Source organism: Orcinus orca, chromosome 12 (assembly GCF_937001465.1).
Source record: "Orcinus orca chromosome 12, mOrcOrc1.1, whole genome shotgun sequence".
Lineage (NCBI taxonomy): Eukaryota > Metazoa > Chordata > Mammalia > Artiodactyla > Delphinidae > Orcinus > Orcinus orca.
Window position 1 is genome coordinate 37,553,200 of NC_064570.1, and position 545,919 is coordinate 38,099,118.

At 36.2% G+C, this 545,919-nt stretch overlaps 1 protein-coding gene and 1 pseudogene across 16 annotated transcripts; one reads left to right on the forward strand and one right to left on the reverse strand.

Annotated features, from left to right (window-relative positions):
• Positions 1-32,726: 32,726 nt before the first annotated feature.
• On the reverse strand, positions 32,727-62,842 carry LOC101288958 (ubiquitin-conjugating enzyme E2 R1-like; annotated as a pseudogene).
• A 40,613-nt stretch (positions 62,843-103,455) lies between these two features.
• On the forward strand, positions 103,456-484,126 carry TRDN (triadin). 16 transcript variants are annotated; one of them, XM_049695250.1, is made up of 42 exons: positions 103,485-103,791; positions 160,820-161,029; positions 186,466-186,627; positions 187,672-187,704; positions 204,316-204,375; positions 214,166-214,219; positions 217,640-217,699; positions 226,005-226,187; positions 232,114-232,173; positions 270,065-270,142; positions 287,994-288,053; positions 289,176-289,235; positions 331,220-331,273; positions 340,066-340,095; positions 349,531-349,560; positions 350,285-350,302; positions 353,504-353,536; positions 353,655-353,681; positions 358,491-358,517; positions 367,597-367,644; positions 380,475-380,522; positions 386,661-386,693; positions 396,373-396,423; positions 401,970-402,020; positions 412,987-413,025; positions 434,721-434,747; positions 435,179-435,208; positions 436,781-436,810; positions 438,195-438,221; positions 438,606-438,638; positions 440,362-440,409; positions 441,662-441,679; positions 443,707-443,751; positions 445,461-445,481; positions 447,610-447,636; positions 448,379-448,417; positions 449,031-449,066; positions 449,804-449,848; positions 452,607-452,630; positions 476,529-476,570; positions 478,357-478,395; positions 481,189-484,126. In XM_049695250.1, exons 1-42 carry the CDS (start codon positions 103,770-103,772, stop codon positions 481,326-481,328), a joined length of 2,202 nt encoding a protein of 733 aa, XP_049551207.1. In that variant the 5' UTR covers positions 103,485-103,769; the 3' UTR covers positions 481,329-484,126. The 16 variants fall into 16 exon arrangements, with proteins under 16 accessions (XP_049551215.1, XP_049551218.1, XP_049551212.1 ...); XM_049695252.1 differs by having other exon boundaries at positions 478,360-478,395; XM_049695251.1 differs by having other exon boundaries at positions 452,610-452,630.
• Positions 484,127-545,919: the final 61,793 nt, after the last annotated feature.

The window sequence follows — 545,919 nt, forward strand, 5'->3', positions numbered from 1 at the left end:
GAGCCCAAAGACATTTGACTTCAGCAGCCAGGAGAATGAATGACAATGCCTTTTGCAAAGATAAGGTAGACTGGATAGGCAGAATTTTTTTTTCAGGAGTGGAGGGGAAACACAGAGAAGGGGAATGAAGAGTTTAATTTTGATTATTTTGAATTTGAGATGTCTTTTAAATATTCAAGTGGAGATGTTGAAAAGGCAGTTGGATATTTCAGGCTGCGACTTAGGGGGAAATTCCCCAAAAGAATTTAAAAATGTGAGAGTTATCAAATTACTGATGGTATTTAATTCCACACAATTAGAGGAGATCATCTGGAAATTGAGTATAAAGTGCTTTGAGAGGGAACGCTAGGGCTTTCCAATGTTTAGAGGTCAGAATGATGAGAAAGAATAGACAAAAGAGACTGACAGGAAATGAACACTAAACTAGGAGACACTTGAGAAAGAGTGTCCTGGAGGCCAAGTGAGGAAAATTTTTCAAGAAGAAGGGAGGCGCCTGGGTGTGTTAGATGGTGCCAAGAGACTGAGTAAAATGAGAACTAAGAACTGACCAATGGATTTGGCAATATGCAGCTCATTGGTGACTGTGATACGAAGAGCACAGGGACAAAAGGCTGGCAATGGTGAGTACCATGAGGGAAAATATAGGGAGAGGAATGGACTCAGGAGAGAAAACTTATGAAGAATCAGAAGACTTCCACATGAGTGAAGTTTTCAGTAGTCAAGTAGTCTGGAGCATTCTGAGATATCACTTTCAAAGTGAAGATCAAAGTATGGCATCTTGCAACTCCTACCAATAAGAAGGAGGCGCAATGCCTGGTGGGAAGTAGCATATTCCTCATTTGGGAATTCTTCTCTAGCCTTATTACCAAGTGACAATGAAACGTTGGCAGCTTTGAGTGGGGCCCAGACCAGGAAAATTCTTAATAGTAGATCTAGGCAATAGTATGACCAGACCTGCCATTTAAGCCCTAGGACACAGCAGTATCTATCATTTTAGAGGTAACTGTGATGGGAAAAGATGCCAGGTGGAGGTTAGCTCCAGTGAAAGAATTACAATGTAAACACATAGAGTTCTGAAGCAAAGCCATGTTATCTACAGAAAAGAATTATATGACATTAAAAAAGAGCCCCTGGTTTGCTACTAGGGACTACGATGGAGCACCTGACCGTGGAATATCAAGTGACTATTCTGCACCGCCTGCCCATCTTGAGCTGGAAGTTGTCAGATGCATCAAGGCATGTTAGGCTAGCCCAGCAGCAATCCACTATAAAAAAGAAATGGTACATCTAGGATCAGGCATGAGCAGGGCCCAAAGGCAAAGTAAGTTGCAAAAACAGGCGGACCAGACTCCCATGTCACTTACCATTGTCACACTGGCACCACTCCCTTGGCTAACATCTATGGCCATATGGCAGGGGCAGGGGTCTCACAGGATCAAATGACAGGAGGAAAATGAGCACTTTTAGGGATGAAGAGGCTTGCTATATGTCTACGAGCTGAAAATGAACACTAGCTATAGTCCAGTTCTGCTCAAGGGAGGGCCAGAAAGACGGCAGTGAAGGAAATGCTCCCCAGTAGGCACTTCTTTGGATGATATACTTGGTCATCCCCTTTGCAATGAAAGAGAAGTAGTCTGAGGTTAGAATATATGGAACAATGGCCATTTGAAGATAGTTTGTTGGAAAGGAGAAACATTTGGAGATCAGGGCCAAGGAGGTCTAGGGAAGGGATATGTGGATGAATGGATGGGAGTGGACCTGAAGTATTTTGTATCACATATTCAAGCCCTCTAGAGAGTACCCCACCAGAAAATATATTAAATAACCAATGTGACAAAATAATTCAGCCAGGTGACATCAACTAGCCTTTGTCATCAGCCACCTCAGTGCTGGCACAATGGGCACAGGAAAGTTGTACCCATGGTGGTAGGAATGGAGGCTCTGACTGGGCCTTACAGCATGGGCTCCCTTCTTACCAAAGATGATCTAGCTGCTGTCAAACATCCAATTTTCCAGTGACAGAAGCTAATGCTGAGCCCCCAATACGATGCCATTCTCTCAAAAGAGCCACTATACAATTGGGGTTAATCTGGTTACTTTCAACCCTTTTCTGTCAGTAGGGCCTCAGCCAGCACCACTATTCCAGGCTTAGAGAATGTTTGACCCTCTTAAATGAAGTTCTTTATATAATCATATCAACTGAAGAACACAACTGAGTGCAAATTGGGTGAGGTTGTGGACACATGACCACAGGATCCACTGGTCCTACCACATACTGCACCTCCCAGAAGCTGTCAGTCTGACAGAGTGATGGAAAGGCCTCTGAAGTCATAGCTGAGGTGCCACCTTGGATATTATATCCTGCAAGGATGGGGCATCATTCTCCAGGATGTAGTATACAGTGGTTCCCCCCTTATTCACGGTTTTGCTTTCCTCAGTTTCAGTTACCCATGGTCAAATGCAGTCCAAAAATATTAAATGGAAAATTTCTGAAATAATCAATTCATAACTTTTAAACTGCATGCCATTATGAGTAGTCTGGCAAAATCTCACACCAACCCATACCATCCCACTCTGTCCTGCCCGTATAGTGAATCATCCCTTCATCCAACATATCCTGCCTATTAGTCACTTAGTAGCCATCTCAGCGGTCAGATTGACTGTCGCGGTACTGCAGTGCTTGTGTTCAAGAAACCCTTATTTCACTTAATTATGGCCACAACATGCAAAAGTAGTGATGCTGAAAACTCACATATGCCAAAGAGAAGCTGTAAAGTGCTTCTTTTAAGTGGAAATATGAAAGTTCTCCACTTAATAAGGAAAGAAAAAAAATCGTATGCTAACTTGCTAAGACCTATGGTAAGAACGAATCTTTTATCCATGAAATTGTAAAGAAGGAAAAAGAAATTTGTGCTAGTTTTGCTGTTGCACCTCAAACTGCAAAAGTTACAGCCACAGTGAATGATTAGGTGCTTAACTGAGATAGAAAAGGAATTAAATTTTTACAATAAGATATTTTGAGAGGGGGAGAGACCACATTCACATAACTTTTACTATGGTATATTGTTATAATTGTTCTGTTTTATTATTAGTTATTGTTTTTCATTTCTTACTGTGCCTAATTTATAAATTAAACTTTACCCTAGGTAAGTATGTATGTATGTGTAAGAAAAAGCATAGTGTATGTAGGATTTGGTACTGTCTGCAGTTTCAGGCATCCACTGGGGTCTTATAATGTATCCCCTGTGGATAATGGGGGGCTGGTACTGTACACACTAAATTAACAACCCTTATATGGTTCTGTGACCCTAGTAGGTAGAATATTTGTGTCTGGGTCTGGGAGCCCAGGGAAGAAAGTAGGAGTAGCCCTGCTTACTGTCACTCCCAGAGAGTCACTTGGTGAATGTGTCTTCCCTCGCCTGCAAGTCTAGGTTCTGCAGGTCTAGATGTGTTGGTCCCACCAGGGAACATAGCAAATGTCCAGTTAAACTCTGAACTGTGGCTGCAGCTTGGTGATTTGGGCACCATTTGCAAGGAGACGAAGGAACCGGGTCACCATTCTCATAGGTGGAATTAACCCTGACACTCAGGAGAAGGTAGGCTTCTTGTTATGTAAAGGAATCAGGAAGAAAGTCTTTAGCATTCATGCGATCCACTGGCATATCTCTTAGAACTTTTTTGCCTGATTGTGAGAGATACTTGACAAATGCAGCAGCCGTAGCCTGATAAGGGTATGGTGATCAGGAGCAAAGATACCTCAAGAAGAAGATCAGGTTACCCTACCAGGTAAGCACCCAGACCCATGGAGGTTACTAGGCAGAGGAAATCCAGAATGGACAGAAGAGGAGAAAAAATATGAGTATCAGGCCTGGCCTCAAAACTAGCTATAGCAGTAGGAACTATAGTTTATCTTACTAATCTTCTTCTTGCAAATCTCCCAGGGAAAAGAGACCAAGCAGAAGCCTGAAGAAACTTTTCCTAGATAGACTGAACTTACACAGAGCAAGTGGATGCAAGCAGCTCAATGTGCTCTATGTGTCACTCAGGTTTCCCCCCTTAGCCCCCCACCCCCACCCCCTAGCAAGTCCACCACCCCAGATGCCCAGATCATTGCCTGCTGACAACTCAGAGCTGAGTTCCTCCCACTAATGGCCCTAAGATGAAAGGAGCTGCCTGGTCCAAGGTTATGCCCCCCTCTACCAGTCGGCACTCACCTAATGACTGGACCATGTTGAGGGTACAAAGGCCTGGCTCTTGCCTCGATTTGAGATAATCTGGCACAACTCTGAAGGTATACTGTAAAAATTAATAAACAAAAACCTCAATTAAATAGAGTCAGGAGGCGGGCAGTGGGAGTTCTCACATCCTGTGACAATAACAGAGCCCAACAGGAAGAGGTAAGACTCCTCTTCTTTTTTGACAAGGACTCAGCCAACGAAAAGCCATGGACTCTTTGTTTTCTACAGCCTTCCCAACTTCTTTTCCCCTCTATAAAAGAGTTCCCCTTCCCTCGGCATGGCATGCAGGGACTTGCATATCGCTTGCCAAGGTTACAGACCTTGTACTACAATTCTCTGCTGATGCCAAATAAACTTTTTTTTTTTTTTTTCTGCTGAAGAAATAATTGGCAGTCTATTTGCTTTAGGTCGATAATACTCTAGATCCAGAGCTCCCTGTGGGATTGGCTGAGCCCTCTGTTGTGCCTGCATCTCAGTCAAACTCTCCCTCTGCCCAATCTTGCTGCCCTCACTCCTTTAGAAGTGTTTTTGTGGAGTGCCCTCCCCGATAAACCTCCTTCACACAAACCTCAGTGTCAGAGTCTGTTTTCTCCGGGACACAACGTGAGACAGTAATCTTTTATGGTATTTTCTCAATTGCTTGATTTTTCATTGTAAAATAAATTAACAGTATTTTTAAAGAATTGATTTCAAATGCAAAAAAATGTAGAGACAGAGTTGGCAAAATAATTCCCAAACAATGCAAACAAACTCTCATAGCAAAGCATAGAATTTACTGTGTTACTTTTGGTTTTGGTTCCCCTTCTGATGCCACAAGGAAGCTACTTCCCACCAGCCAACTTCCTTTCTTTCCAGGTGGAGTTCCTTGTGAGACTTAGTTTTTCTGCTTTTTTCTTTTCTAATTTAGATTTTACCCCAAAATGCAAGCTACATAAAAAGGTATTAACACAATAGAAGGAGGAAAAAAGAAAACTTTTGTTTATTTCTAAATACCCTATAGGAAGTTGTAAAAAGATTCATGCATAACAATAGGATGTAAATTTAGGTAATGATTTGGATCTTCTCCAATTGCAGCTTCAGCCTGGCAAACAACAGATTTCCTTAGAAATTCATTGTAGCTCAAACATAAAATTCTTGTTTCACCATGGCTAATTGACATCGCATAAGCATATGTAATGAGTTTTTCAATAAAGAAATAAATACCTTTTGTGTAGAGGGAGAAAAAAGGCCAATATGGAAGAATATTTTAAGTCTTTTCATTTATATTTGCATTTATATCACTGATCTGAAAAATTTCCAAATGAAAAAGTTGCAGCACTCTGTGACAGAGGCATTGTAGAGTAATTATAAGGGGGGAAAAAACCCCACAAGGTCCCCATGTTTAATTATTATAAAAACATTAGCCTTGCGAATTTACATAGCTTCATTTCTTCTTTTGCTTTTTTGACCCAAGGATATGGGGAAAATAATAACTAACATATAATATACAGATAGGATGAGTTCAAAACCACTGCTTTCTTAGCCCATGTGATTTACTCAGCTTGCTATTTTTGAACCATTTTTTGAAAATCTGCTAGCTTCTAGAAAAGATTTAACATGGCTTTAAAAACTAAAGCAAACAAAATAAGAGGGTAGGTAAGAGAGTAAATGGATATGAAGAGAGAGCAAAATGAGAGTGGAGTTAATATACTAGGAATGAGATTAGCAAACAACAACTTCCTTATGCTGGGCAGTACATTTAATGGAGGATTGCTAATTTGGCCTAAACTTTCTAGCAGCCATCAAAAAGAGTAATGATGATAGGGATTCGACTGACAAGCTCTACGATGCAAGGAAAAGCAACAGATTAAAATAAGTATAATGTTCCTTGTTGCTGAGACCTTTTTCCTGAGACTTACCAAAGGTGCCACCATATTGTAATTTTAAAAACTTCAATTACATTTTGTATGAAAATGGTTAAGAAGCAAAAGTTTTCAGGGGAAACCTCCTGCTTCTTTAGCAATTTGTTTTCATAATGTCCCTCAATTTAAGCCAAAGACACAATACTGAAAAGCAAAGTCAGCAAATAAAATTTAAATAAAGTTTACCCCAGATATTGTTAAAGAGAAAATTATTCTAACACTTGTTAAAATGGTCAGGAAGACTTTATTCAAGACTATTGCAATGGGGTATTGTAATAGGGAAAGAGATCAGGCTGAAGTCCAAATACAATTAGGCCAAATGGGAATTTACAGGCAAGGTGCAGGGTGATGGGGATCAGTGGATAGAAACTTAGTGAGAGGAAACATCAAGGGTAGGAAGATTCTTGCTAAATTGCCTTTATAGAGTTCTTGCTAAAGGCAGGTCAAGGACTTATAAAAGGAGGTTAGGGGATGTGGAACTTGATCAGATATTAAGAGTGGGGGAATTCTTGACAAACTGACTTAGCAGAATTCTTGCTAAGACTGGGCAATGCAGGTCTGGCAAACAAAGGATGGACACAGAAGCCCACCTGTGAGACCTAGTCAAGAAGAGAGCTCAAAGGAGACTAGAGTTTGGTCAAGGATAGAGTCTTAGTCAATATCTACCATAAGCTAACATTGAAGACTACCAAGATCTGTTCAAAAAGAAGTTTAGCAAATACTTATACTTTTGGTTAGGACATCTGCATCTAAAACAATAGCCTGCAATGAAGCAAATACCCCTGTTTAATACCTCAGGCTGAGAAAAAGGAACAAAGGATAGTTATTTCCCACTCCTTATGCTCCCAAATGGAGGCTCTTTCATTAGAGCAATGGTTCTCAAATGTTTTACCTCAGGATAAAATTAATTTAATTTATTTATTTTTGGCTGCGTTGGGTCTTCGTTGCTGCACACAGGCTTTCTCTAGTTGCCGTGAGTGGGGGCTACTCTTCCTTGTGCTGTGTGTGGTTCTCATTGTGGTGGCTTCTCTTATTGTGGAGCATGGGCTCTAGGCGCGCAGGCTTCAGTAGTTGTGGCACACGCTCAGTAGTTGTGGCTTGCGGGCTCTAGAGCGCAGGCTCAGTAGTTGCGGTGCACGGGCTTAGTTGCTCCGCGGCATGTGGGATCTTCCAAGACATGGGATCTTCCAAGACCAGAGATCAAACCTGTGTCCCCTGCATTGGCAGGAGGATTCTTAACCACTGCACCACCAGGGAAGTCCCAACTTTTTACTTTTAAATACTACTGAGGACACCAAAAAACTTTTGTTTACATGAGTTATATTTTCTATATAAGGGACTGAGAAGTTTTTAAAAATTTAGTTATTAATTCATTTAAAATAGCAATAATAAACTTTTTATATGTTAATATAAATAACATAGTTTCATAAAGTAACTATTTTTCAAACCAAAAAAAATTAGTGAGGTGAGATGCATTTTACATTTTTTGCAAATCTCTTTAATGTCTGAACTTAATAGAAGATAGCTGGGTCTTCAGATTTGCTTCTCATTCCCTTGGATGCAATATATTGTTTTGGTTGAAGTACATGAAAAGGATCCAGTCTCACACAGACTTGTAGTTGAAAAGGACCTAGTAGCTGCAGACCTCTAAAAGAAAGTCCTCAGGGATCTTCTGACCACACTTTAAGAAACACTCTTAGTCTTTGTATGCCCACTTATTCCCCTCCAGGGAGGAGCTGTGAATTTCCTGATAGATTACATAGAAAAGAAAGTGGGCTGCTTTCTATGTCATAACCAGGAGTGGTTTGGGATTGTCTAGTGCAACTTCTAGGTCTGCTGAATTCTGGGGTACCACTGTCCATTTTGTACAGAGTTAAAGACACATTTTTCAAATGAGCATTTATCAGAGAAATAAAAAGTTAAATATTTATCTCCATCTGTCTGACTGCTGTGCTGATCTCTCAACCAGTTTTGAACACAAGAGAAGAAGACATTAGTGTTATTTATTGACCCCCTTAAATGCCAGCAAATGGAAGGACATATGCTGGGCTGTCCAAAGCCATACTGCCTTGAAAATACAATGTCAGATATAACAAGGGAGTAAATTTTAAAGGTTCCTCATTTGGGATGTTAAGTAAGACTTAACTTTTAGGAATATGTGTAATTATATATATCAATAATCTAGAATATGCATAAAAATTAGAAGAAACTGGAAAGAAGGCATATACCCAAGCAAACAATTTTGAATAGTTTTGATTTATAAACTATAGGAATATAGTTAGTGAAAAGAACACCTGTTCCTTAAATACATAACTCTTCTACACAGATTATGTACATAGGTAGAGCAGAAGCTCAGAATGAGAATCATAAAAGTATCAAATCTGCTGATCCAAGTTTGACTTGTAATATAGCTGTTAAACACCAAAGTATATTCTAGTGAAATACAGGTAAGCAAAATGAAATTAAACCATTCAAAATACTGTTAAAAGGACCTCAGCAAAAAAAGTTTGTACTCTGAGGCTTTATGAAATGCAAAATCACGTGCTAAGGAAAAATGCATATGTACAATTACTGTGTTTTGTGCACCAAAGAAATAATCAAGCACCTACCTCTGTCGTAAGATGGAATTTTATTGACATGACTCAAAATTAATAATAAAATGACACTGAATTATAGCCTTCCACCCAAACTTAGTGTAAGTGCTAATTAATTTACACTATAAATCAGTCCTTTTTCTGACTTGAGACTATGCTGTAACTTGAGGTTTTTCAACTCATGGAAGTATGATTTCTTACCTACAAAGTGTGGGAGCAAAATACATTCAATTAGACCACAGGATTCCTTAGAAAAAGAATTGTGTCATAAAGTAAATATGGAGGTTTTAAAATGCAAGTTAGTGTTTTGAACACTTAAAATGTTTTCTGCTTGAATGAACAAATGAATGTTCCTTTAATTTATGCTTTCCTGTTAGCTATATCATCACTATTTACAGCTCTTTTCTAAGGACTGTCTGCACTTAACATACTTCCTAAATTGTCATGAGTAGTCCCAGCCCCATTGTCTCCACTATTAATCATAATTGTCAGACCAGATGCCCTTGCCTTTAGACTAAGATCAGTGTGAAAGCGAGGCCATAATGGCAGTCAATTCAGGTGCAAATTTTAAAGGGGTGTCCAAAACTCAGTAATCAACGTAAGTGATATTTTAATGTACCATTTTAAAAGTCATAATAAACAAAAAATCAAAATTTTAAATAAAGATAGGCTGTTTGTTTTATGACTTTGTGTTATTGTGCAACACAAATAACAATCTACCAACCAGCCGGAGTTTCCCAAGTTCCCGTCCAGGTGGGTTTGTGAGGACTGACAATGATGTGTAAACAGACAGGGAATTATGGAGCTTCACATGTAGTCATTATATTTTATTGTAAAGCTTCTATTAACTCTTAACCCTTGCTTCAAAATACGGGAGGATATTTTGCTAAGTGTACTAGGGATGCACAATTTTGCTTTTGTTTCAGACCAATACGGCTCTGCGGGGCACTGATGGACATCACAACTTAATGCCTTCTTTTCTTACATCAACTGTGTTCCTTGAGAGCAAAATTTCTCTATCTCTCCTTTTCCTCACGGTTCAACTTCTCCTATGTTGTTTTTCCTTTTTCTCCTTTTCCTCATCTCAAACTTACTCCCCAACCCACTCTTCACTTTCTACTCCATGGGAAAACTACCCACTAATGCCCTTAAATGACATTCATATTGTTAAATCCAATGGGTCCTTTTCAGTCTTCATTTTACTTCACTGCTCAGCATCTCTCAATGTTGTGGATTACTCTGTTCTTCCAGAAACAATCTTTCTGGCAGCCACCATGACACCACATTATTTGTTTTCCTTCTTCCTTTCTAGCTACTTTTTATTGCAGGTTCCTCCTCTTCTATTTACCATTAAATATTGGCACTTCTACCAATAAATTTTTTTTTAACATTGGCATTTCGAATGTCATAGTCTGTTGATATTCTATACTCACTATTTGACAATCTAATACTCTCACAGATGCCTATATACTCGTGACACTACATATATAGCTCTAACTCAGAATCAGACTCAATTGCTTTCTCTGTACATCCACTTAAATCTCTGAAAGTCATGTCACCATCAATTTATCCAAGACCAAACTGAACTTCCTGTCCCACTTAGTCCTCTTCCATTCAGCAGCTCAAATGAGAAATCAAGGAGTAATCTCTCACACATCTCTCCCTTCCCATATCATCCAGAACTCTCTCTTCCAAATCCATCCGCATTGCGCACCTCTATGGCCTCCTCTCTAATCTAATGGCTTCTGAATCATCAAGCCACTTCTAGAATATTCTAGTAACCCAAGCTAGTTTCCCCAGAAAAGTTTTGTCTCCCTTTACAAATTGTCCACACTGAAGCCAGAGTTCTTTAAATAAAATTGTTACCTTTCTTTTTCAAGAGATTAGAGGCCAAAAATACCGGTTAAGAGCATTCTGCAGTTCAAGCAAGACGTAATAAAGGGACAGAAAGGCTAATAAGTTACAGATTCAAACTGTTTTTAAGAAATAGAAGTGAGAGCGCACAGGAACTGACTGGAAGGCATTAAGAAAGGGGATAAAGAAACCCTGGCTTGTAGAATTTAAGTATCTTGCACATGATCTTATGATTTAGAAACTGGAGTCATGATTTGAGCTTAGGTGTGCCAAATTCCATAGCAGTGTGTTTTCAGTACTTCTTGCACTTTAGCATGTAAGTATAGAAGTTTTGCTCTCTTAAAATCTCTTCTTTGATCCTACATCCTCCTTCTGTTTTGGGTTTCCATCAGTTAATTCTCTAAGTCAAAATGCTTCTTCCTCCTAAGGGTTCTTGAATCTTCTCTCACTTCTCTATCCCAATTGCCAGTATCTTAGTGCAGTTGCTTATTATTTTCCATGTGCATACGGTTTCTCTCTCTCAATTAATTTTCTACATTGCTGTAAAACATAAATGTTTACAAACAGCAGCTAGCATTTAACAATTCTGTAACAGGATATATGAAGCCATCTATAATGTGATTATCTTTATCTCTCTTACTCTTCCCCCTAAGAAATTTCCGTTTCCCCAGTGCTTTCTCTCTCAGGTTCATACTTTCATAACAGATATTTTTATCTCCTTGCCTAAAATGCCTTTCCCAACCTGATCTTCTAATGGTGAACTTCCATTTGCTGTTCAAGTCTCAATTCTTACTCTACTTTCTTCTTCAGGAATCCATTCTGACAAGTTCCTCTCTTAGCTAGCTTACTCCTCCTAAATGCCTCTGTAGCACCCTATGGAATATATATTTTTATAACATACTGTCATTTTTCATTTGTCTGACTTCTCCATTAATTTGAATACCTTGAGATCAGAAACTAATAATATTATAGAATGAGGAAATATTACCTGGTCATAAAGAATGGATTCTGGATTCAGATAACCTGCACTCAAATTCCTACCCAGCCGTTTTTAATGGTTGGTTAGTTTCATCATCTGAAAAAAACGGTGAGTAATAGTAATATGTACCTAAAAAGCATTTTGTGGGCCTTAAATTAGATTAAGTATACAAAATTAGCACAGTGTTTAGTATATAGTTAATGTTCAATAAAGGTTTGTGCAATAAATGAACTTACACTTTTTTATTCCTCGTTATATAGGTCAAGCTCTCTTATAGCGCTATAAACAACATAAAGAATTCACAGAAAAATTTTATTTTAAATGAATACAGAAGTGCAGAACATGATTACTTTCATGATATATTTTTGATCATGTCTTTGTCATACATTAAATTATTATTAAACCTCAAATTAAAACAGCCCTAGATAAAAAAGCTGATCCACGGCTGGATGCTGTTTCCAAGCATACGTTAGGGAGGAGTGATTACTATCTATAGATAGGAGTGATAGGAGTGGCCTCTATCTATCATGATACACAGCATTCTAAATATGATTGATTGTTCATAATAATTTTGAATTTGTTTTTTTATCTTGTTTCTATTATTAATCCCTCCAGTTCTTTGGATCATTTTGTTTTTCTAGGATGCCAAGGGTTTTTGTTTGTTTGTTTTTTACCCTTTTAAAAATACAAATTTCCCTTGTCTCACAGCCCTGCTTACTCTCATTTGTACCTAAGTGCTATGGTGCTCTTAAAAGCCACTTGAAATTCACTCATCCTTCAAAAAACCATTGTGGTAACAAGGTCTGCTCTGAAGGTTAATTTCAGCAGGTCTGAAATAGGTTGGTGCTGGTGTGCTGAAGTCAGATAAACCAACCTGACCCCTGGTAAAGAGGCATGTACTGATTAATAGTGTTGCTTTGTACCATGGCTGTGAGGCAAGCTACACTCAAGCCCCACTGACCCTCTTTCCTATCCCTTAAACTCAGCAAGTTCAAAACCACCTCAGGCCATAGGATTTCGGAGGCCCTTCTGGAAGTCTACTGATTAAGCCACATACACACACCCAATCACTGTGTACACATTGTCTTATTCTTTCTGATAGCACTTACTATATCTGAAATTAGATTTTTTGTGTGTGCTTATTTTTTATATTCCGCACTAGAAATATAAACTCTCCATTGCAAAATTTTAAAATACACATAAACTTCCCCTCCTCTGCTTTAATGTCTATACAGGAGCAAGTGGTGACCGGCCAAAGGAGCTCTACAATGGCTGAGCTCTGTGTGGGTAGGAGGGTTGGGAAGGTTGGAAAGGGAGCAGGGCTTCCTTTCCTAAGTACTCCAAAGGTCCTTTCCTAAGTACTCCAGTGGCAAAATCACAAGAAAACTAGAATAAAATGAAGAAAAATGAAAAAAAAAAAGAAGTGAAAACAAGAAAGAAGGTTTTTCTAGGGGAAAGATTCTTCCACATGAATGAACTTGTGGCTCCTATTCCTGTAATCTTGGGGCACTATATACTGACTCATTTTGCCAGGAGTCAAGAAAATATTTATATCTTACACCTTAATAGAGCCGAGACTTCCCTCACCCACGAGGAGACCACAGGCAGCTCCAACTAGGGAAATCCCTTCCTAAACCACAGTCGGCACCAGAAGGAACAAGTGGTAACCCAAGGCCACAAGATAAACCAAGCAAACCAAAATAAAATGGTCAAGGCTTTGTCATTGGAACCACAGCCCACAAAAGTAGACCAAGACCTGCATGCTAAACCTATAGAAAAGTGTTTGCCTGAAACAATAAAAGATCTAAATAGGACCCAGAGTTTCCTAAAATAATAAAAACCCAGAATGCAAGTGAAATTCACCCATCATTCCAAAAACAAGGTAAATCACAACTTGAATTAGAAAAGAAAACAAAATGACAAACACTGAGATAAATCAGATGTTGGAATTATTTGACAAAGATTTTAAATCAATCAACATGACCATGCTTCAAGAATCAATTACAATATTATCTTAAAGCAAATGGAAAATCTCAGCAAAGAAACAGTGCAGAGATAAACATATAGATCAGTGGAACAGAACAGAGAACCCAGAAATAGAACCACATAAGTATGCACAATCAACTTTTTGCAAAGGTGCAAAATCAATTCAATGGAGAAAGGATATGCTTCCCCCAAAATGATGCTGGAACTACTGAACATCCACAGGCAAAAAGAAAAAAAAAAAAATCCTTGACCTAAACCTCACTCCTTATACAAAAACTAATTCTATGTTGATCATGGACTTAAGTGTAAAACATAAACTATAAGACTTTTAGAAGAATAAGAGAGGAGAATCTTCTGCACCTAGAACTGAGCAAAGAGTTTTTAGAATTGACATCAAATGAAAAATCCATTTAAAAAAATTGAAAAATGGAACCTCATCAAAATTAAAACTTTTGTTCTCTGTAAAGCCAGGTGAAGAGGATGAAAAGATAAACTACAGGCTGGGAGAAGATACTTTCAAGATGTATCTGATACAGGACTAGTATCTAGAATATAGAAAGAATTCTTAAAACTTAACATTATAATAAATCCAACTGGAAAATGAGCAAAGGAGATGAACAAACATGTCACCAAAAAAGATATACAGTTGACAAATGTTATAGACTGAATAACTATGTCCCCCCACATTTCATATGTTGAAACCTATTCCCCAAATGTAATTGTATTCAGAGGTGGGGCCTTTGCAAGGTAATTGGCTCATGAGGGTGGAGCCCATATAAATAGGATTAATACCCTTACAGAAGAGACCCTAGAGAGCTCCTTAACCCTTCTACCATGTGAGGATACACCAAGGAGAAGACAGCTGCTTATGAACAGGAAGTGGGCCCTCACTAGACACTGAATCTGCTAGTATCTTGATCTTGGACTTCCCAGCCTCCAGAACTATGAGAAATAAATGTTTGTTGCTTAAGCTACCCATTCTACGGTATTTTGTTATAGGAGCCCTGAATGGGCTAAGACAACAAAAAGCATATGAAAAGATATTCTCCTCCATTAGTTATCAGGGAAATGCAAATTAAAACCACAATAAGATATCACTATACATCTATCAGACAAGCTAATATTAAAAAATAGCAACAACAATAAATGCTGGTGAGGATACAAAGAAATTGGACCATTCATACATTGTTGATGGGAATGTAAAATGGTACATCCACTCTGAAAAACAGTTTGGCAGGGTCACAACAAACTAAACATGCAATTATCATATGACACAATAATTATACTCTTGAACACTTGTTCCAGATAAGTTAAAACTTACCTTTGTAAAAAATCCTATATGCAGTGTTCATAGCAGCTTTATTCATAATAGCTAAAAACAGGAAACAGGTCAGATGTCCCTCAATGGGTAGATGGTTAAACATATGGTGGTACATCCATACTACTCAGCAATAAAATAGAATGAACTCTTGATAGATGGCAGGAACTCAGATGAATCTTCAGGGAATTATGCTGAGCAAAAAAAAAAAAAAATCCAATCGCAAATGTATACATATTGTACAATTCCATTTATATAACACTTTTGAAGAGACAAAATTTTGGAAATGAACAGATTACTGATTACCAGGGGTTAGTGATGGTTATAAAAGGATCCTTGTGATGGAGCTATTCTTATCTTGGTTCTTGTGGCAGATATATAAACTCATAAAATTGTACAGAGCAAAATACACAGAGAGAGAGAGAACGATGAGTACAACAAGTAAAACCTGGGAAATCTGAACAAAATTTGTGGATTATATCGATGTCAATATCTTGGTTGTGATATTGTACTAGTTTTGCAAGACAACTGTCATGAGGAGAAATGGTAACAGGTACAGGATGTCTGTCTATTATTTTTTACAACTGCATTAGACTTTACAATTATTTCAATAAAAATTTAAATAAAAAAAGAAAGGTGAAATGTTTCCTCTAAAGGGATCTTTGGATACTTTCTTGCTTTAATGTGCAAGAAATGTTTTATATACAATGAAAGTGTTGCTGATGAGGACAACTGAGGAGCAAGAGGACTGTTCCCCATTTGCATCTTCTTTCTATCCATTCAGTATAGAGGCCCCATGACAAGGTTATCCTCTGATCTTCCTTCTCCCTTATTGATCCCTTTTTCTCAGGCTCTTCAGTGAGATCTTTTTTCTCCTCCTCTAAATTCAGGTGGTCCCTAAGGCTTTGTTCTCAGATTATTCTCATTCACGTTCATCCACTAAGATGTCTCCTACAGCTTTAAATGTCACTGATTCCTTAACGTATATCTCCAGGTCTGAACACCCCCCAGAACCCCGGACTTTTAGATATAGCTGCCTTCTTGGCATACCCATTTGGATATTTAACCATCTTCATCTCATGATGGCCATCCTCCTCTATCAAACATGCTCCTCCCCAAGTGTTCTCATAGCAGGGAACTGCATTATTAATCTCAGTTTAAAAATATTATTTTGGACTTACGTTTCTCTCTCTTTTCTCCTTTTTATATTTCTCTCGCTTAAGTTTAAGCAGCAAATCCTATTGGCTCCACCTTCAAAATGTATTCTACACCTGACCAATTTTCACAGCCTTCCCCACTACAACCCTGGTCTAAACTGCTTTTATCCCTGACTGGTCTAACCACGAAATAGTCTCCCAACTGGTTCCTTACTTTCCATTTTTGCTCCTCTAGAGCTTATTTCAATTTTTTTTTATTGTAACAGTTTATTCAAGGATATTGCTTAAAAAGTCAGACTTGTGTAGTTTAGGAATATGAACTCTAGATCTACTTTGATTCCTATCTCTGTCATTTACCACCTGTCTGGTTTTGATGAAGTAACAATGTTTCTGAGCCTCAATTTCTTCATCAATAAAACAATACTTATAAGGTTTTTGTAAGGATCATCTGTGATTATATCTAGCACATGGTATCCCTTCAATAAATGTCAACTATAATTGTTATTATTTGTGGTTAACTCATAACTTATGTCAGAGTAAGAGCTCATTCCACATAGAGTTTAGTTAGATTTTCTCTCTGCCAATAGTATTAAAAGGAATGGATAAAACTAAGATTTAAAACAAACTTGTTTTTTATGATAAATGAAAACAATGTTTTCTGAATTTTCTTTTTGCAAAAGATTAAATTATAAAATAATTTGTTCTCAAAGATTTTGCTGTTATAAGCATCATGGCACTGATCTTTCTGCTCTTTCATCTTTTTAAGCTCATTATTATTACATTTTCAGCTTATAAATCTCTTATTATCTCATAAAGTTTTCTATTTCAAAACACTGATTTTTTTTCCACTAATGTTACGCCATCATTATTGAGCTAGGTTTCAAAATACAAAAGAAATCCATGGTTAATCTTACTGCTTATGGAAATTTATTAACTTTTGATGGCATCCAGTGGTTAAACAAGTAGCAAATTCTAACCTCTATATATCAGAAAAGAAAATATTTCATACTTCCACCTCCATCCCCACAACCAGTCTTGACAAATTTTCTTGATTCTGCTGAATAAAAAATGCACCATCTTTTTAGCGGCTAACATCATCCCCAGGATCAGGAAAACCACACTCTTCATGCCCTGAGCTGTTTCCATAGATATTTATGAAGGTGACTCTGGTAAACAGTAAAGATCCTGTTTCAAGATCATCTTTGGAGTTTACAGAGTTTATGAAGAGACTCTTCATAAACTGTACTAGCTCAGCTGGGTCACTAAGAACTTGAAGAAATCATATGGAATATCAACAAATATATAAATACTTTAACTAAAATCTCATCTATATATTCTGGCTAGCTTATTTTAAAGTTAATTGCCATTCCCTTTCTCTGCTTCGTTTATTCTCTATAAGGTAGCCATTTTATTTGTTTATCTTTATTTTGTATTACCTCCCAGGAATATAAATAAGTACAAAGATAGGAATTTTAAATGTTTTTTTCACTGCAGTTTCCTCAAGACCTAAAACAGTGCCCAGTACATAGTAGACACTTAATATATTTTTGTATATTGAATGAATTTGACATCACCCTATTTTAAATGTTATAAACATAAATAACATTTTTATCTTTAATAACTAGACAATTCACTTAGACATTGCTTCAATTATGAAAAATTGGTTATTTTTTCTCCTCCTGCTAATTGGCCATCTAAAACACTTTGCCACTAGAACTCTGTATATATCAAACTTCTTGACCTACTGAAGCAATAATTGACAAAACACTTATAAAACCAGACATAAAGTTACATACATATTTTAAATTTTATAGTGGTACAAAATTGATTTCCCACCCCCCATTTCTATCAACCATGAAAATTATGTTGTTAGTGCATATATTCTTTTTTTCTTATTACTACCAATCTTGAAAATGAAGGCTTTAGGAAAGTATTTCTGAAAATAACCAAATACATTTTAACCCTTTTAGAACCAGAAAGTGCTCATTAGTCATTATTTCATAGCTCAGAAGAACATAAGTTGAAAATAGTTCAAAGAAAGAAATGACAGATATGCTGATTTCTCATGAGGGTTTACAAGAAAAATGGCAAAAGTCTTCCTGTTTGTGTGGCATTATATCAATATTTAGTATAATTTGGTGGGACACAAATTCAGATCTTCATATTTTCCTTTTCTGAAAAGCCTCTATATTGTTTAAATATCATGTTGAATTAGACTGTACAACTCTCTAAATTAGCTAAGTGGTTCTACAATAGTGCCACTGCATCTAGGCTGCCAAGCAAGTGCCAACTCAGCAGGATTTCTGAATAGTTGGTAAATGAAGCATCAAAATTCTGGAGTTTAAAATGAAAGCACTTTCTTAACAAAAAAATCATCTCAGAATTACGTGTCTGTTACAATAAAAATTTTAGGGAAAATCCTTTGATATTTGAAAGAGGGCAAATATTTCATTAATTGATGAAAAGGTAATTATCAAATTTTTTCAATTAGTGTAACACTATGCTATTTGCTATGATAACTATAAAAGAAAAATATACTGAAAAGGGATCACTTGGAGCCCTTCTTCTTAATGATGCTTTGAAAATAACCAAGTGGCATAGTTAATCAGCACAGGAGGACAGGAAAGATAAGGCTGAACTGCAACAGTCACGCACCCCTCTGGTGACAAGTCCTCTGAGGAAGTTCTAAGATTCCTTCAATCCAGAAAGGAAGTGATCTGATCAATTCCTTCATAGTATGAATTCCTCTCTGATGAGTAGTTTTATTTTGAAAAACTAGAAGAAATCATTAAATCATGAAAATGAATCTCTAGTGACAAAGGATCTGGTGCCAGGACTTGGTAGTAGAGAGTGTGTCTAACCTGTGTGCCCCAATAGGTCCAACTCATCATTCCTTCCTAGCAATCAGAAGCTACTGGTAGAGGGGGTTGGATCATGGTGGGGCAGAATCAAAATGCTTCCTGCTATCACAACTTGACATACGGAAGTTGCAGAAGGGAAAAAATGTAACTGAATCATGACAGAAAATGAAATATAATACATAAATCCACAGTGAATAATGAAATATGTCACAGTACCATGTCTTTTGTGAAAGTATAGACACACAAACCTTTCATCTAAAGAGAAACCAGAAAACAAAGATAAACTATCAGTATCTCCTCTTGAAGGGGATCTTCTACTGCCATATCAACATATACCTTTCTAATCATAATACTTCTACGTGTCATCTCTCTGTGTATCTGTGTGCACGGTGTCCAGAGTATGTGATAAATCTCACATAAATGTACTTAAATGCCACCATTCACACACTGAATCCACAGACAACACCTGATTAAGTGTCTTCTTGGACCAAATAGGGACAGGACAATTATTTGTGCTCAGTAACCTATGCCTAGCAGAGCTTCCAGTGAATGACTTAATCTGATGGACAGTGATATATTTCAGGCAATGTGCTAGGAAATACAAACATGAATATGACATTTCAGTGTTGTCTGACATTCCCAAGTTCTAGCTGAGGGTAGACACAATAAGAAAAATAATATGAAACAGATACTGAGAAATGCTAAATAAACATATTCAGACTGGAAGAAGTGGTTAATTTGTTTAGAGAAGTCAAGAACACTTAACAGAAGAGGTGATTTTTAAGAAAAATCTTATAGGAGAAATAGAACCATTTAATGTGTACTATATTTTTGTAGTAATTCAGATGCTGTTTGTTTTGAGTGTTTCATGAAAGTCTTCTTTCTGCCAACTAAATTATTTATGCTCAGAAAAGATATTTTTCTGCTGGAACTGTCTCAATTACAAACATATATTTGGCATATGACAGTTTAACACTTAGAGTTTCTATTCCTGTGAATAGTAGGCCAGTGATATGTACTCACTTGTGATCTTGATGAGGCACAGATTTGAATCACAGTTTTGTGAGATGGGTGCATGGGAATGACTCATACAGCTAATGGGTACGTCTGGAGACCTCCCACTATCCACAGTCTGACGTGGATTTGTAGTACTTTATTATCTGCGACATCAGCAGTAAGTCTTGGGCTGTGAAAAAGAATTTTGTAACTTCATCTAGATATGCTAATAATATAATGAGGCATATAGTAGTGCTTATTTTTAGTAGTGAAATTAACTTTAATAATAACATTATAGGGCTTCCCTCGTAGCGCAGTGGTTAAGAATCTGCCTGCCAGTGCAGGGTACACAGGTTCGAGCCCTGGTCTGGGAAGGTCCCACATGCCACAGAGCAACTAAGCCTGTGCGCCACAACTACTGGAAGTACCACAATGAAGAGTAGCCCCTGCTCGCCGCAACTAGAGAAAGCCCGCCTGCAGCAACAAAGACCCAACGTAGCCAACAATAAATAAAAATAAAATAAAATAAAATAATAATAATATTATAATTTCTGTCCTGTATTTATTGAATCAGTTAAACATTTGCAGTCATTGCATTAACATGTTCAATTGTATTTTAATGTGTTTTATAGGGAATATTATATATTAAGATCTCATTGGCAAATCTGAGGAGTCACAATAGTCTATATTATTTTCTCAGACAATGGTGTGTATCCCATACTTCCCAAACCATAAGGAATCGATATATTCTTGCTAAATGGGTAGGATAAAAGCAGAAACATTTTCATACTAATCACTCCTTTCTGAAGAATCTTCATAATTTAACTAATTGAAATACCATATAAGGATTCTATGGGCATAAACAACGAAAATTTTTTAAAAAAACAAAATGCTAGTTGTTAAAAGTGACAAATTGCTCATTTGGGAGTTTTAATACTTACATATCAGTGAGGACTAATTTGTAAAATGTTTCACAGACTTTGACACTTAGTAACTGGCTAGCCTATTACTTCACTAATGATAAGACAATCACAGCACTCTCCAAAGCAAAGTATTTATTATGTAAGTACTGAAAAGAGTTCCCATTTGCAATTATTTCACTGTGAAGATTAAGGATTCTGAATCTTAGTATTTGAGTTATCAAATTCACTATTATGCATGCTACTGTGATTAAATTTTTTTTTTAAAATTTTATAAATATATTTAATATCAGTAAAAAGGCATTTATTATATTTTGTTCTAATACACTAATTTTCTTCTTAAATATGGCTAAATAATTATGCTGCTAGGATACATACTAATCTAATCATGAGCACAGAGTAAACAAATACCCTTATATAAATGCGGGATAAGCCATCCCTGTAAGGAAGGCTATTTTTGTTTGTTTGTTTGTTTTTGCGGTACGCGGGCCTCTCACTGTTGTGGCCTCTCCCGTTCCAGAGCACAGGCTCCGGATGCGCAGCCTCAGCGGCCATGGCTCACGGGTCCAGCCACTCCGCGGCATGTGGGATCTTCCCGGACCGGGGCACAAACCCGCGTCCCCTGCATCGGCAGGCGGACTCTCAACCACTGAGCCACCAGGGAAGCCCAGGAAGGCTATTTTAATGGTGTTCTGTTATTTTAATGTAATGAAATATACTGCAGAATCAAAAATTATTAGTTGTGTATGATTATTATTGATTTAAACCTAAAATTTAAAACAACACGAAAATGTATTTAAAGTATTTCTATTAAATATGTCTGCTAGAGTCACAAGCCAGCTCTCAGTTCCTCTGGTTCACCTATGACCCCTATAACTGCTTTTCTTTCCCGTTAGAACCACTGTATCTTCTTGGAGTAGACCGTTCTACTAGGTTGGGATGATATATAGGCTTTTTTGGTTTGTTAGTTTTGATGTTCTAAGATTTGGACATCAGTTTCAGTTGCTCCTATTTTACACATACAGAAACACACATATACAGAAATACACACACACATACAATGCCAGACTTTTGAACCACTTCATGGGTAAGGTTACTTCTGAGGTATTTATTAGAGACCAAATTAAGGTATTCTAATATTCTTCCTTCCTCCTTCTGCTAATCACATGAAAAAGTTAATTTCTCAGCCCTCTGAAGCTATGCAATGTTACACTTTCCTTTCATTTTTTCTTAATTTTAAAAGGATTATTGTAATCAGACAGAAAATTTCTTATAACATGTAAAGGCTGACTTCCATAGGTTTCTCAATAGTGAAAAGTCATTCCTTTTACTTTCAAACAAAATTTTAAAAAAGGAAATGCTAAGTGGTGAATTAGTTGTTAATAATGGCAAGCTGCTCATTTGGGGTTTTAATCTTTATATGTTGGTGATACATAACTAATATTGTATATAATCACTGATCATATACCAGTGATCTATAACAATATAGCAGGTAACAATGGCTCCCTTTAGTCTCCTGGCACATGAATAAAAATAATATATGCTATAGTTTGTGTATTATAATATATATTTGATATTTGGAAAGGACAAATATGATAAACATATGACACAGGGGAGTCCAGTCTGAAGGCTATAACTGTTAACAAGCAGTTAGAACTAGCCTGTTTTATTTCCCGACTAGCCAGGTAGAAGACACTAATTTTACATTCACGCCGAAGAAGACCATGAGCTGTGATGGAGTGCTTCCTAGATTCAGAATCAGAAAACAAAGTCTTGCTCCATTTCTGCCATTTGATAACTATGTAACATTGGTGGTACTTGACTTCTTTGAGCCTTTAATTTTGGTTCCATAAATTGAGAATAAAAATACTTCAGATCAGCAGTATAGCATTATAGTTAAGAGTGTGGATATTAGAGTTACCAACTTTGAATTTGATTCCACCCTAACTGTGTGACACCAGCTAAATTGCTTCATTTCTCTGTGCCTTGGTTTCATCATCCATAAAATGAAGATAAGAATAATAACCTACTTCTTAGTATTACTGTGAGGACTAAATGAGTTAGTATATATATAATTGTGTTTGTGACAGAGTAAGTCCTCAATGAACATTATTATTTTTTTAATATTATTTTTATTCAGGGGTTTTTGTAAGAATTAAGAAAAAACAGATATTTTAAAATAAAAACATTTCACAGACTTGAAATGGTAGCATACAACAAAGTAAATTTGACATAGCTATTCTGCAACTATTATTAAGAATCTTTGGGGCTTCCCTGGTGGCACAGTGGTTGAGAATCTGCCTGCCAATGCAGGGGACACGGGTTCGAGCCCTGGTCTGAGAAGATCCTACATGCCACAGAGCAACTGGGCCCGTGAGCCACAACTACTGAGCCTGTGCGTCTGGAGCCTGTGCTCCGCAATAAGAGAGGCCGCGATAGTGAGAGGCCCGTGCATGGAGATGAAGAGTGGCCCCCGCTTGCCGCAACTGGAGAAAGCCCTCGCACAGAAACGAAGACCCAACATGGCTAAAAATAAATAATAAAAAAAATAAAGAATCTTTGACTGGGTTAATTTATATACTTACAATATCACATACAGATCCCTTAGCAATTTGTTACACTTTATATTTAATTTTCACTTCGCCCCAAAGAGTTAAAATAGCTTTCAAAGCACCAACTTTCTGATTTTGGCAACATTTTTCAAAACTTATTATTAATTCACAAAAGTTGGCATTAGACCATGAACTTCTTCAGAAATAATTACAAAGCAGGAGCATTCAGCTGCCTCAAAAAATAAATTCAGCTTTCTTCCTAAAGGGGTGGATTTTAAAATAAAACGCTTTCCTTTTATCTTTAAATTGACTTGGGGACGTTATAAATTCTGTTTTTTAAGAATCAATCAAACATAATCTCAATTAACTATACACAGAAATCCCAATAAATAGGGATAAGCTTTTAAAAATTACCATGTTGGTCACCACAGAAAAAGAATCTCCATAGAATTAGATAAGTCCCTGCACAATATTACAGGTTTAAATATACAACTCAGATTCTAGAGCTATTATTACGGTCTCAAAGTTGGCGACTGAAACTGAAAGATGCACTTCAGCTGCAAATATGTAGCAATTATCATGAAATGAACTTCATTCCACATTTTTGCTAATCACCATGGTAACCTGCATTCAATGGATTCTTTCTGGGAAATATTCCAGACTCTATCAGACATTTTTAGTTTGGAAGGTTAGAATATTTTTACTTACTTGGTTGCCTATATTGTTTTTATCAATATATAACGGCATTATAAAAACAGTGTTCTAGAATATTGAAACTTTGAAATAATAATAATAAAATTCTTAGGTTATAAAGGCAAGAAGAATAATTGACTACTAATATTTACTAATAATACTTCATAAATGTTAATGAATCCATGAGCTTACAATTTTATAAATTTTAAGTGACCTAAATTCAACATATATTTTGACTATTGATAAAACATACAACTCCACTTACACACTATACATTAAATATATAGGATATAACATTGAGTCCTATCAATAAAATATAAAGCATTTCCCATTCAAACACAGGAAAAATGTCCATTTTGGCAATTAAGTTGTTTGAGAAATGTATTATCCTAGGATACATATCAAAAGAATGATGAATATTGGCACTGGAACAGTATCACCATTCTCAGGCCTATGTATATGGCTTGGGAGGTAACCTATATGTCAGAATCAGAGAACAAAGATGTCAAGAGAGAAGTATAAACTGGGAATTCATGTTTCATATTTTCCATAATGTAGGTAGTAGCAGAAAATATATGCCTGTATATCAGACTGAGAATTTCTACTTTAAGTGGCTAGTCAACAAACTGATTGTGACCAGTCCATGATAGGGCAGAGGACTTGTGCGAGAATGTGCAACAACACTCTACCTCTACGTCAAGGAAGTCTTGTTACAAAAAAAAATTTCAGCTGAGCTAAACATGTGCTTAGTAGATTTATATTCTGGTACAAGCTTCTTACCCCAGACTTGGAATAGTTTATACACTGGCAATGGAAGAGGAAATGATCATCTAAGGAAAGCCCCAGAGATATTAAAGAAGATGAAGACTGATAAATGACCTCTGAATTGCAAATAAAAAGTTAATTAGGGGATTTGGTTTCTGCTTTAACATGTAAGGTGTTCAGAAATCATCAGTTCTGTCTTTATAACAAGAAAAAGCCAGATACACTGAAATTGACTTTTCTCAAACCCATCAAAGGATTGAGGTTACAGGACACTAACCCAAAATCTGGAGAGAAGGGCAAATCCAGAGAATCACAGCTGGAATCTGCTTATCTGGACAGAAGTGGCTAGAGCTATAAACATGTAGAAACCCTGAAATGGTAATGCTGACAAATTGCTTGAAGCTGAGTATGGATTAGTGTGAGAGCAAGAAACTCCTGGAGCCCCAGTCTTGGTGGCGGGGGTGGGGGGGGCTTCATATATTTGTAGACTTTTAACTCCAAAAAACACCACCAGTTATTCACAGTGGAAGTCAGAGGAATATCCCCTCTTAGTTCCAGCAGAGGTAGAGGAAGAATAACCTTTGTGAAATAGACCCATGTTTTTTTCTGTAACAGAGTTCTGCTCTCTCGGGGGAAATGATTTTTTTGGAGCCTTCCTTTTAAGGAGCCATGGGAACGGGGTGGGGTATTCCTCTCATTTCAGCCCTCTCTAGCTTTCTTGTTTCATTGAAAGAGGAGGGAGCTACATAAGAAGAAATACTTGTGATGGTCACAGACCAGAGATACAGACTCACTAAAAGACTGAGGCTTAATCAGAAGATTATAGAACACTGTTCCTCCTCCACACTTTACCACCCACCAATAGGGTCTAGTCTAGTAACAGTGGATTGCAGCTGAACAAGCTGCAAGGCACAAACTGTCTCTGGTGGTATTTAGGGAAAGCCAAAGTCAAGAGGGACGTTAAAGGCTGAATTGTGTCCTCAACCAAATGTATATGTTGAAGTCCTAACCCCAGTACCGCAGGATGTGACTGATTCAAAGTTAATATAAGCCTATGCATATCATATGAAAACTTCAGAAAACCAAAGATAAAGGCAACTTTTGAAGAAAGCCAAAGGAAAACATCTTACCTATAGAGGAATAACAATAGTAATTACAGCAGACTTTGTATCAGAAACTGTTTAAACAAGAATAAAGCACAGTGCAATATTTAAAGTGCTGAGAGAAAAAAATTCACCAACCTGGAATTTCATATCCAGTGAACTTATCCTTCAAAACTGTGAAGAAACAGTCTTTCTCACACAAACAAAAACTGAAGTAACTCATCACCAGCAGATCTGTCCTGTACAAAATGTTAAAGTTTTTCAAGCAGAAAGAAAATAATATAGGAGAAAAAATAAATCAAAAAAATATATTTATATTTCTTACTATTAATTGATCTAAAGATAACTGCTTAAATAGTAGTTGCTAAAAACAGTAGCAACTTACTTTGTGATAAAGACAGATTGATGAGTGAAATGAAAGAAAACAATATCATACAGGATGAAAGGGAGCCATTAAGTATACTCTGCAATTGAGAACCCTCTGGTATAGAGTTCTTCGAAGGTAGAATTAGATTAGTTAAACATGTATATTGTAAACTCTAGAACAACCACTATAAACTTTTTTTTAAAAAGTATAATTGATATGAAAAGAAATAAAAATAGAGTTCAGAAATAGAACCATGTAGAGATAGCCAACGGATCTTTGACAAAGGAGCAAAGGTAATTCAATGGAGAAAGGACAGTCTTTCAACAAATGGTACTAGAATAACTAGACATCTACTGCAAAAAAGAGTATCTAATTGTGATATGAATGAAGCCACTCTAAAAAAGCTACATACTGTATAATCCCAATTATATGATATTCTGGAAAAGGTAAAAAATACAGAGATCGTAAAGAGACAACTGGATGTTAGAGGTTTGGCAGAGGATAGGATGACGTCGGCAGGTAATGCCCAGAGTATTTTTAGGTGAAAAATTATTCAGCATGACACTGTAATGGTGAATACAACACATAAGACCGTAGTATTAAAATACATAGAATTTTACAACATAAAGAGCAAACTTTATGTATCAAATTTAAAAAATCATTTAGGAGGTTGGAGGATCTCTGGATGTAATGCAGAATGTGACAAAAATAATGTTAACGGTATCACAAATGAATAAATCAATCTCACTGAAGAGGCTGGGAGAATAAGGGGTTGACTTAAGAAACTTTGGAAATAAGTGGAGACTTCATGACTAAAGGCAAAATGAACTGTGATGTAAGTGTACACTACCAGATAAATTTGTTTCCCGTGGTGGGTATGAGCTAACAATTCTGAAATAATTATTTGCATATGTTGGAACTGAACAATTAAGTAAATGGGTGGCAGATAGTGGAAGCCAAGTTTCTCACTATTGGGTTGGGAGGTTACAGATAAGCAAGTGAGGAGGCTAAAATTAGCCATTTGATAATGGATTTGGGTTAGAGGTATCAGTATAAAGTCATGCTTAGCTTAATATAGATAGAGATGGTTATCTATATAAATATATATAGACATGTGTATATACACAGGTTAGTATACATACATATGTTTCATCTGAAAGGGCCTAGAAGCAACAACACCCTAACAAGCAATAAGAAAACCCAGTGCCCAGATTTTGGATTCTAATACCATGCTCCAGTTGAAGAAATTATGACTCCTTGGAGAGGTAACTGGTTCTAGGACTGGTGCAGGAAACATAAAAGATGCACCTGGGGCATCTACCGGTGTCAGAAAGTAAGGAAGTACTTGGGGAAAAAAAGCTACATTAATGGGGATATGTCTAAAAGACACAGGAGCCAACTGAAGGAGCTCCCAATGGCCACAGCTGAAAAATTGTTAGCAACAAAATAAATAAAGTATTGGATTATAACCCAAAGTATGAAATAAATATCCATAATGATATAAATAAATGAATTAATAAATGAATGGGGGAGAATAGACACATCTACCCCTACAGAAGAATTCCAATTAATTTGTGTAGACTTACTGTACTTAGCACAACTGTCCACTCCTTAAGATCTGGACTGTGCATACTGACTTACTTCTAAAGGGAGAAAGAAAAAGTAACTTAGTAGTGGAGAAACCTGACAAATATTATCAGCCACATGATCTAGGTTAACATCAACAGTGAGAAGTCATGTTGATACTCTGTGATGATAATGGCACTTTACCTCTGTGATCTTCCTCCCCAAAACCCATAATCCCAGTCTAGCCATGAGAAAAACATTATACAGACATCACGTGAAGGACATTATACAATATACCTGACCAGTAACCTTTAAAACTATCAAGTTCATTAAAATCAAAGTCCGATAAACTTTCACAACCAAGAAAAGCAAAAAGAGACATAATGACTAAATGCAACGTGGAATCCTGGATGGAAACCTAAAACAGAAAAAGGAAATTAGGGAAAAGCTGAAGAACTCTGAATAAAGGATGGGGTTTAGTTGATGGTAATGTATCAGCACTGTTTTACTATGATGAATGGACCATATTAATGTAAGATGTTTTTAATAGGCATTTGCTGATGCTAAAATATTTTAGTAGACAATTCAGCAACCAGACCAGAGAAAGTCCAGATTTTTTCAATGGGACTGAACACTGACATATCATAGGGCAGAATTTTGAATTATGAAACTGCTTGCATGAAGCTTGGTGTTTTTAGGATTGTTATATTCGTGCTACAGGAGATTGTGTTCTATTTATCTATCTACCTTTCTATCTATTTAAAATTAGAGACTGAAAATATACCTTAAGTAGACATTTTAATAAGTAAAGATCTTTACCCATGAAGAGGGAGAGGAAATTTTTTAAAAGTGTTTTTGTTTTGTTTTGTTTATAATTCTGTTATTATATATTTCAGTGAGTATTATTGGTACAACAGCTAAAGAAAATAATCAGGCAGGGTTTAATGTTGAACCACTCTAGATATTTAAACATGATGTATTATTATAAAATACAGAGATTTAAGTGCTTGCAAAATTGTTGGATGGGGTAAACCAGCAGTTCCTAGGCTGGGGCTCTTGGAATGGCTCCAAGAACAATACAAAACTGACCCACTAGGGAGCTACCATGTTTGATGTCACCATCAGTTGTACCAGTCTAGGTCTGAAGTTGTGGTCACCCTCACAACAGTCTCTAGACACAAGGGAATTAGAGAATAGACAACACCTGAACCTGGAAACTATGGATTAGAGGGTTAGGTCAAGTCACTGCTACTGTTACTGTTTCTTGAAAACGAACAATGGAATAAGGGAAAGCATGGCCTTCCTAACAGGTCATGAGAGCCAGAAATCACAGGATTACCTCCGTCTCATTTGCACTTTCCAGTTTTTGTGGAAGTGCATCTATTTAGTAGTAATTGAGTTACATGAAAGTCTGGGAAATATAACTTTTAGCTTGCCAACCTCTTCAAATAGAAGATGGCTGAAATAAAGGCTGAGAAAGCCAATCTAAGTATCTGCCATTGCAGATAAAGACATTAGAACAAATTACAAAGAATACCACAATAAATTCTCAAATATATTTTAAATCAAAGTCAACCAAAAATCTAGAGAATTTAGTTTTGATATACAGCAACTGGAATATAGTAGGAGGTCAATACACATTTCTGGAATAATTTATTTTATAAGTTGTTAGAGAACAGAGGAGCAAGATGTCATAGACTAAAAATAGCTCATTTTTACATTCAATTTTACTTTAGATGATTTTCGAAAATTCTCATGCTTCTTGAAGCACAGAAGTGAGAGGTATTTAAAAGTTTTAAGTGAATAAAGTGCTAAAGACATCATTTCAAATGAAAATAGATAAATTGTCAAAATGGCATCATAAAAATAAAGCAGAAGTTCTGATTAACTTGTGCACATCACAAATTGATGAATTTTCCTCAAGATGTTAAGGAAATGAAGACTAAAAAATAAAATTGAGAAAAATCTAAATTGAATAAAAAGAAAATAAAAACTTGATAATTTCACTGCCATTTTTGGTGTATTTCCTCACAGTCACTCTTCTATATCATAAATATTTTTCACAGAACTGAGTATACATTTTTCTCAGAGAAGTAAAATTGTTATGGGACTATAGGTAGACAGTTTAAAGCATTAGTCCTGTAGCCAACTGCTAAATTCTGTATTTGATTTTGACTTATGTCAGATAACAACTTTCTTACATCAGATAATGACCTCAAACTTTCAAATGATGAACTTACTCTCAGTTCCACCTTTGTGCTAGCATATGCAAATCATTGCCTTTTTATGTCTTTCAAATATATCTTGGAAATATGCAAATAAAAAGCTAGCCATTGCCTGTGTGTATTATATCAGCAGTTCTATCTGCTCAGTTATTTCAAGATTAAATATGATTTTATGTCAGTTACCTAAACAGTAACTACATAATCAGAACTCTTGCATAATAATTTATGATTGAGGATTTACAGCTTTACAACCATTAACTTATTAATCTTTACAACTTGCTCTGAAGGCTTAACTTGGTAACTCTAAGCATTTGTGATTTATAGATGGAGAAAATGAAATAGGCAGGTGAGATTATTTGTTTGTAATAGATATTGACTGAGCTGGGAATGAAGCCAGGACTCTGGAGTGTTCATTCTCTAGTCCTGTATCTTGGCTATAGAATCTAATGATTCATTATTTTAATTGGGTTACAATAACACAGCAAATTATCCAACAACTGACAGTCTCTCAAATGGCACACACACCTACAGTCCTAAAATCAATGCTGTTAACAGTGGTATCTCTAACATACTTTAAATTGAGGGCTTTCTGAAACTAAACTTAATCTATTAAATTAAAACACTAAATGGTAGTGTTACCATTATGTATATTTTACTTCATTATAATAATTGTAAAATTGATAAACTTAGAATACCTCATTTAAAGACTCTCAAACAGGCCTTTTTATTTATACAATACTATGATACATAAACACCATAAATCCATGTTGAATAAGAGTTAGTTGACAGTATCAGCATTTTATTCAATATGTAACTAATTAATTGTGACATAGTATAAGACCAAGGCATGGAAGGCTGTTAGATGGGGTCGATCAGAAAACGCCAGATCTAGTGGAGTTATCAGGCTGTGTCATGGGATAAATATTGGGCTGTGGCCAGTAGGTAAGTCTTGTGTCTGCAAGGTGGATATGTGACTTGCAGTATGGAGTTAAAACAACTGATTCAAAATGTAGATTGTAATTATCAATAGCTTCCGGAGGAACAGACAAATCTAGAGATAAGTATTAAACACAGGAGAACCAGAGACAATGTTCCAGATTTTATACAGTCAATGATATATCAGCAGGACAACATATTTGAACCACTTACCTAAAAACGAAGATTAGATTCTCTGCTGTCTTCTGGACTAATTGATGATTGGCAGACAAGCATTTGCAGATGTGTTCTATAAATCAGTTCTCAAGGCACTGAACTAATGAGAGAGGCTATTATTATGTTAGTTGCTTCTAGACCATATATTATTATATAAAAAAATAACTTCTGTATCAGTTTGCTCCAAGAAATAGAACCAATAATACAAAACAAGTAGAAGTAGAACCAACACACACACATACACACACACACACACACACACACACACACACACATACACATAGCGATTTATTTCAAGCATATGGCTCATATGATTGCAGGGGCAGGAAAGTTCGAAATCTGTAAGGCCAGCTCACAGGCTGGAAACTACAGTCTCGTGACAATTTCTTCTTCCTCAGGGAAATTTCAGTTTTGCTCTTATGGTCTTTCAACTGATTGGCTCAGGCCCACCCAGATTATTGAGGTTAATCTTCTTTATTTAAAGTTAACTAATTGCAGATCTTACCCACATTTACAAAATGTCTTCACAGCAACACCTAATTCAGTTTTTAACTGAATAACTGGGTACTATAGCCCAGCCAAGTTGACATGTAAAGTTAACCATCACAACTTCCGAAAATCAATTGTAAAATTTATAGTTCAAAAAATAGATGCATGGGGCTTCCCTGGTGGCGCAGTGATTGAGAGTCCGCCTGCCGATGCAGGGGACACGGGTTCGTGCCCCGGTCCGGGAAGATTCCACACGCTGCGGAATGGCTGGGCCCGTGGGCCATGGCTGCTGAGCCTGCGCGTCCGGAGCCTGTGCTCCGCAATGGGAGAGGCCACAACAGTGAGAGGCCCGCGTACCACAAAAAAAAAAAAAAAAAAAAATAGATGCATGAAAACCAGTCTGTAAACGATTTCTAAATACACGTAGTGGGCTTCCCTGGTGGTGCAGTGGTTGAGACTCTGCCTGCCAATGCAGGCGACACGGGTTCGAGCCCTGGTCTGGGAAGATCCCACATGCCGCGGAGCAACTAGGCCCGTCAGCCACAGCTACTGAGCCTGCGCGTCTGGAGCCTATGCTCCGCAACAAGAGAGGCCGCGATAGTGAGAGGCCCGCGCACCGCGATGAAGAGTGGCCGCCGCTCGCCGCAACTAGAGAAAGCCCTCACACAGAAACGAGGACCCAACACAGCCAAAAAGTAAATTAATTAAAAAAAAAAACTATTAAATACACGTAGTTTCTTGAGGATATGTGCGAAAGAACTGAGGGGTATATCCTTTTATAGGGAATATACATGTGAGAGTGGAGCCTTGCATGGGTTTAATCCAGAGGTTTTAAACCAACGACTCACAGAAACTGTTATAATCGCTAAGCAGTAGTTGATGGCCATAAGAGATTGCTCTAAGATTTCGCAACAGCATTCTGAGGCATAAATTATTTAATATGACTAAGATATTTATATTACCTTTCTTTTGAGGTAAAATTTGTAAGTCTATACGTGGGGAACGCCGTGTCAGGACCCCTCGTTGCCCGGGTCGTCCTCGTCGTGCCGGAAGCAGCTGTCGGCCTCGGCCTCGGCCTCGGCCTCGCCATACTCCCTCGTAGTCGTCGTCCGGTGCTAGAGCTCTGAGCCCTGGTGGGCGCCGGGGCCTCGGTCGTCACGCAGGACTCGGCCAGTCGCAGGACTCGGCCTGCACGCCGCGCCGCTCCGCCTCCGCCTCGGTTCCCAGAACCTGCTTGCGAGTGACGTCCGCGCGCTCGCGGTCCTGCCTTCACTCGCTTCCCGCTTCCGCTTCCTGCGCATCACGGAGGAGTCCAAGTTGGCAGGTGAGGCGCTGCGTTGGTGGAGGAGGGTGGTGGCGCTGAGGAGGGTGGTCCTGAAGTTCTGGGTGGGGTCCCACCGCGCCGAGGGCAGCTCACCGCTCCGGGTGGGGGCGGGGGTCACAAACTGAGTGACGGACCGGTCTCTAGATGTTGGGTTGCCATAGCTTGGTCAGGAACCGAAAGGCCGGCAGGGAGTAAGGAAGTCGATGGGGCTCTTGAGGCGCGCCTGGAAGTAGCCGCCTTCGTCGTAGGTGTTGGGAGGCCCGGAGATGGCCACCTCTCAGTTGTACAGGTCGCCCCCGTCCAGCAGGGCCACCTGGAAGCCCTCCACCGGCTCCTCTTGCAGTCCCTCGAGCTCCAGCAGCAGCGCCTTCTGTGGTCTTAGGCACCAGCGGCCGGGCTGTGGAGGTGGAGGCCGGGCCCGGGCCTGGGTGCGCAGGGCCGCGGGCCAGGTCGGCTGCCGGGGTGGGGCTGCCTTTCTTCTCCGCGCAGCCTGGGGCCCCAGGGTGCTCCACCTGCCTATGTTGCTGTTATAGTAGTTTGCTTCTGTGTTTATAATTCACTCATTTCTTCAGTAATTTTTGTATACTTTTGTTGTATATATGTGCAGTGGCACTGACTCTCTTTCGTGTAAACCCATGTTAAATGGTTGAGTAGAGAAAATTTGCCTTCCGTCTGCCTGCCTTCACGCTACTCCTGTGGTTCCTCGTTTGCTCAGATTCCTATTATGTTAATTTTGTTCCCAAGCCTTACAGGTCAGGTTGCCTAGAAGCAAAGCTTGATATAGGGATTCTTACACATGTGCTTATTGTGGGAACGCTCTCAGGAGAAAGTGAGGGAAGCAGGATATGGTGGGGGGAAAAGAATTGGGTCTGGAGAGTGCCTAGTGTGATATCACTGTGAAGTTTTTAGGGAAAGGTACTATAGATTTAGTCCAGCTAGAGGCAGGCAGAGCAGTCGATTGAAAGTCTTTGGCCAAGTTCTACGTCAGGGAGATGGATGGGGCTGGCCTGTAGCCTCCCAGTCAAACTGGCTTCCGTTTGGCTGAGGGAAATTCTCCAGATAGGGGAGCAGGTGTGAGTTGATATTTGCTAACACTCGCATAAGCTAGGGAATGTGTACTCCTCACCTTAAGGGGTATTTGGGCAGGGTACCAACAGCACCGCTAGCATACATTACAATCTTCTCCCTGGGCTGCTAAGATCCACTTGCTGATTACATTAAATTTTTTCTGTCCCAGGACCAGGTGGCTTCACTGGTCAAGTCTACCCAACATTTAAAGAAAAATTAACACCAGTCCTTCTCAAACTCTTCCAAAAAAATTGAAGAAGAGGGACCACTTTCAAATTCATTTCTTGAGGCCTGCATTAGCCTGATACCAAAACCAGATAAGAACACTACCAGAAACAAAAGCTGTAGGCTAATGTCCTTGATGAACACAGATGCAAAAATTCTCAACAAAACGTTAGCAAACTGAATTCGACAATAAATTAAGATACGTCCACCATGATAAGTGGTATTCATCCCTTGGGTGCAAGGATGGTTCAACAACCACTACATTAATAAAAGGAAAGATAAAAATCATACGATCATCTTAATACATGCAGAAAAAGCATTTGATGCGTAATGCCTGGGACACAAGCATGTGTAAATCTTTTAACTTCTTTCTTCTCATGATCTCATCCAAAGGGGAATTCTTTATTTAATCCCTGTTAGTCTGTCTGTCTCCATGTTGGTCCCATGAACAGACTGTCTTATTTATTTAGATATGGCTGTTTAAAAAAAGAGTTAATAGGAATCAATACTCTAGTTTCAACCATTTTCTTATTTAAAGTAGTGATCTCTTGCTACCATCTTAATATTTACTACCAAAAAGGTAATTGTTGTTGCTTACTATTTATTACCAAGAAGGACTCAAGCAATACTAACCATGTCCAGTTAAAACCTGGTAACAGGCAGACATTGCTATACCTTATTTGATCCTGAAATAGGCAAATCTGAATTTATCCAAGCTGCAATATATGGCGTGAATTTGCAGGGGCCTTTTTTTGAGGAGCAAGGGTCAAATTTAGCTTTGAAGATGCTCTCTTAGCTGCCAAAAGATGACAATATGTTATGAGTTTTTGGGTGGGGATTCTGTCAATTTCCCCCTTCTTCTTTACACTGTTCAGCGGCCTTCTAAAAGCCCACCCAATAAAGCTGGTTATTGTTCTTTTTATTCTTTTGTAATTCCCTCCACCTATATAGTACCACCTTTCTTTTGGATATCACAGATCTTCTCATTATTTAGAACCATGAATGATAACAGGTCTAGTAAATCAGGTGTGTCACCTGAATAATTTCTTGGCATCCAAGAGCATGGCTACATAAGATGCTTGAGATTGGAGAACTCCCCTTCACAGCTTCTGTCATGGCCAGTTACTAGCATTAAATTGGGTATCTCTTTTTGATCATCATATGACAACCTAAGAATACATATTCCTGTGCTTCAGAGGGAAGGTTCTATTTCTTAGTCAAGGAAAGAGTGGGACTATAAGAGTTGTGCCCTCAGAGTAAGTCTGGCAAACTCTCACCTTTACCCACTGCATCAATTTAGTTGATTTGCCATCTTGATGAGACTGCTCACAAATGTTTGCAGATAATTGGGCATCTGTGGTCAACCCAAATAATCCCTTCCATTCATCAGTATCTAGAACTAGTGATAAGACACCCTTATCTGGGCTTCCCTGGTGGCGCAGTGGTTGAGAGTCCGCCTGCGATGCAGGGGACACGGGTTCGTTCCCCAGTCCGGGAAGATCCCACATGCCGCGGACCGGCTGGGCCCGTGAGCCATGGCCGCTGAGGCTGCGCGTCCGGAGCCTGTGATCCACAACAGGAGAGGCCACAACAGTGAGAGGCCCGTGTACCGCAAAAAAAAAAAAAAAAAAAAAAGACACCCTTATTTAATCTGAGGATTTATGTAGCGGGGATCACCAGCCTCTGCAGAACTTTTCCATAAAGTGTCCTAGCTCTTTAACAAACAGACTACTCTCTGGATGTCCTGGACATCTGGTCACGGCCCTTGACTACTTTTGTAGTCTTTTCGATGATCAACGGTCATAAGCAAGTTACTTTGTGAATAAATATATATGCTCAGGTGACGACAGGAACAAGAAGAAAAGGCATTACAGTAATTTAAAAAAAGTTTGATTTCTTTCTGTTCCAATTTTCTAGTTGGCCCTTTAGAGATTTAGTTTTCGTAAATGATGCCAGTAGCAGCTTGGAATTCTCTGTCTATCCACTTAGCTACTTCCCCTAGGGATAAGTCTATTTCCTCCAAAGGCAATTGGTAAGACTTGTCCCCAGAATCTTCTATAAGGGTTTTACCACTTCTTACCAAAGATGTGTAGCAAGAGACCTAGGCCTCAATTTCCAAGTTTTCTTCCCCCTTTCTTAACAAAAACATTCTTAACACATAAGTTTGAAAGATAATCTTGCCACTGCTATCAGTCAGTGCCATAAAATGTTGAATTGTCAAAGCTGACGTATAAATGAAAAATCTTACCCAGCGCCAAACTTTTCTAATATTTAACTATACAAGCAAGCCACAAGCTGCATGTGGAGAGAGTGAGTTACTCACACATTGCTCCTTCCTTCTGCCAGGTTATTGCTCTGTTGCATCTAAGTCTGCTGCCCTTAGGTGGGCACTTCAGATCCAGAGCTAAGATGAAGTCGGCCTCTCCCAAATACCCTGTACTTGTAGCTGCCCTCTTACACTCCTTACTGTGTCCAGAGGATTCTAATTGTATTTCATGGGGATTGGCTACTTTCCTATTAAGTGGCACATGTAAATTCCCTGGTTGAAGCAACTCTTTTGTTTAGCTAGCATTGCTACAGGTGCTTTGCATCTATTTTCCTTCTTTCTTTGTTCTTTAGTATTCCTAATTCCTGACTCCTTGGAGCTTGTTTGTCAGTGTTGATGGCAGGGAATAGAAGCACTCAGTGGTTTGTTTTTTGTTTTTTGTTTTTCACTTAGTGTTTTTAAGCAGAAAGGAATTCAGTACCAGAATTCAGGTGCTTACAAAATTGTTCTGGAGTGAGAAGTTAGAGGTCAAGAAGTGCTACTGCCACCTCGTGGTCAGGAAAGTGCTGCACCACTGCCAACCTCACAGAGGCATTTCACCCACATCTATTTCAATGATGTAGACAGACAAGGAAGCTCTTGCACGTGGCACATCTGCTGCATTCTGTTTATTGACCTGCTCCACTAAATAAGGAAGAATGACCCCCACATCCTTCATTTTCTAAACTCTAATGAGGACATCTCAATGGTGGAAGCTAATCTCATCCAGAAAACTAGTTGCAAGGGCATCTGAGAAATGTAGTTTTTAGCCATACAGCCCCTGTGATTTAGGAGGTGGGGGGATTAAACAGGAAGAGAGTAGAACATTCCACAGAGGTGCCAGATGACAATACCTAACACAGATTTATTTGTTACACTTTCACAATCTCAGAAGCTATTTCAGTATCCTGAGTCCACACCTGACCTGACACATTCTTTCTGCATTTCCCTCTCATGTCTTTTCAGTAAATTCATGCATTTTAAGAAGTGGCAGCTAGCTATTTATAATTTTTTAAATTAATGATAGTAGGTTAGTATTTTCACTGCTGGTGAAATATTTGCATTGTTGTTGATGCTTTCTGGAATCCTTAATTTTGACAATGACTCTACTGAGAATTTCAGGTCCCACGGCCAGCCGACATGGGAAATGTATTCATTAGTAAGATTTTGGAGCCTCTTCCCTTAGGGCACCCATAAAACCTGCCCTCTTTGCTCAGTCCCTAGAGCTGGTCCCAATCCATTATAGCGTAATACAAATTAATTTATTATTTTGTGGTCACGAAATTATAAGCACTACTTTTCTATCCTGAAAATAATAATGTACAAAATAAAATGAAATTAATTATTCTTTTAATATTTCTGGAAGAGTGGATTATTTATAAAAATGATAATAAAACCATCCATTTCAAAAGTGATAAAAAAGTTTAAAAATTCTTTGGAGTCAGCCTCCAAAAACCTTTTGTCCTGGCCCCTTCTATGTTTTAGTCAGTAGGCACAATCTCAGAACTGCATCCCTTCCAAACTCCAAACCAATAATTGAGAAAATAGTTTAAAGTTCCATTTTTGGAACTTGCTATTTATATGCTAAGTTTGAACTATAACATGGAATAAAAGTTCTTTGAAAATGTCCCCAACATTGTATATCTCATAATAATTATGTTCTGATTTCCTGTTGTTTCTTCCCTTGCCCATTCTTTTATCCTTCTTCCTCTGACTCTCCTTGTCTCCCCTTTTCACTGTAAAGATTTAAGATGTTTATTTCTTTTCTTCAACTGATATTTTTTTGTTTAAAGGAGATTTCTCATTGCTCAAATAGTCTTTTTTTTTCCAGTAAATTAAACACTGCTACAAAGCTGATTTTTTTAATAAGAATAGAGCTTTTACTGTAATTGTACAGAATGCCATGGTAGGAACGTTATTTAAAGCAAAATATTCAAAATATTCAAGATATTGTGACAGGGCCAAAAGAGAGACCAAAGAAAAAGTATATATATATATATATATATATTTTTTTTTTTTTGCTTCTGGGGAATGAGAATTTGGTGTTACTAATGGTACTGATTTTTCACTGAGATATACTATACACTCTTTTTTAATGAATTCTTGCTAATTAATATCAGACAGTGTAAACCACAGAGGATATAAAGTGAAAAGTTTTAATCAGCCACTGAAATTAAAAAATCCCATATTTTTAATACAGAAAGTTTCAGGAAGATGAATACTTGTTTGCTTTATTAAATATCCAAAATATGAGTAACATCTAGATGCAAATTTAAACATCCATTATGAACTAGTTGAAAACTGTGCCACTTACCAAACTACAAACAATATAATGAAATGACTCTGGGGTAATGCATTTTTTGGTAACTTCTCCTGAAAAAAACAAATGCCCTCATTTCAATAATAGTATGTTCAAATGTTCAAGGATATTTTAACTTTTTGTTAAGTGGTAAGGTCTAAGTTATTTGTGTAAGCCATGGGCCACCGTGGCATGTTTATAGACTGAGTATAAAAGAGAGGCACAAGAACGCAGAGTTCAATGCTAAATGTTTTAAAGGCAACCCCTTCCTTTTCATGCTCATGCCAAGTGCTGTGTGTGACACAGATTGGCTTTTTATTGTTGTTATTGTGTGTTAAATGAAAAACTGATGCTATAATAGCAATATTAAATACAGTGTTCATTATAAATATAGCTTATCATCGGGAAAGATTTGGATAAAGATTCAATATTTATTTAGTCCTACTTTGTGTCAAGCACTAATCTCTTTTACATGCATTATTTCATTTATTTCTTTCAACAGTCTGAGTGTACATTGGAAGGAGGGAAAATTATAGCTCATTCCAAAGTGATTTTATGGCATTAGGATTCCAATTAAAAAGAAAAAGTCCGAAAGATATCACAAAAGTAATACTTGTTATCACACCAGAAATTGTTGTCTCATCTAGCAAGAAGCAATAGATTCTGACTGGGCAGATGCTGTTCCCATGCCTCCTAATGGCAGTTATATACTGTGGGCACCATCGAGGTACAAGCTGTGTTTGCTGCCTGGGCACTTTGGATTCTTTGCTCCCAGGCCCCAGAGGAAAGAAGAGGAGTCACCAGCATGGGAAACTGACACTGATCCCAGGATGAGGTAGGACTGCTCTTACAAATGGGAGTCAGCCCCACTGTAACTGTGAATGGACAAGTGCAGCAACACCAGACCAAGAGGCTAATTGTCAAGAGCTTACTGCCTTCAGAAATGAAGGTTTAGGTCATACCATGTACACAACACCATTAACTGGCAAGGTGATAGCCCGAGATGAGGGGCTTTTGAAACAAATAATGGAGGAGGAAGAGAATGGGGAACAATGGTGGCCCCCAGATCAACTGCAGAGGCTGGGGCTATCTATTCTTCTTCTCACAAACCTCCCTATTCAAAATTCAAATTATTGACATTGTTTAAAATTTTCCTGAGGAAGAGAAGCCCATGGGGACAGTGGAGGAGATTTCCTTGAATCTGTGGGGTGGAGCAAGTGTGGGCCGTGGATGCCGTGAGAGCGCACAGTCAGGCCTGGGCCGCGAGGAGCAGAGCTCACGGAGAGCCCCAGCTGCTGTGTTCTGACATCTGTTGCCCCATTTTAATGGAAGCCACACTCCCCACAGGCTGCTCCTGCCAATGAGAGAGAGTGGCAGGGACTCAAAGGCAGGTCTGTTCCTTAGAGAAGCAGGAATCCTGGGACAGCAGCCTTTGGCTCCTGAACAGCCTTGTGGAAATGAACTTTCCTTTGAACTTCAGTCTGAGATGTTTCCACCCAATTGCTTCCTTCCTGTCCTCTCTCCTCACTCAGGGTCAGATTTGAATCCTGATCTGATGGCTCTCCCAGCCTCCCTTGGATCCCTCCCCATTTTCTCTCATAGCTTGCTTCTCACAAGGCCCGGACAAACACAGACACTTACTGGATGAAAACTGCCCACTTTTTCATTGAGCAGCTTTTGCTCACGTTGTGTAACGAGCTGACAGCACAACAACCTTATCTTATAAGGCTGACAAGCCTCATATCTCCCAGAAATTAATCAACATTTCAGGCCTGTTGATAAGACCTTTATAGTTTTTGCTGCTCCTGCAGATAATTGTCTTAAATTCTGGCTCATTTCTTTGTTCAGTTCACTGTGATGTTGAGAGGAAGAAGCAGGTAACAGCATTTGGGGAGGAAAGAAGAGGTTGAATGTTGAAACTGAACACTGCTCTTTTAAATCTTTACCATTAGTTCCAGCAATAAGTTAAAGTTTGTTTGATTTTAATTCTCTTCTTGACTTACCATAACCATTTTTTACACATGCTTGTTACATGTTTTCTTTTATTTCTATTACCAAATATATGTTTATTAATATCAGTACTATTCTTCCCTAAATTTGGACTCATCTTCCCCTTTAACTTTCTGATTACCAATTATATCAGTCATTCATTTAACCACATTTATTGAAAATCAACCTCATACCAGGCAAGGAAGGGGGAAGAAGAAATGAATATCAGGTGGATTTTAATCCCAAACATTCTAGAGCTTTTTCATAGCTAGGAGAGACTTAAGGGGAATAATTCTGCCCATTTTTCAGCATGCCTCCTGTTTCTGCCTTTGTTTATCTATGCTCTGTTACCCAGGTCATGGGACCCTTCAGAGAAGGACATGCAACCACATAAGAAGTATAGAAAGCTAACAATTTTGTATATTGGATGAGAAATGAAGGACAATTTATGTAACTGCTACATAGAGCTTGCTATAGTAAGCATATTTTCCCAATCAGAACTTTTTTTTTTTGTAATCATGGAAAACTGCTTATTGTGAGCACTTATTACCCAATTGAAATGATTTCTTTTAAGGATAGAGTGTGATTTTGAGTTTTATCCAATTGGAAGCTTATCATGAAGCATGATTGCCTATCTTGATGCATTATATACAATCAGAAAATATATGTTAATTAGGAAATTTTGTTCAAGTATGTTTATGAAATGCTTGGTTTAGAAGACCTTGCATTCAAAATTGAGAAAGACATGCTCTCGGGGACAAGGTCTAAGGCAAAAAGAAAAAAAAGTAACCATCTGTCCATCAGTGTTCCTGTGAACTTCTGTCTTTGCTTTTTGATCGACTTTTATTTGCTTCAAACCCAGATTTTTATCTTGGAATCTGATTTTCACATTCATCTTATAGATAGGATAATTCTTCTTTGCCAAATTGGTACCAGACTTAAGTCTCTTTGTTGTATTTTATTGAGCTTTATTTTATGATAGCTCCCCTTAACTCCCACTCTTGACCTGGCTGGTCCCTTTTTTTTTCAAAATTAAATTATTAAAATGTGTAACGTACAGTAATATTCTCCCATTGAGATTCTACAGTTACTCTTTTACTATACTGGATTTACCACATACATGTCCCTCTACCCATACTACAATTTATCTTTTTTTGGGATGCATTTCAAAGTTAGTTGCAAACATGACACTTCAGCATGCATATCATTAACTAGAGTTCAATAATTATTGTTCTATTTAATTCTTTAGAGATAAAATTTATATACAAGGAAATGTTCAGATCATCAGTGTTTCATTTCAGGAAAATTTTGACAAATGCTTTGACCTCTGTTACCTAAATCCCTGTGGGCATATTTCTTTCTTAAACTTCTAGTAGCTAACAGCTCATAGCTCACAGACACATTGACATATGACTAAATTTAGCTGGGGCAAGAAAACACCTTATTGGGAGATAAACTTGGTTTAAAACCAGGGTCACCTTATGGCATCTTGACGACTAGCCCTAACTATATATGACTATGTCATATTGTCATTTGCCCTTCAGCATAGCAGTCAACACCTCTTACTCCAGACTGTGAGCTCAACATTGACAGAAAAAATCTCACTCATCTTTAATTCCAAACATTTAAGAGGAGATAAATAAATATTTTATACTTTAATAATAAACATAAGTTGCATATTGATCTACACAAGAAATCTGTCCAAACTGATAATGTATAAAAGTATTGTTTGCTTTCCAAATATTTTTAGTTCCTGAGATCAGATAGCAAGAGTTTTTAGGCCTCAGCATTTTATATATATAAATTTCCAAAACCTGTATGCTCCTTAGTTCCTGAATACATATTCTACCTGTCCAAATGCTTAAATTTTTTAACTATTTTGACCTCTAATATAGATCAGAGAATCAAAGTCTCACCCAGATGAGAGTATCTGCAAAATACTGGTCTAGAGTGGTTTGTCAGCCTAATAACCACAGGTAAGAGAATCTTATGAGAAAATGACTATATTCTCCCACTGAAGGATAGCAGAGCTGCTGCAGGATAAAAATGCAATTCCAAATTTCTGTGGAGTACAGTTTATTTGACAGGAAAGGATCAGATGATGGTAGAAAGAAATAGACTCTTAGTATGTCCGGGAGTTTCCGTGAGAGCCGCTTCCTTCATCCCAGCAAAGGCTTTTCTTGACATGTCCTTAGCAGAGGTGTCACTGGGGGTAACAGACACCCCCTGAGAGTCACTTCTGGATTTTCTTAAGCACATGAACTAAAATATACCATTTCATGTTTTCAGAATCACGTGTGTTGCAATTACTCAGCTCCTGAAGTGCTCTGCCTCTTCACTATACCACATGCTCACTAGTTCACAGCTTTGCACCTGCATCGTAGCATTGTATCATGCCCTCAGGTGATCCGTCACTGGCCTCTACTGGCAGTAACCTCCCTAAGCCTCCTGCAAATGTTCAGAAACATAAAACAAGGTCATGCCTAGAGACTGAAATAAAGGTGAAGGCAGATCTTGGCACTGTACACATTCATGATAAGAACCAACCAAACTTTTCTAAGGAAGAGGCAAATGAGGCTGTCAAGCCTTAAGTTGACCAAGTCTAACTTAAACCAAGTTAATAAAGCTAGTAAGGCTGAGAGCCTGGGTTACTCAGCAGGCTTATGGAAACAGACTCTCGCAAAGCCTTTTTGCAGTCTGATTCTGATGTACTGGATTCTGTTTAGTTGCCTATAGTAGTCTGTTAAGGGTCTTTCCTTCTACCTGCTGTGATATTTGACACTTACATGATCACTAATCCATCACTGAAATTCCTGGCCTCTTGCAGATTCCAGCTTCTAAGAGGAGCATGTCCTATTGTACTGATTGACTTCACATGCTCTGATATTCCAGATAACTTCTTTCTATGGTGCTTCTTTCATCTTGGTATTTTAATAGTTACCAGCCAGGATTGAAGTGAACCATAATAGATTCCTATATCCATTCAGTCATTCCAATATTTATTGAGCATCTATCACATGTTATGCCCTGAACTGAGATCTGGGACATAATATTGAATACAATTTGGCTTCTATTCAATGACATAATATGAGAGGAGAAAAATATTCAAAAAATAATTACAGTATTGTGTGATTAGTGTAAAAATGGAGATACATATTAAAGAAGAGTGGGAATTAATCTCCTTCACTTGGATAGCAGTGGAAAATGGCAGAGAAGGCCTACAGAGAAGACATATAAACTCTGTCTTTAATGATGAGAAGTTTGTACTGCTGGGAATTGTGGGTAAGATGATAAAGCACATTCCAAGAAGTTAAGTATTAAAAACATGGTATGAAATTATAGGATGGATTAGAGGAATCTTAAATAATTAGAATGTCTAGATTCATGCTACCACATGGCATTGGTGGGTGATGAGGTTGGAAAATTAGTAATAATAGCAAATATTTAAGTGGTAGTTTGTTCTATGTATATTACATGTTTTAACTCTTTACAGGAACTCTGTGAGGTAGGTATCCTGTCTTCATTGTTTTCCCTATTTTATAGATGTAGGAATGCAGGCAGAGAAAGGCTATATAAGTTGATAAAGGTTGTATAGTTAATAGGTTGTAGAGTCAGATTCAAAACCAGGCAGACAGAAATTTTCCCCTGATTTTATTTTCAAATTCAGCTTTTTTTGAGGTAAAATGTACATATTATAAAATTCAACTTTTAAGTGTTGACAGTCTAGGAATTTCAACAAATGCGTTTGATATTCATCCATATGGTGGCATATATCTGAAGTTCTTTCTTTTCTATTGCTTCAATAGCTTCCATTATGTGGGTTTCATAATCAGTTTATCTGTTCACTGGTGGGTAGACATTTTTCTTGTTGTTTTACTTTTTGATTATTATAAATAATATTATGTTAAATATTACGTCTGATAGTTCCAACATCCGGGTCATTTTAAGTCTGGTTCTTCTGATTGCTATGTCTCTTGACAATGACTATATTTTCCCCTTGCTTTTTTGTGTGTCTCATAATTATTTATTACATGATGGACATAATGTGTAAACCAGTAGAGATTCAGATAAATAACATTTAGACCTGAGAAGTGTTACATGTGAAGAAGAAATGGGCACTCTTCCCTCAGGCCATCAGTGTGGGTATTGAGTCAATCCAGTAAGAAGCTGAGCCAAATTTGGATTTTGTTTTGGCTTTGATTATTGTCAGTGTACCACAGGCTTCAATCTGCTCTAGCATTGCCTTGTGCTTAGGGTGAGGGCTAGAGTACCACAAGGTTTTATTTCCTCCCTCAGTGATTTTGTTCTACCCTCAGTTCTCTGAATGCCTGTACAACAAAGGGAGCGCACGCGCTCTCTCTCTCTGTCTCTCTCCATATGCTCTTCCCCTACTGCAGCAACAGACTTTTGTAGCCTGTTACCTGTTATAGTTTAGGCTTCCAGTAGGGATAGACATATTCTCTGTCGTTCCAGTCCAGTCTCGATCTTAAGCAGATCCTGTGTGCCTGAGCCCAGGGGAGGATTTATGCCCCTTCTCCCCACGTCAGCCAAAGTCTAACTTCTCCCCACGTCAGTCAAAGTCTAACTTGTATCTGTTAGGAGTGTTTTCTCCCCCTTTGCTAGTGGTATTACAATAGGATGCTGGGTCTCAGACTCTTTTCTGCTGCTTTCTCTAATGTAGAGGGATTTTTTTCCTTTATCCTTCCTGTAACATCAATGGGTGTTCACCTGTACCCTAAAGGTGACAGAGTTTGCTGGCCTTCCGCAGTGGCTTTAGACTTTTGCTCCATATGTGAGAAGGCTGAGGGTAGGGGTGTAGGGTTCCATACCTTTCCCTCAGTGATGGCCAATCTTCTTCATGTCTGCACTACCTTGGGGGGCTCTTTTTGGTCTCTCAATCTTTCTTACAAGCAATGAATGAAGGTCCATGGAAAAGAAACTATGATGTGTGCAAATTCCACTTGGATCTAGAACTTCCAGAGATTGTCATAGTAGTCCACACTTGATTATAGGAACTCACTGATTTTTTGTTAACCTGATTTCTTCTTATCTTCTTATATGGTAGATCATGCTTCTTCCTCCCGTGCTATTCCTCAGGTGAGAAAGTCCTTACGTTCCATCTCTTCTTGGATTTCTTCTTGCCTCTCTTTGGGATTCAGATTACATCATTGCCTCATAACCTCAGCAATCTGACGGAGTCAATAAAAGCTATGACTTTGTAGTTAATCCAGATTTTTCTAACTGTTGGGAGATAACAGTGCTCATTCTAGCTTTCTGCAACCTAGGCACACACCAGGCTCTGTTTTTAAACTATTATACAACCTATTGTTCAAAAGTAGCTGGGAATTAGATAATTTAGGGCTTACATGTATATATTATATTAAAGAGGTACAATATTATCCTGAAAGGCAGGTAGGAGACAGCAAAGGATTTTAAACAAGGGATAACATAATCAGATTTGGGATCTAGAAAACTAACCTCAACAGCAGTGTTAAAAGCACTTATTGTTAGAAGCAGAAAGATGAGTTAAGCCTGAAATAGTCTAGAGATGAGATAATCAGGACCTGAATAAGAGGAAATGGGCTTGAAAAATATCAAGAAGTTTTCCAGACTCAGTGACCAATTAGTTTAAGTAAAGGGAGGACAATTCTAGTATAACTGAACATCCTAATTGACCAGCATATTTACTGAGTTCCCATTTCATTATCAAACATATCCTAGTTCTAATGAAAAATTAAATTATATGGTCAACTTCAGCATATGGTGACTGCAAGATTTTCACCTTGGGAAACTGGATTACAGTCATTAATATGATTGAGATATGCTTTAAATGGAGCCAATATTGGAGGAAAGAGGATGTGGTCAAAGAAATATTACTGAATTCCACATCAGGTGCTGATGTTCAATAGAGAACTGGATATGTGGGTCTGGAGATGAAAGAGAGGCCTGGAGTGGAGGTATAGATTTGATGATCATTAGTGGTATTGGAATTTATTGATTTAAATGATATTGCCCACAAAATGCAAAGTCAGAAAAATCAGGACGGAGACTGATAGAGAATGGCCAGAGAAGAAAAATGGGTGTCAGTGTAAAGAACTGCCATGAAACACAAGAAAGTAAAGAGTTTTAAGTATGGAGTGGTCATTAGTGCCAGATAGTCATTGTGTGAAGTAAAAGGTGGACTTAAAATGACCCAGTGTTTTTTCTAAACCCAGACAAGAGAGGAAATGGACAACAAAGCCCCAGAAGGCATGTTAGACACACTGAGGAATTTAAAACAAGCACTTTTCCACATACATTTGCCCTACTCATCCCATATATCTGATATCTCAAGCAAAAACGTTATATTTGGAAGACAAAAACTGTATGTGCTAATGGTATATTTCTTCATTTTTTCATTTATTTCTTTTTTCTTACATTTTTAGCTTGATGAAAAATTTTTACAAAGTCACCTAACAAATGGAACTGTAACTTATGTAACACAATTTTATTCAGCTGATTTGATGCATTATTGAATTTTATTACGTTTCATACTGTTACAAATACTCTCTTTTCAAAACGTCAGACTGTGAATAAAGGGCTAAGGGTGGTGAAGAGCAGGAAAATAGAAGGTTTTTTTTTTTTTTTTTTTTTTTAAAAGGTTTTAATAGATGGGCAAAGGTGTGTGTGTGTGTGTGTGTGTGTCTGTCTGTGTGTGTACACTACTGTTTCATTGCATTAAAGAGTGTAATTAATTTAGAATTAAAAGTTCTATTCTGGGAAAGTCATCTCAAATTGACCCGTTCGGAAGAGTTGATTTTCCAGAATTGAAAAGTCAATATTTGTCCTCAGTGTCCTCTCTTATGAGTGAATTTAAAAATTAGTCAGCTTGCCTTCCTGCATAAGGCAAAATAATCCTGCATTTTTTTCCAAGAATGAGGTTGCTCTTCTGGGTTTTTTTTTTTTGCAGATTTTAAACAATATTTGTCCTTTATCTTTTTATACTTAATAATGTCCACCAGTTTAGAAATATCTCTATTGTTGAAACAAAGAATATTTGTGCAATGTCCTTTCTGCATGTCCTTCCAAAACAATAGGCACTAACCTCCCATTACTCCGGCAATGCAAACCTTTCTATTCATTTTCTCCTTTGGTTTTGTTTCTGATTATGTTTAATGTAAACCTTCTATGACCTTTTCTAGAGGCCTCTCAGGCCTAATACTATTGGCCGTGATTTTTCTTACCCTTAATTGTGCTCTTGACTTTGGTTTAGTTTGTCCCTCTCTGCTCCAAGCTTCAAGGTTTATTATTGCAAAGTATTTATCCATCTGCTGGTCACTTTTTTTCACACTTTGCATAGGCATTCATAAAAACATCTCTAGTTATGCTCTGACTTTTGTTCTTTTTCTCTCTGGGTCTTAGTCTGGAAGGAGAAATGGACTGTAATCTTCCCATTATTTTTGGAGTGGGAAGCAATAAATGTTCCTTTTACCACCTCTGTAATCCATCTAAAATACTTTACCCTCAATTGCACTTAAACTCTCCTTATTTTTAAGCTGGTATTAAGGAAGTACTGCTCATTTTCATTGATTTCTTTCTCTCTTTGCCCTGACAGCCCTTCTTTCTCTCTATTTTCTCCTCCATCAGTTATATATAATTATATCTTTTTCTTCCTTCTTTTCATTAAAGTCCCTTTCTCCCTCCATTGTTTTTAGATCTCAGAGATATATCTTTCCTTGTCATTACCTTTGCATAGGCTTCCACTGAACCTAATTTGGGAGTTCTAAGCTCTTCCTGCACATTGGAATTACCTGGGAACTTAAAAGACCATACCAATTTCTGGTACCATACCCAACCAAATAAATCTGAATCTCTGGGGGTGGATTTAAAAGCTTCACAAATGATTTTAATGTGCAGCTAAGAATGAGAGCCTTTGATATACTATTCTTAGCCAGTTTGTTTTCACTTGTTTTCCTGTTTCAAGTAAGAGAAATCATTGAGGATATCCTTTCAATGCTTTTTATTTTGCTGGTGATAAAACCAAAGAGCATTTGCAAACAGTACTGATAATCTCCACCCAAACATATATGACATTTAAGTGTTACATCATATTTTCGTCACTTAATTAAAACTAGATAAGGCAGGAAAAGCAGAGGAGAAGATAAGGTGAAAAAAGATAAGTAAGTGGTAGGAGGAGGAGTAGGCTGGGAGACACATAGAAAGTAAGAGGAGGCTGCAAGCGTGCCTGAAAGTGATAATATCACCTGGGATTGCTTGTTGCATATGTAGATTCCATCTGTTCCTAACAGACAGGATCAGCGACTCTGGGGGGCCTGGGCATCTCTACTTTAATCATTTTGAGATGATTCTATGCCTCCTGAAGTTTGAGAACAATAATAATGGTTAACAAAAGAATTGAAATGTAAATTTAAATTCTCAATCCCTCTAGAAGTTATCACTCCTACTTTTTAAACACTTTATACCATTAATAAACTGCAGACATGAAAAAATTCACTGAAGGTTGGTTTCTATACAGCAGAAATGCTGTGTATAGGTAAGTGACGGGCAGGTGAATAGGCTTGCTTGTGGTTGTACATAGTACCATATTTTGCAGTATTCCGCAAATTTGTAAGATCACAGGATTACCTGGACCACTTATTTAAAATTTAGATTTCCAAACCCCTCAATGGGCTCAAAATGAAGATTTTAGTAGGTCGGGAGTGGACTCCAGGAGTGTGTGTGTGTCCCTACAAGTTCCATCAGTGATTACTGAGATAAGGCAAATCTAGAAAACATTGATCTTGGGCAATTTCAGAAAAATTGGGAAGATCCCTTTGAGCATTAAATAGATTTAAACCTGTTTTTTAATGCCAGAAACTCTTATATAAAAGGTCATTCATTCAATAGTTAGATATAAAGTATAGATAACTGGTATCAGATTACATACAAACACTACAAAGACATGTTATGCTTTCTTTGGACTTGTGCTTGGCTAAATGGATTAGCTTCAACAGCCAGATTGATGTTCTGGGTGAGATGAAGAACTGACTATGGGCTTTGGGTAACTGGATGGGGAATATTGACAGTCCAGCTTCATTTTCAGGGGACTGTGTGGAGGAAGCAGAAAAGCTATCTCCCTGCCGTGCTTTCAGCTTGAGTCTAATATGTTTCGCTATGTGGAGGCCCAGCGTTCTGCCAGCCTCTCCTCTGCTCCTCTCCCAGCACCCACATGCCTAAGAAGCCCTCTCCAGACGGGGAGTTCACTTCCTCTAGACTGTGGGTCTGATTGTTTAGCCTGGGGATGAATGCAACTCCTAACAGCTAGGGTTTCATATGTGAGGAAGGAGAGGAAATACTGCTTGGCCTACCAGTTTTGCTGTGGATAGTGCAGTTATTAATTGCTCAGATGATTGTACTCAAAAGCCAGTTCTCTTTCCACGTGTACTCTTAACTATGAACATCTTTAAATCTGCTCTTACTGTGAACATTTCTAATGGTTTTCTCCTGAGCATCATTTAAGCTTATGGGTTCTTCTACTCTTATCAACCCAATGCCATTTAATTTTCTCTCTTCTAAGAATATTTCCTAATTTATTTGATGTTGGTTACATCCTCTATTGATTGTAAATGCTTTCTGTGATTTTAAGGGATTAGGATGAGAGGAAGGGCAGAGAAAAATAAAACCAAAATTGATCAAATACTGTATTAGTCAATAAGAGAAAGGAAACAAACCCACAGACTTCTGATTAATTTAAGCTGAAGTGAAACCTATTGAGAAGATATTAGGAAGCTTGCAGAATTGCCCTAAATCCTGCAGAACCAGTTTCAGAAATCTCCATTGCATCTTGTGCTCTAGAATCCAAAGAGGCTAAGAAAATGAAAATCGGATACTTTGAGCTTCGATAGTGGGAAGATGGCACTAAAAGCTTTTTCAAACTCTTACAGTCTATCAGTCACCTTGTAGATTTACCTTCCTCTGTGCAAACATAGACTAAGTTTCCAGGGATGCACTCGTTACCACCTTAAAAAAATCCTTGTATATTTAAACTTGCTTTGTGGCAACTGGCTGATCTTCAACGGTAAATCACTCCACTATCTGTTTTTCAGATTTTATTCCCAGGTTGCCAGACTTTGCTGGATAAACTCTCAAAATTATGCTGACTGAAAATTCATGCTAACGTAATTCTGAGTCATGAATTTGTCCATGTTTTTTCCCTTGACCTTCCTTTCTTTCTCTTCATTCTTTGTCCCCATAAGCTGTAGCGTAAATGATGGAGCAGGAAACTGGAATGGGAAGGCCTGATTTTAACTCTAGGTTCTGTTAGTTATTAGTTGTGTGATTTAGGGAAGGACTCTTCATTTCATTCTGTCCCATTTTTGTCTGTGACATGGGGATAATACTTAAATTACAGGATGCTTGTGATGATTAAAAGAGGTATTGAAATTAGCTTCCAACCTACACTGTGCTCACATATGGTAGCTATGACATGCTTAAAATGCAAAGCAATCCAAAAATCTTTATTAAAAATACTTACTTGCTGATTTTGTTCTGTGGACGTTCATTTCCAGCTCTTCCTGGACAAACAGTTTGAAATCTCCACTGACACCTCAAACTAAAATTATCTGTAACAAGTCACCTCATTTTCTACCAAAACTTCTCTTCTTCATGACTTAGGGTAATACTAGTTAGTTAAAAGAGATTCTTCAGTATTACATCACCTTGTTATTTCATTCCCATCAAACTTGTATCATGACATTTTTAAACATCTTTCCCTCCACTTCACTTTGACCAAGGGCATAATATTGTGTCCCGTCCGTTTGGTGCTACCAAGCAGAAGCTAGGAACCTTGTTTTGTGCACTAATTCACCACTCAAGATATGCTACAATCCCTGGAATAAGCAGAAAAATCTAAGTAATCCAGGCTACCTAATCACTTTATTAATTTATTTTTAATTTCAATAAATCCTACAATTCAACTCACAAGCCCATTTGATTATATTTACGTAACAAATATTTTTATATCTCGGAACAGATAATAGATCATTTTACTTGTGTTTTCTTCATATCATTATTGGAATATCCATCTTATATTGCTTCATTCTAATAACTGTATCTAAACTTCTGTGATCTTTATTATTAAAGGCTCTCTGCTCTCTGGTGCTGACATTACTGTACACTTGCAGAAGACCCCTCTACCGCTTGGGATCCTTGCTTCAGTATGCTAAATTGTATTAAATGTCTGATACTTCCTCCCTAAAATCCTCTCATTAAAATCAGAAGGAATGATTCTTATAAACCAACTATAGAAGCAGGATTTGCTTTTCTCGTGTTCATGACTGAGAGGTGAAAAATTCTGCTGCAATGTAGTGTTTAGAGTTTTCTCTTATGAGAGTGCAGATGGAAGATACAGCTGCTTTGCTTCAAATCAATTTCCTCCCATTGGTCTTCTGTTATTCCTTTTCCTGGAGAAATTTCTTGTTTTCTAACAGTGTATTTTTCCACGCAATCTAAATTATTTTTGTACAATCAATTCTTGAGTTTTAATTTTAACACTTAGTTTTCATACCTTTGACATTAGCATTTAGCCAAGAATGGAGGTAACTTGTTAGGTCAGGGACACAGAATCACTGAGATCCATCTGGTTTGTGTCACAGACTTCCGTATAACGTTTAAGAGAACATACAGTATTTTTACTTCTCCTACTAAAAGTGAGACCACCTGTATTTTAAAGTAATTATTTGGTTAAAAAATAAGTGTAAGGGCAGAAGAGATGGTAAAGGTCAGAAGGAGCCTGGGCTTCAATGATGTAATAGCACCAGCAGTGAGCGGCCATCAGTCTCAGGCTCTTGGTACCTGGGGTCAACCAGTCAGGCTACAAATATGTATTGTTTCTAGGTGTTGGAGATACAGAAATAAAACAGACTGAGCTCTCTTTCCAAGCTGCTTAACTAATTGAAGGGAACATATAGTGAACCTGAAAATAAATAAGATGATTTCAGGTACTGAAAAGTATTACGAAGAAGATAAATAATAATAGGGAATGATGCTTTAGCTAGGATGATCAGGAATGGCCTCTCCGACAAGGTACAATTAAGAGTTTGAATAATGGGAAATGGGTAGCTGCGTGAAGATCTGGGAGAGAGAAGTCCAGGTAGGAAGAACAGCAAATCCAAAAGCCCTGATCCAGGAAACAGCATGATGTGTTCCAAAGATGAGGGAAAGGGCCAGTGGCTGGAGAGAAGTAGGTAAGGAAGAGTGTGGAAGGGCATGAGGCCAGAAAAATGGCTATGAAAAGATCACAGAGGACCTGGTAGGACATGACACAGAGTTCAGATTTTTATTGAATAGGAATTGGTAGCCACTGCAGTTTAAAAAAAGGTAGTGAAATGATATAATTTATACTTTAGAAAGATCATTCAGGCTGCTGTGTGGCAGACATACTCTGGGGACAAGAATAGTCAAGAAGATCAGTAAGTGGTGCTACTGAAATCCAGGGAGAAATGATGAAGGTACGGACCAGAGAAATAGTAGCAAAGATAGTGGGAAACCACATATGTGGAATCTATTCAGAGGAAGAGCTGACAGGACATACTGATGGGTAGAAAATAGAGTGTACAAGAAAAGAATCACGACTATTCACCTCTCTTTCCTCACTTTTTTTTCAGAAGTATTATATTAAATATAGAGAAGTAGCTTTTTCTTTCCTCCTCCCTACTTTTCATTTCTTCCCTAACTGGTTCCATGACCTGTTTTCTTAGCTTTGTTTTTGGACATCACAGTACAAGAATTCAAAATTTTTTTAAAAAGCAAGTTAAAAAAAACATGCTTTTTGTACTATCAGCAAAGAAAACCATTTGTGTTTATCAACATTTTTTCTCCTTGAAAGCTTATTTTGGCTCTCCTCTTCCACAGTGAATGAATAATGAAGCTTGAGGACAGAACGGTTGCATGCGTAGCATCTCCTATCTACACTGACATTTCTAATATTAAGACTGGAGGTAGGATATTACATTCCTTTTTCAAGTGAAAGCTAATTGTTGGCTTGAGGCTAAGAAAACTACACGAGAAATAATAATGGCGATTATATTTTGTGTGCTTGCTTTGTGCCTGGCATGGTTATTCATGCTTTATGTATGTTAACTAATTTAACCCCAAACAATACTATGATGTATTTTAGAGATGAGAAACTGAGGCACTGAGGTGGAGAAACTTGCCCAAGGTCACAGAGTTAACACATGATAGAGCTGGTAATCAGTTCCAGGCAGCCAACTCTAGAGGCTGTGTACTTTAGCACTCTGTATTGACATCCCTTCTCATCTTGGTGCAGTTTTAGAAATCATGCAAGAATGGCTGCTATTTCTACACCTCTGTAATGGTAAGGAGACAAGCAGCACAGCCTCTTAATCTTTGAGACAAGAGGAAAAAACCCAAATGCTCATTGACCTCTCATGATGGATAATATAGCTAATTGTACATGCTGGCCTTCCTAGTGTCTCTAAAAAGTTTATTCTAATTCTCTAGCATAAAAAAACTCCTCAACAAATATTCTGAAAATGTAAATCTGAGTTCTGGGTGTAGGAAGTGACACTTCCTACACCCAGACTTTTGGTATGTTATCACCTTTGGTAGACTTTTGGTATGTTATCACCTTAAAATTTCACTACACATCTCATAATATAAGTAGTATTATCCTGGGGTTATGAATGGGATTCAAAAACTATGAATTTGCCTTGAGTCATCAAACAATGAACTTCAGAGTTAAAATGACTACTTTGTATACATCTAAATCCCCATGCACTTTCCAAAACAATATGCTATGTTAGTAGTTAATTATAAGAGACCAAACACTCACCCAGTTTCAAATATCATACTTAAATGATACTGTGTTTAACTGATGTAAAATAATACTTCAGTAATACTTTGAAGCCAATAATTTTGGTGTAAAAACATCTGTGAGAATAGGGTTATTACTTTGGGGTTTTTTTTCCCATTTATATTAAACCTTGTAATAAGAAACTTGAATGGTTCTTTCAAAACAAGACCACAGTAGCATAAAATGATATAAAAGCATGAAATCATTGTTCTGAAGACAGAAAACCACAGAAACAATACATGATCTACCATCTTTCATGATTCATCAATCTAGAGTTCTATTTTTACCTTTTTGTCCACTCTGATCTCTGATATGTATGTTTTCTTTCCACATGACTGATTTTTCTATATTTCATCCCATAATTTTGTTCTATGGAATTTTCTTTGATTGAGTGGCTTTTGTTTTGTGTATGTGTGTTTTCATTGCAAAGATAGAGCCCTGCAGTAATCATAAACTGATAAATCTAGTTTAATCCTACTGAAAATGGAATTTCCCAAAGACTTGGAAAATAACTTTAACCCAAAAGAATGAGTGTTCTGTATCTGAGGACAAAGAAAAATCATACAGTGGTGAAATGTGAAGCTGAACTAGAACTAGACAGAAGGCAGCTTCAGACAGGACTCTGCAAGGTGTGCTGCTTAACTGGTCTCACCATTTTGACCATTAGATTCTTAATTTCAATTGACCAGTTGGGTTAAGTACATCAGATCCAGACATCAACATAACTCAGTATTTTATAAAATAAAAATAACAATTAGAAATAAAGTAACACTTTAGATTGAAAAAGTATATATAGTTTATATATAATTTGTTTTATATATTAGTTTTATATAGGACCCCTTGTTCCAAGTTTGGAATGCTCTAGCCTGTCCCGGTTTGGCCCTAATATATAGGTAATTCAAGCTTTCTCTGCCACCACCCTGATATGTGCCTGGTGATTCCCACAGTATTTCTGAGCATCCTGGGATGTGATTGGAAAATAATGACATCTTAGACACAGAGAACCAATCAAGTGGTTACTTACTCATACTATAGCTGAGTGAAATTTCAAGGCTCTGGTAGCTCCCTGGTTCCACTGTGTGAAGGCAGCTGGGTCAAACTAGTTGTTTCCGTGTTTGGGGACGTTAAGTGGTTTCTCTGGATGCACACAGCTCCTGGGAACTTGAACACTGACTCCTCAGAGAATTCTCCTGATCTATGATCTCTGCCACTTTTTCATCCACAGACTGAATTTAGGATGGCTTTCAGAGATGGGGCCAAATTATCAGAATCCTACAATTTTTCCTGTCCTCTTTACCCAGATCTCTTCTGTATTCCTTCTCTTCCAGGTCTTCCTGGAATGTGTCCCAGCCTTCTCTGCAGAAATGGTGTTCCAATGCTTTCTCAAAGAGCCACTTTAAATTACATTACTCTCTCAATTCTGCTCTGACTTTCCAGCCCCTAACCAACTTCTCCAAAAACCCTTTTTATGCCTTAAAGAAGAAAGGAAAAAACGTCTGTAAGGTTTTCTACTTCATATACATGAACTACATATTTTAGTAGTTTTAATCTTAATTTCTAATTCTTCATTAGAAGGAGGTAAAAGATGGGCCGAGTTTTCCTAAGGACACTTTTTAATACATTTAATCTGGTAGCTCTTGTGGAATTGGCAAATAATTGTCATATAACCTGAATTTTATGGTAGAATTATCATATAATAAATGCACATATGTAAGTTATACAATTTGGTGAGTTTTGACAAATACAGGCACCCATGAATTCATTACCACAATCAAGTGAACATTTTGTCACCCTCCCCAAACTTTCCTCTACTTCCAATTCCGAGGGAACTACTGATCTAATTTCTGTCACTCTAGGTAGTTTACATCTTCTAGTATCTTATGAAAGTTAGCCATGCACTATATACTCTTTTTTGTCTAGCTTCTTTCAATGAGCATGATGATTTTGAGATTCGTCCACATTGTTGCATGTATCAATATAGCTAGTTCTTTTATTTCTGCGTAGTATTCCACTGAATGAATATACCACAATTTTTTTATCTGTTTACCTATTGATGGATATTTGGGTCATTTCCAGTTTGGGACTATTTCAAATAAAGCTTCTGTGAACATTAATGCACAAGTTTTTGTATGAACCTATATTTATACAGTAGGTTTATTTTTAACTTTTCAAGAAACTGACAGACTATTTTCCAAAGTTCCTGTGACAGTTTGCATTCTGACCACAAGTGCCTAAGAATTTCAGTCTTCACTGGCTGAATGGATACAAAAACAAGACCCGTATATATGCTGTCTACAAGAGACCCACTTCAGACCTAGGGACACATACAGACTGAAAGTGAGGGGATGGAAAAAGATATTCCATGCAAATGGAAATCAAAAGAAAGCTGGAGTAGTAATTCTCATATCAGACAAAATAGACTTTAAAATCAAGACTATTACAAGAGACAAAGAAGAACACTACATAATGATCAAGAGATCAATCCAAGAAGAAGATATAACAATTGTAAATATTTATGCACCCAATACAGGAGCACCTCAATACTTAAGTCAAATGCTGACTGCCATAAAAGGGGAAATTGGCAGTAACACAATCATAGTAGGGGACTTTAACACCCCACTTTCACCAATGGACAGATCATCCAAATTGAAAATAAATAAGGAGACTCAAGCTTTAAATGATACATTAAACAAGACGGACTTAATTATATTTAAAGGACATTCCATCCAAAAACAACAGAATATACTTTCTTCTCAAGTGCTCATGGAACATTCTCCAGGATAGATCATATCTTGGGTCACAAATCAAGCCTTGGTAAATTTAAGAAAATTGAAATTTTATCAAGTATCTTTTCTGACCACAACACTATGAGACTAGATATCAATTACAGGAAAAAATCTGTAAAAAATACAAACACATGGAGGCTAAACAATACATTACTAAATAACCAAGAGATCACTGAAGAAATCAAAGAGGAAATCAAAAAATACCTAGAAGCAAATGACAATGAAAACATGACAACCCAAGACTTATGGGATGCAGTAAAAGCAGTTCTATGAAGGAAGTTTATAGCAATACAATCCTACCTCAAGAAACAAGAAACATCTCAAATAAACAACCTAAACTTACACCTAAAACAATTAGAGAAAGAAGAACAAAAAAACCCCAAAGTTAGCAGAAGGAAGGAAATCATAAAGATCAGATCAGAAAGAAATGAAATGAGGGAAATAATAGCAAAGTTCAATAACACTAAAAGCTGGTTCTTTGAGAAGATAAACAAAATTCATAAACCATTAGCCAGACTCATCAAGAAAAAAAGTGAGAAGACTCAAATCAATAGAATTAGAAATGAAAAAGGGGAAATAACAACTGACACTGCAGAAATGCAAAGGATCATGAGAGATTACTACAAGCAACTATATGCCAATAAAATGGACAACCTAGAAGAAATGGACAAATCCTTGGAAAAGCACAACCTTCCAAGACTGAACCAGGAAGAAATAGAAAATATAAGCAGACCAATCACAAGCACTGAAACTGAAACTGTGATTAAAAATTTTCCAACAAACAAAAGCCCAGGACCAGATGGCTTCTTCTCCTGGTTAGAGACAATGAGTACAATTGATGGACAGAGACTTGATAAGAGTTAGAACATCTTGGACATCACCTTGTGGTCTGTGTTCTGAATTCCTTAGAATAAACTTTGGAGAAAAAGAGGATTGGACAAAAGTGTACAACTAGAGTTGTTGGAAACCAAGAACAGGAGCTAAATGTGCCATCAAGGAAGATTTAAGTGGGATATAGGCCCTGGGAACCAAGAAGCAGGATTAATAAGACACCACAGAAAGAGAATAAGCAGAGAACCAATCGAAAGCAAATACCTGGAATATTGATCATGGAACTGCTTTGTGTTTTTAGGGCAGTATATGGAAGGAACAGTATTTAAAGTAGCAAGATAGACACTATAACTTATAGTTATTGAGTGCTCACTCCACATGCCAGATACTGCCCTAAGCACATAAAATGTGTGGTTCTGAAGTGTTTTAATCGATAGATTTCAAGGTAACCTTCAGGCTATCTGTTGCAAGTATCACAAGCTTGTGAAACCCTCCATGCTTTGTGACTCTCACTCTTTCCTTTCTAAGAGGTCTCATAAGTTTTATGAGCACATATTTACCTTTGGCCCTTTTGACAATATTGAAGCTTGCAAATGCAAAATTCTATATTGGATTTGACCTGGGTAAGGTGTCTTTCACTATACAATAGTCACATACGTTCTTACACTTTCTCTGCATCATTCCTAAGCTGAAGACAGTTTAAAGTTTTACTATTTTAAAACTATTTTATGCTAATTTTCTAAGAAAGCTTATTTAGAACTGAAGTGATCTTCCTTAATGGAAAAATGCTGGGAAATGCTGGGAAAGAACTGCTCTGGACCTCAGTGAAATTTATGAATACATAGAGATTCAAGAAAACCTCTTCAGCAGCAGTGCAGTATCTGAATTTTCACTAAGCATGTCTACAGCTGTATTTTCTTGGTATTTAGAATTGCTTTGGTTGATGAATTGAGAACGCAAGTTGGCAATATCTTCTCTAGGGTTTAGTTCTTTGAAACTATTTACACAGAAACAAAGGAGAGTGCTAAAAAACCACACTGTTTTGGTTCCTGTTTAAATTTTTAGATATTTTCAGAAGATCCACTTCCACTCTGAGTTCTGAAGAGAGGAGAGTATTGTATCATGATTAAGAGTATGGAATTTGCAGTCAAATTTGGGACTGCATCTGCTTGAATTTTTTTTTTTTTAGCTTAGCAATTATTTTAATTGCACTAGATTTCAAAAATTTATAAAATAAATTTTGATTTTACTTACTCTTTATATGGATGGTGGTCAAATTTCATAATTTTCCCTTCTTGTAAGTAAAATGATAAAAACTATTAATAATGATAAAAACTATTAAATAACTATTAATAATAATAGTTATGATGATTAAGCTTACTTATCAATTACTATGTATATATTACTATGTATATAAAATGTATTTTCAACCTCACTACAGCAGAGTTACCTGGGCGTCACTGTGAAAGAACGAAATTAGGCTCAAGAGGAAAAGAAAAGAAAGAAAGAAACTTGCCCAGATTGATAGAGCTCATAGATGGAACCGGGACATGGAATGAAGCTGTTTGATTTCGTGTCATTTGCTATAGCATCTTCTTCATTGACTTGGGCATATAGTAAGCAGGCAGAAGTAGATTTACCAAGAAGCTAAGAAAGCTAAGCTTCAGGGCCCCTCAATTGCATGGACTGCTTTCAAAGCTCTGTCCCTAAACCTGTATTTATACCTTTGCATTTCTTTTCTTGCAAATCGTTCCACAAATCATGCAAGTTTTTGGCCTCACTAAACCTGGATCTGCCTCAGCTAGGCGTTCAATAAATGTTAACTCTTATTATTGTAAGCATTCACTTACTATTATAATAATCCCACTTACTACTTATTATAATATTCATGGAGTTTGCTTGTGCTGATGTTGTAACTTCCCAGATACTCATCTCTTTTCTGCTTCTTGTTTGCCAGCCCCATGTACCTTCTGTTGATTCTTTGTTTACCCAGTATTCTCCATAAGTCTCTCCTAGCTATACACTAACTTAAACAGAGATATATACATAAAAGGCTTTGTCAAATGTGAGTTGCAAAACATATATGAGTTTTTATTCCTGCTGTCAGTAGGCACATGCTTTTGAGAAGTGAGCAGACATTCTGGAGAAATAGGTCCTCTAGTTGCCTTTCTCATTTCACCCCTCACTGCTTCTACAGTCTACTATTTGTGATACGAAATAAAACACTTAGTGTTCTATGGATTTAACATGACCTTGAAATCTATATAATTTCCATGATAAAAACATTGAACATCATTATCATGACAGTAATTATACCAGAAAAGGATTATTGCTTCAGTCACAGGCTTAGTGTATAGCCTACATTAATGATGTTATTTGATAATTATAAAACCTTGTGAGTTTAGAATTTTATTCCCAAATTACAGCTAAGGAAAACAATGTCTTGGAGAGATTAAATGACTTGTCCAAAGTCACAAAGTAGATGGTAGAGACAAGACTGGAACTCAGATCTGTGACCCCAAAGCTCTTGATCTAACCTCTACTCTCTCTGGGTTCCATCTACCCAGCATTGCTCAGACCACTAGCACCTTGGTTCAGCTACATTAAGTATGGGTATAAGTAGTAAATTGATTCATGGGGGGGAAAAAACCTCAAAAAACTGAAATCTTTATGTCTGAAGTATTCAGACAAATCATGGAGTTAATTATATATTCTAAAATTATGCAAAGGATCTTTTTAGCTGTGAATTAATCAATGTTAATCACTTGAAAAATAGATTTTAAGTTCTTTTTTTTTCTTAGAGATGTGTCAGAGTAGTTGAAATTCTCTTAGTAGGCTTCCTTTTTAAAAATTACTCTTTTTTTTCCTGGAAGATGAAGACTACTTGAGTTATTTTGGTGTTGAGCAACAGTCACAGTAGGTGATTAAATTAGAGGCAGGTGTAAACCCCCAAGAGTTACCAGGGCTCTGTTTTCTGATCCCTGGGTTATGGATCAGCAGTAAATTTCTGACACTTCAATCCCTTTCTTTTGTGTAAGGGCAAAAGATACTAATTTGACCTGCTATTTAGAAAGAGGAGTCAATAAAGAAATAGAATGAATATTGGATGAGGAAGATATGGTTCCTCCTCTTATTTGAATTCGAAAGCAACACATTCTCAGCTGTGGGTATTTCAAGTGCACCAGTTAAGAAAAATGCAAATAGAGCAAATGAAATGGCAATCCTCTTTTCTTATCAGCAAACAGTAAACCTAGTAACTGTCTGTTCTTTTTCAAAAGACCTTAATCTAGTGATATTAAGTAAAGTTTCTGAAGGTTCTCTAGTGAATGAAGCTCGTTCCAATTTGTTATTTACCTTCTTAGTTTTCTAAAAACAACAGAACTGCAAGAATACCATTATAACATGGGGGAAACGCTCCAAACCCATCGTGAAAGGGATATTTAACTCCTGAACTACAGGACATCTCAAGTTGTTATCATTTATTTATTTTTAGGTATGGTTAGAGATGTATTTTCAATCTGCTCCATGGATATATATTTTTTCCTCCTAACTAATATATCAAAGTACTATTTGTAACCTGAAAATTCTTAAAATTTATTGCTTATAGTCATCTGATGGTTTTTGACAAGTCTATGATTTTTCCTTTTCACTTCCAAATACTGCATTAATTTGTTCTTGTAAAAGATGTTCTTAAATGTAAATCTTTGTTTCTTTTTGATGGTTTTTGCATTCTATGATTCTTAATTTCAGCAGCTTTATATGGTTTGAAAGGCAGATTGATACTCAGATATGGTGTGATTTCTCCACAGAGAAAAGGATATGTGGTGGCTTATTTAAATCCCCTGGTTTCATCTTACTTTCTTAGCTTCCCAAGTGTCTCCATCCCTGAGTTCAAACAGACTGACTAGATATGCCTCTTGCTGAACTGGCAGATACTCTGTCTCAAGCACATTGTGATTTTTGAGGTTTCACAGAATATTTGCAAGCAACGGTAGCAGACAGATCATGTGGGCTAATTTTTTTTTTTAAATGTATGATTTTGGCTAAGGAATATGTGCAGTCAAGCATACATCTCAGTAGAAAGTTACTGCCAGTCAAAAGGAACAGGTATATTGGTTCATGATTTTAGTACTTTTCTATGTATGAGAAGATGCAAGAAATCCAGGTTCATTAAATTTTTTCCTGAAATTTATTTAACTGTCTAAGGAGCCTATTTTGCCTGTTTTCCCAAAGCACAGAGTACCTTATCCTGTTCTTCATCCCGAATTCCTTTCGGGGTATACTGTAGGTCAGGGACTGCAGTGGGTAATGACTTAATCCTTGTAGAGCTAGCCAGATGGTAGGCAATATTCTTTGTCTTACAGCATTTTGCAAGGTATGTTGATTCCTTCCTCCAGTTGACTTCAACTTTGCTTCCTCTATCTGTTGTGGCAGGTGTCCTCCTCATGGTTTATATAGTTCCATAACCATTCAAAAGCCCCACTCCTAATATAGAACCCTCCTTGCTATATAAATAATTCTAGAATTTGTAGTCAAGCTATGCACTGCAATTGATTTCTCCTAGAGACAACTTGGCAGCCAGGACTTTTCAAATGTCCACATTCTTCACTCATCTCCAGGGAATCCTAGTGAGTAAACTTTTCTCAATTTCTTTACAAAATAAATAACCATCGAACATGTTGTCTTAGAAAAGTCAGTGTTTTCCAATATTTTGAATAGACCTTTTACATTGCAGAAATCCAATGATAAAGAAACAGTAAGCTAGAGACCAACAATGTGGTGTGATTTAAAATTTTAATACTTTTTCTGATTTATGTCAAAATACATTGCATGTCAAAAGACCAGCTTCTGGATTGTGTTACTTTTATCACGATGAAAAATGCCATTAAATGAGTCATTGAAAATTAAGTAATGAAATTATTTGACATACGAAAGAAAATTTTAAAACAGTAGTTTTTCTTCTAGCTGTCACAACTCATTTAGATACCAATTGTCCGCAATTCCAGATCTCTGAGTTGAAATGTCAGCAAATGGCTGCCTGTGGTGGGGAAAATGTCTCTAAGTTGAATATGAATATTAATTGCCAGAGCTGTATCAAGAAAGACTTACGATTGGTTTATTCTTTTATTAGGATTAAAACTATGCACAGACATTGGAGAACTTGGCAGAAATAAAGTCCCCAATTCAAATCATCCCCAAGAATATTTTAAGTGTGATACTACTCTGAAAAATTTTTCCTTGCCCAAATGTTACATGACATACGCTCCATAAAGTTTCCCAATACACTCCTTGAGACATCAGTATGTCAGGAAGAAGGGGGAAAAGCTAGAAGAGAATTACTCACTTCTTCAAATTGACCTGCCTTTGTCACTATGTCACAGTCTTATTATCTCAGACACAGGCTATTATGTGTTTAAAATGGTATTTTGGGGGCATAGTTTTGTAGAAGAAAACTACTGTAGTGTTTGAGAATGTGGTCTTGACACATTTTGCCAAGCTCTTTTGTAACTATTATGGGCTACTGAGATACCCAAAGGATAGGCCTTGAGACAGAGGTACTTGAATTTCTTACAATAAAAAATACTAGCTCTATTAGTTAAATAAAGATATGGAAAGTATTACACATATACACAAAAAGGGATAAATATACCTTCATAAGCTTTTTAAAAATAATAAAATAGGAAAAATATGAGATTATAGAAATAGAGGCTAAGCTAGTTTTAGAAATTTTCATATTTTATGATATAAATTAATTGAATACCTAGATGAAAATAGTTTGCTTTTATTTTCAAGCATAGAAAAGCATTTGAGATAATCATACTTATTTTTTATTGTGAAATGAGTGATTAATATATGTAAACTACATAATGTTGGATTTTCACAGTATGCATTTAAATCTTTTATCAGATGATTACAATTCCAAGCTGGCTGTCGAGGGCATTATTTCACATTGGAAAAAATATTCCCTTTTCAGAAACAAACATTTCACATTTACAAGGGAAATAGAATATTCTTTAGTACTAACGTTTCCTCCTCCTATCTTACCCTAACTCCAGAAAGCAGTAAATTTTATTAGCTACCAATAGTTCAAGATAAAAGAAAACTGTCTCTGTTGCTTTGTCTCTCTCTTTTTCTATGTAGCACCCAAGGGTCTTACACCAGACCTACCCTCCAAAACATAAGACCATTAGAGAGTTTTGCCTGAATCCTTTCTTCCTTGACACAAGGATAAATGGAGGTTCGAATATACTGGAAGGTCAGTTGGGATATGGTTGTAGTGGGTTGAAAGATGGCCCCCCATGGATGTCAGATCCTAATCACTGGAACCTGTGACTGTTTCCTTATATGGTAACGTGCTTTTGCAGATACGATTAAATTAAGGAATTTGAGATAAGTAATTATAGATTATCCAGCTAGGCCCTAAATGCAATCACATGTTTCCTAAAAGTGATGCAGGGGGAGATTGATACATACATGGAAGGAAAGGTGAAATGCAGATGGAGGCAGTGAATGGAGTGATATAACCGTAAGTCAGAGAATGTGGGCTTCCACTAGCAGCTGGAAGAGCCTCCGGAAGGGGCCTGCCCTGCCAACATTTGTTTTGGTTTAGTGGAATTGATTTGGGACTATTATCCTCCAGAATGGTGAGAGAATGAATTTATGTGGTTTCAGGTTACCAAGTTTGTGGCCATTTGTTACTGCAATCTCAGGAAACTAATATACTTGCCATCAGTCAAAATATGGTATAATAAATATATCATGAGCTCATATTTTACTAATCAAACTTCTGAAAGCAATCTACTGTTATTCAGAATTTCTTTTGAAACTCTTTGCCAGTAAGATAGAGAAATGAACAAGAAAATAGAATATTACATGATTAAAATGTACCAAAATGTGATTCCTTTAGAATGTTACATTAGCAATATGGGAATAGCCATCTCAAAATAAATAAAGTAAGGCTACTACTAGAGTCTACTATAAAATTACATAAATATCATATCATCTAGACCAATTTAACTTATCATTCATCATAAGTTCTTGGATTACATAGAAAAAAAAGCTTTATCTTTTCATAGCATAAAATATATGTATTCAAGATTGTAATTTTAGACATAATCTTCAAAACAGTAAAAAATAGTATAATTTATCTCCTCCAGTATATATTCTCAATAAGTTATCTGAAATAAACCGGATTTCCAAATAATTTTTAAAAATAACTTTATAGTTTCTTTAAAAGAGATCTGCTGGTGGCGCAGTGGTTGAGAGTCCGCCTGCCGATGCAGGGGACACGGGTTCGTGCCCCGGTCCGGGAAGATCCCACATGCCGCGGAGCGGCTGGGCCAGTGAGCCATGGCCGCTGAGCCTGCGCGTCCGGAGCCTGTGCTCCGCAACGGGAGAGGCCACAACAGTGAGAGGCCCGCGTACCGCAAAAAAAAGAGATCTGGCAGAAAGATAATGAGAATTTTATTTATAAATGTACAAATTTTAAAAACATTTATAGCGTATACATCATTTTTTGAAAGATGTTACACAAAATAATATTTGGTGAGGTAAGTTGATAATAATTATTAAAATATTTAAAGAAAAATATCAGTTACAGTAGAATTGTGAAACTGAATAAATAACACTAGAATAAAATTCCATTCAGATTTTATCAAACCTAATCTTTAATAGTTTTAAGAATTTTGGATATAAATCTTTGCTTTGGCTCAGACCATGTTTTAATATATTGAAGATTTGATTGATATGAAATGATGGGGTGAGAAAAAAAATACAAAATTCATTATCATACCAGAATATTTACTGCATTCACAAATACAGAGACTTCAAAATAAAGTACTACTAAATGGGATTAATTGGTTTATTACAAGAATAATTATACATGAACAAAATATTTTGCTAGAAATTCTCAGATGATTTCATTCTAAATGAGAAAAAAATGTTAAGAAATAAATGAAAGTTAAAAACCATAAATATACAACTTTGGGGAAAAAAGAAACAGTTAAAAAATGAAAGGAATAATCACTATAATTATTCTTCAAGAAAATATCAACTAAAACAACATCTCTTCTAATTTATCCTAGCAAGTTAGCTATAATTTTTGCCTTTTAATTGCAAAGACTCAGTGACAGCAAGTGTGTCATGAGATACTTATGGGAATATCATTTAGAACATACTCTACTTATGGGAATATCATTTAGAACAACATATTTGGAAAGTTATTTGGCAATAGTTCTTAAGAATAATAAAATATTTATATCTTTTGACCCAATAATTCTAGAAATCTCTCCTAAGAGAATAATTTAAAATGTAGATGCTTTTTGCTCAAAGACATTCATCACAGCATTATTTGAAATATTTGAACTGTGGAAATAGTTTTATGTGTTCTAAACAGGGAGATAGGTATAGTATATCACATTCTTTTTTTTTTTTTCTTTTTTTGGTAGTTGTTGGGTGTGGTGTATGAATTAAAATTTGCATTTGGTAGAACAAAATGAATAGTTGGGGTAAAGATATGGATATTACCAAAAGAGAAATCAATGTATAACAGCAGAAAGAGTCCATAAATGTACTATAGGAATTAGCTAAGAGAATAAGTCACTAAAATATGTAGTTGGTTAAAGAAAGGCCCCCTTCCTAATAGGTTCACTTCCTAATTCCCAGAACCTGTGGAAATTACCTTTATGGCAAAAGGTTCTTTGCAGATGTGATTAAGGATCTTGAGGTGGGGGGTTATCTTGGATTATGCAGAAGGACCAGTCTAATCACAGAGGTCATTATAAGAGGGATGTGAAAGGAGTCACAGAGAAGAAGATACAGGATCACAGAAAAAAATGTTTAGAATGATGTGCTTTGGAGATGGAGGAGGACCCCCAAGTCCAGGGAAAAAGCCCCTAAAAACTGATAAAGGCAAGGAAACAAATTCTCCTCTCAAAACTTCTGGAAGGAGCAGCTCTACTGACTTCTTGACTTTAACCCCTAAGAACTGATTTTGGAATTCTGTCCCCCAGAACTGTAGAAAAATAATTTTTGTTGTTTTAAGCCTCCAAGTTTGTAGTAATTTGTTATAGGAATAATAGGCAACTAATACAACATATACCCAAGCATGTCAGTGAAGTCTTAAATATGAAGATTTCTACTCTTCTAACCATCTCTCCTCTCACACAGGAATATCCTGGGATAACTGAGTATGTGTAAAATTAATATTTTTTTAAAGAATTCTTTGGGGAGATCATCAGTATTCTGTTTACAAAATATGTGTAATAATATCTTAGAAAGTCAGGAAGCAGTAGGAAGCGTGAGGGATATCTTGTATAGAAGTCTTTGGGGAACCTCTGAGAATGTGAATAAGCTAAGTCTAGTAGCATAAAGTACTCTTGTAGGCTTTCTGGATTAGGTATTGAATAAATAACTGCTTAAAATGTATAAATATTTTCATTACTTTCATGAGCCCTCAAATAGCCTAGAAAGTGCCTAGAAACTAAACAATTCATTAATTGGACTGTTTACAAATCCATGAAAAATATGATTATAAGGTAATTATATAAATCATTATTCTACTTTATTAAATCATTATTAACATTAAGTGAAAATGCAAGAGACAAAATTATATGTACAAATGATCTCAACTAAATTATAAACATGTATAGATGAAAGACTAAATGGAAAATGTAACAGTAATTCTCTCTGAGGATTGAGATTATCAGTGACCTGCTTTGCTCCCTAATTATGTACTATTTCTCACATTATCTAAAATTAGTATGAGTTTTAAGAGTCAGAAATTATGATTCAGTAAAGCATTTAAAAAATAATTTAGTTTAATTTGTGCTGCAAATTTCTATATATATACTTGCTTTACAATTAATATTTATATTGAGACTGAAGATAATTACAGAATTTATTTTATTTTATTTTATTTACTTTTTTTTTTTTAATTTTTTATTTTTTTGCGGTACGCGGGCCTCTCACTGTTGTGGCCTCTCCCGTTGCGGAGCACAGGCTCCGGACGCACAGGCTTAGTGGCCATGGCTCACAGGCCTAGTCGCTCCGTGGCATGTGGGATCTTCCCAGACTGGGGCACGAACCCGTGTCCCCTGCATCGGCAGGCGGACTCTCAACCACTGCTCCACCAGGGAAGCCCCAAAATTCATTTTATTAAACAATTTCCATGAAATCAACTTTATAGCCACAAACAATGGACATGTTAGTAGTCCATATCTAAAGAAAGTTGAGATCACAGGCATCTGAAAAGAAAGTATACAGCAAAATTTTAATAATTAAAATGTACTAAATTCCTGTGTGCCAGATGGTAGAGTTTAAGTATTTCATATAGTCACTTGTTTAATCCTTAGGACAATCCTATAACTGTCACTACCCTTATTTAGCAAATGAGGAAATTGAGGGGCAGAGAGGTTAAGTAATTTATTGAAGGTTTATACAGCACATTAATGATAGAGTCAGGATTCAAACTCTGGCAGTGTAACTGTAGAGATGCATTTTAACCGCCCGTACCTCTTAACTCTAAAATCTTTGCAAATACAATTTAGAGCAAAAATTTAGAAAAATATTTTTTTTCAATTATGAAATTTTATGATGTACATTAATTTTTGGTGCTTTTGTTTGCATATAAAGTATATAAGAATTGTACAAGAGTTGGTTTTGTTCTTGTCAGTAATAAATTATATAAATCCTATATACATATTTTATATGTACATACATACAAACATACACATAATACATTTATTTTATCTGCTTTTGGCTATTGGTCATCATTTCATAGCAAATGTCATAAAAATATTCTGCATGCACAAATATTCTGCAGAGGTAGAAATATCCTGCAAGCTCCACCTGTTTTGTGAACTAATTCTGTACATCAGTGTGTCCCTGGGGCAACTTTACCCATGCAGTGCAAATCAGTTTCTCAGCCCAATAATTTTTTTTTTTTTGAAAAAGCTTTATCTTAAAAGATGCCTTTGGACCTAGCTGAGGTCCCATAATAGATAAGACACAGAACGAGCTGGAAATGCACTTGAGGCTCTGCCCCCAGATCATCACACCTGGAGGGTGGTTCTTGGTTCTGACTCCTCTGTCTTGATGGACTGTCCAGTCTGTGTGGGCTTCATTGGCCCCTAGACAATGGGGATGCTTCACTCTGTGTCTTTGATCTTGAGAATATTCTCTGCATGGCTGAGTTGCTGGTTCTGAGCTAAGCTAAAGCAAAAGCAATCTTTTTTTTAAAATTTTTATTTATTTTTATACAACAGGTTCTTATTAGTTATCTCTTTTATAGATATTAGTGTATATATATCAATCCCAGTCTCCCAACTCATCCCACCACCTGCCCCCCGCTTTCCCCCCTTGGTGTCCATAGGTTTGTTCTCTACATCTGTGTCTCTATTTCTGCCTTGCAGACCGGTTCATCTGTACCATTTTTCTAGATTCCACATATATGCATTAATATACGATATTTGTTTTTCTCTTTCTGACTTACTTCACTCTGTATGACAGTCTCTAGGTCCATCCCACGTCTCTACAAATGACCCAATTTCATTCCTTTTTATGGCTGAATAATATTCCATTGTATATATGTACCACATCTTCTTTATCCATTCGTCTGTCGATGGACATTTAGGTTGCTTCCATGACCTTGCTATTGTAAATAGTGCTGCAGTGACCATTGGGGTGCATGTGTCTTTTTGAATTATGGTCTTCTCTGGGTATATGCCGAGTAGTGGGATTGCTGGGTCATATGGTAATTCTATTGTTAGTTTTTTAAGGAACCGCCATACTGTTCTCCTTAGTGGCTGTATCAATTTACATTCCCACCAACAGTGCAAGAGGACCTAAGAATTTGAGATTGGAACTCAGTATACATGAGAATTTAAAATCTAAGAACATGTTGGGCCTTTTGAGGCTACTGTACTTAGAAAACCAGATACCATCAATCTGCTGGCAGAGAAAGAATCAAGATGTGAGTGTGCAGAGAACCAGAGATCAGAGGCTTTTGGGAAGCAGATGGGCTGAGAGTTCTGCACTGCCAATTCCTCCAAACTTGCCCTCTCCCTCCACCTTAAACAGACCTCTGCTTTCTGCTCTAGACTCTCAGAAAGTGACTTAAAATCTTTCGGATAAATACTGCTCTTTCAAGCTGTGTGGCGTTCTCGTTGCTTGCATCTAAATGATCCCAGATTGAAACAATTATATTTTGGATAAGAAATGTTTATTTTAAAGAACTATAAAAAGAATTTGAAATAATTCTGTCTTGCCAGCAATCTTGAGAATTCTACATTCTGTTTTAAACTGTTTTAACAAAAAATTAAATAATACGTCTAAAGATACCTTAGAGGGGTTTTCTGTTGGCTAGTTCTTATTAAGGAAAGTCATAGGTATATGTTTTGTTTTTAGTACATTTTAACATGTATGTAACAGATAATGAATGGTATTTTCACAAATTTTTTTGAGAGGGGGTGGATTTAGAAGTGCTTTCATTGATGTTATTTTTGAGTGTAATGAAAGGTTTTGTGTCATAAGGGAAACCTGATTTAAAAGATAGATTTTGTTTTTTAGGCCTAAGGTTATTTGAGAAGTAGTTTAATACATTTTTATGTACTATATATAAACCTTATTATAGAGGTATAACATTTAGGAATTAAAATTGAAAGAATTTATTTGCTTTATAATGTCCTCTGTAGTTTTCACATCAGAAAATTACATTCATATAGAAAATTAGGAAAATATTAGAAATAAAATGAAAGTCATATATATCCCATTCACAGAGAGATGTGTTTATTTTAAATAATTATTATTTTAGTTATTTAATGTATTTCCCATCAGCCTTTATTCCTAAGTAAATGTGTAATCTATTTAATAAATACTGGTATTGTAGAAATTGTTTTAATCATGCTTCTTTTTCACTTAATATAATTGTGAATGCTTTCTCATATTATTATTTTTTCCTGTACCACATATGTTATTAAAACTTCTTAAAGATTCAATTCTACAAATGCATATAGTTTTGAACATTTATTTGGTCCAAAACTGGTATTAATGCTTCAATTAACATCACTATATATGAAGAACCATCAACATAAGATACTTTGCTTTTAACTGCTTCCACTGTAATTTTTGTTGTTGTTTTGGCAAGTTTTGTTTTGCTAAAGATTGGGAATGTGTATATCAGAATCCTTTGTCTTATATCATCTAATCCTAGAAAAATTCATACCTATTTTAGACCACTGTAATGTTTAATATTTTCCTGAAAATCATGCCATAATGAACATTTACAAAATTTGGCATGGGTTTCTATTTATTTTTATATTTAAAAATATGTTTATTCCCTTACCAGTAAGTGTCAAATGCTGTCATCTGGTACAATTTATGGTAGGCTTTAAGATCCTCCTGACCAGATACCCTAATGTTTGCAAAGTAAAAAGATAAGATTAACCATAGTCTACAATTAAAATGAATCTTTTATAAGTATCAGATTACTTTAAAAATAGGCTAAAACATATGGAAAATCACAACGCATCTAATCCATTCAGTTGCATTTTATATATGAAACATTGGGACTGTGTATGATAACAAAATAAACTATTGCATGTGAAAAATTAAATTGATATTAGAACCCTAGTGCCTAAGTTTGGCTTACCTCTTCCTTTTTGTTTCTTGGAAAAGATGATTCAGTCAGATAAGTTTTATTGTGTAGCTGTAAACTGAATGTCTTGAGTTTAATTGATAGTCTTATGGACTATCAAAGGGAAAGTTGCATGAGCAAAATTGGAGAGAATCTGAGAGGTGCCTGACATACCTTTATATTTTAAATAATTTAAGTAGTATTTGATGATAATAGACAATCTATAGGACATTCAATACAGGGAATGAATTAAGTTACCTATACTACCATTGAGTACTTTGATCAGGAAAGTATTCAGTGGCACTTGTTGGAAGTGCTATGGTATTGGCAAGTGATACATTTACTTTTAAACCTGGAACTCAAAAATGGAAACGAATGTTCTACTAAAACAAAGATTGTTAAATGATTTACCCATACTACTGGGTATGCTAAATTATTGATCTTAGGTTGCTCAGGCTAGAAAAAAAGAGCTGTAGCATCGCATATCCATTTTTGTTAAGAAATAAAGCAAGTACCTAGCAATTCATAATGGACTGGAAAGAAGAAAATCTTTTCATGCACTTCAATTCATAATGATCCAGTATTTAAAATAAATTTTGGTGAAAGACTATGATCTTAGCAACTGGCCTCAGAAGAGAATGATATCCAATTGCAAAACAAAAGGGAACTCAATGTTGATAATATACTGAAAATGACCAGCAAACAAAGGCAAAGAAAAAGGACTAGGAGTCCAAATTGAACCAGAGTAGCAAGCCCTGATGCACTTTGGTTAACAACTATCATCTAGTTATTAGTAAAGGAGAATAGAAGTTTATATCAGAATTCCATTAAAGAATATTTATGCTGATTTGTAGATGCATAATTTTGTAAAATATTTATATACAGAATTATATGTGTGCAAGTGTGTATACACACACATACGCAGCTCCGTAATTTACTTTGCTAAAAAACGTGGAATGTATAAAACCAGAGTTTTGTTTCACTCATTATCAAGATTTATTTGTCATTTTCATAAAAACTACAAGTTAAGGAAATATTCCAAGCCTTGTTATATCTGAGAGTTGAGCTGCTTGAAACCCACCTTAGTGAGAAAATCAAGATTCCAATGTCCAGAGCAAGCAATACTTGTTAAGCTGCAAATTGTGAAGAGTGCTATATTATGGCAATTGACTCATTAACAAGAACTGTGAGTTCCATGAGAATGGTGAACATTCATTGTTTTTGATCATGCAATGGCCTTCTCCCTTTTATCAGGAGCTGCATCCCCATATAATTTTGGGGTCTTTATTGTAAGCAGTCTGTGCCCTGTTCTTTCCAAGCATGGCAGACAACTAACCAAAGCCTGGACAAATGGCACTTGTGTTCTGTGACTTCAACTTTTGATTGGAGAGACATAAGCATATGAAAAGAAGTCAGAGCGCATTCATTCTAACCACAGTCAGAGTTCAGGAAGCTGACTTTCAATAGCACTGGCATAAAGATGTTAGGGAGTTACTGTCAGAATTATAGATTTTATATCACTCTAATACTAAGCGTGCATTCAATGCCTGACTGTTAATTAGGTAGCCTTCAGGAAAATGAACTATTCAAAGAAGAAAATAGTAACAACACAGAAAAATGGAGACATGATTAACAAATCCCTAGTTTCAAGGCATTTAAAAATGTTAAATATTTCCTGCCAATTGACATTTTAGTTCAAGAACACTGGAAAGACCCATTATGCAAGCAGATGTTCTGAGCTGGTAACTTTGTAAAAAGTTAATAGGTAAGAAGAGGAAATTTTACTCACTCAGATTACTTATTAACATTAATGGACAGATTCAAATAATTTTTGTATGATTCTTATAGTTTCAAGTGTTCCTTTTCTCTTCTAAAATAATTCCCCAACTTATCTATTATGTTAGCTAGCTATTTGTGGGATCTTTAATACTTTGAAAACATTTTTTCTGCCTATTGTGGACTATGAACAACAAAGTGGAGTCACTTATGTCAAAGGGATCAAAAATGAAGCTAGAAGGCCATTAGGGAGACGGAGCCTACACACATCCACCAGTGGATGCAATATAAACTTTTGACCTGGTCATCCTCAGGCCATCAAGGAACTCATTTTCTTTACTGCCTAGAAACTGCAGCTTAGCAACCAGTCTGCTACTGACAAGTGAGAGTATGCCTGCCAGCACCAATTGTAGTTCTGTAAATGTAACCTCCTATGTAATTTCTCCTGAATGTTTTTGTCTGTTGTCTTTATAAACCTCTGTCATTTTCTACACCCTTCAGAGCATATTTGAGGTGCTTTTTGAATGGTCCCATCTTAATTGCAATTCTTAAGACCCCAAATAAATTCTTTTTTCTTATTAGCAGTTTTCTGTATTTTTAGTTGACAATACATGGTGTCAGAAGTGGGATACAAAACAACCTGTGTAGTCTCTGCCTCCCTCCCAACCCTGCCTCCAACCTCTGACAGCTCCACGGATTCAAGTAAGGTATCTACAATAATCCATTGTTCCCTGTCATTTCCTTGGTGGCCCCAGATTGTGGAATGAACCCTCTGTCTTGGTAGAGGCTCTACTTTATTTGGGTGTCCTCTGTGCTGGCTTCTGTTTTTGGAACTTTGTTTCCCATTTTGGCCTGGTGATTAATTACTCTTGGAAAAAGGAAAGTTCACTCTCTAAGGGTAGGGCTGTGGAGCAGCCTCCTTCTGGAACTCCTGCTGGTTTTACGTATAAGCACTATGGGCCCTCGTCCTATGAGTATTTATCTCACTGTACTGTAGTATCCAGAATGATTTACAATTAAATTGGCCAAGTTAGGCCTCCTTGAAATTCCTTAATTAGTTTATCTGCATAGACAATTAGAAAAAAGTGTAAGACAAAGCAGCCTGAATGGGAAGCTTATTTCAGTTGGCATTTTGAGCCCTCAAAACAAGTTGCAATTCCAAAATTGCTTCCCTCCAGTATATTAATTCCAAATGATCTGAGGCTAATTCTGAATCGTCTCAGTGACTGACTAAACTAAAAGAAACTTCTAAATGTTCTCCTAATGCCCCCCTGCTGCTACTTTCTACTCCTGCCAGTGCTGCACCTGCCTTGCTCCTCTAAGCCCCTTCCCCCTCTGACCTTCTCTTGCCAGACTTCCCTTTTATAACTCCTATCCAGATGATTCTGAAGCCAGTCTAGACTCTCCTGCCCTAACCAAGCCAGTCTACAGCCCTAACCAGAGTCACCAACTTGTTTCTTACATTGCCTGGACTAAAGCTGAACTCCATGTAATTGTTAAGGACTTCCTAAGCCCCAAGGAAGATCCAGTGGGTTTTTGCACAGGAATTCCTTCTTACGGTTCGGACTTATGAGCCAGGATTTTCTGATCTTTATCAACTTATCCACATATTAGTAGGGAAGGTCTTGCTAAAAAATGGATTTTGTTAGGTGGTGGGGATGAACCAAATATTTTTACCTGTAAGGGACAAACTGCTATGCATGAGCCTCTAAATTAACAAAACAGCTTCATGATAAAATTTCCGAAGCCTTCTCTCAAATTATTGACTGAAAAAAAATCCAAAAGTTATCCAAAAACCTGATGAATCCGTCTTTATTATAATACAATTGAGAAAGGCTTTAAACACTATTCTGGCATAGATAAAATTAATGATAAAACCTCAACACTTTTAAATTCTGCCCTTGAATGTTTATAGGAAGATCTTGGACAACAAATTAGAAAATTATACCTTAATTGGGCCACCATGCAACCTCATGATTTAGTAAACTATGTTGAACTGCTCTGCTACACTTGATCTTAGCCGAAAGGCCAAGAAGCGATTGAACTGCTCTCCTGAGCTATTCAGAATGATACAAAAAAGAAAGCTGAAAAAGCTTGAAATGCTCAAGTTCAGGCAACCCAAATAATGCATTTACAACTACAACTTTCTGCTAAATCAAACCCTCATTGTCCCCAAAATAAATGACAAAGGAGGTTTGCAATTACTGTAGAAGTCTCAGCCAATGGAAAAAAGACTGTTTTAAACTTAAACAATTACTGGAAAATCAATACCCTAAAAATGACAGGCATTCTCACAAGTTCCTACCTGGCTGTTCTCAACAATAGGGCTTCTCCCAGGACAAGGGGGAGTTTCCCCATGCTCCTAACAAATTCTTTGGGAAAAATTGACTTAACCATTGGGAATGAGGTTACTAAGACCTTAGTAAATACAGGGGCCACCTTGTCAGTTCTTAACCCCATCAACCTGTCTGTTCCCCTTCCTTGGAATACTGAAACTGTGAAAGTGGTGGCAGTATCTAACAAACCAGTGACTGTTTTCAAGTCTCTTCCAGTCCCTTTTCAATTAGAGACTATTGAAGGGACTCATCCATTTCTCTTATTCCCTTCTGTCCCCATCCACCTATTGGAGAGAGATTTCTTAGAGGCTCATAAAGCCTACATTTCCTTCTTCCAAAAGGGGGAAATATTTTTACATATTGAAGGAGACCCCGATTCTCACAATTCTCCAGGAGACTCATCTATTAAAATTCCAGTTTTCTTAGTCTCTATGGCTGATTCTAACCCTCTCATAGATACCATCCTTGATGATCTGGTCTAAGAATTGTATTGACATTGGTTACATTTACTCTGTAACACCCATAAAGATTCAGGTAGATGAAAGAAAGCCTCTGCTAAATATTCACGAGTATCCCATGAATGCAGAAGCTATTCAAGGATTCAAACCCATGATTAAAGAATATATTAAACAAGGTTTGATCGTTCCACGTACAAGCTGTTTTACCACTCTCATCCTCTCTTAAGTTTGTTCAGGACTTAAGAGCCATTAACACAGTTATACCCCGATGCCCAGTTGTGTCAAATCCTCATATCCTACTTTCAGCCATACCTCCAAAGAGCACAACCTTTACAGTGATAGACCTCCATAGTGCCTTCTTTAGCATCCCTGTTGACCCCGAGAGTCAATACTTGTTTGCCTTTACCTGGGAAAACCAACAATTCACTTGGAATGTTATACCTCAAGGCTACACTGAAAGCCCAACTTATTTTTTGCAAATTTTAAAGGCTGATACTGCTGATGTCACCATCCCTCAAAAATCTTCCCTTTTATAATATGTGGATGATCTTCTTCTCTGCTCTCCTTCAGAGGAAGCATCCTTGGAGGATAGCCTCCATTATCTCTGAGAACTAGCAAAAAAGGACAGAAGTTGTCAAAGAAAAAACTCCACTTTTGTAAACATAAAGTCAAATATTTAGGCCATTTAATTACTGAGCAAGATCTCCTTTTAGATCCAGATATGATTCAGAGTATTTGAACTTTTCCTTGCCCCAAAACCAAAAGATAACTCAGAGTATTTTTAGGACTGGCAGGACACTGTAGAAACTGCATCTCCAATTTTTCTGCCATGGCTCAGCCCTTATACTCCCTCCTTATGGCTGATCAGACCAAACCTCTTATTTGGACAAAAGAAATTCAAGGAGCTTCTACCTTATTAAAGGCAGCCTTCATTACCCATCTGCCTTAGGTCACCCTAATTAACAACTGCCCTTTTTTCTTTTTTGTCCATGAAAGAAAAGGAAATACCCTCAGTGTACTTACTCAATGCCATGAGGACCACCATAAACCTATAGGATATTACAGTCAACAAATAAACCCAGTAGCTAAAGGTCTTCTGTCTTGCATGAGAGCCATTGTGGCCACTGCCAATTTATTGCAACATGTAGAAGAAATTGTAATGGGGTCTCCACTGACCATTTATGTACCTTATTGCATGGAAGTCTTGCTTAATTCTCACCACACTCAGCATCTTTCCACTAGCAGACTAACCTCCTGTGAATTCTTCTACTGTTTCCTTTTAATGTGACTATGCCCCACTGCAATACCCTGAATCCCACTACCCTTCTACACTCTCCAGTGGATGAAGCCCCTCATGGCTGATGCTGACTGACCAACTCCTGATGATATGCAGGAGAAGCCTCTTGAAAACACTGAACTGATCTAGTTTACTCATGGTTCCTATTTAAAAGGTAGTAGTCAAGACTATGGTACTGGGACAAAAACAGAAATATAGATCAATGGAACAAGATAGAAAGCCCGGAGATAAACCCACCCACATCTGGTCACCTTATATTTGACAAAGGAGGCAAGAATATACAATGGAGAAAGAACAGCCTCTTCAATAAGTGGTGCTGGGGCTTCCCTGGTGGCGCAGTGGTTGAGAGTCCGCCTGCCAATGCAGGGGACACAGATTCGTGCCCGGGTCCGGGAAGATCCCATGTGCCACAGAGCGGCTGGGCCCGTGAGCCATGGCCTCTGAGCCTGCGCGTCCGGAGCCTGTGCTCCACAACGGGAGAGGCCACAACAGTGAGAGGCCCGCGTACCACAAAAAAAAAAAAAAAAGTGGTGCTGGGAACACTGGACAGCTATATGTAAAAGAATGAAATTAGAACACTTCCTAACACCATACACAAAAATAAACTCAAAATGGATTAAAAACCTAAATGTAAGGCCAGACACTGTGAAACTCTTAGAGGAAAACATAGGAAGAACACTGTTTGACATAAATCACAGCAAGATCTTTTTTGACCCATTTCCTAGAGTAATGGAAATAAAAACAAAAATAAACAAATGGGACCTAATGAAACTTAAAAGCTTTTGCACAGCAAAGGAAACCATAAACAAGATGAAAAGACAACCCTCAGAATGGGAGAAAATATTTGCAAATGAAACAACAGACAAAGGACTAATCTCCAAAATATATAAACAGCTTATGCAGCTCAATATAAAAAAAAAAAAGAAACAACCCAATCAAAAAATGGACAGAAGACCTAAATAGCCATTTCTCCAAAGAAAACATACAGATGGCCAAAAGTACATGAAAAGCTGCTCAACATCACTAATTATTAGAGAAATGCAAATCAAAACTACAATGATGTATCACCTCACACTGGTTAGAATGGGCATCATCAGAAAATCTACAAACAATAAATGCTGGAGAGGGTGTGGAGAAAAGGGGACCCTCTTGCACTGTTGGTAGGAATGTAAATTGTTACAGCCACTATGGAGAACAGTATGAAGGTTCCTCAAAAAACTAAAAATAGAATTACCATATTATCCAGCAATCCCACTCCTGGGTATATATCTGGGGAAAAACATGGTTCAAAAGGATACATGCATCCCAATGTTCACTGTAGCTCTGTTTAAAATAGCCAAGACATGGAAACAACCTTAAATGTCCATCGACAGACAAATGGATAAAGAAGATGTGGCACATATATACAATGGAATATTACTCAGCCATAAAAAGGAACAAAATTGGGTCATTTGTAGAGATGTGAATGGACCTAGAGACTGTCATACAGAGTGAAGTCAGTCAGAAAGAGAAAAACAAAATCATATATTAACGCATGTATGTGGAATCTAGAAAAATGGTACAGATGAACTGGTTTGCAAGGCAGTAATAGAGACACAGATATACGGAACAAACTTATGGACACCAAGTGGGGGAAGGGGAGGAAGGATGAATTAGGAGATTGGGACTGACATATATATACACTAATATGTATAAAATAGATAACCAATGAGAACCTGCTGTATAGCACATAGGGAACTCCACTGTACAATAGAAACTAACACAACATTTTAAAACAACTGTAACCCAATTTAAAAAAAAGAAATAAATGAGAAAATATGTGTATAAATGGTTTACCAATTTGACTCCTATGAATTAAATTTCCAGTTTATTTCTTACTACTCACATCCTTTATAGGACTATCAATTCCTTTCTTCTTTGACATGACTTTGTTGAAGTTTCTTGTGCCTGTGTAACTTTTTATATAAATCAGAAAAACAGAGTTGAATTGAAAGAGACTTATCAGGAGTCAGAGATTCTCTACTTCAAATAGTGGCATGGCCTTGTGCAAATGACTTCTTATATATGGGCCTCTGAAATGACATCAGATAACAGTGCTACCTGCCTCTTTAAGACTATTTTGAAGGCCAACCTAAATAATGTGTAGAAAAGCTTTTAAAAGAATAACGTACACAAATAAAATATTTTAAAAAATAAAAGATGAGTCTGGTTGCTGCTGAGCCAGCTATTCTATAGTATTTTTAACTGAAGTCACTGAGGCTGACACCACACCAGAAGCTACTTCTTCACAACATGTAGAACCTTATGCATTAATTTGAGTTTTATTTATAGCAAAAGATAAAACTATTAATATATATACTGACAGTAGGTACACTTCTGGTGTTGCCCATGATTTTGGCACACTTTGGAAACAAAGAGGTTTCTACCTCCTGAGGACAGAAACTCACAACAGTTCTTATGTGGTAAGACTCTTAGATGCCATGCAACTGCCTAAATCCTTGGCAGTAATTAAAACTCATGGACAGTTTTAAAAATTAAAACTCAACAGACATGGAGGAAAGTAAAGGAAACCATTGGCTGATACTGCTGCCAAAATAGCATCCCTCCAAAAGTCCAAAATCATAACTTGTTTACCTGTAAATTCAGAATATGAATTAATTACTAAAATATTAGAAGCAAAACAATTCTCCATTTGGAAAGATTGAAAAAATTGGATCAAACAAGATTTTACACATGACTCCAAGAGAAACCTTTGGTTAGGACCAAATGGTAGACCTGTTCTCCATAAATGTTTGTAAAAATTTATCCTAGAATATATTCCTAATCTGATTCACTGGAACACTAATACGATGGTTCAATGGGGAAAACATTTTTTTTTCCCAGTCGAAAGAACATAGTTTTATATTTTCACAAAAAATAAAACACCTCACCTTGGTTCCCAGTACAGAGAGAGAAACCACTGTAAACCATCTCTTAAAAGGGCTTGCCACATTTACCAAAGTTGTCAAGTTTGTCCTAAACATAACCCAGGAAAACCCATCCAACTTCCATGGGTTATTTTTCCTTACCCTCCAGACCTTTTGAGGTGTGACAAATGGATTTTATCCAGTTGCCACCATCTCAGGGTTATAAATATGTATTGGTAATGATTTGTATGTTTTCTCATCGGATGGAAGATTTTCCTTGTCACAAAGCCATGGCCACAGCAGTAATTAAAGTCTTACTGGGAAAAGTTATTCCCACTTGAGGAATACCCTCTGAACTCCACAGTGAAAGAGGTTCCCATTTTACTGGACAAGTGAGTCAATCAGTTTGTAAAATTTGGCCTTCTTTACAACATTTCCATGTGCCTACCGTCTCCAGCCGTCAGGACTGGTGGAACACCCTAATGGAATTATAAAAGTTCAGTTAGCTAAATTTGTTGAGTCATTTAAGCTGTCTTGGCCTCGAGCACTGCCTTTAGTTTTACTTAACCTGAGATATATTCCCTTTGGGAAAATTAGGTTAACACCATTTGAAACCTTTACTGGCAGACCCATGAGATTAGATGAAGGTGTGTATGAATTTGTTAAAAGGAAACCTCTTACCCTACTATATGGAACTTATCAAGGCCTTAAAGTTAACTCACAGCTTATAGAGCAATCTTTCCACACTGTGCTCCTGGGAGATAAAGACATACAGCATCATGGTCTCCAACCTGGAGGCTATGTCTATTGGAAATGACATCTTCATAAAGATGCCCTCCAACCTTGTTGGAAGGGACTTTACCAGGTATTGTTAACTAACTCTTGCACCACTAAACCAAGGGACCTTGACTCATAGATTCATGTTTTTCATTTAAAGAAGGTGCCACCTCCTACTTGGACTTCACAGTCATCTAGAGGCCTGAAACTAAAATTAACCAGACAAAAGCCAGGATAATGAAGCAGATGATATCTGTTGTGGATAGCTTTCCCAAGATTTGGGACTAGGACTGTATAAGCCTTCTTTTTATTTCCCTCTTTCCACATACCAATGCTTTTGATTCGAATGTTTTTCTCCTATGGGCACAGTCATATTCGAATTTAGAAAATGAATCCAACTGTTGAATTTGTGGACAATTGCTCTTGTTCAGTACTTCTGGGCTACCTTGGTTAGTGTCTCCACTATAAGGATGCAACTGATGAGCTTTAGGATGTTTCATTTTAGAGGAAAGAAATGCCAGTGGAACTTCAGAAACTGGAGCTATCACTTTGGAACCCACATGAATGGCCCATCAACCAAACCTTAAATGACTCTGGACATCGGTATTTGTTTTCTCTTAGGGTTACCAAGGTCCAATCTCAGGGAAGAACTAAACCAGAATTGAAAAATGTCACGTTTTATATTTTAGGGGATACCATTCCCCAATATAAGGCAAGTTCATATGGTTAACTCTGGGTTATGGACATCTAAATACCAAAGCCCCTTTATGTTGGGAACAGTTTAACCATATAAAAATGAACTCATTGAATAATGCCTGACACCTTGGATGGGCACCACATGTTTCTTAATACATATTGCTGGAAAGACCAATATTATATGATGATGGTTTGGATATGAGATGTGAGAGAAAGAGAAGATTCAAAGATGACGTGCTAAGTTTTTAGTGTGAGCAACTTGGTAATTGCTGTGCTATTTATTAAATTGGAAAAACTGAAGGAGGAATGGGGTTGGTGGTAAGGATTGAGAATTTGTTTTACATGGCTTAAGTTTGAGATGCTTTTTAAACATCTAAATAGGTTCAAGTGCTGGGAGAGTGAGAATAAAATAAATTCGTGCTAAAGATGTAAATTTGGGAGCTATCAGAAAATAGGTGGTATCTAAACCCTTAAGATTTGTTGACATCACTTAAGGAATAAGAAAAGAGAAGTTTAATCATTCAGCTCTGGATGCTTCCAAAATTCTCATTCAAATAGAGGTGATAGAGTGGGAAATTGATGCTGATAAGGTAGGAGCAAATCTAAAGATGTGTGGAGTTCTGGAATGCAAGTAAAAAAAAGAATTTCGAGAAAGAGAGAATGATCAACATGTGTCAAATGCTGCAGAGGGATCAAGGAAAATGAGGACTGAGAATTATTCATTGATACTTGGCAAGGTGTAAATCATGAATGTTTTCACAGGGAAAATTTTTATGGAGTGGTGAGGATGAAACCTTATTGGAAGGAATTAAAAAGAGAGAATGAGAAGTAAGATAAGTCAGAATATTCAACTCTTTGGAATTTTGCCAGCCTGTTAACTGCCTTCTACTTTACATTAACATTTACTTTATTCCTTACTTTACTTTCAGTCCACCATATGATCACAGTTTCCAACCAGTTTTAATTAGCTTGCTATCTTGCGTTTTCATTTGAATACTCAAAAACCCCCAAATCTTGTCCAATATAACTACCATTTTTTATTTCTATATTCAGGCAGATGAGCCCTACTGAAGGAAGCCACAGACTTAACATACGCTCGTGCCTTGAAAAATTCATATCATCAATACCATCATTCTCCCTGTGTTCTTCTGGTTATTTTTCTCTCCTATTCCACACATGTATAATTTACTTGGTCTACACATATTCTTTCCTTTTATAATCCTCTCATGAGAAACAAGTGTCCCTTCTCATAATTCATCTGTCTCAGTCTTACATAGCCATTCCTTCCACCTCCTCAATAATCTTGCCCCATTAATTAGCTTTTGCCTATATCTTCAAAACCACTCTCCTCACTGGTTCTCTTCTATCAGCATTTAAATATTCTAAGTTACTTTCCAACATAAACGAAATATTTCACCATCTCTCTTTCTACTCTGATCTTTCACTTGCCTCACAACAATGGCTAAATTTCTTTAAAGTATTTTCTCCACTCATTATTTTCTCCACTCATTATGGCCGTATTTTGCCTCCCATTTCCTAGTCAGGTTTCTGGAATCACTTCCTGGAACCCACTTTCATTTTCACCACTCCATTAAAACGTTCTTGTGATTGTAACCAGCAACTTTACTAAATACCATGGGCACTTTGGAAACCTAATCTAATTTGAGATCTTCCCTACCACTTGACACTGTTGAATAGTTACTCTTAGTGAAATGTTCTCCTTCATTGACTCTTGTAATTCACACAGTTTGTTTTCTGCCTATCTTTCTGACTGCTCTAACTAGACATCATAACTGGCCCTTTCTCCTAAAAAAAAAAAATGTTTTACATATTGGTGTTTTATAGGGTTCCACCTGAGTTTGCCTTCTTTTATCCCTTTGTTTACTATTGCTATATGACCTCATCAACTCCCATGACTTTATCATTTCTAGGCCACCTCACAAATGCATCTTCCCAGACATGTACATCCAATAGCCCCCTTGGCTCCACTTGGCTGTTCCTCTGACGAATTAAGCTCAACAAGAACATTGAAACCTGCCTCTCCTCCAAGGTCCTCTGTCAGTTACTGAAGCCACCATGCATCCAAATGCTTAGTAAGGAAAATTGGGTAAAAAATACTTCCATTGTTCATTCTCACGCCTATTTAACCAAGTCCTATTGTTTCTATAACAACTTTGAATCTCCTGGTTTATCCAATTCCACCCATCCCCTGTGGATCTACCCCAGTTGAAGAATGCTGTTATCTCTCCCCTGGATTTCTTCAACAGCTCTCCAACTCAATTCCCGGCTTTCAGTCTCAACCTTTCCACTTATTTGTCATGCAAATATGATGCCATTACTCTGTGTTTCACTGTCTTTCATTTTTTTCTTGATAAATGTCAAACCTCTTTGAGCTTTATATATTCAGTTTAATTGGGGGGAGGGGCTGGGATTGGCTTTTCCCCTTCATCTCTTATTCTTCTAGAATCTGGCTATATCTTACTTATCTTTGAAATATTAGCTAAGATGTCATTATTTCCTGGGTATTTCTCACTTCTCAAAATTTGAATTTATTCCCTTTGTAGCATGTATCATAGTGAATTGCGTAACTCATATATGATGAGTTTCTTTAGGCTGTTTACAATGAAGTTACAGTAACATTAATATACATTTCTTGTTTCTGCCCAACACTTGTACCCATAGAAACTCTCCTGCTCATTCTTCTCTCATAAATGAGTCAGTGCATCAATCAGCAAATATTTTTTGGAAGACCCACTGTGAGAACAGGCAATACTTGAAGCTCTAGGAATAGAGAAGTGAAGAAAATGGAATGCCTACAGGATTATGGGACACTCAATAAGCACACAGACATGTGCATAATTTCAGGTACAGCTGAATGCTAAGAGCAGTCAAACAAGAAAATGAGAGGGTGTTATTTTAGTTTAGGGTATTGTGAATTGAAGCCTGAATGGTGAGGAGAGGGCAACCATACAATGATTTGGAGGAAGAGAATTCCAAGCCAAAAGAACACACTAGTATCTTGGCATGAGAACAAGGCAGGCATATTTGAAGGCAGAAAGGAAACTCTCATGACAGCAGCATTAGTCATAGGGGTAAAAAAGAGGTGTACAGAGAGGTATTCAGGCCCTGTCATGCAGAGACTTATAGTCAGGGAAAGAATTTGGACTTTATTCTGGTTGCAGTGAGAAACCATCAAGGGCTTTGGGCTGGACAGTGATCTAGTTTGATCCAGTTCATTAGTTTCTGTGGGGTAAGGGGAACCCCATGTTCTCACACACTAACCTCTCCCATATAGTCAATGTGTGGGTAAAACTCTAAGTCTTTGTGAGCCTTCAAAATGAAACAGCTGAAAGACTTTGAATTTCTAATCGCTTCTCAGAAACGGACTCTTTTTTTGTTGTATGTTAATGGACTCCTGCCCTCTAGGAGTGAATGTGGGGTAAAGGCACAGGGAACCTCACAGGTTTCACCAGTGTTAGTCTAGTGCTTCTTCACAGGCCCTCATCGCTTTGAAGCTGGAACTGTGACTTGTTCAACATTTTATCCCCAGGCCTAGCACAGTACCTGAATAGGACTCAACTACTCTTTGCTGAAGGAAGGAGAATCTATGGAAGTAGAATGGTGGGAAATTTTAATGTCTCTCCATAGGACTCTTGGATCTTCATGGTGGTTCATATTTGTACGCCCCAGTGACCATCACCCATTTCCTGGAAAGAGTGGTCACAGCTCATTACAGTCTCCCAACATTCAGGACAAATTACCATATCTCCTTGGAAGATTTGAGCTTTCATTTTCTGAACCAAAACTAGGTAACTACTTGCTTTTGTTTGTATGTCCTTAGATCTCATTGCAGGGAAGAAAAAAAAAAACACCAAACCTAGAACTAATTAAAATGAACTTGAAGATTGGATGTTTTTCAAGATTGGATGTTTTTTCATTTGCATTTAGAAAAGCGAGTGACAGGATCTAGTGTTATAAGATAGGATGATGATTGACAGTAATGAGTAACAATTCGGAAAAGAGAAACATATTGCTAGAGTCACAAAACCTCTTATGTCCCAAACGTTTTCCTTCTTTTAAAAATTGGCCCTTTTTGCATTATCTTTTTTTGTAAGAAGAGTTGTAGCTGCCATTCTTAGCTCAGTTTCTTTTGCATTCATGCTTATGAAAAATCAGAACTGCAAAGCACAAAAGCTCTACATTTATATGTTCAGATGGATGAAAGGCTGAAATCCCAAACACAGAAAGATATTGACAGCTCTGACAGACCCATCTCTGGCTTTAACAGTCAAAGATGGTTGCATGGAAACACTAACAGTCAAAGATAACTCCTTTTGTTACAGAAAAATAATGAGGAGGAGATGAATTAAAAGGCTCTGGGGCCCAACTGAGTATCACCAAGATTTTTCTAAAGTTTTGGACCTGACATTTTGTCTACTAATTTTCATTCTAAAATTTTTCAAAATGAGCCTCAGAGAAATTTGCTTCACAGATTGCTAATTTAAGTTTAGAATAGAAAACTGTGACTTTTTCACAATGGTACTTTAAAACATTTAATTATAATTTTTCCTGCTGTGATTGATACCCTGAGTCTTACCTTAACTCTGTCACCACCTTTCTAGATGGAGTGCAGAGAGTTTCAAATCAGCTTTTCAGTTCACTTTCTCAACTCTACTCCCATCATTGTCATAGAGAGAGTATTTCTGCAACAGAACTCTCATTTTTTTGCAGTGATACTTTATGCCATAGTTTGATTAAAACAAAGCAGGATGGCTAAAGACTTAACGGCAATTTTTAAGATTCTGGATGTAGGCTCAGAGTTATAGTTCTGTGAAACCATCAAACTGACTATTTAGAAAAGATTTTTAAAAGTGGTTATTTAATGGAATTTTTTTATGTTCTAGTGAGATATATTGGTAGCCTATAGCAAGCTTTGTTTCTCAAAAAGTTTGACTTGTTTGAAAAAAATGGACATTGTCGCAGCTTAAGGATTGAAATTCAGCAGAACTCATTTCCCCATATCTATAAATAACTGTTTATTGAAATCTACTCTCTTACAAATTCTATTTCCTTTCTACCTACAAAGCTCTGCCTGAAAAGTGCCCATCTTTCATTAATATTCATTGGAATTATTTAGTTCCCTAATTTTTTTTTCTGTTTCTTTCTCTGTTCTCAAAGCATACTGTTGCACCTTGAGGGAACTAAGAGTCATTAATTTTTGAGCTACCTTTGAAATTTAAGCTGCTTTGTACACTTTCCCCAAAGTGATTCTGTGACTTGTTTTTTATTGGCTCAAACTGAGCTTACTTCAACAGAAAACAACAGTCTAAATGATGACATTTGTTTAATGAGTTAGCATTTCAGAAGGTAAATAAAACCTGACACCACGTGCTCCCCACGCTGGCCCTCATTCTTATAAAAAAGAGCCTGAAAAATTGTACAGTTCTAAGCTGCTTTTAAAGTGTAGCAACGTACTGTGGTATAATTTTCAAATTAATTGATATAAATCTGTATTTTTAATTCAACTTTGTTTATCAGATATTAAGTTTACTTGATCTAACCCTCACAGGAGTCCTAGAGTAGCGTGAATTACAGTAGTGAGACGGAATCATTTGAGTGCGAGAACTCTAGGAGGTTTTATTGGCTGCTTGGCATATCCCACACAACAGGAATCACACTTAAGAAAAGAGAGGTTTCATGACAATTTTGTAAGGTCCCCAATTATACTGATTTCCCTAATCTCCTTCCTTTAATTATATCTGTCCTCTGAACACAATAATCACAATTATGTGGAGGGCATATGCTCAGTAGAAGGAGTCAGAGCTAATATCACCCATGGGAGATCACCGGCTGTCACGATCTGACTGCCTTCGCTTACTCTTGCAAACCGGCAGGTGGAGTGTAGTTCTGTCTCTAAGAGCATGGCTTCTGAACTGGGTTTGAACTCAGGCTTTACCATAGGTTGCCTGGATGACCTTGGGAAAATAAATACTTTCCTCTGTGCCACAGGTTCCTTCTTAGTAAAATAAGGGATAATTATAGAGTCTACCTCATAGAGTTTTTTTTTTAATTATTTTATTTACTTTTGGCTGCGTTGGGTCTTTGTTGCTGCGCGCAGGCAGCGAGCGGGGGTCTACTCTTGTTGCGGTGCACGGACTTCTCATTGCGGTGGCTTCTCTTGTTGCAGAGCACGGGCTCTAGGCACACAGGCTTCAGTAGTCGTGGCACACGGGATCAGTAGTTGTGGCTCACGGGCTCTAGAGCGCAGTCTCAGTGGTCGTGGTGCACGGGCTTAGTTCCTCCATGGCATGTGGGATCTTCCCGGACCAGGGCTCGAACCCGTGTCCCCTACATGAGCAGGCGGATTCTCAACCACTGCGCCACCAGGGAAGCCCCCTCATAGAGTTCTGTGTGGACTAAATCAGTTAATATAGGTCAAAGCACAAAACAGTGCCTGGTCTGTATTGATCCTGTCTTCATATTTGTTCTTTGTTATTGATCTTTTTTTTTTTTTTTTTTTTTTTTGCGGTACGTGGGCCTCTCACTGTTGTGGCATCTCCCTTTGCGGAGCACAGGCTCCGGACACGCAGGCTCAGCGGCCATGGCTCACGGGCCCAGCCACTCCGCGGCATGTGGGATCTTCCCGGACCGGAGCATGAACCCGTGTCCCCTGCATCGGCAGGTGGACTCTCAACCACTGCGCCACCAGGGAAGCCCTATTGATCCTTTTGATATTTCATTCATCCTGAATTTTTTGCATTGATATTACTTCTTTAATACATTAAAAGATTATTTACTTACAGTTAGTGAGTTTGCCCTCCCTTAAAGTTTGCACCTCCCTTAAAGTTTGCACCCAAGGTGAGTGCCTTGCTCATCTCATCCTAATCCTGGTCCTGTCCTTAAATCATTACCATTACTAGCTTTCTTGATGCCCCTGGTCCAGTTTGAAAATTTCTCATTTATTTTGTTTTAAATATTGTAATTATTATACAACCACTATGGAAAACAGTATGGAGTTTCCTTAAGAAACTAAAAATAGAACTACCATATGACCCAGCAATCCCACTAGTGGGCATATACCCTGAGAAAAGCATAATTCAAAAAGACACATGCACCCCAATGTTCATTGCAGCACTGTTTACAATAGCCAGGACATGGAAACAACCTAAATGTCCATCGACAGAGGAATGGGTAAAGAAGGTGTGTGGGGCTTCCCTGGTGGCTCAGTGGTTGAGAGTCCGCCTGCCGATGCAGGGGACACGGGTTCGTGCCCTGGTCCGGGAAGATCCCACATGCCGTGGAGCAGCTGGGCCCGTGAGCCATGGCCACTGAGCCTGCACGACCAGAGCCTGTGCTCTGCAATGGGAGATGCCACAACAGTGAGAGGCCCGCGTACCGCAAAAAAAAAAAAAAAAAAAAAAGTGTGTGTACATGTATACAAAGGAATATTACTCAGCCCTAAAAAGGAATGAAATTGGGTCATTTGTAGAGACGTGGATGGACCTAGTGAGTGTCATACAGAGTGAAGTAAGTCAGAAAGAAAAACAAAACATTGTATATTAATGCATATATGTGGAATCTAGAAAAATGGTATAGATGATGATGTTATTTGCAAAGCAGAAATAGAGACACAGACGTAGAGAACAAATGTATGAATACCAAGGGGGAAGGAAGGGCTGGGAGGAATTGGGAGATGGGGTTGACATATATACACTATTGATACTATGTATAAAATAGACAACTAATGAGAATATACTGTATAGCACAGGGAACTCTACTTAATGCACTGTGGAGACCTAAATGGGAAGGAAATCCAAAAGAGAGGGATATATGTATATGTATAGCTGATTCATTTTGCTATACAGTAGAAACTAACACAACATTGTAAAGCAACTATACTCCAATAAAATTAATAAAAATATTTTAATTATAAAATACATAGTACATGTAGAAAAAATATATATGTGATTTAACACAAAGCAAATAAATGCTCATGCAGTGATCACCCAGATCAAAAAATAGAGCATTTTCAGCATCTCATACCTCACCCCTCATTGTCCATAGTAATCCTTTTCTCTTTCTAAAAGATAGACTCCTTCTAAATGGCAATTGCTTCCTTGATTTATTTGATAGTTGTCCATCTAAGCATGCATTCTCAAGTGTTATAATTTACACTTGCCTATTTTTAAAATTTATACAAATAGAATGATGCCCATATGCTATGTAGTCTTTCCTGTCTGGCTTCTTTTACTCAACGTTAGGCTATGAAATTTATTCATGTTGTTGCACATAGTTGTAGTTTGTTCAGTTTCTTTACTGAACAGTAATCCAGTGTATAAATATACCACAATTTTTCCATTCTACTGTTCATGAGTATTGGGTTTGTTTTCAGTGTTTGGCTATTACTAACAATACTGCTAGGACCACTTTTATAGAACTCTCTTGTGGCACATATGGTACATGTGTTTGCATTTATATTGGGTATGTGCTTCAGAGTAGAATTAGTAATAATACTGCTTTGCCAAAGTGACTTTATAGGTTTTTAGCTATTAAACTCACTTGTTAATTCTAATAGTTTATCTGCAGATTATTGTATATTTTCTATGTGCACAATCATGTCAGTGATGATTAATGACAGCTATATTTCTTCCTTTCAAACCTTTTAACATTATATTATTTATTTCCTTATTATTTATTATATGCTCCAGTACAATATTAAATAGAAATGTCTGTGTTTTATTCCCACTTTTGCAAGGAAAACTTTCAACATTTCACAGTTAGATGAGTTGGTTGCTGTAGGTTTTGTGTAATGGTCATTTGTTAGATTAAAGAAGATTCTTATTATAAACACCCACACATACATCAAAGAATATTGTATTACATAAAATAATTTTTCTATATTTATTGAGATGGTCATATACTTTTTCTCCTTTATTTGGTTACAAATTATATCAATGATTTTCAAATGTTAAACCAAATTTATATTCCTGGAATCAATCCAAATGGGATATAGATGTATTATCCTTTTATATATTGCTGGGATGGTTTATTAATTTTTGTTTAGAATTTTCACATCTATATTTATAAAAAAATTGGCTAACTTGTAATTTTTCTTTCTTGTAATGTTCATGTCTGGTTTGATATCATGGTTATCATGAAATTTTTTATACATAAAAGTCACCTGTTAGTCTCAGCTGATGCATCTTTTAAGGTAAACTTTCTAGTCTTCTCTTGCTATATTTAAAACTATTTTTCCATTTTTATCTCTGGTTTTACTGATGTGCCTGAGAGTGGTTTATTTACTTTTTTTTCAGGAAATAACTTTTTATTTCATATTGAAGTATAGTTGATTAACAATGTGGTGTTAGTTTCAGGTGTACAGCAAAGTGATTCAGTTACATATACATGTATCTATTCTTTTTCAAATTCTTTTCCCTTTTAGGTAGTTACATAATATTGAGCAGAGTTCCCTGTGCTATACACTAGGTCCTATTACTCAGCCATTAAAGAGAGTGGTTTATTTGCAGTCATTGTGCCTGAGGTTCTTCAAGCTTCTTGAATTTATGGCTTGATGACATTCTTCAAATTTGGAAAGTTATCAGTCATTATCTTTTATAATATTATCTGTCTTTTGAGAATTCCATTTGTACACCTGATAGACATTCTCTCAATCATCATTGTCTTATACACCATCATTTATGTTTTCCAGTCTTTTCTCCAGACTTCAGCCTTTGGCTGTGCCTAATCTGCTCTAAAACCTATCAAATGAGTCCTTAGTTTCAGTTACTGTGTTTTTTCAGTTCTGTGATTTCCATTTTTATAGTTATTTGTTCTCTTTCAAAATACTCCATCTTGTCTTTTATCTCCTTGAAAATAGTAAACACAATTATCTTAAAACCAATATCTGATATCTCTAATATCAGAGGATTTTGTAGACTTTTACTGATGCCTGTTGTTTCTGCTTCTGCTGGTTCGTGCTGTCTTCTGTCTCTTTGCCTGGATATTTTTAACTGTGTCTTCCAACTATCTTTGCAAACGCTTGGTAGAAATAATCTACGCCCTAGGATATTACTTTCTTCCAGAAAGGATTTATTACTTATTATTACTTTGGCCAGGTATCTTGGGGAAATAGCTTTTCAGAATTATCTTAATATAATTTTTAGATTTAATATTATATGAGGCTGAGCTGCAGTCCCTGTGGAAGACTATTTTGGATTCACCCTTTGGTGAATTTTGGATTCACAGGTACTGCCTTTCAGTGAGGGGTGTTCATCAAGTCTATTTTCTTTCGTGAGAGCCTGTGCTCCAAATCTCCATTTTCCTAGTGCCTGAAGACTGTCAAAAGTGGAGCTCAGCCTAAGCTTCAGTTACCCCTCTGAAATAACACATAACCTCTTTCCTCAAGGAAAGAGACGCTCATAATCTGAGCCTCCATCCTCACTGTATTATACCAATCTTCATTGTTTTATTAGTTCTAAAATATAAGCTTTTAAAAATACTTCGTCCAGCTTTTCTTGTTGTCTTGGTGGGAGAATTGGTACAAATTACCTCATCTGACATTACTAGAAGTGGAATTACTTTTCATATATAAACCCATTATACCAGATAAGGAAGAAAACCACTGAAACTGCATCCAATTTCTTGAGGCATGTTTGTTTAACAGTAATATTCTAGTTCAATTAGGGAAGCCTTTTGACAAACATAAAACCATTCAAAATAATCCAAGCTTAAAAGGTTCAACTAAATATTGGGAAAGAGATGTCATTTTATATTTTTAACCCAAGTTCATTTTCAGTTCTATTTCAATCCTTATATTATTTCCATTATTACTCATATCAAGGCCCTGACACTATGCTAGATATTAGAGATACGATATGACTATGTGAGCAAGATAGACAGAGCCCTTGCTCTAATGAACCTTAGAGAAAAGTGGAGAAGACACCTAGGATAAAATGAGGTAATCTGTGAAAAGCACTCAGCACAGTTCTTGCTGTATAATACATGTTCAAATACTATTTCTATTAATACACACAGCCTTTTCCCAACAACCTGCAGTTCCTAGGCCTCTGTGGGCATCTCCTACTGGGTGGAATTTTTGGGGTAAGCAATGGTGTGCAAATAGATGAGGCAGTGGGGGCTTTATAGATAGTCCTGTTTTGTTTTTTTGTTTTTTTGTTTTTGCGGTACGCGGGCCTCTCACTGTTGTGGCCTCTCCCGTTGCGGAGCACAGGCTCTGGTCGCGCAGGCTCAGTGGCCATGGCTCATGGGCCCAGCTCCTCTGCGGCATGTGGGATCTTCCCGGACCGGGGCACGAACCCGTGTCCTCTGCGTCGGCAGGCGGACTCTCAACCACTGCACTACCAGGGAAGCCCGATAGTCCTGTTTTCTTGAGGAAGCTTACTGGGACATAAAATGATGGTAATGACAAGAAAAGGGATAGTAAAAGCATGCATTTTGGAGTAAGGAGGAGAAAACTTTTGGAAAAAATAATGAGAAGTAAGAAGGACACCCAAAACTCCTCCAGGCCTTGAGGTCCAAGAGAAGATCCTGCGCCTACTTGACAGGCTGTGTGAGAAAAGTTGTCTTCAAAGGAAAACCAATCCTTGAGAAAGCACAAAAGTAAAGGGAATACAGAGAAGAGGTTGAGGATTTTGCTAAGGAGAGACTACAATCCTAAGATGGTATGATGGCACCATTAGTGTGTTATTTTCAAGGAAAATGGAAACAACAAATTAGTCCTTCTTCCCTTCCAAAGTATGCAAGATACTCTGGACCAGGGACAAACTACGTTACTTCTTTTCATTTTAAGGAGGTTATTTTCTTCCCATCATTATATATTGAGTATAGATTATTTAAATTTATTATTTAACTTTAGACTCATAATTATTAAAAAACATATATAGACCAGGTTAAGATATTTCTCATCACCTGGAGATGAATCGAGTGACATGCTTTTTTTTGTTTAGAGGAAGAGGTGGGTGTATTTTTACTTATACATGGGATAGTTGTATTGGTATACATATCTGGGAAGAAGTATGTATGACTCGTGTATGTGTGTGTGTGTGTGTGTGTGTGTGTGTGTTTGCAGTCATAGTCATGAGCAAGAAGGGACATTTATTTTGTTCAGCTTAGTATTCCTCACTGTCTTCTGACGATAGCATCTTCCTCCTTGGGCAACTGGTCCTCTCTGTCCCCACCCCTCCCATATCCTGGAGGTTTCTGATGAGGCTGCCAATTATTGTACTGAGCCACTCCAACCACAAAAGATTGCTTTGGGGCAATCAAAGTGTCCCATTCTCCTGGTCACAAAGATTAATTGAGGATGTGATTAAGCCAGACCAATAAGAGCCCTTCCCTATAATATTTATGTACACACATTGGGAAAAGACAACTGTCTCTCTTCTGGGGTCATAATCTTGATTGACCTGAGTGAAGTGGGGACTATTTGCAGCCGTGCCCATGTGGAAAATGGCCCTTCGATCACATGAGAGTGAAGTAAATATGTATTTAAGAACAGAACTGAAAAATGGAGAAAGTATTGGTGATACTGTTACATTCCTGGATTCAAAGATATGTAAGACCATCCACCTCTTTTTTAGGATTCAGAATAGACAGAGGAAATTAGGATTTATGGTAAATGGGGCTCTAGTTCAAATCCCAAAAGGCCAGATATGGAAAAAAACCTGGATAAGGAATATGTAGGTAGCTCTGGGCTGAGAGGACAACTGGATCCTAGTTCAGGTTTTCAGTAATAAAATATGTGAATGTAAACAAGTTATTTAGTCTTTCCAACACTCAGTTCTCTCCTCTGTAAAATGATAAAATTAGCTTCAGCTATTTCTAAGATCCTTAAAACTACAAACTTGCATGTCCTACACACCACTAAACTAATCACATTTTGAAATAAGTGCCCTGCCTGTGAATAGCTGCTTAATAATTTTTTTCTTATAATAACATTTTTTTCTTTTCCCTTCCTTTGCTTTTAAGCTTTCTGTTAAAAATAAAAAGTATGATGCTACTAGATTAATCCAGTGGAATGTAAATGCAATCAGTGACTAAATCAAACGTGTCTGTAGTCCACAACATTTCCAAAGCAAAAACAAAATTATATATCCTTCTAATTTGAACCAGCTGAAGTAACTGCTGATTTTTATAGTTCCAATGAAATAGTGAATTGTCAGAATTGATTGTCTCTGCAGATTATAATGCTGAACACTTACGTACAGAAGCCCCTAAACCAAATTTAGAGGTTCTTGAAGTTTGGCATTGGAAATGCCCCTGTTTGTCCTTCCAGTGGGGTCTTAACCCTCTCGGTCCATCCCTCTGAATCCCTTGCCAAGCTCATGGCATGGCTATTAAGTTCATAAGCGGGGCCAACTAGGAGAAACTGTAGTGGCTACGTGGAATGCTGTATTGGAGAGGGTTACAAGACTGTATCCAGGCTTGTGGGAAAAGATGCTCTGATAAATAAGCAGTGCTGCAAAATGGCACAATTGTCAAAAAATGTGGCTTTTCTGACTATGATGGATATGTGTCTTCCAATTGCTAACTTGCTTTTGTATTCCAAATGTTATTTGCCTTTTAATAGAAAACTTTAAATTCAATTTTAAATGATAGGACTGAACCTTTGATTTGTATATAACAGGCTTCCCTACTGGGTGATACATTTTGGGACCAGGATACTTTCTATGTTATTCTTTTTTTTCTTTTTTTTTTTAAGAAGATGTTGGGGGTAGGAGTTTATTAATTAATTTATTTATTTTTTGCTGTGTTGGGTCTTCGTTTCTGTGCGAGGGCTTTCTCTAGTTGTGGCAAGTGGGGGCCACTCTTCATCGCGGTGTGCAGGCCTCTCACTATCGCGGCCTCTCTTGTTGTGCAGCACAGGCTCCAGACGCGCAGGCTCAATAGTTGTGGCTCATGGGCCTAGTTGCTCCGCGGCATGTGCGATCTTCCCAGACCAGGGCTCGAACCAGTGTCGCCTGCATTAGCAGGCAGATTCTCAACCACTGCGGCACCAGGGAAGCCCCTATGTTATTCTTTATATCTAGCCATATATTCAACTTACTATGCCAAGACAGCATGAATTTATACCCCCGGTGTCTTTCACAACTCCAGTTTGTTCCCAGCATGAAATACCGCTTATATTGGTTTGAAATTCTATTCTAAACTTAGAGCCCATGATTTCTGTGTGGGGTGTAAAGTTGACAAAACACGTACTTTCTTCCTAATGCAAATCCTACATGTCTTGGTTTCCAGGTAGTCAGGCTGACACTGTTGGGGGCATGTAAGACAGAAAGTAACTTCTGTTAAATAAAAGGGTATGGAGTGAAGAAAGAGGAATGGATCTATTTTGTTAAATGGAATTATTAGAGGCACAGAGCAAATGGTTCTGTTTTGTTTTGAAGGAGATTAAGAATAAAAATAAAATATTTAAAATGAGAGTGAATGCACGTTAGGTCAAGGAAAGCTGACAATCTGCTGTTTGTGACAACATTTAATAATATTCAGATTAATTATAATATTGGAAATGGAAAACTCTGACTTCAAATGAATAATGAATAGCAAAACCAGACATGGCTCTGAGGTGAAATGTGATTTTCATGAGGATGGGAACATTTAACATTTATACAGCAGTTCATATTCTCAAAGTCATATATCAGTGACAACTGTAAAATGCATCTTTAATTTGAATTGATGAAATACTCTGCAGGGGCACATTTGGATGGTAGTACTCTCCCTTCCCCAAATAAAAAGAGAGAGAGAGAGGAGAGATTCGGATAAACAAATGCTTAAAAACTGCTTATCAAAATGGAAGTCAAATGCCCTGATATACAATCTTTTGAAATGATTTAATCTTGGTAGGTATGTCTTTGTAATTCATTCACATGAATATTCATAGTATGTCACAACTCTTCATGTATTTAGCAGTTAAGGGTAATACACATTCTGAATGCAAAAAGATTGATTTATAAACATGTACTGTAATCCTTAGACACTACTTAAAATAAAAGCCTTTTCAATCATGTATTTTCTCCCAAACTGTCATCTCTGTACTGCACTCCCCATATCCTTGCCTTGGCTTAACTGTAGCTAAAATTTTCCTTAAAGGCCACACTTGCCCACAGATTTCAGTCCAACTACCTACTTCTCTGCTCCAATGGTCAACTATTGACATGGCTCCAGAGAACTCAAAAATAGTCCTGTGGTGGAGATCCAATCCAAGGAATAGGGTTTTAGAAGGATGTCATGGCCAGCCCCAGTTCTACCCCCTTGCAGTTAGGTATGACCAAGAATTAGGTTCTCACCATGGAGTAGAAGCAACAGTGCTCCATGCTACTTCCAGCCTTAACCCGTATAGCCTTGCAAGCCTTTGGCAGCTGGAGTATCAAGAACCAGAACAATTATGGAAGCCACATAAAGATGACAGAGCTGAGGCTTCCCTGGTGGCGCAGTGGTTGGGAGTCCGCCTGCCGATGCAGGGGACAAGGGTTCGTGCCCTGGACCGGGAAGATCCCACATGCCGCGGAACAGCTGGGCCCGTGAGCCATGGCCGCTGAGCCTGCGTGTCTGGAGCCTGTGCTCCGCAACAGGAGAGGCCACAACAGTGAGAGGCCCGCGTACTGCAAAAAAAAAAAAAAAAAAAAAAAAGATGACAGAGCTGCCATTATAGATGCCCCCTAACCTGGAACTGTTAACCTGAGAGGAATACGTTTTTATTTTAGAGGAGATGTATTTGGAACTCTTTTTGTTTTTCCCTTTTTGATTACACTAACTAATATAAATGGATTTGTTACTGCAAACTATGGTCTATAAACCTCGCTGGCCTCTCAGTAGAACGCTGCACTTCTTAAGAAGCTGCCTCTCTCTTTACTTCTGCAGCCTTTTGAAACCTTTAGAACTTTCTTCAAGATGTCGTTCTAACCTCTAACCCTTTGTTTCTCAGCAGATGACATTGGCTCACAGAGAAAATAATGCCATCAGGCATGAATTCCTTTCATTTTTCCCATTTCATAAGTCAAAAATTATCCATATTTGTCCCATTTTAATTATTTTTACTTTACCAAGAATTTTATTTCTTTTCAAAAGTACTGTCCACATTAGCTCTAACTTTACACTTCCATTTGCTTGAAGATTTTTCTGTATTCCTTATCTTCCCTCTCTCCTAGATCATTAATCACTCCTCCCTCATTCCTGTATTCCTTCCTTTAAAGGAAAATATGATTGAAGCTTTTTGATGTTAAAAAAACTCCTACTGTACCTAGTGTCCCCCTCTAATTCCTAATCCATTTCACTCCTTTGCTTTTTATATAAGCTTCTTTGAAGTATATTCTAGATTCTCTTTTCATTTTATGGTTTCTCATTTGCCCCACATTCTGTAATCTGGCTTCTATTTCTAAGGCTCGTTTGAAATGGTCTTAAGGAAGCTGTAATCATCACTGTTGTTGACCAGTATTTCTAAAAGGTAAATTTGATTATTTCATGTTCTTGCTTAAAATACTTCAGTGTCATACTAAATTAGAGTTAAGTCCAAAAATCTTAGTATGGCTTATAAGACACTTAAGTATCTGGCTCTTTTTTATTCTCTTGTTTTTTCTTGTGGAGCTCCCTTCTAAGTACCCTGTGAAGGGATTACTGAAGTATTTAAAGTTCATTATGTTTAAACCTTTATAATATTTTTGGAGTTGTCCCCTCTTCTTGGAAAGTATTGATATGTCCTCAATTGATCATTTATTTAAATAATTTCTTACACTTTAAGACCCAATTCTAGTATTTCTTACTCTTAAAGCCTTTCCTGTTGCATTGAAACTCCTTTTCTGTCATCCAATGCAGTGTTTACTGTACTTAGAACTTACCAGTCTGCATTATAATTTTTGGTATACCGTTTTTACTCTCCTACTAGACTGTGAGTTCCTTGAAGACAAAACCTTGTATTGCTTATCTTGATATCACTAGAACCTAGCCTAGTGCTGAGGACACAGTAAAGAGTGTGTGTGTGTGGAGAGAGAGAGAGAGAGCACAATGGAAGTACTGAGTATGTTATTTCCTTACTTATAAGTAAGCTCGCAAAGTTAGTGACTCTAGTTGGTATTCAGTTGTGATATACAGGTATAACAGATTATATCATTGATAATGCAAAACATCAAAATGTAAAGAACAAGATGATGATATTGTGAATTTTTTCAAAATTAGCTAATAGAAATATCCATTTATATTATTTTTAGAGAAAAATTTGTATCTAAGAACTGATCAGCAAATAATTTATCTTTTATAAGAAAAGTATTGATGCTTTTATAAGAAAACAAAAAAAACATAAATCATAAATTGCTTTTGAATAGCAACCAGGACCACAGAGTGGAGGTCGTGTGTGATAGACTACAGAGCAGCGAGCAGTAGTCTGAATTATGGACTCCACAGGGGCCACCTACTACGGGTTGTTGTCAGTCCTCATAAAGAGGGCAGTGGTAGTGGACAGAAGCCAGCTCTTCAGAGAAAGGAGTCTTTAAGAACAAAGGAGCATCCATTGCCTTTCTCAATTGAAGACTGGATTGACGTAGGCAAATTTATGAGAGAAATGTTTGACAGAGCCAAATGTGTGTGAAGCCTGATATTGGAGACTCAGCTATTCATGAGTCAGGGTTAAAGAGAGGAAAGTTTTTTAATTGCACTGGAAGGCCTTTTGTCATTTGAAACGAGCTGGATTACACAGTTCCTAAATAATCAGTTGGTAAAGCCAAACCTATGGAATGGCTTTCAGCCTTTGGTTAAAGCAGCGAGCACAGGCCAGTTAGAGAAAGTAATGAGGACAGAAGGAGATTTTCCATGGCACAAACAGAACACAAAACAATTTAAAATAAAGTGAACAGCAAAGCTGAGATCAAGTAAGGTTAATGAACTAATAGTTCAATTGAGGCTTTTCTTGTGATTCTGAAGACTGTTTATCAAGTGAGCTTCAGAGGAATTTCTAGGTCATGTGATGGGATTTCAAGGTCAGATGAAAGTAAATACAATCCAGTGGTCCCTAAGTTCACTTTCAATGATCCTAGTTTCTTCTATATTTGTTCATTCTAAAGTTTAATCCAGTATTTATTCTTTCCATACCTAGTTTTCGCTGTTTTTCTTCGCCTACAAAGTTAAAAGAAAGGATTTCTCTTTTGTATATTTCCCCTGTAAGGTACTTCAACCAAGGCAGTATAACAGTAGCTGCCCCCCTTTTTTCCCAAAAGCATTCTAGTTGGTTATTTATTTTTGTCTTCTATTAAAATGAACCTGAAAACTTAGACACACATAAAAGTTATACCTATCACTATTTTAAGATCCAAGGAATGAGCACTTTCTATCCTAATTAAATATCCATAAGTTTACTCCCACTCAGTTTAAACATATAATATTGTACACATTTCTTACTGTTTTATTTCTGTTTAACACCAGTTTAGGTATAGGCTTTTCAAGTATAAGCTGTTCATGTCTGTAAATTAATAAACAGAAGATCTTGAGAAGTAACCCTAAAACTTCACTTTCTTTCAAAAATCCCTAGTCCTTGAAAAACAGGTGACTGATGATAAATAGCTATTTACCTCTATTTATATCTCTCCTCACTGCTCTATAAAAAACACAAATTGGCACTGAACAAAACAATGTAGTATGGTCTTAAAATAATTTTTTTTTAATTTTGTTTTATGATTTTTTTTGGTGGAAACCAAAAATCATCAAAAAACTTCTCTCCTTGCCTCCTGAATATTTTTACATTCTGAAATTCAGTTTGGATGAAAATATCTTGTTCATAGTCAAATATAGAATATGTCTTACTGATTGTTAGTTTATGATAATAGTTGACAGAGCAGCCAGATTTTTTTTTTTAATGCTCTAAGAATGAATGTGTTTGGCTGCTAACTTGAATATTTAGAATATCTAGAGAAAATCACAAGGCGTGATGATCAGTATAATCAGGTTGGAGAAGCAGCTTGGACAAAAGGAAACATTTTCTAGGAGAACAAGCTTTCATGGTTTGCCATTGACTTATAAAGACCAGGCCAGTTAATAATGCACACAGGAACAAGTGTCCCTATATGCAAAACCAGGATAAGCCTATCTGTGCTGATCCTACAGCAGTGTGAAAGTACATCAGAAGCTATCACTGAGAAGAGAGAACCACCACTTTTAGGTCATGTTGAAAGATTCCAGTGAACTGGTGTTCCTTTAAAGTGAATACCTGTTTAAAATGAAGAAGACCAAAAAAATGAAGGAAGGCAAATGTATTATTTGTAATATTTTGTTCTTTGTCCTGAAGAATGAGATGTGTAGTCTTAGAAGAATGTCAGTTGCTTCACTTCAGAAAGCTTGTTAGAGTTCCATTTGAAACGCAAAGACAGTTTATGAATTGGGTTTCAAATAATTTGAAAGAGTTCTAGTAACTTTTCTAAATGAGAAATATACTGATTTCTTAATGTCTAAGAAAATTCATAAACTCATCCAATAAATGGGTTAAAACTTGTTATCCTATAAACATGTTTAGCTAGAATGTTTTTACTCTTCGTTTTCCTTCTAGTCTGTATGACATGAAATTAGTGTTTGGGAATTTAAGAGTAACATCAATCACTGGTCTTACTCTCTAGTCTTGTTTCAACTTTTTAATTTAAGTTCTTAATGAGTTACATAAGGAATTACTATTTCATCAGTTAACTACAGTGAAAGACTATGAAAGTGACTGCCAAATGGAGATTCAAAGCACAATGTTTTCTTCAAATTGGAAGCACTGTGGTGATATTGAATGGAGATGCCTTTGGGGGCAAAGTGAGGAGAGCTCTGCTTTTGGGGGCTCCTCTTCCCCACCTTAAAAAGTAGGTACCAACCCAGGGCTCCAGGGGGTTGCTGCTAGGAGTTTGCATCTTTCCATCCATTGGTGGACCTAATTTTTCGTGGTCCTCCCTTTGCCTACAAATGGCATTTCTGCAACAAAGTCTCACTTCTCTGGAAAGATATCAGACTTGTAGTCAAAAGCCCCAAGCCCAGCCCTAGGTGTAGAATCTTGTATAAATCATGAGAGTTACCCGGAATTATTACCTCTTTTGTGAATTAAGATTGCTTACTTCCTAACCCATTTATTCAGCTGGTATATGAGCACTTCCTATTGTAGGAATTGTGGAAGCAAATACAGAGCTGCCAACACGTAGGCAAAGGAAATAGCTGTTGTAGCGCTCTCCTGAGTCTCAAATATTAAAACAACTTGTGTGACTTTGTTTTCTGATCTCTGAAGTACCATGCAAATTCAAGAGGTTCTGACAATCAAAGCCAGAAAGTTAAGGCTAAAAGTTTAAACCACAAACATTTGTTAGGTTGAATACGAGAGTAAAATAAAAGGTAAGTGTAGTCAACCCCTGATTATTCACAGATTGGCTAGAGTGTGTGATTATCAATGCCCTTTGATATTCCTCCTTCTAACTGCCAGCTATTGAATATTTCTCTGCTCATTAACACCTGTCTAGTAGTGGGAAGGTGAAATGCTAATCAGCCAATTTGGCTAATTGTTAGCTGCTATGATCCTTTTTATTTTATTTTTTGGAAGTTGAAATAGAGAAAAGTTGAAATCTTTTACTAAAATATGAGCTGTAGGCTTCCAAACTTTATGCCACCTTCCCTTTCTTTTACTTACATAGATAAATTCAGGTACTTTGTTTTCATGAAAGTATTAAAAAGAATGAAGAATCTAGTAATTCATCAGTTCTCAAGTGTCAATATAACTTCACATTGCATATTTCTTATTAGCCAGTGTTTGGACGATCTTAATCTCCTACAGGAAAGCCTTAGGATTTAATAGTTGCCACTTTAAGTGTAGCCCAATATAAATAACTGCACTTGCCAAAGGGATTTAGACCAATAGGGAGTCAACTTGGAGAAAATGACAAGACTACCCTCCCCTTTGCCTTGGGTAGACATTACAGGATCCTCCCCACACCAAATAAGGGGATGAGGAATGTTCTGAGCTTTAAGGGCACTAAGAATAAATCTGAGCTATCACGGATAAGATTACTTTCAACTCTTTATTTCATGTTTTCTGACATAGACCCCCAAATCTGTAATTATCTTAGGGAAACTGTAGGGGCTTAGACGGTACTTTCTGGTTCCTTTGCCTTTTCTTGGCCTAGCTCTCTTTGGGGCTGGAGAGCTGGTGTGTGTGTGTTTCCCTTAGAGTGCCAAAAAAAAAAAAGTGCTGAAGAGTCCTAGGGAGATGAAGCTATTTTTGTTCGAAGCTGATACTTCTGCCTGAGCCACAAGTGCTGCTTGGAAAGGGCTCAGGTTGTTTCCAGGGGGGGAGAACTCTGCAGAGAAGAGACAAAGTTCAACAGGACAACAAAGGAGCAGCAGAAACAGCCAGGAAAAGGAAGAGCCCTCACGCTTTCACACAGAGCCCCCTATCAGAGTTCTCCAAACCTAAATTATTCTGCAAAGGGCCACTTGACCGGAACTTTTGCCTGCCTTTTCCTTTCTCCAACCACCATGACTGAGATCACGGCTGAAGGTATTGCTAGCATTTTCCAATAGTATCAACTAGGAAAACAAAAAAGAAAAAGGTGGAAATTGACAGTCCCATTGATGGTCAATATGTCCTCTTAAAATGTTGCTTTTAGATAGTTATCTTGGTGGATGATTCTATATGGGATCAAAGAAATGGGTTTGGGAGCTGAGAGGCTGTCAGATGTGTGTGTTGGGGAGTGAAAAGAAGTTTCTCTGAAATTTTGCATGTGGAAACTGCTATTTGTGATGCCAAAGGCCCAACTAGTTAACAGTTGTCACCCATACCTCTATAAATAGCTATGGTCATGCAGTGTTAGGGCTGGTATCTTACCTAGCAAAAATTACAAGGTTTGCACGCAAGGCTGGAGACCACGATGAACTTAAAATGTTGCATTTAATGTTGAAACTTAGAGAACTGATTTTGAGCATTTTGCTTTATGACATATCAAATTGGAGATCTTAAATTTGTTTTCCTTTCTAACTCGAGTATATAAATATGCACACACACACATATAAGATTTATATACCTAAAAATTTTGTATGAATGTTGGTGGGTATTCAGAGACAAGGTTTGGAATTGCACAAAATCACTTTAAATCAGTATGGTTTTAAAAATAGAGTAATTAAGCTTTTGATTCTGATTCTTTTCATGCACTCATGTCTTTTACCTCTACATGATGAATCTATATTAAATATTTTCTGTTTTCATGCTTATTCTGAAAAGCTGTATGCTTTTCTGTTTTAAAGCTTATTCTGAAAAGGTATGTACCACACCTTAAAACATTTTTATTATTCGACCATGATAGCAATCATTTTGCCCAAATATAATATATGCAAAATATATGTACATATATAATTATATATATATTTTTTGCTATCTTTAAGACAACTAAAGAGTTTTGAATACAGGCACAATCCATTTCTAGCTGGGGTAAAAATTTGGGAGGTGGATCTAAAATTTGCTTCTGACAGCTGTAAGCAAATCAGACAGGTGGTGCTCTCCACAGCTTCCAAGTCTAATGCTGAGCTGGTTTGTTTTTAATCAGACAACTGAAAAAAGAGAATGTGTGGTTTTGGCTCTTTGGGTAGACATTAGTATGGGCATATGGTCATTTCACAGTTTAAGATTTTCAGTCACTACTTACAAAGAGAATTGTCTTACTTGCATCTTCCACTAAGAAATTTAGTCTAGTACCCCCAAATTAATAGAAATAATTACTGAGAGATTTCTATGTATCAGGTATTTTGCTCAGGACTTTATGTGTGTGTACTTATTGAAACCTCACAGAATTCAATTAAGTTAGCATTATTATCTCCATTTTGCAGAAATAGAAACTGTAACTCTCTTATTTGGAGACTTGCTCAAAACCACAGTATTGCCAAGATTAGAAGCCAGCTCCCTTACATCTAGTTTGTGTTTTTTCATTTCTCTAAGAGGATATCAGGTTTCCTCTTTACCAATTTTAGTTCAGAATTTGCTAACTAAATATAAATAGCATTTTTTCTTATTCCTTAGATATGCTGCATCATGTGACCTTTAGATGGTCTTAAAGACAGCTATCTGTAAAAATGTCTCACTTAGCCCTGCACAAGTTATTAAGATACCTGTGAATATGTTCCCTGCCTCTGCATGGGGCGTGAACTGCCAGCTGATTCGGGTCACTTGGCCAAAACATTTTTCACTTGCCTGTGGGTTATGCTCTGTAGACCTTCGCACTTGATTCATAAATGTTTTTACAGGAAAATTCCAGATTATGGAATAGAACTTATGTTTCTGTCTTCTCCCCGTGGAGAGTTTAAAGGGTGCTTGGAAGACCTCTTGTTGTCACCTCTAAAAAAAAATCATTGAATTAGTAATGAATTAAAAATGTAAAAACGCCATCTAGTTCCTAGGTGATGGGCATTTCCTACTCCCTGGCCTTAACAGTTCATAGGATATTTGTCATCTGAACATCGCATTAGTTATGTACTTTTTTCCTTTTCTGGAATGATTTATTAATCATATTTCTCAAATGATAATTAGACTGACAACTCAGATGAGCTTACCTTTTAAGGTTAGTACCACAGTCATTCTCTGTGTTCATCCAAAGTTTCTTGCATGCTGCTCTACTACACACCTTTCATTTTGTCTTCGTGACTCTTACTTTTTGTGCGCCAGCTACAATAGCCTTCTTTCAGTCTTTTATAAGAGGTGTACTTGTGTGCAGAGCCTTGGTACAAGTTGTTCCATCAACCTGGAATATTCTTTCCTCTCATCTGTTATATTTCTTTTGCTGCCCCATTATTGAAATGTAAGCACTGCATCAGTAGCCTTAGACATATACTGATGATTCTTCTCATCCATTGATCACAAAGCAAGCAGACACCTTGTAGTACTTAAGACAGAGCTGGAGTAGCCCCTTAGAAAGCTTAAGTCCACTGTCCTCACCTCAATTTTTATAAAACTGAAGGTCATGGAGATTATACAACTCTCTCGTGGTCACTGATAATTGGGGGAGGTCTGAGGATAGAGTTCATGTTTCTTGTGGTGCTTACTCAACTATAATGCACGGCATATCTGTAAACCTTCCTGAGTTCCTCACATAGATTTTCAGTGCATATTCCAAGCTGGCTTACTTCATCTGACAGAAGAAAGGAAGTAATGTTAGATATGGAATTGTGTTTCAGGTACAGAGCAACAGATGAACTAAAATTAGAACAAAGTTGAACCCCAAAGGACTTTAGGGAAACAATATCTTTGATTCTAGCTATGATAAATTAATAATTATAATGATAATGATAATAACCACTGATATTTATTCAGAAGACGTTATATGTCAAATGTAACATGACCATTTAATCCTCAGGACAGCAAAATGAGATAGATACTTTTATTATTGCTATTTATGGAATAGGAAGCTGAGGCTTAGAGAGGTTAGAAATTTGCCTGAATTCACACAGCTATTTATGGTGTAGCTAGGATTCACACTCAGATCTCTGACTCCAGAGGCATGTTAAATACTTCCTTTTGCTGCGTGAGACTAATAGTCAGCCTGGTGTTAATTCAGAGGTTGGGAGGGACCTGTACTAGACCCCTGTTCTGGTTTGGCCCCTGCTACATTGGGTAGGTTAGATCAGGCCCCAGACTGGATCTGACTCAAACAGTGCTAAGGTTTAGAGTTATAAATAGCCTTCTGCCTTCTTTCCAGAGGCCCAGTTATTCCTAGACAAATGCCATAGTTAGCTTCCCCTTCTGAGGTTCATATGAACTTTCGACTACCAATTTCATCAACTATTTGACAGAATATATCACTGTGTAAAAATACTTTTTGAGTAATTTTGATGACAGTAAAGTTTAGTTAATTCTTAATAGCTTTGTGAAAAACATGGAGACTTTTTAAAAAGTTGGTAAAATAGATAATGTTTTCAAATTGCCAATTAACTAACACACAGTCAAATTATGTTTTACAATAACATTCATATAATTGTGTTCTCTGGGTCCAACTACCTCCAGAATATAGGAAAATACAAATTTTTCTGCAATAGGTTCAAGTTGGTAGAGAGCCTATATACAATTAAATTAGCATTTACTAGAATACGTAGTTAAAGGAAATTCTTTTTTTTTCAAGTTAGAGAAGTGATGTCAAACTCTCAACTTCTAAGCTGTTATACAACCTCAGGGTTCAGAAGGGTTATTGTACTATGTAAGGAATTCTTTCCTATTAGTTTAACCACATTTTACTGCTTTTGTCACAAACATTTGAGAGGGTTTGACGTTCAAAATTTAGAGCAAAAATGGTCATTTAGTTTATGCACTGCTCTGCTTTGCGTAAGAATACCCATCATTGCTCTCAAGAAAAAAAAAATTTTTAAATTCACAGCCAGAATGTTTAATAACTATGCACACAAGTTAGATAACCCAGAGCAACAGATGATGAAATTAAGACCAGGAGAAGATGCAACCTCCATATCTGTGTTTATCTTGCCAAAACCAGAAGTGGCTACTCTGGCCTAAGTGGAGATGACTTGGGGGTGGGGGAGGAGGAAGAGGATGAAGCACTAGATTCAAAGCTTAATCACTTCTGGGTTATGTTCTCCTGATCAAGAGAAGCAATGACCACAGACAGAATATCATTTTTAGTCCCAGGAACACATTTTAAATTTGGCATTGACAAGCCAGTACATTCAGAAGAGGAGAACCATGATGGTAAGAGGCACAGTGAAATGAAAAGACTTGTGCTCAGGTCCTTTAAGATTGGATTTTCTCATTATGTAGCGATAGAGGGCAATGCAAAGACCCATGGGTAAAAGTCTGGAAGCCACAAAAAGGCAAAATGTTGGTGAAATATAAGGCAAAACATAACCAACCATTGAAATGATATCTAGGGCTTCCTTGGTGGTGCAGTGGTTAAGAATCCTCTTGGCAATGCAGGGCACATGGGTTCGAGCCCTGGTCCGGGAAGATCCCACATGGCGCGGAGGAACTAAGCCCACGTGCCACAGCTACTGAAGCCTGCACTCCACAGTTACTGAAGCCCGCGCGTCTTGAGTCCATGCTCCGCAATGAAGAGTAGCCCCCTTTTGCCACCACTAGAGAAAGCCCACACACAGCAATGAAGACCCAACGCAGCCAAAAATAAAATAAATAAATTTATTTAAAAAAAAAAAGAAATGATATCTAGAACTGGCTCTTCTGACTCAAAACAAAACAGGGAAAAAAGCAAAAGAAAAATAGAAAAGAAAACCAATGAAAGAAAAATAACACCAATAGAAGGATGAGGACTGTGTTACAAATTTTCAAGCAATAGATTTTCAAGCAATAGAAGGATGAGGACTGTGTTACAAATTACACCATATTATGCAGTCAGCAAAATCCAGGCTATGGTAACCTCTACAGCACTAACAACCCAGTTCCTTCAAATAAGTTACTAGGAACATAAGGAGATGCCAAGGAATCCTGTGGATGAAAAGAAACGTAAGAACAGAGCAACCCATTACAAGGTATAGAATTGTTAGATCATGATTCAAACAAACTTTAAAAAATCTATGAAAAGGGGGCTTCCCTGGTGGCGCAGTGGTTGAGAGTCCACCTGCCGATGCAGGGGACACCGGTTTGTGCCCCGGTCCAGGAAGATCCCACATGCTGCAGAGCAGCTGGGCCCGTGAGCCATGGCTGCTGAGCCTGCACGTCCGGAGCCTGTGCTCCACAACAGGAGAGGCCACAACAGTGAGAGTCCTGCGTACCGCAAAAAACAAAAAAAATCTATGAAATAATTGGAAATTTAATAGACTCTGGATGTTAGATGATATTAATAAATTATCATATTTATGGTGGGATAATAATCTTGTGGTTATATTTTATTTTATTTTTTCAATAGTCAGAATGATTTATTATCTTTTTGAAAAATACCAACATGTTCCAAAATGAGCATATATGTTTCTAACAAGCAAACACATTTTCAGTTTATTCATATTTTGTCAAGATTTGACAAGACTTCTTATTTGGCAGAATAAGTTCAAATAATGTCAAAAGAAGGATTTTAGCCAGATTCTTATATTCTTTTTTTTTTTGAATTTTTGAATTTTATTCTATTTATTTTTTTTATACAGCAGGTTCTTATTAGTTATCCATTTTATACATACTAGTGTATATATGTGGTTATATTTTAAAACTGCTTATTATTTGGACATACACGTACTCAAATATGGATGAGATGATATGCTTGAAATTTGCTTCTACAGAGTATGCCAGAGAATAAAGTAGATGAGGTGTGGGTGGGGTAGGATTGGCCAGGAATTGATTACATTGGGACTGATGATGGGTACATGGAGTTTCATTATAATTTTCTGTCTACTTCTGCAAATATTCAAGCTTCTCCATAATAATTAGAAAGGAAAAGAACAGAGCTGATGTAGTGAAGTAAATAACTTTAAGAAAAACAATTTTTGTAATGCATGTAAGGTCAGTGACTCTACTGGCCACCAAATTTATTCATAAGTGCAAATTACCCCCTAATTGAACAGTCTGTAGTTATTGAAATGGAAACCAAAAAATGCTCATATTAGACAGAGGGGTCCAGAAATCTACATTTCTAACAACAGACCAGGAAATAATGATTTTCAAATATGTTCATTATAATGTGGGAATCTGTTGCTTAGTTTCATAACATTTCTCAATATTATTAGTGACATTAATTAGAGAAATTAGTGAGCAACAGATCATTTTTGAGATGGTCCATGTGAAAACCTGAGGAAAAATTAAAAACCTAAGGAGTCAACATGATGCAAGAAAAATAATCCTAAAAATTGCTATGGTCAGGAACATCATGTTTATTAAGTGCCAACGTCTTGCAAAAATATGTCTTTTAAATATCACAGAAATTCTGAAAGGCTGAAAGGCAGATATTACATAAAACTGATCAGACCGACTCTAAACATCATCTTCTTTACTGGTCAAGTTGAATTTAGAAAAGAGAAGAAAGTGTGAAAAACAGTGACATATAGTTAATTAAAAATCAGAGAGAAAAAGTAGTGTGGAACTGAGGGAAGTCAGCATTAAAATAATTAAAGGCAGTGTGATAAAGTAGGAAGTGTGTGGAGTTTCAAGTCAGAAATCCTGTTTAAGCACTAGCTTCACTACTTAACCATAGGTGGTCTGGGGCGGGGGGACATACACTAGTTGGCTAACCTCGGTTAATAGTGAATAATATGACCAGAGGAAATTTTCCAACTTTTATACGGTCGTGCTAATTGGCAAATTATATATATATTTTTAGCTGTTCAAAGCATCCATGATGCAAAATAGGTAGTGAAAGTGGACAGAAAGTATATCTTTGTAGTGTTAGCTCTAGTTGGGTTTCATTACGAAGCTTTTCCGTATAGCTTTTCCTTTCCTTCCTTTTGTTATTATTTGTAATATTGACTCTTTCACCCTCCCCCCAGCCCATCTCTAAGCACACAGTACCCATGGAAAATGTTCTGTTAGCTTAAATACTTCTTAATTTTTTTCCTATTTATTTTTGGTCATCACTGGGACTGTAATTTAAAAATCATTCTACTTTTACAATACAAAAATGAATTGAGGCTATTCCAGCTATTATTCTAAAGGCTTAGGAATCCTTAGAGAGTTAAAGCCTCCAATGCTGTTTGCATTTTTAATCAGTTAACAATGTTAAAGATGAGAGAAACCTAAAATGGTACAACTAAGCAATTTTAAAATCATCTACATTGACCTTTGGGTTGAATATATCAGTTTGAAAGAAAATGCATAGATAGTTTAGATTTTCCAGCTAAGTTTTTGGTTTTATATTTACAGAGTTTAAAGCATTATTATTTTCTTTTCTTCCTTCAAATAAAAAGAAACGCTTTGGGGACATGCTTAATGTATTTTAAAAATGTATGTTATCTAAAGTAACACATTTAGAAAGAGCAAATTAGGGGGAAAACTTCATCTGGTGACTATGCATTAACATCATACAATAATTCCAAGTTTATGGAGTTTAGGTTCTATTCAACTTAAAAGTTCTAGGAAGATCCATCAAAGTTAAGTTTTTTGCTCTCCCCAGTTCCTATTTTCTCTGGATAATATGAATACCATGCATAATTTCTGATAGAAAGCACTTATTTGAATGTCACATAAAAATGTATTGCCCCAAGTGAGGGTTATGCAGAAATAGATGAACTTGCTCGTCCAAAATGATAGTATTTTCCATCTTCAAAGGAAGTTGAAAAGAATATCCTTGGCAAATGTGTAATGAATAAAGTCCTGCTTCTCTTTCTACAAGTTATGCTCTCTAAAGATCAAACATCTCCACATCTCCGTGCCCGAAGTCAAGCTGTCAAAGGCTCATGGAATTTATGATTTTGAGAGATCCTTTGGGATGTAAATGAGCTGTTTCCTCATAAACCACAGAGTCTGTCTCTCTTATAAAGTAGTTGAATGTTACATTTAAATATATATTGTTTAGATAGTTTCTAACTTAGTTTCTGTGACAGGGGCTGCGGCATGTGGTCTTTCCTTAAACAACTTAAAGATACAATCTTTTAACCTAGAAGAACAAAGATAATTATTGTTTGGCAACCTGCTTTGTACAGGGGAAACTTGGTTTGTTTTTCACACAGCATGAGGCTAGAACTCACTGTGATAGACCTGTTTTATCCTTGCCACTCATTTGTTGCATCATTTCCTCTCCGTGACACAGGTTACTGAAACGTTGAAAAAAATTAAAGAAAGAAAGAGCTCTTAATATTTAAAATTTTGTTTTAAAAATGTTCGAGGGCATTAGTGAGCTTGCGGATGTGAAAGAATCAGTTTCCGCTTATTTATACTACTTTCAAAATACATTTTTAGCAAGGTTTCCTTGGAAAATTTATTGTTGCCTTTTAAAATAAAATCATCATGTGATTAAGAGAATTTTCTGTTTGTGGTAGACATTTGATACAATGTCACAACAAAAATGGCAAATATTAAGTGACACTTTGACATTCAGCGCTAGAGCTATTATTTTTGTCCGTGGTTATTCTTATTTAACTTATGTATAATTGCCTGGGGGAAAAAGAGTGTACTATAAAATCTATAAGTTACCATAGGATGGTAAAACTCCATGCTTATGAATTTAAATCTGTAGAAGTATTAGGGGTTGCATTTAGAGAAAAGCAAACAAAGTACATCCATTTGAAATATAACAAAATTTTAGACTCCGTGGTATTAACTATCAACCTATAAGTAGATGTATAAAGCAGTAGGTCATATCGAAAGCTCAGTTGTAGTTGATATTTTAGCACATATTACATACCAGGCTGAATGCCAGACAATGGGGACATGAAGAAGAATAACACAAGGTCGCTGACTCTAATATGGTAGATTAAAAAACAAGCAGGAAAGAGAAAAACTAAGAGTAGACAGATTTAAAAACATATGACTTCAGTAAGGATTTATGAATGATGAGTGTTTAATTTGGTTTAACAAAGTCATGCTATTGTTCATATATCTTATGATCAGTGAGCACACATTGAAACTTGCTGAAAATAACTTTAGAATGATAGTGTCCTGTTCTTGACTCTGATCATTTACAGTGCACATGCCGTTGTTGGGAAGGTGAAATGGCTGGCCAAGAGGTAAGGAGATCAGGAGTAGGTTTGCTCAATGTAGAGGTGAAGAAAAAAAGAAATGGGTGGTAGTTGAGAATTAGTGGTTTGCGGGATGAAACCCTGGGGTGACCAAGGTGTGGAGTTACCTGTCTAAGAAATTTGGTAAAAATCCCCTGTTTTTGTTAAGGGACCCTATTGCTATAGTATTGAAAAAGTTGGATGTCTCACGTGCCTGATTTATTTTAAACTAGTTGTTTATTTTGATCCCTGTTTTTTTGGGTTTTTTCTCACCTATTTAAGTGGTCTCCCACTGTTTGTATTTCCATTGTTGCTTTTGATCCTCAAACACTCCACTTTGAGCTTAGTTTGTATTTATGGAGCCCTATTTCCAGTTCACGAAGAAATAATGAGATAATGCTAACTGTGAGACAGGTATTCACTAAATAAGTTTCTTCAGGGTAATAATGAGAAATCAGCTGTAAAGAATTAATTCTATGATCAGTGTTGTTCTAAGTACTATAAGAACTAGTGTTAATAGGCCGGTGGTCTTGTCAAGGTGTATTATAAGGCCAATGAATTAAACACTGAAGCGAGGCAAGAGGGTTTTAAAGATGCTAGGGAAAAGCTTTTTTCAAGGAAAGGATAAAGAGACATGATCCTTAGTCCGAGGTTCAGAAGCTGTGACCAGGAATTTTTAATCTAGATATAACTAGATTGAAGCGATAAGTTCACAGAACCCTTTAGAGACTTTGTTCATAGTGACTGGAAGAGTTGTATTAGAAATAATAATATAGTTTTGAAAGTTGCCAGATCATTTCGGCTATCTCTTGAATTAGGTAGACAGGTTTAACTATTAAGTTTCTGCCCAGTCTCTCTAGATTTGAAATGTCTTGTAGGTCTTGGCTAGAATGATTCTAGCATGGGTCCCTATCTTTGAGTGACACACAGGCTGTCAGTACCCAGGTGTTTTGGAACAGGATATTTTATCTTTGTCCCATCACTCTGTTATTCAACTGTGGATGCAGAGGGGCAAAACTTCTGATATCTTGAAGGATGTTCATTCATTTAAGAAGTACTTACTTGTATATATTTGGGATATCTTTGTTAGGTCTGAGGGTGAAATGTGAAATATATATAAATCTAGTGCTCAAGGAAAGATGAAATAATTGTATAAGTAACTATATGATACAAGTTCGGAAGTTCTAAGTTGCCTAAAGGAAGTACAGATAAAATTATAAATATAAAAATTGTGAGATAGATTTTTTGGTTTCTTCTTCAAATTTAAAGTAGACAATATTTACATATATGAAACAGCTAGAGAATAAATTAATAGATAACAAATAAACAAATTAGGGTTATGAGATATGATTATCAGGGAAATCTGAGAAGCAAGAGAATAGATGGACTTGGTTGACCAGGAACTGTTAAAAAGAAGTAGAATTTAACTTAAAACTTGAAAGATCTTTCTAAATGAAAGGACAAGAACATAAAAGAAAAGCAAATAATGAAGTTTTTCACCAAAATCCCTAGATGCTAATAGCCCCAGTTTCATTTATTTAACAAACAATTATTTGATATATTTTCATTAAATAAACATCTTGCCCTCATGATCTATGCTGGGGAATCAAAGCTGGAGAAGACACACTCTACTGACATTTGGGGCAGGAAAAGCCTCTCCCAGACACTGCAGGACAATTACCATACAGTAGCACCCCTCACCATAATTTTGACTGAACAAACAATCCCAAACATTTTCCAACAGAGATGCTAAACCACACCCCAGTTAACAACAAACAAGAATCTAAGACAAAAGTGAGCAAAGGTGCTAATAGTTGTGAAGGAGCTAGCATCAGAGTACTCAATTATGAGAAATTCCTGGCTTAGTTATCTTCCAGTTTTATACAGAAGATTCTTTTTAGGTCAATATAAAGAATTTGCATTGCTAGGAATGTTTTCTTAATAGTCTTTAATCAGTTACCAACTAAGAGTTATTATATGAATATTAAAGATAGCCATCTTGTTCAATGATTAGAAAGTTATTTGGAATAGGATGAAATCCTTTCTGAAAAGGAATTATGTTTGGTTGCCTTGATTTGCTATTTGTAATTCTATAGTAGAAAGATAAAAACAGGATAATTTTAAGGAAGTGTGGGGCAAAGAGATTCACAAACTAAATGCAATAACACAATTTCCCCTTGAGAAAAATCAGTGAAAGGTGATGGCTTATTTTGTATGTCCTTGAGCTAATGAGTTGAGAAATGACAGCATAATTTGAGGAGAGGCACAGGTGGAAGCAGCTCTAATGGGTAAACTGAAAGTCAGTACTTTGCAAATTGCCTCATATAGTTTAACAGAAGCTAAATTATAAACTTGAGGGTGGATTGCATTTTTTTACCTGATAGTCACCCTATATCGTGGCATATTGAATTCTGAGTCTACTTAGGGACCTCCGATGTGTTTTTAATCCTTTGCTACACTACCAAAAGGGCAAATGTGTCTTCTAATCATGTAGGAACTCACTTAAAATTATGTTGTTACGTAACACTGATCTAGAAGCCAAAATGCACAAGAGCACTATCTACAGGTGAATAAATAATTAGGTAACTGTGGCAATTTTTTTTTTAAACACCTTTATTAGAGTATAATTGCTTTACAATGGTGTGTTAGTTTCTGCTTTATAACAAAGTGAAGCAGCTATACATATACATATATCCCCATATCTCCTCCCTCTTGCGACTCCCTCCCACCCTCCCTATCCCACCTCTCTAGGTGGTCACAAAGCACAGAGCTGATCTCCCTGTGCTATGCAGTTGTTTCCCACTAACTATCTATTTTACATTTGGTAGTGTATATTTGTCCATGCCACTCTCTCACTTCGTCCCAGCTTCCCCTTCCCCCTCCCCGTGTCCTCAAGTCCATTCTCTACATCTGCGTCTTTATTCCTGTCCTGCCCCTACATTCTTCAGAACCATTTTTTTCCTTTAGATTCCATATATATGTGTTGGCATACGGTATTTGTTTTTCTCTTTCTGACTTAATTTTTTGAAAAATATTGTTCCACTTGGTTTTCAAAAGACACGCCATCTCATCCATTCAGTGTGAAAAGAAATAACATGAGTCATCACAGTTTTTTAAATGTTTTTAATTTTTTCTTTAAAATTCTTTTGTAAAATATAGACATGGAAAGCTGCATAAATCATATATGTTTATATAACATTTACTAAACATTAATGGAGTTGACATCCACAAAACCAACACCCAGATCAGAAAACAATACTGCCATCACCTCTGAAGCATAGTCCAATCTGCCCACCAATAGACTGACTCTCACTGGCTTTGCTTCCCAGTCGAGACATCTATTTCTCCAGCCCTTCTCCCATAAGGAAAAACTATTCTTACTCTTTTAATAAAAATCTTCTTGCTTTGCTTTATAGTTTTATAACCTCCACATCTATAAACAATGCAATTTACTTCTGCCATGTTTGTTCTTTGCATAAATGAAACCCCACAGCATGTGTTATTCTGTGTCTTGCTGCCTTAATTCAACACTGTATGACTCATCTGTTTTGTTGTATGTAGCTGTACTTTATGTTATTCTTGCTGCACAGTGTTCCATTGTATGAATGTCATAATTTATTTATCCATTGGAATTTTTTAAATTTGGTGCTTTTATGAGCAATACTGCTATGATCATTTCTCTTTTTTTAGTTTTATTATGCTATGGCTCTACTGACAATGTATATTTATTTCATGGCACTATGCTCTGTGATGAAAAGGTGAATTAGGCATGAAGAAGATACCTTGTTCACTCAAATTGTGTAGCATGTGTATTATCATTTAGCTTATCAAATTCTATTATTATCTAATTGAAAAACATGGAGAAAGGATGACCTCAATGAGCATCTACTAGAAATGTCCCAGCTTGTTTTTCTGTAGAAATTGACCTAGTCCTATGAGATATATATGATGGGTATTTGGAGGAGCAGGGAGAGAATAAGTAGAATATAAGGACTTCTGAGAGATAAAGAAGTAATCCCCTAAAGATGATGTGGTACATATTTACAATGGAATACTACTCAACCATAAAAAAGAATGAAATAATTCCATCTGCAGCAACATGAATGCAACTAGAGATTATCATACAAAGTGAAGTAAGTCAGAAAGAGAAAGATAAATACCATATGATATCACTTATATGTGGAATCTAAAAGATGACACAAGTGAACCTATCTATGAAACAAATAGAATCAGGGACGTAGAGAATAGACCGGTGGTTGCCAAGGGGGAGGGGGGTGGGAGAGGGTAGGAGTGGGAGTTTGGGATTAGCAAATGCAAGCTGGTATATATAGAATGGATAAACAACAAAGTCTTACTGTATAGAACAGGGAACTATATTCAACATCCTGTGATAAGCTATAATGGAAAAGAATATGCAAAAGAATGTATATATATGTATAACTGAGTCACTTTGCTGTACAGCAGTAATTAACACAACATTGTAGTTCAACTATACTTCAATAAAAAATAAATTAAAATTTAAAAAAGAACTAATCCCCAATGTATCTGAGGCTGTATAAGCAGCAACTCAAGAATTATCATTTAGACCTGGCATAATGTGGCATAAAAAATATTCAAAAATATTTATTGAATATTATGTCTCCTCATTGCCAATCGTTGTGCTTGGAGCTGGGCCAGTAACAACAAAAAATAGTCCCTGTTTTCCCAGAGTTTATGCTGACGTAGAAAACTTATGTCTGATGACCAGAATACTCATCCTCACCAGGTTCTGCATGTTGATCTCCTTGCTGGCACTGGTGAGGATGACGAAATTCTTGCTGGTCGGGCTCCCTTTTTCTAGGATTCCTGGTACATTCCTATTCATGGACTCAAGCTTTAGTAAGTCTTTAATGACATTTATTCAGATATTGCTATTTTTCACATTCAGGCAAGACTTAAGTTTCCAGTTCTACTCTTCCTGCTTTTAGATCAGGACCTCCTGTCTTTAAAGGTAGTCTGCTTCAGAGATTTAATTTTATCCATTTCATGTTCATTTTGTCATCTGAAACTCTCAAAAATGCTTAAAAAGTGTACTGGTTGTGGCCAGGGAATTTAAGCAACTTTCAATGTTTAAGATCCCCACACAATACTTTGCTCTACTAAGCAGGCCTAAGCGACACTTTGTATTGAGAAATGCTCACAAAATGTCTACTGATAAAGAGTAGAGAGAATATTAGTTATGGTATGCAAAATAATGGCCCTCAAAGATATCCATGCCCTAATCCCCAGAACTTGTGAACGTGTATTTAACGGGGCAAAAGGGAATTTGCAGGTGTGATTAAATTAGGGACCTGGAGATAAAGAGATTATCCTGTATTAGCTGGGCAGGTCTAATCTAATCATATGAGTCCTTGAAAGTGGAGAATCTTTCCTGGTTGTGGTCAGAGGCATATGTGATGTTAAGACTTGACCAGCCACTGTTGGCTTTCAAGATGGAGGAAGAGGCCATGAGCCAAGGAATATGGTAGCCTGTAGAAGCCAGAGAGTGTAAGGAGATGAATTCTTCCTGAGAGCCTCCACAAAGGAGTGTAGCCCTGCAAACACCTGGACTTTAGCCCCTGGAGACTCATGATGGACTTCTGTGACACAAAACCCTAAGATAATAAAGTTGTGTTATTTTAAGCCACTGAGTTTATGGTCATTTATTATGGCAGCAGTAGAAACCTAATATACTGTGTTTATCTGATTACTGCAACTCTCTCTTATGCACTAAGAGACACATTTTCAGAAGGCTTATAAAAAACTGACATAGAATAACCGCAAATTTTTTCCACAAGAATTTTTTATAAAAGTCCCTTTTTAAATTAAAAAAATAGGTCTCCCTTTTGTATAAGAAACCTGAGGCTAAAAAGGAGCCCTCTTTCCAAGGTTACAGAACTCATTATTGGGACAATTAACAATTGTTAATGACTAACTGGCTTATTTCTGATAATGACTAACTGGCTTATTCTTTCTGTAGAAATGTATGCTGACTTTCCTTCCAATAAATGGAGTTTTCTAGTAAGTAATATTTTCCCTCTAATAATCAGCAAATATAGAGAGGCACTTCATTTTGGTTCATATTTTTCAGAAATGGATAATTGAAAATCTTAGGAAAGAGGGTTATAGTTTGTGCAATATTTATTTCTTCTTAAAATCTCTACAGTTAGTCTGCTTCCATTCAATTCTGTGCCATTTATGAAACACAAAATATGGCTTTTTCTATAATCAGTAGCATTTGCATGTATGTATATTTAATTACCTATACACAATATGTAAGACATATTGTCCACACTGCCTTGAAAATTATAAAGTAAACTTCTTTAAAAAGTTCTCTTGGTTCTTAAATCAGGACACTTTGCCCTTTTTGGAATGGGTATTCTTCACCTTTCCAGGTTTGCACACACTAGGAAGCTACATTTTCCACTGGATAGAAAGCTGACACTGCTGCAGTAAAAAAAGAATCAGGTCAGAGATTAATTTCATGGAACCCACAGTCATGTCAGCTAAACATGATCTGTTTGAGGTAGGTGAAAGATGTGAGATTACTCTGCTTGCTGTCCAAACTAAAATAAACATGCCTTCCTTTTATATTCGGATTTTAAAACTTTCCTTCTTTCGTTTGAGACTTCTAATGTATCCTTGCATAAAGTTTCTGCAGATTTTAAACTACTGACACAATCTTTGTGCTGAAACATCTTCCAAATAAAACCCATTAAAGAAAAAAAGGCGATCACATGGTGGGATTCAAGCAGATATTAAAAATGATGTAATTAAAGTTCTTGAAGTTGTAAAAGTTAGAAAAATAAAATTTGGAACTAAGTAAACAAAAGTTAGATTTGCATGAAAATGAAGTTTTCCTTAGTTTGACCTGAATGTCCATTAAAGGGCAGAATGCTGGTGGTTGTATCTTTGTTGATAAATATTAAAGGACAAATTTTAGAAAGTAAAGAAAGCAACAGCAAAGCAAAGTTGTGAGAAACCATAAATACATAATATTTATACAGAATTTATACAGTATAAATTCATATGAATAAATACAAAGTGTACATGTATTTATCTTATGATGCAGAGAATAAAATGTGAATTTAAAGTTTTAATTTTAATTAATATTGAGTTCCTAGTGTCTCATGAGACACTGTGCATGAAGCAGTAAGAGAAAGTATTTGGTAACTGTCATAAAAAATTATTATTTCATGATAGAGAGATGTTCTTTGATAAATGTATTTAAAACATTTATTTTAAATATAATAGTAGCTTAAGTTCAGAAGCAAGTCATAATATTTTTATTTTAGAATAATTTTGTAAATACACCTCATTTTTCTAAATTTTTCATTTATCTTTGAATTAATATTAAAAGGGTCAACTTGAGGTTATTTAAAAAAATATCTAGGTATTGTCCCATGGTAACATTCGTATGTTCTTTGAATGGTGGAGAGTTTGAAGTGATTTATACACACTTAAGCCAGTGCCTCCCAAACTTCAATGTGTGTATGAGTCACTTGAGGATCTTATTAAAAGGCTAATTCTGACTCAGTAGGGCTGGGGTGAGGCCTAAGGATATGCATTTCTAACATGCTCCAGATGATGAGGATGCTGCTTGTACATGGACCTCACTTTGCATAAGAAGATCTAGAGTATTTTAAGGGATGATTAGAGAAAAACTACGCTTTTGGTTTTAGCATCTAATTTTCAGCTGAAGTGAATAAACCAATGGATATCCTGTGAAAGAAGACCAGAAGGAGGAAGAATTTTTTTAAATTTATTTTTTCTTTGACTCTTTAAAGAGTGCATATGAATCTTTATAAGAAGAAAGGTTCATAATGCTGGGTTACTTGTGTGCCATACAACTCATATTTATTATCTGTATATAGTGCCAAATAGTTTCAAACCTGACAAATCTTAAAAAGAATTGTTTCACCCTTTAATGATATTTCTATGTTGTTAACGATGATTTAGATTTTACAAAGGGATACAAATTGCATGAACGTTTATTTAGATGCTTTTTAACACTTAAAAATTAATAATTATTACCAATTTATATTAATTGAATATCACTGGGTGTTTGGCTTTAGGTTTCACACTTTTAAAAAGATTAGACATGTATCTCTTTATAATACACTGTAAGCTGTCTCTATGCTTACCTTTTTTAAAAGAGTTTCAATCAAACTGAATAAATGAGGTTATTAAGCAGATAAAATAGTTGATTAATAATGTTGATGACATTAATTGATTAGTGCTGAAAGAGATTATGTTTTCTCTTTAAGATGATAGGTTTTGAATTCCTTATAATAATTAGGAAACATAAAACTTGCAAATATATATTTAAATACATTTATTTAAATGAATGCTAGGAAATCTCTAAGTTTATTTCGATTGGAACTAAAAATGTTCCTGATATAAATGTAGATTGGGACTTTCTTCATGTAAATTCTGGCATCACTTGCCCATCCTCAAATCATGAGTCTTTTTTCTAGGACACATGTGTTGGCACCATATGAGCCTTAGATTTGTTCAGTGTCTGACTTTTTCTAATACCTCCGTAAGTGAAGAATGATGCTGTTGCCTTTCATAGTTGTTTTAGGTCATTATTCACCAAATGTACCACTTTTCCTTGTTATTCAGTGCATCTAATTTTACCCTTATCCTGGATTCAGTTATTGATTTTATTTCTATGATGAGAAAGAAATACCATTATGATAAAATAGAATTGTAAGAAAGTAGAATTGAAACAGTTTTTAAGGTCATTTCAAGCAATTTCATGTTAAAATACAAGAGTTATTCTTGTTATAAAATTATGTGCCTGGAAACTACTTCAAGTCTTTCTCCTGTCCCTAAGCAGAAATATACTATAAGAAATGTCAAAGAAAATGAATATCTATCTTATAGTTAAATATTTTCATGCAAGGGTACTCAACATTTTCCTTAGCTATTTTTATAATAATACTTGTGTCAAGATGTCCTCACCTAAATCTCTCCTATTAAGATTTAACACAATTTCCTCTTCTATTTTTGAACTTGAAAATAGCAGGTCACCATTCTCTTTATAGTGACCCTTTGTCTTTTAGAACACTAACTTTACATTGTTCTCGGCTTTTTACTTAAGTTGGAAGAGCCAAGAAGAGAAAAAGATGTTTCTCCATATGCTGTACACTATTTTTCAGCCTTTTAGTCATATTAATTTCTAACCTGTAAATTTCAAATAAAACTATTTTTTGAGAAGGTGTAGATGTGATATTTCAAACATGTATTTACAGACAAAGCAAAGGCACTGACATAAAAATGAACACCCCAAGCCAATCAGAAGGAATGTCAGCCTTGATGATGTGTTTGTGCTTACTAACTACCAACTCTGTGTATTGAGAATGTTTGGTGAAAACACTGTATAGGATCAGAGAGTCATAGATTTAAACTCTTACTCTCCCTTGTACTCACAATGCGACTCATCTTTCTGAAGTGCAGTTTTCTTATCTTATTTATTATCTTTCTACAACAGAAAGATAATAATGACAGTTTATAGGGTGTATACAAGCATACCTCATTTTATTGAGCTTCACTTTATTGCCCTTTGCAAATTTGCATTTTTTTACAAATTGAAGGTTTCTGGCATCCCTGCATCAAGCAAGTCTATCAGCACCATTTTACCAACAGCCTTTTCTCATGTCTTGTCTCTGTGTCACATTTTGGTAACTCTCACAATATTTCAAATTTTTTCATTATTAATATATTTGTTATGGTGATCTGTGATCAATAATCTTTGACGTTACTATTGTAATTATTGTGGGGCACCACAAATAGCACCTATTTAAGATGGCAAACTTAATTGATAAATATGTGTTCAGACTGCTCCACTGATCAGCTGTGCCCCAGTCTCTGAGACATAACAATATTGAAATTATGCCAATTAATAATGCTACAGTGGCCTCTAAGTGTTCAAGTGAAAGGAATGTCTCTCACATTAAAACAAAAGCTAGAAATGATTAAGCTTAGTGAGGAAGGCATATTAAATTCCAAGACAAGTGGAAATCTAGGCCTCTTGCACCAAACAGCCAAGTTGTGAATGCAAAGGAAAAGTTCTGGAAGGAAATTAAAAGTGCTACTCCAGTGAACACATGAATGATTGGAAAGCAAAACAGCCTTACTGCTGATATGGAGAAAGTTTTAGTGGTCTGGATAGAAGATCAAACTAGCCACAACATTCTATTAAGCCAAAGCCTAGTCCAGACCAAGGCGCTAACTTTCTTCAATTCTATGAAGAGAGAGAGAGGTAAGGAAGCTGCAGAAGTCTGAAACTAGCAGAGGTTATTCATGAGGTTTAAGGGAAGAAGCCATCTCCATAACACGAAAGTGCAAGGTGAAGCAGCAAGTGTAGAAGTACTGCTGCTGTTGTCCAGAAGATCTAGTTAAGATAAATTCATGAAGGTGGCTACACTAAACAACAGATTCTCAGTGTAGACTAAACAGCCTTCTATTGGAGAAAGATGCCATCTAGAACTTTCATAGCTAGAGAGGATTAAGTTAATGCCTGGCTTCAAATCTTCAAAGGACTGGCTGACTCTCTTATTAGGGGCTAATGCAGCTGGTAACTTTAAGTTGAACCCAATGGTCATTTACCATTTTGAAAACCCTAGGTCCCTTAATAATTATGCTACCTCTACTCTACCTGTGCTCTATAAATGGAACGACAAAGCCTGGATGACAGCACATCTGTTACAACATGGTTTACTGGATATTTTAAGCCCACTGTTGAGAACTACTGCTCAGAAAAAAAAAAAAAATCCTTTCAAAATATTACTGTTCATTGACAATGCACCTGTTCACCCAAGTGTAGAGAGATGGAGGAGATTAATGTTGTTTTCATGCCTGCTGACACAACATCCGTTCTGAAGCCCATGGATCAGGGAGTCATTCTTTCAAATCTTATGATTTAAGAAATACATTTCATAAGGCTATAGGTGCCACAGATATTTATTCCTCTGATGGATCTGGGCAAACTAAACTGAAAACCTTCTGGAAGGGATGGACCATTCTAAATGCAATTAAGAGTATTTGTGATTCATGGAAATAGGTCAAAATATTAACATTAACAGGATTTTGGAAGAATTGATTCCAACCTTCATGGATGACTTTGAGGGGTTCAGGACTTGAGTGGATAAAGTAACTACAGATGTGGTGAAAATAGCAAGAGAATTGGAATTAGAAGTGGAGCCTGAAGATGGGACTGAGTTGCTGCCATCTCGTGATAAAAGTTGAATGAAAGGAGTTTCTTCTTATGGATGAGCAAAGAAAGTGGTCTTTTGAGATAGAATCTGCTCCTGGTGAAGATGCTATGAAGATTCTTGAAATGACAACACAGGATTTAGAGTGTTACACAAACTTAGTTGATAGAGCAGTGGCAGGGTTTGAGAGAATTAACTCCAATTTTGAAAGAAGTTCTGTGGGTAAATTTATCAAATAGCACTGCATGCTACAGAGAAATCATTTGTGAAAGATAGCACTAAGAGATTGGTCAAATTTCATTGTTGTGTATTTTGAGAAATTGCCACAGCCATTCCAATCTCCAGCAACTACCACCCTGATCCATCAACAGCCATCAACATTGAGCCAAGACCTTCCACCATCAAAAATATTATGACTCGCTGAAGGCTCAGATGATGGTTAACATTTTTTAGCAATAAAGTCTTTTTAAATTAAGGTATGTATGTCGTTTTTTCAGACATAATGCTGTTGCATATTTAATAGACTTAGTGTAAACATAAATTTTATAGACACTGGGAAACCAAAAAATTCGTGTGACTTGCTTTATTGCAGTGGTCTGGAACTGAACCTTCAATATCTCTGAGATATGCCTGTATGTGAAAGTGCCCAACACTGCCTGACACATACTAGGACAATATAAACATTAATTTATTTTCTCTTGTATCGATCAAGCAACTTTATGGGAGCTCCAAAGAGTCATACATCTGTGTTGGTGTATGTATGAATCATACACACATGCAATCAATAATATATAAAAATTATTTTGTTTCACTTTACTCAGATAATAAAGATTATAATATTCCTCTAACTTATACAGATTGCAGTAGGGACAGTTGTTTCATTGTTCTTTTCTTCCCCCCTCACATCTTGTGAATATAGTGTAACTTTTGTTCTTCTCAGTCTGGTTTTCTTGACAATTTTAAAATTATTGGCATTCTTTTCAGACTTAAAATTTACAGTAAAACCTACAATTATACATAAAGTTTTGACATTTCAATTTTCTTTCACATACTAATCTCATTTTCATATTTCACAAGAATTATGAAATTCCTAAAATAATTTAATTCTTCCAGCTCTAAGAACTTGTACAAATAACTAAGGTAAATTGCATCTTTCTAGGTTTAATTCAGCTTAGCAGGCCCTTGTTTTACTTTTCTGCTGCTGTGTAACAATATTACCACAATCAAAGTGGCTTAAATTATCATATATTTATTATCTCATAGTTTCTGTGTTAGGAGTCTGGGCATGATTTAGTTGGATCTTCTACTTCAAGGTCTCTCAAACATGCAATAAAAGTGTCAACAATAGCTGAGGTCTCATTTGAGGGTTAAATGGGGGAAGGATCTACTTCTAAACTCACAAGGTTATTGGCAGAATTCATTCCTTATGACTGCAGGACTGGCCTCAGTTTCTTGCTGGTTCCTGGAAGAACCTGTTGTCTGGAAGTTGCTGTCAATTCCTAGGTGCTGTTTTTATTATCCTTGCCACATAGGACTCACAACATGACCACCAGCAAGAAAGACAGTCTCCTAGGCAAGTCAGGTGTCACAATCTTATGTAAGGTAGTAATGTACACATCCCTTCACTTTGCTGCCTCCTGTTGGTTAGAAGTTAGTTCCAGGTCATGTTTACACTCCACAGGAGATTATGCAAGGGCATGACTATCTGGAGATGGATATTACACAGGCCATCTTAGAATCTGTCTGCCACAGCCTCTGCAGTTCAGGATCTGCTCTTCAGTTGAATAAGTCAGAAAGCTGTTTATTAATCAGGCTTAGTTGAAAGACTTAAATCTTATGAGGCTGAGTTAAGACGTGAAATATGCTTTTGTTTAATTATCTATAAATGGTTTTGCTTTTCCAGGGACCATAATATTTGGATTCAGTTCATTTCAGTCCCTTCCAACATTTAGGTACATGGAAAATTTAATTAAAAGAAACTTTAGTGCTAGAAACAGGACAAAGGAATTTTCACAGTTCCGAGGGATGTTTCACTCTGGAAATGTGAGATTCTCATGGATTAGGACTTGTACCACTAAAATACAGTTTCTACAGTGACCTAATTGTGAGGATTGGCCAGTTCTGTACAATTATGTAGTGCTGAATTAACTAGGAAAATTGTTTTCTTGCTCTACTTTTTCTGGTTACCACATCAAATATTTCGTGGGTCATTTCATCAACATTTTTATTTCAAAACATTTTCAAGTTGAAATCTGATTTCCTAGGTGTATTTGGACTCCAGGAGTCCCACCTGGATGGTCAGGGGAGGGTGACAGTTTTTCTTTTGTCATATACTGTGAAAAGCCTTAGGGACTAGATTTTTAACCTTGTTCCCAGAAAGTCCCCATACTTGGGCAAAAAGAAAAAGTAGGATTTTGTGTCCTTGTTATGAATTAAGTTCTACTCATCCCTCAGATTTTATCTCAGTTGTCCCTGTCTGTGATTATGTCTACATTATAGGGTCTTACAGCATTCATATATCTCCTCTGTAGCATTTATCACAGTTACAATTCTCCATTTGTATGGTTATTTAATAGATGCCTCTGTTACTCACTAGTCTTGGCCCAATGAAGGCAGAGACCGTAAGGAAATGTGCTCACTTTTTGATCCCAAGTACCTGGCAAAATGCTTGACACGTAGTGTGGCTACTGTGTGTCAATAAATCATTGCAGAGTGAGTGCATATGTGGGCATCTTGAACGACAGTTATCAGACTGAAAGCTCTCCCTATTCCACGTGAGTGATGTTATCAAGCTGCAGGAAGCAACAGAGGGGCCCTGATTTGAAGCTGAAACCTGTGTTAAGGAAAAAGAATTCACAGTGACAATGGGCTCCTGGCTATGACTTAGCTATGGTGCTCTTTGATGTGCTCATTTTCAACTCTTTCTTATTTAACATTTTAAATACCTTGGCATTTACCAAGGTGTTGTTAGAAATGGCACTTGTTAAACTTTAGTATATTTTTGGATACCTTTAATAACTATTACATGTAAGGAATCATTCTGTTAATAGACAGAATCAACTAGACAAATAAAACTTAAAGCTGTGTGTAAGAGCATTTACAGTTTTCACTTAACACTTTATTCTCCGGTTTGCAACATTAATTAATTGAATAATTGATTTTGTGACTTTAACTTATTGAAAGAAGTTTTTTTCATGATTTCTAGTATGAATTTTGCTCTTTTATTTCAAAGTTTCTTATATTTCATCTAGCCTTTGAACAATCATGTATTGAGCACCTCTTTTAAAACTAGATATTGTAGAATGTGATAGTGATAGAGATTAACGGGGAGAACAAACAGGAATTTTAATGTAGTATAATGAGAAATATGAACTTTATGTAAGAACGATTAAGATTTCTGCATATAATACCATGACAGCATATAAATGAGATACCAGCCCATAGTATAGCCAGAGACCAAAGTGGGAACATTGCCAGGAAAGGATTCCGTTTAGAGGAGATGCTTGAGGAAAATCATAAAGAACCAATTACAAGTCAGCTGGGAGAAGAACAAAGGGGGAAGTGATTGATTTCCCAATTTTGCATCATCTGTGTCTTATCAATTTTTTAATCCTCTAATGTAATTAATAAAGTGTCAAACACTTTAATTATTTTGAAATAATACTTTGACATTGGCAGGGTAAATTTCTTCTTTTTTAAATATACAAGTAATATATTTTTAGGTATAAAAGTAAGGAAATAAAGGTAATATTTTGAGTAATGTTTTGTAATTTGATTTCTTTCATAAAAATGTATTGAGCATCTTTTTCTTGCAGTAAATATTTTCATCAGCATTTGCTTGGCTGTATTGTGTTTCATTACATTGTTTATTTAGCCAGTCTTTTTATGTTGGGTATTTAAATTGCTTACATTTTTTTTCATTATTATAAACAATATGGAAATAGTAATATCTTTGCTCAGCATAATTCGTAATTAATCCCTTTGTTAATATTTAAATTACTGGTTCAAAGGTATGTGATTTTAAGCTTTTGATGTATATTGACACATTTTCCTCATTTAACCCAACTTTATTTTATTCTAATTTTTTGAGGGAAACTATTGTATTATAGATTTATTTCTTATCCCATTTTGTTCTAATATTTTCCAGGTTTTTAATTGAAGTATAGTTGATTTACAATATTCTATTAGTTTCAGGTATACAGCACAGTGATTTAGTATTTTTACAGCTCATACTCCATTAAAAGTTATTGCCAGATTATGGCTATAATTCCCTGTGCCATAAAATATATTCTTGTTGCTTATCTATTTTAAACATAGTAGTTTGTATCTCTTAATCCCATACCCCTAAGTTGCACCTCGTTCCCTCTCCCCTCTGGTAACCACTAGCTTGTTTTCTATATATGTGAGTTCATTTCTGTTTTGTTATAAATCATTTGTTTGTTTTATTTTTTAGATTTCACATATGAGTGATAACATACAGTATCTGTCTTTCTCTGTCTGACTTATTTCACTAAGCATAATGCGCTCTAGGTCCATCCTTGTTGTTGCACGTGGCAGAATTTCATTTTTTATGGCTGAGTAATATTCCATTGTGTGTGTGTGTGTATACAACATCTTCTTTATCCATTCATTTGTTGATGGGCACTTGGATTGCTTCCATGTCTTAGCTATTGTAAATAGTGCTGCTATGAACATTTGGGTGCATGTATCTTTTCAAATTAGTGTTTTCATTTTTTCCAGATATAGACCTAGGAGTGGAATTGCTAGATCATGTGGTAGTTTTATTTTTAGTTTTTTGAGGAACCACCATATTGTTTTCCATAGTGGCTGTACCAATTTACATTCCCACCAACAGTGTACAAGTGTTCCCTTTTCTCCACACCCTCTCCAGCATTTGTTATTTGTAGACTTTTTGATGATATCCATTCTGACTGGTGTGAGGTGATAACTTGTTGATTTGATTTCCATCTTTTCATTTGCCTGTTAGCCATCTGTATGTCTTCTTTGAAAAAATGTCTAACCGGGTCTTCTGCCGATTTTTTTATTGAGTTGTATGTTTTTTTGATATTGAGTTATATGAGCTGTTTATATATTTTGGATATTAACTCCTTGTTGGTCATATCATTTGCAAATATTTTCTCCCATTCCATAAGTTGTCTTTTTGTTTTGTCAATGGTTTTCTTTGCCGTGAAAGATTTTAAGTTTAATTATGTCCCATTTGTTTATTTTTGCTCATATTTCTTTTGTCTTAGGAGACAGAGCCAAGAAAATATTGCTACAGTTTATGTCAAAGAGTGTTCTGCCTATGTTCTCTTCTGGGAATTTTATGGTTTCAGGTCTTATATTTAGGTCTTTAAAAGAACAATTCTTAAAATATAATTTTTTCTCTAAGCTTTCTACCCTGGAACTTTTTCTGAGAAGTTTTCTAAAGCTTTTCAAATTTGCATGTTTTAAAGTTTTATTTTAATATAAATTTATTTATTTTATTTTTGGCTGTGTTGGGTCTTCGTTGCTGCACATGGGCTTTCTTTAGTTATAGCGAGTGGGGGCTACTCTTCCTTGGGTGCACGGGCTTCTCATTGCCATGGCTTCTCTTGCTGCAGTGCGCGGGCTGTAGGCGTGCAGGCTTCAGTAGTTGTGGCCCACCGGCTCTAGAGGACAGGCTCAGTAGTTGTGGCACACAGGCTTAGTTGCTCTGCGGCATGTGGGATCTTCCTGGACCGGGGCTCGAACCTGTGTCCCCTGCATTGGCAGGCGGATTCCCAACCACTGCGCCACCAGGGAAGCCCTCGAATTTGCATGTTTTAAAAAACATACTTTGATTCTTTATTATTCTGTGATAATCAAGTACACTAAATATAAGTTGTGTTAAGGAAGACAGAATATAAGAAATAACTCTTCACGTATTTCTGAACACCAGTCCATAGGTAATGTTTACACTAGTTAGAATTGGAAAAATATAAGTATAGGGAAATCACCATTTACTAAATGCTTGAAACATGAAAGCAATGAAGTCTTGAAGGCCTGACCTAGTGATTCACCACTGGACGATACTCTCCCATGGATTCACTGGTATTTAGTGACAATAACCTAATGGTGAAAGTATTTATATGTCACTTAAGGGCTTTCCCTGACATTTTCATATAAGGCCCTTTTTGATAGTACTTGCAATGAGCTAGTAAGATAGAATGGGTATTTTTATGTTGACTTTTTTTTACAGACAAAACTGAAGCTCAGATTAGTTAAATGTCTGATTCAGTAAATAATGATGATAATGATAATAATCCTATTTTGAGCATTTGTGATGTACATGATGCTGTGCTAACAACTTGCTAGATATTGTCTCATTTAATCCTTGTAACAGCTCCATAAGATAGCTACTATTATTGTCATGATTTACACACCAGAAGCATGAATGTTGAAGAGGTGTGATGATTTGCCTAAATGGTAAAAGCTTGTGCTCTTAAATACTACATTTATCTCAGGCCATCATTATTTTCACTTGCAGTCAGTAAATTTGGGGGTATATTTTGGCATCTTATTGGCCCTTACCTCTTTATAGTAAAAGCTATTTTGAAAGCATGGACCTGAATATGTCCCTAATGAAGTTAGATGTTTAGAACATATTGGGTTGGCCAAAAAGTTCCTCCAGGCTTTTCTGTAACATCTTACAGAAAAACTTGGACGAACTTTTTGGCCAACCCAATAATAGGCTGTGAAGTTGTCGAGCAACTTATCAGTAAACAAGAAATAGGATTCAATATTTTCTTAAAAAATAAAAATATTTTCAGGTTGTAAATCAGAATTTATGATATTGGTGTATAAACATCATTCATAAGATGTCATTTCTATATGGGAAGCATGTGATATTTTTGAGAATCTTGCTGAAACAAGACAAATATAATAGGATATTTGTGAATTCAAACACAATTCATGTAAAGAGAGATTGCAGGCTCTGTGGGAGACCACTGATGGTTGCTTGTCATAGCAGGTGGCCTTATCCTGAAACTACATTCCGTATATGTTGACATAATATTTTATAAATTAATGTAATTTGTGTGTGGAGAGCAAGAATATGATAGCAGTTTTGAGTCCTTTTTGAGGTCTTTCTGAGGTCTTTTCTCCATAGGCATATATCAACGTTGACAACCTAATTTATCTTTTACCAACAATAGGGAGTTTATATCCATCTAGCATGGATGCTCCTTTTATAAGTCCAGTTGAGTTAGTCTGTCAACCATATTTACTTTCTGATTTCCAAATTAGCAGGACTTAGAACCACATACCTTACAACAGAAGCAGAACTACATTAAAGAAAAATTCATGAGAATGAATCAGTTAAGTAATCTCTAATTAATATAATAATCCAATAGTACTATAACTGAAATAGTTTGTTTTTAAGAAGCCACTGGTGGCTGTTTCTAAAAACTTTGTGATGTTTGAAATTGTTTTATAAGAAGAGAATTCTCCAGACCCTTTCAGTGGAGGCAGAGGCAGAGCACAAGCTTATCCAGTGCTGCCTGAGGCACTCCCAGAGACCCCAGGGTTCTAGTGCATCTTGGTGTCTGGTCTAGTATTTCGCAGTATGTGGCACATGTACCACTAATGGTACACAAGATGATTTTACATTACATAAAGATTAACATGTCTATTTTAATAGTCATACACTTATTACAATACTTATTCGAACCAATGTGGCTAGTACATCTAACTCATATTTTATAGATGTGATTGGCTAGATGAAGCTATATTCTTTGAAAAATTGGGTTACGCACGTAAAAATATTTGTAAATAATATTATAGATTATACATATTACAGAGATAATATTTCAATTAAGATAAAAATATATTATTTAATACATAGTGCATGGAGCTGGTTATATATCCAGCAGAATATCAGTGAACCCTCTGTTTATATTATATGCAAGAGTAAATTTCAGAATAACTAAAGACTTAAATATAAAAAATAAAACAAAAAAGGCTTGATCGAAAACCTAGAGAAGATGGCGGAAGAGTAAGACGCGGAGATCACCTTCCTCCCCACAGATACACCAGAAATACATCTACGCGTGGAACAACTCCTACGGAGCACCTACTGAACGCTGGCAGAAGACCTCAGACCTCCCAAAAGGCAAGGAACCCCCCACGTACCTGGTTAGGGCAAAAGAAAAAACTAAACAGAGACAAAAGGATAGGGACGGGTCCTGCACCAGCAGGAGAGAGCTGTGAAGGAGGAAAACTGTCCACACACTAGGAAGCCCCTTCGCGGGTGGAGACTTCGGGAGGCGGAGTGGGGGAGCTTGGGATCCGCGGAAGAGAGCACAGCAACAGGGGTGCGGAGGGCAAAGCGGACAGATTCCAGCGCAGAGGATCGGGCCGACCGGCACTCACCAGCCGAGAGGCTTGTCTGCTCGCCCGCCGGGGCGGGCGGGACTGGGAGCTGAGGCTCCGGCTTTTGTCGGAGCGCCGGGAGAGGACTGAGGTTGGCGGCGTGAACACAGCCTGCAGGGCGTTAGTGCACCGCGGCTAGCCGGGAGGGAGTCCGGGAAAAGTCTGGACCTGCCGAAGAGGCAAGAGACTTTTGCGTCCCTCTTTGTTTCCTGGTGCACGAGGAGAGGGGATTAAGAACGCTGCTTGAGAGAGCTCCAGGGACAGGCGCGAGCCGTGGCTAAAAGTGCGGAGCCCAGAGACAGACATGAGACGCTAAGGCCGCTGCTGCCGCCACCAGGAGGCCTGTGTGCAAACACAGGTCACTAGCCACACGCCCTTCCGGGGAGCCTGTGCAGCCCGCCACTGCCAGGGTCCCGGGATCCAGGGACAACTCCCCCGGGAGAACGCACGGCGCGCCTCAGGCTGCAACGTCACGCCGGCCTCTGCCGCTGCAGGCCCGCCCCACACTCCGTGACCCTCCCTACCCCGCGGCCTGAGTGAGCCAGAGCCTCCGAATCAGCGGCTCCTTTAACCCCGTCCTGTCTGAGCAAAGAACAGACGCCCTCCGGCGACCTACACGCACAGGCGGGGCCAAATCCAAAGCTGAGCCCCTGGGAACTGTGAGAACAAAGAAGAGAAAGGGAAATCTCTCCCAGCAGCCTCAGAAGCAGCGGATTAAAGCTCCCACAATCAATTTGATATACCCTGCATCTGTGGAATACCTGAATAGACAACGAATCATCCCAAATTAAGGAGCCCTGTGGATGAAAGGCTCTTGGTGCTGCAGCCAGGAGTCAGTGCTGTGCCTCTGAGGTGGGAGAGCCAACTTCAGGACCCTGGTCCACAAGAGGCCTCCCAGCTGCACATAATATCAAACAGCAAAAATCTCCGAGAGATCTCCATCTCAACGCCAGCACCCAGCTTCACTCAACGACCAGCAAGCTACAGTGCTGGACATCCTATGCCAAACAACTAGCAAGACAGGAACACAACCCCACCCATTAGCAGAGAGGCTGCCCAAAATCATCATAAGTCTACAGACACCCCAAAACACACAACCAGACGTGGACCTGCCCACCAGAAAGACAAGATCCAGCCTCATCCACCACAACACAGGCACTAGTACCCTCCACCAGGAAGCCTACACAACCCACTGAACCAACCTTAGCCACTGGGGACAGACACAAAAAACAACAGGAACTACGAACCTTCAGCCTGCAAAAAAGGAGACCCCAAACACAGTAAGATAAGCAAAATGAAAAGACAGAAAAACACACAGCAGATGAAGGAGCAAGATAAAAACCCACCACACCTAACAAATGAAGAGGAAATAGGCAGTCTACCTGAAAAAGAATTCAGAATAATGATAGTAAGGTTGATCCGAAATCTTGGAGATAGAATGGACAATAGAATGGACAAAATGCAAGAATCAGTTAACAAGGACCTAGAAGAACTAAAGATGAAACAAGCAATGATGAACAACACAATAAATGAAATTAAAAGTACTCTAGATGGGATCAATAGCAGAATAACTGAGGCAGAAGAACGGATAAGTGACCTGGAAGATAAAATAGTGGAAATAACTACTGCAGAGCAGAATAAAGAAAAAAGAATGAAAAGAATTGAGGACAGTCTCAGAGACCTCTGGGACAACATTAAACGCACCAACATTCGAATTATAGGGGTTCCAGAAGAAGAAGAGAAAAAGAAAGGGACTGAGAAAATATTTGAAGAGATTATAGTTGAAAACTTCCCTAATATGGGAAAGGAAATAGTTAATCAAGTCCAGGAAGCACAGAGAGTCCCATACAGGATAAATCCAAGGAGAAATACGCCAAGACACATATTAATCAAACTGTCAAAAATTAAATACAAAGAAAACATATTAAAAGCAGCAAGGGAAAAACAACAAATAACACACAAGGGAATCCCCATAAGGTTAACAGCTGATCTTTCAGCAGAAACTCTGCAAGCCAGAAGGGAGTGGCAGGACATATTGAAAGTGTTGAAGGAGAAAAACCTGCAACCAAGATTACTCTACCCAGCAAGGATCTCATTCAGATTTGATGGAGAAATTAAAACCTTTACAGACAAGCAAAAGCTGAGAGAGTTCAGCACCACCAAACCAGCTCTACAACAACTGCTAAAGGAACTTCTCTAGGCAAGAAACACAAAAGAAGGAAAAGACCTACAATAACGAACCCAAAACAATTAAGAAAATGGGAATAGGAACACACATATCGATAATTACCTTAAATGTAAATGGACTAAATGCTCCCACCAAAAGACACAGATTGGCTGAATGGATACAAAAACAAGACCCATATATTTGCTGTCTACAAGAGACCCATTTCAGACCTAGAGACACATACAGACTGAAAGTAAGGGGATGGAAAAAGGTATTTCATGCAAATGGAAACCAAAAGAAAGCTGGAGTAGCAATTCTCATATCAGACAAAATAGACTTTAAAATAAAGACTATTAGAAGAGACAAAGAAAGACACTACATAATGATCAAGGGATCGATCCAAGAGGAAGATATAACAATTGTAAATATTTATGCACCCAACATAGGTGCACCTCAATACATAAGGCAAATACTGACAACCATAAAAGGGGAAATCGACAGTAACACATTCATAGTAGGGGACTTTAACACCCCACTTTCACCAATGGACAGATCATCCAAAATTAAAATAACTAAGGAAACACAAGCTTTAAATGATACATTAAACGAGATGGAGTTAATTGATATTTATAGGACATTCCATCCAAAAACAACAGAATACACATTTTTCTCAAGTGCTCATGGAACATTCTCCAGGATAGATCATATCTTGGGTCACAAATCAAGCCTTGGTAAATTTAAGAAAATTGAAATTGTATCAAGTATCTTTTCCGACCACAACGCTATGAGACTCGATATCAATTACAGGAGAAGATCTGTAAAAAATACAAACACATGGAGGCTAAACAATACACTACTTAATAACGAAGTGATCACTGAAGAAATCAAAGAGGAAATCAAAAAATACCTAGAAACAAATGACAATGGAGACACGACGACTCAAAATCTATGGGATGCAGCAAAAGCAGTTCTAAGAGGGAAGTTTATAGCAATACAATCTTACCTTAAGAAACAGGAAACATCTCGAATAAACAACCTAACCTTGCACCTAAAGCAATTAGAGAAAGAAGAACAAAAAAACCCCAAAGTTAGCAGGAGGAAAGAAATCATAAAAATCAGATCAGAAATAAATGAAAAAGAAATGAAGGAAACGATAGCAAAGATCAATAAAACTAAAAGCTGGTTCTTTGAAAGGATAAACAAAATTGATAAACCATTAGCCAGACTCATCAAGAAAAAAAGGGAGAAGACTCAAATCAATAGAATTAGAAATGAAAAAGGAGAAGTAACAACTGACACTGCAGAAATACAAAAGATCATGAGAGATTACTACAAGCAACTCTATGCCAATAAAATGGACAACCTGGAAGAAATGGACAAATTCTTAGAAAGGCACAACCTGCCAAGACTGACTCAGGAAGAAATAGAAAATATGAACAGACCAATTACAAGCTATAACAACCCTCAAGGAAGACTCCACAGCCTGGCTCTGAATTAACAGTTACTCTGGGGGAGGGAGACGCAAGAGGGAGAGGATATATGGGGATGTATGTATACATATAGCTGATTCACTTTGTTATACAGCAGAAACTAACACACCATTGTAAAGCAGTTATACTCCAATAAAGATGTTTTAAAAAAAAAAAAAAAAAAGAAAAGAAAACCTAGAAAACTATATGTAAAGCCTAGTGGTGAGGAACTTCCTAACTAAGACTGAAAATCTAAAATTTATTTTTTAAAAAGATGGACATAGTCATATTCATATATATATAAATCTATGAGACAATAAATAATACCACAAACAAAGTAAAAAGGAAAACAAAAGCAAAGAGAAAAACATACTGTATTTAATAAAAGTCTAGATTTGGTCAGATGTGTGTATGCATTTGTGTAAAACTCATGTTTATGTGTGGATGGGTTATACAATTAAATTAAAATATTTTTCAGATATATAATAAGTAGTATTTGATTATGTTTAAAATAATAAAGCTTATATTTAAATTATTAAAATATTTCTTTTTCTGTTAACACTAAATGATTTCTTTTTTAAATGTCCCCTTTTTATCTTGCTTACATTATAAATACATTCAGCAAATTGCTTATTCATGGAAAACTTGGTCATAAACTTCAGTTTGGTTACATTGACCTATGACCATGACCTTGAAAGGATCTATTTTCCGTTAATGAGCTTTTGCTGGGCTTTGTCTTTCACAGTGATAATTTGCCCATTCTCCCTGTGTCACCGAAAGTTAAAATTGAAAGTTTTACTCAATGACATTAACCATCAAAAATAAAATAGGAGGCTTAAAACATATTGTGGCATAAAAGTTTATTTAAACTAAGGTCAGAATTTACAATTACTTATTTCTTTAGAATGCAGTCTTTTTTCTTTTTTATTAAGTAGGTTTTATTTTTACTGTCAGCATTAAATGGTTTTGAAGCATATTAATAGTCTAAAGTATTATGTCAATCATTTCATGCTCTTTTCTAAAATATCAGCTTATTCCTCTCCAATATGTTCAAAGGAGTTTTGTACAGCCTTGAAAAGAGTTTATATATACATACATATTTTTTGCATGACTTTAATAGAAATAGTGATTAAAATCTTTATTTTGATAAAGGGTCTTTTAGAATGAAACTGGAATAGAAAGCAGCATACTATCTGGCTACTTGGTTACGAGTCACAGTGATGGCATCTTACTGCTCAAATTTAAAACTTTGTAAACCAGCGGTCCCCAACCTTTCTGGCGCCAGGCACCGGTTTCATGGAAGACAGTTTTTCCACGGATGGGGTGCTGGGGGGTGGGGGTAATGGTTGGTTCAGGCGGTAACGCGAGCGCTGGGGAGCGACGGGGAGCAGCAGATGAAGCTTCGCTCGCTCGCCCGCCGCTCGCCTTCTGCAGTGCGGCCCGGTTCCTAACAGGCCGCAGACTCGTAGCAGTCCGTGGACCGGGGATTGGGGACCCCTGTTGTAAACAAATCTAGTCAACAATGATATATACATTGCGTCCCCTTATACGAGCACTGAAATATATGTGTATGTGTGTAAATGTTTGGCATATTCATTAATAATTATAAAACGCTAAAAGCTAAGCTATGACCATTATTTTCTCCAAATAGTTATCAAGCTATTCTTGTGACTGTTAATGCATCATTTCCCCCAGCAAACCTGCTTCTTTTCCTCAATACTCTGTCTTGGTGACTGACACCATCTACCTACTTTCTAGAGCTAGAACTCTAATAACCAAATCATTGGCCTTCCCTCCCCTCTAATCCTCCCCTCCCCAAGACTCTAACCACCAAAGCAGTCAAATCATGCAGATACTATTTCCTGAATATTTCTGAATTCATTCCCTTTCTCTCCATTCCTCATACCATCGCCAGAGTTCAGCCTCTTTTCAAAGAAGCCTGGATTTCTACAAAATTTTTCATTCAGTTTCTGGGGCTTGCCTCAAATCCTGTGCCCTGCTAACATAAACTTTGCAAAATGCCAATATGATCAAGAGCCTTTTGTGCAAAATTCAGCTCTGACCTACAGTGTTATTTGTTATAAAGTACAGCTTCCTTATTCGGGCAGTCAGACATTGTAAATGTATTTTTTGCCTTCCTATCTCTGTCTTCTTCTCTCTTCATTTTGCTATGAGTGCCTTTGCCTCCAGCTACACGAATAGAGCTGCAGTTTCTTAAGTATAGCCTCCTTTCATCCTCTAAGCTTTACACATGCTGTCCCTTTGCCTGGCTTAGGTGTCCTTCTCACACTAAGTTCTCACAGTGGCTTGTGTTAGACACCTTCCCACAGTTAGAAAGCAGAGCTGTGATTGTGGTTCCTTGTCTGTTTTCCTCAACACTCTCTAAGCAACGGAGGACAGGACTGGGTCTTGTCTGATTTTATCTCTAACACTTGATTCTCATGGTAAATGCTCAATATACATTTATCAAAAAAATGAAAGAGGAGGAAATTATGATAACTGCTCAACAGTTAACTTTGTTTAGCAATGTTCTGAGAACTCAGCAATTTATTTCAGATAGATGCAGTGTTTACTCTTTTGATAAAAGCATTAACTCTAGTCTCATTTTCTTTAATAAGATATAGAAGAATATCAGTAGGGTGGATACACTATTGCAGTTGATGACTTTAAGAAAATTAATACCGGATACATTTGAATTGATAACTTCAGTTCATTCCCAATGTTACTTTCAGAAATGTGTGCTTCAAGGTAAACATTTCTGAAAAGATCCAAATTTTTAAACAAAGTTGCAAAGTAGATACACAAGGGAGTTTCCAGTTACCATCTCAGCAAGGAGTTCAGAATCTGTGGAATATGGACAATGGCAATAAGAAAAGTGTAAAAAATGTCAAATCTTTACAAATTAGGGAGAGCAGAGTCTAGATCCATCTTTTGTATTCTCATAACATAGAACAATGCCTGGAACAAAGTTAAGTGCTAAACAGACATTTGATGGATGAATGTACGAATGAATAAACACAATATTGGGGGAATAATTGAATGAATGAGTGAACTAAGCTCATATTATAATATTAAGCTATGAGGTAAAATAAACCAAATATAATATCAAAGTAAGACAGCTTGACAAATCATGACAGACCTTAATACAGAAAGAAACAAGTATAAAAACAAAGAAAGAAATTTTGGAAGGAGGGAAATAGCTTTAAACATAGTTTATTATACTAAAATGTTAGTAGAAGATAAGATGTGGATTGAATTTGGTCTGAAAGACAAAATCAAGTGGTTACATTTTTCCTAACGGCTTCACAGATAAGACTAAATAAGGCTGTTCATTCCTAGTTCCAGATGTGTGTCTGTGATCTTAGTTTAGATTATGTTTACAATTCATGAAAAATCAAATTTGGACAGAAACACAAGCATGCTTCTTTTCTATAATACCTTTCTAATTTCTTTTGGGCTGACTCACCATACAAGAAAAAAAAAGGTCAAAATGCATAGGATTATGGTTGTGACTGGATTTCAATAGCCCCATGAGCTATCAGTTTTGTTATACATTAGCCTTTCGAATAACAAAGATGTGAGTTCTAGATAACTGAAATTTAAATAAGAAGTGATGCTAAATTGAATAATACATCCTAAAGCCAAATTTTAATTTTGTATTGCTGTATAGTTTTATAAATTTAAATTGCATGCTTATTTTAAATATAATCACTGTCCTTTGGCTAAAGTAATAGTCTGAAGTCATTGTTATGGGAGAAATAATATAATGACTAAGTTTTGCCTTTGTTGCTGTTTTGAGACTTTTACCCTGGACTGTGGTCGCCAGTCCATAGGGCATATGGAAATCATGAGAGTCTTGTTTTGAAAGCTGCCCTTTCCAAAGTCTACCTTCATAAGTGCTGGGTGGGGGAAGTTTATAGTAAGTATTACGACTTTATGGAGCTCAGTTTCTCTTTGTTGCCAACAGCATCTTCATTCCTTTTCCTTCATTTGGCAATAGATTGACGGAGGGTAACTCCTGGAGTTAGCTGTGTTGGGGAAGGGCAATAGGTTTAGTTAAACTTGGACCTTTTCTTTTTATTCATACTGACCTTGAAAACATATTCAAATGTACTTTCACTTCACTAGAATATAGACAGCATGAGAGTAGGGACTGTATTCCCAGCCCTTAGAACCAGTGCCTGACATATAGTTACCTCAGTAGATATTTGCTATTATTGTTGATACTCTAGTTCAAGCTGATAGAACTAAGTCTAACTATCTGGGTTCTAGTCTTGACACCACTGTTTTGCAGTACTTAGCACATAATCTCTCTGAGCAACAGTTTTCTCTTCTCTCAGCTGAGAATGGGATTAGCTTCCCCGTCTCCCTCAGGAAGATCAGTTGATAATAATACATGTGAATTTGGCATTACGAATTCTGAAGTGTTGCACAAAATATGATATTGTTAGCCCAACAAACAAATAAAAACTTTTTGAATGGTTATTTATTACCTTCTGACCTACAGTTCCCCTGTCCATATTGACCAAGACTGGGACTGCCACAAGTTATGCCCGGCCGAAGAATACCAGGTCGAAGAAGCAAGAAAGGGTGTTATCAACCAAGGAACGCATAAGGCTGCAAATAAGAAAAGAGTTATTTGATAGTCTTAGGAATTGCGATTTGGGAAATACAGATCAGGTAGAACCAAGAGTGTTCTGGGGAAGAAAGAGTGAGGGGCTCATAAAGGCAAAAGCCACAAGGTTGTGAAAGTTGTCTGACAAGAATTACGATTGACTCTGATGCAAGAGAAGACATATTTGTCTTTAAGGGATAGATTATGATGAGTGATTTAGGGTAAGTGTCCATAAGTATCTGGAACACTGGGCAGATGTTCTGGATGCTTGCTTTAAGACCATAAGTGGACAAAGCTCAGATTCCATCCAGGCTGAGAAGTGCATAAGTCATACACTTCCTCAGTGGCCTCCTGGCTCCTTTTTTTTTTTTTTTTTTTTTTCCCCCGGTACGCGGGCCTCTCACTGCTGTGGCCCCTCCTGTTGCGGAGCACAGGCTCCGGACGCGCAGGCTCAGCGGCCATGGCTCACGGGCCCAGCTGCTCCTGCGGCAGGTGGGATCCTCCCGGACCGGGGCACGAACCCGCGTCCCCTGCATCGGCAGGCGGACTCCCAACCACTGCGCCACCAGGGAAGCCCCTGGCTCCTTTTTAAAGAGCTCTCTTACCAATACCAACTCCATTTGGATTTTCCTTTCACAGTATAAATCTAGCATGTTCTCTGTTCAGTGTGCCCTGAGCTCTGGTGTAGCAGTTGTGAATGCTTAGAAGGGACACTTCTATTGATTAGCACAAATGTGTCATTTAGAGTAGCTGGGGCCCTGGCCAAGACCACCATTCTTTGATTCTGTTACACTTGATTTAATGTTGAAGAAACGTAGTCCCTGTCGTGATGAAACCTGCTTTCGAAGGTACAGAAAGGGCTGCAACTTTATTCTTAAATCCTTGTGGCTAGGCATGTAGCAAGGGTGAGCAGAAGTGTCAACGATGGTGTAACAAAGCATTATGTTGTTCTTAAAGAGCTGATCAATCTTGGCCCTTAGAAGTCAGAATTGCCAATGGCAATGCATGTTTTTACTTACAAAATGAGAATTCTGTCTATGTTGTACCTCCAGGAAATATATAATTTTAGTACTAAGATCTTTATTAAAAGTCTATATGCAAATATTTAATATTCATCATCTCAAATTTGATTATGCTATACTTCAAATAGCCTTTCATAGCCAGCCTTGTATACTAATGCAAATAAACTTTTCAAGTATGGTTAGCAAAGAGAGTGAGGAAAGGATAAGGAATCAAGTGGATGTAGCACAGTTTTTAAAAAATATTTTCATATTTGGAACTTTTCAGTTGTGTTCGTTTTATTCAACTGATAAGTGCAGTACAAATAATAAATTATTTTAGTCTTAAAAAAATTTATAAAGAGCCATAAATGCATATAATAATATTCAGTAGAAAAAATTGTGCTGAACTGAAAATTCTGCTCTCCAGAGTTTGTATTTAGAAAGCAAAAAAGGGGCACTAGAGTTAGTTCTGTACTTACGAACACCTCCCAACAATACTTATAATTATCTGTGAACATGATGGTAGTTGCTCTCTTTCCTCAGCCATCTTCTTCACCACCAGACTTGTTAATATTTTTTACACAAAACTCTGAATTTTCTTCCCATCCCCATATGTATGTCTCCACCTAAACAAGACTCAGGATGCAAAAGAGCTGAGAACAGCTACCACCCTCCTATCCCCCCAATCTTTGTTTCCACCCCTCCCTCATTTTCCCATAACAAAGCCTCCTTGCCCTCTCCTTAGCCCCCACTGCTAGGACTCTCCACCCATTCACTCCATTGTTGACCCATTGTTGGCCCTCTTTGTCTGATCCTAAATCCCTTCCCTGTCCCCCTCCTCACCCCCACTGGTGCCCTTTCCAGTAAAGCACTCCACTGTTCTGGGGTCCCTCCTCCTGGAGAGCTGCAGGCAGTGGCTGAGGTTCATCTGTGTTCATCCTGCAGACCCCTTGTGGGTTCAGGGGGAAGGGAAGGCATTGTTTCTTGACGTGGCAACAAGGCTTCAGACGCTGTGATAATCTGGTGATAAAGGAGCAGATGCAAAATGTGCCCTGGGAGCAACGGCCTGGGCCTGAGAACACAAAGGGCACAGAGGGGTTCATTCTCTCACACAGCACACGAGTTTGGAGCATCTCCAACGTAAAAAGCACCGTGAGGCATTTGATATTCAGGTCGGCACATCAGTTCACTAATACTTAGTGACCAGGGCTGGTCATTGCTCTGGGCACTAGAAGTAGACAAATGAATATGAGAAGATTCAAGGAGCTTACATTTCTAGTTGGAGACTCAGAAACATAAACAGGCAACTGCAATATAACATAGGTAGGTCTTAGATAAATGTACAAAGAGGGTGATCTGAAAGCATCCAGGAGGGACATTTAAGTCACCCTGGAAGTTGATATCTAAGGCTTTCTGAAAGATCTGAGGCTTAAACTGACTAGACCCTCATGTAGGTAATATACAAACACGTTAAAAAGCATGAGGATGTCTACGGTTTTATTTGTACAACAGTTCAGCTGCATAATATTAAAAAGGTTTTGATTGGCATACTGAGACCATAACCAACCTTCATAATATTCTTTAATTAAAATGGGGAAACACATTTGTGCTCCAAATAACCACCTTATGAAAAAATCCTTTGGGACCTAATGCCTGTTTAGAATAAAGAATAGCACCAAATTATGGCAGAGATAAACAAAAACTGCAATACTGTGCTTTTTGTAATTGGTGGTGAATGCATTAAAAACATTATGGGTTTTTCATATGAATGAAAATGCATGATTTTATCCATTATGCATTCTGAACATTCATTGGAGAAATACTTTTCTGAATTGTTTACATCTCTTGGCTTTATTATAATGGTAGCTATGAATGAGTTGAACATCAGTTGTATACTTTGCAATGCAAAGTCTCTTCAAAGAAATGAACCTCTAAGCCTCCAGGGCTTACATTCTCAGTTATATAACCCCAATTACCATATACATGAAAAAGCGGTTTAATCTCAGTACTTCAGAATGCCATGTACAGAGCTAAAAGAGTGATGGAGCTGAAGTAATTTTCCTCCTAAGAGAGACATTTTAAGAAGCCATATTTTTATGGAAACATATTTATCACTATTATCAACAATACATTAAAGTAAGGAAGGTTAGTTATAGAGGGAAAAGAGTAAGCTATTGTGCCTGACACTGTGCTAAAAACTCCATTCTTCATGACAATCCTGTGAGGTAGTTTTAATGATTTTGGTTTTATAGGTGAACCCTAAAGTACAGTTGCCAGTAAAGACCAAAGCCAGGATTCAAAGCCAGTACTATTCCATCTACACCCTACTTTTATGTCACTATGTCATATGCCTCCCCTATGCCTGATTAGTATTTTTTAAATGCTAGCTTAAATTGCTTCCTGATTTTAAAACCACTTAACATATATTTTTAAGTTCTTACTTTGTCAGTTACTCTCCTCAAAGAGAGGGGATTGGCGAACTTTTTCCATAAAGGGCCAGATAATAAATATTTTAGATTTGGTGGGCCAAATGGTCTAGGGTACAACTACTCCACTCTGCTACCTTAGCAGGAAATCATAGAAATAGACAAAAGACAACACACAAACAAATGGGTGTGGTTGTGTTCCAATAAAATTGAGTCCTGCAGAGGGAGTAGGGGGTAAGGTGGACAACTGGATAAAGTCATTTCTGTCTTAGGCTGCAGACTACTCACATTCACAGAGGAAAGAACAGACACAGTGTGTCCCAGGAATCACAGAAATTTTGGGTTGGCCATAGTATATAAATTGAAGGGATGAGTGATGGGAGACAGAGTTGCCTGAGACTTGGTGTGTGCGATTCTTTGTACGCATGCTTTTTGTCATTATTAGGGTTAGGGTAGGTAACAGAGCCTCAAAGGTAGAGGTGACAGTGATATGATCTGTTGGTTTTGTGTCACCTGCATAAAAGCCCTTTTATTCCACTTAGGACTATGCTATAGGTCACATTCCCTTCATGGCACTTACTGAGCACTACAGTTAAGAGTATCACTTTTTCACTCTCAGCTGGTCTTGTTCATTGTAGGAAGGGAAGGGCGGTCCCTGATTTACATTTGCAGAGACTGCCTTGTAGACAGGTGGAGTGACACCCAAAAGGTCCCTCAGTCACCTCTGCTCCAGTGCCCAGTTCATGCTCCATCCCCAACCTTTTGCTATTGACCTGTGGTATATTCTTTATGTCTTTAAAAAGATAATAATCTGACAAGTCCTTTTCTGATTACTCTCTCCTTTCAGAAGAACAAACGCCATCTTTAAAAAAAGACAAAAAGAAAAAAAATTTAAAAAAAAAAGACAAAAAGAATACTTAAGTGCTTTTTAATTTCTCATTTAGGTTTGCAAATCTATTTATGGAAAGTCTCCTTAGCAGCTATTCAGTCTTTCATCACGATCCATTGCAGGGCAAATTGATTTTGTCCCATTCACTAATGGCTTGCTTTACAGGTCATAGAATCTGAGAAATATGTGACTATAGAAAGGGCCATATGAAAAATAATAAAATACTATTTCATAAGAGGCACCAGAATAATGAGTTTTAAAAAGACTTTTATTCATAAGGTCTGTGAGAAGTACAAATGAACAACTGAATAAATTAATAAGTGATTTCATTAAAATGTTCTGCTTTACATAATTAAGACAAACTTTATAGATTATTTACAATTTCATGAGAAACAATTTGTAGGACACCAGGAAATGTTGCTATTTTGCTATAAACATTTTGGTAGTACTATGGAGTCTATGGGTTCAAAAATTGTCATTTTTATAAATAAGGAATGGTGGTTCTCACAGACTGTGTACCTTAACACTTTCTGTATTACAGAGGCATATTCTGGGCTGGGATCATATTCTAGACTTATTTTTCTTGTTTGTTTGTTTTGGGTTTTGCAATTTTTAGGCCTTCTTGTTAGAGAATGGGATCTGATCATTTGGCAACTGAGAATTCTTCACGATTGAGTGATAAATTGAAAAGCTTTTTTTTTAATACTAAAGATATGTTGTCTAAATAATACTAAAAAAGGTTCAAATCTATTTTTTGACCTTTCACTGTATGACTTTTAAGCTGTTTATTAACCTGAAAGGATTCCCCACATTGTGAGTACTGAGGGTGGTAGATTTTGTTGAGTAAATTTTCTTAGGATCAATCAGCAAATATTACAGCCAGGATTTTATTCTGCTTAATTGCATTTATGCTTCCGGCATTTTTAAATTATTGGAGCGAATGTTTTCTTTTTCTGGGATTGGTGAAGGAAGAGGTTATTCTTTGAAGAAACATTTTTACTGTAAATATTTTAATTTAGCAATCATTAAGTTTTTTATGACATGTTATAATTAAATCATACAAAGCCCATAATCTACAAGAAAATTTTCTCTGAAAGCGTAACATTCATACATGTTGATTCTTTTGGCAAAATATAAAATGTGTAGTCTTTATTTACATTATAGTTTATGGATTAAGGCATAAAGGATAGAATTATTTAACAGTTAAATATCTGATTAAAAGGATCTAATATTTCAAGTTAGTGAAAAATGAATAATTTGGACAAGTAATTAAGTATCTGACCTAATTGCCGTTACTTTGGGTTTTGATGGTCTATCATTTCATTAAAATATGTAGATGGCATATGCTTGCCTAACCTACCATATTGTGTGTGTGTGTGTGTGTGTGTGTGTGTGCGTGCTTAGTTGTGCATACAAATTTCAAAATACATACACATACACATATTTTTTAATCTAACATTTCTATAACAGAAGAAAAACAATCAAGAGCATTACTACCAGAAGCCATCACTTGAATAATTTCACAGTGACCTTTGGAACTTTGGAACATAAGTGCTCTTTCTGAGTCACTGTGGCTTCTGAAATGACTGAGTTTTCCACAGGAAATTTTATATATAAATAAAATTATATATATACACATATATATATATACACACACACATACATATGTATATCCAGAAAATCTGGCTTGTGTGAGTGTCTTTAATTTTATCTTTATTATTCTAGACTTATTTTGATCTAGAATATCTTTAATTTCTCTGGAGCAGAGATGCTATATATGCCTAAAGCAACATAATTATGATCAGTTTTAGCACTAGGGTATTAACCTTTATAATTTTCTCCTGAAAATTGCCTTAGCAAATTTTTTTATATCTGATTCTTTTTACAATCTGTGGAGTCTTTTTAGGAGGCACACTTCCTCAGAAGTAAGATGCAGAATAGAATTGATGCCATCTTTGAAGAACCTCCTTTAATACTGAATCAAAGGGTTTAATATTCATATTTGAATATTTAATGCTTTTTGTTATAAAATTAAAGAGGAAAGTGAGTTTTTTATGCAAGAAAAATGATCCTTAAATTGTTTCTCACTTCTCTTCTACAACGGAGGGAGACATTGGATGGCAAGCATCTTGTAGAGCATAACTGTAGAGCTATGTTACTCAAGGGAAAGCTGCTTAGTAGTTTCTAAAAACGCATGCTATAGGGCAAACACAATTTTATAAAGCTTATTTTACCAAATTTGCTATGACTTGGTAATACTAATGCAGCTGTAATGCTTGAATAAACTTAGTCAAATAAAGCCTATAAAAATGCTCACTCCACCGAAATAACTGCTCTGGGTGATCTAACGTCAGAAATATGTGTCTGTCAATAGTAAAATCCTATTTGGATAAGCTTTTCAAATGATAGGTTAGGGAATTTCACTGTTCCATGTAATACTGACAGTTCCAACACCTAGAGTTGACCCTGGATTGACTCTGAGGGAAGTGGCTCCACTCTCCTAGTGATTAACACCAAAACCAAAGTCAAGTCCACCTAACAGTAAATACCAAGTAGGTTCTTAGAGGACAGTGACCTAATTTTCCATTTATTTCTTACTCCTTGAGGTGCTGAGGATATAATTTTATCTCCAGAATACTCGACAAAGTGACTGCTCTTCTGCTCAATAAAAACTGAAATGTTGATGGGTGTGAAGGGGCTAGAAGGAAAAAGTTCAACAATTCATCATTTTGTTTATCTGTTTGCTTTTTCAAATTGTTTTGTATCAGAACTTTAATTTCCCAGAGAAATTAGTTGCCAATGAGTGGCATCTTCTTCACATACAATTTAAGATCAATTTTAGGTCTATTTGGACAAACAATTCAGAGGATGAAGATGTTAGGGACTAAGCAATACATAATACTTTGAAAACTCCAATAATGAGTAGACTTCAGAAAACTGGTTCTCTTTAACTCCTCTGTTTCGGTTTCCTTTCATGTCATGTGTGCAGCTTTATCAGCTGTTTCAAAAACCCTATGTGCTCCTTAGAAGAAAGATTTGTATAAAGTATTATTTGTGTTTACCTAATTGCTTGCATTTTTGAAATATGGGCATGGATACCTTAATGTTCTTTTCAGAAATACATAAAAGAGCTTCAAGCTCATTTGGAAGTCTTTTGAAAGGCACAGGAAGCTGCTTTTTTTCCCCTATAGATTAGATGATTTAAAAAAAAAACCACACAGCAAATCTTCTCTCTCTAAATTTTCAGGCTGCATTTTCTTCATGCAGTATGTGTATTTTCTTCATGAGATATACAGACTCTGTTCAGAAAGACGAGGGTTTGAGCTAGGTTATTCTGATCTGTCTAAACCTTTCAAATAGCTTAATGAAGATTTGGGTTCAAGTTAAACAAAATATAGTAATATCCTATTATAATGGTATCCAATTCTAAGCATATATTTTTTCTCACAAAAATTCTTAAATATTTTACTTTGTTAGATATTTAAAAATTCTAGACAGAAGAATGGATAAAGAAGATGTGGTACATATATATAATGGAATATTACTCAGCTATAAAAAAAGAACAAAATAACGTCATTTGCAGCAACATGGATGGACCTAGAGATTGTCATAATGAGTGAAGTCAGACAGAGAAAGATAAATATCATGTGATATCACTTATATCTAAAAAATGGTACAAAAGAACTTATTTACAAAACAGAAATAGAGTCACAGATGTAGAGAACAAACTTATGGTTACCGGGGGGAAAGGGCAGGGAGGGAGGGATAAGTTGGGAGATTGGGATTGACACATACACACTACTATATATAAAATAGATAACTAATAAGGACCTACTGTATAGCACAGGGAACACTTCTCAATACTCTGTAATGACCTATATGGGAAAAGAATCTTAAAAAAGAGTGGATATATGTATATATATAACTGATTCACTTTGCTGTACAGCAGAAACTAACATTTTAAATCAACTATACTGCAATAAAATTTTTTTTAAAATCTATGTGTCTGGGCTTCCCTGGTGGCGCAGTGGTTGAGAGTCCGCCTGCCGATGCAGGGGACGCAGGTTCATGCCCCGGTCCGGGAAGATCCCACATGCTGTGGAGCGGCTGGGCCCATGAGCCATGGCCGCTGAGCCTGCGGGTCCGGAACCTGGGCTCCTCAACGGGAGAGGCCACAGCAGTGAGAGGCCCGCGTACTGCAAAAAAAAAAACTATGTGTCTGCTTTTAATCCAATTATGGCAATAGCATTAATTCTGGAGTGACTATAGAAAGTGTCAATTTATATTACTAATGAAAATAAAGGTATTTCATTATAAGTTTTATTTATTTTAAAAATCCCTGGGGTACTCAATGAAATCAGTTATGTCCCTACTTAATGGTTATATACTCTAAAATATCCTTGTTCATATACATGTACATATGAAAATATTACTGAATATTATGAAAACATTATTGAATTATCACTCCTTTCCATCCAATGGATACAAATTTCCTTATAACTAGAAAGCACAAGTCTAGTTTTATTTATATTTAAGTATATCAAAAATAAAGCAGGTTGATTCATGAAACAAATGCCTAAAAACTCACCCAGAGAAGTAAACTTGAAAGAAATTTAGGTCTTAGTTCTTGCGTTTCCTTAAATTTCCAGAAAGTAGCTGATACAACATGAGAAACCAATCATTTTATATGACTATAGTTTTAAGCAGAAACAATACATGAAGTCCTTATATTATTACCGAGTACATTTATATGAAAAGAGTATGAATATGCAGTGTGCTCTTTTTGGTTTGGGGGGACTGTCACACTCTCTTAATGGAAATAAAGTAGAAGCTACTGTGACACCAGAATGACAGGATTACTACCCCTTGTGGGGTAAAATCAGCAGGAGATGATTAATTCTCAAGGAAGAGTTGATTTCCATGAAAATGTCTGTAAGGAAAAGAAAGTAAAAAACACACATTAGGGCTTCCCTGGTGGCGCAGTGGTTGAGAGTCCGCTTGCCGATGCAGGGGACACGGGTTCGTGCCCCGGTCTGGGAAGATCCCACATGCCGCGGAGCGGCTGGGCCCGTGAGCCATGGCCACTGAGCCTGCGCGTCCGGAACCTGTGCTCCGCAACGGGAGGGGCCACAGCAGTGAGAAGCCCGCGTACCGCAAAAAAAAAAACAAAAAACAAAAAAAACAAAACAAAACAAAAAAGACACACATTAGAGCCAACAAATCATGGAAAGCTAATGATTTTGAAGCATTGAATTTAGAATTTCTTTCCAAATTGAAATAGCAGGTCATTACTCAGTCCTTCTCTATTTCATTGGGTTTGTAATTCAATGACAATGGGGCAATTTAGCAGGAAGACTGCTGGGGCTAGGTAAAAGCATTTCAATTATGTATATTTAGCGCAGGAAGAAAATGTGTCAACCCAAATGTAAAATACTAGAAAGTTAATTTCTCAAAAGAACTGAATATAGTTCATGGATCTTATGTCTGTCCTGTTCAAATCATATTTGCTAGGAACCAGTGTCTAACTTTTCTTTGCCTAAAACTGAATCCACAGAATTTGGGAGATTTTCTGTGAATTCCATACCCAGACTTCAAACTCAGAAAATCAGGCCCTAAAATGATTTATCTTCTTGCATGAGACTTTCTGGGTTCATGACGTCAGGATGGATTATTTTCCTAAAATGAATCTGATTGAATATGTCAAAACCATTGTCATAAAAAAAGTCACATCATGGGTCTTGTTAATTAATTTCCATCCCTAAACTATCCCACTATGTGTAGTACACACTGACATTTTGATTTGGGCTACTTGGGCATGTACTGGTAGTACGGCTCCATGGCCATGATTTCCTTTAATTTAGTATGAAAGATATAGCTCTATTAAAATAACTATGGTTATTACGCTTAAATATATTAATATTCTTTTGAGTAGTTTTTTAATAATCAGACGGAAACATGCATGCTACGGACTGAATTGTGTCCCCCCCCCAAGGTCACATGTCAAAGCCCTGTTCCTCAGTGTGATGGTATTTGGAGATGAGGTCTTTGGGAGGTAATTAGGTTTAGGTTAGGTCATGGGGGTAGAGCCCTCATTATAGAATTAGTTCCCTTATACCACGAGACAGTAGAGAGCTTGCTGTGCTCTCTCTGCCATGTGAGGACACAGTGAGAAGACAGCCATCTGCAAGTCAGGAAGAGAGTCCTCACTAGAATCTGACCATGCTGGCACCCTGACTAAGACTTCCAGCCTCCAAAACTGTGAGAAAAGAAATTTCTGTTGTTTAAGACACCCCATCTGTGGTCTGTGGTATTTTTTGACGGCAGCCCCAGCTGACTAAGAAAATGCACCGTCACATGTGTAAATTGATCCTCAGCACTTTTATTCATCTGCACATTTATTCTGCCTAATCTGGTTGTAGAAACCTCTCCCAGTTGTTGCATCTTTTGGAGATTTATCAACCTTAATAATGTTCAAGATGCTAGTTTTAATTGCCTCATTAGAAAGGAACGTCTCTGCTTAATTCTTGACATTATTTAGTAAATACATGCTTTTTTTAGTCAAAGAGATTGCACATCTTTTTCTGTGCCCCACTAGTCTTTCGTCCTCTGTGGAAGACTTAATTTTGTTGACCAGCTAAACTTCCCACTTCTTATGAGATGTACCTGAACAGATGTGTTTTTTTAACTTTAATTTTTATACAATTTTTAAAGGTTATACTCCATTTATAGTTATTACAAAATATTGCTGTATTCCCTGTGTTGAACAAAACAACCTTGAGCCTATCTTACACCCAGTAGTCTGTGCCTTCCACTCCCCTATCCCTACATTGCCCCTCTCCCCCTTCTTCCCACTGATGACCACTAGTTTCTTCTCTATATCTGCGAGTCTTCTTCTTTTATGCTATATTCACTAGTTTGTTGTATTTTTTAGATTCCACATATAAGTTATATTATACAGTATTTATCTTTCTCTGTCTGACTATTTCACTTAGCGTAATGCCCTCCAAGTCCATCCATGTTGCTGCAAATGGCAAAATTTCTGAACAGATATGCTTTTACTTCTATCAGTAAACATACATCTCAATTCAACATTTTATCATGTCATAAAAATATTTTTTCATTTGTATTTATTTTTCTGGATAGAAATCACTGCCTACCACACATCCTTCTATATGTAGAAATAGATGTTATTTAACATGACACTTTCTTTAGCTGATTCGCTTAGCAAAACTTATGAAGTTTTTCATGTTTAATAAGTGTTTGTTGGGGCCTCGCTGTATAAAAAAGTGCTGTGCTAAGTTCTATGAAAGGGTAAATGACTTACTTCCAACCTGGAGCTTTGTTGAAAACAAAAGAACTATACAAGAGTTGGGATAATTTCACCCATATCATTGTATTAATCAAAAAATGTTATAGAATCATAGGGAAGAACAGTAGTGTTCACTTCAAAAGAAGTGAGGCATTTGAGGCAATTCTTGAAAGAAAAGTTGGCTTTTAAAAGTGGAGTTTCAGTAAGACCATTTTTTTTTAAAGAAAAAAAAGGAATTCATCAGAAATCCTTGCCCAAGTTAGATTAGTAAAACCCAATGTATTTTACCTGTAATGTGTTAAGAGTTCAATACATATTGTTTCAGAAAGTAAATTCTAGTTATGCACTTACCATTGCTTTTCACCTTTAAATTCAGATTACTATTTGTAGGAAAACAATTATCCTGAATGGGGAGTAACTGCTAAGTTGAAAATGAAAAGTTCAAAAGGTAGGGGAAACCTAGGCTTACCGGAACTAATACAAGAAGAGACATCTATTACTTGGCAGTAAGGAGTACTGGGAAGTGGCTAGCAGGTCACAGCGAGGGCCCACTGCCCAGGGAGGGAGATATCCTGCCTCTCACTCAACCAGAACACAAGTGAGCTCTTCCTAGAAGGAGCACTTCAATATTAGAATCTGACCTTGAAAACCCCCAAAAAAACTCATTTCGTTTATGACCAAGACAACACAGCCACTCAAAAAATAAGAGTGAGATTTGAGATTTTCTTTCAAAAATGAAAATAATTTTTTTAAAAAAAGGAATCTGGATATTTAGATCATTCTGACTGATCACCCCTCATGACAGAGATGAAGGAAAATAATTATTTACATTCCTAGCAGAAGCAAGAGCATCAGTCAGAACTTCTGATGGCTGGTAATGCAAACACAACCAAATTAAAGGAGTTTTTATATTCTCATATAACTGGAAGTCCAGAGATAAATCTGACTGTAAACACAGCTGGCTCCGTGAACCCACACAGTGGTATCTGGACTCTACCTCTTTCTATCTTGCAGCAGATTCTTCAACTGGTGGGCTAGAGGGCTACTGGTAGACCCCACCAGCTTGGTAAACCAAGCAGAAAGAGAGTATAACTCCAGTAGTTCCAAGAAAACTGAGGAGGACTCTGATTGCCCCATCCCTTCGCAGTCTTAGGCAAGAGGGAATGTTCTAAATGGTCAGGCTTGTCTTAAAGACCCATTCCTATGGTTGGGGGTTAGGGGAGTGTTCACTTTCTAATCCCACTACTGGAAAAAGAAATTCACTTCCTGGAAGGGTAGAGGGAGCGAGTGGGTAGCAAGGAGTGCTAGATAACGCAAAATATAGGTGTATATCTCTTCATCTTTGCAGGTAGATTAGGTGGCCAAATCATCCTCTGAAATATTACAATAATCACATACCCTAAATCTGGGGAAAGAGATGGCAGTTTAGGGCTTTCATGATTGAAATTGCCAGGGGGTTTCCGGTTTAAGACAAAAGCAATTTTTACCTTGAAAGAGAGTGAACAGCTTTTCTTTAAGTGCTTAGAATCTGGATTCTTCTAAAAATTTCTCTAGGTTACTTCCTATGGTTTACCAATATTAGATACATATCAATTAGAATGTCTAGGATTATTTTGATAAAGATTGTTTTTGTGAGTTGTCATGATTTAACTTGCCTCTCAAAGTCTATTTTCATTCAGTTTATACTAGAAAAGCATAATTTAGTTGTCACAGATTTCTATGTATATGATACATAGACATTCTTTTTCTTTATTGTAGTGTAGTTGATTTACAATGTTGTGTTAGTCTCAGGTGTACAGCAAAGTGATTCAGTTATACATATACATATATCATCTTTTTAGAATCTTTTCTCATATAGGTTATCACATAATATTGAGTAGATTTCCCTGTGCTATACAGTAGATCCTCGTTGGTTATCTATCTTTTTTTATTATTTATTTTCATAAAGTTATTTATTCTTACAGAGGTTGACTTCCTAAAATCAATAGTTTAGTCGTTTAGGTTTTCTCGTACAACAAGAAAAGAGCACTTGAAAAATTCTCAAAATGAAACTAATTTTTTTAAGTCTGTAAACTACTGTTTTGCCAGCATGGATTCATCACATCTGTCAGGGGAAATACAGCAATGGCAAAAGAGTATGTGATCCTAAAATGTAGCAGAAGCATCCTATTACCTGTTTATTCTGCATAGTTCACTACAAGTAAGGATTGCATCATATCAATAGGTTCATGTCTTTCCTGTAAAATAAAAATATTTTAGTGGCTGAGATAAAAAACTGTATAAAGAAAATTTCATTCCTCACTGATAATCTTATAACTTGCTACCTATAATTTATCTGATAAAAATGGTGTAGGCAATCTAAGCAAACAGCTATTGTAACAGCTGTGCTATCTTCTCACTATCTATCTTAAATATAGTAGTGTGTGTGTGTTCATCCCAAGCTTCTGATTCATCCCTCCCTGCCACGTTTCCCCTTTGGTAACTATAAGTTTGTTTTTGCTATTGATACACAGACATTCTTCAAACACTAGGATTAATAAAATATGCAATTTAAAAGATGGATTCTTCACTTTTCAACTTTATTTGCTTTAAGATCTTTTCAGTAGAGTTTCTCCAAAATTCTTACTTATATGCCTGTTTTCTGGAACACTTAAAAATATAGCAAAGGTCATTCTTGTGACTGGGAATTACATTCTTAATATAATTTTGAAATAACTTTTTTTTTCACTGATAGTATATACTGCCCTGCTCTCCTTTGCTCTCTAATTTTTGAAGAAAAAATTTAGTGTTAGAGTATTCTACAAACCACATCGCACAGTTAACTGTGAAATTCAAATTAATGCTTTTATGAAATGAATATGCAATATTTTATTTATACCATTCTAGAATATAGGTGTCTTCCTTGAGCATCCTAGAAGAGACTGTATTGTATTATTCCCATAGGAATAATAATGGGCAAGTGGGCATGGCACTTTCCTCATCTGATTAATAAGGCATGATGAGGTTAAGTGAATTCTTTCAGGAGACTTACGATTTATTCTCCAATGCATAACCTGGCTGCGGTCTTTGGAGCTACTACATAAGCAGCCCTAATTTTACTTTATGGAGCAGAGTCTCTTGGCCCTTCAGCCAGATCCCCACTTCTTTTTTGTTTTGTTTTGTTTTGAACTATTTGTTTTTAACTTTTTATTTTATATTGGAGTATAGCCGATTAACAACGTTGTGATAGTTTCAGCTGCACAGCAAAGCGACTCAGCCATACATATGGTACATATACATACCTGCAACCATACATATGCAGGTATCCATTCTCCCCCAAACTCCCCTCTCATCCAGGCTGCCACATAACATTAAACAGAGTTCCCTGTGCTATACAGTATGTCTTTGTTGGTTATCCATGTTAAATATAGCAGTGCAGATCCCCACTTCTTTTGAAGCTGATTCTGGCTACCTGGCAATCAAAATAATTTGTATGAAATCAAAACGAATGGAATGAAAAAGTAGGCATGGAAAGTACTGTCACATATCCTCGCTGCTCTGCTCCAATTGTGAGACGCCAACTTTCAAGAAACATCACCCAGGGCTTCCCTGGTGGCGCAGTGGTTGGGAATCCGCCTGCCAATGCAGGAGACACGGGTTCGAGCCCTGGTCCCGGAAGATCCCACATGCCGTGGAGCAACTAAGCCCGTGCACCACAACTACTGAGCCTGCGCTGTAGAGCCTGCGAGCCACAACTACTGAAGCCCGTGTGCCACAACTACTGAAGCCCGCGTGCCTGGAGCCTGTGCTCTGCAACAAGAGAAGCCACCACAATGAGAAGCCTGCGCCCCGCAACGAGGAGTGGCCCCCGCTCGCTGCACCTAGAGAGGGCCTGTGTGCAGCAGCGAAGACCCAATGCAGCCAAAAATTAAATAAATGAATAAATAAATTTATAAAAGAAGAAACATCACCCATATCAAATTTCTCAGTAATATTTACCTCTCATTTTTCCACCATATCAATAACTAGCTGTTTTCATCTCCAAAGTGCTTCTCAAACATTAAATAATCTCAGATTACACACTCTATTCTTTGCATATATCTTGAGCAGCTGTCAGAGAAGGCAATTTATTTCCCCTCAATTTTATTCTTCTTGGCACTGTGTGGCTTCTATAAGTAAATCTGAATGGAAATTGAAAGTTACAACCTAGTGTGTTTCCATAACAAAGGCAACACATAATTTTCCTTAAGCAGGGTAACCTTCAGGTTACTTTCAAATTGCTTATGGTTTTGCTGTTGGATACTCAGAATGTTTTCATCACCTTGGAATCTTGATTAATTCTTAAGTGGAATTTTTGAGGATGTGAGGATGAAAAAAAAAATAGAAAAGATTAAAAAATTGTTTAGTGTTAACTTTGTCATTTTTATTTGTTTAAAATATTGTACCATAATTGTTTTGGCAGGACTGTAAGGTGAAATAAAATTTAGAATTTATATTAAAATCAGTTCTTTAAAAAATTAAAAGTCATATTTTAACTCTGAACTTGCATTACTTCCTGAATTTATATACTCTCTCAATTTCCTGATAAAAAAGGGAAAAAATGTAGAAATTCTTATAAAAATTTTTCTGTCTTTTAAAAATGGGACCAGAATTCAACTAATTTTGTATCAAATCTCAGTAAGTTTATTTATTCAGTTTCAAGATACCAAGCAGGTGTGTATGTTATTGTCTGCAGAAATACTCTCTTACACACAGTTCACTGAAGTGAATCTAAAGAGCAAAAGCAATTCTTCCCATGTTCTCTATATAGTGATAGTAGGAAGCCTTCCAGAAGTTAAAAAACTGGAGTTTAGCAACATATCAGCTTTCACGTGGGCCTCTCCTACACACTTATAATTCACTTACTGTCCTGCAAATCATTTGATTCACTTGTAGCCCCACTTGAGTCTTGAATTGCATTTCAAAGTATTTCTATCATTCATCCATTTTCAGAACTGCCATTAGAAGTGATGGGAATTTGGCACGAAATTCAGTGAGAGGATATGATATGAGTTCTTTCTAATTTTTCTTTTTTTGAGCACCACCTCAGGTACAAACTGAAATCTGTTTTTTAAAGTTATTTTTCCATCTTGGTATCATTTCAACTAAATTGAATTTTAGAGCTTGGGATATGTATTCACATAGATTTTCAGAGAAGAAAGGAGATTCATTGTTACTATTATTAATTTATACCTAAAGTTGTTTTAAAATTGTAATTAAATGATTTTACCACTGATGTTTCTCATCAGCTTTTTATTCTTAAAAATATATGCCTAGATTTACCATTGTCATCTAAAAATAGTTGTATTAGTTATGTTTGGTTATTATTAATACCTACTAATATATACACTAGAATGCATTTGATTTTCTTCTCCCTAGTCAGTCTAGAATTTTATGTCATTTATTTTATTTCTATATAGGAGAGGAAAGTACCATTTTATGGGTAAAGAAACGAAGAAAACTTTATTAACTAGAGTACTTAATTTTGCATGTGGTATTTTCATTTCTTCTGTCAACAACTAAAAATTGTCTTATGAACTGGATTTATACTTTAAGTACGCAGTGCACACATCTGTTTGAGGATTCAAACTTTATTTTTGTACTTTAAAGAATTCAGTTACATATCTGATAACATTTGTACAATAACAAAATAAGTTTATTTGTTATCAATCATTTCTCTTAATTTTGTTAATGGGGCAAAACAGGATCCATTAATATGAATAAATTACAGTATGTGTCCCTGTTTTCCTGTATTACAATAAATAAATTGATTAGGAAAGACATGGAGGAAGTCATAGCATTCTTTTTTTGGTTCCCTGAAACTGTCTTAGCCTAATGTATATGCTATTAAGTGGAAATAAATGTCTGCATTTATCGAGGAGTTAGTCCCTCAGTCTTTGTTTCTAAGGTTAATCTTGCACTTCTAGCCCTTCCTTATCATGATAGTAGTGGTTGTAGTCCTACCTGTAGAAGTAGTGGCCAAAGTAACGATGATAGTGATGATGATAATGGCGAAGATTATTCTAAGAGTAACTCCATTTAGGTGAAATTCATTTTGTAAAAAATGTCAAAGAAGTTTCCGGTTGGGAGTGGAAAAATTTGTTTTTAATTTTTAATGTCAAAGAAGTTTGACAATTTGCTTTTTAAAAAAAATTTAGGAATGTAATTTAGAGATAAAATTGAAAATATTTACTTATGTATATTAGAATATGATTAATCAAAATTTTCTCTTCCCTGATATGTAATTCTTTAATTGTTGTAGACAAAGTAGCTCATATTTAAAGTATATGAAATATATTGTTAAGCTGTAATTTTGGCAAAAATATTTGGATTGTTAGGGGTATTTTTTCTCTTTAGTACTCAGTTATTTATTCCACATCTGTGTAATTTCTGGTTGGTCTTCAATTATTCTTAAATGAAACATGATATATTTGTTCCAAATAATCTCTAAGTTTCCTCTAGAGATAACTTTCTATGAGTCAAGGCTTGTCAATATAGTCATATATGCCTGCTCTCCATTGAGGGGACGCTTTCTAGTTATGCAAAGGCAGCAACTTTACAGAAGAAAAATGAGTTACAAAATTTTTAAATGTTTACTCTATACATAAAAATATCATAAAAAGGGCTTCCCTGGTGGTGCAGTGGTTGAGAGTCCGCCTGCCGATGCAGGGGACACGGGTTCGTTCCCCGGTCCGGGAAGATCCCACATGCTGCGGAGCGGCTGGGCCCGTGAGCCCTGGCCGCTGAGCCTGCGCGAACGGAGCCTGTGCTCCACAACGGGAGAGGCCACAACAGTGAGAAGCCCACGTACCGCAAAAACAAACAAAAAAAAGTCATAAAAAGAAAAAGTAAACAGTTGAAGGAAAAAAGTGCAACATAAGTTTAGATAAAGTGGTACTATCCTATATGTGTGTGTTTATTTATAAGCATACATGTATACACACATGTATACATGTAAGTACATTTACACGTAGACACACTCATATATGTATATGCAAATATACATATACAAAATATATACATATACATAATGTATATATGTATATGTGTACACAACTTTATAAACCACCAGAAGGAGGTTTATAGAAAAATGAACAAAAAACTTCACAGGATAAGAAATATAAATGAAAAATAAACATATAAAAAAGCTTGTCTCTAGTAATCAAAGAATTGCAAATGAAGTAGAATTTTCCTCCTGTGTGATTGAACATATTTTGAATACCGGTAGTACCCAGGGTTGTCAAGGATAAGGAAACAAATTATTTTTATTTTCAAAAATAAACTAATTTTCAAATACATACATATATTCTCAAAAGATATAAAAGTGATTATATTATTTGCCCAGAAATTCTATATTTAGGAAATTCTCCTTATACAAAAATCATTAATATGTGCTGAGAAAACTTCTGCCATGTCCCAGGGTAGAAAGCTGTTCAACTAAATTATGCATAGCCATGGAATGACATGCCATGCAGCCACTTAAGTGGTATTTTATGGAATATGTACAGCAAGAAATGATGTTTATTATATATTGCCTAGTAAAAAAAACTAACGGAGAGTGTGTTGATGACTTGTCAGAAATAAATAAAACATATTTATGTATTTACTTGCATGTACAGAAAAGTAGGTATAAATAGAAAAATATGTCAACAGTTCTTTTTGCATGGTGAGAATACAAATAATTATCGATGGTAAATCTATTGTTTAATAAAAAACCCAAATAATTATCTATTTATTTATTTTGCTATTTTTTATATTTTTTGAATTTTCAGTCATGAACTGAAAGTGTAGACTTTTGTAAGCAGAAATAAAAAGTTTCTGGATATAATAAAATTTTCCAACATTAATCTCTTAGATCTTCTATGCACCTTTCACAAATAAAAATTAATGGCTTTAATAGAGGGTCAATTATGCTGTTAAACCAGAATATCCAAAAGAAATTTCATCCATTTGAACTATTTTATCACTGATTTTGTTTCTCTCCCAGAGGGGATATTTTTGCTTGTATTTAGACGACATATGAACCTAAATAAAAGAAAAAGGTTAAAAAGCAACTTGACCAAAAAAGCCATTGCCCTTGATGGTATTGGGTATATGAGGCGGTAAGGGACATGCAAAAATGATTGAAGATTATGACATAGTTTGTGGCCTGGCTGGCAGTACTTATGGAACTTGGGAGGCGAGGAATGCTGATTATGAGGGCCTATGTGTATCAGGGTGGAGGGTAAATGCTGAGAAAGTGAAATGTGGTAGCGGGCAGGGAGTTTGGCTCTACCACTAAAGAGGTGTATTCTGCCATAGAAAATGCTATAAAAGAGCTATATATACCTATACAGTCTGTGTTTTGTGGGGAAGGGGTTTTTGTCATCAATATTTGACATGAAATTCCAAATTGTAATTCTCCTTTTCCAATGTTCGATTAGGAAATGCATCTACAACCACAACTGTGATAGACAGCAAGAATGGATCTGTGCCCAAATCCCCTGGAAAAGTGATAAAGAGGACAGTCACAGAAGATATAGTGACGACATTCAGCTCCCCAGCAGCCTGGCTTCTGGTCATTGCTCTGATCATCACGTGGTCAGCTGTGGCCATTGTTATGTTTGACTTAGTGGATTACAGAAACTTTTCAGGTAAGATCCATGAAGTTTGGCTTTTCTTTTTTTTTTTTAATTAATTTTTATTGGAGTATAGCTACTTTGCAATGTTGTGTTAGTGTCTGCCGTACCGCAGAAGGTTGGCTTTTAAATGGAAAGAAACAGAGTTCTCTCCAGCTCTGGCTTTGTTTCTCTTCACCCTGCAAATAAACAAAGCATCCCACAAACATGCCTGAGGGCCACTAAGGGCTAGTTCCCATCTTCACATTTCCTTCTAATCTTTGCCTGTTCTCATAGACTTCAAATGAAACCTGATTTGAAGAGCTGAACAAAAGCTCAATGTTATAGTTTCATGAGGATAACAATTCCAAAGCTTGGTGGATATTTGGTTTGGGAATAGGGACTTTATCAATCATTAATAAAGGATAATTTGTGGATTTTACACTCGGCTATATAAAACCAAACCCAACCCAAATAAAACACTTTTGGACAAATGGAAAATTGTGTATTTTTAAGTCCCCCACTATCTGGCTCCAAGTTTCCTTCCCAGACATTCTCTTTGCTCCTCCCATTAAAACATCCTATTTCGATTTCCTAAAAATAAAGAATGTTGAAAGGAATTTCGAGGAATTACTTGTAATGCGATACTACGGCCAGCCATGTGTTCTTATAGATTCGGAGTGAAATAGGAATATCACAAGTGAGGAAATTTAGATTTTCATTATGGCCTATCCAATCTCTGAGTATATTGTTCATCTCTTTGTTCAAGGTCTTTCTGTTTTTTTAAAATTATATTTGTCTGTTTCCACATCTGACATGCTCTATTGAGCATGTGAGTTCCTTGAGGGAAGGAATCGGTCAGGTGCTCAATAATTATTAAATGAATAGATGAATGAGTTTATGCTTATGCCTTTGTATCATAAGCAAAAACATTTTATTAGCTTCTTAATGTGCTCATTCATATTTGCCCTGTGCACCCTGCAACCTACCTGTTCTTTCTTCAGTAAGAGTGGAATCGGTAGAACTCAGAAACTATAAATACTGTAAGTTTCATTCTATATACTGAGATATCCTCTACTTCCCGTTATGGCATTTTACTCATTCAACAATTATTGTCAAGTATCTACTACATATGCCAGGAAATGGCTATGTTAAAAGAAATGCAAGTATGAATAACACAAAGTCAAAAAACTGTATAGTTTGGGTTTATTGATATGGAGGTGTGACTCAGATAACTCTGCCCCCTGTACTGTTGGTAGCTGGGTTAAAGTGAGCATCATCTAACAGGTAGAGCTAAGTCTCATGATGTCAACCAAAGCAAGAGGGCTATTTATCCAGAGCCATAAACCTCTGCTTTAAGTAGGCAATAGTTTTGGTATATTGGGTAATGCAGACTTTTAAAAGAATATACGGTTGAAATGCCTATAATATAAAATATGACCTAGAATTTTAAGTGAAAAACAGTTGTTTACATTACTCCAGGAAACTTCATTTCCCTTGAGCCTATATTGACTGATATTTTTCATCTGTTCTTTTTTAGAATTTCATTCATTCAAATTTTAGAACCAAATATGGTCATATAATATAGTTCTTCAGTTTTTACAGTAGGTGTATTTTAAGAATTGTGTGTAAATCTAATATTTGTAAAGTTAATATTTTAATAAGTATACTAAATAAATTACTGATGAATTTGTTCTTAATTATTTGATAAAATGAGCAGCTACCTATAATTAAATTTTCAGATTAGATTACTTAAATGTAAGGCACATAGTCCACAGTAGAGCTTCCTTGGACCATTGTAATTAGTTACTATGGATAATGCCTATGTTCCTGGCATTTCATTTGACAGGGGAAAAATAACCTCTGTATTACTACTACTTTATTACTTCTTTCAAGAAGTGTTTGCTAAGTACATCGTCTTTGTGAAGACTCCTCCTCCAGTTCTATATATTTATTAATGACCTAACCATCTATCCATTTCCTGCAAAAAGAAACCTGCAAGTCATCTGTTAAATCTGCTGGGCACCTGATCAGTTACCACACTGTATGCCAGCCAACCCTCTCATGCCTCATAAATTTGCTCCCTCCTCTTATTACCACAGTCTCCATTACTACACTTCAGACCTTGATTCTCTTTTGAGGGGGCTAATGCAGTTTCTTCTTGTCTGCCTCATCCAGGCCTCTCCCCTTTAACATTGCCCCCAAGGTATCTTCATAAAACATAAATTTCATTGAGTATTTCTGCCAAGTACAAATTCCTTGGCATGAAATTCAAGTCCTTGGCTTAGCCCTTATTTTCATCTTGTAATTCCGCTCATGCACCCCGTTTTCCAGCCATACTTCCTGTTGCTCTCACCTGTTTTCTTTGCCTAGGAAAACATACACTCTCACTCCTCCTGCCTCTGCTCATACCATCCTTCCCTCATTCCCTGATCCAGTATAGCAGAAAGTGTAAAAAAGTAGTTAAGAATGTGAACTCTGGTGCTGCATTTCCTTGCTATTAAATACAGATCTTGCAACTTTATAGCCCTTGTGGTATCAGAAAAGTCACTTACTCTCTCTTTGCTTCAGTTTCATCATCTATACAATAGTACATATGTAATAAGATTAAGAGAATTATACAAATGAATATATTTGGAGTGTTTAGGACAGAACCTGGTTTATCACAAGTACTGTATACATTTTATTTTTTAAATTTTATTTATTTATTAATTTTTTAAACATCTTTATTGGACTATAATTGCTTTACAATGGAGTATTAGTTTCTGCTTTATAATAAAGTGAATCAGCCATACATATACATATATCCCCATATCCCCTCCCTCTTGCATCTCCCTCCCACCCTCCCTATCCAACCCTTCTAAGTGGTCACAAAGGAACAAGCTGATCTCCCTATGCTATGCAGCTTCTTCCCACTAGCTATCTGTTTTACATTTGGTAGTGTATATATGTCAACGCTATGCTCTCACTTCATCCCAGCTTACCCTTCCCCCTCCCCGTGTCTTCAAGGCCATTCTCTACGTCTGCGTCTTTATTCCTGTCCTGCCCCTAGGTTCTTCAGACCCCCTTTTTTTTTTTTTTAGATTCCATATATATGTGTTAGCATATGGTATTTGTTTTTCTCTTTCTGACTTACCTCACCCTGTATGACAGACTCTAGGTCCATCCACCTCACTACAAATAACTCAATTTCGTTTCTTTTTATGGCTGAGTAGTATTCCATTGTATATATGTGCCACATCTTCTTTATCCATTCATCTGTTGATGGACACTTAGGTTGCTTCCATGTCCTGGCTATTGTAAATAGAGCTGCAATGAACATTGTGATACATGACTCTTTTTGAATTATGGTTTTCTCAGGGTATATGCCCAGTAGTTGGATTGCTGGGTTGCATGGTAGTTCTATTTTTAGTTTTTTAAGGAACATCCATACTATTCTCCATAGTGGCTGTATCAATTTACATTCCCACCAACAGTGCAAGAGGGTTCCCTTTTCTCCACAACCTCTCCAGCATTTATTGTTTGTAGATTTTTTGACGATGACCATTCTGATGGTGTGAGGTGATACCTCACTGTAGTTTTGATTTGGATTTCTCTAATGGTTAGTGATGTTGAGCATCCTTTCATGTGTTTGTTGGCAATCTGCATATCTTCTTTGGAGAAATGGCTGTTTAGGTCTTCTGCCATTTTTGGATTGGGTTGGGTTTTTTTTGATATTGAGCTGCATGAGCTGCTTGTAAATTTTGGAAATTAATCCTTTGTCAGTTGCTTCGTTTGCAAATATTTTCTCCCATTCTGAGGGTTGTCTTTTAGTCTTGTTTATGGTTTCCTTTGCTGGGCAAAAGCTTTTAAGTTTCATTAGGTCCCATTTGTTTATGTTTGGTTTTATTTCCATTTCTCTAGGAGGTGGGTCAAAAAGGATCTTGCTGTGATTTATGTCATAGAGTGTTTTACCTATATTTTCCTCTAAGAGTTTTATAGTGTCTGGCCTTACATTTAGGTCTTTAATCCATTGTGAGTTTATTCTTGTGTATAGTGTTAAAGAGTGTTCTAATTGCATTCTTTTACATGTAGCTGTCCAGTTTTCTCAGCACCACTTATTGAAGAGGCTGTCTTTTCTCCATTGTATATTCTTGCTTCCTTTTTCAAAGATAAGGTGACCATATGTGTGTGGGTTAAGCTCTGGGCTTTCTATTCTATTCCGTTGATCTATATTTCTGTTTTTGTGCTAGTACCATACTGTCTTGATTACTGTAGCTTTATAGTATACTCTGAAATCCGGGAGCCTGATTCCTCCAGCTCTGTTTTTCTTTCTCAATATTGCTTTGGCTATTTGGGGTCTTTTGTGTTTCCATACAAATTGTGAAATTTTTTGTTTTAGTTCTGTGAAAAATAGTGATTGCACTGAATCTGTAGATTGCTTTGGGTAATATAGTCATTTTCACAATGTTGATTCTTCCAATCCAAGAACATGGTATATCTCTCCATCTGTTTGTATCATCTTTAGTTTCTTTCGTCAGTGTCTTATAGTTTTCTGCATACATGTCTTTTGTCTCCTTTGGTAGGTTTATTCCTAAGTATTTTATTCTTTGTGTTGTAATGGTAAATGGGAGTGTTTCATTAATTTCTCTTTCAGATTTTCTATCATTAGTGTATAAGAATGCAAGAGATTTCTGTATATTAATTTTGTATCCTGATACTTTACCAAATTCATTGATTAGCTCTAGTAGTATTCTGTAGCATCTTTAGGATTCACTATGTATAGTATCATGTCGTCTGCAAACAGTACCATCTTTACTGCTTCTTTTCTGATTTGGATTCCTTTTATTTCTTTTTCTTCTCTGATTGCTGTGGTTAAAACTTCCAAAACTATGTTGAATAATAGTGATGAGAGTGGACGACCTTGTCTTGTTCCTGATCTTAGTGGAAGTGGTTTCAGTTTTTCACCATTGAGAACGATGTTGGCTGTGGGTTTGTCATATGTGGCCTTTATTATGTTGAAGTAAGTTCCCTCTCTGTGTACTTTTTGAAGGGTTTTTAATCATAAATGGGTGTTGAATTTTGTCAAACCTTTTTCTGCATCTATTGAGATGATCATATGGTTTTTATCCTTCAGTTTGTTAATATGGTTTATTACATTGATTGATTTGCATATATTGAAGAATCCTTGCATTCCTGGGATACACCCCACTTGATCATCGTGTATGATCCTTTTAATGTGCTGTTGGATTCTGTTTGCTAGTATTTTGTTGAGGATTTTTGCATTTATGTTCATCAGTGATATTGGCCTGTAGTTTTCTTTCCTTGTGACATCTTTGTCTGGTTTTGGTATGAGGGTGATGTGGCCTCATAGAAAGAGTTGGGGAGTGTTCCTCCCTCTGCTATATTTTGGAAGAGTTTGAGAAGGATAGGTGTTAGCTCTTGTCTCAATGTTTGATAGAATTTGCCTGTGAAGCCATCTGGTCCTGGACTTTTGTTTGTTGGAAGATTTTTTTTTTTTCTCTTTGCGGTATGCAGGCTTCTCACCCCTGTGGCCTCTCCCGCTGCGGAGCACAGGCTCCGGACGCGCAGGCTCAGCGGCCATGGCTCATGGGCCCAGCCTCTCCACAGCACGCGGGATCCTCCCAGACCAGGGCACGAACCCGCGTCCCCTGCATCGGCAGGCGGACTCCTAACCACTGCGCCACCAGGGAAGCCCTGTTGGAAGATTTTTAATCACAGGCTCAATTTCAGTGCTTGTGATTGGTCTGTTTATATTTTGTATTTCTTCCTCGTTCAGTCATGGAAGGTTGTGCTTTTTTTGTAAGAATTGGTCCATTTCTTCCAGGTTGTCCATTTTCTTGGCATATAGTTGCTTGTGGTAATCTCTCATGATCCTTTGTATTTCTGCAGTGTCAGTTGTTACTTCTCCTTTTTCATTTCTAATTCTATTGATATGAGTCTTCTCCCTTTTTTTCTTGATGAGTCTGGCTACAGGTTTATCAATTTCGTTTATCTTCTCAAAGAACCAGCTTTTAGTTTTATTGATCTTTGCTATTGTTTCCTTCATTTCTTTTTCATTTATTTCTGATCTGATCTTTATGAATTCTTTCCTTCTGCTAACTTTGGGGGTTTTTTTGTTCTTCTCTGTCTAATTGCTTTAGGTGTAAGTTTAGGTTGTTTCTTTGAGATGTTACTTGTTTGTTGAGGTAGGATTTTATTGCTATAAACTTCCCTCTTAGAACTGGTTTTGCTGCATCCCATATGTTTTGGGTTGTCGTATTTTCATTGCCATTTGTTTTTAGGTATTTTTTGATTTCCTCTTTGATTTCTTCAGTGATCTCTTGGTTATTTAGTAGTGTATTCTTTAACCTCCATGTGTTTGTATTTTTTACAGATTTTTTCCTGTAATTGATATGTAGTCTCATAGCGTTGTGGTCAGCAAAGTTACTTGATACAATTTCAATTTTCTTAATTTTACCAAGGCTTGATTTGTGACCCAAGATCTGGTCTATCCTGGAGAATGTTCCATGAGCACTTGAGAAGAAAGTGTGTTCTGTTGTTTTTGGATGGAATGTCCTATAAATATCAATTAAGTTCTTGTTTAATGTATCGTTTAAAGCTTGTGTTTCCTTATTTATTTTCATTTTGGATGATCTGTCCATTGGTAAAAGTGGGGTGTTAAATCCCCTAATATGATTGTGTCACTGTCAATTTCCCCTTTTATGGCTGTTAGCATTTGCCTTATTTATTGAGGTGCTGCTATGTTGGGTGCATAAATATTTACAATTGTTATATCTTCTTCTTGGATGGATCCCTTGATCACTATATAGTGTCCTTCTTTGTCTCTTGTAATAGTCTTTTTTTAAAGTCTGTTTTGTCTGATATGATAATTGCTACTCCAGCTTTCTTTTGATTTCCATTTGCATAGAATATCTTTTTCCATCCCCTCACTTCAGTCTGTATGTGTCCCTAGGTCTGAAGTGGGTCTCTTATAGACAGCATATATATGGGTCTTGTTTTTGTATCCATTCAGCCGATCTATGTCTTTTGGTTGGAGCATTTAATCCATTGAAATTTAAGGTAGTTATCGATATGTATGTTCCTATTGCCATTTTCTTAATTGTCTTGGGTTTGTTATTGTAGACCTTTTCCTTCTCTTGTGTTTCCTGCCTAAAGAAGTTCCTTTAGCATTTGTTGTAAAGCTGGTTTGGTGGTGCTGAATTCTCTTGGCTCTTGCTTGTCTGTAAAGGTTTTAATTTCTCCATCGAATCTGAATGAGATCCTTGCTGGTTAGAGTAATCTTCTTTGTAGGTTTTTCCCTTTCATCACTTTAAATATTCTTGCCAGTCCCTTCTGGCTTGCAGAGTTTCTGCTGAAAGATCAGCTGTTAACCTTATGGGGATTCCCTTTTGTGTTATTTGTTGTTTTTCCCTTGCTGCTTTTAATATTTTTTCTTTGTATTTAATTTTTGATATTTGATTAATATGTGTCTTGGAGTGTTTCTCATTGGATTTATCCTGTATGGGACTCTCTGCACTTCCTGCACTTGACTGACTCTTTCCTTTCCCATGTTAGGAAGTTTTCAACTATAATCTCGTCAAATATTTTCTCAGTCCCTTTCTTTTTCTCTTCGTCTTCTAGGGCCCATATAATTCAAATGTTGGTGTGTTTAGTGTTGTCCAAGAAGTCTCCAAGACTGTCCTCATTTCTTTTCATTCTTTTTTCTTTATTCTGCTCTGTGGTATTTATTTCTACTATTTTATATTCCAGGTCACTTATCCATTCTTCTGTCTCATTTATTCTGCTGTTGACTCCTTCTAGAGAACTTTTAATTTCATTTATTGTGTTGTTCATCATTGTTTGTTTGCTCTTTAGTTCTTCTAGGTCCTTGTTAAACTTTTCTTGTATTGTCTCCATTCTGTTTCCAAGATTTTGGATAATCTTTACTATCATTACTCTGAATTCTTTTTCAGGTTGACTGCCTATTTTCTCTTCATTTGTTTGGTCTGGTGGATTTTTACCTTGCTCCTTCATCTGCTGTGTGTTTCTCTCTGTCTTCTCATTTTGCTCAAATTACTGTGTTTGGGTTCTCCTTTTCGCAGGCTGCAGGTTCGTAATTCCCATTGTTTTTGGTGTCTTCCCCCAGTGGGTAAGGTTGGTTCAGTGGGTTGTGTAGGCTTCCTGGTGCAGGGTACTGGTGCTTGGTTTCTGGTGGATCAGGCTGGATCTTTTCTTCTGGTGGGCAGGTCCATGTCTGGTGGTGAGTTTTGGGGTGTCTGTGACCTTATTATGATTTTAGGTGGCCTCTCTGCTAATTGGTGGGGCTGTGTTCCTGTCTTGCTAGTTGTTTGGCATAGGGTGTCCAGCACTGGAGCATGCTGGTCATTGAGTGAAGCTGGGTCTTAGCATTGAGACAGAGATCTCTGGTAGAGCTTTTGCTGTTTGATATTATGTGGATCTGGGAGGTCTCTGGTGGACCAATGTCCTGAACTTTGCTCTCCCACCTCAGAAGCACAGGCCTGACACCCCGCTGGAGCACCAAGACCCTGTCAGCCATAAAGCTCAGAAAAGGGAGAAAAAAAGAAAGAAAAATAAATAAATAAAATAAAGTTATTAAAATAAAAAAGTTATTAAAAATAAAAAAATTCAAAAGTAATATAAGAAAAGAAAGTAAGAAGGAAGAGAGCAGGCAAACCAAAAAACAAATTCACCAATGATAACAAGCGCTATGAACTATACTGAAAAAAAAAAAGAATGAAAAAAAGAACAGAACCCTAGGGCAAATGGTAAAAGCAAAGCTACACAGACAAAATCACACAAAGAAGCATGCACATACACACTCAGAAAAAAAGGAAAAAAAAATATATGTATATATTTAAAAAAAGGAAGAGAGCAACCAAATCAATAAACAAATTTACCAATGATAATAAACTCTAAATACTAAACTAAGATAAACGTAAGACCAGAAACAAATTAGATGCAGAAAGCAAACCCCAAGTCTACAGTTGCTCCCAAAGTCCACTGCCTCAATTTTGGGATGATTCATTGTCTCTTCAGGTATTCCACAGATGCAACGTATGTCAAGTTGAGTGTGGAGATTTAATCTGCTGCTCCAGAGGCTACTGGGAGAGATTTCCCTTTCTCCTCTTTGTTCGCACAGCTCCCGGGGTTCAGCTCTGTATTTGGCCCCGCCTCTGTGTGTAGGTCACCTGAGGACATCCGTTCCCTCCCAGACAGGACAGGGTTAAAGTAGCAGCTGATTCGGGGGCTCTGGCTCACTCGGGCCGGGGGGAGGGAGGGGTATGGAATGTGGGGCGAGCCTGTGGCAGCAGAGGCCGGAATGATGTTGCACCATCCTGAGGTGCGCTGTGTCTTCTCCCAGGGAAGTTGTCCCTGGATCACGGGACCCTGGCAGTGGCGGGCTGCTCAGGCTCGAGGGAGAGGAGGTGTGGATAGTTACCTGCGTTTGCACACAGGCTTCTTGGTGGCTGCAGCAGCAACCTTAGCATTTCATTCCCAGCTCTGGTGTCTGTGCTGATAGCCGCGGCTCGCGCCCATCTCGAGCTTGTTTAGGCGGTACTCTCAATCCAGTCTCCTCGTGCACCCCGAAACAGTGGTCTCTTAGGCAGTTCCAGACTTTTTCCTGGACTCTCTCCCAGCTAGCTGTGGTGCAGTATCCCCTTCAGGCCGTATTCACGCAGCCAACCCCAGTCCTCTCCCTGGGATCCGACCTCCAAAGCCCGAGTCTCAGCTCCCAGCCCCCACCCGTCCCGGCGGGTGAGCAGACAAGCCTCTCGGGCTGGTGAGTGCTAGTTGGCACCAATCCTCTGTGCAGGAATCTCTCCGCTTTGCCCTCTGCACCCCTGTTGCTGCTCTCTCCTCTGTGGCTCTGAAGCTTTCCCCCTGCCATCCGCCCCCTGTCTCCACCAGTGAAGGGCCTTCCTAGTGTGTGGAAACATTTCCTCCTTCACAGCTCCCTCCCAGAGCTGCAGGTTCTGTCCCTGTTCTTTCGTGTCTGTCTTTTCTTTTTTCTTTTGCCCTACCCAGGTACGTGGGGAGTTTCTTGCCTTTTGGGAGGTCTGAGGTCTTCTGCCAGCGTTCAGTAGGTGTTCTGTAGGTGTTGTTCCACATGTAGATGTATTTGTGGGGAGGAAGATGATCTCCACGTCTTACTCCTCTGCCATCTTGAAGGTCTCCCCTGTATACATTTTAATATCACTAGTAAGAGATTCATTCCTCAGTTTTCTTGAAGGATGAATTCATCCCTTTTTTGTGAAAGAATTCCAGATTTCCTAAGAAAAATTCACTGTACCATGCTTTCATTTTCTTAGTCCCTTACAGGCACCTGTATTATCAGCAGTTAACACATTGTATTGTTAATATCTGTTTACTTGTCCATCTCACTCAAAAACTTAACCTTATTCAAGGAAGAAATTCTCTTATTCATCTCTGTACATGAGTGTCTGTCACATAGCAAGTTTTCTGCTATATATTGCCTAAAGGAATGAATAATGGTGATATTTTGATTTTGAAACAATTCCTTACCTTAGGAAGAAAGAAATATTTATCATAAAATTTTTATTTCATCCAGTCAGGTTTTGACCCACTTTAAAAACTAATAAGTACATTTAATAAAATTAGAATGAAAAAAATATGTTTATGAAATGATACTTGTCGGGCTTCCCTGGTGACGCAGTGGTTGAGAGTCCACCTGCCGATGCAGGGGACACGGGTTCGTGCCCTGGTCCGGGAAGATCCCACATGCCGTGGAGCGGCTGGGCCCGTGAGCCATGGCCGCTGAGCCTGAGCATCTGGAGCCTGTGCTCCGCAACGGGAGAGGCCACAGCAGTGAGAGGCCCGCGTACCGCAAAAAAAAAAAAAAAAAAAAATGATACTTGTCATATTTTGTAATGGTCATCTATGGCTGCATAGTAAATTACCGGAAAAGTAAGAGGTTTAAAAAAATAATAAACATCTATCACTCCACACAGTTTCTGTGGCTTAGGAATTTGGGAATGGCTTATGTCGGTGGTTCTGGCTTAGGGTATATCTTGATGTTGCAGAGAAGACCTCGGTTGGGGCTGCAGACATCTGAAATTTTTTTTCTGGGGTTGCGGACCAGTTGGCAAGATGTCTCACTCATTCAGCTTTTAAGTTAATGCTGGTTTGTGCTCACATCATGGCAACTGGCATCGCCTAGACTGAGTGACTCAAGAAAGAGCAAGGCAGAAGCCACAATGCCCCTTATGACCTACACTTTTAAATCCCACACTGCCATTTCTGCAAAATCCTTTAGGTCATAACAGATCAACCCTATTCAGTGTTGGATGAGACTATACAATGGTAGGAATGCCCACAGGCAAGAATCACTGGGGGCCACTGTGATGGCTGGCTACCACATATTTTACTCTCAGAAAGTTATATTGCCAAGTTATATATCTTAAGATAAATACTTAGATCTAAGGAAGTACCATTCAGTACTCTAATTGACAAAGAAAGATTGTAATTACAACAGGTGCAAAGAGAAAGATGGTGTGTTGGGATGGCTGGCAACCTGAAGCCATATTTCAGAAGACAAATATTCTCCAATGGATTTGAAATTTTAAAAAGTCTCAAAGCTAAAATTCTTCCAGACATATATATTAATTCTTCAAATAAGAAATTCAAATTAAAATTTGAATGATCAACTTCTAGAACCAAAAGAGTATAATAAATTCAAGGACATTATATAATTATAGCATAAAACCTGTATTAACCACTGGTTGAATGGGATACATCCACTTGTATTAAAATTCTGATTTCTTTTCTCCATTTATTAAGTTTTAACTTGCCTTTTAAATGTTTTTTTCACAGAAAAAATACCATTTGCTTCATTAAGAGTTTCAAAATGTAAATGATCCTCTTGTGTTTCTAATGCTATTTTTAATTGATACATTTCAAACATTTACCAGGGATTAATATTATTACCATGATGAGCCTTTTGTACCACATAATAGTATTCGACATATGTGTCGTTAATGTTTAAAAAACAAGGTTGGTGGTACAAGAAAGCATACTAGAAATAGTCGCTCTGAAAGCCAGAGAGAGCACCTGTCCTTGGGCTCTGACACTTGAGAAAAGTAGGTGAATGCTTCCAAGATATTAAAAAATGTTTACATAGAAATGAAAACCTATTTTCATAAGCAAGTACTATACGGGATTGAGAAGAATGATTCTCCTCTAGCCAATCTTCACAATTCCCTATTTTCTGAATTTGATCTGGTTGATCTGTATACAATCTACTTGTGAAGCCCTAATAGAATTGGCTTATTTCAAAAGACTTGGGTTCACTCATATGCTTATTTCAGAAGACTTGGGTTCACTGATATCTCTATAACCTACAAGTTAGCATGACTAAGAAATTATATTTTCTTGTCTGTAAAATGGGGATGGCACCTTGGTTTCTGGTCTGCAAAATTTGTGACTTTACTTCATCTTTTCAAATAAGACAAATTTTAGGACACAAAAATCAGATACTAGGAAAGAGATTCCACCTACCCTTCATTTCTTACTAAACATAATGTTAAAATACTATTCGAACAATGCTATGGTCTATCTGTCAGACTTTGATGAGAGTAAAGTCACTGTAAGTGATGTAAAATAGGGAATTTATTTTGTATGGCTTATGCATTCATGGGAGCTGATTAAGCAGTCTAGGTGAGGCTGTTGCAGTTTATCTGGTACAGGGTCAGAAGTCAGCAGAGTGGAAGATAGTGTAGAGGAGAAAAGATATCTTTTTCCTCTCCCTTTCTAAATTCTAGGCTGGGGCCCCTCTAACAAAAGACAAATTAACAAGAGAAAAGCGCTCATGTTTATTTAATATAAGCTTTATGGGACATAGGAGCCTTTCTTCATAAGGAAATGAAGCCCTTAAGAGGCAGTTAAACCTGAGCATTTTTATGCTAGGTTTGGTGATAAGTGGAAAGCGGTGAAAAAATGTGACACGACGAAAAAGGGTCTGAGCTAAGTGTAGCAGATTGGGGGACACAGTAAGTCCTGTTCATTCAGATTCCTCTGTGCATTTGAGGATAAGGACATTCCTTTCCTCTGGGTGTAGGGAGGGCCTCTGTCACAGGAGGTCTTTATGACCTGCTTTAGGGGAGGGTCAGAAGGTTCTTCTTGCACATGCTATTTCTTCCATTCCTTCAGCTGAAAATATTCAATATGCTAAGGTGCCACATTTTGGGGTAGCATGTCCTGAACCCCATCACTGAAAAAGGCAGATGGAAAAAGAATAGGGGAGACAAAGGACAACCTGGAACCCTCATTTGACTCTCACCACCTCAAATTACGATGACGTGGGTGAGCTGCAATATAAGCTGGTGCCCTCCACCTGCTGAAGGAGATGCTGAAGGAGGAGGGCCAGTCAGTGGGAACTGGAAGAGATGCAGCCTGCTGCTGTCACACGTCAAGACCAGCCAGCATACCTGCCATAATGTGCATGAGAGGTGACAGCACCTGCCCTATATCAACCTTCAGAGAGTAAACAATGGCTATTACTTCTATTTTGCCTTCCAAAGCTTGTGCAAATTTCTCTTGTACCCAACTGTTACCTGGAGCATTCATGTAAGGGAATTCTGCGAAATGTAATTCAAGTTTAGTGACTTGACAGCACACAAAACCACCCCATAGGATGACTATATAATTTATCATCCAAAACAGGACACTTGTGAGTGTGAAATGGAAAGCTATGAATATTTACCTCAGGACAGTAGGCAAAAACCAAGGTGTCTGATCACCTGGATATTATGTCTTCCGAAACCCCAAGTTGGGGTGGAGGGGCAGAGTAATGTTCATTCCTTAATAACTGAGCCTAGGGGGTCACAAAGGCTGCTAGAGGCATCGCCCCCAAGCTTCTGTAGACTCAGCCAGGAAGTCCTTCCAGAAAACGGTGGGGTGCCGTGATAATTTAATGATTCTTTCAGGGTCAGAATTCGTGATCTTTTGTTGACATTCCTTACAGACTTCTTTGCCTTATTTACAAAGAGACAACTTTCTCTCTAAACAATAAATGCGAGCAAGTAGGATTTCTAAAGAAATGACTACAAACTTAGTTATTGGTGCATGTTAATGATTTTCCTCTAGGTCAGAATGTACGTGAATAAATTGTAGTAATTCGTGGCTTTTCTTACCTAAAAACAAGGGTCATAATTTATTAGCATCTTCATCCATAAGAAGGGAAGATCATTATATGGCTGTACCAGGGGGTCTCAAAGCACGTTTAGTAATTCTTGCAGGCATTCCGCAAAATATACTTATTTCAAAACAATTTTGAAAGAATTAGATAAGATAATCTATGTAAAACATACCCGCCTGGCACATAGGAGGCACTCATTAAATGCAACTTGAATTTGAGTCTTATTACCAGGAAGTAAGATCAGTAATCTGAGAAGAGAGCAGCAAGAATATGATGGTAGGAAGCATCAATTTCTTATGAAAGTCTTGCAGACATCTCCTGATGTGCCTTTTAAATAGACTTTCTAATGAGGTGTGCCATTTATCTACTGCTCTTAAAAATTAATTTCCCTGATATTTTTTTTCCCCTGGCACTTAGCCCAGTAAAACAGGTGTACTGTTTGTCAGGCTATGAGTTTAGAGGAGCAAAGTGATTCAGGGAAGACCCAAAGTCAATCAGAATGTTTAAATTTAACATTTAATGTTATATATATATATGTATATGTGTCTGTGTGTGTGTGTGTATATAGAAATGCCTGTGTGACTGCATATGTGTGAATATGTTATTACATTTTAGGAGACTTGGAAAACTGGGACACTAAATGCAACATTTTAGACTTTATCAGTTCTCATGTGTACTGAGTTTTCAAGAATAGCTGATATTTTTGTGCTTCTTATTCTGATTCAAGTCTTATCTCAAATCCTACATTTTCTGTTCAATGTCCCAGGCCTGTTTGGTCTTCTTGGTCACTACATCTATAAGGATGCATTTCATTACCTAATTCCAATCTGCTTATAAACACCTCAAGGAAAGAGAAGTTTTTATAGTCCAATGGTTCCCAGATCCTAATCAGAGTTTGTTGATTCTTCATGAAATGAAGAAAAAGATAAAGAAAAATATATCCACTTTAAAGATGTGTCCTTAATTCTATTGTTCCTACGTTTTTTGGTCTTAAAATTCTCTTTTGAAATGATGATAATGACAGATATTTCTCCTGTTACAGTTTTTAAATGACATTTTCTTACAAAATAAAAAGTTGGTAATTCGACGTTGGGCTCCAGGTTTTTGCTGGTGGCAGATTTCAAGGTCAAGAAATCCAACTTTGATACCAATGCTCTATACCACTCATTTGAACCTTAGCAAAGGAGACTTTATATTTATACATGTATCTAGATGGATACAATTATAAATCATACCGTACGTTAATACCCCACTTTTTGATGGTCCAGCTATTAAACATCTTTTAGTGCTGTGTTTGGATTCACTTCCTTAGAGAAACCTTTCCTGAACTTTCAGTGTAAATCAAGTCACTCTATCCTAATTCTCCATCATTTACTCTTTACACACAGCACTTATTACAAGTTACATACATTTGATTGTGTGTGGTTACTTATTTAATATCTTTCTTCTCTACTGATCTGTTAGGTTTGCAAAGAAAATGACTATTTTATTTGCTTGATTTTTCTAGTGCTTAGAAGTGTTTAGCACTGTGAGCTCAATAAACATTTGAATGAATGTTGAGATGAAAGAATGAATAAATAAATAAATAAAGGAAAAGGTGGTAGTGTTTTTTACACTCTGAATGCTAAGTAATGAGCAGTCATTCTTTATAGTTTATGATGATTTTGATAGTGTTAAGATTTACTTTTTAAACCTCTGTTTCTCTGATTGAAACTTAAGCGTCTCAAAGGTAGGATTGTCTCATTTATCTTAATATTCCTGTTAACCTGCTTATTGCCTGGCACACATTGTTTAGTAAAGTTTGTATGAGCTTAACAGGAGTTATCTGCTAAGCATATATAGCAAGCAAACAAGCAAAACTACACACCAGTAATAATAAAAGAACACGTGGACTTCAAGACCCAAGTGAATTAGTTGAATGCAGGCTCTGGGGGCTAAAGTACTGGGTTGAAGTCCTGACTCCAATTAGTAGCTGTGTAACCTTAGGAACATGACTTCCCTGTGCCTCAGTTTCATTCTCTGTAGGCAATAAGAGTATCTGCTTCATATGGCTCTGTGAGCATTGAATGAGTTAATATATACAAAACATTTGGAATTTTGAATGGCACATAGTAATTGTTAGATAAATTGTAGTTAGTATTATTTTAATTTATTCTTCATGACTTTAAGCTTATTCAATGTTTCAGAAAGATGAATAGGCATATTTCAAAAAGATGAATTGACTACATGATTTCCAATTTTAAATATCATTTGAATATACATAGATTCTACCAATTACACAATAGTAATCCAATGATTAAAGTATTCTATTTTATTTTCACATTGAGGGAATGTTCTAGCCATTCTGAAATGGCTTATTATTTTTATATGATATAGTAAGAAAATAATTCATGGCCCTACATGCTCCATTTTAACGTGGTTAAAAAAACTTTAAAATTATTTCTTTGAGGACTTCCCTGGTGGCACAGGGGTTAAGAATCTGCCTGCCAATGCAGGGTACAAGGGTTCGACCCCTGGTCCAGGAAGATCCCATATGCCCTGGAGCAACTAAGCCCATGCGCCACAACTACTGAGCCCACGTGCCACAACTACTGAAGCCTGTGCCTGGAGCCCATGCTCTGCAACAAGAGAAACCACTGCAATGAGAAGCCCTTGCACTACAATGAAGATTAGCCCCTGCTCTCCACAACTAGAGAAAGCACGCGCGCAGCAACGAAGACCCAACACAGCCAAAAATAAAAAATAAATAAATTTATTTTTAAAAAATTATTTTTTGGCTAACACTGAGCAATAGAATAGCTAAAGAGCATATATAATATAGTCAAGAGTTTCCAAAATCAATCCTTGACTTGATGAAATACACGTTTATTCAGTACGTAGTCAGGATATGCTAACTGCTGTATGAATCCCAAATCTAATATCTTTCTTTTTCACTGGTCTGCTAAATTGATAACATAATGATCCAAGTAAGTCATCTAACTGGAGTACTATGATATTTTGACTGTTCTTGTGCTACCAGGAAATTAATCCTATTAGCTTGGAAACAAATCTATAGAAATCTATAAATCTACAGAAAACTTGCTTTCTCGTTCCTTGTTAATACATGTAACACTGGGATTGTATTTATACTTAAGATATACATTTTTTTTTTTTTTTTTTTTTTTTTTTTTGGCTGTATGCGGGCCTCTCACTGTTGTGGCCTCTCCCGTTGCGGAGCACAGGCTCCAGACGCGCAGGCTCAGCGGCCATGGCTCACGGGCCCAGCCGCTCTGCGGCATGTGGGATCTTCCCGGACCGGGGCACGAACCCGTGTCCCCTGCATCGGCAGGCGGACTCTCAACAACTGCGCCACCAGGGAAGCCCAAGATATACATTTTTAAGAGGAGGAAGGAAAGTTAATTTTTCAATTAATATAATCACATCCACACCATGATTATTAATAAAATTATAGTAAGACTCTTCCATTTTTATACAGATGCTTGACATGAATAAAAGAAGCCAAAAGTTGTTTGTGACCTTTGTTTCAGAATGTAAAATGCCCTTTATTTGACATGGGTCTAACTCCAGCTAGCTGGAAATATTCCAGGCTTAAACACCTGCAACACAGTTTTGCCAGCAAAAAATTGGTTGATTGGGGTCATATTGAGAAAGAGAGGTGAAATGTACATTTATTTGCATTAATGCTTCTTATTGCCTTAAAAAGTAGCAGTTGAGGAACAGCAAAGGACAACTTAGAAACATATTTTGAAACTTTTAAATATTGAAATAGTCACACAATTAAAACTAAAGATGCTTGTGTTTAATTTCATTAGGGTTCCACACAAGTGCACATTTCTAAAATACTGAAGTTAGTTAATAGTAAAGATGAGTATGGGAAAATTTCAATTGAGAAAATGTTAAAAATCAGAAGGAAAATGCTCATGCCTCAGATGTTGAATGGCAAGGATTGGAGCTACACTATGACTATTCAAATGTAGATTAGAAAACTGACAGTCATTTCCTTGTGCAGTCAATAAAACAATTAGCTCACCAAAACTGCTTTTAAATCAGGATCCTAGTTTTTCTTTTCTTTAAATTCATCTAAATATCTAACATCTGCAAGGATTTTATTTTTTTCAAAATTGTAATTCAAATGGGTTTTATCTTTTAGAATCTGATGCATTTTATTTTATTTTTTGTATGATTCTCACTAAAGGATGGAGAAGCCTGATCATTGCAATCTAATATGGGCAGTATCCGGAGATCAGAGGTAGGAGAGAGAGGGGAAGAAGATAAGAGAGATGGAGAGAGAAAGGGAGAGAAAGAGAAAATGACAATGTTTTGGGAATCTGTGTTTATCTGGGATATTAAAAGATAAACTGAGGCATATCCAGAATTTTAAGAATATAAGCAAAAATTGATTTGTATCAGGCAGCACCAAACCCAAAATGCTTATGGAGCACTCTGCTGACAGGAGTTCAGGAAAAACTTTTACAGAGAAGAGGCGGAAGCAAAGCAAGGAAATCATTTGATTGGCTACAGCTTAAGTGTTTGCCTTATTTGGGAAAGGCTAGCTGGCTCTTTGTGACTTGTTGTCCTAGGTTTGATTTCTTAACCTTGAGACGCTTAAAGGCTTAGGTTTTGTTTGCTGTCAAAGGCTGCTAAGGTATTAGAGCCACCTCAGTCTAATGGCCTCCTTGTTTAATTAATTTAACAGAGAAGTACAAGTTATTGCTTCAGGAAGATCTTGTTTTATAAAAGGGCTTATCACTCTTAAAGAAATATGTGGGGGCTTCCCTGGTGGCGCAGTGGTTGAGAGTCCGCCTGCCGATGCAGGGAACACGGGTTCGTGCCCCGGTCCGGGAAGATCCCACATGCCGCGGAGCGGCTGGACCCGTGAGCCATGGCCGCTGAGCCTGCGCGTCCGGAGCCTGTGCTCCGCAACGGGAGAGGCCACAACAGTGAGAGGCCCGCGTACCGAAAAAAAAAAAAAGGAATATGTGTGTCTGGGTGTGTATGAGAGGAAAGGGCCTCATGAAGGTATGCTTTCAATGTGGCTCCTTCCTGTATCTTCACAATCTCCCCTCTATTCCCTCCTTCCTTTCTACATGTTTATGTGTTTTCTAACTTGGAAAAACCAGCAAATTTCCCTCACCTCCCTATATCTCTATTTAGCTACAAACCTTTTTGTTTCTATCCCTCTAGCCAAGCCCCTCAAAGAGACAATCTGACACTATTCTATCACTCTGCTGAAGTGTCTCAAATACACACTTGACTTCTTAATGAAGAAAATCGAACAAATGAACAAAAGAACAACTTGCATGCTTAACATCTTCGTCTTGGTTAAACTTTTCAGCACTAGAACTGTTGACCAGCACTTGCTTATTAAAACCGTGTCCTCTTATGACTTTTTTAACTCTTCTTTGACACCATGAGCTTCTTGCCCCTCTTAGACAATATCACCTTGTTCCATTGCTTTAGCTGCGATGACTTTGTGTTGCCCATACAAGTGATGAGTAAACTGCCATCATACTTAGCCTGCTTATCTTTAATATCTGTCTCTTAATCTAATAACAGGATCAACCCTTCTCTAAAATGGCCAGATAGTCAGAAGCAGAGGCCAGAAACAGTGACACGGTTCAAAACAATTAAAGCATGCAAGATAAGTTTTAGGAAAATGCATTTTTCCCACCATGGGAGTCAGTAAGCTATTGTATTTTGAAAAAAAATCAGCTCATCAGCATTTTTATTTTCCCCTTAATTGACCTACTTACCCAGAAGTTTGCTTATAACTGACTTTCACACATAATGACTTCCCAGTCCATATCTTTAACCCTAATCTCTCTCCATTTTTCTAATTGCGTTGACATTCATTTGGAACATCAAACTCAAAATTCCTAACTGAGCTGGTTATATTGGGTTGGCCAAAAAGTTCGTTCGGGTTTTTCCATACAATGGTACAAAAACCCGAACGATCTTTTTGGCCAGCCCAATATTTCTTTCCAGGTCAGCCTCCTAGATTACAAATCCAGTTTCTTAAGTCAGAAAAGTGGGACTCCTCACATACTTTCCTCTTTCCCCACTACCCATGAACGTTCAGCGATCAAAAAGAACTCATTCTACTTTCCAAACATCTGTTGATTCTGTTCTATACTCTGTACCTTGTCTCTAGAACTCTTGCCTTGGTTTCCCCAAAATTGTTACACTAGCCATATATTTACTCTTTGCCTCTAATCTTGCCTCTTCCTCTTTTCTCATTCTGTGGCCAGATTACTGTAAATGGCAAATCTCATTTTATTATTCCCCTATTTAAAATTTTAGATGTCTTCCTTTAAATATAAATATGTATATGAAATAAATATATGAAATAATGAAAGTATAAGCCAAAATTAACAAAATTAGGTAGCCGTCAAAAGAAGAGGACAGTATAGCAAGGGATTAGGATGACAACAAAACTTTTAATATGTGCTCTTAAATGGTTTTGACTTAGGGAACTTGTAAATGTCATTTTATAATTTAAAAAATTTTAAATAATTAAAATTAATCACTAAAATTTGAAAACGCACTGAAGCAAATGAACCTAAATCTATATCAAGTTATTTGCATAACCAGAGAAAATAATTACTTTAAATAACTTTAAAACATACAATTCTGACTCTCTGTCCTTAGTATGATATAGTTCAATGAGGAAAAGAAATGAAAAGAGATCTAAAACTCTATTCACTGTTTTTATTGTTATTAGTAGTATTGCTGTCATTTTATTTGAAATTGTTATTGGTATACTGTAGGAAAAAATGAAGTAATTAATTAAGTTGATATCATTAAGAAATCAGATTTTCAACAGAAGAGAAGAAATGTGAGTTTAATAGCAAAAATGGTGTGTGAAAATTCCAGATTTTACCTGGAAATGTCAGTGTAAACACATGACTGAAATTTCATATTTCTTGGCCAAATCCAACTCAATGAGCACCCCTGCTGACCAAATTTTGGTCTCAAAATACCATTTCCCAATAAAAGGAGCTGTGATTCCTTCAAGAAGTGGCTGATTCCATACTTGGCAAAAGAAAGATACAAAACTTACTTTGGACATTTTTTTGTGCCTCAAACAAGAAACTATCAAACAAATTATGGAACAGACAGGCATGTTGAAGTATTTATGGATCTGGGATTAAGAATTTAGGTATCTAGGATTTGCTTTAAAATATTTACTAAACTAGAAAAAAGAAAAGATAAATGTGGGAGAGAAGAAATATAAATAAAACTGGTAAAATGGTAACTATTGAAGGTGTCGTGGATTTGTATTGTGTCATTTTGGCTAGGATAAAACCATGTTTTCTAGAATTCCCTCCCCTGCATGGTTGTGGGTTTGTGTGAGCCAGAAGGATCATTGTGTGAGAGATTTGAGAGGCAGAGGCAAGCATGACCAGGGAGGTCATTGCAGGGGACCAGGGGCAGTTGCACACGCCTGTTGTCACTGATCCCTTGACTCACCTTGTTGGCATGGGACAGCAGCTGCTCCTGCAGCGACCCCAGCACCTCCCAGAGCTTCCTTTGTCTTCTTCACTCCTGGCCTAGGTACATATTTAACTCCATGAGAAGGGTTTGGAGGTCTTAGGACTGATGCAGTTTCCAGTGTGTTCTCTCAACCCTCACAGGCTCCAGATTCCACTGCTTCCTTTACTTTTCGCCCATTTTTTCTTCCTGAGTACCTCTTATTTTGTCCTCAGGCCCCAACACCACAAACATAAGTAAAAATCTTTCATAGTGTGATGAATATTACAAGTACCATGGGAATTTTATGAATCCAGCTTTTTATTTTGCCATATTCTGAGGAGTGTTCACTGAGGGTAAGGATAAAAGGTTACAGGGAATTTCAACCTCTGTATATGGTCTATGTTAAAAATCTAGTGGAAGGAAAATCTATGCAGAGACGCTTGATTTTGAAGTTAACTCATTTATGTAATTCAGGGCAGGTGATTACATACAACTATTTTTTAAGTTTTTATACTTTTAAAATATAATATCTGTTATTGAGTATGGCAGTATCCTGGTACTCACTCATTTATAAAAGAAGGCATTTAAACATAGCAAAATGAGGACTTCCCAGGTGGCGCAGTGGTTGAGAGTCCGCCTGCCGATGCAGGGGACACGGGTTCGTGCCCCGGTCCGGGAAGATCCCACATGCTGCGGAGCGGCTGGGCCCGTGAGCCATGGCCGCTGAGCCTGCGCATCCGGAGCCTGTGCTCCGCAACGGGAGAGACCACAACAGTGAGAGGCCCACGTACCGCAAAAAAAACCCAAAACAACTAATGCAAAAATCTGGGATGAACAAAATATCAAAATTTTAAATAAAGACAGAAGCATTGTTACTGATTTTTCCTTTTGTCTCTGGCTTCAGTATGGCATGGTTCAGCGCTAGGTAGGAGAGCTGCACTTGACTCAAGTTCTTTCATTTTTAGCCTTTGCCTTCCTCAGTGAGTCAGTCCTCATGGTTATAAGCTGCTATAGCAGTTCCAGGCTTTATATTCTCATGCAGCAAAGTCCTTGTTCTCCCTTTTAAAAGCAAGAAAAGCCCTCCCAGAATCTCTCATCCAACATCTTACTACAGAACCAATTGCAAATTCATGGTTTTGTTTGTTTGTTTGCTTTTTGATTGCAGTATTGCATAGTAGTTGAGTCATACCCTGGATGGTGCAAAATCTGGCTCCGTTACTTACTAGCTATGCAGCCTTAGGTATTTTATTTAACTTCCCTCTGTCTCAGTTTTCTTATATTTAAAATAGAGGTGTCTACCTCATTGGGTTTTTGAAAGGAAAAAGTGAGTTAGTATACATAAAGTTCTTAGAATCGTACCTGGCAGGTAATATACATCCTAAAAGTGTTAGCTACTACCATTTTTATGATGATCCTTGTTTTAATGTATGTAATTTAACTCATGGAAACATGAAAGGTAGAGAAGTATGATTAAAAAAGAAAACATCTATAAAGGGTTTAGTTGCATTGTATAATATTATCCCCACTGTTATAATTTGGATGTGATGTCTTAGAGAAGGAATAAGAATTAACTTGAGGACTACTATCTTTTTAAAGATATATCTATATCCATATCTATATATGTTTTTAAAGTTGTTTTACATGTGCCTGAAAATCAGAAGCTGGTCTCAAGGTAGCAAAATATTTTTTTCATGAAAATAACCTGGTTTGACTATCTTAGAACCAGGCAATATACATGTCTGCAAAGTGTATATATAGTGCATTTAAGCATAAGGATAATTAAACTGATATCTATTTTGTTGGATTTTATTGTTAAGTTCCTCAGTGAACACTTAGAAAGAAGAGGAATGGGGAAATGGTCTCAATCTATTCAGATCATAAAAATCCCATTTGCAATATTCTTCCATTAGATATAAAATATACTAGTGCTAAAAATGCCTTTAATGGTACCAGTCCAGTCCAGTTCCTTACATATAATTCTTCTAAAATTCTCAAATGCAATTATAAAATTCCACTTCATTTCCTTTCTCTAAGGTTTAATCTCACCTTTCAGACTACCATATCTTGCTCACATGACACTCTCCAGAATGCAGTGAAATAAGGTCCAAAGAGTAAAGTTATGTTGTCACTGAATCATGGAGGTAGGTTTCCCTGAGACCAGTTGTAACTTGGCATCCTTGTGATGGGTCGTGAATCCTCTGAAATTAAAAATTTCCCCAGAAATCTTATCTCTAATATTATTTGTCCCTCTCTATGGCATCTTACCCATCAACATAAAAATGGAACGTTCTTCTCACTTGAACAACATAAGCAATGGAAACCCCACTATGATTCTAGTCCTTCAACTATTGCCCAATCTCTGTCATTTTACAGTAAAATATACTTACTACCTCTAAATTCTTCCCATTTAGTCTTGAATGTATTTCACTGAAATTGCCCTTTGAAGGTCACCAGTGACATCCTCATCATTAAATCTAAAGCTCTGTTCTCAGTCTTCATCTTTCTTGACCTATCAGCAACATTTGCCAACTGCTCACTTTATCCTCACAGAAACAATTTCTTGACTTGATATCTAGTACATTATACTGTCTTTTTTTCTGCCTCTCAATTAATCTCCCTCTGTGTCTCTTTGTCTCTGTCTGTCTCTCTTCTCTCCTCAGAAGCCATTGCTGGTTCTTCTTCATCTCTCTGACTTATCTCACTGTCTTGTAAATGTTGGTGTGTTCCTAGGTCCACTCCCTTAGTGATCACATTCAGTGTCATAGCTTTGAATGCTTTCTATTCTTTATTGAATTTCCAAGTTTCCGTCTTCAGCTAGAACTTCATTTTTGTAGAACATATTGAGCTATACAAATGTCTACATCTCCACATAGAGTTCCAATAGACAACTCAAGTTTAACAAGTTTAAAACTCAGCTACTTAAATATTCTGGGCAACAAACCCTGTTTCTCTCCAGTCCTCCCCATTTCAGTAAATGGTATTTTCATCCTTCCAGTTTCTCAAACCAAAAACCTTGAAGTTATTCCACACCCCTCTCTTTCTCTCACATCCAACAGCCATACTGTCAGTCTATACAGTAATTCTATCTTTTAGATACACTCAGAATCTGATCACACCTCACCACACAAACTGGTACCACCCATATAGAAATCACCATCTTCTTTCCCTTGGATTATGGATTATTTCATTTGGCTTCTTACTGATCTCCCTGTTTCCAACCAGGCATTCTTTCAATCTTCAACATGGCAAATGTTACATAAATCACATCACTTTTTCCTCTGCTCAGACCTTCCAATGACTTCCTATCTCAATCAGAGTAAAAACCTAATTTTGGCATACTTAACCCTTAGAAAGTATAATATGTTGATATAATTCTAGTCCCTTAAGATATCAAAGGGAGAAGAATCCCTGAAAAGCTTAGTTTTTAAAATTAAGGAAAACATAAATCTAAAAATTTAATTACAGATTGATGAAAAATCAGGTGCAACTTAAACCATATTTCTAGATATATCACCTCTTCAATCAGATCTTAAAGGCTACCCTTAACCCTTCAGAGCAACTTTCATGTAACTAGAATGAGAATAACAACATATTGGAAATCCCTAATGTGTCTGTTTTCTTGCTTGCATTTTTATTATTTAATCTTTTATTTCACAAACAGTTTATATCTCCTAGGATATAAGAAAGGGAAGATTTACAGACTTCAGTTTTTCCTAATTCTATCCATTGAAGTTACTAGAAGTAACTCAAATGTGTTAAAAGAATAAATCAGGAAAAGCAGCTTTTCTTAGTTTCTTTGGGAATGATTACAAAACTTCTCTTTGTTTTTAATTACTTTTAGCAAGCTCTATTTCCAAGATTGGCTCAGATCCTCTAAAACTTGTACATGATGCTGTGGAGGAAACCACGGACTGGGTCTATGGCTTCTTTTCTTTGTTGTCTGACATCATCTCGTCTGAGGGTGATGAAGAAGATGATGATGGAGACAAGGACACTGATAAAGGTACAAAGAGCATAGAAATATATCTAACTGCTAGGACCGATGATTGATACGCATTACAATAGTTTGCTTAAGTTTAAGCACACATGAGCACTTGGGTCAGGCTAAACCAAAATGAATACACTTCAGAGTGCAAATAGCCTATCAACAGGCTGCCAAACTCAGTAAATTGGTCTCTATATGGCTTTCATCTTATAGCTTATCTGCCATTATGGCAAAGATGTCAAATGCTGCATTAGAGTAGCATTATAGTAGAGAGGGACTTATTATACGATCCTACAGAACCACAATAGAAACACATTTATATGCTTCTTCAGGAACAAAAAATGGCTGCTATTTCCCAAGTTTGAAAACTAAATATACGTATAAATACGTTATACATATAATTCATATTTACAGTCAAATAGAGAAGGCAATCCTACTAAAATCACAATGAAAGTTAATTAATTGAATCAAATGGAGGTGTAGAATGGAGGGACACATTCTAAATGTCACAACAATTATGCAACTAAACTATTTACTCTCTAGAATGTATTGATGATCAAAAGGAAATAACAAACTTAAACCACATGTAAACTGCTATTGAGTGGATGTGAAAAGAACAAAGCGTTGTAATTCTGCTTTTTAGATGGCATTTTTAAGATCAGCCTTACTCATCAGAAATTACATATTCAGCCTTGACTACCAGGAAAGCTCTTATTATTTTAGTCCTTTCTGACTTTGTCTGAATTTGTATTTTTTGGCTCCTGTGAGAGGTCGAGATGAACAATAGAGGACTGAAATGAACATGATATACGAACTATAATGTATAATTTGGATCACTGCCACAATTTTATTGAACTCATAAAAGTGAAACTATCTCAAATAAATGTACATAGGCAAAGTGTATACTTAAAAATTGGAATTTGGAAGGCAAAGTAATATATGAACTACTATTATCAAAACTAATAGATGGTTTTTTAAAAATGAATGAAAGAAAATGGGAAAATAGGCAATATTATGCTCTGCTGTAAGTTTTTCTAATTTACTGTTTTTGCCTTGGTTTAGGAGAAATAGAGGAGCCTCCCTTGAAAAAAAAAGGTTAGTTGTGTTGACCTTTGAAAAAAAGTATTTTTCTTTTATGGTAATGTTGATTTTCACCATAACTTAAATAGATTTTACTTTGTTACAGACAATTTATTTTTAATGTAGAGTTTCTGTTTAATGGTTAGATTAAGATTTATAGTTAAGAAAAGAAATACTCGATTCTTTCCAATGAAGCTAATCCCATCATTTTTAAGTTGATTATTTAATAAATACCTTCTTCAGTAGATGTGCAAATCAATCTACACACTGATCAATGTGAATTTGAATTGCAGGAATGAGGGGTGAGTTCTATAGTTTTCTAAATGGCCCAGAAGATGAGGATGCCCATGATCTTTATTATTCTCACTGTGGCCAAATATATAGATTTTAAATTTTTATTTTTTCTTATGTTATTGTCAGTATTATTTTTCAATTTTAGGTGATATCTATTGGACAGGGAGCTGAGATAGTGTGGAGGATAATAATCTTGAAGGCACAGGCATATGCAGTCAGTATGTACTATGTGTCATCCCAAAGCCGCAGAGTCATCTGGGTGTGCTTGGCTGTGGTTTACAGGGATTCCTTGAAGGAATAAGCAATGTCGTCAGTCACTGAATGGAATGATCATAAATCCAAAAGATGGGAGCAATATGACTGGGAAAAAGGGGTTATAACTGTGGGGCAAAAGCCTCAGAGATTTTTACAGGAAGGGGTAGGAATTATGTCTAGAAGGAATAATAGGGAGCAAAGGATACCATCCTGAGGTATATTTGGTATGAGATAGAAACATAAAAGCCAGACTTAATACAGTTAGTTATTGCTGCACATGTTGGGCAATAACTCTTGGGAGTATTTATTACAGAGGAGAACTTGCTGGCCTCTGTTGCTATCTCCCTAGACCTACTGTGAGCAAGCAATAGGATCCAAATTTGGAGCTTCCGCCTTGCCTGACAGATGATGATAACCTCACTGTTTGGGATAAAATCTACTTAGTGTATGTTAATTTGGAAAATTTGTATCTGTAACTTGCCCAGTAAAAGGTAAAGTAGTGAAACTCAAGTGTGGAACCGCCATTCAGAAATGAAAGTGTTTATGAAGCTATTGAGAGCAGAAAGGATGGGTTGCCCTACTCACAAATCCATGGTGAGAACCCAAGAACTCAGGACATTCTTAAGTCATCAAATCCAGGTATGGAGAATCTAGATTAGTTTATAAACTTCTTGAGGTAAAAAGCAGAGTCTTTTTATAGCTGATCTCCAATGGATACTGCCCAGAACATAGTCAAAGTTTAAGCTAATGAGTTACCAGTGATGGTCTGGAAATTACAGCTTGTATATATATTTATTCCATTTGGATATGGAAGAGTGAAAAACAAATATTTTCTTATTTATAAAATAAATTCTACAAGAATATCATATAAGATAATATTCTCCATAAATCAATATCTAGTATTTAATATAGAATCTGTTCATTGCTTTTTATTTGAATTTTCTGGTGGGATTATTTTAAAATTAAGTTTTATGAAATGATTAGCATAAATTGCAAATACACGCAAAACTGTTTAATTATTGTATTGCTTTACCAAATCAACAGAAAAACTATTAAATTGTTGTTTAAGATACTTTTAAAAAATGTCAGTAATGATCAGTAGTTAAAGCAGTCTAAAGGATATATATATTTAAAACCATGTACACTAATGTCTAAAAGGAGAATTGACTAAAATCACCTGAATATATTTTCTTAATATTATTATTTACAGAGTTACATGAGAAAGTGGACATTTAAAGCAACATCTTATACATCCTACCTTGGGTACAGAGGCTGTAATAAACATTAGTTATAAAAGAAATATATTTAATTACAATTATTTTTTATTTAAAACCTTTTCTTTTGTAGAGTCATAGAAACAATGAATTTTAAATCAGTACGTGATATTTTACAAAGCATTTCTAATACATATTCTGCTTTTAAAAGTATATTTTTAATGTTATTATTAAGGAAGAGATTCCATGAGCTTATCTCTATCTTATGATGAATTATTTTACAAATTCTATATTTTAAAATTGTGGTTTAAGAAGTTTTTTAGGTTTTTTTTTATAATCTAGAATTATATCCTCTTAAAATATTTGATTTTCACCTGTCTAAATGAGTCTTTATTAGTCTCTTCATTAGTACTCTTTCTCGTTCAGACACATTCAATGATATTTAGCCATTTTATATTACCTAATTATCAGGCTGTGACATTGTTTATTCGACTGTCCTGTATCTATATGAAGCATTTTATTTAAATGTGCTTAAAATGTTGGTTTCATTTGTCCAGTTATTGCTATTTTTACCAAAATAAAAATTTAGCTACCTTGTTATTTATGGGTGGAGTTTGCAGTTTTAATTTGATATGGAATAACAGTACAGTCAAATAATCTCAGGGTTGCCTGGTTGATTATTAAACAGATTATTAATATGGTTGAAATTTTTGAATCTGTTCTTCTGTGGCTTATGTTGTTATATATAAATATAGCTTTAGGGTATTAAGTGTAGTACCTAGTGTCTTTACATTCTTCATGCATATTTACTTTTCAGCTTGTCAAAATTTTTAAATATTAAATTCTATTTCAAACACTCCGTGATGCAGGCTGAAGGCACTGAATCATTATAAAATATTACATTTTTATTGTATAATTACTTAAAACATAACTATGAAAACCAATACCATTGTAAATTATATATTCTGGAACAATTCTCTGCTATGTAGGGTGGGTGTGCTTTGTTTACCTAGAATCAGCCAGTTGAGTAGCATTCTTCACACCAGGGTACCTATCATGGACATGTTAACACCACACTTTCCAAGGGATAAACGAGTGAGGATAGCATCAAAGGAATCAAATTACATTTGTATTCTTTCCTAAAATTGATCTGCCTGAGAACATATCCAAGGTTATCATAGTAATTCTTATATGTTACGAGATAAAGAAGTGTCTTTCACACATCTTCACATTGCTAGAATGCCAACCAAAGAGACCAATAGGCCTTCCTGTCCTATCTTGCATATATCTGCTAAAGGAGAGGCATGGTGCTGATACTCAGGTGTTCTGTGTCATGATGGGATGTTCTGAAGTCAGAGATAAGGTAGAGCGGGGAGATGGGAACAATGGCAAGTTTCATTTAATGGTTTTGCCTTTTATTTAGCTGAATAATGTGAAAGAGTGCATTGCTCTTGAGGGAGACTCCCTTGAGAGCAAAACAGAAAGAACATCCATAGGAAATACTGAAAGCTAAAAATGGCTTTTAAAAATTTAAATGTAAGCAGTTCTTTTCAGTTATTCTCAATATTTGTTCCTAGGGAGTGTCACTGGTTTGAAACTACTTTGAAACAATCAAAGCAGTGTAGGTTAGTGACACTAATTCTTTTAAATATAACTGAATATTTCTAAGGCAACCAGACTGTTAACAATGCATTGAATAAACCCATGGATGTCACATTTCTGATGCATTTCAGAATAATTCTGTATTGTTCAAAAAGAAATTTAAAACTTACCTTATGTAATTAATTATATTATGAAATACTTAATCTAACTGATGTCAAACCTTATCATATATCATTTAATATAAAATGTTTAATATTTTGTACCTATTGACAAAAAATTAAATTATATACTATTTGCAGAACCATTTCACTATGTGTATGTATATATATATATAGATGTTTGTATGTATATATATACATAATATATTATGTATCATTTATTCATTATATGCTTTTTATTATATGTATTTTCTACCTCCTACTAACAAAAAAAACCCCACTGTATGCCAGCTGGCTGCTCAATAAATATATATATGTAAATGTATAGATTTAATATATATTCTACTTTGCCGATAAAATTATAAAATTTTATCATGATATCTAACAAAATTATTGGAGTTATTTCTTTTATATTTGCAACTTTAAAAATTATTCCCAAGAGTAAAACATCAAAATTTGGTATCCCCCTAACATGTATATTTCAGGAATATCAAATTTTTAAAAATACTCCTAGCTCCATAAACAACTAAAAATTTTACTTATATGGTACCTGACATTAGTTCAAGTAAAATAATGTGCAGCAGAATATTGGTTTGTCTTGTTTTATAACTTATTGTAAAATAAAGGTATTATATTAAATCCAAATAATTTAAATATGTTGCAAAATTTATTACTTTCATAATAATTTCCTCAAAATACACACTAAAATTTTTTTTAAACTGAAAAGCAAAATTATATTTTTTTGAAAAAGGGTAAGTTTGATTTACGTAAGAAATTTGAAAACAAAGGCTGTCTTTGCCCATTAGTTAACATGGCAAACATTTTCAAAGTAAGTGAGCGGCAGCACCAAAGTTTAGATGAAATATACCTAAAGCAAGAATTACAATTGAAATATAAAGCAATATCATTTTATCCTAAATTATTACATTATACAATTTTTATTGAGTTATAATTAACATACAATATTATATTAGTTTCAGGTGTACAAAATAGTGATTCAGTATTTTTATGCATTATGAAATGTTCACTGCAGTAAAACCAATTACCATCCATCACTATACACAGTTGCTACAAAATTATGGACTATATTCCCTATGTGTACATTACATTCCTGTGATTTTTTGTTTTATGGCTGGAAGTTTATACTTCTTAATCCCTTTCATCTATTTCGTCTGGCCCTCTCCTCGCACTCCCCCAGTAATCACCAGTTTGTTCTCTGTATCTCTTGGAATCTAAAAAATAAACAAACAAAACAAAGCAGCAACAACAAAAAACAAGCAACCAAATTAAAAAATGGGCAGAGGAGCTAAATAAACAGTGTATTTTAAAACGAAGTTAAAAATATATGTCTATTCAGCATAGGCAGCTTAGCATTTTTCTATTTCTTTTTCAAAAAAAAAGATACTGGTTTCTCACAAACCTAATACGATTTTTCTTTCATAGTTCTGTATTAACATTCATGTGATGTGGACTTTCCAGATTATGTAAACATTCATAAAAGGATAATTTTTACTGGGGATAGAGCTTTTTAATTTTTTGTACTAACATTGCTAAGTGCAACGTAATGGATATACTTATCTCTTTTTACAGTTTATTCTTACTTAAACCTTAGTCTATAATAAGTCTGTATGTAAGAATAATCATTACAGCATTTATGTTCTTTGAAATATGTAATTTTAGGAGACAATAATAGTCTCTTAACAAGAAATTACATTTATAATGTCACTTTCTGACATCTAGCTTTAAAGTTAAGAAAGAATACTTTTAGTCCTTCGGACCGATACATACTCATTTTTTTGGGAAGGAAAAATTGATCTTCAATTTTGGGGACATGGTGGCCTTATGAACTAAATTATCACTTGCCTTTGTGGAAAGAGCCAAAATCCCCTGTACATTATGTTGAATTTCCTTGCTTTCCAACTACTTGCTCTTTGAACTAAGGAACCATCTTGAAGTTTGAACAGGACCCAAATATGAAGGCTGATATTCTGTGAAATTGTTCCTGATGCATGCCAATGGCAGAGGAAGAAGCTCTTCTTTACTTAGAGCAAAACAAATTACATTCTCCTTATAATCGTGTTTTAAGATTTCCCTAAAGCTCCTGGGGTTGAAAAGAGCCCAGTAAATTTAAACTCAGTTCTTTCATTGTGTATTTTTCTCACTTTATTGAAATCCACATTAGCTCTTTGCAGTCAGGGTGAATAAGGAAGAACCAGGGAATCTGAGCTTCATAAATATTCAAGACTTTAGGATTAGGCCATTCAGAAGGTTGTATCACGTCACTGGGAGTAAGATAGATGGACATGTTTCTGTGCCAGAGATTTCATTACATCCGTCTTTGTTGGCAGTTTCGGTGCCTTACCCCAGGCAGAACTTTAAGTGTCTGAAAAATACTGTGAGTGAAAAAAGGAGGGAGAATGGAAAGGTGACTAAACTTGTTAAAATTCGTAGCCTCAGAATACTGGTTACCAGGTTGGCCCTAGTAACACTGTTAAGTAGATACATTAATCTTTGGACTACGCCTCTAAATAAGTCTAGATTAAAACTCGGCTCCATAACTGCACTGCTGCATATTGCCCTCAGGCTGCTCAAGGAACTCACTGCTTTATCTTCTGGTTGTCTTTCCCAATATTGATCAGACCTGTGAGGACAAGGGGCAAAACGCAGAGAGAGCAGACAGTGAGGCTTGGTGATGGGATCAGAATGAAAAAGGCTGAGGAGAGATTTGATGAATGATCCAGAGACTTACTTCTCTAAGGAGTTGCAGCTGTAGTGAACCCTGGGCCCAAAAGAGCTCATTTCTATCAAGGCAAGCAAACTGGAACCACAGTGATGGAAATGATACTGGTAACACTGGAGCCTGAAGGAGCAAGCCGATGAAAGCAAGGGATTAAATTTTGGTGCCAACATCATGGAGAATAAAAAGGCTGAGACAGGACTTCCCTGGTGGCACAGTGGTTAAGAATCCGCCTGCTAACGTAGGGGACGTGGGTTGGAGCTCTCGTCCAGGAAGATCCCACATGCCGCGGAGCAACTAAGCCTGTGTGCCACAACTATTGAGCCCGCGTGCCACAACTACTGAAGCATGGTGTGCCTAGTGCCCATGCTCCGCAATAAGAGAAGCCGCCACGATGAGAAGCACATGCACCACAACAAAGAGTAGCCCCCCGCTCTCCGCAACTAGAGAGAGCCCATGTGCAGCAACAAAGACCCAGCACAGCCAAAAATAAAATAAATTTAAAAAAAAAAGAAAGGCTGAGACAGCTCGACTCAGGCCCAACCATTTTAAGTAGCTCCTGTTGGAGCAAGAATACTCTCAGGGTTGCTGCATTCCTATCTGGAAATAAGATTGGGTGTGTAATTGAGAAGCCTGTGAATGAGAAACTGTTAGGTTTATATGTATTCCAGATTCTTTTCAACTCTGTACGTTCCGTTTTTCAAAATCACGAGAGTTTGGTCTCTTGTGGAAAAAAGTAAGTCCAGTTAAGACATCATTTGAATCTGATGCACAGAGTTGAGAATCACTGGTAATTTTTGTTTTTGTTTTTGTTTTTTTTTTTTAACTACCTAACATGTAGAACAAAAGAAATAGAAATTTTGAACCCTTTCAAGTTAGGTGGAATAGCATAGCCCACTTTTAACTCCTGTCCCAATATTTTTCTGTTGAAATGAACATGATATTTGACTGTCAATATTTTATTATAGGCATAATTGTCAATTATATAATGTCAATTTATAGATATATTTTATATAAACGTCTGTGGATAAGTTAAGGCAAAATATTAAAAATGCACAGTGTTTTAAATTTTATTATTATTTAGCTTTACAGTGTTCCAGAAAAACAATATTAAAAAACCCTAACTTATTGGCACCCATATTGATCACTGTAGGAAGAAATGCTTTAAAAATGCATTGGTAACATGCTTTTAAGTTTCCTCCATGTCTTTTCATGGCTTGATAGTGTATTTCTTTTTATTGCTGAGTAATATTCCATTGTCTGGAGGTACCACAATGTATTTCTTCATTCACCTACTGAAGGACACCTCGGTTACTTCCAAGTTTTAGCAATTATGAATAAAGTTCCTTTAAACAAACAAAAAAACAAACAAAAAAACCCTACTACCCTTTGTACAAGTGTTGCAGTTTACAATACCTTTCACATACATTTTTAAATTTCCACAAATAGTAAAATTCTGCAACTTTCTCCAACATTTCTAATAGAAAGTAAAAAGGTTGAGAAATGCAACATTTTACTGTCCCAAATTTTCAACCACACTCATTTTAGTGTTTAAATCATTTGTGCGTCGTGTCTTAAAGAACTGGTGAGATACTATCTACCACAACTTTCTATATTGTGCAAGAGTTGATAGCTTATAATCTTGCTTAAACATTTATTTTTTAATTCAGTATATATTTATCAAGTGGTTAGTATATACCAATTATTATTGAAAATTTACTGTGGAACAAAATAGACATAGTTTTTGCCCTCATCAAATTTAGAATTTAGTGAGGGAGACAAGTAATAATAATAATAGCCAATATTTTACATGATGCTTATTAGATATCAGGTGCTGCTCTAAATCCTTTACATTTTAACTTATTTTAATCCTCATGTAAATCTATGTGGTAGGTACTATTATTAACCTCATTTTACAGATGAGGAAGTGAAGTTCACACAACTAGTAGGTATGAGAATTAAATTTGAATGAAGCAGATTGACTCAAGCATTAGTTATCTTAAACACTAAGCTGCATTTTAATACATGCCAGCGATGACAATATTTTTGTATAGATCTTTTAATAGCTTATGTATGTCTAGATTTTCATAACGAAATGCATTTTTTTTGGCGGTACGCGGGCCTCTCACTGTTGTGGCCTCTCCCGTTGCAGAGCACAGGCTCCGGACGCGCAGGCTCAGTGGCCATGGCTCACGGGCCCAGCCGCTCCGCAGCATGTGGGATCTTCCCAGACCGGGGCACGAACCCATGTCCCCTGCATCGGCAGGCAGACTCTCAACCACTGCGCCACCAGGGAAGCCCACGAAATGCATTTTTAATTACACTAGAATACTATTGATTTATGCCATCTTTTGTACGACAATTATTCAAATAATCATTTAATGACCATTGCAATCCAGAAATAATGAATACTCTAAATAATACTAATTTTTTATTTTTTCTCAGCAAAAGAATACATTATTATATCTGCTTCTCTTGTTTCCCAGCACTTCACAAGTCTGGTGCTGAGACTAATACCTCTTCAGAGACATTGGACTCTAACCCAATTGCTTATTTGGCATTAGACTTTAGAAAAACAGCCTGATTTAGGAGGGTATATTTTTTGGTTATCACCGTTGAGTTATAAAACATGAAAACCAGAGTTTACATTCTTTGAGTTCCTTTAATTAAAAAAATGCATTAAATTGAGTTATTTGTAGTGAGGTGGATGGACCTAGAGTCTGTCATACGGAGTGAAGAAAGTCAGGAAGAGAAAAATAAATACAGTATACTAACACATATATATGGAATCTAAAAAAAAAAATGGTTCTGAAGGACCTAGGGGCAGGACGGGAATAAAGATGCAGACGTAGAGAATGGACTTGAGGACATGGAGAGGGGGAAGTGTTAGCTGGGATGAAGTGAGAGAGTGGCACTGACATGTATACACTACCAAATGTAAAACAGATAGCTAGTAGGAAGCAGGGGCATAGCACAGGGAGATCAGCTCGGTGCTTTGTGACCACCTAGAGGGGTGGGGTAGGGAGGGTGGGAGGGAGATGCAAGAGGGAGAGGATATGGGGATATAAGTATACGTATAGCTGATTCACTTTGTTATACAGCAGAAACTAACACAACAATGTAAAGCAATTATACTTCGATAAAGATGTTTAAAAAAATAATAAAATAAAATAAAGCCTAGCATGATGAAGTATTGGTTTTAGAATGGGAGATGAATAATAACAATAAGTATCTAGAAGGAGACTTCTACTCTTTTCTCCACTTCTCATATTCACATATACTTCCCTACAGATAATGAGAAAGGGGATAGGGGAAAACCAGGACTAGTGAAAGAAGTCAGAATACACTTCCCATCTTCTTTGGAAGTAACTTGCCCCTTCTCTTGAGTGCCCCTCATATCATAATGGACAGAGTAAACACTAGTGGAGAACTGATACATTAGGTAAGGTTACCAATAACTCAGGAAAACAAAGGGATCCTTTTCATTGCTTCCTGACACATTGAGCTGTCACTCTTCATTTATTTTTCCCTTCTCCAGTTATCAAAATTCAAATTGACCATTGTACCTTTAAGGACCTTGGACAGTCTCACACTTGGATTGAGATACTTTGACCTCTGTGCTTTCTAAGCCACAAAACAATCTTTGAGGTTTACTGTTACCAAAATGGCTTATCATTCCAACTAGAATCTGTTGCTGAGACTTATCATGTTCTCAGGTTGGACTCTAACCTATTGGCAAAGCACATACATTTGGAGGTAAATAATGACCACTTTGACCTTCTTTGTCCCTTGTATCCAGAATTGGTTCAGTTTAAGTGAACTGTTCTTAAAGAATGCAAAAGGTTAAATGAAATTTAACCTACTATACATTACTGTTATGTTGCATAAGGTAGAGGCATTTACCTGTCTATAGAAATTATTGAATAACTAGAAGATAGTATTAATATAAGAAATTTTATTTTTCTTTGAAGTTTGCCGAAAACCATAGGGCAATAAATTTCCACTTACTGACTTGACTCTTTTACATTTAATTTTCCATTCTTACACAAATAGTTCTTTGCGGGCAAGAATAATTGAGGGTAAAAAATTAGGCATCATCTGCTTATGAGAAAAATATCCTTCTGAAGTCTAAATTGGTATCATGCTGTTACTCAATTGGGCAGGAGCCTGAATGGTCATCATTTCCTGGCTAAAGTGTAAGGAGACAGAACTAGCACACTGTGTAGAGGCTACATTGGATTCTTTGGACATCTGTTAGCCAGAGACAGTGACCATAGTGATGTAATACAATCCCCAAAGAAAATGTAATGTTGCAATGAAACATGCAGAGACATTTAATTTATCCTTAAGTTTGAATTGTAGGTGCAGAAAATTTTTCCTTCTTCCTGTCTAGGTTCTATGGCTGGTCTAATAATTAAATTGATATAAGACAGATTAACGGGAGAAAAATAAACATTGTTCATACATACGGGAGCCCCATAAAAATATGAGACTCAAAGGGCAGCCAGGTAATTGAGACATATATAAATAACATCCTGAGCTAAGGAAAATAGGAGGGGTCTGAGTATACAAAAGGAAGGAAGGCTATTCACAGGAAGGGAGAGTAGGCGTTTGGAAAACAAAGAGTGTCATGTTATGCAGATAAGTTTCTTGGTATCTCTGGTAATAGCTCTCTCCTTGGTACAGGACCCCTTTCCAATGTAAATTTAGGCAGTTGAGGGGAAGGTTAACAGCTTTTCCTGCTGGGCTTTTTTTTTTTTTTTTTGCGGTACGCGGGCCTCTCACAGTTGCAGTCTCTCCCGTTGCGGAGCACAGGCTCCGGACGCGCAGGCTCAGCGGCCATGGCTCACGGGCCTAGCCGCTCCGCGGCATGTGGGATCTTCCCAAACCGGGGCACGAACCCGTGTTCCCTGCATTGGCAGGCGGACTCTCAACCACTGCGCCACCAGGGAAGCCCCTGCTGGGATTTGATTGCATTTAGCTGAAAAATAATCCTTATGCCAAAGAGATAAATTTTGAGGTAGTGAAATCTGCTCCCTTTCAGAATCATCAGAAATAAATTTCTTTTGTCTTCTGTAAGCAAAGAAATGTATGTGTGTATGACTTTACAAGGTTAGCTGTGCTTGTCTGCACTTCCTGTACAGAGATACTAACAGTCTTCAAGTGATCATCAGTTAAAAATAGTTGATGATGTTCCTGCAAAACAACGTCTATGTAAGTCATTATATTTCATCATGAGCTGTAGAGATTTGTGTCTGTGTGTGTGTGTGTGTGTGTGTGTGTGTGTGTGTGTGTGTGTTTTAATCCATAACTCCCACTTATAAGAGATCTGAGTGGATCTGCCCAGAGCAGTGGGGCTGTCTTAGTTTACATAAAGCTGAAGTGCAGAATCAGGAAAATAGAAAGTTGGGACTATTCTTGAGACTGTGAAATTGAGCAGGACCCTGGGGGAACTTTCGAGGTACAAAAGCCCCAGCCCCCAAAATTCTGAAAGAGTAGAGGAATCTCAGCACGTGTTTCCTGCCAGGATCCTTGTACTGTGGTTTGTACCCAAAGCACAGAATCCCCAGTGCCTGCTTTTGTTGATGTCTATAGAAAATGCTGGCTGGTCTGGACACATTTGCCCCAAATTCCAACTGTGCATGAAAACTTCAGAATATTTTAAAAGTTCAAATTTATTTTCTCTTAGGAGCAGGAAGAAAATACTCCTTGAAAGGGTGTTAGCAAAGGAAGGTGAGAGTAGGGAGAACCTTAATTTGGATCCTCTTTTAGTTGAAATACAACCTTTAAGAAACTTTTGACAACCATTGACCAGAACTTTATGTAAATTGCTTCCCTATATATCAGCTGTTTTTGGAAGAAAAACGCATCCCTGCAACCACTTCTTAGAACTGTCTTGATTTTTCAGCAATTTAAACTATAATATAGTTCTGTGTAGAGAATGTCACTGTAGTTTTGGGTGTATATGTGTGTGGGTGCTGATAATTTTGTATTTTCATTGGGAGTGGAAAAGGAAAACAATTCAAGGTGAAAAAATTATTCTTAAATATTCATTTTTATAAAACTTATTAAAGAATTTTGTTATAACAAAAAAATAAACACTCTGAAATATATTGTCATCATTTTTTATTTATTTTTATTGAAGTATAATTGATTTACAATGTTGTGTTAGTTTCAGGTATACAGCAGTGATTCAGTTTTATATATATATATATATATATGTATATGTGTATATGTGTATATATATATATACACATGTTCTTTTTCAGATTCTTTTTCCTTACAGGTTTTATAAACTATTGAGTATAGTTCCCCATGCTATACAGTAGTAGGTCCTTGTTGGTTATCTATTTTATATATAGTAGTGTGTATATTGTTAATCCCACAAGAAAAATCTCTAATAAACAACCTAACCTTACACCTGAAACAACTAGAGAAAGAAGAACAAACAAAACCTAAAGTTAGTAGTAGGAAAGAAATCATAAATATCAGAGCAGAAATAAATTGAGACGAGGAAAACAATAGAAAAACTGGTTCTTTGAAAAGACAAAATTGATAAACCTTTAGCCAAACTCATCAAGAAAAAAAGTGATAGGGCCCAAATCAGTAAAATCAGAAATGAGAAAGGAGAAGTTACGACCGACACCACAGAAATACAGAGGACCATAAGACACTACTATAAACAACTATATGCCAATAAAATGGACAACCTAGAAGAAATGGACAAATTCTTAGAATGGTGCAATCTCCCAAGACTGAACCAGGAAGAAATAGAAAATATGAACAGACCAATTACAAGTACTGAAATTGAATCTGTGATTTAAAAACTCCCAACAAAAAAAAGCCCAGGACCAGATGGCTTCACAGGCGAATTCTATCAAACATTTTGAGAAGAGTTAACACCTTCCCTGTTGAAACTATTCCAAAAAATTGCAGAGGAAGGAATACTTCCAAACTCATTATGTGAGGCCATCATCACCCTGATACCAAAACCAGACAAAGATACCACAAAAAAGAAAATTACAAGCCAATGTCACCAATGAACATAAAAATTATCATCATTTTTTAAAGTCTAATTCTCCTTTACTTTCATCTATTTTTATTTTTGCTTAAGTGAAACTTATTATGAAGTGTAACCAACATTCCTGGACTTACCTCCCACTTTAAGGTTACCTCCCTTTCGTGTATTTGGGGAAAAGTGGAGGGAATATGTTTCCCTCCTGCCTTTTCCTGAGTGGTGATCTGCATCCCAATCTTTTTGAGATTTGTCTTCTTTCACTTTATGTTTTTCCCCTCCAGGATGGATCCCTGCTCATTACAATTCTGGTCATAATCTAGAGCTCATTCCCTTTTGGTCGGCTGCTGCTGGGTGCACAAGAGCTAAGGCTAAGGGGAACCCAGGTTTCTTCTACTACTGTTATTTTTTCTGTTCTCTGATGTGCAAGCTTTCACCTACCTTGCAGGAAACCCCATCATGAACCAACATGGATTGTCTAATTCCATAAACCACCACCTTGTCTAAACAGTGTATTTACCCAGTTAAGTTAGGCTAGGAGGCTCTGACAGGATTACCCAGGCAGAATGGCCTTTTGAACCTAATCCTTCAGAAGATTCTAACTTGTGTCTGATCTTCCTGTATGAGTTCTAGAATCTCTCTTTTATTCCTCTGAGTACCCAGTGGATATCTGTGGAATATAAACACACACACACACACACACACACACACCCCTCTAAAGGAAAAATATTATTCTCAATGACAGATTTAAGGCCTTTTTCAATCACAATAGATGTAACATTTCATATAAATTTTTAATTTAGAAAATTTCATCCCATTTCTACATTCAAATTAATCCCTAACAGGAGTAAGAAATTATTTCTTAAGGATGATTCCCTTAGCACATGCAAAGACTACTCTAAATCTTTGGCATTTTACTTACTTTATCAGGCTGAGTTATACAAGGCCACAATCTTCTCCATAGCTTCTGTTTGTTTAAATAGGAGGGAGGAAGCAGAATGGTATTGGCAGGGGAGAATTCTGAGGGTTTTTTTAAATTAACTTGTAGAAAATTTAACCCTGTAGATGACTTGAAAAGGTCATTTGCCCACCCCTAGGACCAGACAAGTACTGTCTAAAACTAGTATAATGTGAGCCACATAAGTATTTAAAATTTTTTGAGTAGCCACATTAAAAAAATGTAAAAAGAAAAATACAAAATTAATTTTAATAACATGTATTATTTAACCCCAAATATCAGTCAGGGCTTAATCAAAGAAGCAAAAGTAGGAAATTATACAGGTATATTAAGACATTTATTACAAGGAATTGGCCTGTGTGGTTGTGGGGACTGGCCGAGCCAATGAGAACCCATAGGACAGGCAGTCAAGAAGTGAAGATCATGGGTGAGCTGGAGCCCACGGGCATGGACCAACGCTGTCATCCACCCAAAGAATTTCTTCCCTCTCCCAGGAAACCTCAAACTTGTTTTTGAGACCTTCCAGTGGAATCAGACAAGCCCACCCAGATGATCCAGAACCACCTTATTTAAAGCTAATGAACTAGGCATTTTAATTACATATGCAAAATACCTTCACAGCAACTTCTAGATTAGTGTTCATTTGAATGATTTGGGATAGTAGCCTAGCCAAGTTGACATATAAATAAAACCATCACACTCAATATGTCCAAAATAATATCGTTCTATATGTAATTAATATAAAAATTATTAATGAGGTATTTTACATTCTTTTTAATATTAAGTCATCATAATTCATTATGTACTTACACTTATAGCACATCTCAATTTGGACTAACCACATATCATGTCTTTAATATGTACACATGTCTAGTGGACACTGCATTGGAAAATGTAGGTCTAGACAGTGACAAAGAGTGATTGGACTGTTGCTCTAAAGATACAAGTTCCCAACAGGAGTCATTTCACAATATCTAAAGACATTTTTTATAGTCATGACTGGGGATGGGGATGGGGGCTAGAAGCATCTAGTAAGTAGGGATGCTGCTAAATACTCTACAGTGCACAGAGTAGCCCCACTCCACCTCCAAATAACAATTTCCCCAATCTAAAAAGTCAATAATGCTAAGATGAAGAACCATGCTTTGGAGTAGGATTTGGAGACATAGGGAGGAGATTACTACTAATAATAATGAGGAGAAGGAGAGAAGCTGGAAGCTGGATGTTTCTAAGCCCTTGGGATATCTTTCCTGGTACCTTGAAGCCTTTTTTTCACAAATGTAATTGAATATCTTAACTCTTTTGTATCTCTATTGCCATTTTCAAGGTCAAGGATGAGATAAGGGTAGAGGAGTGGCCTTATAAATAGTATGACTGATTAATGGGGAAAAGGAGGGGAGGAAATCTTCACAGTGGTGATTATCTCTTTAACTGGTGAATGAAAGTCAGTAACTGTCTTTTCTGAAGATATTTAGGATTTTCCTATAGTTGGTCTTGATTTTAGACTTCTAGAAAAATTATAAAAATGCAAATTCAAATCTACAAATGGAGAATTTAGAATATATACAGTAATTAGCACCATCTCAGACCATCTGTGGAATAAAGTTGTGATAAATAAATAAGTAAAACTCATTAGCATTTTTCTAAGAAAAACCATGGTATTTAAGATTAAGTCACTTTTCAGAGGTAGTAATCATATTTGTAAACTCTAATCTCAAATTTACTTCTATCCAAATTAACTGCAACTTCAGAATTAACTTTATTTTCTAAGCCTTGGCAATGTATGTTTACTGAAACTGGCAGCAGATTGAATATATTTGTTAAAACCTGATATTTAGAAAAAATGTAACAACTAACATTCTATGAAATGTGTCATATCTTCATGCAGTAATTATTGGTTAAATGCAATGCCAAATTTTGATTATAAACATAGCTTAGAGTCAATACTTCTGAGATATATTTCCTATTAGATAGTTGTTACAGTTCATTTCACAAATTCTTAATTTAATATGTAAAAACTAAATCTTCCTAAATCTAAATGATATTTTTTACTAAGGAGTCTTAATATACATTGAGAGTAATTGAAATAGAACATAATTATAATTTGTGATCAGATTTAGCACTGAAAACAGTGGCAACATTTATTGATTTAAGTTTTTAAGCTTTTTCAATAACTAAATTTTAGGTAACTCCAATTTTTTCCTTGTTTCAGTAAATGAGGGATTTATGTGGCAATATGTTACAATGACTCTTTCCTTTTAGATACCTTTAAATTTGTTGGCTAAAATAATTTAGACTTCATGCTGGAATTATAATGGTTAGGTCACAGCTATGATTTATATTTTGCACATTTTCAAAAAGAGTTTTTAAAAGTATATCCTATTTTTTCCTAGAAATACACAAAGAAAAGACTGAGAAGCAGGAGAAAACTGAAAGGAAAATACAAACTAAAGGTAAGTGTTAAATTTTGTGTTTATTCTTATTCTTATTCAGGATATATATTTTGTATATTTACATGAGAAAATGGAAAGTTTTCATATTTTGTGCTCTTTTGCTTTAATTGTTGATAGTGTTTAAGTAAGTTTACTTCTAAGTAAACCGCAGGTATAAATATATAATATTTAATTACTGGAATCAAAATAACTTCAAAATGTGTTACAATCTTTCAGTTATTTATTGATACAGTTGGCTTTTGCTTACTGAGATAGTACCACAAACATATTTTTTGACTTATTAGCAAACATTTTTCCTTCTTTAATCAGTTAATATAATAGATCAGAGTTCAATTTTTTTTAACTGGAATTTTTTTATGCCATGCTATACCTTTAAAATCTTTGTCATAGAAATGCAGTCATTATACTATCTCACTGAAGACTGCTGTGGCCCCAGAGCTTGCTTACTCAGCCTCAAGGGGTAGATGGACAGTGACAACATTATGATTAATATCCTTTTCAACTCAACTAAATCTAGTAACTGAAATCTTGCATTAGAGGGATATTACTAATGGCCAGCAATGTCTTGCTCATCTTACAAGCATCACTTTTCTAAGAGTGACCCATGTAGTCATAAAACTTAAAAAGAAAACTCACAGGAAGCACAAACATTCGATAGGACATGTTTCTAAATATGCCCAAGTTTCCCCAATGGTCAGTCTCACATGATACTGGGTGAGTTAAGACAAAAATTAAAATCTCATTATTACTGTATTTGTGTAATAGAGCTGAAAATGAAAGAATTTTCCTAGGATAAAAATTGAATGTTGTCTAATATTTATTATGTCAAAAACTGACTAGTACAAAATTACCTGCACAAACATCAAAGTTGCCAGTAATAGTTTCAAATAATAGAAGTTCTAATTAACCTGAAATTATACCAATATGTGAATCTACATTAAAATACCATGTTTTCTTTTTTAATATACTTCATGAACTTCCTTTTTGTGAAGAGCTCAAATCATTCTGCAGATATTATGTCTTTAATCCTAATATTTGAATTAGTTCCTGATTGGTCAGCCAATCCTTATACAACCAGGGACAATGAAGTTTACTCAACTGAAACCTATTTATATTTGTACTCAGGGAACTAATGTCTTATTTCTGTTCCTTTTCCCTTTTTTTTCGTTCTTAATTCCTTTGGTCAGGGAAATTGGACACAGCTCTTGGGTACGGATTGACTAAGCTAGCCATCACTGAACTGGTTATGTGTTTCTATCTGCTGGAGGTTAAACAGAAATTCAATTGGTTCCACATGATTGGGGAGTCTGCTGTTTTATCTTGCAGACTGTACTACTAATTTAATAGCAATGCTCCTGGAGTGGATGTTGTGATGCAGATGGTACCATTTGCGTTTTGGACTTGGCTCTATTAGAATCCTGCTGTTAAAAGACTGAGCAGTGGGCTGTAGAGAGGGTTTTTTAAACTAGTGAGTCTTGCATAATTAAAACAGTGCATTTGGCTGAAGTTTAAAATAAATTCCTCAAAGGCTGGGCTAGAGATTGGTACCTGAATATATTTCCTGAATAGATCAAATATAGTTTGGGAAAGTGAATGTTTCTCAAGAAAGAGAAAATGGAGCTTCAGCTGTTCAACAGTGAAATGGGCTTCAGAGATACTTTTTTCCACAATTTTTTGTGTGCATATGAACAAAAATTTCATTTTACTGCTTAGTTTCCTCATACAGGTAGAATAGAATAATGCCTGCTTTCTATTCCCAAGTAGTTCAGTGAAAATAAATGTGGTTTCATAGCTGTTCCTATGTCTAGATAAACACATGTTTTCTCTATGCCACATTCTGTCAGTTATGGTTATATATGATGGATAGTTAGGAATTTAAGTTGTTATCAAAGCATTTTGAACTCTTATAAGAAAAGATACATTATATCCAAGGTAATAGTAACCCGAAATGATTATAGAGAAGCCAGCAAATATCAGAGTATAAAGAGATCTATTATGCAGAAGCTGATATATTAACTTCTATCACACAAAATGTCTTCATCCTTCCATATTCTTTGTCCTGAAAATTAACATCACGATTCATCCAAGTTATTCAAGCTAAAAAGCCAGGAGTCATTTTGGCCAGTAGTGGTACTCAATCCTGACTGGACTTTAGAATCATCTGGATAGGTTTAAAAATATATATATATATTCATGTGCAGACTCCATCCTGGTTCCATTAATGTTTGGGAGGTAAGGCTAGAATTCAAGTCAACCTCTTCAGATGAGTAGCCATCTCATTAATATTCTCAATTAAGCACCTAGCCTGGAGTTCAAGTATATCCCACAGAGGTTCTCTTTGACCAACAAGTATGTTAACATAACTTATACCTGGATGTCTTTAGGTGGGACCTGCACCAATCTCCTCCACTCTCATCACTACTGGAGTAGACATTTATTTATCTGCTTTATCTCTGAAGGCATTTGAGTTTCAATCCCTGCCATAGACTTGTTGGTCTCTTTCAATACCAAAGTCCAATCCTGCATGGCCCTTTGTCATCCTCTCTTTTAATTATAATTTAGTCTATTCTCACCTCTCCTCTCCCATTACTATCCCCTCTACAGTCATCTCCCAATTAGGTTATGACAGTTACTTCTTAACTGATTTCCCTGCATTAACCCCTGAAAGCCATGCTAATCACGCTCACGGGCTTAAATCCATTTGTTGTCATCACAGTGCTTTAGAGATAAAAGCCACACTGTCATGACATAAAAGGCCCTCATCATATGATCACTGATAGATAGCCAGTGGTCAGCTTTGTCCACTTTGCCACTTACCTTCCCTACTCTGCAAGCTCATCCACCCCCTGCATTCCCAGCTCTCCCCCTGCTCCCCTCACCACCTCACTCCACATCCCACCAACACCTCCCATGCCATAGGCAGGCTGAACTTCTGGGCAATTCCTAAGCCAGCACTGCTGCTGTCTCATAACTCTGTGCTTTTATATACCTATTCTCTCTGACCATCGGCCACTTGGCAGGCTTCTGCTCATTTCTTTGATTCTCAGATGGAACATCTGTTCCTTCAGTAGGCCTCCTTTGCTGTCCCTCACTCTGTGGGCATTCAGGTACTCCCTCCTTGCTACAGTTACATCCTTGCTTTCAGCCTTTAAAGCATTTTGACACCAAATTTTAATTGTGAGTATATTGATCTAGCTCACTGAGGGCAGGAACTGTGTTTGTCTTTTTATATGTTCTAGGTTGATGTTGACATTTACAATTGTGTGTTTCCTTATTCGTGAACAAAGAGATTCAGGCTCGGTGGTCTCTCAGCTTTCTATCAGCTCTGAATTTGTGTCCTTATATTAAATTAAAAATCATTCTAATATCTAGCAAAGTGCCAAACAGATGAAACACATTCAATGCATGTTGAAATAATTAATGAATGAATGAATTAAGCATTCATTTTCTCTATTTTGTTAATATTTACTTGATTTCTATGGAGAACTCTTCCTTTGACAATCTGTGTTTATTTTCAAGTGTATACAATTATGTGGCTTTAATTGGGCCATTGTAACGTCAAATTTATTTGGTCAGAGGCAATTGAAGAATTTGGCAGTGAGCTCCATATTAAAACAAAAACTATCTGTAACATGTAATCATAAACACCCACAATAAATGTATAATAGTATAGGTTAAAGTAACACAGATTAATTTGGACAATTTGGAAAGTGCAAAAAAAGAAAGATACAAGCAAAACTCAGTTCTCCAGAGAAAAATAGTAATTTATTTTTTTACTTTCCTCTGCTTTTTCCCTCCATGTGGTTACTCTTTTATTGCATGTTGTCTTGTTTCTTTTTCAATTGCAAATTTTATTGTTGGCTTCGGACACCGTTTAGGCTTCTATTTAACTATTAAACATGTCAGTATACTCATAGAACAGAGTAAACCAGAAAAGACTAGAACCTGGTGATAAACATATAACTAGATGAGAGAATTTTGTCTCTCTAGGATGGCTCCTAGCCAAAAGTAGGGCCTTTTAGGCATTCAGAGCAATAGGTGTCTGCTACATCCACCTAGGTTATCAGGTGTTTCGCTGAAGAGCTGACCCCTCAGGCACAGTGAGGAAATTTACACAGCAGAGTGTGTGCTGATGAATGGCATGTAGTTAACATCTGAGTGGGCCAGTTGGTGGGAACGGGGGAGTGTCCTGGCAGACAGATGGTGTAAATAGAAAAACTTGCTATAGCTGTTAGGCAATAATACACGTTAATTTATTTATTGCACTTACTTTGTTCCAAACACCATACTGGGAACTAAGATGCCAACTCAGATGGCTAGGTCAGGGGTCAGTCCTCAAGGAACCAGGTGGGAACTTGGTTAAAGGAGCACAAGAGAAGCCCAGTGACTAGTGTTAGTGTTCGTTTCCTAGGGCTGTTGTAACAAAGTACCAAAAACTGGGAGGCTTAAAATAACAGAAATGTATTGTCTCACAGTTAGAGAGGCTCGAAGTCCAAAGTCAAGGTTTTAGCAGGGTTAGTTCCTTCAGAGGGCTGTGAGGGAGAATGTGCAGGCTTTTCCCAGCTTCAGGGGCGTTTGCTGGCATTCCCTGGCTTGTAGATGAATCACTCCAGTCTCTGCCTTTCCCTTCAAATGGTGCTCTCCCTGCATCTCTGTCCCTTCTTGCTGTGCATATTTGTCTCTGTGTCCAAATTTCCCCTTTTCATAAGGACACCAGTCATATTGGATTAGGAGCCACCCTACTGACCTGATTTTAACGTGATTACCTCTTGTAAAGACCCTATTTCCAAATAAGATCACATTCTGAGGTACAGGAGGTTAGGACATCGGCATATCTTTTCTCACTAACGTAATTAAACCCATAACAGTATCACATGCACAAAGTCAGGGGAACATTTTTCAAAAGGGTTAATAGAGAACACTCATCCTGATTGACTGGTTTAGGATCCTTTCTGAGAGACAATTATAGGACCGGAATCATAGGCTGGCAAAGGCGTAGGGCTGAAGATGAGGCTCAAAAGCCAAAGAGGGCAGGACGTTAAAATGTATCTAAATATCCTGGAGCCCTTTGTGAAAATGCTCTCAGAGCCCACAGGTTAATTTAGTTAGCCTGTGTTGTATAAATTTACTTTTGCCTTCTCTCAGCTGTGCTTAATTTTCTCCTTAAAGTACAAAATATATTTTATTTTCTTCTTTGGCTGCTGTGAATGATAAACCTGTAAAATGAAAACGGAAGGCCCTATGCAAAGCTATGTATCTCCTTCTGCATAGCGATTGTTTGCTTATGAGGAAATCATTATGGTTCTATGGCCATGGAGCCCCAGGTGAAGGGGCAATTACCCATACAATTAAATCAGACTTGAAAGTAAAACTAATCCTTTAGAATTAAAAAAATCTATTTTGTGATTGAAAGCATATGTATCAGATGAGCTTTGTAACTTTAGGTAATTTGCCTAATCTTCACTTTAATACATAAACAAATGTAATTTTATTATGAAAAAGAAGTGTGTGCATTATTGTAGGATAGATTGTAGATAATATGCTTGGAGAATCTAGTCAGTACACTTCGGCTCATAAGAACAAGTCTGCCCAGGATGTGGGATGGACAAGGCAGCATAATCTTGTGGGGAGAGTACTAGTTTAGCAACATAATAACTGAATTCTTCTTCTACTCTGCCATGGACACTTATGCGGCTGTATTTTCTTATCAATGGACAAAGAACTTCAGGCTAATAGATCTCTTAGGTTCCTATCAGCTCTAAAATTGTGTACTTATATTAAAGTAAAAATGATAAATTCTTCCTTTAAGAAGAATGAATAATACAATCTTTGAGAATTTTCTTTACTCAAGAATGCTTTTCTACTGAGTTCATCATTATCATATAAAGTGTGTAGATCATTTTGTCTTAGCACAGAATGGAAATTCGACAAAAAAAGAAAAAAGAAACACAGAGATATACACTAACCAAGAATACATCTGGCATTTTTGTTTAGTGGTGGCTAAAGGATAATTATTTTAAATGGTTTAAAATGAATATGTATCTTGCTCTTTCATAAAAAATGATGAATTGAAACGTGTGTATATGAATTTTATGAAACTGTTTAAAATGTTGACCTATTTAAAATTTATAGACCACTTCAGGGCTAATACCTCTCTCAACAGCAGTGCCAGAAATCTGAGAAATAGAGAAATTAATTAAAGGAAAAATCAGCAAAATCTATTACAGGTAGCTGTGCTCCCCAAAGTGTTTTCTAATGCAAAGGTGTAGTTGTTACATGCTTATCTATCCAATTCCTTTTGCTTCAGACACTCAAGCTTAGTCCAGTCCAATAGCTCTGAAGTCAAATACAAGTTTGACTAAATTAAATTTTCTTGCTAACCATCAATTGAAGAATAGAGTAGCCTATACAAATCAGTACTTTAAAACTTTTGATGCCAACACTTTTGAGTTTTGAACTCAGAGCAGAGAGATCTGCAAAGGATTCTGACAACCTGGCCCCTAATGCCTGCTGCTTGGCCCCTTGAGCGTGTTTTGCCCATTAGGAACCCAGGGTCAGGCGCACTCTGAGCTCTGATACACTTCAGAAAAGGACACAGAGCCCGCCTGGGGGGTTGCCAGGGCCAAGAGCTGTGAAAGCACAGAGCACAGCTGGCAGAGTACTGGAGAGAGAACATATGGGGAGGGTGAGAGACGTGCTTCAGAGTTGAGCTGAGCTGAGTGTTCTGGCCAGGGAAAGGTCAGAGTCTGGGCAAGTGCAGGAACAGCAGGGCCATGCCAACTCAGATGGCAAACATCAGGGCCATTCCAACTTGTGTACTCCATTTGTTTTTAATTATCAGCATGCCGAAGGGAATTTTGTTTTTTGTAAATAAGGATGACAAACAAAGTAAGCTCTAGCAGGTGCAACAAGCTTATTTTGTCCTGAGCTAAAACGATCCTAGCTAAGATGTAACTTACCAAACAGAGCTGGTGACGAGGAAGGTACTTTTTTCTTCTTTCATATGAAAACTTCTGTGAGTTCTAAGCAAAGAGATGCATGAGCAAATGTAATTGTTGCAGCAAATTATTTTTGTTTTAGAGGGATTATTAAGGCAGTTATTGATGGTGGCACTATTTTGATAAAAGCAATTTCAAAGCTTAGTGTTTGAGCTCAGTCTTGCCAAAGTTTGAAGTTTCCATCCAAGAAGCTTCAGTGGCTCCCTGCCATGTTGAACAGCTCCCTAGAGCATGTGGTTCCAGCTGCTCCACTAAGCAGTATTATGGTACCATTTCTGAGGAGGATAATGAAATTCCAGCATACAGCACTGTGTCTGTAAATCAAAACTTCGACTGCGAGGAACTGGATTTTTCCCCAGGGTAACAGGAATAAGGCATTAATATGCTAATTTGAGCCTGAATTCAGACCCCTTGCTCTTTTGATTTTGTATTAATTCTCCCATTTATACCCATGCACGCGTCAATCGGAAAATCCTTTAGTGGAATGGACAACCAGCTGTTGGAGGTGGCTGAGGTCTGGTCCTTCACAGAGGCAGAAACACAGATTAGGTTTTCTCCTGGGGGTCTTGCCAATCAGCGTTTCGAAAGCACAGCTTATCTCATGCAAACTTCCTTTCCCCTAGAGAAACTTTAAAAGAGGCTTTGTTTTTGCCAAGATTTTCTTTTGCTTTTCAGCTTAATTAATAGTGATCCAAAGGAACCGAAGTAAGCTATCTGTGGCCATGTGTGAGTGCTGATGTCCTGCTCCTATTTTGTGAGATTTTTATATTGAACTTAGAAACTTAGAAAACCCAGAAGAACCATTGAATGCGGAAAGGAAAAATAATGTCTAGATGATCTACGATTTTTTTTTTCTCTTCTGTTTCTCACTGGGTTTAAAGAAGTTTTAACAAATTGTAAAATATTTAAATGATTGGAAGCAAGCAGTGCGTATTATATCCATACAAATCATCAGTAAATAGAATTGTACTAGAAGATGAAAATAGCTCTTCTTATAATATTTTAGAATTTCCCTTGTTCAAGAATATCTATTAAGAGTCCACTGTGAGTCAGACACCATGTGATGAGCCAGGATACAAAAATAAAACAATATGGCATAGCCCCTAAAGAGAGTTCACCTTCTTGGGAGTCAGATTTATGAACAATTGCTGTATTATTACTTAATGGATAAGATAGAATTATGCACATGGTGCAGTTGGCATATGGAATAAGTAGATATCAACCAACCCTCTGCAGAGGAAGAGACATTTGAGCCAGGACTGAAAGGGTACATGGAACAGAGGAAATGTGGGTGTGGGAAATCTAAGTGAAGGCACAAGCAGAGATGCAAAGGCATTAGGAGGGCATGTGGCATGTTTATGGATTCCCAAACATTTTGTTATAACTGGAATGTAAAGTTCAAGGGGAAATTCCTGGTAGGTAAGATTGGATTGATAAGCAAATGTCAGATCACTGAAACAATGAAATATTTTTATATTTGATATAGCACCTACCATGTGACAGATTACCATGCTAAGCAATGAGGGAGATACTAACACTTGTATAAGATCAATGGTATGATCAGATTTTCATGTTAGAAAGGCTACTCTGAAACTCAGAAAACTCAAAATATAAGTGTTCAAGACACTATTCAGGATATTAGTGTAATAATATTTATAATAATAATATGCCCAAGAAGGACATCATAGTCCCACTTTTGAAATGGTCTCTTTCCCCTTTCTCCTTCCTACTCCCCTACTAGGTTAATTTCTTCTCATCTTTCACATCCTTAAATATCATTTCTACCAGCAGACCTTCCCCAAGCACACAGACTAGATTGGGTCTCATTTTATACATTGATATGCTACCCTGAATATTTTCTTCACAGCAGTTATTCTAACTGCAATTAACTACCTGTGGGATTATTTGTTTAGTATCCATCGTCCATTAGCTTGTTGACATCATAATGATAGGGATGAAGTCTGTCTTGCCTAGCGAAGTCTTTAGCACATAGCTGGTGCTCTTTCTATATTTTCATGTAAATAAATGATAAGTAGGGAGTGTAATATTGGATAGAAGAAGATGGGTAAAAGGAATATTTAATAGGTAGGATTGCAAAAGCTTGGCAAGTGGACAAAAATGAAAAATAAAAGATGAATCCTGGATGAGTCCCAAGTTTCTAGTTTGGATAATTGGAGGTACCATTAATAAGAGCTATGACTGAATTATGGGGGAAGATTATAACTTAAATTTGAGCCCTACTATATTAATTAATTGAATCATAGCTCATATTGAATTAAATTTTGTTTTCTTTGAAAGGGTTTGGTGTCATTCCAGTTTCATTCCAGTATATTTTCAAAACCTACTTGCATGGAAATCTCCTGTAGAAGATAAACATATACTATCTAGATTGAGTGTTCTTTGCCTCAGGTTCAGAAGATTCTTTCTGTATTTTTGTCTTCACAGTTTTGGTGTTCCTCCAGTATTGAGCTGGGCTTCTTTGGCAGATAGCATAATACATTTTAAAACTTTTCCAATTCATTAAATTGAAGTTAAAGATTTGGAAAAGTTGAGGGGTAGTCTTTGCAATCAGACCTGGTTTTGGTATGAGTTTGTCCTTGGTTATGAAATAAAAATAGAAATTTAAAATATCTATAATTATTTTAACATTTAAACCTGTGTAAAACCTCATGCTAGTTAAAGAAAGATTTCCAAAGGCAGTAGATAAGTTTTTGACATCAAACACTGCCATTCAATCATCTTATCTTTTATTCTTTTTATTTAAATGAAAAATATTGTGTATTTCTTTCCAGTTACACACAAAGAGAAAGAAAAAGACAAAGAAAAAGGAAAACCTGAAAAGAAAGGTATGGAGTTATTCTTATTGTGGTTTTTTACTCATTGGTCTGTCACCGTTTGACCATTTCTTCTTTGTGTCCAAACTTAGATGACCATGAATTAATTTTTAAAAATTGTATTATGATAATTTTCCTTAGAATTGAATGTGAAAAGAACAATTTCTTGGTTGAAGGAAATAAAATACTTAAGACTCTCAAACTGTTACCAATTTACTTTCTGGAAATGTATCAGTTTTTCCCCTGGCAATTCTGAGATTGCTTTAGCCAACAATGAGGATATTATTTCAGAAAATAATTGCCTATTTGATAGGTAAGGAAGTGTACTTTATTACCTTAACTTGCATTCTGTGATTATATATTAGACTGGACTTAAAACTGTTTTAGTTTTTATTTGTTTAGAATAAGCAATGCACACTCATTGTTTAACACATAAAGGTACCTTGCAAAAAGCTTTCTCCTGCCTTGCCCACACACTCTGATCCCATTCCTTATCTACCGACACATACACACAGTAAACCGCTTTTATGAGCTCTATGTGCATCTTTTCAGAAATTCATTATGCATTTAGAAGACAATATACATTATTGTCTCTCCCTATTTTTACACAAAATTTAGTCCTATGTTCTGTCTTTATAACAATGTACCCTAGAGATCTTTCCATATCAGTAAATAGATATTTCCCTCATTCTTTTTAAAAAGCTGCATAGTATTTAAATAGAGATATTTTCTTCCACTATATCTTTTAATTGCTTGTTATTTGTAGATTGAGGGATCTGAATGTGATTTTTAGTGATACATATTTCTTGTATAACTCTTCACACTCACTGCCCATTTCTCCTGATGATACATGTATGTGTCATTTGGGTGTACATCACTGATCTGTTACGTTTACAAATATATTTCTTTTTTTTTTTTTTTTTTTTGCGGTATGTGGGCCTCTCACTGTTGTGGCCTCTCTCGTTGTGGAGCACAGGCTGCGGACGCACAGGCTCAGCAGCCATGGCTCACGGGCCCAGCCGCTCCGCGGCATGTGGGATCTTCCCAGACCGGGGCACGAACCCACGTCCCCTGTATCAGCAGGCGGACTCTCAACCACTGCGCCACCAGGGAAGCCCTACAAATATATTTCTTATATAGTTAGTTTTGTAGTTAATGTAAGGGTTTCTATCTGTGTGAATAAACATGTGTGAGTGCATATGTGTGATATATGTATGTGTTTTAAGTTCTTAAGTTTTTAATGGGGCTAGATATGTTTATATTTTCTTTTGGTATTTTCTGCTCTTGAGTCTTCATCCAAGGATTAATTCAGTAATTACTAATATTCCTCAAGTTTAAAAAATTAGGCTTATATTTCACATTTAACTTTAATTCATCAAAAATCTATTTTAACATATGATGTAAAATAAAGTTCTAACTTAATTTGATTGCTCTTGTTTTAGAATGGATCACATCTAGGATATTTAGGCTAAATTTCAGCTGATTTATGTATCCACAATACACATAACCTACTGAGAAATTTTATTTTGTGAAACATTCCACTTAGCTAGAATGTTTTACAATGCTTAGGAATCAGATGAGTTGAAACATGCTTCATTCTTCCTTACTCTAAACTCACATTTGAAAATATGAATTACATAGTTGTTCTTTTATTAATGTTTATTTTGTGATAATATCCATGAATTTCAATACAGCCATCTTCTTTGTTCTAGAAACAGGTGTCCATTTCCTACCTGCTATTGACTTATATAGAATTATCGGCATCAGGTTCTGTGTACTCTGACTAAATGAAATAATCTGATATTTCTTGTGATTTCTTTCCATCTTTACAATGGCTAAATACTTTTCATTGAAAAATAATTGAGAATTTGTTGCCCCTAAATTATACATTTGAAGGAAATTTGTCCAAATTCAAAAGCAGAAACAAAACACTTGTGTCCTTTTATTTACTGTATACCAATTAAAGGAGTTTGCTTTTTATGAGCTAAGTTATACTGTAGCCCAATGACCTTGAGTGAATTGTGCCCTCCTTCAGCGAATATTGTCCAAACTGTTACTCATAACCCCAAATGGTAGTGGAGATGACTATGGGCCAGGCTGAGAGGTGGAAAGGCTGAAACCCTGGAGGGGAAGGAAACTGCTGTCTTGGTAACTCTGCAGCCGCCATGATCTCATGGACTTCAACTGGACATTGTGCCCTAAGCTTTCTATGAGGCTTACATCATCTTTCCAAAATTCTGGGGAAACCATTCATAGACTGTATTTTAAAAGAATAATTATTTAAATACATATTTTAAGCACATCATTTTCCTTTTATAATACAAGTAAAACTGATTGACATTAGTATTTGTATTATATAGTTAGAGAAATGAAAATAATTAGGGCTCCAATTTTTCACTCTAATAATTTGGCTCTTTCCTTAACCCAACTATTTTAATTAAAATCTCTTATCATTTAATTTTCCATAATTTCTTTAACTCTCATTATTATTCTCTAATAAATACTATGTAAATGTTGAAATATGTATGGTGATTTGGGAAACTACTAAACCGCGCAGTTTAATACATTTGAAATATGAGGATAACCTGCTCATACTGTTGTACTTCTCAGAACTCCTTTACTTAAACCATTAAGAGACACAAGATTTTACTAGTCTATATAAGTAAAATAGAAGTTGATAAAATAAATTTATATTGTTTTATAAACAATTATTGATTATTGTTATTAATCTATTACATAAACAACTAGAAGGTATAATGTTTCAGGTATCATGTGAAGTACCATTCAGTTAAGAAGTTGCACTCAATCAGTAATCTTTGATGGTTACCTTATAACCCATTAGTGGTTCTCAACCATAGGTGCTTCCCTTAGGAAGTATTTGGAAACATTTTGGTTGTTAAAATGTCATTGGAATGACGGGCATTTGGTAAGTGGGGACCAGGGAAGCTAAGCATTTTTTCAGTGCATAAGACAATCCCTCATACTGAGAAATTGTTCCCTAAAAGTCAGTTGTGTCCTTGTTGAGACACAGTGTTCTTAATCAAAGCTGTAGTCCTGATAGTTATTTCTTTTAATTGTAAAGACAGTGCTTCCTCCTGATAAAATGATGTATCTTTCAACAAATTCTTATAAAATTACTCTCTCTGTTTGTCTTTCCTGAAAGCTGTTATTCTAAAATTCTACTTAGAATGATAACTTTAAACAGGAGGGTGAGACTAGCTTTCAAAATGCTTTCTAAGTCTTAATGCCAAGTCTTTTAAATTAAGTTTTATACAGTTTTTATTAAATTAATAATATTTTATTCCTGAATTGGGCCCATTAATGTCATCAATCTTCAAACTAGCTTATGATTTTGGTGGCTATAATACTGAAGTAAAGAAAATGCTTGAAATCTATTAAGAGTGTATACTAATATAAAATTTTCTGTTAAAGCAATTCACAAGGAAAAAATTGAGAAAAAAGAAAAACCAGAAACAAAGACAGTGGCAAAAGGTAAATTATACTTTTTACTTTAAAAGATTACATTTTGAGTAACAGGTAGCTGGATGATTGTACGCATTCACCATTTCCTTTACATAAAATTTAATTTGGCCTTACACTTAAAATTTAATATCTAAAATAATAATAAAACTGAATACTTAAAATAATAGAGCATCTCCAAATGTGAGAAGAAAATGAAGAGCTTTCCCATATGTGGGGGGCAGAATTTTGGTCCCCATTACCTTCATCCCTTGGTGGCATCCCCTGAGCTAGGTTACATTACATGGTAAAAGGAGTTTGCAGAAGTAGTTAAGGTGGATCTAAAATACGGGGATTATCCTGAATTATCCAGGGCTCAGTGTAATCTCGCGAACCTTTAAAAACATAGAGATGGGGCAGAAGAGAAAGATTTGAAGTGTCAGAAGGACTTGGGCCCTCACTACTGGCTTGGAAATTGAGGGAGGTACATGGAAAGTGTGAGAAGGGAATGAATTCTGCCAACATGTTGAGTAAGTGTGGAAGCCAACTCTTCCCCAGAGTATCCAGTAAGAAATGCAGCCCAGCTGACAACTTGAGTTTAGCACTGTGGACCCTAAGCAGAAAACCTATTTGAGCCACATTATGGCAAGACTTTTGAACCGTGGAAACCAGAAGATATTAAATGGTTGCTGGGTTAAGCAGCTAAATTTGTGGTAGTTACTATAACAAGAGGAAACCAGTGCAACATATCTGGTTTAGAGTTTGGATCAGTATTACACCTTGAATTTAATTTTAGAACACTAAAATTAAGGATTTCTTCTTCCAAGAAGGATAATGCATCAACCTGATCAATATTTTAAGCATTGAGGGCCTTAACTGTCTTGATAATACACCAAAGAAAAAATCAGTTAGAATATCAATGTAATGTTATAAACTTTGGAAGATTACATCAACTAGTTTTTATTCTAAGTTTGTCTACAAATCGTTTGATGTTAGAAAAATACAGGTTCTGATAGTTCAGTCTTATCTACTAAATTCAAATTGCTTCCTCATATTTTATTTATATATATATTTTATTGAAGTATAGTTGATTTATAATATTGTATTAGTTTCAGATATACAGCAAAGCAATTCAGTCATAAATATATAAATATATTTTTCTGATTCTTTTCCATTATAGGTTATTATAAGATATTGACTATAGTTCCCTGTGCTATACTGTAAATCCTTGTTTATCTAGTTTTTATATAGAAAAGTATATCTATTAAATCCATACTCCTAATTTATCCCTCCCCAACTTGCCCTTTAGTAACTATAAGTTTGTTTTCTATGACTGAGTCTGTTTTCTGTTTTATAAATAAGTTCATTTGTATTATTTTTTAGATTCCATATATAAATGTCATACAATATTTGTCTTTTTAATATTTTTATGTTTTAATTTTAATTAAAAAATTTAATGTTTTTTATAGAAGTATAGTTGATTTACAATATTATATTAGTTTCAGGTATACAACATAATGATTCAAAATTTTCATAGATTATATTCCATTTAAAATTATTATAAAATATTGGCTATATTCCTGTATTGTATCCATGTACCTTATTTACTTTACATGTAATGGGTTGTACCTCTTACTCCCCTACTCCTATCTTGCCCCTTTTCCCTTCACTCTCCCAACTGGTAAACTACTAACTTGTTCTCTATATCTGTGAGTGCCCCACGTTTTGTGTTTTTAATGTCATGTTTTACATTTTCATGCTTATACCTTAACCATTTATTGCAGTTATAGATGAATTCATGAGTTTTTTGTCTTTTAATCTTTGTACTAGCTTATTTAAGTGGTTGATCCACAGCCTTTACTATACATTTGCCTTTACTAGTGGGATTTTTCTTTTCCTATCGATTATTATTTCTTGTAGCTTTTTCTTTTCCACTTAGAGAAGACCCTTCAATGTTTCTTTTAGGGCCTATTTAGTCTTGATGAACTATTTTAGTTTTTGCTTTTCTGAGAAGTTCTTTATCTTCCTTCAGTTGTAAATGATAGTCTTGCTGCATAGAATATCCTAGGTTGTAGGTTTTTTACTTTCAGCACTTTAAATATATCAGGTCATTCTCTTCCGGCCTGCAAAGTTTCTGCAGAAAAATCATCTGATAGCCTTATAGGGATTCCCTTGTACGACTCTTTGTTTTTTTCTTGCTCTTTTAGAATTCTCTATCTTTAATATTTTCCATTTTAATTATGATATGTTTGGATGTTCATCTTCTTTGGGACCCTCTGTGCTTCCTGTACCTGGATATCTGTTTCCTTCTTCAGGTTCAGGAAGTTTTCAGCCATAATGTCCTCAAATACATTTTCGACCCCTTTCTCTCTTCTCCTGGGACCCCTATGATGTGAACACTGGGTTGTTCAATGTTGTCTCAGAGGTCCCTTAAACTGTTCTCATTTTTTTAAATTGTTTTTCTTTTTGCTGTTCTGATTGGGTGATTTCCATTATTTTATTTTCCAGATCTCTTACGCATTCTTCTGTATCACCTAGTCAGCTGTTAATTCCTTCTAGTGTGTTTTTCATTTCAGTTATTATATTCTTCAGTTCTGATTGGTTCTTTTTTATATTTTCTAGTTCCTTGCTAAAATTATCATGGTGTTCATCTATTCTTTTCACTAATTCAGTTAGCATTCTTATTACTAGTGCTTTGAACTCTTTATCTGGTAATATTTATCTCTGATTCATTTGATGTTTTTTCAGAGTTTTTCTCTTGTTCCTTCATTTAAAACAAATTCCTCTCGCTTCTCAACTATCTCTATGAAATTAGGTGAAACAGTAACCTATCCCAGTCTTGAAGGGGTGTCTTTATGTGGGAGTGCCCCTATAGTCTGCATGTGCCAAGTGGCTTTGGTGGGAGGGCTGAATCTGATATGAGCATGAGTCTCATCTTCCCCCATGTTGTGCAGGCAGCTCTCACCGTGGTAGGATGTGGAGCTGGAGATGGAGGGTCTACGGCCAGAGCCAGGTGTGAACCTGGGCTTCTCCTCTGTTCAGAGGCTAGCACCCCCCTATTGGGGACTGGATCAGGTCCCAAGTTGCTGGAGGAGAAGCCCTGATGTTTGGGACCAAGCTGGCTCTGTTCCCTCTAAGTGTGTGCTCTCCCTGCTCTGGGCATTGGCACCTTCAGCACAGAGCGGAGCAGTGCTGCAGCAAGAGGGGCTGGAGTGTGTACTCAGCATTATTCAGGGTGCAGGCTGGAGTGGTCCCAGCACCCCAGTCAGAATTCTGGTCCACTCCCCATCTGCTGCCTCCATAAGTGCCAGGAATGACTGCTGTCACCCAATTAAGATGAGCCGGCTCTATCCTTTATAACCATGCACTCTCCTCAGCTGTGGCAGCCTTTGCCCTAGGGTAGAACTGCACCACAGAGCAAACTTGGCTAGAGTGGGTACTCAGCTTAGGCTGGGGCATGAGCTGGGGTAGTCGCTGGAAACCGGCTAGAATCTCAGACAGTTCAGTTTGCTTCCTCTGCTTTGTTTCAGGAGTAAGTGAGCATGTGTGTACTCTTCCAGAGCAGAGTCTAGGTTTCTTACAGCCCTGCTGTCAGTCCCACTGGTTTTCAAACCAGCTAAGGGGACTGGTACTCCTGGTGTCGGACCCGAGGACTGCTGTGACTGATATGTGTTTCGAACTGCTCACTCCCTAGGGGGTTATCTGCAAGCCTAGTTAATCCTTCTCCTCTTCTGTGTCCCCTTCTAGAGGTACAGGTCACAACCTAATTGCTTCTCTTCCTACCTGATTTTGTGTGTATCTTTCTTAGAGGCTTGGTTGTAAAAAAGTCTTTCTGCCAGTCTCCAGTTCGTTTTCAGTGAGAATTGCTCCACATGTAGATGTACTTTTGATGTGTTCATGGGGGCAGGTGAGCTCTGTGTCCTCCTACTTGGCCATTTTATCTCCTGCTCCCTCCTCGTATTTTAAAATATAGGTTTTACGTGATCAGTATATTTTAGAAATCTAGTATATATTCAAGGGTCTAAGCATGTAGATAAAAATTGGAATGTATTTTCAAAATTTAATGTGTTTATCTACACAATGTAAAATAATTAGATATTTGAGGCAGGTATATTTTTTACTAAATGTTTCTGTGAGGTAACCAAACATCATTTTATTGAAGTTAAGATGGATGAATTGAAACTTAAAGCTAGTAGGGATGTTAGAGATTATCCCAATTAATTACCTAACTTAACAGATGAAGAAATTTACTTCTGGGGAGAGAAAACAATTTGTCCAGATTATAAAGCTAGTATGTAATTGAACTAAGACAAAACCCCAAGTGAGTATAAATCAAGTATTCTTTCCAAAGATAATTAAATAAAGTCCTTCAAGCATCCATTATTCCTTTAACAAATATTTACTTAATACTGTATTAATTATTTCTTTATGTGTAAAAAATTACCACAAATTTAGTGGCTGAAATCAACACACATATATTATCTCACAGTTTCTGTGGGCCAAGAATCTGGACATGGCTCAACTCAGTCTTCTGCTTTACAGTGTCTCACAAAACTGAGATCAATGTGTTAGACAGAGCTGCAGTCCCATCTGAAGTCTCAGCTGGGGAAGAACTATTTCCAAGTTCATTTAAATGACTGTTGGCAAGATTCAGTTCTTCAAGGCCTGTTGCATGAGAGTCTCAGTTCTTCCTGGCTTTTGGCAGGAGACCATCCTCATTTCTTGCCACATGAGTCTCACCAATATTGCTGGCTTCATCAAACCCAGCAAGAGCAAATCAGCTAGCAAGAGAGCAAATTAGCTAGCAAGACAGGAATAACAATCTTATGTAAAGTAATCATGGAAGCCACATACTGTGGGTTAGCAGCAAATTCATAAGCCAGCCCATATTCAAGGGGAGAGGATTATACAAGGGTATGCATACCAGAAGGTGGGAATCATTAAGGGCCATCATGAGTCAGCCCAGCCTGCTGAAAATCACAAATACTTTAATAAGAATATAAGTGAGAGAGAGAGAAAGTTAAGCAACTGGTAGTTCCTTAATGAATGAGAGTTGAAATGGGTTATTTCCTAACTCCCAAAATGTATAGTATGTTAGTATGTTTATTGGGTAATGCGGTTTCCCTACTTTAAGACATTTTGATTCTGGTTCAGATGCTAACAGTTATTACTAATTCCAAAGTTGGATCAAATATGCTGATGTCATTCTTTTGGTTAGACCATTTGTTTTCCATTTGATAAAAGTCTTAAATTAAATGTCTCCCTAAACTGAGCTGGGTGATTTGAACATGACAATTCTTTTTGCTTTTTTGTTCCTAAATGAACTCCTAAGTGCAGATGTCACTTAAATTCTTTTTGAGAAAAATCAGGAAAAGTATTTGGTACAAAATTTAAGAACACCTACCCAGGTTGATAAAAATAAATATAAGTTGGGTGTTGCTTTAATTTTATGGTATTTTCCACATTATAGCCACATCATTGTTGAGTTCTCACCCATTTTTGTTTAAATGTGAGGCAACATTATCTGTTTCAAAGATGAAGATCACTAAAAATGTCTAAAATAGATAGAGAAAAATTTGTTATTTTTATACTTAAAACCACTGATAAAAATGAATTTGTTTTTTAAAAAAAGAATTTGTTTTAGATGTAGTCTTGTGTTTAAGAAAATTACCTTTACTCATTTATAAATTATAATGGCACTAAAAGTAGATCTTAATTTCACATATCTTTAATTTCATAGTACAAAGCTAAGGTTAAATCAACTGCTACCTACAAGAAGTAGCTAGGTGCCATTTAGGGTAACCAAAATAATAATTTCACATATAAAAAGTATAAGCAACAAAACAGTTGGCAAATTTTCCAGGTTGTTTCAAGCCCATTTCTAAACACATATTTACATATGTAATCTATATGTCAGTATGTTGTACACATGATCTGAACATAGTGAAACAATTACTGTTTTCTCTTCTTGATTGTTCATTCATAAACATGAACAAAATTGTTCATTCATAAACATTTATTCTTTGTTTTCTCTGAAAAAAGCACTGTGTTAGTTAGACATTATGTTGCTACAAAAATGAATAATATAGTTCCTATCCTCAAGTTGCTCTCAGTATGGTAGGGAAGACAGATATGTGAACAGCCATCTGTAATACAAGATAAATAGTAGGGAATAACGTGTACCTAAAAAAAAGTTGAGACAAATTTAATCTCGGGTGAAGAAATGATTAATTCCAATGGCAGAGTCATTTGCTGCATATGAATTTTGAGCACAAAGGGATTTTATATGTGTGTAAAATATGAAAAACATAGACAGTATAGCTTGGTAATATTTGACATGTGGAAAATACATGAGATATTTTTTAAAAAAGAAAGTAGCCTACTGGAGGAAGAAACTTTTGGAAAGATGCTATGAGAGGAGAAATGATGAAGCCAGATATCAGAGGGTTTTGTGGTTTTGTTTTGTTTTCATATTTTTTTAATTGGGTATCACAGGATTTTAGTCAGCTTTCCTCAGATAGGAACATTGTCCTGCCAATCTTCAGACCACTGGCAGCAGGCTCTGAGCCTAGGTCATGCTAGGCTCTCTGGAGGGGTTTGTTAGGTGAACATATGTGGATTGTATGACTCTGAGGTGCTGTTGGCCATCTCAGAGGAACTTTCTCTCCAAGCAGAAATGAATAAATATTTTGGTGTGGGGTCCTGGAATGATGTTGATTTAAAGTCATTTGCACAGAGCTGATGGTTTCAGTCATAGAAATGTATGTGTCTGCTGTAGGAAGGAGCAGAAAGCAGTAAAGGAAACTTAGAAAAGGTTTAAAGAAAGTAGAAGAAAATCCCCAGTTGACTGTAGTCACAGAAGCCACAAAGATGTTGGAAGTTTGTGGAGTAATTGGGTGATGCTTCTATGAGAGTTTTATGGTCAGTAACTTTGGGAAACAGTGGGTAGCATAATCTCCCTCCTTGAAGATTCTTAATGCACGTTAGCTTTGAGAAATTCCATAGTAAAGAAACCAGTTTAGCTTAAGTGTTTCCCAATTTATTTTGATAGAAATATCCCCTACCCCTAACACAGCATCAAGATTTCCCTGCGAAGTTTAACAGTGCTTTGGGAGGTGTGAGTCCATTCAGTTAAATGCAGCACCACAGGTGATATTGTGGTTTCACAAGCATCAAGCATTAGCATTTTCATTCTTCTCTTTGCAGGACTTCATAATATTATCTTGTCTTAGTCTCAAATCCTAGCTTAGTGTACTAAAGTCAAGAGACTTGATTATAATATTTTCATCAGATTCTTCAACATGAGTCACAATAAAGGCTACCCATTACATGGGCAAATGACATTAGAGGGTCCAACACTATAGTAGACTTACTATGAAGTCTAGTGATTATGTGTGATCCCATAGAATAAATAATGTCCAATATGCAACTTCTATTACAAACACTTTCCACAAATATGTACTATATTATTATTGCTTTTTTAAAATAATTGAAAGATTTGCAGACTGATTAGTTCACATTCCCAGTTCCCTTCCCCCCAATACATGTAATAATATCAGAATAAAATATGAATGTATAGAATATATGTATATGTATCATAATTCATATATATTCACATATATGCTAATTTATAGCACTTTCTGTTTTCTAGGATATATTTAAGGGCTTTAAAAGTCACCTGAATTATTATTTTTCAATTAAGATAAGCAGGAGCCAACATCTTAATTTTGCTCTCTTTCCATCGCTTTAAAGTCACATCATTAGAGACTGAATGTCTGAGCTATCCCTTAATGGATTTTATTGTTTTGTTTCTATTAGTCATTACCAGTGCAAATAATTTTACATTTGCCTTCATAATAGTTACCTTTAAAAAATATTGTGTTGACAATTCAGTTTCTTGAATGACTTTTAAGATATTTCAGTTGTGGACAAAAATGATCATATCATTTTAAAAGGTCTCTTATTGGGCTCTTTGGTATGGACATGGCTTTTCATTGAACATGTCTATATATATACTTCCCTTCAGAATCCAAATGCTTCCTTGTTGATATACTTAGTTCCTGACTACCTAAAAAGTAATGTTTTCATGTACAAATTAAGAAAGAGTCCAACTTTCAAGTTAGTTACATTTTTTTAGTAATCTAACATGCCACTTCATAAACTATATAAAAATCAAATGATAGTCACAAGTATTTATGTCAGTGACACAATTGTTTTGTTTTTCTGTTCTCTTTCTTTTAAAAGTGTTCTTAACAACCAATGAAAGATGAAATGCTGCATTGGTTAAATATATATATATATATATATATAAAATTCAACTTTTCTTTAACTCATACAGAAGAGAAGAAAGCTAAGACTAGAGAAAAGACTGAAGAAAAGATTAAAAAGGAAGTGAAAGCTGCAAAACAGGAGAAGGTGAAGCAAACAGCTGCAAAAGTAAAAGAAGCACAGAAAACATCACCTAAGCCCAAAGAGAAGGACAAGAAAGATGCTGCAGTGGTGTCCAAGCATGAACAGAAAGGTAAACATTCAGAGGAGGTGGCCAGAGGTTCTAGGAGAGTATTGGGCAAGAAACAGATGCAGTGAAATTAAAAACTGAAAAAAGACCAAGATCAGACTTTACGTGGGAGTAAAAGACTTGTATAAGTGAATATACCTGAAAGGAAATACAATAATTTGGGAATTAAAATTTGTTTATAGAAATACTAAACTATGTTCACATACCTAAAGATGCATTTTGAAACATTTTTAAAAGAGGATTTGAGTTAGTATCTGAAGTTATTTAAAGGACAAATACTCTGTCCTTTGTGTACTCTTTGAAGAACAGCAATGCAGGAAACTGACAATTCTCAAGGAGTTTATTAAGGGGTGTATGTTCAAATCATATAGAATAAGTATCATAAAAAGTATCCACACATTCCTGTAGCTCTGCAAGAGCATATAATTTAGAATATACATTGAATTATTAAATCCAGTTTGTCCAGTGACTAAATTTATCACCATAGAAAGCTCTGTATCTTACATATTGTGCTGCTTTTCAATAAGAGTGATGTAAAACTTAACATCCGTACTTCATAGAAATAGAGCATTTACATGGAGGTGGAATGTAAACCTGATATTCTTTAAAGAAAGGTGCTTGTAAGCATAAAAGGGTGGAGTTTTAAGAGGTCAGCTGAGGGCTGTATTGTCACACATCTCTGGCCCTTGTTGAATCTTTCCTTCCCTAAATCCACTCCTGGTTCCAAGTTGCTACAGTCCTGAGCTTCCCCACACAGAATGTGGGATCTGCTCTGTATAGACTATTCCTATAAATGTTTTTTAGGGGTGTTGCAAAATAAAATTTGTCCTTATTCTGAGAGTTTTAATAATTTTATTTGAGGGCTAAAATTAAGGAATTGTTTCCATAAGATTTGCATTAAAGAAATTAAAAATATTGTTACTGAGTAAGCTATTTGGACAGTGAAACTGATAATTTTCCCCACTATAAGGTAAAAACAAGATATGAAATTTGCGATCTATACTCTTTTTGTTTAAGATTCTACATACAGGTGAAATTATATGGCATTTGTCTTTGCAATTCACTCTTGTATATTATCTTTGAATCACTTTTTCCCCTGAATTCACAAGTAATATTTGGAAACATTTATTTATATGAGGGAAAAGTTGTATTTTTTGAAAATTATTTTAAAAAGGAAAAGAAGGAAGGAAAGAAGAAAGGAAGAGATTTTTTTTGTAGTAGTCCACAAAAATTTTAATTTAACTAATTTTCTTTTATTTTAAAGTAATACTGATATTTAAAGCATATGAGTGATTAAATCTTTGGAGCCCAAAAACCTTTCTTCAATTTTAAAGATGATTATATTGCCTTGAATCAATTAAAAATATTAATTATCATCTCTAACAAAGCTGTATGTTATTTATGCAATAATTTGGGTAGGAAAAATATAGTAAATAAAGAGAAAATATTTTGAATAGACTATTTTATTGTGATAGAAGACAGGAAAATTAATCTTCTGATTCACTTATATGCTTATTTAAAATTATTATCAAGATCCTAAAATACTTTGCATTTTAGATTGCCTTTTAAGAAAGAAAATAATCACACAAAAAAGAAAATAATCACATGAAACCAGATTAAACGTACCAAGCATATTTTTATTTTTTGTCCATAAATACAGTATGTAAAAATTCATTCCAGTTATATATGGGAGTACCAAAATACTTATCTAGCAGCTAGGAATATGAGTACACTTTTGGATGTTCATTTTTAGTATCTTAGTTATTTGGGGGCCATATTTTATTGATGAAGACACATCACTAAACTATTTCCAAATAATATGTCTGGGTCACATATACTATATTTTATTCCTATCAGTAATCAGTATTGAAGATAACATTATATTACCTTTCCATTTTCAATCTACTGTTTTCATTTTCATATCAAGAGCTATTTATCTATTAAAAGACATTCAGATATCACTTAGAGTTAAATAAAAGCACAAATGTGATTTTTATCAGCTAAACAAATGCATTTGCTAAATTAAGGCTCTCTATTGAGATCTACCATCAATTAGATAAATGTATTATTAGGTAAATAATGAAAATGTTACCTCAAATAGCTGATCAGACACATAAATATGTCATTTTAAAAAATTTAAGCTATGATTTAACAGCATTTGTTTATTAAAAAACCTAACTGCATTATAGTTTTAACTCAAACATGATAAAGACATAGTGCTTTCTAAATAATCTACTTGTGAGGTGACTTTGATTTTGAGACTCTTGTATTGATGATTTAGTAAAATTGTTGAGTTGGTTCTCCTTTAGGCAAGGGATTATTTATTTGCTTAGCTTAAGTTAGACCTAAAGAATTTGACATTCTTTTCCTATAGATTTCTAATAGTTCTTCTTAAATAAATTGCTTCTATAGGTCTTTTATTCACGGGACACAGATTTTTACATGCAGCAATACACTTATTGGCAATTATTTTATTATATAGTATACATGCATATACATTCATATATGGTTATTTTTAACATTGTATATATAAACACTATTTCTACTAAAGCATCAGGAATAAGATTCATATATTTGTACGTGCCTACTGTAAACTTAAACACACTCTAATATATTACCTAATCTGGTTTTTATGGACCGTTCTTAATCTGTTTAAAGTAGGGTAAGAAGGGTCAGCACGATCAAGCATTGCTCTCTGATTTTCTGATGGTCTCTGGCAAATTTGTGGGGAAGGAAAAAAATCAAACCTCCCCACTGCTATGCTCATTCTTTCTTTTCTTCCTTCTTATTTTTTTTAACAACTGTTTGTGGCAAGCAGAGAAATTGTAGCTAATGTGAATCTGCCATAGAGCACCAGACCACATATGCCCCATTCTCATTAGAGGTTTTTTAAAATTTATTTTCTGTTAACATCCTACACCCTGAATGCATTTTCTCTCAGCTGCTACTCCACAGGGAATACCAATAAGGCAGCAGCTGAATGACATCCATCACTGGTCCCTGAGGATCAGGAAGGGGAGAGATGGACAGCATGTGGTATTCCTAGAAAGATGTTCATTAGAGGAAAAAAGTAATAAGAAGTGGTGACGAGATATGAAATTACCTTATGTGAATTATTGTCACATAATAATGAAAGAATGATAGAACAGTTCAGATTTTCTTTAGGAAAAAAATGTCCTGTTTGAATATTTGAGTTGGATTTAAAGAAGCATTTCTTTAAAATGAATTTTCCAAAATCAGGAAGACTTGGTTTTGCTTTATCCTTAGACAGATGAAGCAGACACACTGGGGACTGCCCAACACATACGTGCCTAGAGTTCTTACACATTGTTAAGGTCAACACACAAGACAGGTGGAAATGGACATCCTAATTTAAAATATTTAAAAATTCTTAACTTTGGGAATTCCCTGGTGGTCCAGTGGTTAGGACTCCATGCTTCTACTTACTGCAAGAGGCACGGGTACTATCCCTGGTAGGGGAATTAAGATCCTGCATGCCTGTGGTGCAGCCAAAAAAGAAAATTCTTAACTTTAAATTTTGTAACAATACTCTCTATCTTCCTATTGATATGTTGGTGCCATTAGAATGCAACTTCACAGCATTATTTAAATATAAAAGAAACCTCCTACGTGGTGTAACTCAATTTTCTAGATTAAAAATATTAACCTTCTTTGAGTTCATAAGAGATTTTCTTTTTTAAATTGGAAACTTGTAGGACTACTGGTGCATTAATTAAACAAATGACTTTGGATCCAGAAAATATTGGTATAAGAAATATAAGCATTTTACTTTGGTAATAATTTGGTAATAGCATCATTACACTCTTAGCATTCAGTTAAAGAAGAATCTCTGAAGCATGAAGATTTTAATTAATTCAATAAACTATTCCACATGTTATGTATATAAACATTCTATCACAGCTTGGGGCAGAGCACAATATTTCATTTTGGGGGATAGTCCGAACCCTTCAAATTTCAAGAAGTCCCTGCATTCTAAACTTCTAAGGTACATACTTTCTCCATTGCTGTTGCTGAGGGCTATGATACCACTAGAAACGTTGTGAGAAAAGAAATTTTGAGCAATTTTAGATCAATGATTCTGAAAGTGTGGTCTAATCTGATTCCTATTCCTCTGGGGAGTCGGTCAAAAATGCATATTCCTAGGGTCCAGACCCATCGAATTGTAAGGTTTTTTTTTGCATGACTAGGCCAAAAAATCTGCATTTTAACAAATTCCTCATCTTTTTGATATTTAAATTGCCCTTTGAGAACTACTTCTAGAGTTGTAGGAAGGGCACATCTAAAATAATCAGTCACATTAACTACTGAAACAAAGGAGAAAGCCTGCTGATTTTAGGAAGTCCTCCTTGCCCAACCTCAAGTTTGCCATTTAAGGGAAATACAGTTTTTCATCTTAGAGTCAAATGGCTCATTCTACAATTTTGCTAAGGAAAAGGTTTATGCCCAGAAAAGAGAAAATACTCTCTACCTTCATCTTCTCGCCTGTATCATAGGATTCCCAGGTCCTGGGATCAGAAACCCCTGTTATAACTGCCAGTACACTGAGAAGCAAATAAATTCTTGGGCTGATCCGAGAGCTAACTCCCTCCCACTCCCCACCTCACACATGGGGAAGTGAGACCCAATTCAACAATCAAAATCCATGCAAATTTTTGAAACTTTATGAGTTTTGGCCTACTCATTTAGGTACTAATGAAAAGAATTATATTTTTACACCTTCTGCAATAAGTACATTTTTTTCAAAGGTGGAGTCTCATAATAAAATGGATTACTCTAAAAATACTGTAAATACTCTAAAAACAATGAGGTTTACAAAAATCCTTGTGTGTGTATTTATATAATAACAGGTTTCGTTATTTCATAGGTTTGATATACATAATTTAAAGCACTTAAGGGTATGTCATGTTGTATAAATTCAATAAACTCTCTTGATCCTAAAGCTGCCTTTGGATTTATTGAATTAATAAGATGCCTATTTAGAAACATTTAACTGTAAATCATTTTGAACAAGATGCATTTAATAATCTGCAAGCTTTAAAGAAGATACGGTAAAGCTTATAGAATGATTCATCAACTGAAATTTGGATTGGAATGACCTCGGCAGAATCTAGAGTTATATGAAAATTTAAAGTTCAGTACAATGTCTTTAATTTAGAAGGAAATGAAAAAACGAACTCCTGAAATAATTTTTGACAAAGTCTGCCTTAAAAGCTCAAATCCTATGTTGTTTCTCTTTTTTTTTTTTTTTTTTTACTTTTTCCATGGACCATATACTAATCAAGATCATAAGATGATCTTCTAATAAAGATTACCCGATCAATTACCTTAAGAATCATGTTATTTAGTGCTGTAAGTCTGTTCTTCTGGATTTCCTCTTCTAATTGAAGAGAATCTCCACGTAGAAGACCCCTGACAAGTTGCAAAGGGGTTAGCCCTCCTGCTTGCCTTTTCAAGAAACATTCTGTGGCTTCATTTAGACAATGAGGTGAAGGGTTGGGAGTGAATATTTGGTAAAACATTCCAAGTTGGAAACAATTTCCTCTTGTGAAACTTGTTTCATTACTGGAAGTATATATACAGACAATGAGAAAAATTGATTAAATATGATGACTAATAATAAATTTGATGAAAAAGGTTTTGATTTTTAAAAACACTATAATATTACTCTGAACTAGTCTGTTTCAATTTTTAAGGTTATTCTTTTTGTATGGAATAAATGGAAACTTAAATTTATTATTTTTCCCATGTGTTCATATATGTGCAAATTATTCCTTCACAGAAAATATTGTAGTAATTAAAATAGAATTATGCTACTTTGTTTGTTTTGTTAAGCCATCTTTCCCTAGGAAAAAGGAAAGGTGTCAATGACATTTTTTTCACTGCTTTTTTTTCTTTCTACTTTTGTCAGATCAGTATGCATTCTGTCGATATATGATTGACATATTTGCCCATGGGGATTTAAAACCAGGTATTCAAACAGTCCTTTTATTTGTCTCTTTTAATAGTCTGTTTCTAAGGTTGTCTGTTTTTTATGTACTAAACTGTTATGCTCATTTTTAAAAAACGTTGCATAATGCATGTGCAGATCTAGAATAAAACCAATGAAAACCAGAAGTAATAACTGGCATTAGGGCCTTTAATATTACTTGCTATGACTGCATGGCCTGTTGCAAATAAAGTCGGTTGAAAGCAAAACGTGCTAATATCTTTATATACAAAAAATGCTAATATCTTTAATAATATCTTAGAGTGAAGAGGTGAATCATCTTATTTTATTCTTGGTAAACTTAGAATAAAAGACATGTGACAATGAAAGCATTCTTCTTTTTTTGGTAGTGAACACAATTCATATTAAAATCCATCATATTTCAAATATTTAATCTTTTTTGATTTTCTCACTTGCATATGATCTTGGGTTAACCACTCCAGAGAACTACTATTGATGGAGATAGTCAACCCTGGAGTTAATAGTCAACACAGTGGGGAAGTATTTTTACTTAAAGGAATTTATCTATCATCTCTCCTGTCTTTAAATGGTGCCTAGAGTGTAACAGAGGATTCTTTACTAACATCTTAATTAAGAATTAATTTGATTGCTTGTACTCTGCCTTTTTCAGATTTAAAAACTGATAGTCTATGTTCATGTTTGGGGGAACATTTCTAGGAAGATGGTATTGTTAAGGTAGGAACTAATTTACATTAGAATAATTGAAGCTGATTGTTTAAAGCAAACTATATTTTGTTTTCTTAACTATTTTTATGGAAATCGTTCTAAAATGTACAATTATAATTCATGCATATAATGGCAAAAGGGCATGTTATATCTAAAATATATATATGACACATCTAGGTCCTGGAAAATTAGAAGATCGTGAGAACTTTGGCTCTCAGGAAAACTTAATTTTAGTAACTCATTCAAGTTAATTTCCTCCTCTTCCTCTACTTCTTTTTTTACTTTCTTATCCTTCTTTTTTAACTTTCTTATTGGGTTAGAAACTGAAATGAGGAGAAAAACACTGAAAAATAAAATTACTCATTTGGTAGAAATGATTAATATTAACGTATGTGTATAGTATCATAATAAAATTAGATGGAAGCATTGAGGAAGGTAGTTTAATATAGTGAAAAGAGAGGGCTTTGGACACAAATACAGATATAATTCTTGACCCCATCCCTTTCTAGCATTGGACCTTCAGCAAATCATTGAACTCCATCTGGTCTTCAGTGTTCATACATTGGGATTACAGTAATAAACTTACAAAGTTGTTGATAAAGCATCTAATAGATGCACAACAAAGTGCTATTACAGCTTTATTCTCTAATTCATTTATTTCACCACAGCCCATCTGGGTGAGCATCCCACGTAAAGTGAACGTATCAACATTGACAAGTCCCTATCTCTATATACCATTAACTCAGTTTTAGGTAGCAGGTTGTTGCCCATTTTTTCAGCTGTGATGGTTTAAGAAATTCATACTCTACACATATTTTGCTTTTTTAAGAGACCAAACTTGAAGATATCAATTAACTATTTACTTACACACAAGATGAATCTGTGTTCTTGATGAGCATGAGTTTTTAAATGCCATCATCTGAAGAAAATAATGTGTTCTTTGTTCCACTTAAATTATTCATAGTAGCTACTAATTGATTATACAGTACAGTTTCTAAGAGAATCACAGGGCACAGATAACCGTGCCTTATCACAGGCAGTGAGTTATGTTCACAGTTTTGGAGTCACAATGCCATTCGTTTCTTTCTGAAAATTCAACAATGGATTAAGGTCAGAAGGACCAGAAAAAACACCTCTGCATGAGTTAAGGAGAATTTTGCTGTTGTTGGGGAGGAAGGAAACTTTCCTTTACCCTCCTAGGTTCTTCTAGCTGCTATAAGAATTGAATTGACATGAGAGAGCTTAACAGGAGAAAATCAAATTATTTCATAAGCATAGGAACCCTACACGAGACGGTCAGAGACAGAAAGGTACAATGAGGTATACATTGCTATCCTGAACTAAGAAACGAGTTAGGGGCCCGAGGCTCTCGAGGGCAGGAGCGTAATTCACAGGACAATTTTAAAAGGAGCAGATATTGTCACTTAGGTGTTTGCCCTGCCATACAGATGGGGCCACTTACATAAAGTTCTGGTAATAACTTTTTTTTTCTGGGAAAAATCTCCAATTTAAGTCCTTGTAGGTAGTTAAGGGAGGAGACGTAGTTTCTCTTGAACCTGTAGGACCTCTGTTGCCCTAGCTCAAAATAATCCATGTGCCAAAGTGGCACATCTTGGAGAGGTCTGTTCTGAACCCCCAGGGTTCCCTCCTTTGGAACTTCCCCAAGAAGTTTCACAGTTCAGAATTTGAGTTGATAGATTGCTCTGTCTCATTGAACCACTCTCTTGGTCCTGAGGATAGGTCATCTCAGTGAGCCAGTTGTGTCTCATTTCATGAGGCTCCTAAAGTTAGGCCTATTGTGAAAGCAATCAGATATTTAATAAGAGACAAGTATATAGAAAAAAAGAAAAATAATAGTGATTGGAGTAGACTATCGGCCCAGTTTCTGAATGCGAGCAGTTGAGAAAGTTTCTAAGCATCCAACTTGAGACATCTTCAGATGGAGTGGGGGCAGGTAGTGACAATCTGATAGATTTTTTCAGGTTTGCAGTTTGAATATGCCTAGCGATCTTTCTGATTGGCCATAGCAACAGGCATGAAGATTGTCAGTGCATGAGCCGTTATGGTGATTTCTGTGAAGTTTATATCAAGTTGTCCAACTTTAGTTTGCATGGCTTTGGGAAAAGGGCAGTTTTAGTTCTCAATGATTCCAAATCAAAAGGGTGGGAGAAAAATTGGAAACCTTAGTTTGGAGAATTGTAGCCAAATATTGGTGAAAACTAGAAGAGTTCAGGAGCAGTCAAGTTTACAGGTAGAAAACAAAACTTTAAAAGACAATGGACAGCAATAGAATCTAATAACCACAAAAGTGTGTCACTGAAACATAATTTTCCTCTCTAAAAATCACCCTCATATCTATCCAATATAGACAAATTAAGACTAATCTGTTTGCAAAATAAGTCTAGTTTCAATAAACTGGGTCTGATTATTTACATAAGTACAGTAAGAATAGTGAGTGGTCATATAGACTCTTTTAAACTGCTTTGTTGGAACTTTTCATGAGAAATCTCTAGATTGAACTTTTAAAGGCCTCTTGAAGCCAGGATAGTCAAGCCAGGAAATTGTCATCAGCCTTCGCCTGAAATCAAATATAGATTTGGGTGAACTCCTCTCTTCTCAAGGTCCCCAAAATATCTTGAGATTCCTGCACTTGCCAGGAAGTGACCTTCCTTACTCACCCGGTGAGGCTGCTGACAACCCTGTAAGTAAAGCACCAGGCTGTTCCCAGGAGCTTTACTGGTTCCCTAAAGCAAATCTTAGCTCCTTCAAGTGGCCTGGTCCTATCTGAGTCTATGCATGTATCCCTCAAATATGAGACTCCAATCAAAGCCCTGGTAATATAACCAATGTTTTCAATTTTGTCCTGTTAGAAAGAGAAAAGATTCTTATTGAAGTTATGCAAATAACTATACTGCCATTAAAAAAAAATCCTTAAAATGCTAAGAGTTCCCAAGTTCTGGAGGGATTAGGTAGGGAGAAAAAGATAAATGTTTTAATTCTGTTTATGATTTACCAACTTGCTGTAAGTCATAAGTAGCGAAGTTAAACAATTCTTTATATCTGGAAGACAATGATTAAAAAACAGTAACATTTTAGACAAAAAATCATAAAAATTATAATCATATTCATCAGCTCATTCAGTCTTATGTAATTAATTCATGCTCTGCTTGAGTCTAGTTGTTCCATTAGCTCTGTCAACCTTGCTTGATGATTGAGGGTGACAGGGATGGTGATAATTCCGAGAAGTTTACAAGGTTTTCACTAAGGCTCAAATGATTTGCCCAGTGAAGTGGACAAATCACTTGATCACCAGAGACTGTGAAAGGTATACCCCAAGTGAGAAACACATTTTCTAACGGTTTCTTTGCCACTGTGAAGGCATCAGCCTTGTACCAAGGGAAGGCTTCAACCCATCTTGAAAACATTATACAATAACAATAATACACTGATAACCCATACTAAGTTGCAGTTGAATGAAGTCCAGCTGCAGATGTTTAAAGGGTTCAGTGTGAGGAGGTCTGAGGCCTCTGACAGGTCAGACATTGCTGGTAGACTGTTTTCACAATTTCATAGAAGTCTCCCAAGCAATGTGTATTTACAATTTGAGTAATATTAAACGCACTATGGTGGGTGAAGGAATACAGAAACCAAAAAATGGGGTTTGCCACAGAGCCACAAAGTACCAAGTGGCCATTCTGAGTTTCCCGTAGCCCTAAATGTTTATATAATTTACAGCTATTGTTTACCCATTTTTACTTCTCTGATTCAGGAGCAACTATTAGCATGTACAAGGACATTGGAATGGCAAAATTCTGGCAAAAAGAGGTCTTTTTTTTACATTAACATTCTGTGGATTGGCAAATTTATGAATATATTTCATAATTTCTAAAGACGTATGCTACTTTATATACAATCCTTAGATAAAGCAGAAGACATGTTTACTAAGAAACCCAAACATCTTTAGTTTCTACATTATAAAAAGACAAAAGTAGATAAAACTATGTTGAGTAATTAATGCTCAATATTTTATCTTATTTGGAAATGATCTAGGTATTCAGTGAATTTCCATTATTTAACTTAATTTAGCAAAACTCTAAGGTTTCAAGTCACCAGAGAGATTTGGGAAACTATTTTAAGTAGATGTACCGTAAAACAATCATTGTTTAAAAGTTATCTAAAAATTCTTATTCATTTATATCCATTCAATACTTTTGTTCTTAACAATCATACTTAGATTACTCATGAAAATTTTAGGAAACATTAAAGCAATTAGCCATCATCTTCAGTTGTTTCTGTTGAAGTTGTTTGTCTGGCAAATTTAGTACAGAGGTAATATGACCTTATTTGACTTTTAGTAAACCTCAGTAGAACAAACGTATAATACTGTGCTTAATGCTGATAACTCTGAAGGCATGTCTGTATTAATTAAATGAACAAACTTAAACTAGCTTTTATTTACCAAAAATTATCATAGCTCTCGTGAACCTGAAAAACATTTGGCTTAGTGTCTGCTATATCTTTGAGACTATTCTTAAATAGCGCTTGTGTGTTTTTAAGCCAGTTAAATTGAGCTCTTTTATAATTAATTTTGGTAATACCACTCAGAGGCAGAAAAATACCGTGTCTATAATATACATACATAAATATATATAAATAGACATAAAAGAGATACCTTATAGTTTTCATTAAAAGTGTTTTTTGAACCAGAATTTTGGGCAAGGGTGCTTATACAGCAATTTGTATTTTAAAAGCCCCCTTTCCATTTTTTAAAAAATTCAGTATTAAGAACTGGAGATGAAAAAAAAAAAAAAGAATTGGAGATGGTCTAGATAAGAGTTCCTAGAGAGATTACTAGCCTTTTGAGTTAAATAGCAGAGGTTTTTGGGATCTATGGAAAGGAATAGGTGGAATGTGAACTTCCTCTAGAATGGAATTTACAGTTTTGCAAAGATTTGTAAGATTGTAGGCTGATCAACCATCCAACTACATCGTCCTCAATTTGCTTCTTTATATCAGGAAGACTTCTGACTATGATTTAAATCAAAAAATTTTCATGCTCTGCTCAGGCAATTTTGTTGGCATGTCCAATTAATATTGCTTGAAGGGTAGATTGTTTTACAAAACTAGGTAGGGGAAACATTCCCCAGTAAGATAAAATGACCATCCCCATAATACAATCAGGTAAAAGAGATGCAATTGTTTTGTATAAAGCCTGTTCAAATATATCAATTCTCCTGTAAAATTTTATCTTAATTCCATTAACTCTTACATTACTAATTATAGCCTCCATTAAGATTTCATGAGTAAGTTTTGGTTTTACAATATTGGGTGGGGGAAATTTTCCCAGCCAGGCATAATACTATTCCCATAAAGCATTCAGGTAAAGTTGGCATAATTTCTTTACATAAAGCTTTTTTAAAGATTCAATTTTTTATAATCCTGTCAACTCTTACATTTCTATATTCTTTCAATCTAAATGTAGCCTGAGTCAGAACTTCATCAGTGGGTATTGGTACCAGTTCGTAGGGTTACCATGTCAAGGGGTTCCTGGAAACTTCTATTTTCTATCCCCAGACCATTTTAGTCACTCTTCTGCAAAAGGCTTTGGGCCCCCAATGAGGGGTTAAGCCAAGGAATCCTGGCTCCTCTGTCGATCTTTAACTTAATTAACTGGCCTGTTGCCCCTAGTGATTGCTGATCACAATTCTCATAGTAATCGATGTCTTTCAGCTTTTCAGATTTCTCCAAACTGGGATAAATAGACGAACTTATTTGGATTTCTTTAATGTTGGTGGATGAACAGGGGGCCGCCTTGGCCACCCAGCCTTTGGTAGCGCTATATTAAAACCTTTATGGTAGGGCTTCCCTGGTGGTGCAGTGGTTGAGAGTCCACCTGCCGATGCAAGGGACACGGGTTCGTGCCCCGGTCCAGGAAGATCCCACATGCCGCGGAGCGGCTGGGCCCGTGAGCCATGGCCGCTGAGGCTGTGCGTCCGGAGCCTGTGTTCCGCAACGGGAGAGGCCACAACAGTGAGAGAGGCCCGTGTACCGCAAAAAAAAAAAAAAAAAAACCTTTATGGTAACCCCATCAATGTCTGTTTTATTCATCCTGATGCTGGATGGCTTTATTAAAGGTTCAGGGTCTTGTTCTACCTGTCCAAAAAGAATTTTGGACAAGGAATGCAATGGAAAACACACAGAGACTGAAGCATAAAGAAAAACAAAGAAGCAGTTTATTAAGAGGCGAAAGTATGCACTCCGAGAAGAATGTGGGTGTCCTCGCAAGTGAGGAGCGCCCCGCGGGTTTTCTGATTTCCCTTTTTATTTCATCTTAACCTTTGAATAGGCATGAGTTTTTTCTATTAGGTGCAGAATATTCATTGATGAGAAAGTTGAGGCGGGGCGATGATCACATCCATCCATTCTTGTGCACTGGGCTCCTGAAGCCACCACACGTGCATCCTGAGAGCTATTTTCCCTTAAGGTTTCCCTTACCAGTTGAGCGCCACCCTGGAACGTTGTATAGTGGTCATTTGAAGCCTGGACATTTTTACTGCACATGCTCTGTCTTGCTCTGCGGGTTTTGTGATCAGGGTTCCCTATTCAGATGTCACAAAGCTTAATCAGAATCTAATTTATGTTCTTGGGGCTGATGCCATTCTTCCATGTTTCATGATCTCATTAAGTGCAAGACAATGAAGTGGCTTTGCCTTTTTGCCTAATGGCTATACATGAGTGTCAACAGAGAGTAGGTTCTTGTCTCATCACAGAAAGTATTCAGAGAGGAGACAGGAAAGCCGAGAAAGCAAAGCTAGGATTTATTTAAGCGATAGGATGCTCTCAAAGGAAGAGCAGACAGTATCAGTTGAGTAGCTGTTGCTGTTTACAAGATGTATGGCTTCCTGTCATTTGGCCCCTGTCTGCTTTCTCTGTTTATATCTAGCTATCTGCCTTCTCTAACATTACCCCTTCAAGGAGTCTGGACTCTTAAAATTTTTTTTTTTTTTTTTTTTTGGCGGCACACGGGCCTCTCACTGTTGTGGCCTCTCCAGTTGCAGAGCACAGGCTCCGGTCACGCAGGCTCAGCGGCCATGGCTCACGGGCCCAGCTGCTCCGCGGCATGTGGGATCCTCCCGGACCGGGGCACGAACCCAGGTCCCCTGCATCGGCAGGCGGACTCTCAACCACTGCGCCACCAGGGAAGCCCCCTTAAAGTCTTTTAAGGGGTAAAGCGTTGGTCCATCTTCTGTAACTGCTTCAACCTGAGCATGGGCGTTGTCCCTGCTGCCTGTGGGTGCAGATCTCCTTGCTGTCGGTCAGAGATAGGGGTCTTGGGGATTCTACGGTGGTGGAGATAGAGTGGGGAGTAGAAGGAGGCAGCACCCTCGTGCAGTGGATGTTGATAGTCCTCATCTTCAGGTGGGATGGGTTGAAACCCTTGTTGCATCATCATTTGAAGTGGAGTTTTCTGAAGCCATGGGTTTTTTTCCCTTGGCACCTCAGGTTTCGATACAGCAGTGTTAACAGGGAGAAATTGGAGTATATCTGAGTATAGTTATTAGTTATATTAAACATTAGTCCTGAATATTGTCTAATCCCTATGCTGGCTTTCTCTTGTGTATTGTTAACTATTATTGATATTATGCTTTTATTGTGAGTTTTAGTTTTCTTTATTCCAGTCACTAGGTTCTTCCACCAGACAGTGACATTCCCTACATATTGGATATTGGCAGTCTGGTTGGTGTCTGTTACCCAACTGTGATTACTGAAAACTAGTGTTTGATTGTAGTATGTTTCATTCAGCCATCGTAATTCTTGTCCCTGGATGCTAATACCAGTAAAACAGAGGCTAGCTTTGCCTAAAAGCTGAAATATCCTTCCGTCCGATTTGGAGGAGGGTTATCTGTTCCAGAGAGTTTGGCTTCCAGTTGGTTCCTGCCCCAGTCCTTCCTTCCTTCCCACACTGGGTGGTAAATGAGAACCCAGCGTATTTTGCTGTCAGCCCCATCGGGTCCCTCAAGAGGTGGGGAGTCCTAAAAGAGACGTACGTAGGTCCTCTGGGGAGGTGTGGTCGTGGGGCAGATCCAGCAGTCAGATGAGTTAGTTCCTTTAGCAGTGACATTCATGGTGTCAGATAGTGGATGTTTGTAAGCTGGAGCTGTGACGATGTGGATAACAAGGAGGACCGTTAGGATAGAGTCATGACTTCCTGAGAAGCAAAAGAGCAGAGAAAAAGAGAGTTTACTGGACAGGGAGGGTATTGACACCTGGAAGGGAAGTTATTAGCCTCTTTTAAGGTGATTTTTACAGGACTGACAAACTTTGTTTTCCCTGGGGTTCCCTGAGCCCAGACCTTTGGATCTATAAGTTGTTTTTTGTTTTTTAATTTGGGGGAAATATTTTGGGCTGGACTGTCCATAAGGCATAATCCAGCCTTTAATAGGCCTTGGTTTTAATTTTTAGGGCAAATAAGACTGAGAGAAAATCCCTTCCCAATAAATAGGCTGGGGCATTTAGGCATGACAAGAAACTTGTGAGTTCCAAGGGTCCTTCCCCAGGTGCAAGTGAGAGGGGTGGTGAAGTGTTTTAGCCTTGGCCTACCTTCTACCCCAACAGCAAAGCAGGTTTTGGGGGCAAGGGGCCCAGTGTGAGAAGTCAGGACAGAGTAAGTGGCTCTCGTGTCCACTAGAAACTGGACAAACTGACCTGCCACGTCAGTGGTCACCCGTGGTTCCTCCCGTGCGATGATGACTGTCTTCTCGGGAGCCTTGGGAGGACCCAGGTCCCGTCAATCAACCACTGCCATGACCAGCATGGGGGAATTTCCTCGCTCCCTTCGGAGCTGGGGGCATTCCCTCTTCCAGTGGCCCATCTTCTTACAGAGTGGGCATGGCATCTTGGGTGGAGGCTGGGAACTGTTTCCCGGGTATTCCTTGCTCCAGTGTTTGAGGCTCCCATAGCTAAAACAGGCTCCCTTTCCTGGCAGAGGTCTTCTGGTACTTTTGGGGTGACCAGGAGGTGGTTAGGTCTTGTCATGAGAGCTGCCAAAAGCCTGGCTTGCTGTCCTTCCCTTCTTAAGTCATGCTGTTCCTTCCTTTCTTCCTCAGCCTGGTCTCTATTGTTAAAGACACTGAAGGCCATATCAATAAGAAGGTTGAGAGGGTTTGCGGCCCCATGGCAAGCTTTTGAAGCTTCTGATGGATGTCAGGGGCTGATTGGCTGGTGAAGTGGGTTGTAAATACAATGTGTCCCTCAAAAGGGTTTGGGTCTACATTCATATACCCTCTGAGGGCGTCTACCAGTCGGGTCTGAAATAGGGCTGGATTTTCATCTTGGCCTTGGGTTATCTCCTTAACCTTACAATAGTTAACAGGTTTAATTATGCATCAATTCATCCCTTCAGTAAGGCAAAGGATTATGTGGTCCCTTCTAGTGATACCAGGCTGACCCGGCTGATAGTTCCAATTGGGTTCCCAGTTGGGATCCATTAGAGGTACTGCTGTCATGCTCACAGGGTGCTGATGAAGTTGGGCAACGTATAATCCATCAGCATGTTTGACCGTGTGCCCAAATATGGGGTCTTTTCCTCAGTGTGGCAGCAGTGGGAAAGGACAATATTTAGGTCCTTCCAGGTAAGATCAAAGGAGAGAGTCAGTCCCTGGAATTCTTTGGTGCACCGGCTGGGGTCCTCCTGGAATCTGCCCAAGTGAGTGAGGCACTGGTTGAGGTCAAAGAAAAAGAGGTGTAGACTCTGGTAATTCCCTGAGGCCTGCCTACTGCTTCCTGAAGGGGGCAAAGCAGCTCTGGCTGCACTTCTGGTACAGAAGGGTCAAGAAGCTTATACGGCAGGTGAGGGGCTGAAGATGGTAAAAGAGTGCTGGGGCTTGGGTCGTCTGTCTGGGGCTTGTGTTCCTCCAGGGGTGCCACTAGAGAGGGCATTTGTACAGCCTGAAAGGCTCCCAGCTGGCAAGGTTCCCTAACGTAGGACTTGCATAGCTCCAGGTTCTCTCTTAGGGCCATAAAAGCCTGAACCTAAGGAACTTCTACCCATTTTCCCTGCCTTTTGCAACAATGTCTAACTGTAAGATGGTATTATAGTTGAGGCTTCTTCCATTCTCTGGCCAGGCCTCATCGTCCTCAATGGGGCAAAGCTGTGTTACAAAAGAAAATGTGCTTTTTTTCTTTTAAAGCATCTAGAGGAAACTTGCCCCAGTGACTCAGAATGCACCTGAGGGGTGAGTCCTTGGGGATGGAGGTGTTTCCCATAGTTCCTTCGGGGAGAGAGTGCTCCTGTAACAAAGAGGAGCACTAGCCTTAGGAGGTCCCGTGGGGGCTCCCTAAGATAGGGCTGGTTCCAGGCCTCCCAGCCCACGCAGTCCATGGACCCTAGCCAAAATGGGGATTAGCTACCCCCGTTATGGCAGTCCTGCTGGGGCCTGTGTCCTATCCTGGCATCCTTGGTACCCAGGATGAGTAAGCCTTCCTTGAAGGCTTCTCTATAGATTTTTTTTTTTTTTTTTTTTGCGGTACTTGGGCCTCTCACTGTTGTGGCCTCTGCCGTTGTGGAGCACAGGCTCCAGACGCGCAGGCTCAGCGGCCATGGCTCACGGGCCCAGCCGCTCCGCGGCATGTGGGATCCTCCCAGACCGGGGCACGAACCCTGTCCCCTGCATCGGCAGGCGGACTCTCAACCACTGCGCCACCAGGGAAACCCCTTCTTTATAGATTTTAAGTACAATGATTAATCCCTGTGTTCCAGGGTACGTTCCCATGGAACAGACAGCCTCATTGTTCTAGGACCTATTTAGTTAGGGAACAATCCTTTCTCTCAAAGCGTGGTAAGTTTATGAAAATAGGCCCTGGGCCTTAAGGGAGGTGGTGTGTGAAAAAGCTTCTCTTTTTTCTTCCTTTTTTTTTTTTTTTTTTTTTTTTTTTGCGGTATGCGGGCCTCTCACTGTTGTGGCCTCTCCAGTTGCGGAGCACAGGTTCCGGACGCGCAGGCTCAGTGGCCATGGCTCACGGGCCCAGCCGCTCCGCGGTATGTGGGATCTTCCTGGACTGGGGCACGAACCCGCGTCCCGTGCATCGGCAACCGGACTCTCAACCACTGCGTCACCAGGGAAGCCCTTCCCTTCCCTTTTGTGGGCAGCGCCCCTGGGTCTCAGTCCCCCCGCCCCCTCCATCCAGTGGGCCAGGGCGGAGTGGTGCAGGGCGGGATTCGGTGGCATCAGGCAGAGGCACTATATCTGCACTTAAGGGGACAGAGGGCCCGGCGGCCCTGTGAGGACACCCCCAGTCCATCAACCCAGAGGAGGAAAGCGCAATGGGGACACCGTATCCCCTGGGCGTGGCCATGTGCGCTACCCACCCCTGGGCGAGGCCCCTGCCTCCCAGGGCGAGGCGGGGAGCGGGGGCAGGGACAGGCCCAGTTTAGGGGAGGGGGCGGAGCCCCGGGAGCGCGCACTGAGGCGGCAGCGAATGCTGGCCACCTGGACGTGCTCCCGTAAGCGCCGCCTGTGACACCCAGACCGCCTGTGGCCGAGGGAGCTCCCGAGGGGACTGCGGCACCGCCTCGGTGCGAACTCTCCTGCAGTGTGAGTGAGGCTGCATTTTATATCGACACACAATTGAACCCGAGGACCGTTAGTTAAATGGTGGATAAGGCAAACCCAGGGGGCAAAGCTCCTGTGTTTCGGGTCGCTAGCTGCCTGTGAGAAGGCCCGGAAACTTTTCCTGACTTGCCCTGCACAATGAGAAGTGCAAGACCTAGCGGTGAGGTTGGAAACTGCCTGGCAGATTTCTTTCCCCCCATTTCCGGCCGAGTATGGCGCAGAAGGAAAAATGGAAAGAGTGAGATAGGGAGGCAGAGACGATAGGCGTAGGTGGACCGATAGTAATCCTGTAACGGGAGCCGCGGGGAGGGGGCGGTGTTATGCCTTTACCTGTGTGCCGAAAACTCTTGCGTGGCAATTGCCTCGAGGTGGGCGGACAGACCTATCCTCTCTCCAGTCCGTTCCACGTCTGACTCATCCTCTTGCGGGAGAGTTCTCGTGGTGACTGTCCTAGTGGCTTTTAGAGCTGGACCTATGCGCACATCATGGCAGCAATGGTCTGAAAATGCGACAGACAGTGAGAGAGAGAGAGAGAGAAATGGCGGGAAGTCAGGCAGAGCCTCTCAAGCGCAAGGGAGGCAAGAGGCTGAGGCTTACCGAATTCTCCTGGCTGTTCCTCGCCAGAGATGTTACTGGAGGGTAGGTTTTGTCTCATCACAGAAAGAATTCAGAGGTGACAGGGAGGTCAAGAAAACAAAGCAAGGCTTTATTTAAGTGGTAGGATGCTTAAGATGCTCTCAAAGGGAGAGCTGGCAGTATCAGATGAGTAGCTTCTCTGAGCTTCTTTTGGCAAGCCGGTTCTGTGGGGTGTAGAAATGAAGGGGCAGAATATTCATTGGGGAGGGAGGGTTTGGGGGTCTTATTCCCTGATTTTCATTCCTGAGGGGAGGAGGGATTTTTTTCCTTATTTAATCTTGGTGGGGCGTGTTATGGCATTGGTGCATGATGGGAACTTCTTATCGGCAAGGCTAATTTTATTGTGATGAGAACATACTAAGCAAAAGGTTACCTTGGGATGCCAGAGAGTCCCGCCTTTTCCCACATTTCTTTGTGTGCCTCCAGGACACTTATCACCCCAAAATATGTGGTTTCCTGTCAGTCTGAAGGTTCCTGCTTTTCTTTGTCTGCTCAAGGACCCCCACTGTTTATTATTTACAAGATGTATGGTTTCCTGCCATTTGGCCCATGTCCCCCTTTCTCTGTTCACATGTAGCTATCTGCCTTCTCTAACATGAGGAGCCTGTCCTTGGGCCCAGTCCTATCTTTCCTGCCTCAATCTCAGTTTTAATAACTATCTAAAGATTTCCACGTTGCAGGGATGAGTCCTGTGACGCTTCTCTTTCTGATTTCTCTTTGTTCCATCTCTTTCAATACTTGCTTTATTTACTTTATTTCTTAATAACTCTTTAAAAAATTTCACCTTGTTTGGAAGGGTCCCTTGACTCTCCCCTCAATCTCTTTTCATTATCTTGTTAATTAACATAATATTTTTATTAGCATCTGTAAGATCCATGAGGGAAAGCTGAGACGGCTTCTTGAAACTTTTTTTTTTTTTAATTAGGGTAGTTCTTAAGGCTAGCCTTTATATTTCTTTGTATTCACTTTTTAATTTGGTCTTCCCATAGGTACCAATAAAACATCTGTTTATGATGACAGCTCTCTAAAAATTTACCAATTTAGAAGTTTTTCCAATTCAGAGGACCCATAATTGGCAAGTAGTATCTTAATAGTGATTGAAACCAATAAGTCTTTCTATGGTTTAACCATAGATGCAAGAGGTGTCCCCAAAGGAGAGTGCAAAGAGATGCAGCCCTCATAAGATCCAAAAAGTTCACTCCCAAAAATCATCTAAGAAAGCAAAGATCTTTGTTGCACAGGCAGTAAGGATGATGTAGTGCCTGCACTAACAAAGCAACAAAGGTTGAGATGAAAATGGCTCCTTATGGACTGGGACCCTTATGATAAGCTCCCCTGAGAAGTGGCATGCCTGGACAAAGAGATGCTAGTCAAAGCCAAGGTTGATACCTGTACTTAGGACCAACTGGCTACAGCTGCTCTAAATCCTAGTCTGTTTGACTGACTGGCAAATGCATGTAGGCACATCCACCTTATATTGATAGATGGCAGAACCCAGAGAGACTATTCTCACTGGTCATAAAGCCAAATGAGCTCTCAGGACCAAGAATAAGACAAAAGGAGACAGATACAAATTAAAACAGCGCCCGTCTTTGGGAGGAAATGGATCAATAAAGTCAAGAGTTCTCTGCCAAATTTACTGGTCACCAAGTACAAGGAACTAGCTCTACAAATATTTTCTCCTGCTAATTAAATTTTTTTTTTTTTTTTTTAAAAAGAGTCTTACCATTTGTTAGATGTTTCAGGATCTCTCAGCTGCAGCAGCCTTGGAGCGAGCAGAGTCCAGCAAGGGAAGTTTATGTTACCAACTAAACCAACTGGGAAGAAGAAAACTTCCCTCTAGCCTTCTAGGTTCTAAAAATTAAATTGACATGAGACAGATTAACAGGGAGACATCAAATTTAATTTCATACATACAGGAATTACCTGCCCTGCCACACACACTCACACAAGAGGCTCAGAGACCTCACATACCGGAGAGTTCACAGACAGAAAGGTAAAATGAGCTATATATTGCCATCCTGAGCTAGGGAATGGGATAGGGGCCTGGGGCTCTCAAGGACAGGAGGGTAATTCACAGCACAATAAAAAGAAAAGCAGGTATTAGGTAATTAGATGTTTGTCCTGCCATACAGATAAGGACACTTAGATAAAAATGATCTCCTATAAATAACTCTTTTTCTGGGGAAAAAAATCCCAATTTAAATCCCTATAGGTTGTTAAGGGAGGGGCAGTAGTTTTCTCTTGAGCCTATAGGATCTCTGTTGCCCTAGCTCAAAATAATCCACATGTCAAAGGGGCACATCTTGGGGAGGTCTGTTCTGAGCCTCCACACTACTAGCCATACAGAAAGTTCCCTTCTAAAGTCATATGTAAACATTCTTTAAACAGTCATGAGTTCAAATCTCTAGCACTATGTAATATTCAAACTCTTGAAAATAATTCCCAAGTGCCATGGTTTTAGATTTCTTGATACCATTTATTGACTTTCTAGTTGCCTTCATAATTTATTTCATCTACCTACATTCATGATTTTGAAGGTTTGTTGCCATAATGTATAAGAAATTAAAGAATATGTAATCATTAAGATGCAAAAAAAAAAGAAAAAGAATGTGTAAATCGGTATATCTTATCTGGGAGGGTGGAATGGAAGAAGTTAGAGAATGGAAACCTGTATGGTATGCCCATTGTTTCATATAAAAAATTATATAAAGCTTCATAAGTGTACAGAAGGAAAATTAATAATATTATTTTTGTTGGTGAGACAATACATAAGATGAAGTGAGAAAGCACTAAATATGGCTTGCATTTTGGAAAATAAGGAATCAGAAACAAGATTTAATCTGGGCATGTTAATTTAGAGAAAATGCAAGTGATAGACTTTGACTGACAATTACAGAATAAAACAATTCCTGCCAAGTTTATTGCTCTGCATGTATCCAGTATTTATAAAACATTTGTGCTGCCATCTGCTTCTGTTTGGGATTAGTGGAATACCTGTTATTATTTAGTTAGAGTTCATTATTAATTATTGGTAATGAGTTTTTAAACTACAACTTGATTTTACCCTCTGGGATGAAGTTTCCTTTTTTTTGGATAATATTGTCCCACCCTCAAAAGTAGCCCAAATTACAGTTCAGATTTGAAAAACCTTGTTAAATGTGCTAATGCCATGATGTCTCACATGTCGCTTTTTTTAAAAATTAATTAATTAATTAATTTATTTTTGGCTGCGTTGGGTCTTCGTTTCTGTGTGAGGGCTTTCTCCAGTTGCGGTGAGCGGGGGCCACTCTTCATCACGGTGCGCGGGCCTCTCACTATCGCGGCCTTGTTGCGGAGCACAGGCTCCAGACGCGCAGGCTCAGTAGTTGTGGCTGACGGGCCTAGTTGCTCCGCGGCATGTGGGATCTTCCCAGACCAGGGCTCGAACCCGTGTCCCCTGCATTGGCAGGCGGATTCTTAACCACTGCGCCACCAGGGAAGCCCTCACATGTTGCTTTTTTATCTCATCAAATAAAATACTTCTGACTAATATTGTCTTAAAATTTTTTAGCTATCTGAAGATGAACTGAATTGCTCTTTCTCTACAGTAAATATGCAGTATTCTATGGCCAGAAACAATCCCCACCTCAATTACAGGGACCATCTTAATTAGGCAGAATGAACTATAGGGATCAGATCATTTTGTTGTATCTAGTTAAAATTCTCTTATAGTGACACACTCTATATTAAGTTGAAAAATTAAGAAAATTCTGTTTAAACCTGGAAAATTAGTGTATGCTACTAAGGCCAAAACTATGAGCAACTGGAGTAGACATATGTCTACAATGTGTAATTTTAGGGATATTATGGACATTGAAGAGCTCCTTTCTTCAAGAAATACTTTCTCTGCTGCCCTTCAATAACTAACAACCCCACCATTAGATCTCCTGAATGTGTAGATGTTCAATGTAATAGGATGCATTTTGAATAGCCCCTAACCTACTTTAGGGAGGAGGGAGGGGAAGAGGAAGAGAGGGAGAGACTGAGAGAGAAGGAGAAAGAGACAGATCCCGTCTTCACATGGGGGCTGTCCTGAAGCTGATGACCCCCACTTTTCCTCTAGGGCTAAAGTGTCTAGTTGTCATTTTCTTTCTTTTAATTTATTTTTTATTTTTCAATTTCTATTGAGTTATGATTAACCCACAATATTATTATATTAGTTTCAGGTGTGCACCTTAGAGATTGATATTTTTATACATTATGAAATGATCACCACAATAAGTCCAGTTAGCATCCATCACCATACAAAGTTTTTGCAACACTTGACTATATTCCCTGTGTGTACATTACATCCCCATGACTTGCTTATTTTATGGCTGGAGATTGTACCTCTTAATCCCCTTCACCTATTTCGTCCATCCCCCAAACCCCTCCTCTCTGGCAACCACCAGTTTGTTCTCTGTATCTATGAGTTTGTTTCTGTTTTATTTTGTTTGTTCATTTGTTTTGTTTTTTATATTCCACATATAAGTGAAATCATGTGGTATTTGTTTTTCTCTTTCTGATTTATTTCACTTAGTATGATAACCTCCAGGTCCATCCATGTTGCCTCACATGGAAAGATTTCATACTTTTTTTTATGTCTGGGTAATATTCCATTGAATATATATATATATATATATATATATATATATATATATATATATATACCACATCTTCTTTATCCATTCATCTATTGATGAATACTTAGGTTGCTTTCATATCTTGGCTATTGTAAATAGTGCTGCAGTGAACATAGGGGTGCATACATCTTCACAAATTAATAGTCTTATAAGAGAACTATTAAAACTGGTCAAAGCAGACTTTGGTGGCAACTCTGAGACTCAATTTACAGTGTCTTTTGTCTTTTTGTTTATTTTTATAAATTTATAGTACAGATGGTCAAGATAGAAGCCTTTAGATTTATTAATCTTTATCAACTTTCCAGTAACTCCAATTTCCTTTTCCATACTTTGTGGCTAAGCACATTTTTCTTAAGCGACAGCTTACTGATAGTTTCATTCATTTAGGTAGACTCTTAAAAAGAGACATCATGATTTTGCTAGGCATTTTCATACTCCCTCTTCATCAGCTTCCACTTGGGCCAAATAAATTGCATGCATTACCAGACAGAGTCAACGAAATTAAACAAGAGACACATTTCTATGAGTAAGAAATCACATGGCTCACAGACCCCTTTATACTTACTATAGATAAAGAAATCAATTTAAATGTCCAGTACAAGGACCAGGGCTAGTGTGCTTTCGCTTAGTAATTTTAACACTTTTTTTCAGCTTTTCATCTCTGTAGCCATTATGATTAAGGTTCAATACAAGCTAAAGTTTATCCCTTAGAAATTATCCAACTATTGAAATTCCAGCTACTGTCTGACTTTTACTTGAGCCAAGAATTTATGTCAAGGTAATTTATTCTACTTTCTGTGTCATTTATTCTCTTAAAATTGAAGGTATTCACCTATCAAAATCTTTTCTGACTATAATAAGGTATTCTTTGGCAGCCCACATTCCAATTCTATGGGTTTTAAGTCCATAGCTAGAAAGAGCTTCAAGGAATAAGTTAGTACTCTCATTTTATTAAGATCCTTTTCTTGAACTTCAGTGGTGCTTAACTGCATTTTTGGTTTGATCCTGCTGAGAAGAGGTCAAATGTAATTGCGTTATAGTCACTGTTATTCAATGGTTTAATCTAGTGTATTTCAGAGCTCAGTTGGCTGTATTGGAGAAGAGTAGGTAAAATTTAGCCTTGCTCTGCTCTTCTCCAAAAAATCCTGCTACTAAAAAACATACTCACTTTAGTTCCAAACATCTAATTATTTTCACAGAACAAAAGCTTTGGGAGTTTTGATGTTTACTCAGTAAGCATTTGTTGAATCCTCTCTATAAGCTGATAATCCAGAAAAGAGATAAGACATAGTACAAATAATTTTATAACTAAGGAAAACTTGATAGGTATGCAATAGAGGTTCAGAAAATGTACAAGCTAATCTCAGGATGCTACAACAAATAGTTATCTCCACTTATCATTTGGACCTCTTAATGTTTTTAATAGTTGAAATCATTTAAAGATTGTTTACAGAAGTAAGATTAAAGGAATGGTGAAAATTGTGATACAAATTTAAACATAGCAAAGTTAAATGTTTATTTGATCAATTACCTGGTTTTGAAGGTGTGTACACTCCCAATTGGAAACATCTTCCAAAAGGAACTAAAGCCGCTCGTCAACTATCATTCGTAAACCTACAATTTATCCACCTTGTAGATACCAGTTCTAGATTTCAAACACATCTTTAATAGACTCTAGGATGCTATTACTTCAAATTCTTTCAGAACTTGCATCACCAAAATGCAACAGCTGAATTTTTGATGGCTCATAATTTTGTTGAAAAGATGTCATCTTGATTCCATAATTCTAAAACATTTTTATTATTAGATTTATAAACATTAATTGGAATGATAAATCCAATAATTGAAAAATTTATACATTATTAATCCTTCTGACTTCCTTAGCATTTGTACACTTAAAAAACATAAATTTTGGCACTCAGATTTTATAAAAGATGAATGAGTACTATAACATAACCTTTTAACGAAATGAGATGTTTCACGTTCTTGCCACAAAATATTGCATGATAAAGTCCCAGTTGAAGAACTAACCAGATGAGAATACCATATTCCCTTTTTGTCCTTTGAAATATATTGTTCACTCATTGATTGTTGGGTTTGAGAAAATTCATTGTCATGTGAAGATTCATAGTTTAAAATTTCACTTGAACAGTCAATTTCAATTTCACCCTAATCATTAAGGTTTAGTGTATTGCTGTCTGTCTTTTTGTATTCATCTTCTGATTCACCCAATAAAAAGCTTTGTGTGTCAATATTCTTCTCTTTGCAGTAATGGATGGAAAATAAAAACTCTAAATTCTAAACTGTATTAAGTAAAACTAAAAGTAGACTGTAAAAATGTCTCCAGGCTTTTATACCGTCTTGAATGATGATGCAAAACTTTAGTCAACACAATGAAAAAACTGAATGATGAGATAATGATGATTTATCTTACAACTACATCATCCTTCTGGACAATTCCATCATTATTCTCTTTTCTTAATTTTTTTCTCCTTAGCATTGTTGGGAATAATTGACGAGTAATGATGAAATAATTCCTTAGTTGATGAAATAGAAAATGTTCAAGATATGAGAAAAATAAGATCATGAGTATCCCATAATGTGTGATTTTTAAACTGTCCAATGGTGCTACATGATAATTACAAGATAGAATGAGTTTTATTGTTTAAAAATTATTAATTTTAGGGCTTCCCTGGTGGCACAGTGGTTGAGAATCTGCCTGCTAATGCAGGGACATGGGTTCGTGCCCTGGTCTGGGAGGATCCCACATGCCATGGAGCAACTAGGCCCGTGAGGCACAACTACTGAGCCTGCGCGTCCGGAGCCTGTGCTCTGCAACAAGAGAGGCTGCAATAGTGAGAGGCCCGTGCACCGCGATGCAGAGTGGCCCCCACTTGCCACAGCTAGAGAAAGCCCTCACACAGAAACGAAGACCCAACACAGCAAAAATAAATAAATTAATTAATAAACTCCTACCTCCAACATCTTCTTAAAAAAATAAAATAAAATAAAAAATTAATTAATTTTAATTATTGTTTAAAAATAATTAATTATAGATCTTCTTTGGAAGCTCTATAAGAAAAAATAAGACAAGGAATATTAGTCTCTACAAATAGTGAGAATAGCTCAAAAAAGAAACAAAAACACTAAGATTGGCTTCAGTGGACCCAGATAGTACACTGGGACCCAATGGAGAGAATGTAAAGGTGGGGGCCACACAAGCCAGGATTTAAATACTTTGCTGTGGGGTTTTGTTTTGGGTCTTTAGTCTGGAGAATTTCTTTGTAAAATTCATTTCTTAAGATTCTTAAAATGATAATGTATGTACATGTCCTTCCCCAAATTTTTTTGCTTTCTCTTTTTTTTTTTTTTTTTTGCTTTCTCTTTTACTATGGAAATTTACAGCAAAATGATAGCGCTCCTAGTGTGAAAGTTCAGAGAAAATCTTATGGAAGAGGTAAAAATTGAAATGGACCTTGAGAAATTGGTAGGGTATGCCTATATCAAGTTAAGGATAAAGACATTTAAGGCTAAAGCGATAATAATTAAGGCACAGAATCACAATATATTGAGATGTTCTTTTGTGATTGTCAATTCTTGAGTATTTACTTTTTGCTAAATCGTATTTAATCCTTATAAAACTCTGAGAGTAGTGTGTTATCATCCTTGTTTTACAGATGAGAGAACTTAGGCAGAGAGTTCAAGTGTTTTGTCCAGGTCATACACTGTGTGGACAAAGAATTTAAACCCAGGTCTGCCTAATTCTAAGGCCCTCAGGATTAAGATGAAATCTCTCAGCTTCCAAGACTTAGGGAACTGTCAGTGGTTCACTCTGATTGGCACTTAGGGACCTAGAAAGAGAAACAAGATTGGAAATGTTGTGCAAGATGGTTCAGAGAATGAAATAGGAAGGACCAATTAGAGTAAGTCCGAGGAGAGGAAGTAAAGCTTGATCTTGGGAGGTGGTATGAAGGTAACTAAGTTGATTTTAGAAATATCACAAAAGTAGACATATGGGATTTATTAATATTGATACCATAGGAAAGTAAAGTAAAAACTTATTCAGAGATTGTTGGCCTGAAAACCCAAAAAGATGCCCTAAATAGGAAGTAAAGGAAGAGAGTGCCCACTAGAGTGGGCAGAGCTGGAGAAGTAGGAGACTGAATTCACTTATTCTTTTTTTTTTTGCGGTAGGCGGGCCTCTCACTGTTGTGGCCTCTCCTGCCGTGGAGCACGAGCTCCGGATGCGCAGGCTTAGCGCCATGGCTCACGGGCCCAGCCGCTCCACGGCACGTGGGATCCCCCCGGACCCAGGCACGAACCCGCGTCCCCCGCATCGGCAGGCGGACTCCCAACCACTGCGCCACCAGGGAAGCCCTCACTTATTCTTAAAGCCACATGTGGTATTCAGTTGCAAAAGGGGAATAAGTGAAAATTCCAATCCAGATGTCATTTGATAAGCATCTGCTAAATATTAAGGTTCATTCTGTATATTTTCACATACTTTATTCATTTAATTCTCACAGAAAGCTCTGAAGTAGGCAGTTAGAGAATCAAGTGTGGAGCTTCGGGGAGAGGTCAGTGGTGGAGATGAGGTTGCCTGGAGACAGAGTGAAATAAGGCAAAGTACAAGCACTGAGTATCTTCTGCGTGCTCAGCAGTCCCAAACTGAGCACAATAAAGGACATAAGAATACTAAAGATGATCTCTCTTTTAACAAGTGGTGTAGATGAAAGAGAAGAAAGGAACTAATTAGTAGAAAAAAGTTTAAACTTGAGAGATTGCATAATACAGGCACTAAATGTTACAAGTTTCAGAGAGACATCCGTGATTTCTGGTGTCAGGAGAGATAATGTACATCTAGAACTTGAAAAATGGATATTATTTGACTAACTGCTGAAGAATACATAGGGCTTGCTTTGTGTATGAATGAAAGAGAAAATGAATGAGGACATAGGGCATGTGAAATTGATATGTTTATATGACAATGATGATATCAGACTGGATAGGGGATAAATTAAGATTAGAAACGGGGCATAAGAAGTGATGTTTGTGGTGACAGATTACAGACACTTGGTCAATCAGGCACAGCTGATATCTGGCATGGAAGAGAATCTTTGAAAGATTTAAAGTAGAACAATGACACAAAACCAGTATTTGAGAGAGTGTGATCAGGCAGCCCTCTGCTTAAGGTATTGAAAACAAGAAAATTTGTGCAATAGTGCTAAAGTGTTGAGTCTAAAACATGGTTTGGAAGGAAGTTGGGGCATATTTCACAAGCCATTTTTTCATGGGGGTGGTGATGGGAACTGTGTATAAGTGACTTAAGAAATTAATATTGCAACTCAAAATACTGCAAACTATCTTGACAATTTAAGTTCACGCAAAAGGTAGAAACTTAAATGAGGTCTAGATATAAATAAGAAAAGTGAAATATGTGTGACTGTCGGTCAAAACCACAGTGTATGAAGGAAAGTGCTAGAACCAGACCTGTTTATAACCTAACAGACAGTAATTGCTTCCTTTTCTTCTTTGGCTGATTTCTGTTGTTTTGCATTGTTTTATTTTGTTTCTTCAGAAGTAACCATTTAATGCATGAACATTACAGGCAGTGAGAACAGGTGGTTAGGCATACAGACTCCAGAGCCAGACTGCATGGTTTCAAATCTAGGCCCTGACACTTGCTTGAAATTATAACTTTAGTCAAGTTAATCAATCTCTTTAAGTCTCCATTTCCTCCCCTGTCAAATGAGGTGGATAATGGGATTGTTGCAGAATACATGAGCAGATGGTCAAAGTGCACTGAAAGGCCAAAGCTTTCCAAGTGCTTAGTTTTTTAGAACCACATCAACAGCATACTACACCAATTTTGCCCATTCTAGTCATCTGATGTCTTCTATCCTTGGTTCTACTATCTATATAATGTGGGTAATAATACATAATTTATAGTGTTATATTGAGGTTCATATGAAAAAATCCTGCATTATATGCATTAATGAGTTTGGTTTAAGTGTCATCTAGATGAGTTCTACGAACCACGTTAGATTCTGTAGATATAGCAGTGAACAAGTATGCGTGATGCCTACTTCTCCTTTAAAATAGGATAATAGATATTACTTTATAGGGTAATAATGGAATAATTCATGCATAGACACATATACTTAGAACACTACCTGACTATAATATGTACTATTTAGATGTATAGTGGTAGCAGTGGTGCTCAAATATAGCAAAATTATGGTTTTCTACCCACCACTTCATATTACCTTTCCGATTTATCGTATATTATATATCATCCTCTCCCTAGCAAGTCTTCCTTTACTGCCCTATATACACCTTCAAGAAACATTTTCCTTGAAATCCTTGTTGCCTCATACCTTGCCAGATACATGCTATGTTTATTGAATTGAATTCATGATGTATAATATTTATGTCACTAAAAAAAATTATTGATGATCATCCCAGAGCAGCCCTCTTTATTCATTCCTAGAAATAATCTTGTTATTTAGAAAGATGACAGGTTTCTAAGCATTGCAAATAGGCCTTGTGTAAAGATTCTTAAAGGAGTTATTGGTAGTATCTCTAGAGACGGAGGCTCAGAATTAACAAAGCTGGGTTTGCTGTGTGTGTCAGTAAACTGCAGGCAGCATATAGAATTACACAGAAGTGAGAAAAAAAGAGAGAGAGCCTACCCTTCATTACAGGCGTGCATAGTTCCTGGACTTGGCCCCATGAAAGGTGCCTTCTGATTATTTGAAGTATGGGCAATCTATTTAAGATAAATGTATCCAATTTTCATAGTTGTCTCAATCAATCGATTAAACATTCTAGTCATTATAAATAGCTAGAATGTGCAGAAATAGATACAAGCACTTCTGAGTGGCCATGATTCCTCTGATGCTGCTACTACTCTCTCAGTCAGCTTCATTGTGATAAAAGGCATTAGGTTTGGGGAGAAGGCCAGTAAATAAGAAGAATTCTCTCCCCACAGTATAATGTTCATATCACTTTACTTTCTCTTTGTACATGTAAGGAGAACAAACTGAAGACCTAACATTTCATTTTTCTTGCTTTCTCAGAATTTGTCTCCAGCCCTTTTGAAAGAGGTGTCAGATTCTAGAGGAATGTCTTTGCTGTGAGGGAACTTTGATTACAGTGTCGTTCTGGTCTGGCCTTGTCACTATTAATGGCATGGACCTGCTGTCAGATAAGAATAAATTCCTTCTCAGGTAGCCTACCGGGACTATTCAAAGCTTGTTCTAAAATAGTCTGAAAAGGAACAAATAATACAGAGTAATTTGAATTGCTGAATGAGAAGCAAGGAAAATTAGGGCTTAATCAAAGAATTATCAAACTAATTAGGTGTTATTTATTAATGTGTCATGTCTTTTAATAATCTTATCTGTCATTTATATGCAAGAGCGCAGATTAAAAAAGCATTCTAGTGATTATGTAAATATATTCCCCTAGTGCTATTCTAAGGTTCATTTGGGTGGCCCAGAAGATAAAGAATAAGGAATTTAGGGCTTTCTAACCATTCAACTAAATGCATAGTTCTTAACCCTTTTCTTAAGCAAGTCTTATTTTATTTTTTAGTTTTAAAAGCAGCCCTATTTTAAACATAGAAATAAGTATGCCCCATGCCTATTTTGATATAACTAATTATAAACTAAGTAGTTTGATATAGCTACTTTCAGAGAGATCTAATTTGGTAAACAAATACTCCTTGTCCATAGCTTTTATTCCCGTATAGGATGTTTGTGCAAGATGAAGACAATAATGAATTTTGCAATATTAACATTAACGTTATAGGCTGAAGACTGTTCAACCAGTCACTCAGGATTTTTTGATCAGTTCTATGACTGCTATTCTAGCCTAATGTATTTTATGTTTTGGTTTTCTAAAATATTCTATGTTGAGGCACTAATACTGTTTATTCCCACATAGTAGTAATAATTATTCCACATTTGAAGATAATATGTTTTGCCTATTTACCTCCTCCTCAGCATCCAAGTTGATATGCTGAAAGTCGTCCTGTCAGTCTCCCAGCAGTTACTGAACCCCTAGAATGTACTCAATGCTGGTGGTCGTAACATGAGTTTCAAAGTAGAAGGAGGTAACGATCTAGTCAGAAGTTATTACAAATAAAACAATGAACAGTATAAAGAAGCTTGGGGAGAAAAGTGGAAGAAGGTACTAATTAAAGACTAAACTAAAAAAAAAAAAGACTAAACGATATGATGCAGATTATACTCACTTATAAACACCTAGAGGAGAAAGAACCGCAGAGGCTGGAACAGGCTTGATAAAGGTGAGGTCCTAGTATTTCATCAATGTTTATCTTCAGCTTTATTCTGATTGTTATTATTAGTTGTTTACGATGAGTTTAGTATTTATCCTTATTTAGGTGGTCAATTTTTTCAACCCAAGAGGGAAAAGGTAGTGATATAATTAGGTATACTTTTTTTATTTACAATACCTAGTGAGAAATAAATACAGGAGAAGAACTGAACAAAGTAATGTCTCATGTAGTTGTTACCTATACTGCACTGTGTCCTTCCAGATTAGACCCCATTATACTTTAGTGTCTGTCCTTTGTCATGCACACTTAATTATTTATATTACATTTCTCAAATCCCCACTACTCTCTTTTATTCAATATTTCTGCTTTGTGGTTGACATGGTGCTCTCCTGAAGAAAAAACCGTCACCTATAAACCATTTTCTTTCCAACCACTCACATTGTTTAGGTAACGAGCACGTGTTTGGTAGACAAGGTTTGTAACAACTGGAATCTCTTAGAAATAGACATAGAAAAAGCACCAACACTCTCATATTGAAACATCCGGTGAAAAACAAACTGATGATTTAATCTTGTCTTATATGAGGTTACATAAGATGTAAACCTTTTCCATTTTCTATTATTCTTGACAATGATTACATTAATAATGATTTTTTTCCCAGAGGAATATTTTTTGTGTAAATTATAAATAGCCTCCTGGCAGACACTGGATAAGCAGTGTGTATTTTTTTAAATGACAAAATAATATCAATTATACACAATTTAAAACAGGAAGAGAAGTTGGATGATTTCCAGATGTGTCATTCAGTTGAGAATGTATTTGTGAATTTAATTGTGGTGTTAAGCCTATTACATAATAATTATTAACATGTCTCCATTTTATCCTTTATCTATTAAGCACAAGCATTGGAATATTTAAATTTATGTTACCTGCCTGTAGTCGAAAAGATACGGAGTTTTATCATCTTTATTGAAGCACCCAGTAGAAAATTCTCCACTAAAACAAAATGTCAACCCCTTTTTTCTCTTCCTGAGGTAAATTCCAAAACCAGAAGATTCTTTATTAATTGACTCTAGGTTCTTCCTTAGGCTTTTCATCTCTCTTTGAAATGCTTGTAACCATGGACTACTTTCATGTGTTAGAGACAATATGGGGGAAAAAAAGGAAAGCAATTTTCCTACAGGTGTACATAAAGAATAGGACAATGGCAGCATCCCGTCCCTTTGCCAAGTTCTGTGTGGTGTGGAAATAGCTATAGGGGGTGGTTGAAAGGTATCAGACTGATTCTATTTTGTATGTATGAGATCTCTGTATAAAAGAGAAGCAACACTGTTTTTCAAATGCCATACAATAGCTTTAAAAAGTACCTCCCTGTATTTGAAGATAAGGAAATACACAATGAACCTTGAAAAACATGGCTTGCCTAGAGCTGAAGAAAAACTGAGGAAGTCATCCAGACATTATTCTGTGTCTAACCTTAAAAGAGTTTGGGGGACTATTAGAGATGGTGATGACAACATTGACGATAGAAAAGATTTACCACTTACTGAGAGTTAACAGTGTACCAGGCACTGTGCTAAGTGCTGCACATGGAATTCACTGAATTCTCACCAGAACCTAGGAGGTGGGTTTAAGTTTCCCACCTCATAGATGAGGAAATTGAACCTAGAGGAAGTTGCAGAATTTGTTCGGATAGATGCTTATTGTCTCTATTGTCTCCAGCACTATAGGGAGAATTATAAATATTTTTTGAAAAGGGGGTCACTGCTTCTTAGGTTTTCTTTTTCCCTTCCTTTTCTCTACTCTGTAATTTAAAACAAACTCACAATTTCTATTTCCATTGTAGTGTAAATTTGACATGTTCTCCTAAATCTTGCCAACACAACTGCCAAAGAAAGCAGGCAATCTGCTGCTAATTATTAGCTGCCTTTGTTGGTTTGTCAGTGAAGGGAATCTGGTATAGAAAGTGTAAGCAGAGTGGACTGTGACTCCATACTCAGGAGATCAGATGGCTTCTTACCAGAATTACTGGAGGAATCTTGGATTATGGTTTACTTTTAAATTTCCTGGGTGTCTATTAAGCTGGCCATAAGGCCTGAAAAAATATCATCCAATTCCATCATTACATTTTTAGGTGAATTTTATTCTTAGTGGTTAGAGTGACAGCAAATTGAGATGGAAGAGAACATAGAGTAGATTTATCTCTAAGGTTGTTGGTAGGTCCTGATGTTATTGAGAATGAAAACAACAGATTCTAGTAGTTTAGGAATTGAGTTAGCAATTGACTGTGCCAGCTATTCTCTGTCAATAACATCTTTGGTAGAATCCTCAAGTCAAACAACCATAAAAGATATGAGATGGAAGGAGACATTATTTATTTTCCATGTTTAGATAGTTTACAAAAATGTCAAGCCTTCTACCTCTTAAGAAGTGAATTTGTTATTCTACTTGAAAGTTATTTTAATGCATTTTGTAAATGTAATGATTTTGTCTTGGGAGCCATCTTTTCTCTTATTTTCTCAACTTTCTGTTTGCTACTCACAGTCCCAATGATCAATAATTTGTTGTGACTTGATTTTCAGTCTTTGAATAAATCAATAAAGTGTGTTGGATCTCTGAAAAGTAAAACCAAATATAAAACCTGAAGTATTAAATTTTGACTTGAGAGCTATGATAGATTGAATGTACTCATATTTAGGGATATGACATGTTATAATGACCTGGTTGGTAGACAACAACCTTATTAGAACTGATACTTTTGTTTTAGTAGCAATGATCAATTAAATTAAGTGAATAATAGCTCATTATTCATTAGTCAGAAAGTTAGCATATGATGGGGGTAGGGGCATGCTTAGGGATATAAATAAAACTTGAGATTTTTAACTCAAAATTTTATTGAAATTTTGTAATTTTTCTTAAAAATTATCCATTTTTAATTCTATTCAATTATGTCCTTAAAATTTTAAACATAATATTTTGAATATATGTCATGGAAAAATTGATTTCTAATAAGATAAGCCACTGTTATACTTCTGTCACTCAACTCACTTAGAGAATAGGCATCTCCATTTTGATAAAGAATGTTAAACATGTTTGACATTGGAGAACAGCATCTCAGAGACCTAATTTGAATTAATTGTAACTTTGAAAATTGAATTGACATAACTGATGGTCGAAAACATGTGTTAATTTGTATTTCAAATCATCTTCAAATGAAACAAGGATTAAAACATCCATTAAAAATATCATTACGCCATAATATAGGATACTGCACTTAAGATCTATTTTCTTTTAATTATTATGAATGTCATTGACTATAGAATTCTAAAGCATAATATAACAACATAACATTTGTACTGAATTGAAATTGTTTAACATTATTCTAGATTTCATCATATATTTTGTTCATTGCTTGTCCTTCTTTGCTATCTCTAAAATAAATGCAGACAGAAAGACAACATGCTGCTGTGCAGAGCACTACATTGGGAATCCGCACTCATGGATCCTACTTATGTGTCACTTAGGTGAATTTAGCAAGTTGTTCATTTTCTTTGGGTTTCAGTGTTCTCAGTAAATTCTTGTTTCTTCTGGCACTAAAATCCTATTCAAGTTACATATGTAGGGACATAATTCTTTAAGCTTGAAGTATATACCACAATGGGTAATTTCATAGTCTTTCCACTTGAGGGTAACTGTAGATTCAGAATATATTGCAAGTGTTATATTTTGATTGAGCTGTTTAACTAATGAAGCTACCTTTCTAAATCTTTGAACTTTCAGCTCAGTTTTTCCCACTAATCGTGGATAAAAGTGTTAATGTTTCACTTTCATTGAAAGATTGGTACTCATAAACAACTTGGTAAAGAGTCTCACAGAAAGAAAATGAATACTTTGGTCTGGAACTATAAATAATTGAAAAATAGAAAACCAAAAAATAAATAAGTAAAATTTTATTATTTTTAATATTTTGTTGAAACTATTTTGTACTCTACCAAGAACTAAAAATACTGTGATTTGCTCTGTTCATATTCAAACACTCTAGAAACAGTATAACAGAGTAGCATTTAGCAACATTCATTTATTCATTCATTCATATAATCATTCATTTTCTCCTTTATTCATTTTCCTTTACCAAATATGTATTGTCATTCCAGATTCTGTTCTCAAGTTGCTGTAGTTGAATGAGGATAAAAAAAACAAAAACAGCAACAATAACAAAAAATCCCAGCACAGACTTGTAAATAAACAAATGTATTGAGAATCAGACAATAAAGTGTACACTGGGTACTCTGGGAGCATAAAGATTGTGAAGGGCGTGGGTAGAGGGAATCAAAGAAGAGATGAAAGACATTTCATTGGATGACTCCATGGCAAGTAGGATATTTGCATCCTAAGTACATGAGACAGTTTTTATTTTTATAAATTGAGACTGCAGTCCATCTGATATGCCTCATTAATCTCTTTTCCTATCAGCTTTGGCCTTTGTACTAAAAGAAAAACATACAATTCATATTACCTATTTGTCTGTTTCTCCCATCTTTACTGTCTGCCTGTTGCCTCACCTTATGTATAAATATGATTTGCTCTGGGGTTGACAGAGATATAATTTGGATAGCTAGAAGGGACTATTTAGGAAAAGTGAAGAAATAGTAATTCTGAAAGTCTTGAAAACCTTCCACTAGACAGTCTATCTAGAATTGTCAAAATGAGGTCAGGTAACTAAATGTGCTACTTGAGGTCAATTTAGTACCTAATTAAATAGAACTTGACCGCTGAAGAAAACTATGAGACTTTTCATCTTAGGAAGTGAATATTTAAAGATCTTCTAAGAGTTATGAGTCATTTATGCCAATAGATAAAATAATTAGCATTTATCTTCACCTTCCAAATAAATATTCAATAAATAGAAAAATGAAATGGAGTGAAAAACCTTTATCTTAAATGCTCTTGAAGCATGACCTTGGTTAGGCCACCTTTCCTTCTAGAGACCATTTTTTTCCACCTGAAACATTAGGGTGTTGGAATAGCTGATTTCAAAGATCTCTTCCACACCCCAAAACTCTATGGGTATGATTCTGTGCATTTATTTTTGTTAAGTCCCAGGCATCAGGTATTCTGTCATAATCAAGGTACAAGGATAAATGGAACAATGATATGATCTTGAATCAATCTTATTTCCTTTCTTTAGTTGGCTTTTCCATGGAAGAATTATTTCTACCTTATAAATTGGAGATGAAGAAGAAAACATACTAATACTACCTTTATCACTTTTAATCAAGAGAATGTATGGGCCTTCCCTGGTGGCGCAGTGGTTGAGGGTCCGCCTGCCGATGCAGGGGACACGGGTTCGTGCCCCGGTCCGGGAGGATCCCACATGCTGCGGAGGGGCTGGGCCCGTGGGCCATGGCCGCTGAGCCTGCGCGTCCGGAGCCTGTGCTCCGCAACAGGAGAGGCCACAGCAGTGAGAGGCCCGTGTACCGCAGAAAAAAAAAAAAAAAAAGAATGAAATATGTATTTGGCAACTATTCCTTGCTTTTCATCAAAGCAAATATGCAAATATATAATAACACATGGAAATATTAGGGAAGGTTTTTATCAGGATGCAAAGAAACCTTTCCAGTAGAAACATTTTGGCCTGGAGGATGCTCTTTGATCTAAGAACTTGAAGCTTATGGTGTTTTAAACACCCTATAGTAGGGTTGCATAGCCAATTTATACTAAAGAATCCATTTGCTTAAAATTTTTCTAAAATCATGAAAAAAATCTTGAAAATTAATTACCAATATGATATATTTTTGCAATAATCCAACAAAGTAACTATGGCTTCAACTTCAGTGTCTTCTATATAAGTCCTCTGGCAAAATTGAAAACTACATAATTCAAGTGACAACAATGACTAAGTAATTAGTCCATAAACAGCATCTAGCTGAGTAAACAGGAAATTTCCTGCCCTTATCTGAGTATTACTTTTCTCATTCATTCCCAGATGCTCAAGCCAAATTGTCAGTCATCCTTGATTTCTTTCCCTCACTTACCATATCAAATTCATTTAAAAATCCTATTGGGTTTGTGTCAAGATGTACTCTGAGTCCATCCACTTATCTATAATTTCTATGTTTTTCATTGCCCATATCTTTAAAACTGCCACCCGTTACTCTAAATAGCACTCCTTATTACCCTTCCTTGATACATTTTTAATAGGATACTGATTTCCATTTTACTTATTTCGTTGATATTTTTTCTCTCTGCCCAGAAGAATCTCAGCTCCACAAAATAGGTGATTTTGTCTATATTGGTCACTGCTATAACTCCATATCCTAGGAAAGTGCCTAGTACTGAGTAAGTACTCATGCACATTTTTTGCGCAAACAACTGAATCTCCACTGCAACCACCTAGACCAAGCTCATGTCATCTCTCACCTGGGTTATTTCAATAGTCATCAGTTGATCTTCTGCTGCCTCTCACAAGCTTTCCTCTGCAAACATTGTGTCTCTTCACACAGCAGCCGATGATCTTTTAAAAACCTACATGTCATACTAAAACACTTCAAAAGCTTACTGCTGCCCTTAGAACAAATCCAAACTCACTGGAACAGCCGAGAGTGCTCTGATATGAGCTTGCCTCTGCTTTCCAGCACCAATGACCTTTAAGCAAGCCAGGCTGGCTCCTAACTTGGGCATTTTGACTTGCCTTTCCCTGCCAAGAATCTTTCTATTGGACCTCTTCTGAGGTTTGCTTCTTTGTGTTCAAGTCAGAACTCAAGTGTCTCCCCCTTGGAGACAGAGCCACTTCATACATTACGCACTTGTCCTGCAGTTTGTGTACTTACACAAAGGCCCCCTGCTCTTCTCTCCTCCTCAAGACTCGGACTGGAGCTGCAACTGACCAGGGTAAGAGCTGCCTCTTAATTTTGCACTAAGCAAGCCCTCCCGTTCAGACTTTGCCACCTTGGACAGCACATACCCAGAAAGGAGACTTTTTCTAATTTGCACAAATCTTCATAGGTTAGTGGAGTCCTGCTCAGTACTGACCCCATTCTTCCTTTTCTAACCAATTTAGTGTCATCTCTTTCCCACAGTCATTTTCTGCCTCACCACTCTGTTTTGATGTCCCTACCTTTCTGAGGTCAGAAATTATCTGTCTTGCTTGTTTATCGCCCGTCTCCCTTCATCTTTAATGTAAGCTCCATAACAACAGGGTCCTTCTTTGTCTTCCCTGTGGTCCCTCACTGATGTCGTTTGTACAGTTATGCCCAGGAACACTCACAACAACCCAGCTGGAAGAGACATTACGGTTCTTGTTTTACCTTAAAACAACTGAGACCTCAGTTAAGTGATGATTGCCTGTTTACGCATACCCTTCACAAGATTGAGTACAAGGAATGCAAAGTACATGTTTAGAACATATCAGTACATAAGTGGGAGGTATAAAGATGCCTATGAATGGAGTAAAAACCTTGATCCATCCACCCCATACAAACTCCTGAACTTCAGATTCCTAATTCCTCATTTCATAGTCAAATTCGCAAGTCTGGGATTATTATATTAGTGGTGTCATAATTTTGTTTTAAATAAATAGGGTGGGAAAGGGAGGAGTGGTTGACGCTCTAAATTCCTCCGGTCCCTTCTCTCCATTTTGTAAGTGGTCCAAAAATCCAAGGCAGAGAAAGAGACACTCAGTAAGGAAACTTGAAGATCAACGTGTCCCTATTTTAATAAGGACGCTAGCACAATTACATGTATCAGCCTAAAATATAAACCGTATTTTCATTTTATTTTAGTATTTGTTCAATGCTAAACTTTGAAAATATTATTCTACATGTTAAAAAAATGTCAGTCTAGGAAAAAAAAAAAAAAATGTCAGTCTAGGAACCTTGTGCCAATAAATAAAAGTAATACTATTGCTTTAACACACTTGACAATAATTTTCTTACTAAATTCAGATCTTCCCATTTTATGTTCAGTCACAGATTCACAAATGATTTAATGATGCTGACAGAATGAATTGGGATAGGAATTTGTAATTATTCATACTTTTTAATTTTTCAAGATGTAAATGAATTTTAACTCAGCATTTACTAGAGTGACACCTTCTCTGTCACGAGATCTATGGCCATTCATTGTTTGCAGCACGGGAGGCCTTTCAAAGAGTTTGTAGTCTTCTGGGTGAACTCAGTACCTCTAGGAAAATGCAGTGGAGGCCCAAGGTAAAATAGCTTTCATGCATTAGCATAAAAAAATCTCCTCAACATTTGTTTCAAGATTTAGTTGCTAGACTTTAGTTGCCTAGAAATGGTTTAGAACGAGGAAATCTCCTTTGATAAAAAACTGGATAAATTAAACTTTAGTGTAGTGAATTGCTTTTTCCTTCACATTACCTGAATTCTGCTCAAGCCTCCTTCTTGACTTGAGATTCTGAGTAATTCCATTCATCTTTTCTAGCAAAGTAAAGAAAACATCTGTAACTTAGAATATTAGAAGGAATGCACACTGTATACTATCCCCAGTGGAATTTGACTAAACAATCATGACAACTTGGGTAACAAAAAACTCAGAACAGTAAAATATTGGCAGCTTACAAACATGCAATTCAGGTATTATGGAAATAAGCCAACCAAAATCAGTCAAGGAACAAAAAGCCATTCACTATGTTTGAATGTCAGAGGGGTAATGGCTTGTAAAATGAAGGGCACCTTTAGAGTTCCAATGTAAATTTCAACAACCTGAATTCTCCCTTCAGAGAGTAACAATCTTCAGGAATTCCAAAGAAATATATTCCTAATAAAATGATAAGCCTCTTTCCTGTAAATGAGTTCTGCTATTTCTGTCATGTTTAATTTTATCTGTTGTTATGTCTTTGTTTTCTTACTTCAAAAGTCTGTTTCAAGTCCTCTTGTGCAATTAGATGGAATATAAATTGTAAATACATTGTAGGAAAAAGAATATTTTGAGTATTTACTGTGTGTTAGATGCTTCATCACTTAATCCTCACAACAGCCCTGAAAACTCTCCTTATTTTATAAAGGCCCATAAGGCTTGGGTACTTCATGAAATTTTCAAATTCACACAGATTGTAAGTGTTGGAGCTGAAACTCTCATATTTATCTATTTGACTACAACCATGTAGTCTTTATACTAAACAACATTGCTATCATTATAAAATTCTATTATTAATGTAACATTATATTCATATAAATTCATAAATTATTATATTCATATAATATTGTATATATTCATTCATATATCAAAATGGTCTCTGATTTCAATAGCATTCTCTGATTTCAATAGCATTCTCTAAAAGAAGGCTTTTCTGTAAGTCAGTACTAGAGAGTCATGTGTCATTCTCAAGTATGACATGCCTGATTTGTTTTGGTGACCCCTAGCAAAACAATAACTTTTCCTGAGCTAGTAATTCCCCTGCCAGGGCTACCTAGCACTGTCACTATGGAGGCAAATGGACATCTGGCTTTTTCTTTTTTCTTGTGGTGCTACTTCCCGACTTCATCCACTGCATCACCATCATGCAGTTAGCCATTTTAGGGAGTGTAATATCGCTGATTACAGCGAGAGAATTTCTCTACGACTGATTACAGTCGTAGAGAATTTCTGATATAAACTGGATATTTTACTTTATGCTGCAGAAGCACCAGTTTGATCGTTTTAATAGTCTATGTATTTTGGCATCCAGGCCTTTTTTTCACCAGATACTCTCCGGAATCCCTCCCTCTATTCCTCCATTCTTTACCTGGGAATCTCCTTTTAGGCCTTTAAATGCGAGAATCTTTCTGTGACATCCCCTCTGTGTATATTATTTCCCATCTTCACACTGTATTATAATGATCTGTCTGTAAGTCTATTTTAGCCATTATATTGGGAACTTCTTATAGGCAGAGTTGGGGTTTAATGGTTCTTCAGTGCTGGGATATAATAAGTGCTCACTAAATTAAAAAAATATATAAAATAATGACCTCATAGTTCCTCCAGGAAAATATAAGAATATTTTGTAGTCTAAATTATGAATTATTCCCTGGGGAAAGAATTGAATACATTTAAAAATAAATTCCTAAATTGCTTATCAAGACTATGATTATACATCACTACTGTTCAAGAAAGTATTTGACAAGAGAGAAAGCAGTTTAGTTTGAACAGGCAGGATTCCATGAAGATATTTTTGAAAGCCTTAGTATTCAGAAACGATTTATATGTATTCATGGTCACTTGTATTTTAAGCTTTAGTTATTTAATTGACTCCTTCCTCAATCTTTTGATAGATTCTCCCTAGGTTTTGCAAACTACAAAATACCATCCTATTTTAGAAACAGTTTTTCAAGAACAGCTCTCAAGAAAGATTTGGGAGTGAATCTCCCCAAGTATACATCCATTTGACTTACAAAGATGGTGGAAACTCAGGGTGGAAGCTCCATGCCTCTGTCTCTCTCCAGCTGCAGAACCCCTTATATGTGATGACCCCTTACATGTGATGACCCTTTGCCTGCCTTAGGAAGTCTGAGAGGAGCTTTCGGCACCTCAAATCCACTTCTTAGGAGCTGAGCACCTGAATCCCTGTTCACTTGAGTTTAAAACTGCAAAATGAAAATTATACCTACATACTAAGCATCTTGTAAAAATTAAATGACAATACATCAAAACTGTTTGGGATCGTTCTAGGCACATAGTAAGCAGTATATAAATGTTATCCAGGGAAAAACAATGTGGATCAAACTCCTTTTTTAGTTTGCCCATCCTTACCTTTGCTTACTGAAAAAGGAAATTCCATGTTGCATTATGTTTTCTTCAAATCTTTGCTTTCATGAGGAAAATAATTAATACTAATATGGATGGATACTTTTCTAGGTATATGGCTTGCATGTCATGGAACAATATGCTTTGCTTTTGTGCATACTTGAACATGCTCAAGAATCAACCTGGATGGGTCTAACAGCTAGAAGAAAGTCCTATGATGAGTGGAGACTAACCTCTTCTACTCAGCTTGACGGCCTGGGATTCCTCCCTTCTAGCCACCACAGAAGGTGGTGTGTGTGTAACTCAGGTTGCTAATGCACAATTCACCAAAGCAAACTAATTTTGACAAATTATAAAAAAGGAAGACTTCCAGTAAGTAGACAGGTCTGCTGACATTTGATAATATCTAGTTGTCAGTGAGATTTTAGAAGGTGCATATGCCCGCGTTGATTCTTGGACTTAAAAGAAACACACAGCAGGAGTTTATGGAATGAAAATGAATGATAAAACATTTTGCAAGCATTTCATATGAGATCATATGTTAGTTAATGTTTACAGTTCATGGCTGGGATGTTTTTGGTTAATTAAAGAAATCACTTGGGATAAGGAAGTACTCAGAAACGATTGTGGGTTTTTATGGTGCATAATAAGCCCAGAGACTTGAGGCAGGCTTTCAAGTTTCTATAAAACTGAATATATTTTCCCTTTGGCCCATTATTTACTTAACTGCAGGTCATTTATTTCGGCAGGAGAAAATGTACCTGTTCAATATCAAAAGGCCTATGAATTTTAACCTTCTTTCATTCCTTTATTATATCATTTGAGAATTTTTAGCTAAATGAAAAAAATGGTGATTTCTCTATATATTAGGATTCCTCTTAGCTTCTGTGATTTTAGTTTCCATAATTTGCAGTGCATATTGAAAATAAATTGCTTTATTTGATTGCGTGTAGGTTTTCCATTAGTGAATTCCAGTAGATATATTTGACATTGTGTATACATCTAAGAAAAGAAATATTTTCAGAAATGACTCTGAAGATAACTGAATCTTTGTATGTATCCACTTAAAGATCTCACCTAATAACAATTTTCTTATTGCATAATAATATGAATTATACTTTGGATGATGAATTATGCATGTTGGGGACATATCTAGAGCTATTTTAGTTGTGCATATTAAATTTATTAACACTTTTTGTTCAATACCTACTCCTGCATTGTGTGCACAGGACAAAGCCCAGCCATACCACCTCCATTACCAACAGAGCAAGCTTCTGGACCCACTTTGGCATCACCAGCTCTTGAAGGCAAGTATTTTATTTTATTTTTCGAAAGATCATCTCTATTGTAGATAAAATAGAATATAGAGAAACAAAGCAAAATAGCAATAGCAGCAACAACAAAATCCATATTTTCTCAAATAGTTTTAGTATGTCTAAGCTACAGTTTACTCTTCCAAAAAATTACAATTTGCTCCTTTTTAGAACACCAAAAATTTCCTCCTAAGATTTTATATTGGTGACCATCACCTTCCAGAAGGATGACCTGCTTCATACCCTGGAAATCAAGCCAGAAAGTATAGGGACAAATGGACAAGGATATGCCTTGCAATTCCTGTACATAGAACTCAAGAAAATATCATATGATCATTATCAGGAATCATACACTCATGTAACCTATTCTCTCCTCTATACCTTATTTATCTTCTCTCCCCTAAACCCACTCCCAAATGAATCTCCAATAACTACGAGAAAACGGCTGAGATTTTCAGTTCATCTCATATATCCTCCAAACCCCTCCTATAAAGATGACCCAAGCCCTGTTGATAATTTCTTGTTTCTTAGAAAGATGGTGGTAACTCTGTGCCTTGGAAATAATATAGTGATTAACAGCCTGTGTTCTACAGTCAAACAGATCTGGGTCCAAATTCTGGTTCTACCCTTTTCTACCTGGATGACCTTAATGTGATACCTAAACTTTCAGGCTCTTTATTAGTGAAATACTGATACTCATAACACTACCACAGAGAGGTGCTGTAAATGTAGAATAAAACTATAACAATTGCAATTTTTATTATTATATTTGATATTGATGAACTTAGGAATTTCTTAAATGTATTTTATTGGCTTAACACAACTGTCCCCAAAGAATAGTTTGTAGATCACCAGCATTAAAATCAATTGTAAAGCTTGTTTAGAAAATGCATATTCCTGCCACATCTTAGATCTAGTGAATCAGATCTGGCAATTCAGAGAGGAAAATTTATATTTTTAACAAACTCTTTAGTTGAGCCTTGTACACATTAAATGTTAAGAAACTTTGATTTATATTTATGTGTAAAAATTATTACACATCCAACCGTTTTACACCAAACATCTGAATTTGGTAGCCTGCTTCAAATAGTTTATTTATTTATAAATTAAGTCTGATTGCCTTGGTAAGAGATGCATTGTCTCATTGACCACAGACCCAACAATTGATTGGCTATACGTTTATATTTTGGGCAATACATTTATTTATATTACAGTCAGCAGCCAGGGAAGGATTTTAGAAGCTGAGCAGGTGAAATTTTTCTAAGTTTATGTTATAATACCAGCATGTTCTATCTACTTTTCTGGCCAGATCCTGACCAAATTATGCCTGTGGCTATGCTCTCTTCAACTCACATTTATTTAGAATATTATTATGTTGGCTTTACTTACATGCATTTCACATTTGACATTTCAGAACGCTTTAAAGTAGACATTATTAATGATTAAAAAATCTAAGCTTGCAGTTTTTTTTTGCTAAATTAGTGAACAGCAGGACTGGGATTCTAGCCCTGAATTTCTAGTTCTATACCCAGAGATCCTTCTATCATGTTACTGTGCAGACTTTGGAGTTAGAGGATTCTAACTTGATGTTCTGAGACATCAGCAACTTTGGTAAAATGAAGACATGACATTTTGTGCTTTAGATTCCATGCAGTTCTGTGATAGAAGTATCGTGTTCTGATGTCAGTCAAGAGTACGCTAGCAATGTTTATCAAAATCTAATGTGCACACAAATAACCTGGGGATCTCTGACAATGCAGATTCTGATTTGGTTGGTCAAGGGTGGGGCCTTAGATTCTTCATTTTTACCCAGTTCCCAAGTGTTGCTGCTGCTGCTGGTCCAGGAACTCATCTGTATAGTAAATCCCTAGTGATTTAGGAGGAAGGTGGAGAGCAATTGAATAATCCTAAAAATACTTTCAGTTTAGTATTAGTTACCTAAATGACCTATTGTTGGCCAAATGTCCTTCAGAATGACTGGAATGACACACATGGAGAAATTCTGACTGCTAGTTGTCTGGGAAAAAGCAAAAGGTTTCAAGCCACATACCTAACTAAGCATTGTAGAAAGTCTCAAAAGAGAGCAAGAGAAATACCACTGGGAATTGGGGGAAAGGTTACATTATACTTGTAAATTGTAATAACCTATTACATAGTATGTAAAATATTTTGATTTGGTCAGCTACAAATTGAATGAATTAGCAGTTGCAAGTTTCAAATAAAAATCCCATACAATCTGCAAGTTAGTACTGTGTCAGTACCAATCTGAAGAATAGAATTTGTTTGGTTATTAGAGACCATGATTTAATGAAAAGTTCACGTAATGTCTCGCTCCAAGAGTCCAAATCAACAATGCTTCTTGAATATTTAAAGAACAGTCCAGATACAGTCCAAGGTTTGAAACTTTCGTCTCCCATCCGAGTCAGCTAAAGACACATTTATTTGCCCCACACGGGTCTTTTATTTATTGATTTTTGGATGTGATCATCTTAGATAGGGTGAGCTTCCCACTGTCTCCATTGGCTTTCACCCCTCCTTCTCCCATTCACTCACTTGGGTCCAGACTTACTTCCTGTGTGTTACAATTGTGTAAAGACAGTTTCTTCTTAACATAATAATTTCTTAAATTCCTGATCAACCTTGGTGTCTTAGTCTGCAAGGGCTGCCATAGTAAAATACTACAGACTGGATGGCTTGAACAACAGAAGTTGATTTTCTTACAGTTCTGGAGGCTGGGAGTCTCAGCTCAGGGTGCCAACATGATTAGGTTCTAGTGAGATCATTTCCTGGCTTGTATATGGCCACCTTCTTGCTGTGTCCTCGTATAGCAGAGAGAGCACTCTGGCGTCTCTTCCTCTTCTCAGTAGAACACCAGTTCTATTGGATCGGGACTACACCCTTATGATCTCATTTAAGTTTAATCATCTTCTAATCCAGTTACATGGGTGTTAGGGCTTCAACATATGAATTTTGGAAGGACACAATTCAGTCCATAGCACTTGGTAACCTCTAAGCTTAGTTAATGTATAAGTAAAGCAACTTAAATATTTACCTCATATAATTTGTTTAGTTTAATAAGCTGTTTAAATATTTCTTTTCCAGTAATCAATGATTTTGCCTTTTTCATTTCTGTGATACCTGATTTTCCAATACTATAAATTCCCAACTTACATCATCTTCTGTACATGCTTATAATTGATGAGTTAAATATTTAAAAAATTTTAGTATTAGTTACCTATTTTTCTTAACTGAACTCACATATCACTGAGCTTGTACTGAAGGTAATAAGCTTCAAAAACTCTAAGTACTCTCATTATTGACTACCGACATGTATCATTTATCTAGCTAGTAAGTAAATGACTTGGAAAAACTTTATAGTTGGAGAGACAGAGGGAGAGATCAGAGTTATATTCTTTTAGCATTTGGACTATAATAGCTTATGTGACTTGAGATAATTAGACAAAAAACGGACAAGTGACCATCTCACTGCCCAAATATTCACAGAACAAGAGATAGCCTATAAATAATAGTGTCACCTTTAAGTTTCATCAGATTTTAATTCTGTTGTTGTTGTGAGACAGACATAAATCAGGGAGCTCCAATTCCCCAATTTGAGGCAGATTTTGATAGATTATTCAAATATTTGACCCTAGTTTACCTCCTGGAAGAGATTCATAAACCACCCTGTAGCAAATGTTTTGCCTATCAGTCTGTCACTTGGAAAAGAATGTGTCATTTGTTAAGTGGGACCCTTAGGTTCTATTGTTATATTTAAAGAGCAATTTTATTTGACATTTCATCCTGGAGCCCAACACTACAGTTTAAGTAAATAACCTAACAGTGTTGCAGGATTACAAGGCTTTTGTCAGTAGTATCCACTTTTTATCTGCAGAAAGACACAGTCTGCCCTGAGAGTGCTGGTACTAAGCAGCTTCCCAAGGAGTCCACGTTATCAGGCGATGCTGAGATCATGGGCTTTGTCAGGGCTTGCAGATGTGCTGCCTGTGCCTTCATTAACATAATTGATTAGGAACTAGGACATATTTAGTATTAATCAAGCTGTTTTTAGTGAGGCTGATTATGCACAGTCCTTGATGCACTATTTTAGTCTGGAACTTCCTTAGGACCAAGTTGCAAGAAAATGGCATTATGTAAAAAGGAACTTACATGTGGCACTAACTTACGCCCTTTGATTTGAGGAATACAGTTATAACAGGTCAAAATGTGGGAACTTAAACGTATTTTGCATTTTAATGTTTTAAAGAAAAGGAGGGCTTATATATAGGCTAGATTATTAAGTTTGCTCACAGGAGATTGGAAACAATTTAGGATTTTATCAGCAGAAATCTAAAAAAAATCATGGACTTTGTTATGGGTGAAAGCATTCTACACATCTCTGAAGCCCTTAAAAGCTTCCTTTGTGCTTTCATAGCACTTAAAACAATAAGTTTCTCACAACACTGGCCTCATTCTGTTAAGTATCTGTGCACTTCTTATCTTGGGTCACTTATCTAATGCCTGGAAGTTGTGTCTGGCCTTCCTAGAATTTCACTCCTCTCCGCATACCAGACACTTTGTACACTATAATGAAATTCTATTGCTTTGAATCTTTGGGTATAAAGACTAATTGTATATTAAATCAGTTGTTTTCTTTGACTCCTACTACTGTATGTTTTAGAATATGTTTGGCGTTTGGCCAGGGAAATTGGCTACAATAGCATTGAAAAGATCTTGTATAATGACCACCCCAGGCAATCATTTTGGTCATTGTTGTCAATTTGCATTTTATTATGGACATAACTTAACTGGAACTAACTTAAATAGAGAGCCACCTTCAATATAATAGTAATTCTTACGATCTTTCACAACAGTGTTAAATTTTGTGACGAATTAATTCTTCTGTCTATTGTGAGCTCTCACTGGTGTTGAAAGGCTTGCAAGTTCCAAAGGCCACTATAGTTATCCATATATTCCACAAATGAGACAGATCTATGCCCCCTTCATCAAATGGTGCCTTATTATATTCACATCACAGGTGGTTTCAACCCTTAGCGTGAGAGCCCGTTTATCAGCAAATGTTTGTCAGAACTGTATTTCTTAGGAGAGATTATTTCCTGACTGCTCTCCGAGAGAGTCCTCAGTGATTAAACAAGACAGCTTCAGGCAACATTTTCCATCCCCTCCCCAATCATCAAAAAAGCTGCTTCATTAAATCTTTGTATAAGTACGATTACTGGATATCATCCTGTTGTCCTGTAATCAACAACGCTGGAAAATTTTTCTTTCCTCCTAGTCAACACAACCCCCTCCCCCACTACCAAACACCACATTTTATGTTGTTGATTCCTGAAGAATTAAAGACTTCCATCCACATGTAATTACCGGACGTTTAATGTAAAATGGCCACACCTCATCTATTGTGGCAAAGATGTGGAAAGAAGAGGTTATGTGATCTCTTATTAGTTATATATCTTATACTTAATTACTTTTAATATTGAATTACAAACATATAGTTGGCATTAATGGAGCCGAATAAAGTAAGGTGAATGAATACTGTATACCCTATCATCTTCTTGAATAAACATGTAACTGGTACTAACTTAGTATTGCAGTCGTGAATAATATAAATGCCATCACCCAACAGTGGGCAAGAGAACTCTAGAGAGAAGACTAAAATCCCAGCTTCCAACTGCAACTTTGACACTAATCAGTTGTATTATCTTTGACAAATCGATTCACTTTTTAGGGCCTCCACTTCTTCACCTGTCAACTGTGGGGACTGAATTTAAATGGTCTTTTCTGCTTTCACACCCAGATATTTCAAGCTTATTTTTTTCAGGTTGGTGCATTAGTAGTAAGCTACATTAAGAGCAGAGTGAAGACTCCATGGCTTGGCACAGTGTTTAAATAGCTACCACAGATGTGTGAGGAAGGTATGGCCGTGGCTTAGATAGAGATGTCACACTTGGGCCAACCAGGCATGTCCCTATGAAATGGATAATACTATGAAGCATTATTTTCTGGAGTTCAAAAGTGCGTGGTACAGATAATAAGGGCTATAAAAGTTAGGAGGAAGATGATATACGTGTGAAGCAAGGCTGTGAGGTGAAATCACAAGATTTGCATTGGGCCATAAAGAGTAAGTTGGTAGGATTTGTGCAGAGGAGAAAGGAGCAATATAGGAAACTTACTACAAGATGATTTCTTACCATAGGGTGCATTCGAGGACAGTGTTCTACAGGAGCTAGTAACGTTTTATTTACCGTTCTATTAAACTGAGAACTTTATTGTCTTAGCTCTTCATTGAGACATATCCTGAGAAGCAAAAAGCATAAAATAATAAAATTGAATTTTGGCCCAGGTTCTTATTCCATTAACTCTATGACACAGTTAATCTTGAACTTTAGGGCAATGCAATATTTTTCTTTGTTTTGAGGTGAAATAAACTCATATCCTTGGGCAATTTTTAATGGGATTGACCTTTAGTTATAAATTTTGATAATACAGATAAACCATACTACTTTTAGTACCTATTTTACTTAGAAAGTTGCTATGAGGAGTGAATGAAACAAGGTATATAGCAACTTAGCACAATTAGGTACTCAGCCATTAGCTACTATTATTATCATTATCATTTTTTTAATCAGGAAATTTCTCTTGTATATATAGTAAATCATTAATTTTTATGTTAATTCTTTATTGGTATCTGTAAAGATAATATGGTAATTTCATTTATGACATTAGTCAGTAAACGTGAAACTCTATATAATTTCTTAATATAGGACCCCAGTCATATCCTAAAGAATTTTGTACACACAACTGAATCATTTACACTTCCTCAGAGACTGCGTGAGCCTGCTAAAACAACTGAGCAGAAGGGTAGTATGATTAGATTTGCATTTTAGATCATTGTGTCAGCTATAGAAAGTGTGGATGGTGAGGGGTGGGGCTTGGGGGTTTGGAGACAAGAAAAACTTAGGAGGCTACTGCTCATGGGGGAAAATTATGTGACTTTTCTCTTAAACAATCATATTTAACCCTCAAAACAATTCCAAGCAGTGAATATGATTTATATCATTTTACAGAGAAGATCAGAGGAATCAAGTAAATTGCCCAAGATAACACAGTCCTAACAGTGGTATAATTGAAATTGGAATCCAGGTGTGTCACTCCAGGATCAGTCTATTCCATTATCGTAGACCAGCAATAAAAGTTAGGGCTGAGCATAATTGCTAAAGTCTTATCTGACCTGGATAAATGAATGGCACTTAAGAATAAGAACAGGTTTGGGGAGATGATAATGAGTTCAGACTTGCTAGGTGCATCAGGGTCCCTGGACCATTCAAAATAGGTGATTAAGAGTATTTAATGAATGTAGTATTTATAAAGGTTTGAGCAGAGTTATGGTGAAGCACCCCAAGGCTAGCCAATGCAGGAAGCCTTTACCAGCCCTAGGCCTGAGGAGGCAGGGGAATAGAGTGGTTTATAAACCCCCAAACCTTGTAACTCTAGGAGAGAGATGCCCAATCAAAACTATGTCCTTTAGTAGAAGAACACATCATGAACAATCTGTAAAATGATATATATAATATTCTCAGTGAGCCAGGGTGGGTAATTGGAGAATACATGCCCAACTCTCTCTTTTTTTCCTGCTCTGTTATCTCTTGATGTTGCTCCCATTGGCCAAACTAACCTGAATCCAGAGGTTGTGTTAATCCTTGGTTAACACAATCCATAAAGGTCAGGGTGGATATTGGACCTGGAGAGAAAATGAAGACCCTGCCACATGTCAGGCAGCATGTTGAGTGGGATTCACACAAGTGGTCATCTCCAGCAGACAACTGAAGATAGAAGTTTGGAGTTCACAAATGAGAGAGATGCAGAGGCTGAAGTCATAAGCTTATTCCAAGCATAGCATTTCCTGAAGTATGTTATGGGGAATTCTAGTTCTATGATACTGTTAGTGAAAAAAATTTATAACATAATACTTTGGGTCCACATCATATTTTCTTTTTGGACAGTCACAATGTACACAAGTATGTTAAAAGAGCCGTGAAATTCTTGTCAGAAAACTGTTTAATTCTTTTTAAACTCAGTGGTCACAGAAACATTTCTTTTCCCAGTAATACTTATTGAGCTCCCAAGGAACAATTGATCTTAAAAATACCCTGTATCATACAAATCTTAGTTTTGGATATAACTGAATGGCAGTTCAGTCATAAGTGTGAGTGAGGTTTAGTGCATCCAAGAAGGAAAATGTGGGGAACAACATTGTTTTAGTCAGAGTTCTCCAGAGGAACAGAGCCAATATGATGTATGTACACACACACATACACGCGCGTGCACACACACACACACACACACACAGCGGGGAGGGGAGGAGGGGGCAGAGAGAGAGAGAGAGTTATTTTAAGGAATTGGTTCACATGATCATGTGATTTTGAGGGCTGGCAAGTCTGAAATCTATAGGGCGTGCCAGAGGCTGGAGACTCAGGGAAGAGTTGATACTGTATTCTCAAGTCCAAAGGCAGGCTAGAGGCAGAACTCCTTCTTCCTTAGAGGACCTCAGTCTTTTTTCTTAATGCCTTCAACTGATTGGTAATCTACTTTAGTCAGAGTCTACTGATTTAAATGTTAATCACATCTAAAAACTACCTTATAGCAACATCTAGACTGGTCTTTGACCAAGTGACTGTTACTATGGCCTAGTCAAATTAACCGTCACAAACACCATCAGAAGACAGACTAGAAAACCAAGGATGAAAAGATGAGGGAGGAAAGGGAACAACAGGGCCAAGAGCCCCAGGGAGAAGGATAAGACAAAACTGGCCAGAAACCTTTCGGCTTGTCAATTAGAAGATCATGGTGACCTACTTCTGCCTCTAAGTTTACTCTCTGCCACATATAAATGAGGGTATAGCAATCAGGAGTTCTGAACTAAAGATTCAGTTGTTCATATTAGTTTTTTAACCTCTCTGAGACTCAGCTTCTTCAACTGTGAAGTTATATTTTTTGAAATAAATGATCTCAAAAGTTTGTTCCACCTCCAAAATTTTATCATGCTCGAGGCTTTTATTTCACTCATTTTTCCCCTCTACATATTTATTTCATTTCCTTTGGGGCTAATCACAACTTCTAGGGGAAAAATGAATCCTCTATTTTAGAGTCTTGAAATATTTCCAATATTTTGTTGTTTTTAAACTTTTTATTTTCAAATAATTTTAGATTTACAGAAGAGTTGTAAAGATAATATATAGAGTTCTAATACACTCTTCAGCAAGCTTCTTCTAATGTTAGGATTTTATAAAACCATGATTCACCTACCAAGACTAAGAGATTAACTTTGGTACACTAGTAACTAAACTACAAACTATATTTAACTTTCACCTTTCAGTGATTTGTAAAAGTGTTTTTTTAATTATTTCTTACATGTGTGATGAGGACACAAATATTAACGTAAGTATTCACAGCTTTTCTCCTCCACTTTATTGCCTAAGGAATATTCTAGGTATGCCTGGTCAGCTCCTGAGTGTTTATGTTCTGCTCAGGACTCAGGATATACTGGGTGAGCCAAAAAATTGGAAGGGGCTCAAATAATTAATTAATTCATGTTTGAATAGGACGGGTTATTACCCAGAAGAAAATATAAGATTTAGACAGTGAGAAGAAAGGTCAAGAGAAGGGAATAGGAGAGTCAGCATGGGCTGAAGTAAGTTTTTAGCGTGCCCTTGGGAGAGAGAAGCTTTTGGGAGGAAATGCTGTGATGGATTGGGAAGCTCCAGTAAGGAGAGAACCTTTAGAACATTTTGCTTTGGGTCATACAACATTAGCTATTTGAGAGACTTCAAAAAAGATTTAAACTTATCTTCAAACCTCCCTGGAATTTTAGACTCTCATTTCTTTTGATTGCAGCACTGTGCAGAGCTAGGCATGAGGTAACTCAGCTCTGTTGGGGGTAATAAATATGTTAGAACAAGGGTAATTCAGCTTAGAATCATGGAAAAGTAGATAAGTCTTAACAACTGACTGTTGAGAAATTAGGGGGAAAAAAGAAACACAAAGACAAAAAGGTGGAAAAGTGTCAAGAAAAAGGAAAATGTAAAGAAATATATTCCACAGATTATGAAATATAAATACATTTTAGTAGACATTAAATATATTTCACTAGAAACTTGCATCTCCAAACTTAGAACTTTTCTCTCTTGTTATAATAGTCTCGATTTTCCATTATTGATTAAAAATAGTTTTGGGGGAAATCATTAGCTTTTTCCCATAATAAGAGAAAAAAGTTTTGTTTCTCTTCCCCTATACATCTGACAATATGGTGAGGGATGTCTGTCTGATTTGACTGTCTAGTAGCAATAAATTTTTATTCTGGAGATCAAGGGATGACAACCAAGAATCAGGGAAGGGTAAGGAGCTTTTTGTTGATCAGGGCCAGCTTCCTTCTTAAGAGATCTTTCATAACTTTCATGCTGGTATTAAAAATTAGGGGTTTTTTCCCCTACATTTTGACAAAAGAGAAAGTTAGGGATGAGAAGTTTTGTGAATAAGAGTGAATGTGATTTTTAATAGCTTTCTTATTATGAAATTCTAGTTGGAACCCTCTTGTGCCAGCAAACTTTTCTCCTGAAGTATTTTATAAGAAAGAACCAGGTCCCTCCAAAGCTCTAGTTTACAAGTACCAGTTTTTCTTTATAAAACATTTATTTGCTATTTGTGTCAGCTTGACCTAAATGTTTCTATTATATAAGTTTATTAGAATTCCCAATGAAATTATTCATCCTCTCTAGAACCGATGAGAAAAGTGGCTACATCTTTAAAGCCAGATCTGTTTTATCCAAATGGAGTAAGGGGTCTTGGCAATTGTTCACATAATAAACAGTGACAGATATTTGTTTCAATTATGTGAGAATTTTGTGTAAAAATTTTTAATCTACTAGAATAGACCTTATACTAGGAAGAAGACAAAAATTGTGTTAATGGTTTGATATAATTTATGAAAGATGAGGGAATTTATGTAGTCCATCATTTGAAATAAACCTGAATTCAATATATTAAAACAATTACAACTAGAAAAGTTGTACTCTTTGAATGGGCATTTATTTCCTTTATGAATATTGATATCTATTGGGCATATTTTTAAGATAAAAGTCTTCAATTAAGAATCAGACTTATAAATGTCCCCAATATACCAGTAACTTTGGGTAATTGAGTCTTTCTAATTTGTTTAGTAACTCAAACCTAAATTCTCAAAGACCTGTTATAAAAATAGCCATATCTTTGAAATGATAGTTTAGAGTAATGTATATTTTGATTTTGAATGATAACCAACTTTTTCCCTAAATATCAATAATTTAGTCACAAAAAGGAAAAGCTCAATTTTCTGATGTTTCTGTTCATTCTTGACATTTTAAATGCAACAAAGTACTTTGCAATTCATTTCCAACTACAGAGAAATGTAGAAAAAGCATATAGATAAAAATATGAAAAAAGTAATTATATGTAAATAATATGATTTTGAAAATGAACAGCTATTAGAAATGAATCTTATATTTATATTTTCCTTACCCTTGTAGAAAGACGCATTAGAAAAGTTTACAATAAAAGATCTTGAGCAAGTAATGGTTCTGCATAAAAAGTAAATTTTACTAGGGTTAGAAGAGTTTTTAGAAAATCTCCAAATGGCTGCAGCACCCAAAAAAGAAAAAATCCAAGAAAAACAAAATACAAAATGCTCTCTTTGGAGCTATGCAGAGATGAGTTGTGTGGATTGAGAGCTTCTCACTTGAGCGTAAAGGTCAATAAACTTTAATTGAGCATTTGCTTTCTGAAATGTAAAAGCACTGAGAGGAAAAATAAATACCAGAAAGAAAAAGAAGAGCTGTGGCCACCTTCATTTATATAAACTTAATCCATCAAAAGTAATGCAGTCACTTATCTAAAAAGCTTTTATCATTTTTGAAAGGTTTGGGAGAAATCTACCTTATCCACTTTAAATATGAAGTTTAATTAACATAAGAAACTTTTTTTGCAATTTGAAATGTATCAAATAATCTTTCTCTTTGCATTCCCTTTTGCATACTAAATTCAGAAACAGAAAAAAATTGTCGTTATATCAGAGAACTTTGGCTTGAGAGAGCTGAAAGATAAGTGTCACAAAGAGAGGGTAGAAAATGGCACTTTTCTGTCTGTGCCTCAGTTCGTTTGCAATTTTTTGTTAGAATAAGTCTACCTCAAACTTCTTCTTCCATGTTGTAGAGGAAAGATCAGAGTTTGCAGTGATCCTTAGTTTTAAATCCTTGTCTGTCACTTATGTGATTTGTGAAGTTGAGCAAGTTACTCATCTTTCCTGAGCCCATTTTCTCATGGGTTGAAGGATGTGTTGACTTTTATCTCAGAACTAAGTATATACTAATGCATGTAAGGTCATGTGCTGTATTCTGTTAATAACATTCTATTACAGTATAATTTCCTATCACCTTAAAATCAGTGTGATTAAACCAAAACTAATACATTTTTTTTCTGCCTTGCTCTGATCACATAAAATAACTATTGAGATCACTTCTCCACAATCTTTTTTGAAACTTAAAGAACTGTATGTAGTCTGGTATCTTGAAAACGTTTGGATTTACACTGATTAGCTCTGGAGTTCTTTGGGACATTTACTTCATGAATGGTATTGTATCACTAAGAGTTGTCAGCCTTTATCTGCAGGACAGGACTGGGCACTCAGCAGGCACCTCAGTCCCTCCAGCCAGCATTGATAGTAACACTTGCCATACTCAGTTCAGAATTCACATACCATTTTTCCCTGGAGCAGCTCTCACACTTTTTGCTCTTGGGTTTGGGCCTCTGCTGTCTCCCTTAGACTCCGACTTTAATGTCCCTAAGTCCATATTGTAATTGTAAACTTTATCCCTTCTTAGTCTCATACCTAAAATTCCTGGAAGGAATAGTTTAAAACTCTAGACCCTGGCAAAGGGTTTGACATAAGGTTAAATAAACATGTGTTGATTAAGTGAATAAATTGTTTATGTAAAAGTCTCTGGGAAGTCAGTGGAAGATGCTCTACAAGTTCTGGTTGTGAATTTTTTGTTGTTAGTAGCTGATAATGAGAAGAGCTGACTTCTAAGAATAATTCAGCATTCCCTAAAGGAAAAGTCAAGGCAAAGACTGGATTCAGGTTCTGAAAAACCAGTTTAGTTATGCCAGATAACTCAAGTGAAGTCCTTGAAGAGCTTTGCTGTTGTAGCAACGTAAGCACAATGTAAACTGAGGTACTCCCACCATGTTTCTATAATGTTACATTCTTTCAAGAGTCCCAAATAAAATTTAGAGGAAATTTTTGGGAAAAAAGAGGAAAACATGAAGAAGGATATTTGTACTGAATCCTTTTACTTTCTTAGTCTTCTTCATTGCAGTGTGATCAAAAAATCCAGTGGGGTACTTGGCTCCAACCAGTCAGCAACAGCCAAAGTTCCTCTTAAAACGTAATTTATCACAGTATAGTTACTCTGCTTGAAACCTCTCAGCAGCCTCCTACCTTACTCACAACAAAATGGAAAATTCATATCATGAACAAGAGTTTGTGTGATTGGCCCCTGCTACATCACTGGCCACCCCTCTTCTCACTCTCCTCCTGCATCCTCCGCTCCAGCCGCTCTGGTCTCCATGCTCTGCTTTGAATATAGCTCGAACGCTTCTCTTTCAAGGTCTTGGCAGATACTTTTCCTCTGCAGGAGAAGTCTTCTCCTCAATAGCCAAAACTCTTCTACTTTTTTTCAAGAATCTTTTCAAATGGTACTCATTCAGAAAGGCTTACTCCCGTTCCACCTTAAAAGAAAAAGCCACTTCTGATCTGCTCCCGCATGCTCTAATCCACTAAACCAAGCTTTATTTTTTTCTGACCCTTATTATCACTTGACATTATATACACATATATATGTATTCATATATCCATGTGTGCATATAAACATATTCATTTTTAAGGCTTAAAAATGGACTTTTCTCTAGCTTTAAAATTCTTTAAGCCATAGCAAAGCCAGAGAGTGTACAACAGCTATTTACAGATTTAAAGCTTTTTACGTTAACTGTTCTCAGAAAAATTAGGAAATAAATACTTCATTTGGGGAATAAAGGCATAGACAGGTGAAGAGGGACTTAACTACATTCTCCTCATTCCCCTGACTTTTGTGGTTGAAGACAGAAGATTCCCTTACAGTTGCATTAGGCAAAAACTACTAATTATAGCAAAACTGAAACCGGAATCCACTTCATTCCAGCACAGTGCCCCTTCATAAACATGTTAATTCCTACTTGAGTATTTTTTTCTTAAAGTTTCACAATATAAAATATTCCTGATGCAGCCTCCCTCAACACAGAAAAATAAGAATTAATGTGCATTTACTCAGATTAATAAATGTCACACTTAGAAAAATTACTGAAGAGTACATGTAGGCAGATTTTGATTGTTTCTAAAATATAGTAATAGCTAGTTATTGCTATCATTATTTTTTTTGAACATCCACTTTGGTCCAGGCACTTTTGCTCAGTTTCTTCACAATAAGCCGGCAAGGTAGATTTTACTATTGCATTTTTTAAAAGAGGTAAATGAAATTCAGTGTGTCACAGCACATTGCCAATGTCACAACCAGAAGGGGTTAGAGACAGAATTCAGACCAAGGTCACCCATGCTAGCACCAGTGCTTTCTCTCTTGCTCTATTCCCCTCTGTAGATAACAGTGGAGAACTCTGATAATCATTGGTGTAATTGAACTTATCTGTTTATGTGAAATTTTCCATGATCATACTGTGACTGGGGTTCCAGGCCAGCTTCTGCCACTCTTTACAAACAAGGTGACAGTGACGAGGTGTGCTAGAATGAGTTGTTATGAAGGGAACCTGACTGGGACCAAGAGTACATCAACCCTGGCCAGAGTGAGTTAGAAGAAAAGCATGTAAATTTTGGATAATCTGTACAGTAGAAAGGCAAAAAGGGAAGGAACAAACATAAGATGAAAATGAAGCATTTGCATTTGTTTGCTCGGTTTGCTAGGAACAGGCATCTTCAAAAGCTTAACAATTATAATTAACTATTGTGGATTCTCTGGCTTTGAGATGGCATAAAAACATTTAAAAGCAAGAGAAAAGCCCATTGTAAGGGCTTAGAAAGTAAAAAGTAAGTCATTTAATTTTTCTTTCATCTGATGTTAATTTATGCAGAAGCTAATAACATATTTGTGGCTCAGAGCTGCTCATTGTGGAGAGGATTTCTCTCTCAGCCAGCCCTTCCTGTGATCCCTGCCAGATAGAGCCGTCATTTCCGGGCTTATGACACTTTTCTCAGAGAAAGGCAGTATGCCGATAAGTTCACACTCTATAGACACACTTAATTGTGAACCCTCTGAAAATCAATGATATAAAATGTCCTAACTCTTCTCTAGCTGTTACTAACAAAACAGCAAATAAATTGGAGGAGAGGATGAGGAGGAAATTGGATATGTGGGTGCACAGTCAAGTGCAAAGGGAGGAGTATTGTTGACTCTTGAAGGAGAAAAAAGTCAAGGGAAGGAGAGTTTTCATATAAGAAACATGGGTTACTTTATATCCAAGTAGGATATAATTAAATTGTTGTGCCGTATATAAATGAAAAGCTTAATTTCACTGCTGCCAAATCACCTAAAGAATAGACAGTCATGCTTGAAGAAATGCATGAATCTTCAGAAGTTGATGTTTTAAAATGAATTAACCACGAATAAAGTGAGTCCCATAATGACGGCTTAAAAGTCTAATTCATAAAAATGTTATTAAAGTACATTATTTATACCTGCTTTTTGTGGATTTCTGTTCTTATTCATGACTCCTTCAGTGTATGGCCATAATCACAGGCAGAGTGTATAATGGAAGCATTAATCAGTCTGAACTAAGGCAAGAATACTGTATCACCACAATAAAGTCCCAGCTATATTAATATAAAGGGTAGAATTTATTACACAAGACAATTCTCTTTTAAAAAAATGAAAAGAATGTCTTCCATCTTCTGGCCTCAAATACCTACTTTCCTTCTGAAGTTTAATATAAGATAAACTAATTGGCACGAACTTTCAAATGAAATATTTATTCATCTACATTATGAAACTTAGAGACTCGGATACTAAGTTGGATACTAACTTGTGATCTTATCGTGGCTATGGCATTGATTTTTAATATAGGCTAAGAAATATTTACAATTAATCTGTATTTTAATTAACTCCTTTCCTAGCACATGACATCAGATGGTGATGTTTAGCAAATGCCAGTTCAACTGTCTGGCATATGCATTTATTTAGATAAGATGGAAAAGTCCTTGCTACATAAAATTTCTCCCACAGAAGCTGAAAGTAATGATACTTAAATCAAAAGTATCTTTATTCAGAATTTTAAAGACGTTTTCCATATTTAATATGTATAAACCTTTAGGAAAAGGCAAAGTAGAATTCCATTTGTTTATTTCTAACTCTAGAACTATCAAAATCTGACTTCTTGACTATTTCTGACTGGATGAGCTGTAAAGGTACACTGTAGACAGAGTGTGAATATATTTCTCCCTACAACACTAACTTATCTCTAGGAGTCATGAAAAGAGGTTCTTTGTAAATTATACTTCTGACACTGCAAGAAAGTGTTGGCTTTGATCTCATAGGTAAAAAATCTCTATACCTAAGGGAATGAATTAATTCCTATATTTAATAAGATGCCATCGTTAGTAGGCAACTTAAGCATTGATACTAGAAGTACACATTGAATTTCTTCAGCATAGTAACAATCTCATAATAGTTCTGGGTAATGAACATCTTTGAATGCCTGGCATTTTATACTTGAGTTGGAGAGACAAATGGCAAAGAGAAAAGTATTTCATATATAAGGTAAATCGCATTACTAACTGAAGATAAAAATCAGTCAGTTTCCAACATTAACTGTGGTTGTAGCTGCCTCAAACCTAACAGTACTGAATATTCCATTTCAACAACTGTGTACTTCTACATGACTTTGTTATTTAAAATGAGAACACTTACCAGAAAAATGTCCGGGGATGTCTAGTTGTTACATGGCTATTGCTGGGCAGCATTTGAAGTTCCCTCTGCCCCTCAGACCAAGATTTTCTTAGATCTCTGAAACAGAAATCTTCCATAAAGAAGTCTAGAGGTACCACAAACTGTCAAACTGTTCTATGTGTCATCCAGACTTAACAGCAACCTCTGGGTGCAAATATAGTCTGAGCACGCTGGTTGATATGGCCACTCAGAAAGGGCAGTGGAAGTTATGTCCCCAATATGGTGCCAGATAAATGCCACCAGAATCCAAATGTCTGTCGACAAGAGGCAGATCTGAAAAACAGTTAAATCAAAATAGATATTGTTAATGGCCTAATGTATTATTTCTAATGAAACTGAACATATGAAAAGGAAACAAAAAATAATTCTTTTAGCTTACCTGCAGCATTGTTTCTCAGAAATTATATTTTAATTTTCAACATTAATATCTTACTTTAGACAAACGTTTGGTTCAGAAAGCTCGAACTATCTTGTTCATTTTTTGTAAACAGTATTAACAGCCCACAATTTTATGCACTTACTGTGAGCCAGGCACTGTGCAGAATGCTTTGAAAACATATCTAACTTTGAAGGAAGTACTGTTACTTTACAAATGAAGAAAATAAGGCTTAGTGAGATTAAATCACTTGCTCAAAGTCACAAAACTATCTGGAGGCAGAATTGACTTTAATGGTAATCCTTCATTCAAAACTTCATTTTCCTTTTGTACTAAATTTTCCTAAAGGAAATATTTAAAATTTCTTCTCTAGAAAAAGAAGAAGAAAAGAAGAAAGCTGAGAATAAAGTGACTTCTGAAACAAAAAAGAAAGGTAAGGAATTTAAAAGCTAATACATAAATTAATTAGTATCCATTTGTAATATTACTGGTAAAGCTACTGTTTTCTAGGAAAGAAATCCCCTTAACAATTTTATTGTCATTGTTACTAAAAAATTTATATTTATATATTTATAAATATATTATATTTATATATTTAATTTGTTTGTTAGTATTCCAAAAAAGTAGAGATTGATAAATTTTTAAAAGAAGATTCAAGCCTAAACACTTTAAAAATTTGTTACTGATTATTTTTTTTCTTTCTTAGGAGTGGTGCTCAATTCTACTTCATTACTTTACTTGATTACATATATGAATATGAAGTTTACTATCCAATTAATTTAGTTTAATAAAATTGTCTATCAAAAGAGCAAATTATTGGGCTTCCCTGGTGGCACAGTGGTTGAGAGTCCGCCTGCTGATGCAGGGGGCACGGATTCGTGCCCGGGTCCGGGAAGATCCCACATGCCGCGGAGCGGCTGGGCCCGTGAGCCATGGCCGCTGAGCCTGCGTGTCCGTAGCCTGTGCTCCGCAACAGGAGAGGCCACAACAGTGAGAGCCCCACGTACCACAAAAAATAAATAAATAAATAAATAAATAAATAAAATAAATTATTGAATGTATGGGAAAGAAAGTAGTTAGTTGGTTTGCTATGTTTTGTTCTTTTTTTGAATGGTTATTTTCAAATAGCACATCTGAAGTCCCAAATGAGCCCAAGAGATTTCTCAGCTTCTGACATGCTTGCAGTGGCCTGATAGCCCAGGGAACATTCAATATATTCCTTTTAATGTCCTTTAGAAAAACTATTGAATTGAATTGTATCATAATTGAATTGTATCATAATTAACAATGCCATCTAATGTTCATACTGTCATGAATTTTTTTTTTTTTTTTTTTTTTTTTAACCTTAGCAAAAATTTGCTCCTTCCCTGAAGGGATAGCACACCAAAACCAATGTTCTGCTACAAAGGTGCTAGTTCACTCATATTTGACATGACTATGACTCTAATGTAGAATCACTCTATACAAGGTGAAGTGGATGTTAATGGCAGTAAAATGTGCCCTGAAATATATGATAATTAAACAGATGTTTATAATTTTCTCATTTTACTACCAGAAAAAGAAGATGTCAAAATGAAAACTGAGAAGGAAACTGCCATGGATGTAAAGAAAAAAGGTATTGTACTTTCTTTGCTTCCTTAGTCAGATTATGTTCAGGATGTTTGTTAATAAAGGAATCTTGGGGCAATGTAAACAAATTGAATATAGGTACTTAAGTCTGTCCATGTCCAGGCTGTCAAAGCAAAACTTGCACTAGACAAAGTTAAACACGCAAGGCAGACTTTATTCAAGGCTATTGCAATAGGGGAGAGAGACCAGAACTCATTCTGAACTCAATTTCACTGAAACAAAAAGCAGAAGAGTTTTTAAGATCTGGAAAGGGGTGGGAGGATTGTAGGCCATCTGTGTTTGCTGATTGGCCTGACTCAAAAGAAGAGAAAACTTTCTCTTATTTTCATGTCAAGAGTGTAGTTTTACAACTTGGAGCAAGGCACCCAAGGGAGTTAGGTTCCTACCCTCCCACAGAAACTGGGAGATAGAAGTACTATCTTTCTTGATGATTACATTTCAAAGGGGCGGCTCCCAGGCCTCTGAGAAAGGCACACATGGGTTGTAAGACTGGCAGGAGGCTTTTAAGAAAATTTATATCTTGAAAGATCAGAGAGAGAATTTACAAGTACAAGTTTTCTAAAGTAAATGCTCTAAGAAAAGGGAGGTCAGGAGCCAAAGGACAAGAAGATGCCTGTCTTAAGTTTGGTGAGGGTGAAGAGAACTTTAAGGCCATCTTTTTCAAGACATAATGAAATTGAGTTATACATCGTATAACTTCACTTTGCAAAGATAAGAAGCAAAGAATGCAAAGATAATAATGCATTCCATTAAGAAACAGCTTAGATTTTTGCTTTAAATTTAGTTCTGCTTTTACTCTTGTTCAAGCATGAATATCAGCTTTTATTCAAGTTAAGCTTAAATCTAGGTGAAAAGATATGTAGTTGTCTCAAGTATTATGGTTTGGTGATAAGTATTTTCACCCCAAATATTTCCTCCATTAGTGTCAGTGATGCTTGAAATTCCACCATTAGAGATATTCCATTCCTTTGAGTTATGAAAGAATTGTCCTCTATTAAAATGCAAATCTCTTAGGGCCTGTGTGCATGGGGTAACAAATGAATTCCTCTCAGCTATTAACACTTAAAGTGAATGAGACTTCTAGATCTTCCCTGTGTGATAATAAGCTGAAAACATTGTCATAGAAACTGAGTCAATAGGTAAGCTTAAATGAAGGTGAAGTTGAAGAGAGCTTCAAGGTAGGACATGGTGTGGAGAGAGCAGACTGGGCTGGATGCCATTAGTGAAAACTTCCCTTCCTAGGAAGTAATAGCATACGTTAGAAAAAAAATGTGGTGAAGGACACTGAATAAGAAGGTCATAAGATGGCAAACTAGACATTGATTACTCTTAGTAAGCAGCAAATAGGAATTACAGGAAATCCCTACATCATGCTATTAGTAGGGTAAAAATATTGTAAAATACTGAGAGTTACATGATTGCATGGCTCATAAAATATCCAGGAAGAGACAGCCATGTGTTCTCTTGAGTTTGGGACTTGATTACTGATTACTTTGCATTGGAATTATTATTAATTTTATTATTGAACATTCATTTATTTTGTTTATTTAAAACATTCTTTATTCTCCTGGTGAAATATGTATCTTATAAGAAAGTGAAAACACAATTCTGACCACGTGATCATGCTGAGAAACTGGTTGCTTGGGTCATTGTATCTGTGACAGCTATATGATTGAGTGCTAAAGAGAAATAAGTTTTTCCTGGGCCATCAGTTTTACTAAAGTATTTGCAGAGGAAAGTTTTGAATTGTAATTGTCAAAGTATTTATCATAGGTGTGAAAATGCAAAATCATGAAAAATGCTTTTGGCAAAACACAATGGTGTGTGTGTGGTGGTTGTTTTGATTTGAATTTTGTTTTTGAGGGGAAGGGCACACCACTTTTCTGTTCAGAGAGTAATGGGAAAATCTGATACTTCTCTGCTACTGGGAGACCTGTGATATTAGCCCAGCAGTCATGTCAGAGTGAGATTGTGCACCACTGGCAAGAGGAATGATTATGCCAATATCCCTTCCTGCAAGGCCAGTGCTTAGCCATTGAAGCAGAGACTGAACTGGGTGATTGCACAGCACATCAGGGGAGGGCTGCTCAGCAAGTGTTGAAAAACAAGCTTGTCCTTCTTGGAATCAGTTTTCAGTTTGTTTATATGTCATTTTTACTTTTAAATACACAAAACTATTGGCTCTTACAAATCAGTTCAAATTCCTGATTAAAATATGCATAAATTATTAGTTTGCAAGCTCTTAATTTCCAAATACTCAAAATTGTGTGTGTGTGTGTGTGTGTGTGTGAGAGAGAGAGAGACAGAGAGATTCAATTAGTGTTGATTTCTAACTCATGTTTCTTTTTAGAGTTTAATAATTCTCCAACTATATTTTCATGTGAGAGCAATATGCTTTAGAAATAGCCAGTTTGAAACTTATGAAAGTAGTAAAAATTTCTAGAGGTTACGCGGGAAAATTGAGAATTACCTGAAATCTTGAAGAGCCGTGATACATATGTTATTTCTTCCTAAAGTAGTCAGAGGAATATGGCAGAACATCTGATATCATTACTGTAGTCCCAAATAGTAGCAAATTTACAAGATGTAAAATATGCCTAGATGCTTATTTTATATATGGGTTTTATCATGGCATTTTATTACATTTATAATAACTTCCATATTATTTATGATTATAGAACATATAATGTATCTATATATTATTATTTTATTTTACTATATTTATATTTTATTATTATATAGGTGCAAATGAATCTAAGGCTTAAGTTCTAAGGTTTGATAAAAGAGCCTCTGCTGCATGAAACTTGTAAATCACACTTTGGTAGTGATCTGTTAGGGAAAATGTGGGTGGGGTTTTATAGGATATAAAATCGCCAGTCCATGAATTGCAATTGCGTAAGTGGTACACTGAGATTCATTATAATAATTTCTTGTTTGTATATATTTGAAATTGTCCATGGTGGAAAAAAAAGCCCAAATATGTCGTTTAAAAACATTGAGAGAAATGAAAAAAAAAATCACCAAGATATTTTTACAATGTTATGAGGTATGTTTTACCCTGAAGAAATGCTATGAGAAAAAAAAACAAGAAAGGAAATAAAAACTTTTAAAAAACATGTTCCTATGTTTGTATCAGACTTCCGTGCTAGATATACAAACCACTCTAGTTGATATAAGCAGAGAGACTTCTGTACAGGGAACTGGATGCACACACAGCTGTTGAAAGGACTAGAAGGATTGATGTCAGGAGACTACACTGGATTATTGAGCACCCAGGACTATCAATTGGCCAGGAAGCTGCTTTGTTCTTTAAAGCTGCCTCCACACCTGCCTCTTTGCACCCACAGACTAGATACTGAAAATGTTGAGGCCAGCCTCAGCCACTTACTCCCATCAAAGCGACCTTGTTTGCTAAAGCATTCCTGCTTTTCAGTCTCCTATAGGTGCATCTAAATGATGAAATTAAACATGCTGGGAGTCTAGAAGACAGGTTTTTGGCATTGCAGTTTTTCCAACTGGAGGGAGGGTAGAATGGAAGTAGAAGGAGGCTATCCAAGGTATCTATAATAAAGACACTTTCAGAAACGTTTTAGAAGATAAAATTCATATACGAAATGGTTTTGAAGACCTGAATTGTACAATGACTAAACCTATCTTTGAGTTCCCCTAAAAGTTGAAAAAGATGGCTCAATCAAGCAACATGATACAATTTGGCAATTTAAAATGCTCAAAAGACACACAAATGTAGTTTATGTTGTTCTTTACCTAAACTGTAGCAGCATGATTTTTCCCCCAAGAATTAGCTAAATAAAAGTATAAATGATAAGAAGGATCCTGAAAAACCAGACTAGCTTTTCTGAAATAAGCTGCTAGAAAAGGACTAATTCACTCATTCATTTATTCTTGCATGCTTTCCTACGGGAAATAGTCACTGAATGCCTATTATATTGTGCTAGGGGGTGAGTACACTTAAAGGTCGATAAACCAACATAAGCCCTACTCTAACGAGACCTGCAGTTTGATACGGGAGGCACACAGTGACTAAGAAGACATATGTCGACAACTCGGGGTAAGGGACACGGAGGAAACAAATTTGGGGCAATGACAATGGAAACAATAGGTGGGGACAGCGAGCTATTTAGATAGAAAGCTTGTTACAGCAGGCTCTCTCAGAGACATTTAAATTGGAATTGGATGTATTGGAAGGATCCAGCCATTGGTGGGGACATCTTTGTGTGATGTGTGAATATGGTATGTGCATGTGTGTGTGGTATGTGTATATGTGTGATTTGTATGAGAAGACATACAAGGGGTCAGGATATGCAGGGACATGTGCAGGTGTTTGAATTTATTAAAATTGTAATGGGAAACTCTTGAAGGGTATCAGCAGTGGAGAAAATATTTTGATTTGTGTTTAATACAAGTATATTCTCATTTAGATAATAGGTTAGAGGGAGAAAAGAGAATAGGTGCACCAATGAAAAGGTGGTGTCATTTATTGAAATAGGGAAGCCTATACGGGAACAGCCGTGATGGAAAAAATTCAGAGCTTCCTTTTGAGTGTGTTGTTTCAGGTGTATGTGATGCATCGTCCAAACTTTGTATCAGGAACTATTTTAGGTGCTTTACACATACTAACTCATTCAATCTTATGATAAATCAGGAAATAAGCTATTGTAACCCTCATTATAAAATTGAGAGGTAGTAAATGTCAGGGCCAGGACATTAATCCACAGCCACATACTCTGAACAGTCAATTAGAGATATGGGTCTGGAACTCAGAGGAGATTCTGAAGTGAATCCATAGAGAGTTATCCATATAGATCACAGTTATTGTTCTGGGAGTAGATGAGATCACCCAGAGAGATTGTGTCAGAAGAAAAAGAGAATAGAATACAGAATCAAGACCTGGGGAATTCCAACATCTAGACATTAGATAATGGAAAATCAAGTAAGAGGGGCTGAAAGGAATTGCTAGAGAGGTTAAAGGAAAAGCAAAGGAGTTTGGTAATAGAGACATTTCAGAAATGTATGTTTCAAGAAGCAAGAAGTTATCAACTTGGTGAATATTACTTAGAAGTTGTAATGTGAGGGCAGAAAAGACAAGCACAGAGAAGAGATAAAGCCAGATTGGAATGGAAATCCAAAAATGAGAAGAAAGTAGTGAATTTCTTTCTTTTTTGGTGTGTGTGTGGCTGTATAAGGAATAGAGTCTTTTTTGTTTAGTTTTGCTTTGGAAGGTGAATTTATGATAAACATAAACAGAATGTGAGAGATTGATGCTTAAAGGGATGAAGTATAAGTGGAAATGTAAGAGATAATTTAGAATTCATTGTTTGATGAGCTCATGGGGGAAAAAAATAATCTGCATTTTTCTGAGATAACACCACAGACACTCCAACAGTAAAAAGTTGGTGTTTTCCAGTTATGAAGAGGAATTCGTCTAGATCATCTTAGAAAGATATACAGTATAAGATTAAGAGGCTGTTGTGATAAAACTAAAACTCCAATACTAAATACATTCTGAATCGAAAGGCTCAGTTTTAGAAAAAGATATATCTAAGTGTTGTTGATGTTCACTTAATGGCAAAAGGTAAGTTTGTGAATGTATTGTAGCAATGTGTTTAAAGAATCATTCATTCAGTTAAAATACCCCATGAGAACTTTACATTAAAATATCTTTGTGGCGATAAGTTAACCAGATCAGATTAATCCAAGTATAAAGCTCATGACGCTTGTGCTGTTTGAATGACACAATCATATCTATTACCATAGAATATTTTCAGTTACTGGATGGGGCAGATACTGTTAAATTCTGAACAAACTGAAACCTTTAGCTACTTGATTCCTCTATATAGGATCTTCTTTTGTCATTGAGAAATTGCAAAAAAATCCTTTATAGAGGCTTATAGCTTTGAACATATCATTAAATTCTATGCCTACCAGACATAGACTATCATCTGTTTTACTTTATAAAACTTTTGTAATAAGTTGTTCTAGCTACTAGAGCCCAAAGTAATTTACATGGCAGATTACAGACCATGAAAATACATTGGTTTGTATTTAAAAGTAACTTTTTGAAATATTTATATGTACAGATATAATTGGCAAGATAATATATAGTATCTTTCATATGTGTTCATGGTTAAGTTTCAGTTTAAAAGAGTAAAATTCTGTTTTCCAAACTTGTATTTTGAGAAGATTATAGCTTTTTATGCTCATTCCATCTTTTTCTATTTGAAAAGCACTTGATTGTAGAAAGGTATCTTGTATTTGAATTTTGTACATAAGCATTTGGGCAAGATTTGACAAATGCATCAGCTTGTCATTATTTGTTAGACACTTTGAAATCTAGAATAATTCTGGGGGGGGATTCTACATATTCTGTGGTAATCTCCCAGTTAATATCAATTATAATATACAGGTACTTCACACACTTTTTAGTGATATTGGGCAATTATATTAATGTATATTCTAGATGAAATTATTTAAAAAATTGTTCAACAGGTAAATAATCGGGAATTTGGCACAAATAGGACCTAATCTACTTAGTAATTCCAAGCCTTGATTTCGGGGTGCTCCAAAATTACAGGGCAACGGTAGATTACTTTCAAGTTAGCTTTTAGTTCCCAGATAGACTAGACTGCAAGTCAGAGTTCAGATGATGGCAGCTTGACTATATTAAAAACATTTACAATGCTTGAATTTCTTTGAAGGCAAGAGAATCCATTTTCAAGTGTTTTGTAGTCATAGAAATCATGTAAGACAATAGTTGCTTATTCTTTTGAGGGTAGGTGATTTTGTAATGAAACAATACAGCAAAGTCGGCTGACTTGTTACTATGATCCTTGATTACCTCTTATATCACATCTGGATTAGCCGGATAGAAGCTAAAATGCTTCAGAGATAGTAAAAGGGATTTAATGTCATAATGTGCTGTGGGATCTCTGAGATAATCCCCCATGTTCTAGCTTTGGGTTTGAACAATGAAAAAGTGTGTTTGGGCTCAATGCAGAAAGGACATAAAGGCATTTTGGTTTAAAAAAGAATTTTTAAATACATTTTAAAATTCAGAAAGGGAAAATGTTCATATTAAAAATTATTCAGCCCTGGAAAAAGTAAACTAGTATACAAAGTGACTATTTTAATAGTATTTTTAATGCTTATTATGGAGAATCCAGACTGCCCTCTCACTGAAGACAGAAACAAAATCAGCCCTCATACTTGAGTATGAGGGAGTTGTGTTATGATTTGTGAAGTATTTTCAACAAGGCGGATTGAAATACATATGAGGAAGAATGAGTAAATAGACTATGACTATTTCTTCCCTGGATGCATCCATAATGATATTTAAGTATTTCCTGTACCCGTATTAGATAAATTATTTTAATTGCAGTTTATATTCAGAATGAAGTATTTTCTGAAAAAAGAAACAAAATAATTTAACGTTAAAGCAAAGTGGTCTTTTGCAAACACCATAAATTAAATTTTAATGAGAAGATTACACAGAGTGGTACAGGAAGTGAGATATTAGAAACAAGTTTTTCTTTTTTTAAAATTTTAATAGATGGGAGGATTTTGACCAATTTGTTGGGGAATTACATAGCCTGAGTTTCCCTTGTGGCCTGAGATATACATTTAAGCATATAGAAGCAAAATATCCAGTAATTTTTTTGTATTCTGTATCCTAAAAGCCTACAAGATTTTTCTTTCAGTAAAAGTAAAGCTTAAAAAATTTCCAAATAATATCTCCTTCAATTCCAGCCTCTCCTGGGATTCCAAAAGCGTATTTTAAAAATAATTTAGCAAATCGTGCCAATATGAATTCTTTTTATCAAGATATTTTAAAGTCATAGTAATAACAGTTAAATTTATAACTCTTGAGGTAGGTATTATAATGCCCATTTTATAGAAAGGGAAACTCAGGATTGGAGCAGTTAAGTATCTTGGCCATGCTTACCAGTTAGTGATGGAGCAAAGTCAGTACGAAGTTCACCAAATAAAGCTCGCTGTCTTTAGCAACCTGCAAACGTTTTTTTTTTCCAACTCTAGGAAACGCCGATTGTAGATTGCCTTAGTGTCTTTTTCTTTTCTTTTCTTTTCTTTTTTCTTTTTTTTTTCCTAATTCCTTTGAGATCATATTGCAGACAGGGATAAGAAAGGAGGAAATAAAGAACATATACTATAAGTCTGATTCTCTTTTTTCTTGTAGAAATTATGCTTTCCTTCTTTCACTCAACAAATATTTAATAAGTGCATAACATTTGCAAGTAAATCTGCTAAATATTGGAGATAGGTCAGTATAAAAGACATGGCACTTGCTCTCAAAGACCTTAGAAAAGAGGCAAATAGACATTTATAATATACCATGTCCACTATCACAATAGAGCATGTACAAGGGCTCACACTAAGATCACGGCATGAGTCTAGAAATTGTGTCTCTTTTCGTAGATTGGTATCTGTTAGAAATTTAGAACAGGGATGCTACAGACTTATGTAATAAGGTATTTGACCTAGATGCATTTAACATACTTTTAAACAGGCTGGAAACTGGAACTCATAAAATTTTAACAGTGCTTTATCACTGAAGATATTTGCTTTCACAAATGGCAGACCATCTAAAATAAGGAATTTGTTGGTTTATCCAAATACAGTTCTAGAGTAAAGTGTCTTCGAGTTCATTTGACTCAGGGGTCAAATGATATCATTAGGATGAGATTTATCTCTCCTCACTTTTAGACTCTGTTTCCTTGATATTGGCCCATGTGATTGCAAATTGGCCATATCAGATACTGCCTGCCCTACATCCTCTCTTATTCATGTCCTATGAGAAAAAGAATAGATTGGCTTCCTGAGAGCTCAAACAGAAAACCTGGATTGAGTCATATTGGTCCTTGTGGACCGGTTCCTGAGCTAACGTTTGTGGTGAGAGTAAAGGAATAATCTGATTGTCTTAGCTTAGGCCATAGGTCCTATCTTTTAAGCAGAACAATTAAATAAACTTTGTCCAACATATTTGGACTGAAATTGGAAGGGTGAAGTTGATTCCCTCAAAGTTAAATTAGTATAATAAAATCACAATAAAATGGAGTTGTTACTACATGGGAAAAAACCCCAACAACGTAAGAGTTCTTTTCAAGCAGTCATTTTTTAAAAATTTATTTACAGAATAGTATAAGGGACAACTTTTTTAGCTACCATCCATGGTGAAACTACTTAAGTATTTTAGAAAAGCAACTCAACATAGGATAATGTAATATAATGTAGGCCCCCCAAAAGCAAATGAAATTGCAGATTTCATTAATCAAAATATTATGGTCCTGGGGCTTCCCTGGTGGCGCAGTGGTTGGGAGTCCGCCTGCCGATGCAGGGGATGCGGGTTCGTGCCCCGGCCCGGGAGGATCCCACATGCCGCGGAGCGGCTGGGCCCGTGAGCCATGGCCGCTGAGCCTGCGCATCTGGAGCCTGTGCTCCGCAACGGGAGAGGCCACAACAGTGAGAGGCCCGCGTACTGCAAAAAAAAAAAAATTACGGACTAGAGTGAAGAGTGAAATCTTTTCCACTATACCTTGTAGTTTTAGACTCTCACTTGGATGAGAGTCTTTAATTTAAGCAAAGATTTTTTTAAATAAACCAGATTATATTCAGAAGGGAGTACTTTGGATATGTAGATATGTAATATGGAAATGAGAAACCAGGGTGGGCATCAACATGTTTATAACTTTGATGTACCCTCTTATTTAGGTGTACTTACTCTTTATTATCCCTGAGGGTTGGGACTTAATAGTTGAAATTAAAAGACACTATGGAATGGTCAAGATTATATAGGGAATCTTTTCAGTCAGTGAAGTCTACTATTCCAAGTGTTCAAGCAGAAGAGTGGGTATCTCTCTGAGATTTAATCCTATAAGAAGAATAATTATATTAAATTTAAGGAGACTTATAAGACTGTATTTTTCCAAAATTAAATATCAGGCTAAATGAAACTGATGTCTGGATTAACTTTTGAAATGAAGTCTTTTTATTATTGTGATTTTAATTTGGCCATTTGTCAAACTCCTAGCTGATTAAAAAAAAAAAAAAAAGACTTGTCAAGAGTTGATTCCAGAGTAAATGTTCACTGTCTTTAATTGTATATAACCTAAATTCACACTCTTTCTACTGTCTATCTACTGTAGCATAAAACATTATTCTGAATCTAATCAGAGCATGTTTTATTAATGTCTGAATAAACCCAGGACACTATGAGAAAAGGAAATAAAATATATAACATATATTGAAAAAAGATTAATTGCCCTCAGGGTAAAGAAATACCTTGAAACATCTCAGAAGGAAAACTCCAATGACAATGAGCTTAAAGTAGAAGAGACAGTACAACAATTACTTATGATGCAAAAGTCAGGGAAAAAAGCTTTCAGACAGCAAAAGTTTTCAGGCTGGAAAATAAGAATTGTGATTATGTTTTAGGAAGTTTGTCTGTTACTTATGAAGGAGGCATGGAGGAGCATATATAATACTTCTGTAATCAAAAGAAGCTTTTTTTTGTTCCAGAAATGATTTCAGTTTCAGGAAAAAAGTGGAGCAATTATCTTAGTCAATTATAGTCCTGTTAGCTCTATTAATCTTAGAACATAAAGTCAAAAAGATGAACGAATGAAAAAACTAATGCTAAAATACATCAGAAGCAGAGGCAGATAAAAATAATTGTCCTGAAAGATACTATGGTGATGTAGAGGTGGGTAGGTACTCAAGTTATACAAATCAAAGGACAAATTAAAAAAAACCAAACATGGCATTGAACATGTGAAATAAGTTTATCAAAGAATAGATGAAATAGGCCCTCTTCTCCCTAAAAATAAGTATATTCACTAAATTTACATTTATATTACTAGGAATTTATATTACTTGTTATTATTGCTCTACTATTCCTCATATGCAGTGCCTTGGTGGACATTTTTCAAGTAAATAGAGTCTTCTGAAATGGCGCTGCCAAGTGATTCTGTTACTTTTTAGGAATAGAAACCTAAGAGTTCACTCTCTCTTTTCTGAGGCTACTATTTCCCTGTTCCCCTTTTTACAATTGTTCTTCACCTTTTCACCCTTCTCTATCAGCTGAATACCTTGCTTCCTCGTTCCCTTAGAAAATAAAAATTAGAAGACAGATCTCATGAGCTCTGACCATGGAATCCACTGACATTCTTCATTCATCTCCTTATGGCCTCTGCCTTCTTGGCTGAATACAATACAATACAATACAATACAATACAATACATTAAAATGTTCATACTTACAGGAACAATTTTTTCACTTGTGCACAATATGCTATTTCCGTCTGCTAACTCAGGGATGTGTCTCCAGCAATTCTTTCCTCTGCAAATTCATTTTGACTTCTTCTACTGGTCATTCCCAGTAGCCTACAACATGCTATAACATCTCTCTTTTTTTTTTTTTTTTTTTTGCAGTACGCGGGCCTCTCACTGTTGTGGCCTCTCCTGTTGCGGAGCACAGGCTCCGGACGCGCAGGCCCAGCAGCCATGGCTCACGGGCCCAGCCGCTCTGCGGCATGTGGGATCTTCCCAGACCGGGGCACGAACCCGTGTCCCCTGCATTGGCAGGCGGACTCTCAGCCACTGCGCCACCAGGGAAGCCCTATAACATCTCTTATATATTAAAACACGCATCCTGTTGATGGCAGTTTGTCTCAGATTATTGTCCCATTTCTCAAATCCCCTTTAGAGCTAAACTCTTTATGGGTTTTCTACACTCTTCTTCCAGTCTTTCATGTACTCACTGTATTTAGGCTTTTGAACCCACACAATTCTTGTCAAGGGTGCTACTGACCTGCACAATACCATATCCAAATGTGAATTCTCAGTACTCAAGAGCATTTGACAGTTGATCCCTCTTTCTTTACTCAGCCTCTTGGACAATACTTTCTCCTTTTAACATTCTGGTCACTCTTTCTTGGTCTTCTTTGCTTGTTTCCTCCCTTTCTTTCTGGCATCTAAAAATGGAAGCAACCCAGGGCTCAATCCTATGTCTCTTTCTCTGTATTCACTTCCTATGTAACCTCATACAGTCCCATGGTTTTGATACCATCTTTAAGATAATGAGTCTCCAATGTATGTCTCCAGTTCTGATATCTCCCTAAACTCTACACTCATCTATCCATTTTCATATTCCACATCCCCATTTAAATATCTATTAGACATCCCCAAATTAATATGGTTTATAAAAAACAAACTCAAATTTTCATATACACATACCCTAGAATGTGTTCCCTACACTCAGCTATCTTCCTCTTATCCATAAATGACCATATCATTCTTTTTTCTGCTTAGGCACAAATGTCTCTAATCACTAGTGACTCCTTTATTTCTCTTCCTCACCCTACTATTAAATCCTGTCACCTTCACCTTTGACATAGAGGACCCTTTCTCACTATCTTTAAGAACTACGCTCATTCAGTTACCATCATCTCTTATTTCTGTAGGCAAGGTCATACTGTAACAACAATAACAACAACAACAGAAAACCTAAAATTTTCAGCAACTTTGACAAAGTTTATTTCTTGTTCATACTACATGGTCAAAAGGGGCTGAACACGTTATAGCTGTGGAGGCACGCAGGCCAATGGAGATCCTACCTCCCTCTGCTTCAAGCTTTATTGAGGCTTCCATCTCACTCAGAGTAAAATCTAAAGTCTCCACAGTGCTGTAAAAGGCTTCATGAACTGATGGCTGCTGATAACTCCAGGGCAGCCCTTTTGTGCAGCAAGGTCATTAACTTGAGGTTCTAACCACATGTTCTTGCCATTTCTAATCATTTGCTTTTTGAATAAATTTCTTTCATTTCCAACAGTTTCAGCATTTTGGTTTTATAAGTATGTGCAAATTTTAATTTGTGGTTTCAATTGAATTTTAGCTTCACTCAAGTTTTTGTCAAAAAGACAGCTTACAATCAACATGTGATGTCTTTTAGCTAGCAAGTGGTTTTAATACAATCACAGACAGAAAGCCAGTTAATGTATGAGTTATTCTTCCTTACTTGTAGAGAGCCTGTAAAAATATAATGCAGATGAAAAAAGCCACGATTTTAAACCTTTTCTTCTCACCCTGCTCATTTGGTGAATGATTCTCCCCTTTAATTTTGATCACATAGCTCAAATGAGGGTTCATATCATCATCACTGATGTACCTGCCACTCTACCCATGAGTGTGGATGCATGATCCAAGCTGAACCAGAGTCTTGTCCATGGACATTTTACAAAGGACAAAAGAAAGATGGTCTCTTCTTTTAAGGTGGTCAGCTTAGGTAGTGTGAGTCCAGGAAATGTCATTGGTTATGTTTACACCCTTGTTGTGACAGCCCATCTTGAAAATAATGCTGACACATAGAAGCAAAGGATGAAGGTAGAATTTTAATGGTATTTCAACCCTATGATCCACGTGTCCCTGGAAACTACCATCCCCTGACCTCCTGCCATTAGGTTATATCATTTAGTTAATTCCTCTGTTTGTCCGAGTTAGTTTATGCTGGGATTCTGTTATTTCCAACCTATATGTTCATTACCAAATGAAATTTCCATACAGATTTAGAATAGGTATAGCATTATAAAAGCTATCAAATCAAGCAGGTAGATAAATTGTATCAAGGATTTTGTGTTTGATGGATCTCAGGTTGCTGCATGAATTCTTATAAGAGGAAAATAATTTTTCTCTGATATTTCTTAAGTGCTTGTTTTATGGTAGTCTGCTTTAGAGAGTGGAAAACAATATGTATATACTTAACCAGACTTAGAAAGGAAACTATATTTGTCTATTCAGCACTTGCTTGCCAGAAAACATCATGTTGATGTAATTTAAATTGTTTCTTTTTAAAAGTAGGGGTGACTCTCATTTGTTTTATTTTATAAATAAACTAGAAAACAAACCCAAATGATTCTTTTAATTTTATTATGAGTTTAAACCTGCCTTTCTTTTTGATTTTCAACTTGAAAAGATGTCATTTTATAGCTGGAGTATAAAATTAACAACATGTTTCTCTCTCCAAACTATTAATAAACACAGTGAGTCAGCCCAAGACAAATTAGAGATAATACAACATCCCATAATGCTTTCACATGTATTAGCTTCTCAAGTAACTGCCGTTAGAAAGAGCTCACTATCCTTTCTGTTACATAATAATCTGTACTTTATTCCTGTTACGTCTTTTTGCTATTTTTTTTTTCCTGGAAGCCCCTTGAAAACACATATCTTCTCTGTTATAATTTGCACTATCTATTATAGATCCAGGAGGTGTTAAAACCTATGATGATTGGCATTACTGAGGTAAACAAAGGAAATTAGAGGGGTTTGTAATCTAGAATTTAGCCTTAGGGAGTAAGTACTGAAAACATCAAATGCTTCTTTTGTTAGGTCTAAGTTTTGTTACATAACCTTGCACAATTTTATTCAACTATTTTATCTTAAATTACTCTTGTGTAAACTGTGAGCAATAATGATTTGCCATTACAGTCTTCATGTGAAGATCATGGGGACTTGAATTATTTAATTATTTAAAAAATATTTGGAGTACCCACTATTTTGTGGGGAATATTTTAATTTTAATTTTGATTCATCATGAATTCAAACTAGTTTATAATTTATTGGATTACTTTCCTTGGGAGTCCAAGGGGAGGAATAAAGGATATTATCATGGCTTTCTCTCCTGATCTCTTTTTTTCCATCTCTCAGCAGCTTATAGCTTACCTATAGTCTCATGTAATCGCTCTACACCTTGTTGCAAGATTATTTTTTGTAAGCTTAAGGCTTTAAACACTGAATCCCAAGGAAAATCATGTAACTCAAAATTCCCAGGGAATATACTGTTTGGCAAAACTTGGGTCACATGCTAGATGTGTGGGCAGAACTGGGTTATGTGTTTCCCTCTGGTGGCTGAGTTCCCCTGAAAGGGGCAATATAGGTTAGGTGGAAAGAAGATGGAGAAAAGTCTATATAAAGCATGGAGAGAGAGCAGAATGGGGAAGAAAGGGAAGTAGAATTGGGAAGCCAGGTACTGATTAAAAAGGAAGCTGATTATTAGCTTTGAGGGCATACCTAACTGACACTTCATTTGGCAGATAATGGAGAGCCACTGAAAGTGTAAAAACAAGGGATTGACATGATGATGTATGTGTGTGTGTGTAAAATGTGTGTATACATAACATACAAATATTAACCTGTCAGGTGGGAAAGACCAAGAGAAATACTAGTTGGAAAACGATCTTAATAAATACTATAGAGTTCAAATCTATTAAAATAGTGCTGGTGAGAGATAAGGGGGAACCTGACCCAACATGATGTATTCAGAGAAGATAGCCATTCAAAACACTATAAAGGAAAATGACACACTGTATGGCAACCAAGGTTCAGAGCAAGACAAAAAAGCCGTATCTGCTAAAACATTATTTTAGCAGATAATCTTCCCCAGAGAATTTTGAGATCTCTGTTATTTCCTCTCTTTTAACTGGAAGAAGAATATTGTAGTAGATGAATATAAAATAATTACAGGGAAATGGATTTCTTCTCGTTATGATGACTTTAAATAACACGCTTGTTTTCATGTCAATAAGTTGTCTGTTTAAGTCAATTTTGTTAAATAATGTTTTGGGGAAACAAAGAATATTTCCCTTTTCTCGTTTGTTGACCACAATTAAAGTTCTTTTCATTAATTTTTAATGTGATTTCTTTGTTAATCAGGTTGCCTCTAAGCTAAAAAAAGAAAAGAAAAGAAAAAAAAGAATAGAGACCATATCTGTTTTGTTCAATACTGAACATGCAGAACCTAGAATAATGCCAGTATAAAGCAGATGCTGAATACATTTGTTCAATAAATAAAGGAAGCATCTTCTGTCAAAGAGAAGTATTTTTAGTTTTATTTCCTTTAAAAAGGATTTGCCTTCTGTCAGTGAGGCAAATCACTTTGTCTTTCTCTATTCACTTTTGCTCACAGTGGTCATGTAGAGAAAAGCTAAATATTTTATTCCCAGTCTCCTCTGTTGTATGTGGAGTCTTAACTAGCTTCTCAAACACATTGCAGATAAAGCCTATTAATCCTCTGACCTTCACTGAATTCAAAAGTTTTTGTGTTAATTGTTTTGAGAGAATAATAGACAGTTTTGCTGTTAGAAAAGTCATGGCATCTCCTCTAGAAAAACAGTAGAACCGGAAAGAAGACTTGAAAGGATACTCGTATCTGAGCTGCTACCCTTTGCCATCATTACATGACAGAAGGAGAGTCACTTCTAAACTTTATGGAAACCATTTGTTTTCTTACAACTATAAAAACTGACTTTAAAAATGATTTCTGTCCAAAAGCAGCACAATAGAAATTAGGTTGCTTGAGATAGTTGTAATTTTATATATTAAAGCCATAAGAGAATAGAAATTAACATTGATATCCACACATTATTATTGCTTGCATTATTGCCTTAAAACTTCAGGATTCCCCTTTATATATGAGATTGGCCCATTCACATCAACATTCATTTCTATTATAATGTTTTAACCACTCAGGTACTAAAGACAAATGGACGAAAATTACCACCCACGTTTCACAGATGAGCAAAGAGAATCACATATTCTTTTTTTTTTTCAAGAGTAAAAGATCCTACTGCTTATACAAGAAGGGATCAGAACTTGAACTCTGTTCTGATTTCAAAACCAGGGTCAAAGCTTCAGTGATCGTCAGCAACTGGGAGCAAGGGGGTGCTTCAGGATCACTCAAGAGCAAGGTGACATACATATCAGTTTGCATCTGTTGTAATGGTATAGTTATTAATCACACTCCCTTTCATTCTCAGAAATATTCAGTATAGACAATTGCATCCCCATCTAGGCAGGTTTTTAAATCATACTTTCCCAGAGATTTAGATATGTTGAGCCCCAGACTCTATCACCCCCTGAGAAATTATGATTCAGCTGGCTTGGTATGGGGCCCATAGGTGATTCTAGGGTGATTCTGTGCTGCCATATCTATTAGTCTGCTTGGGCTACCGTAACAAAATACCATAGACTGGATGGCTTTAACAATATAAATTTATTTCTCACAGTGCTGGAGGTGATGAGGTAAGATCAAGGTGCCAGCAATGTAGATTTCATTCTGAGTCTTCTCCTGGCTTGCAGGCAGCCACCATCTCACTGTGCGCTCAACATGCCCTTTCCTTGGTGCATATACATGGAGAGAGAATGCTCTCTGGTGTCTCTCCTCATAAGAGCACTAACCCCTTCAGATCAGGGTCCTATCCTCATGGCCTCATCTAACCCTGATTACCTCCCCAAAGCCCCATTTCCAAATATCAACATTTTGGGGGTTAGAGCTTCAACATATGAATTTGGTGGGGGGAGGCATAAGCATCAGTCCATAACACCAAATAAAGAAAGCACTCATTAAGGCCCATGAAGGAAGTAGCCATGAGCAATGAAACAATACTCTCCTGGCAGTTGGAAGACTAAATGTGAGGTCTACTCCTGCCCCTGGCTGCATGACCTTGAACAAGTCCCTCATCATTCCAGGCTTCTGCTTTTTCTTTTTAAACCAAGGAGTTGGAATAGCATCCATGGCTCTTGGTTGAGATTGGGGGTCAGCCTGGGGAAAGGAGTATCTTGGGAGAGGACACTCTGTCAGATGACACGAGATTTCAGTAGGCACCTCCGTGGAAGTTGGGCATGCATGAAGAGGTTTCTCTTTGACCATCACTGCTTTTAGAGTGTCAGTGTTGGTGATGGAAGAAAGTCATCATCATCACTTACCTTGAAGCTGGAAAAAGAAAAATTTGAAAACTTGGGTAGATAATCCTTAATTTCTCTTTCTAAAGCTAAACATTTTTTTAAACTTTATGATTGGATTTAGCAACTTCTTGATTAAATAACTTGTCTGTCAGCTGCTTGATTTGACTACCCACAGACAAACAACACACACAATATGTAGAACAATAGCTGAAGACATATTTGATGATGTGAGCACAAACTGATTTTTTTAGTCCCTTTCCTACTGAGCTGCTGGAAGACAATAGTGTGAGCATCCACCCTTCCTTGCCAGCTGGCTTGTATTCCTAGACCAGGAAAATAACTGCCACAATTACCCTACCCATTATGACAAGTTGCCTCTGGTCGAAATTATTACAGCATGTCCTTATTAGTGTCTGAACTCCATTTGTATTTGTGCATTACACCTACCCAGTCCTGGATGAGTAATTTTACTTGTGAGAGCCAAATAAGCAGAATGTAGAAATAGCCTTGGACAAAAATAGCTGCTGTTACAAACGTGATTTAAGGGCCGAAATGGTTCAGATCATCATCCTTGGTGTCTTTGTTTAACAGAGGTGGCTAGGAGGGGTTATTGGTCTCAGAGGTGGAATATAGCTGTTGCTCTGTTGGAAGAAAATTCGCTCCTCTGGCGACTTTTGTCCAGAAGGTAAATACTGTAATATGAGAAACTGGAGAGGCAGTATGTGCGATAGGCAAGTTCAGCATTGAAAGCTCTTGGCAGGATTTTTCTTTCTGCCCCTTGTCAGCTGTCCTTTAGCATAGGTTGAAGGCAAGCGCTTTGCCTTTGACATTGCACATTTAAATGCCAGCCTATGCAATTTACAGTACAAAAGGGCAAAGATACATGGGGGAATGAAGGAAAAAAATCTTCTCTCTTCCCATTGGTTGACCTTTTGGTTCTGCTTTATATAGACATTAAAAGAACCCCTATGACCATATTTCCAATCTTCAAAACAATCACAAAAATAACTCCTCATGCAATGTTATTTATATACACTGCTCCTCCTAGCCTTCATGCATTAGAATATAAAGACTAATTTTCATCCCTAAAGACAGCCATTCCTGACTCAGCTGAAAGTAAAATCAAATTGGATTCGGTGATGCTGGTGATGGGGTCAAAAAATTTAATATCTGTAAAAATGTGTAAAAATAAAACCACAATTTCATATATAGGAGTTTAGGCCAACAATACTTGCATCTGAAATGTATGCTTAACCTCCTTACCTCAGGTTAATTTAGAAATTTTCAAATTTTAAGAGATCAAAATGAAACAGGTATAAAAGAAAGTAAACCTGTTGATGGCATTGGTACAAGGCAAATCTACACTCTTGACAAATGATTTCTGTAATTCTTTCTAGATGTTCGTTCACTCATTCATTCGTTTATGTGTTCACTTATTGAGTCTTACCATGATAGTCAATCTTCTAGATGCTAGGCAGTAACAGTGAAAAGACCAAGCTGTTGCCCTTATAGAACTTCCCAGTCTAGTAAAGGAAACAGACAATAAGTGGTACGTGTTATAACATCTTTGAGTGATAAGTGCTAGGAAGAATTATGAGAGTAAGGGAATAGAGAGGAAGGTGCTATTTCCACAGGGTGGTTTGGAAGCCCTCTCTAGGGAGCTGCTATCAGAGCAGGGATTTGAATGAAGTGAAAGAGTGAGCTGAGCACAAGGCAGTGGAAAAAGTTCCATGTGAAAGAAAGAGTAACTGAAAATGTCCCAGAGATCAAGGGACTGTAAAAGATGCAGTGCGGCTGGAATGGCATGAGCAAGGAGGGAGTGATAAGAGGTAAAATCACCAAGCTGTGGAGATCTGGATTGTAAAGTTTTTTTTGTTTTGTTTTGTTTTTTGCGGTACGCGGGCCTCTCACTGTCGTGGCCTCTCCCGTTGCGGTGCTCCGGACGCGCAGGCTCAGCGGCCATGGCTCACGGGCCCAGCCGCTCCGCGGCATGTGGGATCCTCCCGGACCGGGGCACAAACCCGCGTCCCCTGCATTGGCAGGCGGACTCCCAACCACTGCGCCACCAGGGAAGCCCTGGATTGTAAAGGTTTTTAATCCCAAGTCCAGTGGGGAGCTTTCAAAAGGTCTGAGTACAGATCAGTTTAAGCAATTACAAAAGTGAAAAAAAAAATTAGAAGGAATGATAAACATACTAGTCATGTCCTCTGTTGGCTAGAAAAGTCGTTTAATTTGCCTCTTGCTCTGTCCCCTTGCCTCTAGTGACACTGTAGTCCCTGAATTTTGCATACAAAATTCTTCTCTTCAGAAAAGGAAAAGGCTAGTGCCATCTGATGGCCACACTTGTGAACATCAGTCTCTATCTTAGAGTATTTGCAAAAATGAAAGCATTCAGGACTAAGGGTAAGGAAGCTTTCAGTAATACTCATCACCCTAGGTAAATGTATCTACTGAGTACATAAAAAACTAGAACGAATTTAGAAACTCTGCTAAAATAGTGGCTGATGCTATTCTGTGCTACCTGCAATCTTTTAGTTGAGTCCAACTGATAGCTATTTTTGTCTATATATGTAATTCCATTCACATAGTGGGTATTAGACAAATTCTTATTCAGTTGAAATGAATCTAATGTATATTCATCAGTGACATACCATCTACCTTTCCTAAGTATATGACTATAATCCCCTTGAATCCAGCGAGAGACCATATCGTGTTCTATTTATTGTAGCAGTTATTGTTGGAGTGTGATTATTTGGCTAGCACGTGGATTTTTTTACATAGTGTTCACCTAATAAATGTAAATAAATATAACTAAATTTATAGGAAAGAAATAACTATGTTTTAATGTTACATAGAAGTTTATCTCAAGGGCTGTGGACTCAGGCTGCCTGGATAAAGGTCATCCATATGACCTTATGGGTAAAACTTAGTTTCCTCATCTGGAAAGACACTAACAGTTCTCACTTCATGAGGTTTTTGTGAAAATTAAATGAGAAAATGTAGGTCAGATGCCTAGTGCAGTATCTGGTATATTATAAGCAGTCAATACATAGTTCCTATATTTATCATTATTATGAGTCTTATTTATTCTGCTTGACATTCTGAAGGTCAGATTCTGTTTCATGGAAAAGTTACGTATGAAAAAAGTAAGTAGCTCCTACAGATGGTTTAGTTGGATCATTCAGTACGCATTTGATTGAATACCTTCTTTGTAGTAAGCACTGTCTGGCATGTCCAACAAACACGGGCTTTACTAAGAAGAATTGAAAACTCCATGACGGCAAGCTTCTGGGGGTTTAATCACTGTGTTTCCAGAGCCTAGAGTGGCATCTGGCACAGAGTACATGCTCAGTACATATTTGCTGAATGAATGAATGAAAAAGAACTCCATAGATATTAAAACTCTCTAGTTTTACTTCTTAGTCGTGTAACTATTGAAAAAGGAACTTGGTATAAATTAAGGTTTCTTGTACGTAGATGTATACAAAACTGGAATGTGCGCAAAATTATATTATTGTCATTATATTTTTGCCTAGGAGAAGGATATCAGTATTAATGCTATCCTGAGGTACTGGTTTTTCAGCAATGATCAAAAGATTCTTGCATTACTAATTGGGAGAAGGATCCTTAAAGAGAGGAATTTTGGTACAACTATTATGCAGATTACTCAATTTGTTTATGTTGGCTTTTTCCCTAATATGTACATGTGTATTAAAATGTAACTCACATGTATACTGTCTTATTTCCTATTCAGCCAAAACTCATCTCCGCAGCATATGTGCTCAAGGATTCATTTTTCTGAGACTTAAGAAAAGCTGATATTTGCATATACATTTACTGTCTATTAATAATCTCAGGAAAGCATCAACTACTTGCTAATATTCAACATATGTCCATGGAAGTGCCCTTTTAAACAGTGAATTTCAGACTATCAGAGCAATGTGAAAATTTTTATACTTTAACTCACATGTTTTCCAAGTACTCCTGCAGATCCTGTACAGTGGTTTCTTATATAGTACTTATTCTGCATTTTAATCATGCTTCAGTGGTCTAGAATTTTTTAAAACTCTGAATAAAAAGGATCTTGTAACCTTAATGTTAACCTTGATCAATATTTCAGAAAGTATTAGGAAAGGATTATTTATTGTGACCTAGGGGAAGTGCTAATCACAAAGACCCAGCATGGGTTCACCAAAATCAAATAAGGCATGTAAAATTAACCTTAATTCTTTATCTGATAGTGAACTGGAAGATTAGAGAGATTATGTACACTTGGTGAATGTGTAGCAAATCTTTTGAAAAGGTGCCTTGTGATATGTGATTAAAAGGGAGAGAATGGACTGAATACAAGGGACAGCTAGTAATCCTTTGGACTTCTACTTACCAACTCAATAATAAACAACTCTTAACCAGCAGAGATCTCTAGGGATGTGTAGAGACCTGCACCATTACTTGGGAGTTTCTGGATTTAGTTATCCTTGATAAAAAAGATCGAATTGTGGCACTATTACGTATTTCTTTATTTGTAGGAGGCTCATTCATGACTCATCAATGGTTTATGATACATTTGCTATCACAATAGGCCAGGACATCTTCAAAGTCAATAACATTTATAACAATTTTATGTGGAAGAATGCTTGCTGGGACCTATATTCACTTGCCAGCTGGCTATATCAAACACTACTCTGTCTGTTGGTGAGTGCTTTCCATACAGTGCCCTAGTTATTCTTGCAGAATTTACTTTTTTCAAGTCTGTGAAATCATCAATTCAATCGTATCAGAAAGAATTAATGCTTCTTTCTCAGTGCTTTAGTTACTCCTAAGTAATCTCAAGTCACAGCATTGTACTCTTAAAAGAAAATTCTCTCTCTTTTTCTTTTTTTTGTAATCAATATTGTCTGGTACGTCACCAAGTTATTATTTCAGATATAGTCTCAATTAAAGTGGTGCCCATAGTTTGATGGTTTGATGTCAGAAAGTACAGGTATATACAGGTCTCTGCACTTGAAGCACTATTGATAATCCCTTTAGGAACAAATGCAGGGTGGTGTGTCCAAGCTTCAACTCAGCACACTGTCCCCTCCCTCAGCTCTTGCTCCAAGACCCCTGATTTAGCAGCCTGGGGTGCTTATGTTATTGCCATTACTTCCACCAGCGCCCTTAGCACTGAGAATTTGTTGAACACTATGTGATAAAACCCTTAAAATGATGTTTTCAGAGTCTCATTGCATAGATTACAAACTTTGTAAAGATTTTTATTTTTTAAAACACATTCCTCCATGAAATACTATTTATTATCTCTTGATTTCTTAACTCTTTTACTCTTTTTTTCTGTGCTACTTTCTATGTAATGTGATTTTTTTATCCCCCAACCCCATCCCCCATCAAATAAACATACACAATGATATGTTTTAACTCAGAGAATTATTAAACATTTTAGACATTTTTTGCATTCTGGCCTACTGGAAGCAGTCAAATTTTAAATTAGCTAGTTACTAATATCACAATTATTATTTTTTCTTTATTTCTTATTTTTTTTAAATTTGTTTTTGGCTGCGCTGGGTCCTCGTTGCTGTGTGCGGGCTTTCTCTAGTTGTGGCGAGCGGCGGCTAGTCTTCCTTGCGGTGTGCAGGCTTCTCACTGCGGTGGCTTCTCTTGTTGTGGAGCACAGGCTCTAGGTGCATGGGCTTCAGTAGTTGCGTGGGCTTCAGTAGTTGTGGCACGCGGGCTTCAGTAGTTGTGGCTCATGGGCTCTAGAGCGCAGGCTCAGTAGTTGTGGCGCACGGGCTTAGTTGCTCCACGGCATGTGGGATCTTCCCGGACCAGTGCTTGAACCCGTGTCCCCTGCATTGGCAGGTGGATTCTTAATCGCTGAGCCACCAGGGAAGCCCTTTATTTCTTCTTATGGTTTTTCACATTATATAAACTTTAAAATTTTTTTCTGATTTATCGTTATAATTTAATTTTTTAAAAAATGGTATTATTTTACTTAAACTAAAATTTTTACCACAAAATTTCCATTCATGGAAGTTATTAAAAGGTTTATGTTAGAGTTTTGTTAGTTTCTGGCTGAAGCCTTTTAAAAACAGCACATGATCTGTTAGTAAAGAGATGTAATCAATAATGATCAGATATTTTGCTCAAATATTAGGAGACCAAGAAGGATGTTTACAACCTCACCAGGAAGCCTTACCACAATGACTGGGGGATATTGAAACCTAGAAAGAAAAATGTGACGTTTCTCAAATTAGATAGTCTATGAGCACTGTTCAGCTAAACATTGTATTGATAGAAATGTTCCATATCTACATTGTTGAAAATGGTAGCTACTAGCCACATGCGTTTTCTAACTCTTGAAGTATGACTGGTGCTACTGAGAAGCTTAATTTTAAATTTTATTTAGTTTTATATTTGAATAGCCAAATGTGGCTAATGGTGCCCTGTTGGCCAGCACAGCTTACTCTTTTAGTTTACTAGATCCTTCCTTTACCCGCTCCCACTCCTTAATTTATCTGAGAACCCAGGCACAGAAAATAAATTGTAGTTTTACTTAACACAGGGGTCAGTTAGGATTCCTATGCTTCCTAAGAGCTGGGTAAGTTTCCATGGAGTACTGGTAATCTCGCTCTTGGGGAAAAAAGTATAGCACTGAATTAGCATTTGTTCATTTCCATGGTATAAACAATCCCACCATGACCATTTTGAAGCTACCAACATGAAATCACCCAGCTGGAGAAATTTCTAAAAATTTGACTAGTGGCTCTCACAAGCTTGTACGAACTGGCTCTAATGTACTTATGCCCTGTGAAAGTCCAAAGCCCTCCCACCTTTGCTTCAAAATCCCAGAGCTTTGTATGCTCAAGATCACCTCTGGCTGTGAGCCCTGCTCTTACTTAATTGGTTCAGTTAGTAGGTTGGCTTGTTAATCCTCTTGATTCTGTCCTTTATTCTCACCACCACTTGTCTTTAATTTGCACAAAATCCATTCACACAAACTATTTATGTAAAGAGTTGAATTTTAAAAAAAGGAGTTTATGGATGGTAGAGCATATGTGTGTGTGTGTGTGTGTGTGTGTGTGTGTGTATAATCAATGGTAACAAATACAGATTGAATATTGGCTATCTTTGCTATTTAATGCTCTCTGGATATTGTCTGTTGTCCTTTCCCAGGTGGTCACTAGCCTCAGGTCATCTCTCTGACTCCTTTCCGACTTTTTTTCCTCACTTGTCCTCACCCCCTTACTTTTGGATTGCCCCCAGGAATTCTAAAATTCTCATTGTCATTAAAAGCAGTTTAGGTCTTTCCAGTCTCCTAGACTCTCCTTTTAGCATCCAAACTCATCACTTTGCTTAAAGGGCCCCAGGATCAACCTTCCTTATAAAGCAGTTATTCATAAATTCAACAGTTATTTATTGAATACTGATAATGTGCCAGGCACTCTTCTGGTTGTAAATATCAAATCTGGCCCTCTATTACATTAGTAGTGAGTGTAATCATTGTCAAAATGCCTAGCACAGTGCTGAAATATGTTTGCATTCAATAGATACCATGTTGTTATATATATTTTAAGCAAAATTTAGAATTATTTAGAAACATTAAGGGAAAGAAATAGAGGATGTGATCTTCAGAAATATTAAGCTTTTCATTTCTTTATTTCATCTATTCCCCGTAATTACACATCCTATTCCACCCCAAAGCCTTTTCAGTCATATTTATGACCCTCAGATATATAGAGACAATGATGTAATCCACTATCATTGTAGCAAAGTTGTGCATTTTTAATTAATACAAGCATATCTTTCCATTGACCTGTATTTGTTTGTTGTTGTTGCTTCTGCTATAAATTTGCTAGCTGTACGTTGTGGGTACACAGTAAATATGCACTGAAAACACTTTTGGTTTCAATGAATGAGAAACTACAATAAATGAAAAATACAGTAAGTGCCGTAGTCATGCTTAATAATATATTTTGGCTTATTTTTTTCTTTGATCATTCTTTCAGTTTTTACTCTAATATTATTTGGTAAATTTTGCAAGTACATTGGGCAATATTTTATTGCCCCGATGCTAGGTGCTTGTGGCAGAAGAGGGGATATACAGTGTTCTGTGTTAATACGCTTGCTCATCCACTCTGTCTCTCACACCTTCCCACTGTTTTAGGCCTCCGCAGCCTCTGTCCTAGTCCAGGCTGCCGTTACCTTTAGTCTGGAACACTGTTTTATCCTTCTTGTCTGGCTCTGCATAGCCTGTAATTTGCACCACATATTTTGCAGTGCGTGGATTCATAGCCTACACATCTGGTTATTTTACTCTCCACTTTAAACCTGCTGAAGCTTTACTTTGTCCTTAGGATAAAGTTCAAATTTAAGGGTGTCAGTGCCTCTCCTGCTCTGTGTCTAGTTTCATCTCTTGAGAACTGCTTCGCCACACAAAATTCTCTCCAGTCATTTAAAGGCATTCCATTCTCTGTTACACTTTCTGTTCTTTCAGAGGCTTCTTTCTTTGTTGAAAACCTTATCTTCACCTCTCTGTCGCTTATGTTTTGAATAACTTTTATTCATATTAAAGTATCCAGTTATTATTTCCGTAAAATATCATCCCTTCCTGCCCCTCTGGATAGGTAGGTATTTTGTTCCAAGAGTTCCCACTAAGTCTCCATCTCTTACAATGGAACATAGTGCACAGCACTGGGTATTTAATTGTATCTCACCAGATCAGAGTCCTGTTTTTTTAAGTAGGTTTCTCTATTTTAACTGACAGAGCTGGGTACAATGTAAAATGAATATCATGCCTCTGTTCAAAATTAAGGAGAATTAATAAATGCTATCCATAACTAGGAGATTTTGTTTCTCAGCTGGTATTCAAAAGTGACTAGGAAGAAAGCATACATTTGCAAGTATCCATTATGTTCAAAGTATTGTGCTCAGTACTTTACATATGTCACCTCATTTAATCCTCACAGCATTTGAGCCTTTGAAAACTTAAGCATGCCCAAGGGTATAAAATACTAATTGGCAAAGCTGGGATTCAAAGCTTGACCTTTCTGAATACAATATTTATGTTCTTTTTACCAATTCGCATTACTTTTGAGGGTCTATGAAAGCTGAATTGCTGACTACTATCCATCTTGTTGGCTGAATTGAGGAATATTTATTAAAGAGCTTTGTAAACTGTAAATATTCTACACACGTACAAGGAGCTATGGGTATTCCTTAAGCATCTCTTAAATACATAACTAAGTGACTCTGCAGTATTACTAGCGTCATTAGTGTTAGAGAGAAGCGAAAAATATTTATTCTTTTTATTTCTAAGAGTAACATTGCCCAGTGTGTATTCCTCTGGGATACAGAGGAATGTTAGAGAAGAGTTCTATTATCAAATATGTTTAGGAAACAATGAGCTTAAATTGGTTTCTCTACTGTAGAATTTCAGTGTGGAATATGTTGTCATTTTAAAATCTTAGAAAGGTAACATCTTGTCTGCATGCTTTTCAGAGTTCTTGACCCTGAACTCTTTTTGTGGATAAGAGCATCTGTCAGAACTAGTATTCTGTGGATCCCACTTGTAAATTAGTTGTAAAATTACTCATCAGAGAATGTTACTCTTAAAAATGTGTTCTGCCATGTAAATTCAGACAAGGATTGTGGATGGCTATTTCTGAGATGGTAAGTATGGAAGTTAATTTATATATGTGGGTTGCAAAATAACTCATTAAGTTACCCCTCTAAGAAATAGATATGAGAGTTTCCCACTTTATATTAGATGATATAAAATATGACTTCTTATTCGTGTGCTTAATTAGCATTATGCATACTGAGATGCTTCAATTAAATTCAGAAACTTTGATGATTGAATATCGTCCATACAGTGTTGTGATGAACCAGATGAACAGCACAGAGCACATGAGAATTACATACTTACTATCTGCCGTCTTCTAAGCATTTTCAAAGTATTAGCTCCTGTCCTAATGTGAAACCAGGTACCATTTTTAATACATTTTAAAGATGAGGAAACCAAGCAAGAGAGCTATTGAATTATTTCCCAAGGTCACACAACTAAAAATTGGTTGGGATTGGATTTGTAATTAGGCTGTGTGCCTCTAGGGCTTATGTTATTAACCCCTATGTGATACAATATTGCCACTTTCTTATTGATTTCTGATGGTGAAGTCTTTGTGGAAAAATAATTTCTTTGTACAAAAGTGTACTTGTATTGCTGTAGTTTTTAAGATTTACAGCAGTTTTGAATGAAGTAATCACAAAAGGTAGCAGTCTTTTACCCTTCTTACAATTCATTTTTACCAAATAATTAATACTTTACCATGCTTCTCCCATGTTCTTTCATCCTTTAAAGTAACATGTTTTTATTCAACAGATTTACTATTTTAGTCCATCATTTAGATTGTGGGGGGTATATTATGCATATCCACAGAGAGGGGATGGCATGAGGGAAGAAAAATGATGCATTTGGAAAGTCTGTCCTCACGGCATGTGTAGATTAGGGAGAGAGACAGAAATGTATGTGAACAATGAAAGCACACATAGAAGGTATAGATGCCTTAAGAAAAGTCCTGGTGAGGTGCCATGCTGGCTCAAAGGACAGAGAGAGGACTTGCACTTGAGGGATCAGGGAAGTTTCCAGAAAATGATGGTATTTGAGGTTGGATGAAAAAGAGTACGCAGTTGGATGTGAAGATAAAGAGAGGAGCAGACAAGCACAAATAAACGTATGGGGAGAGCCCCAGTGCTAATTTCATGTCCAGAGTTACTAAAACGTGCTGTATTCAGTTGGGTGTAAGCAGAAAGCAACTTTGTTCTTTCAGTGACTACCACTGCAAACCTCTCTTTAGACCTGCTTTTCTCTACCCCTTGGATGAAATCCGAAAAAGACCCTATATTTTTCCTGGTCATGCTCAGATAATAAAACAATGATCTTTTTCCCCAAGCATTTAAAACTTCCAAATCCAATGTAATATCAAAGCTCCCAACACCCATCCCAGTTAAAAAGTTTCCCATTGCTCAGCTTGAGCTTGCCCTGAGCTTGGAGGCCTGTAAGTGGGTGGGGTGTCCTGGGCTTCCTGTCCCTTCTCACTCTGTTCCCAGGCAGCTGATTGCCATAACCTCCAGGGTTATGGGGAGGGAGCAGGGATGAGGGATGCAATCTAACTTGACTGGCTCAAGTATTACCTGAGTTTGGTGCCTTCTGTCCTAGTGTCAGATGTCCAAAACTGATTTGCACACCAAAGATAAGTTATACCATTGACAAGTTAACTTAATAATTCTAACACTAAAATGCTTAGTATAAAATTTTCATGTAATTGAAACAAATGCATGTTATTTTTAGGACTGTGCCTTTTTCATTTTATCTTTTTTATGTAAAGGAATATACACATTTTAACTTTAGGAATAAGCAGGGACATAGGGGTTAACTACCACCTGAAACCATCATGTAATTTAATTTTTAGAAAAGAATGCCAAGGCCTGCTCGAATGGGATTGGGAATGCCACAGTTTAAATTCTTTGAACATCAAATATATGTATTACTACCTTTAGATCTGTTTCATATCTAACCTGTTTTAAAAAAAATCTTAATTTAAAATCAACTATATGGCCCCAATTGTAGGATAACTTATGAACATTTGTGTGTGTAGCATGCTGTGTTCTGCATGCATTTCTTTGCTATTTGCCATTTGTTGAATTCATAGGTACCGTTGTCCTTATCAATACACAAGAGAAACTCATTCTCTGTTTTCAGTTATTCCTAAAGTGTTAGCTCTCAGGAGAGACTCTGAAAGATTCTATTCCTGTTTTTGAGCCCAGCAAGTTCCTTTTAACTGAGACAGTAATTTATAACACTGAATGTAAATCACATGGAATGATTTTTCTTAGACCAAATTAATTTGTTTCACTACTTTGACAGTCTTCTAACATATAACAAAATCTAGATTTTTAAAAAATTGTCTTTAAATGATCTGATTCCAAAATTACTAAAATACATTAAAGACTTCAAATGTTTAAAAAGAAAAATTCTGAGAACAATTCAAAGATTAAATTCACATAAAGGCAACCAAACTCAATAAAAGTAAATAAATTATAAATCCAAAGTTAACTTCAAAAAAAAAAGAGTAGAACTAGATTTTATTCTTCTATTTTTGGTTAATATACTTGTTACTATTATTTGAATATTTTATAAGGGTTGATATTTTAAATATTTAAAGAATTTTGGGGTAAATATATTCTCTATCAATATCTTGTTTATAATTAATATTCTTGTAATACAATACACTAATTTACCATGATACTGCAATATTAACACTATTTCTGTGCCCGAGATAGGTAATTAAAGGGCAGCCTTGGAATCCTTCTTTTCTGGTCTTCTTGTTATATGAAATAATGCATTTCTTTCTTGTTTAAGTCAAATAATATAGGATTTTCTATACATTACTCTATAGAAATTAGCTGTTAGTACTGCCATTGTTGTTATTTTTTTAAAACTCGAACCATTTGTATAAAAAGATTTGCTTACGTTTACATATGGCTATCAAGAAAAAAATGACATTATTTTGAAAAGAGTTGAAAAGTCTTTCTATGTTGGAAACATGCTGGACTAGGAATCCGAATATTTATGACTTAGCCTAGGCCTGCCTACCTGTCTGATAGGGTTATGACATAGATCTAGTGAAATAATTTATGCAAAGGACTTTGGAAATTCTAAGGATGCATACAAATTAAAAATTTCATTCAGGGGCTTCCCTGGTGGTGCAGTGGTTGAGAGTCCGCCTGCCGTTGCAGGGGACGCGGGTTCGTGCCCCGCTCTGGGAAGATCCCATATGCCGCGGAGCAGCTGGGCCCGTGAGCCATGGCCGCTGAGCCTGTGCTCTGCAACGGGAGAGGCCACAACAGTGAGAGGCCCACGTACTGCAAAAAAAAAAAAAAAATTTCATTCAAATACAGAAGAGTTCAGAGTAAGATTTTCAGTATGTTGGTGAGGACTTTCTAGAACTTAATGTGTTATACAATCTTGATGTCTGTGAAATACAGTTTTGTTGAATATTTATGCAGAATATTCATAGGTTTTGATTTTTTTTGGTCTTCCATTCGATTTTGGCTTTTTGCTTGGTTTTAAAAAATTTCTGATTAAAATTTTAATCTGTACATTTGAAGTTATCTGATTTTCTAGAAAATTAAATAAATGAAGGATGAGGAATCAATAAAATTTTTAGAAATTTGAGTAGACATATATATTCCAAGGACTGATGTAAAAAGTCAAGTATGGTCACAAGATAAATCAGTATTTTAAACATTTCAGCACAAAATACTGAGGCACCACCACTAAGTTTCTGCTTACTGTTCAAGAGATAGAACATCCTTCTTGGTATTAGTCATCTAATGAGTGTTCTCTGGTTCTAGTGCTTGAATACTTGGGTTAGATTGCAATTAGTATGGGACCATTGGTGGAATGATCAACCTTCCTGTGATGGCGTTTTGCAGTAGTTTGCCATGATATCAGTGTTTTTGAAACTAAATTGACTTTTAAAATTTCCCATCATCATGTGAGCTTGTTTGAGAGATATTTGATTATTTACTAGTCTCTGGTCTGAGGATTTAACATGGTAACCTCTATTGCATCCTTACTTTTGGCCTCCTCCCTCCAGCCTCATCGTATAGTACCGGAACTCATTCTGTCTGCTTTTGAGATTTCTTGTCAATGTTAAAGTTCTCAAAAAAAAAAAAAAAATATATATATATATTTTTTGCATTACGCGGGCCTCTCACTGTTGTGGCCTCTTCCGTTGCGGAGCACAGGCTCCGGACGCGTAGGCTCAGCGGCCGTGGCTCACGGGCCTAGCCGCTCCGCGGCATATGGGATCTTCCCGGACTGGGGCACGAACCCGTGTCCCCTGCATCGGCAGGCGGACTCTCAACCACTGCGCTACCAGGGAAGCCCTCTCAAAAATATTTCATGCTCCATAGTCAATTGTAATTTCATTCTTAACATAGATTTTTCAAACTGTTCTTTGGTTTCTGAACTCAGATATGTACAGTAGTTCATATTTGTAAAATTTTCACTGCCTTCACATGGGTCATGTGGAATCCAGTCCATCTGTGAGATGCTGGGGATGGGCTACTTGGAAACCTTATAGTTCTAAGAGTGGATTTCAGTTCAGTCATTTGTTGGAAGAAGATTAATACCTTGCCTTTTACCAAAGTATGTGGGAAGGTGTTTTCATGTACTAGCACTCACTCATTTGCTCTCAAATACTTCTGTGCACATGGCTCCAGTAATTGAAATATTAACTCCCTTATTTGTGCATATGAGCGTGGATTTTGAATATTCAAAGGTAGAGACTGGCTGCTAACGTAACCTACTATGCTTCATTGTATGGTCCCAGGGAAAGCAGTACATTTGCTGCAGTATGTGAAAGTGTGGGCTTCAGAGCAATGTCAGTCCTTAGTAACCTCAGCTTGTCATTTTGCTGTTAAGAGAACCTCTAGGCTTCCTGCTAAATATCAATTTAAGTTTAAGTCTGCATGCTTGACATTGGGGACTACTGTTCCTGAGGGGTGTACATAATTCCCTTTAACATTGATGGAAAGGAGAGCACGACGTGGTGAAATATCCTTCTTGGGAGGACAACATTGTGAAGCTCATTTATTTCTCTAGATCGATTATGTGCGAACTGACAGTTAAAGCATTTGAACTCTTAGAGCTGTGACACAAATTTGTGCTAAAAAACAGATCATCACACATTACAATAAGTCCACAATCCCTAAAATTAGGAATAAATAGGGACTGTTATCTATGACTCATTCAGTGACATTTCATCTCAAATATGTAGTGCATATTTTCCCATACATCCCAGAGGTAACAAACAGCAAATAATATCACCTTCATGTTTAAACAAATAACTGCATACTTTACATATTAGATTAGGGGAAAAAACCTCAAACATGTGGCAGCTATTATAGTACATAGCTTCAAAAATTAGATCACTTCATCCAAGTATTTTGTTCTTCATGAATGTTAGTAACGCCCAAGAAGGTTGAAATCTTGATATCAGATAGAAGAAAATAATCAAATATTGCTTTCTGGCTTTATTAGATCTGTTAACTATTTGCCAAATGGTCCTCTTTAGTTTTAGAGATAAAAAAGGTTGCCCTATAATCTTGATATATCAGAATACCTACATATAATATTTAATAGCACAATTTTATGCATTAGAAAACCTGAGTCATTTCAATAATAAATTTCATTTCTAATATCTTTTCCCATTTTTCCCTCAACTGTCATTGTTTTTTATCACAATTTACTGCTTGTATTTACATTTTTTTCAATTCTTCTCTCCAGTAGTTTTTTCTCTTTATCCTTTTCTCTCTCATATTTTTCCTTTATTTAATAAAATTCCATTTTCAGCTAAATTGAATGTATTTTGAATTTGGACGTCTTCCTTGTACTCGTCATTGATCACAATATTACCCTTACAGGAAATAGTTGGGCGTTGTTGGCATTTCAATAGGGTAATTTTGATTTCCAGAGGAAGAGATGCCTTTCTCTCCACCAGTGCTTTTTACTCTTCCCTCTCTCACATCTTGGGATCTTTCTACCTTAATAGCTTTCGCACTTCCCAGACTTTTTAATATTTTTCTCTCCATCAGGTATTTTTCTGCTCTCTTCAAATAAAATGGAGTTTCCTATTTTGAAAACAGCGTTTGCTTGATTCTCCCGCTACCTTCAAGCCACATTATTTCTAGTGCCTTTTACAACACTTGTCAAATAAATGACTTACACCCTCCACCTCGATTTAGTCACCGCCCACCTTAAGCCCCTAAAGACAGATGTAGTGTAAACCCTGACAGTTGGCTTTTTTTTTTTTTTAAATGCCAGTGCCTGACTTAAGCTTTGGTTTCAGAGTCATCCACTTCAAACCACTTCCTAGATGGCTGTCTCAGATAGGCACCTTGACCACTTCCCAGATGGCTGTCTCAGATAGGCACCTTGACCACTTCCCAGATGGCTGTCTCAGATAGGCATCTTGCCCCAGCCCCCCACCTTCCATAGTCCAGGCTTTTTTTTTTTTAGAGATCTTGGTTTATTTTGATAACCGACCGCTTGGGCCGCTTGCTTTTTCTCTTCCCAGGCTTTAAACACCCACTCTTACGTTTTTCATTCACCAGTAGTGAGTCTGCAAAACCTTAGGCCCAACCCTTGACCCCAACAAAGGCAGAACTCCAGGCCTGCTAGCTCTCTCTTTCTCTCCGTCTCCCCTCAAGAACTTGCTTTGTGGCCTCCAGGTGTGCCATGTAATTTCCAGGACCTGTAAGTAACCTCTTTTTTTTTATTGCTGAGGGTGTCTTGCAATCATAATAAGAATACAAGGCCCTGTCCAGATACAACATAGGTTATTGATAGGCTGAGACCAGCACAGAACAATAGGCTTCCTACTATTTGCATCCCAATTCCAAAATCATGTTCAAAAATGTTGCCAGGGACTCTCTAGATATAAAAACAAACTCTCTTTGTGTTTAATCCTGAGGTTTATTTCTTCATTTTTTAAACATCCTCTTTCCTTGACCTTGCTGAAATTAACATCTGAATTTTTCTTATACATTTTCAACCAATATTTTTCTCAAGCCAACTTGAGAAAGCCAACTTCTGTTTGTCCCTTGGAAAAACTGTTCCTTCTTCCTCTCATAATGTTAACTTAACCTCTATGTGGATGATGTGAGAATCTCCATATGTCTTCAAAGGCCATATTTTTTTCCCAATGTCTACTTAATATTTTCACTTGAAGTTACACCATTGTCTCAAACGCAATATGTATTTCTGTTATAAACTTCAAATAAATTATGTTAAAACAAATTCTGTTTATCAGGTCCCAAACCTGTCATATTTGAATAAACAGCCTTCTTTTTCCTCCTCTGTACATGTCAAACACATCTACAGAGGAGGAAAAAGAAAGCTGTTAAATGTCTAACTAATTATTTTCTTTCCACTTTCCATTCCATGAACACCTGCCTAGTTTTACACATTATCATTTTACAACTAGAGTATTTCAGTGACAATTTACCTGGTTTCTATGCTCCCAGAATAAGCCCTTTCTCCTGACAATCACGGAAAGTTTATCTCTTCGAAACATTGCTGTGTAACTCCCTTGCTCAAAAGTGTAATGGCTCTTAATGTTCTAAGAAAAAAGTACATCTCATTCACTGAGATTTCAAGGTTAGTTTTTTTGACCATAATTTACTTTAAACAATTTTAAAATTTTCATTTTTACTTCTCATTAACACAAAGGAGACTCTTGCTCCCCAGCCAGCTAGATCCATAATCCTCGGGAATACTTAACCAGTCATTCACTTTGTAACTTTCTTTCCCTCACCCCTTTGTGGCTCTGTACTCTCCTTCAAGCCTTACCTATTTCCTGCCTCCTTTAAAATTGCCAAAATCCAAAACTCAGATTACTGTGCCCTTCATTTGGCATTTTTCCTGTAGTGTCCCTAACCAGACTGTGTGTGGAAATAGTCCTTACATTTAAGTATTGTGCCTGCCCCCAGTAAGCATGAATGCAAACAATACAGAAGCAAGAGTGAGTGATGGAACTCAGTAATTATTTGGAGAAGTATTTTCTCATTTAATAAAATTGAGTTGTGCAACCTTAAATTGTCTGTTAAACCTGAGGACAAAGTTTAGCTGAAAGCGTTTCTTAAAAAATATAACCCTGAATTCTTCCTTAGATTGCTTTGATTTAGGACTCTCTGTTAAGGATTCCTTCTTTTTGGAAATCATGCTAATTTTCCAGTGTAATAGATCTGCATTTTATAAACCTAGCCATTTTTTCAAGAAATGTAGATTCTCTTTGAAGCTGATTATAACATCTTCAGATTTTAGCATGTGCAGTATTATAGAGAAAAAAAAGACTCAGTGAGTCTGAACAGTTTTATGAGGATAATCGCTACCTGTTTGGTTTAGAATTTCAGGCAGATAACAATGACTTTTTTAAACATTCTCCTAATCATTATTCATGTACCCATGCAAAAACATTGACTGGATGCCTTCTTAGTGCCAAGAATTGTGTGAGAGAATGAAAATAAACCATGCTTTTCTCTCAGTTTTTGCTTCCACTATCCTCATTTTTTTTTTTTTTTTTTTACATTTTTATACGGTTACTTTTATGCTTAACAATTCTGTTTGTTTATAACATTCCCAAATTGGGTAATGAGATAAAAGGGGGCATGTGTGTGTTTCTTATTGTCTAGAAAAGTGAAACCCAGAATGGTAATATTCACAGACACTGTTTACTAATGTTAGAACAATAGGGGCTGGTGGTTTTTAAGGGCTGAATTAGATCATGATGCTCTATGATATCATTTAGTGAGGAAATCACTCCTCATAGTATGTATAAGTTGTGAGTTAAGGGACCTACCAACAGCATATCACTTAATTTTTAAGACTGAAATTTTACCTGAAAAATATGGCTGAACAGTCAGAAATTTTGTTTTTTTGATATGTATACATAATATACATAATAAAATAGCTTGTTTTCTAAAATAAACTCTTGACTCTTTAAATTTCATTTTGTTTCACTTAAAGAGCCCAAATCGATCTTAGATAAGGAAATAAATCACTCATATTGGGAATGCAATAATTTTTCCAAATCATAACATTTATTTCAATAAAAAGTCAAGTTTCTACTTGAGTCCTAATTCTTCTAGGAAGCATGTTTCTCCTAAGACAATCCATCCAGTTTGGTGGTTAAAATGCTTGCTTTTAAAACATGATCAAAGAAAAGGGGGTAATTATTTAATGGTAAGGGAGGACTACCAAGGTAAGCCTCAATAATAAAAATAAATAATCAAGAAATTTTCCATCAAAACATAATATAGGTAATTTTTTTCAAATTCGCGTATCTTTGTTCATAGTCACGGATTTTAGAAAGGTGTTACAGAAGTAGAAAGGGACCTGAAGTGATCATCTGGGGCTGCCTCTTTGCTTTAAGCAGATACATTGAGGACCCCTCGAAAACAGATATCTATCTGGCAACCCCAGGAATGGGACCTCACATCTTCCCATGGTATCACATTCCATTGTTTTATTAGCTGTATGGCAGAAGGCTTTTTCTTAATCTAACTGGAATCAGCCTTCCCTTTAACATGCCAAATATTTTTTAAAGTGAAAGGCCAAATCATGTCTCATTCATACTTTTCTTCTTATTAAAAAAAAAGTTTCCTTCTTTTAATTGTTTAAATAAATCTATACCTTGATCTTCAACTCTAAATTCTAAATTGTTAAATGTTTAAGAAACCTGCCATTCTTAGACATTCAGAGAACTAGATGATGCCATGAGGGGAAATGCCCGTTACTCTAATTGTAAATATTCTCACTAATGTTTTCCAGTTTCTTTTCTCCCTAAGCTTACTTCTCTTCAAATAATATAGGAAAAATGTGATTCCATGTGTAGAAACCGTAGGTACATTTTGACTTATATTTAATTAAAACATCAAAATTATTTTTTTCAAATTAAGAAATATTTAGAATAGTTTTTATGGAAAACATAGTCTGTGCTCTTAAAGATTAAGAAAAAAATCAGGAGAATATTTTAGCAAACCTTGAAGAATCTTTTTTTTTCCTGAATTAAACTCTATAATGCTATGATACTAAGTTAAAGCCTATTTAGATTCTAAAGCAAATACAGTGTACAAAATACATTCCTCGATCAGAAGATTTTCTGGAAAAAAATAGTCTAGCTAAATTATGCTACTTATTGTAAGCAATGCTGCCAGCTTATTTAGATTCTTAACCTCTAGCAATAACAGATTATTTTGATAAATTATTCATATTTCTGCACTGTGCACCTTTTGCAATTTGCATATCTGGCAGCAAATAGGCTCTCCTTTCAGGCTTCAGTCCTCTTGGTCAGACAAGATGGCCGAAGGCTGCTTCATGATTAATTTCATCTCAGTGGGGTTATTATCATACTGAAATTAGCAATGCCTCTGAAATATGCTTTCCTGGAGCTACAGGCACAAGAGGCTTAGTTAGTTTAAGAGCTTTTAACCGTATAGTAAGTTTTAGCTTAATTGTTAACCTTTCTCTATTTGGGGAGTATGTACACCTAAAAATAATACTGGATTTTACAAGACTAGAAAACAATAATTTAGAGCTTGATTTAGCAGCTCATTGGATTGCAGGATAATTTGTCATTAGTTTCTAGTATCTTATTTAAAAAGGATGTATACTTTTGAACAATCAAGGAGGTTTTTATATTGCTGGTTCAAAGTTTACTGCTGAATCAATAAATATTAATTTTTCTTCCGGTTTGTGTAAAAGTCATTCAGCTTTTCTATATTTAGTTTTCTCACCTAAGAACAGTCTAAATGCCTTGTACCATTGCAGAATTAGCAAGAGATGGCTTTTAAAGAAATGTTTCTGGAAAATATTTTAAATTCAGTGATTTGGGGTTGGGAAGAACTGGAAGATTTCTTAGAAAATATTTAAAATGTAAGTGTGGTTCTCTACAATGCTATTATTGTTCATCTGCTGTCCGTTAGTCAAAGACCAATACTAGACTCACAGTGCAGCAATCTACTTGCTGTTAAAGTTATGTGAACCCTACATTTGAAAACTCAGTGGATTCACACTTCACATTAAAAGAAGTCAGAGTATAAACAGAGTCCTGTAGATGAAAAGTTCATGATATTAAACTAATATTTAAACCTATATGCAAAAATTGATTTCTTAACAAAGTAGTTGCAGACTCAATATATTTTCAGTTTGTTAAGTCAGACTGTTTCATGTCTAAGGAATCAGAAGACACTAAAACATTTGGCTAATCTGATTCATGACAATTTGTTTATATAAATACAACATGTTTCAGGAAGCTAAGAATACTAACTATTCTGATAATTTCCTGCTAAAACATTCCCAGGAGACATATACTGACACTTAAATCTAGGTCCATCCTGTCTCTGATTTTGAGCTCCAAAATATTATTTATGGATTTCAGAATTATTATAAACTTCAGTTGAATTTTCTTATTGTCCTCTGTTCTTCTTTAAATCACTATTTTATTTCAAAAATGTAACTATAAAAATTATCTAATAAAAAATTGAAAAAAGGAAAAATTATTTGATATAATAAAATTTTCATTTGGGCTGCATGTAGTAGAGGCAGTGAGTAATACAGAGGAAATAAGACTGGCCATCACTTGATAATTTTTGAATGGGTGTTGAGAGCACCAATGAGGTTGGAGCTTATTATACATTCGTTATTTTGTTATATATTTGAAAATTTTCCTAGTAAAAGGTTGGTTTCATTTTCAGTTGGCAGTAATCAAAAGGAGAGAGAAAATTATGTATACTGAAAACTTGTTTGTAAAGATTTAATGTGTTTTCACTCTTGTGTAGTGTTTTTTTACCGCTCACTGCTGTGGCCTCTCCCGTTGCGGAGCACAGGCTCCGGACGCGCAGGCTCAGCGGCCATTGCTCACGGGCCCAGCCGCTCCGCGGCATGTGGGATCTTCCCGGACCGGGGCACAAACCCGTGTCCCCTGCATCGGCAGGCGGACTCTCAACCACTGCGCCACCAGGGAAGCCCTGTCTGGCCTTCTTAATGTACATTTATGGTCTCAGAGTTGCTTCCTTCTTAAAGCGTTGGTTTTGAAAATGGAAATACTGTACACTAGCAGATGTCAAATCTGATCACCTCTGCATGTGTCCTCAATAGATTAGAGGCTGACAGAGGAACAGAATGATCAATGGGAGAAGTTATTAATAAGGCCCTAAGAAAAGCTCTCCATAATTCACAATTGGGTATACTGGGTGGTCCAACAGAATCGTAGGCATGGAAAACTCATTTAGAATCAGTGGTCTAGGGATTCCCTGGTGGCGCAGTGGTTGAGAGTCCTCCTGCCGATGCAGGGGACACGGGTTCGTGCCCTGATCCGGGAAGATCCCACATGTCACGGAGCGGCTAGGCCCTTGAGCCATGGCCACTGAGCCTGTGCGTCCGGAGCCTGTGCTCCACAATGCGAGAAGCCACAGCAGTGAGAGGCCCGTGTACCGCAAAAAAAAAAAAAAAAAAAAAAGAATCAGTGGTCTAAGAAGACATTAAAAAAAAAAAAAAAAGAGAAAAGATGGGGGAAATTTGAGTATAAAAATGCTAAGGTACTTTACTGACAACTATTTTTAATTTTTTTTTTTTTTTTAATCAGAACTACTCTACAGTTCTCTGATATGTTGAGATCTTTAAGTAGTAAAACACCTAGGCAGTTTAGGGTACTTTTGATGATCTTTCCTATGTATTCTTGAATCCTTTCATCCACCTTTTTATTCACCAATTATTTATTAAGTACCCACTAAATGCTAGTTATAGGGTAGAGTAATACTTAGAAATATATTAGTTACAATTCACTATGTATAAATCTTGATTAATTCTGATTTGAGACCAACTATTCTAGATGTGACAAAGGTAGCACTAACATGATAGTTGCATGTTCCTCCAGGAATAAAAGAAATTAATAATAAAAAGATCATAGGTAGAATGGACTCAATTTAATTTTGACAAAAGATATTTTGTCTTAAATAAATTTAGGAATAAAGTAAACCATATATGTGGATAAATAATATTTCTTTTACACAAAAACAGAATGAAAAATTGCTATTTTTGTATCATGATTATAATACAAATGAATAATTATCTCACCAACAAGAGGTAAAGCATGAATTAGAAATTAAACCTCTGGTGTTTGGCCAATGAAACATTGATTCTTTGCTTATGATTCTTGGCCAAGTTATTCTGGTGCAATCTTGTTATTTTAAAATTCTAACTAGGATTATAATATTAACCTGTAATCAACATTTGATGATAATTAAATGAAAGATTATAATATATATGTGTATCAACTACTACATTTACACCTAGCTTAGTACATACAAATAATAGGTCCTAAATAAATATGATAAATGAGCAAATAAAGATTAATACCTAGAACAAATGAGCAAATCTTCCTTCCCATGTTGTTAAATGATAATTCAATTATTGAAAACTTAGTAAAGACAATCATGAACAATTATTTAGTGAAATGTGAAATGATCCATTGCTTTAAAAATCTTTATTTCTCCTTTATTTTCATGCTAATTAATCAAATAATATATTTAAATGTCTATGGTATAAGTGAGTTTTTTTGGTACCCCGTTTCTTTGAAGAGAACATTCTGAACAAAGAAAAAAAAAAAAGCCAACGCAACCCCCCCTAAGACAGGAGGGAAGAAAGATTCAAAATGAAACTTGCTCATACTCTCACAACACATATTGTTGTCCAGGGCCATGGTTATAGTTGATGGGCACCACAGCAGTGTAGGGAATGACATTTTAGGTCAAAAGCTTATCCTGGAATTTGGTTGTTCTGGGCTTTGTTCTGTTATTAGTTACTCAGTGACCTTCAGTGAGCCACTTTATTTATGTCTTAATGCTCCATGCATTTCAAAGGGCTAATCATACAGAAATAATATACAAAGAATTCTGAGATTTTCAAATTCAGGTGCTAAGGGCTTCCTTGGTGGTGCAGTGGTTGAGAATCTGCCTGCCAATGCAGGGGACAGGGGTTTGAGCCCTGGTCCAGGAAGATCCCACATGCCACAGAGCATCTAAGCCCATGCGCCACAACTCCTGAGCCTGCACTCTAGAACCTGCAAGCCACAACTACCGAGCCCACCTGCCACAACTACTGAAGCCTGCACACCTAGAGCCTGTGCTCAGTAACAAGAGAAGCCACCGCAATGAGAAGCCCACACATCGCAATGAAGAGTAGCCCCAGGTCACCCCAAGTAGAGAAAGCCCACGCGCAGCAACAAAGGCCCAATGCAGCCAAAAATAAATAAATAAATAAATTTAAAAAATCAAATTCAGGTGCTTAATGAATGCAAAGTATTCCATGGTCAGTTAACAGTGAAGCAAAATAGTTTTGGGAAACTTTATTTTATGATTTTATTTGGTTCAGTTACTTTATTTCTGTCTCGGTAAGCCTAATTCTCAGTGGTTCTCCTAATAATTGTGTTCATTTCTTAACAAAAATTCTGAGTGCCAAGGGCAGTGTTTTTATGTTTGTGTTTTTATAATTTTTCCTTTTTTTGTTGTTATATATCCTTCTGAAATAGTACTTCATGGTAATTTATTTATGTCTCTTTTTTTTTTTTTCCGTAAGATCCTGGCAAAGTCCCAGAAGCCAAACAAGGGACAATAAAAGTTGCAGCACAAGGTAGGCAACAAAACACTTAAAAATTCTATTGCTTTTAAAAAAAAACTTATAGTAGCACTTTATTGACAATAGCCAAAGCTGTTTATTGCAGAATAGCACCATCTGCTGGGTTATTATAGAAAACATTTTGTTGTTGCATGAAGATGCACATTTCAAGAATTTATTTAGTAATTGGAGAAAGTGCAACTGAGAGTAATGCCACATTTGCACAGGAGACACTGAATGACCCAAGAATTCGTATCTCGACTCCAGGTTTGTCATTGAGCTTTTACTTGTACATCCAAAAATAAACCATAGATTAATTGATACATAGAAGATAATATGATGGACAGATAGAGATACACAAATATATAAAATTTCCAATGTTTTTAGTTATGCATTTAAATTTGTGTCATACTAGAAAATTCAGTCAGAATGTTATTAAATTAATACTACTTCATCTGTATATCGAGACTGCAAAAATCAGATATGACTACAAAGTAATCATCCTAGCTTTTATGAGCCATCTGAGAAAATTTGTTTTATCACTCACTAATATCTTTGGGACATCAAAAGTGGTTTTGTTTAAGAGAACTTTAGAAAGTATATTGATTCTTTAAATCATCGATTTGGGAAAAGTACTTCTTTAAAATAATTTTCCTGTAATGTTATTTTTAAACTATCACCTGAAATCACATCCTTTGAGAAAGCTACTCTAACTCCATTTTCCACTTTATAGAACACTCTTAGGAAAGAAAAAGTAAAATATTTACTGGAGAAAATCTTTATTTTTTCTCCTTTGCCACATTATACAGCATTGACCAATAAAGGAGATGCATTTAGGTGGTGGTACATTTGTTTCTGTGCAGAAGCCCCTTGTAGCAGACTTTGAGAAGTCTGCTGAGCACATGACATGATTCCATCTGATCCAAAATTTTCTGTTACATTTAATCCTGGACCCAACGACATACAGAATCATCCTAGTAAATATTGGTAAAATGGGTTGACTAGCCATTTGACCCAGTCATGTTGTTTATAAAGTATATGTGCTAGAATGGTTAAGAACTATGATACAGGGTTTTAGTTTTCATTTGATCATTGGGTTGATCAACAAAACTGATTCTTCTTTAGAAGAGTTCTCATCAGGAATGTCATTAATATTATGGGAGGTAGAGGAGACTTCCGGGAAGATGGCGGAAGAGTAAGACGCGGAGATCACCTTCCTCCCCACAGATACACCAGAAATACATCTACGCGTGGAACAACTCCTACGGAGCACCTACTGAACGCTGGCAGAAGACCTCAGACCTCCCAAAAGGCAAGGAACCCCCCACGTACCTGGTTAGGGCAAAAGAAAAAACTAAACAGAGACAAAAGGATAGGGACGGGTCCTGCACCAGCGGGAGAGAGCTGTGAAGGAGGAAAAGTGTCCACACACTAGGAAGCCCCTTCGCGGGTGGAGACTTCGGGAGGCGGAGTGGGGGAGCTTGGGAGCCGCGGAGGAGAGCACAGCAACAGGGGTGCGGAGGGCAAAGCGGACAGATTCCAGCGCAGAGGATCGGGCCGACCGGAACTCACCAGCCGAGAGGCTTTTCTGCTCGCCCGCCGGGGCGGGCGGGACTGGGAGCTGAGGCTCCGGCTTTTGTCGGAGCGCCGGGAGAGGACTGAGGTTGGCGACGTGAACACAGCCTGCAGGGCGTTAGTGCACCGCGGCTAGCCGGGAGAGAGTCCGGGGAAAAGTCTGGACCTGCCGAACAGGCAAGAGACTTTTACGTCCCTCTTTGTTTCCTGGTGCACGAGGAGAGGGGATTAAGAACGCTGCTTGAGAGAGCTCCAGGGACGGGCGCGAGCCGCGGCTAAAAGTGCGGAGCCCAGAGACAGACATGAGACGCTAAGGCTGCTGCTGCCGCCACCAGGAGGCCTGTGTGCGAACACAGGTCACTAGCCACACGCCCTTCCGGGGAGCCTGTGCAGCCCGCCACTGCCAGGGTCCCGGGATCCAGGGACAACTCGCCCGGGAGATCGCACGGCGCGCCTCAGGCTGCAACGTCACGCCGGCCTCTGCCGCTGCAGGCCCGCCCCACACTCCGTGACCCTCCCTACCCCCCCGGCCTGAGTGAGCCAGAGCCTCCGAATCAGCGGCTCCTGTAACCCCGTCCTGTCTGAGCAAAGAACAGACGCCCTCCGGCGACCTACACGCACAGGCGGGGCCAAATCCAAAGCTGAGCCCCTGGGAGCTGTGAGAACAAAGAAGAGAAAGGGAAATCTCTCCCAGCAGCCTCAGAAGCAGCGGATTAAAGCTCCACAATCAACTTGATATACCCTGCATCTGTGGAATACCTGAATAGTCAACGAATCATCCCAAATTAAGGAGCCCTGTGGATGAAAGGCTCTTGGTGCTGCAGCCAGGAGTCAGTGCTGTGCCTCTGAGGTGGGAGAGCCAACTTCAGGACACTGGTCCACAAGAGGCCTCCCAGCTGCACACAATATCAAACAGCAAAAATCTCCGAGAGATCTCCATCTCAACGCCAGCACCCAGCTTCACTCAACGACCAGCAAGCTACAGTGCTGGACATCCTATGCCAAACAACTAGCAAGACAGGAACACAACCCCACCCATTAGCAGAGAGGCTGCCCAAAATCATAATAAGTCTACAGACACCCCAAAACACACCACCAGACGTGGACCTGCCCACCAGAAAGACAAGATCCAGCCTCATCCACCAGAACACAGGCACTAGTACCCTCCACCAGGAAGCCGACACAACCCACTGAACCAACTTTAGCCACTGGGGACAGACACAAAAAACAACAGGAACTACGAACCTTCAGCCTGCAAAAAAGGAGACCACAAACACAGTAAGATAAGCAAAATGAAAAGACAGAAAAACACACAGCAGATGAAGGAGCAAGATAAAAACCCACCAGACCTAACAAATGAAGAGGAAATAGGCAGTCTACCTGAAAAAGAATTCAGAATAATGATAGTAAGGTTGATCCGAAATCTTGGAGATAGAATGGACAATAGAATGGACAAAATGCAAGAATCAGTTAACAAGGACCTAGAAGAACTAAAGATGAAACAGGCAACGATGAACAACACAATAAATGAAATTAAAAGTACTCTAGATGGGATCAATAGCAGAATAACTGAGGCAGAAGAACGGATAAGTGACCTGGAAGATAAAATAGTGGAAATAACTACTGCAGAGCAGAATAAAGAAAAAAGAATGAAAAGAACTGAGGACAGTCTCAGAGACCTCTGGGACAACATTAAACGCACCAACATTCGAATTATAGGGGTTCCAGAAGAAGAAGAGAAAAAGAAAGGGACTGAGAAAATATTTGAAGAGATTATAGTTGAAAACTTCCCTAATATGGGAAAGGAAATAGTTAATCAAGTCCAGGAAGCACAGAGAGTCCCATACAGGATAAATCCAAGGAGAAATACGCCAAGACACATATTAATCAAACTGTCAAAAATTAAATACAAAGAAAACATATTAAAAGCAGCAAGGGAAAAACAACAAATAACACACAAGGGAATCCCCATAAGGTTAACAGCTGATCTTTCAGCAGAAACTCTGCAAGCCAGAAGGGAGTGGCAGGACATATTGAAAGTGTTGAAGGAGAAAAACCTGCAACCAAGATTACTCTACCCAGCAAGGATCTCATTCAGATTTGATGGAGAAATTAAAACCTTTACAGACAAGCAAAAGCTGAGAGAGTTCAGCACCACCAAACCAGCTCTACAACAACTGCTAAAGGAACTTCTCTAGGCAAGAAACACAAAAGAAGGAAAAGACCTACAATAACAAACCCCAAACAATTAAGAAAATGGGAATGGGAACACACATATCGATAATTACCTTAAATGTAAATGGACTAAATGCTCCCACCAAAAGACACAGATTGGCTGAATGGATACAAAAACAAGACCCATATATTTGCTGTCTACAAGAGACCCACTTCAGACCTAGAGACACATACAGACTGAAAGTAAGGGGATGGAAAAAGGTATTTCATGCAAATGGAAACCAAAAGAAAGCTGGAGTAGCAATTCTCATATAAGTTATATATATATATATATATATATATATATATATATATATGTAGTTTGCTTGAGTGCAGTGTTTTTTGTTTTCTGTACTGAATTCATTAGCATGGGTCGGTATAAAATTTAGCATAGGTCAATATGTAATTTGTAAACTAATAAGGTCTTAAAAGTGAGGAATTAAGTCTTTTAAATTTAATTATTTATTGTAAAGAGCAGAATAGCATACATAAACAGGTGCCTAAGGAAAACTTGTATTCTAATATGGAACTCTCATGAACACCTTTTTTTTTTCTTCTAACGGTATGATAGTAGGCCATTTGATTATTTTTATGGCTTTAACTTTACAACAATGAAATATTCGTAAATTTTAAAAAGTATTTTTCTTTATTTGATGCGGGTGGGATACTGGAGAAATGAAAGGTCAAACATCTATTGAGGAATCCATACTTGTCTATATATTGTGTACTTTTATTTCAAGAACTGATTTAAAATTCCTAAAAGGATGCTATAATAAGTTATTATGCCATTTTACAGACTGAATTAAGTGAATTTCAGGGAGGTATGAAACTTGCCTAAGGCTATCCAGCTACCAAGCGGTAGAAGTGAGAATTAAATCCAGTATACCTATAAAAAAAAATAAAAAAATAAAAAAAAGAAGGCGAGGGCAGCACCAGGGTATGGGGTTGTTAGTTTTATAGGGGTGAGTAATTTCATACGCTGATGAGTGGGAGGAGTATTCCAGCTATTTTGGGGAAGGGGTGGGGATTTCTAGGAATTGAGCCACCGCCCACTTTTTGACCTTTATGGTCATCCTTGGAACTGTCGTGGCACCTGTGGGTGTGTCGCTTAGCTTGCTGATGTGTTACAATGAGTGTATACTGAGGCTCAAGGTCTAGTGGAAGTAGACTCGTCCGCCATCTTGGACCTATTTTGTTCTAATCAGTTTATGTTGTGTCCTCGGGCTATGTAATTCTTTTAAAGGTTGTGCCCTGCCCCCTTTCCTCCTGTTTCATATTGAATATATAATATTTACCAGAGTATGTTTTAATAATTAATACATGATATATTGTATAATTAATTTATATATCATATATATAATGATATCTATAGGTATTTGCTCTAATAAGTCATTAAAAATAAATGAATATTAAAAAAAAAAAATATTATGGGAGGTAGAAAAGCAGGGCAAATATTATCATCACTTTTGTGTTTTCTATTCATGAAAATGCAGCTCAGAGCGGATTCCTTAAGTGAATGACTACCTAGTTCAAGAATTATTGCAGTTAATGCATATAAGTTCTCATAAAAAAGCACAATAGCCTGGCACAGTCTGTTTTAACTGAGGCTTCTGAAGGTCATGGTAGGTGTGGAACTATGACTCGAGGCAGGCACTTAGTGTTACTTCAGCCTCCTGTTAGAGTTGTTCAGGGGAGAGAATTGAAGAGGTATTTGGAAATCTGCTTCAGATTTGAGCTCGGGGCCATGGGCTTTTACATTCCAAGTACATTGGATTAGGCAGACTCAGAACTTAATGCTTTCCGAATAAAGCATTTATTGTTGAGTGAATAATCAGGTAGAGTTTCGAAGACTTGTAAAACTATCCTTTTATGAGATTAGATGAAAGTGCTGATTGAGAACAGTGTACAAGGCAAGAGTTAGGGGCTATATATATATATGTTCACAATTTAAATTGTAATGACACATCAAAGCAGGGACACACCAAACAGGGATAAATGTCACTTGTGTTGTGCACATACTCAGTAGACCTTTCGTAGACAGGTTTTATAACACCACAGCTGCATAATTAAATTATGCATAGACGTAATTAATATTTGCAAGTACTCCATGTGGAGACAGCTTAAACACAATGGCAATACTGCTATAGTAGAGACTGATAATTTTGATAGATACAGTGACAAAATTGACAGTGATGTTTATAGTGGGGTAAAAGTTAGAGTATATCTCTTCATTTATTTATTTTTTTTACTTTTATAACAAAGGAACTATTTAAACCCTAATTTTATATAAATTATGTATATATGTACATATTAATTATAATTAAGATATAGCATTCTTTTTTGGAAGTACTTAAAAAATTATTTTAACAAAGAGTTTGGAGGCACTGAGAAGACAATGACATAAATGTCTTTATACTACAGGAGATTACAGTTTGGAGATATGAGAAATTTAAGTAACAACACAAATTGAATATCGTGTAGTGCTGAATTGAATTGTAGAGATAATAAATGCCAAAGAATTAAGACAAAGTGATTTTCAGTAAGAGGGATTCCTCATGGATGAGGGGTGACTTGAGTTTGTAGCATGACTAAAAAATAAACTGCAAGAAAAAAAAGCATTGCTAGTAAGTGGATGACCTAAGTAGATATAAAGAGCAATAATTATGAAAGGTTGTTGTCATCATCAAGACATGAGACAATAACCTCAACTAGGATGGCGCAGATGACTTTAGAGAAATGCAAGTAAGTGAACATTTTGAAGACATAATATTTGATAAACTATACAGATGAAACAAAGAAAAAATAAAAATGGTACTGAGCTTTCCAGTGTTGGTGAATAGGATCATTATAATTGTCATAGTGATAAGTCCCAGGGGAAGGAAGGAGCTTAAGGGAAAAGAAGAGGATTCACTTTTGGGCAGGTTTATGTTGAGCAGACGGAATGTTATCCAGGCAATGATTTTTCTGTAGCCAGTTAGAACTTAGATGGGATATCAATCTAGTTAATAGATATTACACAATAAGTTGTGGTGCAGGAATGGAATATAGACCAAAATGGGGGAAGGAAGGAGAGAAATAAGGAATCATCTTTTTTTTTTTTTCTTCGGTACGCGGGCCTCTCACTGCTGTGGCCTCTCCCGTTGCGGAGCACAGGCTCCGGACGTGCAGGCTCAGCGGCCATGGCTCACGCGCCTAGCCACTCCGCGGCATGTGGGATCTTCCCGGACCGGGGAACGAACCCGTGTCCCCTGCACCGGCAGGCAGACTCTCAACCACTGCGCCACCAGGGAAGCCCAGGAATCATTTTTTAATCATTTAGTTGTAACAGCTAGGAAGACACCTGTTGAGAATGAAATGCTTGAGTGAGGACAGGAACCATGATGGAACTCGCCTTAAAAGATGGGTCTACATCAAATATTTCCTAAATCCCCATCTCAAGATACTGCAGTTGATGCTCTGGTGTGGTGCTGCCACTTATCTCTCATGATGTACCAGGGTATTGGATCTTACTCTGCATAAATCTAGGGATGTGCCTGTGGAGTCCTGTGGGTGGGTGGGTGTACATTTGGAAAGGGGGACAGTACACTGAGCCAGGAAAATGGTATTTCTATTTCCTTTCAACTACTGAGATAATTGTAGATTCACATGTTATCTTAGTTTGGGCTGCTATAACAGAATATCATGGGTGGCTTAAACAGTAAACTTATTTCTCATTTTAAAAAAAGATGGGTCTATATGCATCTGTGTTAGTGTATTTCGGTGTATTTTTTTTCCTTTTGGTCTCAAAGCAAACATAAAAGTATCCCATCTATTAGAGAACAAAAAGAACAAAATAACTAAAATATTAGCCATTGCAGTCTCAAGATTGCTTTGGAAATTCGGGGTCTTTTGTGGTTCCATATAAATTTTAGGATTATTCTAGTTCTATAAAAAATATGGCATTTTGATAGGGTTTGCATCAAATCTGTATATTGCTTTGTGTAGTATGGACATTTTTACAATATTAATTTTTCCAGTTCAAGAACATGGGATATCTTTCCATTTCTTTGTATCATTTTCATATTGCTTTATCAGTGTTTTCTAGTTTTCAGAGTATAGGTCTTTCACCTCCTTGGTTAAGCTTATTCCTAGGTATTTTATTCTTTTTGATGCAATTTTAAACAGGATTGTTTTCTTGCTTTCTCTTTCTGATAGTTCAATATTAGTGCATAGAAAAGCAACAGATTTCTGTATATTAATCCTGTATCCTGCAACTTTACTAAACTGATTTATTAGTTCTAATAGTTTTTTGCTGGAGATTTCAGGGTTCATTACAGTCTCATTACAATGTGAAAAACAAGAGCTAAATAGTTAAGAATCACTCCCACTCAGTAAATCAGTCATCCAGCCATTGTAATCCAGTTAAATAGATTAGAGTCAGGTGAGCTGAATTGAGTGCCAGCAGTGGGACACATGAACAAAAGTTACAAAACCATTATGGAAACAGTTGGACCCTGAAACCCTGGTTTTGATTAACTTCTGGGCCAGAATCCAGCTTGACAGATCACATGGCTTTCCAGATGACAGTGAATAAAACCCACCAACCTTCAACCACCCATCAACCTTCAATTATAAACTGGTATATAATTCTTCGGTAACTAGGCACAGATAATTTATGGACTCTATTTTTTGCGTAGATCTATTCCTTTTATTTTAGAAGTAATTGTGGTTTGGTCAGATATAACAATTACAAACCTAAAATGTAATTATGCTAAACACATACTTATTATTTTAACTTCTTGTCTGTGTAACAATATATTTTTATTCTCCTTTATTGGTTTTATGTTTATATCTGAATTAAAAGAAAAACTTTATATGAAATAATATTTTCAATTCTCTTATTTCAGATTTGGATGAATTAATTTGTGCATTGATAACCACTAAGTTTATGAATATATGCACTACATCCGCATATTCTCAGTTTTCTGAGGAATGGCTATTTAATATGTTTTAACACTATTTTCTTTCCCTTATTTCAGCAACAACTAAAAAAGATGAAAAGAAGGAAGGTATGTTTTATGCAAAGTTCCACTGTGCTTTTTGTGTGAACAATTTACCAATAATCAGAGTTGAATTTTGACTGCCAGCTTGTCTGTGTTTACTTTGGAGCTATTATGTGCGTACATTTTGTGTTAATGTGTTTTTTCTAGAACATCACTTCACAAAAGGGTGAACTACTTTTTTAAAAAGTAATTTTAATCTAATATTTCTCAATATACAGGGGGTAAAACACAACCTCTCAAAATCCCGGGCCTCCTATTTCATTAGCAATTTTATCGAATTTCAAAACTACATAAAATACAGACCAATTTTCACATATTGACTACTTATATCTCTGACACTGACAAGCAACTGATGTTATTTTGTTCTATTATGTTGAAAATAAATCATAGTCCATCACTTGCACTCCACGTCCTTTTGTCAGGATGTCTTGATACGGAGCCATTTATTCCCTGCTGTCAAAAAGAGACTGCACCTGATGGACTTATACAGGCAAGAGAGACTTTATTCAAGACTATTGCGATAGGGGTCAAGTCTGTTTACAATAGGAGAAATTGAGCTCAACTCCGCTGAAACAAAAATGAGAGTTTTAAAGTTCTGGTATGAGCTTGTAGAAAAGCACTGGAGGATGTTGGTGGGTTTGGGGTGGGAGCTGGTCAATGTGATGAGGCCATCTGGGTTTTTTAATTTCCTATGAAATTAGGCTCCTACCCTTCCACAGAGACTGGGATATAGGACTGCTATCTCCTTTGATGATTATGTTTCAAAGTGATGTCTTGCGGATCTTGAGAAAGATATTTCTGGTTGTAGAAGATTTATGTTTCAAAGGGACAGAGAAAGAATTTACAACTGCAAGTTTTCTAAAGTAAATGCTCTGCTAAAAGCGTGGTCAGGGGCCTATAGTCAAGAAGAAAACTGTCTAAACTTTATTCAAGTTGATGGGAATGTTAAGGCCTTCTAAGTCACTGTGACTCTATTTAGAGATGTTTCTAATGCACAGCCTGACTACTCTTAGGTAGGGTCTCTAGCTATCACTACTGTTTATTAATCTAGGCTTATTTTCTCAGTAAAAATGGCATGTAGATATAAGCAATCACTTATGACTTTGAAAATGACAATTATATTCTAAATTAGTGTTCATATGATCTGAGAAAAAATAAGAAAACAAGTGTTATATTTTATATTTAGTATCATCAGAATTTTACATAGTCCTGATAGCTTGGGAGTCACATTCTGCTTCTGTTAAACAAGAATCTAAGAGTCAATAGATCTGAGAAGGAGAAAATATTTTAGTTGGTTATTACTTACCTAGGAGAGAAAAACATAGTATCATAAAAGTCAACTAATACATATCACTGTGTTTATTATAAAGGCATAGAAATCAGTATTAATTCCCCATATAAACATAGCAAATATTTCAGTGCATTTTGGAAATTATATCATTTATATGATCAACATTGTGGTGTGTATACAGAGACCTTACAAGAAAAAAGAGATAGTAAGTTCCTGATACAGCTTTTGACAGATAGTAAGTGCTCAAAGATGTTTATCTTCCCTCCATCCCTCCTTCTTCTGAATAAAGAACAATTTACCATTTGATTTAGGTAAAGGAGTAATATGAACAGTTATTTTTCCACTCATTGGCATTCAAACCAAAGTATTAGAAGACTTCTGGGTATATGAAACAGTAGCCAAATTACAATTCACAGCTATAAGCTTTATACGTTTTTTTTTCCCCTCGTTGCTATGATTGGTTCTGTTTTTCCTGAATTATGTGGCGTTTTTCACTTTTCTGAAAAATTGTCCATATGCGATGGACAATTTTTGGAAGAGCCTGGGGAGCCCAAGCAGAGCTTTGCCTTTGGAGACTCAAGTAATCCAGTGTACATCACCAGCTGTGAAATATATAAAACATATACTCCTGACTATTTCTTAATATTACCATCACTATCATCATCATTATTATTAAATTGTCATTTCCAAAGGGTTTTATGGATTATCTCTCATCTCTTGTTTGGAAAACTTTTTTTTTTTTGCGGTACGCGGGCCTCTCACTGTTGTGCCCTCTCCCATTGCGGAGCACAGGCTCCGGACGCGCAGGCTCAGCGGCCATGGCTCATGGGCCCAGCCACTCCGCGGCATGTGGGATCTTCCCGGACCGGGTCACGAACCCGTGTCCCCTGCCCCAGCAGGCGGACTCTCAACCACTGCGCCACCAGGGAAGCCCTGGAAAACTTTTTAAATTGGTAAGATGATGATATTTAACATAAAAACTATTCAGCGTAATTTTCATTGCTCTCAATGTATAGTAGGAGAATAGGCTTAATGGCCAGCTATTCTAGGCAGTGGCTTGATTTTACATTTCACGAGTTCGTATTTCCCTCTCTGTATCTTCTGTTAAGCAAAGCAGAGGAGGTATATGGACTTAAGCTTCTTGGCTCTTGTTTCTTATTTTCAATGATCTCAGTAAAGATTATAGAAATCTTTTCCGTAGAGGCAGGAAGCACATTTTTCCTCAAATGAGGCAAGTTTAATACAAATCATCAGGTGGCATACAATTTGGATTTTCAGTATTTTATTTTACACAAAGTTTATTCACGTTCAACCTTTTTGGATATAGTCAAAGATACTAAAGGTTGACAACTTTCCTGAAAAAAAAGAGAATAAGGGGGGTTTCAGGGATTTAATTAGAATGCTCTTGAGAAGTTTTTGTGGTGAATTTTAAAACACAGAAATAAAAGTGCATATGAACTTCTTTATGATAAGCAGGCATCAGGCCACAAAGAGCTTCTTGCATTAGTGAACTCTGAAGATTTGCTGTTCATATTAAGATCTTATTACAGCATGTCTCCTCAAATCTCTTTCACAAAACTTAGCAAGAGAGACCCTTGGCTCCATTGAGCTTTGCCCATCAAGTTCACTGTCGTTAGCAGTTTTGGTGTCAGAGCAAGCATATCTTAGCCTAAGTAGAGTAACGTTTCTGAATAAATGTTCAGCTGAGGTCCTTCTGTGACAAGACTTTTTCTACTGAAGTTGCCACTGTTTCTCCCTCGGCAGACACTTTCCTTGTGATTTATTAACACACGTTCCTACTGTCCATCAGATTCCCAAAGTCAAAGTCCTAATCAAATTATATTTTTCTTTATAAACATATGCTTATTCCTTTATTTCTTCTTATAGAGTCATCCCATTCTCTTTGCAGACACCAGGACTCAAATTGTAGTGTAAACTTTGACTCCTGTGTTTCCTTTGCCACTAAAATTTAGTCCTCCGGAATTTTTAATTTGACTAAACTCTCTTGTCTAATCCATCCTAAAGTAATTAGAAAAGCTAATCTTCACTCACAGCCTCCATTCCTTCCGTTGAGACCTCACATCCTCATTTGTGACCTCATGTTGGTCTTACTAACCTTTTGCGTGAACCAGGGAAACGGTCTTGAAAATCAGAGGTTCTCAAGATATGGTCAAGGACTACTGGAAATACCTGAGGCCTTTTCAGTGGTTCTGCAAGATCAAAACTATATTGATAAAAATATGGATTTATCATTTCCTTCTCACTCTCATTCTCTTATGAGTGTGCACTAGAGTTTTCCAGAAGCTACACAGTGTGTGATATTGCAACAGAATGAATGCTTAAGGAGATATGCGAATCCAACTATCTTTGCCAGACATTAAGGAGATTCACAAAAGTGTAAAACAAAGTCCTTCATCTCATCATTTTTTTGGTATTGGAAAATATATTTGTCATAAAAAGTATATTTATGGTAACAGGTAACAGGTTTAAAATTTTTTAATTAATAAATATATATTTATATATTTAAAAATATTATCAGCTTTATTTTTTAAAATTATAAATGTCATAGACAGAATAAAAGCTGTTTGGGGTCCTTTACAATTGTTAAGATTTTTATAGGAGTCCTGAGATAAAAACGATTGAGTATCTCTGACCTAAATAATCATTCTGCCTGTAATGTTTTCCCTAAATATTTTCTTCCAAAATACTGAACTGACTTCATGAAACACTTTATGTCATTACCTATTTAAAATAGTCAGTGGTACCACACTGACCACAGAACATAGTCTACAAGCCTTAACCTGTAACTTAAGTCCCCACAGAGTGTTTCCTCACCTCCTGTCAAGCACATATCAAGGCAAAGTCAAAGCCAAGGACTGACAAATTCCACCAGTAAAAATACAATGATCTCTTTTGAGATTGAGACAGTTTATTACTTTCATGGCCAGCAAAAGCAAGGGTATCTAAAGGTGCCAGCTCTTCATTGTCCTTGTCCCACACACCAAAAATTCAACACACCAGATAATTCAGCACAAGTTAGGGACAGCTTTTTGCTGAGGACTCAAATCTGGACTACAGCCAGTGGTCTCCAGGTCTGTTCTCAAAGGGTTCTAGGCAGGAGAACCCAGGAGGTGATAAGTTGTCTTATGACAACCTCCAGGAGAGAGAGAGAGAGGCATGTGGAAGATGACCTCATAGAAAGTCCTCATAGGCCTCCCATCCCCTTATGTTCTTGAAGGATCACAAGACATCCTGCCAGACTCAGAATTAGCTGTGGTTCAGATCTTTGCCTGAATGGCATATATGGCTAGTGCAAAGCCACCAGGGCACCGTGGTGGAACCTGTACCCTACTCTCCCACCCAGTTTCTTCCTTTATATATTATGTGTTTCATCCATACTAAGTCACTTTCAATTTTACAGATACAATGTGCTGTCTAGCCATTGTCCCTGCTATTATCATAATAGATCTTACCCTTTCCTTTTCCTTCTATGAATACTCAGTGTTCTTAGGGCTCAAGATAAATTCTCTTCCCTCTAGGACAAGGGTCCCCAACCCCCCGGGGAACCAGGCCGCACAGCAGGAGGTGAGCAGCGAGCGAGTGAGGGAAGCTTTATCTGCCGCTCCCCATTGCTCCCCACTGCTCCCCATTACTTGCATTACTGCCTGAGCCATCCCCCACCCACCTCGTCCATGGAAAAATTGTCTTCCATGAAATCCATCCCTGGTGCCAAAAAGGTTGGGGACCACTGTTCTAGGATGTCTGTCTGAACCTCCCAATTAAATATTTTTTCTTGGGGCTTCCCTGGTGGCGCAGTGGTTGAGAGTTCGCCTGCCGATGCAGGGGACATGGGTTCGTGCCCTGGTCCGGGGGGATCCCACATGCCACGGAGCGCCTGGGCCCGTGAGCCATGGCCGCTGAGCCTGCGCGTCCGGAGCCTGTGCTCCGCAATGGGAGAGGCCACAACAGTGAGAGGCCCGCGTACTGCAAAAAAAAAAAAAAAAAAATTTCTCTTTCATTTATAATCTCCCTTCAGAGTTTTTGTGTACTTCCTTAGTATTGTTTATTTCATGCCCCTTGTACTTCATATTACTTGCATCATTTTCCTTCTATTCTACTTGACTTTAAGATTTTGACTAAAGGGACCATGTCTAATTCACTTTCATCCCCTACAGGAACTAACACATTTCCTTAGTTTGTACATTGCTCAACAAATATTTATTCTGTGAATGAATCAGTAATATCTAGGACTCTTAAGATAAATATTATAGCCACAAGAAGTAAGAGTAGGCACTCAAATTTTCATATCCCAGGCAAGAAACGATTTTTTTTTCAAATTGGGAGTTGTATTATAGTGAGCTTTTTAGGTCTGGGAATTTATAGTCAGTTACTAACAATTTTATCTTAAGTGTATATGATCGTTAGCTGCTACTTGAGTTGCACTAGCAGATCTAGGTAGATCTCATTCAACTAACCTCAGCTTTGTTGATGAAATCTTAGGAGTTGGAAAGCCTGTGGGTTTTTTTTTTAAATAAACTTATTTATTTTATTTATTTATATTTGGCTGCATTGGGTCTTCGTTCCTGCACCCGGGCTTTCTCTAGTTGCGGCTAGCGGGGCCTACTCTACATTGCCTTGCATGGGTTTCTCATTGCGGTGGCTTCTCTTGTTGCGGAGCACGGGCTGTAGGCATGTGGCCTTCAGTAGTTGTGGCTCGCGGGCTCTAGAGCTCAGGTTCAGTAGTTGTGGTGCATGGGCTTAGTTGCTCTGTGGCATGTGGCATCTTCCCGGACCAGGGATTGAACGCATGTCCCCTGCATTGGCAGGTGGATTCTTAACCACTGCACCACCAGGGAAATCCTCAAGCCTGTGGGTTTTTCAACACAGGTTATCTTCTGAAGGTTACAGCTCCATTGAGAACTAGCCAGATGAGATTTATTATTTACTGTAACTAGGGCAAGGCCAAGTAGAGTTGAATGCATGTGAGAATTAGTCCTAAGTTCTAGGACTTCATCATTGAGATCTGAAGAGGAGTCATGCTGAAAAACAATGCAAAGTTTCTGTTGTAATTGAATAAGGATGCCAATTGGCAAGTCACACACACACACACACACACACACACGGCATACTTCATTACCTGATTTATTAGACTATCAGAGAGTTAATTTTTCCCTTCAATATGAATTGGTATTTCATTTTCCTCTGGCATCATTCATGAACATAATAGACCATACCTGATACATCGCTAAAGTTGAGTGAGTGATGAATTGAACAGATTGCAAACACATCACTGCTTTTCAATCAGCTGCTGTGGGTCTCAGTGTTCTTAATAGAAGACTGTTGTTCAGATTATTGGGCAGATGGCCTTTAGGGAGGTATATTCACCAAGTAAGGCTTTATAATATTTTTAAGCCATTTCAGCAGAGTGCTGGGAGCACGTAATGAAGTTTAATAGCATGAGTATTAAGTGCTGGGACTAATAGCTCTTTAGGGTCAGTATGTGATCTTTCAATTTTAAGCATTATATATTTTGGTTTCTCAGGTATTTACTTGTGTAAGTCTGCTACTCTGTTGACTCCTAACCAAAAGTCGTGAAATTATGATGACATTTTAAGTGCATTTCACTACAGCTCCCAGTTCTTACAGCAAATATATTGAACTTTAAAGACCTGCTTGATTAGATCATGACTTATTTTTTTACATTTCTACTTTATGAAATACTTTTCTTTATCTCAGTAAGTGATGTACTTTACCTGACCCTGGACTTCATATTATTTTTATTCTTTTATTACAGAACAATGGATATCTAATACAATATTTATCAATCCTTATTACCAGGGAAAAGAAAAACAGATTAAAAACAACAGGCATTCCAGACTTACATATATTGTATTAAGCTTTTTGCCCCTACCCCATGCCAGCATCTAGTTGAAAAATAGGGGGGCTGGAAATAATCTTGTCCTAATATGCCACATTTTAGCCTCTGTCTGTTCAAACATTCTTCCCAAGTGTTACCTTCAGTTGTATTTCAACTGTAGGTGCCCACCATAATATGTCTGTGTTTTGCATATTGGCTGTACTCTGGGCTCAAAAGATTGCTCAACAAGGATCACAGAACCTCTTGGACAGGCAGAAATCCTATCCCAGTATACTGCAGCCAAACTAATTGATAAGTCGTGCTAGCCATTGAACTATCCACTTCAGACTTTCATCTGTTGTGGTAGGAGAATCTGTATCTCCAAAAGAGTGGCCACTGCATATTATTAATAAATAGCTAGACATATGAGTAAGATGATAGATGACATTTATCACATTCTTATATGGAATTGTTTTATATAATATTTTTCTAATATTTGAATTACCTGCTTACCTAATTAGGATAATTACTCATCAAGGAAACAAATGAGAAATTGCTTGCAAAGCACATTTGTTTTAGATCATGAATTTGGTCCACTTCATTACAGTTCCTGATGAGAAAATGAATAGCAAGAAAAAGATTGGGTTTTTGGGGTGAGGTGACAGGTATTAAGAAAAATTTAGTCAAAAATTCTTCTTACTAAGGCATACTGGACATAATAGTGTTTAATAAATGTTTACTCAATAAGTGTTCAGTTTCAAGGATATATTGTTTTAAAAAATAAGGTTTGTTTTTTCTCTTAAACGTGAAACAAAACCCAATTACAGAAAAAATAGAAATTCAGAAAGAAGACGTTGCAAAACATCATTTTAATGACTATGTTTTTCTATTATGTGGATATACTGTGAATCCCATGAAGAGTTCCCCTACTGTACGGAGGGTACTGGTTAATATTCCCCTTATTTAGAGGTATAAAACAATGTCACAAAGCATCTTCGTATAAGATTTTCTTATGACAATTTTGCATGTTTCTCCTTGGAAATCTAGAAGTTGAACTACTGTGTCAAAAAGTATGCTCATTTTAATGACTTTCTAGATGTTTTTCCCCAAGTTGCTCTCCTAAAATGTGTTTTCAGCTTCTACTTCTGTGGAAGTAGGTTATTACTTTCACCACACTATTACTGTTACTGATTATCATTTTCTCATAAAACAATTCAGTTGAGCATCTAACTGCCTGTTGTGAACAGTCTCCTACTCACTGTCATCTTCAAACATTTTAGGTCCATTACTTCATTGTGGAACTATAATCATGATCCATCTACATCACTATAAGGCACACAGATTCATTAACTTCCAAATTGTTAGTGAATATCTATTGCTCTAGGTTCTAAGCCATATAATTGTCAGCCAGAGAACAGTTTATGTTTTGCAAGCATAAATTCATAGTTCATTATTTTGATTCTAATTTCAGTAATATTCAGATAATTTCAAAACTAAGTTACAGAAGAGGTAAAAGAAAGAAAACAGAATATACAGAATGAAATATTCTAAGCAAAAATTTAAGATGCCTCCATTCTAAAATAAACAAGTTAAAAAAACACTTGTTTTTAATTTCAAGTGATAGGAACAGAGAGTTTCATGGTATAAAAATACTGGAAATAATAAATTTCTCAGATACAGGCTGAACACCCAAAAGACTAAAAATTGAATAGATGGCTTTTGACCACTGAATGCGTGTTACTACATAGCAGTTACTAAATAAATGATATGTTCGTCAGTAACCCATGAGCCATCATCACCTGTTTCTTTTTCATTACAATATGAATAAGTTAATGTTTGTACTGGAAATGCATCAATTATTCAAGGAGAGTACAATACATTTCACCAGGATTGCTATAGATTGAACAAATGAAGAAATTGCCAACTAAATTCATGGATTCCAACCCATCTCTATAGAAACAGACAGTATATCTGCCCAGTTTGACATTTTATTAAAAGGTCATTAGCTGCTATAGACACAATGTAATTTCTATGCAAATTAGATGTGGATATTTTCCTTTGTATTTTTTCTATATTTTATACATCAAAAGTTTCTCACTTCTTGCCTTAATCTAATACTCCTCCTCTCAAAAACAGAATAATTTATCTTTAAGCCCCATATTCTAGAAATACAACATGCAATCAATCCATTTCATTGAAAATGATTTCAGAGTATATGGACATTTTGTTGTGAGCTTATCAGTTGTTGATTTTTCTTATCTGCTTTGTCAGTAATTTATATTTGTATTTTCAGATTCCAAGAAAACAAGAACAACTGCAGAAGGTATTGGGAATATTTCCTTTTTCTGTCTTATATTTAATGAACCCCCAAGCAGCATTCCTTTTTAAAGGAGTCACACCAAAGAAAAAACTTAATATGGGATAAAAGAGAGAGAGAGAATATTGAGAAAGAAAGAAAAAGAGAGAGAGTCAAATCTTTCCTGACAATAATGCTATGAGAAATATTTGGCAGTGATAAAAATAAATACTGCCTATGTTTACCTTTCACAGTAATTATTTTCAAAGAAATGTTTGCTGGACAAGAAATTGAACGATGTTCAGTAACAAGCATTTACTTTGCTAAAAAGCATAAATTTAATTAATCTTGGATATACCAGCATCGATGGAACTGAGTAGTTCCTTTAAGTCTTGAATAAAATCATAAATCATGTGGCAAGTATACCTGTGTATTTTGTATTTGCTCATAAGGGTTTATGTGTACAGGGTGTTTATGTGTTCATATACATTTAAGAAGACTACAAGATATAAGTCATTTTAAATAGTTAAACAGTATAATCCTAGGTTCATTGTCAAATAATGTTTTACAATTAACTAATGGAAACACCTATGATAATCAGCAATACCTCTGAGCAACACTGAGAAATTTAAGGGGAGAGAATGGGGGGAGGCGTAGGAAACATTACAGTGTAATCAATGTGTTGAGGGAGTATACTTTATCTTTGAAAGTTTCATGAGCAATGGCTTTCTGTTTATATTTCTTTCAACAGAACTACCCAAGGGAAAAAGTAAGGAAAGGCATGCAAATTATATATTTTTTCTATTTACTGCTACTACTGTCCTGCTGAAATACCTAGACTTGCGGTTTTGAATCTCCCTTTTCTATATTTTATGCATGTGAACTCTATTTTTTTTGTCAGAATGAAAGAATATACAACCTGGGGAGGGGGTGATCAGAGTGGACTGAAAAGCATGGCACTCTTCCTTAGAGTCCTTTTTCAAATTCATGCAATCGTCTAATAACATTGTCCACAGTCTTAACCAAAAAATATAACTTCATTCCATTAACCAAAACTGTATTATGTTAGTGGAAATTTAGTCTCTGTAATCTGGTTAGTTCTGTAGCTAGAATATAGAACAGAAGTTCTTTTTCAGGTTAGTTTTACAATCTCTTTTCTGTTTTCTTTGTTCTTGTAATCCATAAATATTTTGGCATGTTCACATGATATATGACATTTTGTCCATAACAGTGTCCTTTTTCCCTACAAACACTGTGAGCTCTGTGAAACTGCATTGCTTGGGATGCATAACATAGGCAGCATCCACTGTTGCTATAACACATTATTAAAGCTTGCTTGCTAATGATTCAGTAAAGCTTGATGCTTTGAGGTTGAGTCTTTTGCAAATGTTTACTCTTCTCTGAAGAAAAACAAACAGAAACAAATAATGTCAACTTAACCTTATTCAATTAGCCATTAATAATCATTCCATTTCCAGGTATGCAGAGCTTTAAAAAAATCCTAGTGAAATTAAAAACATGTTTTAAAATATATACCAATTAAAAAAAAAAAGATTTACATGCATTTTGGTCCTGCAAAGGTCAGGACATTTGACCTTTTATGTCATAAAAGTGCTCTAAAATGTCATATGGAGAGAATCATGAAGGTACACTACAACTCAGCCAAGGGGAGCAATCTGTCTATAGAGAACTATGTGGTATTTCGATACCAGATTTATGTGTGTGCACAGCTGCTGATATGGGCACTGGCACACTGATACAGAAACCACTCTATAAACCATTGCACCAGCAGGGAAATGGAGGACAACTGGAGATTTGAAAAATGGTATTTAAATAATATATATGTAACCTTAAGGCCCTTGCTTTATTACAGTCTATATGATTAAAATTTCCCACAGACACACTGCAGCTCCTTGACAATCTTCAGAGTATTGATATATTTAATAAATAAACATGCCTTCCCAGGCATTCATTTAACATTCCAACTGCTTCCCTCCTTGGGAAGTTCTGTGGATTGACTTGGGCAGTAATAAGGACAAGAAAAAGAATTTTCCTCTAAACAACTACTAATTCTTTTCAAATTAACTTATTTGCTCTAGTTTATCATCTGGACCTGCTTTTGTTGTTATTGTCGCATCTTTGAATTTGCTGTATTCAGTTGTTGTTGTTTTTACTTTAAGATTGCTTTATTCAATTATACATCTCCAACCCTATATTCTTATTTTGCTTTTTCTTTTCTAGTTACCACAACTTAAAAGTTGGTTGTTTTTGTGTTTTTGGTTTTTTTTGCAGTCTAAAACAAATCATGGTAGGGAAAACAGGGAGAAGAGTACATGTATTTATGTATACATGTACTCTTCCTGTATATATTTTTGCTAACTCTAGTGAGCTATAATTTTTTCCAAATAAAAAAATCAATTATAAGTATGATTTGACAGTCCCTGTAGATATAAGCATGAATTAATTTGTATTTATTAAGGTAATTCAATAATTACATCTTGAATTATCCCATAAAATAAATGGACTTGACAGCCTTTTCTTGCACATCATCCCAAATTAGCACGGGTATTTTTCTGCTTATACAGTTACTTTCTGATATGATTGGAAGACCCTTATTTTAACTTTGAAATCTCACAGATAGTTGGTAATTGATTTTGGTGCATACCCAAAGCAACTTCCAGTATTTTTTTTGATTGTTATTACTTTACAAATTTCTTAGAAATGTTTTGATAATTGGTGGTTCAGTTCAGCAATAAATTAAGCAATGCATTTAATTACTCCATGTTTTCCAGGCAGTTTTTAATGTTCTTACCTGTGTTTAATTTTAGCTAAGTCACGTATGCTTCTTCCCTTTGACTTGTAACACTTGGTCAGGCCATTCGTTTTATTTGTTTTATTGCCTGCCTGCTATCTCGGGAGTGAATAAATTGCTCATTATACCTTCACAAGTACAAGCGTGGTAAACAAAATTGTACACTTGAGAGACTGATGAGATAACCATAGGAAATTCGATGACACTCTATGTTTCTAAAATATAGTTCTTAGAATTCTTTCAGCATAAACATCTTCTAGTCTCCAAAATATATTCATTAAATGAAACTTGAAGAAATCTCTTTATTTTTCTTTAAAAAATCAGATAATAATGTGTCTATGTTAAAGTATTTCTTGAAAATCATTTAAATTAATCTGACAAGCTTGTCAAATTTTGCTTGTCAAGGCAAAATAAGTAAGAATAGAAATGTAGAAAATAGCACTTCATATAAAATTAGTACCTACACTTCATATAAAATTAGTGCTTATTATAATACAAATGTCAGCTTAATTTTGAGGCCAGAATGATTCTTCATCTCATATAACATTGGCAAAAGTGGGTTCTTAAAAAGGAACACTATATGAAAAATACTCTATAAGGAGCATTTGTCCTAAAAACAAGGGAAGTGTGTTTTGCTTCCCCCTGAAAATTCTTAGTCTATTTTTAGCGTCGTAAATCTGCCTCAGCAAAGACTTTGTCTTAGCTAAACATATACCTTTTCAATATAAGAAAAGTTCACCTTAGAAGAGAAAGTCCAGAGGAAATCTGTTCATCCTTATCTGAGAATTATTTTAAAACAGATGTAATAATTATCCTTTATGCTTACTTTTTATCCCAAATTTATTTCATGTTGATCTAGTAAGAAAGGAAATTAAAAATTTTTCCATCCTTTATAGACCCTACTTTATCTTTCTAGTTTATTATCCATGAAAAATTTTAATTCCTCTAATATCCAGAATAATTTTTATTGCTGCTCTGTGAGGGAAAACAGGGGAAGATTGGAAAAACTCTTTTTAAATATGTGTCGGATATTAGTCTTTTCATGGCAGCTACTATCAGTGCAATACAGCACTAGACATATATGTTTCTTTGTGTTAGGACAATTAAGTTGTGACATAAAATTGGAAGAATAATAATAACAAAAATAATATGTTTCAGAACAGGAAAAGAAAGAAAAACATATAGAACCAGGTAACTTTTAAAATTCCTCTATCCTCTTAATTTCAAGATATAAAACTTGCAATTGAATAATGAAATGTGATCAAATGGTATAAAATGTTGAATTTTTTTCTTTTCTTGTTTGATACAGCAAAGCCACCAAAGAAGGAACATTCAGGTGAGTCAGACTGGGGTTGCTGGGGTCTTTCTACCTGATGTCCAAGGTTTATTAATGATGTACCCTCAGACGGGGGTAAGGGCCATGACTGGAAAGGGCAGGAAACCCTTCCATCTTATGAGATGTCTTTTTTCCAAGTTCTTGTCATACGGTTAACACCAATGCCATGTTAGAAAATGGAGGCCAAATAGTACATTACACTCTTGCTACTCACTGTGTGTTCTGTGAACCAGCAGCATTAGGAGCACCTGAGAGGTTGTTAGAAATACAGAATCTCTGGTCCCACCCCAGATCTACTGAATCAGCATCTGCAACTTCCTAAGATCCCCAGTGCATTAGTCAAAGCAGTGTTTGAGAAGCACTATTTTACAGTTTAGGGTAGAAAACAGAAACCAAAATAAAAACAAAACCCTTTCTATTATAAGTGCATCTGACATTGCTTTGTTTTGAAAATATGAAATATTCAATTCCAGCAAATATTCTCTCTCTATTCAAAATGTTATTTAATGACACATCTTGAGTACTCAGGGGAGTTGCAATGAGAGTAGAAGTAGATTTTGTCTTCAGTCAATTTACATTCGAATGAGGGGAAAAAAGTGAACTGACAATCAGACAAGCAGAAAAACACATATACAAACAAGAAACTAAGAATGCAGTAGGTGTAGATACCAAATGATTTTCTTAAAGGTTTCTGGATTTAACTTGCCCTATTTGTTGTTTCAAATGAAAATAAATGCAACTCCTGCTCAAGGAACTGTACTGATTGTGTGTGTGTGTGTGTGTGTGTGTGTATGTGTGTGTGTAAGCTGTCATAACCTCATATAATGTCCATTAGTCACCCCTCCGATCATATTATATTTAAATGGAAATAGCATTTACATTGGCAATACATTAAAATAGCAATTACAATATTATGTAAATACCCATGCAAATCTAGCTCAACTATACTCCCACCCCTGTCACAGACCACAGCAAACTGCAGATTCGAAACCACATTTCTTATTCTTCTTCCAGGTTTGTAAAACTTCCTCAGAAAACCCTAATCCATTTAGGAGTTTCTCCAGCTAGTTCCCATAGCATCATTTTCTTTTCTATATAAAAACACTTAACATACTCTTATAATCATATTACCTTTTCTTTTTTCCACTTTAAACAGTCAGAAATTAGAATATGAAAATTGTTTTTTATATCTTTATCCAAGAGTGCCTATCATAATGTCAGGAACATTTTAGGAACTTGAAAATGTTTGAGTGGATGAAAAGAGAAATATCAAATAGGATAATCATATTTTTAAAAAAATATAAATATGAATGACTTTTAAATAATTTGCAATATGAAATAATCACACATTTCACACTTCACATTAACATTGATATTACTCACCTATGGGAAGGAACGAATGTTTTTGTCTACCTTACAGAGAACAGAGAACAGATTATGTGTTTGGGGGTAACATTCCCATAACTGAGCCATAACACATATTCTCACTTACGTACATACGCAGAAAGCTGAAATAGAACATAATCAGAGAAACGTATAATGGGGAGACATAAAGAATGACTATGGGTCTAATCAGTTTTAAGAGTGTTTTTTTTTTTTGGTTAAATGATTTTATTTTTATTAAAAAAAATTTTTTTATTGCGATATTGTTGTTTTACAATGTTGTGTTAGTTTCTACTGTACAGCAAAGTAAAGTAGAGTTCCCTGTGCTATACAGCATGTTCTTATTAGTTATCCATTTTATACATATTAGTGTATATATGTCAATCTCAATCTCCCAATTCATCCCATCCGCCGCCCCCTTCCACTTTCCCCCATTGCTGTTCATACGTCTGTTCTCTATATCTGTGTCTCTATTTCTGCCTTGAAAACTGGTTCATCTGTACCATTTTTCTAGATTCCACATATATGCGTTAATATACGATATTTGTTTTCTCTTTCTGACTTATTTCACTTTATATGACAGTCTCTAGGTCCATCCACATCTCTACAAATGACCCAATTTCATTCCTTTTTATGGTTGAGTAATACTTCTTTGTATATATGTACCACATCTTCTTTATCCATTCATCTGTCGATGGGCATTTAGGTTGCTTCCATGACCTGGCTATTGTAAATAGAGCTGCAGTGAGCATTGGGGTGCATGTGTCTTTTTGAATTGTGGTTTCCTCTGGGTATATGCCCAGTAGTGGGATTGCTAGGTCATATGGTAATTCTATTTTTAGTTTTCTAAGGAACCTCCGTACTGTTCTCCATAGTGGCTGTATCAATTTACATTCCCACCAACAGTGCAAGAGGGTTCCCATTTCTCCACACCCGCTCCGGCATTTATTGTTTGTAGATTTTCTTATGATGCCTATTCTTACCGGTGTGAGGTGATACCTCATTGTAGTTTTGATTTGCATTTCTCTAATAATTAGTGATGTTGAGCAACTTTTCATATGCCTCTTGGCCATCTGTATGTCTTCTTTGGAGAAATGTCTATTTAGGTCTTCCACCCATTTTTTGATTGGGTTGTTTTTGTTTTTTTAATATTGAGCTGCATGAGCTATTTATATATTTTGGAGATTAACCCTTTGTCCACTGATTTGTTTGCAAATATTTTCTACCATTCTGAGTGTTGTCTTTTTGCCTTGTTTATAGTTTCCTTTGCTGTGCAAAAGCTTTTAAGTTTCATTAGATCCCATTTGTTTAGTTTTGTTTTTATTTCCATTACTCTAAGAGGTGGGTCAAAAAAGATCTTGCTGTGATTTATGTCCAAGAGTGTTCTTCCTATGTTTTCCTCTAAGAGTTTTATTATAATGTCTGGTCTTCCATTTAGGTCTTTAATCCATTTTGAGTGTATTTTTGTGTATGGTGTTAGGGAGTGTTCTAATTTTATTCTTTTACATGTGGCTGTCTAGTTTTCCCAGCACCACTTATTGAAGAAACTGTCTTTTCTCCATTGTATATCCTTGCCTCCTTTGTCATAGATTAGTTGACCATAGGTGCGTGAGTTTATCGTTGGGCTTTCTATCCTGTTCCATTGATCTATATTTCTGTTTTTGTGCCAGTACCATATTGTCTTGATTACTGTAGTATGAAGTCAGGGAGTCTGATTCCTCCAGCCCCGTTTTTCTTTCTCAAGATTGCTTTGGCTATTCAGGGTCTTTTTGTCTCCATACAAATTTTAAGATGATTTGTTCTAGTTCCGTAAAAAATGCCATTGGTAATTTAATAGGGATTGCATTGAATCTGTAGATTGCTTTGGGTAGTATAGTCATTTTCACAATATTGATTCTTCCAATCCAATAATATGGTATATCTCTCCATCTGTTTGTGTCATCTTTGATTTCTTTCATCACTGTCTTATAGTTTTCTGAGTACAGGTCTTTTACCTCCTTAGGTAGGTTTATTCCTAGGTATTTTATTCTTTTTGTTGCAATGGTGAATGGGTTTGTTTCCTTAATTTCTCTTTCTGATCTTTCATTGTTAGTGTATACGATTGCAAGAGATTTCTGTGCATTAATTTTGTATCCTGCAGCGTTACCAAATTCATTGATTAGCTCTAGTAGTTTTCTGATGGCATCCTTAGGATTATCTACCTATTATATCATGTCATCTGCAAACAGTGACAGTTTTACTTCTTTTCCAATTTGTATTCCTTTTATTTCTTTTTCTTCTCTGATTGCCGTGGCTAGGACTTCCAAAACTATGTTGAATAATAGTGGTGAGAGTGGGCAACCTTGTCTTGTTCCTGATCTTAGAGGAAATGCTTTCAGTTTTTCACCATTGAGAATGATGTTTTGCTGTGGGTTTGTCGTATATGGCCTTTATTATGTTGAGGTAGGTTCCTTCTATGCCCACTTTCTGGAGAGTTTTTATCATAAATGGGTGTTGAATTTTTTCAAAAGCTTTTTCTGCATCTATTGAGATGATCATATGGTTTTTATTCTTCAGTTTGTTAATGTGGTGTATCACTTTGATTTATTTGTGTATATTGAAGAATCCTTCCATCCCTGGGATAACTCCTACTTGATCTTTGTGTATAATCCTTTTAATGTGTTGTTGGATTCTGTTTGCTAGTCTTTTTTGAGGATTTTTGCATCTATATTCCACAGTGATATTGGTCTGTAATTTTCTTTCTTTGTGACATCTTTGGTTTTGGTATCAGGGTGATGGTGGCCTCGTAGAATGAGATTGGGAGTGTTCCTTTGTCTGCAATTTTTGGAGGAGTTTGCGAAGGATGGCTGTTAGCTCCTCTCTAAATGTTTGATAGAATAGTTTTAAGAGTTTTAATAGCTAAACATTATTATCCAATATTAAATTTGACAAAATACAATAATTTAAATTTCTTGAAATCATTATCTGTTCATTTCATGGTGTGATTACAGTGTAGCAACTTAGCTGTAATTCACTATGTTTTTAAAATTGAAACAATTGGATAATTTATCGATTCACTTCCTTCCTTTCATACCATTTTGTAGACTTTAAGGAAACTGCATTGGCATATATATAAAACCAATCAGATTCTTAAATAATTTAAAATGGAAAACAAAATGAATGAGTCATGAATGAGCATTCTATGTTGGGAGAAGTTATATGAATATCAGAAAAGAAATCTATGGTTCATGGCATATATTTAAAGTTTATCAAAGAAAATGGCACAGCGTTGTATTTTTTCTTCCTGAGACCTACATTTTTCTTTAGTTTCCAAGGTTATAATATAGTTTTTTTGAAAAAAAAAAAAACTATTTTAGAAAACTATTTTAGAGAGAGACCCAAGGAGTTGTAACTGACTTAGACCTTATTATTTCTTGTCCTTAACAGCTCCAAGTGAAAAACAAGTTAAAGCAAGTATGTTGACTAAAACTTGAGAAAACAAAAAGCATATTTCAGCAGCTTACTCATTTAACTTCTGCTATAGACAGTGCTAATGCTAATATTTTAGGCTGACTTATCAAATGTTTCTTGCTCTGATTTTTTGTTGTGTTAAACTGATATGCATAATTATTCAACCTTGTCTTTTCTGTGAATCAATTCTTATTAAAATTTATCTATAGAGCTTTCACTTGTAAATGTTAATTTGTCCAGGTCATAACCTCTTTTTTGAGTTGTTTATATTTTTGTTTCCCATTTTGCAGAATGATAAGTGATGTTTTCAGTTTCTTAAACACATTAGAAAATTTTCCTAGTGATTAATCACTTGATCAAACCAGGAGGCAACATAATTTGTCTACTATGAAAGTTATTGTGTCTTTAAAGAAAAGGAAACCCCCAACAATTTTAAGTACTGCTCTTGCAATATCACAATTTTCTTTTAAGACTTCTATCCTCAGATTTAGAATAAATATTGACTGACAACTATAGTATACCATGGCATTTGCATCAATAGTGGCTTTGACAATACGTTAAAGGATAAATGCTTTTTTCTTTGTTGGTATTTCTCAATTCAATGAAGTATCTAACAGATGGCCATTCATGAAAATTTAGGCATAATGGCGTATATTTGAGTTTAGAAAAAATATTCTTTTAGCTTCTCTAAGCTTTGTATATAAGATTTAAGATCAAACCTCATTTCTGTGCATTATGTAAATATGTTTACATTTTCCTTTTGATTTAGAGTTGCATAAGTATTAATGATGGTACTAATACAAAAAACAAATGCATGTTTTATTTATTGTCAGATTTTTGAGACAGGGTATATCATTGGTGAATATATCAGAAAAAAATAATATTGACTAGCTTGGTGTCTTTTAAAAAAAATTGCAGTTGGAAATGTTTACGTAGACATTGTAGACCTTAAGGAAAGGTGTAACATGAATCTAAAATTCCAGTTATATTTTCATGACAATTTTTAGTTGAATATAAGCTGATTAGAACTTCATATTACAGAGCATTTAGTATGCTAATACTTAGTCTGTAGAAATGCATAATCAAGAAAATATATAAAACAAAACCGATAATTTTGCAGAACTGGTAGAGGACTCTAGATTGAAGATTACTCTGAAAATGAAAATTTTCTTCCTAGAAAAATGTGACATTTAGATAAAAATATTCATTTGCAATAAAAAAAAAAACCCTGTAAGTTCTGCTATCTATGAAACACTCTCCAATCAAGTTTTGAAGAGATCAGCATCTTTTGCAGGAAATTAACAAATTTAGGTTGCCAAATCATCTTAGACCCAGTATAAAGGTTTCAAAAGAATTAATATTCAATCCCTTGTATGGTTGAACGATTTGGACTTGACATGGGCATTATCTCCCAGTACAAAAGTTAGAGATAATTCATAAATTGTTTAAAATCTCTGCTAGCAATGTGACCATCCATTTCCCCAAATAAGAACTGGTTTTTTTTGGTCTTGAAATCATACAACAGAAGAATATTTACATAGCTTTTATATACAGTGAGCTATTTATAAAGTTAATGCCTAAGGCATATCATTACAAATACTGTTGAAAATTCCTTCTGTCACCCACATAGTAAGGACACATAGTTTTGTGTGTATAACCTGAATATTTAGGATATGATTTTACATTATCTTAAATTATGAGAGCAAATGAGAGAGTGAGATGTATAGTTTAATTAACATAAATTAAGTATTTATGTGATACAATTTCATGGTATTGAATTAAAAAGGATAGGTGAAATTGACAGGACTAGAGCAAGTCCATGGAAAAAGTAAAAGGTAATTTGTCTTTAGCACTCAGTTAAAGAGATAACAAGAATGTGAATTGAATTTGTGGTGTGGAACTGTTTGCTCTAGGTCTTAAGAAACCAAAATCACTGTAAGAAAAACACTAGAGGACACAGACTAGTTTGGGAACTGTATCAGTACAGGGTGGATGTTCTCATGGTACCATGAGCTTGAAGAAAAGGGAAGCCCTTCATGTTCAATGATGTAGCAAGCACTACAGAGGGCACTTAATGACTCCACTTGTAAAGTTATTTGTCAGGGATTATGGGGATGGAGGAAGAGTGCCTTTGACCAATAGAGATGCCAAATCTAGATTTACTATTTCCGCAAGTCAACACAGATTCCTTTATCATCCTGTGTACAGAAATGCCTCAACACACCCAGTTCTCCCTGCAGTCCACTGCACACACACTCCCTCACCCCCACCGCCACATTGGATAGAGACAGAGGGGTTGATGATATGATTAGTCATTTCCAAGGAGGAGGAGGACCAAGACTCACAGGCATTTCAGATCTTTAACACTCCTCTTGGTGAATCAAGAGGGAATGTAGTAGACAGTGCTTAGCAAATATATTTGACCACATCACCCTCTTTTTTCCAAAGAACACTTCAAGGACCAGTATTCATCAAAACCTTGGGAAACACTACCATACATTACTTCGTTCGAGGACCATAGGGCTTTGATCATGCATTCCATGTGCATGTTTGACCAGCCTGTGGTCAGTTTGAATTCTGAGTGAAAAAGACACCAAAGACCAGGTCAGGGGCCAAAGTCTAGTTATTTTTAATTGTGGGCCTAAATTTGAATTAAATGACAATGGTCAGGCATTTTTCATTCCTTGGTTTTAACACTACACTAGATTTTTGTGGTATGCTCAGCCACCAGGCCTGACTCTGCTTATCACCTTAACTACATTTCAATACCTAAATTTGTGAGTCACATATCTATCTCTTGATCTAGTAATATATGTCAGATCATTCAGGAGAAGCCAGTATGCAGAATTTAAAAATAAAACCCCTTTGGATTTATTTAGTTTTATGATGTTAGAAGACTATTTGGGGACAGCTTATGTTAGTTAGAAAGTGGCATGGCTTTTTCGACATAGTTTAAATATTCTGTCATGGAAATTGCTGGGGGGTAAGATCTATGGGCCTGAACTAGTAGATCTGATATCAGGGGTGTGTGTCTAGACCACAGGTTGGATGACATATATGACAGGTATCTCAGTTGTTTAGGGAAATCTGGGTTTATTCATATTATTCTGGAATAATTATTACTAACACCTTCTTTCACCTGCTTAGTTTGGATAATAAATTATATGATCACTACCCAAATCACAGATGATGCTGACTGAATGAACTCAAAATAGTACTGATACAATGCCAGGGGATGGTTTGGGGAGGTTTAAGTGCCAGGAAAACTAGACTGTGAGAAACCTGGGACTGACTTAGATGTTAGGCCAAGATGTGCTTCTTGTTCAATCCCACGTATAGAGCCAAGGTTGGTGTACTGAGTGCCAGCACAAAATTGGAAAAATGTCATGGTTTGGAGCTTAAGAACATTTATCAAGTTTGGTTCAAAGAGATCCAAGCTATATAGATGAGAACTTGCAGAAGTAGAATCTCAGTTCAGTTTAGACATTAGGAAGTAGAGAGGAGGAAGAGAGAATTTCAAATAGAAAATCAGGAATAAATTTTAATATTGTGAAAATATAATAATGAGTACAGCAAAATAAGTATGAAGTATGACTATTGAGACAAGTACTTTGTGACCTGAGTCTTATTAATAAAACAGTGTCATGATACTGTGTTTTCAAGGGAGCATGGTATTGGTGCAGGTCTAAACAAGTTTTCCAAAGGACAAACAGGAACAAAAAGAGACCTAAAATGATTCCACTTGAGCAAAAATCTGATATAAGAAAAAGTAGCCATTTCAATAATTAGAGAATAGAGAGATTATCTTAAAATGTTGCTGATGTAGTTGGTATTCATTGCCAAAATAAAAAAAAAATGTAATTTATTCCTACTTTGTACAATTCCAAAATATCAACTCCAGATGGTTCAGGGACTTAAATGGTAAAAATAAAACAAGCCATTAATTTAAAGAAAAAAGTATAGGAAGATATATGTATATATTTTCTTGAAGTATGGTTGGATCATAAAAATTATATATATAAACTCAAGCTGTAAACAAAAAATCTAATGTACTAAAATGATTACAGTAAAATTTAAAACTCATCAATAGATGCCATAAAGAGATAAAAGACAAGTTACAATTTTGGAAAAGGTATTTGTAGCATATATAAGTAACTAGAGGTTAGTAATGAAAAATAAGTAACTCTAAAAATAAAAAACAAAAAGAGAAAGAACTTGATAGACTAATGCATAGAAAAAATGAGCAAAAGATATGTTAGGATCAAAAAGAAAACAAAACAAGACACAAATTGCCTATAGACATATCAAAAATATTTAACCTCTTAGTAATAATGAAAATGTACTTAAAGCCACAATACTATTTTACATATATCAAATTGACCAAAAATGGAGAAAAATGTTCATTTTGGTGATGGTGATGATATGAAGCAATAGAAACTCTCACATACAGTGTTAGTGTAAAATTTTGGGGAAAAATATGGCTTTTATCTAGTGAAGTTAAACAGAGACACATGCTATGTCCTAGCAATTTCACTTCTAAGAAAATCCTTGCACATTACACCAGGATTCATATACAGGAATATTCATAGCAGCGTTATTTTATAACACATACAGGACATGACCTAGTGTCCATTGGCAGGAAAATGGATACATAATTTGTAGAATACGTACAAGTGGAATACTATACAGCAGTTAAATCAATCAACTACAGTTCCTCATATCAACGTGGCTTGTATAAAAAGTTAAACAATTTATTTAAGTAAACAATGAATCAAATAGGGCAGTAACAAAACCGATAAATGATGAGGGGCACTCCACCATTGGGGGGTAGGGCAAAGGTTTTTATAGAGAATACATGGAAGCAAAGCAAAAATATATATTTAACTGACTATAACATATATTGTCTTATTTGGGAAAATTAGTTATTTGGCTAAATAACTAAATAATTTAGTTTGTTTAGCTTATGATAATTGCTTTTGAGTATCACTCAGATTTGAGATAAATCTAGTTGACTCTGGCTTTGGTTTGTTTAGGTAGACCACCAAAGGCACTAAAGCTACCCAAGTCTAATGGCCATCTTGTTAAACAATTTTAACACTGAGTCTCAGCACACGTTTTAAAGGAAGCAAATTATAAGAATTAAAAAGTATAAGTCAATTTATATAGTTATATCACTAAACAATATAATTCAATCTGTAAAAAATGGCCTTAGCTTTGTTTTAGAGGTAAATTCATGTAATAAAAAATGTACAGGAAAATAAAGAAATTATTAATACAAAATATAGGACAGTGATAATTCTGAGATGAAGAGAGAGGTATGCAGTGGTAATAGGACAAGTAAGAGGTTTCAAAGTCTTTGGTGATATTTTATTACTTAAGTTTACAGGGGGTTACAAAGATGTGCATTTTTTATTGCCATTCATTAAAATATGCACATATGTTATCACATATGTTATACACCTTTATGCCTTTCATTTATATTATATCTTTCACAATGAAACAATCTTAAAAAATAGAGAATGAGAAGATAGAAGTGGTGACACGGAGTATAGCAGCTCTCTGGAGACCATGGTGGACCACAGAGAGATGAGGTAGTTGAGGTAGGGGACACGTAGGAGTGAAGGCCGTGGTGGTCTGAAGTTATAAACGGTGACATTTTGTGTTTCTGAGCTGATGTGAAAGCATCAGTGAAGTGGAAAGCAGATGAAGTAGCAGAGAGAGGCAGTACTTGCAAGAGTAACGTCATTGTCTATGCAAAAGGAGTTGGGATGCAGGGCAAATTTGGAGGAATTGGTATTAAATAGGGAATGATGATCCTATGGGTCTGGAAAGAAGACGAATGGTGCTGGTATGTGCTGGTGAGGTGGTGAAAAGATGAGATAGCCTAGTCTGCTTCTACTTTCTCTATGAAGATCCCAACAGCAACTTGCTTTTATGTTACAGGATGTTGGAAGTTTGAGAAAGGAGGGGTATTCATGAACCACTTGACTAGAAAAATGAGAAAGTAACTTCACTAGGTCTGTGGTAGTATTGCTGATCAGTGCTGGGCACTCTGTTACACACTGTGACTAGACATTTGAAGTCAGATCTGCAGCAGATGGGGGCCTTCCTGCAGTTTGGATGGCGGCTCAGGTGGCAGGCATAGAGTAGGTTTGGTGTTTTGGCACATGTAGTGGATAGAATTGCATCCCCTCAAAAGATATGTTGAAATCCTAACTAGTACAGTACCTGTGAATGCAAGCTTATTTCAAAAAATGGTCTTTAGTGGTGTAATCATGGTAAGATGAGGCTATACTGGATTAGAATGGGCCCTAAATCCAATGACTGATGCCCTTTTAAAGAGAGGGAGATTTAGAGACACAGACACATTCAGAAGGAAGGCAGCCGTATGAACATAATGGGAGAAATTGGAGTGATGCAGCTACAAGTCAAGGAATGCCGAAGATTGCTGGCAACCAACAGAAGCTAGGAAGAGGCGAGGAAGGATTCTTCCCAAGAGCCTTCAGAGCGAGTTTCAGAGGGCCTTGGCAACATTTTAATGCTGGACTTCTAGCCTCCAGAACTGTGAAAGAATAAATTTCTGTTGATTTTAGCCACCTAATAACTTAAAGGCTGCCCTAGAAACTTAATATACCAGATGACTATGGAAACAAACAATAAGTGAATGATTTAACCATGGTTTATTTAAATATAAGCTTGAAAGAAGAAAAGTGAGGACATAAGGGAGATCTGGAGCATTGAGAAACTGGTAAGGTCAAAGGAATGAAAGTATTGATGGGGTCAGAAACTACTTAGAGGAGGTTCGTGAGTAAGTGAACTATAACAGGAAGAGTGGTGGCAGGGAATAGGAATTTTGAAATCAAAGTCTTGGCAGCAAAGAAAAAGTCCAAGATACTTTTGGTAGTGATCAGAGAAGTGGGGTCTCCAGTTTTCAAAAGTGAGAAGGTCAAGGAAATGAGAGATCCCATGGTTGTATGGATTGTGTCTATAAGTGACTCCCAATCCTGGTTAAATAATAGAGTATCTTGACAAGCTTACAAATAGACAAATAGCCAGGCCTACCTTATCCCAGACTCATTAACTCAGAATCTCAAAGCTCTGTAGTCCTCCCCAGATCTACTACGTCTGAATCTCACAGGCTTATAAAAACTCCCCAGCTTGGTCTAGTGTGAAGCCTGGGTTGAGAGTGGTTCCTAATGAAAAATCACAGTAGTAATAGTGGAGCAGATAACTATGTATAGAAATATTCAATAATTAATGGGACACAGGCATAATGCTGGTTAATGACAGCAATAGAGCAAGACAGAGCCGGTGCAACCTGATACTGTGGACTTCAAAAGAACTGAGATTTGGAGGAAGCAAGGAGATAACAATCCATCAGAAGTAATAAGAAGTAAGGAGAAGTCATAAACATCATTTATTAATTTAGTTAAAAAGAAGAAGTAAATATACGTCACCTCCAGACCCTTTGGTATATAGGGGAAAAATAAACTGTCTCTATTTTGGAAAACCATTTGTAGGGGATGTAGTGTCCTTAGGGAACTAGTTTGGTTAAAGGAAGAAAGTCAAGTGCACATTTTGAGAAGAGGCTGAGCATTTAGGGATGTGTGCTATGATAGAGATGACTCAGTGGAAGGACTTTGGAAAAGAGTCTGTTTTTAGGAGAAATACGAAGCCATATAGGCTGTTTTCTGCTGGAAGCCTAGGCTCATGGTAGTACCTGAGGCTAACAAGTTTGGGGATTTCAGGGACATTAGTCCTGATTGTGTATTAGGGGAAGTGTGGTAATTAGTTTCCCAAATATGGCCAAGACCAGCAGCATAAGCATCACCTGGGAACTGGCTAGAAATGTAAATTCTTAGGACGTGCCCCAGATCTACTGAATCAGGCCCGTATCTGTGTTTTAACAGCCCTCCTGAGTGACTCTGATGCATGCCAATTTTGAGAAACACTGGTCTAAAGTCTTTCCTCAAAGCTATATAACAGCCAGGGATCTGCTTAGTCCTGGAGCTCCAGGTCTTGAAACAGCCTGAAGAAGTCTTATTTACATGACTTCTTGCCTGAGCTCAAACAGTGAAGCTTGTGGTATCTAATATTGTGAAATTAAAACCTGAAAGTGACGTGAAGGTCTCCTGACATCTGATCTCTCTCACAGCCCAAGGTCTATGGCACAGGGAGGACAAGGGGGCATGAAGACCCCTGTTTACTGGTTGTTCCTAGAGCCTCAGCTGCTGAGTGAGTGCATATGAGTAACAGGGATTATACACATGTACTAGTAAGAATAAAACTAAAACTACAAATACAGGTGTCCAAGGGCAACAGCCTTGAATAATCAAAAGCTAATAAAATGAGTAAATAAACTTTGTAAAAATTTACCAGCTCATTGTCATTTTCTAATTTTCGTATGGATCAAAGAAACTTCCACTTTAATTAGCCTTGATTTGAGGTCTAACATTTTGCACTAGGACCAGCATTTCAGATTATATTTTTGGAAGAGCTCTCCTATCTTCCTGTCTTCCACACTAGATATTCAGAGAAACTCCAGAAGCCATTTTGGCCTTTTTCAATTTTTTTCTTTTTCTCTCTCCAAAGCAATATTCAAATGGAATTTTCTGTAACATTATGGCTAATATTTTATAATATAAAGCAAATTGATTGAGGTCAATTATGGCTTGCCATCCCCATTGTTAAAGGCTAAACAAAGAAGTCTTTTCAAGTGCTCTTCCCCACAATTTATGCATTATTTAAGATTTGACTATAAACTAATAAATTAGTATTCCAGTGTGATTCTGTGGAATAAGCCACCTTTTTTATGGTCACTATTTATATAAGCATAAAATTTAGTACCACCAGAATTGTATCTTGAAAGAGAATTTCTGCATTGTTATTTAAGGAAGTTCATTAGTTACAAAAAAATTCAAGCTTATTCTAGCGTGGTTTTCTCTGCTGCTTGCTTTGCTCTCAGGTGCCACATACGTTTTATCCTTTGGGCAGTTTTAGTCTTGTCTGACTTAGAATACTATAAGATATTGACCTCACATGTCTGATATCCGTTTCTCATTTTCAATCTCTGAATTTACAGAAACTGAACGAGCCAAAGAAGAGGTTGGTGCTGCCTCAACTAAAAAAGGTAAGTGCAGCTTAAAGAAAAAGATGTCATGACTATAACTTCTTTATGCTAACTCAATGTATTGTTTAGTGCTTAAGAAGAGCTCTGTTTATTGATTTTACTATTTCACTGATATGGAAACCCACTTTTAGTTTTTGAAAAATTGAAGAAATGCTGCTGTGTAAGCTCAATGGGATCCCAGTCATCTGGAGAGCATTCATATTCAATATACTGATCTATAAGGTTAGCGTTTGAGCAAACGAAACTTTGACTAGTAGAACTTACATGAACAGTGTTTGCTTTGTGCAAGAATAGTATCAAATTTAAGTTTAAATTTAAGTTTTCAAAGCTATGCCTCTTGTCATGTCTAATCAGAAGCAACTATTACATGAATATTGACTCCTCTCAGTAGACACTCTAAAGAATATCTTTAAGAACATTAATACATGTTAAAAATATTCAATATGATGAAACATTTACATATTCTCTATTCAAAACAAACTGGAACAATTTTGAAATTTGTGATTCTGTTTTACACATAGAAATGAAATCAGTAATGTATTCAATGTCTTGGAAGAATCTCAAGACACAGCTTAACAACCCTATCCTCAACATACACTCATACACACACACACACACACACACACACAACAGGAGTACCCTTTCACATACATGCCACTAAAATGGCATCACATTTTTCTCCTTAAAAAATCTTTTATTGCATATGCTCTATAAGAGAATATATATCAGGACTATAGGGAGTTATAAAATATATATGATACATATCCACATTCTCAACCCCAAGCAACATATATATGGATATAAATGAATACATGGATCTAAATTTATATATTAGTTAATCAAATATAAATTAATATATATTAGTTATATAAATTAATGCATAAATTACTACACATGTATGTCTAATGAAAGACAAAAAATTAAATGATACTTAAAGGAAAATATAAACTACTATAAGATAATACTTAATTAGAAGCAATTGAATTATTGAGATTAATTGCTTCCCTTTCTCAAATACAGCTCTATTTATTATTCTGAATTTATAGTAGATAGGAATAAAATCTGTCTCCTAGATAGTTCTTTTCTTAGTAGTTAATATATGTGTGATGTCATTTTTGAGGTAAGTTATCACGATACATGTTTCATTGACATCTTTTACTAGGTATCAGTTTTTCCATAAGTAGCAGAGCCATGAATTTATCGGAAGTCCATATTAATATATCTCATTCTTTTATGGTGTCTTATTTTGAAATCAATTTTTCTTGTCAACATTAAATGGAATGTGTGGGTAAAACTTGGGTGCTTCAGGATGGATAATGCCATGGTATCAATGACAAGACTAAGAGTCTAAATATAGATTCAGAGGAAGTCACAATCTAGGCATGGATACAGGGTATATGGATCCAGTAAGTGAATGTAAGGTCAGGACATCTATATGTGTTGAAAGCAAGAACAAAAGTGAGACAAAATTGTTTTCAAGATCTTCAGCCATGGGTGAGACCAGTGGATGTCCAAATAGCAGTATATGGGTTTCATCTGGAATTAGATTTCAGATACTGAGCCTCAGGGAATCCTTGATTGTGAAGACGGTCTGGAGGCAGAGTTAAAAAGGAAAGATTCAATAACCAGTAAGTGACCCATGCACAGACTCTGAATCACTTGGAGCCTAGATATTAGGGCAGAAATACAAGCACACATAAATTGGAGTTTAATCAAGTCAAATTGGAGTGAGCAGAGATACTGAATTGATATTGAACCATCAGTTAGTGAATTCACTGGAATATTCAACCAAGAATGGTCTCTGAGTTTAGAGTAAGGCCAGACATATTGGTTGGGATTAGGTAGACCTGATTGCTAGGCTTAGAGTGAAATATAAGGAGAGAAATAACGTTTTATGAAATTAAACTATTGGCATTAATTACTTTGACTCTAGTTTGTCTTAGATCTCATACCTCAATCATTCATTTAAATATGACTCTGCATATTAGATTTCCTCTCAACTGTAGAATGAACAGAAACAAATGTTCCTTCCAAAGCCAGCATAAATATTTTGAAACTCAGGTAGAGCTTTACCAATTTGACAAGTTACATATAAAAGTCAAAGGAGACGCTTCTCATTTGTCAAGTAGTTTTCATTTCTCCTCCTCCTCACTGACAATCAATCACACATGAAAATATATATTACTTCATCATACATTTAGTAACCAGTCCCTAACCTCCACAAAACTCAGTATATGTTACAAGATGTCCACCTTTTAGTCCCTTTTAAGTAAGTAGAATAAGATCGTGATTTGGGTTTTCTTTATTTGTTTTTAAGATACTGGAAATTGTTGTTCTACACTGAGGCTTGAATTAGGAACCATGTGTGCAATGTTAAGTGGAAATTACTGATTTTCTGATTGTTTTAAAATTTTCAAAGTTAAAAGATAATTTAATGTTTTAAATTAATTACAGTGTGCCAATTTATATCTAGTATAATTATTTGATCTTAAGCCTGCTTTTAAGTCGTATTTTCTTTGGAGATATATAGTATTTAATCATCAATATGATAATCCTCTTACTGTTTTATATTTGGTTTGCAGCTTTCAAATCATTTTCACTTTCATTCAACATATATTTATGGATCACATACTATGTGAAAACTTAAGGAAAGATTCAGATGTTAATACTATTCTTGAGCAATTAAAGATAGGGAAAAATATGAATCTTTATTGAGTCCCTGAGTTGTTTGGACCTTAGTTTTTGCTATCAGCTAAAGGTTTTCCATATTATCATAGTTCATGTTTGAAAGCCAACAGGGTAAAGCGATAAATACAGATAAAGAGCCGTAGGAATTTAAAAATTATTCTTACCTGAGGAAAAGCAAAACATTTATTATACAAGGTGACTTTAGAGTCAAGCCTTAAATAACAGATAGAATTTTGTTATGTAATAATTAGTTGGAAGGGTATCTTGGGCATAGGTAACAGAGGAAGGCAGAGTGGTGGGAAATTGCAGGATGTGTATGAGGAATAACAAGAGTCTCAAAAACACAGTATGAATTAGTACAACCTGTGCTAATAATTCAGTAAAGGGGCCTGATTTTTAAATTGGACTCTACTGCATGGACAATAGGGAGTCAATGAAAAATTGTAAGTATAGGAAATAACACTCAGGTATTTGCTTTAGGAAAGGGCAGGATAGTTAGGAAGCTTTGGCAATAATGTAAGCAGCGTGCATTAGGACCTGATATTAGTTATGAGATTGGAAAGAAGGGATATTTTATAAGCACTATTATAAAGTAGATTCAGTGGAATTTGACAATCGACCAGCTTTGGAAGAGGAAAAGTCAGAAATTATTTAATGACAATAATAAGTTTTCAGACTGGGTGCTAGAAGAATATTGTTGGTATTTATCATAAAAATGAAGAAGAAAGATAAAAATAGTTTGGTGAGAGAAGACAAGACTAATTTTAGACATATTTAAATTATAGTACTGTGGCACATGCAAGTAGCAAGTAGGTGGCTCTAAATGTCAGACTAGAGCTCCAGAGAGTGACAGAACTGGAGATATATCTGTGGGTGTCCTCTGCGTGGGTTAATGGTGGAAACAGTAAGAATCCATGAGCTTTTCATGGATTCTGTTCTCGAGAGAGGACAGGTCTGGGATGTTCTCTGTTCTCGAGAGAGGACAGGTCTGGGATGGAATGCTAGAGAACATTTGCAGGAAGAAAAGCAAGGAGAGTCAAAGAGAAAAAGCAGAAAATAGTGACTAGAAAGATCAGAGGTTAAAAAAATGTAATTGTTATAATTGCATAGTAACCAAGGAAAATAAACGCTTTCAATGACAAGGTGGTTGTCACCAAGTCACTGGATTTGTCAACTAGATAATTATTAATGATGTTCAAAAGAGAATTTTCTGGGGAGTGGCACAACTAAAAGCTAAATGATGACAAATTGATTGAGGGATGATGAAGTGAAAGATACAGGCACTGATGCTGAAGAATATTGGTTAGGAATAAAACGATAAATAGGATAGTAGCTTGAGGTTCTTGTTTAGTCTATATCAATTTCTATTTTAATCTCCGAGGTAAAGTGTTTATCCTCCTCTTCAAGACCAGTCTCTCCATTTGGGTCTTTCTTGATCAGTCATTCATGCTCTTTGGTGGCATTATGTTCTTTCTCCTTATTGACTTTTTTTTTTTTTTGGCGGTACGCGGGCCTCTCACTGTTGTGGCCTCTCCCTTTGCGGAGCACAGGCTCCGGACGCGCAGGCTCAGCGGCCATGGCTCATGGGCCCAGCCGCTCCGCGGCATGTGGGATCTTCCCAGACCGGGGCACGAACCCGGGTCCCCTGCATCGGCAGGCGGACTCTCAACCACTGTACCACCAGGGAAGCCCTCTCCTTATTGACTTTATTCCTGATTTTGGAAATATTATTCTCAGTTTAAAATTACTTTTTTCTAGATTCCCATATCTCTGTCTACTATTTTCTCTCCTCTGTATCTTAGCCGGTCTTCTGGATGTTGGAGTGTTAACACTGCTTCTTATCTCCCACAAAGATGAGGCTTCTGTTCCTACTGTGCTTCCGATAATATGGCCAATGCTGAAGACATTATCATTGCTGAACCAGTGGAACCATTCCAGTCCTCACATTATTGGATGTCTCAGTGGCATTTACCACTTTGTCTTTTCTCTAAGCGTCTCTCCTGTTGGGTGAGCATGACAACAGTCTCCTAGCTCTCACCATATTCTCTGAGCTTTATTTCTGACTTCTTTGTGTGTTTTTCTTTGCTTCCCCTTAATTATTGGTGTTCCCCAGATTCCATCATTAATCCTCTGAACTTCTTATTCTATAGCCTCTCTTCGTGAGATATGCACACTCTCAAGGTTGAAACTCTGCCTTTTATCCTGAAGATCTCCAATTCTATGTCTTCATTTCAGGACTTCTCTGGCAAAGAGCTTTTCCCTGAAAATTTCAGGCTTGTATATTCAAATGTCAAATAAACACCTTTAAATTCAATGTGTCTTAACTTATACTCTTCATTTCCTTTCCCCAGCTTGCTTTTAATTGTCATTGGTGAAACCACAATCCACCCTCCACTTCCCTAGAAATCTGAGGATGATTAATTTTCTCTTTCTAGCCTTCAGGTGATTATTCAAAGAATCTTCAAGTTCTGCTGATTTTGTTTCCTAAATATTTCTTGAGTTTACTTCCTCCTATTCATAACTATGACTTCCATGTTAATTCAAGTCTTCATTATCTTTTTCTTGAACCACTGTAATGATCTAAACACTGTCCTCACATATTTATTTTTATTTCACTAATATTCATCCTAGCAGAAACCCCTCAACATAAATTATCAAAGTCATAAAACTGAATAAACCACACTTAATTTAAAACTCTATTTTTTCCCAGTTTTTTATAAAATAAAGTCCAAACTTGTTAAAATGATGTAAGAGTCCTCCAAGATCTGGCTCCTATATCCTTTTCCAGTTTCATCTTCAGATACTTTGTATGCTACAATAATACCATATTGTTTATAATTCCAAATTTACTAGAAGTAAGATTCAGGGAAAATGATAGCCAGAAAGGATGGCCTTGTGGAATAGATTGAGTTGTTAGCATTGTCTGAGAAATGATGAGAAGCCTCTCTTTCCTGTCTCTCCACCTGAATATGTATCCAGGATTTAAGACTTTGTCTTCCACAATCAGTGATTTATTCCATTGTTTCAGTCATTGACATCCCCAGGCAATAACCCTTGGGCAGGTAACATTACATTCTTACATCCTTGGAAATAATAGTTTGTCATGCTAATCCTATAGATGTATATACCAGAAGTAATGTATGTGTCATATGGGTGATATTTCAAACTGCACAATATTTCCTTACCACTCTCCACTCTTTACCAGAATTCTAACATACCCCAATTCCATGGAAGCCTCACTACCCAGGCAAGCCCCTGTAACTAATGGGCATATGTTGAGTGGTGTTAAGGGGAAAGAAAGAATTGAGTCCTCAAGGAAAATTGAGGGAAACATAGTGAAATAAGAGCCTAGAATGAAGCAAGCGATGTCAGCATCACAGCAGATAAGATGCTTCCTTGTCTCTCCCCTTCAATCTGCAACCTGTGAAATACTAACAACTCAACAATAAGCCTCTGCCCAGCCCATCAGAATGCCAGAGAATTCCACATATCTGTATATCTAAAGGTGGACGGACTGGAACACATCGAGGAGGTAGAACTGGGGAAACAGTGGAGGCAGTCCCTGCAATCGTGGTCCCCTGGCTGTGGCAGCAAAGCCTGCAGCCCCAGAGAACCCAAAAGCAGCAAGGGAAGCAATACATAGGACTCTAGCCTCCTGATAGATAACTGGGACCCAGTTCCTCCAGCCACAGAGCCATCCACGACTCCAGCCCCCTGTTCCCTGCCTGCAGTGGTGAAGCCCACAAATCTGACAATACCTGATATAGAGGCACTTGCAACTCCAACTGCACCCCACCCACCCCTTGGAGCCTGCAAATCAGGACAGCCCAGATGTGGCAGAAGCACCCACCATCCTGATGCCCCAGGTGGTGGTGCCAGCAATACCAACAGCAGCAAGGTACCAATTACCCCAGAGGCACAAGCAACAGTAACAAGGGCACTGGGTGACACCTCTGATAGAGGTGGTGGAGGGCAGAAAATGCTGACTCTCAAATAAAACCAGAGGCAGCACAGGTGAGAGAAACCAAAAACTTGTTCTATAGTGCCACCTACTGGAAAACAAAAGAAAGCCTTCTAATTTCTAACCTGTAGAATCCTTAGAATTAAAAAAAAAAAAAAAAAAAGCTTTACCCAAACAAGAATGATATTCAGTACTTCAAACGCACTGGCAGAGGAACAACACATCAAGCACCATGAAGAACCACAGTAACACAGTATCACAAAAAGAAAATGATAATTCTCCAGAAACCAAACTTAAAGTCACAGAATATTGCAATCTGATTGAAGAAACTGAATGAACTACAAAAAAGCTCAGAAAGGCAGTTCAATGAGCTTAGGAATAAAATTAATGAACAGAAGGAATACTTTAAGTAATTGAAACTCTAAAAAGGAGCCAAACAGAAATTCTGGAGCTGAAGAATTGAATAAATGAGATGAAGAATGCATCAGAAAGCATTGGGAAAGAGAATATGATATGGAAGAGAGAATTAGCAAACTCAAAGATAGAAATCCAAAGAAGATACAAAACATCATAGAAAACCATCAAACCCACATGGCAGACAGAAACACAAGGAAAAGCGGGAACCCAGAAAACAAAAGATAAAATGGCAGAACTAAGTCCTCCTCTGTAAATAATTACCCTAAATGTCAATGGATTGAATTCACCAGTCAAAAGACACAGAGTGTCTTTGGATGGATTAAAAAACAAGACCTAGCTATATCCTACCTCTGGGAGACTCACCTCAGCTCTAAATATAAACATAGGCTAAAGTAAAGGGATGGAAGATGATACTCCAAGCAAATGACAGTCAAAAAAAGTGAGTATATTCTGTGCTCATGGATTGGAAGAGTGAACATTGCTAAAATGTCCATATTATCTAAATCAATTTACAGATTCAATGCAATCCCAACCAAAATCCCAAGGATGTTTCTCACAGAGACAGAACAAAAAATTCTAAAATGTATATGGAACTACAAAAGATTCTGAATGGCTGAAGCAATCCTAAGAAAAAAGAATAAAGCTGGAGGTATCACATGCACTGGTTTCAAACTATATTACAAAGTTATAGTAATTAAAACAGCATGGTATGGGCAGAAAAACAGATACATAGATCAGTGCAATGTAATTGAGAGCCGAGAAATAAACCCACACATATGTGGAAAATTTTACAAAAAAGGAGCAAAGAAACCTGGAGAGCCACATGCAAAAAAAATGAAACTAGATCATTACCTCATACCTTCCTCAAAAAAATGAACCCAAAGTGGATTAAAGCCTTGAATGTAAGACCAGAAACCATACAACTCTTAGAAGAAAATATAGGCAATATGCTCTTTGACATCAGTCATAGCAGTATCTTTCAGGATGTGTCTCCTCAGGCAAGGGAAACAAAAGAAAAAACAAATAAATGGGACTCATCAAACTAGAAAGCTCCTGAACAGCAAAGGAAACCATCAACAAAATGAAAAGGCAACCTGCCCTACCACCGAGTGTGAGAAGATATTTGCAGATCATATATCCAGTTAGGGGTTAATATCAAAAAAATATAAAGAACTCACACACCTCAACAACAAAAAACCAGAAAAATAAATGGGCAGAGGAGCTGAATAGAAATTTTCCAAAGAAGACATATAGAAGGCCAACAGGTACTTGAAAAGATGTTCAACATCACTAATTATTAGGGAAATTAAAATTAAAACCCCAATGAGATATCACCTCATGCCTGTTAGAATGGCTATTATCAAAAAAGCAAGAAATACCAAGTGTTGGTGAGGATGTGGAGAAAGGGGAACCCTCATGCACTGCTGATGGGAATGTAACTGTGTAGCCACTATGGAAAACAGTATGAAGATTCCTCAAAAAATTGAAAACTACTGCTACCCTATGATCCAGTTATCCCACTTCTGGGTATTTATACAAAGAATATGAAACACCAATTTGAAGATACATGCACCCCTATATTCATCACAGCATTATTTACAATAGCCAAGATGTGGAAACAACCTAAGTCCCCATCAACAGATGAGTGGATAAAGAAGATGTGGTATACACACACACACACACACACACACACACACACACACACACACACACACAATGGAATAATACTCAGTCATAAAAAATGAAATCTGGCCATTTATGACAACATCAATGGATTTTGAGAGTATTAGGCTAAGTGAATTAAGCCAGACAAAGACAAGTATCTTATGATTTCACTCATATGTAGAATATAAAAAAACAAACAAAACAGGAATAAATGAACAAACCAAGCAAAACCCAACATACAGAGTAGTGGATACAGAGATCAGAGTAGTGGAAAAGGGCAGGGGAGGGTGAAATGAATAAAAGAGATAGTGATGGATAGAAACTAAATTTTTGGTGGTGATCATAGTGTAGTGTATATAGAAGTAGAAATATAATCTTGTACATATGGAACTTATATAACGTTATTAATCAATGTTACCTCAATAATATTATGGTAAGATATAAATACTAAAACCAATAATTTTAATTTGAGAAAGCATCTTTTTGGTATCCTTGTAATAAAAGTGAGATTGAAGTTTGGTATAAGCTGGAACTTTGCAGGTAAATTAAACAGTGATAAAGAAATTTAAAAAAAAACACCTGGAATTATAGAAAACCAATTTATCCACCTTACGGTTTATCTCAGGGTTATCCATAATCCAGGCATCATTTTATAAGAATGTTAGCTACTTTGCTTCCTTAATATTAGATGCGGTCACTGAAGGAGTGCAGCACAAATCTACATTTTTTTCTAAAATAAACACCTCCAAATGTAGAACAAATGGAATTTCTTATTTCCAGCATGAAAAGAGGTTTCAGGTACCCTATAGCATAGAAGGAGAATTTGATTAAGGTCTTCCATTGATTACAGGCAATTAGAAAATCCACTTACTTAGATGAACTGTTTATTCCTAATACTTACTCTCCATAGAATTAGGTTTGATGAATTTTATATTAGAATCAGAAATGAAAGGGTCATTTCACGTAAAATGTTTTCTTTTCTGTATAGATAATTGGTATTTTCAGTGACCTTTTCTGAATTAAAAAAAAAACTGGTTTAGGGGACTAGCCTCCTCTACTTAATATAAGTGCAAGGAGTTATTAACTCACCACTGGAAAAGAAAAACTTGGTCTTTGTTGTAGAAAAACTTGGTCTGTGTGTGTAAGTCACAATCCAGTGTTTTCTGAAAGATATTTACTCTTCAGAAGATTAAAACAAAATAATTGAAAAATACATATTTCCTATACAATATTCATACTGAGTTTTCAGAATAAAAGAATTATGAATAAGGCTATATGCCCAGGGCTCTATTATAATTAAAAATTATCAGTGTTTGATTTTCACATTGATTTGAGAGAGAGCATTCATAGAGGAGACTAATGTACCACACACCTTACTAGCTCCTTAAAGTAATCATAATAAAGTCTAACTCTTTAGTTTGGAATTCAGGGGCTTATGCAATTGACCTAATCTATTTTTAGATTATTTCATATCTCTTCTATGGGAACCCTCTGCTCCAGCTACACTTGTTCACTTCCTCTAGGCACACACAAGGCTTTCCTGCTTCTTTGCCTTTTTCATGTTTCATTGGCTACACCTAATATCTCTCCTCTTTCAGGAAATATACTAATACCAAAACTGATCTCTCTAACTCAGAATATTTATTATCAAATCTCATTTTTCAATTAATACACCTAATCACCAAGCAAATATATATCGATCACTTGCTAGGTCCGAAACAATGCTAGATGCTGTAAGAAATACAAGCAATCATCTCTGAATATCCCATGGGCCAAAGAAAAAATGACAGTGGAATTTTGGAAATATGTTGAATTAATCTATGATGAAAATATCACACTGAAACTGGAGATGCTCCTAAACAGTGTTTACCTGAAATTTATACTTATTAAAAATATTCATTAGAAAAGAAGAAAGGCTGAAAAGCAAACATTTAGGAAGAAAATAATTTTTAATTTATGTTAAAATTTTCATGAAACCCAAAGAAAGAAGAAAGAGAAATAAAAAATGTAAATGCAGAAGCTAAAGAAATAGAAATTAAATAGTACAATAGAAAAAGCAATAAATCCAAATTAGATTTTCTATAAAAACTGAAAAAACTGATAGACCCTTATGTAAACTTATTAAGAAAAAAAGAGAAAACACAAAACATTAATATCAGAAAATTAAAAGGAATCATCATTACAGATTCTACAGATAATTAAAAAATAGAAATATTTCCCAGTGAGTTTGAAAATTTTAATACAATTGACATTTTGAATCTTTAATTATAATTTTTCACCAAAGAAAAGTCTAGCCAGGTGGCTTCACTGGTGAATGTTTTTCAAACATTTAAGGAAAAATTAACACCAATCTTGTACCAAACCTTCCAGGAACAGAAAAAGAGGAAACATTTTATGGAGCTCATTTTATGGAGCTAGAATAACCTTGATACAAAAACCTAGCAAGGAACAAAAAAGAAAGGAAACATACAGGTTAACTTCTCTTGTGAACATAAGGGCACAGATCTAAACAAAATATTAGCAGATCTAGTCTGATATTATATGAGAAAGACAAGATGGAACCAAGTTGGTTTTATTTCTAGACTGCAATTTCAGAATTCAATGTAATTAATCAGAATAATAGAATAAAGGGAAATTATACTTATCATAGAAGATGCATTTGATATATTTCATATTATAGTAGAAAGAAACTTCCCTATTCTGATAAGATATATACAAAAACCATTAGCAAATATTATACTCAATGGAGAAAAATGGAAAGATTTCTCCCTGAGAATTGGAACAAGACAAGGATGTCTGCTATCAGCACTTCTGTTATGCATTGTACTGGATATTCTAACCAGTGCAATAAGGTGAGAAATAGAATTAATCAGTACAAGAATAAAAAAGTAAAAAATAAAACTATTCACAGGTGAAATGATCTGCTTGAAAAATTCAAAAGAATATACAGTTGAACTATTACAACTGAGTGAATTTAGCAAGTTTTATATCAAAAAGTCATTTTTTCCCTTACTCTGTCTCTAGTTCATGTCATTAACTTTTTGAAAAGATCATGATCATTTACTCTGTAGACACTTGATTTATGTAATTGTTTCTTCAGAATATTATTTAATATGTTCTCTATATCATATATTTGATTAACCTGAAAGCTTAATCTTTGGCTTAACTTGATTCCAGTTGGCTTCTTTGGCAAGAATACTTCAGAGGTGATACAGTTGTACATCACACTGCATGTCATGAGGAAGCACAGAATGTCTGGATGTCCTATTGTGAATGAGTGGCTTTAAGTTTCCTCAGTGGGTTAAGCTGGTGACAATCACATTTCTTCATTTCCAAGTTGCAGTTTTCCCCATACAACTCTTGGGGGTGATACCTGGGGGTGATACCTGGGTATGACGGCAATATCCAGTTCCCCATTCATCCTTCATCTAATAGTTGCTAATGTCCTCTGAAGATCCTTACTTGAATCAGTTATTTCAGTACACTGATTTTGTATGAATCATTTCTATTTCTTGGATGTATAACAAGGTAAGCAGATAATACTCCACCGAGAGTAGTAAAATCTCAGTAGTTCATGGGAAACAGCACCTAAGTGATAATTCTTATTTCTTTTTTGGTTACTTGTGATTTGGAATGACTTCATTTAATATTTAAGCAAATCTCAAGCATGACTACACTGTCCTTTGAGTTGATTAAGCAACATTAAGCTTGAATTTAAGGAGCATCTAGTTGACATTTTCAAGATGCTAAGTGGCTCCAGCAATTACCTGGAATGTAAGTCGATTAATCATAATCCTGTCAAGCAGAATTCTTCATAAAGCTTGTTTATCAAAGCAGAGTATAAAAGAATAAGATAGAAAACAGTGTGCAAAGACTAGTAAGAAGAGGGCAAGGGATTATTTTTTTCTCTAATTCTTTAAGAATAGATTTATAATAGTAGGTTTCAGTTGGATTTTAAAGAAGTGAGAAATATTGAAAAAGCTTTAAAATAGGTTGTTTAGAAGAAAATTTTGGCATTGAATGAGTTACAAAATGCCTTTTTGAGCAGAAGCAGCATTTACATCTGGAATTTTATTTAAACCTTATCTCTGCTTTGCAGCTGTACCTGGAAAGAAGGAAGAGAAAACAACCAAGACAGTGGAGCAAGGTAAAAAAAAATGAAGGAGGTTGACATTATCTTTAGAAAGACAACATGAGGAGGAAAGCACTGGATTCAGACAGGCGGACGACAATAACCTTTAAATCGATTGCTCTCTTTCACTGTCCTTGCATGTTTTTCTGTGCCAGGGAGAATGTGAGGTGGCAATCTGGGTTTTTGTTCTTTTGTACAACTAAACTTTGAGTGTAAGTTCAGAACAGGAAAGCTCCACAGACTGCTTAATTACATCAAGAGAAATGCTGAAGATTGTTGGGAATAAGGAAATCTTCCAGGGCAATTGGTAGACATTTTTTTCTGTTTGATTTGTGGTTTTAACACCACCTGACTGATCATAGTTTAAAGAATAGAGGTGACACAATTCTGTTTATGCAAAAACAATTTCTACTGCTTGAAAAGTAATATGTTAAAGCAAAAAACCAGCAATACAGGTAAATTACTTGCGTTTATATTACAACTTCAGCAGTTGATTCTCCCAAGAGGTCTAAAATTTCAGTGTTATAAACCATAATGCCATAAATAATGCATTTTCTTTTTTTTAATGCAGCTATATAATAAATATATCATTTTAGAATATGCTTGAGAAAAATACTACAGCAGAGTAGAATAAAAGCATTTGTAGTGATGCTGGGCCTTCTGTCAGAGCTCATAGTGCTAATTTTAATTTTTATTCCCTCCACTCTTTGGCTTTTAATATATTATAATATTATAATATGTATTATTTATTATAATAAATAGATGAAATCGGAACTAGAAATAATTTTGTCAAGAATGAAATCAAAATCATTTCTCCTCTGAAATTTGAGACAAATTCCTAATATCAGAAATTAGATATTTTTACATATATATATCAAGAAAATCCTTCAAACCCTCACATTTCAGATAAGTAAACTAAGGTTAAAAAATTCATTAAGGATTTATTTCCTTTGGTTTTTCAAAAGAAAAATCACATTAAATCACATTGAATAAGTTTTCAAATTCATTTTGGCTTCTGTGGACTACCTGGACTTTTAGAATTCAATAAAATGTTTCTGTCAACTTCTTTTTGAGGATACTTTAGTCTCTGAAATATAAAGTAGAGCTGTAGGAGCACAGATCCCAGTTTCAACTTGTTGACTTAGGCAAGGTTCTGAGCCTAAATTTCTTCTCTAAAAAATAGAGTTAATTATACCTGACCTACCTGTCTGACAAGATGTGGAGTTCAAACAAGAAAACGTATGTAAAAGGATATGAAAAAATATAAACTCCTAGTTAAGTATATAGTATTTACTTAGGCATTTTTCCTTATAAAATCAGCTTCAATGTAAATGAGAATCAAAACATTTTGCTTTCATTAAGCTTCATAGTTTTTCTCCCCTCTAGTATACAGGCATTGGTTACTCATCTTACAGCATTTGCAGATTGTTTTTATAGCCACAGCAAATTAAGAGAAGACCGACTAGAATATAAAATGTCCACATTAATAATAGTACCTAACATATAACTGATTAAGCTCAGATTGTTTATGTGTTCTTACCTTCATGTTGGTGTCAGTTTCGTTAATTCTATAATGTTGCCTCAAATAGTTTTGAGACTGGAAATGGCTCTTAGGGATGTGAATTTACTCCTTCAGATTATTTTATAATTCATTCTTTTTAAATCATAAGAAATAAGGTATTTGGATAACTTGCATACTTTTGCGATGGTATATCTATGACTAATAATTTATATGAAAATATATATTTTGTGATTTTAATAAATCAAGGAATTTATGTGATAATAAATCAATTACATTCTACAGATTTCATCATAATATTCTAATATTTATACATAAGATGATGCTTTGACTATTGTGTATTTCTCTTCCTTATATAGTTTTTAGTTATTTTCAGAAGTATAAATAATCTAAAACTAGTTCATAATTCTTTGAAGTACAGTTAAATAGTTTATAAAGAGTTATTTTCATTTAAGGTTTAACTTATGGACTTGTACTAGGGAAAAACCATGACACTCATAATTCTTAATAGATTTCAAATACCCTGTGTGATCTATGTAAAACTGTGTACACTGAAACTCTGAACTTAGTCTGCATTATAATTGTACTTGGGAAACATCGATTAAGCTAAACTTTACATTATGGAAAATTCATATAGTGAAAGGTGAAATAAATGTTATGTTTATGTAATTTAGTGAACTAGACCTCATATCGTTTAAGAATTAGAAATTTAGTTAATCTAACCTCTGCAAAAGTCCAAAAAAGTATCTCTATTTTATCGTTAATTCATGATGGATCATGTGGTTTTTAGTTATTCTTCTCATAACGATCTTAAATTGGCTAGACCAGAATTTTGAGTATTAAGAAACTCTTTATAAATTTTCCCACACTAAAGCCACACACACACACACATACACACCCACACACACCACAGACACCATTAACGATTTCTCTTGTTTAGAAAGCAGTTACCTAGAAGCATCAGGAGACACAAATATTTTCCACAATACATGTTGCTCTCCTTATAGTGAAAGCCAAGGAATGCCAAAGATAAAACATCACAACACGTGCTACTGTATGAAGATTTGTCTTTATATATTTGTATATTATATCTAGAAAGTATATCACATTTCATTAAGCTTGTTTTATTTATTGTTTGATATTTAATTTCTCATTTTTAGTGTACTTTTTCCTCAGTATTACTTTTCAAAATTGACCTGTCCCCCTAAATCCAATTTCCCTCTCTCTTTTTCAATCTTGTTTTCTCTCAGAAGAAAATTTTTCATAGTATTTGCTTGTTACTAGCCAGAGGATCAAAGCAGTCACTCTAGGGAAGTGACTTCTTACTTACTGTGGCAGGGAAGGAGACCAGTCAAGACAACTAACTTGAATGATATGAGTTGTAGATTGGAGTCCCAGCATCTCCTTGTTTCTAATATTTTTCCTTCAAAGTGATTTCAATCTAACAATGAAAAGGTGAAGAAAATAGTAATAAATCAAATCATTCGCATATCATCTTTCTTTTTCTTTCATTCACACCTGTGCATGATATTACTTAAAGCTTTCTTTAAGAGTTTGTTCTAAGGGCCTGTAACAGTGCTGGCATGTAGGAAGTGTTCAAAAAATACTTGTGGGTTGAATGAAAACATAGAGGAATTGTTGAAGAAAAGAATACTAGGTGATCCAGATATCGATGATCTGTGCCTCTAAGTACTGTACAATTAAGATATTTTAGTAAATCAAATGTGATTTCTGATAGCAAAGATTGCCAGATATTTCAGAAACCAGGATAAGTGATTAAATCATCTAACTACTCTCATTTTAAAGTAAAAAAAGTAGAGCAAATTAATAATTAAATATGCATTATTCATTAATTATATCGTTATTATGATCTTTGTAGATGGTACTCTTACATAACAGAACAGCATGTGGTGAACCATCATATGGATAAAGACATAGAATAAATTAAATTTAGCAATTGCACCTTCTATATTGTAAATTTAAAAAAATCTTAAAATGAGAGAAAATTTAATAATTGCCCAGTTAGGCCAATGTATGTCTAAATATAGAAACATAAGGGCTTATCCTCATTTTTCTTGGTTTTACATTATAGAACTGAATTAGATGATCTTCTATTCCTTTGAATCATAAAAAAATTTATGTTCAACAAAGTTTTTAAGTAGTATGTCCCTTATATCAGAATATAAAGGCTCTTCCTGCTATAGGAGAAGGCTGGTCTAGAAAGACTTTTATTTCTAGGATTCTAAGACTCAAATGTTAAGGGAAAACACACTTTATAAACTTGGATATTTTAGTATCCCAAAATTAAACTGAAAATTTCATTACAGAAACATTAGTTATAGTCTTCCATCCTCTTAACAATTAAAAATCACTTCAAAATCCACTTAAGTACAAACATGACAAAAATATTCATGAAAAATGATTAAATAGAATTTGAGTACCTATTAACCACCAAGAATAAATTTGAACACAATTAGTAATCATTTTATTAAGGGTAAAATTGGAGCATATGGATCATAAATGTATCAAATGCAGTTCATTTCCTGTAATAAAACTTACATTTTGCTTTAAATTAAGAAATCTTTTTAAATTCATAAGTGCCGTAATTTGTGTCCACTTGAAGACTTTCTGTTTTTCTTTGCCTTTGTTGCTATTTTGTAAACAATGGTACCCTACATAATTGTATTAGTGTTTTAAATTGTCACAACAAGTGAAACCCAACTGATATTACATGGTTTGTGTGTTTGTCATTGTCCTCAGACACTTTTCAGATTCTTCTATTCTTTGTACATGTACTGGTCTATTTAGAATCTGCGATGTGTATTTATTGTAGATTGATCCCATACTTTCAAGTGAATATTAATAATATCTAAGAGTAATGATTTCTCTGAGAGAAACGTATTTATTTAAATAATAAATGTTTATACTCCATGATGTGTCAACACTATAAAAAAAGAGAGAAACAATTTTACATTTAAGATCAATGTAGTAAAACTGAAGGTGTAGTTGATACATATTGTATTTAATTATTTGCTTAATATGTGACTATAAAATAACCTATTTGCACATGTGGACTAAGTCATGCTGTTGACCCTCAATAAATGTTAAAGTATAATAACAATAGTATTGATTCCTGTGAATTCCAAACTTTTGACAATAGTTTGTGCTCTGGTTGTTTAATATTTATTGAGCGCCCACAACAGACTAGGCGCTGGGAATGGGTGTGAGGAGTATCAAGTGGGCTTTGGAGAGAAGATGGTCTACATACAGAGCTCATGCAACGCTTGTAAAAATGAGTGTACTCTGCTTGCTTACACATTTTATATATTTTCAAGAGAACTTTTTGCAATTTTCCACTATCTCACTTGCTCACATAACACATTTCACTACTACTTCTTACTTTTATTTCATTTAATACTTTTAGAATGTTCTCATAATCATATGATCTCATGTATGGAAATTTCTTTCTAGTCCCTTCTTTTTCACCATGTTCCTCCCCATTCCTTTCATCACTTTAATAAATAGACAGATATAAATCCTACATATCACAGCTGATTCACAACACACTCAAAAAGTTTGTATTGTTGCATTGATCTCCTACAGGGTACCACCTCCTGCCATGCAGCATTTGGTTCATGTGATTCATTTATTGATAGGAATGTCATTGAATGCTAAAGAGAATTTCAGCCCGGTAAAGGAGCAATGTGTGCCAGTGAGGTTAGCAAGATTTGGAAGCAATGCTAAAAGATGCATTCATGCTGTACCTTTCCCTCAGAAATTAATGGTTCTTGTATTAATGATCCATTTTCTCTAATAAACTAATGTGTAACTTGATCACTCTTATTTTATGCAGGATATATTATAGGCAAGCACAAGTCACACAGAGAGATAATTGTAATGCCCACATTCCAGTTTCCGTCATGCATAATTCTGCTTTTCAGTTATCATGAAACTGAACCACTCCTCTGCTTAATGTGACCTCTGTGCCTATCTTTTTCTTTCCTTTCCTTAGAGACTGTGGCCATTTCATGGAGAAAAACAGTAAAACTATTACATTACCCCAGGAACCTCCCCCTGCGTTTCATACTGGGGTCACTACTTTTACCACCAGGTTACCTTTTAAACTCTGGAGTCAGAGGAACTGGCTGTTAGATGAGCTAAATTAAGTTACCTGACGTTGCCAGAAGACACAATTTACATAGGGGTAGTGTGTCACTCCTACTCTGTTTATATTCTATCCCTTCCATGATTCATCAAAGTAATTTCTTAATAGCAATTGTATCCATCTTTTAGGTTCTTAAAAGCAACAAACTTTTTACATCATGCATGTGCTCTTGCTTCATCTATCTTATAATTCTAAAACTTTGTCTTGATATAATGTCCAACAATCTTTATGTAAACTAATGGAATGCAGTTATAAACCATTTCCTAAAGCCCAAATTGTAAATATGAAGAAAAGTTGTCATATGATTTCTGAATTTAATGACAATGCACTTCAGATAAAGTGTATTTTTGATCATTGTCTACATCTTAATATTAGATTGATGGTTCTTTAAGAAATCCTTAAATCTGCGAAAGACCATTTTCATCCTCTTTATAATGAAAACTCTTACAAACCTTATTTTTCCTCATAGAGAATTTTGATCACCAAAACCAGGATTTGGCAAGTAAAAACTATTTTAATTACTCAGATATTTGAAGATTACAATTTTGTTCTCCAGAGAGAAAAATTGACTTTTGTTTGTTCCTTTGACATTCTACGCTAGATTATATAAAAGACTGCAGAAATGCATTGTAGTGTTTACCACATAACACACCAAGAAAACACCTCCTTGCAAGTTCAAGGACATTAAACTGCTAATTATGTCTCTTCTTCCTATTAATATTTACTTTCACTCCTGCTTTTATTCCAAAACCACATATGGGTTTATTCTCTTTTTTTCCTTAGGGATTTTTAATAGAAAGTATATTATAAGCTGCTCTGTTACAAAGCTAAGTGGCCAGAACAAAGATTGTTTTGGGAGAATTTTTTTATCCCTTTTTTACTGACTTTTTTCTTTCATTTATAAATTGATTTTCTGCTAAAGGCCTATTTAGGGGGAAAAAAAAGAGTTGGAATACAATACACACTATCTTGAATAAAATTGCTTAAAATCAATTGCCATGTCATATCCTGGAACAAATTAATGGAGTTTAAGCTACAGTCTCTAAAAATCAAATTGCAAATATTATCTTAAATCATTAGCCCTACATAAAAATGCATTGTTACTTTCTTCTAATTGTAAATTAAAGTACACATTATAGGTCAAATAATTTCAGGAATAAACATGAAAAAGTTTTTTCATCATTCTACATAAAATTTACTTGTACCTTATTGATTATTACTGCCCCAGTTTTTCATAGAATGATGATGTATTATATGCTAAATAAAAAGCAATTCTTAAAACCTGAAAATTCAATTCAGATACTCCTTTGGAATTACGAAATGACAAAATATAAGTTACAAAATTTCTTCATCATTTTGACTTGCAAATTTTGGGTTTTATTTCACTTGATTTTTATATAAGAAAGAGAGATACTAGGTCAGATAACTCATAAAGAGCATCTGTAGTCTCGTTAAAAGTCTTGGCAATAAAAATCATGGTCAACAATTCTTAGCTTGGAGTTAGCACTTGTATTGCTGGTCCTTGAAAAGAAATAACTGATAAAAACTAATAATGATTAGAAATATTAATCTGCTTGAATAATATAGTACAGTTATCTGCAAATAAAACTTAAGGCTTGGTCTATCTCCTCCGGTAATTTATTCTGTGACATTAGGGTATTTACTTTTTTCGTAAATCTCCTTTTGTAAGCCAAGATTATTTTACTAAGCATTCTCTACAGAACTTTCCAGTCCTAATATTGTCTAATTCTCATTTGTAAGAAATGTCTCCCTTGCCTGAGACGTTTCCAACTTTGACCCAAATGCTGAAGAATAAACTTACTTTTCTGATTGCAAGTATAATCTGTACCAAAGTATAAACAGAAATGTCAGATTCAGATTCTAAAATGAAAATATTTCTAAGTATTATATAAATCTACTAAATAGAATTCTAATATTTGAAGTATTTACTTCACTTGAATTTCAATATATACACTTAAATTATACTTAAGTTTCAAAAAGTACATTGCTGGAGCAAAGCATACTATTGAATATCCAATGAAATGACATGAAGGTTCTCTAAATATTAATTTAGCTAGAAGGATCACTAATAATGGAACACAGGATGCAGAAATTATGCCCATGACACACATGTACAAAAGAATTTATAAAAAATGAAACAGAAGAAGATATTGTCTCAGGAGACAGGAGAATGTGGATAACAAACTGTGGTTGAATTATGGTTTCAGTTTTGGCATATTTCCAAACAAAATAACAATAACTTTCTAAGTATTGTCAGTCAGTTCAGTATATATAATATTCTCTTAAGAGCAAAAGTTTAATTTCATTGACACAATGACTGAAAAAAATGTTTGGACTAAGGATCTTTAAAGACTCCTTATCATTGGAAGGATATAAATTCAAATTCTCTAGCAGGGTACTGCTGGTTTCTTTATCACCATCCCTCACTGTGACTTTCCAGCCTTGGCTCACATACTTCTCCCCGACTTTGTACATCCAGTGAGGCAGCCACATGAACTTTCACACTCCATTTTTCCTTATGTTGTTCCTTATTTTGGAGATGTCTTTCCAATTCTTCTTTGATGACAAATTTTATATCCAGTTTCAGGATTGATCACAGATGCCAGTACCTCTGTGAGGTCTTTTCTTATTGCATCAGGTAGTTTGTCAGTCCTTCTGCTATGAGCTCAGAGCCCTGTGTATGTGTCTCTATCATTGTACTTAATCTGTCTACGTGGATGCCTTTCAGCATAGACTGAACTCCATGAAACCATCTTTTCTTTTTTTTTCTCAGCTCTGAGCCCAAAAGAGACATTGAATAAATATTTATTGAATGAATCAAGTTTACCTTTTCAAAATACAAAAAAAATGTATTCTTCTTCTAACATATTGCTCCCAAGTGAAGAAACTTAAATAGACCTGGGGTTCTTGTTCTGCAGGGGGATCACTTTGTCACACTGCTAAGCGCTGTAGGAAGGACAGTTTCTAGTTTGTTAAAATGGCATTGGCTTTTGCTTTTACTCTAAGCAAAGCCTCTTTGAGAGTCTCAGACCTCAACTTTCTTTTATATGCACATATCCATCACAAAGTTTAAAGTGCTGTTGAAGATTTCAAAAAATTTCATTGAAGTCTAATATATTAGTAAATCAAATTAAATAGTGTATATAAAGAATTATATACCATGACCAAGTAGGATTCATTCTAGGTAAGCAAAACTGGTTTAACATTTGAAGATAAATTGATGTAATTCATTACATCAACCAGATAAACAAGAAACAAAATCATCTCAATAGATAACAGAAAATCATTTGACAAAATCCAACATCCATGTATGATAAAAACTCTCAGCAAACTAGGAACAGAGAGAAACTTCCTCAACTTGATAAAGAACATCTGCAATAAAACCTACTGCTAACATCATACTTAATGATGAGGCACTAGAAAATTTCCCACTAAGATAAAAAACAAGGCAAGGATGTCCCCTCTCAGCACACTTATTCAACATTGTACTGGAAGTACTAGTTAATGAAGTAAGACAAGAAAAGGAAAGAAAAGACATACCAGTTGGGAAGAAAGAAATAAAACTGTCTTGAATGATATGATCATCTATTTAGAAAATTCTAAAGAATCAATAAAAATCTCATAGAACTAATCAGTGATTATAGCAAGGTTGCAGGACACAAGGTTAATCTGCAAAAGTCAATTGTTGTCCTATGTACCAGCAATGAAAAATTGGAATGAACAAAATAAAAAATGCAAGACCATTTACATTAGTGCCAAAAAAAGGAAAGACTTAGATATAAATCTAAGAATAATCTATTCTATATTCATGGGTAAGCAGACTCAAAATTGTTAAGATGTAAGTTCTTTACAAAGTTATCTATAGATTCAATGCAATCATGATAAAAATTCCAATGGCTATTGACAAACAGATATTATGAATATCAACAAACTGATCCTAAAGTTTATACGGAAAAATAAAAGGCCCAGAATAGCCAAGACAACATTAAAGGAGAAGAACAAAGTCTGAGGACTGACACCCAAGACTTATTATAAAGCTACATTAGTCATCACACTGTGATGTTGGTGAAAGAATCAACAAATAGATCAATGGAACAAAATGAAGAGCCCAGAAATAGATCCACAAAAATAGTCAACTGATCTTTGACAAAGGAGCAAAAGCAATTCAATGGAGAAAGGATAGTCTTCTCAGCAAGTGGTACTAGGACACTCACAAGCAAAAAGAAAAAAAAAGAATCTAGATGCGAATCCTACATCCTTTTCAAAATATTAATTCAAAGTGGATCATAGACCTAAATGTAAAACATAAAACTATAAAACTCCTAGAAGAAAACATAAGAGAAAATCTAGTTTATCTTTGGAGATTACTCTTTAGATACAACACCAAAGACACAACCCTTAAATGAAAAGTTGATATGTTGGGCTCTTTTAAAATTAAAAACTTCTGCAAAATATACTGTCAAGAATATTTAAAGACAAAACACAGAATAAGAGAAAATATTTGTAAAATACATATCTGATAAAGGACTGTTATCCAAAATACACAAAGAACTCTTAAAACTCAACAATAGGAAAATGAACAAATCATTTTAAAAATTGGCAAAAGGTCTGAACAGATACCTCACCAAAGAAGATGTACAGGTGGGAAATAAGCATATGAAAAAATGCTCAACATCATACATCATTAGGAAATTGCAAATTAAAACAATGAGATACCACTACACACCTATTAGAATGGCTCAAATCCAAAACACTGAAACATCAAATGTTGGGGAGGACGTGGAGAAACAAGAACTCTCACGCTTTGCTGGAGGGAATGCAAAATGGTACAGCCACTTTGGAAGATTGTTTAGTGGTTTCTTATGAAACTAAATGTACTCTTATCATACGATCCTGCAGTCATACTCTTTGGTATTTATCCACATGAGTTGAAAACTAATGTACACAAATATTCCAGCTTTAATCATGGTTGCTAAACTTGAAACCAACAAATATTTCTTCAATAGGTGAATGGATAAATAAATTCTGGTATGTCCATACAAAAGAATTTTCTCCAGTGATAAAAAGCCATGAGCTATCAAGCCATTGAGGAACATTAATTTCTATTTCTAAGTGAAAGAAGCCAATCTGAAAAGTTTACATATTATATAACTCCAACTACATGACTCTTTGGAAAAGGCAAAACTATGGAGATAGTAAAAAGTTCAGTGGTAGCCAGGGGTTTGGGGGGAGGGAGGAATGAATAGGTAGTGCACAGGGAATTCTTAGGGCAGTGAAGCTATTTTATATCCTACTATAATGGTATATGTATGTCATTATACAGTTGTCAAAATCCACAGAATGAACAAAACTAAGAATGAACCCTAATGTAAACTGTGGATTTTGGTTGATAATGATGTATCAATATTGGTTCATCAACTGTAACAGACATACAACATTAATTAGGGATTTGATGATGGAGAAGGTGGGGTGTATTAGGGGAAGACATATGTGGGAACCCTCCGAACTTTCCATTCAATTTACTATAAACCTTAATCTACTCTAAAAATTATTATAGTTCATTAATTTTAAAAAATGGTATGGAAATCTTAAATTAGTCTTTAACATATGAATATCAGGGTGAAACAAACATCCCATTCATAGCAAGATTTTATGTAAAAGTGTCTAACCATACAAAACAACACTTCATCATTATATGTAAATACAGGAATGACCACGACCTAGCTTTGCCTGCCCTCAAGGAAATTACAGTCTTGTTAAAAAGATTTCTTTCTTGAAGAAAACATGGGAACTTTGATATCTTAAGTTGAACGTGATTATATGAGAAAAATTCATAGCTAATAAAGTTTTCTTTGAAAAACAAATTCTTTAGGGCTTAGAAAGCAAATTATTTGCCTAGGGTGTCCTAGTTTATCTCAGCTCCCAAATATATAAAGGAGTGCTTAATTTATTTTTTAAATAATTGCATATTGCTGATCTTTCTAAAAGAGCCGATTACAGATAAAGTAAAATATACCCCACTGAGGTACAGTCCAGAATTCTGAAAAGTATTCTCTTCTTGCAGCCAAGCTACACAGAGTAAAAGCATCATAATTATAAAGTTTTATCAGAATTCAGTCAAAGGAAAAGAGTATTTAGATGATTTCAGGAAGTACCTCAGCTAAGGTAATTTGAAGACCTATATTACTATAGGAAAGAGTTTGTCAAAAGGACTAGAATACTTAGTCCATTGGACAAGACTTCCATCTCCGTGGTGATTGCAAGATACACATTAGACAAGTTCTATATCTGTTAGTTGTTTTGAATTCCTATGCCATGCTCCATGTCACAGTCTTAACATGTTAACACAGCCCAGCTTGCCTAGAACAACACAGTGCTTGAGTAATTGAAGGAAGCTTCTCAGAGATGCATATACAAAGTGTTATATAGTATTATATAATTGGTGCTTTCGGAACTCCACAACTCTCCACATTCTGTATTGATTATTAGCTTAACTTTCAGAAAACATTCTGAATTCCCTTATTTACAGTTTCTTGAGAAATACCTTACCATAGTCTTCAAGTACTAACAACACTGTTAACATGTCATTCAAAGAAATTTTATATTGTACTCTTTAATTAGAATGTCCTGTTAGAGATAGAGGATAAGACAGGTTGCAAAATTATATTCTTTTTTTAAATTAAAAAATAAAGACTAAGAAATACAATGAAGTTCCAAGTTTTTTTAAAAAAAGACACCAACATATAAATATAATTGAATTGGAGTTGTTTTAAATTGAGAATTTTTAAACAGATTTTTAGAGAAAAATATTTTAAAATGTTAAAAATATGTGTGCCAGGTTATTTAGTCTATAGACCAGGAAATGATTAAATGCATCACTAAGGCAAAAAGGAAGTTAAAAATGGCGTCCCGACCAAGTCATACTTAATTACAAAGTTAATGGACAATGTCCTGAGTAAAATTAAACCCTGACAACATCTTTTCAGGAGCATTCAAAGTTAGTATTGCATAAAATATCAAAATATTTTATTTTTTCTCATGGGGATTATAAACATAGAATGCTAAACCATTTAGACTACTTGAAAATTCTTTTCTCTCTATTTATTTATGAAACATATTTTGGAGTTTGAAAAAGATACAAAAATGCTATAAAATACCTTTTCTAAAATATCCCTGATTGTCAAAATTATGTCCAAATGAACATAAAACAATGACAGAGGCATGTAGGGCATTCACATATTAAATATTTAAAAATCATGCAACTAATCACAATTGAACCACTCTAGGAACAAGGTAGTATCACTTTAGGATGCAACAGAGATGTTATGAAACAATTTTGACATTTTTGGTGCTGTGTGATGTACATTAATAGTCATGATCTGAGGAATTATCTGTCATTGAACTTACGGATAGAGCTCTCCATATGGTTCTTTAAAGCTACTCTTTCCATCAGAAGAAGAATCCAAAAAAAAATTGATACTTTGATCTTATTCATTATACTCATGAAACAATATCTCATATCAGCAGGCAAATTACATATCTTCAGAAAGAGGAAAGAACCACAGTTTTTGAAGTGATACTTTTGAACACTTCAGTAGAGCTAGCTGGGAAAGAAAGGTTAAGAATTTTGAGTTTGATTCTTCACACAGCCAGGAAATCTGGGCTGCCTGATGATTCTGTTAGGATCTTTTACACCCTCCAATTTCAGTTTCTTTTTTACAATCTAGCTACACTTGACATTGACATCAAGCCAAAACACTTCAACAGAAATATTTTTTTTAATATCCTAATGTCTCTAATAATAGATATTGAATTTGATCATTCAGAGCAATGAGTAATAACTAATAGCTAGATCAAAGATATTATTAATCAATACCCTTTCCTTTAAACACATTGTTTTTGGGGTTCAAAATATTTATGTGCTGAGGAGGAACTCCAGTGCTGATTTCTTTTGTTACAAGATTGTCCATTATTTCAGTTTTTTATTTTGTCTGTTTCATAGGCCTTTTACAAAAACCTTGTAGAAGGAAATACTATTATTATATATACATTTTATCTTTTAGAGGATAATGTTAGAAGAAAAAGTAAATGCTATTTTCTATTTCTTTTTATTGGTTAGATATTCAGGTTCCTAACTTTAAAAGAAAACCTGGATTTATTGAAATTGAATATTTTTCTCTTTAAATGAATAGTTTTTATCTAGTAAATTATTTAAAATTTAGCTTGCTATTTATAGCTCTTTTGATCACACTTTGTGTGTGGTATTCATTTTTAAACATCTGGCAATAGCAAAATTGATAAAATTTATATTACCAATATATGAATATATATCAATATAGGCAAATTATATGAGATTGGATTTAAAACATGCAGGTAAAAAGTAACACAGGACATCAGTTTTTCTTTTAATTTCATATGTTATTAAGAAAACAATTTTTAACTTTCGGATTTATTTTGCCTTTGTATACTTAGTTTATTCACTAAATCAAGTTTACGTGATCAAAGCAAATAAGATTTGTTTGGGGCATTCAAAAAAATCATGTTACTGGTTGTATTGATAGCTTCCATTTGTAAATGAGACTTCAAGCTGATTTGCTTCTGCAACACTTGCATGTAATTGTACTTCGCCCGTATTTCCAACTGTTTGCAAGACATTTCCTTTTTGGGTATCTTGTTGACACATGAAGCACAATTTATTCAAAACAAAGATAATGTCTTCCTCCAAAGAACTCTGTTACCTATATTCCATATGTCAATTGGTGGTAGATTATCTTTCTGTGAACCAAGTAAGAACTCCAGGAGTTCTTTTTTTGTAAGATCCTCAGCTTTTAAAAACACCTGACTTACATCCTGCACCCTGATATACTGTTAAATTGTTATTTCCTGACCGGTGAAATTCTAGTCAGCTGAGGAACCTAAACCCAAATGCAGTAAAATCCTTCCCCAGTTTTAAAAGTAGAATTAATCATTTCTCTGTTATCTGTATAGCTGTACTGGAGAACTTATATTGTGCATGGTACAGTATTTTGTTGTTTATTAGCTGTTTCATGTGCTGTTTCTGCTTACAGACCACTTCAAAACTTAGTGATATAAAACAACAGCTGATTTTACTTTGCTCATGATTTAGAGAATCAGGAGTTCAGGAGGGATCAACTGAGCAGTTTTTCACTTGGATACCTCATGTGATTACAATCAGATGTCGGCTTGGGCTGCAGACATCTAAAGTAACTGACATCTGGATGTCCAAGATGGCTCACTTAGATGGCTGGTAGTTGATGCTAGCTGTTGGCTGGGAGCTCAGCTGTGGCTGCTGACTGGATTGCCTGTATTTGGTCTTGCCAACCTGGCGGTGTCAGTTGGAGTACTTATATGGCAGCCGGCTTCCCCCAGAGCTAGAGAAGCAGATAGAAACTACATGGTTTTTCCTGATTTAGCCTAGGAAGTCACGCAGCAACACTTCTACTGTATTCCTTTGGTTACAAGTGACTCACACACCCAAACTGACAGACTGTCCAGCCCATGCCTCCCCATTCTCTCTTCTGTCGTAAAATGTCTTTTCAGCTTCATTTCTTTTGGTCTAATTCCTTTCCAGCTTTCAAGCTCTTCTTCAGTACCACCTGCCAAAGCCTTTCCTGATTCCATCATTGAGCTACCAGAGCCAATATATTTGTGTTTGAGTTCAGAGAGACATTAGTTCAAATCCCAGATTTCCCGTTTAAGGGTTACATGACCTTGGGAAAGTTATTTAATCCCTTTATGTGAAAAGTAGCAATAATAACAAGACCTACCAACCTTAGAGGGTTATTGTGAACGTTGAATGACTAAACAGTAGAGAACATTGCCTGTGACACATAGTAAGTAGACAGTGTTAGCTATAACTCTTATCATACCTTCTTTTTCCAAAGCCCGTGGTATTTTATTTGTACATTCTTGTATCTACCATAGTCTGCCCCTTGTAATAATTTCAGGGCTTATTTTTATCTTCTGTATATTTAGTTCAATATGTTACAAGCAATTTATCCCAGTAGACACCTGTATCTTGAATACCAAAGCAGAGCCCCTCTGGTTCTTTAAGCCTCAGTAAACATAACACATAAAGAACTTGCCATTTTTTCTTCATTATTCCTTGTAACCTTTCCTCCCTATGATTCTTCTTGCAGAAATTAGAAAAGAAAAATCCGGAAAGACGTCTTCAGTTCTGAAGGATAAAGGTAATAGAGTCAAGTTAACATAACACAAGAAATTTATTAGCAAAAATATCTGAATGTGTCCACAGTACATTAGTCAACTTCTTTGCAGGTTTGTGGGTCAGAATTGCACAGGACACCCTCATATATTTGAAAACTTTTATTTATTTACCTGTCTGTTAAATACTTTCCTTCAGTTCACTGTGACTTAAAGTGCTCTGATTACAATTTCTGAAAGAAAAAAACAGAAAAATGATTTTTTAAAAAGAATGGAAGGGATAAAAAAAGATTAGAAGGAAAATAGAGTATAAGAAGGGTTTGCTTCCACGCCTTCTGGTTCTCTCCTTTCTGTCCTTCATTAACTATATATTTAGTGCATAATCTTTCCAAACACTTGCTAATCATTGGCAAAACAAAGATGGCAAAGCTAGGAATAGAGAGGAAGACTTGGAAATTGGAGTTCTGAATTCTGCTGTCTTCAAAGACTCCTAGTCATGCTCTGTCTGCTTTTGTCTTATCAGGTTCCTTATTGCTATGAAAGAGCATGACATTCCTATTTAAGTACCATTCAAATCCCAGACCTCTTTCTAAGAATAATGTCCACATAAAGCATCAAGCCATCTCTATCGACTTCCTAATCAAGTCTGGGGAATCAGAGAAGGCTTTCCTGAAGAGTTATATTAAATTCAAGTATGATGCATGAAGAGTTAGCCAGACAAAGGTGTGAGGATTGTTTGGGAGAAGCACAGAAGCAGGGCATCTGCTCTTTGCCAGACACATTGGAATCTACTTTATATATTTTGTTTCTGCAAGTTGTGCTTGATATCACCATTTCAGTAAAGGAGGAAGCTGAGGTACATGTAATTTAAATTACTCAGTGTCACACTATGGGTAAGAGGCAAAGGCAATAATCAAAGTCAAGTCTGTTGGATTTTAACACCCATTTATTTCATTTTAACACAGATACTGCTTGCTCCTTAAAATAGGGCCCTTGTATATTTTTTTTATTTTTTATTTTTTTGCGGTACGCGGGCCTCTCACTGTTATGGCCTCTCCCGTTGCGGAGCACAGGCTCCGGATGCGCAGGCTCAGCGGCCGTGGCTCATGGGCCCAGCCGCTCCGCGGCATATGGGATCCTCCCAGACCGGGGCACGAACCCGTGTCCCCTGCATCGGCAGGCGGACTCCCAACCACTGCGCCACCAGGGAAGCCCTGTATTTGTATTCTTCAAAGCACCTTTGCTTTGAGTGCAGAGCTCATTACGTAAGTTAGAAAATCTGTAGACAAACTGGATATGCGATGTGGAAAAATAGTCTTAGTCCTTTTACTATTGGGGTGACTTTCCTTAATTCCCACAGAGGAGCTCAGTCCCTTTTTTCACCAGTGATTACTTGTTCTTTGAGAAAGACTCCTTCTCACCTCCATTCTCATTTTATCTGACAATTAACAAAAACATTGTCCTTGTTTGTGTGAGAACTAAAGGTATTATTGAAACACACTACCAGGAAAATCCATATATACATGCAAAATCTAAACCTTCCCTCCTTCCAATGCAGTATGAAATATACTTATTTTGGTGAGCACTTATTTCACAGGAATACTTGAACCATATATTATTGTCCACTATGAAAACAACTCAACAGAAATTTGGGTCTTACCTCTAAAATGACCTTTCAGGCAATGATGATTATCAAAAATTTAAACTACTACTTAAAGACTTCACTTGTGCTGAAGCCTAAACTAATTGGAAATGGTACTTGTAAACATCTGTCCCAGAAAACATTATCTGGGAGAATTTATTTATTTTTTGGCACATGGGCTCAGTAGTTGTGGCTTGCGGGCTCTAGAGCACAGGCTCCGTAGTTGTGGAGCACAGGCTTAGTTGCTCTGTGGCATGTGGGAACTTCCCAGACCAGGGATCAAACCCGTGTCCCCTGCACTGGCAGACAGATTCTTAACCACTGCACCATCAGGGAAGTCCCTATCTGGGAGAATTTATATCCACACTGACCACTTTACTGAGTAGGCTCCTGTAATTTCTATTATTGTTGTTGTTGTTGTTGTTGTTATTAATGTACAATTGCAGACAATTTCCTAGGGAACACTTTTTCCTCAACGTTAAATTCTCTACTATTTGCAAGATGTCTCCACAGTCACTAGAAAATCATGTATATAAAGGTCTACTACATATCATTATTGATTTGGAACTATTTAAAATGAACCTCTTTTTTTATTCAAGCTGTGTTAATGCCCTCAAATATCTTTGTTATATACAAGTTGGGTACAATTTTAGAAGAATTATATTGTCACTTTTCCTTTATTTTCTGAATATAATTTTCATTATATACAAAAATCAAAGAAAAAATTGTAGTATTACCTATAAAATTTCAGTGACCTTAACCTCTGCAGTGTTATTGTTTCTGGAGAGGATTATTGAAGCTTGCTGCTGAACTGTGGCAGAATCAGAATGCAGCAATTCCACTTGCTACATAGCCTCTTATTTCACTGGAGCAACTTAAAGATTGCCTACCTTTGCTGGTCTCTTATAGACTCCACCTGCATGTATATATTAGAACCCATACTGAAGCAATGCTACATTTCAAAAATCAGAATTATTACACGGAAATCCTTTGGGGCTATATTTACTGGGGATGTGATAACCATGAGTAAATTAGACATTTAAAGAAACATCATTAGGCTTGTGTCTTTATTTAAGGAGGTATAGAGAGGGCTAGGGATGATTATTCCAAAGTCAAAGAGCAAGAGAAAGACACATCTTGTTGCCTTTTGCTGCTGATTCAGCTACTGACTTTCCTGGGCTAGTGGACTCATGTAAGCCCTCTGTACACACTCAAGAGGGCAGAGCCCTGCTTATGCAGCCCTGACCATCCAGAAACCAGGCAACCCTATTAGTTAGCCCTATTATTGGTTATATTCCTTCTGGCATCCACCACTATCCTCTCGCTACTTGCTTCTTATTAGTCTGACTTATCTGAGGTTGCAAGATTCACCCATGGTCCAAGAAACTGCAAGCCAAATCATAACCAGGCAACAAGGAGGTTAACTAATTACCTTCTATTGAGAATGCAATAGTAGCACCCTTAGGTTCCTCTGGCATCAGCGTAATATGATGGACATTAGAATTATTGACTAGCTTTGTGACTCAGGCTTGCATATGTTTGGATCTAGTGCCAGAGAATTCAGAGCAGAGCTTATCTTCTTTCATATTCTGATGCTCAGGACCATGCACCTGATGATTCCCCCAGCTTCTCTTTGTCTTCACCATACTTTTTCTTGGCCGTTCCCACTCATCAAACAAAAGCTAGAGCTAAGAATAGGGTAAGTTGGCTGATGACTTTGAAACTGATCCCCAATGATTTATTCATCACGAACACTCACCCTAGTTCATTATTGCCTTTGTGTCTGGGAGTGGTGTAAAACCTGAAATGATCTGCCTATTTCTTTGTAAACATTTTCTCCATTACAACCTCCTACCAGATTATTTTGAGAGTTCCAAGAAATATCCCAGCACCTTTAAACATATTCTAGATCCTGATAATCAAGATTCATAAGCCTCCCTGTAGGCTGTTGGTCAAATGCAAAGAAACTACCATATTTGTAAAAACAACACACACAAAAAATGTGCTCTCCAATGCTTTGCTCCTGACAAACAAGATAGATGCATTGAAAAAGGCCTTAATAGCTGACCTAAATCAACGATGTTTCAATCCTTACTAATACAGAAGTGCAGAATTCCCATATAACACTGTCTCCACATTTTTGGTCATATTTGGTATCCCTGGGTAGTTAGGGACACTCAGACCAGTCTGTGGACTTCTTAAATCAGGTCAAAACCCCTTGAAGTCAAAAGGACACTGAGAAGAAATGAGATGCAGGAAAGTTGGTGCAGGAGATGACCCAGCCTGGGAGCAAAGGTATCTTCCTATTAGCAAACTAGGAAATAAAAATTATTTCTATTTTCTGAGGACTTTCTTCAAATTTAAGGTGCTGGATTTACGACCTTCATATACCCTATAAAAGTATATCTGTTTTTCCACCCCTTCCTTCTTTTTCCACCAAAATCGAAGCAGTCTACAGGCCCTCTCTTTAGGTCTTGTTCTTTATAACTACTTTAATCTCACACAGTCATGTACAGACACCCATTTAAATCAACATGCTGTATCTTGAAATGTGAAGTTCCAGGCGTTGTGCTCTCCCACCCCACCAGGAATCTGTCCCCACCACCACTTCTCATTTCACGATACATTAATTCTTTTGGTTTAGCCAATGCAAAGCAGTAAATTACCCCTGTCAGCCTGAAAAAAAAAAAAGTTAATGAAGCTTCTCCGTGTGTCTATTCAATTCATAGTTCTTGATATCATCTTCACATGCTGAAATACACAGAAAAAATCGATCTTATTTATTCTTAACACAATAAATAGCAACAGGGACACTCCTTTGCCACCAAAGCCACTTTTAAAAAGTCTACAAGCCTATGGATATTTAAGGCTCTAGTTTATCTATCAAGAAAATCTTGCTCTGAGGGACACAGCATTTTCAGTGGAACACCAGAATACATTCTTGACACAATCCAAATCCACCCGAACTCAGTGGATTCTAAGCGATTGCTTGGAGGGGCATGTCCATTCACAAGCACCACCACCGTATTTTTTGCCTTCCACCCCAAACCTCAGATGAGAAAAGAAAAAAGGGCTGGAAGGATAGATTTCTTTCTTTGCTTCCTTTCTCACTGCATTATTAATCATTTTTGTCAGTAAAATAGATACTGAGATTTAATGTTGCAGAAAAGGCAGAAAACTGGTTTTAGCTTTTATTTTTAATAGGTTAAAATATATATTTTATATTTCATCATATATTTTATCAAATTTATCATAAATATGATAAATTTATCATATTTATCATGTCTTCCAGACCCATATATATGTCTGGAAGGCATGATATGATTAGAATCATTTTGTATTTGAACCTGGTAGGATAAATGAGGTTTTACTTGATTTGCTTTAACTAAGGACCACATGTTTAAGACATTGGGAGTTCACAGATGAAACTGTCTCAAAATTTACTTTAAATCTTATTCTTGAAATTTGTTTGACTTGAGTCTGATGACTAAAACACCACATTTGCATGATATATGCAGAGTTTTCCATTTGATTGTTTATTTTTTTGAAAAAACATAGCCTGAAAGAAATAAACTAAGTTAGTGCTGATTATAACAGTTTTGGAAGACTTCTAGATGCTGAAGTCATGTGTTTTTTAAAATTACAGATAAAGCAAGTTCCTATTCATCCAAATACACGTCCCCTTAAATGAACAAATAGATTGTACCTCATTCAACAATTTACATTTATTTTAAATAGAAGTGATTAGAGAACAGCTCATTGTACTCTATACTGTTGTTTCTTTGTCTATGATTAAAATTATTTTTGAAAGAAAACATCATATCATTTCCATCCAGGTTCACCTTACTGCTAGCTCATTGACTCCATTGTATGTGTCTTCTTACATCTTTTGATACTGGTTTCAAATAAATGTTCAATGTTTCTTTCCAGAGCCTATTAAGGGAAAAGAAGTGAAGATTCCAGCTTCCCTAAAGGAAAAAGGTATTACTCTATAATGAAATGTGAAAACACATTGATCTGCCTATTGCATATTCAGTTATTTGAAATAAAGTAGTATATCATTATTTTTCATATTCTCAAAACTCTAATTTTTATATGCCCTTCTCTGTTTTTGAGCAAAGGAAAAATTCTAAATTGTACTATGAAACAACAAAGGAAAGAGTGGCCGTGTCAGAAATACTAAGAAAGCTTTGAAAAATGCCTATGCTATTCTGATTCCATGAGTCTGTAGTGGAAAATCTACATTTTGTAAATATCCCAGGGTAGATCCTATTAGGAATAGCCATGGGAAACCAAAGATTTAAGATACAAAAAAATACTTAAAATTTCTCAGTGATAGCTTGCCATTCTGTAAGTTCAGATACAGTAAAATCCTAACAAATTTTATAGCTAAGAGTAACTTAGCGATAAACTATAGTCCAAAACCATCATCTTGTAGGTAAATAAAACTGAAATAGTCAAGAAACTTTTCAGTTATTGTAATTTGCCCCAGAGCCAGCCTGAGAACGCTGATCTCCAAATCAAGCACTGTGATCTTGCTAAGGTGCATCTTATTGCACCTCTGGCCTTCCTACTATACTAGGCTCAGAGGAAGGTGGATTCTGATATGCCATGCAACATGTTCCCTAAAACATAAGTAAATATGTTAAGTCCAATGTAATACATTTAGTTTCTAATTATCTCAAGACATTCTATGGGTGTGGTGTCGTCCTCCAAACTGTCTAATATTTCTTGTTGTCAAAATGAACATATGAGTGAACCAGTAAAACCATGAAGTATACCTGCTATGTTGAATGTTCAAATAGAGCCTATTTCTACATTTACCCAGAAGAGAAGATCTACGTGAACTATTGACAAATATACAGGGACTTAGTGGTAAAAATTCCAATTTACTGGAATTTTTTATTAAAGAGACAAAAAACTTTTGGGTGAACATTTATAAGCATGCGCTGGAGTTGGAGGAGATGTGGGAGAGTAGTAGGAGGGGAAAGCTGACAGGAGACTCAGTGAGAGCAATGAAGGACTCAAGGAGAAGCTCCATTAGTCAGTGTAGCAATGTATAAAAAAATACCCTAAAGTCATATTTTTCTAACTTTGCAATTAAATTTAAATTAAACAAAATTGTTATTTAGTGAAACATGAGAGCATGGCATGATTTTTTTCTCAGCCATGTATGTACTTAATTTTTTTAAGAAAGTATTTCAAGCAACATGGACTCCAAACCTATTAAAGCATTTATGTTTCACTTCAGAAAAATATCATCATATCCAAAACTTTATTTTTATTGTCACCTAGGTAGTTATTTTGGTGCTATATACAATTTTATGTTTTTCAGGCATAATATGTAAATTAGGATATGTTGCTTGCAAGAGAATTTTTACGGTTATGTTAAATGTTCAATAGGCAGCAAAATGTTACATTGTATTATTTGAAGAATGAATTAATTGTGAAGACTAATGACATTCCTTTGGATTTAGCTAAACTGATTTATTTCTTTAAAAGAACTGTAGATTTCTTCAACATGATCTGACTGTTGATTGCAAGGGACATTTATATAAATATCTAAATTGAAAAGGTTTGATGCCATCAAGTAATTCAATCATTCAATGATGTTACAATTCTTTTGCCAAACTAAGATAGAAATATCAAAAATGAGGGACAGACAGGAATATTATAAATTTCCACATTTTTATTAGGAAGTGCAGTGCAAAATTTTCCCCAGTAGAAATGTGTGTGGAATGTATATATGAATGAAAAACAATTTAGGTTTCCACTAAAAACACGTGATGATAATTTGAGTCTTTGAACACTGGAAATATCTACTTAAGAGTTTCCTCTCTCTTCTTTCGTCCTTCCAGGTATTGTTTTTTCATCATCCCATTCCACATGGTCAGTGTAGCACCAGCCAGTGTGTGGCCACAGATAATGGTGGTGGGGAAGGCAGCATGTGGAAAAGATGCATTTTTTAAAGTTATATTCTCATTTCATTAATATTGAATTTTCTACTTTACTATAGGTTTCAAATAACCACTTGAGTATATTTAATGTGGTTTTTCTTTTACCATTTAAAGCAACAATGATCTCTCTTAGTAATGTGCTGGAATATTATTAGTGCTTTGCAATTTTATGCATTGAATTTCATCATTTCTTTTCCCCCGAACAACCAAAATTCAGGCCTGTGGTGCTGAATGTAAATGACAGTCCTAGGACATTTTGACAGAAAGTGTAACATGACATGCAGACTTTCACTTCCACCTCTGAGAGGTGGTGTCACATTAGGCTTTCTTTCCTTAAAGGGGGTCACTGTCATCTCACATATATCAGGAGAGCTACAATTCAAAAAATTCTTACTAAAAAAGAAATTAATTTTAAAAGAAGTCTTGTTAGATTAAAAGTTTAGCATATCTTCTTTTAGTAAACAGAGGGAGTCTTAAAAGTCTTTATTTAATATCCAGTCAAAGAGCGTCAAACAGAGCGATAACATCATGCACACTTAAATGATAAAATTCACAAATACATGGAAATTGAACAACATATTCTTGAAAATCCAATAGGTCAAAGAAGAAATTAAAAGGAAATTAGAAAATATCTTTAGACAAATGAAAATGAAAACACAACATACCAAAACTTACGGAATGCAGCAAAAGCAGTTCTAAGAGAGAAGTTCATAGCAATAAATATCTACATTGAAAAAGAAGATGAAAGATTTCAAATAAACAGCCTAACTTCATACTCCAAGGAACTAGAGAAAAAAAGAACAAACTAAGCCCAAAGTTAGAAGGAAGGAAATAATAAAGATTAGTGCAGATTTAAACAAAATAGAGAATAGAAAAATCAACAAAACCGAGTTGTCTTTTGAAAAAATAAACAAAAATGACAAAACTTTGGTTAGATTAAAAAAAAAAGAGTGAAGAGCCAAATAAATAAAATCAGAGTTGAAAGAGGAGACATTATAACTGGTGCTACAGAAATAAAAAAAGGATCATAAAAGACTACTACGAATGTTTATATGCCAACAACTTGGACAACCTAGAAAATCTGAATAAATATCTAGAACATATGATAGCCAAGACTGAATCATGAAGAAACAGGAAATTTGAACAGACTAATAACAAGTAAGAACATAATCGAAAACCTCCTAACAAAGAAAGTCCAGGACCAGAAGGCTTCATGGTGAATTCTACCAAACATTTGAAGAAGAATTATTGACAATTCTTTTCCTGAAGAATTGTCTAAATAAAAATTATACCAGTAATAGTAGCACTTTTACTCTACGTAGCAACTGACAGTCTAACACTTTTCCGGTTGTGCCCATCAGGCCAAAATGCCAAGTTGATAGAATGAATGGAAAGGGGTTACATTTTGGAAAGAAAAGTAGTTGAGACTGCCAGAATTTTCTCTTAATAATTGGCTTTCCAAAATTAATGTATCCAAGTACTGTGAATTTTATTTGCTTCATCCATAAATTTAATGTACAGCAGTAATATATGTGCAACTATATGTATGTAAAATATATGGATAATTATAAATGTAAACCCCAATATTCCTTCCTTGGTATTCTCTCCATTTAAGCCCTCAAGAGGATGACTCACTTTCACTCTGCATGTTCATTTTTCTTGTCACTCCAAGCCACATTATGCAAATATTCTAATATGCTTCTCTCCTTCAGGGGAAATTTTTTAAAATGTCATAGTATTTTATTTATTAAATAAATAATTAGTTTAAGTAAATTTAAATAAAATTGTTATTTTATTTTTCTTGTTCCATTTTTAAAAAGATTTAAATGTTTAAATCTTTAAATTTAAAAAGTTTTTCATATAAGGTCATCTATTATTTTTATATATTTAACCAGTTGGAGGATGAGCCATACCTATGACCTCTGACCTTTTATTCACGTAATTGATTATTCTCACTTCAAGTTAAAGAAAATGAATTCTGGTGCTCAGAAACATAAGTAGGAAAAGGTGACTCTCTCGATAAGGGAAAAAAACAAAGAATGTCTGCTTATTTACCTTGGCAAGTGATTTTTGCACAACTTCTTGAACCATTTGAATGCTGTAAAGTCAACTGGTTCATTACCTGAAATATATCCAACCAGCTCTCCTGCCATCTTCAAATAACATCACAGGACCTTGTTCTGACTGACTATTCTCTGTGTGACCTACAATATGTTCAGCCTCCTCCAATTATTTCTTACTTCTTTCAGTGCAGACTCTTCATGTTGGGAAGCTTCAGGGAAGGACAGAATAATGAGGCACACATAGCAAGGCATAAAAGAAAGATTAGATAAAGACAGAGTGACACTATCAGGAATGTGGGACATTGTATTTAGCATATACAAAAGACAAAGGATCACGAAAATGAAATGATGACAGAATGAGGCACAGAATATGTATGCATTTATTCTGTGCTGCAAAGAGAGAATGCCCTCTGGCTCATTTTGTGTTTTTACTGTCCACTCAGCAAACTTTCTTTGTGAGCATCAAAGTCCTACGGGAATCTTGCCAAGGAAGGGTTGCAGAATCAGGACTTAGTCATAAAGCATTGAGTCATGCATTAGTGTTTGTATTGCGAACTACAGCTATTTTAAAACTATACCTATAGAAGCTTATAAAGCATAATTGCTTTTCTTGTTGACCTAAAGGGAATAAGAGGTGAGAGAGAGACAGACAGACACAGATATAAACACAAAGAGAGAACGGGTGTGAAATTACCAGATAATTATCTGAGGATAATGTACACCAATGTTGTGTATCTGGTGGGTCCATTCTAAATGACTTTTCCACCCATGTAAGGTTTTAGTTAATGGGACAGGGATTCCACTTTACATTTTGGTCTAAATCATCTAAAACTGAAACTTATAAATTTGATTTTCTTGGCATTTTGAAACCACATCTTAAATTGTTTTGTGTCAATAACAATTTTTTTTTTAAATATTATTTTATTTTTTTGGCTGCATCAGGTCTTCGTTGCGGCACACGGGCTTCTCTCTAGTTGTGGCAAGTGGGTTTTCTCTCTGTAGTTGTGGTGCTCCAGGGCATGTGGGCTCTGTAGTTTGTGGCACAAGGGCACTCTCATTGAGGCACGTGGGCTCAGTAGTTGTGGCACGCAGGCCTAGATGCCCCGCAGCATGTGGGATCTTAGTTCCCTGACCATGGATTGAACCCACGTCCCCTGCATTGGAAGGCAGATTCTTTACCACTGGACCACCAGGGAAGTCCCAATGTGTCAATAACAATTTTTGAGTGTTAGTATAATATTCTGGGGATATCTTAGTCACTGAGGCTCCAAAGATGAACAAGACAAGATCCCTGTCCTCAAAGATCTCACAGTACTTGGGAAGGAGAGCTGGGAAAGAGTAAAAGTGAAGTGGCCTCCAGTGGTGACTTAGACAAAGCAAACCAAAGGCTTCATCCAATCAATGGATATCTATGATATAGGTATTAGTACATGAGCGCTCAGGAAATATTTATTCAGTTATTCAGTCTAATCTCAGCCACAGATACATCAGCTAAGTGTCATTTCTCCCATTTCAGAAGGTGAGAAAATTAAAATTTAGAGTGTTTTAGATGCCTCACATTAGACCATTTGGTTTTTAAATAGGGAAATAAATTTTAAACTGAGAGATTTTTTTGTTCATTTGGTTTGTGTCTGTTTTTCTCCAGCTGCAGTGCAAAAAATGATCTCTTGCTTTGGATGAAGTTGGGCAATTACTTGAGAACATCATCACCTTGCCCCTTTATTATGCATGAAAGGATTCCTCAGTTTACAACCAAAGATAACATCGATTTAGAAACTCAAGCAGGAAAAATAGGAGCATAGAGAATGCATGAGGTTTCATAAACATATGAACATGGTTCAATAAGAGGAAGGAAAATATTAAACAGTCCATGGAATATTGAAGGAAAGAAATGTAGGCAGAGATAAGATGAAAAGTTGTGGGATAGAGGCTGTCGGGTGTTGGTTCTCTGTGTAACTTCACCCAAACTCAGGACAGTTTTGTCTTTTGGAAAGCTGTGAACTGAAGACATTTCAAATCAAACTGAAAGATAAGCTTGTCTTTCTCACAGTTGTGTTTACCAGTGTCACAAAATAATGTGTCCACAGCAGATGAAATCAAATGCTACCTATTAAAACAGACCTCTTATTTGCAAAACACTTTCTCTTAAGACATAGTTAAGAAGAAACATGTGTTCCCTGACGGTTCTTCCAAATCCAAAATTGTGTAGCGAGCTGATTGGAGTGACAGTAGTGCTCTACCCCATCCAATAAAGCCTCATGCAGAGAACAAAATATGAAAGTGTGTGTGTGTGTGTGTGTGTGTGTGTGTGTGAGTGTGTGAGTTTTGCAAACCATTTGTTGTTAAATAATACAATGAGGACACAGTAAAGTGTAAATGTATATATGTATGTAATTATAATAGTAGTGGATTTTCATCAAAAAATGCAAATGATTACTCAAATGATATAAAAATCATGGGTTTAGAATAAATTTATCAATATTACTTCATTTAATACAACTTTAATTGCTTTATTTAAATATATTTATATTTAAATATCTTTTATTGAACATCTTGGTAGAAAAATATAAGAAAAATCATTTCAAATATCAGTAAAGAGACTAACATCCACTGTTGGCTTTGTGTCTGATGCTAAGTGCTTCACACGTAGTGTTCAATTTCATTTTCACAGCAATCCTTTTTTTTATTAATGTGAAAATTGAAGCACTGGAAGTGAATTGCCCAGGTCACACAGCCACCTGAGGTAGATTTGGGAGTCATGCCTGGCAATATGACCTGCCTCCTTTGCCAGCAGGCTTTCCAGATTCCCTCAGACCAGAACTCACATACAATTGCCTAGGGAAAACAATGCTGAAGTTCCTTTGTATATTTTATATAAATAGGTTTGGTGACCTGCTTTTAAATGTAAAATCTTGCCACGCCACTAAATATTGAATACTACTCCAGCAGTGAGTGAGATAGCTATCAATTTTCTATCCATGTTCAGTATATTTACCTAGTTTAACCAGATTAATTTAGGAAACTGTTTATACGATTCATGATTTAATGACTGACTGGAAAAAAATAGAAACCTCAGTGGCTTTATCGTTCATGCTAATTACAATCTTAATGACTCTGTTAGTAATTTGTACCTATAAGATGTACACGTGGCTTACTATGTAGTTTTTATGCATGAAATATTTTAAAACTTTCATTCTGTCTGTATCAACAGTAGTTATAGCAGTGTGCGTACAAGTGTTTAAGGCTTTGGAGTTGGAATAAATCAATATTCAAAGACCAGTTTTTCCACTTACTAGGGAGTACATACTTAGACAAGTATTAAGCCTCAGTATTATTATCTGTAAAGTGGGTGTAATAATAGTATTTACTTCATAGAAGTGGTAAGTGAGGATTATATAATTGTTCATTCGTGTAACAGATGTTTATTGATCCCTAGTCTGTGCAGAGCACTGATCTAGACACTATCATACAGCAGAGAAAATGAAAATTCACCCCAGGACTCATGAAATTTGTATTCTACTGGGGTTAGAGAGCTAATAACAATGAATATTTAATATTATATAAATAAATTATAGATAATGCATATAATACACTTACTTAGTGCCATATATAAAATACAAAACATCATTAGTTGCAAAACCAAGAATTATTATTATTATATTTTATTACATATATAAGGCTTCTATGTGCTGAAGAAGCAATTTGATAATGATAACAAAAAAGATTGGGAAAAGAAAAATCAGTGGCATTCAGCTTCTAACTTGCAAAGTATTTATAGTGGAGACATTCTTAAAAGAATGCACATTCTTGGGATTTATATATTGCATAGATTTCTTTCTTTTCAATTTATAAAGACAGAACAGAGACTCCTAAACAAAGTTGATCCCCACTGCTGCCCTTCTCTAATTCAAGCACATGCATGTTGAAGTTTTGGTTGGCCTGCTTTACTTGAGAACACAGTGTTGATGACACTGAAAAATCATTAATGAAGCTCTCCTCCCCAGACCCACCAGCAATTAACATTTCATAAGTAAAATCAACTGCCTGGAAAAGTCAGTGCTGCATATGAAATGGCAGGCTGTCTGCTTCAAACACTCAGCTTGGGGATTGCTTGATTCTATGTTTCTGCAGTGCTTGTGAGTTGAGCCCAGAAAGAAGGGCTCAAGTGAAAAATGTTTATGGAAACCAGATATTTTATTATACAATAATAATCAATGGTTAAAAATATTTAGCAGTATAGACGGGGTGAAAATAAAAGTTCCTGTTCTTTTTCCCCGGCTTCCAGATCTGTCTTCAGCATCAAATACTGCCCTTAGTTTCCTGAAACTTCTCAATGAAGACTTTTTTTTTTTTTTTTTTTTTTTGCGGTACGCGGGCCTCTCACTGTTGTGGCCTCTCCCGTCGTGGAGCACAGGCCCCGACCGGGGCATGAACCTGTGTCCCCTGCATCGGCAGGCGGACTCTCAACCACTGCGCCACCAGGGAAGCCCTCAATGAAGACTTTTGACTAAACTTAAAAAAAAAATATATATATATATAGACATATATATTGTTGTTGTTATTTGACTATATATACATATATACATGAAATATGTCTATATATATATATATAATCATTTTTATAAGACTAAGAACAGGCATCCATATGTGACTCAAAAACTAAAGACACACTTCAGTAGAAATGCTGTCTACAAAACGAGGGCACCAAGTTCTTAGTGACCAAGTAGGCTAATAAAAGAGATGTCCACCTTAGAAATCCTCACCTATGAATTCCTGCTTTGCATATTCAACAGTAAAGTTCCCGTTCTGTAAGAACAAAAGAAAATTACCTTGAGAGATCATGTAATTTAAGTTCATGAGCATAATTTTAAAATAAGTAAGCTTTTTCCACACATCACTCTTAATTCTCACATCTATTTTACAACATTATTTTCTCCATTTCAGCAATGACAAAATTGAGACTTGAGGATTTAAGTAATGCCCAAGGTCACAAAACTAAGTAAATGAGCTTGCTTAAAAAAGCCAGATTATAGATCCAAGAGCCTCCTTTCCACGCTTCCCAAGAATTCATAACTTGTGTGGTTATCATGTTAGTGTTGTTTACATAACACCAAAAGTCAGTAGTTCTCACATCGTGAGAGGGTCCACAGCCACTTGCATGCTGAATGATCATAAGAGTGGTTATAAAATTTCATGAACAAGGTAGAAGTTGGTTCTGATTGTATTGTGCTCATAGCTGATAAAAGTATTCCCCACAACTTTTATTTTTTACAGAAGGTCTTTTGACAAACATTAAGTCTAAAATGATTCCACTTCAAGATTACATGGCAATGTGATTGACAGGGGAGAGAACCAGGCGTAGAGTGAGAAGCAAAACTCTTTCAAATTAGACAGCTCTACATGATGAGCAAAATGCCTATGGATCCTGTCCTAGGACATTGAATGTTTATCTCTAACTCTAGAAGCATGAATTAGTTTTTCTAGGACTACAGATACACAGGAGGGAGCATTTCATATTTCTCTATATTTTTTGCTCTATATTTCATTGTCTATATTTGTTTTGTTCAGTCATTCATTCAACAATATTTATTGATCATACACCACGTGTTAGATATTTGACCAAATGCTGATATTTGAGTAGTAAACAAGGCACAACTCTTGCCCTATGGAACTTAAAATCGAAAGAGGGGATACAGACAATAAACAAAAATTAATTAAAAATCGTATGATGAAATTTTATACCACATTAAGGCACATAGAAAATATTAAAATAATGTATGTCCTACCCGGTTAAGTGAATGCATCAACTAAAAAGAGAGAAATATGTGCCAGGGAGTGTGGAAGTGCAATAATAGCGCTGATACCACTTTTTACAGGATGTGCATTCAAGTGGTACAGGAAGTAGGGTGTGAATGGCTATGGAATTCTCTATTACATAAAATTCTTCAGTTAAGCAAATGAGCTTTATAAAAACCTGTAACTCTAGGAAATAGACTCCATTAGGCTAAGACCCAAATAAAGCTGGTTAGCACTACCCCTGACACAAAGTCTGTACTCAGTAATATCCCAACCACAAGCTCACTTTTTCTGCGGTTTGAAGGGAGGAAAAATTGTAATGTACCAGAGCCCTTCTATTAATCAAAACAAGACTTTATGCCGAGAGAGGAGAACAATGAGGCCAAGGCAAAATTGTTTAAATAAGAGAAAGGACTGGGGAGCATGAAAATATCAGTTATTGCAGTTGTTGGGGTAGTGTCATGAGTTTTACTTGGATAGCTCAAAAAACTATGTATTTATCCTATACTGATATTAAGTTAGAATGCAGAGTTTCTAGACAAAAGCCATTGTCCTAGGAAATAAGAAAGCACAATCCTTTATTTTAATGTGTTTATACTATTATACTGAAGTTAATCCAATTTATTTTATAAAATTAATAACAAATACTACTGAAAACAATAATTATACCAGTTTGAAATGATTAAATTAACCACCAGGTGGAGCTCCATGAATTCAACGTATGTAGTCAGAAGTAGAAAATCACTTAAATTGGTCAAATTAGGAAAAATTACAACACATTTTTTTTCTGAGCCATTTTGGCTAATTTCCTTATTTGCAATGCTTAGAGAATTTATGAATTATAAGAGATGGGCTCTTATTAAAGACAAAATCCCAAATTACTTGATTAGTATAAAACTTTTTAGCAAACTGAATTTAAACCAATGTTGTTTGCTTAAGTTACTTTATAGTTTACTATAAATACATATTCCATTGTATACTGATAAAAGTATGTAACTATAATTGAAACTGAGGACAAATGAGAAAAATCTATTAAACCTGCCTATTATTCTATTTAGTACGGATTTTTTTAAATGCTTATTTTTTCCAATTTGTTTGTTTGTGTGTGTGTATGTGTTTGTCTCACCCCAGAACCTGAAATTAAAAAAGATGAAAAGATGTCCAAAGCAGGTAAGGACACTTTGTAAGATTTACATATAAGTATATATTCTGTTTATAATGAACAAGGCCAGTGTTACAATCCGGCTGTGTAAGGCCTTGAAATGCTGAAAACATTGAAAAAATACTTGTGTACCCCAAATATTTTAATTGTAATAAGCCATACACAAAAGTATGCTAAAATTAATATAGCTTCTGTTTTCTGTTAGCAAATTTCAGATACGTTTGTCAAAGCATTGGAACTGTTAACATATGCTGCTCCTCATTTATCTACTGGGCAACTGAACATTGTTTACAAAGTGCTAAGGGGACAATTTCACTTTCAGAGAATTTAGCCGGATTGTGACAAATGCCTAAATCTTATTCTTATAATTGGTTGAACCTTATGGAATCACCTGTACTCGAACATCTTTTACCTCAAAAACAGTAGTTTCATACAGTTCAACATAACAGATTCAACTATTTTCTTTCCCGCTAATTAAATATCCAAATACTCTTTGGAGGAGTAATCCATTGCCTTACTGACCATTAATTTGAAAATTGGAATACTTTTACAAGAGACTTCCTGCAAACAGTTTCTGCGAGAAAGGAAGACAAGAGATTAGCTGGTCACTTTTAAGACAGGTGTTGAAAGTTAGAAGAAGAAACATCATAGAATAAAGTTCAGGGGAAAAAAAAGACTAAAATTCCTGAGGAAAACTCCAATTAATTACAGTCTTTCTAGGGCTAACCCTATACCAAATATTTTATATCTATATGAACATATTTACATGTCTGTATCTACATACGTAAAAGGTTATATCTATATCTCTCCCTATAGTGAAAGTGATACTATGTACATGCATTCATATCGTTGGTGTTAAAATATTTGCATATACTAATTTTCACAAATTTTAACCTACATTTAAGTAATTCTTGCTTCATCCTTCTGTGTATAGGTTAAATAGTAACCCAAATTATTGTCACTTCTACGAAAAGTATTGTCAGCATATCAAAAGGGATTGTTTAAGTGTTTTTGTATTTTTAGTGAATGAAATAATCATTTTAAGTGACTTTATAAAATCTGAAAATATGCATTCTCTGGAAGATAAATGGAAAAATCAACAATTTTAAACAGTAAGAAAAATGCATGATAAAGACAAAATGATACATTGAGTCTTAACATCAAAAGTTATAATTGAACTTTAGATATATCTGAAGAAAAGGAAAAACTATGTATATAAATTACTTTACTGCTGTTAGCACCCTTACTGGGGTCAGCGAAAAATCGCTGGCCAGATAAAAGGTGCATGATGTCACCCCTTCCTGTAAGCATAGCATTGTATTTTATGCTTTATTTTACTTTTGGTATATAATGGAAAATAGTAATATATGCACTATAAATTCCCTATTATTGGTTGACATTAAATAATTATGCCTGTTTTTATGTTATATTTATTTTTCTCTTCCTAAAAGGAAAGAGAAATCAGCACTAAGGGCTATTTTATTATAAAACATAATCAATTAACAATTTATTAACAACATATATTATACTAATATCACTGCCATATGTCAAGAATTGTGCTTGTTGATACAAAGTTTAGAAACAAGTGATAAGATATTGTTTCCATCCCAAGAGAATATGCTCAAGGACATAGACATGAACTATTGAAAGATGGCTACCAAATAATTAGTTACATTTGTGAAGAGTGCTCTAGGAGTCTAGAGAGAGGGGACATTCCTGTAGTCTGTGTCAATCAGTGAAAACTTCAGGGAGATGATGGATTAAGCTGGGATTTTAGGAATATGCAAGAGCGTCTGAGGCAGGAAGGTGATTATAAAGCATGGCAGAAGTCAGCTTTATAGTAGAAAAACATGAATTTGACTCTCTTTGCCACTTGCTAGGGGTGTGACCTAAATTTCTTAACGTTTCTGAGTTTTAATTTTTTTGTCTATTGAATACTCACCTGGTAGGGTTGTTATAAGAAATCCAGTTGATGTTTGCCATTTGGTTCAGATTCAATAAAAGGGAGCTCTATTTAGGAGTTAGCCCGGAGGCAAGGATGAGCATGGCATAAGCAGGAGACAGTGAGGAGAGGATCAAGGACCAAAGGAGATTCCAGGGGCTACATGAGGAACAGAAAATGGCAGGACTGCAGCAATGACGTCTGCCCATATGAGTAAAAGCTTACTTTTCTAGTAATCTAAGAGTTATAAAGGTGGGAGAAATTGATAGGGAGAGGTAGAGAGGCAGCATTAAGGAAGTGAATTCTGTTTACTTTAAATATTATTTATAGCCGTGACTAATATTCTGTGTGGAATTATTAGGAATTAAGTTTTTTAAATATCACAGGACCTAGCAACCCACTGAAAAATACTAACAGCATCTTGTTATATACCCTTTCAGTTATATGAATACAACAATCACAATCATACTATCTGTACTGTGGTATCACTGCTTCTGTAATCGTCAAGCTGTTTCACAGGAAAAGGCTGGAAACTGATGACATTAGCTATATATGACTCTAAGGTCTCAAGCACGAAAAGATGAAGAAGGTGATGAAATGTAGAAGTTGCAAAGGAAATGCAGGTGGTGTGGACAGAGGTGTCCTAGAGACACTAGGAAATCGGGAATATTCACTCTGAATCCTCACACAACGTTTTGTATCTATGAGCTTAGAGGTTTAGAGTTGCAAGCCAAAGGAGAAAAGGGTTTCTTCAATAAACAGAAAGATAGAAAAGAGAAGGGAATGAAAGGCAGCTTCTTTGGAAAGTAAAAGAACTTGTAAAAAGGAAAGTGTGTTACCTGAAAGATCGGGACACACAGTGTATCAGTATCCCAAAGCCTGGACACTTTCAAGAAAAGGTAGAAAAATCAGCAGTCTCAATGTCTCAGGAAAGTCAAGGGGCATGATGACTGCGAAACAGCCATTATATTTGACAAAAATCTGTCATTTTGTGACCAAGTGGAGAGCATTCTTAGTAAAGTGGTGGAAGTAGAAAGAAGCTTAGAGGAATTAATAAGAGAATTTATCAGTAATAAGTGGATGCAGAACAGCAGTTACTTTTTTCAGCAGTTTGCTGTTAAAAGGAGACAAGGGCTTCCCTGGTGGCGCAGTGGTTGAGAGTCCGCCTGCTGGTGCAGGGGACCCGGGTTCGTGACCCGGTCCGGGAAGATCCCACATGCCGCGAAGCGCCTGGGCCCGTGAGCCATGGCCGCTGAGCCTGCACGTCCGGAGCCTGTGCTCCGCAACAGGAGAGGCCACAACAGTGAGAGGCCCGCGTACTGCAAAAAAAAAAAAAAAAAAAAAGGAGACAAAATACTGTATTCCAGCAGGTGGAATCAATGAACTAGGTTTGTGGTTTCCACGTTTATGATAGGGTGGAGCATTCCAGGGAGAGGAGGAGCATGAAATCCGTAGGGAGATATTAATTTGGAGAGAACTGCCCCAGATATGACAAGTGTTGGTATACACACTATAGGTGGAGGACATTAGCTTAATTATGAGGAAGAAAAAATCCTCCCCTGAGCTTTGTAAAAACAATGAAAGGATAGATTAAATTAAAGCTGAGTGTACATGAGGACGCTTCTGGTGAGCAATCTTTTCTCCTAAAATCTCTTCTGCAAAGGTGACCACTAACATGTCCGTTGCCAAACCCAGAGGATAGTTTTCTTGCTTCATATTACACTGACCTCTAGATAATATCTGACCATGTTCGTCATCTCTTACTCCTCAAAAAAAAAAAAAAAAAGTTTTTTTCTTTGACAGAAACGAAAACATTTAACCCACAGAGTTAAAAATAAAACAACAAAAGATGACTACAATTTAAAAAACTGAAGCAACATTGTAGCAATTAGTTATTTTTGACATGGCATATTATTAGCCTCTAAATTCTTTGTTTTTTACCCCCTAATGAAAACGATGGCAAACAGGGCATGCATTTCATTAGGTAATTGGAGAATAGCTAAGTGTTCTTTTCGGGAAGCAATGGACATTAATTATAAGTAGTAATGTAATTAAAACCAAAAAAGACTTGCATAAGTAATAAGCAATAATTTACTTTTCTTATTTATCAAGAAAACTGATATTCATAAACAAAATCTTCAGAGTTCTGTAACTGCATTTCTAACTGCCTCATCAAAATCTTCACATCGTTAATCTGCCTGGACACCACTTTGTTTTAAAATTGAACTCAATATCCCTTAACATTCTCTTTTCCTTTTGTTTCTTATCCCAAAAAATGGAACTCATGACTCAGAATTCAGTTACACTGACTTAAACGTCCGAGTCATTTGCAGCTTTCCCTTCTCTTTCAGAACCCAACATCCAAGTACGTACTAAGTTATATGTTTCCCAAATTTGGTCTTTCCTTTTTTTCTCTCTCGGTAAAAAGACCCTAGTCTAGTTCTCATCATCTCTTGCCTGAATAAATATACAAACCCATGACTTAATCATCTTGTTTCCATCTCCTCTTCAAAGATCTACCGAAGCCTATGCTAGTTACATTTTCTAATTGGGTATGTGTAGGGGCACAGTGTTAGATTCATTGCCACTGCATTATATTGCCACTGCATTATACTGCCCCCAGCGTATTTCTTCATGTGGCTTCCATTTGTCTAATCCACCACCACAAAGACATTTTAAAAAGATCACCAATTCTGTGGATTTTCGTCTATTCAGTGACTTTTCAATATTTTCCTTTCATGTCAGGTCCATATCAAAAACATCTTACCTGTTTAACTTCCCTCATTCTTTTTTTTTTTTTTTACATCTTTATTGGAGTATAATTGCTTTACAATGGTGTGTTAGTTACTGCTTTATAACAAAGTGAATCAGTTATACATATACATATGTTCCCTTATCTCTTCCCTCTTGGGTCTCCCTCCCTCCCACCCTCCCTATCCCACCCTTCCAGGCGGTCACAAAGCACTGAGCTGATCTCCCTGTGCTATGCGGCTGCTTCCCACTAGCTATCTACCTTACGTTTGGTAGTGTATATATGTCCAAGCCTGTCTCTCACTTTGTCACAGCTTACCCTTCCCCCTCCCCATATCCTCAAGTCCATTCTCTAGTAGGTCTGTGTCTTTATTCCTGTCTTACCCTTAGGTTCTTCATGACATTTTTTTCCCTTAAATTCCATATATATGTGTTAGCATACAGTATTTGTCTTTCTCTTTCTGACTTACTTCACTCTGTATGACAGACTCTAGGTCTATCCACCTCATTACAAATAGCTCAGTTTCGTTTCTTTCTATGGCTGAGTAATATTCCATTGTATATATGTGCCACATCTTCTTTATCCATTCATCCGATGATGGACACTTAGGTTGTTTCCGTCTCTGGGCTATTGTAAATAGAGCTGCAATGAGCATTTTGGTACATGACTCTTTTTGAATTATCTTCCCTCCATTCTTGGCAACTTACTTTCCCACCCACCCCTTTTCTCTGTCTTTAAATACACAACATGAATTATCCAGCCTTGGTCTGTTTGCACATCTTTTCCTCTAGCATATCGTGTGATAGCAATGTTTGTTGAATGGGTTTCTTCTAACTTTGTGTCTCAGCTCCTATATTATCTCTGCTGTGAGCTGTGCAGCCTTTTCCTTCTCAGAGGAGACAGAAAATCACTCAAAAGCCACCATAGCCACAGCAGATCAACAAAATTATCCTCATAGAAAGGGAGACATTGGTTAATGATTATTTTAAAAAATCTATTTTTGACATGTGTCTTGCATTTGCAGTATAGCACATGCAGAGATAGTTTTTTAAATGTAAAAGACCAACAGAGGCAGGATGGTTTAGAGAGAGGAACCCTAGGACAATAGGTATGGAGTGATTTACAACAAAACTTAAGTTCTGAGTCCTTCATTCTTTACCTATGAAATAGAGTTCCCATCAACAATGTATTCCATGCTAATCTAACAGACTTATTGTGAAATCACATGATATAACATATGTGAAAGTGCCTTCAAGAGCTATGAAAGCAGAAAAAAATAAAAGGCTATCATCCATATCCTTGCTATTCCAAGGGTGGTCCACTAAACAGCATCAGCATCACCTGGTTGCTTGTTAGATACGTAGACTCTTAGGTTAAAATTTGAGAAAGAAAATTATAGAATTCGTAGACATCTAAGATTGCCCTTATCTCCAGGGAAGAAAAATATATCAAGCTTCTCTCTATACATTTAGCTAATGCAAAGTGTACATGTGTTTTTGAATGGTTGCTTTCTAACTAGAAGCAAGGTCCTCACAATAACTAAGCACTGGTTGACATTGTCCATCCACTGTCTCATTTGGATGATTTCTGAACTTTGGTCATCCATGAAATGACTGAGGAATCAACCCTTCCTTTCTTGTGACACAGCACAGGCAAACAGGCACTGCTTGTACCTGTGTGTTCATTTGAGCTTAAAAGGAATAAATCCACGTATTTTGCTTGAAGTACCTGTATGTCAAGGGTAAACTGTCTTTTTATTTTACCAGCTGGCTGAGATATTGATACAACAGGTGAATGACTTAGTGAAAGAAAACAGGATGCCCTTACACCTATCGGTCATCAAAGTATCTCTAGCCTATATCTTTTAAAGAACTTAGTTCCAATTGGTTATTCTATTTAATTTACATCTACCATAGTATAAAATAAATACAGTTCAATATCTATTTAAAATTTACCATAGTGATCCTGCAAGAGAAATATGTATTAACCTTATTAACTGGATCTTAATAGATTATAGAGAGAATTTACATTCTCTCTTCCTCTCCCTCCCTCCTCTCTCTCTCTCCCTATTTCTCTCTCTCTCACACACACACATACATGTTCATGTGTGCACTCACACACACACACAATACTTTATGTTCATCTTTAAGTTAACCAGAAAGCATTGGATATTTGAATATGCAGGGCTCCTATAAATTGTAGAGATAATTAAATCTCAGTTTCATTAACTAAACTAAGTTATAGTAGGATCAATGGCTAAGTTTAGTTTAATAAGTATTTATAGAATTTCTACCATGCATTAAATACTTTGCTAGGTTTTAAACTCTCAAGAAATATATTTTATCTAGGCAGAGATCAGTAAATAAAGAGCTAATACTAGCAAAAAAAGGACTAAGTAATTAAAATCAAACAAGAAAAAGTTGTTCCGAGTGAATTCTGTAAACAGAGGAAAGTTTTATTTTTCCAGCCTATTGGTTCAGAGAAAAATTCCCAAAGGAGAGAATATAAGAGTAGTCTCAAAGTATGGGTGAAGATTACCCAGGTGAAGAAAGCCTGGGGAGGATATTGCAGACAAGAGAGAGTAGCAGAAGCCTCAGCTAGAGGAGGGAAGCAGTGAGGAACATTGAGAGCCACCAGTGTTTCACCTTCACTTCAGCAAAAGGTCTGCGTGGAGGATAGGAGTAGGTGAGGCTTGAGAGGAACAGCTGTGTCCCGAGTAAGGGTTGTGTCCTTCTTCCTAAGGGAAATTGGGAACAACTACAAGAGTTTAAGCAAAATGAGATACAACTTAAATTAGAATTTCAAATTGCTCAGTCTGGTTAATTACAGAGACTGACGATACAGAGGATGTCAGTAGTTTCAGGAAGTCTGTTGGGGGCAGGAGACTATTGCACCGATGCCTCTAGAGTTATTAGATTCTCATAGAGCACTGGTAGGAAGGAAAAGAAGAGAGCTGTTACAGAAGTATTTAGGAAGTAAAATTGCCATACTATGGAAAAGGGAGTGGAGTGGAGAAAACTTCAGGATAACTCCCAGGTTTCTCTCTTGGGATAGTGTGTGGACAGTAATGTCATTTTCTGGGATTGGAATTTTCAAGAGAAGTGCAGATTTAGCAAAAGGAAGCTATATGTGTTATGTAAAGTTTTGACATATTTATTATACAAATTTTTGTCGAGCAGTTACTATATTATAGGGGATATTGAAATGGAGCAGGACCCTATGGTCCTGGGCCCCCATGTCCTCAGCCTGCCTTTTGTCTGTGGAAAAACTTTAGCCAAAGAATAAGTTTAATTAGAGAAGTGAGAAAATGCAGAAACAAAGGAAAACAGTCAAAGGAGACCAAATAATAACAGTTTAATCATTAAGCAAAGTCAAGGACCTTTAGTTCCTCCTTAAGGACTACAGATAATATTTTGAGCCATATCCCGTGAGCTGTCTTATAGATACTGACACCCCTACCAGGAGGAAGAAGTTAACTACGTGATGACCAGGCAGTAGCCATGACATAAGCTGCCACAATTCCAAGAACTGGCCTCAGAGAAATGGGAACAAACCCTGGAACTAAAGACTAACTGTACTTAAAACAACCAAGATGACTCCGATCAGACCACCACATTACTGATTGCAAGATGGCTGTCAGAACTACCTGTGCTGTTCTGCTCCCTCCCTCCGCCAATACAAGCCTGAAACTCCCCTTTAAAATCCCCTGTCCCGGGGCTTCCCTGGTGGCACAGTAGTTGAGAGTTCGCCTGCCGATGCAGGGGATACAGGTTCTTGCCCCGGTCCGGGAAGATCCCCTCACATGCCGCGGAGCGGCTGGGCCCGTGAGCCATGGCCGCTGAGCCTGCGCGTCTGGAGCCTGTGCTCCGCAACGGGGGAGGCCACAACAGTGAGAGACCCGCGTACCATAAAAAAATAATAATAAAATAAATAAATAAATAAATAAATAAATAAATAAAATCCCCTGTCCCCTGAACAGCAATCGGGAGTTGGTTCTAGGACAGGAGAGTCCACCCTCTCCCCAGGTTGCCAGTCTCCGAAATAAAGCAAGCTTTCCTTTCCTACCAACAATGTTCTCTAGAGAACTGGCTCTCGAGTGGCAAGCAGCCAGACCTGGGTTCGGTAACAATTTGGTAAGTGCAGACACCCATTGGTAAACACAGTCAAGTTCCTGTCCTCCTAGAACTTATAATCTAATTGGGGTAGAGGTGTGGGAGAGACATGTCGAATTAGAGGTACCTGTGGGATGTGCATTGAAGTGTGTTTACCAGGCAGCTGGGGAGAAAACACAGTAGTTAATTCGGAAGTTTCCAGCAAAGGTGTGCTGGCTTAAATGATGAGAGTTATTGACATCTACCGAGGGGGGTGTGTTGGGGAGGAGCAAGGACTGAGGAAGCAACCAGGAAGGACACTGATACGTAAAGAGTGAATGGAGGGGGAGAGGGAGACTCTGAAGGAGTTAAAAAAAGAGAAAGAGGAGAATTCTCTTAGAAGCTCGAGACATTGTCTCAGAAACCATGGAGGAAAGAATTTCAAGGAGGAGGAAACTGTCAAAATGTCAAACATAGCAGAAATTTGCAGTAAGATAAAGATTGAAAAGTATTCTTTGGAATATATAATATGGAGTCACTGATGATCTTATGAGCAATTTTGGTGGAGCTCAATGGGAGGAAAACCAAATTACTATATTTTGAGGCCTTTGGTTGGAAGTCAGAAATTGGAGCTAGAAAATATACATTGTATACTTTGTACACATTGTAGACTATTAGTTTAAAATCTTGTCTGAAAAAGGGAAAAGAGAGTGCATTTAGTTAGGAAAACAGCTGGGCAGAGTAAAAAGAATGGGAGCTGTGACATCAGGGAAACTGTAGTTTGGTTCCTAATCTATCTAACAGAGATTTCACAGCTAGTGTCTTTACAACTTTACAGGGTTACAGTATCTATAAAGGCAATAATACATGGAAAAATGCTAAAAACTAAGGCATACACTAATTCCAGTGTTAAACACCTGAGAGATAAGGGAATTTATGTTCATAACAGCTAAAGCATTTCATTTTGTTTAATTACCATGGAAATCAAACAATTTCCTTTTCAATATAGATCTCTCATTTGTTACTTAAGTTTACTTGTGTACTATTTCCCCACTTGTGTAATAATACCACTTTTAATTTTAAAACCTTGAACTAAATCCTTCTGCCTTTAAAGACCGTATAATTTTATACAGTTCAGCTAAGAGTAAAAATCAATAACATTATTGTTATAGAGTTTTTCTTTCTAACTGTAAAGGGAGAAGTGTTACTGCAGTATAAGTTATTTCTTACACTTGTATTTTGAAAAGTGTTTTGCATAGAAGACTAGCCATAATTATTGATACATGAAAGAGTTTTGAGATTAAATAAGTCTGGGAAAACCTCTTGGAGTTCATCATAGATATGAACACATTATGAAAATCTGATAGTAAAAAACCTGCTGAACATTTTTCCACCCAATGTTTCTCATATTTATTCAACCATGTTATCTTTTCTGTAATATAATAGTGGTGTTCAGCTGAACACACTTTGAAAAATGATGTCTTACACGTTTACTTACTTAAAAGATTGGGGAAGCAATAGAGCAAAGATGATAGAATTTTTTAAATTAATAACAACATATATTTTAAAAAAGAAGAAAAACTAAATAAGGAAGACTGGAAGCAATGTTTGATTGTGTTGCAATTAGAACGATGAAGATATGCTAACATGAATAATAAATTTATGCCCAGGCATTGCTATCTCAAAATTTCCTTTTATTTTTTTTCCCATAAACAAGAAGACAAAAAATTGTACTGTAAATTCTTGGGGGAGGAAGCAGTCATTCTCTTTTGGGATAAAAAATTTATTAAAATTATGTTGACATGGAAAATTGAGTAATTGCTAGCAAGTGGCATTGGTGTTAAATACTTCATAAGTATCCCTGCAGATAGCCATGTAAATGCAGTAGGTCAACCATTGTTTCTATTATAAACTAGTGTTTGCTGATTAGTCACTAGGTATGTGTCATTATAATATGCTGAGAAGGATTATTACCACGAAGAAACTTACAGTAAATCAAGAAAATTGAAATAATTTTTATTATGTAAGTCCAAGGGCATTTATTGAATGCCAACTAATCCAAATCCTGGAAAATGAAAAAAATAACTAATATTGGTGGAGCAATTAATCAATTAATCAAGAGGATTTATTCACATACATACATAATTGGATCTCATAAAATCTTGTGATTTAGGTTTCATTATTTTGCCCAAGTTACAGGCAAGGAAGCTGAAATAAAGGTGAAATGAATTCCCAGGTTACAGAATTCATAGGTGGGATGACCTAGCTTCTTTCAACATATCAATGACCACACTCGTATACTCAACTTGATTTCTAAGGCAGTGAGCAAATGACTTACAATGTCACAAGTTGTCCTCTTTGACTTCAAGGTAACATAAAATGAGTGTACCTTCCTTTTGCCAATGTATCATGGATATAGTTTACTGCCAAATTTAGAACCTCAAATATAATATTATCATTCTATTCTCAGAAAAATATAAATAGAGATGATGGGGGCAGTGGTGGGAAAAAAATGTTGGAGTGGTGATACACCTATTTTGAACTGAACTGATTATCTAAGTAATCCTTAGATAAATCTGGATGATACGAATAACAAATCAGAGCAGTAGACCATATGTTCCTTAGGGCAGGATTTTTGTTGGTTTATTTCATTCTTACTTGTGCCTAAAATAGTTTCTAGCACATAGTAAGAGCTCAGTAAATGTTTTTGAACAAACAAATGTAGTAAGAGCTTAGTTATTCAGTCAAATGGACCTGGAAGCCTGTCTAATAATTTGTTAAAATGAGAAATTGAGCTCATGAGGGTTACTATAAATGTTAAAGTATTCTATTTAAAATGCTTAGTCTGGGGCTTCCCTGGTGGCGCAGTGGTTGAGAGTCCGCCTGCCGATGCAGGGGACACGGGTTCGTGCCCCGGTCCGGGAGGATCCCACATGCCGCGGAGCGGCTGGGCCCGTGAGCCATGCCGCTGAGCCTGCGCGTCCGGAGCCTGTGCTCCGCAATGGGAGAGGCCACAGCAGTGAGAGGCCCGCATACTAAAAAAAAAAAAAAAAAAAAAAAAATGCTTAGTCTGGTTCTGGGCACAAAATAAACTTTTAGTGTGTTAGCTATAAATTATGCTAATAGGTTCATGAGACAATTTTTCAGAATTAAAATTTGGTACAGTTTTTCAAAATCTGAAAGAGATGAAATCATTGGCTTTCATTTAAGCAATTTTTATTTTGTGGAAAAAAATTTTATTTTGTGGAAAAAAGATATAACCCTTTTCCTGCTTGACCTTTGAATGTAGACCACTTCCGTACTAAAATCTTCTCGTTTTATTTATAATAATGCCTTGAGTACTGTAGCCTTAAGTTTTTCTGGTCAAATGTATCTTCTAGAGATGAAATATTTCTTAGCCAATTCAATCAGTCAAGCACAGTCCCATTAGTAGCTTATGAATCAACCTGTGATAGGTACAATTTTTCTCAGCTGGCTTAAAGGAGAGATGCATGGTCTATGAATCCTAGGAAAGTCCTCTCTATCCAGAGAAAAAGGAGGAATAACGATAGCTTCATTTAAAATTACTAAACACTACTTATGCATGAGTGTAAACAAAGAGCCAATAATTAGATATTTCATCTCCTTTAGATATTTCTTCAATGGTATGCATTTTAGACTCCTTCAAAAGACATAATTTTTAGTTTTTAGGTTTTTTACAGAAAGATTTTCTTCTTTCTGTAATTTATGGGAATAAAAAATGTTTTCTTTTTGCCCTTTATATAAAATTGTCATTGAAAATTCTCCTTCCCAATTTCAACCCACTCTAAAAACTAATTGAGGAAGAGCTTTCAGTGTGGCAAAAGCAACTCACTAACCAAGACTTTATTACTTGCCATAGAGGAAGCTGATGATCTGATTATTCTAAAATAAAAAAAAACAACAACAAAAAACACAGCTCCAGAGCTTTTTAGACACTTGCCTTTAAGAAGACAGCTCGATTAGAATGGTTTCTGTCTCCAGGCTAATTTGTGAGTTATTCTGATATTACAAAATTTACAAAAATTCAGTTTTTCCCCATGTTAATGTATTGCTTAGTTTTTATATCTTTTTTGCTATTCTAAACTATAGCTTTATATTAGCTATATTAATTATAATTAATTAATTATAGTTTTATTAATTACTTGAACCTATTCTCAATCTCCTTTTTTCTTTCTTCTATGAATAAACATGCTCTTATACTATTTGTAACACAATATATCGTAGTTTTAAAAACAATGCTTTTAGCTAATTTTTGTTTTGTTTTTTGATTTCGTAGATTAACACAGTGATATTTATATATAGAAATATTTCTCAAGCCAGTGATGAAATGTTCCACACTTGTGGAATGCTTAAAAGAGGGTGTATATTTAATAACTGAATCATATTCCAGAGGAAAATATTTCAGATCTCTCTTGTGGACAAACATAAGGAATCTTCTCTTTTCTTTCATACGCTGTTCAAATTTAGCTCCCAATGACACAAAACATCTTAAGAAAGGAAAATGAGACTGTTTATGTGGGTGTAGTAGAAATGAAAAGAAATAATATTAACTACTATCTCTTCTATTCTCACATCCCTGATTTCAGAACAGAATATCCTAGAGCTCCGGAACTGAGATTAATGTGACCAATACCTAACATGGCAAAAATAATGGTTCCTTTGGGGTCATGCCTCTCTACTTTAAAGAAGCCAATCCAAACTCAGACATTTTACTGTGCTCTCCTCCTCACAAACCCTCCACCACTAAATCATGCCCTAATCAAAGCCCTGACCTTTAAACTAAGGATTGAATCTCACTGAGCCTACATCATAGTGGGGGCTCATTTCTTATTGTCTCATTTTTTCCTAAGACCCACTTAAAGGATCAGGATGTGATGGGGAGGTGTTTAGGGTAATATAGTAAATCTTAATAATTAAAACATGCTTGTGCCTGATGGTGCTAATCAATTTAAAATGCTCTCCAATGCATTTTGTATTCCAGGCCAAAACTACACAATAGTCACAGCTAAACATAGTATAAGTTCCTCCTTTTCTTAGATGAAATGATCACAACATTAATAATAAATCCCATGCACAGACTTTCCCGTGTTTTATTTTCATGTATCCCAAAGCAAGGTGATCACAATACAATTGTGAAAAATATCCTCTGTAGAGAAAAAATGGAAGATTTCTGTTGATAATATGTTTTATTGAAGGGTCACAGAGTTAAAATAGCTCTCTTTTTTGCAACCCCTTCCCAAATATTTTAGCAGCATCTTCGATGGGTCATCAGTGAGAATGTATTTAGTGTATGCATTACTCAAGAGAGCAACCCTCCATTGATACAGAGTTATCACTTGTTCATTATTATTGACTATGTGTGGACAGTGAACAAGTGCAAAGGATACTAAGGTGATAGTTGCAGTCCCTGACTAGTGAACTTATCAATTTATTTGGGGAAGGCAAATGAGTAAATAATTAAAGAGTATTGCAAATAATTATGACATACAGGGATAATAATTTACATTGGATAGGGAGAGTACAGATTAGGGGCATTTAACCCATCATGGAAAGAGGTCAAGAAAGTCTTCATAAGAGAGACAACAGCTGAGCTGTCTTAATAAATGAGTGTGGTACAGTGAAAGGTGATAAGAAGGGAAAGGACATCAGGTGAGAAAGGAAACTGGAGGGTGAAAATGATATATTTGAGGCTATAATGGAGGCAGAAACTGAGGAGGAAATGAACGAATGGAAGTACACTCAAGGTATACTTAGGAAATGGAATGAACAGGACTCTGAATAGGGGTGGCAAAGCATGGAGAAGAATGTTGGATGGCTTCTAGCCTCCTGGTTGGAAATGTAGGTGGAAGGTAGTACCATTTACCAAGATAGAGTACTTGGTTACAGGAGAGAATAATAGATCATGATTCAATTTTGAATTTATTAAGTTTGAATTTACTGTGGTATATACATTTTTCTTAGAAAGTTAGATAGTTGGGTCAAGAGTGGAATGAGTCCATTTATCTTTTTATAGTCTTCTCCAACTTTTCAAAGGATATATGTCATATCTGGAATTGATATAATTTTCTATGCCCTTTGAAAGAGATGAACATAGCATGGCATTTCAACCAAATCTAATTTCTATGACTGTCACCAGAATTAAACTCATCCATAATAATTCAGTCTCAATTAATAGGTAAGCCTTATAGACTAAATATTCTTGGGAGAGTGAAGTGCTTAGCATGTACTAAATGCTGAGTCAACACTTGCTGAATGAATGATTGAATAGTTGAATAATTATGGTGTGATATCAGCACTATATTAAATTCTATATTTAAAAAAAGACTTCAAAGTAATATTTCTGATTAACCTCCTCTTTCTACTGCTTCTCTCTTAACTTACTTTTATCTCTTATACCTGGTCATGGTGCAAACAAAGCACTTGCTGCTAAACAGTTTCATCAGCATCACTTTAATCCTTTTTGAGCATCAAGAAGTAGGACCCAAAGGGTCCCTCACCACACAGTTGAGGCAAAGTATGATAGCTGTCTGGGAGGCATTGTGAGAACAGAATTGTCAAAGCTAGTATGCTTGAATAGCTAAAAAGATTCCATAGAAATTTATTGTTAGTACAGCCTCAAGAAAGTTAACAAAATAATTGGTGCCTAGAAAACTTAGCACAATGCAAAGCGAATGAGGCTGAAAAAAATCATTTCTGTGTATACATTTCACTGGGTTCATGTAACCAGGAAACTGCATAACCACCATAGACCCTGAAGAACTTTCCAAACACTATCTCAATATACTGCCAAAGTATTGCTGCTTTTAAATTTAAAGGATGCCGTGAACAATATTTTTTACTTCTTATCTTTCAGACTGCATTTCTCTCTATTATAATATGAAGTAAATCTCCCTTTTAAATGATTTACTATTTAGATTTAAATTAATATTTAGTGTAAATATATTATTTTAGACCTGGATGAGATCTTAAAAATCACCTAATCTAACTTCTTACATTTATTTTCATTTTGGAAGATGAGAACCAAACAAGTTAAATGGCCATGTCAAGGTTCCACAGTAAATGAGTGTCTGAATGAGAATTTGACCCAACACTTAAGATATCTTTATCTACTGCTTGTTGCAGTGTACTACGAAATAAGTAGTTTCTGATTGTATAGGTCAAAATTTTATTAATTTTGTCTGACATTACTTTCAAAATTCCTTAATATATATAGATATAGATAGGCTATTTATTCTTTTATATATGTAATTTTAAACTGCTATGATTTTTATCATTCATGTGTCTAATATTTTAGAATATTTTGGCTCTTAATTTTTTTCCTTTTACTTTCTTTTTTTATTTGTTGACTATGACCATTTATTCTTTTAAGTCTATGCAGTGTAAGGGTAGAAATGGGAAATACTGCATTGACATTTTGTTTTAATACAATTCAAAATATTTAGAAAATACAGAAAATACAAAAGCTATAATAGAAACAGAAAAAACTAAAATCTCCATAACTAAAATGAACAAATATATTTATGTATGTATATATTTATTATATTGCTACTTACTATTGAACTGTATTCTTTGAATGTGGAGCCAATTATCACTTCCATGAGAACATCAATGTTACAATGATATGGTTTCCTTTGTAAAAATAAAATATTCTTGTGTTATATAAAGTAGATTTCACATCACATACTTTACAGATCTCAATCACAAACATCTGAATATACTATTACTGTCATCTATATTGAAAAGTTGACACCCTATAATCAACATAAGCATGTTCTGTTTTTAGCTTTATCCATTTATGTCTCAGTAGATTGAAGGCTTTCTCTGATTTTAATTAAGCCATATTTGCTGAAATATGACATACACGATTAGATGGAACTCGGAATTGTAAAAAATAACCATAGTTTTTTGTTAAATGAATGCTGTTAACAAATGTCGTGGTTCTCAAATTTCAACATGTGTCAGATATACCTGGTGGGCTGGCCCATGCCTAGAGTTTATGATTCTGAAGGTCAGGGATGGGGCTAAGAATTTACATTTTTAAGTTCCCAGGTGATGCTGCTGTTTGAGAACTACTGCCTTTACAGAATTCTCCTCCAGCAAACATTCTACACTTGTCCTTATGCTTATTGCAGCCTAAATATGGACCTTAGGAAATATATAGTCTTAGACCATGTATAAACAGACATTTACATGCACTTTATTCATTCATGTATCTGCAGATATGTTTGCCTGTGAAGTTTCATCAGATTTTAAACTGATATTATATACTCTTATAACTGAATGTATGAGATCATGAAACTACGAATATAAAAGAGCTAAAGAATATTTAGGACTGACATTAGCAAGATGGTGATATAGGAATTTCCAATGTTCATTTCCTCCCAAGACACATCAATTTGAACAACTCTTTGTGCATGAAAATACCTTCACAAGAGTCAGGGATTCCAGGTGAGGTCTTAAAACACCTGGGTGAAGAAAAGAAATAAGTAAAGACATACTGAGGAGAGTAGGAAAAATAGATCCGCATTCCCGCCATTCCCCTTCCCCAAGCCCAGGCAGCCCAGCTCAGAAAAAGACACCATCCTCATGGGAGAAGGAGAGTGAAGTGAGCACCCAACTTCACCACAGACTCCAGAGCTAGTCTGAATACTAAATGGGATTTAGCCAGATGAAGAAGGAGGAAGAATGTTCTAGACAAAGAGATAAACACTTAAGACATCCCAGAAGAAAAAGAGACCTTAAGATGGTTTTTAGAAATACAATACTTCAGTATAACTTGAACATAGAGTACAAAATAGTACAGAAGAGGGTGGTGAGATACGCAACAATTAGATTCATCAGTAGCCTTATAGAGCAGGCAGAGGCAGCTGGAGTTAATAAAGGCAGTACGTGATTTCCACTGAGATGTGATATCTGACATAACCAGACAGGCATCCTAGAAAATCTCTCTGGCTTCAGAATTGAAAGAACAATGGAAAAAAGCCTGTGTTTGCATGACCAGTTTGGATGTTCTTGGTAATTACAAAGAGAAACAGTGGTGGATTGGATTAAAGAATTGTATTGTTTCCTAGGGCTGTGGTAACTATGCCAGAAAATGAGTGGCTTAAAACAGAAAATTATTCTCTCACAGTTCCTTACACCAGAAGTCCAAAATCAAGGTTTAGGCAGGACTGTGTTCTCTTTGAGGGTTCTGGAAGAGAATCTGTTCCATGCCTTTCTCTCAGCTTCTGGTCTTGCTGGAAATTCTTGGTGCTCCTTGGCTTCTAGGTGAATCATTCCAATCTCTTTGTCATCACATGGTATTCTCCCTGTATCTTCATATCATCTTCCCTCTATGCATGTCCATTTCTGTGTCTCTTCTCCTCCTTTTATAGGGACACCAGTCATACTGGGTTAGGGCCCAGCCTAATGACTTCATGTAACCTAATTATATCTGCAAAGACCCTATTTCCAAATAAGGTTACATATAGTTACAAATAGACCCTATTTCCAAATAAGGTTACATTTATGAGTATTAAGACTGCAACATTTCTTTTTTTTTTTTTTTTGCGGTACGCGGGCCTCTCACTGTTGTGGCCTCTCCCGTTGCAGAGCACAGGTTCCCGACGCGCAGGCTCAGCGGCCATGGCTCACGGGCCCAGCCGCTCCGCGGCATGTGGGATCTTCCCAGACCGGGGCACAAACCCGTGTCTCCTGCATCTGCAGGCGGACTCTCAACCACTGCGCCACCAGGGAAGCCCTGCAACATTTCTTATAGGGGGACACATTAAAACCATAGCACAGAATACAGGAGAACAGCAGAATAATTAGTTGTTAGAGGACTGCAATTGAAATTAAACTTGGAAATAAGTATATATGGGAGGGCACATGAAGAACCAGCTCTGAAACCCAGATTTCATTATTGAACAGCTTTGTGGGAATAGTTATCCAGTATCTATCACAACCTGATTGTACGAATTAGCAGAACTTTTAAGTCAAGATTTTCTTAACCTGGTTGGGTTTGAAGAGCATAATTGAACATCCTTATATTTGTACACAATTTGTGTTTGTATGTGTGTGTGTATGTTCTCTTATTGAACTGTGCTTGGTCCATGTTGAGAGCAGTAGGTAGAGTCCTATGAAAACTGTTACATAATTAGGGTAGGGATATTGTCAAAGATGTTATCTGCTACATTATACTGCATTATAGTTTTTTTTTTTCCTGAGAACCCATAAAACAAATGTATCTCAGGTAATATTAAGAATTGTTGTGCTTCTCTTAAACAACTTATTTGCTTACAACTTAAAACAGTGTGAATTGTATAACTGATTGCACATTTTATCTTTGTCTGGGTACCAGAAAGCTGAGAGGTGAATAGTCATGTCAAGTCAAAGAAAGCCTGTAGTAATTTTAACATTTTTTTGTGTTCTAATGTAATTTCTGAATTCACATATTCTCCTACATTCATTGACTCAACTTCTCCATTTATTTACCTTCTCTTGTTTTCATTAATTATTTCATTTATTTATCTAATGAACAAACAGTAATTGAGTGCCTATCACATAACCATGTATTGCACCAGCTCTCTGGATTCAATGATGGATAAACATGATCTCTGTTCTCAAATATCTCACAGTCTAGAAGGGAAGGTATTCACTTAAGTTAATATTTACAGTATATTGTGAATAAGATATCAAAAAACAATGATCAAGATATCAAAAAAATAATGTTGGCACATAAAGGGGAAAAGTTGTCCAACCATATCAGAAAATGCTTTCTGAGGAAGAGATAGCTGAGCCCTAAATAGAAATTAGCCAAATAAAAAGTGAAGGGAAGAAAACTCTGATAAAAAAAAGAATCAAGGAATAAAAATCTCTACATAAATGGTGAGATATTCTATGTTTGTGAAGTAGAAGATTCAACATTAAGATGTCAGTTCTTCCCAACTTGATCTATAGATACAATGTAATTTCCATCAAAATCTCAGCAAGTTATTTTGTGGATGTTGACTAAGTGGTTCTAAAGTTTACATGGATTGGGAAAACACCCAGAATAGCCAACACAAAACTGAAAAAAAAAAAAGAACAAAGCTGAAGGACTGACACTACCCAGCTTCAACACTTACTATAAACTGCTACAGTATTATTACTATTTCTTTCTCTACCGTAAGTAGTTTCGTTGTGCACATAGGCTGGCAGTGCTCATCTGAAGACTTGAGGGAGCCTTCCACAAATTCTCCAAACTTTTTAAAATCTTTTTTTCTCCCTCTTTCTAATCTCTTTAGCTTCCTACTTTATATTACTCTGACCACTGATCTCTCGCTGTCTTGGTCTCTCAAGACACCCAGTTCGATCTCATCAAATCAGCTCTATTCCTGCACTAACAGCCTGCAGTTTTCTCAAGGCATTAAGCTGGGATAATCATAGAGCACACCTCATTTGTTTTTCATTACTTAAAAATCACTGTCCTTTATTGTCTGATGTCCAATATCTTTAAAACCATGTTTTATATAGTTTTTTCTATTTCCTGTAGTTTCAAGTGTGAAAACTAATCAGGTGCTTGCTATTTTATTTAGCTAAAAGTGGAAGTCACTAGGACACTTTTGACAATGAAGAGGATGGTATAAATGTTTATCTTATTACAGTAGAGTATGTTATGTACATCCTTCCCAGAAGCCAAATGAATAGGAATTTAAAAAGAAGAAAGTGATCAACATAGTTACATATGTTCGTTGATACTGGAAAGTAAGGGGGAATTAGTTAGTGACCAGAGATGCCTGATAAATATAATGTTGGGAATAGAAGCTAGATGATAGTGAATTAATGATTAAATGGGAGTCAATAAATGGAAAAAACAAGTAAAGGTAACATTCTTAAGAAGTTTAGTAGAGCAGTTATGGAAAGGTATTGGATGTTGTTAATCTAGGAATTCAGAATCAAAGAAAGGTGCTTTGTTTACTGTTAAAATCTTTGTTGAGATAACAAAGAAAGAAAGTTAAAATTTACTGTGGATAGGGCAGATGTTGGCAAACCATGGCCTGCAGACTGGCCACCAGCTTCTGTAAGTAAAGCTTTATTAGAACACAGCCATTTCTATTCATTCACATAATGCTTATGGCTGCTCTGTGCTACAACAACAGAGCTGAATAATTGCGACAGAGATCATATGGCTCCAAAGTCAAAAAATATATATATCTGAACTTTCACAGAAAATTTGCCAACCCCTGAACTAGGAATCCAATATGCAATAGAAGCATATGGTATATTTTGGGTCATCAAGAATTCCAGATTCAGCAGCAGTCGCTATTTAATATATTATACTGGAACAGATAACATATTGATAATGGAAATGAAAGCAGTAGTCTTGAATTTTTCATCTTGGATAATGAAAGGCTAAAAGTAATTCTCAAAATAAAATTGTATCTTCCATCTTAACATTAGATTAAACAGTTAACATTGCACACGAGTTTGTGAGCAAAATTTTAATGGTGGAATGAAATTAAACTGTTATTGTTTTAAATGATTTTTCAATTAGTAACTTGGCTTGGACATTAAATTACATATCCTGTAAAAATTTCAATAAAGAAAGATAGTTGGGGGCTTCCCTGGTGGCGCAGTGGTTGAGAGTCTGCCTGCCAATGCAGGGGACACGGGTTCGTGCCCCGGTCCGGGAAGATCCCACATGCCGCGGAGCAGCTGGGCCCGTGAGCCATGGCCGCTGAGCCTGCGCGTCCGGATCCTGTGCTCCGCAGCGGGAGAGGCCACAACAGTGAGAGGCCCGCGTACCGCAAAAAAAAAAAAAAAATAGTTGGGGTCTATAGTGTTTGATTTTCAAATATATAATATTCTACCATATACAATGTTGATCCAATAACAATGGAATGACTCAGTTTTTAATAATTTTTAAACTTTTTCTAGGCAAAGAAGTCAAGCCCAAGTCTCCACGTATGTTATACATGCCAAAAACGAAAAACAAATCTTAAATGCCTGCTTTACTCATCCTCTGATTCTATTGTTGAGTGTGTTTTGCATAAAGTCAAAGGCTTAACTATTTTGTGCAGATAATGTGCTGGTTGTCTTACTTGTGTTTCTGAGAATTTGCTATGCTGATACTTTCCTTTATACTTCATTCACTGGGTATGATTTCATTAACTTTTCATTAAAAATCTTAGTTCATGTTTCCAATTTTTCTCAAAAATTCTTATTGTGATTGATAATGAGGAACCTTTACTTGTGTGTGTATTAATCTGCTGCAATCATAAGAAGAAAATTAATATGGAAGATTAAAGAACAATAATATGTAAAAGAAATATGCATGAGTACAGGAAATAAATATTTTTATATAATCGTTATTACTAATGTTTACTCATTTTTAGAGCCACAAGTAAAAAAAGAAGATAAGCCAGGTATGTACATTTCATTCCATATTTATAATGAATAGCATAGTTTTTTGCAAATGTGTTCTAGTGCAAATATTATACTAAAATTTTATTCTTGAACAACTTTTTAAAATAAAACAAACGTAACATATGTTTAGCTATACTACCTGTTCCTAGGAAAAAACCCTATTTACAAAGTGAAACCGCTGAGAAATTTATATAGTTCAGAAGAGACAAATGACTATTTTTCGCTGATTACTATAGAACACAGACATCCTGTCAGAAAAAAAGCTGCCCACACTCTTCTATTTTGTGGGGGCTTCTGAGTCAGATGAACATTTCTGAGAGCTATAGCAGGCAGCAAACAGTTTTTTAAAAGAAAACACAGCAATGATTTTCAAAACAGTTAAAATTTTGATTCATGTCTCCCAACTGTATTGGTGTTATGGGGCTGCTGTAATAAAATACCAGAAACTAGGTGGCTAAAAACAACAGAAATTTATTCTCTCACAGTTCTGGAAACTAGACATTCGAAATCAAAGTGTCAGCAGGGCATGTTTCCCTTGTAAGGTGTAGGGAAGAATCCTTCCTTGCCTCTTTTGGCTTCTGGTGTTTGTGAGCAATCCTTGGTATTCCTAGGCTTGAAGAGGCATCTCTGTAATCTCAGCTTCTGTCATCACATGAAGCTCTTCTCCCATTGTCTTTATCTCCGTATCTTTTCTCTTCTTCTTCAAGGATACCAGTCCTACTGGATTAAGGATCCCCTCTACCCCCATATAACCACACCTTCACTAATTATTATAGCTTAAAACAACAAAAATTGATTTTTTTCACAGTTCCAGAGGATGGAAGTCCAAAGTCAAGAGAGAAGCAGAGCCACACTCCCTTTGAAACCTGTAGAGGACAGTGTTTCCTTATCTCTTCTAGCTTCTGGTGTTTGTCAGCAGTCCTTGGTGTTCCTTGGCCTGTAGTTGGCTCACTCCAATCTCTGCCTCCATCATTACACAGCCATCTTCTCTGGGGTGTCTCTATCTGTGTCTTTTTTCTTCTTCTTATAAGGACACCAGTCAGATTGGATTAAGGGCCCACCCTACTCCAGTGTGGCCTGATTTTACGTTAACTAATCACATCTGCAAATAATCCTATTTCCAAATAAGGTCACATTCTGAGTTATTTTCTATTAGGGCTTCAAATATTTTTCTGTGGCACACAATTCAAGCCATAACACGGTCTAAATTTCTGAATCACAATTACATATATTTAAGAAAAACTCTTCCAACTCCTCTCATCAAGTCATTTATCTTATGTGGACATTAGGACTATTCTCCACAACAACCATCTTGAGAAAACAGAAAATTCAGGTTGAAATCCATTAGCAGTAGCAATAACTTAGTGACAGACAAGTACATATCATGATTTTAACTACTGTGTGTTCAATAGTCCAGTACTGACAAGCCAGTAGGAAACTAAAATAATTTTTACTGAAATTCTGCTTTTTCAAATTATGGTAAATGAAATAAAATAGTGTCCAAAAATGCATTTGTGCTATAGTTTATTTTTTCAGATTTAAAAATTTCTATCTTCTGTTTTCCCCTTCAGAGTCACAAGTTAAAAAGGAAGCAAAACCAGGTAACAATATTTTTATTCTTAGTTACAGAGCTAATGTTGCTGTTAGTTTAGTACTAAAAAAGGCTTACTACCCACCAATGGGGAGTTACACAGAGTCTCCCAGATCCTCATTATTTTCCCTACTCCATTGCTCAATATGGTTTCACACTACTGGATTAGGTGAGAATGGGGATATTCCATAGGCAAAAACATCTGGAACATGGCTTTAAGGGAACCTCAGCAGAGATTCCAGGTTTCAGGAGACATTTCTTGGAGTTCTTCAAAGCCTAGTATAATCATGTTTAATCTGTGAGTTTATTTCTGATAACACACCAGAGTTATAAAATCATGAAATCATAGGCTACTGAGATTTGAAGGGAAAGAGGACAAGAACTTACCAAGCATCTGCTAGAGCTGAGGAATAGCATAAGATTCCATTTTCATCCCATCACTAGGAGAGACATGCAACATGACAATTATTACCCATGTTTCATATCTGTGGAAACAGTTCAATAGACAAAGTTTAGAAAGTTATTTTTCCAAGATTTTCACGTTAATAAATATTGGAGCTAGAATTGTGCCCAGGTCTGGTTTACAAAACCCTGGGTGATATCACTAAGAGATTGTCCCAGACTAACAATCATTTTATTAAGAGGCAACATTGATCTAAAATAAGGGCAATCTTTCCAAGTTTACACTGCTATTTAATGTGTAAGTCCTAGTTCTGGTACCATCTAATTACTCACCTGAGGCAAGTCAACAAAACCCTCAGGCTCTATGGATGCTATTTCTTCATTATAAAAAATTATGTAGGGCTTCCCTGGTGGCGCAGTGGTTGAGAGTCTGCCTGCCGATGCAGGGGTCACAGGTTCGTGCCCCGGTCCAGGAGGATCCCACATGCTGTGGAGCGGCTGGGCCCTTGAGCCATGGCCGCTGAGCCTGCGCGTTCGGAGCCTGTGCTCCACGGCAGGAGGGGCCACAACGGTGAGAGGCCCGCGTACCGCAAAAAAAAATTAAAAAACGAATCCAAGTCTAGATGTATATACAATACTATCTTATTCCTTTAATTCTTATCAGAGCTTACCTGACAACTGATCATAAGCTTGAGTCTAGTTTTTCTTGTAAATAATGTATCTTTTTAATGTATCAAGGCTTAAAAATGCCTAACTACTATCTTATTATTTATTTTCCCGAGTACATTTATTTGCTGCAGATGAGTATGTGTTACCAGATATGAACACTTTGCATTTTACCTCTTTTTTTTTTTTAATCAGAAACCCAATACCATTTAAAACTTCTATTTAGGCCTAGTAATATTTAAAACTTTCATTTATTATTATTAAATACTACAATTTTGCAGGTGATTTAATTGAAATTTTTATAATTATGAATGTTTATTTTCTAGCTTCATCCGAAAAAGCTCAAATACACAGTATGTATCTTAATTTTATCTATAAAGTTGATACAGAATTTTTACAAAAAACTTAAATATCTTTAATAATACATATTTTCAATCTATACCTCAGTATTTATACTTTATTACAGCCTATGCTTTGGAAATTATAGGTGCTTAAATGTAAATAAGAATTCTTTGTATATTGTTTTCATGCAACCCAAACCTTTAAGTTTTTTATTTAAACTACATGAAATGACATGAAAATTAAGGAACAGTTTTTCTCCATGGACACATTTGTTAAAATCTGTCAGTTTTTTTCTACTAAACAAATCACTGGACCACGTCACAGAGAAAATTTGCCATATGTTAATTTATAAAGCTTCTAAATATCTGAAAAGATTTTCTTTTTATTATTTTCAGAACAAGAAAAGACTGTTTCTCATGGTAAACCAGGTATTTTGCAGGTGTTATTTGTACAGTAGTATCAAATTGTCTCTCAATGTTCTAGTTTTAACAGGATGATGAGCTTAGAGTCAAATCTAAAGTTATTAGGGATGGTTAATAGTTCATGCTGAGAACTTGACCTGCCAGATATAACTACATAGCTTGTGATCCCTTCCCATCAGACTTAGCTTAGCACAAAGACCATCTTTGCCAGCATTCAGATGAATGGTCTCTATATTTCGTTTTGTTTTGTTCTGTTTGGGGCAAGACATCACTAGAAAACTTGTAATTCAGAATGGCTCATTCAAACATGATCATCTTGAATTCCAAAAATCCCAAGAAAAGGAAATCAATATTTCCTCCTGCTTCCCTTCATCCTTCCTTCTTTCCTTCATCTTCTTATTCTTGGTACTACATTTTGTAGAAAGTAGAGGTAAGCCAATGGGCTTTGCCCATAAGGAGAAATAGAGAAATTACCAAGACTAGCTTAATAATTAGTTTTTATTTAAGAATAGAAACTTTATTTAAATTTTAATTTAAACCAATTAAATATGAATTTAAATTTGAAGTTGTGTCAAGCCTCAGTTATTCTGTAGAATATTGTCCTTTATTGTTTCCCTGATGTTGTGAATATAGTTAGGCCAGAATCTTTACAAAGGTAAAAGCATACTTTCTTTAAACGTATCTTAGGAAACTTTTTGCTTATATTTTTTAAATTTTACTTTATACAATCTGTTTTCAATGGATTTGAGTCAGTTTGATTTTACTTGTTTACGCTTTAAAGAATATGAGACACCAACAGAAACCATAGAAATAAATAAAGCGGAAGCAGACTATGGGGAGGTGAGAAAAGCAGTCTGTATAGACATAAGCAAAACTTTAGAAACAACTTTTAGAACCTCCTGATATAATGAATAGTAAACCCTGTTACTTTCTTTTCTGTGCTAAATATCAACCATTTTTGAGGTGAAATACTGAGAGAAGGAGAGAGTTTAGTCTCTGAGTGTATAACAAAGGCATTGCCCTGTAGCCACATCTTTCTTTTATTTCAGTGATCACATTCATACTCTAAATTCTGTTTCCCAGTGAAACTTTCTAATCAGGATATTTGACTAACTGATTCATTCTCACTGCTGAATACTTGAAAAGTTTAATTTTATATAGAATCATTTTACTAATCCCTCTGCTTTGACCCAAATCTATTTGACTATGTCTACAAAAACATACAGCACAGAAGACATCCCATAAATGCACCACCTTTGCCCTTCCCCAGCTTTGCAACATAAAAACTTGGGTTCCCAGGCTAATCCTGGGTTCTCAGGGAGGTATCTTGCTCAAGAAAGATAAAAAATTGTTTCTTCCTATTCTTACTCAATAATGAAAAGGGAATACATGTTTTATGTGTACTTCAGTGTAGATAAATACACTGAAATACAGTGAAGGCAAAGGATAGAGTATACTTTGGTTAGGGGTTAGGGGACCATTTGAATTAGGAAAACCTTTATGGCAAGAAAGCTGCAAAGGACATATGCAGCTGGACAAATTTTTTTTTTGCTTCCATCCAATTTGAATAAAAGATATCACTTGCTGTTTTATTGGGAAAACAGCTAAGTTTGTCTCAGTATTGGTGTTATTTCAAAGAAAATACAAAATATTAAGGTTGAAATGTGTCACTGTTTTGTACTGATACATTTAAAATTTCCACTTGTGTTAATATTTTTTCTTATCACAGATGAAAAAGTTATCAAGCAGGCAAAAGTTATCACAATAGAAAAAACAGGTAAATGAGCTATTTTAGATTTTTCTTCTATGTATCAGTTTTATGTTATGTTGGCACACACCAACACGTGCACAAACACAGACACACACATCTTTACTGAAGTATGTGCACTCTTAGTGCCATAAATTCTAAGATTCTTGATTCTTGTAAATAACTAAAAGTTATACTCAATCAAAATTAACAGTGGAAAACTAGAGTGACATACTTTAGTTTTTTAAGTGTGATTGACCTAAGCTTACAGATAATTCACAAGGAAATTTATGTCATGCATTGATTATCATGTACTATTTTTAGCTGTTTAATCTCATTTTCAAAACACATTTCCTCAAATTTTAAAATCACAGAAATTTGAAACCGTCTGCTGTTCATGTATAGATGGAATAATTTCCATTCACGAGAGCTCCGCAGAGACTTATATGATTGTGTAACTTTTAAAAATCTGCCTTGAAGAGTGATCAATAGAACATATAATATCAAAGCAAAAATATCAAACCATCATTTCATGTGAGAAAAAAAAAAGGAGTGTACACACTCTTGAAATTCTGAAGTTCTTTCCTAAAACGATGAACAAAATTAAGTCTCCATCTCAACTGACATCTTGAAACACTGTATCTCCTCCCTTCGATCCCAAGATGGAAATCCTACCTACCTCCGCCATGAATGGAGTCCCATTTCTTACTAAAAATAATTCCAAAGGAAAAGGCCTGTGAAATAATTTCTTTCTTTTAACTGAGGTAATCATGATAATCGGGATTTGAATACAGTTCTCAGAGGAAAATATAATAGATTTCAGGAGATAACTAATTATTTATAGAAATTATAGACTGTATTTCATGAGAAAGAAACCCTATTTTCACATTACCCCATACAACCATTGTACTCTATTCCAGTCATTGCCTTAGCTCATAATTTTAGTTAACATTCCTCTAATTTTCACCCTAAAGTGTTAAGCATCTCACTTAGTTATATGGGTATTTGAAGATTATGAAGAAACTAGCCCAATGTATTTGTGTCCCAAATATATAGATTGTTTCAAATTTTACATAAAATTTTGTGCGTCTTAGTTTTTCAATAAGCAGTGTGTTTAATGTATTTGCTGACAGTGAAATAATAGTGTTCAGAGAGAATGGATTAAGCTTAAGATAAGATGAGAACTTAAAATGAAGAAGGAATAAATACAAATGCTAAAGAGTTATTTTTTCCCATGGTTTGTATTCATCATATGTCATTTGCTTTCTTTCATTCTCCACAGTCAAACCCAAACCAACAAGTAAGAGACGAAAATAAAATCTGGAAAGTATCGCTTGGCCATTTTAACTTTAACAATTTGCTCGGGTTTTTTCCCCAATTGTTATTTTTAGCATTGCCCAAGGCTAAAGTACCTCTATAGGTGATAAATTAACGTTATTGCTGCAGCTTTGATTTAACATCTTTATCTTCCACTACTAATTAATAATTCGGTATAATTATACAGAAGACATCTTTGGAAGTTGTATCACTATTATTAATACCAAAAGAATGAGTCCATACAGGCTATAAAATAACACTAAGAAGTTAGGGTAAATGGGCAATCTTTTAAACATACATAATGAATAACAAAGGAAAATGAAATGATATACAATTTTTGGTGTTATGAACCACATACTGTTTTTAATCTGTTTCCTATAAGCAGCATTAATTATATGGTAGGTAGTTTTTGGTATTAATGTTATTCATAATTTTATGAATTATAAACGTTTTGCCATTTGTTTATTAAAATCATGGTATTTCCTCATGAGTATAGATTTTAAAGATTGTCCATTTTATTGGTCAGGAGTCATACAGATGTTACTGGTGTAGAGTTTAAAAGGTGACTATTGGGCTCAGAAAAGTGTGAATATTTGCCCATTGTCGCAGGTAGTAAATATGTCCAAAATTGTGTCAAAATTGTGATATTGGTTCATACACATATACGTGTGAAACAGAGGCTTGGATGAAGATATGAGTGGCTTTTGTCAAATATTCTCTGGTTCATGTATGAAAAATGAATTGACAAGGTCCACAGATGAATTTGGTGAGACCAGTTAGGAGGTCATATTAGTGATTCAGGAGATATGGCAAAATATAAGGAGCCTAAAAAGAATATAATCACCTCCCAGAACCTATTGCATGTATTTTGAATATATATTTTATATTATTTTTACTTTAATTTATTATACTTTTGCAGTGTTATTATGACAGTTTAATAACTTGAATATTGGCTTCTTTTATTGTGCATGCTTATTTAACACTAAAATTTATACAACTTAAGTTCATGGAAGTTCATTCTTGAATGCTATCAATCCCTAATTTACAAATATCCAATTAAACCTTATGACAACATAGGTCCCACATCTCCCCACTTACTTCATTGTTGATGCAAGATGATGGGGAGGAAATAGTAGTGATTTCAGAGAATCTCCAAATTCAGGATGAGGGAAGGAAAGGACAGGTAAACCAGAACAGTTCAGGAGGACTAAACCTGGAAGTGATTAGTAAGAACTAACACTTGGCAGTGATCTCCTGTATTTCCAAATCTTCTCAATTCCATTTAAAATATCCTACCCTACATAGCTTTATTTGAAATTCCACTTTTGGTGAAAGAGAGAGATCTAAAATGTACTTTAATTGAAATATTTTTCAAAGGGCTGAGAAGAATATCAATTCCACATTTTGATTACAGCTGTCATGTCCTTGATTTACTTGAGATTCATCTGTGAGAGTTCTAACTGAACCTGAAAAGAGAGGGTGTTCCAGAAAAATGAAAATACAAAGTGTTGCACTTTCTGGAATAAGGCAAGTCTAGGTTACATTTTCAACAAGAAACCAATGACTAGCACCAAATTGCTTCTGACCAGCACCAAATTGCTTCTAATGTGGCAAGAAAGGAAGTAGGAGTCAGAGAGGTAAAAAGGGAGCTTGTAAAATGCCAAAGGCAAATGTCATCTGGTTTGAAATACCCTCAAAGAATGATTCAACCTTCAGCAAAGAAAGAAAAATCCTCTTATTATTATTCTCCTTTTTGTCATATTCTACCTTCTTCTTATACCACATGGCCCTAAGAGGGCTAGCGCCTTCGAAGTATCTTACAGGATGTCCTGAGAATGAACCTGACCTTGTTTATAATGTGTTTCTATGGCAATATGCTTTCTGTGTTCCAAGTTACATGCAAATGACTTTGGAGGCATGCTGAGGATCACCTGCAAATATGTAAATACTAAATTGCTTGCCATGCAAACAATCTACAGAGTGTCAGTTAATTTTGATTTCTCTCTCTAGAAAAAGCTGAACATCAAGAAAAAGAATCTCCATCTATAAAAACAGGTGTTTTTGCCTTTCTGGTTTATATTCTGTCCTAATTCACTATTTTTATTAAATTTGAAAATTAAAGCAAAACATATAAATACCTTTCATTTTATTTCTTGGTAATGTTTAGTCTTGTGGTTTTGTGGTAGAATCTAGTTTATCTAATATAAGGCTAAATATTATAACCAATATATATGGATTGCTAAGCATTCTATTATAATACAGCAGTATTAACAAAATAGTATTTGCCTTCATGGTTCATAAGACCCTTCCAAAATATTCAGTATTTCACTGATGTCAATATTAATATCATTTATCATACTGGTAATGTTGACTCACTGTTTATATACTGTAAAATATCCTATCAAATTGCACATATAACATTTCACTGAAAACTAATCATGAATTTCAACTTGGTTTAATTGCTTAAAATAGAAGTTATCCCATTCTATAATAGCTTAATACTTTTACAACTATTATTCAATTTAAAAAATATATAATACTTGACATGGTTCAACACTAAGGCATATAGGAGGCTAACTGTGAAAATATCCCTCCCTCTCATCTTTTTTCCTATTCTACCAATTCTCATTCCCAAAATATCCAAAAATGTCTGATAGGTAATCATTGTTATTTTTTAATGTCTCCTTCTAGCAATATATGTAAAAGACATATACACATATGTATATACAAATTATATATATTCCCACTTTTTTTACACAAATCATGACATACTATAAATAGCTTTGTCCCTAGGTTTTCCTATTTAAGAATGTATTTTTGAAGATTTTTTTATATCAATACATAAAGCATTTCTTCATTAATAGTATTCTATTGTATAGTTGTATACAGTTTACTTAACTAGTTTCTGATTGACCTATGTTTAAGTTATCTAACAAGCTTTCTTTAATGATATACAATAAAAAATATACCTACCTGTCTAGTTTTGTAAATTTATCTTTGGGGTAAAATTAGTGAATTTTTTTAGTGCAATGATACATTCAATGTAATTTTTATAGACATCCCTAATTGTTCTTTAAAAAATTATATTAATTTGTATTCCCACCATTAATGAATTAGTTGACCTAATTTTAGATGATTCAAATTCTTCGCAATCATGATGAAATGTTATCTAGTTTTTTTATGAATATTTACGTGTAAAACTGTATAACTAATGCTTTTAGTTAATAATTTCAGAAGACAAGGTATTTTGGAGAAAAAAAATCATGTATTTAGATAGTATAGCTTTGTGTTTTTCACCCACCATTCACTTATCTTTCCTGAGATTTTATAAAGTCAGCTTCTTTATTCAAAATACTGGATTGGAAGAGTTTAAATAGTTAATATTAATTAATATTAATATGTATTCTGAAAAGACATGGCAGAATATACCTTTTATGCCATTCAGAAACAGTAAGGAGTTCAGATTTATCCTGAGCATTCATTTTTTATAAAATGAAATACGAGGCTTTACAGGGATAAGAAGAGACCAAGAAGACCCTATAATTTCAAGCTTTACAACTTCTTTGAGGAATTCATTGCAATATGACTTAAAAATTACTCAAAATGCATTGCCTACTGCTCATTTTAATATAAGTTTAGTCTTTTCCTATTTTAACTCAAACAAACAGAATTAGGAAATATAAAGGGCTGGTATTTTACCTATAGCTAGAAAATGATCACTGACTTTTTCTTTTCTTTTCTCTCTTTTCTTCTTTACTTTTTAGACAAACCAAAACCAACTCCAAGTAAGTGTACCATTCTAAAATTTTAAGAATTTTCTATTTAATTCATTTTAATTTTATAGTTTCTTTAAATTGTACATGCAGTAAAAATTAGTATGGTATTTCATTAATGCAATAGATATTACACCATTACCTATATAAATGATTCTTACTGACAAAGAATATTTGTGTGTATTGTATTCATTAATCCTTGAACATGTATTTATTGAGTGCCTATTAGACACATTACTCTATACCAGGGTATGTGAAGAAATGCCTAAAATGACTTGTGTTGTCATTATCTGTGTAATTAACAGAGTTACCATAACTAATACCTGTGCAAAAAAAAAAAAAAAAAGGTGGTTGCATCTCTCTTTTATGTACTTTCAGTTTTTTGTTAGGGTTTATTGAGTAAACACAGGGTTTATTGAGTAAACACAGTAAACACAGACGATAAGTAAACTCTTATCGTCACTGCTGGGTTAAAAAAACGTTCAGAAGGGCTTCCCTGGTGGCGCAGTGGTTGAGAGTCCGCCTGCTGATGCGGGGGACACGGGTTCGTGCCCCGGTCCGGGAAGATCCCATATGCCGCGTAGCGGCTGGGCCCGTGAGCCATGGCCGCTGAGCCTGCGCTCCGCAATGGGAGAGGCCACCACAGTGAGAGGCCCGCGTACTGCAAAAAAAAAAAAAAAAAAAAAAAGTTCAGAACACAGAATACTTGTCTTCAATTATTTAATCTTAACACATTAGGTTTTTATTTTCATATTTTTTCAAAAGCTGAAGGTGAGTTGTTTTAGTATTTCAGAATCACTGTTTTATTTTGGCATTTCAAATGGTAGTAAGAATGCAACAATTTATGAAATTTTTGAAAATTTATGAAATTTTATGCAATTTCATAAAAATGAAACTGTTTATTTAGTACTATTAAATTAAGACCCAGACATTATCCTGGGGGGAAATATTTGCATATCAATCGAGAGTGTATCTAGAAGTTATGCCTAAAGTTTTTCTTTGGGTTGGCAAAAATCTCTAGTATATTTAGTTTGTGTAATTGCTACTAATATGAAGGGTATTACAAAAATTAAGGGCTGAAAGCCAAAACTAGAATACTAATATGAAATATCAGCATAATTATTGGCAAATACTGTTTAGTTTATGAAACATTATTTTACATCTTCATTCTTATAAAATGTTTTAACTAGTTTTCCTTGAACTTTGAAAATAGCTTCCAAAAAAGTTATATTAGACTGATAATTAAATGTATCGGTTTTATAGATAATATTATCATTTGAACTGATTTGTGAGGAAAGCTATATTTTTTAAAGCCTGCCATATTATATTTTTAAAAATAATTGTTCTATGAATTTACTAAAAGAGCAAAATGAAGGGTTGGTTCTACATTATCATAGGCTAAGACAAATAACATTTTTATGTTTTGTCTCACTACTCTGACTGTAGTCATCTTGAGTTGAGTTTACTTTTGTGATATTTTAAAATCTCATCTCTCAACACCACCCATTGCACTCAATACATCTTATACATGAAGTTGCTTTATAAATATTTAATAAATGAATGCATGCATGCACATGTGCAGATCGTGTTAAAAATTTATGTAATGGAGGGGCTTCCCTGGTGGCGCAGTGGTTGAGAGTCCGCCTGCCGAGGCAGGGGACATGGGTTCGTGCCCCGGTCTGGGAAGATCCCACATGCCGCGAAGCGGCTGGGCCCGTGAGCCACAGCCGCTGAGCCTGCGCGTCTGGAGCCTGTGCTCCTCAATGGGAGAGGCCACAACAGTGAGAGGCCCGGGTACCGCAAAAAAAAAAAAAAAAAAAAAATTATGTAATGGAGATTTATAATTGTAATTGAGAAAACCACCCAAAGATCTTCAAATTGATTCTTTCTACCGTATATGAATCGACTGTTTAAGATTAATTTGTAGAGTGGTTCTATTTCCAGAATAGATTCCAGTTAGTTTTCAGAAATATTAGTTACCAGTATGTCTATTTGCCATTTTGTGTATGTGTCTGTTGTCATTATTATTGGAATTTAATAGGAAATACATGCAGATGAAGTTCAGTTGTCTGCTACTGAAAAACAAAACTATTCTTTCCTTTTATTTTTCTTCCTTTTTTCTATTTTTTTTTTTCTAAAGAGGAAACATCAGAAGTAACAGCATCAGGTAAATATTTACTTTCCAAGAGGAGGTAACATAGATTTGTGGGAACAGTATTTAAATTTGAGTCTCTGTCTGGCTGTGTAACATTTGGGAAAATACCTTAACAGCTCAGATTCCCAGTTTCCTCATCTATTAGACCAGGCATAATGACTTCCCAAAAGACTTGTTATAAGCATTAAATGAAATAACATATATAACATTCCCACTACATACGTTGTTGTCATCATTAAGTATTGGTTTCCTTCTTACTCTTGTCTGATAAATATGGTTGAAGAAAAGCATCAATCAACCAAAACTCTGTTTTAAAAAGTATGTGTCCACATTTTGCCCAGAGATATATTGTGATTCTTACATGTTTTTTACTTAACAGTTTATTTACCGAGCATCCATAGCACCGATCAAATTCCCATTTCCTACAGATAACAATAAAAAATTTAGAGTTTTTTCTGTTACTCATTTAAACTTATTAATAAATGCATGGCTTCCTCTAGCTTTACTTCAAAGCATGTAAAAAACAAAAACAAAAGGAGGGGGCTCTGCCTTACAAAGCCAAGTAACCAAGGGTAACAAAAATATGTATGTTCTCACACATGGGAGGGAGACTTTTTCTTCACATCTTGAAAAAGTAGAGCCTTGACCCCCTTTCACTTATGGGAATAAATTTCAACTCCAAATATTTACTCCAAGATTGAGTAAGAAAATTATGTTTTATAAACCAATGGTTTCTTGTTATTTTACCCTCTAGTGAAGAAGAAAATTGAAAAATCTGAAAAGGAAAGTAAAGGTAAAGACGTCTTAAGACATGTATATCAAATTAGTGACAAAAACACAGGAATTGGGCTTCCCTGGTGGCACAGTGGTTGAGAGTCCACCTGCAGATGCTGGGGACGCGGGTTCGTGCCCCGGTCCGGGAAGATCCCACATGCCGCGGAGCGGCTGGGCCCGTGAGCCATGGCCGCTGAGCCTGCGCGCCTGGAGCCTGTGCTCCGCAACGGGACAGTCCACAACAGTGAGAGGCCCGCGTACCAAAAAAAAAACACAACAAAAACAAAACAAAACACAGGAATTCAAAAATATGTAATTACACAAATTATACTACTTAAAAGCAATTCATGAAAATACGGACGCTGATTTTAAAGCATGTGTCAGAACCGCAGCTCATTTTGGTGTTACCCATGCAACGGGTGTATGAATTGCATTATTATTAGATATCTAAAGGGAACAGGAATTTAGATCTCAAAGCAAACTCCACCTATTATTGCTAAATTAGCACCATAAAGTTCTTTTCATATAACTCCTGAATTGTAAATATTGACTACAAAATATGTAATTCCAAACCTTAGGAAGACCTATGAATAAATATGTATATGATTCTAATTACCATTTTATCTCTATAGAAAAAGCAGAAATGAAACATCTTAAAGAAGAAAAAGGTAATTTTTAAAAGATTGAAAGGCCCTGAAGTCAAAATATTTTGAGTCAAAATTTATTTCAATTTTAAATAAAACTTTTGTTTATGTATGTGATGATTGCTGGCCTGATTAAAAAAAGAAATGTGGTCAATAATCCTGGCTATGTGGTAATGGCAGTGTCAAAGGAGCAGTGGATGGCAGGCCACTCCTTCAGTATGCAGTCATGTGTTGGGTCATTGGTGAGCAGCTAGTTAGAGGCTGCATTGTAAGTTGCTTTTTTTCTTAACATTAGGTTTATTTATTTAGTAAACTACATAATATAATATGATAATCACTGATTTCCATGTAGTTATCTAAAAAACTTGCAAAGGCCTTAATCATCAGAGAAATACTCTATCGAGTCATGAGGAAAGCATTTTTAGCCATATCAAAAAGATTGTTAACAACAAAAGATGACACTTTTTTTCTGGTTTATACCTAAATTCAGTTAATCGTAATGACCCATTGTCCATGGGCTCTAATTCATTTTAGTACCCTGAAATCACTGATTATGTTATATCTTTGTTTATGCAAACAAAACAGTCATTTATTTTTGTTAGGTGTTAGTAGAAAGAAAATTTTTTTTAAAGCCTCAAGAAAATATTTTCAACATTTAAATTATTCTCACGTTGCTAAAGCTTAGAGATGAAGTGAACCAAAATTTTATGAACATTTTCTTTAAAAATTCATATTTTAATTTACATTTTCTTTATATACAGTGCCAACTAGAAAAGAAAGTCTTCAATTACACAATGTGACAAAAGGTAATCTTGAACTTTGTAAAGATTCAAATGCTATGTTGATGTGGAGGTGCCTGAATTACGTTGGTGTTTAATATTAACACTAAATTTTTTTAAAGCAAGGAAGTCTAGCAGGTATACACTACTGCTAACAGCAGAGGAAGTGGACAGGTAGGAAATGTAGCAGAAAGCTTACATTTCAGTGGAAAACTAGGAAATGTGGAGAAATAGAAACTATTAACAACCTAAACCTTCATAAGATATTTGAGTACATACCAGAAGAAAAATTTCTTTTATTGCAAAAGACTTTCACAGCATGACTACAGTCAAGAATGAGAGAGTAGTAAAAAGAGGAAGCCGAGATGCCGAGATTCATTTTATCTATGACTACATAAAATGTAGCTAATATCATGTATATATTTTTATTATTTATATACTGGTCTTTGAAATTAATTCAATGTAGATGCAAAGTGGGTAGTAGAAGGCAGATGCCAGCATGCACATGTCAGGGAGATGTGCTTTACCTAAAATGAAAATGACCTATTTTGGTGATATTATCATAAAACTAGAAGAGTACAGCTGAATTATGTAGTCTGGGTCATAAAATTTTAGGCGAATCTAATTAATCCAAAATGTAACAAAACGTAAATGCCTTAAATTTTAAAGTGCTAAATAAACATACCATAATTGAGCAAGAATTTTCATTCATAGTAAATACATAGATCTCTAGTGTGTGTGTGTACCGGGGGTGGGGGGCAGGTGTTGGGGAGGAATCTTGTTTTTCACTGGTTCCCTGTTGTTTCTTACTGTAGTATGTATACTTGCAATGGCAGGGCATATCTAGACACAATTATCAGTAATATTAAGGGGTAACATTTATAATAAGAGAACTATCAAATTTGTACAAAGATACAGGAACACAATTTTTATATTGGAACTTTCTGCAAAACTTGATACCTTTTAAGATATTTAGCCAGAAGAATGAAAAGAAATGGATTATTTTGAATACCTGTAGCTATATCCTTTCCTATTATTAGCTCAATTTCCTCCTTAGTACAGGACCAATTATCATTCCCAGCTTAAAGCCGAGTTAATGCTAGATGAAGGGAAGTCTAACATCTCAGTGTTTACATAATAGAGACAGGAATTGCCTCCAAGTGGATGTGACATCAAAGACTTAAGCCCATTCAATTACATTTCACTATCCTACCACACTGTGGCAAATATAAGGGAAAGCTTTCTACCAATCAGAGCAGCCCAAAGATAAAATGTACCCCACTTTGTCCCCAAGGAAGTGGTCTATTAGTGCTAAGACTAGAGGGCTGCACAAGGGATTCTAGGGATTTGGACATTGGATGGATACTCCTTTCTTACTCTATTCTGTGAGTCCATTATTTCTAAGATCTTCCTATTATGAATACACAGAAGGGAAAAATTGTTACATGTGAAAGCACAAGTCCAACCTAGAGCTGGTTGAGAATACAGGCACATTCTTATTCATTCCTTCACTCAACGAATGGTTCATTGCATCTCCATAAATGTTTATTTTATTCCTTTCTAAGTTCCTGTCTCTTTAGCCAACGCTAGTATTTTTAAAGGAAAAATTATAACATTAGCTTTACTAAAGCATTTTTCTGAATTATTTTGTTTGTTTTGCAATTTTATACATGTGCTGCTATAATATCACCGAAAACATAAGTATCCCCTCCACAAAAATAAACCTTTCTGTTGGCATTAACCTAACTTTTCTAAATTTGTAATTCTTAGGTTTATATCAGAAACTCTACAAGTCTCAAAGTAAAACATGTTATGCAGATTCCTTAAAAATTATATTTTCAAACCTAGCCCTTTAAATGAGACTAATGTTAATGGAATATAGATGTTACCAATCCTCTTTGTTTCAGAAAGTTAGAATGTCTGCTATACTATTTGGGACAATCATTCCACTTTATATCTTTGTCCTACATTCATACAGTTTAATGGAAAAACATATTTGAAGAATTATAATCCCTCATTGAAACTAATAAATAAACGATTATGAAAAATTAAGCTGATTTTGCATGTCGCTTTTTAAGATTTATATTTTATAGTCTAATGGGTAGTTATTTGTCTTTATTCATCTGTGAAAGGAAAATAATTCTCAATAATATATTTTATGGAATTTGGAAACTGTAAAGCAAATATTTAGATTAATTATATCATACAAAGCAATTTCACTGGAGTTAGGTATAATTATAGTTAAACCAAAGCAATTTAAAAAAGATCCTGCTGATTTTAATGAGTGTTTAAAAAGCATAAATATGCTGTGAAACACATAAAAGCAATTAAGTTATTCAAAGATCCATTTTTTTTAACATCTTTATTGGAGTATAATTGCTTTACAATGGTGTGTTAGTTTCTGCTTTATAACAAAGTGAATCAGTTATACATACACATATGTCCCCATATCTCTTCCCTCTTGTGTCTGCCTCCCTCCCATCCTCCCTATCCCACCCCTCTAGGTGGTCACAAAGCACCGAGCTGATCTCCCTGTGCTATGCGGCTGCTTCCCACTAGCTAGCTATTTTACGTTTGGTAGTGTATATATGTCCATGCCACTCTCTCACTTTGTCACAGCTTACAAAGATCCATGTTATCAGGCAATAGAGTTACATTTCTTCACCAACTCCTGAACAATAAGGAAGAAAGTCTAAAGATATTAGATACATTTATATAGCCTATTGATGTATAATTTCTTTGCATTTTACCTGAGTTAAGCAAGACTTTTTTTCTTTATTTTTAGCAGAAAAACCTGCAAGAGTATCAAGTAAGTACTGCTTGTATTGATGATAAATTCTCTTTGGCACACAGTATGAATTTCAAGCTGAAATTCATGAAATATTTATTTTTTAACGTGTTCAGAGATTGAGTCATTTCGTACTAAACCCTCTGACAGGAATTTGATCTTATTTCATCTTATTTATGTTGAAAGTCAAAAAACTAAACTACGTTATTTGAAATAACTTGTAGCAGAAATACATGTTCTTGAACCTGAAGATTAAAGTGACTTGCATTCAATACATGTCTTTTCAGTGATTGAGGTAGAATGGAATAAATAATCCTGCTTCTGCCTTAAACCCTCAGTCACTAAAAATTTGCTACAGAGCATATATAGTTGAGCAATAATGTTTCCTTTGCTGTTGTTTTCTAATGCTCATTAGCTTAATTATAATTATATATCTGAGAAGAATACATAGTAAGGAATGGATCTAATCTTGTATATAACATAAAGAGACCAAACTCTCAGAAAATACTCTCTGAAATGCCACAATCTGGGTATGGATAGCTCAAATTATACAGGATACAACTATAAATTTCCCTATAAATTCTAAAATTCTGGGAAATAGCAAATTTCCTTCCCATGTTTCTGGATTTAAGAAGACAAATCATTTTAAATCAGTGCTATATAATGTAACGTCATGTGAGCCACATGCATAGTTTTAAATTTTCAAGTAGACACATTTAAAGAGTAAAAAGAAACAGGCGAAAACAATTTTAATAATTTTATTTGTCTATATACAAATATTATTTCAAAATGTAATCAATATAGAAGTATATTGATAATTTACATAATTTTAATTGAGCCTTTGAAATTGTGTGTGTATTTTACACTTAAGTCACATTTCAATTTGTACTAGTCACATTTCAATTCCCTATAGCCCAGGTGGTCGGTGGCTACTGCATTGGGCAGAGCAGATCTCAGTGTTTCTTGAGTGCTTCTGCTATGTTCAACATTTAGTGAGTACTGAGGACAATACAAGACAATTGGTAAAGGTGGTACTTGCCATATATCTCATTCAAATTTTTTTGACTGCAAGTAATAGAGCCCCACATGGACTTGCTTCAGGCGTTTATAAAAAGGAAAATAATTACAAGGGTACAGAATTGTCTCACTGATTCAAGAGCAAAGCTTATATTTCATGCTCAGGAAAGCCCTCTGAAACTATCCCACTCCGTACTCTTACCCTACAGCCAAAGGTAGTCAGGACAGACTTCATATAGGAGGTAACTCCAGGATTTGTATTTAAAAATGGTTAGGATTGGATAATTGGAAAAAGAGGGTATAAAGAAACTCACTGCTCCTGTGTGTTTCTCCATTACTCTCACGCTACTACCACACTCCTAACACTTCTGACACCATGCAAGTAGGATTGTTTTCACACCAAGTAATTCTCTGTGACACCAGCTAGATGTCCTACAATTCAATTCATTTCTGATACTAACTGGAGTTAGCATATCATAGGTTAAGGACTCAGTCCCATGAGATTACTCCTCAAATTCAGATGCCAGTCAAAAATAGTAGGTCCCCTGGTTATCGACAACTTCTGTCCTACTTGGCTACAAATTAGACTCTCCCATGACATCCCTCCCTTGTATTAAATTATTTGGTAGAACAGATCACAGAACTCAGGGGAAAGCTTACTTAGGTTTACCAGTTTATTATATAATAAAAGATATGATAAAGGATACAAATGAACAGCCTGATGAAGAGATACGCAGGACGACACCTGGAAGGGTCCGAGCACAGGAGCTTCTGTCCCTATGGAGTTGGGGTGCACCATCCTTCTGGCATGTAGATGTCTTCAGCAACTCAGAAGATTCTTGAACCTCGTACTTCTGGGACTTTTATGGAGGCTTCATCACATACATGATGGATCCTTAACTCAATCTCTAGCACTGTCCCCTTCCTGGAGGGTGGGGTGTGAGGCTGAAAGTGCCACATTTCTAATCTGGCTTGGTCTTTCTGATGACAAACCCCTATCTAGAGGCCCACCAAGCATTGCCAAATTAGAACAAAAGACTCTCCTGTCACCCAGGAAATTCCAAGGGATTTACGAGCTTTATACCAGGAACTAGGAGCAAAGACTAATATATATATTTTTCTATTATTTCACAGTGGGCAAACAAGCATAGTATATAGAGGCAATCAAAGGAAGAGTTGGCTGGAGTTGGGGGCTTGTGTTTTTAAAAAATTTTTCTTGAAATATAGTTGATTAACAATGCTGTGTTAGTTTCAGGTATACAGTAATGTGATTCACTTCAACACACACACATATATATATATATATATATATATACACACACATATATATATATATATACTTTTTTTTTACATTCTCTTCCATTATATGTTATTACAAAATATTGAGTAGAGTTCCCTGTGCTATACAGTAGGTCCTTGTTGGTTATCTATTTTATATATAGTAGTGTGTATATTTTAATACCAAACTCCTAATTTATTCCTCCTCCCTCTTTCTCCTTTGGTAACCATAAGTTTGTTTTCTATGTCTGTGAGTCTGTTTCTGTTTTGTAAATAAGTTAATTTGTATCCTTTTTTTTAGATTCCACATATAAGCAATATCGTATGATATTTGTCTTTCTCTGTCTGGCTTACTTCACTTAGTATGATAATCTCTGGGTTCATCCATGTTGCTGCAGATGGCATTATTTCATTCTTTTTTATGGTTGAGTAATATTCCATTGTATATATATACCACATCTTCTTTATCCATTTTTCTGTCGATGGACCCTTAGGTTTTTTCAGTGTTTTGGCTATTGTAAATAGTGCTGCTATAAATATTGGAGTGCATGTGTCTTTTTGAATTATGTTTTTCTCCAGATATATGACAAGGAGTAGGATTGCTGGGTCATATGGTAGCTCTATTTTTAGTTTTTTAAGGAACCTCCATACTGTTCTCCATAGTGGCTGTATCAATTTACATTCCCACCAACAGTGTAGGAGGGTTCCCTTTTCTCCACACCCTTTCCATCATTTATTATTTGTAGACTTTTTGATGATGGCCATTCTGACCAGTGTGAGGTAGTTTTGATTTGCATTTCTCTAATGATTACTGATGTTGAGCATTCTTTCATGTGTTTGTTGGCTATCTGTATATCTTCTTTGGAGAAATGTCTATTTAGGTCTTCTGCCCATTTTTGGATTGGGTTGTTTTTTTGATATTGAGCTGCATGAACTGCTTGTAAATTTTGCAGATTAATCCTTTGGCAGTTGCTTCATTAGCAAATATTTTCTCCCATTCTGAGGGTTGTCTTTTCATCTTGCTTATGGTCTCCTTTGCTGTACAAAAACTTTTAAGTTTCATTAGGTCCCATTTGTTTATTTTTGTTGTTATTCCCATTTCTCTAGGAGATGGGTCAAAAAGGAACTTGTTGTGATTTATGTCATAGGGTGTTCTGCCTATGTTTTCCTCTAAGAGTTTTAGAGTGTCTGGTCTTACATTTAAGTCTTTAATCCATTGTGAGTTTATTTTTATGTATGGTGTTAGGGAGTGTTCTAATTTCATTCTTTTACATGTAGCTGTCCAGTTTTCCCAGCACCACTTATTGAAGGGACTATCTTTTCTCCATTGTATATTCTTGCTTCCTTTGTCATAGATTAATTGACCATTTGTGTGTGGGTTTATTTCTGGGCTTCCTATCTTGTTCCATTGATCTCTATTTCTGTTTTTGTGCTGGTACCATACTGTTTTGATTACTGTATCTTTGTAGTATAGTGTGAAGTCAGGGAGCCTGATTCCTCCAGTTCAGTTTTTCTTTCTTAAGATTGCTTTGGCTTGTGTTAGAAAGTAGTGAAAAGTAAGGACATGTAGGGTGAAACTATGAGGTAGAGAACCTGCAAGCCAAAAAACTTTAGACTTATTGCCACAGAAGGCAGTGGCTTATTTTATATAAAGGAGTGAAATGTGAAGGAATTGTCAGAAAGTCTAATCTCACAAGAATAGTAGTAATAGAAGTAGTAAGAATAAGAGTAGTAACTGAAAACAGAAAGGTGTGAGGAAGAAAGTATATTGCTTCTTATGGATAATAAGATATAAATGTCCAGGGCATCATGGAATGATACATTTTAATAAGTTGGTTTCTAAGTATATGAAAATTATATTTTTATAGCACATATTTTTTGACATGCCTTTTTAGAGGCAACTATCAAAAACTGCCTCAGATACTTATTAAATCGAACATACTAAAGATCATTTAAACTAAAGAACAATTGTTCTTTTCCTGAACCTTTTCCAACATTATATAATTTTTCTTTTGTCAGACTTCTTATTTATTTTTCAGTTACTTATTGTCTTTAGCTAAAGGAGGCTCAAGAAATAGTTCCTGCTTTGAGCCCATTGCTTCCTTCCAACCACATTCTCTACTCTAGTGCCTGTATCTCTTGTCTTCTGAACAGGACCAGGTCCTCCACCTCTAATAGGTCATTTTTTTCTGCTTTGGTGCTGAATGCACAGAGAATGTAATTCATTTCCAGATTTTTTGGTGGGGGTGGGGGAGGTTGTTAATATGTGGAAAAAGACTGATGTAAAAGAGAGGGGCAGTATCTCTTTCTGAATTCTCGTGGCTTGCTCTGATTGAGATTCTTGAAACCATCCCACAGGACTGGATTCTCAAATACCTAGAGTTTTATTATAGGGATAAAAAAGAATCAGCAATGCAATAACATTTCTCTATTACATCAGTGAAAATTACATTGCAAAATCAAATTTTTCATGATTCACAGACTATTATGGATTAATCAATGCCTGTTTTTGTAGAATTTACTTTTCCAAAGGATGTAGCTTTTTTATTTCTAAATAGTCATTTAATTTTCATTCTATATTTTTTCTTTGTATATATGGTAAATATATAATGAATAATTACCTTTCCATGGAGTTTGCAGGAAGACATCAAGAGGCATGAGATTGTATTATATTTAAGATCTATTACCTTAAAAATTAAAAGCAAAAGAAATATTCATATTTTTGAATTTTAAACAGTGCAACCATTTCTTATTGATATTAATATCTTAAGTCTTTGGAAAACTTTTTCTTTGAAAAAAAAAATCCTTGTACATCCTAAAACATCATTCCTCAGGAACTTGCCCAAAGGGAATACATGAAATAAAACAAACAAATGAGAAAATACATTATTAAAAAGCAAATGGTGCCAAGGGAAGGTTTGCACCTAGAAGATTTTCAAGGCTCTTGACGTAGCTGAGACACTGACAATATATTTATCGCAGTGGGTGTTGGGGTATCAAGGAAAAAGATTTTATAGGAATCCATAGTTCTTTTGTTCTTAGTATCTAATAGTCAACATTTAAGTAAAGCTAGGTTGGCTTGCCCCTCAAAATGAGTATTTTAAAAGGAGTGATGTAGTAAGAACATTTCTTGAGATGATTCTGTGCTGAAATTTAACTTTGACATCTTTTTCTGTAATATTTTTCTCTGATAGTAAATAGTGAGGATTTTACTGTTAGCACCTCACCAAAATTATCTACATAGACAGGTTTGGATCATTATAAATTCCCTGAGATCTAATTTTGCTATTAAAATAGTGAATTTAACTTTTTAAGGCTATACTGATAAATTTAATCTGTTATAGAAATTAATTACTTTTTAATAAAACTTCAAACAAACCCAGCAGAGAACTAGTCAGGATTTCCATTTTTTAGACAACTTCCTTGTAGCTTACATTTGCAATTTGTTTTTTAATACTTTCTAACTTTTAAAATGCTCATTCATTTTTTTGGTTCTGCATTTTTTCTTGTATAAATGTGGTAAATTAATAAGTAATTTGCATCAATATTAAAGTATGGTGGATATTTTAGATATCAAATTCAGCTACCTTGGAAATTTGTCTGAAAATTTAAATAAGCGCAAGTAAAATTAAAATGTCTATGGATGTAAAGGCTAATAGTCTTTTTCCTAATTTACATGTTTGGTATATCTTAGGTTAAGGACTTCTTTTAAAAGATTATAATTAAACATAACCGAAGTATACCACTTGTCATTAATAGAAGCGTAACCTGGGCTTCCCTGGTGGTGCAGTGGTTGAGAGTCCACCTGCCGATGGAGGGGTTACGGGTTCATGACCCGGTCCGGGAAGATCCCACATGCCGCGGAGCGGCTGGGCCCGTGAGCCATGGCCACTGAGCCTGCGTGTCTGGAGCCTGTGCTTCGCAACGGGAGAGGCCACAACAGTGAGAGGCCTGCGTACCGCAAAAACAAAAAACAACAAAAATAGCGTAACCTGTTTTTTATTGATTGTATGTCCAAGGAGTGAAACTTAAGAATTTTAGAAAGCCAGAATTTCCTAATAAGCATGTTCTTGCCATTTGAAAAAAGATTTCACTTTTTCAGACAATCATGAAACTATTAATGAGTCAGTGAATTATAAAATGATAACCTAGTGGCAAAAAGAATGAATTCTCTTAAATTCTTAAACACAGGAAGAGTATGCTTTGCTTTATGTTGATATTATCTGTAATGTTCTTTTATAAACAATTAAAATAATGATCTTTTCTAAAGAGATCAAATCCAACCTAACAGTCCCATAAGAGTTAATTCATGACTAAATCATATTATTTATGTTATCTCAGGCTACTTAAGTTGCTAATAAAAAATAATATGCAATTAACTAATGGTGGCATATCAACACTTTAACTTTCAAATAAGTGAATCAATTTTGTTGTTACACAACATATGCCAGTCACATTTCTAGCAGTGCATGAGAAAGCGTAATAGTCTGATTAAGATGCAGCTGTAGAAAAAGTCTTGAAACATTATTTGCTTAGTTTTAAAAATTAGTTTAAATAGTGTTAATCATGCCAGTTATATATTGAATTGATTTGCCTAATGTTGACCAAAATATTTTCCCCCAAATAAACTAAATTGCAGACACTTAAATTTTAAGACTATTAAATCTCTCCCTGTGGTCTATAAAAATTGTTTGACCATTTTTTTAAAAAGACATCTTCATTGATTTAAATAAATTATTATTTTTATAATTGCCTTTTTCATTGTTTAAGCCAAGAGATTGATTATATACTTAAAAACAGAAAGAGAAAAAAAAGGACCTTCCCATTTCTAAAATAATTCCTCAGGAAATGAAGATTTAACAAGAGAGATGATTATCCTTTTCTGTAATTTAACTTTGCCTACAAATTAATGTTAGAATTTGAATTTACTTTTCTCCTCCACAAACTCAAATTGTTCCATGAGTGTTTGTTCTTTAAAAGTATTTTATTATTTGATATTGTACATAAACAAAATAACATATATGTGTATATTTAAAAACTAGACACTAAAAATAATGTGGCTCTACGTTTGGACTCTCCCCATCCCATCTCTTGATTCCTGGCAGAGGTAACTAAAACACTGAATTTTGGTGTGTTTTTTTCAATTCTTTTGATTTTTTTCTTAATTTTATCACCGGTTCATATATATTTCACATTATAAGACATATTCTGAGATTTTTTACTTAATGTTATGCTTCTCAGATTCATCAGTGTTTCTGTGTAGTTATAGTTCATTCATTTTCACTGCTGTATAGTACTTTGTGAATAAATACATTTTAATCTATTCTATTAATGTATATTTGCTTTGATTCTGATTTATTTAAGATTTTTGTGTTCATTTTTAAACATCTTAATATGTATGCTTATTTTATTAGTCTCTACCCTTTCTACACACATGGCAAGCAATAAATTTTCCTTTAAGTGCTACTTCAACAGCATCTCCCAAGCTTGTATATATATATAGTATTCATTCAGTTTTAAGCATTCTTTAATTCCATTGTAATTTTTTAATTATTATATTACATGGAAGTTTTAGAATTTTAAATACTTTAAAATTTCCAAACCTATGGGAATTATAAAGATAATCCTCTTTTAATCAACTTCTAACTTAATTGTGTATTGGTCAGAGAAAATGGTGTATTCTTTGAAATGTGTTGAGCTCTTATGAACTAATATATTGTCTGCTTTAGTAAATATTCCATATATTATTGAGAATAATGTGCATTTTCTAATAGTTGGAAGCACAACTCTATATCCATTGAGTCAAGTTTGTGTGTGAAGATACTCTGTATCTTCATTAATTTTTTGAATATTTGAAGTATCAATAGTTGAATAAACTGTATTGAAATCTCCTACTATGATGGAAAGTTATCAGCTTATGCCTATAGTTTTTTCAATTATTATGTTAAGAACTGTTTTATAAGTTTTATACTAGTTTAATTATATCTTTCCGGTGAACTGAACATTCATCTTTATATGATAACTTCTGTATTCCATATAGGGATCTTTTTTTAAGTGTAGTATGTCTGATATTATAATTATTCCAGATTTCTTTTGGTTAGTATTTTATCAGAATTTTTTTTTTACATCTTTATTGGAGTATAATTGCTTTACAATGGTGTGTTAGTTTCTGCTTTATAACAAAGTGAATCAGTTATACATATACATATGTTCCCATATCTCTTCCCTCTTGCGTCTCCCTCCCTCCCACCCTCCCTATCCCACCCCTCTAGGTGGTCACAAACCACCGAGCTGATCTCCCTGTGCTATGCGGCTGCTTCCCACTAGCTATCTATTTTACGTTTGGTAGTGTATATATGTCCATGCCACTCTCTCGTTTTGTCACAGCTTACCCTTCCCTCTCCGCATTTCCTCAAGTCCATTGTCTAGTAGGTCTGTGTCTTTATTCCTGTCTTACCCCTAGGTTCTTCATGACATTTTTTTTCTTAAATTCCATATATATGTGTTAGCATACGGTACTTGTTTTTCTCTTTCTGACTTACTTCACTCTGTATGACAGACTCTAGGTCCATCCACCTCATTACAAATAGCTCAATTTCGTTTCTTTTTATGGCTGAGTAATATTCCATTGTATATATGTGCCACATCTCCTTTATCTATTCATCCGATGATGGACACTTAGGTTGTTTCCATCTCCGGGCTATTGTAAATAGAGTTGGCTTCTTTAAATATATTTTCTCTTTGCCTTTTATCTGCTACAGTTTCACTGTAGTTTATTGGAACAAGAGCTTCTTTTTATTGTGAAGTGCTTCCAGGACACAATTTTTTTTTCTTTTACCAATTTGGGGGATTCATAGCCATTATTTCTTCAAATATGGTGTCTTAATTTATTTCCTACTGCTGATTAGGAATCTGTTATGTATGTATATTATTTGTTCTCTCTTAACATCTCTTTCAGATTTTTCATTTCCTTGTGTCTCTATGCCATATTTATTCTGATTAGAATTTAATCAGTTCTAATATATATATATTCACTAATTATATCTTGAGCTCTATATTATTTTAACTAATCCAATGAGCTTTTATATGTTATATTTTTATTATAAATTACTTTTCAAATCTTATTTGTTATTTTCACAATCTCCTATTGCTTGTCCTTATAAATTTATATTCTATTTCTTAAAACATTTCATATATATTAAATTTTGAATTTGAAAATCTCAGTATTTGAAGTACTTTGTGATATAAATTTGTTGTTTGTTGCTTTTTCAGACTGTTACTCATGATGGTCTTTTTGTGTTTGGGACTTTGATTATGAGGTCCTATTTATTTTTCTTTCCCTCATTTTTATCTGACCTTATCTTTCTTTGTCTCTATTGTCCCTGTCCTGCTCAACTTTTATTCCTCTCCTAGCAGCTTCTTACCATTTGAGGGGTCCTGCCTTGAAAGTCAACACTGGCTCATCAGTTTCTCAAGGTCATAGGGTACCTGATGGCATCAGCACTCAGACCTCACGGTGAACACTTTATGCTCACCTGCTAATGACTGGGCAAAGTCCCTCCCAGTTTCAACTGATGATCTCAAGTTGTTCTGACTCACTTTTCAGAAAATATCTGTTGGCTCTAGTAGGGTTCCCTATTTTCAGGTATCTCAGAATCCCCATTGTTTCCTCCTGCTTCCTCTTCTGCAAACACTGATACCTGGTGGGTGTTTGACTGGCCAGTTGTCCCCATTCACAAGTACTTTAGGGTTCACTCCATTTTGTAATAAATATTGTCCATGGCCTTTGCTATCTGTTTTTATGGTGGGATTTGGAGGAGATCTGAAAACTGCTGTCTTCGCAGGAGCCCCTGGGACAGTCATATGTTCATCCCACTGTCTCTGACCTAATAAGGGCGCTTAGCCCCTGCACCCCCACTTTGCTCCTTGTACACTTAGTTTTTGAGTTCCAGTTTTAATATAATCACTTGTCCTCAGGATGACTTCACTTTTCGTGTATCAGCAGGGTTTTGTCCCCTTCCTGGAGCAGGAGGGAGGATTCTGTTTGGAGATTCCTTTACTTCCTCTGAATGCAGCACTACAACAAAAGATGTGATTTTGTAGTTGTCGTTATTGTCTACCATAGTATCAGAAGTAATAGTGCCTAAGGGTTTTTTTAATGTCACCCACAAATCTTGTTTTTTGTTTTTTGGGGTTTTTTTGCGGTACACGGGCCTCTCACCGTTGTGGCCCCTCCCGCTGCGGAGCACAGGCTCCGGACGCGCAGGCTCAGTGGCCATGGCCCACGGGCCCAGCCACTCCGCGGCATGTGGGATCCTCCCGGACTGGGGCACGAACCCGCGGACCCTCAACCACTGCGCCACCAGGGAAGCCCCACAAATCTTGTTTTAACCAAGGTTCATGCCTTACTTTTCTAAATTAAAAAGTAAAATATCTGATAGCCTCGTTCCAAACAGCTGTATAAAATTAAATTTGTTATTAAAATTTTAGACAATCTTAATCATAGAATCCTCAATTTAATCTTCTTTCAAACCAAACCATCCTCATCCTCAGTTAATACATAAAGACACAAACCTTTGAAAAAGGAAAACATGCCTTCTTGTGATATATATATGAAAACTTAATTCCAGATAAAATGATTGACTCCCTTTTTTATTGGAGGCCCCTTGGTGAAATGGAATCTTATTGGATATCACTTGCTGCAATGGAATGTTGATGGATACTAACATCAGTGTAGTTTTTGTTAAAAACAAATTAGCAATGAATACATGGTAGAATTACAAAAGTCCTCACAGGGTAGTGGCTGATAACAGGGAAACTGGTTTCAGATGGACTGGGTTCCCATCATGACTTAAAAGCTTGGGTAAATTGCTTAACATCTTTGTGCTTAGTAGTCTTATTTTTTTCAATGTGAATAGTGATAATAAAATTACCTAATTGAAATTTGGGGAAGATGAAGTAAGATAAAAAAGAGTGCATAAGTGACTGGTGCATAGTAAGTGATCATTAATTGCTATCTGTGAGGATGATGATGATAATGATGGTGATAATGATGAAAATAGGTTACTTCCCTTGTTAGAGATAGGCTTTGCTTGTAAGATTTTGTGTCAAAATGGATGAAACAATGAGATAAAATAATAAGTTAAAAATCTCACTTATTTTGGGGTGGACTTAAAATAATCCTACTTTTTTAGAAAATGGGTGATTAAATTCATGGAGATTTTGTTCCAGGAGAAAAAATAATGGCGCACTTACTTTTGGCCGAAGCCTTCTAAATAGGCACTAGCTGCAGTGCTCATCCCCTGTGATCACACCTTCTGCTAGATCCCAGAGAAAGTCTGTGTATAAGGCATAGTTGGTGAAATGTTTGTCACTGTCCATTATTAGTCTTCGGATACCAGCAATGTGGCCACGTTCATTTACTGGTGATGGTAAGTTGTTCTGACATTGCCCTCAAAACAGTTGTGTCTTATCCTTAGAGTGACGGGACAGACACTCAGAAAGGATTGCATACTTCATTGAATACCCTTGGCTTCACTGCGTGCAAAAGTCCAAATGTGAATTGTTTCTGCATACTTTATTACTCCCTGCGGGCAATTCTAAGAATCTGTGGAGATTGCTCAGTGTAGCAGTTAATTTTCTTTAAAACTCATGATCATTTTAAATAATAGAATGTATAGAAGGAGCATTTCACACCTGACAGCTAAAATAGACTAGCTGTCAAGTGTTGCCTTGAACTACTATAGATTCTTAGGATGTCTTGAAAAAACATAAACTCTTAGACTATAATATTCTATCAGGCTATTTACAGATAATCTATCAAAAAATCAGCTGAGAAAATAATTTGGAGCTTTCAATATTTCTGCAGACACAAGGTGATGCTGTGAATTAGATAAAGTAAGAAGAGTGAGGAAGAATACAAAAATCCAGGCTAAGTTACTTCTGTGTCTGTGCCTAAGGATCCTAGATGCTTACCTATGAGTACTTCCTGAAACTCTGCACAAACCAGAATAGACTGCCAGTAGAAATAAACATGCAGTAACTGCTGGTACATACACATGCATTATTTAGGTAGTTTTTATTTATTTATCCTGTTTGCTAAGAGAATGCAGAGCAAACTGGGCACTACACAGGAAAATGTTATCTGTAAAAATAAGAAAAATAAATTTATGCTATCAATGTGGATTCTTTAAAATTGTGCTTCTCTCCAAATTACAATCTCTTTTAATCTTTTCCCTTTTTTACCCACCACTACCCTCTCATGCTCAGGTGAAGAAGCATTGCTTCTCCCAAGATTTATCACTCCATGTTTCTCCTTGACTCCATCCTTTCTTGCTTCTTCTGCTCCCTCAATCCCACATCTTCAGTTCTCACTCTAAGAGATCCTCTTCCGCCTGCTGACAAATATCTTCAGATGATTCCCTTGTATAAAATGTCTCTTACCATTTCAGTTACTGAAGCTCTTGTGCTTTGGTTCTGCTTTCATTTACAACCACACTTCTGAACTAAGTTTCCCACCAATTCTTCACCACCTCTTCAGTCTCTAATTCCATGCAATCTGAAAATTAACCCTAACAATTTCCAGAAATAGTGCTCTTTTTAAATTTTTTTAAATTTTTCTTTCTTTATATGTTCCCATATGTCTTCCTTCTTGCATCTCCTTCCCTCCCACCCTCCCTAATCCACCCCTCTAGGTGGTCACAAAGCACCAACCTGATCTCCCTGTGCTATGCGGCTGCTTCCCACTAGCTATCTACCTTACGTTTGGTAGTGTATATATGTCCATGCCACTCTCTCACTTTGTCCCAGCTTACCCTTCTCCCTCCCCATATCCTCAAGTCCATTCTCTAGTAGGTCTGTGTCTTCATTCCTTTCTTGTCCCTAGGTTCTTCATGACCATTATTTTTTCTTTGTAGATTCGATATATATGTGTTAGCATACGGTACTTGTTTTTCTCTTTCTGACTTACTTCACTCTGTATGACAGACTCTAAGTCCATCCACCTCACTACAAATAACTCACTTTCGTTTCTCTTTATGGCTGAGTAATATTCCATTGTATATATGTACCACATCTTCTTTATCCATTCATCTGTTGATGGACACTTAGGTTGCTTCCATGTCCTGGCTATTGTAAATAGAGCTGCAATGAATATTTTGGTACACGACTCTTTTTTTTTTTTTTTTGCAGTACACGGGCCTCTCACCGCTGTGGCCTCTCCCATTGAGGAGCACAGGCTCCGGACGCGCAGGCTCAAGCGGCCGTGGCTTACAGGCCCAGCCGCTCCGTGGCATGTGGGATCCTCCTGGACCAGGGCACGAACCCGCGTCCCCTGCACTGGCAGGCGGACTCCCAACCACTGCGCCACCAGGGAAGCCCACGATCCTTTTTGAATTATGGTTTTCTCAGGGTATATGCCCAGTAGTGGGATAGCTGGGTCATATGGTAGTTCTATTTTTAGTTTTTTAAGGAACCTCCGTACTGTTCTCCATAGTGGCTGTATCAATTTACGTTCCCACCAACAGTGCAAGGGGGTTCCCTTTTCTCCACACCCTCTCCAGCATTTATTGTTTATAGATTTTTTGATGATGGCCATTCTGACTGGTGTGAGACGATATCTCATTTTGTATTGATTTGCATTTCTCTAATGATTAATGATGTTGAGCATTCTTCCATGTGTTTGTTGGCAATTTTTATATCTTCTTTGGAGAAAGGCCTATTTAGGTGTTCTGCCACTTTTGGATTGGGTTGTTTGTTTTTTTGACATGGAGCTGCATGAGCTGCTTGTAAATATTGGAGATTAATCCTTTGTCAGTTGCTTCACTTGCAAATATTTTCTCCCATTCTGAGGGTTTTCTTTTCGTCTTGTTTATGGTTTCCTTTGCTGTGCCAAAGCTTTGAAATTTCATTAGGTCGCATTTGTTTATTTTTGTTTTTATTTCCATTTCTCTAGGAGGTGGGTCAAAAAGGATCTTGCTGTGATTTATGTCATAGGGTGTTCTGCCTATGTTTTTCTCTAAGAGTATTAGAGTGTCTGGCCTTACATTTAGGTCTTTAATCCATTGTGAGTTTATTTTTGTTTACGGTGTTAGGGAGTGTTCTAATTTCATTCTTTTACATGTAGCTGTCCTGTTTTCCCAGCACCACTTACTGAAGAGGCTGTCTTTCTCCATTGTATATTCTTGCCTCCTTTATCAAAGATAAGGTGACCATAGGTGCGTGGGTTTATCTCTGGGCCTTCTATCCTGTTCCATTGAGCTATATTTCTGTTTTTGTGCCAGTACAATACTGTCTTGATTACAGTAGCTTTGTAGTATAGTCTGAAGTCAGGGAGCCTGATTCCTCCAGCTCCATTTTTCTTTCTCAAGATTGCTTTGGCTATTCGGGGTCTTTTGTGTTTCCATACAAATTGTGAAATTTTTTGTTCTAGTTCTGTGAAAAATGCCAGTGGTAGTTTCATAGGGATTGCATTGAATCTGTAGATTGCTTTGGGTAGTAGAGTCATTTTCACAATGTTGATTCTTCCAATCCAAGAACATGGTATATCTCTTCATCTATTTGTATCATCTTTAATTTCTTTCATCAGTGTCATAATTTTCTGCATACATGTCTTTTGTCTCCTTAGGTAGGTTTATTCCTAGATATTTTATTCTTTTTGTTGCAGTGGTAAATGGGAGTGTTTTCTTAATCTCACGTTCAGATATTTCATCATTAGTGTATAGGAATGCAAGAGATTTCTGTGCATTAATTTTCTATTGTGCTACTTGACCAAATTTATTGATTAGCTCTAGTAGTTTTCTGGTAGCATCTTTAGGATTCTCTATGTATAGTATCATGTCATCTGCAAACAGTGACAGCTTTACTTCCTCTTTTCCAATTTGGATTCCTCTTATTTCTTTTTCTTCTCTGATTGCTGTGGCTAAAACTTACAAAACTATATTGAATAATAGTGGTAAGAGTGGGCAACCTTGTCTTGTTCCTGATATTAGTGGAAATGCTTTCAGTTTTTCACCATTGAGGACGATGTTGGCTGTGGGTTTGTTATATATGTGGCCTTTATTATGTTGAGGAAAGTTCCCTCTACGCCTACTTTCTGGAGGGTTTTTATCATAAATTGGTGTTGAAGTTTGTTGAAAGCTTTCTCTGCATCTACTGAGATGATCATATGGTTTTTCTCCTTTGATTTTTTAATATGGTGTATCACATTGATTGATTTGCATATATTGAAGAATCCTTGTATTCCTGGGATAAATCCCACTTGATCATGGTGTATGATCCTTTTAATGTGCTGTTGGATTCTATTTGCTTGTATTTTGTTGAGGATTTTTGCATCTATGTCCATCAGTGATATTGGTCTGTAGTCTTCTTTCCTTGTGACATCTTTGTGGTTTTGGTATCAGGGTGATCATGGCCTCATAGAATGAGTTTAGGAGTATTCCTACCTTTGCTATATTTTGGAAAAGTTTGAGAAGGATAGGTGTTAGCTTTTCTCTAAATGTTTGATAGAACTTGCCTGTGAAGTCATCTGGTTCTGGGCTTTTGTTTGTTGGAAGATTTTAAATCACAGTTTCAATTTCAGTGCTTGTGATTGGTCTGTTCATATTTTCTATTTCTTCTTGGTTCAGTCGTGGAAGTTTGTGCATTTCTAAGAATTTGTCCATTTCTTCCTGGTTGTCCATTTTATTGGCATATAGTTGCTTGTAGTAATCTCTCATGATCCTTTGTATTTCTGCAGTGTCAATTGTTACTTCTCCTTTTTCATTTCTAATTCTACTGATTTCAATCTTCTCCCTTTTTTTCTTGATGAGTCTGGCTAATGGTTTATCAATTTTGTTTATGTTCTCAAAGAACCAGCTTTTAGTTTTATTGATCTTTGCTCTAGTTTCTTTCATTTCTTTTTCATTAATTTCTGATCTGATCTTTATGATTTCTTTCCTTCTGCTAACTTTGGGGTTTTTCTGTTTCTTTTTTCTCTAATTCCTTTAGGTGTAAGTTTAGGTTCTTTATTTGAGATGTTTTTTTTTTTCTTAATGTAGGATTGTATTGCTATAAACTTCCCTCTTAGAACTGCTTTGCTGCATCCCATTGGTTTTGGGTCATCGTGTTTTCATCCTTTTTTTCTAGGTATTTTTTGATTTCCTCTTTGATTTCTTCAGTGATCTCTTGATTATTTAGTAGTGTATTGTTTAGCCTTCATCTGTTTGTATTTTTTACAGAGTTTTTCCTGTAATTGATATGTAGTCTCATAGCACTGTGGTCAGAAAAGATACTTGATACGATTTCAATTTTCGTAAATTTACCAAGGCTTGATTTGTGACCCAAGATATGATCTATCCTGGAGAATGTTCCATGAGCACTTGAGAAGAACGTGTATTCTGTTGTTTTTGGATGGAATGTCCTATAAATATCAATTGAGTCCATGTAGTTTAATGTATCATTTAAAGCTTGTGTTTCCTCATTTATTTTCATTTTGGATGATCTGTCCATTGGTGAAAGTGGGGTGTTAAAGTCCCCTACTATGATTGTGTTACTGTCGATTTCCCCTTTTATGGCTGTTAGCATTTGCCTTATGTATTGATGTGCTCCTATGTTGGGTGCATAAATATTTACAATTGTTATATCTTCTTGTTGGATTGATCCCTTGATCATTATGTAGTGTCCCTCTTTGTCTCTTGTAATACTCTTTGTTTTAAAGTCTATTTTGTCTGATATGAGAATTGCTACTCCAGCTTTCTTTTGATTTCCATTTGCATGGAATATCTTTTCCCATCCCCTCACTTTCAGTCTGTATGTGTCCCTAGGTCTGAAGTGGGTCTTTTGTAGACAGCATATATATGGGTCTTGTTTTTGTATCCATTCAGCTGGTCTATGTCTTTTGGTTGGAGCATTTAATCCATTTACATTTAAGGTAGTTATCGATATGTATGTTGCTATTACCAGTTTCTTAATTGTTTTGGGTTTGTTATTGTAGGCCTTTACCTTCTCTTGTGTTTCCTGCCCAGAGAAGTTCCTTTAGCATTTGTTTTAATGCTGGTTTGGTGGTGCTGAATTCTCTTAGCTTTTGCTTGTCTGTAAAGGTTTTAATTTCTCCATCAAATCTGAATGAGATCCTTGCTGGGTAGAGTAATCTTGGTTGTAGGTTTTTCTCCTTCATCACTTTAAATATGTCCTGCTACTCCCTTCTGGCTTGCAAGGTTTCTGTTGAAAGATCAGCTGTTAACCTTATGAGGATTCCCTTTTGTGTTATTTGTTGTTTTTCCCTTGCTGCTTTTAATATTTTTTCTTTGTATTTAATTTTTGATAGCTTGATTCATATGTGTGTTGTCCTGTTTCTCCTTGGATTTAGCCTTTATGGGACTCTCTGTGCTTCCTTGACTTGATTAACTATTTCCTTTCTCGTATTAGGGAAGTTTTCAACTATAATCTCTTCAAATATTTTCTCAGTCCCTTTCTTATACTCTGCTTCTTCTGGGACCCCTATCATTAGAATGTTGGTGCATTTAATGTTGTCCCAGAGGTCTCTGAGACTGTCCTCAATTCTTTTCATTCTTTTTTCTTTATTCTACTCTGCAGTAGTTATTTCCACTATTTTTTCTTCCAGGTCACTTATCCGTTCTTCTGTCTCAGTTATTCTGCTATTGATCTTTCTAGAGAATTTTTAATTTTATTTATTGTGTTGTTCATCATTGTTTGTTTGCACTTTAGTTCTTCTAGATCCTTGTTAAATGTTTCTTGTGTTTTCTCCATTCTTTTTCCAAGATTTTGTGTCATCTTTACTATCATTACTCTGAATTCTTTTTCAGGTGTACTGCTTATTTCCTCTTCATTTGTTTGGTCTGCCGGGGTTTTACCTTGCTCCTTCATCTGCTGTGTTTTTCTCTGTCTTCTCATTTTGCGTAACTTACTGTGTTTGGGGTTTCCTTTTCACAGGCTGCAGGTTTGTAGTTCCCATTGTTTTGGTGTCTGCCCCCAGTGGGTAAGGTTGGTTCCGTGGGTTGTGTAGGATTCCTGGTGGAGGAGACTAATGCCTGTGTTCTGGTGGATAAGGCTGGATCTTGTCTTTCTTGTGGGCAGCACCACATCAGGTGGTGTGTTTTGGGGTGTTTGTGACCTTATCATGATTTTAGGCAGCCTCTCTGCTAATGGGTGGGGTTGTGTTCCTGTCTTGCTAGTTGTTTGGCATAGGGTGTCAAGCACTGTAGCTTGCTGGTCATTGAGTGGAGCTGGGTCTTAGCGTTGAGATGGAGATCTCTGGTAGAGCTTTCGCTGTTTGATATTACATGGAGCTGGGAGGTGTCTGGTGGACCAATGTCCTGAACTAGGCTGTTCCACCTCAGAGGCACAGGTGTAACACCCAGCTGGAGCACCAAGACCCTGTCAGCCACACAGGTCAGAAAAAAGGGAGGAAATAAAGAAAGAAAGAAAGAAAGGAAGAGAGGGGAGAGGGAGGGAGGGAGGAAGGAAGAAAGAAAGAAAAAGAAAAATAATAAAGTTATTAAAAATTGTTAAAAATTTAAATGTAATAAATAAAAAAGAAAGAAAGAAAGAAGAGTGCTACCAAATCAGAAAACAAATCCACCAATGATGACATGTGCTAAAAGCTATACTAAGAAAAAAGCAAAACCAGAAACAAACAGACAGACAGAACCCTAGGATAAATGGTAAAAGAAAAGCTGTACAGACAAACTCACACAAAGAAGCATACACCTATGTCTATAGTTGCTCCCAAATTCCGCCGCCTCAATTTTGGGATGATTCATTGTCTATTCAGGTATTCCAGAGATGCAGGGTACAGCAAGTTGATTGTGGAGATTTAATCCTCTGCTCCTGAGGCTGCTGGAGAGATTTCCCTTTCTCTTCTTTGTTCGCACAGCTCCTAGGGTTCAGCTTTGGATTTGGCCCCGCCACTGCGTGTAGATCGCCTGAGGGCGTCTGTTCCCGCTGAGACAGGAGGGGGTTAAAGGAGCAGCTGCTTCGGGGTCTCTGGCTCACTCAGGCTGGGTGGGGGGAGGGAGGAGTATGGATGCGGGGCGAGCCTGCGGCGGCAGAGGCCTGCGTGACGTTGCACCAGCCTGAGGAGCGCCGTGCGTTCTCCTGGGGATGTTGTCCCTGGATCACGGGACCCTGGCAGTGGCGGGCTGCACAGGCTCCTGGGAGAGGAGGTGTGGATAGTGACCTGTGCTCGCACACAAGCTTCTTGGTGGCAGCAGCAGCAGCCTTAGCGTCTCATGCCCGTCTCTGGGGTCCGCGCTGATAGCCACGGCTCGCACCATCCCTGGAGCTCGTTTAGGCGGCGCTCTTAATCCCCTCTCCTCGAGCACCCCAAAACAATGGTCTCTTGCCTCTTAGGCAGCTCCAGAGTTTTTCCCGGACTCCCTCCTGGCTAGCTGTGGCGCACTAGCCCCCTTTTGGCTGTGTTCATGCCGCCAACCCCAGTCCTCTCCCTGCGATCCGACCTCCGAAGCCCTAGCCTCTCCCAGCCCCCGCCCTCCCTGGTGGGTGAGCAGACAAGCCTCGGGCTGGTGAATGCTGGTTGGCACCAATCCTCTGTGCGAGAATCTCTTCGCTTTGCCCTCCGCACCCCTGTTGCTGCGCTCTCCTCTGTGGCTCCGAACTTTCCCCCCTCCGCCACCCGCAGTCTCCGCCCGTGAAGGGGCTTCTAGTGTGTGGAAACCTTTCCTCCTTCACAGCTCCCTCCCACTGGTGCAGGTCCCGTCCCTATTCTTTTGTCTCTGTTTTTTCTTTTTTCTTTTGCCCTAGCCAGGTACGTGGGGAGTTTCTTGCATTTCAGGAAGTCTTCTGCCAGCATTCAGTAGGTGTTCTGTAGGAGTTGTTCCACATGTAGATGTATTTCTGATGTATTTGTGGAGAGGAAGGCGATCTCCACGTCTTACTCCACCGCCATCTTGAAGGTCTCCCCAAACTAATAGCTCTTAAAAACTTGTGTCTATAGCTCCAATTCAGTGAGTATAAAGAGCTATACAAATGCCAGCCTGTAATATCAACATTCAAAAGATCAAAATCGTAGCCACACAGACAAGAACTCGCATTTGTTCAATGACTCTGCTACAGTGGACACATCTGCTTTAGATGGACAGTTTGATTTCCTGATATTTATGGTTCCTTTGGAATCTAAGTTTCTATGTAAGTATAGGATGGAGTCTACAATTTGAAACTCAAGATAATACATTTTTATTCTTCATTATTTGGAATATGATTGCCTACATTACTTATAGTGGCTAGGCTAACAGAACAGATATTATACTTTCCTCTTCATTGTCATTACCATTTCCAAAGGCAACAGGGTAACTCGTGTATTCGTCCACACTTAAGGAAAACAGATTGTTGGAAGAGCAAAGGGCCACGCTTAGAGGAACACTGTTTTATCTCTGCTCTGCACAAGTGCATGGCTCACGTGTAACTTTGACTCTGTCTGAGCATGTTGGCAGATACTTGTTGAGCAATATAATGCATAGGTTCTGGAATCAGAGAGTACTGAGTTTAGAAGGCCATTTTCAAAAGGTAGAATGGCATAGTGGTTAACAACACAGTCTCTGGAACCCAAATGCTTGAGTATGAATCCTGATTTCCCCACTTACTAGCTCTGGGACCTTGACTTTCTATCCTTCAATTATCCCTTCTGTAAAATGGGAATAATAATAGTGCCCTCCTCACAGATTTGCTGAGGAGGTGAAATGTGTTACTATTTGTGCTTAGTACAACTGATGGCACATTATAGGTGCTCTCTCTGTGCCATAAATGTAAATCCTCATTCAAGTGGATCTGACTCAGGCAAGTTGGGATTCATGCTCTAGCCCTGCCACTCACTCATTTTATGACCTTGGGCAGCACTTAACCCCTCTCTGCTCTATCTATACAGGAGATTTAAAATAAGAGCACCTACCTCAGAGAGGTGTTGTAGGGATTGAATGTGCTATACATGTGAAATTACTTAATAGGACCCAGCATGTGGTAAGTGTTAGGAAATACTAACTATTATTGCCATCATTAAAAGTGATGTTGTCTCAGGACTTCCCTGTTGGCGCAGTGTTTAAGAATCTACCTGCCAATGCAGGGGACACGGGTTCAAGCCTGGGAAGATCCCACATGCCACAGAGCAACTAAGCTTGTGCGCCACAACTACTGAGCCTGCGCTCTAGAGCCCGCGAGCCACAACTACTGAAGCCCGCATGCCTAGAGCCTATGCTCCACAACAAGAGAAGCCACCACAATGAGAAGCCCATGCACCACAACGAAGCCCCTGCTCTCCACAACTAGAGAAAGCCCATGCACAGCCATGAAGACCCAACGCAGCCAAAAAAAAAAAGTGATGCCTCAACTCTCCCAGTTTTGTCCATTAACTCAATACACATCAATTCTAAACTTTTCCAGACATCTTGCCTTCTCTGTCTTGCTTCTTTCTAGACATTTGCAATTTCATGACTGGCCAACACCACAACTGAACTCAAAGAAAACGAAACTTTTCATGATCCCCAGCTAATAAGTGCCTCTTAGGTTTCCCTCCTTGCTGGGAATGGCACCACTACCTTCCTCCAAGCTCAAATAGTGGATGGTGCTATCCCTTATTGTATTCATCACTTTCACTCACACATGCCCAATTCTATTTAACTCTGCATAGAAAGCCTCATTTACTCTCAACTCCTTCAGTGACTCCTAGTTGCAGAAATCATGGTTTCTAGGTTGACTATTAAAATGCATTCCCAATTTATTTCTCTGAATCCATTCTCTTATGTTCTAGCCTTGTTTTTACTAAGTACATCTAAAATATTATTTCTCTCTTGAACAACCTTCATTTGCCATGACATTAAATAGAGACAACTCAGCCTGATCTGTAAACACCTTGCACATGACAATCCTATCCAACCTTTCCAGATGTGGTTCTCCTACCGTCCTCAGCGTTTACCGTGCTTCTCAACTATCCTCTGTCCTTTGCTGGATCTAGTCTTTCTTCATAGTCTTTCTAACTACCCCTCCGCCAAAAGCAAGTCACTCAAAATTCCCCTGGCACATTTTATACTTCTTTTATAATAATGACTGTATCCATTCAGAGTCAAGTATTTTGTCCAAACCACCACTTGCCCAATCAAGGCACAAGTTACAAGAGTAAACGTATTTAGTGCTTTTCTCCATTTTTTGTATTCTGAGTAGTGACAATCGCATGAAGTATTCCTAGATCAGTAAACTGTTACTGTTAAGTTGCTTACACAGAGATTGCATGTCTACGGCAATTGCCCTAGGCTTACAGTTTACCTTGTGCCTCTGTTCTCCTGGTTAGCCTGAGTGATTGACGTGTGACTCCGTTCTTGCCAGATTTTATCACCTGTAGCTAGTTTACTCTGGTTCAGAATACTGATTTTGCAAAAGAGAGGAAGCTTAGGTTGTTATTCTATCTGTATTTATTTCCCCATGAGTAACAAATAGATCCAGAGAATAGGTGCCTTAGTTTTAAGTGTGCTATTACCTACAAAAGTAAAATCTATATTTCTTGTACAAGTACCTTGTAACATTTTAATTTTGTAAACATCCTTCATAGAAATTAGCAGATTTTGACTACACAATTAAATATAGTTATTACTTGATTCATCTAAGAACTGATATCTTTAAAAAATAAGTATTATTTTACTTAAAAATATCATTTAATCATTCCCTGATTTATAATTGTTGATAGGACAGTTTTAGGTCACTTAATTCAGTATTTAATTGAGTTAAGCCTGTATTTAAATATTTTAAAAACTAATCAGGTTGAAACTTTAATAATTCACCATAAAAAATGCTAGCAATTTTGTTTCTTTTTCCCATTTTGTTCTTTTACATAGTAACATCTCTTCCTGAAGGTCACATTTCTTCCCTATTAGAGAAAATTTGTATACTAACTTATTTTACCCCTTTTGTATTTGTGGACAGCTGGTATGCAAAATCTGAATAAACAATACAAAAATGACCCTCTTTCCAATCATGACAAGTGCTAAAAAATTGATATAAAAATTTAAAGATCATTTAATTATATTGTATTAGAATGATCTCCGACTTAAAATTACTCCCGCATTATTCCACTATGTACCTTTTAAGTAGACTACACAAAAGACCAAGCGATACACCTAATGCACCTGAAGAGTCATCATTTATATATTTGAGTTTTGTTCAGCTTTTAATGCCTTTTCATTGCCTTTACGATTGTCAGAAGTCAGTCAGCTAATAAAATACATGGGCAGAGATTTTCCTCTTGATCTGCCATACGTGTATGAATTTATTTACCTCAAATTCCCGAAATTCCAAAAGTGATTGTGGTTTCGGGAAGCAGTTTTAGGAGTCAGAGGAGGACAAGCATGTTTGGGAGGGTCACTGCAAGCTCTCCTTGCCCTAGCCAGACTTCGCTGGCCTGCTGACCACAGTCCTGGCACAGCATCTATTTCCTCCCCACCCTCTGCCCAAGTCAGAGAAGTTGCCTTATTTGTCACAAAGTTCTTATTCATAGAGACACTTCATGCTGAGTTTATAGATTAAGAGACCCTCTAGCTCTTAAAAACCTTTAAATACAATATTTCCTCTTTGGGAAATCTGAGAAATAGATCATGAATTGATATGTCTTTCTTTACTCTCTAGGAGAAGATTCTGAAGATGTACCAGCTTCAACGAAAGCTAAAGGTAAGATTGTTATCTTCAGTTCACTATGAGTTTTCTCTTAAGTCTGCAATATTTTTTCTGTCTGTTTTATTTAACTATTCTTGATCTGGTTTTCAGCTTTACCTAGGCAATGTTTAGAGGTAGACTTATTTGTAAACAAACAGTTTTTGTACGTTATTTGGAAAACATATATATATATATATATATATATCCATATATTGAAGCCTAAGTGGACACTGATATATTTACAAGTAATTATTGAATAATTAGTTGGCCAATCTGCTTACAATAGCAATATTTCAAAATTATCGTTTCACCAAGGATTGGGGAGATGTTATTTGACAGCAGGAGGTTCACATAAATGTTCAAATATGAGATTGATGTGTTTATTAAGAAAAACTAAGATAACTTGCCTATGCTGGCAACAATAGCATAGAGGAAAGATGGAAGCAAGGAAGGAAGGAAGGAAGGAAGGAAAGGAGGGAGGAAGACAGATCTCAAACCTCAGAAAAATTTGCTACAACCAGATACATGACCTTAGGCGAGTATTTCCAGGACTAAATTTCCTCATCTGTATTGTAAGGTTTTCAACTAATTTAATTTAATGCATTTTTTTCCTGAAGGGTTTCCTGGCTTCCTAGTTTGGCTTGTTATATGACAGATATTTGCTGTTCTACTTCAAGACTTGCCTGTGGACAATAAGAGTTTGCCTAAGAGGTGTTCTTGTCATCAAAATATAAGTGTTGTGGCAGTGTCTGGAATTAATTGACAGTGTGGAAAATAGCACTTTGAGAAAAGACACAAGAGAATAGTTTTCTGATTCTTATGAAATGATTTACACTCGTCTTAAGATATTTTTGAATACTAAAATTTTTAGATTTTTTAAAAATTGAATTATTAAGAACTATAACTTTTAATATATTTTTTAAATTTCTAGACCATAGCTTCTCAAACAATTTTATACACAAATCATTTGGAAATCTTGTTAAAATGAAATAAGTTGAGGTTGGGGACCAAGAACTGTGTTTATATCAGTTTCCCAAGTGATGCTGAAACTGCTGGCACATGGATCACACTTTGAGAAGGAAGTTTTTTGAACTCATTTAGAATTTGATGAAATCTAAAACCTGCTTTAGATGAAACACACACACACACTCATATCTTAACATTTCATAGTTTTACAGGAAACTCGCAAAAGTTCATCTGTGGACACCAGTTAAGAACTTCTAACCTGGGAAAGGGGGTTCAAATGGATAGTGTCAAATTATCCTTTGTTAGATATACACATGGTGCATGTCACTCAAGCAAAAGAGTCCTTGAATCACATGAGAGAAGGAAAGGATACAGAATACTAGCCTGCTGCTATTCTTTCAGGACAAGGATGATCATTAAAATTTATGTCTCTCACAAATTTAAAATTATTTTGACTAAAATGTTTGTTTCATAGCCAGATTCCATCCTTACCATATTATAACTCTGAGCATCAAAAACCTCTTCTGAGAAAGGAATGGGTGTCAGCTAGCCCTCCATTAACATCAGGACCAGTTTCTATCTGAACAATCGCCTGTAACATTTCCCATTCTTTTCTTTCATTGCCTCCTCTTCTACTCCTGGATCTTACCTACTAAATTTTGTAGTTAAAGGCTGAACAGAATCTGAATAAGAACCTAGAGTATGTTCTAAGGAGGGCAAGTAGCTCCTGTTTCTTTCATACTGTGCATTTTTTGGCATTTTTCAGTTCCCTACATATTTGTATAATAGCTGTGAATGTACAAGTTATTTACTTTCATTTTTTTGTATCTACTAGAAGAAGCTGAAGATGTGTCTTCCACAAAGAAGCAAAAAAGTAAGTTTTTTTAAAAAGATTAAAACTACTGAGGCATTCTGTAGATGGTATATATAAATTGAAACTTTAGACTCCCTTAAGAAGAAAAAGAAGAAGATTTTTAGCACAGACATGAAGAATAACATTACAGTAGGTCTCTTACATTTCAAAGAGAAGTTCTGCATTTTTTGCGTCAGGCAAGTGGCACATATTTGGAGGAATTACAAAGCAATGATGGAAGTGGCACTTATTGCAAACCGTTCTGCACAGCTCTGACCCTGAGCACTCCAACCGAATCTGTGCTTAAATGCGTGCTACTGTCTGCTTTGTAAAAAGACAGCTGAAGTGATATGCTGAAATTTTTTATATCAAAAAGAAGAAAATGTAGAAATAGGTCTCAGCAATTCAATTGCTTAGAGACTCATTCTAAGAATGAAAGTTCTTTTGGATTGTTCTCGATATATGGCAGGCTCTTAATGTTCAATCTTTGGGATCGTTGATTTTAGAATGCAATCAGTATTCATATGCAGTTACAAAATTCAATGTCCAAGATTCTCATTATTTCAGTACTTTTAAATTAGATATTTTTCTTCAGATGGTAAAGCAATACATCTTGAATTCACATATGCATAAGAATCATTGCTGGACAGACTAAAGGAAGCAATTTTTAAAATAGGTGTAACCTAAGTTTGCTTCACATAATGCTTTTAAAGTAAAGAATAGACATTTATCTGAGGAAATGATGTCAATCATGTTCTCCGGGTTTTACAATGTTTCTTAGATGTATTTCTGAAGGAAATTAGAAAAATGTCCTCTATAATAGAAAATGCCTCCTGTTCTGTATTAATACTTGAATTATTGAACAAATATTAAGTGCCTACTATGTTCTAGGCACCATTTAGATGCTGGGGCTTCTGCAACAGATAAGAGGGATACTCATTATAACCCTTCATATAATCAGGTTATGTGGAATATAAAGAAATAAGCAGTTTTAATACTTTCAGATATGGTTGCAAAATCCATAAAGTCAATCTGGGCATGTTTCTGATTTATATAGCAATGCCTTCCCAATTGTTAACCTACTCATAACAAATTGTGGCTTTATCACATAACACTCAAAATCTCTTATTTCATAAATAAATATTAAAACATAATGAAATAGGTGGATTATATTAATGTCAGTTTCATGGTTGTGATATTATAGTATAATTTTGAAAAGATGTTAACCATTGGGGAAAACTAGGTGAAGGATACGTGGGCTCTCTCTGCATTATTTCTTACAACTGTATGCGACTCTACAATGATCTCAAAGTAAAAGGTTTAATTAAAAAGAAGTAAATAAATAAAATAATTCCATTATTTTAGTAAAAAAAGCACCAAGGTATCAAGTACTTTAAGTTCATTTTGGGATTTACTTGTAGCAAAACAATATTTTCTATTTTCATCTTACCATGAAGCAATTCTATAGTTTGATATTCATTAGCCTTTTATATAAGATCTAGAATAGGCAGCTATGATGGTATTTTCACTAATAACTATTTGACATCAATAAAATAAATGTCAGAACAGTGCCTACGGATCAGAAGGTTCAGCTGGAAAGTAGCCTGTTGTTGATGGACTCTTCGCCTTTTAGTACTGGTGCTGCCGTTTTCTGCCATCCTTCTGTGTAACCGTCCAACACCCAGGGGTGAGGGGGGTTGTGTTCCTGCCTCTGTCTGAGGCTAGAACAAAATAGAAAACAATTCTGGATGAGATAGAGTGGAAAGGAGAAGGACTAAACTCAAGATTTCTCCAAACTTTTCATCACTAAAAACCCAATGATTAAAGTCAGCTGACATCATGGATGATGAAATCAGAATAATCCCTTGTTGCTTTCCTTGGCTTCTTTCTACACACACTTTGCTTTATTCTACTTCGTAAACCCTTAGGCTCACATGGATTTGGCCAGCACGCCGCTCACCCCCATATCCCACATACCGCTAGCTGCAATTGTCATTCTCTTTCCTGGCCATGTGCAAGAAGTCTGTGGTTGGTTGACAGAATGCAAATGGATACGATGGACCACACTGAAGAGTCAGTAGGGGTCCATCATGGTGAGGAGGGGCTAAACTCACCATCTCTTAACAAAACTGCTACCTGGAAGCCTCGGCTCACTGGGCCCAGAGCTCATGCCGTATCCAATGCGCACACTGCCTCGCTGGGCTTTAAGTCCTTTCCTGTGTTGTTTTCTACTCTGACAACAGAGCTGCTATCTGGAGGCACTGCCCTAGAGAGTAACTGTGCCATCTCAGGAGAGTGCTTGCCTCCAGAGTAAGGGCAAGTGGAAAACCTCAAGACTTTACAAATCACAAGACTCTCTGTGGTGTTATTAACACACGCACACGCACGCACACACACACACACACACACACACACGAGTTGGTTACTTTGCATATTGATAAGCTCATGTTTTGAAACCTGTTACTACATACCAGTATTTCCAAATACTGTGCACATCTAGATTCCTATAAACTAAACACTTTGACTTTCTATGCCAGGCTTTTCTTATTATCATTTTAATAATGGCTTATTATGTGCCAGGAAGGATTTCAAGTGGTTCACATATATGAACTTATTTAATTTCCACAATATTTCTGTGAGGTTTTTTGTTGTTGTCTTGATTTTACACGTGAGGAACTTGCTGGTTGTTGCCAAGGCTATCTGGCTGGAGAACCCATGTCCATATGTATTGTATTAGACTGCCTCACAGTGTTTTACCTCTGTTCCTAATCACATTCTACTTGTTTTAATAAATCATCATCCTCTATTCTTTAGGCCCCATCAGCTTCTTCCAATGTGTCTACTTGGATGGATACAATGGCTATGGATTTCAGTTTCCTGTCACTCCTGCACACCGCCCTGGAGAGAGCTCTGGCCAACCAAGTACTCCAGAACAGAAGCAACAAGGACGATAAGACACATATACACAGCCCTTACAAGTGCTTTAAGACTTTGAAAATAGGATCTTCTGTTTGTCCAGAGTGGCACGTGCAATTGAAATCATATAGTCCAGGGAATTTCTCTGAAAATATTTTACCCTCCTGCCTGGTGTAGAAAGAAAGAGTGAGCAAAGGGATCGAATGATAAGTAGACGAGTTGGAGGGTCTGGCGCTCAAGAATCTGTCATTTGTTTGTTGCTGGGTGTGGGTACTTATATTTTTCTATTTCCACTCGCTGTAGGGTTGTTCACAAATTAGGTTACATTTTACTTAATAATGGTCTTTTAAACATAATTGACACAATGACAAAATGAAATTTCTGGCTTCAGTTAGATATTTACTTTGAAGTGAAAACACGGACTATGCTTCAAGTTTAAAGGGTGTAGGAGCTCATACAAAGGCTGCTCTTTTGCATCATGTAGGTGTCTAAACTCAATTTACCCAGTAAGCTGATGTTTAATAGTTTGTTTTAACATCTTTATTGGATTACAATTGCTTTACAATGGTGTGTTAGTTTCTGCTGTATAACAAAATGAATCAGCTATACATATATCCCCATATCCCCTCCCTCTTGAGCCTCCCTCCCACCCTCCCTATCCCACCCCTCTAGGTGGACACAAAGCACTGAGCTGATCTCCCTGTGCTATGCAAGTGCTTCTCACTAGTTATCAGTTTTACTTTTGGTAGTGTATATATGTCCATGCCACTCTCTCACTTCATCCCAGCTTACCCTGCCCCCTCCCCGTGTCCTCAAGTCCATTCTCTACGTCTGCGTCTTTATTCCTGTCCTGCCCCTAGGTTCTTCAGAACCATTTTTTTTTTAGATGTTTAATAGTTTGATTTGATTTCTGTCTATCTCTATTTTAGTTGTGACTATGCTCTAAAAATGAGTAACAGTTGCACCAAAGAATGCTTTAAGTTCCTTATGATGCTCTTTTAGAGCTCAAAATATCTCTGACCTTTAGACATGATAAGATGGAGTAGAAATGTTTGATGAATCTTATCTCTAAGATTTGTCTTGAATTACTATTAGGACATTCACTCCAGTGGAAATACACCATCCAGTTAGGCAAGTCTGGTGAATCATTTGTTTAAGTATAAGCAAATGAGATGTAGAATTGTCAGATTTCTGCAGACTGTGCCCTAATGAAAATGTCACCTGGGTGAAATTTTAGATCAATCACTAAATTGGGGTGACAGATACAAGAGTATTTTCATTTCACTTTAATAGGATCATTCTATGGAGTTAAACAGGTTTTATTTCTCAAAAGAGAAAAATATGAATGTCATTAGAGGTGAAGGAATACGTTTTAACCATAAGTGCTTCACGAGATGTCTTACTTATTTTTTAGGTAATTGGTTACCAGTGTCAGTGAAATGAATGACAATCTTTAACTTATTTTGATGATGCATCATTGGGAATAACTACTATAGTTTTGCCATCCTTTTGTCTCCCAGTGATATCAACACTTGTGTTTTTTACCACATTTTTCTATCAACTCTAAAAGTCATGCCAGGGAATTCCCTGGTGGTCCAGCGGTTACGACTCTGTACTTCCACTGCAGGGGGGAAGGGTTCCATCCCTGGTCGGGGAACTGTGATCCCTCATGCTGTGTGGCGTGGGCAAAATAATTAAATAAATAAAAGCAGAAGTCATGCCACTGTGACCTTTATCATGTTTACAGTTGCAATTCAACTTACGACACATTAACTCAGGAAATAAATTGAGTTATTCTTTCTGGCTTTATAATTATCTTCAGCGAAGTCTGAAGTAGACAGAGCCGACACTAGCCAAGTCATTTATTTTCAAGGACTGCAACTAAGTTTTTTAGCTCCAAGATGTAGAACTCTGTTTTACTAGAATATCATTAGGGTAGGACATTAGTAACATGTTAATTATTAATAATGAATTTTCAGTGACTTTTGTGAAAAGTTGATCTTGGCCACAGGCTGGTGGACCTAACTTACACCACAAAAGCCAATGGTACAATGAACCAAGATTAATGACACTCCTTACGTGGGGTGCCTAGAAGTGTGTAACTTCAGTACTGACCAGATGGTACCATCTTGTAAAGCCTCTTCATGTAATAATGAAAACTTGTGGAAAGGACAGTGGATGAAGTTTATTGCTCAACTGCTGCCCCAGCTTGTCCAGTTTAATGACTAAAGGAATAGAGAGCAAATATGACAGTTTTCTCAATTTCATAGAGAAGAATGGTTTCATTCTTTTCCTTCAGTGACTATTGAGCATTTACTCTTTCTAGGGCACTGTGTTAGGCACTGGACTATATAAGAAAAATATCAGCGATAAATTCTTTTCCCAGCGCTATCCTGACACAATATGTGGCCTTGGAAAATTTGCTAAACATACTGCGCTTGTTTCCCTGTGTGTAAAATAGGGATTTCAGGACAAACAACCTTATACCTCACAGATGTACTGTGGAGACTGACAAAATATCTTAATACAGATATGACATAAAAAACATTTTCCGAAATAATACTTTTGGATGTGGCAGTACTTTTCCCTCTGAGTGCATTTCTATATTATTTTATTGTTTCTTTCACGCTCATTATGAAAACTATTTGATAAAAAAGTTAAATATGACAATTTCTTGTAATTAGAATTAGACAAATGAATTATGATGTTAACGATATTAATAATAATTGTTAAGGTTTATCTGCTTAAAGTTACAATGATAAGAGCACATGAAAAATATTAACTAAACTCATCTGTTCGTACGAGTCCATCAAATAAAGTATTTCTAGTCCTTTCATGTTTGTGCTTTACATTTTAAAAGGAAAAGATAAATGGTTGGTTAAAAGTCATTGTCTTTAGTAGTTCACCTATAATTCATGTCATATTGGTCATGAACATGTAAGTAGTTAATAACTGTTTCAGTTCTTCATTTTGTCTAATTGGTATGAGCTACCCATCCCAACTCTTTACTCTGCCCCACACTTTACCTCTTATTAATAGATGAAGGTCTATAGAAAATAACTACCTAAGGTTTTAAATTTACATTTAGTTTTCATAAAGCCTGATAATGGGGCAAAGCTTTTTCGAAATAATTCCCATGAAAAGTGCTGGTATATTGTTTCCTTCTGGTACATCCCTGTCAAAACTCCTCATGGAAATATTGTGGAAACTAAAACTGTATATTGAGGGACTCATATTATTTCTTTGAGTTATTTTACTGGAAAAATCAGAGAGAATAGCCAATATTATTACTGATTGAAAACTCAGAGACCATCTAGCCCAACTGGCAGTACAGAAAACAAACCTAGTCCCTATAGAAATGCATAAATTTGCCCAGTCGCCAACTGCGTCAAAGCCAGGCCTAGAATATTAGTCTGCTAGCTCCCAAATGCCTTTAACTTTGTACTCAGGGTGCTATTACAAATCTTGGCTACTTTATCCAGCATCTCAAAATTTATTTTTAAATTATAATCGGTGTTAGAAATGTAATCCTGTGTGCAAAGACTTACTTTTTTCTACGTGAGAGCCTAAAAGGACCTTAAGTTGCATTCATTTGCTTTAGAGATAAACTGAATCTCAAAGATGTTAGGTGACGTGCCAAAGGGATTGCTAACTAGTAACAGAACTAGATTGAGAACCGGAATCTTCTGTTTTCTAATCCGCTGCATATAACCCACCCGGTGTGACTCCATATAAGTCTCCACCATCATCAACTTCCTATGTAATTTACACACTCATTAAGATGTGGAAACAGCACAATTTTCCAGGAACAGGGTTTCAGACAGCACTCTTTGCCCTACTCCTTTCAGGCCAATACTGCTGCTACCCTGTACCTGTTCCCCTTCAATAATCATATATGACCATAAAACATTTAGAAATTCCTGTGGGTGCTTCCCTGTGTGTATAAAAATAGTTTTATTTTTCCACACAGTTTAACTGTAAAAAAGTCAAAAGTCACTGAAAGACCCCAAATAAAAAGAAAACAACTCTCTTTAAATTAATCTCAATGCATCCAAAGATGCAGGTTAACAAAATAAGTAAGAAAAACAGATGCTAACAAAAACACATTTAGACTCTAAAGGAAAGCTCCAAATAAATGATGAATTAGTGCATATTAATAATTAGAGTCATACAAATTTCAGAAGAAGTGCACGTTAATAAAGTGGTAATAGCAAAAAAAAATATTGGTTTCTCACACAGCCATGTTCAGTTCCAGGCCATGTGCCCTCTTCAAGATCATCAATTTCTGAGTCAATTCTCCATGTTGAAATTTTAGCAAGAACTAACTGCTTGCATTAGGTCATTAGGGCATTTTACTTTTTTTCCCCATTACATCCAAAGCTCTCTTAAATAAGTTAATAAGAGGTTGGGATCCCTCTGAGTAGGAGGGATCCCTCAGGATCTCTCTGAGTAGAGTTTCCAGGTCAGATGTGTTTTCAGAACAAGTATGCTGTGGTAGAGAGCCCTGTGGCCTAAGGTCCTCAAACTTGAGGTCAGATTCTAATTCTAGAGTAACTCTGGTCATTCATCTCCTCTGTTCCTCAGCTCTTCATCTCGAAACGAAAACAAATGTTCCTGCCACACAAGGTCATTCATCTTTGGTGAGGAAAGTTACAGGAAAGTACCTTGGAAAGTAATATTGGTAAGACCTTTCAAACTCCTTCTGGTTTTGTTATTAAATGGTCCAGCTATGCTCTGAACTGGAGACCTAGCATTGCTAAGTGTCATGAGCTAAAACAGCAAATGAAAGCCAGACCGGCATGAGCCAAACGCAAAAATGGGAACATCACCACTGGCAAAAAAATGTTTGCTTTAAAAAAATTCACTGTTTTGTGTTCTTTTCATGGAGCTACTATAAATCAGTGGCAGCAGAATATCCTTCAAACCATTGAGTCAGAACCCACGGAGCTTGTAAGATATCTGTGAAAAGGTAGTGCTCTGAATGTAAAGCTGAGACAGAACACCAATTGACTCTTGTACCCTAGACACTGCCACAGAATCGAACATTTGTTAGAAGGTCTGAAGGTGTTTCAGCAATGTAAGTTAGTGAAGGCGGTGTCAAAATAAATACTACTGCATCTTAAAACAAGTAGCCTACGTCTTGGCTTAGAAAATAACTCTCTCTCTCCCTCTCATATTCAGAATTCAATGGCAAATCATTTGTATATTTGTATATATTTGATGCCATCATGGACAGAGTTGGGATGATCTGAAAGGAAAGTACATTCTTTAAAAAGGAGGCACTATTTTATAGAAAAGACAAGACAGCTGTGAATTCCAGCAATTTTGAGGGACAAATGTAGCAAACAATTCCATTTTTTCATCTTTGGAACATCTACTCATGAAAAAATATTTTTAAAATTGGGAATACATTAATGTTGCTCAAAGTCAAAATGGTATTAAAGGTATACATCGAAAGTATCATCTCACCCCATCCTCGTTGCTTCAGTTTCCCATCCACTCCTTTACTTCCCACAGCTAATCACATTGACAGATTCTTGTGTATTCATCCTATGAAAATACAAAGGTAAACTAATACATGTTCTCATTTTGATACTTCTCTTACACAAACAGTACATATCATAAACATTGTTCTGTACCTTCCTTTCTTCATCTAATGTATCTTCAATTATTTGTTTATGTCAGTATATACAGAGCTTCCTTATTAATATAGACAAGTATAGATAGATGTATTTTTTGCGCACATCTTGAGTGGAGAGCTGGAGGCATGTATTAAACCACCACACAGGTCAAGATATAGAACCTTAACAGTGCCGCAGAAGCCTCATTCATATCTCATCAAGTTAGTATCCCCGGATAACCACTATTCTGACTTTATCATCAAAGAACTGTCTTGACTGTTTTGACCTTCATATAAATGAAATCATAAATTATTCATCTTTATATCCAGTTTCTATTCTATGTAATTATCATTACACAGGTCAGACTCATTCATATTGTTTACATTCTAAAGAAGTAGTTTATTCATTTTCATTGTTTTATAGTGTTCACATATGTATATACCAAAGAATTTATTTATACATTCTATTGTGGGTGGGTATTTGGACATCTCCAGTTTCTGTCCAGTGTAATAGCACTGCTATAAATATTCTTGTTAGTTTCTTATATTGCATACATATGTACATGGGTCGGGGGGGTGTTATAGCTCAGAGGTGAATTGTTGACTTATAGAGTATGTGAATGTTCATTTTTAGTAGATAATTCCAAACAGTTTTCTAACTGGTTGTAACAGTTTGCACTCCAACAACAGAGTACGAAATTTCCAGCTGCCTCAATCCTTGCTTATACTTCCTATTGTCATTTTGTTCATTTTAACTTCTAGTGGGTATGTAGTCAAACTTCATCACTCTTGTAAATTGGATTTCCCTGATGACCAATGATGTTGAGAACTTTTAATATATTTATTGATCATTTGGAAATCCTCTTTTATATAAAACTTGCTTAAATTGTGTGGACTTTTGTTAAGTAGATTTTTGTCTTTTTTTTTTTAAAGGAATACGTTTGGCTTCACATAGATCTAGTTTTGAGTTTTCATATTTTCTTTGTTTCCACGTTTTGCTGAAGATACAAGATTTTGGACCTTTTTAGTTTGTTCATTTATTTTGTTTTTGTAGTTGTTCCATGTAGTTTCCATGAAGTGTCAAGATTGGGAACTCAGCATACACCATGTTTCTATTAGAACCAGAATAACATTCATTTAAAGAAAATAAAATTATTTTTGAAACTAGAAAATAAATTGAATTAAATTGACAGTTCTAAATGGCAGTACTCTATTGCTAATGCCAGAATAGTGTTAAGTTTCTTGATGACAGAAATATAATGCACAGACTTTTTTTTTTTTTTTTTTTTTGCGGTACGCTGGCCTGTCACTGTTGTGGCCTCTTCCGTTGCGGAGCACAGGCTCCAGACGCGCAGGCTCAGCGGCCATGGCTCACGGGCCCAGCTGCTCCGCGGCATGTGGGATCTTCCCAGACCGGGGCACGAACCCGTGTCCCGTGCATCAGCTGGCGGACTCTCAACCACTGCACCACCAGGGAAGCCCCTGCACAGACTTTTATAATTAATAATCATTTGTTTCTTTTCAAGTTAAGTTTCATTTGGTGTGGATGAGGAAATTAAACTTTTCTGAGAGATGAAGAAATTTTAATTTGTAACTGTTACTTTCTTTAATTCTGAGGATGGTTAGGCAAAGAGTTTTCAATGGGTCATTTTGAGTAACAAGAGTCTGGTGCCTACATTTCAGATATCTGGAAATAATGCCCACTTTTAATCTCATTATGAGTCATATAAAATATTTTAAAGAAATCAAAAGGTCATGATTCACATCATTAACACCCTCAGCTTTAAAACTGCACCTTTGATGTAAAGCAGTCTTTAGTTCTTCTTAGTTCAAAGGAATCTTTGCTTGAAATTGATGATAAATCCCATTCACATTTCATTTTATTCAGTCCCATTAGAGCTTGTAACTAACCCCTTGTCTAGTGAGGAAAGAACTTATCACATGTATGCCTAAAATGACTTAGCTAGACTGCTTACCTCTGCTAAAGCTCTTCAAAATGAAAAGGCTGAAAATGACTTAAATCCATGTTGTTAATATACATCTTACTGAAATTTGCAATTATAAATCCAATTACAGAGTATTTTTTCATCTGTTGAGTGGGAATTGGTAAATGTTATTTGTCTCATTGGTTATTTCCTATTACTTTCTCCTACAACATTATGCTAAAACAGAATAAAAATAAAGCATATTTAGTGTGATGATTGCTTAGAGCACATTTTGAGAAATAATATAGAAATCATGCTTTACATTTTGTGTAAAATGGCCAAAAATAGCATATTTTATATAAAATGGAATGTCTACAGTAGAAAATGGGACCACAACATAGTTACATTTTCTGTAATTTAATTTCAGTGGTACCACCTTTAGTCAAGTAATGAACAGCCTTTTGAAATAGAGAAAATAATTTTGAAACAGAGTGAAAGATTTTTATTCTTTGATTACCAGGCCAATTTTTTTGTATATAAAGATACTTTTCATGTATCTAAGAGGGTAAAACTCAAACCAGATTAAAATAATCACAATATTTCCATAGTAGATTAATAATAGAATATATTAGAAATTAAATTAATAATCAAAAGAATCAAGATACTAGCTGATAGTTAATGAGGAGATTGTTTTGTAAATGAAACATCAACTTGATAATGACAGGAACAAGTAACTTTGTCTTTCAGAAATGATTGGTTACCTTAAATTTTTAAAAAATGTATGTTTAAGAAACTTGCTTATTATGCATTTCTTTTTTTATAAATACTTATTTGTTTGGTTGTGCTGGGTCTTAGTTGTGGCAGGTGGGCTCCTTATTTGTGGCTCCAGGGCTCTTTAGTTGTGGCTCACCAGCTTCTTAGTTGTGGCATGTGAACTCTTAGTTGCAGCATACATGTGGGATCTAGTTCCCTGACCAGGGATCGAACCTGGGTCCCTTGCATTGGGAGCTTGGACTCTTATCCACTGTGCCACCAGGGAAGTCCCTGTATTTCTTACTTATAAAATAATATTGATTTGAAAAACAATAAAGTAGTTATGAATAGCTTTAAATGCCTAGAGAAAAATATTGTGAGTATAGAAACTTTGGGTTTGAAGAGATAAATCAGTAATTTGACAAACAGGATAAAGTTCACAACAGTTTATTGATTTGCCTAAGATCACAAGCTTGTTCCAAGCAGAACTGAAATGTGATGTGAATTTTTTTTTTTTTTTTTTTTTTTTTTGCGATATGCGGGCCTCTCACTGTTGTGGCCTCTCCCGTTTTGGAGCACAGGCTCCAGACGTGCAGGCTCAGCGGCCATGGCTCACCGGCCTAGCTGCTCCGCGGCATGTGGATCTTCCCGGACCGGGGCACGAACCCGTGTCCCCTGCATCGGCAGGCGGACTCTCAACCACTGCGCCACCTGGGAAGCCCCGTGAAGCGATTTTTGATAGCATATAGCTAGCAAAATGAAAATCAAGTGATCTACCTAATTTTACTTTCCACAATAATATTAACTTAACGATATGAGTATGATTAAAGATTTGCTATATTTTATAAAATTTGTTATTAAAACCAATTATTTATACTGTGTTTAAGATGTTCACTGCTGGGAATTCCCTGGAAGTCCAATGGGTAGGACTCAGCGCTCTCACTGCCGGGGTTCGATACCTGGTCGGGGAACTAAGATCCTGCATCCCACATGCCACACCAGGCAGCCAAATAAATAAATAAATAAAATTTCTTCAGTTTCTTCTGTTACATTTACTGTTCCCTTCTGTTAAATAATTAAATGATATGTTCTTTATTTTAAACTTTAAGACAAGGACCACTGTAGTGTTTTTTTATTGGTCACAATTGTGCATTTTTCTTAAATAATCTTGCAGATAGGAGCCCTCAGTCAAGCAGTATTTTGCAGTAGAGTGAGTATGAGCATGATAGCCATGCCTATCTAATAACCCACTTGTGATGAAACTTCAAGTTCCGCTGAAACTCACTCCAAAATCAGGAAATGTTACGTCAACATTTGGAAGATAAGTATTCTTTTTTAATTATTTTTGTCTTTTTGGAGCCTTCTTTTTTTCTAATTTTTATTTTATTTTGGAGTATAGTTGATTAACAATGCTGTGTTAGTTTCAGGTGTACAGCAAAGTGATTCACTTATACATGTATCTATTCTTTTTCAAGTTCTTTTCCCATTTAGTTTAATACAGAATACTGAGCAGAGCTCCCTGTGCTGTACAGTAGGTCCTATTGGTTTATCTATTTTAAATATAGTAATGTGTATATGTCATTCTCAAACTTCCCATTTATTCCCCTCCCACCTTTCCCCTTTGGTAACTATAAGTTTGTTTTCTATGTCTGTGAGTCTGTTTCTGTTTTGTAAATAAGTTCATTTGTATCATTTTGTTTTAGATTCCACATATAAGTGATATCATATGATATTTGTCTTTCTCTGTCTGACTTACTTCACTTAGTATGATAATCTCCAGGTCCATCCATGTTGCTGCAGATGGCATTATTTCATTGTTCTTTTTTTTTTTTTATTGGGATCCTGGAATAGAAAAAGGAGATTAGCAAAAATGAAGGAAATCTGAATAAAAGATGGATAACAGTAGATAATAATGTATCAATATTGATTCATTGATTCTGACAATGTGCACATTAATGTAAGCTGTTAATATTGATAGTAGGGAAAACTGGGTATGTGCTATATGGGAATTCTCTCTATTATCTTTGAAATTTTCTGTAAATATAAAACTATTCTCAAATTAAAATTTTATTAAAATTAATCACATCAAAATAAATCTATCAATTCAAAGTAATCCAGATCAAACTCCTCAAAGGATTTTCCCCCCCACTGTCAATAATGCCAATTAAAAAAAATTTTCTTTAATTGGGGTATAGTTGTTTCACAATGTTGTGTTTGTTTCCACTGTACAGCAAAGTGGAGTTCCCTGTGCTACACAGCAGGTTCTTATTAGTTATCTATTGTATACATATTAGTATCTATATGTCAATCCCAATCTCCCAATTCACCCCCCATCCCACTACTTTCCCCCATTGGTGTCCATACATTTGTTCTCTACATGTGTGTCTCTATTTCTGCCTTGCAAACCGGTTCATCTGTACCGTTTTTCCATATTCCACATATATGCGTTAATATACGATATTTGCTTCTCTCTTTCTGACTTACTTCACTCTGTATGACAGTCTGTAGGTCCATCCACGTTTCTACAAATGACCCAGTTTTGTTCCTTTTAATGGCTGAATAACATTCCATTGTATATATGTACCACATCTTTATCCATTCGTCTGTTGATGGGCATTTAGGTTGCTTCCATGTCCTGGCTATTGTAAATAGTGCTGCAATGAACATTGGGATGCATGTGTCTTTTTGAATTATGGTTTTCTCTGGGCATATGCCCAGTAATGGGATTGCTGGGTCATATGGTCTTTCTATTTTTAGTTTTTTAAGGAACCTCCATACTGTTCTCCATAGTGGCTATATCAATTTACATTCCCACCAACAGTGCAAGAGGGTTCTCTTTTCTCCACACCCTCTCCAGCATTTATTGTTTGTAGATTTTCTGATGATGCCCATTCTAACCAGTGTGAGGTAATACCTCATTGTAGTTTTGATTTGCATTTCTATAGTAATTAGCGATATTGAGTATTTTTTCCTGTGCCCCTTGGCCATCTGTATGTCTTCTTTGGAGAAATGTCCATTTAGGTCTTCTGCCCATTTTTTGATTGGGCTGCTTGTTTTTTTGATATTAAGCTGCATGAACTGTTTATATATTTTGGAGATTAATCCCTTTTCAGTTGGCCACATTGTTTGCAAATATTTTCTCCCATTCTGAGGATTGTCTTTTCATTTTGTTCATGGTTTCCTTTGCTGTGCAAAAGCTTTTAAATTTAATTAGGTCCCATTTATTTATTTTTATTTTTATTTTCATTGCTCTAGGAGATGGATCCAAAACGATATTGCTGTAATTTTTCTCAGAGTGTTCTCCCTATGTTTCCCTCTAGGAGTTTATGCTTTTGATCAATTCTGAAAATTTTAGTCATTAGCTCTTGCCAATATTTTACTGCCCTTCATCCTTCTGAGACTCCAATTACAGATACATTAGACCACTTGATTTTGTCCCACACCTCACTGCCACTCTGCTCATCACTTTTAGGTATTTTCTCTTTCTATGCTTCCACTCAGAAATTTTCTATTGCTGTCCTTACAAGTTCACTGATCTTTTCTTCTGCAATATGTATGTGCTGATAAACACACAGTGATATTTCATTTCACATATTTTATAATTCTTCTTTAAGTATTCCTTTTTTTTTTTTTTTTTTGCAGTATGCGGGCCTCTCACTGTTGTGGCCTCTCCCGTTGCGGAGCACAGGCTCCGGACGCGCAGGCTCAGCAGCCATGGCTCTCGGGCCCAGCCGCTCCGCGGCATGTGGGATCTTCCCGGACCGGGACATGAACCCGTGTCCCCTGCATCGGCAGGCGGACTCTCAACCACTGCGCCACCAGGGAAGCCCCCTTTTTGTTATTTTTATCTTTCACATTTTCTTTATCATTATACTAATTTTTAAAATCCTTTAGCATATTTAGTATAGCTATTTTAAAGTCTTTTTCTGCTAATTCCATCATTTCTTGTCATTTCTGGGCCTTTTTCTGTTGACTGATCTTCTGATATGGGGCACATTTTTTTGATTCTTTTCAGGTCTAGTAAATTCAATTAATGCTGGATATTTTTTGCCTTGTTGAGTTCTAGAATTTTTGCCTTCTTTTATAAAAGGTTTAAGTTTTTTCTGGAAATCAATCAATCAAATTGGGTCAGCTTTTTCCCTTAAGGCTTATTCTTAACTTTCATGATCCATTATTTTAGTCTTCTACTGTTTGTAGTCTCCACTAAATGTTCTGGGTGTTCAGTGAGCAGTCTCCACTCTAGCTGGTCAGAATGCACTGAGAACGCTCAGGGAATTGCTCAGGTTACAATGCTCCAGATGTTATTTACCCTGATTATAGAACTCCATTCTATGTAAGCATACATTAGTATTCAGGAACTGACTCCATACGTATTTATTGAAACTCTTTTTCTTTGTACCTCCTCCTCTCTGATAATCTACTGTGCAAAGACCTGTCATTTCAGTCTACCTGAACCTGTTCTCTTTTCCTTAATGCAGCAAACCTGCCATGTTCTCCTTGGGTTCCCCCTCATTCACCATTGCTCAGAAAATTCCTCCAAACAGAATAATGTGGTGATCACTGTTCTTATATCATTTGCTTCCTTCCTGTCACGAATCAGTGTTCTGCTAAGCTTGTTCTCCAATTTCCAAAGACAGTTACATCATACAGTTACCCCAATAAGTTTGGAAGTGGAAATACCAAAAACCCTTTCACATTTTTTACAGAATGTCTGTCAGCATCACCAGCCCAGCCTCTGTAGGCCTAAATTTCTTTCATCATAGCCCTATGAAACCATCTCAGGAGGGAAATGACTTGGTTAACAGGATCACAGAAGGAAAGTGATATGAGGATTGGGTATAAGAAGATATGAGAGCTGGGGGAACAGCCAAGGTATGCTGTTTTTCAGGCTAAGCCTGTGCAAATCATTAAGGTATAAGAATGAGATGAGATAAAAATGGATTCTCATTCATACGACACCCCCAGTTTTCCTGTGGGGTAGGAGTGGGGCTAGAAACAAAACTCAAAGTAAATATTAAAATTTGCTTTATAAGAGAAAAAGAAATTTAGAGATAAAGTCACTTGGTGATAACTATCTGTGCCCTGAGATGAATTTATTGTTTATTAAAAACATATTCACTTAATGGGAATAGCATAATTAGCAAATTTATAAAAATTAGAATGCTGAAGAAAAGTATAATGGCTTTTATTATAATTTACTGTATAATAGAAATTAAAAGTAATTGGTTTAAATGTGAAATTTTGTGAAAAAACTTTCTAAATGGTGCTATTTTTTCAATAATTTCACTGTAATTTTAACCCTGAGATAATAAATTAAGTAATAAAACGCTTTTATGGTTGCATAGTAAACAGAAGGTGCCCAGGGGGGAAAATGATTTGAAGAATTATCCAGAAGTTTTTGTCAGATCAGAATCTATGTATGAGGCTTTAGCTGGTCATGAGTTTCCCAACATCCAGCATCACCTTTTAATTTTCTTGGGCATGGGCCAAGGCTTATGCCTGCCCACTCTTCTGCTCTCACAGCACATCTTCATGCTCTCAAACCCACCTTCCTTTCCTGCTTCTGTCTTCCACCATTATTGCTTCGACTTCAGCAAACTTGAAAGAGGAAAATGGTAAGGACATTTTCTTTCAGAGATAATTTGTATTTTTTTTTCCCGGAGCTAAGGAATCAAAAACTCTGCCAAGAATTAAGTCCAGGAACAATAAATTATTTTAAAGAAGGCAACTTACCTGTGTTCCAAAAATAATGTTGTCTTGGCAGTTCCCACTCAGCATCCTCCTGAAGTGACCTTGTCACAAGGAAGCAGGTCAGAGAATCTAGCAACCCTTCCCAATACAGTGCTCAAGAGCATTTAAGCTTTGGCAGCAGAGAGAACCTCTAATGTGAAAGACCAAAGGAATGTAGAAAGGGAGCAGCAAAAATACACATGCTTCTTGGGCCTTATAGACTGTTTTCCAAAAGAGTAAGTATTCCAAGATATCTTCCTTCGATGCTCTCCTACTTGGACTTTAACTTTTTCAGCTATGTCTAATAATCAACTTTAAATTTAGGTTAGAATCAATATTCCCATTCTTCTCTAGAAGTTCCATCCATCTATCCTTTCAATCTTAGAGACTCTATTGCACCTTAACTTTTTCTCTCAACTTCTGGAGATGCTACATTCTCTTGTCTGTGCTGCCCTTTCTAAAGCAGGTGCCATGGTGAAGCATTTTCCTACTGATTTTTTTTATCTCCAAAGAAGGATAAAACACACACACACACACACACACACACAACAGGACTTATCTCTTCTGTGCTGATAATGATTTTTCTTGTTAAGTTCGCAGAGTAATTGGATGTGTTTGCTAATTTAATTTAAGTAAACCACTTATCTGTCTCATCATTAGCATAAAAGAGTTTCCCCACAGCTCTGTAGAAATTGAACCAAATGGGGGGGGAAAGGTGTTTTTAGGAGATGGCATCAGAGGCAAAGAATTGCAAGGGAGCAGAAAATGATACATGCTGATTAAATTACCTTATATTTTATCTAGATAGATGAGATGCTGATAAATTTTGAGTAATTTAGTCCCTTAAATTACTTTCTTTCCATGCAAAAAACTCCATTCTAATTCAACATTTTATATCTATATGTTATTTATTCAACATTATATATGTTATATATTCGACATTTTATATATAGATAGACATAGATGTATCTATAGATATAGATGACATAGGTAGAGAGACAGAGACAAAAAGAGAGAGATCTATTTATATGTACATGTGTTTTCACATTATTTAAGATAAATTTTGGTTTATTGGTATGCTTTTGGAATTATTTAATAGGGAGGAAACAAAGTAAGAAGAGAGAATAAAACTTCAAAAGCAATGTCTTTAAATGAGTGAGAAGGGATGGGACTTACAACCAAGTGGAGGGTTGGGTGTAGAAAGTTGCAGGAAGAGTTTATCCCTTGAGATACTTTGTCTCTTGTTATTTCTACTGTCCTTTTCAGATAAGGTGAGATCACCAACTACAAATGGAGAGAGAGAATTAAGTATTAGAAGTTAGAGGAGAAATAGTAAAATTATTATGTCAGAAAGTAGCAAACTGAACTAACTAGGAAACTGTAGGATTTCAGTGCCAAGGGCTACCTGAAATCTGTGGTTATACGTTTAAATTGGGAGTGGTCCCCTAGGTATTTTTGTTTTTTTTTTTTTTCCAATCATGGAAATTTGCTCCAGCAAATAATTGGATAAAACTATGATTGGTATTTTGTCAGAGAATTGTGATGGAGAGAGAAAAAATAAGTGGAGACAGGTGAATGATTCCAGTGATGGACTCTTATCACTAAATCATGGGCTTCTGGAGGTCATGGATTTTACTTAGGCTATTTACTGCTGGCCAGTTTTGGACGCTCCACAGATATTTGTTGAATGACTGAGTTAATAGAATCTAAGACAAAAAAGTGGGAGGAAATGATGACACAAGTGCGGTGATAGAAAATTAGAACTTGGTAACAGCAATGAATGAGAGGTCCTGATAGGAGTGAAGCATTGTCAAAGTGGGCACAAGAGTAAGATAACTGAAAATCTCAGTGGAAATCTGAGTGAGAGATGTTTGAAATCACAAGTTTGAATGTGGTATGTTTGTTATTGATGATGACCAGGAGAAAGGAAGCTGAAATGGAATGCGGGGGTATATGTGCACACACACACATACGAATGTGTACACATACATACATATGTAATATTCTATATATGTTTATAATTTTTAATTCATCAAGAATGATGACAGGAGAAATGATGGAATAACAAGACAGCGACCCAGATCCCCAGCTTTTCAATTAATAAGTGGGAGTGTCAGGGAGGTTGGCAGAGGAGTGGTAGCAGGTAATATCTCCTGGTAGCCTATACATCAAAATAGATGAGGGCTTTTAGAAGCAAGGATTATTCAGCGGGGCTTTATTCTACTCTTAGGATCTCTGGTACATAGAATATGGGAGAAAAAGTTGACACAGGTCACTTGTCCGGAGAGGCTTCTGGACAAGCAGTGTTGTTAGTGGACAGAGAGTAGATAAGTCCCAGGGGAAAATCTGTGAAGAAAAGAGGGTGAATTTATGGAGGAATTCCTAGAGGGCTGATGAGAGTTCTAGAGGGTCACAAATCTTGGGTGTAGGAGATCAGGGAAAAGGAGATTAGAAAATCAAAATGTACAGGAGTTTGTGTGGATAAAAAGCCTGGTGATGATAGATGAAGGAGACTGTGGTCAAGAGCCATGTAAGGCAAGGTGACATTGTTCCTGATGGTCTCTTAGGGAAAGGCAAGTAATCATTCTAATTACATCCTCACTGCTAAGCCTGGCCTTTTATTTCATTTGGAGTGGTGATGTTGGCTGTATTTCTGCCATCTCCATTATTAAAGTGAAAGATTCTGCAGGGCTGATCTGTGTCTAGTTCACTTTTTATCTTATATTTCTATACACATAATATGCACTCAATAAAGTTTTCTTGAATGAGAACTTGACTGAGTCATTCATTCCAAACATAGAAAAAACATTTTTACACAAAGAAGCTGGGCTGGATGCTGTCCTTTAGTCATATTAGCTATAGGAAGGCAGACATATTAGGGTATATTAGGATATATTCGAGACAGGACATAAATCAGATTCAAATTTGATTTTTTTTTTTTTTTTTTTTTTTTTTTTGCGGTACGCGGGCCTCTCACTGCTGTGGCCTCTCCCGTTGCGGAGCACAGGCTCCGGACACACAGGCTCAGCGGCCATGGCTCATGGGCCCAGCCGCTCCGCGGCATGTAGGATCCTCCCGGACCGGGGCACGAACCCGTGTCCCCTGTATCGGCAGGTGGACTCTCAACCACTGCGCCACCAGGGAAGCCCTCAAATTTGATTTTTTAAAATAATATCTGACATTAAAAAATAATAGGATTAAACACATGTAAATAAGTTGCCTATCATTTGAGATAGTCAGTATGCTAACTGATATAACAGTTTGGCAATGATTAGGTCAGAAGCTCAGGGGCTGAGTTATACCACTTTCCAGCTTGTAAATAAGAGTGAGATGCTTTATATGGGACAAAAAGTCATATTCCTTTCTTACATCATGTATAGAAATAATCTCTCACTACAATGACTTAAATGTAAAAATATTAAAATATTAGGAGAAAAGTTAGTAGAATATTCATATAATTTCAGAGTTGGGAAAAAAATTTTAAGACATTTTGGAAACCTGGAAATAATAAAGGAAAAAAAAGTGAACAGGTTTGAATGTATAAAAAGTTTTTATGTCTCCGTATGACACAGATAATGCTAAAACTTTTTCTATGTCATCCTAAGGTCAAATAAATGTTTAGGTCCTGGAAAAAAAAAAAAAGAGTGAGATGCTTAACTTCACTCTTCATTTCCTCATCTGAACAAGATGATGATAAAAACCATTTTATGAGATTGCTGTTGGGATTAAATTAGAAATGTATGTAAAGCACAGTATGAGCACAGATTAAATAATCAGTAAAGTTTCAATTAATTTATTTGTTATACAATCATTTTACTGCTTTTTCTCACTGGAGGGCTGTTCATTCCATGCCTACTTGTTTATCACCTCTACTTTATCAAGTGGGTGCGTTACCTGGAGCCACATAACTTTGCAGCATGAAACTTCCTCATGTAGGAGGAAAGCTTTTCTTTCCTACTCGACACCACACAAATCTCCTTGGTCACCCTGTCAGGTTTGCACCCACTTCTTGTTAGGAAGCCAATCCGTACATAGCTGTAAGAGTGCTCAGATATGGGGACATGCCTGTGTCTGTGTTGCCTTGACAAGTTATTTGTCCTCTTCATACTTCAGAGGTAGTTAACATCTTCTAGCTATTCTGGAAAACATAAGAGAAAAATGTGGCATGAAAGAAACAAAGAAAAGATAAATGGGGAGGGGCTTTCAAAATCAGATAGCCACTGAGAAATTTCCAGGCAGAAAAAAAGAAAAAGATGTTGTTTGCATGTTATTAGTGTTCACATAACTGCCCCCAAACTGGCTGATTTTATTGAATAATTAAAACCTGAACAAATTGCTAGTATTAGTTTATTGTCCACCTTATCCTCCTAGAATATAATATCCATGAGGGTAAGAATATTTTCCTCCAGGTTTCTTGCTGCATTCCCAGTACCTGGAGAGTTCCTGGCAGGGAGTTGATGTTTCCTGAGTATCTGATGATTCTGTTGACTGAATACAATTGGCTCTGCAGAGTACCACCTGGGAGAGGAGTCCTGATAGGTGTATTGTTATCTGAATTTACCAAAACACTCATAGATTTTTTTTTCTTTTCTGTCTTCATAGAAGTTATAAGTAATCTCAGTATGAATAGAATCATAGATTTAATTTCACAATTTATACAGCATGATTCCATCTGTTTTTGAAGAATTCATATGTTTCTAAAAGCTATAATTGTTATTTATTAGTTTTATTGTTATTAGTATTATTGCTGTTAACAACAGATCAAGGTAGGAGATCTAAAGGTGCAGAACTTTGATTTTTAGTACTGTTTTACAAGACTAAATTTGGTAAAACTAGGTAATTCAAATTTGACATAAAGATTATAAGTTCTCCAATTTCTGAGAAAAGAAAATTAGTTGTAAAAAGATTAGTGACCATCAACAAAGCCAAACTTTTTAATAATAAAGAAAAATTCTAGGGCCTGTTACATAGGAAAAAGTAAATGTTCTTTGAATAATGAGAGAAGAGCTCCAAGTTTTAGTTTAGACACTTGTTCGTGATTCATTCTTAAATGTTGTACATGAATTTCTTTGAGATAGGGAAACCAGTTTTCCTGATCTTCAATTTATATATACAAAACCGAGTTTTAGAAATGCTTTAATACATCTTTATTTTTTTTCAAAAGTTATTTATGTATTTATTTATTTTGGCTGCATTGGGTCTTCATTGCTGCGTGCGGACTTTCTCTAGTTGCGGCGAGCGGGGGCTACTCTTCATTGCAGTCCGTGGGCTTCTCATTGCGGTGGCTTCTCTCGTTGCGGAGCATGGGCTCTAGGCACGCGGATTTCAGTAGTTGCAGAACGCGGGCTCAGTAGTTGCGGCACGTGAGCCCTAGAGCACGCGGGCTTCAGTAGTTGTGGCACACAGGCTTAGTTGTTCCACGGCATGTGGGATCTTCCTGGACCAGGGTGCGAACCAGTGTCCCCTGCGTTAGCAGGTGGATTCTTAACCACTGCGCCATCAGGGAAGTACCAGAAATGCCTTACTACATTTTTAAATTCTCAAAGATTGTGTTTGTTAGAACTATAATAAAAATTGAGTATTAATTATGCAACAAAACTGATCTTTGGTCATCAGTGTGCTCAATACAGAATCCGATGATCATTAGCAAGTTCTAATTTACTTGTAATAGTGAGTAGAAAAAACCTTCTAGTTTTGTCATTACACTCTATCTCCACAAACTGTAATATATGCAGGTATTTCATGCAATTTTGTAAAATTTTAAATAGGATGACAAAAACATATTGAAGAATAAAATCTGGTTTTCAGCTTGTAAGTTTAGCTACTGGTCCAGAATCCAAAATCCAATTCATATATGTGAAAGAGCAATGAAATATATTATCATTCCATCATAGATACCCATCTTAAATATAGTGACAATTAACATTTGTATAATCATTTACTGCCCTTTGTTTTCATGTATCTTACCTCACTAGATGATGTGAAGTAGGGAAGTTATTATCATTGTACAGATGACCACACTGAGGCTCAGAGTGTGTATGCCACTTTTACATGGTCATAAGGCTGTGGAGACAGGAGAATTAGGTTTGAACTCATGCCTTGCAGTGCTGGGTGCCCTATTTGTTCAAACACCGAGGTGCTTCCTCCTTAAAAAGAAGTCTGCTATTTGTTGTTGTCTATATGATCCAATTCTGTCTCAGGAGAGACCATCTAAATTTGATTTTTTGTCTGTTTCTGCAAGGTGGTCTGTTGTCACCGCTGCCAAAAAGCCTGCATGTTAAAAGCAGTTGTTGGGCTTCCCTGGTGGCGCAGTGGTTGAGAGTCCGCCTGCCGATGCAGGGGACACGGGTTCATGCCCCGGTCCGGGAGGATCCCGCGTGCCGCGGAGCGGCTGGGCCCCTGAGCCATGGCCGCTGAGCCTGTGCGTCCGGAGTCTGTGCTCCGCAACGGGAGAGGCCACAACAGTGAGAGGACCGCGTACCGCAAAAAAAAAAAAAAAAAAAAAAAGCAGTTGTTCTCTGGACTCCTCGATCTGATACCTCTCCCACAACAAGCTTAGTCACTTTTCCCAAAGGAGGAGATTACAGCTCTTCCCTTTTCAAAACACCATGGCTGTTTTCTCTTCTATTCCTACAACAATTGATCAAAAACCAAGCACTCTCTTCAAATAAATGTATTTAACAGTCTTGGCGTATCTCTCAGTCCCCATGACAGTGCCAAGCGGTGAGATTTATGCCAACATTCAGCAGGTTCTGTTTGCCTAAATGTCCATTCAAAGTTGCATCTGAGCTGCAAATATTTTAGCAGAGAATGACCAGGCACTGAAGGCTCTAGAAATGATGAATGTATTACATATGACCCCCAGGCTTCTAGAAAACCTACTGAGAAAAGTTATTTTTTTTTTAATTTCCAAACAACTCAAGACCCTAGATATAAAACCAAGAATTAATCCACACAGGAGTTCTCAAGTGTAATGTCAGAGAAAATAATAACTGTATAAGTATTTTTGTGATAATATAGCACAAAATACATATGATCAAGGCTTAGATTGTCTCTTTCCTCAGGGAGTTCAGACAGTTGCTAGTTTTAATGTATCCTTTAAGAACTACAGGGTGATTGTGTGTCATATATAGGAGGTACTCACCATTGTTATAGAGGCTGGCTTTGAATCCCAAATCTGTCTCTTACAGCTTATAGCTATGTGGCAATGGGCAAGTAACTTCTTCATTACACATGTTAGTTTCCTCAAGAGTAAGTTTCCAATATCAGCTACCTCATTGCATATGCCCAGGGTTGTGAGCTCAGGAAATAAGAAAATGCTAAGCACTTTCTACTGACTGACCTTGACACTGTGTAAGTAGGAAGTGGGTTTTGACAGATGTACACCCACCTGAAGTCACCACCACTACAAATAAGATTCATAACTTTTCTATACCTCCTAGAAGTTTTCTCATGTCCCTTTTACTCTGGATTTTAAAGTTCATTTCTACCATTTTTCTTAAAATACTTTTGTAAAATCCCTATATTATCTGCTCTCTGATGATTATCTTTGAATGAAGGCAATTCTGTTTAAGCTATCTATTGCTGAAACTGTGAGTAGGAAAGAATCATATCAGCCTGGTTGTGATTACTTTGTCTCAAAAACTCCTTAACAGAATTCTTACTTGCAGGTATATCTCATCTCCAGAGTCTGAGAAATTCTACTAGATTCATAATAGAGTTCTGAACAAATTAACATAAACTTCTCTTCCATTGATAGTCATCAACATCTGCATAGGTGATTAGCAAACACATATATCCTTCACGCTGTCAAAATAAAAGCCCACGATTTGCAAAATCGTTTATCCATGTGACTATTATTCAGCCCTGCCTGACCAGCTAAGGGATCTCAGATATACTTTTTAGCCTACCTACACCTCAGACCTTGACATCTGAAATCAATCATCATTGATCTCGCAACCTAGGGCTTACTGTTTGCCTTTGGAGACGTCTACTCGTTGATAAGATTTGCAGATATAGTCACATATATGCAGACTGTAGTGTCCTAAGTCTGATCCAAATTTGAATTTTTGGCCTTCTTCAAAGGTTAGGGTTAGGGTTACAAGATGGAGTTTTTAATCTTTATGTTTCATTTTCTTCCTGCTCAAAGGTAATAATAGTTTAAAATCCTTTACTCAGCCATCTTCTGCTCCCAAGCTATATCCAGAATTCAATTTGAAATTTGATCAAAGTATCTGAAATAACATGAAGCCTTTCCTAATCCCCTTTGGAATAATAATTTTCTTTCCTCTTAACTCCCATAACTTTTTATACATTCGGCATTTGGCATACTTCGGAGATATTTGTATAAATATCCCTCTTTCCCGGGGAACTGTATTTTCAAGATATAGAATGTTTTTATTCAATTTGTACCTTTAGACCTGAGTGTAATGTTTGACATAATATAGACTTTTCTCATGTTCCATTTTTATAAGCTAATTTAATCAATTAATAAGTGATTGAATGAAAACCTTTGTTGTGGACATGATGGAGATGTATATTTTGAAAGACAGTTTAATTATGTGAAAACACATCTGTGTTCAAACAGTGTGATTAATAGAGTGATGACAGTCTGGAAGAGAGTGCTCTAGTGTGTGTTAAAGTCACTATATCTGATTCTGGCCTCTCAATATTTCTTAACTTGAACTTGGTAAATTAAGGATGATTTGTCTTTAAAGCAAGGGCTGATTATAACACAGAGCTGGGACTTAGCCATGCAAAGTACCAACATATATTTCAAACAGTTACATTTAAAATAAAGGATAATAAAACTATGTGACCTATTAAGGCAATTGCATAAATATATGAGCATAGAAACATGGAAAGATGTATAGCTAGGCAATGTAAATTTTATCGATGTGTTTTGAGAAAAATATTTGGTAATATTTTACTATATTTGTATTTCCAACAAATTTTCTTCTACACTAGTATTATTTATATAATCAGAAATATATTTTTGAAAATATAAACAAACATGAACAAGATTTCTCAGTAAGATGGAGTAATGAATTAAAACTAGTAAGATTAAATATGACGAAAATTAAGATAAATGCCTACATTTATTCCTAATGTGCATTATAGGATCTTGGCTTAAAGAAGACCTATAAGAAAAATAACTTGGATACAAGCATAGTATGAGCCAATGGTGGCTACTTATAGCAGTGCTAAGAGTATGTGAAGTTGTAGGCATACTTCCAGAAACAAAACATTCAGATGAAGAAAAATACTAGGATTTATGATCTTCATTGTTTATGCTACCTAGAGAGGAACTATTGGTATTATTTCTCTGTACTATATTTCGAAAAGATATTAACAAACTAGAAGGCATTCACAGTTAGGGTACAGGAAGACCAGTCTAGAAACCAAGGCAAATGGGAAAGATATGGGAAGAAGAAGAAACATGAGGAAGCATGATGCTTGTCAACAAACGTATAAAGATCATCCTGCTGACGAGGACCTAAAAAAAAAAAAAAAATGCAGATTTGCTAATGTCATGATTGTCTGCCATTTGTTTTGGTTCTGTATACTGGAGCTATATGACACACTTCCACCAGGAAGGGAGACTTCTGCTGGTAGGGATTATCCCCTGAAGGTTTAATTTAGTGTCTCCCTTTGTGGGAGCGATAGGAGTGGGGGCCAAGCATTTACGATTTGAAAAATACAACTAGATTATACATTGACACACTTCTCAGTGATTGTAGTGGTGGTTGAATTTCTACTTGGCTCATTGAGATTACCTGCTTTAAGCACTTACTCTACGCCAAGCATTCTATTTAGCACTTTACATAAATTACCTCATTTAACCCTTATAAAACGCTATGATATAAATATTGTTTTGCTTACTTTACAAATGGTGATACTGAAGCTTAAAACAGAGATTAAGTATCATATAGCCAATAAATTCTAGAATTAGAATGAAAACCTGGATCTATCTGAATACAAACTTTATATTTTTAAACATGATGCTATAGATAGGGTAAACAGAGGGTACAATTTGGCTGAATATTATGGATTTCCTAATTAGGAAACCAGGCATACATTAGATAGAGGTCCTTTCAAAGTAATCCTAAAACGAGTTCAAGAGAAAACTTCTACACCACATGATTCTGAGTAAGAAGTAGATTAATTCTGTTTCAGTTAGGATGTCTTTAACTATATGTAACAGAACACCTGTATAAAAATGTTTTTAAAAATAATGACATCTAATTCTCTCACATAAGAGATTCCGGGACTGATATACTAACCCAAAATGTTCTAAAATACCCAGTATTAGGCAGTCTATGTGTATATGTATTTATTCACCCCGACAGGAAATATGAGGGCTCTAGATCAGAGAACACGCTGCTTCTTCACAGAGCATCTTGCACAGGTTCCCCATCTCCCAATTGTTCATAAGGCAACACACTATGAAGCCTGCTGCCACCTGTGCATACAAGGGAGTGTTTGCACCACAGGAGAGGAAACGGAAATTATGTCTCAAAGTTTATATAGGACAGATGGTTCCTTTGTCCCTTCTCCTCTCTGGAGAGACAGAGGGCCCTTATCTTTTGCTCTGGAATGTAAACAAATTCTCTCAGGGAAGAGGAGGGGAGGGTTCCAAGATTTTATTATCCTTAAGATGTAAACAACTGAGTGCAGGGAAGATGAGTGTCTAAATCTCCCTGGAGCAATCCCCAATCTCTAGTTTCTTTGCCGTTCAGTCCTGAAGTCCAGCCTCTGCAAAAAGGTGAAAATATTCATGGAGCGTTGTCTTCCCAACACCCAGCCCTCTCTGCTTGCTGCACTGTCCTCCTCATACTAACAGGGAGGTCTTACCCTCGGGGTTGCCATAGTTTCACATTTTCACTTATTTTCCCAAGCACGAAGGAAAGGCCAAGCAGAACAAATAGCATTCTACTTGGATGTCTACCTCTTTCACTAGGAAAGAAAATCTTTCCCAGAAGAATCCTAGTGGAGTCTCGTTATAACTTACTGACTCGGACTGGATCACATAGTCATTGCTAGAACAATCAATGTCAAAAGGGAAATTTATTGCCATATTTGGTTTAGATTAGGGGCAGGGAAAATGGGCATTCAAACAAAATTAGGTTCTGATTGCAGTATCTGTTGTGTGGGAAGATCTGCTACAACATCTAAGATTTCTTCATTCATTCAATACACTTTTAGGTGGCACCTGCTATGTGCCAAGCATGGTTAGTCAGAAAAAAAATGCAAAAATGAATGAAAGAGTCTCCAACTTCAAGGGGATCACAATCTGGTGATAGAGACAGATATTTATAAATCTTAGAGTACATGAGGCTACATAACACAAAACAAGTATTAAATATTAAACATTAAATATTATATTTTATTTAAAGAATTTTTATCAAAATATTTTCAAATGCAAATTTTTGTAAATGATTTATTGACCTTTATACCTATCTATGGCACTTTAAATTTGACTAAATACAAGGTAATTACAGGCATGAAATTACATCATACAAATGTTAATTATATAGTGTATGTAACAAAATTATTGGTAATTATGTGAAGAGATAAGGCAAAGTTGGTTGTTACTACACCAAATTACCGATTTGTTAACAATAATAATTGTAAATTCAATAAAATAATCAAGGTAGGCCATTACACTTTTAGTGATCTCTGAATGTGAGTTATGTTACAGGGGAAGACTGTGGAATGTACATCTGTGGGAATATTTTGAACTAGGAATAGAAACACCAGTCAGCAAATAAATCATGGTACTTTGAATATATTTGGGCATTTTCTGCCAGTAAGTAGGGGAGGGGTGAGGTGACCTCACAAAGTCCCTTAGTATTAGATCTGACGTTTTACTGTAAATAATTAATGAAGTTATTTTGCTTCCTCGATAAGTTTGACCAGCAGTGGATAAATCAGGCTATTTTTTTTTGAGTACAGAATAAAATGCATATTAGAGCTATTGATCTGTGATTCTACAAAATACAGTTGAGCCTTACAGCAGTCTTAGATTTTACATATTTAAGCTTTCCTGCCCTCGGGCAAACACATGTTGGACTTTAATATTTTATCATTTTTTTCCTGCTCTGCATTTCCCTTTATATTCATTTTCTATGTTGTCCGTATTAGTGAGTTTGCCAAAACAGGAATTGCAAGACTCAGAAAGAGTATTAGGATGAGCCCCAAAAGTATGTGGTATTTGAAAAGCTGGTATTACTTAGCAGTTGAAATAGAACACCATTTTCCAAAGTCTGGGGGCTTGAAAATAAAGTTGGTAAATTTAAAAAGAAAAGTTTTTCCTTAGTTTCCCTTCAGCTCCTTATCGTAAATATTTAGGCATATTTGCAATTTCAATAGGAGAGTCAGGCTCCGCTTGCTTCCTTTCTGTTTTCACATATGACAACAACATAACTTTTTACTGTATTTTAGAGTTTTTGAAGTCTTTTCACATTATTTTAGGTAGTCTCCAATCAACCTTATCAGTTCAGTAGGACAAGTATTATTCTGATCCTTTAAAGATGAAGAAACTTAATCATAAGACCTCTACAAGGGCATATAGTAGGTATGTGACAGAAGTGGAACTAAAATCTGGGGCCTCTGAGCCTTAGACAAAGGCTTTCTCACTATATTGCATGTTAAGACAGACTCTTAAGGCAATGCAATAAAATGGTAAGCTATAAGAGCTCCCTGGCATCACTTTCTACTATAGATGATCCCTGAGCAAGTTAGTTTATAAAGATGGTGTTGTTGAATGGCCATTATAGGTTGATGGAGAAATTATCTGGGTTAGCTACTATCAGTAAAATGTGGGAAGTGAAGTAAGCCAAGAATACACTGGGATTTTAACCAGATGATGGTAAGGTTTTAGAAGGTTGAAATGACACATAAACCTTTTAAGGTTATTCCCTCAGCGGGGCCCTCACCTTATCATAATGGGATTACAATGGGAAAAATGCACAAAATAAAGTAAATATGACATCACAAATGGTCTACTTAACTCTATGTTGGGGAAAGAATTGGAGAGGAGTTTGGGAAGAATCTGTTCCACAGACAAAAGGTAACATCATGAGAAAAAGAATTAAATAAAGAAAACTTATTCTGAGATGGCAAATTCCAGAGAACTTACAATATCGTCTACTGCCTGGTCAAATATACTTAGAATCAATGTGTAGATGGACTGTCACATCCTATATGTCACTGCTTGAGATACACCTTTAGAAAGGTAGAAAGGGAAAGAAAATTCTGACACATGCTACAACTTGGATGAATCTCGACGACTTTATGCTAAGTAAATAAGCCAGACAAATACTGTATGATTCTACTTACATGAGATACTAGAATAGTCAAAATTATAGAGACAGAAAGTAGAATGGTGGTTGCCAGGGGCTCAGGAGAGGGGGAAATTAGTGTTTAATGGACACACAGTTTCAGTTTTGAAAGATGAAAAGAGCTATGGAGATGGATGGTGGTGATGGCTGCACAACACTTTGGATGTGTTAAATAACAGTGACCTGTACACTTAAAAAGGTTTAAGATGGTAAATTTTATGCTATGTGTATTTTATCACAATAAAAATAATTGGAGCTTCCCTGGTGGCGCAGTGGTTGAGAGTCCGCCTGCCGATGCAGGGGACACGGGTTCGTGCCCCGGTCCGGGAAGATCCCACATGCCGTGGAGCGGCTGGGCCTGTGAGCCATGGCCGCTGAGCTTGCGCGTTCGGAGCCTGTGCTCCGCAACGGGAGAGGCCACTACAGTGAGAGGCCCGTGTACCGCAAAAAAAAAAAAAAAATTGAGAAAAAGTAAATAGAAAAAAATACACAGAAGTATGAAGGACGAGAGCTGCTTTCATTTCCTTCCTACATACAGATATTAATAAATGATAAGATATTTTTTTTTTTTAAGGCGTAAAGCGAGATTCTTGCTCTCTAGGTGCAGGTGCCCTGTGGAGATGGTCCTAAGGTCAGAGCACTTAAAGCAGCCTGCTACCTGGATCATTCTTCATTCCCCTTAATATGTCTCTGAGAAGAGCTTGGATCCCAGGGTAGGAAGAGAACACAGAGCCATGTTGAAAAGTGCTAATGTAGAAAAGTGACTATATGAACATAAAAACTGGCATGTAGCCTCATTTGTTTATTCAGTGTGCTCGAGTGCACTTTCTAATTGGCACAGGGGCTATTTAAAAGGTAAGCGATTTTCACATAATGCCACTTTTAACAGGGCGGAGATATGCCTACTGTATAGTTCACATTCTTATTAATAATCCCATTTCAAGTTTGTCACTTAGGTATTTATCTAATACTGGGTTTTATTAATTTATCTCTCACTAAATCTGGGAACATTTGCCTCCCCACCCAACTTTGAATGAGTTTTACCATCTTAATTTACTCTTCACTTTGAAGAATGAATGAATGCATGAATGAAGCTTGTGTCAAGCTTGTTAAAGTCAGAGTATGGACGCCCTGCTCCATTACATCATCTCCCTTTCACTGCTCAATCCACCCCAGGAAAGATTACTGAAAACTCCTAACTACCAAATCCAACAGACACCTTCTACTCTTACCCATTCGTGTAGACACTTTTATACTCTTACCAGGATCTCATTGAAGAATTTAAATTTATTAAACATCTTTTCATTGAAATCTTTTCTCTGTTGATTCCTGCCTCACTTTTCTCTACATATCTTCCATCTGGCATAAGAACCTGCTCTTTATCAATCTTCTTTCGGGCTCCTCAGGTTCACCCAGCCCCATAATATTAATATTTCCCAGGGTTTAATCTTCCTTTCTCATTTCACACACTTTACCTAGCTGAGCTCACTCACAGAGATTCAAGTTGGGAGAAAATATTTTAGTCCAGAAACATTCACCACTTTCATAATCCTTGCCTGAGCTAAGCATGTATTTTTCCAGTTATATTCTGGAAAGTCCAAAGATACACTATTAAACTCACCATAGTTCCCTAATACTGTTTCTCTGTCCATGTATCCAAATTTATTAAGTATTGTCACTTTTATCCTGGTAGGCGAGAAGATATTACTCTTCATGTAATCAAAATAAGTCAATATTTTTACTCCTTATTTATTTTATCATTTGTAAAGTTATAGAATACTTTTAAAGTTTTCACAAATAGTTAATTTTATTTTTTCATGTTATATGTGTGCTTACTAGTCAATATTTAGTTAATGCATATCTGATATGTGGTAGAATTTAGATTGAGACTTGAGCTAATTATAACTTAACAATGAGGTTTTTAAAGAAGTAGCTAAACCTCATCCACCTTAAAAATTTTCAACAGCTATGTTATCTAAAATAAGCAAATAAAAGCAAGATAAACAAAATGTTAGTGTTCTCTAGACCATATTGCCTCAGTTTAATTCTTAGCATCACCCCCCAGTTAGGCCTCTGAAACACAAGCAAAAGGGTCTAAACTGTAACAATTTCCCTGGGTCACCCAGAAATTTTATTTGGACTTTTCAGAGCAGAGCCTGAGGCAGGGATTTGCATGTACATGATTTATTGAGGAAGTGCACTTCAGGATAAAGCAGCAAAAAGTGAGGGGGAAGAGCCAAGTAAAGATGTAGTCCCAAGTAAAGGCTTGACTCAACCTGATGGTGAGCAGCAGAGTGGCACAAAAAAGCTCTAGACTATAAGTTGTTTTATAACTGTCCCAATTTAGAGAAGGTATTTTGTGCCCCCTTATCATATAATCACCAGCTAGATGAGATGATGGTTACTCTCCAGGCTTCTCCACATGAGGTTGCACCCGTCAGTCAAGGGCCAGTCTAGGAAGAGATCACATGTGTCAGATGTTAGCCACCATCTAGGCACTGGCTGCAGTGAGTAATGGGTTACTGGTCAGGGTACTAATGATATCCACTGCACTCATCTGAGTCAGAATAAAATCTATAAATGTGTGTTAATTAGTCCATTCATTCAACAAGTATTTATTGAGAGCATTAAACAAATGTTATGGAAGTTGTGAGGGAAAAATAAGATGTGATTCTTATTTTCAAAGTGCCTATAAATAACATCTTGCCCACAAAAGATAATCAACAAATTTTGAATTGAATTGGAGAGGACAATAAATATGCATGGAATGAATAAACACAGTCATTAAAACACCAAATCCTGTGGTAGTTTAGTGACTGGAGACACAGATACAAGAGGAAATGAATGAGAATAACTTCATAATTTTCATCCTAGAGGGTTTGGGAATTTGAATTTGAGAAAGAAAGGAATTCTAGGCAGAGGGATTAGCATGAGTAAAAGTAAAGAGTAAGGTTTGGGAGCATTGTGTTTGGGTAAAAATAGGATGTGTCTGTTCTTGTGAGGTTTAAATCGTTTATGTTTGGGAATAGTGAGAAATTAATGTGGAAGGAAAGACTGGAGCACAATTCAGATTGTGAAGGGCCTCAAATCCAGGCTGAGATGCTGAATCTTTATTCATAAGCAGTGGGTAGTAAGAGACATTTCTGAGGAGAGCAGATATAAATGTCATTTTAAAAGGATTACTTGATCATAGGCAAATATGAGTACGTACTTGAATTATTTACAGTTTAATGGCATGAGGTATGTCGTATTTTTATATACCACTGAGGAATACTGTAAGATTTCTAGAATCTTTAAAATTAGGGAGAAGTATAAATGACGTAGATTGTTAAAATAAGGCGGCTGTAATATAGAAACCAGATCATTAGGATAAATACATCAGTGTCCAAAAACTAAGTTAACTTCAATATCTCTCCTCCACCACTTTTTAAACTGAAGCCTCCATTTGCATTTAGTGAATACTCATGGTTGAACAATTTAGGGAATGTGTTTTTCTTTCTTTCACACCGCACATACAATCCAACAGCAAATCCCAGGTTTAAAGCTTACAAAAGCTATTTAAAATGAAGATTTAAAAATGTAAAACTGAATTCTCCCTGTTTCCAAATCATGCCCAAATTCTAGCCCAATCTGCATAGTTTTTCCTTTTTTTTTTATTTTGGTAAACTACATATAACATAAAATTTACTATCTTAACCATTTTCAAGTGTACAGTTCAGTGATATAAACACATTCGTTTTTGTTGTGCAACCATTGCCACCATACATCTCCAGAACTCCTTGCATCTTGCCAAACTGAAATGCTATAACCGTTAAACATAATTCCCCATTCCCCTCCCTTAGCCCCTGGCAACCACCATTCTACTTTCTGTCTCTATGGTTTTAACTACTTCTAAGCACCTCATATAAGTAGAATCACACAGTATTTGTTGCTTTGTGACTGGCTTATTACACTTAGCATAATGTCCTCAACATTCATCCATGTTGTAGCATGTGTCACATTTTCTTTTCTTTTTTTTAATATTTATTTATTTATTTGGCTGCTCCAGGTCTTAGTTGTGGCATGCGGGATCTTTGTTGTGGCATGTGGACTCTCAGCCGTGGCATGCATGTGGGATCCAGTTCCCCACCCAGGGATCGAACGCAGTCCCCCTGCAGGGAGTGTGGAGTCTTAACCACTGGACCACCAGGGAAGTCCCATATTTTCTTTTTTTAAGGATGAATAGTATTTAATAGTATGTATATACCACATTTGGCTTCTCCATTCATCCTTCAATGAACACTTGGGTTCTACATTTTAGCTATTGTGAATGATGTTGCTATGAACATGAGTGTGCAAATACCTCTTAAAGACCCTGCTTTCAATTATTTTGAGTATATACCAAAAAGTGAAATAGCTGGCTCACATGGTAATTCTATCTTTAATTTTTTGAGGAACTGTCATACTGTTCTGCACAGCTGCTGTACCATTCTACACTCCAACAGTATGCAAGAGTTCCAATTTCTCCACTTCCTCACCAACACTTGCTATTTTCTGTATTTTTTTGATTAGTAGCCATCCTAGTGGGTGGTATGTCATTGTAGTTTTGATTTACATTTCCTTGATTACTAATGATATTGAGCATATATTCATGTGCTTATTGACCATTTGTATACATCTGTCATCTGGTGTCTGTGGGAGGATTGTTTCTAAGACCCCAGCAGATACCAAAATCCACGGATGTTCAAATCCCTTAAATAAAGTGGGGTTGTCATTGCATGTAACATATACATATCCTCCTGTGTACTTTAAATCATCTCTAGATTACTTATAATACCTAGTACAAGGCAAACAGTTGTAAATACAATGTAAATGCTATGTAAATAGTTGCCCACATGAAGCAAATTCAAGTTTTCATTTTTGGGACATCCTGGAATTTCTTTTTATCAAATAGTTTTGATCTGTGCTTGGTTGAATTCACAGATGTGGAATCTGTGGATAAAAGAGGACCTACTGTATTTCCTTTGGAGAAATGCCTATTCAAGTCCTTTGCCCAGTTTTGAATTGGGTTGTTTTTGTAGTTGAGTTTTAGGAGTTCTCTATATGTTCTAAATATTAAAGTATGCAAATATTTTCTCCCATTCTGTGGGTTGCCTTTTTATTCTAATAGTGTCATTTGATGCACAATTTAAAAAAACTTTTTTTGAAGTCCAATTTGTCTATTTTTTCTTTTGTGGCCTGTGCCTTTGGTGTCTATCCAAGAAATTATTACCAAATCCAGTGTCATGAAGCTTCTGCCTTATGTTTTCTCCTAAGCGCTTTATAGTTTAGGCTTCACATTTAGGTCATAAATCTATTTTGAGTTAATGTTTTTATATGGTGTTAGGTAGATCCAACTTGATTCTTCTGCATATGGATATCCAGTTTTCTAAGTACCATTTTTGAAGACTGTCCTTTTTCCCTTCAATGGTCTTGATTCCCTTGTCAGAAATATTTTGACCTGTAGATGTGAGGATTTGTTTCTGTACCCTATTTTATTCCATTTGTCTATGTGTTTATCTTTATGCCAGTATTACACTCTTTTGATTACTTTAGCTTTGTAGTAAGTTTTTGTTTTTTTTTTTTTTTTTGCGGTACGGGGGTCTCTCACCGTTGTGGCCTCTCCCGTTGCGGAGCACAGGCTCCGGACGCGCAGGCTCAGCGGCCATGGCTCACGGGCCCAGCCGCTCCACAGCATGTGGGATCTTCCCAGACCGGGGCACGAACCCGTGTCCCCTGCATCAGCAGGCAGACTCTCAACCACTGCGCCACCAGGGAAGCCCTGTAGTAAGTTTTTAAATCAGGAAGTGTGAGTCCTCCAGCTATTGTTTTGGCTGGTTAAAGATCTCCAGGCCAGATCTTTAAACTTTTAACTCCAGTCTCATAGTCAACTTCCTACTCAATATCTCTACCATGATGTCTAATAGTCATCTCAGACTTAACCAGAAAGTAACCAAACTCCTATTTTCTCAGCACTCCCCATTATAATAAGTGCCACCTCCATTCACTCAGTTGCTCAGGGTGGGAGGTTGGGGGTTGGGTGGCAGCCATTGATTGGGAAAAGATATTTGCAAACCATATATTTGATAAGGTGTTAATATTTAAAATACACATACAACTCAACATAGAAAAAACAAACAACACAATTAAAACATGGGTAGAGGACCTGAACAGACATTTTTCTAAAGAAGATATAAAAATGGTCAACAGACACATAAGAAGACGCTCAACGTCACTAATCATTAGAGAAATGCAAATCAAAACCACAATGAGATACTACCTCACACTGGTCAGACTGGCTATCATCAAAAAGACAAATAACAAGTGTCGGTGAGGATGTGAAGAAAAGGGAACCCTCATGCACCATAGGTGTAAATTGGTGCAGCCACTATAGAAGCAGCCACTATAGAAAACAGTATGGAGCTTCCTCAAAAAACTAAAAGTAGAACTGCCATATGATCCAGCAATTTCACCTCTGGATATTTAACTGAAGAATACAAAAACACTAATTCAAAAAGATACATGCACTCCAATGTTTATTGCAACACTATTTACAATGGCCAAGACATGGAAGCAACCTAAGTGTTCATTCATAGGTGGATAAGTAATATATATATAGATATATGTGTATCTATCTATATATAAATAAGTCAAATTTATCCAATAAAAAAAGAAAAAAAAGAGAGGTTCCCAAATTATAAAAACTTCAAGACATGCAAAACCTGAAAAAAAAATCTGTCATTGGAAGATAAGCTTTCATTATAAAATATATACCGGTAGATGAATCCCTTAGCTGGAAGAAGAGGGAATGCCTCCTTTTTTAATAGCTATTCAGCAGAATCTACTGCTTTTCTCTCTTTTTCTACTCAGTATATTATAAGATCCTTAACAGTATCAGTCCCTTGTGTGGCTGAATAAAAAATGATGGTAACTTGATTGCTCTGACTTCATGCTTTCCCATTTCTGCGTAATCTTTTAAAAACTGACTTCTTCTGGCAGCTCTGCTGGGAGGCATAGAAACCTAAATAAACAAAGGAGACTAGGAAACATACAGACATAGAAAGCTTTGACATTTTGCGAAGAGGTTGAAAATTTAGCTGCACAGTTCTTATGTGTGACAAAGTAGGCTTACTCTAGTTGGTGATGGAGAGAGAATGAGGAAGGACCTTCCCCGGAAATCCAGTGAGCCCAGTGTAAGACTAAGAGTTATGATGTTAGTCTGATCCTTTATTGCTCTGTGTCTGTGAGTTTCAGATTCTGCTAGAAAATTAAATTGTGAGTGCTGACCTACTGCTTAAGATTTTGTAAGAAATGACTATTGACTATGATGACCTCTGCAATAAGGCAATGTTGTTCCAGCATCTAGTCTGTGATATTACTATTATTATAACTGTTATTATTAACAGTTATTAACTGTTTATTCTATTAATACCAATTTCAAAGGGATCTAATTCGTGGAAAATTTAAAACTTCTGCTTGTCTTCATTTTTCTTTTGACTTTTGTGCATATCATTCTTTATTACTCCATATATCAGAGTGTGAACTTGATAAGAAAAAAGACAAAAGCTAACAGGACTGGTTTTCTTTTGGCTGTTGAAAAGGGTTTTTTTGAAGGACAATGGTGAAAGTTTTCCTTAAAATAATTTAAGAAATATAAACATCTAACAGGGTAGTGATTAGCACAAAAGCCTTCCAAAACACTTCCACAAATATGTCTTCACTTTGCCACATACAAAAGAAAACTGGAATTTGTTCAAAATTATGAATAATTCCTTAGCAGATAATACATTTGGTACTAGGACGCAGCGCTCCAACCTCTCTGAAAAATGGCTTTATCTACCTGACCACTGACTTATTAGAAGCAGCCAGGTATTTCAGGAAGCCAGCTTGATAATGACAGGCAGGCTGTCTTGGTTTGACAGCACCTCATTTAACAGCTTTTATTCCTAAGGTATGGCTAGGCAATTCTGTAGCTCTCAGTTGACACTACTGTATAACTGGTAAACTCTCATTTTAGAAGAAAAAATACCCTCATTCAATTGACTTCGGGGGGTGGGGGCTTATTATGGCTACATACCAATGAACCATCTGTTTGGAAGGTTTCTTTTTCGTCAAGGATGCTAACACTTAAGCTCTGACGGTTCAGGGCATTCTGTCATCATTAATCTCCTATCACTTGTTGTAGATGACTTGTTACTTTTTTTTTCTTAAACTTTTTCCATTCAATGGGTATTTGGCCTCTAAAGTGAGTTAACGTAATAGATCAAATTTGATATCTCATCATAAAGCCATATTAATGCTCCTTCTTCCTTGGAACATGTCTCTAATTAGAAATTTTTTAAAAAAGCTTTTATGTCAGTTAGAGAAAGTACCCGATACTAAAATTTTGTAATTTTTCCCTACAAATATGTGCTATATACTAATGTAGATGTTTTGTTTTTGCTTAATATGTGCTATCATTTATTCCACTTGTAAATAATTTGTTGTGACCATTAATCAATGAATAAATGAACAGACTGAGAATTGCTGAGTTGTTAACTCAGGGTCAACCTCCAACTGTACCAGTCACTCAATGAAAGGTGTGTCATTTTGAGCATTTCTGCTACTAACAATAGTAATTAACATTACCACTGTGTAGAACAGTTATCATTTATTGAGGGATTAAATGTCTAAAGCACAGTGCTAAGAATGCTACATATATTATTTTATCCCAAAACTCTGACAAGAAGATATTATTATTCCCACTTTATAGAGGGGAAAACTGAAACCAAGAGAGATTATAAACTTCCTCAGGGTTTCACAGTTAATATTCAGAACTGATTCCTATGCAAGTCTTTCTGATTTTAAAGTCTCGGTGAGTCATCTAAGCTTTTATTTATAAGATAAATAAAATTGTGTAGGAGTAGACCATCTCTAAGGATTTCAATATTAGAATTTGATAATTCCCTTTCTATTTAGCATATGCTAACACATCTTTTGATCTATACTTTTAGAAATACAGAAATCTCAAGCACTTCTTTTATTTAACAGAGCAAAGTGGACTTAAATTTTCCAGCAATGTTTGATTTTGGATACAGCCAGAATGATGAAGTGTTTCATTCAGTTAAACTGACAGCTTAGACCAATGCTACTTATGAAAAGAGCAAGCAATTAATTTAATTTAGAATGTAGAGGGATAAATATTATTTTAAAGCTTAGACATAGTGCCTTTAGGATTCCATTGAGAGTTACTTTGAGTTTACTTTGTTTTTAAAATGATAAAAAATTCTCTGTCATTTTAAATTCTTTTAGAGGCATATTTCACAGAGAATTAAACAAAATACTCTACTGTATTCAGCTGGTAGTGTTATTCCTTGACTGCCTATAATATAATGGGGTTAATGAGGCAATTTTTTCTACTGTTTATTATTATTTTATAATACTTAGTTTTACATCTGGAAACTTCTTTATTTGAGAATTTTCATTATTTTATATGTTTTATGTAATTTAATTTCTTTAACAAACATGTACTCATTGACCAATTTATGCTAGGCACTGTTCTAAATGTTGGGAAACAGCAATAAATAAAACAAACCAAAAAAACCTGCCTTAATAGAACTTATATTCTAATTAATAAAGGCTCACCTTTTAATAATAATTACATATACAGCTTTATAAACCAGAATTTTACCTTCTTCATAGAATCTTTTCTGAGAAACCCAGATCATACTATATTTTTCTTTCTAATCATTTACACATTGTTTGAATTAGAACACTTAAATATGCTGGTTTAACATTTTTCTTATATATGTCTTAACTTTCCAGCCAAATAAACTCCATGAAGATGAGACTATGTATTAAAACTTTATACCCTCTCTAGCAGTGAACACCTTTGTATGTGTTTCTTTATGTTCATGTATTTCTCTGACATCAGTATCCTAAATGTTGAGTTGAAAGATAGGTGCATTTCAATTGTATAATAATACTACCAATTGACTTCAAATAAAGCCACACAAATTTCTACCAATCATTCATGTGAGTATCCATTTTCTCTCACTATGACCATCAGGAGATATTAACAAGCTCTTATTTTTCCTAATATTATAAGAAAAAAAAACATTTTAATTTCCACTTACCTGATAACTTTTTCATGTTTTTTTTAGGAATGTTTACTTCTTTTCACAAATTTCTGTTTTTATCCTCTCTCTTTTTCAATTGGGGTGTCTTATGTTTTACTTGTCGATTTAAAGAGGTTTTTATTCATTTTGGACATTGACTCTTTGAAATGTATGTTGTAAATATTACTCATATTTTATGACTTGCACGTACACATTTAGTGTATGGTATCAGTGCAATGATGTTTTCAAAAGATCCGTTACCCATCCCTCCCCTAAAAACACAATTCATATTCAAAGTATTATAAGACAAAGCAGCTTATTTTATACATATGTTCAGTTCAAGGGGTTTTCATGACATATTTTTCAGGAGTGTTGATCCCTTTTGGGAACACCTGAAATCTATTCTTTAGGGTCAGCATCCCACTCTACAGATGAGATAAAGGAAGAATTTTGCTCTAGCCTAAAACAAATTTAATTACAGATACATATCCTTAATAGTTGCCCTTCAAACTGAGTAGCACCTTGCCCCATCTCTAGTTAGGCCCAGTTGTCAAAATAGCATTTTAGGAATTCTATTATGTAATATATTATCAAGGAATTATTATATTTTAGGAAAACCCAAAACTACTGGGTTCTTTGACAATGCATTTTTCGAATCAAACTGCTATCCCCTCCTACCCTTCCAAAGCTGTCCTGCCCAAGTGATCATGAGAGTATTTATTTCATGGATAATTCTCTGTCCTTCTGAGTTAACTTTCAATTAATTTAATTCTATGCTCCACTGAAATTAAAATACACTTCAGTTTGTGTCCACACAGTCTGGGACAATATTTCCACACCAAAGCCAACCCTGCCTTAGATTCCATCTAGGAAATGACAGGAGGGGGCCAAGTCAGGCTCTGCATGTATTACCCTATTGTTAAACACATGGCTTGTATTCAGTTTCCCAAAACTGATCCCAGCTCAGGTTTTCTCTTTCCTTTCCTTTCCTTTCCCTCCCTTCCCATTCCTTTCTCTTTTCTTCTCTCTTCTCCTTTTTCTTTCTTTTTTCATTTTATCACTGACAACCCAGTCTTTAACTCATGACTTCCCACATAGCACTAACCAAGCAATCAAAATACAAATTCTACAGCAGTTTACAAATAAGAGCCAAGCTGTGGGACTTCCCTGGTGGCACAGTGGTTAAGAATCCACCTGCCAATGCAGGGGACATGGGTTTGAGCCCTGATCCAGGAAGATCCCACATGCTGCAGAGCAACTAAGCCCCGTGCTCCACAACTACTGAGCCTGGGCTCTAGAGCCTGCGAGCCACAACTACTGAGCCCATGTGCCACAACTACTGAAGCCCACGCACCTAGAACCCGTGCTCCACAACAAGAGGTTGGAATTCTAGGTTAGAAACATAACTCTGCTTTTGATTATCTGTGTGACATTGGACGATTTACTTCAATTTTCTGGGCCTCATCTTCCTCATCTTTAAAATAAGGAATATATGACCCATACCATAGGATTATTGCACAGATTAAATATTTAGTAATAAATAATATAGTAAAGCATTTAAAGGGTTTGGCACAGTGCCTAGCTCATACTGCTAAATAAAATGTAAGAATAAAATGGTAGTGGTCCAGACGTGGTACTGCCCACCAGAAAGACAATATCCAGCCTCATCTAACAGAACACAGGCACCAGTCCCCTCCAACAAGAAGCCTACACAACCCACTGAACAAACCTTACCCACTGGGGCAGACACCAAAAACACCAGGAACCACGAAAATGCAGCCTGCAAAAAGGAGACCCCAAACACGGTAAGTTAAGTAAAATGAGAAGACAGAGAAACACACAGCAGATGAAGGAGCAAGGAAAAAACCCACCACACCAAACAAATGAAGAGGAAATAGGCAGTCTACCTGAAAAAGAGTTCATAGTAATGATACTAAAAATGATGCAAAATCTTGGAAATAGAATGGAGAAAATACAAAAAACCTTTAACAAGGACCTAGAAGAACTAAAGTGCAAACAAACAATGATGAACAACACAATAAATAAAATTTAAAATTCTCTAGAAGGAATCAAGAGCAGAATAACTGAAGTAGAAGAGTGGATAAGTGACCTGGAAGACAAAATAGTGGAAATAACTACCGCAGCGCAAAATAAAGAAAAAAGAATGAAAAAAATTAAGGACAGTCTTGGAGAACTCTGGGACAACATTAAATACACCAACATTCAAATTATAGGGGTCCCAGAAAAAGAGTAAAAGAAAGGGACTGAGAAAATATTTGAAGAGATTATAGTTGAAAACTTCCCTAATATGGGAAAGGAAATAGTTAATCAAGACCAGGAACCGCAGAGAGTCCCATACAGGACAAACGCAAGGAGAAACACGCCAAGACACATGTTAATCCAACTACCAAAAATTAAATATGAACAAAAAATATTAAAAGTAGCAAGGGAAAAGCAACAAATAACATACAAGGGAATCCTCATAAGGTTAACAGATAATCTTTCAGCAGAAACTCTGCAAGCCAAAAGGGAGTGGCAGGACATATTTAAAGTGAGGAAAGGGAAAAACCTACAACCAAGATTACTCTACCCAGCAAGGATCTCATTCAGATTCGATGGAGAAATTAAAACCTTTAGAGACAAACAAAACCTAAGAGAATTCAGCACCACAAAACCAGCTTTACAACAAATGCTAAAGGAACATCTCTAGGCAGGAAGCACAAGAGAAGGAAAAGAGTTACAATAACAAACGCAAAACAATTAAGAAAATGGTAATAGGAACATACATATCAATAACTACCTTAAGTTTAAATGGATTAAATGCTCCAACCAAAAGACATAGATTGGCTGAATGGATACAAAAATAAGACCCGTATATATACTGTCTACAAGAGACACACTTCAGACCTAGGGACTCATACAGACTGAATGTAAGGGGATGGAAAAAGATATTCCATGCAAATGGAAAACAAAAGAAAGCTGGAGTAGCAATTCTCATATCAGACAAAATAGACTTTAAAATAAAGACTATTACAAGAGACAAAGAAGGACACTACATAATGATCAAGGGATCAATACAAGAAGAAGATATAACAATTGTAAATATTTATGCACCCAACATAGGAGCACATCAATACATAAGGCAAATGCTAACAGCCATAAAAGGGGAAATCGACAGTAACACAATCATAGTAGGGGACTTTAACACCCCACTTTCAACAATGGACAGATCATCCAAAATGAAAATAAATAAGGAAACACAAGCTTTAAATGATACATTAAACTACATGGACTCAATTGATATTTATAGGACATTCCATCCAAAAACAACAGAATACACGTTCTTCTCAAGTGCTCATGGAACATTCTCCAGGATAGATTGTATCTTGGGTCACAAATCAAGCCTTGGTAAATTTACGAAAATTGAAATCGTATCAAGTATCTTTTCCGACTACAATGCTATGAGACTAGGTATCAATTACAGGAAAAAGTCTGTAAAAAATACAAATACATGGAAGCTAAACAATACACTACTAAATAACCAAGAGATCACTGAAGAAATCAAAGAGGAAATCAAAAAATACCTAGAAACAAAGGACAATGAAAACACGATGACCCAAAACCGATGGGATGCAGGAATAGCAGTTCTAAGAAGGAAGTTTATAGCAATAGAATCCTACCTCAAGAAACAAGAAACATCTCAAATAAACAACCTAAGTTTACACCTAAAGCAATTAGAGAAAGAAGAAACAAAGAAACCCCAAAGTTAGCAGAAGGAAAGAAATCATAAAGATCAGATCAGAAATTAATGAAAAAGAAATGAAGGAAACTATAGCAAAGATCAATAAAACTAAAAGCTAGTTCTTTGAGAAGATAAAAAATTGATAAACCATTAGCCAGACTTATGAAGAAAAAAAGGGAGAAGACTCAAATCAATAGAATTAGAAATGAAAAAGGAGAAGTAACAATTGACACTGCAGAAATACAAAGGATCATGAGAGATTACTACAAGCAACTATATGCCAAGAAAATGGACAAATTCTTAGAAATGCATAACCTTCGGAGACTGAACCAGGAAGAAATAGAAAATATGAACAGACAAGTCACAAGCACTGAAATTGAAACTGTGATTTAAAATCTTCCAACAAAAACCCAGGACCAGATGGCTTCACAGGCAAATTCTATCAAACATTTAGAGAAGAGCTAACACCTATCCTTCTCAAACTCTTCCAAAATACAGCAGAGGGAGGAACACTCCCAAACTCATTCTATGAGGCCACCATCACCCTGATACCAAAACCAGACAAAGATGTCACAAAGAAAGAAAACTAGAGGCCAATATCACTGATGAACATAGATGCAAAAATCCTCAACAAAATACTAGCAAACAGAATCCAACAGCACATTAAAAGGATCATACACCATGATCAAGTGGGGTTTATCCCAGGAATGCAAGGATTCTACAATATATGGAAATCAATCAATGTGATACACCATATTAACAAATTGAAGGAGAAAAGCCATATGATCATCTCAGTAGATGCAGAGAAAACTTTTTACAAAATTCAACACCCATTTATGACAAAAACCCTCCAGAAAGTAGGCATAGAGAAATTACCTCTACATAATAATGGCCATATATGACAAAACCACAGCCAGCATCGTTCTCAATGGTGAAAAACTGAAACTATTTCCTGACGAGGAACTGGACAAGGTTGTCCACTCTCACCACTATTATTCAACATAGTTTTGGAAGTTTTAGCCACAGCAATCAGAGAAGAAAAAGAAATAAAAGGAATCCAACTCGGAATAGAGGAAGTAAAGCTGTCATTGTTTGCAGATGACATGATACTATACCCAGAGAATCCTAAAGATGCTACCAGAAAACTGCTAGAGCTAATCAATGAATTTGGTAAAGTAGCAGGATACAAAATTAAGGCACAGAAATCTCTTGCATTTCTATACACTAGTGAAGAAAAATCTGAAAGTGAGATTAAGAAAACACTCCCATTTACCACTGCAACCAAAAGAATAAAATACCTAGGAATAAACCTACCTAAGGAGACAGACAAAAGACCTGTATGCAGTAAACTATAAGACACTGTTAAAAGAAATTAAAGATGATACAAACAGATGGAGAGATATACCATGTTCTTGGATTGGAATAATCAGCATTGTGAAAATGACTATACTACCCAAAGCAATCTACGGATTCAATTCAATCCATATCAAACAACCAATGACATTTTTCAGAGAACTGAAACAAAAAATTTCAAAATTTGTATGGTAAAACAAAAGACCCCGAATAGCCAAAGCAATCTTGAGAATGAAAAACGGAGCTGGAGGAATCAGGCTCCCTGACTTCAGACTATAATACAAAGCTACAGTAATCAAGACAGTATGGTACCTGCACAAAAAGAGAAATATAGATCAATGGAACAGGATAGAAAGCCCAGAGATAAACCCACGCACATATGGTCACCTTATTTTTGGTAAAGGAGGCAAGAATATAAAATCGAGAAAAGACAGCCTCTTCAATAAATTGTGCTGGGAAAACTGGACAGCTACATGTAAAAGAATGAAATAGGAACACTCCCTAACACCATACACAAAAATAAACTCACAATGGATTAAAGACCTAAACGTAAGGCCAGACACTCTAAAACTCTTAGAGGAAAACATAGGCATTATACTCTATGACATAAATCACAGCAACATCCTTTTTGACCCACCTCCTAGAGAAATGAAAATAAAAACATAAATAAACAAATGGGATCTAATGAAACTTAAAAGCTTTTGCACAGCAAAGGATATCATAAACAAGGCGAAAAGACAACCCTCAGAATGGGAGAAAATATTTGCAAATGAAGCAACTGACAAAGGATTAATCTCCAAAATTTACAAGCAGCTCATGTAGCTAAACATCAAAATAACAAACAGCCCATTCCAAAAATGGGCAGAAGTCCTAAGTAGACATTTCTCCAAAGAAGATATACAGATTGCCAACAAACACATGAAGGAAGATATACAGATTGCCAACAATCACACTAATCATTAGAGAAAGCAAATCAAAACTACAATGAGGTATCACCTCACACCGGTCAGAATGGCCATCATCAAAAAATCTACAAACAATAAATGCGGAAGAGGGTGTGGAGAAAAAGGAACCCTCCTGCCCTGTTGGTGGGAATGTAAATTGATACAGCCGCTATGGAGAACAGTATGGAGGTTCCTTAAAAAAGAAACAAAATTGAGTTATTTGTAGTGAGATGGATGGACCTAGAGTCTGTCATACAGAATGTGAAGTAAGTCAGAAAGAGAAAAACAAATACTGTATGCTAACACATATATATAGAATCTAAAAAAAGAGAAAGGTTCTGAAGAACCTAGTGGCAGGAGAGGAATAAGGAGGCAGACATAGAGAATGGACTTGAGGACAAGGGAAGGGGGAAGGGTAAGCTGGGATGAAGTGAGAGAGTGGCATGGACATACATACACTACCAAATGTAAAATAGATAGCTAGTGGGAAGCAGCTGCATAGTACAAGGAGAGCTGCTTGGTGCTTTGTGACCACCTAGAGGGGTGGGATAGGGAGAAGACGCAAGAGGGAGGAGATATGGGGACATATGTATATGTATAACTGATTCACTTTGTTATAAAGCAGAAACTAACGCACCACTGTAAAGCAATTATACCCCAATAAAAATTTAAAAAAGAAAAATATGGTGGTGGAGATTGGGTGTGGTTACATCCAGGAACTCCAATTGCTTGGATGCACAGCTTCATTGCTAATTGATTTTTAGCTAAATAACTCATAAATAGCAGTCAAAGGGAACATAGATTTTTGAAGAAAATGTTAATCTTCTAAAAGTTTAACGTGTGAAAAAATTCAAAATATTTTATTTTATTTATTTATTTTTAATTTTTATTTATTTATTTATGGCTGTGTTAGGTCTTCGTTTCTGTGCGAGGGCTTTTTCCAGTTGCGGCGAGCGGGGGCCACTCTTCATCGCGGTGCGCGGGCCTCTCACTGTCGCGGCCTCTCCCGTTGCGGAGCACAGGCTCCAGACACGCAGGCTCAGTAGTTGTGGCTGACGGGCTTAGTTGCTCCGCGGCATGTGGGATCTTCCCAGACCAGGGCTCGGACCCGTGTCCCCTGCATTGGCAGGCAGATTCCCAACCACTGCACCATCAGGGAAACCCCAAAATATTTTAAATGTAGTATATTGTAGCACAATGTTTGCTGAAGGGCAGTATGACATATTCTTTGCTTTCAAAGGAGATCATTTATCAGTTTACATATTCTTAATGTATTTAATTGTCCCTCTTATATATTGTATATGGCTTTTCACATTAATAATTTTATAGAAATCACTTAGTCCTTAATTCTTAGGGTAAGACTATGTAAAGAAATTGAGTCAATTTAAGATCAAATCAGGAAAAAAGTATTAAGTAAATTACAGTACAGGTTGAATTTACTGAATTCAAGGAGAGTGTTGACTTTCTCAGGCACTTTAATATTTATCCCCTTTTCTTACACAAAATTTAGAGAAGTTATGACATGGTTCTTGGCAGCATAGTCCTTTACCAGGGTATCATGCCTTTTGTGAGAAGCATGAGAAATATAAGAGTCAGAGTCTTGGGACCAATTACAGAATAAAGGACAGGACCTGCTCTCCTCTCTGCTATGTAAACACAGGAGTAGTGCCTTCTTAGATGGATGCTGGTCTTCTCTCTAAAACTGTAGTTTGATGTTGAAGAATTATAGTATGTCAATAACAGACCATTTTTCAGAGCCAGCCCTAAGCAAAATTGTGAAATAGATAGTTAGCTTTGCTACTTTTCCCCTCCTTCCTAATAATTATACTCTCTACCTGAGGCATATTTCTTTCTAGTCCCCATAGAGCAGGCTCTCTTAACTGTCACTAATTGAGAAAGCAAGATTATTCCCCTTAAAATATCAACTGTTCAATAGTAACATATCCCAAGAGTATTATAAAGATTCTTGCTGACCAAAAGAATCTTCAATTCCCAAAGAACATTTCTGGAAGTGCAAGTTAGCACTATCATGAATGCTTATGTACATATTCTGGGGCAGAGAAACTTTCTTAGTATCAGTGAAATTCTACAATATAGATATTATGTGCTGATAAAGCCAAGTCTAATAGTATGATTTTTCATATATTTAGCTTACTTTCCATCCTGAAGAGATAAAAAGCACGCACGTGTGCACAAACACATACACGTTTAGCTGTGGAGAAGATGAATCAGATCCACGTAAAGCTACTGAAAGTAAGCAAGACTGGTATTTCAGAAGGCAAGACAATGATTAAAAAGAGAGAGAGATACTATTACAAACGTTGCTGAGAAGTCTAGGAAGATGAAGACTGAAGTTTGGATTTATAACTATGGAGGTTATTGGTGACCTTGACAAAAGTAACTTTAGTAGAGAGGTGGAGACAAAAGACTGGATGAGTTCAAAAGATAATTAAACAAGTGGAGCCCACAAAAATTCAAATATTTAAAAAGAGATTTATAAAGATTTGTGATAGAGGACAGTAAAGAATTGGGCAGCATATGAAAGGAATATGATGTCAAGGGTTTTTTGACTGTTTTGCTTTAAAGATGGGGAAAATATAGCATATATGTTTGCTGATGTGAATGGTCCAGTAGAGGAAAAGACAATGATGCAAGAAGTAAAACCTCTGAAGTCCTTGAGTAGGGCAACAGATGCCAGGATCTCGAGCAGACATGAAAAGATGTTAAGAGTGTGGATGATCTGATCCAAAGACACTGGGGAATGAGTAAGTGTCACATTTTCAAGCCACCGAAACAGAACTAAGGATCAGATAGGCCACCCCATAGAAACAACTTCAGAAACTTACCGCAGAAGTTTGATTCTAAAATAGTGTGTAGTTTAGAGTAGCCAAAGATATTTTCTAAGCCCACTGTGAGTGAAACAAGGGCCACTGTAGATACATCTTATTGCATTGACCAAGAGATAAATTTGGACAACTCAATTGGAGCTAAGATGGGTACAAATATTCCATGGCAATATTATTCACTTACCAGTTCAACTACCACTTATATGCATAAATCATTTCCCACTTGGTTCACATGCATCTATAGTTTTAGAAACAAATTTACTATGTAAATAAGGTATACCTGTGTTAAGCTCTGAATCTCTTAATTCCAAATCAGCTCTATTTTATGTACTCAGAATCATTCTTCATGGCCTACCTCTAGTGCAGTACTCCCAAGGGGTAAAAACTGAATTATCCTGACCTTGAGAAAAAAAACCCAGAAATTTGTTTAGCTCTATTTTTCAGCTAGATTTTTTCCTTTCTTTACACTTAAAATTTCACTTAAAAATTACACCAGATAGCCAAGTAACAATTTTAATGACTATGAAGATAATATCTTCTTAGTGATTTATAAAATAATTTCACCAGTTCTATAATAATGCAAATAGGAAAACTGTGGAAGTAATTTACTCTTCTAGGTTTTACCTTCTTCAGACATTAGGAGACATAAGCCCTGATGATATTAATACATTTAGAAGGAAGTTGCTTACCAAATGCATATTGTTAATTTTGTTACATGGTTCAGCTTCATTTGACTATATTTCTCCCCTAAGGATGGTTTTTTGAAATGATGCCTCACAGCTATGAGCAATTCAGATTGTAAAATCTTTAATCACAAAGTAAAAATTTTTACACTTTTGAACCTTTAGAGTACATGTGGTGTATAATCTATCTATTTCAACCCTACTCTTGAATTCATTTGGTGTATTCTTTACTAAAGGTCAGCAATGTAACACTAATTGGGTCAAATTCCCTTAAGCACATTCTCATCTCCTTCTGATGTACAATACAATAAAATAGTTTTCATTGTAGATACAATAAAATTTTAAAAAATGAAATAAGGACCATAGCATTGAATATATATAAATTCTGGAATGTTCTTTCCGCTGGGATTCTTCTTGTGGCTTTTTTTTTTCCTTGCTACTGTGGGTTTATCTGATCATTTTAACAAGAACATTCATTATTTTAAAGGAGGACATAGGTTTTCTATTTTATACCTCCATTTTATCACCCTTTAGTAATGAACTATAAACGATCTATAATTGTCCACTTACAAATAATGCTTAACTATTCCTGGAAAAAGCATAATACTAAAATCCAGAATTAATTCATTCACCATGAATAATAAGTATTTCGCTTCCTGTTAGCATTTGTGGAATAAAGCACTTAGAAACAAATTCGGTTTCATTTCCTTTTAAAATATTTATTGGTAATAGGGAGAAGCTCCTTTTCCACAGTTTTTATGTGGGAGGCAGAGAAGGGGCTCTACATACAATATCATTTTACCTCATTCTCCATGTGGCAAAATACCTTTCCTTGCTCTCTGTTCTTCCTGCCAAGGACCCATGAAGTATACTTTTCCATTTCTCTTCCCTTAACCAAAACACGTCAGCCTTTGACACACTCACACACACACACATACACATACATATACACATACACATATATATACATACAGTAGTCACATTCATATGTCTTCCAGGTATGTAGACTGAAATACATAAGCTTTCTATATAACATGTGAATTTGGTTAAGTACATCCACCACGGTAAACATGGAAATTATACAAATGTAGATGGTACTCACATCCATGAGCCATTCCTAAGAAAAGAAATCATCTTGTCATGAGCAGCCTCTGTGCTAAACAGTCTATATTTGTTATTCTAGTTAGTCCTCACAACTGTAGTTATGAAAACCCCATTTTATAAATGATGAAATTAAAGATCAGAAATGTTACGCCATTTGTCAAGATTTAAGTAGCCCAGTTGGTGAATCAAAATTTTAACCCAGGTCTACCTTACTGAGAGAGCTCACAGTGTTCCCATTTATTAATCCATTCAACAAATATGTATTGATCATATACTATGCATCATGCACTGTGCTAGGTGCTGAAGTATGTGAATGAATGAGACAGACAGGATCCAGGACCTCAAACACTTATCACCTAGAGGGGTCAAATGTATTAAAAAAACAAAAACACTAGTAGCACAAATAATCACTTAAGACAAAATTTGATAGTGATAGCACAAGGACAAATCCTGTCTGCAAATATATTAATTTGTTCTGCATGGTATTGGCCTGAAGAGTGTTTTTATTATTTGAATTAATTAGTAACATTTAAGATTTTATACTCAGACATACACAGGTATATACACATGTACATACAGAAATCCAGATTCCCGGTTTATCTGAAAAAATCAGGTATGACTCACTGGGCCAGCATTCCTGCAAGACAGTCGTTGGTTAGGGCTGAGGAGAGTTTGGTTCTTTAGATGATCATAGGCTCTCTGAAAAATCACGTTCTCTACCATTTCCTACTATCACCTTATTCTTTAACAAAAGCTTCCAGGCACTGTAGGTTTTTGAGCTATGATCCCTGATTAGATTACAGTTTTGGTAAATGTTAGGATCAGGTAAGATTAACCCAAATGAAATTACATATCTAAGTGAGGTGAGCAAAACTCTAAGGTGACCTCCAAAGCATTACACCTCTTGAGTGTGGGTTGAGCCTGTGAATATGATAGGATGTTACTCCTTTGATTAGGTTAGGCTATATGGCAAAGGTGAAGGGATCTTGCAGGTTAATAAAGTCCCTGATCAGTTCACTTTAGTCAAAAGGGAGCTTTTCTTGGGCTGGCTTCTACTAATCAGGTCAGCACTTTCAGAGCGAGTCCAGAGTTCAGAGACTCAAAGCAGGAGAGCTACACTCCTGCTGGCCTTGAAGAAGCAAACAGCCATGCTTTGGATATAGCCATGTGGAAGGGAATGGTGGGTGACTTTTAGGAACAGAGGGTTTCAGTCCTATGGCCACAAGGAACGGAATTCTGCCAACAACCGGTGAGCTTGGAAATGCACCCTGAGCCTTAGATGAAATCATATCCCAGACTTATAACCTCATTGCAACCTTGTGAGAGCCTAAGCGGAACACTCAGCCACTGTGCCCAGACTCCTGACCCTTGGAAACTGTGTGTTGTTTTCAGCTAAACGAGGTAATTTGTTACACAACAATAGAAAACCCACAGATATGTTTTAAGTATACAGGTGAAGACAGCATTAAGGATGAGAAGCTGCAGTTTATGGAAGACACTATGGCAGAGAGGAGGGAGGGCAGTGGTAAAGGTGTGTGTACATGCAGGGAGGGTGGACCAGCAGCCGCTGGGGCCCAGAACATTGTCTAGGGCCACATAAATCCTGTTGAGTGGCATAGACAGAGCATGACCTCAAAATATCATCAATCAAATCTTCAAGGGATTTGACATACATATCCTGAAAAATCTTCAAGGAACTTTGGTGTTTACGGGTAATGATGAGCTGTTGCTTAGACCCCTGGATTATTTAATCAAATAATAACAGCTACCTCAAATTTAGTAGCACATCAGAGCAATGGTAAAAGTCAATATGAATTAATAAGAGAAAGCAGTTCAATAAATAATTTCCTGAAGAAGTTATTATCTTTTAGAGTTTTGAGAAAACAAAATCTTACTCCACTTCAAAAATAACAAAACTTAGTGTATTATGTTTACTTATTTCACAAATAAGTACTGAATTATAATTTTATCATACGATCTGGGATGAAGAACAATAACATTTTTCACATCAGAACATTTGATGAAAAATAGTAAATATATATTCAAGTATTTATGTTTCCTGAAGGCACATTATTTAGTTATACAGTCCCAAAAGTGATTAAGCTTATATTTATTTCATAAAATGCCGCTAATTGCTTTTCGATTGAGATTCAAGTTCCCAGTCCCCAAACTGATTAATAGAAGAGAAAGAAAATCAACTTTTTGATACACATTACCTAGATAAACCCCAAGTAGTATATTAGAAATTATATATAGATATGAAATGTCATAAAGCAGGGAACCAGGAAACAATATTTGAATCATCTTTACACTCTCCTTTTCTTTTCCCTTTCCAACCAGTTATTTGGTATATGCTACAACCCAGACATGGTGCTAGGTCATGAGAAGAATCAGTAAAGCATGGTCTCTAGCTTTCAGAAGCTCACAGTGTGGTGGATTTATGGCCCAAAGGTCCTGGTTTCTGAATGGTTCATTACAGCTGAACAAATATTAGTTGATTTATTTCAGGGGAAGCTCTCCAGCCTTCCTATTCCTGAATTTGGAGAAAAAAAATAGATTCTATTCCAAAAGGAATACACTATTCTTTGAATTATTAGTATATATATACATATCATGTATTTCATGTATTTCTTGTATGTGCACTTGTGCATGTTTAAATCTGAAACTGCGCAGGAAACCTGCTTTCTTTATGCTCCACCCAAATTTACTGGCTTAGAAACATCCCAGCCTTGGTTATGGAGAAGTACTTTATCATATTTTTACGTTTCTTTGTATAAGAATCAAGTTAAAAGGAAGGAAGGAGACAGAGAGAAAGAGGAAGGAAGGAAAGAAGGAAGGAAAGGAGGGAGGGAGGGAGGAAGAAAGAAAGAAAGGAAGAAAGAAAGACAGTTACGTAACATGAAACAAAAAGTTGAAATTGTTGTGTAGGTTTTATAAAAAAATCAAGTTCAATTAATCTATTCATTTCTCCCATTCCATTCTGTTTCGTTAGATTTAGCAAATGTTTGGGGATTTTCTAAGTATCAATGTATGACATTAAGAATATAGAGGTAGGGCACAGTGCCTGGCTACCAAAAGCTTGCAGTTTCATATGGGAAAACATTAAAAAACGTCAATACAATTGAAAAAGTGGTAATATCAAAATATACACAGGATGACATTGAGGTACATAAGGGAAGGTCTAAATCAGATTCAAAACGTACAGGGAAGGCTGCCTGGAGCAGATTATATTTGAGCTGAATCTTGAAGAATAATTAAGAACTATTCAGTTAGAAACAAGCATTGGAGGAGAGACAACTTTAGTGATTGGCATATTAAAAGGCATAGAAGAAAGAATGCATAGTGAATTCTAGGTCCTGCAATTCATTATGAAGGACCGAGTGAGGGGTGCATACACAGGAATGCCAAAGGAGGAGACTTGTCTCGTGAGCAGCACAAGGAGAGGCGTCCCGTGCTGTGAAAGGATCTCAATATTATTATCCTTAAGGCTCAATATTATTATCCTTAAGCCCATAAGAAGTGTCAACTCTGATTCTTTGTGTCTAGATTTACTAGCCTCAAGAGGCAAACGACAGAACATGACCTTTCAACGTTCATTTTCATTCCTGGTTATATAAATTACTCTCCCATTTCCATTTTCCCACATTTAGTCTTCTGCTTTGAGAGTACTGCCAGGTAATTGCTCTACTGAGTAAAATACAGCCGTATGAAAAGCAGGTTTTCTCTAAGAGGAAAATGCAAAAGAATTCAATGAAAGGAAGAACAAACAGGTTGAGATGATTTATTTGTATCTGAACTCAGATCCTATCTGCTTCTTGTTTAAAAGTCTCTGCTTGCTTTCCACCTTCCAGAGCAGGAAGGGTACCTCCACGGCTCCCCACCTCCCTAACCCCACCCACCATCTGACCCATTTACCCCTGCAAGCTCGTTACAGTTTGCTTTTCCTGTCTTGCCTCCACACTGTCCCCACCAAACTTCATTTTATAACCACTCTTGGTGGGTCACTATTGCCCAGCAAGAAATATATCACACACAGGTCCTCTCTTCATGACTTTAACCATGCTTTTCCCTAGGCATAGAATGTCTTTCTCCATTAGTCTACCTGGAAAACGATTTTCTCAGGCTTCAAGAGCTGGCACAAACATTACCTCATATCTGCAGCTTTCTGTAATTCTCTTTTAATTCCCAACCCTCTAATCTTATTCAGAAAAAATTGCTTCCTCATCAGTCCTCCCATTGTATGACTCTACCACTTTTCATGCTGCATGACACTCACTGGTACTTGTGCTTCTGTCTCCCTCACGGATCATAAGGCCCTCAAAGATAAAAACTGTCTCTTATTCGTATTCATATCCTAGCAACACCCACTAATTGTTAGATGCCCAATGAGTACCTGCTGAGTTGAACTGAAACGAAAGCTTGTCGCAAACAGTGAGTTCTCTATGCCCGTGGGTTTTATTTATTTTGATAACCTACGGAGAAATCAATCATGCAACAATTTGTAAGAATCACAAAGGGGGCTTCCCTGGTGGCGCAGTGGTTGAGAGTCCGCCCGCCGAGGCAGGGGACACGGGTTCGTGCCCCGGTCCAGGAAGATCCCACATGCCGCGGAGCGGCTGGGCCCGTGAGCCATGGCCGCTGAGCCTGCGCGTCCGGAGCCTGTGCTCTGCAACGGGAGAGGCCACAACAGTGAGAGGCCCGCGCACCGCGAAAAAAAAAATAAAAATAAAAAAAAGAAGAATCACAAAGGAAGCCAAAGGAGTTTAGCCCTACAGTAATCTTATTATTTTACAGAAATGAGCAGGAGTGGATATGCAAGTTACCTAGATTGGTTTTGTTGTATGTATTTAGTATTGTGATTTCCCCACAATTTAGTATTGTGATTTAGTATTGTGTTATTTCATAAAATAACTTTTTAAAAAGGTACTTACAATTAAAGAGCAAATTTTAAAATAATAATGTAATTGTTATTAAAACCTATTTTTTTCATTTAATAAATATTTATTCAATACAGACTTAGCTGAGGCACTGGCCTTGAGCTCTTTAATTTCTCATGGACCAAATCATTTAAATCAGGGCAATAAATTATTTTAAATAACTTGATAGATATCAGCAAAGAACCAATTTTATTATAATGCTACATGCAAAAATTATTTAGAATTATTATATAAAATAAAAATGTTTTTTTAATCAAAACTTAGAATGGCATCCTAAACTCCAGGAGAAATAAATACTTTCTTAGAGTGAGATGAAGAAATAAAAATTTCCTATTTTTCAAGGTCAAGGATTATAAACTCTAAAGATTCATATAGAAATGGATAAATCAACATATCCCTCTATGACATTCCTGAAAAATACCTATTTGGACAATGTAAATGAAAATTGAGCTGTCATTAAATAATGCCCTGGATAAATCTCAACAAATTTTAATCAAAGCTTGGAGAGAATTCTTTTAAAGCTTTCCAATATTTCCAGGGATGATATAGATATATATTGTTTCCATACCTCAAATGCTATGGAGAACCACTTACTAATTCAGTCTAAATCTTAACATTGGATTCAATTTTCTAGGTATTTTTCCTTGGATGTTTTAGGGTTTGGGAGAGAAGGAAGATCTGGATTTTTTAAAATTGTCTAAATTCCTTATTTTAACATATAACAGAAATACAACATAATTCAATAACATTTCGAATTTTGAAAAAAGGACTATCTTCTTACCCTTTTCTTCTTAGTTTAATAACACAGTAGTTTGACGGAACAAATGTTTAAATACTGACTCACACATCAAAAAAAAAAGTAAGTTGTTATACAATGAAATAAGCATATTTGTAAGAGAGGTCTTAAGAAATTAAATGCTACCAACTCCTCAAAACACTGACCTCTCCAAAGCAGACATCAAGAAGCAATTGCTTTTAGCTATTACAGTCAGCTCTTTGTATCTGCGATTGTGAAACCTGTGGGTTTCACAGAGGGCCAATTGTACTAGCCATAAGGGACTTGAGCATCAGTGGATTTTCGTATCTGTTGGTGGTCCTGGTACCAATCCCCTATGGATATTGAGGGACACATATACTTGTTTTCAGCAATTCTAACTTGTTAGTAGAAGGTGAAATACTGTTTCTACACTCATAAAGACTAGTTTAGAAATCTGTTTAAATACTACAATGAGAAACATTTGAAATAATGACCCTAATTTTCAGTAGAGGAAACTGCTTGTTGCATTTTATGGTATTACTAATTCAGTGGGTAAAAATGAGAAGCTAGACCATTGTGAGTAAAGTCGCAAGACCACGAGGCCATGATAGAATGGACTGCTGTCCAGCTGTTCTTGCTATTTCAATGTACTTAGCTTCAGAACCAATACTCATCATGGCATGCTTCATTGATCTAAAAAAAACCCAGACTGCCAGCCATTTCTCCAGCAAAAATAGGTTTATTACCGAATAAGCAAAGAATTGCATTGTGGGGTCTGCAACCATGGTGAGCCATGTGCAAGGGCCCCATGGCAAGGGAAGATGGGAAAAGGAAGTTGGGAGGGCTATAGTAAACGAAGAGTTCATGCTTTTCATTGGCTGAGCTGTTGCCAGGAAAGAAAAAGAGTCTTTCTTCTTCCTTTTGCTCTCTGCTATCTTTTCAGGTGTGAAAGCTCTTCCTTCTGGCCTCCCAACTCTATTTAATTGAAGTTTCTGTTTATTAACTTTTTACAGGTTTGATACCACAAACTAGCCAATATGCATTCTCATTGGTTAGGCAGCCTCTCTACCCCTGCCTCACTTATTGTTAAATAATTTGACTATCACCTCTGAATAACATCCTATTAAATTAAGGCATATTAGTTTCATATTTATCAGGAACTGTACAAGGCTATACATGTATATATATGTGTGTATATATATATGTACATGCATTTATATAAAATTTGTACATATACAAATAGTATATTCATGAAACATATATAGGTATATATCTTATATATGTTCAATATTTGTATTTATTCCTTAGATCATTCCTACAGGTTAATTTTTTCTTATTTTAAGATAGGAAGCCTGAACCTGAGAAAAGATAGTGTCTCTGTGTCACTCTCTAAGTAAGTGATGCAACTACATTTCAAACTCAAAACTCATGCTCTAGGTATTAACAACAATCTCTCTCCAATTTATGTTCGGTATATAACAAAAATCATGTTTTGCACTATGTAAAATTAAATGGATATTTTATCATAGTGCTAAGCCTGTGTTTGCTGAAACCTTCCTCCCATGCTGCTGGAGATCCCAGGAGACAACCACTACAGGTGGTTGTGGTGGACCCCACAGGATGTCTCAAGAAGTATTTGGTCCCAGCCATTTGAAAGCCATGGAGAGTTCTGATCAATCCTTTGGGATATCCACACAATGCAGAAATATATCTGAACCCACTTACACTTGCTGCCAACATATAACCCCAAGCTGTCCCCCAGTAAGAATCACTTGACTCAGTAAAGTGCCATTGACAGCTGCTGCTGGCATTGTTATCCCCACCGCAGCGGGCAACACTCAGCCACTAGAACCCTGGTCCTACACTGCAATTGCTATGCCTTGCTTCCAGATTGCAGCTGATTCCGTCAGTTCATATAACCTGCCTTAAGGACACAACCAGAACCAAGGATATGATATCTCTCTTCCCTGTTTATATAGTCACTGCCCAGAGTCCAAGCCTTTCAGATCATTCAATCAGCTCTTCAACTCTTATCCCCACAATGCTGTAAACACATTTTCTCTTGACCCAATGTCTCATTCTAATCTTCTCTCTCAAATCTTCCACAATGACCACTGATATTCCCCTAAATTATCTGTAATTCAAAAATGACCTTAACTGAAACCTAGATGTCCCCAGAAAACACAATTTCCCCTTTATCCTACTCAGGCAAGTTGTTTTTATTTTGTTGTCTGTTTGTTTGTTTTCCCTCCCACACCTCCAATGTTTAAGCATTGGGCTAGGCAGTGGGATTTGTTTCCTCCTGGTTTCCAATAGCTGTATGTGAATCCCCCTATTCTGGAACTTTCAGATGCATATCATCCAGCTTCAGCACTCTCCCCTCCTCCACCCTCCAAATCCTCCTTGAAGACTTCAGCACAATCTTCATCTTCACCTTAGCTGCTTTAATTATCCAGGTGAATACAATGGCCACATGGACAAACCATCCAACAATCTAGACTCTGTGTTCTCTGAACTTCCTAATGATCTCCTCCACTTCACCTAAGCCACCTACCCCCTCAATCATAACTTGAACTCTGCCATCTCAGGAAACTCAACCACTCCTAAAGTACCCATTTCAGATATCCCACTCTGACCACAACATCCCAATCTTCCAGCCACTTGCCGGGTACCTCCCTCCGTCCCCTGAAGCAGTTATTCATATAACTCATTGAGATCACCAGTCCATTATCACTATCATTTTTACTATATCTAGCAGACTTTCAGGCTTAAAGTCTTTCCCTACACAGGTTCAATTCTACAGAGATTTATTTCTGTTACCATGTTGCAGATGTAACTAATTTCCCTGTCATTCCTTTATCATTATAGCCAAACGAGAAAATCACAGCTCTAGATGAAACTATAGAACCTCTCTTAAAAGAGCTTTCTACAGTTTTTTTCTTCACATTCACTCTGCAGTTTACTCCAATCTGCATTCTGACCCTAACACTCTAAAAAAATTGCTCTTGTAAATGAAATCAATGACACCCAAATAGTTAAGTTACAGGAAAACTTGTTTGATTTTTCAGGCAGATTCAACAAGCCAACCAAAAGTTCCCTATTCTTGAAACACCTCCTTTTCTTTTTTTCTTTAACAGAACATTTCCCTATTTTTCTTCTTGCTTCTCAGGAAGCCCCTTCTAGTGATACTTGCCAACTACCAGACCTTTAAATACTGGAATTTTGTAGAGCTCAGATCTAAGCTGTCTACATATTTGAATTTATCGTCTTTCCTTAAGTGTTTATATTTTCTCCTATTCCTTTAAAATCATGAATATAAATCAGATTTATATTTCTATCACAACTTCTCTTCCAAGCCCTAGACCTATAGCCAAATGCCTAATGATATACCACTTGGATATTTAACAAATTGTGTATTTATTTAATTAATGATTTACCTTTAATCTGCCTGAAACTGTTAGATAATAAAAAAGGCAATTAGCTCATGCGTAATCATTTGAATTTCCTGTCACAAATTCTAAAAGTGAAAAACTCCATGAACAAAATATTTTTAACACTCAGTTTATTTCCCCGAACCACCATCAGCCCCTTGTAGTTCTTCAATTTATAACAGCGGTCCCCAAACTTTTTGGCACCAGGCACTGGTTTCACGGAAAACATTTTTTCCACGGACGGGGTGGGGGTTGGTTCGGGCGGTAATACGAGCGATGGGGAGGGGCAGATGAAGCTTCCCTCGCTCTCCGATCACCTCCTACTGTGCGGCCCGGATCCTAACAGGCTGCGGACCGCTATCAGTCCGCGGCCCAGGGGTTGGGGACCCCTGATGTGTACTGTACTCTCTTCTTCTGAAAAACACTCTGCTTTTTCATTACTTTCAAATGTAACTGAACTCCTTTCAAATGCTCATTACCAGTTTCCCCTTTCAAACAGACTTTGGAAGTTCGTTTACTTGTGAGTACAAGGCTCTTCCTCCTCTGTGAATTATAAAGCAATTCTTTAAAGACTGGGGTGGTAGTGGTGGTGAACTTGGGTTGAACTAACACATAAAAGAGAACCTGTAAAGTCAACTTGATGTGAATAACTGGGGTGCGGTAGTTTCCTTATGCCTACCTGGTAGCTATGTGTTTCTTTTTTTTTTTTTTTTTTGCATGTTTCATGGATGAGCTTTTATTAAAATTGTACATAGATCTCATAGTTAATTTTTTTAAAAGAGAACTTCCTTTTTTTCCCCCAGTATCAAAATAGTTATCTTTTTAAAATACCTCGAAAAATGTTAATACAATTATTTTGTTATATATTAAATTCTCTCCTAAAATCTCAGTCATTTCTCTCCCACCTCATTACCCTAGAATCCTGCTTTAGTGTCTCTATCACTTTTTTTTTTTGGCATCCTTAATGCTTTATCCCAGGGAAGCATCAAGAGTAAAAGAAGATTTTCCTGTTAAGTCCGCTATTTCCCAAAAAAAAAAAAAAGTTTAAATAGGAGAAACCAATGACAATATTTGATTTGATACTGAAGGTTCTTATTAACGAGCCTTCCTCACAGAGTTATGCTCTATGTTTTGTATTTCTTTCCACATGTAGATCCAGAGTAAACAATGCCAGACAGATTTTGAAATTCTGAGCCTTTCGTCCTTTTTATTTTCTCCCAGGATTGGGGACATATTGGTGACCATATCAATGAGTCAGTGAGCATTTCCAGCATACCTATTGTCAGTGCGAGTCCTGAATATGACACTGGGACTGTGTCACTATGTGAACTATAAGAAAAGTAAGGCTAAAGACCCACCTCAAACTATGCTGTGTTAAACTGCTAGAGTTCCCTCTCGTCTGTATTTCATCGAAAGGAAAAACTGTGCCCCTAGCACTGATCCATCTCCAATATTATGGAGGCAGGGGCTGAGTGCCTTCTCTCTAGAAACCTTTCAGTAATGAAGCCCTCCAAGCTGGAAACAGCATCCTGACTGCCTTTCACTTTGGAAAACATGTTTATCAACTCAGAGATGAATCATTGCTGCATTTATGCTAAATCGGCCATCCAGGGCTACACAGTTATTTTCCACAGCCACAGCAGACTTTCTCTTCTATTTCATGTGAATCCCAGCCCACTCCTGCTGAATATAAGGCCTGGCCTCCTTCCAGACTTCCCAAGTCTGATTATGGAGTCCTCCGAGGATAGATCTGGTCTACGCTACCTTGAGGGTCAACTTCAGCTCCGAGAAAGCCCTGCTGCTCTGTTCTGATTGGTGTGTTATGGCGATGTCAGCCACCCTGAATCATCAGCAGACATGAGTTGGAGAATAAAGTGTCCTGAAATGATGCCGGGCAAAACTGAGTCAGTCTAGACCTTTGTTGGCCTCTGATTGTTGACAATGTGCAAGAGATCATTCACACTGACTTTTATAATTCCTTAAAAGTAATGTCTGTCCTTGTATGTTGTGGTGGTTAAAGACATAGGTTAATGAATCAGACAGAACTGGATTCAGATCCTAACACTTACTAGCTATGTGTCCTTGGGTAGATTAATTGGTGTCCCTAAATCCCAGTTTACTCATCTGAGAATTTGGGCCAATCTTAGTATCTACCCCATAGCGTGGTTTTAATGATTAAATGGAATCTGGTATATAAAAGGCAGACCATAGAACAAGGTGCAGGATAATGGTTCAATAACTGGGACATATTAATAAGGGTATTATATTCATTGTCTGTTTCCATAATAATCCAATGTTCTTTTAGCTGTCACTGCCATCATTCATTTCTTTTTATTTTAGTCATTCTATTGGCTTAACTCTCCTTAGGCTAACCCTTGATATCATATCTCAGCTTGCAGTTCAGTACAATCTAATCATCCAAAAGAAATAAAGATAAAAATTTACTCATGTCTGAGAAAAGGCAGTAATTTTTTAATTGCTTTAATGTTACTTTAAAAACTCAAACACTAACTTATTTGAAATTGATTGAACTCAAGGCCTATTTACAACCTGGCTGTGGTGTTTGTTTTTGTTTATTTGTCTGTCCTTTTTGTCATTGTGTGTGATTTCTAAAATTATGAATAGACTTAAAATTAGGTATTTGGGAACTAAACCATAGAGTATTTACTAGTATGCTGGAGTCCATAGTGCATTGTGTTAGAATTATACAAATACAGTGCAAAACTCAAAGCAAAAAGAGCCCTCATTCATATAATAGCCAAAACAAAATTTATTTTTACATTCAGATGGGGTTTACACTTGAGTTTTCAGCCAGGTTGGCAATCACCTGATGTTTGAATAAGGCCATGGCACGCTCTGAGTGATCTCTATCTTAACTAGTCCAGTACTACTCACAACTTTGCTGGAGTAGCCATTTGCTCTTCTTTTGGCTCCTTTAGTAAATAGATGAACTAACTTTTCTGCTTCTGGTCTTCTATCTATTTCTGACCTTCCAATCTCATGTCTTCCCATGCTACAACAGCTGTATTAGTTTGCAAGGGCTACCATGACAAAATATCATAGGCTTGTTGACTTAACAGAAGTGTATCTTCTCAGAGTTCTGGAGGCTGGCAGTCCAAGATCAAGGTGTTGGTAGGTTTGGTTTGTCCCAAGGCACCTCTCCTTGGCTTGCAAAAAGAATCTTTCTTACCATGTCCTCACATGCTCTTTTCTCTGGCATCCTTTCCTTTTTGATAAGGACACCAGTCTTATTGGATCAGGGCCCAAGGTTATGACTTCATTTATTAACCTTAATTACTTCCTTAAATGTCCTACCTCCAAATAGTGTAATATTGGAGGTTAGGATTCAGCACATGAAATTTGGGGGAACACAATTCAGTCCATAACAACAGCCTTGCAGACTAATCATCTGATGAGGCTTGACCTCCCTGACCCTGTTGAGTGGAACACTGGAAGAGTGAACATTATTCTACAGGCAGCTTCCAAGGAGTATGATGTTCCCCATAGGTGGGGCCAGGGACTAATGTAATCAAATTTTACAGGGCCTGGAAAACACTGAGACGTACCAGCCATTTAGGCAAGTTAACAAAATGGAAGTTTTTCATCAAAATTATTTAATTATCAGACCAATAATTGATTTAGTGAGTAGGATAAAACATTTTGTTTTCTTTTTTATAGTGAAATATTTCAAATATACAGGAAAATTTAATGAATAATAGAATGAATACTCAGGTATTAATCCAAATTAATTAAAACAAATTCTTTTAATGTAATTCTTTTGAAAGAAATATTGTTCTTTTAAAAGAAGTATAATATTACAGATACATCTGAAGCCCCTGTCAATCTTTGCTTGATCATAGTGCCTTCTTTCCTTTCCCACAGGTAATTATTTTTTTGGTTTTTTTTCACCACCACACATGATGTTTTTATACTTTTGCTTCATACAAATAGACTGTTGCTTTTCTTATTATTAAATTCCACATAAGTGGCATTGTAATATAGCTATCAATTCCAAATTTCCCTTTATACATTTAGCTCCAGCTATTTTATTTTAACTGTTGTATAATATTCTAGGGTTGACTATATCACAATGTAAATATTCATTTTTCTCTTTATGGATGTTTAAATTGTTTTCAATTTGTTGACTAGTACAAACAACATTGATCGAGGATTTCTGTACCTATCTCATTGTGTGAATGTTCAAAATTTCTCTACCAAAGGTAGGGAAGGAAAAAGTTTTCCTCGATCCGCTTAGGGCTCCTGGAACAGTCTAAAAAGTAAACTGACCAAGACAGATTAACAAGAAAAAAAGCACACAAATTTATTTAATATAAGTTTTATGTGACATGAGAGCCTTCATAAGGAAATGAAGACCCAAAGAAATGGTTAAACCTGAGTATTTTATTCTAGGTGGACAGTGTGGAGAAATATGATAGGTCAAAGAGTATGAGGGAAGTGTAGTAAAATGGGGAAAACTTAGAAAGGACTGTATTAGGATTTTTCTTGGTGTTCCTTTGTCTTCAGAGATAAGGATGCTCCTTTCCTCTGGGTATAGGTCAGTCACCTCACACATGAGGGCTTTTTGACCTGTTCCAGGAGAGAGCAGGGGGAAGATCACAGTGACCTCCCTTATTTTTCTGTTTTCTCAAACTCTTTCAGCTTAAAATAGTCAATATGCTAAGGTGCCATATTTTGGAGTAGTGTGTCCTGAACCCCATCAAGAATATGCCCCTAAGAGTGAAGGTATCTCATTTCTCCAACTTTGTGAAACATTGCCCAATTGCCCTCCAAAATGGTGGCACTTATTATAGTTCCCCCAACAACTTCACCAAAATTTGTTATTATAAAATATTTTCAGTTTTTTCAATCTTTGGGTCAGTGATGTTAGCGTCATGTTATTTTAACTCACATTTCCTGCTCTCTGGTGAGCATCTTGTATGTGTTTATTGGCAATTCAGCTTTTTCTCTTAAATCCTTTGCTCATTTTTCTATGGCATTATCTACCTTATTGATTTTTAGGAGTTAGTTATATATTCTAGATTTAAATTCATTGCAAATAGGTTTTACTAATCTCTCACTCATCATAAATAAATTTGTTTACAGTTTATAGTTAAATATGTCTATGTTTTGCTGTACAGAGAATTTTAATTTTAATATAATCAAATGTCTCTTTTCCTTTACAATGTTTGGGAGGCAGTTTAGAAATTCTTCCCTATCCTGGCATCAAGATATTCATCTATATTTTATTCTGAAATTTTAAGTTTTATTTTCACATTCAAATTTTTAACACATTGAATGCCAAAAAAATAAAGGTGTTAATCTACTACGATTACTGAATAAATAAATTGGTAGGCATGCTTACTAATTTTATGATCTTTATCTGATAGTTCTAATATCTGAAATTGTAAGCGAATTGATATCTTTTCTATTGTTTATTGTATCTGATGATTCTTGCTCATGGTAAATTTTTTCCTTATGGATTTTCCTTATTAAATTTTGTATTATGAATTATCTTCAAGATTCCTTTGAAGTACTAGGAAATGTGAGTTTGGCTTATGAGTGGTTGTGCTTTTGCTTCTGCCAGGTACTCTTGGGGTACCCCTATCTAAGACTACTATTTAAATGTTATTTCTGATTATGGTTTTCTGGACCACTCATATAGAATAAATTGGAACCACAAATCCACATAGTTATGAATTCTCAGGGGAAACACTTATTTTTCCCCACCATGGCCCAGACTACTACCTATTAAGTTTCCTTATGAAGGTGGGTTTCCTGATGGAGTAGTTATTCCTTCTATTTTAATGAGAATATAGCCCTTTGGGAGGGGGCTAGCTTAGTGCAGGATCTTATTTCCGATTCACCGCCCTTTCCCTGGACCCAAATCTTCATTAAAATTTTACAACCCCCAAAAAAGTAGAATAGTAGCCTCCTCCACATACTTCCCACCCCTCCATTCCACAAACCTACCACCCAGTATAATTCAAGTATTTCAATACTTTTACTTTCTTATCTTGAGTATTTCCCTTATTTCCTTGCTTGCCCAGCTATGCACTTAAAAGGATTAAAAAATATTGTGATCATTCTAGTTATTTTGTTGCTTATAAATATTGCTATAAATGAATGACCTGCTTTTCTATGTATTGTACATCAAATAGATTCACTTACTGATTCACTTTAATTGGATAAAGCAAGATTTACAGTCTAAAAAATTAATAAATAACTGTTTCATAGTTTCTATTTTCTTTTCAGCATTATTATGCATTTATTTTTTATTCAGAAATCACTTGAGAGGTATAGCAAAGTCTTTAAAATTCAGATTAATTTCCCATAAACAACACTGCATCATGAATTATCTATTTTCAGAATTTCAACTTACTGTGACAGGCTGCCAAATTTCTGCTGTCATGTAAATTAAAACAAACAAACAAAAAACCCAACAATTACCCAACTGAGATATTGTGCTACAAAGAAATGTTCCACATCTCTACCACTTGGGAGTGAGAACAGGAACAATTTAAATTTTTCCATTTTATGTCAATAATGTTTTTGTGTCCCATATGGAACATCTTTCTAGGCAGTTTCCCAGCTGATCTACTCCTGATATCACTTATCTAGCTACAGACAGAATCAAATGATTCAGTGTATGTAATTTCTCACTTCTTATTCCAGAGAGACCATCCAGGAAAATTTTTTAAAAATCAACCAAAATGTTTTTTATATATCTCATGTCTCTACTTTCATTTCTTTTTCTTTTCAAAATCTCTGTTCTCATTTGCTCTTGGGAAACTGTTAGATGTCATATGGTTAATATAATCAACCAAGTAAAGGTTTGTTTCAATTGTTTGTGTTCCCAGAAATCTGTTAAACATCTTTTTTTTTTTTTACTATGTCATCTCAAGGAAAAAGCAACATAACAGGATTAGATAAATGGAATCAGTGTAAGGGATTTTCTAAAATTAGAGGAGGACTTCCCTGGCGGTCCAGTGGTTAAGACTCTGTTTCCACTGCAGGGGGTGTGGGTTTGATCCTTGGTCGGGGAATGAAGGTCCTGGATGTTGCATGGCGAGGCCAAAGAATAAATAAATATAAAATAAAATAAAAGAGATAAGGATAAGAGGAAGCACTTGATTATGACTTTATTTTCATTCAACAAACCTGTCATGTGAAAGAAGACAGCCAGAGACCCTTCCAGTGTCCCCGTTCTCTGCTCTGTGGAGATCATATGTATCTTAAGTAAACTCACACATTCATGAATAGTGAGTCATCAGAGCATAGGTTTCCCACATTTTTCTTCTTTTATAAAATACTTTTGCTTAAAACCCAATCTTCAAAAAGCTCTAACA

What these genes read in the sequence shown, in the direction of transcription:
- TRDN (XM_049695250.1), top strand. Translation starts at nt 103,770, where the DNA reads ATGACTGAGATCACGGCTGAAG. An exon ending in CATGGATGTAAAGAAAAAAG is followed by an intron (nt 289,236 to 331,219) that starts GTATTGTACTTT and finishes TTTTTCCGTAAG; the next exon opens with ATCCTGGCAAAGTCCCAGAA. An exon ending in TGCTGCCTCAACTAAAAAAG is followed by an intron (nt 367,645 to 380,474) that starts GTAAGTGCAGCT and finishes TCTGCTTTGCAG; the next exon opens with CTGTACCTGGAAAGAAGGAA.